At 42.7% G+C, this 576,716-nt stretch overlaps 2 protein-coding genes, 4 long non-coding RNA genes and 2 pseudogenes across 11 annotated transcripts; 2 read left to right on the plus strand and 6 right to left on the minus strand.

The window, feature by feature from the left end:
* Positions 1-2,729: 2,729 nt before the first annotated feature.
* On the minus strand, positions 2,730-5,496 carry LOC310692577 (putative ATP-dependent RNA helicase DDX10; annotated as a pseudogene). The gene is made up of 2 exons: positions 5,395-5,496; positions 2,730-4,542 (listed from the first exon to the last, which is right to left on the minus strand). The product of its transcript is annotated as a putative ATP-dependent RNA helicase DDX10 (transcript).
* A 12,269-nt stretch (positions 5,497-17,765) lies between these two features.
* On the plus strand, positions 17,766-478,235 carry LOC310691375 (vomeronasal type-2 receptor 26-like). Of its 3 annotated transcripts, XM_083471153.1 has the most exons (5): positions 17,766-18,028; positions 18,407-19,267; positions 19,758-19,985; positions 20,178-20,304; positions 20,609-22,534. In XM_083471153.1, exons 2-5 carry the CDS (start codon positions 18,410-18,412, stop codon positions 21,502-21,504), a joined length of 2,109 nt encoding a protein of 702 aa, XP_083327279.1. In that variant the 5' UTR covers positions 17,766-18,028; positions 18,407-18,409; the 3' UTR covers positions 21,505-22,534. The 3 variants fall into 3 exon arrangements, with proteins under 3 accessions (XP_083327279.1, XP_083327278.1, XP_083327280.1); XM_083471152.1 differs by lacking the exons at positions 17,766-18,028; positions 18,407-19,267; positions 19,758-19,985; positions 20,178-20,304; positions 20,609-22,534 and adding exons at positions 474,908-475,771; positions 476,137-476,358; positions 476,634-476,760; positions 477,074-478,235; XM_083471154.1 differs by lacking the exons at positions 17,766-18,028; positions 18,407-19,267; positions 19,758-19,985; positions 20,178-20,304; positions 20,609-22,534 and adding exons at positions 474,908-475,771; positions 476,137-476,727.
* LOC310691495 lies at positions 134,480-134,737 on the minus strand. Its single transcript, XR_014518524.1, has 2 exons — positions 134,647-134,737; positions 134,480-134,561 (listed from the first exon to the last, which is right to left on the minus strand). It is a non-coding gene; the product is annotated as an uncharacterized lncRNA (long non-coding RNA).
* LOC310692467 lies at positions 280,976-297,424 on the minus strand (annotated as a pseudogene). Its single transcript, XR_014530118.1, has 4 exons — positions 297,298-297,424; positions 296,738-297,108; positions 281,444-281,585; positions 280,976-281,357 (listed from the first exon to the last, which is right to left on the minus strand). The product of XR_014530118.1 is annotated as an uncharacterized misc_RNA (transcript).
* On the plus strand, positions 308,962-312,838 carry LOC310691350 (plasma membrane calcium-transporting ATPase 1-like). The gene has a single exon (XM_083471111.1). The coding sequence runs from the start codon at positions 309,480-309,482 to the stop codon at positions 312,807-312,809; it is 3,330 nt and encodes a 1,109-aa protein (XP_083327237.1). The 5' UTR covers positions 308,962-309,479; the 3' UTR covers positions 312,810-312,838.
* Positions 351,915-360,369, minus strand: LOC310691318. Its single transcript, XR_014518462.1, has 4 exons — positions 360,179-360,369; positions 359,773-360,074; positions 358,453-358,512; positions 351,915-352,450 (listed from the first exon to the last, which is right to left on the minus strand). It is a non-coding gene; the product is annotated as an uncharacterized lncRNA (long non-coding RNA).
* On the minus strand, positions 385,638-386,074 carry LOC310691476. The gene is made up of 2 exons (XR_014518501.1): positions 385,912-386,074; positions 385,638-385,801 (listed from the first exon to the last, which is right to left on the minus strand). It is a non-coding gene; the product is annotated as an uncharacterized lncRNA (long non-coding RNA).
* LOC310691489 lies at positions 458,977-462,661 on the minus strand. Of its 2 annotated transcripts, none has more exons than XR_014518518.1 (3): positions 462,567-462,661; positions 461,515-461,741; positions 458,977-459,276 (listed from the first exon to the last, which is right to left on the minus strand). It is a non-coding gene; the product is annotated as an uncharacterized lncRNA (long non-coding RNA). The 2 variants fall into 2 exon arrangements; XR_014518519.1 differs by lacking the exon at positions 458,977-459,276 and adding an exon at positions 460,943-461,285.
* Positions 478,236-576,716: the final 98,481 nt, after the last annotated feature.

Consider the following 576,716-nt stretch of genomic DNA (forward strand, 5'->3'; position numbering starts at 1 on the left):
GCTCACCATGTAAATGACAATGCCCATCAACTCATGGGGGGAGGGCTGGACACTTCAAATGTTTTTTTTTGGGGGGGGCTGAAGGGAACTTGGTCCCTAGGAGTTGGCACCTATGTGCTGTGTTTCTTCAAGCACAGTAGAAATCAGCAGAGTGCAAGTGTCAAGGAGAGGAACTGAAGGGAGAATTCACTCTTGGAGGGATATGAGAAACTGGTCAGATGATTCCAAAGGGAATTCATTTGTTCCAATCCTATGGGCTGGATCCCATTCTAGGATTTCTCCAGCTGGCTGTTGGATTCATTGCCAAGTAATTTTCTAAGTAGAGATGGAGTATCCTGACACTTTAGAGGCCAGGTGCAGATTATCTCCAGGTGTCTCCGGCTAACTGGCTTCCTCCTGGCCTCCTTCTTGCATCTGTCTGCCACCTGGAGAATATAATGTAATTATAGAATTGTAGAATTGGAAAGGACCACGAGGGTCATCTATTCCAACCCCCTGCAATTTTATTTTATTTTTTTCCTGCATAGCTGTCCCAAAATGTCAGCAAAAGACGTGTGTAAAAAGTTCAGAAGTTGAGGATTTATCCATGACATGATGCAGCAGGGTTCTCTCCTTGACCCAATAATAGCAATAGGTGGGAAGCTAACAGCCCATACAGTAGGTATCTGGCCAAAATGCAGAACATTTTAAATTGGTGCATACTTAAAAAGAGCAACTGGCAAGCATCAACATGGCTTAAGATTAATCAAGTATTGTAAAAGGTTGCAAAGGAGAAAGGAGTGGTATTGCCATCTTTTCTTTATGGTTCTATTCCTTTGAAGCAGTAATTGAGCATCAGAAAATAAGCCGTGATGTATTGGGGGAGGGGCAGAGTTAGGAGAACCTAGCAACAGTTTCAAGGACATATGTGCCCAGTGAGACTGGTGTCTTCATTTTAGGCCCCAACTTTCCTCTTGTGTACAGCTTGTGTAATATTCACCTGCTACTTCACATTCCATTACAGAGGAGAGACTATTGGTCAAATCTAGGAAGAAAATTATCAGCATGTTTCTTACAAAAAGTGCCACTTGGGGCCCAGGCTTTGAAGGAGTAATTTTCTCATTTTGTAATTATTCAAATCAGTTTAATTTGTCCAGCTGCCCAAAGCTCCAAAGGTTTTCCAGAAGGATGAAGAAGTCAAAAAGTATAACTAGCAGTAATCCCAGTAGTAGTAAAAGCTGGGAGTAGGGGCAAGAGGCAGGCTGGGCACTGTTAATTTCACCTCTGATAGTTTTCTCTTTATTCATCGTAGCCAGACTTGAAACAGTAACATTGCCAATCTCATCTATTGAAGGCATGGCTTTGTATCCCTGTAACATAACAGAAGGTTGAGGTGCTTTCCTGTGGAGTCCTTTAGCAGGGTTGCAAACCATCCCTTCCTACCTAAGTGATGAGGATGAGGAAATAATTGAGAGATGCATGTAAATGAAGAATTGGATGAATAATTGAGAGATGCATCTAGAATTAACCTTTGCTGTAAGGATGCTGGGGTTTGTAGTTATATATCTCTTGCCTTCAATGGCATCTGAAATAGATTCTAGCCTGTGCTGGATTACTGATTCCCTCCCTGTTCCCAATGAGTGGTACCAACAAGTTGATCTCTGCATTGGTGGGATGACATCTCAGATAGCTTATGTTTCTGGAGAAATTTACTTTGAGGAACACCCTTCTCAGAAGCTGTTTGAGGTCCCATGGTAAATATATCTCTTCTTTCCCCCATGCTTCATTGTTTGAGTGCATTTAAATGAATCATGGATTTATGAATCCATTAGAGCCACGAGGGAAGGAGTGCCGGGTGGGTTGGGGTGGAATAAGGTAAAGGAAAAGGAAACTTTGAAATGCAAAACTATCAGACTTTAAAACAGATAAAATATCAAACTACTATGCAGAGCACTAATATTAGAATTCAGATACAACTGCTGTTATTGCAACCTAAATGGTTTACCTACAGAACTATAATATTTTTCCAATTGTATGATTCGCTTTTGATACAGTAGAATATATTCTTTTGCAGTATTGTGACAAAATTCTACCAGCATGCTCTTGCCTTGGCATTTGCTATAAATGAAGTCAACCAAAATGCCATGATCTTGCCTAATGCTACACTTGGATTCCACATCTACGACAGCTACTATGATGCCATGATGACCTATCGAACCACTCTAGATCTGCTCTTCAAATCGCATAAATTTGTCCTCAACTACAGATGTGACAGTAAGAAAAAACTCATAGCTGTCATTGGGGGACTTGGCTCTGAGACCTCTTCCCTTATGGCAGACATCTTAGGTCTCTTCAAGACTCCACAGGTAAGATTTGTTAATAGGGTGCTGGGATTTTCAGAAACAACTCCCTTATCATTTTTCATTCTCATTGTGATTTTATGCTTCATTACATGACCAAGTAGAAAACTTTCCCCTAATTATTATTATGAGGTCTCAGGGCAGTTCACAGAATAAAATCAAAATATAAAACCACAAAATACATAATCAAAATAAAAACCACAACCCAATACCCCCCCCCAAATACACCACATTTTAAAAGGGCATAGAATCCTCACAACGTTTAAAGGAAGACAATTAAGAAACCTAGACAGAAACCACTGCAACAATATTTATTGGCAACGAAATTGGCTGCATGCCTTTCTGATACAAAGACAAAATAGCTTTGAAATAAGAGCAGGAGGGGGGAACTTAGCTTTGGTTGTTGAGCAGATGTAACATTAGTACGTCTTCTTCCACAAGGGAGAGGCCTGCATCTAATATTGCAAACAAGTGCTCTTTGCTAAGTTTCATCTTCTTTCTTATTGGCACTGTTTCTACCACTGATGCGCTTCCACTAAACATTGCTTGCCCAACCCAGAACCACCATGGTTTTCTGGATCAGCCTCAGAGCCTATATATCTGTCCAGGTCTGGAAGAATGCTTGGATCAAATTCATCATCACTTTCACTGTGATCTAGAAAGGAGACACATTCCCCTTCCCCTTTTCTTTCTGACTTCTTCTGCCTTTTCTTTCAGTTGTTTTTCTCTGTGTTTTTCTTTAATCTCCTTCAAATCTTCTTCTTTGTCAAATTTGTCCTCTTCCTGCAGCCTCTCTTTTGCTATGTTGAGACTGATTCCACCACTGTTGTCATCATCGTCTGCTTTGTCATGAACAGATTTTTGTGCGGGTGCCCACTGCTGAATTGTCTCCCTATCTTCAGTAAACACATTTTTTGTGTGTTTACTTTACATTTTCCCTTCAATACTTTTTTTACCTTTTTTATTTTAGTTATTCTCTTTTTCAGCTTTAAATTTGGTGTACTTGGTGCTACTTTGTCTCCTGTTTCTAAGCCAAATACATTCCACCATTTCACTGTCAGCACGTTAAGATCCTGAGTGTCGTCATCATAACTATCACCCTCTTCAAAGAACTGCAGGCATTCAGCTTCAGAACCCTTGACCGCTATGGGCTCCTCTTCAGTCTCAGTCTGAGCCTGTGATGCATCATCCTCAGTTTCACTGTCTGTGCTGGATAGTTCTATGTTCTCATCTCCCCGCAACACTGCTGTTTTGCTGAAGTGTGCTCTGCATTTCTCTGCACCATGGTTGCTTACAGGAAAAGGGGCATCTTTGGGCTCATCAGTTTGCTGCAATGGTCGTTCTTTTTCATGCTCATTCTCATGCGTTTTCTTCTGGAACTTCTGAAGAAATCATTCATGAGGGGCCACTGCAAGCCCAAGGGAGAGGGCAGATTCAGCAATAGGCAACTTGAATACATACATCAAACACTTCCTTGTTCTTCATTAGATAGACCGATCACAGATAGGAAACAAAACACCGTTGGACTCTCTCTTTCAACTCTTGATCTTGAGCCAAGAAAGACTGCATCTTTTTCTGGATGTCAACAAGTTTTTCATGATTGATTTTGATGTTGTTGGTGGGAAATTTCTTCTGTGACAGCTGCTGCATCATTCTCTTTTCCGCTGAAGAAAGCAGCACAAGAAGAGTTTCCCCACCTTCTTTGTACTTGGCTGTTCTGCCAACTCTGTGAATGTAAGTATTTGCGTCCCCTGGACAGTTAAGCTGATTGATCCAATTCACAGCAGAGAAATCAAGCCCCTGAGCCACAAGAAGCATATCATAGAGAACTGCTGATTTCTTGCGCACAAAATAAGGGTAGACTTCCATTCTCTTCATCCGCTGCTGCTTGCCATGAAGAGCCAGTACAGGGAACCTGGGTCAAAGATGGCAGAAGACTCTAAACATATACTGAACCTCTTTATAGCTTGCAAAAAATACAATACTTTTCTTATTCAGTTACTGGAATAGTGAACTTTGCCTTCTCGTGTACCCAGTTACATTCTGGATCTTTCAAGCTCAGCTGGGCCTTCACCGATTTGGTTTGCAAGGCTGAGAAAAGCAGAGTTTGGCTCATCCTTTCTATGATTGCATTCATCGTATCAACAAAACCCATGTCCACAATTCTGCCAGCTTCATTATAATACCAAACCCTGCTGAAAGTCTGTTGAAGGAATTGTGATAGATTAAGCCCTATCTGTGAATTATGGTGAGAGTCCTATGGACTGCAAGAAGATCAAACCTATCTTCTTAAGAAAATCAGCCCTGAGTGCTCACTGGAAGGACAGATCCTGAAGCTGAGGCTGCAGTACTTTAGCCACCTTATGAGAAGAGAAGACTCCCTGGAAAAGACCCTGATGTTGGGAAAGATGGAGGGCACAAGGAGAAGGGGAAGACAGAGGGCAAGTTGGTTGGACAGTGTTCTCGAAGCTACTAACATGAGTTTGACCAAGCTGCGGGAAGCAGTGGAAGACAGGAGTGCCTGGCGTGCTCTTGTCCAAGGAGTCACGAAGTATCAGATATGACTAAACGACTAAACAACAAAGCCTATCTGAGTAATCCTCTGTGTATACCTTTTCAATAGATGCACATTTATTTTTTTAAAACAAACTTATAGTTCATATTACACACAGGAATTATCAGGTTCCTTTCTATTTCCACATAGTGCATAATGAAGTCCATCAACTTCTAGGGATCATCACCTAGATGTTTTCCAAACATTTTACAACAATCTTTGTATCAGATAACTACATTGTTTCATAAGTTGTCTTTTGCCCAACCTCACCTCACCTCTTCTACTGCATTATATATTTTATCTATTACAAAAAGTTTCTCTATTACAATTATTTTATCATTTTTCTTCTGCTGCTTTTATCTGGAACCCTACCCATAATTTCATTAGACTGTGGTATTTTTTAAAAATAGTCCGTGAAGGGCCTCCATTCTTCTATCAAAAATCAGCATTTTGATCTCTTGATTTTGCTGACAGCTTTGCCATTTCTGCATAGTTCATTACTTTCAAAAGCCGCTCTTCTGTTGTTGGAACCTGCTCTCCTTTCCATTTCTGTGCATATAATATTCCAGCTGCTGCATTCACATGCATAAATAGTTTAGTCATCTTCATTGGGACCTCAGTCCCTATTAAGCCTATAAAGAAAACTTCTGGCCTTTGGGGAATGGCCGATTTAAACATTTTCTTCATTTCATTATATATCATTTCTCCAAAAGACTTTAGCTTTTTTACATGTCCACCACACATGGAAGAATGACCCATCTATCTGCTTACATTTCCAGCATTTACTTGACACATTTTTGTGCATCTTAGCCTGTTTGTTTAGTGTTAAATACCAAATAAAGTGTATAACAAGCAATGAATTCACATCATTTTTCCATAAGTTCTCCCAAGAAACAATATTAACATTATTAACTAAGTCTTTAGCCCATTGTATAATTGTTGACTTAACCCTTTCATCTTTAGTATCCCATTCTAGTAGCATTTTGTACATTTAAGAAATCAATTTTTCATTACTCTCAAGTATTCCCATTTCAAAGTAAGATCCTTATTCCATAAAACCATTTAACACATCCTTCTTAAATAACTCATTTACTCGATGATACTGAAACCAATATGATACAAGGTCTTGAATATCTTCTATTTTAAAAAAGAGTTTATACCTGCTTTCAGTGTAACTTAACATAGCTCTATAAATTGCCCAGTTCTCATTCATATTCATTTCTTTTGGAGCACAGGCCTTTATGGGAGTTAACCACAGTGGTGTTTTCCATTCAAGTAGATTTTTTATAACTTGTCCATACTCCAAATAAACTTCTTACAGCATGATTTAGAAAGTCTTTATGGAGCTTTGCTTTTTCACACCACAAATATGCATGCCACCCATATCTTCCACCACATCCCTCTAGATCCAGCAATTTAGTCATTTTAAAAATACCCTCCATTCCTTTATTCATGTCAAACATGCTGCATCATAATATAATATTAGATTTGGAAGTTACTTGGAAGTGAGATTTCACCTTCTTCTTTAGCATCTGTTATTAATTTAAGCCTTGGTTTCTTCCCTTCCCAAATGAATTCTGACAGCTCTTTTTGGCACCAAGTATTACATATTATCAGAACTGTTGGAAACAAAAATGATATCTTAGACAACACATTCATTTTCACAGCAGATTGTCTCAAATAATGATAGATTCATCCTCTCCCAACTCAATAAATCTTATTTCACATCATTTCACACTTTAACATAATTATTTTGGTACAACATTGCATTCTTACTTGGTACCCAGATACCCAAATATTTCACCTTTTCCAACTTTAATTCCAGTCTTCTTTTGTAAAGCCTCTTTTGCTTGCTGATCCATATTTTTACGGATATTTTAATCTTTGTTTTATTTATATAAAAACCTGCTAAAAACAAATTGCTTTATCTTTTCAAATACGTTTACCATATTTTAAAAGGGGTCTCCTACAAATAAATCCACAACATCTGCAAATGCTTTGTTGTCCCACTTTGATACTTTGTATCTCATCACTTTCTCTTATATCTCTACATAAGGCATCTAACACCAAAATAAACAATAATGGTGACAGTGGGAAACCTTGTTTTGTTTCTTTTGATACAAAGCATTTTTGTGACAAATTCCCATTTACTATAATATTAGCATATTGCTCTGTATATATTGCTCCCATCCGTCTTGTAAATATATTTGCAAATCCCATTGTATCCATAAGTTGCCCAATAAAACCACAATAAACATTATGTAGGGATCATGACCTAACTAAACTATTTTGGATGAATGTGGAGCAGGGTTGAGCCACACAGTGAAGAATGCTGCATACCACAGAGCTATTATTTTGCAGAAATAAATCTGTTCAGTATTTATACAAAGTGTTCCACAAGTAGTCCATATGGATAACTTGCATGAAATTATTGTTATAGTCACAAATATTTAGGTACAATCCACATATTTAGTCATTTATTTGCTCACTCACAAAAAACACAATGGTATAGCACATAATGAAATTAGTATCTTTGACAATAAATACATTTTCTTTTAGCTCACCTATGGCGCCTTTCCCCCAGAAAAGACTGACATAGATCAGGACCACATTTTATATCACATGGTACCAAATGAAGTCCATCTGTACAAGGGGATTATCAGCTTGCTTAATCACTTTGGATGGACATGGGTCGGGCTCTTTGTTGTGGATGACGGGAGTGGAGAAAATTTCTTGCAGACCATGGAGCCGTTGTTTTCCCAAAATGGAATTTGTTCAGCCTTCACACAAAGAATCCAACAATCACCCCGTTTTGATGACTTGGATAAACTCTTTGACATGGTATCAAGTAATTATTTAGATTTCACAGATAGCAAAGTCAATACGTTGATCATCTATGGAGAAACTGTAACTATTGTGTGGCTAAGATTTATTGCTGAAAGTAAGGGGAATGAATCATTTAGAAAGGTATGGATCATGACAACTCAGATTGATTTTGCATTATCTAGCATTCAAAGGAACTGGGGTCTTCAGATGCTCCAAGGTGCAATTGCCTTTACCATTCATTCACAAGATGTTCCGGAATTCAGGGAATTTCTTCAGAAAGTAAAACCTTACTGGACTGAAGGAGATGGATTTGTTAATGATTTCTGGGAGCAAGCATTTGATTGTTCATTTACAAATTTTGAAGAGCCAGAATATGTCTTTAAAATATGTACTGGGGAGGAGAAGTTGGAGAGTCTTCCTGGGCATCAGTTTGAGCTACTCATGACTGGTCACAGCTACAATATTTATAATGCAGTCTATGCCGTGGCTAATGCTTTGCATGCCATTTACTCAACTAGAAGCAAGCACAGAGCCATTCTGGGAAGGGAAAGATTTGAACTTCAAGATTTGCAGCCTTGGCAAGTAATGTCACTACAGCAAATAGTTTAATTTAAGCATCATATTAATTCGGGGGGAGCCTACATTCAACTTTTTCATTTCTGGAGTTGCACCCCGGGGATGGACTTGCACCCTAGCATTGTTCCTCTTAGGACTGGAGCATTAAAATACTGATCTACAATGCAGTATAAAATCCCCATTCTGCATACTTTACATGCCAATATTTTATCTTGGTGAAACTCTGTAAGCAGTATTAATAAGCATAACTGTTGGTAAAATTGTCATGAGATGATATTTCCCTCCTTTTCTTCTTTTTGTTTCATTATTTTTGTGAATAAATGTAAGAAAAAGTAATTATAAAGCAAAATTAAACAATATGCCCATCCTGTTCTTTCCCTCCCATTAATCTCCTTTTGTTTCTTTCTCTCTTTCCATTAGCTCCACTCATCTCTCCATGGCATTTCATTTAACAACTCAGTTGGAGAAATGTTCACTTTCAATGAAAAAATGGAAATAGGAGGTGGATTTGACATCACTAATATCATCACATTTCCAAACAATTCCTTCCAGAGAGTGAAAGTTGGAAGGGTGGGTCCTGGTGGTCTTGGAGGAAAAGAGTTCATCATTGATGATGACATGATTGTGTGGCATGGAGCTTTTAATCAGGTGTGACTTCTGGGTTAGCCTTAGATAGATCTTTTTGATGTCATGAAGTTTTATTTTCTTGCTGCTCAATGTGGTGTTTTCACAGACTGTAAAAGTATATTCCCCAACATGGTGGCCAAAAGATGTTATTGGACTTCAAATCCAATCATCCCTGATCCTTCAAAAGGCAGGTTTCTCTGAATTTTGTAAGGAAGTTATTCAGAAAAGTATTGTGTACTAAAATACATTTAGTAGTGGCAATTGCTTAGCAAAACCGTACATATCAACTGAGATGCATATTACAATAAATTTGCACTCAACTCCTGATCAATTTCTATTTCGAGGTTTTTTCCCCCTTGAAAAACTGATTGGAAATTTGGAGGTTGAAGTTAACCTAGAAAAATGGGGAAATGAGAGAAAGTGCCTTGACTAATTTCTCTGATTCTGGTATCTGTTTATGGATAGGTATTTCCCCTGTCTTTGTGTAATGAACCCTGCCAGCCTGGCAATCAAAAGAAAAGGAAGGAAGAGGAGAAATTTTGTTGCTATGATTGTGCTTCATGCTCAGAAGGGAAGTTTGCCAACCAGACAGGTAGGTAATGTGCTACTCTTTCATCAAAGAAGCTAAATAAAATTATTGGGTTAGCCGAGGAAATTTAAAAGTGACTGGTTTTCATTGTGAGTTTGTAAGCACTTGGCTAGTCATTGGTCTCTATCACACAGCCCTCCTTGATACAGTATGCAGACATTTCTCTGCTGCCTTCCAGGTTGTTCTCAGTCCTGCACGTGTTTACTCAGAAGTAAGTCATGCAGGGTTAGCCAAGCTTACATCCTAATCTCTGTGGATATAATGAATAAGAACACAAGAAGAACATTTGGCTAACACCAGAGCCGTTTCCAGTGCAGGATACTCTTCACAAGATCCCTACAGAAAGCTCAAAAGGCAAAAATGAGTGCAATGCATATTCCTTATTGTTGTTTTCTAGCAACTAGTATTCACAGGCATATTGCCTCTCATACTAGGAGTAATATAGCCATCATGATTAGGAGCCTCTGAGTATGCCTCTGACATGCTATTCATTATACTTTTATCCAGGAGTAAATTAAAATGTCAACTTTTTGAGAAAATATGATAAGGACAGCTGTATCAGAGTAAAATCAAAGAGCACTTCTATGATCATCTACTTGGTAATGAACTTCATTGAGCAAAATAAAAAAAAATTCCTTCCAGTAGCACCTTAAAGACCAACTAAGTTAGTTCTTGGTATGAGCTTCATTGAGCAAAAGAGATTTAGCTGCATAAATGCTTTATTCCAAAAAACAAGGCTTAAATTGGTTTAACCACACCTAATGTAAAAATAGAAGCAAATGGGCGATGCTCACCCCTCACACAGAAGGCAGTCATTTTGTGTTATGAAAGGGAGAACTGGGACCAGAAGGCAGAAGGTAGTGTTACAGGAAGAAAGCTGAAATTGAAGTCCACAATCTCATAAAGAAATCTGAAATCATACACAAATGTCTTTGTTGCATTTATTAAAGGATAAATAAGGGAAGGAACAGCACATCATATGCTTACATGGATTAAACATTTCCAATAGTGTGAAGCAACACTCCAGTCCTTTTCACCATTCCATGTCAAACATCACCTGAACATTCCTGGACCCCAGAGTCACACTATACTGTCCCTGTCACTCTTCTCTGATGTCTCTATGTGCCTAGAACCTCCTAGAACCTGATCAAAGTCTTCCCTCAACAGATTGAACTCAAAATCTAGCAACACTTTATTCTTTTTCACTATCCCATCAGTCATACTCTTTCCTCTTCCCATGGCCTAACTGTCCCAATTGCCACGTCCCATGTTTCCAATTCCCAGTTGTTAAGACTTCATCATTTTATTTACCTCTAGTTTTCCCAGCCAACTAGGCTTTTTGAAACATATAGAATCCAAATCAGGAACACAAAATAACCATCCCAACACAAATATAAATACGTCATTATAATATCTGCAACTGCCATATAGGAATTAGCATGAGGAATGCTTATACACCAAGGAGAACTGACACTGAAATCAAATTTAATTTTGTTTTCCAGATATGGTTGCTTGTTTCAAATGCCCAGAAGATCAGTATCCAAGAGAGGACAAAACTCAATGCATCCCCAAAGCAATAAGGTTCCTGGCTTACAAAGAAACATTAGGATTCAGTTTGACTTTAGTTGCTGTGTTTTTTTCCCTGATCACAGCTTTGGTGCTAGGAACTTTTATTAAGTACAGAGATACCCCCATTGTGAAGGCCAACAACCGTGACCTCACCTACGCTCTCCTCATCTCTCTTTTTCTCTGCTTCCTCTCATCTTTGCTGTTCTTGGGCAAACCTGAGAAAGTGACCTGTCTTCTTCGCCAACCATCCTTTGGGATTGTCTTCTCAGTGGCTGTTTCTTGTGTGCTGGCAAAGACCACCATTGTTTCTCTAGCATTCATGGCCACAAAACCTGGATCCAGAATGAAGAAATGGGTGGGAAAAAGCCTATCCAACTCTATTGTCCTTTCCTGTTCCCTTATTCAAGTCATTATTTGCACTACGTGGTTGGCAACTTCTCCGCCATATCCTGATTTAGACATGCACTCGGTAACAGAAGAAATCATTCTACAGTGTAATGAAGGGTCCACTGCCATGTTTTACTGTGTCCTTGTCTACATGGGACTCTTGGCAATCATCAGCTTCTTTGTTGCATTTCTTGCCCGGAAATTACCAGATAGTTTTAATGAAGCCAAGTTCATCACATTTAGCATGTTGCTCTTTTGCAGTGTGTGGGCCACCTTTGTGCCAACCTACCTGAGCACCAAAGGAAAAGACATGGTGACTGTGGAGATCTTTTCCATCCTGGCTTCCAGTGCTGGGTTATTGGGTTGCATCTTCACTCCTAAATGCTATATCATTGTTTTGAAGCCTGAGTTGAACAGCAGGGAGCAAATGTTAAGGAAAAATATTTAAATATTATTATTATTATTATTTACTACTACTACTACTACTACTACTACTACTACTAGAAGAAGAAGAAGAAGAGTTTGGATTTGATATCCCGCTTTATCACTACCCTAAGGAGTCTCAAAGCGGCTCACATTCTCCTTTCCCTTCCTCCCCCACAACAAACACTCTGTGAGGTGAGTGGGGCTGAGAGACTTCAGAGAAGTGTGACTAGCCCAAGGTCACCCAGCAGCTGCATGTGGAGGAGCGGAGACTCAAACCCGGTTCCCCAGATTGCAAGACTACCGCTCTTAACCACTACACCACACTGGCTCTGCTACTACTACTACTACTACTACTACTACTACTACTTACATTTAGAGATTTAAAAGTGACCTACTAAGGTCAGCAGAAAGGTTGGAAAACATCAGAAAGCCAGAAAACTGGATGCTAAGCAGAAATCTGTGCACAAAAAGAACAATCCCATTTGCTGATGCCTTTTTGCCAGCAGCCTCTTACTTTCTGGACTGTATGACTTGGTATTTGGAAATAAGAGGCATGGGCAGAAAGTCATTCCAACCCTGTGTACCTCTCTCAGTGCTTTCCAAGTTAGGCGGACTGTCTTTTCCCCAAATTAAATGTGTGTGGACCACTGGATAGCTCAGTTGGTTAGAGTGTGCTGCTGATAACACCAAGGTCATCAGAGTGGCCAAGGTTAGGCCCAGTGCTTTTTTTTTCTTTTTTAAAAAATAATGTTTAGGGGTACTCTCATTTTCCTACTCATATTGAAATACTGCCCCTAAATGAGGCCAAACTTAGATTCACAAAATGTTTAGGGGTGCGTATCTCTGTGTCCCCCCCAGAAAAAACAACAACACCAGTTATGCCCAGTGGAAATATGGGAAACCTGCAAGCAGAACCTGAGTACAACAGCACTCATAAGAAAGTAAGAAAAGCCTGCTGGATCTGCCATCCTCTTCACACAGTGACCAATCAATTGCCTGCAGGCAGTGGCAAAGCTGCATGCTCCAGCACCGGGGGCAGAGAGCAGCTGTTCATGGCACGTGTTGGGGGGCAGACACGATGGTACCCCCCTCCCCGATGGTGCTGGGGGCGGTGCGCTCCCCTGCTCCCTTTCCTCTGCCAGTGCCTGCAGGGAACTTTCAAGCAGGATTCGTGCACAAGATCACTCTTCCCACGAAAGCTCATACCAAGAACTAACTTAGTTGGTCTTTAAGGTGCTACTGGAAGGAATTTTTTTAATTTGACTATGGCAGACCAACACGGCTACCTATCTGTAACATGATCTATGAAGTGTAGGTAGCTGCTTCCCCCTGGTGTTGAGAATGAATAATGATTAGTATGTGTGTTCCTTAGTCTTTGGTAGGATAATCCAAGGGGTCTTTCTACCATGGGTTTCTCTTTTTTTTTTAGCATGGATTTGTTGAGTGTAAAGATATGGAGGCAGTTTGAAAACAGAATAACTGTGTTTGGTGTATATACAGGCATTCAAAATCAAGTGATGATGACTATGTGAGGATGGAGAGCAGGGCTCCTGCTCACTATAACTCTGCTGTTGCATTGGTTCTGAACACCAAAACAGGGCTTGTGGTTGTGCTTAACCCATCAAGCTTTGGAAGATAGCAAACAGTGTCCTCTCTGCTGCATATCACAGAGATGTCTTTGGCATTTCTGCCTAGGTGTAGTTCATGGCTAGAATGTAGCCTCCAACAGGAATGCAAAAATTCTATCCATTGCTCCATTCACTTTGCCCTCTGCTCCCCACCCACTAGTATATGGCCCTCAAAAGATTGCTAATGAATCAATGTGGCCCTGCATATTAACACCCACAAACAACCAGCTGCCGTGATATGAACAGAAATTTACCTTTGAAGACTATGGAAGAGAGAACCAGTTCAAGCAAAAGTACCATTTCCCCCAATTAAATAATGAGAGAGTTGAAAGAGAAAACTAGTCCCAAATCCATATGATGGAATAATTGAAGAAATGAGTATGTATCACTGATTTAAAGAGGAATCTCTCTCTGAAAATTTGCACAGTCAGCAGGATAAAAGCACCAGCGCAGACTTTTGGCAATCTGTGACAGGAGGCTAGAAGTATTATACTGCAATAATCCTATTAATATTGTCCAATCTGAGTTCTTACATGATGTGTTGCATCAGAGCATAGCCATCATGCCTAATGCCATCCATGTTCAAGTCTAATGAAAGTTTGTCTTCTGCACTGTGTGAAGACGCAAGGTGTGTTCCATTTTGTTGCTTCATATGTGTTGTGCTTTGTCTTGTAAATTTTAAGATTGCTTTATTGTATTGTTATGAGTTTGTCGGTGACAGACTCCTCTAAGTTCCTTGATATTGTAAGTGTTAGAATTTAATCAATGGTTGTGGTGTTAAACTGAATGCCAGGCCCATCACTCAGCAAGTCTTGAAATATAAGTTAGCATAGCTTTCTGTGTTCATGGAATCACCTGGGTGTTGGGCTATTAAGGGAGAGCAAAGGAAAGGTGATGAGCCATTGAGAAAGCAAAGGAAATGGGAATCTGTGCCAGACGTCAAATGGGTAGAGCCCCTCCTCTAGTTCTTAAATAGTCAGGACAATGCCAGAGTTGAGGGCAATATTGGCTGTGATGTGATCTAGAAGAAAAGCAGACTGGGAAGCCAGAGCAGCAGAGCACAATATTTGATTTCTGTGTGAATCTAAGGATTTGGCTATGAGATAAACAAGGGCCTCTTGTGAAACCATCCATTGTAGGCTCAGGTTGTGTATATGTGTAAATAAACCGTATATCATAAAGATACCAGAGTCTCCACTGTGCCTAATTTCCAAAAAGAAACACAGATCCAGGGTAAGTGCCAGGAACCCCTGGAATCTCAGACTGCTTAGAGATTAATGTGGTGTGGAACAGCATTTTTATAATTTTACATTTTTTAAAATTTCTCCAAGGTATTACATTATTCAAATGGGGGACATTGATTGGTTATCCACTGGACGTTATGGTCAGGGTAATGACAGATAGATGATAGATTAGATAGATGATAGATAGATAGATAGATAGATAGATAGATAGATAGATAGATAGATAGATAGATGAGAGAGAGAGAGAGAGAGATGATAGACAGACATGGTGATGATGACAATAACAAACTGCCTGGCAACCCTTAGCTCCTCAAGCTCATGAAAATCCCCCATTCCCTGCTCAAACTTTGTTTTGAGAATTTCGCTTTCATCCTGTCCTTAACATTTCAAGCTGAAAATTCTTGCCACTAAGCTCTAGTTGATTCTACACAGCAAATGCATTGCTGAAAAAAATGTTTATTCTAATGTCCTTGAGCAAGGTGGAGTTGGACAAGCCTTCAATGTACAATTTAGCTCTCTTTGTGTCCCTAATCAAGGTTGGGACTTAATTTCCCCCCTTTGGTGTTTGCTCATCGAAAAGCTTGAAACTGACTTCCCACTCCTCTTTGAGGTCAACATGGTGTGTATATTTGGGGGAACGGGACCTAAAAATGCTATTCAGGAAGAAACAATTATCTCCCCCTGCAATTATCTACTCCACCATGACTTGATCACCAGAGCGTCCATAGGAAACACTAAAAAACATGCAATGAGCAAGTCTGAAAGTACTGATGCACCAGCTACTGTGCCATTGAGAGATGGGAGTAGGAGCAAGATGCAGGCAGGACTCTGTCAATGCAATTTCTCCCTTTCCCCCTCTTCTTTCATGTTAGGTTTTGAATTTTAAGTCAGAGCGTTGGCAACCTCCATTTGTTTCCAAGGCATGTGTTTATAACCATGTTGATGGTGTCAGGCCTTTAACTCAAGAAGCTGCTTTTGATGAACATCTGATGGATTTTTAGGAAAACTTTGGCACCAGAATGCTTTGGCTTCTAGAAGTGATGCTTCTGCTGCCTAACATAATTTGCAATGTACTCTGCCCTGTCAGTGATCCCTTTCCTGTTGTAAATGAGTGGCATCAGCCAGGTGGGTTCATCGTTGGTGGGATTACTTCTCAGATTGTTAGTATGTTGAACGAAATTTCATTCAAGCACCCACCTTCTCAGGACCTGTTTGAAATACCAGCGTAAGAAATTATTATTTTTTTCTCTTTGTGTTGCCTGTCCCCAGTACAGTCACAAAGATTTGTTTATGCCTGTGAGAAGTTACTCAATTAAAGTGCATGTATGCTTAATTCAGTGCAAAAATATTCTTTCTTGATCTCTTGTCCTTTGTACCACACACACAGGGTTGGTTCTCCTGTAAAAAATGACCCTTTTAATTGTAGTGGTATGCAATTTCTCAGCAGTATGCTGTGCATGTCTAATGAGCCAAAAACCTCGTTGAGTCCAATGGAGCTTACTCCCACGTAAGTGTGTAGAGGATTTTAGGTTGCATCAGATTTGCATGAAACAGAATTCCTGACACAGATCTTGGCCCTGAATAATTTGGGGAACTAGCACAGTGTTTAATTAAGTTTTAAATGCCTCATTGGGGTGGGGGAGTAAGCACATGGACATCTTATCTAATTCAGCATTCCTACAATAGGAAACCAGATTCCTACAGAAAGCCCCAAACACTATATGAGCACAATAATTGTTCTCCCATATTGTTCTCGAACAAGTAGAATTCAGAACTATGTTGTCACTGAACCTGTAGATTCCATGTGGCCATCATGATTAGGAAAGATGAATAAACTTTATGGATTTCTGTAATCACTTCTCTCTTAAAAGCTTTATAAATAAATAAACAAACAAACAAACAAACAAACAAACAAATAAATAAATAAATGCTCTGTTATAACTGCATCTCTTTCTATACAATTCTGAAAGAAATTACTCTACCATAAGCTTTCTATTGCATCTCCCCATCTAAAGAACCTTCTCCTTGGGAGGACTGCTTGGCCCCTACTTTATCTTCATTTCTGCTTCGAGCAATGACATTTTCATTTCCCCAGACATTCTGGCAGCACTAATGATTGAATGCTTTTACTCTGACTATGTTTTTCACATGCTTATGTATTTTTATTACTGTATTTATTCTTCTTGTAAATCATTTCATGGCCTTCTAGAACACAAAGATAAATTAAGTAAACCTAATCTTGCCTAAACTGAAGAATAAAGTAAACTATCAGCTGCAAAACATATGTAACAACTCAAAGAATGTCCTTAAACTCAACATAAATTGGAGATTAAGTGAAAGATTAATTGAGCTCTATTTGCAGGGTTCTGCCAAAATTCTATCAGCATGCCCTGGCCTTGGCATTTGCTGTAAATGAGATCAATGAGGACCCCAAGATCTTGCCCAATGTCACTCTTGGGTTCCACATATATGACAACTACTTTGATGCAATGATGACCTACCGTACCACTCTGGATGTGTTCTGCAAACCACACAGCTTTTCCCCTAATTACAAATGTGATGCCCATAAAAACCCCATTGTTGCTATTGGGGGACTTGGCTCTGATACTACCTTCCGCATGGACAACATCTTAAGTCTCTACAAGATACCACAGGCAAGATATTTGAATGGGTCAGTAACTGATGTTCTGTGAGTGTTCTGGTGATCCTGAATGTCTGGTGAATGGTGGAGGGACTAAAATTAAGAGAAAATCCTTGTGGAAGAGTGTTTTACCCTTACCTTATTTAAGTACAGTATTTGTATGCCAATGTGATGTTAATAAGGTGTTGGAGGAAGCAGGGACGTGTGTGTTAAACATGTCCTCTTAGTCACACTTCTCGTTATGTGTTGCATAGCAACTGCCTGTTTCAGAGAGCCTACCATGTATTCTAGAACTGAGGAGACAATTCTTGCAAAATTGAGAAGGAATGCTCCCCATGTAGAGGTTGTTCCATGTGACACATGTTCTCCTTCCAAGTCATGGAGTAGGGAAGCAGACTAGATCACTATCTCCCCTGCTCTACATGGGCCCTGTTTGTCAGGTGACATCAGGTGGCTTTTTTGCCCTATGTATGCCTTGCAGAACACTTGGTGGAGGCCATTGTGAAAAGCAGGTCAGCTTGGCTTGGACAAAAGGGTCACATCGTCCAAATGTGGAGGTCCAGGAGTATAAGGTTTGCCACCTATCGTAGAGAATGACCAAGAGCACAATGCAAGTACTAATGTAAGTGCACTCCTTCCTTGATCAGATTTAATATTATTTAGTGGAGGATATGTCTGCTAACTCCCTGGAAAAGACCCTGATGTTGGGAAAGATTGAGGGCAGAAGGAGAAGGGGACAGCAGAGGGTGAGATGGTTGGACAGTGTTCTCGAAGCTACCAGCATGAGTTTGACCAAACTGTGGGAGGCAGTGGAAGATAGGAGTGCCTGGTGTGCTCTGGTCCATGGGGTCACGAAGAGTCGGACACGACTAAACGACTAAACAAAACAACAACATGTCTGCTAAGCCTGCAAATTCGTTCAACAATTATTTGTTCCATAAAAACTGCTAGCATTTAAATACTGGTCATAAACTCTCTCTGTTTGTAAATTCTCTTTCAGTTCATGTATGGCACATTTCACCCAGAAGAGAGTAATCCAGGTCAGGTCCCGTTCTTTTACCGCATGGTCCCCACTGAAGCCCCACAATATATGGGGATTGTCTGGCTACTTCAGCATTTTGGATGGACATGGGTTGGACTCTTTGTTGTAGATGGTGCCACTGGAGAAAATTTCCTGCAGACCCTGGAACACTACTTTTCCCTGCATAATGTATGTTCAGCTTTCACACAGAGACTCCCAGAACAAGCAAGTCTGAAGGACTTAGATGCTTTCCCTTTCATTATCTCAAATATATATGTACATTACATTAAAACTACAGTTAGTGTTTTCATTTTGTATGGAGAAAATTTAACATTTACATGGCTGATGACTGTTTTCTTTTTTTTGGGAGACCCTCACAAGGGAAAAACCACGTTGTTGGGAAAGGTGTGGATTATGACAACCCAGATTGATTTTATGTTATCAGGCCTTCAAAGAACCATGGATATACAGCTGTTCAGTGGTGCCATTTCTTTCACCATTCATTCAAAAGACCCCCCAGGCTTCAAAGAATTTCTCCATAACATTAAACCGTACAAGAACAAAGGAGATGGTTTTCTTAAAGATTTTTGGGAGCAAGCATTTGACTGTTCCCTTCCCAATCCTGGCATACCAACAGAAAAAAGTTGTACGGGAGAGGAAAGTCTTGAGAGTCTTCCTGATGCTCTCTTTGAAATGCACATGACGGGCCACAGCTACAGCATCTACAATGCTGTGTATAGTGTAGCACATGCACTGCATGTTATTGACACATCCAGAACCAATCACAAAGGAATATTGGCTAGCAAAAAATCTGAACTTCAGCATCTCAAGCCTTGGCAGGTAGTGTCTCAAAGTTCGTTTGTTTTCATTATTATCATTTCACTGAATGTACTCTTGCAAAATGTCAATACATATTAAATCAGGAACTTATTGCAAAGGCATACACAAACAACTTGAATGGGCAGAGGGTGTTCCTCAAGGACCTGGGTCCAAAGATCTTTATAGCTTTCCATCTTATTTATAAAAACTCAGGTTCAAGATGGAAACAAATTGGCAGCTTGTGCAGGTCTCTAAGAGTGAATGTATGAGGGTCCCATCCTACTTATAAAGGTGGAAATATCTTATCAGGATTCAGATTCCATTTGTTCACCCTTGTCAAGTAGATCGCAGAGGCCTGTTGCATGTTCCAAATTCTCCTGGTCTCAACTGAGAAATTGAGCTAGGTGTCATCTACAGCTCATGTGCAAAATACCTGGCATAAAATATTTGTTTGAAGTCTCCAAAATATTATTATCTCTTTGGAATTTATTGTTTTTCTTCTTTCTGTTAGCTCTACCCATTTCTTCAAGGCATTTCTTTTAACAACTCAGTTGGAGAAGCAATGTTCTTCAATGATGAAAGGGAAGTAGAAGGAGGATTTGACATTGTGAACATAGTCACATATAAAAACAGGTCATTCCAGAGAGTGAAAGCTGGAAGTGTGCATCCCAAAGACTTCGGAGGGAAAGAATTCATCATTAATGAAGATAAAATAATGTGGCACAGAACATTTAACCAGGTGGGAAGTTAGGGTACACTTTGAAGAAATAGACATAGTAGGGTTCAGTGGGATCCAGATGCAAATATTTTATGCCCCGCCAGTCACTTTTCTCAATTGGGAGACAACCTCAGACTACTTACGTTTTGATGTTTGTTTGTTTGTGTTTTTTTTAAAAGTTCAATTCTAAACACATTTCCTGTTTATGGATAGATGCTTCCTGTTTCTGTGTGTAATGACTACTGCCCCCCTGGTTATCAGAAGAAAAGGAAGGAAGGGGATAAATTTTGCTGCTATGACTGTGAGCAATGCCCTGATGGGAAGATTTCAAACCAGATTGGTAGGTGACTTTTTCCATTGAATAATTCAGAATAATTCTGGAACACTATTTTCAATAGTTAAATTATCTTTGTTACAATATAGTGCCCTGGCTAGCCAGTCAGTCCTGGAATCAGACTGGTTCCAGAAATCTTTCAGAAATTAAGAGTGCAAGAAGCATTCAAACCTAGGAAAAGTTTCTTGACACAAGGAAAACCCACTTAACTTAGTGGGATGTCTGAGTAAAGATACAATTTTGATTGCTGTGAATATCCATGACTTATTAATGAATTCGAATCAAAATAAGATCTGTTTCTATATTTCAGACATGAGCTACTGTTTGAACTGCCCAAAACATCAATATTCCAACATGAAGAGAGACGGATGCAACCCAAAAATAAAAAGCTTTCTGTCTTATGAAGAACCTTTAGGGATCAGTTTAGCCTCCGTTGCTATTTCTTTTCCCTTGATTACAGTGTGGGTGTTCGGAATCTTTATTAAGCACAGAGATACCCCCATTGTCAAAGCCAACAACAGGGACCTCACCTACACTCTCCTGGTCTCCCTTTTGCTCTGTTTCCTCTCATCTTTGATGTTCCTGGGCAAACCTGGGAAAGTGACCTGTCTTCTTCGTCAACCATCTTTTGGCATCGTCTTCTCAGTGGCTGTTTCTTGCTTGCTGGCAAAGACTACCGTTGTTTCTCTAGCATTCATGGCCACAAAACCTGGATCTAGAATGAAGAAATGGGTGGGGAGGAACCTGTCCAACTCTATTGTCCTTTCCTGCTCTCTTATGCAAGCCTGTATTTGTACTATGTGGTTAGCAACGTCTCCCCCTTTCCCTGATTTAGACATGCTCTCGGTAACAGAAGAAATCATTCTGCAATGCAATGAAGGGTCAGTCACCATGTTTTACTGTGTCCTCGGCTACATGGGCCTCCTAGCCATTGCTTGTTTCGTTGTGGCATTCCTAGCCCGCAAGTTACCTGATAGTTTTAATGAAGCCAAGTTCATTACCTTCAGCATGTTGGCATTTTGCAGTGTGTGGGTTTCATTCCTTCCAACTTACCTGAGTACCAGAGGGAAATACATGGTGGCTGTGGAGATTTTCTCCATTTTGGCCTCCAGTGCTGGTTTACTGGGTTGCATATTTTCGCCGAAATGCTACATAATTTTGTTCAGGCCAGAGCTTAACAGCAAGAAGCAACTAAGGAAAAGATAATAATATAGTTCTCTTTCCGCACCTGGATATTTATTGTAGGAGCAAATACATTACTTTTCCATTCAGGGCCTTCTTGGTGACTGCTCTCTGACTTCGGAAACTCCGGCATTGAGAAGTTAGATTGGTTCCCTTCTTGTTTTCCTTCTGCTAGGAGGGGATTGGTTGTTGCCTCCCTCATTGTTTTTGCTGTCTTTGCAGCACGAAAGTGACCTCTCTGGGGCAGAAGCCTGGGCAGTGTATATAGAACTTCTGGGCTACCCAGATGAGAAGACCCTCCTCTACAAGATCCTTACCTCTACACCATAGTTACTAACATCCCCCCCCCCAAATGCCTCTCTTCTTACTGCTGCATTTAATGGCTACTCAGTGCCCTTTTTTCTTTTCTTTTCTGGCATAGTCACAATAGCTTGTGCTGGTTTTTCTAATATTGCAATTTTCAGGAGTGGGGAAATATTTGCATTGCAAGGACCACATCCCCAAACATCTCATAGCCACTTGCATTAATTATTTCTGCTGAATTCCTTGATTTGGACCCTCTGCAGACTAGACATGAGTAGGCTCCACCACAAGGATGAGTTCAAATAAGTTTTACTGCAAAACTGTCTTAAATTAGAAATGCATTCCAGTTTTTGCAAAATGCTACAAACATTACATTTTATGCACATTAAACACATATTTTATTATTTTTGATATTTGTATAGCAGGCTATTTTCTACACACACTTTTAGGCTGCTGTCTATCCTCCATCCATATAAGCAAGAAGACTTATTAGACTTCGAGGGTAAAATGCAGAAAGGCAAAAGTGTTTGGGGTTCTGAGTTGGGTCAGTGAGGAGTGTGACTTAGGAACATAGAGAGGCCTGGAAAGCCTAATTCCATCCCAAACTCCTTCCTCTGCTGTGATGAGCTCTTTGTTTGTAACATTGTTTATGACTTATATGTTTGTGAGTGTTTTGTCTAAATTGTGAGAGGTATTATTTGAAAAAGCTATCTATATTTGTAATAAGTAAATAAAATATTGGAAGACATTTTCAAGTGCTTATGAATTATTATTGTTGTTGTTGTTGTTGTTGTTATTGTTATTATTAAAATTCCTAGCTTTTCCTTACTACGCTATTGATGTAGCAGGTCATGCACTTCCCTCTCTCTCTCATTCTAGGCTAAAGCCTTCAAAAGGGACGAATAACACCATCATGGCACTAAGCAAAGTCCGGCAATGTCAAGCAATGTCTGGCAGTCTTTCCCCCTCCCATGTGAATTAGCAGCAAGAGATAATGGTAAATAGGATTGATGATAAGCCGTCCAATACATCCTGGACAACACACCTCCAACACACACATGCAAGACAACACACCTCCAAAAATCATGTTATTATGGCACAAATTTCTATTTCTATTTTTTACTTTGGTCTGAAAATAGTAGGGTTGGCTTTCTCAGTGGGAAGTCACCAAGTTACACTACAAATCTCTTCCTCATTGGGACAGTAGCAGAACTCCTTCCATCCACAGAGGGAAATGCTCACTGGTGGGGCACATGCTTTACATACAAAAAATGGAGACATGTTCAATTCTTGGTGCCTCCAATTAGAGTTCATCAAAATAATTATCTATAGGGTGTTGTGTTTGCTTCATAGCTTCAAAAATGAAGACAGAGCATTCCTGAATGTTACTTTCTGGAGTGATCTTGAATGGGTCCACCTCATGTATCTGGTTTTATTCCACTTCCTTAGAAACCTCCCTTTATTTTGTCCTTTTGAAAAGTTCAGCCCATAAATTTGTCACCTTACTTAAAAAAACAAAAGGCTGAATAAGGAAGTCTCTTCAACCAGGACCATGAATCACAGCCAGAAATGTGTTCACGTGTGTGGGATATGATTTAGTTTGCATTTTAATGAGAAGTAATCTATTTTTTCACTTTCCAAACCAAAATATGAAGCAAAATATAATCCAGGAGAATTGCTGTTTGCTCCAGTTGAATGCTAAAGAGCAGCTTTTCCCTAGGGGAGAGCAGCGGGAGAAGACAAAGCATGGATGAACCCTCAGTTCTGACTAAAGAATCATCTCCCCTTTCAATTATCTAATCCGCTATACAGTGGTACCTTGGGCTAAGTATTAAATTCGTTCCAGAGGTCCATTCTTAACCTGAAACTGTTCTTAACCTGAAGCACCACTTTAGCTACTGGGGCCTCCTGCTGCTGGAGCATGATTTCTGTTCTCATTCTGAAGCAAAATTCTTAACCTGAAGCAGTATTTCTGGGTTAGCGGAGTCTGTAACCTGAAGCGGAGTCTGTAACCTGAAGCGTATGTAACCTGGAGCATATGTAACCCGAGGTATCTCTATAATTTCATAACCAGGCTACAGCCCCAGAGCCTTCACAGAAATGTATTTTAATATTTTGTTGGAAGCTGCCCAGCAGTAAAATGTTTTACTTCCTGATAGTCCAATTGCTCCATCAAACTCAGTGAGAATAGTAAATAGTCAGTCATGGATGATGAGATGTAGTCCAGCAACATTTGGAGGGTCACAGGTTAACCACCCCTGTATGAAGGCCTCCTTTTCCTGTTGATTTTTTCACAGCCTGGTAGCCACTCCTTGTCTCACTAAGGGACAGAGCAGGCTTGTGCTGCAATCAGCAGGTGGGGAGGATCCAGCATGTTTTCTGTTCAGAGTGCTACTCAGAGATTCAGTCCTGCAGGTATCATTATCACCCCCTGCAATTATCCATCTGGCCAAACCTCCAGGGCTTTCCAGAAAGCACAGAAATAAGCATTATTGGAAGCTGGGAGTAGGAACAAAAGGGTGACAGGGCTCTGCAATTTTCTTACTGGCAGTCCATGTGACTAGTTAAGGCTTCAAATCAGAGTGCTGGCCATCCCTGCATGCACCTGAAACTCTTTGGATGCTGAAAGTAAGACCGCAGAGTCTCCTTTTTGGAAGTAAATATGCAAAGTCTGTTTATCTTGTTCCAGCCAGGATGCTGCTTTAGATAAGACACAGGAGAGCCAGCAGTGAAAGAGGAGCTTTGCTGCCAGGATGCTGTGGTTCATTGTGTTCCTGCTTCTGTTGCCTAAAAGGGAATGCAAAACATGTCCTGCAAATGATCCTTTCCCTATTCCACATGAGTGGTATCAGCCAGGTGGCATCCTCATAGGTGGAATTGCTTCCCATATCATTTACATGTCCGAGGAACTTTTCTTCCAGGAGCACCCTTCTCAGAAGCTAATTGATGTTTCAGAGTATGAATTTTGTTCTTTTCGTTCCATGTCTGCTTGAAGAGATAACTAATATGTCATTCTCCCTGATGACTGGTGCTTCTAATTTAGAAGTTGGACTATTATTATTATTATTATTATTATTATTATTATTAGGAGGAGGAGGACGAGAGATTTAGGATGATATCCAGTGTTGGACATACTCTTAGAATATTCACTGAAAGAAATATATTTCAGTAAGTAAAGTCAATAAATTTCAATGGCTACAACTTTGGGATGTGTCAGAGTAGATTAATGAACCTACGTTAACCACCTCAATTAAAAATATAAGAAGAAACTGCTGGATCAGAAAAAGGACATCTTCTCACAGTGACCAACCCAATGTCTAAGGGAAGGCCATAAGTAAGAGCTCCCCACTCCTGTGGTTTCCAGCCACTGCTATTAAATAATAATAAAAATAATAATTAATAACTAATAATAATAATTAATAATTAATAATAATAATTAATAATAATAATAAATAATTAATAATAATAATTAATAATTAATAATAATTATTAGTGATAATAATGATAATAATAATAATAATAATAATAATAATAATAATAATAATAATAAGTTGCCCATCTGGCAGGGTTGCCCCAGCCACTCTGGAGAACTCACAACAAATTATTAAAAACACAATAGGACATGATGTAAAACATGGGTAGGCAAACTAAGGCTCAGGGGCCGGATCCAGCCCAATCACCTTCTAAATCCAGCCTGCGGACGTGTTTTCAGGAATCGCAGGAATCAGCGTGTTTTCACATGTCCTTTTATTTAAAATGCATCTCTGGGTAATTTGTGGGGCATAGGAATTTGTTCATTCCCCCTCCCAAAAGAAATAGTCCAGCCCCCCACAAGGTCTGAGGGACAGTGGACCAGCCCCCTGCTGAAAAGGTTTGCTGACCCCTGATGTAAAAATTGGGCTTTTGCTTTTGCTGCCCAACTCTCCATGGGACTGAGTCCCCTAAGTCCATGATCAGTCAGAGAAGAAAGGATGGAGGCTGGATCCAGTGGAAAGCAAGGCAGATATTTATTTTTTTCTGTTGCATTAGAGTTCCCTCCGCTCCTTCCAAGGAGGGAGAGATCCTTACATAGGCGCCGACTCCATGGGGCCTGAGGGGGCCCGAGCCCCCTCAAAAATTTGTTTGGGGGGACTCCGCCCCCCCAATAATTTAAGAAAATTATTAGGCACCTTGCCAAAAACCGCGCAGGGGACTCCGGCGTGCGCCTCCCAAAGTGACCGGGAGCTCCTGAGAAGGGGCGGGCAGGTCGGTCAGTCAGAGGAAGACCCCCAGCGGCGGGACTTTAGAAAGGAATGGAGCCGCGGGGCCGAGGAACGGCGTATTCGTCGCCAGCGAGGGACCGGGGTGAGGGGAGAATGGAGGGGACGGGAGTTCCCGCCGCCGGAGCGGGGCTTTTTTTCTGGGTTCGGCTAAGGTGACGTTGGTAGGAGGGGGTGGCCGCCTCCCGGCGCAAAGCCTGGGGAGGGCAGGCCGGTTCTTGCATGCAAAAGCACCACTGCCATCCTGGCGCCAGTATGGACCCCGGTATGGGCCCCCCCCAATATTTTTTATAAGTCGGCGCCCCTGGACCCTTAACAAAAGTGTGCAAGAACCTTTAAAAACTTTTGACATTGCCCAAGCCTCTTAGCCAAAAACCACCTCAAAAACATCATACATACATCATAGGAGGCGGTCTACAACGGAAATCCTGTCTGACAGGATATCTGATAATGGTCACTGAGTGCATTACCTGGCAGTCAGGCCATTTTTTGTGACGGTTAATACTTTAGCTCCTGAATCCAGGTCACAGACTCACCCTATTCATACACAAACATGACCTTAAAACAATATTTGAAGGATTTGTAAGTGAAAAAACAACAGGGAAGCTTTCCCCCTTTGCCTCCCTTACTGCAGAGGAATATTTGAGGTCATTGATGGAGTCAAACTGGCTTCAGGATTGCTCTCCTGTACTATTTCAGACACATATAAACCATATTTAGATATGTGAGCATTTGTGAATATTTATTCTATATTTGAACCTTAGAATTTTTTTACAAACATCAAACATTAAAAACTTCCCTATACAAAAGCAAATTCAAACACTATCGCTGAGAAAGCTTTCAGCTGAGGTGGGTCTAGGTTGTCTCACCACCACCACTGCCACCACCACCATAATTTTTTATTTGTATCCTGTCCATCTGACTGGGTTGCCCCAGCCACTCTGTCCTGCTTCCAACAAAATATAAAAACACAGTAAGACATACATTAAACATTAAAAATGTCTCTATGCCGGGCTGCCTTCAGATGTCCTCCCCAGAACAATACACTTTGTATCCTCTTTGCAGAAGAATTGTAGTTTGGCAAAGATGCTTCCTTCTTATACTGAAGAACTGTCCTCTGAAATAGTCTTTTAACTTTATTGGCAGCTTGGTGATCAAGTTTTACCAGCATATCCTGGCCTTGGCATACACCATCAATGAGATCAACAAGAAGACCAACATCTTGACCAATGTCACACTTGGATTCCACATCCTCGACAGCTACTCCAATCCAAGGATGACCTATCGTGCCACTCTGGACCTGCTCTTCAAATCGCACACATTTGTCGCCAACTACAAATGGGACACCCAGAAAAACCTCATAGCTGTCATCGGAGGATATGATGCAGAAACCTCTATTCTAATAGCAGAAATTCTAGGTCTCTATAAGATTCCACAGGTAGGATGTATAGATGACAGTGTGGAGACATTTCCAAGCTACATGTTCTCTTGAAATTCTGAGCGTAAACTGTTATTGCTCTTGTGTTGTGGTTTAGTTGTTTTATTTCTTTAATTTTGACATAAGTAATACAGGTAAAGGTAAAGGTACCCCTGCCCGTACGGGCCAGTCTTGCCAGACTCTAGGGTTGTGCGCTCATCTCACTCTATAGGCCGGGAGCCAGCGCTGTCCGCAGACACTTCCGGGTCACGTGTCCAGCGTGACAAGCTGCATCTGGCGAGCCAGCACAGCACACGGAATGCCGTTTACCTTCCCGCTGGTAAGCGGTCCCTATTTATCTACTTGCACCCGGGGGTTCTTTCGAACTGCTAGGTTCGAAAGTATTACACAGAAAAACAAAAACAAAATAAATAGTAGTAGAAAACAAAATAAATAGTAGTTGAGCCAACAATATTAATAGAAAATAAAACTTAATTACATCTGTCTGGAACTCCTGCAGATGCAGCTGACCTGCAAAAGCCTAGTTTCATCTATTACTTCTTGAGTAGGTTTAATTTCTGCATTTTGGGTTATGTCAAATACTGGCTTTCTCAATGTAGAGTCATGGAAACAAATGGTCATTATGACACGGATATGTCTGTTGATTTTAATGGCTCTATATTAAGTAAACTTATTTGAATGCAACCCTTCATTTTAATTATCATTCTGGAATATTGTTAAGTTTCTGAAGGGAATATGAGAAAGTAGCAAAATACTAAAGTTCCACCGCAGGTGAATAACTTTGGAAAAATTCATCCAAAAGAGTTGTTAACTTTAAATCATTCTAAAGTTATAAAGTCTTTTATCAGGTTTGATTTAATGGACTCTAATTTAATTTAATGGTGGTCTCTATACTTACCTCTATGAAATATGTGTATTACCTTGTAGCTCACTTACGGTTCATTTGCCCTAGAGGACAGACAGACGACACAGTTTCAATCATTTTACCACATGGTCCCAAATGAATCCCACCAGTACAATGGGATTGTCCACTTGCTTCGACATTTCGGATGGACATGGGTAGGCCTATTTGCTGCAGATGATGATAGTGGAGAACAATTCTTACAGACCCTGGAAGCATTGTTTTCCCAGCATGAAATCTGTTCAGCATTCACACTAAGACTCCCAGCACATAACAACTGGAATGACTTGGATGAAGTTGTTGCTATATTCTCAAGCATCCATGCATCTTTCTTAGATTATGGATCCAATACATGCATCATCAATGGACAGTATTTGACAATGGCATGGCTGAGAGCTTTTATTGCCGTTCAAGATACTGGAAATACAAAGATGTCAACATTTAGAAAAGTGTGGATAATGACGACCCAGACTGATTTCATAACAACGAGCTTTCAGCGAGCCTTGGGTTTTCAGCTCTTCCAAGGTGCCATTTCCTTCACCATTCACACAAAAGAGCTTCCAGAGTTTGGGGAATTTCTTCAGAACATAAAACCTGGCTGGAACAAAAGAGATGGTTTTCTCAATGACTTCTGGGAGCAAGCATTTGACTGTTCATTTCCAGATCTGAATGTGGCAGTGAAGGCTGATGGGGCATGTAGCAGTGAGGAAATGCTAAATAGTCTTCCTAGGCATCTGTTTGAAATGGAGATGATTGGCAACAGCTATAATATCTATAATGCTGTCTATGCTGTTGCTCATGCTTTGCATGCCATTTACTCAACAAGATCTGAGCACAGAGCAATGGTGGGTAGCAGAAGATCTGACCTTCAAGATATCCAGCCTTGGCAGGTAATATCCCCACTTCTAAACTTGTGTATAGGATTGCACAGATACAATGTTGTAAAAGTTGAGACTACAATCCTTTATGAATGGTGATGAAATTGTGGAATCTTATTTCATCCTGTATTTTTTTTTTGGGGGGGGGGGGAGAAATCATTCTTCTCTCACTGCATTGATTCTTCTTTTTATATGGTCACATAAACACCTTACATTTAACAAAATATGGCTTCTTTCGCAACACTCCCCCCTCCACAACATGCTAATGCCTATCAGTGGGAGGCAGGGCACTAGTGGGAGAGGATTTTTCAACTGCCTTCACTGACCCCACAAATGCAAAGTCTCTGAATGATTAATTACTCTAGAGCGAGAGGCATATGCGTATGAGGAAACAATTTTATTGAAAGCCAAAGTAATTATTCAGTGCACAAAATTATATGGCTTCCATTATGTACTTTTTGATGCTACTTTTGTTCATAGAAACATCCCTACCTACTCTACTCTTCTGAATATATCTAAACAAAAGCTTCCCTCAACATTTATCCTAAACCATTTACCATTAATAATGCTTCATGTCTCACTAACTCTGCCACAACCTTTCCAACACACTTCTACTCCAAATGCAACTTCACCAGCATTCAAAATCCCCATTTAAAATTCCAATCCAATCAGTAATCACTTCCAAAATTCAAAGCACACTCTCTATCCCTTATTTATTTATAAACTATGATTATATGACAATTTGATGGCCTGCAGAAATAAGTAACTTAGCTAAGTATATTATCCTCTCTAATGTTTGAAAGCTGAGTGTGTTGACCTGGAGGAAACTGAATTTCTAGATCCATTTCAATCAAGATTTGAATCCAATTTTGTCACACAAATTGCTCTGTTCACCCTGTATGATTCCCTCTTTCGGGAAAGAGGCAGGGGAAATGTGTGCCTGCTAATTATCCTTGATCTCTCAGTGGTTTGGTACCATTGACCATGGTATCCTGTGGTGGTTGTTTGAGTTAGGGGTGGGGGACACTGCTTTGGATTGCTTCTGGTCCTACCTGGATGGTTGCTTCCAGAGGGTGATACTTGGGGAGTTCTGTTTGGCCCCATGGAGCCTTCAATGTCGGGTTCTTCAGGGATCAGTTTTATCCACCATGCTGTTTAACTACTGGGTGGGAACATCCAGAGTTTTGGAGTACATTGTCAGCAATATGCTACTGACCCAAATCTCTACTCCTGTATTTTCCTCTTTCAATTAGCTCCATCTATTTCTTCAAAGTACATCATTCAACAATTCAGCTGGAGAAACTGTTTCCTTTAATGGGAACAAAGGAGTGAGAGGTGGATTTGACATAATGAATATGATCACATTCCCAAACACATCCTTCCAGAGAGTTAAAGTTGGAAGAGTGGAGGATTCCAATGCTCTTGGAGAAAATGGATTCTTTCTTAATGAAGATATAATTGTGTGGCACACAGGCTTTAACCAGGTGGGGGGTATGTGCATGTTCTTGGGAGCTGCTCTCTTATCTAGATCTTTGGACTTTTACTGGTGGGTCAGGTCCACCATTGAGTCACTGTTTATTCTAAAGTGGGTTACAACAGCAGCACTACCACCATACAAAAATTTGGTAAATATTAAGAATATTAAGAAATGGGTACCAAGATCCATAATTGGTTAAAGGTGCATCTCTGATCTGAAAAAAAAAAATTCTTATCTACATGGATCATTCAGGTGAATGCCTAATCTGAGGTTGTAGTGGCTTATCCAGATCTATAATATTAGTTCAAATGCTAAATATTTCCACTCCTACTTTGAAAGCAAAGTTTTTTGTACCCTTTTAAGAATACTTAAATATAGTAATGCTCAGGGAGAATCCATGTAAGATTTCCCCAAGGAACATATTTTGGTACTTTCTGCTTCTATAGAATATGGTAATTACTTGAGATATCAGTTTCTTGAGCCATGCGTTAGCAGCTGTACGGTTTCTGTAGGGATCTACATATTTATCTCTATCTATTACAGTGACTGACAGAAACATAGATGAATTTTTAAAAGCAAAAAAAAAAAAAAAATCGGAAAACATTTCAGCATCCATCTTTCTCAGCTACTCTGGTGTGAATCAAATGATAGATAAATGACACACTGAGTGAGAGCTTATACATATCTCTTCTGCCCCAAATTCCCTTCCTGTTTATGGATAGGTGCGGCCTGTTTCTTTGTGTAATGAGCACTGCCATCCCGGCCATCAGAGGAAAAGGAAGGAAGGTGGGAAATTTTGTTGCTATGAATGTGTTCCATGCCCCAAAGGGAAGATTTCGGAACAGAATGGTAGGTGATGTAGAAACCATTTCCCCAACCCACAACCTTAATGCTGATTTCATATCCAATGACCATTGGGACTCGGCCCAGTATACCTGAAGGAGCATCTCCACCCTATCACTTACAGCTTGGTAGTGGTGCCCTCCCTGTGGAACACTCTCCTTTCAGATGTCAAGGAGATAAAGAACTATACAACTTTTAGAAGACATCTAAAGGCTTAGTCATGCTGACCACATGACTCGGAAGCTCCCTCGGCCAGTAAAGCGAGATGAGTGCCACAACCCCAGAGTCATCCGCGACTGGACCTAACGGACAGGGGTTCCTTTACCTTATAGGCAACCCTGTATTAGGAAGTTTTATTATGTTTTAATATATGCTATAAGCCAACCAGAATGGCTGGGAAAACCCAGCCAGATGGGCAGGGTATAAATAAGATTATCCTTATCCTTATCCTTATTATAAGTGATAATTTGTCCCAGTGTACATGTAACCACTTGTCCAAACAATAATACTGTCATGAAATTGTACTCATGACAGGACACCCAACCTATAGAATACCATGGAGTGGTGACTGGAGAATGGGCATTTTCTGCCATTGCCCCAAAGCTGTGAAATGCCCTTTTCTCTCCTGCGTATGAAGCACCAGTTGCTTGAGACATCTTGTAAATCCATACCAACAGAATATATCATTACCTTCTCCTTTAATTCACCTTTAAATTTCTCCTCTTCTCATAGACTAAGCCTTCAGATGTTGTCATTAGGAAGTCATGAAAGGTTATTATAGTGCACAGTCTAATTTAAAAACAACAACAATCTACACAGAACCCAATGATTATGACAATAAGTTTGATTGAGAGACTATTGAAATTCATTTTCATATGAATAGTTGCAGAAACTTAAGTTTTCAAGAAAAGGTAACACTTTCCCTTAAATTACACATGAATTGAAACTGAAATTGAACCTTTTTCTAATTTTCAGATATGGATGACTGCTTCAAATGCCCAGAAGATCAGTATCCAAACAATTACAGAGATGGCTGTATCCTCAAATCTAGAAACTTCCTTTCTTATGAAGAACCCTTGGGGATCAGTTTTGTCTCAGTTGCCATAGCTTTTTCCCTAACCACCACTTGGGTGCTAGGAACTTTTATTAAGCACAAAGATACCCCCATAGTCAAAGCCAACAACCGAGACCTCACCTACACTCTCCTCATCTCCCTCCTGCTCTGCTTCCTCTCTTCTTTGCTGTTCCTTGGACAACCTGGGAAGGTAACCTGCCTTCTCCGTCAACCTACATTTGGCATTAATTTCTCCATGGCAATTTCTTGTGTTTTGGCCAAAACCATCACCGTAGTTCTTGCTTTTGTAGCCACAAAGCCTGGATCTAGATTGATGAAGTGCTTGGGCAAACCACTGGCCCAATGGGTTGTCCTTTCATGCTTGCTTATTCAAGCAAGTATTTGTCTTGCGTGGTTGGAAACCTCTCCCCCATTCCCTGATTTAGACATGCAGTCGGTACCTGGAGAAATCCTTGTGCAATGTAATGAAGGGTCAGTTGCCATGTTTTATTGTGTCCTGGGCTATATGGGCTTCTTGGCCATTGTCAGCTTCATTATGGCATTCACAGCCCGCAAGTTACCAGATAGTTTTAATGAAGCCAAATTCATCACCTTCAGCATGTTGGCATTTTGCAGTGTGTGGGTGTCCTTCATGCCAACCTACCTGAGCACAAAAGGAAAAAATATGGTTGCTGTGGAAATCTTCTCCATCTTGGCCTCCAGTGCTGGGTTACTTGGTTGCATCTTTTCTCCTAAATGCTACATCATTGTACTCAGGCCTGAACTGAACAACAGAGAACAACTAATACGGAGAAATAATTAAAGAATCCATTTGTTTTCAATTTATTTAATATATAGGTAAATCCTTTAGCAGCAAAGACAACCACAAAGTTTAGAGATATTTCAACCTGTCTCTCCTCAGGTTTCTTCTGTTGCTTTTCAATTCCCAGCAGCCCACATTACCAACAGGCATTCTTACCTAACTGGCAACATATAGGAGTCCTGTGATGTGCTATTTGAATTTAAATGATATGACTACTACTACTACTACTACTACTACTACTACTACTATCACTACTACTACTATTTATTTATGTGCCGCCCATCTGACTGTTTTGCCCCAGTCACTCTGAGCAGCTTCCAGCAAATTATAAAACCACACTAAAACATCAAACATTAAAATCCTTACTATAAAGGGCTGTCTTCAGATGTCTTCTAAAATTCAGCATGTGAGAGGAGAGCATTCCACAAGGTGGGTGCAACTACCAGGAAGGCCCTCTGCCTGATTCCCTGTAACCTTACAATGAGCGAATTGCCAGAAGGCCCTCAGAGCTGGATTTTAGTGTTAAGAAAGGTTACTAAGGGCACTGGATTTCCTAGACTTTTTGCTTCCTCCACCTTTTTCCCTGCTCCACTCTTCAATGAAAAGCAAGAAGCCCAACCTGAAACTGGGACTTCTGTATGCTGTTCTTACGAAGTGGAGTGGTTATTAATATTATTAGTGTTATGAGTTTCTAGGTGTTAGAATTTTCATTAAGACTTAGAGTGTTAAAACTGGAAATTGCCAGACACATGTGTATTAAGCCAGACCATGTGGCTTGACAGTGCTCAATCTCTAGAATCAGTAAGTGTCAAAAGTTAATTAAACTAGCCTAGTGATATCTAGATCCTGTATATTAGGCTGTATGCTAGACACTTCTAAATCCTCTGCAAACAAACCATTCTGCCCCTCCCTTTCAGGGGTGTAGGAAAGGGGGGGCGGTCTGCCATCATGGAGGGGGGTGACAAATTATCAATGAACAATTACTGCCCTACTAGGGTGGTTCATAAAAAACTTTTTTTTGAAAATGCCTGCTCCAAAGGTCTTATTTTACTACACTAGGGATTAAATAGCTGTATATGAAATTTCATGCATATCAGTTAATATCTTGAGCCTCCTCCACAAAAATAGCTGTTTGATTGGCCGTTTTCCTATGTCATGAAGGCTGAAATTTCAGTTCGGTGGAGCAGGCATTTTCAAAAAAAGGTTCACTTTGCAGGTTTTTTAAAATAAATTTTATTAAATAAATAAACAAAAAATATAAATGAAATAACACAAGCCAAAACACAGTCCATCCTGTAGATTTAAGTATCTGTCCACAGTTGCCTCCTTGCTATCAGAGGCCCAGAATCCACATTCCTTTGTAAGAAAATATGAAATAACATTTTTGCAGGGGGGAGGGAATCAATGGGGGGGGGGGTAAGAAGACATTTTCCACACCAGGTACCACCTGACCTTCCTACACCTCTGCTCCCTTTAAATCTGACTGCTATAGAAGGTTGCTGCTGGGTGATTCTCTTTGGGCAGCAGCCATAGCAGAACAGGGCCTATTTTCCCTTTGTCCCTCTCTTCCAGCTAGCAGTGGCAGCAACAAGGGGACAGTTCTCTGCCTCCCTAATCACCTGCCTGTCTGCCTTCACTTCTGGTTTGCTTTTTCTCACTTACCCAGCCCATGGCCAAAATGTGACCCAGGCAAATCACAGAAGAACGGGCAGGTCAGGTCACACAGCTCTCCAGTAATCATCCTGAATAACTGCAAGATGGCTGACTGCCACTTCTGGCCACATTCCTAATCACTGAGCTGCTTCTGCTGCGTCATAATTGGCAGCAGTAGGTCTCCAGGCCATCTGGTGAAGAGGAGATCTCTGTCAGAAAGGTGTTCCTCTCTGGCCTAGCCTGAGTCTCTGTTTCCACCATAAAGAGCCAACCACATCCCACCCTGCATGGACCTTATGGAGAAGGGCACGGGTGGGGAAGTTACAATGCTTCATCTCTCCTGCATGTTCCTGCAGGAACCATCACCACCACCACTACCACCCCTTGCTGATTAGTTTGCCACCATGAAAAGTTCTACTCTTCTGTTCTTCTCTGGGATCGTATTGTCACACAATCTGCTTGAGCAATTCACTATGCAGGCACTGTGGTGAGGAAAAATATGGCGTCACTTGCTAGCTTCACTTTCTTGACAAAATTAACACTCTTTTGCACAGCATATGAAGCTGATGGCTTCATCTTGTAACAGGTGAGATGAGCCTGCAGCCCTCTAAATGCCACCCATCAGCCTCAGCCAGCATGGCCAATGGTCAGTAAAGGATGATAGGCGTTGTAGTCTAGTGATACCTAGATGGCCTAAGGTTAGCCACCCTTCCCTTGGGGCTTCACTTTGTTGTTGATATGTGCTCAGCCTGAAAGCTTCTAATGAGAGGAACAGGCTTGTGATACAGTGTGGGTGGGAGCAACATATTATGGTGCAAAGAGTTATACAGAGAGCTTCAGTCCTACAGAGAATCATTATCACCCCCAGCAATTATCCCATTATCCATCTGGACAAACCTCCAGGGCTTTCTGGAAGGCACAGAAATGAGCAACAAGTTAAATAAAACTCTGCACCATTGGAAGCTGGGAGTAAGATCAAGAGGCTAGCAGGGCTCTGTCAGTTTCATCACTGACATTTCATCACTGACAAGGCATTAATTTGCAGCTTTCTGGATTCTGAAAGTAAGGCTGCAGAGTATCCTTTTAGGAGCTGAATATGCAGAGTCTGCTTAGCCTTTATACCTCAAGATTTTGCTTTTGAGAAGGCACAGCCTGCAGTTGAAGAGAAGCCTTGCTGCTAGGATGTTGTGGCTAATGGTGGTTCTCCTTTTTTTGCCAAGAAGGGCACAGAAAATAACAGCTCTGAAGTGCCCTGAAAACGATCCCTTCCCTATTCCACATGAGTGGTACCAGCCAGGTGGCCTTATCATCGGTGGAATGACTTCCCAGATCATTTACACTTCTGACGTACTATTATTCCGGGAACACCCATCTCAGAAGCTGTTTGATTTTTGGTGTGGATTTTCTTTGACCAGATATCTAATATCCATTTCCTCCATAATGACAGCTGCTTCTACTTTGCAAAGCTTGGATTGGGTTGGGGGGTTGGGGAGGGCAATAAGAGATTTAGGACAATGTCCAATGTTGGTCATACTAGGAATTGAAAGGAATTGACTAAAGTAAGTTAAATCAATTTATTTCAATGGGTAAAATAGTGGGTTATTAATGAACTTAAGGTATTCGGCCCCATTGAGAGCATAAGAGTCTACTTGATCAGGCCAATGGCCCATATTGTCCAGTGTTCAGTTCTCACAGTGACCAACCAAATGCCTATTGCAATCTTGCAAGCAGGACCTTAGTGCAGCATCATTCTCCCATCCTGCAGTTTCCAGGTATTCAAAAACAATACTAACAATGGAACTAGAACACGTCCATCGTGTCTAGAACCCACTGATATCCTTATCCTCTAGGAATTTGTCTAATCCTCATTTAAAGCAAACTGCATTGCTTGTGATCACCACTCTTTTGGGTATTGAATGCCATAGTGCTGTGTCCAGAAGTACTTTATTCCAAGATTTATGGATGCCCCTGAGCTTTAGTGTTTAGTGAGTTTTCTCTATCCACTTTCTGAGTACCATGAATAATTTTATGTACTTTTTACTCTCCTTTTCTGCAAATTAAAAACGTCAAATGGTGCAACCTTTCCTCATAGGGGAATTGCTTCATCCCCTTTGATCATTCTGGCTGCCTGATTCTGATTTTCTCACAACTCTAAAGTGTTCTTTTTTGGTGAGGTCACCAGAATTGCACACAGTGCTTTAATTATAGTGGCACTGTAAATTTGTATAATGGCATTGTGACAGCAGTAGCTGTATTTTCAATCCCTCAAGATCTCGTTCTTGCTCAGACACCATGAGTGTATATGTGACATTAAAATTCCACAATCCCTTTTTGTTTTAGCCACCCTGAGCAATCTTTTTTTTGGGGGGGGATAATTTTTATTTGATTTTACAAGTATAGAATTATAACAATACCAAATACATATCCATATATAGAGATTTCTCTGAATCTCCAGACATCCCCCCCCCCTCCATGGCTCCTTCTTTCAACCTTTTCAACTGCATACTATTCCATAATCCAAGTTTTATATCTCTCCATATTGTCCATGATAATTGCCACATTACAAGTGTTATTAAAATCCTGCTAATGTTTCCATCTGCTTACAGTGGTCTCTTAAATAAATTACATTCCCCCCCCCCCCATTCTTTATTGAAGCTTTTGTCTTCTTGGTTCCTGAGCTTTCCAGTCCGTTTTGCCGTTCCTGCATACTCCAACAGCTTGATTTGCCATTACTCTCTGGTAGGGACTTTATCTACTTTCCATCCACCCTGAGCAATCTAATACCCTTGGCAAACTTAACTGTTTCACTGCTCACCCCAAACTCCAGGTCATTTGTGAACTAGTTAGAAAGCACAGGTCCCAATACTGATCCTTAGAGGACTCCACTTTCTAAATCCTCCCCACACCCATCAGAATTGTTGGCTCAATCTTACACTCTGCTTCCTGTATCTTAATCAATTCCTGGTCCACAAAAGAACCTCTTTTGTTACCCCATGACTGCTAAGCTTTCTCAGGCATCTTTGGTATCGTTTCAATGGGTCTAGTCTGAGTAGGACAAACACTGGATAAATCACTCTGAGTACAACTTGGTTGGAACTCACCCTTTCATCATCATCATCATCATCATTTTTTAAAAGAATGGGGACGCGGGTGGCGCTGTGGGTAAAACCTCGGTGCCTAGGACTTGCCGATCGTATGGTCAGCGGTTCGAATCCCCGCGGCGGGGTGAGCTCCCGTCGTTCGGTCCCAGCTCCTGCCCATCTAGCAGTTCGAAAGCACCCTTAAGTGCAAGTAGATAAATAGGTACCACTCTGGCGGGAAGGTAAACGGCGTTTCCGTGTGCTGCGCTGGTGCAGGCTCGCCAGAGCAGCTTCGTCACGCTGGCCACGTGACCCGGAAGTGTCTTCGGACGGCGCCGGCTCACTGCCTCTAGAGCGAGATGAGCACGCAACCCCAGAGTCGGACATGACTGGCCCGTACGGGCAGGGGTACCTTTACCTTTACCTTTTAACCTATGTGTGATTTACGCAGTGCATTGATGCTGGTGCAGATGGTGGGCTGGATGTGTGTGCCACAATTCAAAATGGTCATAGGAAGCTGTGCGGCCATTGGACCATCTAACTAAATATTGTCTATACTGACTGGGCTTCAGGCAGGAGCTTTTGGAAGACCTACCTGAATAAAAAAGGGACTGATCTTGGGAGTTTCTGCATGCAAGGTAGATGCTGTGCCACATATCTGCAGTTTCCATCACAACCGTAGAATCACAAAACATGAAGAGATGAGAGGGGGTGGGTGAGAGGGGGTGGGGAACTTAAGAGTTACAATCTTATCACTGTAAACAGAAAAGAGTCTTTCAAGATTCATAAACATGCAGTTATTACGGTTGTTGTATTTTAAAAGGAAATCCTCCTTTAAAACCAGCAGTACTTTTTTGTACTGATAATTTAGAAACCTTTACCTTTTATAACTAAGCAATGTTTTTAACTGCTTCTGCTTCTTTTATGACTGCTGTAAAAAAATTGCATGAATCTGAACTTTGAAGAGTTTTGTAAGAAAAACCGTTTTATAACTGACCAAACAAGTGGTCTATCTCCACGCCCTTTAACTTGGAAAAGGTGTCTAAAAGGGGACCTTTCAGGAAGGGCACATTTTAAAGGTTTTGAAGCCCATATTCCAATGCTTTCTTTACTTTTCTTTTTCGCTGCATGTTTTGTGATCTAAAATATCTGCATGAGTTCTCTCACCAAAGAGTATTTGCTCCAAACTTCAGTCTTGGTTTCCAGGTTCCAATATTATTTGAGAGAGGAGAGCAAAGTCACTATTGGTGGTGGCTTGGACACATGGTTCATAGCTACCTGGAGCCCTGTTGTGGGCCCAATTCTGGGGAACCCCACCAGCTAATATTAGATTGGCAACTTCCCTTTTGAACTTCTAGTGTTCTTGTTCTTTCAACAACAGGTGTTTTGGGTTACTTTCTTTCCTTTTTTTTGTAGTGTTAACTGATTTGATCCCTTTCATATAACTTTTATAATTTCATTGTTCATGGCTTAGAAAATACACATTTATGTTGTATATAAACTGTTGAAATTAATCAATGAATAAGAAATCCACTGATTTATCTTTATTGGCAGTTTGTTGACCAAGTTCTACCAGCACATCCTAGCCTTGGCATACAGCGTCTATGAGATCAACAGGAATCCCAGCATCTTGACAAATGTCACTCTAGGATTCCACATCCATGACAGCTATTCCAATCGAAGGATGACCTACCGTACCACTCTGGACCTGCTCTTCAAATCACACAAATTTGTCCCCAACTATAAATGTGACACCCAGAAAAACCTCATAGCTGTCATTGGGGGATATGATTCGGATACCTCTTCTCTTATGACAGGAATTATAGGTCTCTACAAGATTCCTCAGGTAGGATAATCACATGAGGGTGTGATGACATTCACCAAATGCACCCTTCTCTTAGAAGAAGTGGTTATTGTTGTTTTTAATTTGTATGTTACTTTATGATATAAGTAATGCAAAGCAAAAGCAAAACAGAGCCTACAATATTCATAAATATTCATAGATTAGGCATTCATGAACTGCCTTAAATATATGCAAATAATTCATAATACCCCTAATAATATATACAAATGGGTATTTCTTGTACAAATTATTGCTATTATTATTATTACTATCACTATTATTTCAAGCTATCAGTCACTCAATGCATCTGGCATCTCAAAGTTTTCCAGCTGCCGAAAGAAGTGTAATGAAATTCTTTGGAGGATCTCATAAATGCAAAACAAATACAATCCGTTATTCAATAAATAAATAAATAAGTTATCTACCTTCCTTTATCCTTGCTGTGTTGTTCATTTTAACTGTATTCATTAGCTTCCAGACCCTAAAAACTAAATGTTGTAGTCTGCGAGTATTTCATTCTTCCGCCTTCCCAAATTATGTTATGCAAGCAGCATTTAATAAATAATCGGTTTATATCTTTCATTAAAATGAAGTGTTTTGCATAAAAGAATGTTATAATTTAGTCTAGTCAAAAGTCATAACTTACTATGATGTTAATTTAATCCATTGTTCCAGGAGTAGGTATAAGTTTCTAAATTTTGTGATGCTTCTAATAATAGTCCTACTCAGAGTAGACCCACTAAAGTTAATATTCATGACTGAATCAGTTCCATTAATTTTAATGGGTCTACTCTGAATAAACTTAGTTGTATACAACCCTTAACATTATTCATTATTCTGGGAGTAAGTTAAACGGGATATTACTGAAAAGGAAACAACCAAAAATTGCACTGCATGCCAGTGACTTGAGAAAACTCACCCCAAAGAGTTCTTGGCAAAGCTACAAAGTCTTTCATTTTATATTTGTTTCACCACACATGGGTGGCTCCTAGCTTTTATCTAAGAAATGTGTACATTTCCTTATAGATCACTTATGGCTCGTTAGCCCTAGAGGGCAGACAGATGACACAGTTGCAATCATTGTATCGCATGGTTCCAAATGAAGCTCACCAGTATATGGGAATTATCAACTTACTTAAGCATTTTGGATGGTCATGGGTTGGACTCTTTGCTGCAGATGATGACAGTGGAGAACATTTCTTGCAGACGTTAGAACTATTGTTTTCCCAGCATGGAATCTGTTCAGCCTTCACTCAAAGACTCCCAGCCCAAAACAAGTGGAATGAAGTGCATGAAATCGTTGATCTATACTCAAGTATGCGTGCATTTTTCACAGATGATGGAACCAATACATGCATCATCAATGGACAGTCTTTGACAATGATATGGCTTAGAGCTTTTATAGCACTACAGTACCCTGGAAATATAGAGAAGTCATCAGTTAGAAAGGTGTGGATTTTGACATCTCAGATTGATTTCATAACAACAACCTTTCAGCGACCCTTGGATTTTCAGCTGTTCCAAGGTGCCATTTCCTTCACCATTCACTCAAAAGAGCTTCCACAATTTGAGAAATTTATTCAGAACATAAAACCTGGCTGGAACAAAGGAGATGGTTTTTTCAAGGATTTCTGGGAGCAAGCATTTGACTGTTCATTTCCAAATCCGAAGGTGACAGTGCAGGCTGATGGGACATGTAGTGGAGATGAGAGGCTAGATAGTCTTCCTAGGCCTCTGTTTGAAATTGACATGACTGGCCACAGCTATAATATCTACAATGCTGTCTATGCCATTTCTCATGCTTTGCATGCCATTTACTCAAGTAGATCTAAGCACAGAGGAATGGTAGGTAGCAGAAAATTTGATCTTCAGGATCTTCATCCCTGGCAGGTAATGTCTCTACAAATTAACAGCTTATTTAGTGTTAAGATGGTGACGATGATATTAACAATAAAGGCAACAACAATAATACTGGATTACAACACAATTATTTGGATAAATCTTTGATGTTTTTGTTCTCTTTTGAAGACAATTCTGCAAGTACAGTGGTATCTCCGGTTACATACGCTTCAGGTTACATATGCTTCAGGTTACAGACTCTGTTAACCCAGAAATATTGCTTCAGGTTAAGAACTTTGCTTCAGGATGAGAACAGAAATCATGCTCTGGCGGCGCGGCAGCAGGGGGAGGCCCCATTAGCTAAAGTGGTGCTTCAGGTTAAGAACAGTTTCAGGTTAAGTACGGACCTCTGGAACGAATTAAGTACTTAACCCGAGGTACCACTGTAAATCTTTATAGGTCTGGACAATATTTCATTGCAAAAGGAGTCAGTTTTCATGCTTCCTATTGCTTCATACTGCACAATATTTATTACTGCAATATGACTACACTTCTAAGAGCCTTCCTTCTTTCCATTAGCTCCACCTGTTACTTCAGAGCACTTCATTCAACAACTCAGCTGGAGAAACTATTTCCTTTAATGGAAACAATGAAGTGAGAGGTGGGTTTGACATAATGAATATGATCACATTCCCAAACACATCTTTTCAGAGGGTCAAAGTTGGAAGAGTGGAGGATCTCAATGCTCTTGGAGAAAATGGATTCTTTCTTAACGAAGATATAATTGCGTGGCACAGAGGTTTTAACCAGGTGGGGATTTTGGTGTGTTCTTGGGCAGTGTTCTCTTATCTAGATCATTGGTTTTCTACCGATAGGTCAGTTCCACTATTGAGTCATTGTCTAATCTTATGTAGGTCACAATGGCAGCACTACTACCATACAAAAATTTGATGAATATTAGGAAATGAATCTTCAGGAGCATGTTTGGGTTAAAGGTGGGCATTGGATCTGAAAAAGTTGAAGACTACTCTAATTATTATTATTATTATTATTATTATTATTATTATTATTATTATTATTATTACCCCGCCCATCCGACTGAGTTTCCCCAGCCTCTCTGGGCGGCTCCCAATCAAGTGTTAAAAACAGTACAGTGTTAAATATTAAAAATTTCCCTGAAAACTTCTAAGGTGCTAATCTGTGGTTCTGAAGCCTGTCCAGGTGCTCTAAAAGTAGCTGCAAGTGCTGAATACTTTTCACCCCATTCTGAAAGCTATATATGCAAGTCTAAGCATGTCTTGCATAAGTACCATAGAAATCTGTTAGAAACTATGTACTATATTCTGAATGTGTACAAGTAGGCACCTTCTGTTTCTTTGGAATATGGTAATTATTGAGACACCATCTTCTTGATCTGCAGATCAAGTAGTTGCAGATCAGTAGTTGAAAAAGAAAAGTATATACCGTGCAGACGCAATTTGGCTTGGCGACGCGAGAGATCGTCAGTGTTTGTCCTTTGGGTTAGTGGTTTTTGTCATTTCCCCCTGAAAATAGCACAACAACTCTGGGCCATCTCTCCCCCCCCCATTTTCTTAAATTTTTGTCCCCTTCAAATAGGGGGCATTTTATACACGAGGGCATGTTATACATGGGAAAATATGGTACATGTATCTACATCTGTATATGTATATATTTATTACAGTGAATAACAATACAAATATTTTTCCTTAAATATTAAATGTTTCAGTTTCTGCCTTCCTCAGCTACTATGGTGTGAATCATAGCACAGATGGATAGATAAAGAGACAAAATGTGAAAGAACATTTCTATCACCGCAAATCTCCTTCCTGTCTGTCAATAGGTGCAGCCTCTTTCTTTGTGTAGTGAACATTGCCATCCTGGCCACCAGAAAAAAGAAAAGGAAGGGAATCTTTTTTGCTGTTATGACTGTGTTCCATGTCCCGAAGGGAGGATTTCGGAAGAGAATGGTAGGTGAAGTAGAAAACTCTCCCCACCCCAACCCCGCCAATCCCCCAAACCTAATTTGGATTTTGTGCCTTGTGTTAAATCATCATAATGTGCATGTAAACACTTGGTCAACAAGTCATGCTGACATGAAATTTTACTCATGCGGTCAACTGGGTCTAAAGAATATCACAGGGTGGTGCCTGGAAAATGGGTGTTTTCTGACATCAGCCCAGAACTGTGGAATGTAAAGATATGCTCCCTGAGATTAATCAGAGAGAGAATTCAAAAGTGATCATGACATTCACCTTTAAATATGAACTGAAATGAATTTTCCCCCCATCCCTATACTAAGCCTCCAAATTCTGCCAAATAAAGGGGAGGGTGGGTTATAATTTTTCCTGATTTTCACATGGAGGAAAATATAAAATTTTCATGGGAGTTATTTAAACACAACCAGAATATACACAGTAGCTAAATGATGATAGCCATAAGATTAAAAAAGAGGCTATTAAAACTCATTTTCATATGGCCACCCACTGAAACATATCTGTTCCAGGCAAAGGAATCCTTCTCCAAACTAAACATGGATTGACACTGAAATTGAACCTTTTTCTATTTTTTCAGATATGGTTGACTGCTTCAAATGCCCAGAAGACCAATATCCAAACAATTACAGAGATGGCTGTATCCCCAAATTTAGAAACTTCCTTTCTTATGAGGAACCTTTAGGGATCAGTTTAGCCTCAGTTTCCTTAGCCTTTTCCCTAATCACAGCTTTGGTACTAGGAACTTTTATTAAGCACAAAGATACTCCCATTGTCAAAGCCAACAACCAAGACCTCACCTACACTCTCCTCATCTCCCTCCTGCTCTGCTTCCTCTCTTCTTTGCTATTCCTTGGACAACCTGGAAAAGTCACCTGCCTTCTCCGTCAACCCACTTTTGGCATCATCTTCTCAGTGGCTGTTTCTTGTGTGTTGGCCAAAACCATCACCGTGGTTCTTGTTTTCTTAGCCACAAAGCCAGGCTCCAGGTTGATGAAGTGGGTGGGCAAAGGATTGGGTCAATCCATTGTCCTTTCATGCTCCCTTATTCAAGCAAGTATTTGTATTGGGTGGCTTGGAATGTCTCCGCCGTTCCCTGATTTAGACATGCACTCGGTAGCTGGAGAAATCATTGTACAATGTAATGAAGGGTCAGTTGCCATGTTTTATAGTGTCCTGAGCTATTTGGGGCTCTTGGCCATTGTCAGCTTCATTGTGGCATTTTTACTCCGGAAATTACCTGATAGTTTTAATGAGGCCAAATTCATTACCTTCAGCATGCTGGCATTTTGTTGCGTGTGGGTGTCCTTCGTTCCAACCTACCTAAGCACAAGAGGAAAATACATGATGGCTGTGGAGATCTTCTCCATCTTGGCCTCCAGTGCTGGGTTACTGGGTTGCATCTTTTCCCCTAAATGCTACATCATTCTGCTCAGGCCTGAGCTGAACAAGAGAGAGCAACTAATAAGGGCAAAGAATTAAATAATCTGTTTTTGTCAATTTATGTAGTATGTATAGGGTAGGAAGTTAAGTAATGATTATAGATATGTGTTTAAAATTATCTCCAGGCCTCCTCATCAAGGTTAATTTGCTGTTCCATTTCCCCATCAGTCCACATTACCAATTGCCATGTTTAGTCAACTTCCTGTGATGGAGCATTGTAATTTACATAAGCCAATCAGTGCAGTGCTTTGTGCTACAGAGCTGCATTATTTCTCCCTTTATTACTGTATAGTACAGTGTTTGTAAATTTTGGGCTATGTGTGTTATTGGAAACTGCATCTACTACCCCCCACACTTTTAAAGAACTGTTTGTGTGTTATGCATGCCTCAAAGGGCGAGGGGCTGTACACTTCCTGCTGATCTTTGCTCCTAGCTACATTATGGTTACCAGAAGTCCCCGTTTCCCAGAGACAGTACCCGGATTTACAAATCTGTCCCCGGACAAAATCTGTCCCTGGATTTCATTTAATGTCCCCATATTTATATTTTAAGTGTTGCAGATTTATTAGTAAGGAATGAATGTTGCGTGATTGGTTCTACGGCACAAGACACATCATATGGGGACTTCCGGTGAGGCAAAATGGCGGGCACCATGGCAGTGAGCAGTTCCTGAAGCCAGCCAAAGCCAACTGTGCTACCAGGCTAGCTCCAGGCTGCTGAGACTGCTGCTGCCACTGCCGAGGGAAAAAAGGGGATGTCCAGCGTGTCAACTGAGGGAACCACTGATCCCCTGCGTGACCCAAATTGAGCCAGGAGTGAGAGTGCCCGGCCACCTGGCCGACTGCCCCAGAGCCGACACAGGAAGAAGGAGGAGAAGAGGAGAAGGAAGAGAGAGAAAGAGGAAGGAGAAAAAAGAGGGGAGCCCCAACCTTGCCACACCACTGCTGCCACTGCCACTAAGGAGGAGAGGTAGGAGAGTGCTGGGAGGGCAAGGACACATGGCCGAGCCCAGGTTCGACCCAATGCTACTCCCCGGCAACTAGCACTCCAAGAGAGCAGGCTAGGGCCCAGAGGAAGGCTGTACGACAGAGGAGACCACAGAAGAGAAGATATTACTTCTTAATTATTATTTTAAATAACTTTTTCTTTAATAACATTTTTTCCCTCTTTTCAAAAAAAAAAAGTGTCCCTGGATTCTTTGGGGAAAATATCTGGTAATCTTAAACTACATGGACTTTGCTTCTGCTCACTTGATAGTGGGGAATAAAGGGTATACTTTACTACATTATGTGCCACCTGCTTGTGACAATAAGAACCCTGGGGGAGCTGAAAATCTAAGCTTGCCCATCTAGACCAGTTCTTTTCCTCCCTGGCCACCTCCCTGCCAGCTGTGGTTTCATTCTGCTCACGCAACCACCTCCTTGGCCAAACCATAGATCTTGCAAACTACAGAAGAATGGGCAGGATAAGTCAGGGCAGCTCTCTAGCAGTTGTCCTGTGGATCAGCAGGCTTGCTTAACACCACTTCTGGCCATCTTCTTCATCTCTGCACTGCTACTCCTGCATCCTCATTGGCTGCCTGGACAGTGGTGACTGCAGTGTGTCTCCAGGCTTGTTGGGGAAGAGGAGGGTGGCCAGTGGTGGCAGCAGCTGATCTCAGGATCTAGCCTCCCCACTCCAACCAGGTCTTCCCTTAAACCTGTGGCTCATTTTGGTTGACCATAATGACAGAGGCTCAGGGATGATAGCTCAGGATGCATCAGAGGAGATGTGCATTTGGGAGAGACTCAGTCCCACCTCTCACCCTATGAAGCCTCATGCATGCAGCAGTAGCATGCATCCTCCTCTTCCATGGGTCATCAAAGGAGCTGAAGGTAGATCTGCAAAGAGCTACTATGTCAAAGAGGAGCCACCTTTCTTTCTCTCAATATTTGGAGAAGGTGGCTCAGAAAGCAAAGGCAGCTCCTATCTGACACTACTTGACTCTTAGTTCCTATCATAAAGTGTTGAACCAATGAGGAAGTGCACATATCTACATATCTATAGATATGTAGATAATGAAAACAAGAGACCATTTGCTGTTTGTTTTGCCACCATGGAAAATATCTATTACTCTTCTCTGAGGTCCCGTTATCCAACAATTCATGTGTGGAAACAGGTATGCAGGTACTCTGTTTGGGGAAATTATGACTTCCATTGCTAGCTCAACGTTTATGTAGGCCTCACCTTCTTGTCAAAATTAACTCGTGTTTCCACAACAAGATCATGGCTTCTGCAGGGGTGGTGAACTTGCTAAAGTTATTGGACTCCCATCTCCCATCAGTCTTAGCCAACATAGCTAATGGTCAGTGAAGGATGATGGGAGTTGTAGTCCAGCAACAACTGGTGGGGAACAGGTCCCCACGCCGCATTTCAGACATCACTTTCCTTTGGATTCTTCTTAACCTGGAAACCAATCATTGACCCACTAAGAGACAGAGCAAGCATGTGAGGAAAGCAACATGCTTGTTGCAAAGAGTGCTACAGAGACCTTCAGTCTTGTAGACATTATTATCACACCCTGCAATTATCCAATTATTCATCTGGCCAAATCTCCAGGGCTTTCCAGAAGGCACGAAAATCAGCAACAAGTTGTTAATAAATAATTCCTTCCACTATTGGAAGCTGGGAGTAGGGAAAAGAGGTTGGCATTGTTGTGTCATTTTTAACAACGGCAGCCTGTGTCGTTAAGACTTCAGATCAGAGTGTTGGCCATCCCAGCTAGTATTCAAGGCATGTCTTTGTAACTCTCTGGATGTTGAAAGTAAGACTGCAGAGTTTCCTTTTAGGAAGTGAATATGCAGACTCTGAATACCTTGCTAAAAGCCAGGATGTTGCTTTAGACATGACACAGGAGAGCCTGCAGTTAAAGAGAAGCTTTGCTGCTAGGATGTTGTGGCTAATGGTGTTCCTGCTCCTATTACCCCAAAGCGCGTGCAAAACAGAAACAGTGAAGTGCCCTGCAATTGATCCCTTCCCTATTCCACATGAGTGGTACCAGCCAGGTGGCCTCCTCATCGGTGGAATGACTTCCCAGATCATTTACACTTCTGATCAACTATTATTCCAGGAACACCCATCTCAGAAGCTGTTTGAGATTTCAGAGTATGGATTTTGTTCCTTCTGCTTCATCTGAGCTTAGACGGATAACTAATATGGGGTTCAGGTGAAACTCCCCCCCCCCCTCACAATGAAATAATAAATCAGGGATTTTCTGGGGCTCCACATGTTAGCCCCCCCCCCCGCTATCATGACATAATTGAAATGCACAATGAAATATGTTGGAAGGTGGTGTACACACCTATTGATGCATCCTTTCAATATTTAGGGCTGGTCTTGTGAACCAATTAAGGGGTTTGAATGAGTGAGAAGACATAGTGTTGGTGCGCTTTCAATTGCTTTCTCAGTCTTGTGCATGTGACTAAGATTACAATCATTTCAGATTTTGTTCTTCCACAACAGTAACTGTTACCTCTTTGCATAGTTGTATTTCTTTTTAAATAGGAGGGATATGAGATTTGGGGTGACATTCAGTGTTGATTGTGCTTGGAGCTGACTCATTGACAGAAATGGGCTTAAGGGCATTTAATCAATTTACTTCAGTGGGTATAACATGGAGTTGGTCAGAGTACACCCACTGAGATTAATGAGTCTGAGTTAATTGTGTTCATTATGAATTTAAGAATAGGCCTGCTGGATCAGCTTCTTGTTCTCACCGTAGCCAACAAAATGCCTATGGGAAGCCTGGAAGCAGGACCTGAGCACAAAAACACTCTCCCCTCCTGTAGTTTCCAGCAGCTGGTATTCAGAAGCATATTGCCTCCAAGAGTGGCGGCAGAATTCAGCCATCATGTCTAGTATAGCTTTATGCTTCATGAGTTTTAACCCTTTTTAAAGCCATCTAAGATGGTAGCTACTGCTGCTTCTGGTGGGAGTTAATTCCATTGTTTAACTATGCACTATAGTATATAAAGAAGAACTTCCTTTTGTCTGTCCTGAATGTTCCAGTATTCAGCTTTGGTTCATTTCCATTCGCTTTAGTGTTATGAGAGATGGAGAAAAACTTTTTCTGTATCCATTTTCTCTGTGTTGTGCATTATGAATACAATTCTGTTATGCTCTGTTAACTCTCTGGATGGAATTTGTGATTGAAGAAAAAAAAGGAGAAAGTATGGAAAGGCTATTGTATCATGAATTTTCTTTTTCTAAACACATTTCTGAAAAAAATTGGGACCACTAGTGTCATGGGAACCCTTTCACCTGCCATTAGCTGCTATATATTCCTTTATCCTACTACCCTTTATGTATGGACTTCAAGCTATAAGCACAAGATGCTTTGTAGAACATTCTCCTTTAAAAGCAGCAGAAATGATTCTATATGTTGTGGCTAGATGCGCCAAGCTGTATATTGCTGTCTGTCTGTGGTGCAGCAGTACACACTGTGATTCAATGCCCAAAACTGATAATTTGGGAGAAATGGTTAAAAAACCAAAAAGCCAGAAAGTGCACTCCCCATGTTTCCTGTATCTGATGATTTCCCAACTAAGCAAAACTAATAAAGTGTACCATAAGCTTCCATGAACTTCCAAAGTGCACTTCTGTTTTCTGTAGTGGCTAAAAGATGCTGCAAAACCTCTGAAAAAAATATGTTTTAGTAGGTAGGTAGGTATTCAACAGAGGTATTTTAACATGACCCTTCAATCGTGTTCCCAGGGTGGCTTAGAAGAAGAAATAAAACAACTAATATGTAACTAAAAATAACAATAATAATAAGTAATAATAACAATAAACAGTAATAATAAAGTAAAAGACTATAAGATCACAAAAGAATTAAAAAATGAATAAATTCCCTCTAAAGGGCTTGGGTAAATAAAAAAAAGGACTTTGTCTTGCACTGAAAATATAGCACCATATGAATCTTTCTGAGGAGTACTGCATAATTGGATTGTTCCATATGAAGAGTGTTCCAAAACTGGAACACCGCCAGTGAGAAATCTCTTTAAGATGAGGCAGCTTTTGTCTGCTTTCCCCTCTCCTTTGCAAAGGTCTCATGGGACAGCTTTTTCCCATGAACCCATCGCACAGGCAAGATATTGGGCAAAACCTTGCCGAGTATTTTGCTGTAATCTATGGGCAACAGCGATGCCAGGCAAAGGCGTCCCGTGCTTACTGGGCACAGAACAAGGCTTTTACAGAGCTTAGAAACTATGGCAATAAATGTTGTATAAATTGTTGTGATAAACAAATGATAAGAAATTAATTCCTTTGAAGAGCTGTCCTCTGAAATATTCATTTCACTTGATTGGCAGTTGGGTGATCAAGTTCTACCAGCATGCCCTGGCCTTGGCATACACCATCAATGAGATCAACAAGAACCCCAACATCCTGACGAATGTCACACTTGGATTCCACATCCTTGACAGCTACTCCAATGCAAGGATGACCTATCGTGGCACTCTGGACCTGCTCTTCAAGTCACACAGATTTGTCGCCAACTACAAATGTGACACCCAGAAAAACCTCATGGCTGTCATTGGGGGACTTGGTTTCGATACCTCTTTTCTCATGACAGAAAGTCTAGGTCTCTACAAGATTCCTCAGGTAGGATATGCAGCTGAGAGTGTGGAAACATCCACCAGCTACACTATTCTCTTGTAATTATGAAAGTAAGTTGTTGCTCTTTAGTGTGTGTGCCTGTGTGTACGTAATTAGGAGGCATATGAAATTACCCATGTTTTAAATATCCAAACAGGAGAGCTACATCAATTGCACTGGGAAATTTCCAAATTTAGAGGGGGGGGGAATGTGTGGGTCAGCAGTAGTTGGAAGAAAATACTGCATGGGTGACAGGAAATTAAAGAAGGCACATAGAGTTCACAATCCACACTGAGGTGAGGCATGGACAAGCCCTAATACAGTCCCTAATAATGTGTAAAGCTGGGTCTTTATTGTGCATTAGTAATAGTCTCAGTAACATTTCAACTTTCTAGTTGCTTGCTAGATAAGGAATCTAACTTTACCTGGTGTTGAAATGAAGTTAGTAATGACTACACCAATTCATATAAAATTAATTCAAATTTTCAATAAATAAATTACTGGTTTTTAGTCTGTTGTTGCTTAGTTAAACTGTATTTGCCTAGAGACATTAATAATTCAGTCTTGTAGCGTGTGACTTTGTCACACTCTGCATTGTAGCATATAATTATGCAAACATTTGTTAACACATGGATTACCATTTTCAAATCTTTCATTAAAAGAATAGCATAAGCAAAGAGCGTAAACAATAAGTCTGTTCATAATTCATAACTTTTTGGCTGGAGGTATAATTAATAAAATTCTCCTTCTCCTTCTTCTTCTTCTTCCTCCTCCTCCTCCTCCTCCTCCTCCTCCTCCTCCTCCTCCTCCTCCTCCTCCTCTTCTTCTTCTTCTTCTTCTTCTTCTTCTTCTTCTTCTTCCTCCTCCTCCTCTGTTGTTTATTTTTCCAGGAATAGGTTTATCTTTCTAAATACTGTTTTGTAACAAATAACAGTCCTGCTCAGAGTAGAACCAATGAAATTAATGTTCATGGATGCTTTAGTTGAGATTCCTGCATTACAGGAGGTTGAACTAGACAATCCTTGGGGTACCTTCCAAATTTATATGATTCTATGAATAACCTTAGTTGAATGCAAAGTACCTGAAGGGATACGGCCAAGAAGGAAAATCCCTTCAAAATTGTACTGCATGCCAATAAATTGAGAAAAACCATCCAGAAGAGTTCTTGACTTTCAGCCTTTCCAAAGCTACAAAGTCTTTCATCATATATTTGTTTTATAGTCATGCACATGGATGGCACCTAAGTTTTCTCTATTAAATGTGGATATTACTTTATAGCTCACTTATGGCTCATTTGCTCTAGAGGAGAAAGAGATGGCACAGTTTCAATCATTTTACCGCATGGTCCCAAATGAAGCCCATCAGTACAGTGGGATTGTCCACTTGCTTCGACATTTCGGATGGACATGGGTAGGCCTATTTGCTGCAGATGATGATAGTGGAGAAAAATTCTTACAGACCCTGGAAGCACTGTTTTCCCAGCATGGAATCTGTTCAGCTTTCACACTAAGGCTTCCAGCACAAGCCCACTGGGATGACCTTGATGGAATTATGGATATATTCTCAATTATTCATATATTTTTCAAAGATTATGGAACCAATGTCTGCATCATCAATGGAGAATCCATGACATTAGCATGGCTGAGGGCATGTATAACTCTGCAAAACCCAGGAAATGTAGAGATGCCATCATTTGTAAAAGTTTGGATTATGACTACTCAGATTGATTTCTTAGCAACAGGAATTCAAAGAAACTGGGGGTTTCAGCTCTTCCAAGGCGCCATTTCCTTCACCATTCACACAAAAGAGCTTCCAGAATTTGAGAAATTTATTCAGAGCATAAAACCTGGCTGGAACAAAGGAGATGGTTTCCTCAAGGATTTCTGGGAGCAAGCTTTTGACTGTTCATTTCCAGATATAAACATGACGTTGCAGGTCAATGGGACATGTGGTGGAGATGAGAGGATAGATAGTCTTCCTAGGCAATTGTTTGAAATGGACATGACTGGCCACAGCTACAGTATCTATAATGCTGTCTATGCTGTTGCTCATGCTTTGCATGCCATTTACTCAACTAGATCCAAGCACAGAGCAATGGTGGGTAGCAGAAGATTAGACCTTGAAGATATCCAGCCTTGGCAGGTAATGGCTCTACAACTAAGCATGCTTATTACATAGCAAAAATGCTAAAAATGAATCAATAATGAATGACAGCAGTACCTCAAGGACTGCCTGTTCCTATATAAACTAACCTCAGAGTCCAAGTTGGTTTATATGGGAACAGGCAGTCCTTGAGGTACTGCTGTCATTGATCTTCTGAGGCCCTTCTTCATGTGCCTCCTCTATGTGAAGTTTGGAGGGTGGCAACACAAGAAGAGGACTTTTCTGCAGGCTCCGCATTTGTGGAATGCTCTCTCCAGGGAACTTCGTTTAGTACCTTTTTTATATATCATAAGGTGCTGGGTGAAAACATCCCACTTGTTGTTGTTATCGTTGTTGTAATATCCTACAGTAATATTATACTGTCTTCTAAATGTGCTATTGTGTTTGAGGGTACTGTTTCGTTATTTTTGTTTTAACTATTCATTTGCATTTTTATCTTGTATTTTTATCATGTGATCTGCCCTGAAATCTTTTGATGAAGGGTGGTATAAAAATCTAACAAACAACAACAATTTATTTATAATTGTTGGGATGAAATTGTGAGGTTATTCATTGTCAAAGTTTTATTTGTCTGATAATTAGATTCTATCAGTGCATATTCTGTGAACTGCCCTAAGACCCCCGGGTATAAGGCGGTATATAAATTCAAATTATTATTATTATTATTATTATTATTATTATTATTATTATTATTATTATTATTATTATTTTGGGGGCACACCCACACATTTAAGGAGTATTTAAAGAGCAGCTCCTTCACCTGAAGCAGAGATATCAGCCGGATAGGGGGCTCACCATAAATTTTGAAATCTTTCCTGTGTGCTCATAGCATTCAAGGCTGGCACTCAGATAGACAGTTAGGCTGGAATGGAATTTCTATAGACCACATTGATCTCTGTTCACTGAACTTTAATGAGGGCTGGTGTAGGAGAGATGAGCGCCTTCCACTCAGCTTTCTGTAACACAGGACAGTTGAACTTCTTCCGTCACAATGAAAGATAGCTGTCAACCTCCCCCCCCTTTTTAAGGGAAATTCCCTTGTTCCCAATAGGATTCCACGCAAGAAAAGGGAAAAGTTGACAGTTATGCAATGAAATCATTTTATTTGGACTGATTAAGTTGACCCAATCACAAATTGTGGGAAAGACAACCAGAAACTATATTCTTGAGGAGCAGATAAGAACAGAAAATGCATATAACTGCTCTTTGCCTGACTTGGCTTCTAAAATTTCCAGTGCCATATTTTCCACTACCCAAGAGCACACTTTTAAGTTCAGAACAATGTACAGTACCCTCCCCTTTCTCATTTGTTTCAAAACCCTTTGTTTCTTTTGCTCTTTCAATTAGCTCCATTTGATTCTTAAGAGCATTTCATTCAACAACTCGGCTGCAGAAACTATGTCCTTTAACGGGAAGAAGGAAATGGGTGGTGGATTTGAAATAATGAACATGATCATATTCCCAAACACATCCTTCCAGAGAGTGAAAGTTGGAAGAATGGAGGATCTCAATGCTCTTCAAGGAAATGGATTCACCCTTAATGAAGATATAATTGCGTGGCACAGAGGTTTCAAGCAGGTGGAGATTTTAGGGTATTATTGGGAGCTGCTCTGTGCTCTAGATCATTAGTCTGGATAAAATGCACGTAATCTTTCCTCAGTGAGCACAATTTGACATTATCTGTTTCTAGGCATATGGTAATTGCTTCAGCTTCTTGATCTGTAGATCCATAGTCGAACAATGTATGTCTATGTATTACTTAATAGGAAAACATAGCAGATGTGCTACGCTTCTGTGAATCAACGATGGATGTATGGATGGCTTTACAGACAGAGTGTGCACATATTTCTGATATCCAACCCCCTTTTCCTGGATAGGTGCGGCCTGTCTCTGTGTGTAATGAACATTGCCACCCTGGTCAACTGAAGAAAAAGAAGGAAGGGGGGAAATTTTGCTGTTATGATTGTGTTCCATGCCCAGAAGGGAAGATTTCAAAACAGAATGGTAGGTGATGTAGAAATCTATTTTCCCCATCCCCCAAGATTATTTCAGATTTTGTGTCCTATGGCCAGTGATAAATTGCTCACATCATGTATGTAACCACTTGGCCAAGCGGTCATACATGAAATGTAACTCACAACAGCACACCAAGCCTATAGAATATTACGTGGCTGGGACAGGAAAATGAGTATTTTCTATCATTGACCAAGCACTGTGGGATGCCCTTATGTCATATATATCCCTGCCCAAACCCACCACTTAGGAATAAGAGAGTACAGTGGTACCTCAGGTTACATATGCTTCAGGTTACATATGCTTCAGGTTACAGACTCCGCTAACCCAGAAATAGTCCTTCAGGTTAAGAACTTTGCTTCAGGATGAGAACAGAAATCATGCTCCGGCGGCGCAGTGGCAGCAGGAGGCCCCATTAGCTAAAGCGGTGCTTCAGGTTAAGAACAGTTTAAGGTTAAGAACAGACCTCCGGAACGAATTAAGTTCTTAACCCGAGGTACCACTGTACTTTATTTAAAATCTCTTTTGCTTGGTAAATGTTCTCTCTGTCTGCTTTGGTTCCCATTTGCCTTATAGGATTTCCCTGTCTGGGAAGCCAATGCCTCAGGCTTCTAACTTGTTATTTGCCTTTTCTGTTTGTTATTTCTTTTTGGATTTTTTTAAATTGATTTTGTAAAATAAATAAATAAATAAATAAATAAATAAATTTCACATTTACATTTTAACATCAAACCAGATTCTTCCAAGTCCCAGGATTTCCCTCCTCTGCTCTATGGGTCCTTTATATGTCTAAATCAACTGCATATGATAGTTCTTCCACATTATTGTTTTCCAATATATCCAAAGTATTTGTAACATTGTAAGAGTTGCTGAAAGCCTGACGAAGAATTCAGATGATGACAGTGTTCTTTTAAATACAACTATATTTGTCCCATTCCCTGTTGAAACTTTGATCCTCCTGATTTCTGATTTTCCAACTCTGGGCAAGCAGCAATCTTGCAGCTGTAGTTGCATACATGAAAAGTCTTCTCAAATCTTTCTGTATGTCTGCACCTATAATTCCTAGGAAAAAGGCTTCTGGTCTTTTAACAATGTTATTTTAAACATTTTTTTAAAGATCATTATGTATCATTTCCCAGAATTTCTTTATCTTTTACCATTCTACCACATATGATCAAAGGTGCCCTCTTTTTCCTTACATTTGAGTTAGTCCTATACATTTTTGCTTACTTGCTAGGTGTTAAGTAAGGGACACAGGTGGCACTGTGGGTTAAACCACAGAGCCTAGGGCTTGCCTATCAGAAGGTTGGCGGTTCGAATCCCTGCGACAGGGTGAGCTCCCATTGTTCGGTCCCAGCTCCTGCCAACCTAGCAGTTCGAAAGCACATCAAAGTGCAAGTAGATAAATAGATACTGCTCCAGCGGGAAGATAAATGGTGTTTCCGTGCACTGCTCTGGTTCGCCAGAAGCAGCTTAGGCATGCTGGCCACATGACCCGGTAGCGGTATGCTGGCTCCCTCGGCTAATAAAGCGAGATGAGCGCCGCAACCCCAGAGTCAGCCACGACTGGACCTAATGGTCAGGGGTCCCTTTACCTTTAGGTGTTAAGTACCAATGGCACATCATATTCAGGTAATTTTCTTTCAGCGTTTAACATGCTGTAAATTTTAAGTCATCTTTCCATAGTTTTTCCCATGCTGCCAACAAGACAAAATATTTCTAGCTGACTCTCTCATAGCCTGGATAGCTTGGCCAACTATGAGATGTGGTTTGATTAAACAAATATCTGTTAATAACTATATGTTTGAAATATTTCTTTCAGTAATTATGCTTGCAAATTTTACATGTCTTACCATGTGTTCATACCTTTGGTCCTATTCCTAATTGTATCCTGCCTAACAAATCCTCAGCTTTCACACAAGCTACGCTTTAACTCTCCCTTGAGAACTCATTTCTCTATAACTGTCACACACATCTGACACTCTTCACCCTCAGCTAATCAGTTGGATAAAGAGACTATTAAATTCATTTTTATATGACCACTTACAGAGACAAATGTGTTTCAAGCAACGTAATACTTCCCCAAATTAAACATGGATTGACACTGAAATAGAAGCTCTTTCTATTTTTCAGATATGGTTGACTGCTTCAAATGCCCAGAAGATCAATATCCAAACAATTACAGAGATGGCTGTATCCCCAAATCTAGAAACTTCCTTTCTTATGAGGAACCTTTAGGGATCAGTTTAGCCTCAGTTGCCCTAGCCTTTTCCCTAATCACAGCTTTGGTACTAGGAACTTTTATTAAGCACAAAGATACTCCCATTGTCAAAGCCAACAACCGAGGCCTCACCTACACTCTTCTCATCTCCCTTCTGCTCTGCTTCCTCTCTTCTTTGCTATTCCTTGGACAACCTGGGAAGGTGACCTGCCTTCTCCGTCAACCCACTTTTGGCATCATCTTCTCAGTGGCTGTTTCTTGTGTGTTGGCCAAAACCATCACCGTGGTTCTTGTTTTCTTAGCCACAAAGCCAGGCTCCAGGTTGATGAAGTGGGTAGGCAAAGGATTGGGTCAATCCATTGTCCTTTCATGTTCCCTTATTCAAGCAAGTATTTGTATTGGGTGGCTTGGAATGTCTCCCCCGTTCCCTGATTTAGACATGCACTCGGTAGCTGGAGAAATCATTGTACAATGTAATGAAGGGTCAGTTGCCATGTTTTATTGTGTCCTGGGCTATATGGGCTTCTTAGCCATCATCAGCTTCATTGTGGCCTTTCTAGCCCGCAAGCTACCAGATAGTTTTAATGAGGCCAAATTCATTACCTTCAGCATACTTGCATTTTGCAGTGTTTGGTTGTCCTTTGTTCCAACATACCTGAGCTCAAGAGGTAAACAGATGGTGGCTGTGGAGGTCTTCTCCATCTTGGCCTCCAGTGCTGGGTTACTAGGTTGCATATTTTCCCCTAAATACTACATCATTGTGTTCAGGCCAGAGTTGAACAGCAGAGACCAACTAATTAGGACAAAGAGTTAAATAATCTGTCTCCAATTAATTTAGCTAGTAGGTGTAAGGTTGTTATACATCAAAGCTAATTATAGATCATTGTTTATATACATGTCGCCCCATGAAGTTTCTTTTGCTGCTCCATTTACCTATCAACCCATATTACCTACTGCCATCTTTAGCTAATTGTTAACACAGCAGGGTCCTATGGCTGAAATTTAAATGTACAAATTAATGATGCACTGTATTGTTTTGTGTTACAGGAACCCTCTTTACAATATATTATATATTATAAGATGATTAATATAATATGCTATCAAACAGTGGCGTAGCGTGGGGGGTGCCAGGGGTGCCGGCCGCACCGGGCACAACATTTTTGGGGGCGCGTTTGGCCGGCCCCCCTCGAGGAAGTGGGAACCTCTCCAAGGCACGGCGTGCCGTCGGTAGAGGAAAAAAGCCGCGCAGCAGCAGCAGCAAAGTCGGGAGGAGGAGGAGGTGGAGCGAGCCTGCTAATTCCTTGCTGGGAATTAAGCGGCTCAAAGAGGCAAAGGAAAAGAGGTGGAGCCGCTGGCCCGGAGGGGAGGAAGCTGGAAAGAGCAGCGCGCCAAGCGCACGTGACGCCCAAGTGCAGGCTGAGCTCCCCGTGGCAGGGGCGGAGGGAGCCTCCCTTCCTTTTAATGGGCAAGCATTTTCACGCGGGGAATCGACAGCAAATCCTCGGGCAGCTCTCGGGGAAGGGGGCATTTGGGAGAAGTGTGGATACCTCGGTTGGTTGGAGCGCGGCGATGAGAACGCCAAGGTTGCATCTCTGATCCTCGTTTGGGACGGCTGCATATTTATCCCTGCATTGCAGGGGGGGTTGGACTCGATGACCCCCAGGGTCCCTTCTAATTCTATGATTGGCGGGGGGGGGACTGAGAGGCTGGCCTTAGGGACAGAGGCAGATCTAGCTGCTCCAGCGCCCGGAGCGGTGCACATGCCATGGGGTGAGTGTCCCAGGGGGAGAGATGCCCATGGGGGGGGGGTGGAGCGAGCTGTCCATGCTGGGCTGCTTCCTGGGGGGTGGGGAGCCATGCCGCTTTGCCAGCGCCCTTCTTCCTTTCCCTCTTCCTTTTAACAGCTATGGGGAGGCTCCCCCCCCCAAGCAGCCCGGAAGCGAGGGGCAATGGCGCAACGCCGGCCCACAACTCCAAAGCCTCCCCCAGCTGTCAAAACAAAGGGGGAAGGTGGGGAAGGCCGCTGGCAAGGCGGCGCATCTCCACCCCTTCCCCTGACGGCTCGGGGTAGGCCTGGGAGTCACGGTGCGCCGAATGTCATCCCCCTCAGTGATGACACCTGGTGTGGACCGCCCCCACCGCCCCCTTCCTCTGCCCCTGCTTAGGGACAGGCAGAGCCTGGGCTCCTCGGAGTTGACAAATGGAGGGGTGCACATGGAGGGACCAGCAGCTGGCCAAAGAGGGGAAATATTATTGACTTATTCGCAGAATCTATAGCCTTCTCTACAGCTGAATTCTCCCCACTCCCAAGAGTGGGGAGCAAAGTAATGAAAACAAATAATAATAATAATAATAATAATAATAATAATAATAATAATAATTTATTTAAGCCCTGCCTATCTGGCTGGGTTTACCCAGCCACTCTGGGTGGCTTCCAACAGAATGTTAAAGTACAATAACCTATTAAACATTAAAAGCTTCCCTAAACAGGGCTGCCTTCTGATGTCTTCTAAAAGTCTGGTAGTTGTTCTTCTCTTTGACATCTGGTGGGAGGGCGTTCCACAGGGCGGGCGCCACCACCAAGAAGGCCCTCTGCCTGGTTCCCTGCAACTTGGCTTCTCATGAGGGGACCGCCAGAAGGCCCTCGGCGCTGGACCTCAGTGTCCAGGCAGAACAATGGGGGTGGAGATGCTCCTTCAGGAAGAAGAACAATTTACAAAATCTTTTAAACAGGTCCATTGAAAAACTAATCAACGTCCTATTTGTCTGGGGGGAGGTGGGGGGCAGTGCCTGCCTGCCCCTTTCAAGCACGGCTGGGAAGAGGCCTCTGCAGGCTGAGCAGTGGCGTAGCGTGGGGGTGCAGGGGGGGCCGGCCACACCGGGCGCAACATCTGGGGGTTAGGGGGCGCAAATCCACGGGTTAGGGGGCGCAAATTACTTCCCTTGCCCCGGGTGCTGACAACCCACGCTACGCCACTGCTATCAAATCAAGGGGTGGGATGCTCTTTACGTGTGAAGGAGCATCTTTACCTCTGTCATATAGTGCTGACAGTGAGGTCCAGCTCTGAAAGCCTTTTGGCACTTCCTTCATTGCAAAAAGTGAAGTTACAGGAAATGAAGCAGAGCGCCTTTTGAGTAGTGGTGCACACCCTATGGAACACCCTCCCACCAGATCTCAAAGAGATAAGCAATTATGTGATTGGCTACAGACATCTGAAGGCAGCCCTGTATTGGGAAGCTTTTAATGTATGATGAATCATGTGGGGTTTTTTCTATATCCTGTTGGAAGCTGCCCAGAGTGGCTGGGGCAACCCAGTGAGATGGGTGGAGTACAAGTAATTAAATAATGATGATGATGATGATGATGATGGTGGTGGAATGGTGCTGTAGAGAATGGATGAATGATGGTAGGGAATGTCTGTGCAGCTGGGTCATGGAGACCAGGTCCTCTAAAATAATTTTGAAAGCAGCATTTCCTTCTAATGACTCACACAAGTGAGCAAAGCCAAACAGTAAAGGGGAACTTTATCCCCTGCTCTTTCTGTCCCATCCCCAAATATGGTAGTCATGACTCAACTGGGCACTGTGTTGATACGGAGCTGCCACACATTCTTATCCTCCTAATTTTTCTCAATAAATTCTGCTGGCATTATTTGCTTCAGTGAGTTCCTCCTCCACTTTACCGTTTGCCAGTGGTGGTCTACTGAGGACATTGTGACTGAACTCTGTCACATTATGCTTCCTCTATCACTAGCAAATACCAGAGAGATGTGGAGCACTATGACCACATCACATCAGTAAATTATTGGTTGGGCTCAGACCCAGAACACCCTTAAAGAAAGGATAAGAACATAAGAATAATTTTTTGGATCAGCCAGCAGCCATCTGTTCCATCATGCTTTTCTTATAGTGGCTAATTAGGTGCCTATGGGGCAGCTTGCAAACACCACTCCTGCCATTCCCAACAACTAGTACAGTCATACCTTGGATCTCAAATACTAATTTGAGATGGAACAACAAACTTCGTAAATTTCCCAGGGGCAGGATTTTTTTTTAAAGTCATCAGCAAGGATTTTTCAAATTTAATCATGTTACCCTCCCCAACAAAAAAAGACTACCACCCTTACTTCACCACCTGTGACCCTTGGGGTGTTGCACACTCATTTCCAACGTAGCCCAGCCAGCATAACCAATGGCCCATCAATGAGAATGGAATATATAGTTCAATAACACCTGAGAGTCCACCCCTGCCTCAGGCCCCCACTTTCCTGTTGGTATTTGCTCAGCTTAGAAGTCATTCCTTGACCCACCATGGAGTAGAACTGGTAGGACTGGGGGTTGGAGAAGAACCAACATGTTTGCTATTAAAAGCTCAGTGCTACAGATATAATTATCTTACCCTGCAATTATCCATTTATTCATCTGACGAAACCTCCAGGGTTTTCTTACAAGCATGAACATGCCGTCAATAAGCAAAAAGTTGTCATAAATAAATATTTGTGCCATTGGACACCTGAACCTGGCAGGGCTCTGTCAATTTCATTGCTGACTGTCTGTGTGATTAGTTAAGGCTTCAAAGCAGGGCGTTGGCCTTCTCTGTGAGTATTTGTAACTCTCTGGACGCTGAAACTGGACTCCCCCATAGGCCTGGGGAGTTTCCTTTCATGAAGCGAATATGCAGTTTGTTCAGCATCTTTAAGCCACAATGTTGTTGTAGACAAGGTATAGGAGAGTGTGAAATAAAAGCAAAACTTTGTTGCCATGATGTTGTGGCTAATGGTGCTCCTGTTTCTGTTGCCTGAAAACGCATGCAAAATAGATATTATGAAGTGCCCTGCAATTGATCCCTTCCCTATTCCACATGAGTGGTACCAGCCAGGTGGCCTCCTCATCGGTGGAATGACTTCCCAGATCATTTACACTTCTGATGAACTATTATTCCAGGAACACCCATCCCAGAAGCTCTTTGAGATTTCAGAGTATGCATTCTGTTCTTTCTGTTTCATCTGAGTTTGGTCAAACAACTAACAAGGGGTTTAGGTCCACAAGTTGAAAGAATGTATCAGAGGCTAGCTTTCTCCTCATCATAAATGTACCATTGTCATGCATAACGAAGCAAGTTGAAAGACGATGCACACATCTAAAGATACATCCTCTCAATGTTAGGGTTGGCATTCTGACCCACCCTCTGAATTGCGGGGTTCAAATGGTGCATTCGAAATCACTCTTCTATTTCAATTGCCTTTGCAAACACACACACACACACACACACACACAGTTCTCCCATGATCACAGTTATTTCTGCTTGGAAAGGTTGGAGGGTTTTTTGTTTTTTGTTTACTGAAGGAGCGTGTGTGGAATGAGCTATTTATGGTGATATGATTTGTTAGTCATACTCAGAATAGACCTGTTGAAATTGGCAGAGATGTTAAGTAAATTGATTTGAATGAGTCTAATTCTAAGTAAGACTTAGCTGGATATCACTTAGATTAATTTTGCATCCAATTTTCATGTAATTAAATATATATTTATGCAATGCAGCCATTGGTCTAATAATATTGAAGTGTTGCGGGTAGTGTCACAATTGAATTCAAAACTATGCAAATCCTCAATAGCTGAAAATGACCACAGTGCAAAAAATATATGTGAAGACTCTTGAGCTGGCTGTTAGGTTTTCAAAAATAGGACAACCATGAAAGCTTGCATTAGGGTTGAACAAGTGTGTTAAAAAAATGTAAACGTGTGAAAAAATGGGAAAAGTTTGTACTTGTACTTATACTTGTAATCCATTCCGGAGATCCATTTGTAAACCAAAACAGGTTGTAACCCAAGGCGCGCCTTTGCCAATGAGGCCTCCAATTTTTTTTTTTCATAATCCCCCCCAAAAGGGGGGGGGGGTTGTAATCCAAAAAAAGGTTGCAAACCAGGACACACACTTCCGGGTTTGATGTGTTTGTAATCCAAAATGTATGCAAACCAAGGTACCACTATACTGACGATGGTCTGGTTCATATATGTTGTGCTGAGGATTCATCATCACAACTTCAAATGATGGGAATAGTTTGAACTTTTAAAAGCATTGTGTTATTTTCTGGCAACTTCAGTCTTCCCAGCTAATGCATGTCGAAGAATTCATGTTGATGGATATCCTGATGTAACATCCTCCCACTGGCTCTTCAGAAAACGCTGCAGCAAGTTGAGATACTGTGTTATTCTTCACACTAGTGTGAGCAGCCTGATACCTGTCCCATTTTCTTGTTAAATTAAAATGGTAAAAGAAGAAAAACCCTCGGCTACCTCATAGTGGTATTATGTAAATTAAGTGCCAACCCATCAACCTCACTCCTGAAAATTATCCGAAATTATCCTCCACTGTCCCAGAATGGGCAAAATATGGGTACATATAATCATGGTGGGGGGAGGGTGAATAGACCCCCAAGCTTGTGGAACCATTTGGGGCACTCCTCTAATTATATGTGGCATACATTGGTGGGGGTTGGCAATATCGGACATAATCTTACTTTTCCGCACTCGGATCAAACATCCAGCATTGCACTTTCTATGCTTTTCCTATGAAACTTATGCCGAGCTTTCCCCAGCTTATTTCCATCTGTCTACATATACTACCAACGGCCCACCACTTCCTTTGAAACCCATATCCCACCCCTGCACCTGTTATTGACATTTGATTGTTTGTTTCCAATTTTAAACTCTAAGTGGGAATGGTGAATGAGAAAACAACAACTCACAGAAAATATAGCCACACTACAGCTGCTGCTGCTTCTTCCAATTCTTCTGAACACAATTCTGAAATAAATTCGGGACCACTAGTGTTGTGAATTGTTTTGCTAAAGGCAAAGTGGGAACTATTGTAAACCTACCCACAATATGGAATTTTTATTGTGTGTATGTGCATGTGTGTCTAATTTCAACTGATTTTATTCCTATCATGTCCCCTTTGTAACCATTTTGTACATAGCTTAGAAACTGTGGTGTTAATCAATATATGAATGGTTGAAATAAATAAAGGAAGAGGAAATTCATTCATTTGAAGAATTATCCTCTGAAATAGTCATTTATCTTTACTGGCAGTGTGGTGACCAAGTTCTACCAACATGCCCTGGCCTTGGCGTACACCATCAATGAGATCAACAAGAACCCCAATGTCTTGACCAATGTCACATTGGGATTCCACATCCATGACAGCTACTCCAATCCAAGAATGACCTATCGTGGCACTCTGGACGTGCTCTTCAAATCACATAAATTTGCTCCCAACTACAAGTGTGATACCCAGAAAAACCTCATAGCTGTCGTTGGTGGACTTGGCTTTGATACCTCTTCTCTTATGGCAGAAATTCTAGATCTCTACAAGATTCCACAGGTAAGATATGTTCATGAGGATGGGGAGAGATTCACAGGCTGCACTCTTCTTTTGTAATACTGAGAGTAGGTTTTCAGTTACTACTACGACTAACAAGTGAAATGTGTGCATTACTTTATAGCTCACTTATGGCTCATTTGCTGTAGAGGACAGGGGGAAAACACAATATCGATCGTTTTACCACATGGTTCCAAATTTAGCTCATCAGTACAATGGGATTGTTCACTTGCTTCTACATTTCAGATGGACATGGGTAGGGCTCATTGTTTTGGATGATGGCAGTGGAGAACATTTCTTGCAGACTCTGGAAGCATTGTTTCCCCAGTACGGAATCTGTTCCGCTTTCACACTAAGGCTTCCACCACAAGGCCACTGGGATGAACTTGATGAAATTTTTCATGTGTTCTCAAATATCAATGCATCTTTCACAGATGATGGAACCAATGTATATATAATCAATGGGCAGTCCATGGCAATAGCATGGCTGACAGCATGTATAACTCTACATTCAGGTACAACTCCTGGAAATGTAGAGATGTCTTCATTTACAAAAGTATGGATTATGACTACTCAGACTGATTTCTTAGCAACGGGCATGCAAAGAAACTGGGGGTTTCAGCTCTTCCAAGGTGCCATTTCCTTCACCATTCACAAAAAAGAGCTTCCAGAATTTGAGAGATTTATTCAGAAAATAAAACCTGGCTGGAACAAAGGAGATGGTTTCCTCAAGGATTTCTGGGAGCAAGCTTTTGACTGTTCATTTCCAGATATAAACATGACGTTGCAGGTCAATGGGACATGTGGTGGAGATGAGAGGCTGGATAGTCTTCCTAGTCAACTTTTTGAAATGGACATGACTGGCCACAGCTACAGTATCTATAATGCTGTCCATGCTGTTGCTCATTCTTTGCATGCAATTTACTCAGCTAAATCCAATCACAGAGCAATGGCGGGTAGCAGAAGATTTGACCTTCAAGATATCCAGCCTTGGCAGGTAATGGCTCTGCAATTAAGCATGCTTATTACATAGTACATGTTGCTGCAAGAAACCACAACCAATTTTGAGTAAGTACTTGGTTCTATAAAATGGGCATGGGGGATGTAGAAGTTAGGAAAAGGGATCTCAGCAACATGTAGCTGTGTTAGCTATTCTTAGCCCACTCTTGAAGGCAGAGCAATTCTCAGTATTGCCAAGTTCCCAACATTCTCCCTCTCACGTCTTCTGAAGACAACAAATGCTATGCAAAGGTGGAAAAGAGTTCTTAGCTCTGTCCTAGATCAAATTACACAATGAACATCAGGAAGGGAGAAACTTTACAATTCTTACTGCAAAACCCCCAAGGTCTAGTATCATCCATCCATCCATTTACTTACTTAGAGTATCACATGTATTCTCTTGTTTCAAAACTTACAGTATCACATATATTCTCTTGTTTCAAAACCCTTTCTTCTTTTCTTCTTTCTGTTAGCTCCATCTGTTTCTTCAAAACATTTCTTTCAACAACTCAGCTGGTGAAATGGTGTCCTTCAACGGTGACAGGGAAGTGGGAGGTGGATTTGACATAATGAACATAATCATATTCCCTAACAAGTCATTTCATAGAGTGAAAATTGGAAGAGTGGAGGATCTCAAAGCACTTGAAGGAAACAGACTCACCCTTAATGAAGACATAATTGTGTGGCAAAAAGGTTTTAACCAGGTGGGGAATTGCACATATTTTGGGGAGGTGAACTGTTCTTTGAATCATTGGTCTTTTGTTGTTGGTAGCCCAATTTCACCACTGAGTCACAGTCTAATTTATGGTGGGTCACAATACTACCATCTAAAAAATAATAATGTTAAAACTGTGCCGCTAGATGTGTGCTTCAGTTGAAAAAAGTGGATCCTGGGTCTGAGAAAGTTGTAGACTATTGCACTGGATGGATCATTCAGGTGCAAGGACTTCCTTTGTCTACCTAATCTGAGGATATGATGGGTGATCAGGTTCTATAAAAGGTGGAATACCTAGCATATTCAAAAAGTAGATATGAGTGCTGAAAGATTTCTTTTCCTGTTTTGAAAACGATGCTACATTTTTACCATGCCTAGCTTAAATATGGGTAGAGATCAGGAGTAAATCCATGTAAGATTCCTTGAAGGAACACTATTTCTATGGAATATGGTACGTGGTTGAAATATCAGCTTCTTGATCTCTAGATGGGCAGTAGGACATTTATGTAGCTATATCTGCATCTATTTGTTAGAATGAGTAACAAAATAGAAGTTAATTTTTAAAGCAAAATGTTTCAGGTGCCACCTTCCTCAGTCGCTCTGCTGTGGATTAAAGGCTGAGTGGATGGGCAAGTTTGTGTTTGTGTCCTTATGTATGCCATCCCAAACCCCCTTCTTGTCTATGAATAGGAGCACCCTATTTCAGTCTGCAATGAACACTGCCATCCTGGGTACCAGAAGAAAATGAAGGAAGGGGAAAAATTTTGCTGTTATGACTGTGTTCCATGCTCAGAAGGGAAGATTTCAGAACATGATGGTAGGTTAATTAATTAAGATTTTGTTTTTTGCCTAATGACCATTTTCAGGTAATAGGTTGCCCTAGTGTGCATGTAACCAGTCATAGTATCATGACATTTTACTTATGGCAGCACACCTCACATATATAACGTCACATGGGGGTGGTCAGAAAATGGACATTTTTTTGCTCTTTTCCCAGTGCTCTGCAATGCCCTTACCTTTGCCTTATGTTTGATTATTTGCTTCAAACATCTTCTTTAAACATACATCTTTGTCCCTTCTTCTCCCAACCTAACCCATATGATGAGACTCTGTTATTACAAATTTTCTGTTTTTATTTGTTTTATAATACTGCTTTACTGGCTTTTATATTTGTCCCTGTTACACCATCTTATTGCTTTTATTCTACTTTTAAAAACTGCTTAGAGATTTTTGAAATATTAAGCTGAATAGATATGCTTAAAAAAACCAAAGCAAAAATTAGTCCTTGAAGTGGTATGCAGAAACATAGATAGATGATAGACATATAGATAGATAGATAGATGATAGGTAGGTAGGTAGGTAGGTAGATGATAGATCTCCTGCGTTTTCCACATTTTCAGAAATAAGTGTATAAATAAGGCCACAAAATTATACATTTATATATCAGAGTCAGATCCAACAAAACCAGTTTTGCTTTTTTCTCTTCTTTTGCTTCTCAGTTGACATGTATAAGATTGTGGTACACATAAACTTTAACATATCTGAAAAATGTGTTGCTTGATCCCAGTTTGGAGGTATTCAGTAGGACTCTGCATTGTTTTCCCAGTCTATATTGGGGCTCAATCCAGCACTTAAGGGTTGGCCCAAATCCAGGCTTCAGATCAGTTTGTGGTGAGCCCTATTATTTAATTAGGTCTTTAAATCCCAGTTATGCATACATGCAGGAGGGACGGGCCAGGGGAAGAAAGAACAAAAGTTGCTGGTGGGGAAGTGTGATGCTGGTGGTAACCGGGAGAGGAAAGGTGGCCGTAGAGAGCTCCATGCTTTGCAAATATTTCATTAAAATGCCAATTATTGACCCCCTCAAGGAGAGAACAGGAATGTGGCAATGCTCAAATTTTCTACTCATTTACTGAAACTTTATATATCTTGCCTTTCAGGGTGTAATCTTCCCAAGGCAGCACACATGCAAAATAATAAAATATATTAAAAATAATTAAACATAAGTAAATCACAACTTTATGATCCTTCATATAGCACAATTGATGATAGAAGATGAGCACAAGTGTGATCAAAAGATTATTAAAAATAATTTTCATATAACCATGTGCAGAAATGTATGTGTTCCAGGTCAGGGAAATCTTCCCCAAAATTAAATAAGAATTGGCACTGAAACTGGACCTCTTTCGATTTTTAGATATGGATGACTGCTTCAAATGTCAAGAAAATCAATATCCAAACAATTACAGAGATGGCTGTATCCTCAAATCTAGAAACTTCCTTTCTTATGAGGAACCTTTAGGAATCATGCTATCTTCAGTTTCTATTTCTTTTTCCCTAATCACAGTTTTGGTGCTAGGAACTTTTATTAAGCACAAAGATACTCCCATTGTCAAAGCCAACAACCGAGACCTCACCTACACTCTCCTCGTCTCCCTCCTGCTCTGCTTCCTCTCTTCTTTGCTGTTCATCGGACAACCTGGAAAAGTGACCTGTCTTCTCCGTCAACCTACTTTTGGCATCATCTTCTCAGTAGTTGTTTCTTGCCTGTTGGCCAAAACCATCACCGTGGTTCTTGTTTTCTTAGCCACAAGGCCAGGATCCAGGCTGATGAAATGGGTGGGCAAAAGACTGGGTCAAGCCATTGTCCTTTCATGCTCCCTTATTCAAGCAAGTATCTGTATAGGGTGGCTGAGAACCTCTCCCCCATTCCCTGATTTAGACATGCACTCGGTAGCTGGAGAAATCATTGTGCAATGTAACGAAGGGTCAGTTGCCATGTTTTACTGTGTCCTGAGCTATTTGGGGCTCTTGGCCATTGTCAGTTTCATTGTGGCTTTTTTTGCACGGAAGTTACCAGATAGTTTTAATGAGGCCAAATTCATTACCTTCAGTATGTTGGTGTTTTGCAGTGTTTGGTTGTCCTTTGTTCTGGCCTACCTGAGCTCAACAGGAAAAGACATGGTGGTTGTGGAGGTCTTCTCCATTTTGGCCTCCAGTGCTGGGTTACTGGGTTGCATATTTTTCCCTAAATGCTACGTCATTATCCTGAAGCCCAAGCTGAATAACAGGGAGCAACTATTAAGGACAAAGAAAATAAAGAATCTGCTTGTCATCAGCTAAATTGGTATATAAGTAGTAGAGTAGATGTTTTAGCAGCAAAGACAACTTTAATTAGATATATCACATTTTTGTTGCTGCAGCAATTCAACACCATTCCACATTGCCAAATGCCATTTTTCTCTCGCTGGCAACAGGACTAGTCCTGTTGTTTGCTATTATAGTTTGAATGAGCTGATCTGGGAAGCTTTGCAGTGTTCTATACTACACTATACTATACTATACTATACTATACTATACTATACTATACTATACTATAAATATACTATAGGATAGAACGAGATGAGTCATAAAGAAATTAAATAAAATTATGTCAAGGAATGGGGATGAAACAGAGCTGAACAGAATGAAAAATTGTTTGGAGGAAAGCTCTATACAGTAAGATAATGGACTGCAGTTCTTTAGAAGAAATTCACGAACAGGAGTTGCTTCTGGTGGCTCATGCAATTGAGCCAAGCCACACAGTACAGTGGAGGTTTATCCTAGTCCCGCATGATGCCACCCCCAAATTTGGCAGAGAGAGAGAGAGAGATGGACAGAAGTCGGGTTGTGTTCTGACCTAGTGAGTTGGAACAGGATGATCCAGGAGCAACTCAAAAGAAGACTGGACCTGAACCAAAGAATAAAATGGTGTTCAGTATTATTAATAACTCTTGTATAATAACTTCCCTTGCAATTGTTTGCTTTGATGTGTAAGTGTCTAGTTTGTGGTTCTCTGCTGTCCCCTTAGGGAACTCTTCCCTAAACTGAATTCAGTGAAGGGTTTTTGTGTGAGGTCTAGAGGGATCTCTCTCACTGTGTCTCTTGCACAGTAATACACAGCTGTGTCGTCTCCTTTCAGACTATTCATTTGCAGGTCAAAATTGGAGCCACTCTTTGATGCTGTGAATCTCCCTTGAATTTCAGATGAGTAATAGTTGCTTCCAGAGCTATAGTACCAAACTAGCCATTCCAATCCTTTGCCAGGTTTCTGCCTGATCCAGCCCATCCAGTAGCTGTTAATATCAAATCCAGCAGTGGCACAGCTCAGTTTATGGGATTCTCCAGGTTTTTTCAAGACTGGATCCGATGACTGGGTCAGAACCACCTGTGAGAGCACACCTGGTCGTGGAAGAAGAAAATGATAACTCATAAGCCTGTGACTACCTTATGAAACTCAAATTCATTGTCATATAATATAATGTAAAACCCAACACACTTGAAGAAGAGGCAGCCAGTGCAAGCAACATCATCAATAAGGAAGGCATAGTGGTGAGGTGAGGTGAGATGGCTCTGAGAGGGACTCTGAGTGCCATTACAGGAAGGCTGAATTGAGGTGAGGGAGTTTGAGGGTTTAAGTAGGAAGTGAAAATGCCTCCTGGCTTTGCATAAATCTGCCAGGGTAAAATTGGAGGGTATTAATATGAGATATAAATCACTGAGACATATAGAATCCATAACAGCATTGCAGGAAAGGGGAGGAACTGCAAATTGCCTTTGAGGTGTGGCTTGAATCATGGCTTTGAGTCATCCGAGCACGTTTCTGAGCACAGTTCAAAGTGTTGGTGCTGACCTTCAAAGCCCTAAATGGCCTGGCCCAGTATACCTGAAGGAGCGTCTCCACCCTCATCGTTCTGCCTGGACACTGAGGTCCAGCACTGAGAGCCTTATGGCGGTTCTGTCGCTGCAAGAAGCCAATCTACAGGGAACCAGGCAGAGGGCCTTCTTGGTAGTGGCGCCCGCCCTGTGGAATGCCCTCCCATCAGATGTCAAGGAGATAAACAACTACCTGACATTTAGAAGACATCTGAAGGCAGCCCTGTTTGGGGAAGTTTTTAATGTGTGACATTTTAATGTATTTTTAATCTTTGTTGGAAGCCGCCCAGAGTGGCTGGGGAGACCCAGCCAGATGGGCGGGGTACAAATAAAGTATTATTATTATTATTATTATTATTATTATTATTATTATTATTAATTATCAAAGGCAATTTCTTCTATAGCCTATTTTCTTTGCCTGCTTGTGTGATTGGCAGGCAGGGAGGGAGGGAGGAGGTGGGTGGGTGGGTGGACCCCACTCCTTTAAGTTCATATGCCATAAAGTGAACTAACGGACCTTTTCACACATTGCAGAGTCAGCTTGGGCCAAGGATGTTGGCGCAGCTCCATGCAATCATTTAAGAAGGTGTTTCAATGAGCCATATCAATGTGACCACTTCTGCCTCTCCCATTTTCGCTGCCACAAGCGTCCAGTTTAATAAAATGTGCTCTTATAGGCAGGAAGGTAGAGAAATGGGAATGATGGCCCCTGGAGTAGAACATGGTGGACCAGCTTAATTCTGATAACTTTGGCCCTCCAACAGGCAAGCTTGGAGGTAGGCCCTCCCTGGGGGTGGGTCTGACAGAGCAGGTAGGCTTCCCTCAGGTACACTCCCAGGATATTTAAGGAGGCCTATCCTAGTCCTGGTTTCCTTCATGCCTACAATGCAAAAAAAAGAAGGAAAAAAAAGTATGTGAACTGGGCCATATAACATGATGGTCATTTTTGGTCCAGTCCTGATCACAGAAAGGCCAGTTATATAATCTAACACTCTGAGAAATTATCTGCCAGAAAAAAGAGGTGTTTGAGAGTAAACGTGCCTGTGAAGTGTTTCTTTCAATTCACATCATCTCACACTGTGCCCTGCATAGTAATTCAAAGCACTGTCCTCAGGTGTCAGACTGTTCACTTGCAAATGAATAAAGTATTTGAATTATCCCTGGAGATGGTGACGTGTCCCTTTATATGAGTACTAAATGAAAGATGAACTAATCTGTCATCTATCTATCTATCTATCTATCTATCTATCTATCCAGTGGTGTAGCGTGGGGGGTGCAGGGGGGGCGGCCGCACCGGGCGCAACATCTGGGGGTTAGGGTTAGGGAGTGCAAATCCATGGGTTAGGGGGCGCAAATCCACGGGTTAGGGGGCGCAAATTACTTGCCTTGCCCCGGGTGCTGACAACCCACGCTACGCCACTGTATCTATCTATCTATCTATCTATCTATCTATCTATCATCTATATCTATCTATCTATCTATATCTATCTATATCTATCTATCTATCATCTATCTATCTATCTATCTATCATCTATCTATCTATCTATCTATCTATCATCTATCTATCATCTATCATCTATCATCTATCATCTATCATCTATCATCTATCATCTATCATCTATCAATCTATATCTATCTATCTATCTATCTATCTATCTATCTATCTATCTATCATCTATCATCTATCATCTATCATCTATCTATCATCTATCTATCTATCTATCTATCTATCTATCTATCTATCTATCTATCATCTATCTATCTATCATCTATCATCTATCATCTATCATCTATCATCTATCTAGCTATCTAGCTATCTAGCTATCTATCATCTATCTATCTATCATCTATCTACACAAACACACACACACACACACACACACACACACACACACACACACACACTTCACCTGTTCTTTTTTATGGAGTGTATCTCACCCTTGAAGCTTATTTTGCACCTGAACTCAGTGTGTGTTACTTGTAATGTGAATGAAGAGTCTCTGCGTGCCTGAACGGGTGTCTCTCTCTTTGTCAGCAGAAGCCCTGGTAAAGGAGGGATTAGATTATTGTCTCACATATCTGTATACTTTTACTGTGCACTGTACAGTGAAATCAACCCAGAAAGCAGCTGTGAGCAACAGGAGGTTTTTGCCAGGCTTCAGATTCACTTCCTTTCACTGTGACTCTTGCACAGTAATACACAGCCGTGTCTTCAGCTTCCAGGTTTTTCATTTGCAGATAGAGGAGGCTGTTTGAATTGTCCCTGGAGATGGTGAAACGTCCATTCACTTTGCTCGAGTAGTTTATGGTAGATGAAGCTGCATTTATTTCTCCCAGCCATTCCAGGCCTTTCCCGGGAGCCTGTCTCACCCAGCTCATCCAGTAGCTGCTAAAGGTGAACCCGGAGGCTTGACAGGAGAGGCGAAGGGACTCTCCAGGCCTTTTGGCATCTCCTCCAGACTCCACCAGCTGGACCGCTGATTGGACACCTAGAAAAAGAGGCATTTTAAGAGACCTGTGGCATGTTATTAACACTCAGAATATACCAGCTGCCTTTAATTGAAAGGATGGATTTACCTCCCAAAACTGCTGAAAAGAAAAGAAATCGAAGCATTTCCCCGGTCTAATACTTTGAGAGGGATGAGCAAAAAGTGGTCCCAAGTACGCAGGGGACAGGAGGGTGTTTGACTGCTTTAAATAGGAAGTCCTCTCTGAAGATTTACATACCCATCTGGATAAAAAAACCAACTCTCTAACTAGAGGCAAGACTGGCGTTTGTAATATTTTGCTTCTTTGCTACGATATAAAATCAACACGTCTTAACAGGTGTGCAGTTTTATATGCCTCTCAGGATAAAAGAGCAACGCAGACCATTGCAATTTATCTCACTTATAGCATTCCCAGTACAGATGGTGTTGAATGTCATGAACCATTTCTTAACAGGGTTGTGGGGAGAAATTGGTACAGAGTCCACACAAAAGTATGAATTTCACATGAAAAGAAATATGTGTGCTCTCTCTCTCTCTCTTTCTCACCAAAATAAACATGGACTTTTCATGTATCTTCCCAGAGGCCTGTCCCAATGGGAGGGAACAGACCTATGACTGAGCCCTTTTGTTCACTCCTAGAAAGAAACAGGGACAAGTAATGTTGTATATAGCTTCTTCACACATCAACTTCTACATGAATGATAACAGAATCATAGAAATGCAGAGTCGGAATATGTAGGGATCGAATCTTGGCATTATCAGCACCACACTCTAATCAACTGAGCTATCCACTGCTAGATGTAAGAGAATGTCATCTGATCATACCCCTGGTCCAATTCCCATATTCCAGATTTATGCTGTTTTTAATTTCCATTTTCATTCTATAGTCCATATAGATTCTGACAGGAATCAACTCATTTTTGTACAGTTAATTGAGCTGTGGAAACAAAGAGAATTGTAATGAAATTCCTGCACATTAAACTCCCTCCACATTAAAACTCCCTCTTTTCGCTGCATGCATCGGATTGCCCCCCCCCCCCATATTTAGGGTTGTTCACGTTGACCTTGCTATGCCTGTCATGGGGTCGTCTGCTCTTGGGGCAGAGGCCCGGTAGGAATTTTGTCCATTTGGCTGATTGGCTGGTGCCATTTGGGTTTTGCCTACTGCGTAGCAAATCATCACAACTTGTAAGGTTGCGGTTAGGCATTGTTTTTTTTGGTTTGGTTGGTAGAGGGGAATGGATTGGCTGTGCCTGCCCCTCTAATGCTGCTGCTGCAAGGGTATTCTGTTAAAGGAATACAGGGGCTCATCATTTCTCTTGTCCGAACCGTGTCAAGGGGCTAGGGCCACGCAAGAGCCCCTGGTTGCATTTGGGGAGGGTTGAGGGCAGGTTCCCTGCTCCGTCACTATCCCCAAAATGTATTCCCCTTTTCTGACTTTCGCGGGTGTGTGAAATGTCAGTTTGCCCCCACAACCAATGTGGTCACAACCAATTCCTAAGCAACCACTCACATTCATGTATTTTAATAAAGTTGTGGCCAAAATTATGCCAAAAACCTTAAACAAAATTTCTGTGTGAAGTGTGTGTTATTTGGGGTGGCTTGGGGACCTCAACACGCAAGAACAAAATAAAGGGTCTGCCTATCTTCTTAGAGCTTCCAATATTCCTAGCAGAATTTGTTATGTGGAAGGTATCAATGGTAAGTCACAAAGATGTATTTTCAAATTAACAGAGCAGAAGACTGCCCATTTATGTTCACAATATCAGGGGAAAATTCAGAGGCAGAACCTTTTCTTCAGGGGAGGGCAATATAATAGTTCCATGCACTTTCCCTTGCTATATCAGGAGAGAGAGAGCGCATTAAGGGATGCTTAATAGGGTTAAGTCAGTGTAGACATTATTGAGCAAAGTGAACCCATATTTTAACTCCGTTTAAGGCAGCTTCCTTTTCATTCTTTAATCTGTTAGGTGCTTTCTTCGCATATCAATTTCACTGGAGGCGCATTGAGAGCTGCCAGGATAAAAAGATGCCCTTTCTCTTTAGATCCCCTTACTTTCAGCTTATGCCTTGCACAGTAATGCAGAGCAGCATTCTCCAGTTTCAGGCTGTTCACTTTCAAATACAGCAAGCTGACTCAATTATCCCCAGAGACAATGAAGCGTCTTTTCACTTTATCTGAGCAGTAAATGTAAGATGAGCTGTAAATATATCCTACTCATCCCAGGCCTTTTCCTGGAGCTTCTCTCACTCTGATAGCAGGTTTGTATCCAGCCTAGCTGTGGGTTCGTTTCTGCAGATTGCTGTCAACCATTCACAGTGGAATCAGGTGTTAAACAGGGTGAATGCTTTATTTAATGTCTTCATCGACATCCAGTGTGGTGCATAAATGCTTAGAATAGTAGCCTGTTGGTTTTTGGTGAGCTTTATTCAAAGGGTTGAAAGTCGCTCATTAATGCCAAATACAGTGGTACCTCGGGTTACATACGCTTCCGGTTAAATACGCTTCAGGTTACAGACTCCGCAAACCCAGAAATAGTACCTCGGGGTTAAGGACTTTGCTTCAGGGTGAGAACAGAAATCGTGCTCCGGCGGTGCGGCAGCAGCAGGAGGCTCCATTAGCTAAAGTGGTGCTTCAGGTTAAGAACAGTTTCAGGTTAAGAACGGACCTCCGGAATGAATTAAGTACTTAACCCGAGGTACCACTGTATTGTTTTTGATAGCAAAGCCATGTATTTGATGTTTTCGTTCGGGTAGATCTTTCTAGAAGAATGTGCAGGCTCCTTTTTCTTCCTTCAGTTGTCCCCCTCCTGCTCTTTGAATTTCTTGAGCTCTGCTCAGAGTTTATTGTTTGTGGTGCTTTGATGTCTCATCTTCAGACTTCACTAGAGGAATGCAATGAAGGGTTTTTGTCTAAGGTCTAATGGGAAGTCTCTCACTGTGTCTCTTGCACAGTAATACACGGCTGTGTCCTCAGGTTTAAGGTTGTTCATTTGCAAATACAGCTGGCTGTTTGAATCATCCCTGGAAATGGTGAATCTTCCTTTGATGGAATCCAAGTAGTAAATGGGAGATGAATATGTACCTATATAGGCCACCCATTCCAGGCCCTTTCCTGGAGCTTGTCTGACCCACGCCATGTAATAGCTGCTAAAGGTGAACCCGGAAGCTCGACAGGTAAGGCGGAGGGACTCTCCAGGCTTGTTTACATCCCTTCCAGACTCTACCAGCTGGACCTCCGATTGGATGCCTAGAAAGAAAGGGATATAAATGAGCTCTTCTGCATATTATTAGCAGTCAGGCTGCCCAATTCTCCCCCCCCCTTTTTTAAAAAAAGATAGACTTACCTCTAAAAACAGCTGAAAAGAAAACAAGATGAAGCAAAATGATCATTTTTGCTATCTAATGCTTGGAGAAGGTTGAGCAAATTGTGGCCTCACGTGTTCAGGGTTCTTTGGCTGAGGAAGGGAGGGTGTCTGATGGATTTAAAGAGGAAGCAATCTCTGATAATTTGCATACATAGTAAGGTAAAAGCAGCACTACAGCTGTTGGACAAACTATGGCTCTGAAGGGAAGCATAACGTATACAACGAGCCATTATTTTCCAATGTATAGTTTAGCAGTTGTTCCCAGAGTAGGTTTGTATATCCCTCTCAGGATCAAAGAGCAACATGGGCCTGGGCAAATTAGATAGCCATCTTCCTTTCTTTTTTCTGTCTTTCTAAAAGATGGGGGGATAAATTCGCCTGTAATGTGTGAAATGGCAAATATCAATGCCATTTTTACACAAACCAGGTTCTCTGTTAACTTATGTGTATGCAGAAGAACCCTATTCTTTGCAGAGATGCAGGAGAAATTTATTTTGTCCACTTTTTAGAATAATTCAACCAAGCAGAATCTCTGGGACTTGCTTCTGGATCAGAAGGCAACTCCCTATTGCTTGTCCACACTTCCATTTGTCCTGTGCCTTGAATTCATGGGTCAGAATGGCTTGCCTGGCTTTCTAGGCAGGAGTCTCAGCAGTTTTGCCATTGTCCCACTACTTTCCCATGGGAAACCTGCTCTTTAGCACTAAATTAGAACAAGCAGCAATCTGCTGGGGGGGGGGGGTGTCATTTTTTTCACTTCAGCACTAATCCATGGATTTTCCTGGGGGAAAACAATGGGGCAAATAGATGTTTGGATGAGCTCCCAGTCAGATAACAAACTTCTCCAGATCTTGTTCTGCAGTCTACCATTCAAATCAGTCTCAAAAATGCACTAAAAGAAATGCATATGAAACAGGTATGTTGTGAAGAAATCTATTGAAAAACATTGAAATGCACTGGAGAAGATGGTGATACGTTGAATGCAACATCCAAACAGTTTAAATGTGTACTTTTTGTTCATTTATTCACAAATTATGGATTAAAAAAGAGAGCACAACTGAGCAAAACAAAAACAGTAATAGGAAAGAATTAACCACTCTGTTCATCCCTGGGCAGAGATAACAACAAGAAATACTGTATGTGGCTTCTTCACACATGGAAGATAAATAAATAAATAAATAAATAATCATGTGCTCCAGATCCAATTTTTAAATCCTGAATTTATGCCATTTTTATTTATTGCCATCAAACTATTAGCCACATCAGGTTTGTACTAGTTACATTTCCCCCAGCAATGAATTGTGATTTTTGGGTTGAAGATATAAAGAGAACTGTGAGAAAGTGCCTTCGGGAGTCAAAGGGCTTTAAAGTTACATGTCTTCCTCCTCCTCCTCCTCCCCCTCCTCCTCCTCCTCCTCCTCCTCCTCCTCTTCTTCTCCTTCTTCTTTGTCCTGGCGTTTCTGCCCAAAGCACAATAAACAGCAGTTCAGACATGGACCTTTAAAGCACAGACCTGTGCCTGGAAAGTACAAAGAAAGCTTAAGTGTGGAGAAGTGCGAAGTCCCAAGGGGCCCATGTGATGATGGTCTGCAAGGAAACATCTGAGGAAATTATCAGTTTTACAGATGAAGCCACTAACGGTACTTGCAACACCATTTCAGACATGGGCTGATGACACTGGGTTTTTTTTACACCCCGCTTGCCCTCTTGTGGGAAACAGGAGGGAGAAGAAGAGAGTTCTGCAGCCTGGTTTTATGAGAATATGCTTATCACATGAAATCAAATTTAGTAGATGTTTATGAATTTCCCTTCCATTGAGTTTGGGGAGAGTGGGCAGCACCAGGCATGTAGCTATGCACCTGGAACAATTGTTGAGCACTAATCCTTGATTTGTTTATGATTTGATTCAACTTTGACTCTATTCCCTCTTTCAAATGCTTGTTGTCGAAGCACAGTGATATAGTTGAATGAAGCTGCTGACCTGTGGTGGAGAAGAGACAAGGTCTTTTCAGGACATTGCTTTGCTTGGGGGTAAGAACAAAAAACCAGGGGCCCTGCAGAAGTTGTTGGACCCCTGTCCAACCTGGGCCATGGTCTTGTTTTTACTGCTCTGAGAGTTTCTGGTTTGTGGTGTTTTAGTGCCCCCTCTGGAAACTCTACTAAAGGAATGCAATGAAGGGTTTTTGTCTAAGGTCTAATGGGAAGCCTCTCACTGTGTTTCTTGCACAGTAATACACAGCTGTATCCTCAGGTTTAAGGTTGTTCATTTGCAGATAGAAGTTTGATCCACTCTTCGATGCTGTAAATCGCCCTTGGATTGCAGAGGAATAATAACTGTTCCCACTATTGTAATAGTGAACAAGCCATTCCAGCCCTTTGCCAGGTTTCTGTCTGATCCATTCCATCCAGTAGCTGTTAATATCAAATCCAGCAGTGGCGCAGCTCAGTTTATGGGATTCCCCAGGTTTTTTCAAGACTGGATCTGATGTCTGGGTCAAAACCACCTGTGAGAGCACACCTGGTAGGGAAGGAAAGAAGGAGAAACTATCAGCCAAATATTATCTTAGAAATCCAAAATTAAGTGATGAACTACAATGCAAGACTTAACACACTTGAAGAGGAGGCAGCCAGTGCCAGGAGCATCATCAAGAAAGAAGGCATAGTGGTGGGATGGGTCTGAATGGAACTCTGAGTGCAGTGCCAGGAAGTCTGTGTGAGGTGAGAGACTTGCGGCTTTAAGTAGGAAGAGGAAACAAACTCGGCTTTGCATAAATATGCCAGTGTAAGAGGGGACAGTATTAATACGGAATGAAAAACCTTCAGACAAGTGGAATCTTGGGTAGAAGGTTGGTAGGAAAGGGAATGAACTGCCAATTGCTCACTGATCCAAGTTTTCTGGGCCAATTTCTTCTTTTTCTCTCAGGGAAAGTGAGAGATGTGGGTAACATGTCTCATTTCAATTTGTCTGTTATGAAGTGAACTAAAAGGACTTTTCTACACAATACAGTGTCAAAGTGTCCCAAGGGAGCTTAAACTGAGTTGCCCACTCCTGCATCACACTGTGCCAAGTCTGCGTTAGTCACTGAAACAGTTTTGGCATGTGAGGTTGTGTTATGACTTAGGCAGGGCTGCTGTTCATGGGGATAGAACAGCTGGGCAGCAGCAAGGGCATGAAAAGCCCTGGTTGCAAAGAGGCTTCTAGGCTGACCCACCCATGAGGCAAGGTGAAGAAACTGCCTCAGGTGGCAGGATCCACAGAGCCAGAATTGAGTGACATAGCCACAGGAGTGGTTGACTGTCATCTCCTGGGTGACACAGACACCGTTAGGTAATTAATGTATAAGTGCACTCCATTTCTCTCCCTCCCACCCACCCCTCCACGTAGCCCCTGGAGCATAGCTGTCAACATTTCCCTTTTTTTAAGGGAATGTCCCTTATTCCGAATAGGATTCCTTGCAAGAAAAGGAAAAAAATGACAGCTATGCCCTGGAGCTGGAAACCCATGCTACACCACTGATTTTTTGCAAACCATCCTTATCCTGCAGAATTTAAGCCAAGTGACAGAAGCTTCCAGTGCGTGTGTGAGCCCCATGCTTTACCCCTGCATTGTGAGGATTGTGAAGATTGCTAAACAGGTCTTGGTTGGTTATTGAGTAAAGCTTAGTTTAAAATCACCGCACGGGACTGCGTCATACTCAGAGTAGACCCATTGAAAGTGTATACTCCATTCTGACCAAACTCATCCCCCTATGTATATTTTTCTCTAGAAGGCTTAGTTTGGTCACTGTACACTTCCAGAGATAATGCTAAATATGTTATTTCTGGTAAATGAGCTACCATAGCCACTGCAGGGCCACAAAAATTTATGTCCCGAGCTTTTTAGACTTGTCTGCCCATGTACTATATGAAACCAAAGGGACACCTTGGTTTCCAGCTGTGAAATATATTGGCATTATTTTCAGCTCTCGTACCCCACCAGAATATAAACAGAAGAGAAAATGACACCCTACTCCTAGAGAATGCCTCATAACTTTTAAAGTATTTAATTGAATTGTCCTTTCTCTTTGTGTTTGTAAGCTTAGTGATTGATTTGTTGTAATTGAACGCAGCTAGATTTCTGCAGGGAGAATTGTTTCCCGCCCTTTTTTTAACAGCTTGTCTCATTGTGGTAGTCTCTGTGGTACAGAAATACTCAGAGGCATCTGCAGCTGTCAGGGAGTTCAGCTGGAGGGAGAACTCATTCCCAGAGGCATCTGAAGAAGTGGTTGCACATCTCTTGAAAGAAGATGCATACCAAGTCCCCCCGTTATAAGGGTGTATCTTTGCAACCCATTCCAGGCCTTTCTGAGGTACCAGGTGGATCCAGTGCCAGGCTTAAGTATTAGTATATATGGAGAAACCTGTCACTTTACAGAGCAGGCTGAGGTTCTCTCCTTGTTTTGCCATCTCTGGCCCAGATGATACAAGCTGAATGTCTGAGAAGACCCCTTGAAAACAGAGAAGATTTCAGTGAATGTTTGAAAATCATCAAATGACCACATGAAACAACTCATCACAAAATTTTACTTACATTTTGTAACGGCCACCAAAGAAAGAAAGAGCAGCAAGAATTTCATAATGTTAGTGAACAAATGTCCTAGACTCTAGAAAGATCGAGAAGAGGAGCCTTTCTAATAGGAAACATTTGAAATTTTTATATTGAGGAGTTTTCATTCCAAACCACCCACAGCCTCCTGAAGGTATTTGCATGAGACCCTCTCCAGTAATGTATAGCAGGTGAAGAGGCTGTTGCAAGAAGTTTTAGAGCTTAGGTTTGTTGCTGGCGCTGTCAGTCTCCAACCACCAACATCCTCAGTCACATAGAGAAAAGTTGTAATGGGTGGAATGTAACACTGACTCCAATTTGGCCATGTACTTCAGCCAGATTGGTACGCACCATCCATTCAAAGTGCATTGAAAGCAGATGGCATCCCTGATGGAATGCTGATAATTTTAAACTGCTAAAGATGCTGGGAACTGTAATACTATGAGGGGTACATCACTGATTGTGGATTCTTTGGAAAAAGCCATGTGCTTTAAATGGCAGCTCTGATGACCTTGGGCTAGTCCCTATCTCTCAGCTATCCTACATCGTAGGTTTGTGGTGAGGATGAGAGCATCCCACTTTCCTCCCAATCTGAACATTCTTCCAGTCCAGTAATGCTGCAAGATCATGTTGAAAAGAGCTGCTATTGAAGAACTTCTGCCTTCTTATAAACTCTGGAAAAAAGCAAAAGATATTGATGGAATCTTGACAGAAACATATATGAGCTCCAGGAATGGTCATATGTGCTGGGCCAAATAATTGCACATGTTATTAATATAATTATTTTTCTTGTTGTATATGCTTGACTCATTGGTGATTTTCTTCTGACCCCTTTGAGAATTCAAGCCCCACCCATTATCACCAGCTTTTATTGCAGGTGAGGCAGGCAGGGAGGCTGTTAATTTGGGTGCTGGGTGGTGAGGCATGTGCAGCGCCACACTTCAAAAGAAAGAACTTTGCACGTGGAAAGGATCTAGGATGGGAGGAGGTCTGCCGTTCTAATTTATGTGGGTCAAGCTGGAAGTAACAATGTAGCAGTAAATGGCATTGTGCTGTGATGGGGAAAGACTGTAAATTACTGTTGTTTTATTTATCTAGGCCAGAACATCAGTTTTTCTGAGTCTCAAGAAATGAGCATAGTATTTCCAGATTACTTTATTCTCAGTCCATGAAGACCACAACATGGTGGTGGCACAAACTGCTCCTGAATATCTTCCACTGTAATCAGAAATTTTGAAAGAACAGAAATCTTGAGGTAAGTTGCCTTATGTGAGAAAGAAAGGACTGGGCAGGATTAATTTGTTTTGAACGGGCCCACTGTGTTGGAACAAGATGATCATGGGACAACTCCCAATAGGTTAGAGATAGGACAAAGAAGAACTGATGTTCCCTATAATAACAGCTATTGTTGTTCCCTTGTTTTGTTTTGTTTTGTTTTGTTTTGTTTTGTCTTCTCTGCTCTGTGAGTTTCTGGTTTGTGGTGCTTTAGTGCCCCCTCTGGAAACATCACTAAAGGAATGCAGTGAAGGGTTTTTGTCTAAGGTCTAATGGGAAGTCTCTCATTGTGTCTCTTGCACAGTAATACAAAGCTGTGTCCTCAGGTTTAAGCATGTTCATTTGCAAATACAGCTGGCTGTTTGAATCATCCCTGGAAATGGTGAATCTTCCTTTGATGGAATCCAAGTAGTTAATGGGAGATGAAGCTGTACCTATTCTGGCAACCCATTCCAGGCCCTTTCCAGGAGCTTGTCTCACCCATGACATGTAATAGCTGCTGAAAGTGAACCCGGAGGCTCTGCAGGAGAGGCGGAGAGACTCTCCCGGCCTTTTAATGTCTCCTCCTGATTCTGTGAGCTGGATTTCTGACTGGACACCTGAAAAGATAGATTTATGATTAGACTTCAAGCTCATTTACAACTACAATGTAACAGAGGTCTTTATCTGAAAGAAGGATTACCTTCAAATATTACAAAAAGGAAAACACATTGAAGCAAAGCTGTCATTTCCCCTTATTTTTAATTGGAAAGTGAGTAAGTAAAAAATAGCAACCAAGCAGTGTCACACTGAGGTTGTGTACATGGGTTTGAGTCAGAGCAGGGATAATATATGGATGCTGTTTAAGTATTTGCATATCTGTGAGGATAAAATAGCAGTATGGCCCTTTGACTACCCAATCTCATTAGGCATACATGTGACTATGGACAGTCAACATTGGTGTAAGGGATGCGGGTGGCGCTGTGGGTTAAACCACAGAGCCTAGGACTTGCTGATCAGAAGGTTGGCGGTTTGAATCCTCGCAACGGGGTGAGCTCCCGTTGTTCGGTCCCAGCTCCTGCCAACCTAGCAGTTCGAAAGTACGTCAAAGTACAAGTAGATAAATAGGTACTGCTCCGGTGGGAAGGTAAACGGCATTTCCGTGTGCTGCTCTTGTTCGCCAGAAGCGGCTTAGTCATGCTGACCCGGAAGCTGTACGCTGGCTCCCTTGGCCAGTAAAGCAAGATAAGCGCCGCAACCCCAGAGTCAGCCACGACTGGACCTAATGGTCAGGGGTCCCTTTACCTTTTTTATGTTGAGGAACAGGCCAGTAGCCTCAAGATATTGAAGTTAAAACTGGACTGAAGCAAGCTAGGGATTAAATTGGTAGCAGAATATCCACTCATGGTGCTTTTAACCAAAGAATGGATGGAGATTGGATGCCTGTTATGGATAATTTAAATATCAGCCTTGGGTATAATGTTGCAAAATGTAGACCTAGATCAACATTCAACATTCATCAACCTTGTCCCCACTGGTCTTTGGGAACGATAATGCTCATCATCCCCAACCATCTCAGCTTCTGTTTCATCCTCCCTCAAAACTGAAGGAAGTTTGTCTCTTGTAAAATGTAAGTCAGCAAGTAGGAAAATCTTGTCTAGTTGAGCAATGGACATATCAATATGAAGAAGTCATTGGCTCTGGCCAGGCCAGTATAAATGACCCCCAAGCTAAGAAGTTCCTGTTTCCACATGGGTTTCTCTTTTCAAAACAAATAGACAACTTACATCCACAGACATTCCATTTAACTCCCTTTTGCAGAATTCTGGGCTTTCTCCATGTTCATTTCAATTTTTCAAGAGCTACAGCAACACCAAATGCTCCCAATTTATTACCTTCCACTGAAAGATGCACTGTGTTTTAGGTTGGTTGTGTTAGTTCCTTTCTATGACAAGCAATCCATAGATCAGAGAAAGAAAGAAAGAGAAATGAATTGAGGCAGCTCAATAAAATAAATCAAAGCACCTCTAACAATTTCCCACACTACATGTAATAAATGGAGAGAGAGAAAGAGAATTGGGGTAGGGGAGTCAAAAGCATCCTCAACTTTTAATAAAAAACTGTTGGAGTCTCCAGAGGAGTGAAATTCTCAAAAGACATGTTAGCTGTTCCAAATAGCTGTACCAAATTATTCCAACCATACTTAGCTGTCCATTTGTGTGCCCCCCCCCCCGCCCTTATACCTTTCAATGGTTCCAGCTTCTTGGAACCTGAAAGAGGAAAGTTTTATGAAGAGGCAAGTTGGTGGTAGCATTTTGAAGGTGTTGATGGTTCTTCACGTGTTGACTGGCCTTGCTATTCAAGCCCACAGTCTTCATCCCTAGGCCCCTGCCCTTGGGACTGTGCCTTTGTAGAAGCCCCACTCACTAAAACCAGCTTTTATTGCAGTTGAGACAGGCTGCTGATTTTGGTGCTCAGTTGTGTGGCACCACACTTGATAAGGAAGAACCTTGGCTGCATGGGGAAAGTAGCTGGAATGTGAGGAGGATTACCTGCCTAACCTATGTGGGTCAAGCTGGAAGGAACAATGTAGCAGTCCAGGGCATCGTGCTGTGATGGGGAAAGAATTGTAAATTACTTTTGTTTTGCTTATCTAGGTCAGAACATCAGTTTCTCTGAGTCTCAAGAAATGAGCATAGTATTTCCTGATTACGTTATTCCTGGTCCAGGAGGATCACAGCATGCTGGTGGCAGAAGTTGCTCCTGAATATCTTCCACTGTAATCAGAATTCGTGAAAAAAACAGAAATCTTGAGGGAATAATGAAGCCCTGTGAGAGAAAGAAAGGAATTTGCTTTGAATGGGGCTACTGAGTTGGAACAAGATGATCATGGGACAACTCCCAACAGGCTAGAGATGGGCCAAAGAAGAACAGGTGTTCCCTGTAGTAGCAGCTATTGTTGTTCCCTTGTTTTGTCTGCTCTGCTCTGCTCTGCTCTGCTCTGCTCTGCTCTGCTCTGAGAGTTTCTACTTTCTGGTGCTTTAGTGCCCCCTCTGGAAATGTCACAAAAGGAATGCAATGACTGGTTTTTGTTTAAGGTCTAATGGGAAGTCTCTCACTGTGTATCTTGCACAGTAATACAAAGCTGTGTCCTCAGGTTTAAGGCTGTTCATTTGCAGATAGAGCAGGCTGTTTGAATTGTCCCTGGAGATGGTGAATCTTCCTTTCACAGAATCCAAGTAGTAAATGTAATCTGAACCATCAGATATATGTGCCACCCATTCCAGGCCCTTTCCTGGGGCTTGTCTCACCCATGCCATGTAATAGCTGCTAAAGGTGAACCCGGAGGCTCGACAGGTAAGGCGGAGGGACTCTCCAGGCTTTTTTGTGTCCCCTCCAGACTCTACCAGCTGGACCTCTGATTGGATGACTAGAAAGAAAGAGATATTAATGAGCTCTTCTGCATATTATTAGCAGTCAGGCTGCCCAATTCTTATTTGTTTGAAAGGATGGATTTACCTCTAAAAACAGCTGAATAGAAAACAAGCTGAAGCAAAGCTATCATTTTTGCCATCTAATGCGTGGAGAGGGTTGAACAAATTGTGGTATTCAGGGTCCTGTGGCTGAGGAAGGGAGGGTGTCTGACGGATTTAAAGAGGAAGCAATCTCTAATAATTTGCATATGTAGTAAGGTAAAAGCACCACTACAGCTGTTGATGAACTATGGCTCTGAAGGCAAGCCTCATCTATACTACGAGCTATTATTTTCCAATGTACAGTTTAGTAGTTGTTACCACAGTATGTTTGTATATCGCTCTCAGGAAAAAAAGAGCAAAATGGGGCTTGGCAAAGTAGGTAGCCATCTTCCTTTCTTTTTTCTGTCTTTCTAAAAGATGGGAAGATAAATTTGACTATAATGTGTGAAATGGCAAATATCAATGCCATTTCTACACAAAACAGTCTCTCTGTTAACTTACGTGTATGCAGAAGAATCCTATTCTGTGTTGTCCACTTTTCAGAATAATTCAACAAACTTAGACATAGAATTTTAGAGTTGGAAGGGATTCCAATTGTCATCTCATCCAACCCCTTGCAAGTTTTACCTGCTTTGCAGTTGATCTGGCTTGTGCTCCTCTCCTGCTGGCTGTTTTGTAACTGTTCACTTTTACTGTATTATGTAAAAATGAAAACAGATGACTTCCCTCACATTATAAAAGGTTTTTGTTTAACATAAATCATTTATCACCTACTATACGAATGGTAGCCTGAGATAAGAAATTATGTTATTTGGATATTATGTTCATGTATTGCCTAAACAGCAACCTCTGGGTTAAGGTAGGATATTTCATGTATATGATGTTGCTATATCTTACATCCACAGAACAGAAAACAGAGATTCTGTTTCTGAAAGACTTTCCCCTTTTGTATATAGCCCCAAGATACCTTGTCTCACTTTGTGCTGATTTTCATTTCACATGGTTTTGACACACTTATTTATTGATCGTCATTTATTAGAACCACATTTCTGCATTCAAAATCAGTTTCCTCTTTTTGTACACAGCACCAATTGCTGTGCCTCACTGTGTATTGCCTGGCACAAAAATACACTGCAGAGTCGGCAGCTGCCAGAGTGTTCAGCTGGAGAGAAAACTCGTTCTTGGAAGAATCTGAAGAAATGGTTATTCGGCTCTTCAGAGAAGGGGCATACCACTTAGTCCCATCATAGGGGTGTACTGCTGTAATCCATTCTAGACCTTTTCCAGCAGCTTGACGGAACCAGTGCCAGACAGAAGACTGAGTGGAGATGGAGAAACCTGTGACTTTACAGAGCAGGTTGAGGTCCTCTCCTGGTCTCACCATTCCTGGCCCAGATGATACAAGTTGAACATCTGAGAAGACCCCTTGGAAACAGAGAAGATTTCAATGAGTGTTTGAACGTCACATAATCACCACTTGAAATACACTAATATTTTGAACTTCCCACAGAATTTGCACTTACCTTTTGTAATGGCCACCAAAGACAACAAGAACCACAAGAACTTCATTGTATTGAGAAAGTAATGTGCTAGAGAGGTAGGAAAGAGGAGGCTTTGGGTCAGGGAGAAAAGAAACAATTTATATTGAAGGAGATAACACCTGCCCCAAGAATCCCACAGTCTCCATGAGGAATTTGCATGAGCCCTTCCTTCAACAACGAGCCATATATAAAAGAGCTGGTAAAATCTGGGTTAGTGTCAGGGTAAGTTCCTGCCTGCCTTCCATTGGTATCATCTCCTAGTAGCCAAGCTCCCTTCAGGCCCCCATACAATATCTAAGGGGGCTGCCCCCCAAGTGGATGAATACCCTGCAAGTCAAGTGCCTCTCTGTCAAGTGCACTGCCTTGCTACCGGGATTGAGGGTGCCAGCATGTGAGATGTGTGCAAGTGATGCCAGCATGCTGCACAGTGTGCTGATGTCATGCACACACATTGTATGTCATGCCCATGCTGTGCTCAAACATGGTGCATCATTGTTACCTCAGTCGCACATGCTGAATGTTGTGCACCATGCCAATGTGTTGTGCGCACTCTGCATGGGCTAAAGGATTAAAGTGAGCATGTTGTACAGCATACATGCACGGCTTATGCATATTGGGGGGGGGACTGGTCCCCTTGAAAACTCGGGGGCCCTCAGCCCCTCGCTCTCCCCCTCATAGATGGCATGTATGCTTTCCATGCTCTCTGCTTGGAGCAGCCAAGAGTTTCCTGCTGTTTGGCTCCGAAAGGGTTAATAGCAGCAGCAGACTGGAAGGGGAGACAGAAGAGAGACGAACTTCTGTTTTCTCTGCTTCCTAGCTCTGCCTCTCTTGGTGGCAAACCTGTGCCACCCAAGAGCCACATTCCATTATTCTGCCACCTTCGGTGTGTCACATGCCCCTGGTATACTGAGAAACAGGCAGAAGTAGTAGAGCATCAAATGTAAAATTTCCCTTTATTTGGTAGACCAGTTTCTACCCACACCTCTCTCTCTCTCTGTGGTCTTTCCCCTATTGCATTTCACAATACAATTTTCATAATTTGGGTTATAGAAGGAACCACTCTGTTATGTTCATAGAATCCATATAAGGTGAAGGGCTGTGAGGGAAGGACAGTTTTTGCTTCACTTCCACTCACAGTATATCTTCTTGCACAGTAATACACAGCTGTGTCATCTGTTGTGAGGCTGTTCATTTGCAGATAGAGAATGCTGTTGGAATTGACCCTGGAGGTGGTGAAGCGCCCCTTCACTTTATCCAAGTAGTAAATGTAAACTGAATCAGCAGATATATGTGCCACCCTTTCCAAGCCTTTTCCTGGAGCTTGTCTCGCCCATACCATAGCATAGCTGATGAACCTGAACCCAGAGGCTCGACAGGAGAGGCGGAGGGACTCTCCTGGACTTTTTATGTCCCCTCCAGATTCTTCTAGTCGGACCTCTGATTGGACACCTAGAAAGGAAGAGATACTAATGAGACATTTTGCACACCATCAATTGCCAGAATATCTAATTCTTCTTCATTTGAAATAATGGATTTACCTCCAACAATTGCTGAAAAGAAAATAAGAAGAAGTAAAAGTCTCATTTTCCCTGTCTAGTGCTTGAAGAGGGTTGAGCAAAACCTGGCCCCAGCAATTCAGGGACTTGTAGTTGAGGAAAACCGGATGTTTGCCTGGTTTAAAGAGGAAATGGTCAGTGAAGATTTGCATACCTAAATATATATATAAGCATTACTAAAACCCTTTGGCTCTGAAGGTAAGCCTGGGATTTGAAATGAGCATGTTATTTCCTCATGTACAAGTTTAGCAGGTGGGAGCACAACAGATTTACATATCCTTCTCAGAATAAAAGAGCAAAAAGTATCTCTGGAGCATGAATGTGTTTGATCTACTACTCAGAGTCAACCATCCCAACAGCCCCACTTGGACTTGCTTGAATTGGAAAGGCAACTCCCAGTCAGATCGCACACTATTCCAGATTTTGCTCTACAAAATCTACAGGTCCTGGATGACTGGTAGCTCTATGAATGCTTCCACCTGCTTCTGGAGGCATCATGAGGCAAATGAAATGGACAGTAGTGGACCCAAATATACCATGAAATATATTATGAAATGAAAACATTTTCATGATACAATAAGATAAAAGGAACAAACGGGGAGAAAAAAATTACAAAGAAAGAAGGAGAAAGAATGTTCTTATTCAAACCTGCCAGTGCTGCTGCTGCCAAGTTCAGGGAGGACCATGAGCCAGTGCTTCTCTTGAGGGACGGCGGGTGTGGCTGTGGCAGCTGCGATGGAGCATCCTGTTGCCTTTCCATGGCATCTCCATGGCTGCCGCCTCTAGCCTCCTCTCTTGGGGATCTCATAGCAGTTGCTGGAGAGAAGGAGGAGATATAGTGGCCACTGAGGCTCAGCTCTATGTGACACTGTGACTCTGAGGGACAGGCAGAGAGCAGGGCTGCCCTGGAAAGGAAGAAAGAGGGAGCGTTGCGGAGCACAGAGTCTTTATTTTCTTTTAAAAAACATGCCTTTTGTTTTTGCCTCTAATCTTCACCCTTTCTTAAATTTATTTATTGGTATGTGCTTTTCTTTTTGTAAATCTACCAAGGAATTAAATCAGGATTAAGGGGGTTTCCCGGAGTGGTGGAGGGTGTGTGTGCTGTTTATTGTTGGGGTATAAAAAATGCTCGGGGTGAGTGGACGCAAAAAATGGAGAGTCAAGTTGACAGAGAGTGAGAAATGTCCCTATTTTCATTTGAGGAATGTTGGAGGGTATGGCTCTAGCAATCGGGTTGCTCCTTTGGGACGTGACATATTCCTGGGGATGCACTGATACAAGGTCCTTGTTGCTGGCCTCTCTTCCAGATCCACATGTGCAAGGAATTCAGCCCCACTCAAGCATTCAAAGCAATTGGGGGTGGGGGTTAAAGTATGTAGAGGGAGTACGGATGTCTGTGCAGCCCACCCCCACGCCTTTGGTCTCCACCACCCTCATGCTTCGGAAAGAGGAATTTAAGCAGGTTTGACTGAACATGTTTATAGCCCTTCCCGTGATCAGGAATGCCACAATATCAGCCAAATGCAGTTACACGCCTACTTCAGACCTTCCTACTCAATATGGAAAGATAGCAGAACAGGGGGAAGGGCTGGAGCATCTTCCATTCTCATTACTTGGCTGGTGTTTCAGAACACCTGAAGAGGGTCACTGTGTCTCTCACAACTGGTCCACGATACTGCAAGAGCACATTTCAAATCCAAAGATTAACAATGGGGCCAGTTTCCAATTAAGGTTTTTGCTTGAACTACCCACTTCATTCGCTGCAACCAGGAACATTTTTTATAATAAGTATGCAAAGGAAAGTTTTTGTCTGAGGTTAGATTTACTTCCTCTCATTGTGCGCCTTGCACAGTAATAAACAGCAGTGTCCTCTGGTTTCAAGTTGTTCATTTGCAAAGACAGCTGGCTGCTTGAATCATCCCGGGAAATGGTGAATCTTCCTTTGACAGAATCCGAGTAGTAAATGGGAGTTGAAGATGTACCTATATAGGCCACCCATTCCAGGCCCTTTCCAGGAGCTTGTCTCGCCCAGCTCATTGCATAGCCTCCGAAGTTGAACCCAGAGGCTTGGCAGGAGAGGCGGAGGGTGTCTCCAGGTCTTTTGACGCCCCCTCCTGATTCTTTGAGCTGGATTTGTGACTGGACACCTGAAAGAAAGACCTACAATTAAACTGTGAGTTCATTATCCACTATAATATAACATTTCTATATGAAAGAAGAACAAATACCTTTGAATATTACTAAAAGGAAAACACCTGGAAACCAAGGTATCATTTTTCCTTCTTTTACTAGGAGAGGTGTTAAGAAGAAAGTGGCAACCCAGGCAGGGACACACAGTGGTTGTTTTAGAGGGCATTACAGGGGCAGGGAATGTATATGGCAGGTTCAAACAGGAAGCTGCCTATGAATTTGCATACCTATCGGAATAAAAGAGCAGCACAGGCCTTCAGCAACCCAATCTCAATAGCCATATGTGTGACTCCAGGTTGCGTGCTGAGGTCCCCAAAACACCCTTAACCCCAATAACTCACACATCACACATGAATTTTTGTTTAAGGTTTTTGGCATAATTTTGGCCACAACTTTATTTGCATACAAATTGTGAGTGGTTGCTTAGGCATTGGTTACGACTATCTGTCCCTCCCGCCTTGGGGACAGCACTGGCTCCCGGATTCCAGCGGAAGCCAGTGTGGAGGAACAAGTTCAGGGATAGGCGGAGCTGCGACACAGACCCTCAGCTTCTCCCCGCATGCTCCTAGAGACTTACACGGCCCAAGCCCGATTCCAGGGGCATGGACGAATGGATGGTAAGTCCCTGAATTCCTTTAACGGAATTCCCATGCAGCAACCTCATTGGAGGGGCAGGCACAGCCAATCCATACCCCTCCACCAACCAATTTAGACCAATGCCTAACCGCCAACCTTACAAGTTGTGACGTATTGCTAAGCAGTAGGCAAAACCCAAGAGGCACACACTAATCAGCCAAATGGTAAATTCCTACTGGGCCCCCGCACCAATGCGAACGACCCCATGACAGGCAAAGCAAGGTCAAAGCGCAAGCCCAACAAGGGAGGGCGGGCGGGAGATCCGTTGTCCACAGCGAAAGAGAAAGTACCCTGCTGTGGACCCTCCTTAAATAACCTCTGACCCCTCCCCTAAATTTGCTACATCAAATTTACCCCAGCAACACCAACTCCAGCCAAAAGTAGGCCCCTTAAACCCTTCCACCTAATTACTACAGGGTGCTTTGACTGACCCATCCGCAACACGTGCTCTCCTTTAGTGAGAACACGCTTTGCGTGCTGAGGTCCCCAAAACACCCTTAACCCCAATAACTCACACATCACACATGAATTTTTGTTTAAGGTTTTTGGCATAATTTTGGCCACAACTTTATTTGCATACAAATTGTGAGTGGTTGCTTAGGCATTGGTTACGACTATCTGTCCCTCCCGCCTTGGGGACAGCACTGGCTCCCGGATTCCAGCGGAAGCCAGTGTGGAGGAACAAGTTCAGGGATAGGCGGAGCTGCGACACAGACCCTCAGCTTCTCCCCGCATGCTCCTAGAGACTTACACGGCCCAAGCCCGATTCCAGGGGCATGGACGAATGGATGGTAAGTCCCTGAATTCCTTTAACGGAATTCCCATGCAGCAACCTCATTGGAGGGGCAGGCACAGCCAATCCATACCCCTCCACCAACCAATTTAGACCAATGCCTAACCGCCACTCGAGCCCCTTACGCTCGCCGCCAACCACTCACAGCCTCAAACACACCCTCAACTTATCCACCACTGAACTCAACCACATATCATTCCCAACAGACGACAGGTGAACCCCATCCATCATAAACAATTCAGTGGCTTTAAACCTAATCAAGGGGTGTGGAACTACAAACCCGCCCAAATCAGCCACCAACTTGCTCACTGCAGCATTAATCCGTTTCCTGGACCTCTCGGTGGCTTCCACACAAGGGCTACCCCTCCACTTACGGCGTTGAAGTAATTTTGACCAAATTATTTTCGTTGGCGGCACCATGGCCGCCAAATCCCTTAAATCTTCCAATATCATAGCACGCAGAACAAAACAAGAATGTGATACCAAATCATTCTCCCCAAGCTGAATGACAATCGCCGTAGGAGGGCCCTCCAAAAGAACACGCCTCTGGATAAGCGGCAGCAGTTCCTTCCACAGCATTCCCCTTCTGGCGAACCAGGACACTTTCACATCCTGCGGAAAGCCTAGATCGTCACCCAAGCCAGACTGTCGAGCTCTGCGAGCTGCCCAGTGCACAATACTGTGCCCCACAATCCAGATACGTGTAGGGGCTTGACCTAGGGTAAAACAAATACGTAAGCACACGAAATTGCATCATTTACGCACATAACCCTTGAATGCGTCTGACCTCCAACGACCCAGGTCTTTTATCCTTCCTGCCGATAACCCCCAATGAGCGGCCGTTGTCGCGGCCCCAATCCTGAAGGAATGAGGTGCGAATTCAGCGGCCGCCTGGCCGCAGGCCGCAATGGCCTTGCGGAGCACTTTAGAGAACTGGTGACGAGCCAACGGGCGCCCATTCTTGTGAACCAATAAGGGGCCCTTGCCTGGTGGACGCAAGGTTAAATACCTCTGAAGGTCCTTGACCGGACAAGGGCCCTTCTCTCCCGTGGCGGGGAGCCGAATCACCGCTCCCCTACCCCGCTGGTCAGTTTTTGAGCTCCTGACGTTGACTTGCACCTCAGACGGAGACAGACTCACGTCCTCTAGTAATAGACCCCTGGAACCACCACCCCGGATAGGTTCAAGCACCACTTCACCCACTCTCAAGGCCCCGAAGAAGGCTAAAGAAAAGGCTGCAGAGAACAGCCGGGCCTCAAACTTGGACCAACAGATGCTCTTCAGTTTAACACGCATCCGAGACAATAGGTGAAATGTAATAGGCCGCCTGGGAATAGGCCTGGAGGGACGAAGCCGGCCCCAGCCCTCTAGTGCCTTTCTCACCACAAATTTTCCGCATGGGTCTTTATTAAAGAATGCCTTACTAAAAAAGGATATCGCTGCAGCATGCAGTCTGAGCGTCCTGTTTGCCCGATGCTTCTGAAACAGGTGCGCCAGATACTGGAGCACCTGAGAAGTAGAGTGGGGCTTACCCACACCTCCCAACTCCGGCTGCCCAATGAACTTTAAAAAATCACACCAAGCCTTCTCATAAGACCGCAAAGTGGAGGGGGCAACGGATGCAGCTACTCCCTGTAAAACTAAGTGCTGCCAAGGTTCCAGAGGTGATCCGGGAAAAATTCCGGACGTTCTCGAGCCTCTGGCGCCAGGGATCTGAACCGCTCCATCTGAAAACGGGACAGAGCATCGGCAATCACATTAGACACACCAGGCACAAAACGGGCAGAAAACACAATGTTAAAACGTAAACAATGCAAAACAAAAGCCCGCAACAGGGCTGATACCCTGGGAGAGCGTGAAGACTGCTTGGCTAGCACATTCACCACCGCCAGGTTATCGGTCCAAAAACAGACTCGGCGGTCCCTGAAATGCTCGACCCATAAGTAAACAGCCACTACAATAGGAAAGAATTCCAAAAACGTTAAGTCCCGAACTACCGCTTCCCCACGCCAAGCTGATGGCCAGGGCTCCGCGCACCACCTACCGTCCCAATACAGGCCAAACCCTAAAGACCCTGCCGCATCAGAATGCACCTGAAAATCTGTGCGAAGGTTTAGGGTGTCCTGCCACAAGGACACCCCATTGAATTCCTCCAGGAATTCCAACCAAATCTGCAGATCAGCTTTCACTTGGCGTGACAGACGCACCCTATGCCTCGGTGCTTTCAAGCCTGACATAAGTCTGGCCAAACGGGAACAAAAGGGTCGCCCCGGGGCGACCACCCTACAGGCAAAGTTCAGGTGGCCCAATAACGACTGAAGCTGACGTAAAGTCACCTTCTTGAGAGGCAACAGTTCCTTAATCACTGCCTTCAGCGCAACTATCTTGTCCGCCGGTAAACTAGACGTCTGGGTCACGGTGTTCAACAAAATACCTAAATAAATCAACTGTGTAGCAGGACCCTCCGTTTTTTCCGCAGCCAATGGCACGCCCAATTCTTGTGTCAGCTCATCAAAGGCCTGCAATAGTTTGACGCAGTGCCCCGTGTCACTGGCTGAGGCCAATAAAAAATCATCCAAATAATGAGTGACACCGCTTAAACCAGTCCTCTTGCGCAAAGCCCAATCCAAAAATGAGCTGAAACACTCGAAGGCCGCACAGGCTACGGAGCAGCCCATCGGCATGGCCTTATCAAAGTAAAATCCCCCTTCAAATTGGAAACCCAGTAACCAGAAGTCATCGGGGTGAATTGGAAGCAAACGGAATGCCGACTCAATGTCGCATTTCGCCAAGAGGGCACCTGGGCCAAACTTCCGAACCATCTTGATCGCTTGATCAAGGGAAGCGTACCTCACCGTGCAAAGCTCCGGGGGAATAACATCATTTACTGATGTGCCCTTGGGGTGCGAAAGATTGTGAATTAGGCGAAATTCCCCCGGGGTTTTCTTAGGGACAATGCCCAACGGAGAGATATGCAGCTTCGGAAGTGGGGGCTCCCTAAAAGGGCCTGCCATCCGATGCAAGGCCAGCTCTTTCCCAATTTTCCTTCGAGCCACCTCCGGCATATCCAAAACCGACTTCTGATTCACTGGGTTCCTTGCCATTGGGGAAGAAACCACTGGGATCCTGAAACCTAATGAAAAACCATTCTGCAAATAAGAGGCGGACTTCCTGTCTGGGTATGACTGTAATAACGCCAGGAGCGGCTGCAGCCGCACCGGGGTCTGGGCTAAGGAGGACAGGATGTTATTTGGCTGCTCCGCCTGCAGGAGCCGGGGAAACGGCTTTTGGGGGCTGCTGAGAGCCCCCACCTTTCCGAAAGGACCGGCGGCTTCCCGTGCAAGCTGATGCAGGGTGGTTGCCAGAGCACTTTTCACATGTGTGTGAGAACCTGCAATATTGTCGCAGGCAGGTTCCTTTGTTATAATCCCAGCAAAACAATTTGCGACCCACCCTGATGGGAATGGCCTTGGCTTTCACTGGGTCCGCAACCTTCCTATCAATGCGCGGCGCCACATAAGTGGTCCACACATCCAGATCCTTCCGGTCCCATCGGGCCGTGGGAATCTTGGCTGCCCTGCGCCTAAAATTCTCATCATAAGAAATCGCGGCCGATTCTCCCGCCATCGTAAATGCCGAGCGTACGATAGACAAATACACCCACAGGTGCAAAGATCTCCGAGGGTATGCTGCAGATACCACTCCAGCAAAAACCTGAAAACTGTCGAGCCACCGCTCGAATGTCCTGTCCGCCTTTGCCACCGCTGGCCGTTTTCTGGAGGCAACCGGTCCTTTTTCTTGAATATCTTGGCCCTCCAATGGGGGGGCGAGACTGAATATGTCTACGTAATGGCCATCCAAAATCCTAGAGCGGAGTTTGGTAGACAAGTGGGCACCGGGTATGAGGTCCCTAGCCGAATTGGTAGCCACTCTCACCTCAGGAACCAAAGCCCCATCACGGCACTCCAGTACTGCCCCATACTTAGCCCTGTGGGAGTTTGCCCTCCGCTCCCAGGCCCATTTTGGAAGTCCCGAAGACTCCCCAAAGCCCCAATAGAGCCTAAGAGAAGGTTCCTCATCGCTACTGGAGCTAGAGGACGAGGTACCTGAAAGGGAGGATGAAGTGTCCCTCCGACTCTTCTTGGCACGCTTCCTGGATTTCCTTCGGCGGCGGCGACCCCCAGAAGAAACTTTCGGGGGGGGGGGGGAAGCAGGCTGTCCTCCACCGAAGACTCAGAAGCGTCACCTTGCTGATCTATATTTAAGATAGGCTGAGAAGAAACAACCAGTGAGTGACCAGAAGCCGCCCTTGCAATCCGCGAGGGTGGCGCACCAGTGGCGCGGGCTGCCCTCCCCCTGGCAGACGCCCTCCTCCTGGCAGTAGCCCTAGTTCCTCTACGGCCCCTGGTCGTGGCGGCCGGAGGCTCAGGTGAACCCGGGGGTTGACCAGAGGCATCAGGCAGATAGCCTCCAGCTGCTATGAAATCACTCTCATCGTCACTAGATGAGGCAGCCAGCGATGGAGCGCCTCCAGGAAGTGCAGGCCTTGCAGAGGAAGTCGATGGAGTTGAGCATCGCTGCAGCATAACGCCCATTTCAGCTTCCACACGAGCCAAAGCAGCGGGGTCATTGGCCAAGCCCGTGACCATAGACTGTATGCGGTGCAGTGACTGATTCGGCTCGGGTGAGCGCAACGCTTGGGATGGGCCCTTTATAGGCCTCTTCGCCGAAGATGCCGTACTGGGCCTCTCAGACGCCTTCCGTTTTGAGGCCATATCTACTACTAATGGAAAAAGATAACAAATTACAAACGAGAATAAATGCAAACAGACAAATCCCACCTGACCAGGGGACCAACAATTGAACACTTTCAGTGGAGTGTAAACATACAAAGCACCACCAGGTGGCGCAGCCTGCAAGTAAACTCAATACAGGCTGCACTTCCACCAGCGGCCACTGGGGGCAACCAACTACAAAATTGGGTAGCAGTAAACAATGGCGCTCACGCCAAACTGCCCACCCGCGATCCCCCACCCAGCCCAGCACACAAGACCTGTAGGCCCTGGCCGCCAAAACCGGGCGAATTAGCCCTGAATAGGCGCAGGATGAGGCTCAGGCAGCCAGCGGCTCAGTCGCGGCGCCCCCGCCGCCCGATGCCGGCTAGGCCGCGGCGCGCGCGCCGAAGCGCCGCGCAGCAACCGTCGGCCGCGGCAAGGGGTCAGAGAAGCGGCGGCCGCCCCCTCCCCCGGCGCACGCCGCCCCGCCGCGGGACCGTCCACCACGGCCGATCCCGGCCACCAAGATCAGCAGGGGGGAAAAGGCCCCAGCAGCCCCGAGCCTCCGAAGGCTAGGGCCGGCAGCGCGCCGAACCGACGCCGGCTAGGCCGCGGCGCGCGCGCCAAAGCGCTGCGCAGCAACCGTCGGCCGCGGCAAGGGGGTCAGAGAAGCGGTGGCCGCCCTCTCCCCCGGCGCGCGCCGCCCCGCCGCGGGACCGTCCCCCACGGCCGATCCCGGCCACCAAGACCGGCAGGGGGAAAAGGCCCCAGCAGCCCCGAGCCTCCGAAGGCCATAACAAGGCCTCAAGTCGGGCCGGCAGCGCGCCGAACCGAGCGCGCCAGAGCGCGCTGCGCAGCGACGAGGGAGGTAGGAGCCGCGGTCTCCCTTTTAACAATTAAATTGAGAATCAATCAACGATAAATTAACGTTTTTGTTTTTGCCTAGCCGCCCGACCCAACAGGGGGGGGGTGCCAAGGGTAAGGCCGGGGACCAGTGCCTCAGTCGCGGACCAGGCCGCGAGCGATTAGGGTCGCCCCAACCCCCCCAGCCCCCAAAAGGCCCTGCTAAGGGGGGGAATGCAGCAGGCAAATGAAATTAGGAATAGTAAGGAAATGATTAATAAAGAAAATAAGTACCAAATTGAAAGGGGGGGGGTGAGAAGGAAAGGATAGGAAAAAGAGAAATGGTTATTTAATACAACCAGTCCTTCACTGTGTCCAGCTAGATCCGTTGTCCACAGCGAAAGAGAAAGTACCCTGCTGTGGACCCTCCTTAAATAACCTCTGACCCCTCCCCTAAATTTGCTACATCAAATTTACCCCAGCAACACCAACTCCAGCCAAAAGTAGGCCCCTTAAACCCTTCCACCTAATTACTACAGGGTGCTTTGACTGACCCATCCGCAACACGTGCTCTCCTTTAGTGAGAACACGCTTTATCAAAGAATTGCTGCTGATTTGCTTGGTGAGGAACAGAGTGGGGAAGTTGGCTCAAGGTATTTAAGTAAAACTGAATGGAATCTACGAATGAAATTGCTTGCAGAATCTCTACTCCTGGTGCTTTCATCCAGGACACTCAGTAAAGATAGTTTAATATCCAGCCTTGGGACATAATATTCCAAGAGACTAAGATCAACATCCGTCAACCTGGTCCCCACTGATCATTGTGGACTATAATTCCCATCAGCTCCAGCCAACTCATCCTCCTTCCCCACCCCCCTCAAAACAGAGAGAAGTTTGGCTCATGTTACATTGAATACGCTTCTGCTGGAGAACATCTGGGAGATGACAAGGAAGTGCCTTGGCTGAATTTTTATCTGTTGTTTTTCATCTGGGTGATTGAATTATCATTTCATTTTTTATATATAAAATATTTATTGAGATTTTACACAAAAGAAAAACAGTGTGATACAAAGTACAAAAAAACAGGTAGTTAGAAAAGGAAGGAAAAAAAGGGAAAAAATTATCTGTTGTTTTTCATTTGGGTGATTGATTTATCATTTCAAATTGTTTTTACAAACTTAGTCATTTATTGCCTTTAAAACCACGTTACATTAGAACTATTGTTCAGTATTGTCAGTGCTTTCCTTCTTCTAAAAAGAATGTTTAGAGGTACTCGCATTTTCCTACTGATATTGAAATACTGCCCCTCAGTGAGGCCAAACTTAGATTCACAAAATGTTTAGGGGTATGCGTCCCACCCAGAAAAAAGCACTGTGTATTGTTAATATAATAATAATAATTTTATTGTCAATGTACAACCCGGGTACAATGAAATTAACCAAGCCTAACTGAGCCTCCCTCTCCCCCACACCCAAACACTCAATCTTATTGCACTCTGTGTGCTTATCGCACAACACACCACCTCACAAGTCAGTTGTACTATATTATTTTCCGTTCAACAGCCTAACAGTCCACGGATAGAAGCTATTTTTTAACCTGTTGGTACAACTTGTTATACTTCTTTATCTCCTGCCCAAGGGTAGAAGATTAAAGAGGTGCTGGCCGGGGTGTGAGTCATCCCTGATTTTTATTTTTATTTTGTTCTCCTAAGGCAACAATCCCTTGCAATGTCATCTAGTGCAGTGTTCCCCAACCTTGGGCCTCCAGCTGTTTTTGGACTACAATTCCCATCATCCTTGACCACTGGTCTTGCTAGCGAGGGATGATGGGAGTTGTAGTCCAAAAATAGCTGGAGGCCCAAGGTTGGGGAACACTGATCTAGTGGACTCAAGGGACAGCCCATGATATCATGTGCTGTATTCACTACCCTCTGTAGAGACTTTATGTCCGTGCCTGTCAAGCCAGTATACCACACTGTGATACAATATGAAAGTTAATATAATAGTTATATAATAGTTATTGCATAATACCTTACTTGGTTATGTCTGCTTTGTGGCTTTCTGATTCATGGTTCTCTGCTGCCCCCTCTGGGATCTCTTTACTAAACTGAATGCAGGAAACAGGATTTTCCTTCCCTGAGGTCTGCTGGGATCTCTCATACTGTTGCCTCCTGCACACTTCCACTTGTTTCACCACTCCCCCCCAAGGAAAACCTGCTGTTTACTGTTGAATAGGAGCAAACGTCAATGGGGTTTTCTTCTGTAGAATGATATTTGTGGTAAAAAATGGACTTTCTTTGGGAAAGTGGTGCGGCAAACCAGAATTGTACCCCTTCGTTCTATGCCTAGAAAGCATGGGACATGCAGAAAACATCTTAGACCCAATCTTTCTAAGTGCTGGGCAAACAGAAGTGTGGATAAGCCCCATGTCTCTCACACAGTAGTACAAGGCCGTGTCTTCTGCTCTCAGGCTGTTCATCTGCAGATGGAAGTTGGAGTCACCTTTAGAGGCCCATAATTTGCCATTGCATTGCAGAAGAATAAAAATGTACCCAGGAGGTGGGATCATAATACCAAATGAGCCATTCCTTTGCCAGGTTATTGCCAGCATCTGCTCAGAAGGAGCTTCTGAGGTTTTTGTACAAGCAGGAAAGCAGAAGTTGTCACTGTGTCTCTTGCACAGTAATACAATGCAGAGTCTTCAGGCTTCAAGCTGTTCATTTGCAAATAGGCTGAAGTTTGAGAATTGTCTCTGGAGATGGTGAATCGTCCCTGAACCTTGGAATTATACCATTGGTTACTTCCTGAAGGTCGGCTAACTTGAGCCACCCACTCCAGTCCTTTCCCTGGAGACTGACGAATCCAGTGGATTGCATAATCAGTAAAGGTGAATCCTGAAGCCTTGCAGGAGAGGCGGAGGGAGCCTCCAGGAGCTACAACACCTCCTCCAGTCTCCACTAACTGAACCTCTGAGTGACAGCCTAAAAAATGGAAGAAAGAGAGTCAGGGGAAAAGTGTGTAGAAAAGTGTGCAAATCCCCAGGATTTCCAGTGAGAGAAATATTACCTGGGAGAACTGTCAAGAAGAGAAGGAGGTTTAACCAAAGAATCATATTAGTTTGGATCATCTTCTTGACTGGCTCAGTCTTAGCTGCCTGGAGGCTGCAGGACTGAATTGGAAAGGGCAGCTTTTAAGGCAGTGAAGTGGTTCAACTGATTTGCATGTGCTTCATATAATAACCTCCTTTCCTCTGAACTCTTAATTCATGATTCTTTCCCAGCTAAATGGCCACAGAGAAGAAGGGGAGCAATTTGCCTTTGTTGGCAATGAGTTTGGGGTGAGCCTGCCTCATTGGGCACATCTCACCTGGCAGCAGGTGGAGGTGTGTTGTTTTCTGTTGAGAAAGAGTAACCTTTCATCGATGTTCAATATGGACAGTTTGTTCCAGAGCAGCTCCCTCAGGATTGAGTCAAAGGATCCTTTTAGGTCCAGAAACGCTGTACAAAGTTTTTGATTAAGAACACTAGAGTATTTATTTCCTAGGTGGGAAAGTATGATACAATGACACAAGGTGGTTTTGCTCTGGCAAAAGCACACCTCCTTAGGGACTGGTAATGTAGATTGGGACATCCACTGGGTAAGCTTTCCCAGAAGTTGTTTAGCATATAGCTTCCCCAATATGGAGAGGCGGCTTATTGGTCTGTAGTTGGATGGTAATATGCATTCTCCCTTTTTGTATATTGGAACGACGATTGCACTTGTCCATGCCTCTGGCATTGTCCAGACATATCTACCTTTGTGAATAGGTTGGGCAGCAAGAGAGCCCAGCAATCAGGGTCTAATTTAACAACAGTGGAACTTGTGCCATCTGGGCCAGTGGCTTTCATTTACTTTAACTAGCCTATTAACATTTTTATTTCATCTCATGAAACTGGAGGCCACTCGGGGGCATCGATTTACATAGAATGATGACAAGCTGTCCCACTGGACAGATCTTCCTGCAAGGCACTTGAAAAGTAAAGGCACCAACCACTAGGTGAAACAGGTGGAGAGGAGAGGTCACTGGTGTTAAATGCTCCAGAAATTAAGGAACATAATTTTTTTCATTGAGGTTATGGAATAGTGGAGTTGTTCCCATTGTTTGTTGGTAGGTTCGGATCTCTCTCTTTTTTATAAGATGCTACAGCGGCTCCCTCGGCCAATAAAGTGAGATGAGTGCCGCAACCCCAGAGTCACCCACTACTGGACCTAATGGTCAGGGGTCCCTTTACTTTTACAGTAAGTTTTTAGTCCTGAAATATTCTAGGGGTAAGGTGGTAGCCTCTTCCTTACAGTGTTGTCAGGAGATATTCCGGATGTGTGCTTTGAGATCTCTGCATTCCTTATCAAACCAGCAACAAAGGGCTCCCTGAATTGTTTTCGCACTTTGAATTGTTATTTTGTAAAGTCATTCAGATATGTTATTAGGCTTTCAACTGATGCCGCAAAGCATCTGACACTTCTCTGCTCAATTTGCATGTTCAAAAGTGATTTCCAGAATTGTGGGGAAATCTCTTGAGGAGTCAAACTCTCAGGGGACCAGTACAAATGAAACAGAGGAGAAAACAATTGTCTTTGTGGAAGAAAACACAAACCAGCATACAGTTACACAGCACCCCAATCTCTGAGCGGTGCAAGATTCCGAGGGTTCCAGTCACTCACGAAGGGTCTGTATTTCTCTTTTGAAAATGAGGCACTATAGAGACTATGTTGTCTTTATGATATATGGTTTATTTAAACATATATACAACTTGAGCCTGTGATGGAGGGGCTCACAACATTGACACCTGAAGAGGATATTACTTCTCTCATAACTGTACAGAATCTAATCCATTATCCCAGTTGATATTTAGCTTCATACATGCATAGGGGAACATGAGAACCTTTCCCCAGGGAATGCTTTTGCTCAGTTTTTGCAGTACCTCTTTATTATTATTATTGAATTCTTAATTTCCATTGGGTTTGCAAACTTTTTTATTTATTGTGATTGAATAGAACCAACTATCTTTTCACAGAAATGATAGGTTCCAGAATACATTTTCATTTTCCCTTAACCATGATATTTGGCTGGAGGCACAGAAACATACAGCTGGAATAGACTGACACGGGAATCGAGTCCACCATCATGATTACCTGCCTACATACAGAAAAGAGCATGAGAACCTTTACCTAAAAAACGCCTCAGTACTTCTTTAATTTTCTACTTGAATTCTTTTCAATTGCATTTGCAAAGTAATTTATGCATTCCGATTGAATAGAACCAAATCAGTTTCTTCTTTTTGTTCAGAGTCCCAATTGCTGTGTGTCACTGTGCTATCTCGAGCACAAAAATACACGGCTGAGTCAGCAGCTGTCAGGGAGTTCAGCTGGAGAGAGAACTCATTCTTGGAGTTGTCTGAAGAAATTGTTACACGGCTCTGAAGAGAAGCAGCAAACCATTTTCTCCCATCATAGGGGTATATTCTTGCAACCCACTCTAGACCTTTGCCAGCAGGCTGACGGACCCAATTCCAACTAGAGCTTGAATCAGTGATGGAGACACCAGTAACTTTACAGAGCAGACTGAGGTTCTCTCCAGGTCTCACTGTTCTTGGCCCAGAAGATACAAGCTGAACATCGGAAAGGACCCCTTGAAAAGAGAGAACTCTAATGAATTGAATTGAGCATCATCTAATGAACATCTTCTAATCACTGCATGAAATAAACCTATATTTTTGATCTTCCCATAGAATACACTTACATTTTTGAAAGGCCACCAAAGAAAACAAGAACAGCAGGAACTTCATGGTTTTAACAAAGAAGTGTCCTAGTGAGGCGGGGAAAAGGAGGATTTGGACATGGGAGAAAGTCAGTAATTTATACTGAGGGGACCTCTTTTGCTGAGAGTTCCGCAAGACCACCTCCAGCCTTCTTAAGTGATTTGCATGTGTACTTCCTTAGCAAGATATGCAATATAAAGGGACTGTGAGAAACTGGGCTGAGGTCAGGGCTGGCCTGCTTTCCCCTCAGGTGTGTTTCCAATATGTTAACAAACATGTTTACTGTAAAATCAGTATTATAGATTTTGAAGTACATATTTTTCAAGAAATCATGCTTTGGATATCTGCCTTGCTTTTCTTAGCTACAGTTCTTTTAATGTCAACTGTCCAGCTAATTCAGTATCAAGGTTTAACCAAAGAAGGGGCGTTATGAGATCACTCAGAAGGATTTCAGTCAAAGGTCCACTCTGAATGAATTGAAGGATAAGGCTCTTCTATCCAGCCTGTGTTTCAGCTGGTAAAGTTGAACACACTCATAACTTTCACAGGAACATGAGATCCCTCTCAGACTGCCTGAACCCTTCTCTGTATAGGTTTTCTGGTCCACAGAGCCAGCCCACCAATGACTTGGGGTGAGTCATCTGCCTTATGTGGCCCCTAATGGAAGTGGTAGGAAAGCTGCCTCACTGCTGCTTAAACCCCAATGTCCTTCATGGCTGATTGGAACTCTGGTCTCCAGGACCCTAATCCATCATTCTAACCACTACACCACACATTCTCTGTAGTGTCATGTTCTCCCTGATCATTGGCCATTCAGAGAAAAGAAACCAATTATTCACCAGGAATTTAGGAGAGGGATGGGGACAAAAGGGCCTTCTTCTCCATCTCCTCTTGGAATCTGCATGCCGGCTTGGGGGTGGTGGTGAAGGCTTCATCGATTCTTGCATAGCTCAGCTCAGCCCTTCTTTCAATGCAAGACATGAAGTTGGAGCCACCCCAGGAAGTTCAGACAGGGATCTCAATCCTGTTGCTTGTGCTTGAGCCATAATGGTCTGATCTGTATGTATGACCTTCAAACGTCTCAGCAGGGCTTCTGCCCATATGCCAAGGGCAGAAGATTTATCAAGTTGGATTTATTCCCTGTCTACAAAGATGGTTTGAAGAGCATGTCAACCATGAGACATTGGCCATACGAACCTTTCTCACCATACATATTTTTCGTTGTTGTTCATTTCTCTACCATTATTATTATATACATAGCTGTCAACGTTTCCCTTTCCTTGCAAGGAATCCTATTCACAATAAGGGAATTTCCCTTTAAAAAGGGGGAAAGTGATGTTATTTAGTTCTGTGGAACAAATATCAAATGTTCAATATTTCACAAAATACATATTTGCGACCAAGCACACGGCTTTGCCCCCACAACTGAGAGGGTCGGGACCACCCAGTTTAAGCACAGTATGCACACATGCTCTGGGGCATGCTGCCATCACTCACTGACACAGGGGCAAAGTGGAGGGAAATAGGCAGCAGCTTCCCCACCGCTCTCCTTGCCTGTGCTGCAACATGAGAGGGAGCTGCCGAGCCAGTTTCCTCATGCCTGGCTTCAGCCTCCACTCCAGGATCAGTCCAGACCTGGGGGCAGAGACAAGGAGTGTCGGCTGCAGTGATAGGCAATTGTTTTCCCTTATATAAAGATGTAAGGATGCAATAAACATATGCCATTACATAAAATGTTAGAAAGTAAACCCACTGGATTGTGACAGACAGTGGTTCTCCTGAGTCTCAGCAGGAGCTTTCTTTACATCTCCTCTTTAACGAAACTTTCACTGGACATGGAGAATGAGGATGGAAAGCTCTGCTCGATCAGTTGTGAGGCATCACCTTGGTACCATATATCAAATCGAAACAAACATTAAAATGGGGGCATTCACTAGGTAAAGGGACAAGAAAATAAAACAAAAACAAACGGGGAACAAAATTTAATCAGGACAGTAGACTGTCAAGCATGTTTTTGGAAAAAAGCTGCAGTTACAGGAAAATTCTTCCCCCCTTTCATTGGAAATCCTGCAGAATGTTGAGGGTACATTCTGCAAGCAAAACATATGTTCTATGATTAATCCTCATCATCAACGTCATGAGCCCAAATGAATGTCCAAACACATATAATGGTTGAGAATTCCTGTGATATGTCTATCTTCATATGTATCACCCAGGTTGTCAATAACACTGTTTAATCAGGAGGTTAGACTGAATGGAACTCAATGTTCAAGAGATCAGCTTCCTCTCTTTGCAATATAACATCTTTATGTTTATGGAGTAGAATCATAAATGTGTGCTCAAAATCAGTTTCCTCTTTTTGTACACATCCCTCATTGCCCTTCTCTCACTGTGTGTTGATCGGGCACAGAAATACACAGCGGAATCACCAGCTGTCAGGGAGGTCAGCTGGAGAGAGAACTCGTTCTTGGAGGCATCTGAAGAAATGGTTGTTCGGCTTTGCAGAGAAGTGGCATAGAATTTGCCCCCTGAGTTGTGATTTATTGCTGCAATCCATTCTAGACCTTTCACACGAGGCTGACAGATCCAGTGCCAAGCGTAAGAAGAAGAAGTGGAAACAGAGAAACCTGTCACTTTCCAGACTAAACTCAGATTCTCTCCAGGTCTCACTGTTCCTGGTCCAGAAGGTGCAAGCTGAATGTCTGAGAAGGCCCCTTGGGAAAGAGGGAAGATTGCAATGAGCATCAGACACCATCTAATTCATACATTAAGTAAACAGAGCTGTCTTAATTTTCCCCAGAAGGCATGCTTACATCTTGGAACAGCCACAAAAGAAAACAAGAACAGAATGAACTTCATAATTTATATAGGTAGCCTATTGAGGAAAGATGATATTTGGAACGGGAGAAAAGGTCAGGGTCTTTAACGTGGTGAGTTTCCTTTTGAAGAGGAACTCTGCCCGCCCCCATATTTACATGAGCCCCTCCTCCAATGACAGGTGGAATATAAAGTGGCTCTTATAAGCAGAATGATGTAGGCTTTTCCAGGTCTTCCTTATTTGTCACTGAGAATACCTGGACAGAGAGATGATTCCCCCTCCCCAGCACTTGCTCTTTGGTACATCACTGCTCTGGGCATTTGTTCAGGCATGCCCAGAGCAGTGGGCAAAGGTTCTGTACTACAAACTTGATTCAGCAGAAATAGGGGTGGCTCCAAATCCTTCCTCTTTATCCTGCCTGTTGGGACTGCATAAATAGAGAGAGAGGGTGAAGCTCCTGAAAGCCCAGAGTATGTGATTGCATAACCTCCAAGATTACTCAGATGAAAATAAGGACATTCATCACTCCCCAACCCTACAATTGACCCTCCTTGATCCCCTTTTTATTCTCCCCTATGTAGTGCATTTCCTGACAGTAGAACAGCCAGGGCCACCACACAGAAGACCTACTGTCCACTGTCATGAGAATTGCCCTTAATGCCATTTTTATTTTATTCTTTGATAGACTTACAAAAAACGACAACACAGGCAATAAATAAATTTCTAAAAGTGGCAAGATTAGATGTGGACACACATTTTTTTTTAATTAAAAAAGATCAAGACTTTTTATGTTTTTTTATTTAAAAATTCAACTCTTCCCCTCCCCAGTGCAGTTCAAATTGAAAGCTAGGAAATGGTGTCAATTGACTATTCAGATTTTTGCTTGAACTATCCAGTTCATTCCCCACAAACAGGAAGAAATGCTAATGAAAGTTTTTTCTGAGCCTACATTCAATTCCTTTCTGAGCCTTACATTCAATGTCTCTCTTGCACAGTACAGTGGTACCTCTGGATGCAAACGGGATCTGTTCTGGTGCCCCGTTCACATCCAGAAGTGAATGCAACCTGAATCCATGCGTCTGCGCGTGTGCGGTTTGCGATTCGCTGCTTCTGCGCATGCGCGTGACATCATTTGGACCGTCTGCGCATGCACGAGCGGCGAAACCCAGAAGTAACACGCTCCATTACTTCCGGGTCGTCGCACCGCACAACCCAAAAATACTTATCCCAAAGCTACTTCAACCTAAAGTATAACTGTAATACACAACTGTGTCCTCAGGTTTAAGGCTGAGCATAGCATTTCCAGATTACTTTATTCCCAGTCCAGGAGGACCACAACATGCTGGTGGCAGAAGCTGCTCCTGAATATCTTCCACTGTAAATAGAATTTTTGAAAGAACAGAAATCTTGAAGGGAAGTATAAAGGCCTGGGAGAAAAAGAAAGGAATAGACAGGATGAATTTGCTTTGAATGGGTTTACTGGGTTGGAACAAGATGATCATGGGACAACTCCCAACAGGCTAGAGATGGGCCAAAGAAGAACAGATGTTTCCTGTAGTAACAGCTAATGTTGTTCCCTTGTTTTGTCTGCTCTGTCCTGATAGATTCTGGTTTGTGGTGCTTTGGTGCCCCCTCTGGAAACTTCACTAATGGAATGCAATGAAGAGTTTTTGTCTAAGGTCTAATGGGAAGTCTCTCACTGTGTCTCTTGCACAGTAATACACGCCTGTGTCCTCAGGTTTAAGGTTGTTCATTTGCAAATACAGCTGGCTGTTTGAATCATCTCTGGAAATGCTGACTCGTCCTTTGACGGAATCCAAGTAGTAAATGGGAATTGAAGCTGTACCTATTGTGGCCACCCATTCCAGTCCCTTTCCTGGAGATTGTCTCACACAGTTCATCCAATAGCTGCTGAAGGTGAACCCGGAGGCTCGACAGGTAAGGCGGAGGGACTCTCCAGGCTTTTTTGTATCCCCTCCAGACTCTACCAGATGGATCTCCGATTGGATGCCTAGAAAAAAAAGAGATATCAATTAGCTCTTCTGCATATTATTAGCAGTCTGGCTGTCCAACTCTTGTTTATTTGAAAGGATGGATTTACCTCTAAAAACTGCTGAACAGAAAAGAAGCTGAAGCAAAACTATCATTTTTGCCATCTAATGCCAAGAAAGGTTTGAGCAAATTCTGGCCCCACGTATTCAGGGTCCTGTGGCTGAGGAAGGGAGGGTGTCTGATGGATTTAAAGAGGAAGCAACCTCCAGTAATTTGCATATGTAGTAATGTAAAAGCACCACTACAGCTGTTGGGCAAACTATGGTTCTGAAGGCAAGCCTAGTCTATAAAACAAGCTATTATTTTCCAGTGTCCAGTTTAGCAGTTCTTACCACAGTAGGTTTGTATATTCCCCTCAGGATAAAAGAGCAAAATGAGGCTTGGGTAATTAGGTTGCCATCTTCCTTTTTTCTTTTCTTTTCATCTTACTTAAAGATGGGGAAATAATGTTATTGGCATCTGGAAATAATAGAATGAATAAAAACTGACACCACTTGAAATAACAATCATCTTGACCAAAAATATGGTTTCAAAGCTTCACTTACAGAACTTTCATAGAAATCATAGAATTGTAGCTTGTTCCAAAATAGACAGAAAACGATGTTACATTAAATAGTTGCTTAAAACCATGTGTTTGTCCAACCACAAGTTCAGCGTCTTAGTAAAGACTCTCCTCCCTGAAAGAGAGGGGAGGGGTTGTGGTCGGGAGCCCGAGCTCCGCCTAGCAGGGGGCGTAGCCCCCTGCCTTCAGCTCACCTGGCTGGCGCTCACGCCCCCTCGGTGGCCACCCAACCAGGTGCTGCTGAGGGGGCGTGTTCAGCAGCTTTTTGCTGCAGCGACAGCCTTTCCCCGGCCTCATTTCTTCATCGTCGCCTCTTCGGAAAGTCATCGTCCCTCAGAGAGTCATCAGCTAGGAGTCATCTCAGTTATCACAGGGAAGAGCCACGAGGTTTGGAGTCGGGGGAGGGGTCTGTGTGTGTGGAGGCTGCCTGGTTCCTGGCTTGCCTTTTAACTTTAAAAACCCAGGCAGCCAGGTTTGCCTTGCTGTGTCCTCTTTTCCGGGTAAAAATCCTACAATTAACCTTCTATTTCCCCCCCCCACTCCTGGTGCTTGATTTGTTTGTGCGGCCTGAGTGCGAATTAACCTTTCTTAAGCTGCAGCTTGTTCCCCTGCCCAGCACGTGCCCCCAGCGAGGTCTGAGTGTGAGTGTGGCTCTGTCTTTCTTTCTTCCTCGTATCCTCGCTTTCCTTACCCTGCCTCTGCCTTGGTGGCAGTGCGTTTTTATTTAATTTCTGGCCAGGGTGCTTGTACGTTTTCCCCTCTATTGCCCTTACCTGTCCAATTGCATGGCTGGTCTGGGTGACTGAGTGGGTTTGCCTTACATTTTAATTTGTTGGCCAGGGTGCTTGTGCGTTTCCCCCCTTCATTGTCCTTGAGAGCCTGGATAGCTCAGTTGGTTAGAGCATGGCACTGATAATGCCTAGGTTGCAAGTTCGATCCCTGTTTGGGACAGCTGAATATTTCTGCATTGCTTGGGTTGTACTAGATGATCCTCAGGGTTCCCTTTCCTGTTCCGCTCTAATTTTAGGTCGTGTGTGTGTGTGTGTGTGTGTGCTTGCAGCGTGTGTTTGTGACTGCTGTTTGTTGTGCCTGCTGTTTATTTATTTATTGCTCTTCTAGTGTGGGTTTAATTTGCCCTGCCATCCCTTTCATTGGTGGCAATTGAAGCGGGAGCCCCCTGTAAAATTTTAAAGGCTGCCGGGGCTGGGAATAGATTGTGTGCTTAGACCTCACCCCTCTTGGTTTCTCTGGGCCACCCCCACCCCATCGCTTGATGTTTAGGGGAAGAAATGAGGCAGGGCTTGGGGTGGACAACTCAGGGTTTCTGATCAGGGAACCATTCCTCAGCATTCCATGTCTATACGTTTAAAACCTTTGAGGGTGTGCCTTTGCCTGGTTCTTGTCGTTGGCTTCACTTGCCAGTACAGGCTCCCTAGAGAAAACCACTTTTGCACAACAACAACAAAGGTTTTCGGCTTGTGGTACCTTACTGAAGGGTCCAGGTTGACCCACGGTTTATGTTTCCATTTCTTTTTGGCTCACTGTAAGGGACAGCTATTTTCCTTTTCTTCGAAAACTTCCTTGCCCAGCATGTTCATTTTACTCCCCCCACCCCTCCTCCCTCCCAACTCCCCCCCACGCTTTCCTTCTCCTCCCCCCCACCCGTCCTCCCTCCCTCCCCCCACCCTTTCAGGAGATACATGGGGTCTTTGGAGTTCCCTTTGCTTCTTGCCGGAGTCATCACAGTTGCCGGACAGGTTTTTCAACTCTCTGCTCTTTCAGCAGCTCTAGTTGCATTGTCAGTTTAACTATCCAGCAGTTTGATCAATTGCAGTCTTTTGTCTGTTTAAGTACCCTTATTTCAGTCAACTGGTATTGAGCCGACCTTGTGGGCAAAGATTTAGTTTTCTTTGTTTGGCAAAGTTTCCTTTGTTTCAAAGAAGTTTCCCCAGCAGTGGGATATTAAGAGCAACCCCACCCCTCCTTTTCTGAGGGCCGCTGGTGTGGGCCTGGAATCTTATTGATTTCCTTTTCTCCTAATTTGGCTGCAGCTTCTGAGCATCTCCTTGTAAGCAGTTATTTTCAGTTCTGTTTGATTACTTGGCAATGCTTTGTGCCTAGATTTGCCTATCATTTAAAAGGGGCAACTCTTATTATAGGCAATTATCTTCTAATTCTGTCTGACTGCAGTGGGGGTTGCTCTGTGTATGGTATTGTTCCTTGGAGCCATGGTGCTAATATGTAGTTGAGCGCTGCTGCTTGAACTCTTGCTGGGTTGTGATTTAATAAATATAAATAAAAACAAGCAGTGCAGTTAAGTGACGTATAGCTTGTTCATTTTGTCAGCAATTACGCAGAGCAGATGATAATAGTAATTCCTACTCATAGCTATATATCCATTGGCTATTAATTGAGATACTATCGATTAATAATTAATCCCTCAACAGTGCTCCGAACTTTATTGATGCACAATAATTGTATACTAGCATTTAATTACAGTTAAGTTATTAATCGAGTGGTGATATTAATACTAATTAAAAAATAATAACAATAATAAAATAAAGTAATAAATAAAATAATTTTGAAATATAAATAAATAATAATAACAATAAATAAATAATTATAATTATAAATAATAAAAATAAAATAATAATAATTAATATTAAAAATATAAATAAATAAATAAAAATTAAATATAATAATAATAATAATAATAATAATAATAATAATAATAAGTGACGAAATAAATAGTAGGCGCATTTTTCTAGTGCACAGAGCAGGCACGGGTGCAGTACCAGCACACACTGCAGCTGTCAACCGTCATAATAATAAACCCAAACCCATTTCGCAGTTCCTTAATGCCTTCAGATCATTCATTGTTGACTATGAACAGCGCTTTCTCTTAGCTATTCTTTAGTTCAATTTGCCTTGCGTTCCTTATTTCCTTGTTTCGCAAACCAGTGGCCAGCCTTTAAACTACCCAGGTGCAGGCCCAAGCCCTCAGACAGGAATGGCGGCTGTGCAAACTAGGTCTCAGGCTTGCTCGCCGACTTTGAGAACTGCACCAGGGCGCCTGCATGGAGACTACCGGCCCGTATCAATAACCCGGTTGCTTCCAGTTCTTCTAGTTCTTTGCAGATTAAGCAGCCCAGGGTCCAGCTTCCAGAATCAGGCACCTCATCAGCCAGTGATGATGAGTCAGAATGGCTTACGCCCTTTCTGGGGAGGCCGCCGCTATTAGCATCTGGCAGTTAGCCCGTATGTCGAGAAGAAGCCATCAGAGGTGTATCGCACTGGAAAGCTGGGCCTTAGAAAGGATTTAAAACGTAAGGTAATTCAATAAAGGGCAATGCCAAAGGCAGTCTTGTAAGTACCCGCACGAGTGTGAGAGATGTGCGGGGGCTCACCCAGCCACAGCGTGTTACAAAGGGAAGCGGCCCTTTTGGGGAGGTCAGGGCTTCCACCACTCTAGTTCCAGACGAGCCCGCACAGCAGGGAACCATCGATAAAGTCCTTTTGGGTCTAGCATTTTCTCCAATTCAGCTTTCTCCTCTCCTCAACCTCTTGTCTATCCATCCGGACGGAAGTGCAGCATCCTATCTTTGGAAGGGTTTCTCAGAGGGTTGCAGATTCCCAGTAGTGGATCCTTAACCGCGAAGGACTCTCCTAATCAGAAGTCAGTAAGGGGAAGGACGCTCGCCTCACCCAACGGGTAGCTACAAAATGTATCATTCCATAACACCTCATACAGGATTTGGCGGCGAGCCGTTTGGCTCGGGTGGCGGTTAGGCATTGGAATAATGTGTTGTGGTGTGTCGAAGTGCTAGGTTTGGCCATCGCCTATGCCTTCAATGTTTTAGGGGTATTCCGTTAAAGGAATCTGGGGGTCGTGTATTCCGTCCGATGCCTGCTTGGCGGGAGGCCTTGGCACGACCCTCGGTGACAACAGGGGTGAGCTTAGAGTCGGATTAGCATCGACAGGCTCCACCTACTGGTGAATAACCCACTTGCTTCGATCCAATGCCTAAGCCAATACCTTTTCATTGCTGTAACCAATAAAGTTGTGGCCTTTTCTTGCCCATTAACCATATATCACGTGTCCTTGTGTCTTTATTTCACCACACGGGGGTCGGGTCCTCGAACCACAAAGACTCTCCTCCCTGAAAGAGAGGGGAGGGGTTGTGGTCGGGAGCCCGAGCTCCGCCTAGCAGGGGGCGTAGCCCCCTGCCTTCAGCTCACCTGGCTGGCGCTCACGCCCCCTCGGTGGCCACCCAACCAGGTGCTGCTGAGGGGGCGTGTTCAGCAGCTTTTTGCTGCAGCGACAGCCTTTCCCCGGCCTCATTTCTTCATCGTCGCCTCTTCGGAAAGTCACCCACCCTCCACTCCCCTTTTAGTTAGGGCTTAGGTTCTTGGCCTTGCTATGGACCTTAGGTTGGTCGCCCCGGTTGCCTGGGGGGCCTGGTAGGAGTTTTTCCCAATTGGCACTAGGCTATTTGGTTTTTTCGCCTACCTCGTAGCAATCGTCACAACTTTTGTGGTATTGGTGGGTAGGTTAGGCATTGGAATAATGTGTTGTGGTGTGTCGAAGTGCTAGGTTTGGCCATCGCCTATGCCTTCAATGTTTTAGGGGTATTCCGTTAAAGGAATCTGGGGGTCGTGTATTCCGTCCGATGCCTGCTTGGCGGGAGGCCTTGGCACGACCCTCGGTGACAACAGGGGTGAGCTTAGAGTCGGATTAGCATCGACAGGCTCCACCTACTGGTGAATAACCCACTTGCTTCGATCCAATGCCTAAGCCAATACCTTTTCATTGCTGTAACCAATAAAGTTGTGGCCTTTTCTTGCCCATTAACCATATATCACGTGTCCTTGTGTCTTTATTTCACCACACGGGGGTCGGGTCCTCGAACCACAATATAAAATCACTCCAAACAGAGCTGGGGGAAAAAGCTCTTTCCACACCCAGACTCCATTAGCCTGAATTCCAGCCTGAGACTTTTCTCTCCTGGAGATACATCATTAGGAAACCTTACTTCTATGGTTGCTTTAGCAAGGACAGAGGAAGGGTGGTGGGGTGGGGGCAGGCTGACCTGGGTGTCACCACTGAGGAGGGTGACAAAATGCTGGGCGGCACTCACCATGGGGCCCGCAGTGCACAAGCCACACATCTCTCCTGGGAGTGACGCGGTGGCTTGGGTGCCCGCAGGCCCTGTATTGCCACAAACGGTCCACCCGCTGCCTCCCCCTCAGCTGTAGGGCGGCTGAGTGGGAGGAGGCAGGCAGTGTCCTTGGAGGCCCCATGGAGTATCCTGCCCCGGCTCACTCCACCGCTGGGAACAGGACACGTGCGCCGCTGCAGGCGCCCAATGGGCTTGCTCTGCCGCTGAGCTTCAGAACAAAGGACAACTCCCTAAAAATGGAGGTTTGCAACTGAAATCAAGATACAGGACCGTATCCCATAAGAACAGTATTCCTGAATAGCACCTCAAATGCAGTGGTGGAGCTTCATGCTCCAGCACCAGGGGGCAGAGATCAGGCAGGGGCAGGGCTGCCGTGCCTCCAAAGGGCATGGCGTGCCACCCACAGGGGCGAGACGTGTGTCCTGGGGCCATGGTACATCGCCTGTGGGAACTGGCAGCCATGATGGCACCCCACCAGAATTGCACTGCCAGGGGTGGGGCATTCCCCCCGCACTCCTCTTCCTCCACCAGTGCTCAAATGTTGTCACATGATATGATTCCTGAAAACAGTGGCAAAATTACAGCAAGCACAAAAATCCGGGATGATGGAATTCCAAATGGATGTTTTTCTGGAATACATTATCATGGAAATGAGCGCTAAGGTTCCACATGATTACACTAGATTTACAGAAGTAGCTTTTGTGTCATGTGAAAGAGAGATCTCATCAGAGACAGAAACCAGGTGGTAAAGAAACATTGGGAGAGTGGAATGAAAGACTGTTTGAATGCAGCCTTGGAGTGGCACTGTGATGTATTGTGCACTTCACATGGGAGTTGCCCCACTGGTTCCCTGTATGCTTTCCTTCCCCCCTTGTTGACAATGCATCCTCCTCTAGCACCTGCATTCCAGCTGCAAAGGCTGTAAAGCAGGGCTTTTTGTACAAGCAGGAAGGCAGAAGTTGTCACTGTGTCTCTTGAACAGTAATACAAGGCAGAGTCTTCAGGCTTCAAGCTGCTCATTTGCAAATAGGCTGAGGCTTGAGAATTGTCTCTGGAGATGGTGAAGCGTCCCTGAACCTTGGAATTATACCATTGGCTACTTCCTGAAGGAGAACTTATTCTAGCCACCCACTCCAGTCCTTTCCCAGGAGCCTGACGAATCCAGCTGATTTCATAACTATTAAAGGTGAATCCTGAAGCCTTGCAGGAGAGGCGGAGGGAGCCTCCAGGAGCTACAGCACCTCCTCCAGTCTCCACCAACTGAACCTCTGAGTGACAGCCTAAAAAATAGAAGAAAGAGCATCAGGGGATACCTGTGTAGAAAGGTGTGCAAGTTACCAGAGTTTCCAGTAAGAGAAATATTACCTGGGAGAGCTGTCAAGAAGAGAAGGAGGCTTAACCAAAGAATCATGTCTCTTCTGTGTTGCAGATTGTTTGGATCACCTTCTTGACTGGCTCAGTCTTAGCTGGCTGGAGGTGGCAAGACTGAATTGGAAAGGGCAGCTTTTAAGGCAGTAATGTTGTTCAACTGATTTGCATGTGCTTCATATAATTACCTCCTTCCCTCTTAATTTACAATTCTTTCCCAGCTAAAGGGCCACAGAGAAGAAGAGGAGCAATTTGCATGTAGAGGTGCTGTGTCCCCATAGCCCTGCACGTCACGGCTGACCAAAAGACCACTCAAGACTACAGTGTATGGTTCAAATTAGGCGACAACTTTATTGAATGCAACTGTAAGGGGCCTGACTGCTGGTTGATCGGCACAGGGGTCAAACCAATGTTGAGGAGGCCATATTACATACATCAGGTGCCTCTTCACAAGAACCACCAACTCAAGAAGTGCTATGGTCCTACCCCCCCCCCCATATATCCAGAAATGCATTTATCTGGGGACAGCTTGCATCATTATGGTAAAAAAAGACATATAGAAACACATTATTTTAAGAGGGAACACTTTGTATATTGGTGAAATTGCATACATAAATGTATAGAGGGGAGAAAAATTACACCAAGATGCTGACAAGCTTTCATGAGGACAAATAAAATATTGCAAAACCAGTAGAGAAGCAGCACCAACATTGGTGACTCCTTCTGATGAGATCTCACGAGATCTCGCCGGAACTGGCCACTAAACATAGGTAAGGGTATCTTCGGCTGGGGGCAGGCGGAAGATGGCACAGCAGTAACCCTTCCCATTTCTCCAAAGGAGGTGAAATGGGGTTCACTGCCCCTGTTGCAGCTGACCTAGCTGTGTTTATTATAGCTTGGCAAGAGAGGTTCCTCATATGTATACCTGGATCTGCGGGTGATTTGCGCTCTTTCCCTCCTTCCTCTACCCCCTATTTATATGACTGCCCCACCTCCCAGCAGTTTAAATTGACTAACTGAGGCTGGCTGTGAACCTCCAAAGAATAACACTGAGAGGCAGGCCAGGCCACACAACCTGTAAGTTCCCTGGGGTCTGAAGTGCCGTGCGTGATCCCGCAAAGGGCACTCACCGTGTAAAGTGTGAGTGCTCATTAATAGTATTATTAATAGCTATTGTTAAACATCTTCCCTTCTGATGTCAGCCCTGTTCTGAAAATTTCTGTTTTGTGGTTCTGTGGTGCCCCCTCTGGGAACTCTTTACTAAAGTGAATGCAACAAACGGTTGTTGTCTGAGGTCTAGTGGGATTTGTGTGTCCTGCACAGCAATACAATGTCTTCTGCTTTCATGCTTCTCATGTGCAGATCGATGGAAAATGGAGCTACCATCCGAAACCAAGAATCACATTTGTATTGCAGAGGAATAACAATTGACCTCAGAGCTATTATACCAAAAGGGCCATTCCAATCCTTTGCCAAGTTTCTGCCTGATCCAGGAATTACAGTACCTGTTAATATGAAGCCCAACAGTGGCACAGATCAGCTCCTGGCTTTGCAGAAGTTTGACGACACAAGAGGGGACAATATTAATACAGGCTCATAATAGGGAGATACACTGGGCCACCAAAGTATGGCAAATAGTCTTGGATTTTATTGGTCCGACGTGATCCCCGCTAATTGATTTGCAATCCTCAATTAGCGATTTTATGGCCGCCCGGCACACTTCCGCTCCGCAGCTCTCAGTCACGCCTCAGCAGAGTTTCACACAGCGGTGTAAAACTGTCACGTAGCTTGACTTAGTTTCCAGACAAACACACAGAGTACAGGTTTGTCTATTTACAGTCGTTTATTCAAAACAAATCTCCGGAAAAACCAGGACTGCTTGCAGCCATTATAAGACTGCTCCTTTCCCCTCACAACACAGAGTGAGAATAGAGAACTCCTCCCAAACTCCTCCCAATCTCCTCCCAGCTTCGAAAACTGACGTCAGAATGCTGAGGCATCATGGGAACAACTTAACCTGTTAAGTTCCGATCCCAACAAATAGCACTTGTGGAAAATTAAATTTAAAAACCTGGCATGAAGACTGTTTTGTAACTGTTCACTTTCACTGTCTTATGTAAAAATGAAAACAGATGACTTCCCTCACATTATAAAAAGTTTTTGTTTAACATAAATCATTTATCACCTTCTATACGAATGGTAATCTGAGATAAGAAATTATGTTATTTGGATATTATGTTCATGTATTGCCTAAACAGCAGCCTCTGGGTTAGGGTAGGATATTTCAAGCATATGATGTTGCTATATCTTACATGCACAGAACAGAAAACAGAGATTCTGTTTCTGAAAGACTTTCCCCTTTTGTATATAGCCCCAAGATACTTTGTGCTGATTTTCATTTCACATTGTTTTGACATACTTATTTATTGATCGTCATTTATTAGAACCACATTTCTTCATTCAAAATCAGTTTCCTCTTTTTGTACACAGCACCAATTGCTGTGTCTCACTGTGTATTGCCTGGCACAAAAATACACCGCAGAGTCGGCAGCTGCCAGAGTGTTAAGCTGGAGAGAAAACTCGTTCTTGGAAGAATCTGAAGAAATGGATATTCGGCTCTTCAGAGAAGGGGCATACCACTTAGTCCCATCATAGGGGTGTATTGCTGTAATCCATTCTAGACCTTTTCCAGCAGCTTGACGGAACCAGTGCCAGACAGAAGACTGAGTGGAGATGGAGAAACCTGTGACTTTACAGAGCAGGCCGAGGTCCTCTCCTGGTCTCACCATTCCTGGCCCAGATGATACAAGTTGAACATCTGAGAAGACCCCTTGGAAACAGAGAAGATTTCAATGAGTGTTTGAACATCACATAATCACCACTTGAAATACACTAATATTTTGAACTTCCCACAGACTTTGCACTTACCTTTTGTAATGGCCACCAAAGACAACAAGAACCACAAGAACTTCATGGTATTAAGAAAGTAATGTGCTAGAGAGGTAGGAAAGAGGAGGCTTTGGGTCAGGGAGAAAAGGAACAATTTATATTGAAGGAGATAAAACCTGCTCCAAGAATCTCACAGTCTCCATGAGGAATTTGCATGAGCCCTTCCTCCAGCAATGTGCCATATATAAAAGAGCTGGTAAAATTTAGGTTGGTGTCAGGGTGAGCTCCTGCCTGCCTCCTATGGTATCATCTCCTAGGAGCCAAGCTCCTTTCAGGCCCCCCCAAATAATATTTGAAGGGGATGCCCCCCAAGTGGATGCATACCCTGCAAGTCAAGTGGCTCTCTCTCTCACCTTCCCACCAAGATTGAGGGTGCCAACAAGCAAGATGAGTGCAAGTGATGTCAGCATGCTGCACAATGTACTGATGTCATGCACACGCATTGTGCGCCATACACATGCTGTGCTCCCTCGTGGTGCACACGCTGCATGAGCTGCATGATTAAAGTGAGCATGTTGTACAGCATGCATGCATGGCTGATTCAGATTTGGGGGGGGGGGCTGGCCCCCTGCTTGAAAACTTGGGGGCCCTCAGCCCTTCACTCCCCCCCCATGGTATCTATGTTTTCAATGCTCTCTGCTTGGAGCAGCCAAGGGTTTCCTGCTGTTTGGCTCCACAAGGGGTAACAGCAGCAGCAGCGTGGAAGGGGAGACTAAAGAGAGAGGAAGTTCTCTTTTATCCACCTCCCAGCTCTGCTTCTATTCCTGGAAAACCTGTGCCACTCAAGAGCCACATGCCATTAATCTGCCACCTTTGGTGTTCCTCATGTCCCTGGTGTATTCAGGCACAGGCAGAAGTATTAGAGCATCAAATATAAAATTTCCCTTTATTTGGTAGACGAGTTTCTACCCACACCTTTCTCTCTGTGGTTCTTTCCCCAATTGTATTTCACAATACAATTTTCATAATTTGGGTTATAGAAGGAACCACTCTGTTATGCTCATAGAATCCATATAAGGTGAGGGGCTGTGAGGGAAGGACAATTTTTGCTTCACTTTCACTCACTGTGTATCTTCTTGCACAGTAATACACAGCTGTGTCATCTGTTGTCAGGCTGTTCATTTGCAGATAGAGAAGGCGGTTGGAATTGTCCCTGGAGGTGGTGAAGCGCCCCTTCACTTTATCCAAGTAGTAAATGTAAACTGAATCAGCAGATATATGTGCCACCCTTTCCAAGCCTTTTCCTGGAGCTTGTCTCACCCATACCATAGCATAGCTGATGAAGCTGAACCCAGAGGCTCGACAGGAGAGGCGGAGGGACTCTCCTTGCCTTTTTATGTCTCCTCCAGATTCTTCTAGTTGGACCTCTGATTGGACACCTAGAAAGGAAGAGATCCTAATGAGACATTTTGCACACCATCAATTGCCAGAATATCTAATCCTTCTTCATTTGAAATAATGGATTTACCTCCAAAAATTGCTGTAGAGAAAACAAGCGGAAGTAAAACTATCATTTTCCCTGTCTAGTGCTTGGAGAGGGTTGAGCAAAAAGTATCTCCAGGAACTCAGGGTCTTTTAGCTGAGGAAGATAGGATGGCTGACTGATTTAAAGAGGAAATGATCGCTTAAAATTTGCATCCCTATCAATATAAAAGCATCACTATAAGCTTTTTGCTCCGAAGGTAAGCCTGGGCTTTGAAATGAGCTCATTATATCCTAATGTACAAGTCCAGCAGTTGTTACCACAACAGATTTACATATCCTTCTCAGAAAAAAAGAGAAAAAATGGGCCTTTGCAATTTAAATATCCTGCCTTCTGACAGAATATTGGAGTAGGTTGGGATATCTGTTATTTGTTGCTGCCTTTCTCAAAAATTGGGAAAACTTGTCACCTGTAATATGTGGATTGGCAAATATCAATGCTATGTTTACATAATCCGAACACTTGATCAACATCACTTTATTCTGCACAAATTCCACTATCAGTATCTCTGGAGCATGAATTAGTTTAGTCTACTACTCAGAGTCATCCAACCCAACAGACCCGCTTGGACTTGCTTGCAGATGGAAAGGCAACTCCCAGTCAGATCACACACTATTCCAGATTTTTCTCTGCCATCTGCTAAACAAAGCAATCATTCATTTATTTGTGTGTGTGTGTGTATCTTACATGAAAAGAAATATATATAAAAGAAGTATCTTATGAGGAAAGATCTTGAAAACCATTGAAATGCAAAAAAAAAAAATTATGCTAGATCAAATACATTTGTATAATTTAAATGCATACTTTTGTGCATTCTTTCACAAATATGTATAAAAAATGAGAGGGAACAAACCTGTGATTGTGCTGAAGAAGAATGGAGATTGGAGAGAATTAGGCCACAGTCCATTTCTGGGCAGGAATGGGAGAAGCAATACTGTATGTATCCTATTGAAACACAACTTTCTCAGATGAAGGAACAAAAGGTCACATGCTCAAGCCTTTGGTCCAATTTCCATATCCTGGATTTTATGCTGTCTTTATTTATTGGCTGCATTTGGGTATCAGGACAAGGCCTGGGTCCAGCACAGATGCTGCACTATGTGTGCAAGAAATCTTCCAAAGCAGCTGAAAGTCAAAAAAGTGGTGGTGTTGTTTGCTGTTCCATGCAAAGGACTGCTACTTCTGCATGGTTAGGGTTGCCATATTCCCCAAAGGGAAAATCTGGACAAAGTTATTTGAGGGAACATCTCCCAAAGATAATGACATTTGGGGTCTTTTTCAGGATTTCTAAAGAATTTTTTTTTAAAGGTCCAACTTGCCATACGTCTGGGTTTTTCTGGACATTTTGCCGATTCAGCAAAAATCCACCTGGATGCCATTTTGCAGCCTGATTCCTGGATATGTCTGGGGAAACCTGGACGTATGGCAGCTCTGTGCATGGTGCCACCTGTTTCTGGAGGCATCATGAGAAAAATGAAGTGGAAAATAGTGGACCCAGATATACCATCTGCTGTCCGAACAGTTTTGCATGGTGAAGAACTTCCCATTTCTGAGCCTCTGAAATAGTTTTTCAGTGATTCAGATGACAAGAAGGGAGGCCAAACAACCTCGGGTTCTTTTCACTTTTCCTTGTAATGAAGATCCGTATGTCTGTCATGGTGAGTCCTAGGCACCACACCTTCTTACACAAGAAGATCTGAATGATCTGGTGAAAAACTTCATAATAGCTTTGGGCCACACTGAATCAGCTTACAAGTGCCTGGCTGACAAATTCCCTTGACTCAGCAAAGCAAAAATTACATTGGGAGATTTTGTGGGTCCTCATATCCCCAAGCTGTGTGCTTATTTTCACAAGCCAAGAGGGAACAGCTGTGAGCAAAGGAGGGTTTTTGTCTAGCTTGATAATCACTGTGTCGTTTGCACAGCAATACACAGCTATGTCCTCAGCTTTAAGATTATTCATTTGCAGAAAGAGGAGGCTGTTGGACTTATCTCTGGAGATGGTGAATCATGCCCTCACTTTATCTGAGTAGTGAATGTCAGTAGAACATCCATATGCCACCCATTCCATGTCTTTTCCTGGCACGTGTCTCATCCAGGTCATGCCATGGCTGCTGAAGGTGAACCTGGAGGCTCTACAGGAGAGTTGAAGGGAGTCTCCAGGCTTTTTGCTGTCTCCTCCAGTCTCTATCAGATGGATGTCTGAATGCACAACTAGCAAGAAAGAGATTTTAATGAGACCTGTTGTTGTTGTTGTTTAGTCATTTAGTCGTGTCCGCCTCTTCGTGACCCCATGGACCAAAGCACACCAGGCGCTTCTGTCTTCGACTGCCTCCCACAGTTTGGTCAAACTCATGCTGGTAGCTTCGAGAACATTATCCAACCATCTTGTCCTCTGTCATCCCCTTCTCCTTGTGCCCTCCATCTTTCCCAACATCAGGGTCTTTTCCAGGGAGTCTTCTCTTCTCATGAGGTGGCCAAAGTATTGGAGCCTCAGCTTCAGGATCTGTCCTTCCAGTGAGCACTCAGGGCTGATTTCCTTAAGAATGGAGAGGTTTGTTCTTCTTGCAGTCCATGGGACTCTCAAGAGTCTCCTCAAGCACCATAATTCAAAAGCATCAATTCTTCGGCAATCAGCCTTCTTTATGATCCAGCTCTCACTTCCATACATCACTACTGGGAAAACCATAGCTTTTACTACACGGACCTTTGTTGGCAAGGTGATGTCTCTACTTTTTAAGATGCTGTCTAGGTTTGTCATTGCAATGAGACCTGCTGTGTACCATTAACTGTCAGAGCATCACAGCCTTCTTTATTGGAAAGGATGGATTTACCTCTTAAAGAGCTGAAAAGAAAACAAGTTGAAGTAAAACAATAATTTTCCCCATCTAAAGTTTGGAAATGTTGAGCAAAATGTGGATTGCAAAATTCAGGGTGCTGTAGCTGAGGTAGTTAGAGCGTCTGAGTGATTAAAAGAGGAAATGAACTCTGAAAAATGGCATATTTATCAAGGTAAAACCACCACTACAGTTGCTGGGCAAACTATGATTCTAAAGGGAAGGAAGACTGGTCTATGTAATGAGCTCCTTATTTCCTTATTGCACTCTCTCTCATATTATTAAAACATTACTCATGATACAATAAGATAAAGGGATCTAATGTAAGAGAAAGAAAAAACTAAAGGAAGGAAAGAAAGAAAGAAAGAAAGAAAGAAAGAAAGAAAGAAAGAAAGAAAGAAAGAAGGAGAAAGAATGTTCCTATTTCAACCTGCCAGTGCTGCTGCTGCCAAGTTCAGGGAGGATGCTGAGCCAGTGCTCCTCTTCAGTGGCGGCAGCTGTGGCAGCTGCGATGGAGCATCCTGTTGCTTTTCCATGGCATCTCCATGGCTGCCGCCTCTAGCCTCCTCTCTCATAGCAGCTGCTGGAGAGGAGGAGGAGATATAGTGGCCACTGAGGCTCAGCTCTGTGTGATACAGTGACTCTGAGGGACAGGCAGAGAGCAGGGCTGCCCTGGAAAGGAAGAAAGAGGGAGCGAAGCGGAGCACAGAGTCTTATTTTCTTTTTAAAAACATGCCTTTTGTTTTTGCCTCTAATCTTGACCCTTTCTTAAATTTATTTATTGGCGTGAGCTTTTCTTTTTGTAAGTCTACCAAGGAATTAAATCAAGATTAAGGGGGTTTCCCGGAGTGGTGGAGGGTGTGTGTGCTGTTTATTGTTGGGGTACAAAAAATGCTCGGGGAGGGGGGACCCAAAAATGGAGAGTCAAGTTGACGGGGAATGAGAAATGTCCCTATTTTCATTTGAGGAATGTTGGAGGGTATGGCTCTAGCAATGGGGTTGCTCTTTTGGGACATGACATATTCCTGGGGATGCACTGATACAAGGCCCTTGTTGCTGGCCTCTCTTCCAGATCCACATGTGCAAGGAATTCAGCCCCACTCAAGCATTCAAAGCAATTGGGGGTGGGGGTTAAAGTATGTAGAGGGAGTACGGATGTCTGTGCAGCCCATGCCCATGCCCTTGGTCTCCACCACCCTCGTGCTTTGGAAACGGGAATTTAAGCAGGTTTGGCTGAACATGTTTATAGCCCTTCCCGTGATCAGGAATGCTACAATATCAGCCAAATAACATTACAAACCTACTTCAGACCTTCCTACTCAATATGGAAAGATAGCTGAACAGGGGGAAGGGATGGAGAATCTTCCATCCTCATTCCATGGATAGTGTTTCAGAACACCTGAAGAGGGTCACTGTGTCTCTCACAACTGGTCCACGATACTGCAAGAGCACAGTTCAAATCCAAAGATTAACAATGGGGCCAGTTTCCAATTAAGGTTTTTGCTTGAACTACCCACTTCATTCGCTGCAACCAGGAACATTTTTTATAATAAGTATGCAAAGGAAAGTTTTTGTCTGAGGTTAGATTTACTTCCTCTCATTGTGCGCCTTGCACAGTAATAAACAGCAGTGTCCTCTGGTTTCAAGTTGTTCATTTGCAAAGACAGCTGGCTGCTTGAATCATCCCGGGAAATGGTGAATCTTCCTTTGACAGAATCTGAGTAGTAAATGGGAGTTGAAGATGTACCTATATAGGCCACCCATTCCAGGCCCTTTCCAGGAGCTTGTCTCGCCCAGCTCATTGCATAGCCTCCGAAGTTGAACCCAGAGGCTTGGCAGGAGAGGTGGAGGGTGTCTCCAGGCCTTTTTACGCCCCCTCCTGATTCTTTGAGCTGGATTTGTGACTGGACACCTGAAAGAAAGACCTACAATTAAACTGTGAGTTCATTATCCACTATAATATAACATTTCTATATAAAAGAAGAACAAATACCTTTGAGTATTACTAAAAGGAAAACACCTGGAAGCCAAGGTGTCATTTTTCCTTCTTTTACTAGGAGAGGTGTTAAGAAGAAAGTGGCATCCCAGGCAGGGACACACAGTGGTTGTTTAAGAGGGCATTACAGGGGCAGGGAATGTATATGGCAGGTTCAAACAGGAAGCTGCCTATGAATTTGCATACCTGTTAGAATAAAAGAGCAGCACAGGCCTTCAGCAACCCAATCTCAATAGCCATATGTGTGACTCCAGGTTATCAAAGAATTGCTGCTGATTTGCTTGGTGAGGAACAGAGTGGGGAAGTTGGCTCAAGGTATTTAAGTAAAACTGAATGGAATCTACGAATGAAATTGCTTGCAGAATCTCTACTCCTGGTGCTTTCATCCAGGACACTCAGTAAAGATAGTTTAATATCCAGCCTTGGGACATAATATTCCAAGAGACTAAGATCAACATCTGCCAACCTGGTCCCCACTGATCATTGTGGACTATAATTCCCATCATCTCCAGCCAACTCATCCTCCTTCCCCAGCCCCCTCAAAACAGAGAGAAGTTTGGCTCATGTTACATTGAATACGCTTCTGCTGGAGAACGTCTGGGAGATGACAAGGAAGTGCCTTGGCTGAATTTTTATCTGTTGTTTTTCATTTTGGTGATTGAATTATCATTTCAAATTGTTTTTACAAACTTAGTCATTTATTGCCTTTAATACCACCTTACATTAGAACTATTGTTCAGTATTGTCAGTGCTTTTCTTCTTCTTCTAAAAAGAATGTTTAGAGGTACTCGCATTTTCCTACTGATATTGAAATACTGCCCCTCAATGAGGCCAAACTTAGATTCACAAAATGTTTAGGGGTATGCGTCCCACCCAGAAAAAGCACTGTGTATTGTTAATATAATAATAATAACTTTATAGTCAATGTACAACCCGGGTACAATGAAAATATATATTGTTCTCCTAAGGCAACAATCCCTTGCAATGTCATCTAGTGCAGTGTTCCCCAACCTTGGGCCTCCAGGTTTTTTTTGGGACTACAATTCCCATCATCCTTGACCACTGGTCTTGCTAGCGAAGGATGATGGGAGTTGTAGTCCAAAAATAGCTGGAGGCCCAAGGTTGGGGAACACTGATCTAGTGGACTCAAGGGACAGCCCATGATATCATGTGCTGTATTCACTACCCTCTGTAGAGACTTTATGTCCGTGCCTGTCAAGCCAGCATACCACACAAGCCAGCATACCACACATAACCAAATGAAAGTTAATATAATAGTTATATAATAGTTATTGCATAATACCTTACTTGGTTATGTCTGCTTTGTGGGTTTCTGATTCATGGTTCTCTGCTGCCCCTCTGGGATCTCTTTACTAAATTGAATGCAGGAAAAAGGATTTTCCCTCCCTGAGGTCTGCTGGGATCTCTCATACTGTTGCCTCTTCCACACTTCCCCGCAGGAAAACCTGCTGTTTACTGTTGAATAGGAGCAAACGTCAATGGGGTTTTCTTCTGTAGAATGATATTTGTGGTAAAAAATGGACTTTCTTTGGGAAAGTGGTGCGGCAAACCAGAATTGCACCCCTTCGTTCTATGCCTAGAAAGCATGGCACATGCAGAAAACATCATAGACCCATTCTTTCTAAGTGCTGGGCAAACAGAAGTGTGGATAAGCCCCATGTCTCTCACACAGTAGTACAAGGCCGTGCTGCTCTCAGGCTGTTCATCTGCAGATGGAAGTTGGAATCACCTTTAGAGGCCCATAACTGCCCTTGCATTGCAGAAGAATAAAAACTGTACCCAGGAGGTGGGATCATAATACCAAATGAGCCATTCCTTTGCCAGGTTATTGCCAGCATCTGCTCGGAAGCAGCTTCTGAGGTTTTTGTACAAGCAGGAAAGCAGAAGTTGTCACTGTGTTTCTTGCACAGTAATACAGGGCAGAGTCCTCAGGCTTCAAGCTGTTCATTTGCAAATAGGCTGAAGTTTGAGAATTGTCTCTGGAGATGGTGAATCGTCCTTGAACCTTGGAAGTATACCACTGGTTACTTCCAGAAGGTTTGCTAACTCCAGCCACCCACTCCAGTCCTTTCCCTGGAGACTGACGAATCCAGTTGATAGCATAATCAGTAAAGGTGAATCCTGAAGCCTTGCAGGAGAGGCAGAGGGAGCCTCCAGGAGCTACAGCACCTCCTCCAGTCTCCACTAACTGAACCTCTGAGTGACAGCCTAAAAAATGGAAGAAAGAGAGTCAGGGGAAAAGTGTGCGGAAAAGTGTGCAAATCCCCAGGATTTCCAGTGAGAGAAATATTACCTGGGAGAACTGTCAAGAAGAGAAGGAGGTTTAACCAAAGAATCATATTAGTTTGGATCACCTTCTTGACTGGCTCAGTCTTAGCTGGCTGGAGGCTGCAGGACTGAATTGGAAAGGGCAGCTTTTAAGGCAGTGAAGTGGTTCAACTGATTTGCATGTGCTTCATATAATAACCTCCTATCCTCTGAACTCTTAATTCATGATTCTTTCCCAGCTAAATGGCCACAGAGAAGAAGGGGAGCAATTTGCCTTTGTTGGCAATGATTTTGGGGTGAGCCTGCCTCATTGGGCACATCTCACCTGGCAGCAGGTGGAGGTGTGTTGTTTTCTGTTGAGAAAGAGTAACCTTTCATCGATGTTCAATATGGACAGTTTGTTCCAGAGCAGCTCCCTCAAGATTGAGTCAAAGGATCCTTTTAGGTCCAGAAACGCTGTACAAAGTTTTTGATTAAGAACACTAGAGTATTTATTTCCTAGGTGGGAAAGTATGATACAATGACACAAGGTGGTTTTGCTCTGGCAAAAGCACACCTCCTCAGGGACTGGTAATGTAGATTGGGACATCCACTGGCTAAGCTTTCCCAGAAGTTGTTTAGCATATAGCTTCCCCAATATGGAGAAGGGGCTTATTGGTCTGTAGTTGGATGGTAATGTGCACTCTCCCTTTTTGTATATTGGAATGGTGATTGCGCTTGTCCATGCCTCTGGCACTGTCCAGACATATCTACCTTTGTGAATAGGTTGGGCAGCAAGAGAGCCCAGCAATCAGGGTCTAGTTTAACAACAGTGAAAATTGTGCCATCTGGGCCAGTGGCTTTCACTTACTTTAACTGGCCTATTAACATTTTTATTTCATCTCATGAAACTGGAGGCTCGGGGGCATTGATTTACATAGAATGATGACAAGCTGTCCCACTGGACAGATCTTCCTGCAAGGCACTTGAAAAGTAAAGGCACCAACCACTAGGTGAAACAGGTGGAGAGGAGAGGTCATTGGTGTTAAATGCCCCAGAAATTAAGGAACATATTTTTTTTTCATTGAGGTTATGGAATAGTGGAGTTGTTCCCATTGTTTGTTGGTAGGTTCGGATCTCTCTCTTTTTTATAAGATGCTACAGCGGCTCCCTCGGCCAATAAAGTGAGATGAGTGCCGCAACCCCAGAATCACCCACTACTGGACCTAATGGTCAGGGGTCCCTTTACTTTTACAGTAAGTTCTTAGTCCTGAAATATTCTAGGGGTAAGGTGGTAGCCTCTTCCTTACAGTGTTGTCAGGAGATATTCCGGATGTGTGCTTTGAGATCTCTGCATTCCTTATCAAACCAGCAACAAAGGGCTCCCTGAATTGTTTTCGCACTTTGAATTGTTATTTTGTAAAGTCATTCAGAGATGTTATTAGGCTTTCAACTGATGCTGCAAAGCACCTGATACTTCTCTGCTCAATTTGCATGTTCAAAAGTGGTTTCCAGAATTGTGGGGAAATCTCTTGAGGAGTCAAACTCTCAGGGGACCAGTACAAATGAAGCAGAGGAGAAAACAATTGTCTTTGTGGAAGAAAACACAAACCAACATACTGTTACACAGCACCCCAATGTCTGAGCGGTGCAAGATTTTAAGGGTTCCAGGCACTCACGAAGGGTCTGTATTTCTTTTTTGAAAATGAGGCACTATAGAGACTATGTTGTCTTTATGATATATGGTGTATTTAAACATATATACAACTTGAGCCTGTGATGGAGGGGCCCACAACATTGACATCTGAAGACGATATTGCTTCTCTCATAACTGTACAGAATCTAATCCATTATCCCAGTTGACGTTTAGCTTCATACATGCATAGGGGAACATGAGAACCTTTCCCCAGGGAACGCTTTTGTTCAGTTTTTGCAGTAACCCCTTTATTATTCTCATTGAATTCTTAATTTCCATTGGGTTTGCAAACTTTTTTATTTATTGTGATTGAATAGAACCAACTATCTTTTCACAGAAATGATAGGTTCCAGAATACATTTTCATTTTCCCTTAACCATGATATTTGGCTGGAGGCACAGAAACATACAGCTGGAATAGACTGACACGGGAATCGAGTCCACCATCGTGATTACCTGCCTACATACAGAAAAGAACATGATAACCTTTACCTAAAAAATGCCTCAGTACTTCTTTAATTTTCTACTTGAATTCTTTTCAATTGTGTTTGCAAAGTAATTTATGCATTCCGATTGAATAGAACCAAATCAGTTTCTTCTTTTTGTTCAGAGTCCCAATTGCTGTGTGTCACTGTGCTATCTCGAGCACAGAAATACACGGCTGAGTCTACAGCTGTCAGGGAGTTCAGTTGGAGGGAGAACTCGTTCTTGGAGTTGTCTGAAGAAATTGTTACACGGCTCTGAAGAGAAGCAGCAAACCATTTTCTCCCATCATAGGGGTATATTCTTGCAACCCACTCTAGACCTTTGCCAGCTCCTCCAATGACAGATGGAATATAAAGTGGCTCTTACAAGCAGAATGATGTAGGCTTTTCCAGGTCTTCCTTATTTGTCACTGAGAATGCCTGGACAGAGAGATGATTTCCCCTCCCCAGCACTTGCTCTTTGGTACATCACTGCTCTGGGCATTTGTTCAGGCATGCCCAGAGCAGTGGGCAAAGGTTCTTTCCCACAAACTTGACTCAGCAGAAATAGGGGTGGCTCCAAATCCTTCCTCTTTATCCTCCCTGTTGGGACTGCATAAATAGAGAGAGAGGGTGAAGCTCCTGAAAGCCCAGAGTATGTGATTGCATAACCTCCAAGATTCCTCAGATGAAAATAAGGACATTCATCACTCCCCACCACCCACAACTGACCCTCCTTGACCCCCTTTTTATTCTCCCCTATGCAGTGCATTTCCTGACAGAAGAACAGCCAGGGCCACCACACAGAAGACCTACTGTCCACTGTCATGAGAATTCCCCTTAATGCCATTTTTATTTTATTCTTTGATAGACTTACAAAAAGAAAAACACAGGCAATAAATAATTTTTTAAAAGTGGCAAGATTAGATGTGGGCACACAATTTTTTTTAAATTAAAAAAGATCAAGACTTTTTATGTTTTTTTTTATTTAAAAAATTCAACTCTTCCCCTCCCCAGTGCAGTTCAAATTGAAAGCTAGGAAATGGTGTCAATTGACTATTCAGATTTATGCTTGAACTATCCAGTTCATTCCCCACAAACAGGAAGAAATGCTAATGAAAGTTTTTTCTGAGCCTACATTCAATTCCTTTCACTATGTCTCTCTTGCACAGTACAGTGGTACCTCTGGATGCAAACGGGATCTGTTCTGGTGCCCCGTTCGCATCCAGAAGTGAATGCAACCTGCGTCCATGCGTCTGCGTGTGTGCGGGTTGCGATTCGCTGCTTCTGCGCATGCGCGTGACATCATTTGGACCGTCTGCGCATGCACGAGCAGCGAAACCCGGAAGTAACACGCTCCATTACTTCCGGGTCGTCGCACCGCACAACCCAAAAATACTTATCCCAAATCTACTTCAACCTGAAGTATAACTGTAATACACAGCTGTGTCCTCAGGTTTAAGGCTGAACGTAGCATTTCCAGATTACTTTATTCCCAGTCCAGGAGGACCACAACATGCTGGTGGCAGAAGCTGCTCCTGAATATCTTCCACTGTAAATAGAATTTTTGAAAGAACAGAAATCTTGAAGGAAGTATGAAGCCCTGTGAGAAAAAGAAAGGAATAGACAGGATGAATTTGCTTTGAATGGGTTTACTGGGTTGGAACAAGATGATCATGGGACAACTCCCAACAGGCTAGAGATGGGCCAAAGAAGAACAGATGTTCCCTGTAGTAACAGCTAATGTTGTTCCCTTGTTTTGTCTGCTCTGTCCTGATAGATTCTGGTTTGTGGTGCTTTGGTGCCCTCTCTGGAAACTTCGCTAATGGAATGCAATGAAGAGTTTTTGTCTAAGGTCTAATGGGAAGTCTCTCACTGTGTCTCTTGCACAGTAATACACGCCTGTGTCCTCAGGTTTAAGGTTGTTCATTTGCAAATACAGCTGGCTGTTTGAATCATCTCTGGAAATGCTGAATCGTCCTTTGACGGAATCCAAGTAGTAAATGGGAATTGAAGCTGTACCTATTGTGGCCACCCATTCCAGTCCCTTTCCTGGAGATTGTCTCACCCAGTTCATCCAATAGCTGCTGAAGGTGAACCCGGAGGCTCGACAGGTAAGGCGGAGGGACTCTCCAGGCTTTTTTGTATCCCCTCCAGACTCTACCAGATGGATCTCCGATTGGATGCCTAGAAAAAAAAGAGATATCAATTAGCTCTTCTGCATATTATTAGCAGTCTGGCTGTCCAACTCTTGTTTATTTGAAAGGATGGATTTACCTCTAAAAACTGCTGAACAGAAAAGAAGCTGAAGCAAAACTATCATTTTTGCCATCTAATGCCAAGAAAGGTTTGAGCAAATTCTGGCCCCACGTATTCAGGGTCCTGTGGCTGAGGAAGGGAGGGTGTCTGATGGATTTAAAGAGGAAGCAACCTCCAGTAATTTGCATATGTAGTAATGTAAAAGCACCACTACAGCTGTTGGGCAAACTATGGTTCTGAAGGCAAGCCTAGTCTATAAAACAAGCTATTATTTTCCAGTGTCCAGTTTAGCAGTTCTTACCACAGTAGGTTTGTATATTCCCCTCAGGATAAAAGAGCAAAATGAGGCTTGGGTAATTAGGTTGCCATCTTCCTTTTTTCTTTTCTTTTCATCTTACTTAAAGATGGGGAAATAATGTTATTGGCATCTGGAAATAATAGAATGAATAAAAACTGACACCACTTGAAATAACAATCATCTTGACCAAAAATATGGTTTCAAAGCTTCACTTACAGAACTTTCATAGAAATCATAGAATTGTAGCTTGTTCCAAAATAGACAGAAAACAATGTTACATGAAATAGTTGCATAAAAACATGTGTTGTCCAACCACAAGTTCAGCGTCTTAGTAATATAAAATCACTCCAAACAGAGCTGGGGGAAAAAGCTCTTTCCACACCCAAACTCTATTAACCTAAATTCTAGCCTGAGGCTTTTCTCTCCTGGAGATACATCATTAGGAAACCTTACTTCTATGGTGGCTTGAGCAAGGGCAGAGGAAAGGCGGTGTGGGGGGGGCAGGTCGCCCCGGGTGTCAACACTGAGGGGGGTGACAAAATGCCGGTCGGCACTCACCGTGGGGCCTGCAATGCACAAGCCACATGTCTCTCCTGGGAGTGACGTGGTGGCTTGGGTGCCTGCAGGCTCCGTATTGCCACAAACGGTCCACCTGCTGCCTCCCCCTCAGCTGTAGGGCAGCTGAGTGGGAGGAGGCAGTCAGTGTCCTCAGAGGCCCATTGGAATATCCTGCCCCGGCTTGCACCACCACTGGGCACAGGACACACACACCGCTGCAGGCGCCCAATGCTCTTGCTCTGCCGCTGAGCTTCAGAACAAAGGACAACTCCCTAAAAATGGAGGTTTGCAACTGAAATCAAGATACAGGACCGTATCCCATAAGAACTGTATTCCTGAATAGCACCTCAAATGCAGTGGGGGAGTTTCATGCTCCAGCGCCGGGGGGCAGAGATCAGGCGGGGACAGGCCTGGCGCGCATACAAAGGGCATAGCGTGCCACCCGCAGGGGCGAGACAAGCGTCCTGGGGCCGTGGTATACCACCTGTGGGGACTTGGCAGCCGTGATGGCACCCCACCAGAATTGCGCTGCCAGGGGTGGTGCGTTCCCCCCGCACTCCTCTTCCTCCACCAGTGCTTAAATGTTGTCACATGGTGCGATTCCTGAAAGCAGTGGCAAAATTACAGCAAGCACAAAAATCCAGGATGATGGAATTCCAAATGGATGTTTTTCTGGAATACATTATCATGGAAATGAGCGCTAGGGTTCCACAAGATTACACTAGATTTACGGAAGTAGGTTTTGTGTCATGTGAAAGAGAGATCTCACCAGAGACAGAAACCATGTGGTAAGGAAACATTGGGAGAATGGAATGAAAGACTGTTTGAATGCAGCCTTGGAGTGGCACTGTGATGTATTGTGCACTTCACATGGGAGTTGCCCCACTGGATCCCTGTATGCTTTCCTTCCCCCCTTGTTGACAATGCATCCTCCTCTAGCACCTGCATTCCAGCTGCAAATGCCGCAAAGCAGGGCTTTTTGTACAACCAGGAAAGCAGAGGTTGTCACTGTGTCTCTTGAACAATAATACAAGGCAGAGTCCTCAGGCTTCAAGCTGGTCATTTGAAGATAGGCTGAAGTTTGAGGATTGTCTCTGGAGATGGTGAAGCGTCCCTGAACCTTGGAATTATACCATTGGCTACTTCCAGAAGGGCTGCTAACTCCAGCCACCCACTCCAGGCCTTTCCCAGGAGCCTGACGAATCCAGTGGATATCATAACTAGTAAAGGTGAATCCTGAAGCCTTGCAGGAGAGGCGGAGGGAGCCTCCAGGAGCTACAGCACCTCCTCCAGTCTCCACCAACTGAACCTCTGAGTGACAGCCTAAAAAATGGAAGAAAGAGAGTCAGGGGGAAAGTGTGTAGAAAAGTGTGCAAGTTCCCAGAGTTTCCAGTAAGAGAAATATTACCTGGGAGAGCTGTCAAGAAGAGAAGGAGGTTTAACCAAAGAATCATGTTTGTTTGGATCACCTTCTCAACTGGCTCAGTCTTATCTGGCTGGAGGTGGCAAGACTGAATTGGAAAGGGGGACTTCCGGGTTGGTGCGATCTGGAAATGGCGGATTCCCTCCGAGCTCCGGAGGGAATCGGCTCAGCGGTGGATGGGTCTTTGCCGTGCCGGCGACACGGGGACCCTTAAAAACCGCAGGCGCGGAAGCCTGCGGACTGAAGACTCGGCGGGTGCCTTAAGCGCCCCCCCCTGATTCGCAATGAGCCTTTTTAAAGGCTACGGAGGGGATACGGGGGACGGCGCGGCACTGAGAGTCGATCGCTACCGCCGCTGAGCGAAGCCGCGAGCCATAACCGGAGAGCGCTGACTTCCTTCCTTGAAATTTGGATTGAAAAAAGAACCCGTGAGTAATTTGGAACTGAACTTTAAAAACTTTTACCTTCTGAATTTGAGACGACCGGGGGGTGTGCCAAAAGGAAGTCCCCATCCCCCCCCTTGCAGACGATCCAGAGCAACGATATAAGAGCTAAGCTGGAGTGCCCACCCTGTAAAGGGTGAGTTTTAAAAAAAGACAGTAACTTCCAAGATTTGGAAAAGCAAATTTAAGCAGGAGAGTGGAGTGTTGGAAGAGTTTTTGTTTTGTGGTAAACAACCCTCCCTCCCGAGCCCGGGAGCGATCTGCTTTGGAGCCTGTATAGAGGAGCAGAATTTGACAGCTGTCAAAGCTGTCAAATGGACTGTTAATAGTGAAAAAATTGCTACTTAAGACCTCTCCGGATAAAAAGGAGCTACAATTGAACTAAAATTTTGGGAAACAAAGAAACAATAATAGGACAGAGGATTGTTGGAGAAAAGACCATCCAGTAACCAGATTCCCTCTAGGGGGAATTCTGTGGAATTACAATGGCTGTGGGTGGAAAGATACTGAGAGAAATCGAAAGGATGTTTTCACTGGTGGGAACCTTACAGGAGCAGACTACAGCTATGAGTAAACAATTGACGGCCTTGGATTTGGAAACAAGTAGCTCTGCTGAATGTAATGAGGACCTGAATGAGAAAGAACCCACAGCTGAATTTGAAATAACAAACAAAGAAGAGGAGAAGACAAAACAAGAAAGAGAACAAGTTATGTGGGAAAATACTAACCAGAAGCCGATATCTGGAGAACACAAGCAAGGAGACCATTGGATGGAATCTATTTTAAGCCTACGAAAGATACAGAAGACGAAAGTGGAGGCCCTGGGAGTTTATGGAATTCAGGAACTCGAAATAAAGAAATACAATTGGGGCCTCCACATAGACTTTGATCTTGACCATCACCAAGACTCAGGCCTTGTGGAAATTCTTCAGCAGTTGCTTCTAAATATGGGAAGAGACTATGGACTGATTGGATTGAATGTTAATGAAATCTTTCGAGACTCGATGACTGACAAAGAGGACTACCAACAAAACCGGCGGAGAGGGACTGAAATAGATTTGAGAGCCTCGGATGTGCGGAATCCAGGCTAAAAACTGCTACTTTGGACATGTCTTGGGAAAGGACGCAAAGCGGGGATGGGAGGGAGGGAAGTATAAATTTAAACAACACTCAAGACCAGGGGGTTTAGTAATAAGGAAACTACTTAAGAAAAAATGAGAAATCGAGGGAAGAGAATTGGGGTCCAACTTAGGGAAAAATTATTTTTTGTTTTTATAAAAGGACTGATATTAAGACGGAAGAAATGCTAACTTGCTGACATAAACCTGGGAACAGGGATGCAAGGGAGGGGGTGGGGGGAAGTCAAGGACTAGGGTTAGAAAATAAGATTTTCTGGAATTATTCATGTTTGTTGTTTTTTATGTTTGTTTTGGTGTTATGTGTTTTGTTTTTGTCTATATAAAATGTGAAAACCCAATAAAAATTATTAAAAAAAAAAAAAAGACTGAATTGGAAAGGGCAGCTTTTAAGGCAGTGAAGCCTTTCAGCTGATTTGCATGTGCTTCATATAATAACCTCCTTTCCTCTGAACTCTTAATTCATGATTCTTCCCCAGCTAAATGGCCATAGAGAAGAAGAGGTGCAATTTACCTTTGTTGGCAATGATTTTGGGGGTGAGCCTGCCTTATTGGGTGAATCTCACCTGGCAGCAAGTGGAGGTGTGTAGTTTTCAGATGAGAAATAGTAACCTTTCATCAATGCTCAGTATAGACAGTTTGTTCCAGAGCAGCTCCCTCAGGATTGAGTCAAAGGTTTCTTTTAGGTCCAGAAACGCTGTACAAAGTTTTTGCTTAAGAACACTAGAGTATTTATTCACTAGGTGGGAAAGTATGACACAATGATGCAAGGTGGTTTTGCCCTGGCAAAAGCCCACCTTCTCAGGGACTGGTAATGCAAATTGGGACATCCACTGGGTAAGCTTTCCCAGAGGTTGTTTTTGTTTAGCACATAGCTCCCCCACTATGGAGAGGAGGCTTATTGGTCTGTAGTTGGATGGTAATGTGCACTCTCCCTTTTTGTATATGGGAACGGTGATTGCGCTTGTCCATGCCTCTGGGATAAGTCCAGACATATCTACCTTTGTGAATAGATTGGCCAGCAGGAGAGCTCACCAATCAGGGTCTAGTTTAAGAACATTGGGACCTATGCCGTCTGGGCCAGCAGCTTTCACTTACTTTAACTGGCCTATTAATCTTTTTATTTCATCTGATAAAACTGGAGGCCACTCGGGGGCATTAATTTGCATACAGTGATGGCAAGCTGTCCCACTGGAGAGATCTTCCTGTAAGGCACTTGAAAAGCAAAGGCACCAACCACTAGGTGAAATAGGTGGAGAGGAGAGGTCATTGGTGTTACATGCCCCAGAAACTAAGGACCAGAATTCTTTTATTTGAGGTTATGGCATAGTGGAGTCGTTCCCATTGTTTGTTGGTAGGTTCGGATCTCTCTCTTTGTTATAAGACGCTGCATTAAGTTTTTAGACCTCTAATATTCTAGGGGTAGAGTGGTAGCCTCTTCCTTACAGTGTTGTCAGGAGATATTCCAGATGTGTGCTTTGAGATCTCTACATTCCTTATCAAACCAGCAGCAAAGGGCTCCCTGGATTGTTTTCACACTTTGAATTGTTGTTTTGTAAAGTCATTCAGAGATGACCAACATACTGTTACACAGCACCCCAATCTCTGAGTGGTGCAAGATTTCAAGGGTTCCAGGCACTCACGCAGGGTCCATATTTCCTTTGGGAATTGAGGCACTACAGAGGCTATGTTGTCTTTATGATATATAGTTTATTTAAACATATATACAACCTGAGCCTGTGATGGAGGGGCTCACAACATTGACACCTGAAGAGAATATTACTTCTCCCATAACTGTACGGAAACTAATCAATCATACCAGTTGATGTTTAGCTTCATACATGCATAGGGGAACACGAGAACCTTTCCCCAGTGAATGTTTTTGCTCATTTTTGGCATTGAATTCTTAATTTCCATTGGGCTTGCAAACTTATTTATTTATTGTGATGGAATAGAATAAACTATCTTTCACAGAAATGATAGGTTCCAGCATGGAAGATTCTCATACATTTTCATATTTGTTAAGGAAGCAAAACCAAGATATTTGGCTGGATGCACAGAAACATACAGCTGGAATAGACTGACACGGGAATGGAGTCCACCATCATGATTACCTGCCTACATACAGAAAAGAACATGAGAACCTTTACCTAAAAAATGCCTCAGTACTTCTTTAATTTTCTCATTGAATTCTTTTGCATTGCGTTTGCAAAGTAATTTATGCATTGTGATGGAATAGAACCAACTTTCTGCATTCAGAATCAGTTTCTTCTTTTTGTTCAGAGTCCCAATTGCCATTTGTCACTGTGCTATCTTGAGCACAAAAATACACGGCTGAGTCGGCAGCTGTCAGGGAGTTCAGTTGGAGGGAGAACTCGTTCCTGGAGTTGTCTGAAGAAATTGTTACACGGCTCTGAAGAGAAGCAGCAAACCATTTTGACCCATCAAATGGTAATATTCCTGCAACCCACTCTAGACCTTTGCCAGCAGGCTGACGGATCCAGTTCCAAGCATAATGTCTATCAGTGATGGAGACAGCAGTAACTTTACAGAGCAGACTGAGGTTCTCTCCAGGTCTCACTGTTCTTGGCCCAGAAGAAACAAGCTGAACATCGGAAAGGACCCCTTGAAAAGAGAGAACTATAATGAATTAAATTGAGCATCATCTAATGAACATCATCTAATCACTGCATGAAATCAACCTATATTTTTGAACTTCCCATAGAATATAGACTTACATTTTTGAAAGGCCACCAAAGAAAACAAGAACAGGAAGAACTTCATGGCATTAACAAACAAGTGTCCCAGTGAGGCAGGAAAAAGGAGGACTTGGACCTGGGACAAATTCAGGAGTTTATATTGAGGGGGCAGAATGTTCCTCAAGACCACCTCCAGCCTTCCTGAGTGATTTGCATAAGTCCTTCCAATGGTAACCTATGATATATAAAGAGACTGTGAGATCCCGTGAGAACATATTTTTCAAGAAATCATGCTTTGGATATCTGCATTGCTTTCTGAACCATTTTCTAAGCTATATATTTTCTAATGTTAACTGTGTCTTCACTTCAAAAGAGTGGTCCAGCCAATTCGATATCAAGGTTTCACCAAAAAGGGGGCTTTATGAGATCATTTAGAAGGATCTCAGTCCAAGGTCCACTCTGAATGAACTGAAAGATAAGGCTCTTCTATCCAGCCTGTGTTTCAGCTGGTAAAGTTGAACACAGTCATAACTTTCACAGGAACATGAGATCCCTCTCAGACAGTCTAATACCTCCTGTGCATAATTTCTGGTCTACAGAGCCAGCCAACCAATGACTTGGTGTGAGGCACCTGCCTCATGTGGCACCTAATGGAAGTGGCTACACTACACATTTTCTGCAGTGTCATGTCATCCCGGATCATTGGCCATGCAGAGAAAAGACACCAATTATTCACTGGGGAAAGGAGGAGAGGGATGGGGACCGAGGAGCCTTCTTTTCCATCTCCTCTTGGAATCTGCATGCCAGGGGGTGGGGGCTTCATCCATGCTTGCATAGCTCAGCTCAGCCCTTCCTTCAATGCAAGACATGAAGTTGGAGCCACCCCAGGAAGTTCAGACAGGGATCTCAATCCTGTTGCTTGTGCTTGAGCCATCACGGTCTGATCTGCATGTATGACCTTCAAACGTCTCAGCAGTGCTTCTGCCCATATGCCAAGGACAGTGGATTTATCAAGTTGGCTTTATTGCCTGTCTACAAAGATGGTTTGAAGAGCATGTCAACCATGAGGCATTGGCCATATGAACCTTTCTCACCATACATGTTTTTCGTTGTTGTTCATTTCTCTACCATTATTATTATATACATAGCTGTCAACTTTTCCCTTTCCTTGCAAGGAATCCTATTCGCAATAAGGGAATTTCCCTTTAAAAAGGGGGAAAGTTGACAGCTATGATTATATATGGAACATACTTAACATACATACATACATTGTTATGTATGGGAGCCTCACAGAATCAAGAAAAATGCTTCCCCGTCCCCTAAGTAATTTCTCTTAGGGATAAAGAGACCCCAAATGGAAAGGGAATTTCCCTGTGAGCTGCACAAGAAGGGAATGGTCAGTGATGAAGGCTTGTATTTAGTTCTGTGGAACAAATAACAAATATTCAAGATTGCACAAAATACATATTTGCGACCAAGCACACTGCTTTGCTCCCACGACTGAGAGAGCCGAGGCCACCCAGTTTAAGTACACCATGCACGCATGCTCTGCGGCATGCTGACATCACTCACTGACACAGGGGCAAAGTGGAGAAAAATAGACAGCAGCTTTGCAACACAGAGTCAGTGTGGTGTAGTGGTTAAGAGCGGTAGTCACGTAATCTGGGTAACCGGGTTCGCGTCTCCGCTCCTCCACATGCAGCTGCTGGGTGACCTTGGGCCAGTCACACTTCTTTGAAGTCTCTCAGCCCCACTCACCTCACAGAGTGTTTGTTGTGGGGGAGGAAGGGAAAGGAGATTGTTAGCCGCTTTGAGACTCCTGAAGGGGAGTGAAAGGCGGGATATCAAATCCAAACTCTTCTTCTTCTTCTTCTTCTTCTTCTCCTTGGCTGTGCTGCAACGCAAGAGGGAGCTGCCGAGGCAGTTTCCTCATGCCTGGCTGCAGCCTCCACTCCAGGATCAGTCCTCACCTGGGGGCAGAGACAAGGAGTGTCAGCTGCAGTGATAGGCAATTGTTTCCCCTTATATAAAGATGTAAGTATGCAATAGATTTATGGTCATTGTGTATGATGTTAGATATACTCAGAGTAGACCCACTGGATTGTGACACGCAATGGTTCTCCTGAGTCTCAGCTGGAGCTTTTTTACATCTCTTCTTAAATGAATCTTTCACTGGACATGGAGAATGAGGATGGAAAGCTCCGCTAGATCAGTAGTGAGGCATCACCTTGGTACCATATATCAAATTGAAACAAACATTAAAATGGGGCATTCACTAGATAGAGGGACAAACAAAAAGAAAATGGGGGTGTCAGGATAGTAGTCTGTCAAGCACGTTCATGGAAAGAAAGCTACAGTAACAGGATATTGGTTCCCCCTTTCATTGGAGATCCTGCAGAATGTGGAGGGTACATTCTGCATGCAAAACATGTGTTCTATGGTTAATCCTCATCATCAACGTCGTAAGACCAATAGAATGTCCAAACATATATAATGTTTGAGAATTCCTGTGATATGTCTATCTTCATATATATCACCCAGGTTGCCATGAAGGCTGATTAATCAGGAGGTTTGGCTGAATGTAACTCAACGTTCAAGAGATTAGCTTCCTCTCTTTGCAATATAACATCTTTATGTTTACGGAGTAGAGACAGAAACGTGTGTTCAAAATCAGTTTCCTCTTTTTGTACACATCCCCCATTGGCCTTGTCTCACTGTGTATCTCGGGCACAGGAATACACAGCGGAGTCGGCAGCTGTCAGGGAGTTCAGCTGGAGAGAGAACTCATTCTTGGAGGCATCTGAAGAAATGGTTGCTCGGCTTTGCAGAGAAGGGGCATACCATTTGCCCCCTGTGTTGTGGTTTATTGCTGCAATCCATTCTAGACCTTTCCCATGAGGCTGACGGATCCATTGCCAAGTGTAAGAAGAGGAAGTGGAAATAGAGAAACCTGTCACTTTACAGACTAAGCTCAGATTCTCTCCAGGTCTCACTGTTCCTGGTCCAGAAGGTGCAAGCTGAATGTCTGAAAAGGCCCCTTGGGAAAGAGGGAAGATTGCAATGAGCATCAGACACCATCTAATTCATACATTAAGTAAACAGAGCTGTCTTAATTTTCCCCAAATGGTATGCTTACATCTTGGAACAGCCACAAAAGAAAACAAGAACAGAATGAACTTCATAATTTGTATAGGTAGCCTATTGAGGAAAGATGATCTTTTGAAGGGGAGAAAAGGTCAGGGTCTTTAATGTGGTGAGTTGCCTTTTGAAGAGGAATTCTGCCTGCCCCCATATTTGCATGAGCCCCTCCTCCAATGACAGATGGAATATAAAGTGGCTCTTACAAGCAGAATGCCTGAACAGAGAGATGGTTTCCCCTCCCCAGCACTTGCTCTTTGGTACATCATTGCTTTGGGCATTTGTTGAGGCATGTCTGCAAAGGTTCTTTCCCACAAACTTGACTCAGCAGAAATAGGGGTGGCTCCAAATCCTTCCTCTTTATCCTCCCAGCTGGGATTGCATAAATAGAGAGAGAGGGTGAAGCTCCTGAAAGCCCAGAGTATGTGATTGCATAACCTCCAAGATTACTCAGATGAAAATAAGGACATTCATCACTCCCCACCCCCCACAACTGACCCTCCTTGACCGACTTTTTCTTCTCCCCTATGCAGTGCATTTCCTGACAGAAAAACAGCCAGGGCCACCACACAGAAGACCTACCCTCCACTGTCCTGAGAATGCCCCTTAATCATTTTTATTGATTTTATTGATATTTGTGCCACCCACTCCAAGCCTTTTCCTGGTGCTTGTCTCACCCAGTTCATGTAATAGCTGCTGAAGGTGAACCCAGAGGCTCTGCAGGAGAGGCGGAGAGACTCTCCAGGCCTTTTAATGTCTCCTCCTGATTCCGTGAGCTGGATTTCTGACTGGACACCTGAAAAGATAGACTTAGGGTTAGACTGCAGGCTAAATTACTATTACAATGTAACAGCCGCCTTTATCTGAAAGAAGGATTACCTTCAAATACCACTAAAAGTAAAACACAGTGAAGGCAAGATGTCATTTCCACTTATTTTTAATGGGACAGTGATCAAGTAAAAAATAGCAACCCAGGCAGGGACACACAAAGGTTGTGTACTTGGGTTTTTGTTTGCTCAGGAATAATATATGCCAGATTTTAACAGGAAGCTGTTTAAGTATTTGCATATCTGTGAGGATAACAGAGCAGCCTGACCACCCCATCTCATAGGCATACATGTGATTATGGACAGTCAAAACTTTCTGGCAACACCCATGGTGAGGAACAGGGCAGTTGTCTCAAGATACTGAAGTTAAAATTGAACTGAATCAAGCTCGGAAGGAAATTGGTAGCAGAAAATCCACTCTTGGTGCTTTGAACCAAAGAATGGATTGAAAGTCAATGCCCATGATTGATAATTAAAATACCAGCCTTGGGCATAATGTAGCAAAATGTAGACTTAGATCAACATCCATCAACCTGGTCCCCATTATCATTGGGAATGATAATGCCCATCAACCCCAGCCTTTCAATAGTGCCAGCTAAGAAGCAGAAAGAAGAAAGTTTTATGAAGAGACAAGTTGGTGCTAGCATTTTGGAGGTGTTGATGGTTCTTCACTTGTTGACTGGCTTTGCTAGTCAAGCCCACAGTCTTCATCCCTAGGCCCCTGCCCCTGGGACTCTGCCTTTGTAGAAGCTCCACTCACTAAAACCAGCTTTTATTGCAGGTGAGGCAGGCAGGGAGGCTGCTGATTTGGGTACTCAGTTGTGCGGCACCACACTTGAAAAGGAAGAACCTTAGCTGCACAGGGAATGTAGCTGGAATGTGAGGAGGTTTACCTGCCTAACCTAGTGGAACAAGCTGGAAGGAACAATGTAGCAGTCCTGGGCATTGTGTTGTGATTGGGAAAGAACTATAAATTGCTGTTGTTTTACTTATCTAGGCCAGAACATCAGTTTCACTGAGTTTCAATAAATGAACATAGTATTTACCTATTACTTTATTCCCAGTCCAGGAGGATCACAGCATGCTGGTGGCAGAAGCTGCTCCTGAATATCTTCCACTGTAATCAGAATTTGTGAAAGAACAGAAAACTTGAGGGAATAATGAAGCCCTGTGAGAGAAAGAAAGGAATGGGCAGGGTAAATTTGCTTTGAATGGGTTTAATGGGTTGGAACAAGATGATCATGGGACAACTCCCAACAGGCTAGAGGTGGGCCAAAGAAGAACAGATGTTCCCTGTAGTAGCAGCTATTGTTGTTCCCTTGTTTTTTCTGCTCTGCTCTGCTCTGAGAGTTTCTGGTTTGTGGTGCTTTGGTGCCCCCTCTGGAAACTTCACTAATGGAATGCAATGAAGAGTTTTTGTCTAAGGTCTAATGGGAAGCCTCTCACTGTGTCTCTTGCACAGTAATACATGCCTGTGTCCTCAGGTTTAAGGTTGTTCATTTGCAAATACAGCTGGCTGTTTGAATCATCTCTGGAAATGCTGAATCGTCCTTTGACGGAATTCAAGTAGTAAATGGGAGTTGAAGCTGTACCTATTGTGGCCACCCATTCCAGTCCCTTTCCTGGAGATTGTCTCACCCAGTTCATCCAATAGCTGCTGAAGGTGTACCCAGAGGCTCGACAGGTAAGGCGGAGGGACTCTCCAGGCTTTTTTGCATCCCCTCCAGACTCTACCAGATGGATCTCCGATTGAATGCCTAGAAAGAAAGAGATATCAATTAGCTCTTCTGCCTATTATTAGCAGTCTGGCTGTCCAACTCTTGTTTATTTGAAAGGATGGATTTACCTCTAAAAAATGCTGAAAAGAAAACAAGCTGAAGCAGAACTATCATTTTTGCCATCTAATGACTGGAGAGGGTTGAGCAAATTGTGGCCCCACGTATTCAGGGTCCTGTGGTTGAGGAAGGCAGGGTGTCTGGTGGATTTAAGGAGGAAGCACTCGCTAATAATTTGCATATGTAGTAAGGTAAAAGCACCACTACAGCTGTTGGGCAAACTATGGTTCTGAAGGCAAGCCTAGTCTATATAACAAGCTATTATTTTCCAGTGTCCAGTTTAGCAGTTCTTACCACAGTAGGTTTGTATATTCCCCTCAGGATAAAAGAGCAAAATGGGGCTTGGGTAATTAGGTTGCCATCTTCCTTTTTTTTTTTTTTCTTTTCTTTTCTTTTCATCTTACTTAAAGATGGGGAAATAATGTTATTGGCACCTGGAAATAATAGAATGAATAGAAACTGACACCACTTGAAATAAAAATCATCTTGACCAAAAATATGGTTTCAAAGCTTTACTTACAGAGCTTTCATAGAATCATAGAATTATAGCTTGTTCCAAAATAAAAAGAAAACAATTTTACATCAAATAGGTGCATAAAACCATGTGTTTGTCCAACCATAAGTTCAGCGTCTTAGTACTATAAAATCACTCCAAACAGACTCCATTAGCCTGAATTCCAGCCTGAGGCTTTTCTCTCCTGAAGATACATCATTAGGAAACCTTACTTCTATGGTTGCTTTAGCAAGGACATAGGAAGGGTGGTGTGGTGGGGGCAGGCTGCCCTGGGTGTCACCACTGAGGAGGGTGACAAAATGCTGGACGGCACTCACCATGGGGCCTGCAGTGCACAAGCCACATGTCTCTCCTGGGAGTGGCTTGGGTGCCCGCAGGCTCTGTATTGCCACAAACGGTCCACCCGCTGCCTCCCCCTCAGCTTTAGGGTGGCTGAGTGGGAGGAGACAGGCAGTGTCCTTGGAGGCCCCGTGGAGTATCCTGCCCCGGCTCACTCCACCGCTGGGCACAGGACACGTGCGCCGCTGCAGGTGCCCAATGGTCTTGCTCTGCCGCTGGGCTTCAGAACAAAGGACAACTCCCTAAAAATGGAGGTTTGCAACTGAAATCAAGATACAGGACCGTATCCCATAAGAACTATATGCCTGAATAGCACCTCAAATGCAGTGGCAAAGCTTCATGCTCCAGCACAGGGGGGCGGATATCAAGTGGGGGCAGGGCTGGCGCGCATACAAAGGGCATGGTGTGCCACCCGCAGTGGCGAGACATGCATCCTGGGGCCGTGGTACGCCGCCTGTGGGAACTTGGCAGCCCCACCAGAATTGCACTGCCAGGGGTGGTGCATTCCCCCCCGCATGCCTCTTCCTCCACCAGTGCTCAAATGTTGTCACATGGTGTGCTTCCTGAAAGCAGTGGCAAAATTACAGCAAGCCCAAAAATCCAGGATGATGGAATTCCAAATGGATGTTTTTCTGGAATACATTATCATGGAAATGAGCGCTAAGGGTCCACAGGATTACACTAGATTTACAGAAGTAGCTTTTGTGTCATGTGAAATCAGAGACAGAAACCATGTGGTAAGGAAACATTGGGAGAATGGAATGAAAGGCTGTTTGAATGCAGCCTTGGAGTGGCACTGTGATGTATTGTGCACTTCACATGGGAGTTGCCCCACTGGGTCCCTGTATGCTTTCCTTCCCCCCTTGTTGACAATGCATCCTCCTCTAGCACCTGCATTCCAGCTGCAAATGCCGCAAAGCAGGGCTTTTTGTACAAGCAGGAAAGCAGAGGTTGTCACTGTGTCTCTTGAACAATAATACAAGGCAGAGTCCTCAGGCTTCAAGCTGGTCATTTGAAGATAGGCTGAAGTTTGAGGATTGTCTCTGGAGATGGTGAAGCGTCCCTGAACCTTGGAATTATACCATTGGCTACTTCCAGAAGGGCTGCTAACTCCAGCCACCCACTCCAGTCCTTTCCCAGGAGCCTGACGAATCCAGTGGATATCATAACTAGTAAAGGTGAATCCTGAAGCCTTGCAGGAGAGGCAGAGGGAGCCTCCAGGAGCTACAGCACCTCCTCCAGTCTCCACCAACTGAACCTCTGAGTGACAGCCTAAAAAATGGAAGAAAGAGAGTCAGGGGGAAAGTGTGTAGAAAAGTGTGCAAATCTCCAGAGTTTCCAGTGAGAGAAATATTACCTGGGAGAGCTGTCAAGAAGAGAAGGAGGTTTAACAAAAGAATCATGTCCCTTCTGTGTTGCTGATTGTTTGGATCACCTTCTTGACTGGCTCAGTCTTGGCTGGCTGGAGGTGGCAAGACTGAATTGGAAAGGGCAGCTTTTAAGGCAGTGATGTGGTTCAACTGATTTGCATGTGCTTCATATAATAACCTCCTTTCCTCTGACCTCTTATTTCATAATTCTTTCCCAGCTAAAGGGCCACAGAGAAGAAGAAGAGCAATTTGCATGTAGAGGTGCTGTGTCCCCATAGCCCTGCAGGTCACGGCTGACCAAAAGACCACTCAAGACTACAGTGTATGGTTCAAACTAGGCGACAACCTTATTGAATGCAACTGTAAGAGGCCTGACTGCTAGTTGATCAACGCAGGGGTTGGTGGATCTTGAGTTGGTGGTTCTTCACAAGAACCACCAACTCAAGAAGTGCTATGGTCCTACCCCCCTGTGTCCTCAGGTGTGTCCTCAGGTTTCCAGTTGTTCATTTGTGAAGAGAGCTGTCTGTTTGAACCATCCCTGCAGATGGTGAATCTTCCTTTAATAGAATCCAAGTAGTAAACATGAGGTGAAACATTTGTGGCCCTGTCCAGGAGCCTTTCACACCCAGTCCAGTGGAGGGGAGACGCCATGGGGCTTTTAATGTCCCCTCCAGATTCCTTGTGCTGGATTTCTGAATTGGCAGCTGGGAGGGAACCTGGGTGGTGTCAGTAGGGGGCATCCTAGATGTGGGTTGGGAAATGTTGGATGGTATGGTATTGATGAAGGTGGGGTGAACTTTGCTGTGTTCTGGCTTAGTGGGTAGGAACAGGATGATCCAATGGCAACTCACAACAAGGCTGGATCTGGACCAAAGAATAGAAGTTTTTCAGTATTATTAATTGCTATTGTGAAACTATTAACAGTAATAATATTAATAGTATTAATAATATTGCATGACCAGGCGGCAACTTCCCCAGCCCCCAGGGAGCACCAAAAAGGAAGAATGACTTGTGGCAACGTGTTATGGAATTAAAATTTGGACAAAACTTTATTAAACTAGGCATTGGGCGTGTGCCCCTCCCAGCCCCCCAGCCGGGAGAACTGGGGCTCCTCAGGGTAACTGGGATATGGGGGTGCTCTGCAAGATGCACGTTTATGCAGGCAGCCCACCCCATATCCCTGCACGTAGGGTAGTTCACTGACAACCTTTCAGTGTATGGCCAGTGACACCCATATGACAACTCCTTTAAAAGGGGACCCTGGAATCGCCACTGTGGGGGAGGGTGAGTCACCACTCCCCCCCCCCAAGAAAAGACTAAAGGATTCCACCCAAGGCCTTAAACCGCCAAAGTTGTGACAAATTGCTATGGGGAAGACCAAACCTGCCAATGCAGGAAAATTTCTTCCCGGTTCTTCAACAGCAACCAGTCAAAAAACCGTAGCAGCGCCCACTAAACAGGAAGAAAAAGGCTAACCTGCAAACAAGAAACATTAAACAAAGGGAGGGTTGGGTGGGTGAAGCTCCTGAGTGGACTGCCTGGCCCTCCATCCCCTATTTATATGACTGGCCCCACCTCCCAGCAGTTTAAATTGACTGACTGAGGCTGGCTGTGAACCTCCAAAGAATAACACCGAGAGGCAGGCCAGCCCACACAACCTGTAAGTTCCCTGGGGTCTGAAGTGCCGCACGTGATCCCGCAAAGGGCACGCACCGTATAAAGTGTGAGTGCTCATGAATAGTATTATTAATAGCTATTGTTAAACATCTTCCCTTCTGATGTCAGCCCTGTTCTGTAAATTTCTGTTTTGTGGTTCTGTGGTGTCCCCTCTGGGAACGCTTTACTAAAGTGAATGCAACAAACGGTTGTTGTCTGAGGTCTAGTGGGATTTGTGTGTCTTGCACAGTAATACAATGTCTTCTGCATTCAGGCTTCTCATGTGCAGATCGATGGAAACTGGAGCTAGCTTCCGAAACCAAGAATCACATTTGTATTACAGAAGAATAACAATTGACCTCAGAGCTATTATACCAAAAGGGCCATTCCAATTCTTTGCCAACTTTCTGCCTGATCCAGGAATTACAGTACCTGTTAATATCAAGCCCAACAGTGGAACAGATCAGCTCATGGCTTTGCATAAGTTTGACAACACAAGAGGGGACAATATTAATACAGGCTCATAATAGGGAGATACATTGGGCCACCAAAGTATGGTAAATAGCACTTGTGGAAAATTAAATTTAAAAACCTGGCACGAAGACTGTTTTGTAACTGTTCACTTTCACTGTCTTATGTAAAAATGAAAACAGATTACTTCCCTCACATTATAAAAAGTTTTTGTTTAACATAAATCATTTATCACCTTCTATACGAATGGTAGTCTGAGATAAGAAATTATGTTATTTGGATATTATGTTCATGTATTGTCTAAACAGCAGCCTCTGGGTTAGGGTAGGATATTTCAAGTATATGATGTTGCTATATCTTACATGCACAGAACAGAAAACAGAGATTCTGTTTCTGAAAGACTTTCCCCTTTTGTATATAGCCCCAAGATACCTTGTCTCACTTTGTGCTGATTTTCATTTCACATGGTTTTGACACACTTATTTATTGATCATCATTTATTAGAACCACATTTCTGCATTCAAAATCAGTTTCCTCTTTTTGTACACAGCACCAACTGCTGTGTCTCACTGTGTATTGCCTGGCACAAAAATACACTGCAGAGTCGGCAGCTGCCAGAGTGTTAAGCTGGAGAGAAAACTCGTTCTTGGAAGAATCTGAAGAAATGGTTGTTCGGCTCTTCAGAGAAGGGGCATACCACTTAGTCCCATCATAGGGGTGTATTGCTGTAATCCATTCTAGACCTTTTCCAGCAGCTTGATGGAACCAGTGCCAGACAGAAGACTGAGTGGAGATGGAGAAACCTGTGGCTTTACAGAGCAGGCTGAGGTCCTCTCCTGGTCTCACCATTCCTGGCCCAGATGATACAAGTTGAACATCTGAGAAGACCCCTTGGAAACAGAGAAGATTTCAATGAGTGTTTGAATGTCAAATAATCACCACTTGAAATACACTAATATTTTGAACTTCCACAGAATTTGCACTTACCTTTTGTAATGGCAACTAAAGACAACAAGAACCAGAAGAACTTCACGGTATTAAGAAAATAATGTGCTAGAAAGGTAGGAAAGAGGCGGCTTTGGGTTGGGGAGAAAAGGAACAATTTATAATGAAGGAAATAACACCTGCCCCAAGAATCCCACAGTCTCCCTGAGGGATTTGCATGAGCCCTTCCTCCAACAACAAGCCATATATAAAAGAGCTGGTAAAATCCGGGTTAGTGTCAGGGTAAGTTCCTGCCTGCCTTCCATTGGTATCATCTCCTAGTAGCCAAGCTCCCTTCAGGCCCCCCATACAATATCTGAGGGGGCTGCCCCCCAAGTGGATGAATACCCTGCAAGTCAAGTGCCTCTCTGTCAAGTGCACTGCCTTGCTACCAGGATTAAGGGTGCCAGCATGCGAGATGTGTGCAAGTGATGTCAGCATGCTGCACACTGTGCTGATGTCATGCACACACATTGTATGCCATGCCCATGCTGTGCTCAAACATGGTGCATCATACTTACCTCAGTCGTGCATGCCAAATGCTGTGCACCATGCCGATATGTTGTGTGAACTCTGCATGGGCTACAGGATTAAAGTGAGCAAGCTGTACAGCATGCATGCATGGCTGATACATATTGGGGGGGGGGACTGGTCCCCTACTTGAAAACTTGGGGGCCCTCAGCCCCTCGCTCTCCCCCTCTTAGATGGCAAGTATGCTTTCCATGCTCTCTGCTTGGAGCAGCGAAGAGTTTCCTGCTGTTTGGCTCCAAAAGGGTTAATAGCAGCAGCAGACTGGAAGGGGAGACAGAAGAGAGACGAACTTCTGTTTTCTCTGCTTCCTAGCTCTGCCTCTCTTGCTGGCAAACCTGTGCCACCCAAGAGCCACATTCCATTATTCTGCCACCTTCGGTGTGTCACATGCCCCTGGTATACTGAGAAACAGGCAGAAGTAGTAGAGCATCAAATGTAAAATTTCCCTTTATTTGGTAGACCAGTTTCTACCCACACCTCTCTCTCTGTGGTCTTTCCCCAATTGCATTTCACAATACAATTTTCATAATTTGTGTTATAGAAGGAACCACTCTGTTATGTTCATAGAATCCATATAAGGTGAAGGGCTGTGAGGGAAGGACAGTTGTTGCTTCACTTCCACTCACAGTGTATCTTCTTGCACAGTAATAAACAGCTGTGTCATCTGTTGTCAGGCTATTCATTTGCAGATAGAGAAGGCTTTAAGCAGAGGCTTGACAACCATATGTCAGGAGTCCTCTGATGGTGTTTCCTGCTTGGCAGTGGGTTGGACTCGATGGCCCTTGTGGTCTCTTCCAACTCTATGATTCTATGATTCTATGAATCTATAAGGCTGTTGGAATTGTCCCTGGAGGTGGTGAAGTGCCCCTTCACTTTATCCAAGTAGTAAATGTAAACTGAATCAGCAGATATATGTGCCACCCTTTCCAAGCCTTTTCCTGGAGCTTGTCTCACCCATACCATAGCATAGCTGATGAAGCTGAACCCAGAGGCTCGACAGGAGAGGCCGAGGGACTCTCCTGGCCTTTTTATGTCCCCTCCAGATTCTTCTAGCTAGACCTCTGATTGGACACCTAGAAAGGAAGAGATACTAATGAGACATTTTGCACACCATCAATTGCCAGAATATCTAATCCTTCTTCATTTGAAATAATGGATTTACCTCCAACAATTGCTGAAAAGAAAACAAGAAGAAGTAAAAGTATCATTTTCCCTGTCTAGTGCTTGAAGAGGGTTGAGCAAAACCTGGCCCCAGCAATTCAGGGACTTGTAGTTGAGGAAAACCGGATGTCTGCCTGATTTAAAGAGGAAATGGTGAGTGAAGATTTGCATACCTAAATATATATATAAGCATTACTAAAACCCTTTGGCTCTGAAGGTAAGCCTGGGATTTGAAATGAGCATGTTATTTCCTAATGTACAAGTTTAGCAGGTGGGAGCAAAACAGATTTACATATCCTTCTCAGAATAAAAGAGCAAAAAGTATCTCTGGAGCATGAATTTGTTTGGTCTACTACTCAGAGTCAACCATCCCAACAGACCCGCTTGGACTTGCTTGCAGATGGAAAGGCAATTCCCAGTCATATCACACACTATTCCAGATTTTGCTCTACAGGTCCTGGATGACTGGCAGCTCTATGAATGCTTCCACCTGCTTCTGGAGGCATCATGAGGCAAATGAAATGGACAGTATTGGACCCAAATATACCATGAAATATATTATGAAATGAAAACATTTTCATGATACAATAAGATAAAAGGAACAAACGGGGAGAAAAAAATTACAAAGAAAGAAGGAGAAAGAATGTTCTTATTCAAACCTGCCAGTGCTGCTGCTGCCAAGTTCAGGGAGGACCATGAGCCAGTGCTTCTCTTGAGGGACGGCGGCTGTGGCTGTGGCAGCTGCGATGGAGCATCCTGTTGCCTTTCCATGGCATCTCCATGGCTGCCGCCTCTAGCCTCCTCTCTTGGGGATCTCATAGCAGCTGCTGGAGAGAAGGAGGAGATATAGTGGCCACTGAGGCTCAGCTCTGTGTGACACAGTGACTCTGAGGGACAGGCAGAGAGCAGGGCTGCCCTGGAAAGGAAGAAAGGGAGTGAAGTGGAGCACAGAGTCTTTATTTTCTTTTAAAAAACATGCCTTTTGTTTTTGCCTCTAATCTTCACCCTTTCTTAAATTTATTTATTGGCGTGTGCTTTTCTTTTTGTAAATCTACCAAGGAATTAAATCAAGATTAAGGGGGTTTCCCGGAGTGGTGGAGGGTGTGTGTGCTGTTTATTGTTGGGGTATAAAAAATGCTCAGGGAGGAGGGACCCAAAAATGGAGAGTCAAGTTGACGGGGAGTGAGAAATGTCCCTATTTTCATTTGAGGAATGTTGGAGGGTATGGCTCTAGCAATCGGGTTGTTCCTTTGGGACATGACATATTCCTGGGGATGCACTGATACAAGGTCCTTGTTGCTGGCCTCTCTTCCAGATCCACATGTGCAAGGAATTCAGCCCCACTCAAGCATACAAAGCAATTGGGGGTGGGGTTAAAGTATGTAGAGGGAGTACAGATGCCTGTGCAGCCCATGCCCTTGGTCTCCACCACACTCGTGCTTCGGAAACGGGAATTTAAGCAGGTTTGGCTGAACATGTTTATAGCCCTTCCCGTGATCAGGAATGCCACAATATCAACCAAATAGAGTTACACGCCTACTTCAGACCTTCCTACTCAATATGGAAAGATAGCAGAACAGGGGGAAGGGATGGAGCATCTTCCATCCTCATTCCATGGATAGTGTTTCAGAACACCTGAAGAGGGTCACTGTGTCTCTCACAACTGGTCCACGATACTCCAAGATCACAGTTCAAATCCAAAGATAAACAATGGGGCCAGTTTCCAATTAAGGTTTTTGCTTGAACTAACCACTTCATTCGCTGCAACCAGGAACATTTTTTCTAATAAGTTTGCAAAGGAAAGTTTTTGTCTGAGGTTAGATTTACTTCCTCTCATTGTGCGCCTTGCACAGTAATAAACAGCAGTGTCCTCTGGTTTCAAGTTGTTCATTTGCAAAGACAGCTGGCTGCTTGAATCATCCCGGGAAATGGTGAATCTTCCTTTGACAGAATCCGAGTAGTAAATGGGAGTTGAAGATGTACCTATAAGGGCCACCCATTCCAGGCCCTTTCCAGGAGCTTGTCTTGCCCAGCTCATTGCATAGCCTCTGAAGTTGAACCCAGAGGCTTGGCAGGAGAGGCGGAGGGTGTCTCCAGGCCTTTTGACACCCCCTCCTGATTCTTTGAGCTGGATTTGTGACTGGACACCTGAAAGAAAGACCTACAATTAAACTGTGAGTTCATTATCCACTATAATATAACATTTCTATATGAAAGAAGAACAAATACCTTTGAATATTACTAAAAGGAAAACACCTGGAAACCAAGGTGACATTTTTCCTTCTTTTACTAGGAGAGGTGTTAAGAAGAAAGTGGCAACCCAGGCAGGGACACACAGTGGTTGTTTTAGTGGGCATTACAGGGGCAGGGAATGTATATGGCAGATTCAAACAGGAAGCTGCCTATGAATTTGCATACCTATCGGAATAAAAGAGCAGCACAGGACTTCAGCAACCCAATCTCAATAGTCATATGTGTGACTCCGGGCTATCAAAGAATTGCTGCTGATTTGCTTGGTGAGGAACAGAGTGAGGATGTTGGCTCAAGGTATTTACCGTATTTTTCGCTCTATAACACGCACCCGACCATAACACGCACATAGTTTTTAGAGGAGGAAAATCCATAGGCATGCCACCTGTAGGCATTCCCTCCATAACACGCACAGACATTTCCCCTTACTTTTTAGGAGGAAAAAAGTGAGTGTTATGGTGCAAAAAATACGGTAAGTAAAACTGAATGGAATCTACGAATGAAATTGCTTGCAGAATCTCTACTCCTCGTGCTTTCAACCAGGACACTCAATAAAGATAGTTTAATATCCAGCCTTGGGACATAATATTCCAAGAGACTAAGATCAACATCCGTCAACCTGGTCCCCACTGATCATTGTGGACTATAATTCCCATCAGCTCTGGCCAACTCAACCTCCTTCCCCAGCCCCCTCAAAACAGAGAGAAGTTTGGCTCATGTTACATTGAATACGCTTCTGCTGGAGAACGTCTGGAAGATGACAAGGAAGTGCCTTGGCTGAATTTTTATCTGTTGTTTTTCATTTTGGTGATTGAATTATCATTTCAAATTGTTTTTACAAACTTAGTAATTTATTGCCTTTAAAACCACCTTAGATTAGAACTATTGTTCAGTATTGTGAGTGCTTTTCTTCTTCTTCTAAAAAGAATGTTTAGAGGTACTCGCATTTTCCTACTGATATTGAAATACTGCCCCTCAATGAGGCCAAACTTAGATTCACAAAAATGTTTAGGGGTATGCGTCCCACCCAGAAAAAGCACTGTGTATTGTTAATATAATAATAATAACTTTATAGTCAATGTACAACCCGGGTACAATGAAATTAACCAAGCCTAACTGAGCCTCCCTCTCCCCCCACCCAAACACTCAATCATATTGCACTCTGTGTGCTTATCGCACAACACACCACTTCACAAGTCAGTTGCACTATATTATTTTCCGTTCAACAGCCTAACAGTCCATGGATAGAAGCTATTTTTTAGCCTGTTAGTACAACTCGTTATACTTCTTTATCTCCTGCCCGAGGGTAGAAGATTAAAGAGGTGCTGGCCGGGGTGTGAGTCATTCCTGCTAATTTTTTAATTTTTTTGTTTTTTTGTTCTCCTAAGGCAACAATCCCTTGTAATGTCATCTAGTGCAGTGTTCCCCAACCTTGGGCCTCCAGCTGTTTTTGGACTACAATTCCCATCATCCTTGACCACTGGTCTTGCTAGCGAGGGATGATGGGAGTTGTAGTCCAAAAGCAGCTGGAGGCCCAAGGTTGGGGAACACTGATCTAGTGGACTCAAGGGACAGCCCATGATATCATGTGCTGTATTCACTACCCTCTGTAGAGACTTTATGTCCGTGCCTGTCAAGCCAGCATACCACACTGTTAAACCAAATGAAAGTTTATATAATAGTTATATAATAGGTATTGCATAATATCTTACTTGGTTATGTCTGCTTTGTGGATTTCTGATTCATGGTTCTCTGCTGCCCCCTCTGGGATCTCTTTACTAAATTGAATGCAGGAAACAGGATTTTCCCTCCCTGAGGTCTGCTGGGATCTCTCATGCTGTTGCCTCCTCCACACTTCCACTTGTTTCACCACTCCCCCCCAAGGAAAACCTGCTGTTTACTGTTGAATAGGAGCAAACGTCAATGGGGTTTTCTTCTGTAGAATGATATTTGTGGTAAAAAATGGACTTTCTTTGGGAAAGCGGTGTGGCAAACCAGAATTGCACCCCTTAGTCCTATGCCTAGAAAGCATGGGACATGCAGAAAACATCTTAGACCCATTCTTTCTAAGTGCTGGGCAAACAGAAGTGTGGATAAGCCCCATGTCTCTCACACAGTAGTACAAGGCCGTGCTGCTCTCAGGCTGTTCATCTGCAGATGGAAATTGGAGTCACCTTTAGAGGCCCATAATTGCCATTGCAGAAGAATAAAAACTGTACCCAGGAGGTGGGATCATAATACCAAATGAGCCATTCCTTTGCCAGGTTATTGCCAGCATCTGCTCGGAAGGAGCTTCTGAGGTTTTTGTACAAGCAGGAAAGCAGAAGTTGTCACTGTGTTTCTTGCACAATAATACAAGGCAGAGTCTTCAGGCTTCAAGCTGTTCATTTGCAAATAGGCTGAAGTTTGAGAATTGTCTCTGGAGATGGTGAATCGTCCCTGAACCTTGGAATTATACAATGGTTACTTCCTGAAGGTTGGCTAACTTGAGCCACCCACTCCAGTCCTTTCCCTGGAGACTGACGAATCCAGTGGATTGTATAATCAGTAAAGGTGAATCCTGAAGCCTTGCAGGAGAGGCGGAGGGAGCCTCCAGGAGCTACAACACCTCCTCCAGTCTCCACTAACTGAACCTCTGAGTGACAGCCTAAAAAATAGAAGAAAGAGAGTCAGGGGAAAAGTGTGTAGAAAAGTGTGCAAATCCCCAGGATTTCCAGTGAGAGAAATATTACCTGGGAGAACTGTCAAGAAGAGAAGGAGGTTTAACCAAAGAATCATATTAGTTTGGATCATCTTCTTGACTGGCTCAGTCTTAGCTGGCTGGAGGCTGCAGGACTGAATTGGAAAGGGCAGCTTTAAAGGCAGTGAAGTGGTTCAACTGATTTGCATGTGCTTCATATAATAACCTCCTTTCCTCTGAACTCTTAATTCATGATTCTTCCCCAGCTAAATGGCCACAGAGAAGAAGCCTAACAATTTGCCTTTGTTGGCAATGATTTTGGGGTGAGCCTGCCTCATTGGGCACATCTCACCTGGCAGCAGGTGGAGGTGTGTTGTTTTCTGTTGAGAAAGAGTAACCTTTCATCGATGTTCAATATGGACAGTTTGTTCCAGAGCAGCTCCCTCAGGATTGAGTCAAAGGCTCTTTTTAGGTCCAGAAACGCTGTACAAAGTTTTTGATTAAGAACACTAGAGTATTTATTCCCTAGGTGGGAAAGTATGATACAATGACACAAGGTAGTTTTGCTCTGGCAAAAGCACACCTCCTCAGGGACTGGTAATGTAGATTGGGACATCCACTGGGTAAGCTTTCCCAGAAATTGTTTAGCATATAGCTTCCCCAATATGGAGAGGGGGCTTATTGGTCTGTAGTTGGATGGTAATATGCACTCTCCCTTTTTGTATATTGGAACGACGATTGCGCTTGTCCATGCCTCTGGCAATGTCCAGACATATCTACCTTTGTGAATAGGTTGGGCAGCAAGAGAGCCCAGCAATCAGGGTCTAGTTTAAGAACATTGGGACTTGTGCCGTCTGGGCCAGTGGCTTTCACTTACTTTAACTGGCCTATTAACCTTTTTATTTCATCTCATGAAACTGGAGGCCACTTGGGGGCATCGATTTACATAGAATGATGACAAGCTGTCCCACTGGACAGATCTTCCTGCAAGGCACTTGAAAAGTAAAGGCACCAACCACTAGGTGAAACAGGTGGAGAGGAGAGGTCATTGGTGTTAAATGCCCCAGAAATTAAGGAACAGAATTTTTTTCATTGAGGTTATGGAATAGTGGAGTTGTTCCCATTGTTTGTTGGTAGGTTCGGATCTCTCTCTTTTTTATAAGATGCTACAGCGTCTCCCTCGGCCAATAAAGTCAGATGAGTGCCGCAACCCCAGAGTCACCCACTATTGGACCTAATGGTCAGGGGTCCCTTTACTTTTACAGTAAGTTTTTAGTCCTGAAATATTCTAGGGGTAGGGTGGTAGCCTCTTCCTTACAGTGTTGTCAGGAGATATTCCGGATGTGTGCTTTGAGATCTCTGCATTCCTTATCAAACCAGCAACAAAGGGCTCCCTGAATTGTTTTCGCACTTTGAATTGTTATTTTGCAAAGTCATTCAGAGATGTTATTAGGCTTTCAACTGATGCCGCAAAGCATCTGACACTTCTCTGCTCAATTTGCATGTTCAAAAGTGGTTTCCAGAATTGTGGGGAAATCTCTTGAGGAGTCAAACTCTCAGGGGACCAGTACAAATGAAGCAGAGGAGAAAACCATTGTCTTTGTGGAAGAAAACACAAACCAGCATACAGTTACACAGCACCCCAATCTCTGAGCGGTGCAAGATTCCGAGGGTTCCAGGCACTCATGAAGGGTCTGTATTTCTTTTTGAAAATGAGGCACTATAGAGACTATGTTGTCTTTATGATATATGGTTTATTTAAACATATATACAACTTGAGCCTGTCATGGAGGGGCTCACAACACTGACACCTGAAGAGGATATTACTTCTCTCATAACTGTACAGAATCTAATCCATCATCCCAGTTGATGTTTAGCTTCATACATGCATAGGGGAACATGAGAACCTTTCCCCAGGGAACACTTTTGCTCAGTTTTTGCAGTACCTCTTTATTATTCTCATTGAATTCTTAATTTCCATTGGGTTTGCAAGCTTTTTTATTTATTGTGATTGATTAGAACCAACTATCTTTTCACAGAAATGATAGGTTCCAGAATACATTTTCATTTTCCCTTAACCATGATATTTGGCTGGATGCACAGAAACATACAGCTGGAATAGACTGACACGGGAATCGAGTCCACCATCATGATTACCTGCCTACATACAGAAAAGAACATGATAATCTTTACCTAAAAAAACGCCTCAGTACTTCTTTAATTTTCTCATTGAATTCTTTTCAATTGCGTTTGCAAAGTAATTAATGCATTCCGATTGAAAAGAACCAAATCAGTTTCTTCTTTTTGTTCAGAGTCCCAATTGCTGTGTGTCACTGTGCTATCTCGAGCACAAAAATACACGGCTGAGTCTGCAGCTGTCAGGGAGTTCAGTTGGAGGGAGAACTCGTTCTTGGAGTTGTCTGAAGAAATTGTTACACGGCTCTGAAGAGAAGCAGCAAACCATTTTCTCCCATCATAGGGGTATATTCTTGCAACCCACTCTAAACCTTTGCCAGCAGGCTGACGGATCCAGTTCCAAACAGAACTTGAATCAGTGATAGAGACACCAGTAACTTTACAAAGCAGACGAAGGTTCTCTCCAGGTCTCACTGTGCTTGGCCCAGAAGAAACAAGCTGAACATCGGAAAGGACCCCTTGAAAAGAGAGAACAATAATGAATTGAATTGAGCATCATCTAATGAACATCTTCTAATCACTGCATGAAATAAACCTATATTTTTGATCTTCCCATAGAATATACACTTACATTTGTGAAAGGCCACCAAAGAAAACGAGAACAGCAGGAACTTCATGGTTTTAACAAAGAAGTGTCCTAGTGAGGCGGGGAAAAGGAGGATTTGGACATGGGAGAAAGTCAGTAATTTATACTGAGGGGACCTCTTTTGCTGAGAGTTCCGCAAGACCACCTCCAGCCTTCTTAAGTGATTTGCATGTGTACTTCCTTATATATGCTATATAAAGGGACTGTGAGAAACTGGGCTGAGGTCAGGGCTGGCCTGCTTTCCCCTCAGGTGTGTTTCCAATATGTTAACAAACATGTTTACTGTAAAATCAGTATTATAGATTTTGAAGTACATATTTTTCAAGAAATCATGCTTTGGATATCTGCCTTGCTTTTCTTAGCTACAGTTCTTTTAATGTCAACTGTCCAGCTAATTCAGTATCAAGGTTTGACCAAAGAAGGGGCGTTATGAGATCACTTAGAAGGATTTCAGTCAAAGGTCCACTCTGAATGAATTGAAGGATAAGGCTCTTCTATCCAGCCTGTGTTTCAGCTGGTAAAGTTGAACACACTCATAACTTTCACAGGAACATGAGATCCCTCTCAGACTGCCTAAACCCTTCTCTGCATAAGTTTTCTGGTCCACAGAGCCAGCCCACCAATGACTTGGGGTGAGTCATCTGCCTTATGTGGCACCTAATGGAAGTGGTAGGAAAGCTGCCTCACTGCTGCTTAAACCCCAATGTCCTTCATGGCTGATTGGAACTCTGGTCTCCAGGACCCTAATCCATCATTCTAACCACTACACCACACATTCTCTGTAGTGTCATGTTATCCCTGATCATTGGCCATTCAGAGAAAAGAAACCAATTATTCACCAGGAATTTAGGAGAGGGATGGGGACAAAAGAGCCTTCTTCTCCATCTCCTCTTGGAATCTGCATGCCGGCTTGGGGGTGGGGGTGGAGGCTTCATCGATTCTTGCATAGCTCAGCTCAGCCCTTCTTTCAATGCAAGACATGAAGTTGGAGCCACCCCAAGAAGTTCAGACAGGGATCTCAATCCTGTTGCTTGTGCTTGAGCCATCATGGTCTGATCTGTATGTATGACCTTCAAACGTCTCAGCAGGGCTTCTGCCCATATGCCAAGGGCAGTGGATTTATCAAGTTGGATTTATTCCCTGTCTACAAAGATGGTTTGAAGAGCATGTCAACCATGAGACATTGGCCATACGAACCTTTCTCACCATACATATTTTTCGTTGTTGTTCATTTCTCTACCATTATTATTATATACATAGCTGTCAACTTTTCCCTTTCCTTGCAAGGAATCCTATTCACAATAAGGGAATTTCCCTTTAAAAAGGGGGAAAGTGATGTTATTTAGTTCTGTGGAACAAATATCAAATGTTCAATATTTCACAAAATACATATTTGCGACCAAGCACACGGCTTTGCCCCCACAACTGAGAGGGTCGGGACCACCCAGTTTAAGCACAGTATGCACACATGCTCTGGGGCATGCTGCCATCACTCACTGACACAGGGGCAAAGTGGAGGGAAATAGGCAGCAGCTTCCCCACCGCTCTCCTTGCCTGTGCTGCAACACGAGAGGGAGCTGCCGAGCCAGTTTCCTCATGCCTGGCTGAAGCCTCCACTCCAGGATCAGTCCAGACCTGGGGGCAGAGACAAGGAGTGTCAGCTGCAGTGATAGGCAATTGTTTCCCCTTATATAAAGATGTAAGGATGCAATAAACATATGCCATTACATAAAATGTTAGAAAGTAAACCCACTGGATTGTGACAGACAATGGTTCTCCTGAGTCTCAGCAGGAGCTTCCTTTACATCTCCTCTTTAATGAAACTTTCACTGGACATGGAGAATGAGGATGAAAAGCTCTGCTGGATCAGTTGTGAGGCATCACCTTGGTACCATATATCAAATCGAAACAAACATTAAAATGGGGGCATTCACTAGGTAAAGGGACAAGCAAAAAAAAAACGGGGAACAAAATTTAATCAGGACAGTAGACTGTCAAGCATGTTTTTGGAAAAAAGCTGCAGTTACAGGAAAATTCTTCCCCCTTTCAATGGAGATCCTGCAGAATGTTGAGGGTACATTCTGCAAGCAAAACATATGTTCTATGATTAATCCTCATTGTAAAGGGAATTGGGGGTTGCTTGTGCGTAGAGGGTGCTGATGCTCTAGGCGACGTTCCCTGGCTATACCTTTCCCTGGCTGGACAGCCCTTTCTCCGTGGCTGTGTCAGTCGCTGGCAGAATCCGTCAGTGGGCGTTTCCTGAACTTCTTCCAACATAAAAACTCCTTGACACCAAGTCTCCGCCTAGACTCCCTGCGCGGAAGTCTTCTGCGCAGTGTGGGCGTGGCCAGCGGAAGTCCTGGACTCTCCCCGCTGGTCTTTGTGGAAGAGTCCCGTAGCCCTCTCTCCGAGGTCCTTCCCTGCTCCCCTTTCTCCCAGGTGTCACTCTGATCTCCTTCCCCAAAGGAAGTGTTCTCTCTCCCTCTGCTGGTTCCTTCTCCCACATTGTTGGGGAGCCTTACCTCCACTCTTGGCTCTGACGGCAGTTCCCTGACACTCATCATCAACATCATAAGTCCAAATGAATGTCCAAACATATATAATGGTTGAGAATTCCTGTGATATGTCTATCTTCATATGTATCACCCAGGTTGTCATTAACACTTATTAATCAGGAGGTTAGACTGAATGGAACTCAATGTTCAAGAGATCAGCTCCCTCCCTTTGCAATATAACATCTTTATGTTTATGGAGTAGAGACAGAAATGTGTGTTCAAAATCAGTTTCACTCCTTGTCTCTTGGAGGCATCTGAAGAAATGGTTGTTCGGCTTTGCAGAGAAGGGGCATAGAATTTGCCCCCTGAGTTGTGATTTATTGCTGCAATCCATTCTAGACCTTTCCCACGAGGCTGACGGATCCAGTGCCAAGCGTAAGAAGAAGAAGTGGAAATAGAGAAACCTGTCACTTTACAGACTAAACTCAGATTCTCTCCAGGTCTCACTGTTCCTGGTTCAGAAGGTGCAAGCTGAATGTCTGAGAAGGCCCCTTGGGAAAGAGAGAAGATTGCAATGAGCATCAGACACCATCTACTACATACATTAAGTAAATAGAGATATCTTAATCCTCCCCAGAAGGCATGCTTACATCTTGGAACAGCCACAAAAGAAGACAAGAACAGAATGAACTTCATAATTTATATAGGTAGCCTATTGAGGAAAGATGATATTTGGAATGGGAGAAAAGGTCAGGGTCTTTAACGTGGTGAGTTTCCTTTTGAAGAGGAACTCTGCCCGCCCCCATATTTACATGAGCCCCTCCTCCAATGACAGGTGGAATATAAAGTGGCTCTTACAAGCAGAATGATGTAGGCTTTTCCAGGTCTTCCTTATTTGTCACTGAGAATGCCTGGACAGAGAGATGATTTCCCCTCCCCAGCACTTGCTCTTTGGTACATCACTGCTCTGGGCATTTGTTCAGGCATGCCCAGAGCAGTGGGCAAAGGTTTTTCCCCACAAACTTGACTCAGCAGAAATAGGGGTGGCTCCAAATCCTTCCTCTTTATCCTGCCTGTTGGGACTGCATAAATAGAGAGAGAGGGTGAAGCTCCTGAACGCCCAAAGTATGTAATTGCATAACCTCCAAGATTACTCAGATGAAAATAAGGGCATTCATCACTCCCCAACCCTACAATTGACCCTCCTTGATCCCCTTTTTATTCTCCCCTATGTAGTGCATTTCCTGACAGAAGAACAGCCAGGGCCACCACACAGAAGACCTACTGTCCACTGTCATGAGAATTCCCCTTAATGCCATTTTTATTTTATTCTTTGATAGACTTACAAAAAGAAAAACACAGGCAATAAATAAATTTTTAAAAGGGGCAAGATTAGATGTGGGCACACAATCTTTTTTAATTAAAAAAGATCAAGACTTTTTATGTTTTTTTATTTAAAAAATTCAACTTTCCCCCTCCCCAGTGCAGTTCAAATTGAAAGCTAGGAAATGGTGTCAATTGACTATTCAGATTTTTGCTTGAACTATCCAGTTCATTCCCCACAAACAGGAAGAAATGCTAATGAAAGTTTTTTCTGAGCCTACATTCAATTCCTTTCACTATGTCTCTCTTGCACAGTACAGTGGTACCTCTGGATGCAAACGGGATCTGTTCTGGTGCCCCGTTCGCATCCAGAAGTGAATGCAACCTGAATCCATGCGTCTGCGCGTGTGCGGTTTGCGATTCGCTGCTTCTGCGCATGCGCGTGACATCATTTGGACCGTCTGCGCATGCACGAGCGGCGAAACCCAGAAGTAACACGCTCCATTACTTCCGGGTCGTCGCACCGCACAACCCAAAAATACTTATCCCAAAGCTACTTCAACCTAAAGTATAACTGTAATACACAACTGTGTCCTCAGGTTTAAGGCTGAGCATAGCATTTCCAGATTACTTTATTCCCAGTCCAGGAGGACCACAACATGCTGGTGGCAGAAGCTGCTCCTGAATATCTTCCACTGTAAATAGAATTTTTGAAAGAACAGAAATCTTGAAGGGAAGTATAAAGGCCTGGGAGAAAAAGAAAGGAATAGACAGGATGAATTTGCTTTGAATGGGTTTACTGGGTTGGAACAAGATGATCATGGGACAACTCCCAACAGGCTAGAGATGGGCCAAAGAAGAACAGATGTTCCCTGTAGTAACAGCTAATGTTGTTCCCTTGTTTTGTCTGCTCTGTCCTGATAGATTCTGGTTTGTGGTGCTTTGGTGCCCCCTCTGGAAACTTCACTAATGGAATGCAATGAAGAGTTTTTGTCTAAGGTCTAATGGGAAGTCTCTCACTGTGTCTCTTGCACAGTAATACACGCCTGTGTCCTCAGGTTTAAGGTTGTTCATTTGCAAATACAGCTGGCTGTTTGAATCATCTCTGGAAATGCTGACTCGTCCTTTGACGGAATCCAAGTAGTAAATGGGAATTGAAGCTGTACCTATTGTGGCCACCCATTCCAGTCCCTTTCCTGGAGATTGTCTCACCCAGTTCATCCAATAGCTGCTGAAGGTGAACCCGGAGGCTCGACAGGTAAGGCGGAGGGACTCTCCAGGCTTTTTTGTATCCCCTCCAGACTCTACCAGATGGATCTCCGATTGGATGCCTAGAAAAAAAAGAGATATCAATTAGCTCTTCTGCATATTATTAGCAGTCTGGCTGTCCAACTCTTGTTTATTTGAAAGGATGGATTTACCTCTAAAAACTGCTGAACAGAAAAGAAGCTGAAGCAAAACTATCATTTTTGCCATCTAATGCCAAGAAAGGTTTGAGCAAATTCTGGCCCCACGTATTCAGGGTCCTGTGGCTGAGGAAGGGAGGGTGTCTGATGGATTTAAAGAGGAAGCAACCTCCAGTAATTTGCATATGTAGTAATGTAAAAGCACCACTACAGCTGTTGGGCAAACTATGGTTCTGAAGGCAAGCCTAGTCTATAAAACAAGCTATTATTTTCCAGTGTCCAGTTTAGCAGTTCTTACCACAGTAGGTTTGTATATTCCCCTCAGGATAAAAGAGCAAAATGAGGCTTGGGTAATTAGGTTGCCATCTTCCTTTTTTCTTTTCTTTTCATCTTACTTAAAGATGGGGAAATAATGTTATTGGCATCTGGAAATAATAGAATGAATAAAAACTGACACCACTTGAAATAACAATCATCTTGACCAAAAATATGGTTTCAAAGCTTCACTTACAGAACTTTCATAGAAATCATAGAATTGTAGCTTGTTCCAAAATAGACAGAAAACGATGTTACATTAAATAGTTGCTTAAAACCATGTGTTTGTCCAACCACAAGTTCAGCGTCTTAGTAATATAAAATCACTCCAAACAGAGCTGGGGGAAAAAGCTCTTTCCACACCCAGACTCCATTAGCCTGAATTCCAGCCTGAGACTTTTCTCTCCTGGAGATACATCATTAGGAAACCTTACTTCTATGGTTGCTTTAGCAAGGACAGAGGAAGGGTGGTGGGGTGGGGGCAGGCTGACCTGGGTGTCACCACTGAGGAGGGTGACAAAATGCTGGGCGGCACTCACCATGGGGCCCGCAGTGCACAAGCCACACATCTCTCCTGGGAGTGACGCGGTGGCTTGGGTGCCCGCAGGCCCTGTATTGCCACAAACGGTCCACCCGCTGCCTCCCCCTCAGCTGTAGGGCGGCTGAGTGGGAGGAGGCAGGCAGTGTCCTTGGAGGCCCCATGGAGTATCCTGCCCCGGCTCACTCCACCGCTGGGAACAGGACACGTGCGCCGCTGCAGGCGCCCAATGGGCTTGCTCTGCCGCTGAGCTTCAGAACAAAGGACAACTCCCTAAAAATGGAGGTTTGCAACTGAAATCAAGATACAGGACCGTATCCCATAAGAACAGTATTCCTGAATAGCACCTCAAATGCAGTGGTGGAGCTTCATGCTCCAGCACCAGGGGGCAGAGATCAGGCAGGGGCAGGGCTGCCGTGCCTCCAAAGGGCATGGCGTGCCACCCACAGGGGCGAGACGTGTGTCCTGGGGCCATGGTACATCGCCTGTGGGAACTGGCAGCCATGATGGCACCCCACCAGAATTGCACTGCCAGAGGTGGGGCATTCCCCCCGCACTCCTCTTCCTCCACCAGTGCTCAAATGTTGTCACATGATATGATTCCTGAAAACAGTGGCAAAATTACAGCAAGCACAAAAATCCGGGATGATGGAATTCCAAATGGATGTTTTTCTGGAATACATTATCATGGAAATGAGCGCTAAGGTTCCACATGATTACACTAGATTTACAGAAGTAGCTTTTGTGTCATGTGAAAGAGAGATCTCATCAGAGACAGAAACCAGGTGGTAAAGAAACATTGGGAGAGTGGAATGAAAGACTGTTTGAATGCAGCCTTGGAGTGGCACTGTGATGTATTGTGCACTTCACATGGGAGTTGCCCCACTGGTTCCCTGTATGCTTTCCTTCCCCCCTTGTTGACAATGCATCCTCCTTTAGCACCTGCATTCCAGCTGCAAAGGCTGTAAAGCAGGGCTTTTTGTACAAGCAGGAAGGCAGAAGTTGTCACTGTGTCTCTTGAACAGTAATACAAGGCAGAGTCTTCAGGCTTCAAGCTGCTCATTTGCAAATAGGCTGAGGCTTGAGAATTGTCTCTGGAGATGGTGAAGCGTCCCTGAACCTTGGAATTATACCATTGGCTACTTCCTGAAGGAGAACTTATTCTAGCCACCCACTCCAGTCCTTTCCCAGGAGCCTGACGAATCCAGCTGATTTCATAACTATTAAAGGTGAATCCTGAAGCCTTGCAGGAGAGGCGGAGGGAGCCTCCAGGAGCTACAGCACCTCCTCCAGTCTCCACCAACTGAACCTCTGAGTGACAGCCTAAAAAATAGAAGAAAGAGCATCAGGGGATACCTGTGTAGAAAGGTGTGCAAGTTACCAGAGTTTCCAGTAAGAGAAATATTACCTGGGAGAGCTGTCAAGAAGAGAAGGAGGCTTAACCAAAGAATCATGTCTCTTCTGTGTTGCAGATTGTTTGGATCACCTTCTTGACTGGCTCAGTCTTAGCTGGCTGGAGGTGGCAAGACTGAATTGGAAAGGGCAGCTTTTAAGGCAGTAATGTTGTTCAACTGATTTGCATGTGCTTCATATAATTACCTCCTTCCCTCTTAATTTACAATTCTTTCCCAGCTAAAGGGCCACAGAGAAGAAGAGGAGCAATTTGCATGTAGAGGTGCTGTGTCCCCATAGCCCTGCACGTCACGGCTGACCAAAAGACCACTCAAGACTACAGTGTATGGTTCAAATTAGGCGACAACTTTATTGAATGCAACTGTAAGGGGCCTGACTGCTGGTTGATCGGCACAGGGGTCAAACCAATGTTGAGGAGGCCATATTACATACATCAGGTGCCTCTTCACAAGAACCACCAACTCAAGAAGTGCTATGGTCCTACCCCCCCCCCCATATATCCAGAAATGCATTTATCTGGGGACAGCTTGCATCATTATGGTAAAAAAAGACATATAGAAACACATTATTTTAAGAGGGAACACTTTGTATATTGGTGAAATTGCATACATAAATGTATAGAGGGGAGAAAAATTACACCAAGATGCTGACAAGCTTTCATGAGGACAAATAAAATATTGCAAAACCAGTAGAGAAGCAGCACCAACATTGGTGACTCCTTCTGATGAGATCTCACGAGATCTCGCCGGAACTGGCCACTAAACATAGGTAAGGGTATCTTCGGCTGGGGGCAGGCGGAAGATGGCACAGCAGTAACCCTTCCCATTTCTCCAAAGGAGGTGAAATGGGGTTCACTGCCCCTGTTGCAGCTGACCTAGCTGTGTTTATTATAGCTTGGCAAGAGAGGTTCCTCATATGTATACCTGGATCTGCGGGTGATTTGCGCTCTTTCCCTCCTTCCTCTACCCCCTATTTATATGACTGCCCCACCTCCCAGCAGTTTAAATTGACTAACTGAGGCTGGCTGTGAACCTCCAAAGAATAACACTGAGAGGCAGGCCAGGCCACACAACCTGTAAGTTCCCTGGGGTCTGAAGTGCCGTGCGTGATCCCGCAAAGGGCACTCACCGTGTAAAGTGTGAGTGCTCATTAATAGTATTATTAATAGCTATTGTTAAACATCTTCCCTTCTGATGTCAGCCCTGTTCTGAAAATTTCTGTTTTGTGGTTCTGTGGTGCCCCCTCTGGGAACTCTTTACTAAAGTGAATGCAACAAACGGTTGTTGTCTGAGGTCTAGTGGGATTTGTGTGTCCTGCACAGCAATACAATGTCTTCTGCTTTCATGCTTCTCATGTGCAGATCGATGGAAAATGGAGCTACCATCCGAAACCAAGAATCACATTTGTATTGCAGAGGAATAACAATTGACCTCAGAGCTATTATACCAAAAGGGCCATTCCAATCCTTTGCCAAGTTTCTGCCTGATCCAGGAATTACAGTACCTGTTAATATGAAGCCCAACAGTGGCACAGATCAGCTCCTGGCTTTGCAGAAGTTTGACGACACAAGAGGGGACAATATTAATACAGGCTCATAATAGGGAGATACACTGGGCCACCAAAGTATGGCAAATAGTCTTGGATTTTATTGGTCCGACGTGATCCCCGCTAATTGATTTGCGATCCTCAATTAGCGATTTTATGGCCGCCCGGCACACTTCCGCTCCGCGGCTCTCAGTCACGCCTCAGCAGAGTTTCACACAGCGGTGTAAAACTGTCACGTAGCTTGACTTAGTTTCCAGACAAACACACAGAGTACAGGTTTGTCTATTTACAGTCGTTTATTCAAAACAAATCTCCGGAAAAACCAGGACTGCTTGCAGCCATTATAAGACTGCTCCTTTCCCCTCACAACACAGAGTGAGAATAGAGAACTCCTCCCAAACTCCTCCCAATCTCCTCCCAGCTTCGAAAACTGACGTCAGAATGCTGAGGCATCATGGGAACAACTTAACCTGTTAAGTTCCGATCCCAACAAATAGCACTTGTGGAAAATTAAATTTAAAAACCTGGCATGAAGACTGTTTTGTAACTGTTCACTTTCACTGTCTTATGTAAAAATGAAAACAGATGACTTCCCTCACATTATAAAAAGTTTTTGTTTAACATAAATCATTTATCACCTTCTATACGAATGGTAATCTGAGATAAGAAATTATGTTATTTGGATATTATGTTCATGTATTGCCTAAACAGCAGCCTCTGGGTTAGGGTAGGATATTTCAAGCATATGATGTTGCTATATCTTACATGCACAGAACAGAAAACAGAGATTCTGTTTCTGAAAGACTTTCCCCTTTTGTATATAGCCCCAAGATACTTTGTGCTGATTTTCATTTCACATTGTTTTGACATACTTATTTATTGATCGTCATTTATTAGAACCACATTTCTTCATTCAAAATCAGTTTCCTCTTTTTGTACACAGCACCAATTGCTGTGTCTCACTGTGTATTGCCTGGCACAAAAATACACCGCAGAGTCGGCAGCTGCCAGAGTGTTAAGCTGGAGAGAAAACTCGTTCTTGGAAGAATCTGAAGAAATGGATATTCGGCTCTTCAGAGAAGGGGCATACCACTTAGTCCCATCATAGGGGTGTATTGCTGTAATCCATTCTAGACCTTTTCCAGCAGCTTGACGGAACCAGTGCCAGACAGAAGACTGAGTGGAGATGGAGAAACCTGTGACTTTACAGAGCAGGCTGAGGTCCTCTCCTGGTCTCACCATTCCTGGCCCAGATGATACAAGTTGAACATCTGAGAAGACCCCTTGGAAACAGAGAAGATTTCAATGAGTGTTTGAACGTCACATAATCACCACTTGAAATACACTAATATTTTGAACTTCCCACAGACTTTGCACTTACCTTTTGTAATGGCCACCAAAGACAACAAGAACCACAAGAACTTCATGGTATTAAGAAAGTAATGTGCTAGAGAGGTAGGAAAGAGGAGGCTTTGGGTCAGGGAGAAAAGGAACAATTTATATTGAAGGAGATAAAACCTGCCCCAAGAATCTCACAGTCTCCATGAGGAATTTGCATGAGCCCTTCCTCCAGCAATGTGCCATATATAAAAGAGCTGGTAAAATTTAGGTTGGTGTCAGGGTGAGCTCCTGCCTGCCTCCTATGGTATCATCTCCTAGGAGCCAAGCTCCTTTCAGGCCCCCCCAAATAATATTTGAAGGGGATGCCCCCCAAGTGGATGCATACCCTGCAAGTCAAGTGGCTCTCTCTCTCACCTTCCCACCAAGATTGAGGGTGCCAACAAGCAAGATGAGTGCAAGTGATGTCAGCATGCTGCACAATGTACTGATGTCATGCACACGCATTGTGCGCCATACACATGCTGTGCTCCCTCGTGGTGCACACGCTGCATGAGCTGCATGATTAAAGTGAGCATGTTGTACAGCATGCATGCATGGCTGATTCAGATTTGGGGGGGGGGCCCTGGCCCCCTGCTTGAAAACTTGGGGGCCCTCAGCCCTTCACTCCCCCCCCCCATGGTATCTATGTTTTCAATGCTCTCTGCTTGGAGCAGCCAAGGGTTTCCTGCTGTTTGGCTCCACAAGGGGTAACAGCAGCAGCAGCGTGGAAGGGGAGACTAAAGAGAGAGGAAGTTCTCTTTTATCCACCTCCCAGCTCTGCTTCTATTCCTGGAAAACCTGTGCCACTCAAGAGCCACATGCCATTAATCTGCCACCTTTGGTGTTCCTCATGTCCCTGGTGTATTCAGGCACAGGCAGAAGTATTAGAGCATCAAATATAAAATTTCCCTTTATTTGGTAGACGAGTTTCTACCCACACCTTTCTCTCTGTGGTTCTTTCCCCAATTGTATTTCACAATACAATTTTCATAATTTGGGTTATAGAAGGAACCACTCTGTTATGCTCATAGAATCCATATAAGGTGAGGGGCTGTGAGGGAAGGACAATTTTTGCTTCACTTTCACTCACTGTGTATCTTCTTGCACAGTAATACACAGCTGTGTCATCTGTTGTCAGGCTGTTCATTTGCAGATAGAGAAGGCGGTTGGAATTGTCCCTGGAGGTGGTGAAGCGCCCCTTCACTTTATCCAAGTAGTAAATGTAAACTGAATCAGCAGATATATGTGCCACCCTTTCCAAGCCTTTTCCTGGAGCTTGTCTCACCCATACCATAGCATAGCTGATGAAGCTGAACCCAGAGGCTCGACAGGAGAGGCGGAGGGACTCTCCTTGCCTTTTTATGTCTCCTCCAGATTCTTCTAGTTGGACCTCTGATTGGACACCTAGAAAGGAAGAGATCCTAATGAGACATTTTGCACACCATCAATTGCCAGAATATCTAATCCTTCTTCATTTGAAATAATGGATTTACCTCCAAAAATTGCTGTAGAGAAAACAAGCGGAAGTAAAACTATCATTTTCCCTGTCTAGTGCTTGGAGAGGGTTGAGCAAAAAGTATCTCCAGGAACTCAGGGTCTTTTAGCTGAGGAAGATAGGATGGCTGACTGATTTAAAGAGGAAATGATCGCTTAAAATTTGCATCCCTATCAATATAAAAGCATCACTATAAGCTTTTTGCTCCGAAGGTAAGCCTGGGCTTTGAAATGAGCTCATTATATCCTAATGTACAAGTCCAGCAGTTGTTACCACAACAGATTTACATATCCTTCTCAGAAAAAAAGAGAAAAAATGGGCCTTTGCAATTTAAATATCCTGCCTTCTGACAGAATATTGGAGTAGGTTGGGATATCTGTTATTTGTTGCTGCCTTTCTCAAAAATTGGGAAAACTTGTCACCTGTAATATGTGGATTGGCAAATATCAATGCTATGTTTACATAATCCGAACACTTGATCAACATCACTTTATTCTGCACAAATTCCACTATCAGTATCTCTGGAGCATGAATTAGTTTAGTCTACTACTCAGAGTCATCCAACCCAACAGACCCGCTTGGACTTGCTTGCAGATGGAAAGGCAACTCCCAGTCAGATCACACACTATTCCAGATTTTTCTCTGCCATCTGCTAAACAAAGCAATCATTCATTTATTTGTGTGTGTGTGTGTATCTTACATGAAAAGAAATATATATAAAAGAAGTATCTTATGAGGAAAGATCTTGAAAACCATTGAAATGCAAAAAAAAAAAAAAATTATGCTAGATCAAATACATTTGTATAATTTAAATGCATACTTTTGTGCATTCTTTCACAAATATGTATAAAAAATGAGAGGGAACAAACCTGTGATTGTGCTGAAGAAGAATGGAGATTGGAGAGAATTAGGCCACAGTCCATTTCTGGGCAGGAATGGGAGAAGCAATACTGTATGTATCCTATTGAAACACAACTTTCTCAGATGAAGGAACAAAAGGTCACATGCTCAAGCCTTTGGTCCAATTTCCATATCCTGGATTTTATGCTGTCTTTATTTATTGGCTGCATTTGGGTATCAGGACAAGGCCTGGGTCCAGCACAGATGCTGCACTATGTGTGCAAGAAATCTTCCAAAGCAGCTGAAAGTCAAAAAAGTGGTGGTGTTGTTTGCTGTTCCATGCAAAGGACTGCTACTTCTGCATGGTTAGGGTTGCCATATTCCCCAAAGGGAAAATCTGGACAAAGTTATTTGAGGGAACATCTCCCAAAGATAATGACATTTGGGGTCTTTTTCAGGATTTCTAAAGAATTTTTTTTTAAAGGTCCAACTTGCCATACGTCTGGGTTTTTCTGGACATTTTGCCGATTCAGCAAAAATCCACCTGGATGCCATTTTGCAGCCTGATTCCTGGATATGTCTGGGGAAACCTGGACGTATGGCAGCTCTGTGCATGGTGCCACCTGTTTCTGGAGGCATCATGAGAAAAATGAAGTGGAAAATAGTGGACCCAGATATACCATCTGCTGTCCGAACAGTTTTGCATGGTGAAGAACTTCCCATTTCTGAGCCTCTGAAATAGTTTTTCAGTGATTCAGATGACAAGAAGGGAGGCCAAACAACCTCGGGTTCTTTTCACTTTTCCTTGTAATGAAGATCCGTATGTCTGTCATGGTGAGTCCTAGGCACCACACCTTCTTACACAAGAAGATCTGAATGGTCTGGTGAAAAACTTCATAATAGCTTTGGGCCACACTGAATCAGCTTACAAGTGCCTGGCTGACAAATTCCCTTGACTCAGCAAAGCAAAAATTACATTGGGAGATTTTGTGGGTCCTCATATCCCCAAGCTGTGTGCTTATTTTCACAAGCCAAGAGGGAACAGCTGTGAGCAAAGGAGGGTTTTTGTCTAGCTTGATAATCACTGTGTCGTTTGCACAGCAATACACAGCTATGTCCTCAGCTTTAAGATTATTCATTTGCAGAAAGAGGAGGCTGTTGGACTTATCTCTGGAGATGGTGAATCATGCCCTCACTTTATCTGAGTAGTGAATGTCAGTAGAACATCCATATGCCACCCATTCCATGTCTTTTCCTGGCACGTGTCTCATCCAGGTCATGCCATGGCTGCTGAAGGTGAACCTGGAGGCTCTACAGGAGAGTTGAAGGGAGTCTCCAGGCTTTTTGCTGTCTCCTCCAGTCTCTATCAGATGGATGTCTGAATGCACAACTAGCAAGAAAGAGATTTTAATGAGACCTGTTGTTGTTGTTGTTTAGTCATTTAGTCATGTCCGACTTTGTGACCCCATGGACCAAAGCACACCAGGCGCTTCTGTCTTCGACTGCCTCCCACAGTTTGGTCAAACTCATGCTGGTAGCTTCGAGAACATTATCCAACCATCTTGTCCTCTGTCATCCCCTTCTCCTTGTGCCCTCCATCTTTCCCAACATCAGGGTCTTTTCCAGGGAGTCTTCTCTTCTCATGAGGTGGCCAAAGTATTGGAGCCTCAGCTTCAGGATCTGTCCTTCCAGTGAGCACTCAGGGCTGATTTCCTTAAGAATGGAGAGGTTTGTTCTTCTTGCAGTCCATGGGACTCTCAAGAGTCTCCTCAAGCACCATAATTCAAAAGCATCAATTCTTCGGCAATCAGCCTTCTTTATGATCCAGCTCTCACTTCCATACATCACTACTGGGAAAACCATAGCTTTTACTACACGGACCTTTGTTGGCAAGGTGATGTCTCTACTTTTTAAGATGCTGTCTAGGTTTGTCATTGCAATGAGACCTGCTGTGTACCATTAACTGTCAGAGCATCACAGCCTTCTTTATTGGAAAGGATGGATTTACCTCTTAAAGAGCTGAAAAGAAAACAAGTTGAAGTAAAACAATAATTTTCCCCATCTAAAGTTTGGAAAAGTTGAGCAAAATGTGGATTGCAAAATTCAGGGTGCTGTAGCTGAGGTAGTTAGAGCGTCTGAGTGATTAAAAGAGGAAATGAACTCTGAAAAATGGCATATTTATCAAGGTAAAACCACCACTACAGTTGCTGGGCAAACTATGATTCTAAAGGGAAGGAAGACTGGTCTATGTAATGAGCTCCTTATTTCCTTATTGCACTCTCTCTCATATTATTAAAACATTACTCATGATACAATAAGATAAAGGGATCTAATGTAAGAGAAAGAAAAAACTAAAGGAAGGAAAGAAAGAAAGAAAGAAAGAAAGAAAGAAAGAAAGAAAGAAAGAAAGAAGGAGAAAGAATGTTCCTATTTCAACCTGCCAGTGCTGCTGCTGCCAAGTTCAGGGAGGATGCTGAGCCAGTGCTCCTCTTCAGTGGCGGCAGCTGTGGCAGCTGCGATGGAGCATCCTGTTGCTTTTCCATGGCATCTCCATGGCTGCCGCCTCTAGCCTCCTCTCTCATAGCAGCTGCTGGAGAGGAGGAGGAGATATAGTGGCCACTGAGGCTCAGCTCTGTGTGATACAGTGACTCTGAGGGACAGGCAGAGAGCAGGGCTGCCCTGGAAAGGAAGAAAGAGGGAGCGAAGCGGAGCACAGAGTCTTATTTTCTTTTTAAAAACATGCCTTTTGTTTTTGCCTCTAATCTTGACCCTTTCTTAAATTTATTTATTGGCGTGAGCTTTTCTTTTTGTAAGTCTACCAAGGAATTAAATCAAGATTAAGGGGGTTTCCCGGAGTGGTGGAAGGTGTGTGTGCTGTTTATTGTTGGGGTACAAAAAATGCTCGGGGAGGGGGGACCCAAAAATGGAGAGTCAAGTTGACGGGGAATGAGAAATGTCCCTATTTTCATTTGAGGAATGTTGGAGGGTATGGCTCTAGCAATGGGGTTGCTCTTTTGGGACATGACATATTCCTGGGGATGCACTGATACAAGGCCCTTGTTGCTGGCCTCTCTTCCAGATCCACATGTGCAAGGAATTCAGCCCCACTCAAGCATTCAAAGCAATTGGGGGTGGGGGTTAAAGTATGTAGAGGGAGTACGGATGTCTGTGCAGCCCATGCCCATGCCCTTGGTCTCCACCACCCTCGTGCTTTGGAAACGGGAATTTAAGCAGGTTTGGCTGAACATGTTTATAGCCCTTCCCGTGATCAGGAATGCTACAATATCAGCCAAATAACATTACAAACCTACTTCAGACCTTCCTACTCAATATGGAAAGATAGCTGAACAGGGGGAAGGGATGGAGAATCTTCCATCCTCATTCCATGGATAGTGTTTCAGAACACCTGAAGAGGGTCACTGTGTCTCTCACAACTGGTCCACGATACTGCAAGAGCACAGTTCAAATCCAAAGATTAACAATGGGGCCAGTTTCCAATTAAGGTTTTTGCTTGAACTACCCACTTCATTCGCTGCAACCAGGAACATTTTTTATAATAAGTATGCAAAGGAAAGTTTTTGTCTGAGGTTAGATTTACTTCCTCTCATTGTGCGCCTTGCACAGTAATAAACAGCAGTGTCCTCTGGTTTCAAGTTGTTCATTTGCAAAGACAGCTGGCTGCTTGAATCATCCCGGGAAATGGTGAATCTTCCTTTGACAGAATCCGAGTAGTAAATGGGAGTTGAAGATGTACCTATAAGGGCCACCCATTCCAGGCGCTTTCCAGGAGTTTGTCTCGCCCAGCTCATTGCATAGCCTCCGAAGTTGAACCCAGAGGCTTGGCAGGAGAGGCGGAGGGAATCTCCAGGCCTTTTGACACCCCCTCCTGATTCTTTGAGCTGGATTTGTGACTGGACACCTGAAAGAAAGACCTACAATTAAACTGTGAGTTCATTATGCACTATAATATAACAGTTCTCCTATATGAAAGAAGAACAAATACCTTTGAATATTACTAAAAGGAAAACACCTGGAAACCAAGGTGTCATTTTTCCTTCTTTTACTAGGAGAGGTGTTAAGAAGAAAGTGGCAACCCAGGCAGGACACAGAATGGTTGTTTGAGTGGTTATCACAGGGGCAGGGAACGTATATGGCAGGTTCAAACAGGAAGCTGCCTATGAATTTGCATACCTGTTGGAATAAAAGAGCAGCACAGACCCAATTTCAATAATCATATGTGTGACTTTGGGCTATCAAAGAATTGCTGCTGATTTGCTTGGTGAGGAACAGAGTGGGGAAACCACCTTGCATTAGAACTATTGTTCAGTATTGTCAGTGCTTTTCTTCTTCTTCTAAAAATAATGTTTAGGGTACTCGCATTTTCCTACTGATATTGAAATACTGCCCCTCAATGAGGCCAAACTTAGATTCACAAAATGTTTAGGGCTATGCACCCACCCACCCCAGAAAAAATGCACTGTGTATTGTTAATATAATAATAATACCTTTACTGTCAATGTACAACCCGTGTACAAAGAAATTAACCAAGCCTAACCGAGCCTCCTTCCCCTCCACCCAAACACTCAATCTTATTGCACTCAGTGTGCTTATCGCACAACACACCACCTCGCAAGTCAGTTGCGCTATGTTATTTTCCCTTCAACACCATAACAGCCTACAGATATATTTTTTTTATAATAATTTTTTTTATTGCTTTTTTTCCAAGGTCAGAATACATCATCGATGACACAACAAAAGCGATTTTACAGAAAAGAAGAAAAGATTATAAAAGAAAATTCACTTTTTCAAATCTATTTTCATAATCAACTGGACTTCCCCACGTCTTCCATCCCCTGCTTTCTTTACAATAAAAATAAACAGCAAATTGATACCTTATTTTATGTGTTTTTGTGCTTTCATTAATTTGTATAATCTGTAATTTATACTTTTCAAAATCATAACTTAATTTCCATCATATTAACAATCTCAATACTGAAGCATGTTTTTCCCAAAAGCTTAGCAAATTCTCAACATTCATATAACTTATAGTATTTTTGTAAATAGTCCTTGAATTTTTTCCAGTCCTCTTCCACTGCCTCTTCTCCCAGATCTCGGATTCTGCCGGTCATTTCGGCTAATTCCATATAGTCCATCAGCTGCGAATGCCATTCTTCCAGCGTGGGTAACTCCTGTGCCTTCCAATATTTAGCTATAAGGATTCTTGCTGCTGTAGTTGCATATAAAAAGAAAGTTCTATCTTTTTTTAACACTCTCTGGCCCACAATGCCCAGGAGGAAGGCCTCTGGTTTCTTATGAAAGGTGTACTTAAACACCTTTTTCAATTCATTGTAAATCATTTCCCAAAAAGCCTTCACCCTCGGGCACGTCCACCAGAGGTGAAAAAATGTTCCTTCAGCCTCCTTACATTTCCAACATTTATTGTCAGACAAATGATATATCTTTGCGAGTTTGACTGGGGTCATGTACCACCTGTATACCATTTTCATAATGTTTTCTTTTAAGGCACTACATGCCGTAAATTTCATACCGGTGGTCCATAACCTTTCCCAGTCTTCAGACATAATGTTGTACCCAATGCCTTGTGCCCATTTTATCATAGCTGATTTGACTGTCTCATCTTGGGTATTCCATTTAAGCAGCAAGTTATACATTCTTGAAAGCACTTTTGTCTTAGGTTCAAGTAATTCTGTCTCTAATTTTAATTTTTCCACCTGGAAACCAATTTTTTTATCCTTTTTAAAGATCTCTAAAATTTGGGCATAATGAAACCAGTCTCGCACCTTTCCTTTCAATTTTTCAAAGCTCTGCAACCTCCAGGTATCACCATCTCTTTCTATTATCTCACAGTATTTTACCCAGCCACTCTCCATGTTACGTAGTTTTATGGCCTTAGCCTCCATCGGTGATAACCACCTCGGAGTCTTACTTTTGAGTAAGTCCTTATATTTAGTCCAGACTATGAATAGAGCTTTCCTGACAATATGGTTTTTAAACAATTTATGAAGCTTTATCTTGTCGTACCACAAGTATGCATGCCACCCAAAAGCATTGTTAAACCCTTCCAGATCTAGGACATCAGTGTTTTCTAACAAAAACCAATCTTTCAACCAGCAGAAGGATGCAGCTTCATAATACAATCTTAAGTCCGGCAGGGCAAACCCCCCTCTTTCCTTTGCATCTGTTAGTATCTTAAATTTTATTCGGGGCTTTTTGCCCTGCCAGACAAACTTCGTGATGTCCCTCTGCCACTTTCCAAAACATTCCACTCTGTCCACGATCTGAAGGCTTTGAAACAGAAACAACATTCTCATAACAGCCTACAGATAGAAGCCTGTTGTTACGACTGATTATACTTCTATATCTCCTGCTGGAGGGTAGAAGAGTAAAGAGATGCTGGCAGGGGTGTGAGTCATCCCTGAGAATTTTTTTGTTCTCCTAAGGCAAAGATCCCTTGCAATGTCATCTAGTGGACTCAAGGGACAGCCCTTGATATCATGAGCTGTATTCACCATATTCACCACCCTCTGTAGAGACTTTCTGTCCATGGCTGTCAAGCCAGTATACCACACTTTGATACAATATGAAAGTTAATATAATAGTTATATAATAGTTATTGCATAATGACTTCCTTGGTTATTTCTGCTTTGTGGGTTTCTGATTCATGGTTCTCTGCTGCCCCCTCTGATATCTCTTTGCTAACGTGAATGCAGGGAACAGGTTTTTCTCCCCTTAGGTCTGCTGGAATCTCTCATACTGTTGCCTCTTCCACACTTCCACTTGTTTCACCACTTTCCCTGCAGGAAAACCTGCTGTTTACTGTTGAATAGGAGCAAACGTCAATGGGGTTTTCTTCTGTAGAATGATATTTGTGGTAAAGAATGGACTTTCTTTGGGAAAGCGGTGTGGCAAACCAGAATTGCACCCCTTAGTCCTATGCCTAGAAAGCATGGGACATGCAGAAAACCTCTTAGACCCATCCTTTCTAAGTGCTGGACAAACAGAAGTGTGGACAAGCCCCATGCCTCTCACACAGTAGTACAAGGCCGTGTCTTCTGCTCTCAGACAGTTCATCTGCAGATGGAAGTTGGAGTCACCTTTAGAGGCCCATAATTGCCATTGCATTGCAGGAGAATAAAAACTGTACCCAGGAGGTGGGATCATAATACCAAATGAGCCATTCCAATCCTTTGCCAGGTTATTGCCAGCATCTGCTCGGAAGGAGCTTCTGAGGTTTTTGTACAAGCAGGAAAGCAGAAGTTGTCACTGTGTTTCTTGCACAGTAATACAAGGCAGAGTCCTCAGGCTTCAAGCTGTTCATTTGCAAATAGGCTGAGGTTTGAGAATTGTCTCTGGAGATGGTGAAGCGTCCCTGAACTTTGGAATTATACCATTGGCTACTTCCAGAAGGGTTGCTAACTCCAGCCACCCACTCCAGTCCTTTCCCGGGAGCCTGACAAATCCAGTGGATTTCATAACTAGCAAAGGTGAATCCTGAAGCCTTGCAGGAGAGGCGGAGGGAGCCTCTGGGAGCTACAGCACCTCCTCCAGTCTCCACCAAGTGAACCTCTGAGTGACAGCCTAAAAAATGGAAGAAAGAGAGTCAGGGGAAAGTGTGTAGAAAAGTGTGCAAATCCCCAGGATTTCCAGTGAGAGAAAGGTTACCTGGGAGAGCTGTCAAGAAGAGAAGGAGGTTTAACCAAATAATCATGTTTGCTTGGATCACCTTGTTGACTGGCTCAGTCTTAGCTGCCTGGAGGCTGCAGGACTGAATTGGAAAGGGCAGCTTTTAAGGCAGTGAAGTGGTTCAACTGATTTGCATGTGCTTCATATAATAACCTCCTTTCCTCTGAACTCTTAATTCATGATTCTTTCCCAGCTAAATGGCCACAGAGAAGAAGGGGAACAATTTGCCTTTGTTGGCAATGATTTTGGGGTGAGCCTGCCTCATTGGGCACATCTCACCTGGCAGCAGGTGGAGGTGTGTTGTTTTCTGTTGAGAAAGAGTAACCTTTCATTGATGTTCAATATGGACAGTTTGTTCCAGAGCAGCTCCCTCAGGATTGAGTCAAAGGTTTCTTTTAGGTCCAGAAACGCTGTACAAAGTTTTTGATTAAGAACACTAGAGTATTTATTCACTAGGTGGGAAAGTATGACACAATGATGTAAGGTGGTTTTGCCCTGGCAGAAGCACACCTCCTCAGGGCCTGGTAACGCAAATAGGGAACATCCACTGGGTAAGCTTTCCCAGAGGTTGTTTTTGTTTAGCATATAGCTCCCCCACTATGGAGAGGAGGCTTATTGGTCTGTAGTTGGATGGTAATGTGCACTCTCCCTTTTTGTATATGGGAACGGTGATTGCGCTTGTCCATGCCTCTGGGATAAGTCCAGACATATCTACCTTTGTGAATAGATTGGCCAGCAGAAGAGCTCACCAATCAGGGTCTAGTTTAAGAACATTGGGACCTATGCCGTCTGGGCCAGCAGCTTTCACTTACTTTAACTGGCCTATTAATCTTTTTATTTCATCTGATAAAACTGGAGGGCACTCGGGGGCATTAATTTGCATACAGTGATGGCAAGCTGTCCCACTGGAGAGATCTTCCTGTAAGGCACTTGAAAAGCAAAGGCACCAACCACTAGGTGAAATAGGTGGAGAGGAGAGGTCATTGGTGTTACATGCCCCAGAAACCAAGGACCAGAATCCTTTTCTTTGAGGTTATGGCATAGTGGAGTCGTTCCCATTGTTTGTTGGTAGGTTCGGATCTCTCTCATTGTTATAAGATGCTGCATTAAGTTTTTAGACTTCTAATATTCTAGGGGTAGAGCGGTAGCCTCTTCCTTACAGTGTTGTCAGGAGATATTCCAGATGTGTGCTTTGAGATCTCTGCATTCCTTATCAAACCAGCAGCAAAGGGCTCCCTGGATTGTTTTCACACTTTGAATTGTTGTTTTGTAAAGTCATTCAGAGATGACCAACATACTGTTACACAGCACCCCAATCTCTGAGTGGTGCAAGATTTCAAGGGTTCCAGGCACTCACGCAGGGTCCATATTTCCTTTGGGAATTGAGGCACTACAGAGGCTATGTTGTCTTTATGATATATAGTTTATTTAAACATATATACAACCTGAGCCTGTGATGGAGGGGCTCACAACATTGACACCTGAAGAGAATATTACTTCTCCCATAACTGTACGGAAACTAATCAATCATACCAGTTGATGTTTAGCTTCATACATGCATAGGGGAACACGAGAACCTTTCCCCAGTGAATGTTTTTGCTCATTTTTGGCATTGAATTCTTAATTTCCATTGGGCTTGCAAACTTATTTATTTATTGTGATGGAATAGAATAAACTATCTTTCACAGAAATGATAGGTTCCAGCATGGAAGATTCTCATACATTTTCATATTTGCTAAGGAAGCAAAACCAAGATATTTGGCTGGATGCACAGAAACATACAGCTGGAATAGACTGACACGGGAATGGAGTCCACCATCATGATTACCTGCCTACATACAGAAAAGAACATGAGAACCTTTACCTAAAAAATGCCTCAGTACTTCTTTAATTTTCTCATTGAATTCTTTTGCATTGCGTTTGCAAAGTAATTTATGCATTGTGATGGAATAGAACCAACTTTCTGCATTCAGAATCAGTTTCTTCTTTTTGTTCAGAGTCCCAATTGCCATTTGTCACTGTGCTATATTGAGCACAAAAATACACGGCTGAGTCGGCAGCTGTCAGGGAGTTCAGTTGGAGGGAGAACTCGTTCCTGGAGTCGTCTGAAGAAATTGTTACACGGCTCTGAAGAGAAGCAGCAAACCATTTTGACCCATCAAATGGTAATATTCCTGCAACCCACTCTAGACCTTTGCCAGCAGGCTGACGGATCCAGTTCCAAGCATAATGTCTATCAGTGATGGAGACAGCAGTAACTTTACAGAGCAGACTGAGGTTCTCTCCAGGTCTCACTGTTCTTGGCCCAGAAGAAACAAGCTGAACATCGGAAAGGACCCCTTGAAAAGAGAGAACTCTAATGAATTGAATTGAGCATCATCTAATGGACATCATCTAATCACTGCATGAAATAAAGCTATATTTTTGATCTTCCCATAGAATATACACTTACATTTTTGAAAGGCCACCAAAGAAAACAAGAACAGCAGGAACTTCATGGCATTATCAAACAAGTGTCCCAGTGAGGCAGGAAAAAGGAGGACTTGGACCTGGGACAAATTCAGGAGTTTATATTGAGGGGGCAGAAGGTTCCTCAAGACCACCTCCAGCCTTCCTGAGTGATTTGCATGTGTCCTTCAAATGGTAACCTATGATATATAAAGAGATTGTGAGATCCTGTGAGAACATATTTTTCAAGAAATCATGCTTTGGATATCTGCATTGCTTTCTGAACCATTTTCTAAGCTAGGTATATATTTTCTAATGATAACTGTGTCTTTACTTCAAAAGAGTGGTCCAGCCAATTCGATACCAAGGTTTCACCAAAAAAGGGGGCTTTATGAGATCATTTAGAAGGATCTCAGTCCAAGGTCCACTCTGAATGAACTGAAAGATAAGGCTCTTCTATCCAGCCTGTGTTTCAGCTGGTAAAGTTGAACACAGTCATAACTTTCACAGGAACATGAGATCCCTCTCAGACAGTCTAATCCCTCCTGTGCATAATTTCTGGTCTACAGAGCCAGCCAACCAATGACTTGGTGTGAGGTATCTGCCTCATGTGGCACCTAATGGAAGTGGCAGGAAAGCTGCCTCAGTGCTGCTTAAACCCCAATGACCTTCATGGCTGATTGGAACTCTGGTCTCCTAGACCCTAGTCCATCTACACTACACATTCTCTGCAGTGTCGTGTCATCCCTGATCATTGGCCATGCAGATAAAAGAAACCAATTATCCACCATGGGAAGCAGGAGGGGGATGGTGACAGAAGAATTTCTTCTCCATCTCCTCTTGGAATCTGCATGCCAGGGGGTGGGGGCTTCATCCATGCTTGCATAGCTCAGGTCAGCTCTTCCTTCAATGCAAGACATGAAGTTGGAGCCACCCCAGGAAGTTCAGACAGGGATCTCAATCCTGTTGCTTGTGCTTGAGCCACCATGGTCTGATCTGCATATATGACCTTCAAACCTCTCAGCAGTGCTTCTGCCAGTATGCCAAGGACAGTAGAATCATAGAATCATAGAGTTGGAAAAGACCACAAGGGCCATCGAGTCCAACTCCCTGCCAAGCAGGAAACACCATCAGAGCACTCCTGACATATGGTTGTCAAGCCTCTGCTTAAAGACCTCCAAAGTAGGAGACTCCACCACACTCCTTGGCAGCAAATTCCACTGTCAAACAGCTCTTACTGTCAGGAAGTTCTTCCTAATGTTTAGGTGGAATCTTCTTTCTTGTAGTTTGGATCCATTGCTCCGTGTCCGCTTCTCTGGAGCAGCAGAAAACAACCTTTCTCCCTCCTCTATGTGACATCCTTTTATATATTTGAACATGGCTATCATATCACCCCTTAACCTCCTCTTATCCAGGCTAAACATTTATCAAGAAGATTTGTTGCCTGTCTACAAAGATGGTTTGAAGAGCATGTCAAACATGGAAGCATTGATCGTATGAACCTTTCTAAAAAGTGCTTTTTGTTGTTGTTCATTTATTCACCATCATTGTTATGTATGGAAGCCTCACAGAGTGAATAAAAAATGCTTCTCCCTCCCCTAAGTAGTTTCTGTTAGGAATAAAGAGATTCCAAGTGGAAAGGGAATTTCCCTGTGAGCTGCTCAAGGAGGGAATGGTCAGTGATGAAGGCTTGTATTTAGTTCTGTGGAACAAATAACAAATATTCAATATTGCACAAAATATGTATTTGTGTCCAAGCACACTGCTTTGCCTCCACAATTGAGAGGGCCACCCAGTTTAAGCATGCTATGCACGCATGATGTGGGGCATGCAGACATCACTAACACACCTGGGGCAAAGAAGTGGAGGAAAATAGGCAGCAGCTTCCCCACCCCTCTCCTTGGCTGTGCTGCAACATGAGAGGGAGCTGCTGAGGCAGTTCCCTTGCGCCTGGCTGCAGCCTCCATTCCTAATCAGTCCTGGCCTGGGAGCAGAGGCAAGGAGTGTTGGCTGCAGTGATACATCATTGTTTCCCCTTATATAAAGATGTAAGTATGCAATAAACATGGCATTGCATATAATGTTAGAAATACTAAGAGTAGACCCACTGGATTGTGACAGACAATGGTTCTCCTGAGTCTCAGCTGGAGCTTTTTTACATCTCCTATTAAATGACTCTTTCACTGGACATGGAGAATTAGGACGGAAAGCTCTGCTTGATCAGTAGTGAGGCATCATCTTGGTACCATATATCAAATTGAAACAAACATTAAAATGGGAGCATTCACTAGATAGAGGGGCAAACAAATAGAAAACGGGGGGGGGGGGTCAGGACAGTAGACTGTCAAGCATGTTCATGGAAAGAAATCTACAGTAACAAGAAATTGCTTCCCCTTTAATTGGATATTCTGCAGAAAGAGGAGGGTACATTCTGCATGCAAAACATGTGTTCTATGGTTAATCCTCATCATCAACATCATAAGCCCAAATGAATGTCCAGACATATACAGTGGTACCTCAGGTTACATACATTTCAGGTTACATACACTTCAGGTTACAGACTCTGCTACCCCAGAAATAGTGCTTCAGGTTAAGAAATTTGCTTCAGGATGAGAACAGAAATCGTGCTCCGGTGGAATGGCGGCAGCAGGAGGCCCCATTAGCTAAAGTGGTGCTTCAGGTTAAGAACTGTTTCAGGTTAAGAACAGACCTCCGGAACGAATTAAGTACTTAACCTGAGGTACCACTGTATTTGCTTTGGGAAAGTCAGGTTTTACACACTTGCCCTCCACTCAACTGCATGTATATTATTTAAGACCACCAGTATAATATTTGAGAATTCCTGTGATATGTCTATCTTCATATATATCACCCAGGTTGCCATTAAGACTGATTAATCAGGAGGTTAGGCTGAATGGAACTCAATGTTCAAGAGATCAGCTTCCTCTCTTTGCAAATAACATCTTTATGTTTATGGAGTAGAATCAAAAATGTGTGCTCAAAATCAGTTTCCTCTTTTTGTACACATCCCTCATTGCCCTTCTCTCACTGTGTGTTGATCGGGCACAGAAATACACAGCGGAATCGCCAGCTGTCAGGGAGGTCAGCTGGAGAGAGAACTCGTTCTTGGAGGCATCTGAAGAAATGGTTGCTCGGCTTTGCAGTGAAGGGGCATACCATTTGCCCCCTGAGTTGTGATTTATTGCTGCAATCCATTCTAAAACTTTCCCAGGAGGCTGACGGATCCAGTCCCAAGCGTAACCAGAAATAGAAATAGAGAAACTTGTCACTTTACAGACTAAGCTCAGATTCTCTTCCGGTCTCACTGTTCCTGGTCCAGAAGGTGCAAGCTGAATGTCCGAAAAGGCCCCTTGGGAAAGAGAGAAGATTGCAATGAGCATCAGACACCATCTAATTCATACATTAAGTAAACATAGCTGTCTTAATTTTCCCCAGAAGGTATGCTTACATCCTGGAACAGCAGCAAAAGAAAACAAGAACAGAATGAACTTCATAATTTGTATAGGTAGCCTATTGAGGAAAGATGATCTTTTGAAGGGGAGAAAAGGTCAGGGTCTTTAATGTGGTGAGCTTCCTTTTGAAGAGGAATTCTGTCCGCCCCCCATATTTGCATGTGCCCCTCCTCCAATGACAGGTGGAATATAAAGTGGCTCTTACAAGCAGAATGGTGTATGCTTTTCCAGGTCTTCCTTATTTGTCATTGAGAATGACTGGACAGACAGATGGTTTCCCCTCCCCAGCACTTGCTCTTTGGTACATCACTGCTCTGGGCATTTGTTCAGGCATGTCTGCAAAGGTTCTGTACTACAAACTTGACTCAGCAGAAATAGGGGTGGCTCCAAATCCCTCCTCTTTATCCTGCCTGTTGTGACTGCATAAATAGAGAGAGAGGATGAAGCTCCTGAAAGCCCAGAGTATTTGATTGCATAACTTCCAAGATTCCTCAGATGAAAATAAGGACATTCATCACTCCCCACCCCCCACAACTGACCCTCCTTGACCCCCTTTTTATTCTCTCCTATGCCATGCATTTCCTATCAGAAGAACAGCCAGGGACACCACACAGAAGACCCTCCCTCTACTGTCATGAGAAGGCCCCTTAATCCCATTCTTATTTTATTCTTTGATAGATTTACAAAAACAAACAAACACATCCAATAAATAAATAAATTTTAGAAAGTGGCAAGATTAATGTTATCATTTTGTTCACCTTCCAGAAAAGAACATGAGAACCTTTACCTAAAAAATGACTCGGTATTTCATTTTTATCATTGAATTCTATCTATTACCAACATCCCTCTTAAACTGTTTTGCCCAGAACTGGTGGAGGAGATAAAGATCTGCACTGGGAACAAGTGAGGAATAAAGATCTGCATCAGGAATAAGTGGGGAGGGAGTCTAGTTAACCTTATCTTATGGTTGACAAATATATTGTGTTTGTGTGTGCTGAGTTTCTTCTTTTTGTTCACAGTCCCAATTGCTGTCTCTCACTGTGCTATCCCGAGCACAGAAATACACAGCACTGTCAGCAGCTTTCAGGGAGTTCAGCTGGAGGGAGAACTCATTCTTGGAGTTGGTTACACGGATCTGAAGAAATGGTTACACGGATCTGAAGAGAAGTAGCAAACCATTTTCTCCCATCATGGGGGTATATTCCTTGTCCAATTCTTAATTTCTGAGTACTTTCTGCTGACTTGCAGACTCTCTCAATGCACATTCCTTCCATTAGGGTAACTTGACCATATAGAATGACAAGACTTTTACTCGGGTTCCATGTGCAGATTCTGCTTGGATCCGACCAGGTTTTCTCCACTGAACACAGTCTGGCTGTGTAATTAATAAAGAAGCATGTACACCTAAGTCAAGGCAAGCTGAGCATTTTTTTTGTTCACTCCTTAGGCCGGAAAGTGAGTAGTCTGGCTGTGTCAGGTTTCAAGAATAAAGCATAGGGAAATCTCTTGGGGAGTCAAACTCCTGAGAGATTACACAACACTGGTTTGGGGGTAAACGGTTGTAGAATTAGTCAGCTTTACATTTGAAACCACAAACTAATACTTTCAGATGTCGGTTTCATTTCCCTCCTGGCTAATGGTCAAATGTATTCTCTTTATACTCTGCTGCCATCCTTTGAGGAGAAGCAGTAACAGCAGGAGTTTCTGAGGCCTGGCTTTACCAAGAGATGTTTCTGCGGTAACAAGGGATGAACTGAGTTCTGGAAAAGAGCGATGAGATTGATGTTACTTGGAATCCGTAGATCTTGCCAAGTGCTAAAGTCATCTACCCCTCTTCAAATCTAAGAAGAGGCATGGTATTGAGAATGGTAGTTTTCCCATCAGAACTCCTTGCACACTTAAGAAACTGCAGATACATCGACACAACCATCACAACTGAGAGGGGCTGGATATGTGTGTCCTGGTCCTTGCCTGGTCTGCAAGTGCCACTGTAAAGAATTTTCACAGAAAATATTGGTTCCAGTATGGAAGCATCTCATGCAGTTTCCTCTTTGCTGAGGAAGCAAAACCAAGATATTTGCTTTGTTTCACAAAAACATACAGCTGGATTAGACTGACATGGGAATCGGGTCTACCATCATGACTAGCTGCACACATACAGAAAAGAACATGAGAATCTTTACCTAAAAATGACTTAGTACTTCTTTATTTTTCTCATTGAATTCCTTTGCATTGTGTTTGCAAAGTAATTTATGCCTTGTGATTGAATAGAACCAACTTTCTGCATTCAGAGTCAGTTTCTTCTTTTTGTTCAGAGTCCCAATTGCCATGTGTCACTGTGCTATCTCGGGCACAGAAATACACGGCTGAGTCAGCAGCTGTCAGGGAGTTCAGCTGGAGAGAGAACTCATTCTTGGAGTTGTCTGAAGAAATGGTCACACGGCTCTGAAGAGAAGCAGCAAACCATTTTCTCCCATCATGGGGGTATATTCTTGCAACCCACTCTAGACCTTTGCCGGCAGGCTGACGGACCCAGTTCCAAACATAGCTTGAATCAGTGATGGAGACACCAGTAACTTTACAGAGCAGACTGAGGTTCTCTCCAGGTCTCACTGTTCTTGGCCCAGAAGATACAAGCTGAACATCAGAAAGGACCCCTTGAAAAAAGAGAAATATAATGAATTGAATTGAGCATCATCTAATGGACATAATCTAATCACTGCATGGAATCAACCTATATATTTGAACTTCCCACAGAATATACGCTTACATTTTTGAAAGCCCACCAAAGAAAACAAGAACAGCAGGAACTTCATGGTTTTAACAAAGAAGTGTCTTAGTGAGGCAGAAAAAAGGATGATTTGGATCTGGAAGAAAGTTAGGAATTTATATTGAGGGGGCAGAGGGTTCCTCAATACTACCTCCAACCTTCCTGAGTGATTTGCATGTGTCCTTGCAATGGTGAGCTATGATATATAAAGAGACTGTGGGAAACTGGGCTGAAGTCAGAGTTGACCTGCTTTGCCTTCAAAGTGTGTTTTCAATATATAAGCTAAGATGTTTACTGTTAAGTCAGTATTATAGATTATGGGAAGCATAACCAGTGATTTTTTCTTTAAAAAAAAGTTTAGGGTAACTCTCATTTTGACTCATGAAAATCACCATTTTATAGTTCAAATCTGGAAAAATAAATACAATAAATGGACAAAAGTATAAAGATTCAAAAAAATGTTTAGAGGTATGTGTCTTCCTGCACCCTTGCCCCCAGAAAAAAACCACTCAGCATAACTTTCAAGAAATCATGATTTGGATAGCTGCCTTACATTCTGAACCATTTTCTAAGCTACATTTTAATGTGAACTCTGTTTATTTCAAAAAGAAAAGTGCAACCAATTATGTTTCAGTGTTTCACATAAAACAGGCTTTATAATATCACTTTCCAGGATTTCAGTCAACTCTGAATGAATTGAAGGATAAGGCTCTTCTCTCCTGCCTGTGTTTCAGCCGGTACAGTTGAGCACAGCCAGAACTTTCACAGAAACATGAAATCCCTTCTGAAATTTCCTGATGCTTTTTTCAAATTCCATCACCTAAGCCTGCGACCATGTTCCTGGAATTCAGGATAGACAAATCACAATATTTCCAGTATGTCTCACTGTCAGTAGAACATTCAAGGCTCTTTCTAATGATAATAATAATAACCAACTGCACAAGATTTCACATTTGAACAATTGGCATTTCTATATTCATTTCCCCTAAAATGAGAATTCATAGTGATCAGAATGACCCTGGAGCCACACGTCATGTTGGAATGGGCCAAATAATAGCAACCGTTTTTAATAGCTCCCCTACAATATCCTTCCTTGTTATATCTGCTTGTCTCATTTGTGGTTATCTTCTGCCCCCTCTGGTAGGTCTTTGCTAAAGTTCATTTAGTGATGAGCTTTCCCCCGCTGAGGTCTAATCGGATCTTGCTCACTGTATCTCTTGCATAGTAATACATAGTTGTATTTCCTTCTTCCAGGTTGTTCATCTGCAGATAGAAGTTTGGGCTGTTTTTGAGGCCGTGAATCACCCTTAGACTGCAGAGGTGTCATATTTGCTTCCAACATTATTATGTCAAATAATGAATTCCAGACCTTCACCAGGTTTCTGTCTGACCGGCCACATAGTGTTGCTGTAAATATCAAATCCAGAGGTGCTACAGGTGCATTTATGGAATTCTCCATGTATTTTCAATTCTGGTTCCAAAGACTGGGTCAGAACTATCTGGGAAAGTGCATCTGGAACTGGAAGGAGGGGGGAGAAGAAATAATTTAAATAAAAACAGAAGCCCATGGTTATCATCTGGGATACAATGCTAGTGGTGCAATAGAATATAAATCCCAACATACCAGAGGAGGAAGCAGCCAGTGCAATGAATACTGGCATAGCTGGAAGGCTGTGTGAGATGAAGGTTTTGAGAGTTTTGAGAGTTGAGGTAGGAAAGGAAAAAAGTATTAGCTTTGGATAAATCTGCTGATGTAGAGGAGGACAGTATTAATATACCAAACTGATTGCAGCCAAGATAAGGTTTCATTCATTCATCCTGAATAGGCCTGAATGTTAAAGACATCTGCTTTCTCTCTTTGCAAGATGGGTATAAATTTCTCTGTGTTGGAGGTGGCACGGAGTAGAGACAGAAACTTGTGTTCAGACTGAATTTCCTCTTTTTTGTACAAATGCCCAATCGGCCTTGTCTCACTGTGTGGTTCTCGGGCACAGAAATACACAGCGGTGTCAGCAGCTGTCAGGGAGTTCAGCTGGAGGGAAAACTCATTCTTGGAGTTGTCTGAAGAAATGGTCACACGACTCTGAAGAGAAGCAGCAAACCATTTCCCCACATCATGGGAGTATATTCTTGCAATCCACTCCAGAACTTTGCCAGAAGGCTGACGGATCCAGTTCCAAACAGAATTTGAATCAGTGATGGAGACACCAGTAACTTTACAGAGCAGACGAAGGTTCTCTCCAGGCCTCACTGTTCCTAGACCAGAAGATACGAGCTGAACATCGGAAAGGACCCCTTGAAAGAGATAACTATAATGAATTGAGCATCATCTACTGAACATCATCTAATCACTGCATGAAATAAACCTATATTTTTGAACTTCCCATAGAATATACACTTACATTTTTGAAAGGCCACCAAAGAAAACAACAGCAGAAACCTCATGGTGTTAACAAAGAACTGTCCTAGTGAGGCAGGAAAAAGGAGGGTTTGGGCCTGGAAAAAAGGCAGGAGTTTATATTGAGGGGACAGAGGGTTCCTCAAGACCGCCTCCAGCCTTCCTGAGTGATTTGCATGTGTTCTTCCAATAGTAAGTTATGTTATATAAAGAGACTGTGGTAAACTGGGCACAGGTCAGGGTTGGCCTGTTTTACCTTCCAAGCGCGTTTTCAATATGTAAACACACATTTTTACTGTAAAGTCAGTATTATAGATTATGAAGAACATAACTTTCAAGACTGAAAAGAGAAGCTGCTGAATTGCAACTCATTACCAAACTTAAAACCATGGAGAGACCTGGTCTCAACAGAGACATTGGATTCTTATCTCATTATACATGACTAGCCATTTTTCACCTTCTCACCCCTTGCCTTTTCCTGTAAGACCTATTGCAGTCGTTAAGAGTCGTCAACAGGCACATCTCAGCTATCTGCCAATCACCCATTCCCACCACCCTTCTGAGTAATACCCCTCCCCACCTTCTCACTATATAGAAGGATCTGTCAACTTCTGTTTCAGTGTATCTGAAGAAGTGTGCATGCACACGAAAGCTCATACCAAGAACTAACTTAGTTGGTCTTTAAGGTGCTACTGGAAGGAATTTTTTTATTATAACTTTCAAGAAATCATGATCTGGATATCTGCCTTACATTCTGAACCATTTTCTAAGCTACATTTTAATGTGAACTCTGTTTTTACTTCAAAAAGAAAAGTCCATTCAATTACCTTTCAGGGTTTCACATAAAACAGGCTTTATAATATCACTTTCTAGGATTGCAGTTCAAGTTCTATTCTAGGCTAAGGCTCTTCTATCCAGCTTGTGTTTCAGCCAGTAAAGTTGAACACAGTCAGAACTTTCACAGGAACATGAAATCCCTTCTGAAATTTCCTGATACTTTCTTCAAATTCCATCACCTAAGTGCATCCGAGCTCCTGGAATTCAGGATAGACAAATCATAATATTTCCAGTATGTCTCACTGTCAAAAGAACATTCTATGCTCTTTCCAATGATGATAATAATAATAATCAACTGCACAAGATTTCACATTTGAACAATTGGCATTTTGTATTCATTTCCCCTAAAATGAGTTTGTCAGAGAATTCATAGTGATCAGAATGACCCTCGAGCTACACATCATGTTGGAATGGGCCAAAGAATAGCAGCTGTTTTTAATAGCTCTTCTATAATATCCTTCCTTGTTATATCTGCTTGTATCATTTGTGGTTCTCTTCTGCCCCCTCTGGTACACAGCTTGAGGATAGTTCTGGATCCTTTCCTGTTGCTTTAGTTCTAGGTGGCATGGAGTGCCTTCCATCATCAACTGGTGGCTGAGCTGTACCCATATCTGGACAGGGGTAGCCTAACCTGTTGTCTGTGCTCTGGTATCTACTAGGTTAGATTACTGCAAGATGTTTTATGTAGGGCTGCAACTGGTGCAGAATTTGGCTCAGGACTGCAATACTTCAAGGATCACCTCTCCACATACGAACCTTCCTGGACTTTGTATTCATCATCTGAGGCCCTTCTTCATATGCCTCCTCCACATGAGGACCAGAGAGTGGCAACACAAGAATGGCGTTTTTCTGCAGTGGCTCTTCATTTGCTGAATACTCTCCCCAGGAACATTTTGCTGGCACTTTCATTATGCACCTTACGTGCCGGGCACAAATGTTTCTCTTCAACTAGGCCTTTGGCTGATTAACATCCAATACACTTTTAATGTCTTTTAATGTGTTTTGGGGTGGGGGTGGGATGGTGGGTTATTGGTTTGTTATTGTTATATATTTTGTGTGTGTGTTTATTATCTTGCATTGTTATGTTGTGAATCACTCTGCGATCTATGGATGAAGGGCAGTATACAAATTTCACAAATAATTAAAAAAAATCAGGTAGTTTTATTTTATTTTATTGTACTTTATGCTTCATTTTAATTCTTCTTAGCCAGGCTGAGAGCTTCATAGGCACTGGAAGGATGTGATATAGATAAATATTTAAACTGTGAAACAGATACAATGCTGAAGATCTAATTAACAAGGGGGTACCAACTTGAATAAAATATTCGGGGAGAGATTAGCACCGTCCCACATAACTGATCACAAGAACTGACATGCACACAACATTAGAATGGCAATGCCCATTTCCTTTGGGGGGCCCTGCCCCCTCAAATATTTAATGGGGGTACTGAAGGGACCTCAGTCCCTAGGACTTGTCTCCTATGTAATTTATGTTGCAGTAGCCCATTTGCTGATAAAACCTTTTTACTACAGAGGCAGCAATGTATCAATAGAAAATCCAGACAGATTCTTCACATCTTTCTCCTTACTATTTGCTCCCTGTTGTTCAATTCAGGCTTCAGCACAATAATGTAACATTTAGGGGAGAAGATGCAACCCAATAACCCAGCGCTAGAGGCCAAGATAGAGAAGATCTCCACAGCCACCATGTTTTTTCCTTTTGTGCTCATATAAGTTGGAACAAAGGACACCCACACACTGCAGAAGGCCAACATGCTGAATGTAATGAACTTTGCTTCATTAAAACTATCTGGTAACTTGCGGGCTAGGAATGCCACAGTGAAGCTTGCAATGGCCAAGAGGCCCATGTAACCAAGGACACAGTAAAACATGGCAACTGACCCTTCATTACATTGCAGAATGATTTCTTCAGTTGCTGAGTGAAGGTCGAAATCAGGGAATGGGGGAGTGGTTGCTAACCACACAATACAAATACATGCTTGAATAAGAGCAAAACAAAGGACAATAGAATTAGATAGTCCTTTCCCCACCCATTTCCTCATGCTGGACCCAGGTTTGGTGGCCATGAAAGCTAGAACTACGGTGATGGTTTTTGCCAGCACACATGAAACAGCCACTGAGAAGATGGTGCCAAAAGTGGGTTGTCGGAGGAGGCAGGAGACCTTCCCTGGTTGTCCGAGGAACAGTAAAGAAGAGTGGAAGCAGAGCAGGAGGGAGACCAGGAGCGTGTAAGTGAGGTCCCTGTTATTGGCCTTGACAATGGGTGTGTCTTTGTGCCTAATAAAAATTCCTAGCACTGTGGCTGTGATCAGGCAAAAAAAGAGAGCAACTGAGGTCAAAGTGATCCCTAAGGGTTCATCAAAAGACAGAAAACTTATAACTTTAGTGATGCATTCAGTTCTGTCCTTGTTTGGAAATTCATCTTCTGGGCACTGGAAGCAGTCAGCCACATCTGAAGAATAGAAAGAAACCACCTTTTAGTGCCAAGTCACATGTTAAACTACACACTGTTCTCTTCTCCACCTCCCATATTGAGATTATATTGTTTCATTGGATCACAAAATTGTAGAGTTGGAAGGGACCCTGAGTGAAATCTTGCCCAACCCCCCTGCAATGCAGGAATAATGTAATATGCATATGTAATAGTTCCACTCTTCATTTCCCCAGTATGTTATAGAGGCTTGACTGGCCTCAACCAGATGTTGGGCATTCAGTGAGGTCCCATTAAGCAGGACAGGTTAGAATTCCCTTTATTCCAATGGGCCTATGCAGTTGTTTAGAATGTCCATGAATAGGCAATCACCTGCAAGTAGATAAATAGGTACCGCTCCGGCTGGAAGGTAAATGGCATTTTCGTGTGCTGCTGTGGTTCGCCAGAAGCGCCTTAGTCATGCTGGCCACATGACCTGGAAACTATCTGTGGATAAATGCTGGCCCTCCCACCTACAGAGAGAGATGAGCGTCGCAACCCCAGAGTCGTCCACGACTGGACCTAATGGTCAGGGTTACCTTTACCTTTAATAATTGTTTTGTATTGTTTTTAATGTTGCTGTACACCATGCTGTGGGAATGCAAGAGGGTGGTACATACATATTTTTGCAATTAATTATGAAATAATTGTTATTTCTTTAAAAAAAACCATTCAGTTAAGATTACTATCATCACGATCTATATTTTTATCACCTGTTTTAGTTCTGCTGTATTTTTTTCAGTAGATTTCACCTTCTCATGCTCTATAGTCATGAAGGAATATTTTTATGCCACTGCAAGCAGGGATGCAAGATAGCATGATTATGTATTAAATGATTTGCTTATAACATTCATGCTTTCACATGGAATATGCAGGTTATCTGTAACCATGAAGGGAATCGACCATCAGAAGTTTATCCCTCATATGGCTAACTTTCCCATTCATTTCAAATAGAGATCCAAATGCAAATATCCTGTTTTTAACTTTTGTCTTATTAAATTAGCTATTACAGTAACATTTGAAGTCTTCCTGCAATCCTGACACTGGGCATTAGACTAGACACATATTAGGCATATTGGATGTCTACTTTGGAGGCAATATTATAATGTGTGCTTCATATAAGTGTTTCTGTTACTTTAAGTGGGATAGCAAGGCAATGGTCTGCTGCATGTGTTTGCGTTTATTGGAAAGTAGAAATGACAAAGTGGATTTGTATACAATATTTGATATCCATTCACTCTCCTATTCATTGATTCTTATAGCAATGCATGAATGAGTCTCATTCATTCATTTTACCTATTGCCTCAAAAGTAATTATCCATGTCTACCCTTAATAACTTACTACCCAGATGATAATATTCAAATCAAAGGAATATATATTTGCACAGTTGGAAAAAGAGAGAAAGTGTATTACCCTTCTTGTTTGAAATCTTCCCTTCTGCACAAGGAATGCAATCGTAGCAGCAAAACTTTTCTGCTTCCTTCCTTTTCTTCTGACTGCCAGGCTGGCAGTGGTCATTGCACACGGAAAGGGGGAGAGTCTATCCATAGACATGAAAGGAATTACAATTGGAAAAGTACAGTAGATTGATGGATACATGGATAGATTCATTTCAGTTTTCTGTGGAAAGCGATATGGACTGCCAATGTTTTAAGACCTTTTGCACTGTCTCCTGGGTGGCACAAGGGCTAGAGAAATCTTAGCATCAGGGGCAACAATGGTGCAGAAGGGCACTAGCTACAATACCTAGAATACACGAAAATCCCTGCTAAACAAGGAATGTGGCAACCCTCACTTTAGAATGCTGCTGTGCCAATTGAGATAGTTTGTCCTTAATCTGGCCATAGCAGAATCCATACCTTGTTTAAATCTTCGTACCACACAATTATATATTCATTAATGATTAATTCTCTTCCTTCAGGTGCACTGGGATCCATCCTACCAACTTTCACTTTCTGGTAGGACTTATTTGGAAATGTTATAATATTCATGATGTCAAATCCACCCTCTGTTTCCCGCTTATCATTAAAGGACACAGTTTCTCCAGCTGAATTGTTAAAGGAATTGCCTTGAAGAAAAGGATGGAGCTAATTGAAATAGAGAAAAAAAATGAAGGCACTTGAAAGAAGGGAAACAAATGGGGAGGGTTTGAAACAAATGAGAGAATTCATTTTTTACTGACTATTATGGTTTAAGGCAGGCATAGCAAATTTGTTGTCCTCCAGATTGTTGCCTACCTTTGTCACCAGCCCCACTCTGAATGACCAAGAGTTAGGTAATAGGGGGATATATAATGCATTGTATTTTCAGGCTACAGTTATTGTGGGGAAATGTAAGCCAGTAAATCAGTTCCATGCATAATATATACAATCCCATCTCATCAATTTTTAATGGAGTAGAAATGGAGTGGATTTTTCTCAATTCATACTGATCTGCTCACTGATAAAAAAAAAAATCTAATGTGGAGACATTACCTGCCAAGGCTGCAGATCTTGAAGAACCAGTTGGTTAACCCTTGAAATGAACCCTCTTTGGCAGGATTGAGAAGAGACCATTGCATGCAATGCATGAGCCACAGCATAAACCCCATTGTAGATACTATAGCTTTGGCCAGTCATGGGCACTTCATAAGAAGGTGCAGGAAGATTCTCCATCTTTTCCTCCCCAGTACAGGCCCTATCAACCTTCATTGCCTCACTGGGATCTTGAAGTTCACAGTCAAACGCTTGCTCCCAAAAGTCATTGAGAAAAGCATCTTTCTGCATCCCATAGGGTCTTATGTGCTGAAGAAATTCTTGGAATCCCAAAAGCTCTTTTGAGTGAATTGCAAAGGAAATGGCACCATGAAACTGCTGGAGTCCCCACCCCCTTTGAAGGCCTGTTAATATGAAATCAATCTGGGTTGTCGTAATCCACACCTTGCTAAATGATGCATTTTCTGTTTTTCGAAAAACATAAAAAAGAATAATAGTTCTGAGCCATGAAATCGTTAATGATTCTCCATAAACAAGAAGTGCAGTCACGTTATTATCTGCGAAATGTAGATGAAGATTTGCGACTATATCAGTTAGTTTATCCAAGTTATCAAAATGAGAAATTTGTGGGATTCTTTGTGTGAAGGCTGAACAGATTTCGTGCTGGGAAAGCAAAGGCTCCAGGGTCTGTAAGAAAAGTTCCCCACTGTTGTTATCCACAGGAATAAGTCCTACCCATGTCCATCCAAAATACTGAAGTAACTGGACAATCCCCATATATTGAAGTCTTTCATTTGGAACCATGCAATAAAGGGAGGGAAACTGACTGATAAGCATATCCTTGTTGGGAAATGAGCCATACGTAAGCTAAAAGAAAATTATTATCAAATATCATCATCATCATCATCAATGACATTTTTTCATCAGTTTTTACAGTGAAGTGTTTCAAAGTGATTTACAGGCTAAAAAAGAGCAACAGCAGCAGCAAAAAAAAAAAGTTAAAACCAAATATAAAAGCAGCAAAAAAACTAGAACTAATTTACATGTGCACACCTGTAGTTGTTTCTGGAGAAAAGTTAGAAAGAATGAATGGTTTTTTGTACATTTTTTTGCTCATTCACCAAAGATTTATTGAAGCAATTTGTGGTTCTGCTGGAAGTTAAAGGGAACGGTGCTTCTGCTGGAATTTTTCTTTTCCTGGTTATCAGGATATGATCCAATTTCTGGGATTTCTTAATTGTCATTCCTATTATTCCCTCTTTCTGAACCATGCAATTTCTCACAGCATGACAAAATAATAATAATAATAATAATAATAATAATAATAATAATAATAATAATAATAATAATATTTTATTTATATCCCGCCCTCCCCAGCCGAAGCCGGGCTCAGAAGAGTGCAATTTACTACAGCTGTGTGTGTGTGTGTGTTCCAAAATCTCCTAATATCTGTAACTGTGCTTAAAACAAATAAATAAATAAATATTAACAATGTTTCTGAGTTTTCCGTTGCTCTCTCCATTTTGATCTGTTCCAAGCCACTGTGTTTGATGTGAAGGTCTGTGTTTGCCCTTCCACTATAATGTAGAATTGAAAAAAAGGTTATAATTCTCTCCCCCTATTTTTAGCCAAATGGCATGGAAATTCCATATACAGGAGACCCTGCACATTGGATTAGCATGCCACATTAAACAAAAATAGATCCAGGTGCTATTGGAAGAAATGAGATTCGCTTTATAAACTCTTATGGAACAGTGGAAGCAGGGTGCTGTCTCCTCCTTACCTTAAACAAGTTAAGAGGTAAGCTGGTTGATATGTTTTCTGGCTTGTATATTTTGTGACACTGGTTGGATATTTGTGGTCTAGCTTTTACAGGCCTACAGAGTTCTGAAGTGCTCTGGAAGTTTTTGTTGAAGCAGAGCAGATTTTTTAAAAAATACTGCATCTTGAACGGTTACAGATTATTTCCTTTAAGTGGTGGGCAACATATCATGGAAGCTTGGGGATGTTCAGAGTCAAAATTCAACTTTGTTTTAGAGAAGACGCCTCACGAGTCCTTTAGAAAGCCCAAGACACTTCTGATTACTTGCCTCAAATAGTATTACCAAATTTTTCGCTCTGTAAGACGCACCAGACCACAAGACACACCTAGTTTTTGGAGGAAGAAAACAAAACAAAAAAAATAATTCTAAATCTCAGAAGCCAGAACAGCAAGAGGGATCGCTGCACAGTGAAAGCAGCAATCCCTCTTGCTGTTCTGGCTTCTGGGATAGCTGTGCAGCCTGCATTCGCTCCATAAGATGCACACACATTTCCCCTTCCTTTTTAGGAGGGAAAAAGTGAGTCTTATAGAGCAAAAAAATACGGTATTTTGCTTTCAAGTCTAATTGCAACTTTGACATTCTCTACATTCCCTCTCTCTGTTCTTGAACTTGCGTCACTTATACTTCTCATATTTCTTCCATCCCACTTTAATGAGTGCATATCTGCTTCTGCTTCTTGTTTTTTCTTCTTGTTGTGTGTCCTCATCCTAAATGTGTTGCTCAGTATGCTGTAGAAACTCGCAACAAAAATATTACTGCTGCTGCTAGCACTGTTCACTTGGCAGCTAATTTACAGGAAAACATGGGGCCTATGTTTCCAGCTCTTTTTTTTTTTTTTTTTTTTTTTGCAACTTAAACAGGAAATCTCTGTTCTTGGCTATTTTTAGAGCTTAAATCTAGAGAAACCTAGAATTAAATAAGGAATATAGTGCAGAGATATAGAATATAGTGCAGAATGACAGCCCTGAAAAATCTTGGTTTGTTGTGCTTTGAGTAAAGGGGTGATGGCCCATAAATCACTTCAATTCATCTTGTTATACAGTCCCCAAACAGAGCTTTAGAACACACATGCATAGATACCCAGAGAGAGAGAATTCCTACCTGTGGAATCTTATAGAAACCTAAAATGTCTGCCATTAAGGAAGAAGTATCAGAGCCAAGACCACCAATGACAGCTATAACCTTTTTACGTGTGTCACATATGTAATTGGGAACAAATTTATGTGACTTGAAGAGGAGGTCTAAGGTGGTACGATAAGTTGCCATTGCATCATAGTAGCTGTCATAGATGTGGAAGCCAAGTGTAACATTGGGCAAGAGTGTGGGGTTCTTGTTGATCTCATCCACAGCAAATGCCAAGGAAAGGATGTGCTGGTAAAATTTCGTTATCATTCTGCAAAGAGAAGGCATTTATTACAATGCCTGAAGTTGTTATATCACCATACCAGAAATTTCTGTGTGTTTCTTACTTCAATTATAATAAGCATATCCTTTTATTTCTGCTCTGCAAAGAATCATAGAATCATAGAGTTGGAAGAGACCACAAGGGCCATCGAGTCCAACCCCCTGCCAAGCAGGAAACACCATCAGAGCACTCCTGACATATGGTTGTCAAGCCTCTGCTTAAAGACCTCCAAAGAAGGAGACTCCACCACACTCCTTGGCAGCTAATTCCACTGTCGAACAGCTCTTACTGTCAGGAAGTAAGGACTTTGTTCTGCCAACTGTCAGAATAAATAAAGAAAAACGTGGAAACCTAGATGTAGATTTGAGTTTCACAGGATTTACAATCTAATTGCCCGATTTCTTTTGGGAATTATAGGGTCAGAACTGCCTAAATTGTATAGAAAATTATTTATGTAAGCTACTGCAGCAGCAAGAATGTTACTTGCACAAAAGTGGAAAGAAGCAGGAAGAATGGATACAAAGACTTATGGAATATGCAGAAATGGCGAAACTTACCTGAAGAATAAGAAATCAAGATATCAATTTTTTAAAAAATAAGAGAATGGAAATGGTTTATTGAATATTTACAGATAAATTGTAAACAGATATAAACATTAGCAGGATTATTGTAATAACCTGCAGTTTTATAAGAGTATATATTTACAGTAGATAATTAAATGAGCAAGTTAAATGAACCTGGATATGCAAAAGATATTTAACAAATTAATTTAAGGAACCGCAGAAAGAGGGGGGGGGTGGAAGTCAAATCTTGAAATGTTAAATTGATTGTAAAACTAATGACATTGTATACAATTGAAAAGTAGAAAGAAAAAACGAAAGAAAAAATAATTTAAAAAAAGGAATTACAACCTAAATGAAGTGTCTTACGAGAAGAGGAATCACCTCCAGCCTCAAGAACATTGTGTGCTGATTGATAAAATGGGATTGGGCTTAATTTTCTTGCTATTATCAGGTATTTAAAATGAATTTGACATCCTCAAAATATACCTGACCACACTCATCACTGGTTTTTTTTTAAAAAATTATTTATAAAAAATAAGAAACAAACAAAAACAAAACTATTCAGAGATATATTTTTGTAGTTGCTTATGCAGATTCCTTCAAGTCTTCATTTAAATTATTTTGCTTTCCCCAAAAACTTATCAGCATGAGAAAATTTGTTGTAATTGTGTGTAGTGTGTGGGTGTGTCCTACTTAAACATTTCTTTGTGATCTTGCCAATGACAAAACGTGTAGAGGGGTGGGAGAAAATTGCAATTCCCTACTCTGGATCTTGAAACAGTTTCTGAGAAGGCGGTTCTTTGAAGTCAATTTCCAGAGAATGGTAAATGATCTGAGAAGCAATTCCACCAATGATGAGGCCTCCTGGCTGGTGCCACTCATGGGGAACAGGGACGGGTTCATTTGTGGGGCACCCCATGCTAGCCACTTTGTACATCGTGTGAGGCAGCAGAAACAGGAACATAAACAGAAGCATCCAGTCAGCAAAGCCTTGCCCTTTACACAGACTCCCCTCTGCTCATTTTCAGTAACTGCTTGACTTAAGCAAACCACATTGGTTGGTACCTCACTCAGCCTTCAGTATCCCTGGGAAACAAATGCTTTGAGCTATAGCAGACATTGTCAACATCATAATTTCAAGTTGAGGCAGACCCTATCTGCCTCTTGCCCTTTCTCCCAGTGGTCTATGGCACAGGGAGTTATTTATTACCACTTCTAAACTTGCTCGGTTAGAAATTTTTTATTGTCTTTTGGAAAAACTGTTCGAGCTTTGGGCAGATGAACAAATTATAGTGATTTCAATATTTCCCGAGAGATAATTATTCTTCATCACATGCCGTTGAAGTGACTCCCCACAATAGCAAATATTTGTTCTTTGCACACCTTATTTTTTATTATAATATTTTATTAACATTTTCCACAAGATAATGATATTTAAAAGTACAGTAAAATACACAGTAGGAAGTTTTCTCCTAAAGGCAATTATCAGCCCCCACATCCCACAGAAGGCAGCAGCCCCTCCCAGCTTTCACCTGGAATTCTGCCTTTCTCCTCCCAACCTCCCAACCTGGGAGACTGACATTTCCCTGTCTCCCACCCAGAGCGCTCCTTCAACCATCTACCACCCCCATGAGTACACAATCCCTGGACCTACCAATTCACTTCACTTGACTCTAACCATGTCTATTCAGAAGTAAATCCTCTTGTATTCCATGGGGAATACTCCCAGGTCAATTGTGATATAATTGCCCTCATAGGAACCACTTCTACACACAAGAAGCTGGCATAAAGCAAGCCAGTGTAAATTAAGGCAGCTTAAAGTTTCACAAAACCCAACGCTTGTTGATGCTCTGCATCGGCCTGGCAAAGGGGAAACAAGCCTTTGGAAAACTGGCTTAGGCTACAGTGAAGGTCTCCCCACCCTGGTCCTGCCCTTACCGTACCCCCAGAATTCCCCCTTTTGGAGAATTACACCAAACTACCTGTCATACTTTGGACGCGGGTAGTGCTGTGGTCTAAACCACAGAGCCTAGGACTTGCTGATCGGGAGGTTGGTGGTTCGAGTCCCTGCGACGGGGTGAGCTTCCGTTGCTCGGTCCCTGCTCCTGCCAACCTAGCAGTTTGAAAGCACATCAAAGTGCAAGTAGATAAATAGGTATCACTCTGGCGGGAAGGTGAACGGCATTTCCTTGCGCTGCTCTGGTTCACCAGAAGTGGCTTAGTCATGCTGGCCACATGACCCGGAAGCTGTACACCGGCTCCCTCGGCCAGTAAAGCGAGATGAGCACCGCAACCCCAGAGTCGTCCGCGACTGGACCTAATGGTCAGAGGTCCCTTTACCTTTTACCTGTCATACTGCTTAAAGAAAGATCAGACATACTTCATCTCAGCTTAGAATAACTTTATGCCACCTTCTTGTGCATAGGACTGCCCCCCCCCCTGTGTATTAACCTCACCTCACAAATACTAAGTGGAAGGGAGCAATTCTGTACACAAGAAACTGGCATAAATCAGACCAGTGCAAATTAAGATGGCATAAATTATACCAGATCCAATAATTAAAAACCTCCAAGGAAGCAGAGTCCACCACCTTCCAAGGCAGTCCATTCTACTTTTGAATAACTCCTACTGATGTTTAGCCAGTGTCTCATTTCTTCTAACTTGTATCTATTGGTTGACGTCTTAACCTCTGGAAAAGGAGAAAACAGGCTTGCTCCATCCATGTGTCACTGACAACCCTTTAGATATTTGAAGATAAAATCTGGATGCTGGAAGAGATCAGATGGGTGGGAAGCATTCTGGTGGAGGCTCCTTTGGAGAACTTGGGTGTTTATCACAACACGGACTTCTCACCCTCCCTCAAGTTCTTGAGCCCTCCCAGTGGCGATGGGCACTCCTCCATAACCTGCTGGTTTTCCCCAGGGTGAAGGTGACATGAAGGTTGCAAGGATTCCTCCACAGATGCTCAGGGTGATTCAACACTCCAGCCAGTTGTCTGGTCACATGGTCTTGAATTGACCAGCTCCCAGCTGGTCATGAGGTGCAGCAGTTTGCTCTGATGGGGCATCTTTCTGCTTCTGTGCAGTGACCCAATTTCAGCTTCCTGGCTCCCATCAAGGCTCCCATCAAGCCCAGCACCGCTAAAAAGCCACACACACAGAGCCATAAAACAGAGCAGGCTCTTCAGCCTAGGGTGGGGGAAAGGCTTCCTGTTGGTTGCCTTTCCATTTCCTGCTTCCCAGATAGTCTTTCCTGGGTCCTCTAACTGGAGTCTGAATATTCAATGCAGGGCGAATTCCCATAATCTCTATTAGCCATGTTGAATGCTTGGTAACTGTCATCCAACAACTGTGGAAATCACTACCAGACATAAATGGTAGTAAGGGTCATTATTGGAGAGTCTTCTCCCTGCACAGGGGCGTCTAACCCACATAGGCTAGTGGCACACGGTGCCAGGGCACCAAGTTCTGGAGGGCGACAGGGAAGAGGTAGAGGACTCTTTGCCGCCCTCACCCACTTCCACCATGCCGTGCCGAAGCAGTGCTGTGCCGGAGCCTTCACCTGCTGTGGCCACCATGGCACGAAGTGGTCAGCTGAGCTGGGAGCCGCTGTGGCCAGCCTCCGCCTCTTCCCCACCGGAGGAACTGCCCTCCAGCCGCTGCCCATCTCCTCCAGCCCCGCAAAGTGGCAGCACCATCGTCCCTAAAAAAGGTTGGCAACTCTGGGAAATGGGGGGGGGGAGGCACCAGAGGGATCTTTGCACCATGCTGCCGGATATGCTTAAGATGGCCCTGTCCCTACACACTAATTTCTGGATACATAACATTTTCTCAGTGGTAGAGAGAGATCTCTACATTCTTTTGGATAGGTGTGGGGGTTGAAAAAGTGGCCACAGGTCTCCAGGAAGGACTTGGGTAGAGAAAATGTCACAGCTCAAATGAGGATCCTGTTACTTCAAGCTTTCATCTGCAGCATTGCTTACAAAAAAAGAGAGTCCACATAATCACTTACAACTTTGAAGAGTCCATGATCTGTTACACGATGTTATAGCGTAACAGAATTGATGAACGTGAAAACCTCACCTGAATAATACCATTGGCCTTTGCTTCAGTAAATATTTAAAATTAACACATACCAAGTGGTACCTTGGTTGTCGAATGGCTTGGCTCCCGAACAAATCGGCTCCCGAAAGCTGCAAACCCAGAAGTGAGTGTTCCGGTTTGCAAACGTTTTGTGGAAGCCAAAAATCTGATGCAGCTTCCGCAGTTAGCAATGGAGTGCAGGAAGCTACTACAGCCAATGGAAAGCCACACCTTGGTTTTCGAGCGGTTCTGGGAATCGAACGGACTCCTGGAACGGATTAAGTTTGACAACCAAGGTACCACTGTATTCCAGATTAACATAATTGAAAAATATTTTTTCAAAATAGTACCACCACACTTGGAACCATCAAGCAAAAGTTATATCAGTAATATGAGCTAAAACTGATGTATGAGAGGTAGAGTGGAGAATAGTCCATGCGTAACAAATAATTACAGTGGTACCTCGGGTTACATACGCTTCAGATTACACACACTTCCGGTTACAGACTCCGCTAACCCAGCAATAGTACCTCGGGTTAAGAACTTTGCTTCAGGATGAGAACAGAAATTGTGCTCCGGCGGTGCAGCGGCAGCAGGAGGCCCCATTAGCTAAAGTGGTGCTTCAGGTTAAGAACAGTTTCAGGTTAAGAGCGGAACTCCAGAACGAATTAAGTACTTAACCCGAGGTACCACTGTAATACTGAATGATAAATTCAGATATGACTGAATGTTTCACATGCCCAGAAGAGCAAATTCCAAGTAAGGACAAAGATGAATGTGTGCCTAAAGTTATAACCTCTTCACTCCTAAATGCTACATCATTGTGTTCAAGCCCAAGATGAACAACAGAGAACAACTAATTAAGAGAAAGTTTTAAAGAATCTACCTTGCTGTTTTCTGCTACTCTATTACTGTGTTAGCAAGGTACAGAGATTCCTAAAGTATTGATTTTGTTTTGATGAGTAGACAAGGCCCCTGCCTCAAAAAAAGAAAGAAAAAAGAAAAAGAAAGAAAGAAAGAAAGAAAGAAAGAAAGAAAGAAAGAAAGAAAGAAAGATCCCAGAAAAGGTACATTATATATTGTCAGCAGCTGACTTTTGCACAATGAATGGTATCTTTGGATAATGGGTGGTACATGAATGGAATAACTAAAATAGTAGTAGTGGTAGTAGTAATTGCAGTTGCTTAACAATGTTAAAAATGTGACATATGAGTCTATGGGTGGATCTAAATACTAGGGGGGGGGGGCACTGTAAATAAGTAAGTCACAATTTAGATCATTATAACCAAAGAAAAAAATCTCTATGGAAAATAGTGTTTTATAATTACCTGCTCTCTGGTGCTATCTGGTGTTGCATGTTTATAGTGCATTCAAATTGCTGTTTCTTTACTAATGTAGCTGAGTCCTATGTATAACAGTTGCACTAAGTGTTTAGTAAAGATTGTGGAGGCTTTAAAGCTACTTGGATTTAAATAATAAAGTCAGCTATGAATCAATAAAAGTGTACAGATCGCTGTCTATTATTACAACATGCATTCTGGGAATAAGTGAGGATTCTTTTATATCTCTGAGAATCACAATAATAATCAATGTTGATTGTGTAGTCTTGCTCTGCTGTGAGATTACCTTGTGGGGATTTAGAATGAATTAAAATACAGTGGTACCTCAGATTAAGAACTTAATTCGTTCTGGAGGTCTGTAACCTGAAGTGTCTGTAACCCGAGGTACTACAAGTAGTGGCTCTCATTTGGTCTTCCTTTCTTTGCCAGGTGTCAAAGGGGAATAACATAGGGACTTGCTGAGCCCAATACACAGGCAGGCAGCAGGAGTCTGACACCATTACATCTCTAGGCATCTGATTTCAAGAGAAATGTCTGGGTTCCTGGTTAACAGGGGTTCTCTGAGAGACATAAAGTTTAGTTTCCTGTTCTCGGGAATTTGAATGGGCACATTTCCTGGAGACCAAACTTTCTTAGCAGCACAGCTCAAACTTTTTACAATCTGCTCCTGAAGGTTCTCTGGAGATGGTCTTCTCATGAGCCAGAGGCGTCACATGGGGAGAGGTGATGGAACTGTGATCTGGTGCATTGCAGCTGGGGGGATAAAGCCCTGTACATGATACCCCAAAACTGAAACACAAAATTGCACACACTGTCAGAGACAATTAGACAAAAATATAGAAGGGACCAGGGCTTTTTTTTCAGCTGGATTGTGCGGAGGGCAGCTGCACTTTTCAGGTGGACAGCACAGGAAGTCCCTGTGCTGAGCTTCCTGCCTCAACTGCTGTAGAGCAGAGAAGCACGGCAACAGAGAAAGGCTCTGCGCCCCATTCTGAGCAAGCATCGGGATGCGTAAGCATTTTAAAGGCTTTTATTCCTTTCTGCCTTAACTGTTGAGTATCTATGTGAAATATACTCAAGTCGCAAAGTGATTTCATGCTCTTTATTCAGCTCATAGTGGTGAGGAGGAATGAATGAAAGTCCCCTCACAGTATCTGCTTTATATACACTATTTACACAATGGGCTGCACATGATTGGCTAATTCCGGAATTCTACTGTTAGCCAATCAGGTTGTGGATTCACTTCTATCTGGAGCAGGATTGGGTGGTTCCTGCCAACCAATCATACTGCTGCATTGTTCTAGGACCAATCAGACTGCTGCATTCTGAATCCTATTGTTCTAGGACTAATCAGACTGCTGCAATTTGGATCCTATTGTTCTAGGACCAATCAGACTGCTTCAGTTTGGATCCTATTCAACTCAGTACATAACACTATGAGAGAGGCATAAGGAGCTTCCCAGAAGTATAGCTTCTCTGGGAGCCTAGCTCAGCACCAAAAAGGGCTTTCTCAGGCCTCGCTGGAGCCAGCTCCACAGTCCTACACTTGAAGAATAACAGCTTAAACATTTTTAAGTATCACTGTCGAACACTGTTCCTTCCTGGTGTTCAATTCCTATGGGGATATCCATGACACCTGCTGCTCTTTGTGCCACAAGGAACAGTGGACACTTATTAGCAGATCTGGAAAAAGAACTAACATATTGACTATGAGGTGGGCGGGGGGGGGGGGAGAAATGTCACTCAGGAGCCAAATGCCAAAGTACCAATTATGGACCACTGGGATCATGGAAACCCTTATTATTTGTTCACCTGCCCCAACTCCCAAAGGCTTTTGAAAATATCTACTAGTATTCAAGGCATGTATTTGTATCTCAAAGGCATGACCAATCTATTTCTCTTAAGAGAGGTATTGCGAGAATTAGCTACCAACCAATGTAGTCTGTTAAATCTGGCAGTGTCTGCTGATGAACAGAGCAGAGTCTCAATCTAGAGAGAAGCTTTGCTGACAGGATGCTTTGCATTCTGATGCTCCTACCTTTGCTGACTGCTATAGTGTCCAAAGTAGACACTCTGGGGTGTCCTGTATATGACCCCCACACTGTTCCACATGAGTGGTTGCAGCCAGGAGCTCCTTTCATTGGGGCAATTGTTTCTCAGATAGTTTACCATCCTCATGAATTTGTCTTCAACGACCATCCTTCTCAGAACCTGTTTGATGTTCCAGAGTAAGGAATTGCTTCTTTTGTTCTGCATGTTCTGAAGCTGGTCACACACATACAAATCTCTCTAAGTGACAGAATGCCCCCCCCCAAAAAAAGGGTAGGTGTTGCCAACCCCAATCACATCCAAATTCTTTTCCATTGTGTTATTCTTTTATTCTTTTTTTTGCAGTGATACCTCTTTCCATTGTGTAATGTGACATGAGGTTTGGGTTAAGAGATTGCATTTTTCTTTAATTTGACCAAATTTCCATGTAGGCAGATGCACACCTTGTCTGCAGGAAAAACAACTTACTCCTTAACTTAAAGTTGCACTTGTATTGCTGCATTCATAAGAGAGCTCCAATAGTGCGTTTAGTTTGCCTTACCTAAAAAATTCTCATTCATGGTCAGATCCTGCATTTTCCTCTATTTTATTGTAGTTCTTCCACTGCATCATTTTACAAGGAGAGGTATTTTAGATTACTTGATTTGTGCTATCTCATATGCATGATGTTCTTGTCATTTTTCAACTTTTCAGCACCTTGGCATTTTACTTGATTTTGTTCATGAAATTGTCAACTTCAGATCTTGCTCCTTCATAACTAACTCATAATGTATTCTGGATATTGAAATAGAGACCAAAAATAGTATCATTGTGGTGCATCATAAATCACCATAAATCACTTTCTTCTTCCTCTTCCTCCTCCTCCTCCTCCTCCTCCTCCTCTTCTTCTTCTTCTTCTTCATTGCATTGGTATATGTCACTTTATTTTATACAGGGCAACCCAACAAAATTTACAAGCACACAGACAGCCCCCACTCCCATATAGATGCATTGAAACCAACAGGAGAAAGATATACAGTACATTTAAAACCCCCAACCCATTTCTAAAAGTTTTTGCTTGGCACTGAAAGAAACCCAAGCTCATTCACATGAGCTGAATAATATTTTTATTACAATATAAGTTGCTCTAATACAAAATATAACCAAATGTATTTATTCAAAGAGAAAATTACTGAAAGTTGAACAATGGATTCCTCCCCCACCCCCCAGTTTTTGCAGCTGCCTTCCTGGTGGAACCAAAATGTTTTTGTTAGAATCCATGTCACTCTAACAAAAAATTCAGTATGACATGACAGCAGTAATCATCCTTAATATAGAAAGGGATGACTGAATTCTACCTCTATATGCAGAATGGTGACAAAATTCTACCAGCACATCCTTGCCTTGGCATTTGCTGTGAACGAAATCAACGAGAATCCTAAGATCCTACCTAATGTCACACTTGGATTCCATATCTATGACAGCTACTATGATGCAAGGATGACTTATCGTACCACTTTGGAGGTGCTCTTCAAATCACATAGATTTGTCCCCAACTACCAGTGTGACAGACAGAAAAACCTCATGGCTATCATTGGTGGACTTGGCTCTGATACCTCTAACCTCATGGCAGATATTATAAGTTCCTATAAGGTTCCACAGGTAGGAATTCTCTCTGTATATTTAAATTTGTGTGAGAGTGATTTAGGCTCTTCTTTCTTATCATAGAATCATAGAATCATAGAATCATAGAGTTGGAAGAGACCACAAGGGCCATCGAGTCCAACCCCCTGCCAAGCAGGAAACTTATGCTAAGCTTTATTTTCTAGTTCAAAAGGAGGGAGTTGACAAAAGCAGGGATTGACCAAAAGAAAAAGGAAAATCCTTCTAAATTTACCCATTGTATTGTATTTATTCTTCAATTGTTATTTAACATTTATTTATGCAAAGCCTTTGGCTCTTAATTATCTATGGCTTCCATTAGTGGGTGGGATGTTTTAATCCTGCTATCTTCTTTTTAAAACCCCACCACCAATGTTGCCTTTTATCCTTGTTTTTCTTTTATGGTGGTTTTAATGACCACCATAATGTTTGTTTATATAATGGAACACATTTTGAGTTACCTTCATAACAAAGCAACCAATAAATCAAATAATTAATTTATTATAATAACAATACATTCTATATCCTTGTGAAATTCAACTTCAAGTGTTATCTGTAACTCTAGGTTTCCAGACTGTTTCAAGATATATTAGTTGTATAATCAGAACATAGTCAATTCTAACTTTTCCTTGCAATATCTGTCCATTTTCTTTCAGCTCACATATGGCTCATTTGCCTCACAAGATAATCATATCACTCAAGGGCCATCCTTTTTTCGCCTCGTCCCAAATGAAACTCAGCAGTATATGGGTATAATCCGGTTACTCCAATATTTCAAATGGACATGGGTTGGGCTTCTTCCAGTTGATAATAGCAGTGGCGAACATTTCTTACAGACGCTGGAGCCATTATTTTCCCAGTATGCGATCTGTTCAGCATTCACAGAAAGAATACCACAAATAGCCCACTGGGATAGCTTGGAGGAACTTGGTAATGTAGCCACAAAGGTTTATGTATGATACACAAATAATAAAGTGACTACCTTTATTATATATGGAGAATCATTGACTATATCATGGCTGAGAACTATTATATTTATACGAGACACTGGAAACAAGGAGAACACATCACTCAGAAAGGTGTGGATTACGACAACCCAGATAGATTTCATATTGACTGGCATTCAAAAGGACTGGGGTCTTCAGATGTTCCAAGGTGCAATTTCCTTTACAATCCACTCCAAAGAGATTGCAGGGTTTGCAGAATTTATTCAGACCATAAAACCTTATGGGCCCCAGATAGATGGTTTTCTGAAGGACTTTTGGGAGCAAGCCTTTGACTGTGTGGCTCCTAACCCCAATGCCACAATGGATGTTGGTGAAATATGTTCTGGGGAGGAGAGGCTGGAGAGTCTTTCTGGGCCACACTTTGAACTGCTCATGACAGGACACAGCTATAGTATCTATAATGGTGTTTACGCTGTAGCATATGCTTTGTATGTTATGGGCTCTTCCCGATCCAAACAGAGAGCCAATGGGAAAGGTTTCAGTATTAAACTTGAAGATGTTCAGCCTTGGCAGGTAATGTCCTTACAAAGAAGTATTTTTATTTCAGTAGCCAAATAAGTACAATGTGCGGCTATATTTAGCTTTCTCCTGCATTAATCACTGAGGATATGGAGTTGGATATTGTATTGGCTGAATGTATTTTATAGGTGGTGGTAGTGGTTGTTTAAGTCACTGGAGTCTGAATATGCAATGCAGAATGAATTCCCATAATCCCAGACATTTAGTCAAGCTGAATGCTTCATGAGAATTGTAGTCCAACAACTTTTGAAGGCACTACCTGACATAAGATGAACTCTCCAATTTGTTTACATGCCACATTCTTTTTTGGATTCCTTCTATCTTAGCTCTATCACGTTCTTCACAAGATTTCATTTAACAACTCAGCTGGGGAAACCATTTCCTTTAATGACAAATGGGAAATGGGAGGCGGCTTTGACATCATAAATATGGTCATATTTCCAAACAACTCTTTCCAGAGAGTGAAAATTGGTTGGATTGACCCAGAGGCTCCTGAAGGGGAAGAACTCATCATTCATGAAGATCTAATTGTTTGGCACAGTGGTTTCAACCAGGTATGAATTGTGGTACGGATGAGCTGGAAGGTGCTGCATTCAATGTCCTTATAGCCTAGGATTGCCTTGCTGCTTTTCCAGGCAGTATTCTGGCCAATCATGTCATGAGAAAAATAAAGCAGATAGAACACTTTATATTTTTCAAAAAGATTGATGTGACAACTATGTCTGAAATTTTTGAAATAGCTCTGGTCACAGAGATAACTTTACACCAGCACAAACATTACTTGGAGAAGGGATTTCTTGGTTCATTTTCATTTTTTCTTTTTATATAAAGTGGTACCTCGGTTTAAGAACAGTCTGGTTTAAGAACAATTTGGTTTACAAACTCCGAAAAACTGGAAATAGTGTCTTGGTTTGAGAAATTTACCTTGGTCTAAGAATGGACGCCGAACGGTGGAAGGGCACCAGCAGCGGGAGGCCTCATTAGGGAAAGCACACCTTGGTTTAAGAACAGTTTTGGTTTAAGAACATACTTCTGGAATGGATTAAGTTCATAAACCAAGGTACCTCTCTCTCTCTCTCTCTCTCTGTGTGTGTGTGTGTGAGAGAGAGAGAACTAGATATATATGAATGACATACACACATATATAATAGTAAGGGTTTCATATTAGCTCATCGTCTTTGCCATCTCTTCTGTATGCACATGAGGAAATTGAAACAATAGTGACTAACTCACTATATTCAAATGCCTTTGTGGTTCATCTTTGTGAATTCTCTGCTGGTTCAACTATTGGTATTCCCAGAGATGTTTCCTTATCTGCCCAGTTAAGTACAGCTAGGTGCTTAAGAGATCTAAGGTATCAGCCAAGATAAACAACAGATGTATATCTCTGTCTATCTAACCGAATTTCCCTTTGTAACGCCTTTCATGGTTATGGATAGGTGATGCCCATTTCTTTGTGTAATGACTACTGCTATCCTGGTAACCAGAAGAAAAGGAAGGAAGGGGAGAAATTTTGCTGCTATGATTGTACTCCATGTCCAGAAGGGAAGATTTCCAATAAGATGGGTAGGTTATGGAGTACCCCAATGTTTCCCCCACACAAGGCAAATTGAAAAAGTTATATAAGATTTCTATTCACAAGTGGAAATTTATTATCAATCGATTAGCTAAATCAACATCAGTATATGCAGAAGGCAGAAGGGAATGTATCTCCCAATTTCTTCCATGGGCAACAAAACCTTGGTTCCATGTTGCATAATAGAACATGAATCCATCCATGTTCAACTTAAGAGGTTCCAGTTACAGATAGGTAGCCGTGTTGGTCTGCCATAGTCAAAATAAAAAAATTCCTTCCAGTAGCACCTTAAAGACCAACTAAGTTAGTTCTTGGTATGAGCTTTCGTGTGCATGCACACAAAAGCTCATACCAAGAACTAACTTAGTTGGTCTTTAAGGTGCTACTGGAAGGAATTTTTTTATTTCAACTTAAGAGGCTCATCCAGAGGTGTGCTTATTTGTTTACTGCACCCCTCCTCTGCTGTCCAGCTGTATTGTTGGATGACCCTAAAATGATAATATTGCTTGACTTCAACATCCATGTGGAGGCTGCTGTCAAGCCACCTTGAGACTTCATGACCTCTATGACAACCATGGGTCTATCAAAGATGGTCTATGGTCTAACAGACCAGGAGGGAAACACACAATGGCCAAACAGTGAAGTTATATTGGATGATCTAGAGGTTACTGACTTCCAGTAAATGGGAGGTACCTCTGGGGCATTTGAAGACCCATTGTGACCAACTAGCTATGCATTTTGAGGATAAAGTCACTTGACCTCAAAGTGATGTTGATTCTGCACTTGTTGCATCCCTGGTTGAGGTACCCAGTGACACTACTGGGGATGTTTTGTGGAACCAGTTCCATGTTATGCAATCAGCTGATGTGGACAAGGTGTTGGTGGCAATGCATCCATCTTTATGAGTCCTCTTGACCCAGGTCCCTCCTGCCTTATTAAATCAAACTGATGGGATGCATCCAGAGTGTGATTAATGCTTCACAGCATGAGGGGGTCTCCCTGCGGCATTCAAATCACTCCTAAAGAAGCCAGCTTTGGACATTTTGGATCAGAACAACTATTGACCATTTTCAAATACCCCCCTTTTAGGGAATGTAGTAGCTTATCTATAGACATTCTATTCTGGGTTCAGGCTTGGCAGTGGAACTGAGTCAGCCTTGTTTGCCCTGATGGATCACTTCTGCTGAGAGCAGGAAAGGGGAATGTGACCTTGTTCCTGTTTCTTTATCTTTCATCTGCATTTGATACCATTAAACTCCTGGATCAGCCCTCCAGGGAGTGGGAATCACAGCCACTTTATTACAGTTGTGCCATTTCTATCTTCAGGATTGAGTCCAGAGAGTAGCATTGGAATTATTATTATTATTATTATTATTATTATTATTATTATTATTATTATTATTTTGCTCCACATAGGTAATAGATACTGAAATCAGAAATTTTCAATTTTTAGATATGGCTGGAAACTTCAAACAGAAGTTATATGAGTTATAACTGATGTATGAGAGGTAGAGTGGAGAACAGTCCATATGTAACAGATAATTAATACTGAATGATAAATTTACTTTTTTTTTAGATATGACTGACTGTTTCACATGCCCAGAAGAGCAATTTCCAAGTAGGGACAAAGATGAATGTATGCCAAAAGTTTTAACCTTTCTTTCTTATGAAGAACCTTTAGGAATCACTTTAGCCTTCACTGCTGTTTTTCTTTCCATTATTGCAGTCTTGGTGCTAGCAATTTTCATTAAGCACAGGGATACCCCCATTGTCAAAGCCAACAACCGAGGCCTCACCTATACCCTCCTCATATCACTCCTGTTCTGCTTTGTCTCATCATTGTTTTTCCTCGGCAAACCTGGAAAAGTGACCTGCCTTTTCCGACAAACAGTGTTTGGCATCATCTTCTCAGTGGCTGTTTCTTGTGTATTGGCCAAAACCATCACTGTAGTGATAGCTTTCATGGCCACAAAGCCAGGATCCAGCATGAGGAAGTGGATGGGGAAAAAACAGGGACAGTCTGTTGTTCTTTCCTGTTCCCTCATTCAAGCAAGTATTTGCACCTTGTGGTTGGCAACCTCTCCTCCTTTCCCTGATTTAGACATGCACTCAGTAACTGGAGAAATCATTGTGCAATGTAATGAAGGGTCAGTCGCCATGTTTTACTGTGTCTTGGGTTTCATGGGCTTCTTGGCCATTTCCAGCTTCACTGTGGCATTCCTAGCCCGCAAGTTACCCGATAGTTTTAATGAAGCCAAGTACATTACCTTCAGCATGTTGGTCTTTTGCAGTGTATGGTTGTCTTTTGTTCCAACCTACCTGAGCACAAGAGGGAAATACATGGTGGCTGTGGAGATCTTCTCCATCTTGTCCTCCAGTGCTGGGTTACTCAGCTGCATCTTCACCCCTAAATGCTACATCATTGTGCTCAAGCCCCAGCTGAACAACAGAGAACAACTAATTCGGAGAAAGTTTTGAAGATTCTGCCTTGTTGTTTTCTTCTACTCTATGACTGTGTTGGTAAGGTACAAGGATTCCTAAAGTATTAATGTAGGTTTGCTGAGTAGGTGAGGGGCAGCCACCAGTTATACCTATGTCTCATCCAGAAGGTATAGCAAAATACATTTTGGCAAATATAAAAAATCCACCCCGAAAGAAATTCTACCTCAGAAAAAGAGGACCTGTTCTGGAAAAAGATTACAAATGTCAAGATGAGAAAATGGCTCCTTGCTTGTTGAACTCAGTGACAGATTTGAATATGAACTGAGCCAGCTACAGCTCAGGGGCAAATAATCTCGTGGATCTTCTTGTCAAAACAAAACAAAACACCCAGGCATCTGAAGGCAGCCTTGTTTAGGGAATTTTTAATATTTGATATTTTATTGCTTTTGTATTATTAATAATAATATTCCAGGTGGTCGGGGTATACATAAATGATTAATAATAATAATAATAATATACTATCTAAGTTAAGTTGCTTAATGATGTTAAAAATGTGACATATGAGTCTATGGGTGGATCTAAACACAAGCAAAGAAACACCATAAATAAATTGGATCATTAAACTAAAACTAAAGAAAAAAATCTCTATGGAAATTGCGTTTTAAAATTTCCTGCTCTCTGGCGTCATCTGGTATTGCATGTTTATAGTGCATTCAAATTGCTGTTTCTTCACTAATGTAGCTGAGTCCTATGATTGTAAAGCGGTTGTGCATGTGTCTACTTATTGTTTAGTAAAGGTCTTGGAGGCTATAAAGCTATGTGGATTCAAATAATAACGTCAGCTATGAATCAATAAAAGTGTACAGATCACTGTCTATTATTACAACATGCATTCTGGGAATAATTGATGATACTTTTATATTACTGAGAATCACAATAATAATCAATGTCGAGTGTGTAATGTTGCTCTGCTTCATTACCTTATGTGGTCACCTTATGTGGATTTAGAATGAATTAAAATAGAATTTAATTCATTCATTAGAATGAATTAAAATAGAAGGCTGATCGCCGAAGAATTGATGTTTTTGAATTATGGTGCTGGAGGAGACTCTTGTGAGTCCCATGGACTGCAAGAAGACTGCAAACCTATCCATTCTCAAGGAAATCAGCCCTGAGAACCTGAAGCTCACTGGAAGGACCGATCGTGAAGCTGAGGCTCCAATACTTTGGCCACTTCATGAGAAGAGAAGACTCCCTGGAAAAGACCCTGATGTTGGGAAAGATTGAGGGCACAAGAAGAAGGGGATGACAGAGGACGAGATGGTTGGGCAGCGTTGTCGATGCTACAAACATGAGTCTGACCAAACTGCGGGAGGCAGTGGAAGACAGGAGTGCCTGGCTTGCTCTGGTCCATGGGGTCATGAAGAGTCGGACACGACTAAATGACTAAACAACAACAACAACAAAATAGTGGCTCCCATTTGGTCTTCCTTTCTGTGCCAGGTGTCAAAGGGGAATAATATAGGGACTTGCTGAGCCCAATACACAAGCAGGCAGGCAGTAGGAGTCTGACACCATTACATTTTTAGGCATCTGATTTCTAGCGGCATAGCTCCAGCTTTTTACTATCTGCTACTGAAAGTTCTCCTAACTGATGGTCCTGCTGTTGGTCTGCTCTTCAGGGCTGTGCCTCACAGATTGGTAATATGCCATTCCAGGAATTGGAGAATGCAGGTCTGACTTGCCCTTAACATAAAGCCTCATGCTTCGGAGTTTTTGCCTGTGCTGGCCTCCATGGTTTGTTTGTCAGGCTGTTTTTGCATGTGTTAAGAACCTACTGGCAGATCATGGGCTAGACAATGATTCCTACATTACATTGGCAAAGGCTTTGGCCTTCACAGCTGATTCTGGGTTGGATTTCATACAATTCTCTTACAAAGAATGTAGAAACAGCACCAATGTCAAGCTTGTGTTCCAAGCAGAATCTCTCTGCTTTTCTGAGGAGGCCTTTTAGTGGTGGCTAAACTTGAGGTCATGCCATCCTCCCACTATCCTAGATCAGGGGACAGCTTAAACATTTTTGAGTATCACTGTCAAACACTGTTCCTTCCTGGTGTTCAATTCCTACAGGGAGCTTCATGCCACCTGCTGCTCTTTGTGCCAAAGTTTCCCACTTAAATTAGCACAGAAAGAGACCACACATTTGATAAGTTAAAAATGGCTTACTTACAAACTCTTCAAAGGTCAAGTTCATGTGCTTTTTCATACAGCAACAAGAAAAGAAAGGCAGCAAAACTTAGTTTAGTTCCAAAAGGCAAGTGTTACTAAATTATTTGTATAGAAACACAAAGAAGACTCTCTTAAGCCACACAGTCTGGGCTTGGAGCAACCAGCACAGACCTCCTTCCAGGTAGGATTCACATTGTGGCATGAGATTGCAGGTTCAATCCCCATATGGGACTGCTTCATATTCCTGTGTTGCAGGGGGTTGGACTAGATGCTCCTCGGGATCCTTTCTAGCTTTATGATTCTATGAAAGACAACAAAGAGTTTAGATACCCTTCCTTCCAAAATGACGGTGTGTGACCTAGCTAAGTCTGGCATGATAGCTCACCCTATAATCTTAACCCATCATGCATTAATTAGACTTAAGCATGTTGGTTGTATGTGACTAGATTTATCCCACCATCGTCAAGTATAGTTTTGATATCCAGACTCGGGGCATAATGTTACAATAGACCTCAATCACCCTTTATCAACTTGGTGCCCTTATTGTTGTTTGAACAGTAGCAGGTCCAGGATTAACAGCTATGTACTATTTTATGTGAGGGACGCGGGTGGCGCTGTGGGTTAAACCTCAGCGCCTAGGACTTGCCGATCGCATGGTCGGCGGTTTGAATCCCCGTGGCGGGGTGCGCTCCCGTTGCTCGGTCCCAGCGCCTGCCAACCTAGCAGTTCGAAAGCACCCCCGGGTGCAAGTAGATAAATAGGGACCGCTTACTAGCGGGAAGGTAAACGGCGTTTCCGTGTGCAGCTCTGACTCGCCAGAGTAGCTTCGTCACGCTGGCCACGTGACCCGGAAGTGTCTGCGGACAGCGCTGGCTCCCGGCCTCTAGAGTGAGATGAGCGCACAACCCTAGAGTCTGTCAAGACTGGCCCATATGGGCAGGGGTACCTTTACCTTACTATTTTATGTAGGGAAGAATATATCTTCCTCTGAGCCTCCTGGATTTTTTCAGGATAGATTATTTCCCATTCCAGCACCACAACATGACCAAGGCAGGAGCTATTCCTAAAGAACTTCTGCCTTTCTTGGAATCCTTGAAAGAACAGAAATATGGTGAATATATTGAGGGAATATGGGCAGTTATGCTAGAGAGATAGGAATGGAGAAAGGCGGTATCATGGCCTGGCCTCGTGTGTTTGAACAGGATGATCTTCAAGTAACTAACTGGGGTTGGGTCAACAAATATTAGATGGATTATTGCTAGCTTTGTGCAGACTGTCTGCCCTTGGTATCTAGTACCTCTGCTCCACTCAGTGAGTTTCTGGTTTGCGGTTCTCTTCTGCCCCCTCCAGGAAATCTGTGCTAAAGTTAATGCAGTGAAGGGTTTTTGTCTGAGGTCTACTGGGATGTCTCTCACTGTGTCTCTTGCACAGTAATAAATGGCTGTGTCTTCTGCTTTCAGGCTGTTCATTTGCAGATAGAAATTGGAGCCACCCTTAGAGGCTGTAAATCGCCCTTGGATTACAGGGGAATAAGCACTATACCCAGAACGACTATCATAATACCAAACAAGCCATTCCAATCCTTTGCCAGGTTTCTGTCTGATCCAGGCCATATAGTAGCTGTTAATATCAAAACCAGTGGTGGCACAGCTCAGCCTCTGGGATTCTCCAGGTTTTTTCAAAACAGGATCCAACAACTGGGTCAGAACCACCTGTGAGAGCACACCTGGTTGAGGGGAGAAAAAGCAGAAATTGGTAAGCCCAATTATCAAATTGAACATGAAACTAAACTTAGCAGGAATCAGTATATAAAACTCCACACACCTGGGGAGGAGAGAACCAACACTATGATCATTTGCCAGAAGGATGACATAGTGGCAATATGGGATGGATCTCTGAGGGACTTTTTGTGCCGTGCCAGGAAGTCTGTGTGAGGTGAAATGTTTTAAGAATATAAGTAGGAAGTGGGAGTGCTCAGGAATTTGCATGAATAAATCAGCTTATGAGGGGGAAGGTATTAATAACACATGGCAACTCTGAAAGGGTATGACATATGAGAGGATGCTTATACATCAAGTTATACCTCTCACTATTAACTGATTATTATCCCACACTTTTGAGTGCATTTCCTCAGCAACATCTGAACCACAAAAATGTGTTCAGAATCAGTTTCCTCTTTTTCTACAACACCCTGTTAGTTCTTGTCTCGTCTCACTATGATTGTCTGACAGGACAGCAGAACAGGATGGAGAGAGAGAATATATATCACTAAATATGCAGGCAACTACAATTCCATATAAGCTTGTCTCATATATACTGTAGGTATATAAGTGTTACTATTATCCAAATGCATATATGGTTATTTATAACCTACTATGTTTTTTAGAAACAGATTCCAAATATCATTGTTGTTGTTTAGTCATTTAGTTGTGTCTGACTCTTCTTGACCCCATGGACCAGAGAACGCCAGGCACTCCTGTCTTCCACTGTCTCCTGCAGCTTGGTCAAACTCAAGTTTGTAGCTTTGAGAACACTGTCCAACCATCTCATCCTCTGTTGTCCCCTTTTCCTTGTGCCCTCAATCTTTCCCAACATCAGGGTCTTTTCAAGGGAGTCTTCTCTTCTCACGAGGTGGCCAAAGTATTCATAGAATCATAGAATCATAGAGTATTGCAGCCTCAGCTTCAGGATCTGTCCTTCCAGTAAGCACATAGGGCTGATTTCCTTCAGAATGGATAGGTTTGATCTTCTCGCAGTCCATGGGACTCTCAAGAGTCTCCTCCGGCATTAAAACTCAAAAGCATCAATTACTAGGCGATCAGCCTTCTTTATGGTCCAGCTCTCACTTCCATACATCACTAATGGGAAAAATATCATTAAAATATCATTATTATTATCATTAGCTGTCCTGAATGGCCAGGGAAACCAAACCAGATGGGCAGGGTATAAATAAATCATCATCATCATCATCATACTTCTCCATAGTAAGCCTACATCTGTAAGCAATCCGTTCATAAATTGAAACTTTTCTCTTGTCTTCAATCCATTGACTAAAGGGTGTGTGTGTGACAGATTTATTTTTCCAGTGTATCAATATAAGTATTTTGGCCATAAGGGCACAAGGAATCCACTTATGCTGCCCAGTTATCCAATTTTAAATTGTAGGTACTTATTTTTTAAAAATAAAATAAATTTCCTCCTTTGACCGATTGTTCTAATATATTTTTATTTCAGAAGCTGTAAAAGCCGCTGGTCCTGTTTTTAGCAGGTGGAGAAAAGAGTACAGGAGCCTGCTTGAGCTCAACAAGGCAGGGAGTTCCTCATGTACTGCATAATCACTATCTATGACAGTTTTATTTTAATGACTCCACTCCACTATAGAACACCTAGATTAGGAGAGAAGTCAATTGTGTCATGGATTCCACCTCCATGAATTATTACTCTGTGCAAAGGTCAGAGGGGGCAGGGTTTCTGTTGAGGCAGGGGATTAGCTGTGGGAGGAGCTTATCAGACCTAGCAGGGCAGCAGTTGAAGAAGGAGCAAAAAGGGTTTTCTTGTGTGTTTCTTTGTGGCTGATTAGCTGTTTTCCCTGTGCAAAGGTCAGAGGGGGCAGGGTTTCTGTTGAGGCAGGGGATTAGCTGTGGGAGGAGCTTATCAGACCTAGCAGGGCAGCAGTTGAAGAAGGAGCAAAAAGGGTTTTCTTGTGTGTTTCTTTGTGGCTGATTAGCTGTTTTCCCTGTGCAAAGGTCAGAGGGGGCAGGGTTTCTGTTGAGGCAGGGGATTAGCTGTGGGAGGAGCTTATCAGACCTAGCAGGGAAGCGGCGCGCACAGTTTCATCCATCTTTTAGTTTTAGGGGAGCTAAAGTTCTCAAGATGGAGGGGGAGGGAACAGCTGCAGTCGCCTGCGGTTCCTGCGCAATGTTTGCCATCTTGCCAAAGGTTGCAGGCAGCTTTACCTGCAGCAATTGCATGTTGATTGCCCTCTTAAAAGACAAAGTCCAGCAACTGGAGGAACATGTAGCTACGCTCCAAAGAATTAGAGAGCTGGAGCTCTTCTTGGAAGCAACAGAGCACACCGTCTCCACCAAGGAGGAGACAGGGGACTCCCCTGAGAAGGAGGCTAGTTCACCAACACAGGAGCCAGATATATGGAGAAACGTGACTCAAAGAAGTAAGAGGCCCAGGGTTCGCTCTGATTGTTTAGAAATGCACAATCGCTTTGAGGTCCTCTCCCCTAACATGGAAGACGAAGAGCAGACTCCATTTGAGGATCTCTCCCTCATTACAGTCGATCAGGTATATGAAGACGAGCAGCAAAGTCAGTCTTCAGGGAATGTGCAGGCGATCTTGGAACGGACAGCTCACGGAAGAACCCCGACCAAACCTAAGAGGAGGCGTGTAGTGGTGATAGGGGATTCCCTACTGAGGGGAACAGAAGCAGTGATCTGTGGGCCTGACAAGATGTCTCGGGAAGTGTGCTGTCTCCCCGGGGCTAAGATCCAAGATGTAACTGAACGACTGCAAGGAATCATAAAACCCACTGACAAATACCCCTTCCTCTTGGTTCATGTGGGAACCAATGACACTGCAAGCAATAGCCTCCAGAAGATCAAAAGAGACTACGAGGCTCTCGGCAGGAAATTGAAGCAACTAAATGCACAAATTGTCATCTCATCTGTCCTCCCAGTTAAACGACGTGGCCCAGGGAGAGAGGGAAAAATAGTGGAAGTGAACAGCTGGCTTCGCAAATGGTGTAAACAGGAACGGTTTGGATTCTTAGATCACGGACTGCAGTTTCTTGAAGATGGACTTCTGGCAAGCAATGGGCTGCACCTCACAACGGTTGGGAGAAATGTTTTTGCAAAAAATCTCAGAAACCTCATCAGAAGGGCTTTAAACTGACTAATGTGGGGGAGGGAGACAGTGCTCCTGAAGGTAGGAGTCTATCAATTGATGAAGATGGTCATCCAAATGTCATAGACCAAATGGAGCAAGCAGCACGCAGACCTAGTGGTGGGAGGAAAAAATCCTTAAATAATAGACACGGGGGAATGATTAATGGACTTCAATGTCTGTACACTAATGCGCAAAGCATGGGAAATAAACAAGATGAGCTTGAGCTCTTGGTACAGCAAACTAAATATGACATAATAGGCATCACTGAAACCTGGTGGGATAAGTCCCATGATTGGAATGTAATAATGGGGGGATACAATCTATTTCAGAGAAACAGACCAGACAAGAAAGGAGGAGGAGTGGCGTTATATGTCAGGGATGTGTATACCTGTGAAGAAATCCAAGATTTAGAACCTCAAAGCCAAAGTGAGAGCATTTGGGTCAAAATTAAGGGAGAGAAGAATAACAGAGACCTCATTGTGGGAGTTTACTATAGATCCCCAAGCCAAACGGAGGACATAGATGATGCCTTCCTGGAACAGATGGCCAAGCATGCAAAAGGAAGGGAGATAGTAGTAATGGGGGACTTCAATTACCCGGATATTTGTTGGATGTCAAACTCAGCCAAGAGCATAAGGTCAAACAGATTCCTCACTGGCCTTGCAGACAACTTCATTGTCCAGAAAGTGAGAGAAGCAACAAGAGGAACAGCCATTTTAGATCTTGTCCTAACCAATGTTGATGACCTGGTTAGTGGGGTAGAAGTGGAAGGATCATTAGGCGCGAATGATCATGCTCTTCTGAAGTTTACTATACAGCGGAAAGGAGCAGCCAAGCATACTAGGACTCAATTTCTTGACTTTAAGAAAGCCGACTTCATAAAACTTAGGGAAGTGCTGGGTGAGATCCCATGGACAGTAATACTAAAAGGAAAGGGAGTTCATGATGGCTGGGAGTTTGTTAAGAGGGAGATAGTAAAAGCACAACGTCAGGCAATACCAATGAGACGGAAACATGGAAGGTGCTTAAAGAAGCCAGGGTGGCTATCTAAAGAACTTTTAACTGAGTTAAGATTAAAAAAGGATGTGTACAAAAAATGGAAAAGGGGGGAAACCACCAAAGAGGAATTCAAACAAATAGCCAGCACGTGTAGACACAAAGTCAGAAAAGCTAAAGCACAGAATGAACTCAGGCTTGCTAGAGAGGTTAAAAGCAACAAAAAAGGCTTTTATGGGTATGTTCGTAGCAAAAGGAAGAACAAAGAAACAGTGGGGTCACTCAGAGGAGAAGATGGTGAAATGCAAACAGGGGACACAGAAAGGGCTGAACTCCTCAATGCCTTCTTTGCCTCAGTCTTCTCCGATAAAGAAAACAATGCCCGACCTGAAGAATTTGGAGCAAATGATTCAGCAGAGGAAACACAGCCCAGAATAACTAAGGAGATAGTACAAGAATACTTGGCTAGTTTAGATGTATTCAAGTCTCCAGGGCCAGATGAACTGCATCCAAGAGTATTAAAAGAACTGGCAGATGTGATCTCAGAACCACTGGCAGTCATCTTTGAGAATTCCTGGAGAACAGGCGAAGTCCCGGCAGACTGGAGGAGGGCAAATGTTGTCCCTATTTTCAAAAAGGGGAAAAGAGAGGACCCAAATAATTACCGCCCAGTCAGTCTGACATCAGTACCAGGGAAGATTCTGGAGCAGATCATTAAGCAAACAGTCTGTGAGCACCTAGAAAGGAATGCTGTGATCACCAACAGTCAGCATGGATTTCTGAAAAATAAGTCATGTCAGACTAACCTGATCTCGTTTTTTGACAGAATTACAAGCCTGGTAGATGAAGGGAACGCAGTGGATGTAGCCTACCTTGATTTCAGCAAGGCATTTGACAAGGTGCCCCATGACATTCTTGTAAAGAAGCTGGTAAAATGCGGTCTTGACTATGCTACCACTCAGTGGATTTGTAACTGGCTGACTGACCGAACCCAAAGGGTGCTCATCAATGGTTCCTCTTCATCCTGGAGAAGAGTGACTAGTGGGGTGCCACAGGGTTCTGTCTTGGGCCCGGTCTTATTCAACATCTTTATCAACGACTTGGATGATGGACTCAAGGGCATCCTGATCAAATTTGTAGATGACACCAAACTGGGAGGGGTGGCTAACACCCCAGAGGACAGGATCACACTTCAAAACGACCTTGACAGATTAGAGAACTGGGCAAAAGCAAACAAGATGAATTTTAACAGGGAGAAATGTAAAGTATTGCACTTGGGCAAAAAAAATGAGAGGCACAAATACAAGATGGGTGACACCTGGCTTGAGAGCAGTACATGTGAAAAGGATCTAGGAGTCTTGGTTGACCACAAACTTGACATGAGCCAACAGTGTGACGCGGCAGCTAAAAAAGCCAATGCAATTCTGGGCTGCATCAATAGGAGTATAGCATCTAGATCAAGGGAAGTAATAGTGCCACTGTATTCTGCTCTGGTCAGACCTCACCTGGAGTACTGTGTCCAGTTCTGGGCACCACAATTCAAGAAGGACACTGACAAACTGGAACGTGTCCAGAGGAGGGCAACCAAAATGGTCAAAGGCCTGGAAACGATGCCTTATGAGGAACGGCTAAGGGAGCTGGGCATGTTTAGCCTGGAGAAGAGGAGGTTAAGGGGTGATATGATAGTCATGTTCAAATATATAAAAGGATGTCACATAGAGGAGGGAGAAAGGTTGTTTTCTGCTGCTCCAGAGAAGCGGACACGGAGCAATGGATCCAAACTACAAGAAAGAAGATTCCACCTAAACATTCGGAAGAACTTCCTGACAGTAAGAGCTGTTCGACAGTGGAATTTGCTGCCCAGGAGTGTGGTGGAGTCTCCTTCTTTGGAGGTCTTTAAGCAGAGGCTTGACAACCATATGTCAGGAGTGCTCTGATGGTGTTTCCTGCTTGGCAGGGGGTTGGACTCGATGGCCCTTGTGGTCTCTTCCAACTCTATGATTCTATGATTCTATACTCATGGGCTGAAGAACTAGAGAGATGTCTCTCAAGGCATCCAGGTCTCAAGGGGCTCATACAAAGTTGGTTCAGATGGAAATGTCTGAGGAAAATATGGGGAAATGATTACAGATGAAATCACCAATGGGACTTCAAGCACCATTTTATGTTAGTCATGGTTGATGGCATTTTCAGTTCTTTGCACCATGACTCTTCCTTTGTGTGTTCCTTGTGACGTGCACAGAAATGTATCAGTCTGAATTATCTGAATACTTTTATTCAAATTCTTGATTCTGAATCAATTCAGAGGCAGCTGCTGGCAAAGGAGGGTTTTTGCCTGGGTTCAGATTCACTTCCTCTCACTGTGTATCTCTGCTCCACAGTAATACACAGCCGTGTCCTCAGGTTTAAGGCTGCTCATTTGCAGATAGAGGAGGCTGTTGGAATTATCCCTGGAGATGGTGAATCATCCCTTTACTTTATCCAAGTAGCAAATGTCAGATGAACCTGCATTTATACTTGCAACCCATTCCAGGACCTTTCCCTGAGCCTGTCTTCCCCAGTGCATCCATTTGCTGCTGAAGGTGAACCCAGAGACTTGACAGGAGAGGCGGAGGGACTCCCCAGGCCTTTTCACATCGCCTCCAGACTCAACCAGCTGGACCTCTGACTGGACACCTAGAAAGAAAGGCATTTTAAAAGACCTGCTCTATGTTTTTAACACCCATGATGTACTAGCTGTCTTCAACAGAAAGGATGGATTTACCTCCAAAGGCTGCTGAAAAGAAAACAAGTTGAAGCAAAGCTATCATTTTCCCTGTGTGAAATGTTGTCCCTAGCATGCAGGCAAAGGGAGGGTGTCTGACTGCTATAAAGAGGAAGTTTCTGTGAAGATTTACATACCCATCAGGATAAAAGGACTAGCAGAAACATTTGGCAATGTAGAACTGGAGGCATGTCTGCTCTTTGCAAAAATATTCTTCTTTGCTACCATACAATGCACACAGCTCTTTACAGTGGTGGATTTATGTATCCATATCAGGTTAGAAAAGCAACACAGGCTTCTTTTTTTGAACATGTCCAGTGCCCTTATTAGGGATGGTGGTGAACGGCTCATTAACTTAAATGGAATGATATGATCAAATGAGGTTTCAGAAAGTTTAGATTGGGAATTAAATAAACATGTAGATAAGGGCACAGGAAAGAGGGAAAAATGTTTGTCAAATGTCATCTCTTAAAGGTTTTAAACAAAAAGGTAGAAGATACAGTTTATCCTGCCTTAAGACCAAATAATTCTGCACCAGGCAAGGCATGCTCACAGTTCCTTATTTTTACCTTTCTCAAAACAACAAAAGTCATTTATAATGTGCCCTTTGCAATGTGTGAATGAGGAAATATGAAAAATGTGTTTGCACCCTGGGTTGCTAACATGCTGCCCATGGGTGCCCATGCATCTGCAGAAAGCTTCCCTTGTTCTCTCTCCCCCCCCCCCCCGAGATTAGCCTTTAAATAAGCACAGTCTGTATAACAGGTTGTGGTGTGTGGTGGGGTGCTTGTGGTGTTTGTGCATAGTGCCCATAACAGATTTTTCTGATATCCATATGTGCCCATGGGTTGTTGGTGGCTCCTGGCCTACATGAACCAGACACTTGAGTCACAAAAAAATAAAAAATAAAAAAATAAATGAACAGGAGAATCTTTTACTGATCAAACAATCGCTATTGGTATCTCCAAAAGTAGAACTAGGAACAAATGTGTGTTGTTCTAAAGGTATGCCTATTTTAACCTGCTTACCTAATGAAGAGCTTATGCACCCAATGTTAATGAAAGAGTGGTTTTTGAGATAGATAGATGATAGATAGATGATGGATAGATGGATAGATAGATAGATAGATGATGATAGATAGATAGATGATAGATAGATAGATAGATAGATAGATAGATAGATAGATAGATAGATAGATAGATGATAGATATATGAACACTACATACTTATCATGCTATCTCAACACAGGCATATGTGCACATGTGGAAAGTAATCTCAACCCAATATGTTAAATTAAACATAAAAAGGCCTTAACTTCCATAGAAATGTACAGAGTGAGCATCACGTGTTACATTGCCCATGAAAAACAATGATAGAAACAAGAATATAACCATATATAGGAAGGTGTTGAAGACAGGATCAAGATTTCTATATTTTTAAGAGTTATGCTCTCCCCTCTCAAACACTGTCAAGCAATGGATATCTCCCCCTTTCCCTGGTCCAGTGTCTACCTGAGTGCTTCAAGGAAGAGCAATGTGAAGTATAGTGAAAATAGCTGGAGCCTCTGAGAGCTGCTTGAACCTGTGCAAAACCATAACCTGGAATGTGTTTTGGGGTCTCATTGTAAAATGGGATGGTGAATGTTGATGTGCAAAAGGGGACATGAAAATATTCCTTTAAACTATAAGTTGCAATGCTTGTTCCTCAAGATTGTAATTGAGAGCAGCCATGTGAAAAGGAGGGTTTTTGTCTGGCTTCAGATTCACTTCCTCTCACTGTGTCTCTTGCACAGTAATACACAGCCGTGTCTTCCGATTTAAGGCTGTTCATTTGCAGATAGAGGAGGCTGTTGGAATTGTCCCTGGAGATGGTGAATCGTCCCTTGACTTTATCCAAGTAGTAAATGTAATCAGATTGGGGATATATGTAGGCTACCCATTCCAGGCCCTTTCCAGGAGCCTGCCTCACCCACGCCATGTAGTAGCTGCTGAAGGTGAACCCAGAGGCCTGGCAGGAGAGGTGGAGGGACTCCCTAGGCCTTTTCACATCTCCCCCAGACTCAACCAGCTGGACCTCCGACTGGACACCTAGAAAGAAAGGCATATTGAGAGACCAGATCCATGTTATGAACACCTAGAATGTACCAGCTTTCTTTAACTGGAAGAATGAATTTACCTTCAAAAACTGCTGAAAAGAAAACCAGTTGAAGGAAAACTATCATTTTCCTGGTCTGATTCTTTGAGAGAGTTAAGCAAGAAGCGGTCCCACATGTGCATGGGAAGGGAGGTTCTCTGACTGCTTTAAAGAGGAAGCTCTCTCTGAAGATTTACATACCCATCGGTATAAAAGTACCAACAGAGACTCTGGGCAGTGAGGGACTGGAGTCATGTCTGCACATTGTCAGAAATCTCCTTCTTTGCTGCTGCACAGTTTATACAGGTCTTTACAGTGATGCTTTGATGTATAACTCTCAGGGGGGGAAAGCAACACAAGTGTTCAGAAATTCCATCACATTCAGCATGCCCAGTATATGTACCGTTGAAGGTGGGGACCAATTTCTTACCATAAATATGGAGAGGAATTGGGCTGGAAGGATATGGTCAAATGAAGTAGAAGAAAATGTAGATTAAATAACACTTTAAATCACAGCTCAGCAAAGAAATGAAATGTCTGTGGAATGCTCTCTCTTAAAGGCTTTAAATAAATATATATATGAGTAGCATATGTATAAGAATCCCGTCTTAATGTTGAATAGTAGAGCACATGACATAACATTCTCACAGCTCCTTGTTCTTGCTCTCCTCGAAGCACAGGGAATCCTGTATTTGTAATATATAAATGAGAAATATAAAAGCTGTGTTTACATGGGGGGGGTGTCACTAACATGGAGCTCACGAGCGCGTATATATGCAGGTTCAGTAACATTCACTATTTGTTTGTCAAGGCATCCTCCCTATTCTTTGGTCCTCCACAATACCAAGAATAAGATACACAACAACCAATACTTGGGTGAAATCAGGCCACAACTTTATTGACAACAAAAGTTTGGCATAGATATTGGGTATACCCCTTCCCTTTCTGGCAAAAGAACTTGTGTTTTGGGGATAACAAGAAATGAGGGAGTCAATAAAGGGGTATCTCCTCCACTGGATTGCACCTGGGGAGTGCTGTGGCTCCTCACCCCTGCCTGGGCATCCCAACTGATGTATCTCCCCACGATCCCTTTAACGGGATATTCCATTTCAAAGGCTCCCCTCAGAACACGACTTTGCCTATCCAATGCCAAAAACTGTCAAAGTTGTGACATTTGCAATGAGGTTGGCAAAAAGCAGAGGGCTGAGTGGGAAAATTTCAACCTGGTCCCCAATACGGTGATCGTCTATGCCATAGCAAGGTGGAGCAGAACAATATGAAATAGCAATATGTAAAGTGGGTGGGTGGGAATCCAACGAAAAGTGGTTGCAGAACAAGCCATGGGCCTGTATTACATACTGGAGGAACGAGCTTTAACTTGGTTGCCCATGTTTGCTCCCGATTCACTGATTAGGCAAGTGGACAAGGCAAATTACTGAAGCAACAAGTTTGGCCAAGAGCCTTCCTTTGATGCCTGGGAATCCCAAGTCAGATCCTGGCATGCAAGGGAATGCCAGCCAACAATGATGCCCACCCAAGAGGGGGAATTCATTTCTGATAGTATCCTCTCTTCCCAATGGAAATTTGGTTTCAAAGAATCTCTTTAGTGTAGCCAATACAACAAGTTGTGGCGTGTAGCTGGTTGTGGTGTTTGTGTGTGTAGTGCCCAGTATAGAATGTTTGATGGCCCTTGGAGTAAATGAAAAAGAGAACTGAATCACAATTTAAAAATAAATATTTGTAGATCTGATCTGGAACCTGAAATCATAATTTGAGGCCATTTTTTCATGTTCCTCCTCCACAAGAGGTCTGAAGGGTGGCAAAATGAGAAGGATCCATTTCTGAAATGTATTCCTGTTTGTGGAATGCTCTCCCCAGTGAGGATTGCCTGGAACCATCATTATAAATCTGTAGGCACCAGGCAAAACCTTTCCTCTATAACCAGGCCTTTGGCCTTTAACTATTTGTGGTCTCTTAAAAGTGGGTGAGTTGTTTTTAATGTATTCTTCTTTCCTTTTTGTTTTAACATATCTATAAAAGGTGTTTTGTTTCTTTGGTTGTAAGTCTCATTGGATTGCCCTGGGCGAGATTAAGGAACTGATAAATTCATAATAATAACACTAATAAATGATTATAGTTTGCCTGGGGAGAGCCGTAGGTATACAGCTGCATGGCTAGCTGGCTGTCTCCGTTTGAATGGGCAGACTATCAGTCTAAATTATTTTAACAGGTTTCTTTGGTCTCTGGCAGCTAATAGAATGTCCCTATCTTCATTTGGAATGTTGGAGGGAATGCAACTCCTCTGTTTGATTGAAGGAGGGTTATTGTCTGGCTTCAGATTCACTTCCTCTCACTGTGTCTCTTGCACAGTAATACACAGCCGTGTCTTCCGATTTAAGGCGGTTCATTTGCAGATAGAGGAGGCTGTTGGAATTGTCCCTGGAGATGGTGAATCTTCCCTTCACTTTATCCAAGTAGTGAATTGTACCCGAAGTGGAGCTTATGTAGGCCACCCATTCCAGGCCCTTCCCAGGAGCCTGTCTCACCCAGTGCATGCCATAGTCCCCAAAGTTGAATCCTGAGGCTTGACAGGAGAGGTGGAGGTATTCCCCAGGCCTTTTCACATCTCCTCCAGACTCCACCAGCTGGACCTCTGATTGAACACCTAGAAAGAAGGGCATTTTTAGAATTCTGCTGCATGTTATTAACTCCCAGAGTACCCCAACCATCTTTAACTGAAAGGATGTATTTACCTCCCAAAGCTACTGAAAGGAAAACTAGTTGAAGCAAAACTATCATTTTACTTGTCTAAACCTGTGAGAGTGTTGAGCAAAATTTGGTCCCAAATATGCAGAGGAAGGGAGGCTGTGTGACTGCTTTAAAGGAGAAGCTTTCGCTGAAAATTTGCATACCCATCAAGATAAAAGCACCAACAGAGACTTTGGGCAATGAGCGACTAGAGGCATATCTGGACTTTGCAAAAATCTGTCTCTTTGACACTTTTTGACATTTGCAGAGCTCTTTACATCTGTGGATATGTGTACCTCACAGGATGCACAAGCAACATGGAAACTCTGGGCTCATCAACACTTCCCTTTGTCCTGTGGGTCCAGGATGTTCTTTTGTTTAGTTGCTTTCCCCTGGTTCTACTGAACCATAACAAATGTCAATCCACAGAAAACCTGGTTGATTTTTGTTCCTATTCAGTGTTAAACCATGGCTTTTCCTGGAGAAAGTGATGGGAGAAAAGAAAACACAGGAATAAGAGTAGTGTGGGCAAGCCCACTTTCACTCAGAGCATGCCAAGCACTTTGTGGAAGATAGTGTGCAATTCCTGAACATGCTTGTGGGAAGAATCAAGCTGCAATAATGTGAAGAAATGAAGTTGGAGAGAGATGATGATGATGATTTTATTATACTTATATATAACTCTTCATCATTAAATCTCAGGAGGGTTCACAAGATTAAAATACAATGCAAAAGCACAAATAAATAGTTAAAACATTAAGTAAGTCAGCCGTCATGACTTGTCACAGCAGCTGTGGAGGAGACTTTGGCCTGACTGTGGTGGTAGCTGAGGAAGTGGGGCATTTAAACAGAAGCCAGGGCGGCTTCTGTAGATCTGGGATGTTCTGTTCAAAGTAGGACAGTTGGAAGGTCTGCTGTACAACAAATAGTTTGTTTACACATGCCCTCAATCTATAGGCTATCCATATTTGTAGAAAAGAAGATTGTGCCATGGATTCCTTCCCCACAAACTGTTGCCCATGAGCTGAGAGCACAGAGATAATTGCTTGAAAGTTTCTCAGGGACTCAAAGTCTCAGGGGGGTTATAGAAAGTTGGTTGACCAGGAAACATCTGAGAAAGTAATTGCTTCACAGATGAAATCACCAACCGTAATTCGAGCAGCATTTTATTTCAGTCCTGGCAGATGGGGCGTTTTCTCATGTTTGCACCATGACTGCCCCCTTGTGAGAAACAAGAGGGGGAAGAGGTCTGCTTTTGTGACTAGATGCTTAATGTGCCAAATGACATTTGGTAGAGATTAATGGGTTTTCCTTCCAGTGAAGCCAAATTCTCCTTTAGACCATTTGATCATCCTGGTTTTTTTATTTTCATTCATTCGCAATTGCCTTACAAAATTTTTTTGTTTATCAATACTCAAAGAGTTTTAAAAACAAATAAGCAATGATCATACCTTGGTCACAATAATGCAATGCCATTAAACCTTGTTTTACCAAACTTTGCACCAGTGATGGAGCTTCATGCTCTGGAACCAGGGGGTGGAGAGCAGGCGGGAGAGGGGCTGGGGGCATCCCAGGGGAAGAGCGCGCCGCTGACAGGGGCGTGGCACATGTCCTGGGGGTGGGGCGTGCCACCTGCCGGGGGTGCCAGCCGCAATGGTACCCCACCAGGATCGCACTGCCAGGGGTGGTGCGCTCCTCCCCACACCTCTTCCTCCTCCAGTGCTTCTCACTGTAACCTCTGTCTACTAAACATGTTCTATACCTTTCAGTCTCACCACATGCATTTCTTTTGATTGTATAAATCCACTTGCAGAAGGAGAGAGACTCTATCTATCTATCTATCTATTTATCTATCTATCATCTATCTATCTATCATCTATCTATCATCTATCTCTATCATCATCTATCTATATACCTATCTATCATCTATCTAATATATAGGGTTGGCGCCATCGCCGAATGGCGGACTCCCTCCGAGCTCCAGAGGGAGTCTGCTCGGCAGGGGTTGGGTCCCGTCGCGCCGGCGACGCGGGGACCCTCAAAAACCATGGGCGCGGATGCCCATGGACCTGGTGACTCGTCGGGCACCGTTAGCGACCCCCCGACCCGCGAAGGAGCCTTTTTAAAGGCTACGGAGCGGGGGGGGCGTGGTGCTGTGAGTCTTCTGCTTCCCCTGCCGAGTGAAGCCGCATGCCATTCGACGGAGAGCGCTGACTTCTTCTTTTGAAAATTTAGACTAAAAATAACAACCCGTGAGTAATTTGGAAATCGGACCTAAAAGGAAAAAAAAAATTGGATTCGGTACGAGTGGGGGTGGTGCAAAAAGGAAGTCCGTCTCCCCCCTATTGTAGACAATTTAAAGCAAGGATTTGACAACTAAGGTCAGAAGAGTCTTTTTTTTTATTGATAAAAGTTATTAATTTCACGATGGGAAATTACAAGTAACTGTGCTGGAGGAGAAGAGTGGATTGTGAGAGTTAAAGTGCAACCCCCCCCGGGAACCGGGAGTGATCCGTGAGAGAGCCTGTGAAGAGATATAGAGATTTTGACAGCTGTCAAAGTAGCTGTCAAAGTTGGAGAATAAAAAGAGAACTTTGCTATGAGGACTTTGCTGGTTAGATTTGTTACAATTTGGATATAAATTGTTGAAAACCAGGAATAACAAGTTAGCTTGACTTTTGGGTTTGATCTGGAAGGAAACTAAGTTACCATAATCCCCCTAGAGGGGTTTTGGGACATTACAAGAATGGCTGTAAGTGGAAAAATACTCATGGAATTGAACAGGACTTTTTATCTCCTGGGAAAGCTGCAAAAGCGAAACATTATTTTGTCTACAGAGGTTTCTACACTAAAGGAGACAATAGATATATCTACTGAAGAATGGAAGGGACTTGACGCAAGTTTTTGTTCCTGAACAAATAATAGCCTCTGTAGAGGAACCAGAAGTTTTTGAATTAGAATGTTTTTGCAGCGGAACAGGAAAAGAAACCTGAGAAAAGTGAGGAATGAGAACAAGGGATTTATGATGATTTGGAAGAGAATGAAGGAGGAGCCATATTATTGTAAAAGATCAAGGAAGGCCAAAGGGCTGTCAGGGAGGACACAAAGGAAAACAAGAATTGGACTAAGCTGGAAGTTAGAGCATTTGGGACATTCAGACTTAAAAGGATTAAGAAACAGAATTTGAGTTTTACTCTTAAATATAGAGGTCTGGATGGAAGAAAAATGGACTTTCTTGAGATGGAGCTTCTCTAAGATTGGGCGTTTGAAGCTAAAGATTACCAAGAAAACCGGCAAAGTGGAGCTGAGAGAGATTTGGACATGGACGTGAGGTCTCCAGGCTGATAGCAGATAGACTGATGGATATTGGGGATCGAAACCGGGAAAGGGGGGAGGGAGATTTGGAATCCAAAGGGTGTAAAATTATATTTTGAATCTTTTTTTTAATTTTTTTTATTTCGTTTTGCTGTGTGTATTAAAAAGGGGAATTCGTGGAAGGGAATTGGGGTTGACCTTGGGGGGGGGAATTATTGTTGAAAGAGGGTGGCACTTAAAGGGAAAAGTGGTTATATAAGATGAAATTAAATTGAATATTGGGTTAAATATAATAAGTTTTAAATTTGGGGTAAGAACTTGTGGAACTAATCTAATGGAAGTGGAATACAAGAGGGAGAGGGGTGAGGAAGTCCTGGAAAGATGTTGATGAAAGCAAGATTTAAAATGAAAGTGCTTTTTTCTTTTCTTTTCTTTTTTGTGTTTTGGATTTTTTGGAAATTTTAATAAATATGATTTAAAAAAATTACAATGTTTGTGTGTTTCGATAGGCAGCTCTCTGCATAAATAAAAGCCCTTGTTACACATGCATATCTGAATTGTTATATATGTTTGCTTTGCTGGAAGACCCTAAGGAGAAGCAGAGACTTGTGTGGAGAGATGGTGTCCCGACTCCATCCTTTCTCCCAATGAAGATATTTCCACACGCAGAGGCCATGTAAAATGCTTTACGGCAACTAAATAAAGTATATGCACTACATAAAGAAAACATCATATGGCCTCACCATAGGCAAGTGCACACACGTGAGCCTTAAAAAGACCCTAACTTCCAAAAATGCATGAACAGAGAGCATCATGTGTGTTATATAATTCATGTAAAAGAGGGATAGAAGCAGGAATTAAACCACAAGATGCTGCTTGAACCCATGTTAAATCCTGACCGTCTTTGGGTCACATAGACTTAAATAAGAAATATATTTAGGAGGGCTGACACACTAAAGGGGACAAACAAAAAATCTTTTGAACTACATGTTTCTTCAGTCTCTTGCAGCCGAACCATCTCAGAAAGCATCTGTGTGCAAAGGAGAGTTTTTGCTTGGCTTCAGATTTACTTCCTCTCACTGTGTCTCTTGCACAGTAATACACAGCTGTGTCCTCAGGTTTCAGATTGTTCATTTGCAGATAGAGGAGGCTGTTGGAATTGTCCCTGGAGGCAGTGAATCTTCCCTTTACTTTATCCGAGTAGTAAATGTAATTCGATTGAGGATATATGTAGGCCACCCATTCCAGGCCTTTTCCAGGAGCCTGTCTCACCCAGTGCATGTGAGCAACCCAAAAGTTGAACCCGGAGGCTTGGCAGGAGAGGCGGAGGGACTCCCCAGGCCATTTCACATCTCCCCCAGACTCAACCAGCTGGACCTCCGATTGGACACCTAGAAAGAAAGGCATATTGAGAGACCAGATCCATGTCATTAACACCCAGAATGTACCAGCTTTCTTCAACTGGAAGAATGAATTTACCTCCCCAACCTGCTGAAAAGAAAACAAGTTGAAGGAAAACTATCATTTTCCTGGTCTGATTCTTTGAGAGAGTTAAGCAAGAAGCGGTCCCACCTATGCATGGGAAGGGAGGTTCTCTGACTGCTTTAAAGTGGAAGCTCTGTCTGAAGATTTACATATCCATCAGTATAAAAGCACCAACAGAGACTCTGGGCAGTGAGGGACTAGAGTCATGTCTGCACTTCGTCAGAAATCTTTTGCTGGGTTTGATGGGGAAGAAGATTAAGAAATCGGACCAAAGACTATTCATGTACACCACAGCAGTGGCAAGGAATATGCTGGCCCAATATTGGCAATTACAAGAAATTCCTACCATTGCGGAGTGGCAGACGAAAATGATGAATTACGCCAAGTTAGCCAAGCTGACTGGCAGGATTCGGGATCGGGATGATCAGAGATTCCAGGATAGTTGGAGTAAAATTGTTGTGCACTTTAAGGATAACTGTAAAAATTTAAAGACACTGGCAGGACTGAAGGAACTCCTACAATGAATAAGATAGATATAAGGTCAAAAAACTATAATACGTGACTGGGGAGAACAAGGGATACCTGCTGAAGGTAAGGAGGGAAGTCGCAAGCTCGGCAGAGCTAAAAGTGTATATGTGGGCTAAAGAAATGTAAAATGAATTTGAAAAGAAAATAATAAAAAATTATTGATGAAGAAATGAAATGTCCATGGAATGCGCTCTATTAAAGGCTTTAAATAAAAATATACAGGAATAGCATATGTATAAGAATCCTGTCTTAATGTAGAATAGTAGAGCACATGACATAACATTCTCATAGCTCCTTGTTCTTGTTCTTCTCACAGCATGGGGAATCCTGTCTCTGTAAGATGTGAATGAGAAATACAAAAGCTTTGTTTACATTGGGCGGAGTGTTATATGGGTGCATATGCATATTCAGAAACATTCCCTGTTTGCATGTCAAGGCATCCTCCCTACACTTTGGTCCTCCCCTATACCAAAATTAAGATACACAACAACGAATACTTGGGTGAAATCAGGCCACAACTTTATTGACAACAAAAGTTTGGCATAGGTATTTTGTACACCCCACCCCTTCCTGCTAAAAGAACTTGTGTTTTGGGGACAACAAGAAATGAGGGAGTCCCAGACCTACACCAGGGGGTATCTCCCCCACTGGATTGCCCCTGGGGAGTGTTGTGGCCCCTCACCCCTGCCTGGACATCCGGACAGAAGCATCTCCCCATGATCCCTTTAACAGGATACTCCGCTTCGAAGGCAGGGGCTACAACTGCCCCTCAAAGCAAGACTATACCTATCCAATGCCCAAACTGTCAAAGTTGTGACAATTACAATCAGGAGGGCAAAAATCAGAGGGCTAAGTGAGAAAATTTCAACCTGGCCTCAAATTCGGTGGAGCAGAGCAACATGCAATAGGAATATGCAAAGTGGATGGGTGGAGATCTAATGAAAAGTGGCTGCAGAACAAGCCACAGGCCTGTATTATATACTGGAGGAACGAGCTTTAACTTGGTTGCCCATGTTTGCTCCCGATTCACTGATTAGGCAAGTGGACAGGGCAAATTACTCAAGCAACAAGTTTGGCCAGAGCCTTCCTCTACTGCCTGGGAATCCCAAGTCAGATCCTGGCAGACAGGGGAATGCCAGCCCACAATAGCGCCTACCCAAGAGGGCGAACACACTTCTGACGATATCCTCTCTCCCCAATGGAAATTTGGTTTCAAATAAGCTCTTTAGTGTAGCCAATAGAACAAGTTGTGGTGTGTAGCTGGTTGTGGTGTGTGTGTGTGTGTGTGTGTGTGTGTGTGTGTGTGTACTGCCCATTATAGAATGTTTGATGGCCCTTAGTGTAAATGAAAAAGAGAACTGGGTCACATTTTAAAAATAAATATTTGTAGATCTGATCCGGAACCTGAGATCATAATTTGAGGCTGGTTTTTTCATGTTCCTCCTCCTTCATGATGTCTGGAGGGTGGCAAAATGAGAAGGAGCCTTTTCTGAAATGGATCCCTGTTTGTGGAATGCTCTCCCGAGTGAGGATTGCCTGGAACCATCATTATACATCTGTAGGCACCAGGCAAAACCTTTCCTCTATAACCAGGCCTTTGGCCTTTAACTATCCGTGGTCTCTTAGAAATGGATGAGGTGTTTTTAATGTATTTCTCTTTACTCTTGGTTATATTGTATCTATGTGGGGTTTGTTGTCTCTTGGATTATAAGTCGCATTGGATTGCCATGGGTAAGAAAAAGCAACTGAGAAATTCATAATAGTAGCACTAATAAATCATTATAGTTTCCCTAGGAAAATTCCCAGGTGTACAGCTGCATGACTAGCTAGCTGTCTGTGTGTGAATGGGGACCTGGAAAAAGAAAGTGGCAGACTATGGGACAAAATTATCTTAACAGGTTTCTTTGATCACTGGCAGCTGATATAATATCCCTATTTTCATGTGGAATCTTGCAGAGAATGCAACTCCTCTGTTTTGATTAAAGGAGGGTTTTTGTCTGGCTTCATATTCACTTCCTCTCACTGTGTATCTTGCACAGTAATACACAGCAGTGTCCTCGGGTTTAAGGCTGTTCATTTGCAGATAGAGGAGGCCGTTGGAATTGTCCCTGGAGATGGTGAATCTTCCCTTCACTTTATCCAAGTAGTACATTGCACCTGAATTGTGGCTTATGTAGGCCACCCATTCCAGGCCCTTCCCTGGAACCTGCCTCACCCAGTTCATGCCATAGCCCCCAAAGTTAAACCCAGAGGCTCGACAGGAGAGGCGGAGGAACTCCCCGGGCCTTTTCACATCTCCTCCAGACTCCACCAGCTGGACCTCTGATTGGACACCTAGAAAGAAAGGCATTTTAAGAAGTCTGCTGCATGTTAACAACACCCAGAATGTACCAACCTTTGATAACTGGTATGAGAAATTTACCTCCTAAAGCTACTGAAAAGAAAACAAGCTGAAGCAAAGCTATCATTTTTGCCTGCCTGATGCTTTGAGAGATTTGACCAAAATGTGGCCCCTAGTATGCAGGGATAGGGAGAGTGTTTGACTGCTTTAAAGAGGAAGCTCTCTCTGAAATTTACATAACCAGGAGGATAAAAGTACCAACAAAGACATCTGACAATGTCTGACTGGAAGCAAATGGTGACCTGGCAAAAATATACTGCACAATTTGCATAGCTCTTAACCTTGATGGGCTTATGTATCCTCCTCATGCAGTGGCGTAGCGTGGGGGTTGCAGGGGGGGCCGGCCGCACCGGGCGCAACATCTGGGGGTTAGGGTTAGGGGGCGCAAATCCACGGGTTAGGGGGGTGCAAATCCATGGGCTAGGGGGCGCAACTCTGGTGAGACTTGGCAAATTAATATGAATATAAAGCCACTCCCGACATAAGGGGGGGGTGGCGGGCTCACGCCCACCATCATCTGGGGAATCCTCAGGCCGCGTCATCCCCTGGGCCAGCAAATCGGCAGGCTGCAGGGGTGGGGCTAGGGTCACTTAAGGACGGCGCGGCCCGAGATCGCCCCTTTTCCTTCCCTGTTCCAGCTGCGGTTTCCCACCCACCCACCCTCTAGGTCTTCCCTCGGACTTTGCTATGGAACTCGGTTGGTCGCCGCAAAGGGCCTGGTAGGAGTTTTTCCACTCGGCAAATTGGCATTGATTTAAAGCCATTTGGTTTTTTCGCCTACCGCGTAGCCAAACATCACAACACATTCAGTTTTGGCGGTTAGGCATTGGTAGGGGTATTATTATGCAGATGAGTAGGGGGGGAGGAGCGCCATCACCTTCTCCAAATATTGAAGGGTAGTCTGATAAAGGATTCCGGGGGGGCGTTGCCTCGTCTGAAACCTATGGAGGCTAGGGCCCAAAGCACGCTCCCGAGCGATGACCCCTCGGGGAGCGCCTAGGGATGTGCATCTCAGGGGCTCCCCCTGTTGGTGTTAACCCTTTCTGGTTCTATGCCGGATAGTCTGATAGGACCAACGCCTAAAGCCAATACTGCTCTTACCTGTAACCAATAAAGTTGTGGCCATTTTTCGCCCATTAACCTAAAATTCTACTGTCCTGTGTCTTTATTTACTCCAACTGGAGGGGGGGGGTTGTGTGACTTGGCAAATACAAATACCTACATGAATCAGGAAATTTACTTGCATCAGTCAAGCGTTATCAAGCGTTGGCAAGCAGTCCTTTTTTATTCTTGACAGAAACAAGCAAAACAGAGGCATCAGTAGAGGAGATCTGACTATTGTCTGACTGGACCGCACCTCCTTCCATTGGCATTTTCTGTTCTTGACAGCATCACTTCCCTCTTGTGGGGAACAGGAAGAGGTGGGATATAATTCCAGGAGTCTTGGTTTCTGACAAGATGCTTAATTTGCAAAATGACATTTGGCATAGATTTGTGGGTATACTGTCTAGTGACATGGGGAAGAGCAAAGCAGCACCGAACATGTAGTTGCACCTAATACAATTTCAAGTATTAGAGATTGATTTTTAAAATTATTATTCTTTCAGTTAATTCTTCTCTTAACATACCACAGAATACACCATTGCTGAACAGAACTGCCAAACCATAGGTTTTCCATATCTGATTATTTTCCTCACCACAATGGAGAGGTAGGTGTTGGGGAATAAGTGTTATGTATGCACATAAACACAATTCTCATGGAATTTATAATATTTATTTCCAGCATTTTATTCTAGCTTTTCCCTCGATTTCAAGGTGCTATACATTATATCGTCCTCCTCATATATTTCTCATTATACACCAGTAAGGTAGGTCAGACTGAGAGGCTGTGACTGACCCAAGGTCATCTAGTGAGCTTCATGCACAAGTAGGTATTTGAACCCGGGTTTCCCATGTCCTATGTGCTGCAGAGGTTTCAGCCCATGCCAAGAGGTGATGGGATGATGAAGAAATACACAATGGCCAATTCACAATATTGTAAAAAGTCTACATTTCTTCTTGAGGTCCATCGCAAGCAGCCTTAAGCATAACTCAGAGGTAAGAGCAGACAAAACACAAATAATCATCTATTTTTAAAACTGGATATTGAATTTAGGTGGTAGGAAAAAAAATGCTGCAGCAAAGTCATTTGGTACAGTGTTGTACGGATCCACATTGGTCTACTTCCATTGTGTGTCACTTTTGCAGGTTTCCATCAGTATAATCGTTTCTGCATTATATTACAGATTGAAGAGGCAGGCAGTTTGGATGTTGTTCCGCATCATCTGTGGAATGTAGAATTGCTCTGTCACAGTTTTCACAGTGTATTTTTTTTTATAGAAGCAGGACTTCTACTTTTTGAACAGGGCCCAATAGGCTTTGTCTCACTGTGTCTTTTCTGGCACAGAAATACACAGCGGAGTCTGCAGCTGTCAGGGAGTTCAGCTGGAGAGAGAATTCATTCTTTGAGGCATCTGAAGAAATGCTTGCTCGGCTCTTCAGAGAAGGGGCATGTGCTGTGTTTCCATTATAGGGGTATATCTCTGCAATCCATTCCAGACTTTTCCCAGGAGCTTGACGGATCCAATCCCATGCATAATACTGAGTAGAGATGGAGAAACCTGTGACTTTACAAAGCAGGTTGAGATTCTCTCCTGGTCTCGCTATTCCTGGCCCAGATGATACAAGCTGAATGTCTGAGGAGACCCCTTGGAAAGAGAAAAGAGGGTAATGATTGATTGGACATCATCCAATCACCACATAAATTAAATTAATATTGCAGAACTTCCCTTACCTTTAGAAAAAGCCAACAAAGAAAACAAGAGCAACAAGAGCTCCATAATGTTGATGAATGAATGTTCTAGAGATACAGGAAAGAGGGGACTGTGGGCTGGGAAGCAAGTGAAGATTTTATATTCAGGGCATTTCATTCGAAACTACTCCCAACTTCCTGGTGGCATTTACATGAGACCTCCCCAGTGAGGCACATGAGGCAGATAAAAGCAGTTTGGGGGATCAGGGTTTACTGCTGGTTCCTCTTTGTCCCCTGCACAAACACAAACACACAAAGACAAATGCACACAGAGTGGAATTCTAATGGAGAGGGGCATAGATGGAATGTAAAATTCAATCAAAGACATTCGTGTTGGAGCAAGGTTTGGAAGAGATAAATGCATTGGTGATGGATTCTTCCTTTATCCTTTAAAACTGCTGGTTGTGGTGCTAAGTTCAAGGGACGGTCATTTATTATTATGATTATCATCATCATCATAATTTCAGCCTCCCTTCACCATGCACCTATAGAGATGCTGTTAGTGTGATGCAATTATAATTTCAAATGTAGCTTGTAAAAAAAAATGGCTGGGAGGGGGTTCTGCTTTGGCAACGTGGAGAAGAGGAATTTTTAGGTAAATAAAAGAAAATGTAAGCTATAGCTACCATCTTTATAGTCAAACCCCAGTGCACCCTTCTTCCACCCCTCGAATGCCCACCACCCTCCCAAATGCAACACCATTATTTATTATCTCTGCTCCGGAAAAACATCAAGAGACTTTAAAAAAAAAAAGGCTTCCTCTGCAAGGAGGGAGATATTAAAAAGTTTCCTTTGCATAATATTTAGGAAAGTGCTCTAAATATTTGAAAGGAGGCCATTTGCTTTCATAGGCAAAGGAAAGAGATAAAGTTGAGCCAATTCCACCCACCCATCTCTCTTTTGCTTGGGGAGGGGTTTATTGACAAGACTGCTTAAGTACACAAGGGATGTGGCTAAGGATAGAGGGGAATCATGGAGGTTGTCTGGGTGAATTAAGAAAGAGTGCTCCTCACCAGCATCAAACTTTGGACAAGGGTGGGAAAGTCGCTTGTCATTCCATTCACTGCTGATGGCATTTTCTGTTCTTCACACCATGGCTGCCCCCTTGTGGGGAGAAGGAAGAGGTGGAATATTATTGCAGGAGTTTTGGTTTCTAACAGGATGCTTCATTTGCAAAATGACGTTTGACATAGATTTGTGGGCGTATCTTCTAGTGATATTGGGAAGAGCAAAGCAGCACTGAACATGTAATTGCACCCAAAACACATTTCAAGTATTAGATCTTGATATTTTACAGTTTTTATTCTTTCAGTTAATTCATGTGTTAAGATGCCACAGAACACACCATTGCTGAACAGATCTGCCAAACCATATGTTTTCCAAATTTAATTCTCCTCACCACAATGTGTAAGTGTGTGGACATTAGTAATCTGATCAGCTCCATCCACTTGGCTGTGGCAAGCAGGCATTAACATAAAGAACATTCCCATGGAATTTGTTCTATTTATTCATAGCATTTTATACCAGCTTTCCCCTCGAAGAATTCAAGGTGCTATACATTATATCCTCATCCTCATATCCTCACAACACTCTGATATCCCTCTCCTCACATATTCCCCTCAACACCCCAGTAGGGCAGGTCAGGCTGAGAGGCTGTGACTGACCCAAGATGATCCACTGAGCTTCATGGACAAGTAAGGATTTGAACCCAGGTTTCCCAGGTTCTTTGTGCTGCAGAGGAGGTTTCAAGCCATGCCAAGGGATGATGGGATGATGAAGAAAGACACAATGGCCAAATCAGAATATTGCAAAAATCCCACATTTCTACTTAATGTCTATCGCCACCAGCCTTAAGCATAACTCAGAGGTATGAGCAGACAAAACACAAATAATCATGCATTTGCAAAATTGGATGTTGAATTTAAGTGGTGGTGGTGGGGGGAGATGCTGCAGCAAAGTATTTTTGTACAGCGTTGTACTGATCCACATTGGTCAACCTCCTTTGTGGATCACTTCTGCAGATTTCCATCAGTATAATCATTTCTGGATTAAGTTGCAGATTGAAGAGGCAGGCAGTTTGGATGTTGTTCCGCATCATCTGTGGAATGTAGAATTGCTCTGTCACAGTTTTCACAGTGTATTTGTTTATAGAAGCAGGACTTCTTCTTTTTGAACAGGGCCCAACAGGCTTTGTCTCACTGTGTCATCTCGGGCACAGAAATACACAGCGGAGTCTACAGCTGTCAGGGAGTTCAGCTGGATGGAGAACTCGTTCTTTGAGGCATCTGAAGAAATGCTTGCTCGGCTCTCCAGGGAAGGGGCATATGCTGTGTCTCCATCATAGGGGTATATCTGTGCAATCCATTCCAGACTTTTCCCAGGTGATTGACGGATCCAATGCCACCAATAGTACTCAGTAGAGATGGAGAAACCTGTGACTTTACAAAGCAGGTTGAGATTCTCTCCTGGTCTCACTATTCCTGGCCCAGATGATACAAGCTGAATGTCTGAGGAGACCCCTTGGAAAGAGCAAAGAGAGCAATGAATGATTGGACGTCATCTAATTACTACATGAAGTAAATTAGCATTGCAGAACTTCCCTTACCTTTAGAAAACACCACCAAAGTAAACAAGAGCAACAAGAGCTCCATAATGTTGATGAATGAATGTGCTAGAGATATAGGAAAGAGGGGACTCTGGGCTGGGAAGCAAGTGAAGATTTTATATTCAGGGCTTTTCATCTGAAACCACTCCCAATTTGCTGGTGTCATTTACATGAGACCTCCCCAGTGAGGCACATGAGGCAGATAAAAGCAGTTTGGGGGGTCAGGGTTTGCTGCTGTCTTCCTCTTTGTCCCATGCACACACACACACAGACAAATGCACACAGAGTGGAGTTCTAATGCAGGGGGCATAAATGGAATGTAAAATTAAATCGAAGACATTTGTGTTGGAGGAAGGTTTGGAAGAACATAATATACTGGGGATGATTTTTTCTTTCTTTTATGCTTTAAAACTGTTGGTTGTGGTAGATCTGTCAATAGACTGGCTTATTGTTATTATTGTTGTTGTTATTATTATTATTATTATTATTATTATTATTATTATTACTATTACTATTTTCATCCTCCCTTCCTGATGCACTTATAGAGATGCTTCTGGTGTGACGCAACTATAATTTCAAATCCAGCTTGTGAAAAAGTTGGGCTGGGATGGAGCTCTGCTGTGGCAACCTGGAGAAGATATATTTTAAGTAAATAAAAGAAAATGTAATGGGTTCCATCTTTATATTCACACCCCAGGGCACCCTTCATTCATCCCTAGAATGCCCACCACCCTCCCAAATGCTACACCTTTATTATTATTCTTGCCTCATGAAATCACATCAAGAGTCTTTTTTAAAAATGCTTCGTCTGCAAGGAGGGAGATATTTGAAAGTTTTCTTTCCCTAAATATTTAGAAAAGTGCTCTACATTTGAAAGGAGGCCATTTGCCTTCCTAGGCAAAGGAAAGATACAAAGTTGAGCCAATTCCACTCAGCCCTGTCCCTTTTGCTTGGTGAGGGGTTGACTGACAAGAAGTCGTAAGCACACAAAGGTTGTGGCTCAGTATTTAGCAGGAGCATGGAGGTTGTCTGGGTGAATTAAGAATGAGTCCTCCTCACAAGCATTTGCCTTTGGACAGGGGTGGGGAAACTCATTGAAATGTTTTGGGACTCCAACGCCTTTCATCCTAGGGGTAGCTATTTTGAAGTTCGAGAGATGATGATGATGATGGTGATGATGATGACTTTATTATAGTTATATAGCACTTTTTATCATATAACCTCAGGATGCTTCACAAGATTAAAATACAGCTTAAAATAAAAAATAAATAGTTAAAATATTAAGTACGTCAGCGTTCTTGACTGGTCACAGTGGCTGTGGAGGAGACTTTTGCCTCACTGTGAAATGGTCAAATGAAGTGGAAGAAAATTTAGATTAAGTATGAAGAAACACTGTAGATCACAGCTCAGCAAAGAAATGAAATGTTTGTGGAATACCCTCTCTTAAAGGCTTTAAATAAATAAAAAACAACAACACAACAACACAAAAAGCACATGTACAAAAATCCCATCTTAATGTAGAGCACATGACACAACATTCTCATAGCTCCTTGTTCTTCCTCTTCTCAAAGCACGGGGAATCCTGTCTTTGTAATAGGCAAATGAGAAATATAAAAGCTGTGTTTACATGGGGGTGTCACTAAACATGCTGGTCATGACTGCATATATATGCATGTTCAGAAACATTTCCTATTTACGTGTAAAGGCATCCCCTTTGGTCTTATTTGAGCAGTAAAAGACACTAACTAACTAACAACAACAACAACAACAACAACAACAACATCAACATCAACATCAACATCAACAACATCAACAATATAATGAACAGTGATCACCCTGTGTGTTATATAATTCATGTAAAAGAGGGATAGAAGCTAGAATCAAACCACTAGGTGCTGCTTGAAGCCATGTAAAATCCTGACCTTAAATATGTCTTTGGCCTCAGAGACCAAATAACAAACAGGTGGGGGGAGTGCTGGCATGCTAACGGGGACAAATATCTCAGAGAGCGTCTGTGGACAATGGAGGGTTTTTGCTTGGCTGCAGAGTCACTTCCTCTCACTGTGTCTCTTGCACAGTAATACACAGCCGTGTCCTCTAGTTTCAGGTTGTTCATTTGCAGATAGTGGAGGCTGTTGGAATTGTCCCTGGAGATGGTGAACCGTCCCTTGACTTTATCCGAGTAGCGTTTGGCAGATGAATCTGTACTTATGTCTCCCACCCAATCCAGGCCCTTTCCAGGAGCCTGCCTCACCCACACCATCCAGTAGCTGCTGTAGGTGAAGCCAGAGGCTTGACAGGAGAGGTGGAGGGACTCCCCAGGTCTCTTGACATCCCCTCCAGACTCAACCAGCAGGACTCCAGATTGGGCACCTAAAAAGAAAGACATTTTAGCATAACTGCTGCATGTTATTACACTCAGAGTGTCCCATGCTTCTTGATTTGAGAACGGATGAATTTACCTCCAAGAGCTGCAGAAAATAAAACAAGTTGTAGCAAAAGTATCATCTTCCTTATCTAATGCTAGAGAGCTGAGTGAAAAGTGGCCTCAGGTATTCAGGGTCACTGGTGCTGGGAGGAGGTCTGACCATCCTAAATAGGTGTCTCTCTCTCTGAAAATTTGCATACCCAGCTGGAGAAAAGCAGCAACAGAGACTTCAGGCAGTCTCTGACTGTAGGCATATCTAGTCTTTGAAAAATTCTGCTTCCTCGTTAACGTACAACTTCCGTACTTCTTAACAAGGGTGGAAATATATATCTTTCTAAGGATAAAATGAATACACAAACATTTGAGGGGGAAAAGAATCCCCTTGAACATGCCATGTACTCCCGGTGAACAATTTCTTGACATTGTTGCAGGGAGGAATTGTGCCAGAATGGCAAGTTCAAGTGAAGCAGCAGAAGGGAAGAAGAAGAAGAAGAAGAAGAAGAAGAAGAAGAAGAAGAAGAAGAAGAAGAAGAAGAGGAGGAGTTTGGATTTGATATCCCGCTTTATCACTACCCGAAGGAGTCTCAAAGCGGCTAACATTCTCCTTTCCCTTCCTCCCCCACAACAAACACTGTGAGGTGAGTGGGGCTGAGAGACTTCAGAGAAGTGTGACTGGCCCAAGGTCACCCAGCAGCTGCATGCGGAGGAGTGGGGAATCGAACCCGGTTCACCAGACTACGAGACCACCGCTCTTAACCACTACACCACACTGGCTCTTAAGGGAAAGCTTAAGTTAAGCACCAATTTAATTCGGTCATGGCCGATGGCATTTTCTGTTCTTCGCACCATGACTGCCCCCTTGGGGAGACGAGGAGGAGGAGGTTGTGGTGGTAGGGAGTTCTGAGGTCTTGTATTTTGACAAGATGGTTAATATGTGATAGGATAAAGATTTATGAATTTTCCTTCAGTGATGACAGAAGATGTGTTCTAAGACTATAATAAGAAAGGGGATGGAAGCTAGAATTATACTTTAACTAGGAGGTTTCAGAAATCAGACTCTCCTTTGTTGGAGGTTTTTAAGCAGAGGTTGTCAGGGATTCTTGCATTTAGCAAAAGAAGTGTTAATTTACCAATCCCAAGTGTTATCTTACCAATCTTAAGCAATAGAGGGCATCTGTGTTTGTTTGGTGTCAAACTCATGCCTGACAATTCTGTTGCACACCATCCCAATCTCCGAGAAGCAAAAAATTCCAGGGGTCAGAGGTGCATTCAGGGGAACATGACAAGTATGGTTGCACTACACTTGGAGTCTTGGGGTGCCATAACTATGATTTAGTATGGAGCATGAGAGGTGGGGGTTTCAGTTTTTGGCATCGCACAGGGTGCTGCTGAAATTTGAGATCCCAAGGTTCAGCACTGCAGGGTTTCCAGCCCTTGGTGTAGATCAGGGGTCTGCAACCCGCGGCTCCAGAGCTGCATGTGGCTCTTTTACACCTTTGCCGCGGCTCCGGGGCGGATACTAGCAAGGGGAGGAGGCGCATTGTGCGCCCCGACACTCCCCACTGTGGCGGGCGCTGTACTGGCTGTTGTGACGTCACATGGGGGCGGTGTGTGCCTTAGCCACGCACTGTCACGACGTCACCTTCCCGCCCGCTGTCAGATCGGAGGGCAGTGGCGCACATGCTTTAAATGTCGCAATGGTTTTGCGGCTCCCAGTTTTTTCCCCTTCGGAAACGGGTCCAAGTGGCTCTTTTTGTCTTAAAGGTTGCAGACCCCTGGTGTAGATGAACCAGACAGTAGAGTCACACTTTAAAATATGAAGTATTTCTCTCCTCTCAAAAATCACTATATAGGTTGAACTAGGCACACATCATACTGCACATGTCCTGCTTCCACATTATGTATTGCATAATCACTATCTATGACAGTTTTATTTTAATGCGTCCAATCTATAGGACACCTAGATTAGGAGAGAAGTCAATTGTGTCATGGATTCCTCCTCCATGAATTTTTACTAATGGGCTGAAGAACTAGAGAGATGTCTCTCATGGCTTCAGGGTCTCAAGGGGCTCATACAAAGTTGGTTCACATGGAAATGTCTGAGGAAAATATGAGGAAATGATTACAGATGAAATCACCAGTGATACTTCAAGCACCATTTTATGTTAGTTGTGGTTGATGATATTGTTAGTTCTTTGCACCATGGCTCTCCCTTTGTGTGTTCCTTGTGACGCGCAGAGAAATGTATCAGTCTGAATTATCTAAATACTTTTATTCAATTTCTTGATTCTGAATCAATTCAGAGGGCAGCTGCAGGCAAAGGAAGGCTTTTGCCTGGGTTCAGATTCACTTCCTCTCACTGTGTATGTCTGCTACACAGTAATACACAGCCATGTCCTCAGGTTTAAGGCTGTTCATTTGAATCATAGAATCATAGAGTTGGAAGAGACCACAAGGGCCATCAAGTCCAACCCCCTGCCAAGCAGGAAACACCATCAGAGCACTCCTGACATATGGTTGTTAAGCCTCTGCTTAAAGACCTCCAAAGAAGGAGACTCCACCACACTCCTCGGCAGCAAATTCCAATGTCGAACAGCTCTTACTGTCAGGAAGTTCTTCCTAATGTTTAGGTGGAATCTTCTTTCTTGTAGTTTGGATCCATTGTTCCGTGTCCGCTTCTCTGGAGCAGCAGAAAACAACCTTTCTCCCTCCTCTATGTGACATCCTTTTATATATTTGAACATGGCTATCATATCACCCCTTAACCTCCTCTTCTCCAGGCTAAACATGCCCAGCTCCCTTAGCCGTTCCTCATAAGGCATCGTTTCCAGGCCTTTGACCATTTTGGTTGCCCTCCTCTGGACACGTTCCAGTTTGTCAGTGTCCTTCTTGAATTGTGGTGCCCAGAACTGGACACAGTACTCCAGGTGAGGTCTGACCAGAGCAGAATACAGTGACACTATTACTTCCCTTGATCTAGATGCTATACTCCTATTGATGAGGCCCAGAATTGCATTGGCTTTTTTAGCTGCCGCGTCACACTGGTGGCTCATGTCAAGTTTGTGGTCAACCAAGACTCCTAGATCCTTTTCACATATACTGCTCTCAAGCCAGGTGTCACCCATCTTGTATTTGTGCCTCTCATTTTTTTTGCCCAAGTGCAATACTTTACATTTCTCCCTGTTAACATTCATATTGTTTGTTTTTGCCCAGTTCTCTAATCTGTCAAGGTCGTTTTGAAGTGTGATCCTGTCCTCTGGGGTGCTAGCCACCTCTCCCAGTTTGCAGATAGAGGAGGCTGTTGGAATTATCCCTGGAGATGGTGAATCGTCCCTTCACTTTATCCAAGTAGCGAATGTCAGGTGAACCTGCATTTATATTCCAGGCCATTTCCCTGAGCCTGTCTTCCACAGTGCATCCATTTGCTGCTGAAGGTGAACCCAGAGGCTCGACAGGAGAGTCAGAGGGACTCCCCAGGCCTTTTCAAATCCCCTCCAGACTCCACCAGCTGGACCTCTGACTGGATAGCTAGAAAGAAAGGCATTTTAAGAGACCTGGTGTATGTCTTTAACACCCATAATGTACTAGCTTTCTTCAGCAGAAAGGATGGATTTACCTCCAAAGGCTGCTGAAAAGAAAACAAGCTGAAGCAAAGCTATCATTTTCCCTGTGTGAAATGTTGTCCCAGGCATGCAGGCAAAGGGAGGGTGTCTGACTGCCTTTGAGAGGAAGCTTCCTCTGAAGATTTACATACCCATTAGGATAAAAGGACTAGCAGAAACATTTGGCAATGTAGAACTGGAGGCGTGTCTGCTCTTTGCAAAAATATTCTTCTTTACTACAATACAATGCACACAGCTCTTTACAGTGGTGGATTTATGTATCCATATCAGGTTAGAAAAGCAACACAGGCTTCTTTTTTTGAACATGTCCAGTGCCCTTATTAGGGATGGTGGTGAACGGCTCATTAACTTAAATGGAATGATATGATCAAATGAGGTTTCAGAAAGTTTAGATTGGGAATTAAATAAACATGTAGACAAGGGCACAGGAAAGAGGGAATTTTTTTTGTCAAATGTCATCTCTTAAAGGTTTTAAACAAAAAGGTAGAAGATACAGTTTATCCTGCCTTAAGACCAAATAATTCTGCACCAGGCAAGGCATGCTCACAGTTCCTTATTTTTACCTTTCTCAAAACAACAAAAGTCATTTATAATGTGCCCTTTGCAATGTGTGAATGAGGAAATATGAAAAATGTGTTTGCATCCTGGGTTGCTAACATGCTGCCCATGGGTGCCCATGCATCTGCAGAAAGCTTCCCTGGTTCTCTCTCTCTCCCCCCCCCCCCCAGATTAGCCTTTAAATAAGCACAGTCTGTATAACAGGTTGTGGTGTGTGGTGGGTTGCTTGTGGTGTTTGTGCATAGTGCCCATAACAGATTTTTCTGATATCCATATGTGCCCATGGGTTGTTGGTGGCTCCTGGCCTACATGAACCAGACACTTGAGTCACAAAAAAATAAAATAAAAAAATAAAATAAAAAATGAACAGGGGAATCTTTTGCTGATCAAACAATCGCTATTGGTATCTCCAAAAGTAGAACTAGGAACAAATGTGTGTTGTTCTAAAGGTCTGCCTATTTCAACCTGCTTACCTAATGAAGAACTTATGCACCCAAAGTTAATGAAAGAGTGGTTTTTGAGATAGATAGATGATAGATAGATGATGGATAGATGGATAGATAGATAGATGATGATAGATAGATAGATAGATAGATAGATAGATAGATAGATAGATATATGAACACTACATACTTATCATGCGATCTCAACACAGGCATGTGTGCACATGTAGAAAGTGATCTCAACCCAATATGTTAAATTAAACATAAAAAGGCCTTAACTTCCAAAGAAATGTAGATAGTGAGCATCACGTGTTACATTGCCCATGAAAAACAATGATAGAAACAAGAATATAACCATATATAGGAAGGTGTTGAAGACAAGATTTCTATATTTTTAAGATTTCTATATTTTTAAGAGTTATGCTCTTCCCTCTCAAACACTGTCAAGCAATGGATATCTCACCCTTTCCCTGGTCCAGTGTCTACCTGAGCGCTGCAAGGAAGAACAATGTTAAGTATTGTGAAAATAGCTGGAGCCTGTGAGTGCTGCTTGAACCTCTGCAAAACCATAACCTGGAATGTGTTTTGAGGTCTCATTGTAAAATAGGATGGTGAATGTTGATGTGCAAAAGGGGACATGAAAATATTCCTTTAAACTATAAGTTGCAATGCTTGTTCCTCAAGATTGTAATTGAGAGCACCCATGTGAAAAGGAGGGTTTTTGTCTGGCTTCAGATTCACTTCCTCTCACTGTGTCTCTTGCACAGTAATACACAGCCGTGTCTTCCAATTTAAGGCTGTTCATTTGCAGATAGAGGAGGCTGTTGGAATTGTCCCTGGAGATGGTGAATCGTCCCTTGACTTTATCCAAGTAGTAAATGTAATCAGATTGGGGATATATGTAGGCTACCCATTCCAGGCCCTTTCCAGGAGCCTGCCTCACCCACGCCATGTAGTAGCTGCTGAAGGTGAACCCAGAGGCTTGGCAGGAGAGGTGGAGGGACTCCCTAGGCCTTTTCACATCTCCCCCAGACTCAACCAGCTGGACCTCCGACTGGACACCTAGAAAGAAAGGCATATTGAGAGACCAGATCCATGTTATGAACACCTAGAATGTACCAGCTTTCTTTAACTGGAAGAATGAATTTACCTTCAAAAACTGCTGAAAAGAAAACCAGTTGAAGGAAAACTATCATTTTCCTGGTCTGATTCTTTGAGAGAGTTAAGCAAGAAGCGGTCCCACATGTGCATGGGAAGGGAGGTTCTCTGACTGCTTTAAAGAGGAAGCTCTCTCTGAAGATTTACATACCCATCGGTATAAAAGTACCAACAGAGACTCTGGGCAGTGAGGGACTGGAGTCATGTCTGCACATTGTCAGAAATCTCCTTCTTTGCTGCTGCACAGTTTATACAGGTCTTTACAGTGATGCTTTGATGTATAACTCTCAGGGGGGGAAAGCAACACAAGTGTTCAGAAATTCCATCACTTTCAGCATGCCCAGTATATGTACCGTTGAAGGTGGGGACCAATTTCTTACCATAAATATGGAGCGGAATTGGGCTGGAAGGATATGGTCAAATGAAGTAGAAGAAAATTTAGATTAAATATGAAGTAACACTGTAAATCACAGCTCAGCAAAGAAATGAAATGTCTGTGGAATGCTCTCTCTTAAAGGCTTTAAATAAAAATATATATGAATAGCATATGTATAAGAATCCCGTCTTAATGTTGAATAGTAGAGCACATGACATAACATTCTCACAGCTCCTTGTTCTTGCTCTCCTCAAAGCACAGGGAATCCTGTATTTGTAATATATAAATGAGAAATATAAAAGCTGTGTTTACATGGGGGGGGGGTCACTAACATGGAACTCGTGAGCGCGTATATATGCAGGTTCAGTAACATTCACTATTTGTTTGTCAAGGCATCCTCCCTATTCTTTGGTCCTCCACAATACCAAGAATAAGATACACAACAACCAATACTTGGGTGAAATCAGGCCACAACTTTATTGACAACAAAAGTTTGGCATAGATATTGGGTATACCCCTTCCCTTTCTGGCAAAAGAACTTGTGTTTTGGGGATAACAAGAAATGAGGGAGTCAATAAAGGGGTATCTCCTCCACTGGATTGCACCTGGGGAGTGCTGTGGATCCTCACCCCTGCCTGGGCATCCCAACTGATGTATCTCCCCACGATCCCTTTAACGGGATATTCCATTTCAAAGGCAGAGGCTACAACCTCCCCTCAGAACACGACTTTGCCTATCCAATGCCTAAACTGTCAAAGTTGTGACATTTGCAATGAGGATGGCAAAAGGCAGAGGGCTGAGTTGGAAAATTTCACCTAAAACGGTGATCATCTATGCTATTGCAAGGTGGAGCAGAACAACATACAATAGCAATATGTAATGTGGGTGGGTGGGAATCCAATGAAAAGTGGCTGCAGAACAAGCCATGGGCCTGTGTTATATACTGGAGGAACGAGCTTTAACTTGGTTGCCCATGTTTGCTCCCGATTCACTGATTAGGCAAGTGGACAAGGCAAATTACTGAAGCAACAAGTTTGGCCAAGAGCCTTCCTTTGATGCCTGGGAATCCCAAGTCAGATCCTGGCATGCAAGGGAATGCCAGCCAACAATGATGCCCACCCAAGAGGGGGAATTCATTTCTGATAGTATCCTCTCTTCCCAATGGAAATTTGGTTTCAAAGAATCTCTTTAGTGTAGCCAATAGAACAAGTTGTGGTGTGTAGCTGGTTGTGGTGTTTGTGTGTGTAGTGCCCAGTATAGAATGTTTGATGGCCCTTGGAGTAAATGAAAAAGAGAACTGAATCACAATTTAAAAATAAATATTTGTAGATCTGATCTGGAACCTGAAATCATAATTTGAGGCCATTTTTTCATGTTCCTCCTCCACAAGAGGTCTGAAGGGTGGCAAAATGAGAAGGATCCATTTCTGAAATGTATTCCTGTTTGTGGAATGCTCTCCCCAGTGAGGATTGCCTGGAACCATCATTATAAATCTGTAGGCACCAGGCAAAACCTTTCCTCTATAACCAGGCCTTTGGCCTTTAACTATTTGTGGTCTCTTAAAAGTGGGTGAGTTGTTTTTAATGTATTCTTCTTTCCTTTTTGTTTTAACATATCTATAAAGGGTGTTTTGTTTCTTTGGTTGTAAGTCTCATTGGATTGCCCTGGGCGAGATTAAGGAACTGATAAATTCATAATAATAACACTAATAAATGATTATAGTTTGCCTGGGGAGAGCCGTAGGTATACAGCTGCATGGCTAGCTGGCTGTCTCCGTTTGAATGGGCAGACTATCGGTCTAAATTATTTTAACAGGTTTCTTTGGTCTCTGGCAGCTAATAGAATGTCCCTATCTTCATTTGGAATGTTGGAGGGAATGCAACTCCTCTGTTTGATTGAAGGAGGGTTATTGTCTGGCTTCAGATTCACTTCCTCTCACTGTGTCTCTTGCACAGTAATACACAGCCGTGTCTTCCGATTTAAGGCGGTTCATTTGCAGATAGAGGAGGCTGTTGGAATTGTCCCTGGAGATGGTGAATCTTCCCTTCACTTTATCCAAGTAGTGAATTGTACCCGAAGTGGAGCTTATGTAGGCCACCCATTCCAGGCCCTTCCCAGGAGCCTGTCTCACCCAGTGCATGCCATAGTCCCCAAAGTTGAATCCTGAGGCTTCACAGGAGAGGTGGAGGGATTCCCCAGGCCTTTTCACATCTCCTCCAGACTCCACCAGCTGGACCTCTGATTGAACACCTAGAAAGAAGGGCATTTTTAGAATTCTGCTGCATGTTATTAACTCCCAGAGTACCCCAACCATCTTTAACTGAAAGGATGTATTTACCTCCCAAAGCTACTGAAAGGAAAACTAGTTGAAGCAAAACTATCATTTTACTTGTCTAAACCTGTGAGAGTGTTGAGCAAAATTTGGTCCCAAATATGCAGAGGAAGGGAGGCTGTGTGACTGCTTTAAAGGAGAAGCTTTCGCTGAAAATTTGCATACCCATCAAGATAAAAGCACCAACAGAGACTTTGGGCAATGAACGACTAAAGGCATATCTGGACTTTGCAAAAATCTGTCTCTTCGACACTTTTTGACATTTGCAGAGCTCTTTACATCTGTGGATATGTGTACCTCACAGGATGCACAAGCAACATGGAAACTCTGGGCTCATCAACACTTCCCTTTGTCCTGTGGGTCCAGGATGTTCTTTTGTTTAGTTGCTTTCCCCTGGTTCTACTGAACCATAACAAATGTCAATCCACAGAAAACCTGGTTGATTTTTGTTCCTATTCAGTGTCAAACCACGGCTTTTCCTGGAGAAAGTGATGGGAGAAAAGAAAACACAGGAATAAGAGTAGTGTGGGCAAGCCCACTTTCACTCAGAGCATGCCAAGCACTTTATGGAAGACAGTGCATGATTCCTGAACATGCTTTAAGGAGAATCAGGCTGCAATAATGTGAAGAAATGAAGTTGGAGAGAGATGATGATCATGATGATGATGATTTTATTATACTTATATATCACTCTTCATCATTAAATCCCAGGATGGTTCACAAACTAAAATACAATGTAAAAGCATAAATAAATAGTTAAAACGTTAAGAACGTCAGCAGTCATGACTTGTCACAGCAGCTGTGAGGGAGTCTTTGGCCTGACTGTGGTGGTGGCTGAGGAAGTGGGACATTTAAACAGAAGCCAGGATGGCTTTTGTAGATCTGGGACGTTCTGCTCAAAGTAGGACAGTTGGAAGCTCTGCTGTACTACAAATATTTTGTTTACACATGCCCTCAATCTATAGGCCATTCATATTTGTAGAAAAGAAGATTGTGCCATGGATTCCTTCCCCAGAAACTGTTGCCTATGGGCTAAGGGCACAGAGATAATTGCTTGATAGTTTCTCAGGGACTCAAATTCTCAGGGGGCTCATAGAAGGTTGGTTGAGCAGGAAACATCTGAGAAAGTATTTGCTTCACAGATGAAATCACCAACCGTAATTCGAGCAGCATTTTATTTCAGTCCTGGCAGATGGGGCGTTTTCTCATCTTTGCACCATGACTGCCCCCTTGTGAGAAACAAGAGATGGAAGAGGTCTGCATTTGTGACTAGATGCTTAATGTGCCAAATGACATTTGGTAGAGGATTAATGGCTTTTCCTTCCAGTGAAGCCAAATTCTCCTTTAGACCATTTGATCATCCTGATTTTTTTATTTTCATTCATTCGCAATTGCCTTACAATTTTTTTTTTTTTTTGTTTATCAATACTCAAAGAGTTTTAAAAACAAATCAGCAATGATCATATCTTGGTCACAATAATGCAATGCCATTAAACCTTGTTTTACCAAACTTTGCACCAGTGATGGAGCTTCATGCTCTGGAACCAGGGGGTGGAGAGCAGGCGGGAGAGGGGCTGGGGGCATCCCAGGGGAAGAGTGGACAGGGGCGTGGCACATGTCCTGGGGTGGGGCGTGCCACCTGCCGGGGGTGCCAGCCGCAGTGGTACCCCACCAGGATTGCGCTGCCAGGGGTGGTGCGCTCCTCCCCACACCTCTTCCTCCTCCAGTGCTTCTCACTGTAACCTCTGTCTACTAAACATGCTCTATACCTTTCAGTCTCACCAGATGCATTTCTTTTGATTGTATAAATCCACTTGCAGAAGGAGAGAGACTCTATCTATATCTATCTATCATCTATCTATCTATCATCTATCTATCTATCTATCTATCTATCTATCTATCTATCTATCATCTATCATCTATCTCTATCATCATCTATCTATATACCTATCTATCATCTATCTAATATATAGGGTTGGCGCCATCGCCGAATGGCGGACTCCCTCCGAGCTCCAGAGGGAGTCTGCTCGGCAGGGGTTGGGTCCCATCGTGCCGGCGACGCGGGGACCCTCAAAAACCATGGGCGCGGATGCCCATGGACCTGGTGACTCGGCCCGCACCGTTAGCGCCCCCCCGACCTGCGAAGGAGCCTTTTTAAATTTGGGGTAAGAACTTGTGGAACTAATCTAATGGAAGTGGAATACAAGAGGGAGAGGGGTGAGGAAGTCCTGGAAAGATGTTGATGAAAGCAAGATTTAAAATGAAAATGCTTTTTTCTTTTCTTTTCTTTTTTGTGTTTTGGATTTTTTGGAAATTTTAATAAATATGATTAAAAAAAATACAATGTTTGTGTGTTTTGATAGGCAGCTCTCTGCATAAATAAAAGCCCTTGTTACACATGCATATCTGAATTGTTATATATGTTTGCTTTGCAGGAAGACCCTAAGGAGAAGCAGAGACTTGTGTGTGAAGGTGTCCCGACTCCATCCTTTCTCCCAATGAAGAAATTTCCACACCCAGAGGCCATGTAAAATGCTTTACGGCAACTAAATAAAGTATATGCACTACATAAAGAAAACATCATATGGCCTCACCATAGGCAAGTGCACACACGTGAGCCTTAAAAAGACCCTAACTTCCAAAAATGCATGAACAGAGAGCATCATGTGTGTTATATAATTCATGTAAAAGAGGGACAGAAGCAGGAATTAAACCACAAGATGCTGCTTGAACCCATGTTAAATCCTGACCGTCTTTGGGTCACATAGACTTAAATAAGAAATATATTTAGGAGGGCTGACACACTAAAGGGGACAAACAAAAAATCTTTTGAACTACATGTTTCTTCAGTCTTTTGCAGCTGAACCATCTCAGAAAGCATCTGTGGGCAAAGGGGGGTTTTGTTTGGCTTCAGATTCACTTCCTCTCTCTGTGTCGCTTCTTTCTCTTGCACAGTAATAAACAGCCGTGTCTTCAGGTTTCAGATTGTTCATTTGCAGATAGAGGAGGCTGTTAGAATTGTCCCTGGAAGCGGTGAATCTTCCCTTCACTTTATCCGAGTAGTAAATGTAATTAGATTGAGGATATATGTAGGCCACCCATTCCAGGCCTTTCCCAGGAGCCTGTCTCACCCAGTGCATGACATAGCCCCCAAAGTTGAATCCAGAGGCTCGGCAGGAGAGGCGGAGGGACTCCCCAGGCCTTTTTGCATCTCCCCCAGACTCAACCAGCTGGACCTCCGATTGGACACCTAGAAAGAAAGGCATGTTGAGAGACCAGATCCATGTTATTAACACCCAGTATGTACCAGCTTTCTTCAACTGGAAGAATGAATTTACCTTTCAAAGCTGCTGAAAAGAAAACAAGTTGAAGGAAAACTATCATTTTCCTTCTCTGATTCTTTGAGAGAGTTTAGCAAGAAGTGGTCCCACGTATGCATGGGAAGGGAGGTTCGCTGACTGCTTTAAAGTGGAAGCTCTGTCTGAAGATTTACATACCCATCAGTATAAAAGCACCAACAGAGACTCTGGGCAGTGAGGGACTAGAGTCATGTCTGCACTTCGTCAGAAATCTTTTGCTGGGTTTGATGGGGAAGGAGATTAAGAAATCAGACCAAAGACTATTCATGTACACCACAGCAGCGGCAAGGAATATGCTGGCCCAATATTGGAAATTACAAGAAATTCCTACCATTGCGGAGTGGCAGACGAAAATCATGAATTATGCCAAGTTAGCCAAGCTGAATGGCAGGATTCGGGATCAGGATGTTCAGAGATTCCAGGATAGTTGGAGTAAAATTGTTGTGCACTTAAAGGATAACTGTAAAAATTTAAAGACACTGGCAGGACTGAAGGAACTCCTACAATGTATTGAGGCATCTAATCATAGCCTGCATTTTTATCAAGGCTTATAGTTTGATTAGGGTCTGTATTTTAAAATGAGCTTAAAGATTTTCAAATGTTTTATGCCAGGCAGAAGACCAGCTGCCTAAGTACTTTGGCAAGATGTTTATCCTCCTGGACAAGGGGGCCCCCTGATTTATAGCAGAAAACAATTCTCAAAGTCGTAAAAAGGGAATTACAGGCTGAGACCAAGGTTACACTGACCCTACAGAATTAATAGTTGGTAAATAGTAAAATAAAACCATGTGCCTTAAACTTGAGCCATATCTTCCTAAGGTTAAAGGCCAAGAGTAAATGGAAAAGAAAGCAACTGGCTGAGAAGGGAAGTGTAAATAGAAGAAGAGGCTTTTATTTTGAGGCTGTAAACTGTTCCTTCCTTTCCTTTGAGAAGGTTTATTCTTCTAAAAAGCTATCTATGATAATGTATGAAATATACTGGCTTAAATGTAATTATGCAAAGGATCTAGAAAGAAATAAATGTTAAATTCTTATTTCATAGAGTCATATTGCTGTAGGAGACCAGAGGGGCAGATGAGCCCAGCCCCCTGCCAGACAGGAGACGCCATCAAGCACTCCTGATATATGGTTGTCAGGCCATTGTTTAAAGACCTCCAAAAAGGAGATCTTTCATTGATGATGCATGAGAATGTGAACCCAAGATCCCTGACATCTGTCTAAGATAAAAATTTAAAACTATTAACCATCTGTTTTGGAGGGCAATAGGGCAAGGAGGGCAAGAGGTGAGCTGGTAATTAAGGTTCCTTGTTGAGACAAATGTAAGATATATGACTACTTATTTGTCATTTATAGATAGAAGAATATATAGCCTTTTGTATCCCATAAAAGGCAATAGGAAATGGGTGTATCTTTTAGGATTGGTTATAGCAATCAGCCAATAGGAAATTCAACCAGGCTGATTGGACAGAGGCAGCCAAAGGAGGAGCAACGGGGCTGGACTGAGGGAATATAAGTGCTGGCCATAATGACAGGAGACCAGGCCAGAGCTTGGTAACCATATACCACTGTGCCTCTCATTTATTTGTCTGACAAATAAATTATTATTTTAATTTCTCTATTGCTGCGTTGAATATTTCATTCCAGCTAAGCGTTAACCACAAGCAGGGTGCTACAGTATAAGATAGATATAAGGTCAACAAACTATAATACGTGACTGGAGAGAACAAGGGATACCTGCTTGGCAAGCTTGGCAAAGCTAAAAATGTATATGTGGGCTAAAGAAATGTAAAATGAATTTGAAAAGAAAATAATAAAACATTATTGATGAAGAAATGAAATGTCCATGGAATGCGCTCTATTAAAGGCTTTAAATAAAAATATACAGGAATAGCATATGTATAAGAATCCTGTCTTAATGTAGAATAGTAGAGCTCATGACATAACATTCTCATAGCTCCTTGTTCTTGTTCTTCTCACAGCATGGGGAATCCTGTCTCTGTAAGATGTGAATGAGAAATACAAAAGCTTTGTTTACATTGGGCGGAGTGTTATATGGGTGCATATGCATATTCAGAAACATTCCCTGTTTGCATGTCAAGGCATCCTCCCTACACTTTGGTCCTCGCCTATACCAAAATTAAGATACACAACAACGAATACTTGGGTGAAATCAGGCGACAACTTTATTGACAACAAAAGTTTGGCATAGGTATTTTGTATACCACCCCTTCCTGCAAAAAGAACTTGTGTTTTGGGGAAAACAAGAAATGAGGGCGTCCCTGACCTACATCAAGGGGTATCTCCCCCACTGGATTGCACCTGGGGAATGTTGTGGCCCCTCACCCCTGCCTGGGCATCCGGACAGAAGCATCTCCCCATGATCCCTTTAACAGGATACTCCGTTTCGAAGGCAGGGGCCACAACTGCCCCTCAAAGCAAGACTATACCTATCCAATGCCCAAACTGTCAAAGTTGTGACAATTACAATGAGCAGGGCAAAAATCAGAGGGCTAAGTGAGAAAATTTCAACCTGGCCCCAAATTCGGTGGAGCAGAGCAACATGCAATAGTAATATGCAAAGTGGGTGGGTGGAGATCTAATGAAAAGTGGCTGCAGAACAAGCCACAGGTCTGTATTATATACTGGAGGAACGAGCTTTAACTTGGTTGCCCATGTTTGCTCCCGATTCACTGATTAGGCAAGTGGACAGGGCAAATTACTCAAGCAACAAGTTTGGCCAGAGCCTTCCTCTACTGCCTGGGAATCCCAAGTCAGATCCTGGCACACAGGGGAATGCCAGCCCACAATAGCGCCTACCCAAGAGGGCGAACACACTTCTGACGATATCCTCTCTCCCCAATGGAAATTTGGTTTCAAATAAGCTCTTTAGTGTAGCCAATAGAACAAGTTGTGGTGTGTAGCTGGTTGTGGTGTGTGTGTGTGTGTGTGTGTGTGTGTGTGTGTGTGTACGTACTGCCCATTATAGAATGTTTGGTGGCCCTTAGTGTAAATGAAAAAGAGAACTGAGTCACATTTTAAAAATAAATATTTGTAGATCTGATCCGGAACCTGAGATCATAATTTGAGGCCGTTTTTTTCATGTTCCTCCTTCATGATGTCTGGAGGGTGGCAAAATGAGAAGGAGCCATTTCTGAAATGGATCCCTGTTTGTGGAATGCTCTCCCCTGTGAGGCTCTCCTGGAACCATCATTACACATCTGTAGGCACCAGGCAAAACATTTCCTCTATAACCAGGCCTTTGGCCTTTAACTATTTTTGGTCTCTTAGAAATGGATGAGGTGTTTTTAATGGATTTCTCTTTACTCTTGGTTATATTGTATCTATGTGGGGTTTGTTGTCTCTTGGATTGTAAGTCTCATTGGATTGCCATGGGTAAGAAAAAGCAACTGAGAAATTCATAATAATAGCACTAATAAATCATTATAGTTTCCCTAGCAAAATTCCCAGGTATACAGCTGCATGACTAGCTAGCTGTCTGTGTGTGAATGGGGACCTGGAAAAAGAAGGTGGCAGACTATGGGACAAAATTATCTTAACAGGTTTCTTTGATCACTGGCAGCTGATATAATATCCCTATTTTCATGTGGAATCTTGCAGAGAATGCAACTCTGTTTTGATTAAAGGAGAGTTTTTGTCTGGCTTCAGATTCACTTCCTCTCACTGTGTATCTTGCACAGTAATACACAGCAGTGTCCTCGGGTTTAAGGCTGTTCATTTGCAGATAGAGGAGGCCGTTGGAATTGTCCCTGGAGAGGGTGAATCTTCCCTTCACTTTATCCATGTAGTACATTGCACCTGAATTGTGGCTTATGTAGGCCACCCATTCCAGGCCCTTCCCTGGAACCTGCCTCACCCAGTTCATGCCATAGCCCCCAAAGTTAAACCCAGAGGCTCGACAGGAGAGGCGGAGGAACTCCCCGGGCCTTTTCACATCTCCTCCAGACTCCACCAGCTGGACCTCTGATTGGACACCTAGAAAGAAAGGCATTTTAAGAAGTCTGCTGCATGTTAACAACACCCAGAATGTACCAACCTTTGATAACTGGTATGAGAAATTTACCTCCTAAAGCTACTGAAAAGAAAACAAGCTGAAGCAAAGCTATCATTTTTGCCTGCCTGATGCTTTGAGAGATTTGACCAAAATGTGGCCCCTAGTATGCAGGGATAGGGAGAGTGTTTGACTGCTTTAAAGAGGAAGCTCTCTCTGAAATTTACATAACCAGGAGGATAAAAGTACCAACAAAGACATCTGACAATGTCTGACTGGAAGCAAATGGTGACCTGGCAAAAATATACTGCACAATTTGCATAGCTCTTAACCTTGATGGGCTTATGTATCCCCCTCATGCAGTGGTGTAGCGTGGGGGGTGCAGGGGGGGCCGGCCGCACCGGACGCAACATCTGGGGGTTAGGGTTAGGGGGCGCAAATCCACGGGTTAGGGGGGCGCAAATCCATGGGCTAGGGGGCGCAACTCTGGTGAGACTTGGCAAATTAATATGAATATAAAGCCACTCCCGACATAAGGGGGGGGGTTGCGGGCTCACGCCCACCATCATCTGGGGAATCCTCAGGCCGCGTCATCCCCTGGGCCAGCAAATCGGCAGGCTGCAGGGGTGGGGCTAGGGTCACTTAAGGACGGCGCGGCCCGAGATCGCCCCTTTTCCTTCCCTGTTCCAGCTGCGGTTTCCCACCCACCCACCCTCTAGGTCTTCCCTCGGACTTTGCTATGGAACTCGGTTGGTCGCCGCAAAGGGCCTGGTAGGAGTTTTTCCACTCGGCAAATTGGCATTGATTTAAAGCCATTTGGTTTTTTCGCCTACCGCGTAGCAAAACATCACAACACATTCAGTTTTGGCGGTTAGGCATTGGTAGGGGTATTATTATGCAGATGAGTAGGGGGGGGAGGAGCGCCATCACCTTCTCCAAATATTCAAGGGTAGTCTGATAAAGGATTCTGGGGGGGCGTTGCCTCGTCTGAAACCTATGGAGGCTAGGGCCCAAAGCACGCTCCCGAGCGATGACCCCTCGGGGAGCGCCTAGGGATGTGCATCTCAGGGGCTCCCCCTGTTGGTGTTAACCCTTTCTGGTTCTATGCCGGATAGTCTGATAGGACCAACGCCTAAAGCCAATACCGCTCTTACCTGTAACCAATAAAGTTGTGGCCATTTTTCGCCCATTAACCTAAAATTCTACTGTCCTGTGTCTTTATTTACTCTAACTGGGGGGGGGGGGGATGTGTGACTTGGCAAATACAAATACCTACATGAATCAGGAAATTTACTTGCATCAGTCAAGCGTTATCAAGCGTTGGCAAGCAGTCCTTTTTTATTCTTGACAGAAACAAGCAAAACAGAGGCATCAGTAGAGGAGATCTGACTATTGTCTGACTGGACCGCACCTCCTTCCATTGGCATTTTCTGTTCTTGACAGCATCACTTCCCTCTTGTGGGGAACAGGAAGAGGTGGGATATAATTCCAGGAGTCTTGGTTTCTGACAAGATGCTTAATTTGCAAAATGGCATTTGACATAGATTTGCGGGTATACTGTCTAGTGACATGGGGAAGAGCAAAGCAGCACCAAACATGTAGTTGCACCAAATACACATTTCAAGTATTAGATCTTGATTTTTAAAATTATTATTCTTTCAGTTAATTCTTCTCTTAACATACCACAGAATACACCATTGCTGAACAGAACTGCCAAACCATAGGTTTTCCATATCTGATTATTTTCCTCACCACAATGGAGAGGTAGGTGTTGGGGAATAAGTGTTATATATGCACATAAACACAATTCCCATGGAATTTATAATATTTATTTCCAGCATTTTATTCTAGCTTTTCCCTCGAATTCAAGGTGCTATACATTATATCGCCCTCCTCATATATTTCCCATTATACCCCAGTAAGGTAGGTCAGACTGAGAGGCTGAGACTGACCCAAGGTCATCTAGTGAGCTTCATGCACAAGTAGGTATTTGAACCCGGGTTTCCCATGTCCTATGTGCTGCAGAGGTTTCAGCCCATGCCAAGAGGTGATGGGATGATGAAGAAATACACAATGGCCAATTCACAATATTGTAAAAAGTCTACATTTCTTCTTGAGGTCTATCGCAAGCAGCCTTAAGCATAACTCAGAGGTAAGAGCAGACAAAACACAAATAATCATCTATTTTCAAAACTGGATATTGAATTTAGGTGGTAGGAAAAAAATGCTGCAGCAAAGTCATTTGGTACAGTGTTGTACTGATCCACATTGGTCGACCTCCACTGTGTGTCACTTTTGCGTTTCTGCATTATATTACAGATTGAAGAGGCAGGCAGTTTGGATGTTGTTCCGCATCATCTGTGGAATGTAGAATTGCTCTGTCACAGTTTTCACAGTGTATTTTTTTTATAGAAGCAGGACTTCTACTTTTTGAACAGGGCCCAATAGGCTTTGTCTCACTGTGTCTCTTCGGGCACAGAAATACACAGCAGAGTCTGCAGCTGTCAGGGAGTACAGCTGGAGAGAGAATTCATTCTTTGAGGCATCTGAAGAAATGCTTGCTCGGCTCTTCAGAGAAGGGGCATATGCTGTGTTTCCATTATAGGGGTATATCTCTGCAATCCATTCCAGACCTTTCCCAGGAGCTTGACGGATCCAATCCCATACATAATACTGAGTAGAGATGGAGAAACCTGTGACTTTACAAAGTAGGTTGAGATTCTCTCCTGGTCTCGCTATTCCTGGTCCAGATGATACAAGCTGAATGTCTGAGGAGACCCCTTGGAAAGACAAAAGAGGGCAATGAATGATTGGACATCATCCAATCACCACATGAAGTAAATTAATACTGTAAAACTTCCCGTACCTTTAGAAAAAGCCACCAAAGAAAACAAGAGCAACAAGAACTCCATAATGTTGATGAATGAATGTGCTAGAGATACAGGAAAGAGGGGACTCTGGGCTGGGAAGCAAGTGAAGATTTTTTATTCAGGGCTTTTCATCCGAAACCACTCCCAACTTCCTGGTGGTATTTACATGAGACCTCCCCAGTGAGGCACATGAGGCAAATAAAAGCCATTTGGGAGATCAGGGTTTGCTGCTGCTTTCCTCTTTGTCCCATGCACACACACACACACAGACAAATGCACACAGAGTGGAGTTCTAATGCAGGGGGCATAAACGGAATGTAAAATTCAATCGAAGACATTTGTGTTGGAGGAAGGTTTCGAAGAAATAAATATACTGGGGATGATTTTTTCTTTCTTTTATGCTTTAAAACTGTTCGTTGTGGTGGATCAGTCAATAGACTGGCTTGATGATGATGATGATGATGATGATGATTTTCATCCTCCCTTCCACATGCACCTATAGAGATGCCTCTGGTGTGACACAACTATAATTTCAAATGCAGCTTGTGAAAAAGTTGGGCTGGGATGGAGCTCTGCTGTGGCAACCTGGAGAAGATGAATTTTAAGTAAATAAAAGAAAATGTAAGATATGTGTTCCATCTTTATATTCACACCCCAGGGCACCCTTCATAGACAATGGAAAGAGACAAAGTTGAGCCAATTCCTTCCACCCCTCTCCCTTTTGTTTGGTGAGGGGTTGACTGACAAGAAGTCGTAAGCACACAAAGGTTGTGGTTCAGGATATAGCAGGAGTGTGGAGGTTGTCTGGGTGAATTAAGAAGGAGTCGTCCTCACCAGCATTTGCCTTTGGGCAGGGGTGGGGAAACTCATCGAAATGTTTTGGTACTCCAACGCCTTTCATCCTAGGGGTAGCCATTTTGAAGTTCGAGAGATGGTAATGATTTTATTATAGTTATATATCACTTTTCATCATAAAACCTCAGGATGGTTCACAAGATTAAAATACAACTTAAAATGAAAAATGTTCTTCCTCTTCTCAAAGCACGGGGAATCCTGTCTTTGTAATAGGCAAATGAGAAATATAAAAGCTGTGTTTACATGGGGGTGTCACTAAACATGGTGCTCATGACTGCATATATATGCATGTTCAGAAACATTTCCTATTTACATGTCAAGGCATCCTCTTTGGTCCTCTTTGAGCAGTAAGAAGACCCTAACTTAAAATAATAATAATAATAATAATAATAATAATAATAATAATAATAATAATAATAATATAATGAACAGTGAGCATCCTGTGTGTTATATAATTCATGTAAAAGAGGGATAGAAGCAAGAATCAAACCACAAGATGCTGCTTGATGCCATGTAAAATCCTGACCTTAAATATGTCTTTGGTCTCAGAGACTTAAATAACAAACAGGTGAGAGATTGCTGGCATGCTAAAGGGCACAAATATCTCAGAGAGCGTCTGTGGGCAAAGGAGGGTTTTTGCTTGGCTGCAGATTCACTTCCTCTCACTGTGTCTCTTGCACAGTAATACACAGCCGTGTCCTCTGGTTTCAGGTTGTTCATTTGTAGATAGAGGAGGCTGTTGGAATTGTCCCTGGAGATAGTGAACCGTCCCTTGACTTTATCCGAGTAGCGTTTGGCAGATGAATCTGTATTTATATCTCCCACCCAATCCAGGCCCTTTCCAGGAGCCTGCCTCACCCACGCCATGTAGTAGCTGCTGAAGGTGAACCCAGAGGCTTGACAGGAGAGGTGGAGGGACTCCCCAGGTCTCTTGACATCCCCTCCAGACTCAACCAGCAGGACTGCAGATTGGGCACCTAGAAAGAAAGGCATTTTAGCATAACTGCTGCATCTTATTACACTCAGAGTGTCCCGTGCTTCTGGATTTGAGAACGGATGAATTTACCTCCAAGAGCTGCAGAAAATAAAACAAGTTGTAGCAAAAGTATCATCTTCCTTATCTAATGCTAGAGAGCTGAATGAAAAGTGGCCTCAGGTATTCAGGGTCACTGGTGCTGGGAGGAGGTCTGACCATCCTAAATAGGTGTCTCTCTCTCTGAAAATTTGCATACCCAGCTGGAGAAAAGCAGCAACAGAGACTTCAGGTAGTCTCTGACTGTAGGCATATCTAGTCTTTGTAAAAGTCTGCTTCCTCGTTAACGTAAAACTTCCGTACTTCTTAACAAGGGTGGAAATACATATCTTTCTAAGGATAAAATGAATACACAAACATTTGAGGGGGGAACGAGTTCCCTTGAACATGCCATGTACTCCCGGTGAACAATTTCTTGACATTGTTGCAGGGAGGAATTGTGCCGGAATGGCACGTTCAAGTGTAGCAGCAGAAGGAAAAGCTTAGATTAACCATTAAGCAAAAATATTCTTTGTAATTTTTTTTATAGGTATCCTGACTTGAAGTAAAGAATCAGAGCAAAAGACAAGGCCCTCTCATGGTCTCTTGTTTCTGGCCTGCCCATGGTTACCTGTTTACACACAGAGCCATTCCCTGTGAAGCACAGCTCGCAGCCCCACTTCAGCTGAAATTAGGCTTCAGTAAATAAACACTTTAGCCAACAGAATAGTTGGCTGTGGTGTATGCAGTTGGTGCTCTTTCAGCAATGGTTTTCACCATGGGGTCTATCGATATACAGCTTATATATGGGTACACTGTCTTATGGTAGAATATTGGAGAAAATGACAAGGCATTCTCATAGAATCTTGTTGCTGCCCTTCTCATGTTTGAAATAGGAAATAGGAAAGTTGTGTTTACATCAGAGGGTGGCAGTGTGGCAACCTTCCTTGCTTTCCATATATTCCACTTCCCCCGTTGAAATTAGGCGTGAAGGTAGCACTTGACAATCATATGTCAGGAGTGCTCTGATGGTGTTTCCTGCTTGGCAGGGGGTTGGACTCGATGGCCCTTGTGGTCTCTTCCAACTCTATGATTCTATGATTCTATGACTTGATTGTAGCCAAGATAATAGTTTGTGGTGTGTGGTTGACTATGGTGTTTCTGTGTGCTGCCCACGAGATATTTTTTTTCTGGGTGGCACATATGTCCATGGGTCCAGAATAGTTGATGACCCCTGGTCTACATGAACCGGATGCTTCATTCACATAAATAGCAAACAGAAGTATTTTCATCCCCAAAGGTAAAACTGGGGGCAAACTGTATGCTTTTCAATCAGAACAATCTCCATCGGTCACACAAGAAAATGTCATATGCCATGCCCATGGGTCAGTCACTATTTATGTTTCTTTTGACGTCTTCAGGCTATAGGGCACCCAGAATCAGACACTAGCTGATTAGGCCATGAATTCCCCCTTCATGAATTGCTACCCATGGGCTGGCGACATAAGAGAAGATTGTGAGAAAGTCTCTCAGGGAGTCAAATCTCAAGGGGCTCCTAAAATGTGGCTTCACAATAAATGTCTGAGGAAATGATTAGCCTCGCAGATGAAACCACCAACTGTACTTAAAGCACCAATTTAATTTGGTCATGGCCGATGGCATTTTCTGTTCTCGGCACCATGACTGCCCCCTTGGGGAGACGAGAAGGAGGAGGTTGTGGTGGTAGGGAATTCTGATGTCTTGTAGTGTGACAAGATGGTTAATATGTGATAGGATAGAGATTGATGAATTCTCCTTCAGTGATACCAGAAGATGTGTTCTAAGACTATAATAAGAGAGGGGACAGAAGCTAGAATTTTACTTTAACTAGGAGGTTTCAGAAATCAGACTCACCTTTGTTGGGGGTTTTAAAGCAGAAATTGTCAGGGATTCTTGCATTTAGCAAAATAAGTGTTAATTTACCAATCCCAAGTGTTATCTTACCAATCTTAAGCAATAGAGGGCATCTGTGTTTGTTTGGTGTCAAACTCATGCCTGACAATCCTGTTGCACACCATCCCAATCTCCGAGCAGCAAAATATTCAGGGGTCAGAGGTGGATTCAAGGGAACATGACAAGTTTGGTTGCACTAGACATGGAGTCTTGGGGTGCCATAACTATGATTTAGTATCAAGCATGAGAGGTGGGGGTTTCAGATTTTGGCATCGCACAGGGTGCTGCTGAAATTTGGGATCCCAAGGTTCAGCACTGCAGGGTATCCAGTCCTTGGTGTAGATGAACCAGACAGTGGAGTCACACTTTAAAATATGAAGTATTTTTCTCCGCTCAAATATTAGTATAGGCATATAATTTGAACTAGGCACTATAGGCATATAAAGGTTGAACTACTAATATTTATTTTTTTAATGTGACTCCGTTCTCTTCTTCATTTACACCAAGAGCCACCAAACATTCTGCAATACAACTCCTCTGTCTTGATTAAAGGAGAGTTTCTGTCTGGCTCCAGATTCACTTCCTCTCACTGTGCCTCTTGCACAGTAATACACAGCCGTGTCTTCGGGTTTAAGGCTGTTCATTTGCAGATAGAGGAGGCTGTTGGAATTGTCCCTGGAGACGGTGAATCTTCCCTTCACTTTATCCAAGTAGGAAATTGTACCCGAAGTGGAGCTTATGTAGGCCACCCATTCCAGGCCCTTCCCTGGAACCTGTCTCACCCAGTGCATGCCATAGCCCCCAAAGTTGAATCCAGAGGCTCGACAGGAGAGGCGGAGGTACTCCCCAGGCCTTTTCACTTCTCCTCCAGACTCCACCAGCTGAACCTCTGATTGGACACCTGGAAAGAAAGTCATTTTAAGAAGTCTGCTGCATGCTACCAACACCCAGAATGTAACAACCTTCGATAACTGGTATGAGAAATTTACCTCCTAAAGCTGCTGAAAAGAAAATAAGCTGAAGCAAAGCTATCATTTTTGCTTCCTGGTGCTTTGAGATATTTGACCAAAATGTGGTCCTTAGTATGCAGGGATAGGGAGAGTGGTTTGGCTGCTTTAAAGAGGAAGCTCTCTATGAAATTTACATTTACATTAAATTTACATTTAAATTTTCATTTTCATTTACATTTACATTTACTCTGGTGCCCACCAGAGTGGGCGAGAACACTTTTCACAGTATCTGCACTCCCCAGTGGAAATTTCAAAGGAGTTCTTTATTGTAGCCAAATAAGAAGCTGTGGTATGTGGCTTGTTGTGGTGTTTGTGTGTACTGCCCATTGCAGAATGTTTGATGGCCCTTGGTGTAAATGAAGAAGAGAACGGAGTCACATTTTTAAAATAAATATTAATAGATCTGATTCGGACTCTGAGATCATCAATGGAGGCCCCTTTTTCATGTTCCTCCTTTACATGATGTCTGGAGGTTGGCAAAAGGAAAAGGAGCCTTTTCTGCAATGGCTCTCTGTTAGCGGAATGCTCTCCCCAGTGAAGCTCACAGAGAACCATCATTCTACATCTGTAGGCATCAGGCAAAAACTTTCCTCTATAGCCAGGCTTTTGCACTTTATCTATCCATGGTCTCCTAGAAGGGGGTGAGGTGTTTTAAATGTATTTCTCTTTCCTCTTGGTTTTAACGTATCTGTCAGGGAACTGACATCGGAGCCAGAGGCGGAGGGAAGGCTCCCAAGTGATGCTGGAGAGGGACCCAGCAGGGAGAGAGGCAGCTCATCAGCTGGGGAAGGAAATCAGCGCAACACCAGGGATAAAGGGGGGCAGATGGGGGAATCAGCGAGAGGGCTCCAGGACTATTCACTGGACACCAGCGGGGAGAGCACGGGTCCTCTGCTACCCACGCCCTCCCTGCGCAGAAGACTTCCGCGCAGGGAGAGTAGGAGGAGACTTGGCGTCAAACAGCTTTTATGATGGAAAAGGTTTAAGAAACGCCCACTGACGGATTCTGCTAGCGACTGAGGCAGCCACGAAGTGAAGGGCTGTCCAGACAGGAAAGGTTTAACAAGCCAACTTAGCCAGGAGTGGCGGCAACTTGCGCACGAGCAACCCCTATATTCATCACAGCATCTATGAGGGGTATTTTGTCTCTTTGGTTGTAAGTCTCATTGGATTACTGTGGGTGAGATAAAGGAACTGGCAAATTCATAATAATAACACTAATAAATGATTATAGTTCGCCTAGGGAGAGCCCCAGGTATACAGCTGCATGACTAGTTGGCTGTCTCCGTGTGAATGGGGACCTGGGAATTGGAGGTGGCAGACTATTGGTCTAAATTGTCTTAAGAGGTTTCTTTGATCTCTGGCTAATACAATGTCCCAGATTTCATGTGGAATGTTGGAGGGAATGCAACTCTTCTGTTATGATCAAAGGAGGGCTTTTGTCTGGCTTCAGATTCACTTCCTATCACTGTGTCTCTTGCACAGTAATACACACCCGTGTCCTCGGGTTTAAGGCTGTTCATTTACGAATAGAGGAGGCTGTTGGAATTGTCCCTGGAGATGGTGATGGGCGAGATAAAGGAACTGACAAATTCATAATAATAACACTAAAAAATGATTATAGTTTGCCTAGGGAGAGCCCCAGGTGTACAGCTGCATAACTAGCTGGCTGTCTCCGTTTGAATGGGCAGACAGTGAAAATTATCTTAACAGGTTTCTTTGGTCTCTGACAGCTAATAGAATGTCCCTATTTTCATTTGAAATGATGGAGGGAATGCAAATCCTCTGTTTTGATTAAAGGAGGGTTTTTGTCTGGCTTCAGGTTCACTTCCTCTCCCTGTGCCTCTTGCACAGTAATACACAGCCGTGTCTTCGGGTTTAAGGCTGTTCATTTGCAGATAGAGGAGGCTGTTGGAATTGTCCCTGGAGGTGGTGAATCTTCCCTTCACTTTAACCAAGTAGTAAATTGTACCTGAACTGGAGCTTATGTTGCCCACCCATTCCAGGCCATTCCCTGGAACCTGTCTCACCCAGTGAAATGCTGTTAATAAATAGAATAAATTCCATTCCCTCCAACATTCCACATGAAAACAGGGAAATTATATCAGCTGCCAGAGACCACAGAAACCTGTTAAGATAATTTTCACCGATAGTCTGCCACCTCATTTCCCCTGGTCCCCATTCACACGGAGACAGCCAGCTAGTCATTCTGCTGTACACCTGGGGCTCTCGCTGGGCAAATTATAATAATTTATTAGTGTTATTATTATGAATTTGTCAGTTCCTTTATCTTGCCCAGGACAATCCAATGAGACTTACAACCAAAGGGACAAAATACCCCTTATAGATATGGTAAAACCAAGAGGAAAAAGAAAGACATTAAAAACACCTCACCCACTTCTAAGAGACCATGGATAGTTAAAGGGCAAAGACCTGGTTATAGAGGAAAGGTTTTGCGTGGTGCCTGTGGGTGTATAATGATGGTTCCAGGCGATTCTCACTGGGGAGAGCATTCCACAAACAGGGAGCCATTGCAGAAAAGGCTCCTTCTCATTTTCTCACCCTCCAGACATCATGTGGAGGAGAAACATGAAAAAAGGGCCTCAAATGATGATCTCATTGTCTGGATCAGTTCTATGAATTTTTAATTTATACCCAGGACCATCAAACATTCTGCAATGGGCACTACACACAAGCACCACAAACCACACACCACAGCTTGTTCTTTGCCTACACTAAACAGCTTGTTTGAAGTTTTCATTGGGGAGAGAGGATACTGCAAGAAGTGTTCTCGCCCCCTCTGGTCGGCACAATTGTGGTCTGGCATTCCCCTGCGTGCCACAATCTGACTTGGGATTCCCTGACAGCACATGAAGGCTCTCAGTCAAACTTGCTGCCTTGACTGTGGTATGAATGCATGCACATAAACACCATTCCCATGAAATTTAATTAATTTATTCATTCATAGCATTTTATTCCAGATTTTCCCTCGAAGAATTCAAAGTGCTATATATGACATCCCCCTCCTCATATATTCCTCACATCACTCCAGTAAAGTAGCTTAGGCTGAGAGGATGTGACTGGCCCAAGGTCATCTAGTGAGCTTCATGGACAAGTAGGGATTTGAACCCAGGTTTCCCATGTCCTATGTGCTGCAGAGGAGGTTTCACCATTTCTGAAAGTCCACATTCCTTCTTGAGGTGTATCCCCAGCAACCTTAAGCATAACTCAGAGGTGTGAACAGACAAAACACAAATGATCATGTATTTACAAAACTGCATGTTGATTTTAGGTGGTAGAAATAATGCTGCAGCAAAGTCTTTTTGTACAGTGCTGTACTGATCCACATTGGTCTACTTCCATTGTGTGTCACTTCTGTAGGTTTCCATCAGTATAATCATTTCTGGATTAAGTTACAGATTGAAGAGGAAGGCAGTTTGGATGTTGTTCCGCATCATCTGTGGAATGTAGAATTGCTCTGTCACAGTTTTCACAGTGTATTTGCTTATAGAAGCAGGACTTCTACTTTTTGAACAGGGCCCAATAGGCTTTGTCTCACTGTGTCTCTTCGGGCACAGAAATACACAGCGGAGTCTGCAGCTGTCAAGGAGTTCAGCTGGAGGGAGAACTCATTCTTTGAGGCATCTGAAGAAATGCTTGTTCTGCTCTTCAGGGAAGGGGCATATGCTTTTCCTCCACTATAGGGGTATATCGTTGCAATCCATTCCAGACCTTTCCCAGGAGCTTGACGGATCCAACTCCACTCATAGTACTGAGTAGAGATGGAGAAACCTGTGACTTTACAAAGCAGGTTGAGATTCTCTCCTGGTCTCGCTATTCCTGGTCCAGATGATACAAGCTGAATGTCTGAGGAGACCCCTTGGAACGAGAAAAGATGGCAATGAATGGTTGTTCATCATCTAATCGTCCCATGAACTAAATAAACATTGCAGAACTTCCCTTACCTTTAGAGAACACCACCAAAGAAAACAAGAGCAACAAGAGCTCCATAATATTGATGAATAAATGTGTGCTAGCGATACAGGAAAGAGGGGACTCTGGGCTGGGAAGCAAGTGAAGATTTTATATTAAGGGCATTCATCCAAAACCACTCCCAACTTGCTGGTGGTATTTACATGAGACCTCCCCAGTGAGCACATGAGGCAGATAAAAGCCATTTTGGCATCAGGGTTTGCTGCTGGCTTCCTCTTTGTCCCCTGCACACACACAAACACACACACACTGGCAAATGCACACAGAGTGGAGTTCTAATGGAGGGGGCATAGATGGAATGCAAAATTCAATCAAAGATGTTGGTGTTGGAGCAAGGTTTGGAAGAGATTAATGTACTGGGAATGGATTTTTCTTTTATACTTTAAAACTGCTTGTTGTGGTGGAAAATGCAAAGGACTGGCATTTATTTATTTATTATTATTATTATTATTATTATTATTATTATTATTATTATTATTATTATTATTTCTGCCTCCCTTCCCCATGCAACTTTAGAGATGATGCTGGTGTGATGCAACTATAATTTCAAATGTAGCTTGTGGAAATAATGTGCTGGGAGGGAGCTCTGCTATGGCAACCTGGAGAAGTGGAATTTTAAGTAAATAAAAGAAAATGTAAGATATAGGTTCCATCTTTATATTCACACTCCAGTGCACCCTTCATTCACCACTGGAATGCCCACCACACTCCCAAATGCAAAACCATTATTTATTATCTCCCCTCATGAAATTACATCAGGAGTCTTAAAAAATATTTTTTTAAATGCTTCCTCTGCAAGAAGGGAGATATTGGAAAGTTTCATTTGCATAAATATTTAGAATAGTACTATATACTTGAAAGGAGGCATTTTGCCTTCATAGGCAAAGGAAAGAGACAAAGTTGAGCCAATTCCAACCACCCCTCTCCCTTTTGTTTGGTGAGGGGTTGACTGACAAGAAGTCATAAGCACACAAGGGTTGTGGCTCAGGATATAGCAGGAGCATGGATGTTGTCTGGGTGAAGTAAGAAGAAGTCCTCCTCACCAGCATTTGCCTTTGGACAGGGGTGGGGAAACTCATCCAAATGGTTTGGGAGTCCAACGCCTTTCATCCTAGGGGTAGCCATTTTGAAGTTCGAGAGATGATGATGATGGTCATGATGGTGATGATTAATGGGTAGAGATAATGATGATGAAGGGCGGCTTCTGTAGATCTGGGACGTTCTGCTTAAAGTAGGACAGTTGGAAGGTCTGCTGTACTACAAATATTTTGTTTACACATGCCCTCAATTTACAGGGCATCCATATTTACAGGGCATCCATAGAAAAGAAGCTTGTGCCATGGATTCCTTCCTCACAAACTGTTACCCATGGGCTGAAGCACAGAGATAATTGCTTGAAAGTTTCTCAGGGACTCAAAGTCTCAGGGGGCACATAGAAAGTTGGTTGACCAGGAAACATCTGAGAAAGTAATTGCTTCACAGATGAAATCACCAACCGTACTTCGAGCAGAATTTTATTTCAGTCCTGGCAGATGGGGCGTGTTCTCATCTTTGCACCATGACTGCCCCCTTGTGAGAAACAAGAGACGGAAGAGTTCTGCTTTTGTTTGTTTTACCAAACTTCTCACCTGTGATGGAGCTTCATGCTCTGGAACCAGGGGGCGGAGAGCAGGCAGGAGAGGGCCTGGGTGCATCCCAGGGGAAAAGCGCGCTGCCTACAGGGGCATGGCACGTGTCCTGGGAGCGGGGTGTGCCACCTGCAGGGGCGTGGGGGGCAGCCATGATGGTACCCCACTGGTATCGCGCTGCCAGGGGCAGTGTGCTCCCCCCGCACACCTCTTCCTCCTCCAGTGCTTCTCACTGTAACCTCTGTCTACTAAACATCTCTATAACTTTCAATCTCACCAGATGCATTTCTTTTGATTGTATAAATCCACTTGCAGAACGAGAGAGAGACTCTATCATCTATTATCATCTATCATCTATCATCTATCATCTATCATCTATCAATCTATCTATCTATCATCTATCTATCTATCTATCATCTATCTATCTATCTATCTATCTATCTATCTATCTATCTATCTATCATCTATCTATCTATTATCTATCTATCTATCTATCTATCTATCTATCATCTATCTATCTATCTATCATCTATCTATTATCTATCTATTATCTATCTATCATCTATCTATCTATCTATCTATCTATCTATCTATCTATCTATCTATCATCTATCTATCAATCATCTAATCTATCTAATAGAGTGGTACCTTGGGTTAAAGACACTTCAGGTTACAGACGCTTCAGGTTACAGACTCTGCTAACCCAGAAATAGTACCTCGGGTTAAGAGATTTGCTTCAGGATGAGAATAGAAACTGTGCAGTGGCGGTGTGGCGGCAGTGGGAGGCCCCATTGGCTAAAGTGGTACCTCAGGTTAAGAACAGTTTCAGGTTAGGAATGGACCGCCAGATCGAATTAAGTTCTTAACCCGAGGTACCAATGTCTATTTAGAATGTTTGTGTATTTTGATAGGCGGCTCTCTGCATAAATAAAAGCCCTTGTTACACATGCATATCTGAATTGTCATATATGATTGCTTTGTAGGAAGACACTAAGATGTTTTAGGAGAAGCAGAGTCTTGTGTGGAGAGATGGTGTCACTACTCCAACATTTCTCCCAATGAATAAATATCCAAACCCAGAGGCCATGAAAAATGCTTTACGACAACTAAATAAAGTACCGTATTTTTCGCCCTATAGGACGCACTTTTTCCCCTCCAAAAATGAAGGGGAAAGGTGTGTGCGTCCTATGGGGCGAATGCAGGCTTTCGCTGAAGCCTGGAGAGCGGGAGGGGTCGGTGCGCACCGACCCCTCTCACTCTCCAGGCTTCAGGAGAGCCCCAGCGCCAGCCTCATAAGGTTGGGGGACAGAGGGAGACGGAACGCCGCCATCCCGCTGTCTCCCGAAGTGGTTTGGAGGCTGACGCGGGGAGACCCCGCCGCCAGCCCCGCAAGCTCCGGGGACAGTGGGGAGGCGCAGCGCTGTGGGGAGGCGCAGTCTCCCCTCTGTCCCCGGACCTGATTTGAAGGCGGGCGGCGGGGAGAAGAGTGCTTCTCCTCGCTGCCTGCCCCACAAGCTCCGGGGACAGCTGGGAAGTGCAGCGCGTCTTCCCGCTGTCCCCGGACCTGATCTCAAGGCGGGCGGTGGGGAGAAGAGCGCTTCTCCCCACTGCCGGCCCCACAAGCGCCTGGGGGGGGGGGAATAAACATTTTTTCCTTTATTTTCCCCCCAAAAAACTTGATGCGTCCTATGGGCCAGTGCGTCCTATGGGGCGAAAAATACGGTATATGCGCTACATAAAGAAAACATCATATGACCTCACCATAGGCAAATGCACACACGTGAGCCTTAAAAAGACCCTAACTTCCAAAAAGAAAAAAAAAATGAACATTGGGCATCATGTGTGTCATATGTAATTCATGTAAAAGAGGGAGAGAAGCAAGAATTGAACCATAGCTTGCTGCTTGAACCCATGTAAAATCCTGACCTAAAATATGTCTTGGGGCCACATTGACCTAAATAAGAAACAGTTGGGGAAGTGCTGACACACCAAAGAGGACAAAAAAGAATCATTTGAACTACATGTTTCTTCAGTCTCTTGCAGCTGAATCAATTCAAAGGGCAGCTGTGGGCAAAGGAGGGTTTTTGCTTGGCTCCAGATTCACTTCCTCTCACTGTGTCTCTTGCACAGTAATACACAGCCATGTCTTCCAGTTTAAGGCTGTTCATTTGCAGATAGAGGAGGCTATTAGAATTGTCCCTGGAGACGGTGAATCTCCCCTTCACTTTATCCAAGTAGGAAATGTAATTAGATTGGGGATATATGTAGGCCACCCATTCCAGGCCTTTCCCAGGAGCCTGTCTCACCCAGTTCATGTAAGCATTCCCAAAGTTGAACCCAGAGGCTTGGCAGGAGAGGCGGAGGGACTCCCCAGGCCTTTTCACATCTCCCCCAGACTCAACCAGCTGGACCTCCGATTGGACACCTAGAAAGAAAGGCATATTGAGAGACCAGATCCATGTTATAAACATCCAGACTGTATCAGCTTTCTTCAACTGGAAAAATGAATTTACCTCCCCAAGCTGCTGAAAAGAAAACAAGTTGAAGGAAAACTATCATTTTCCTGGTCTGAGAGAGATAAGCAAGAAGTGGTCACACATATGCAAGGGAAGGGAGGTTCTCTGACTGCTTTAAAGAGGAAGCTCTCTCTGAAGATTTACATACTCATTAGTATAAAAGCACCAACAGAGACTCTGGGCAGTGAGGGACTAGAGTCATATCTGCACTTTGTCAGAAATCTCCTTCTTTGCTGCTGCACAGTTTGTACAGGTCTTTACAGTGATGATTTTATGTAGAACTCTCAGGAAAAAAGAGCAACGCAGGTTTTCAGAAACTCCATCACTTTCAGCATGGCCAGTGCTTGTACCATCAAAGGTGGGGAACAATTTCTTAGCATAACTGTGGAGAGGAATTGGACTGCAATGATATGGTCAAATGAAGTGGAAGAAAAATCTAGATTAACACTGTAGATCACAGCTCAGCAAACAAATGAAATATCCGCGGAATGCTCTCTCTTAAAGGCCTTGAATAAAAAGATACATGAATAGCATAGGTATAAGAATCCTGTATTAATGTAGAATAGAAGAACACATGACATAGCTCCTTGTTCTTGCTCTTCTCAAAGCATGGGGAATCCTGTCTCTGTAAGATGTCAAAATAAAAAAATTCCTTCCAGTAGCACCTTAAAGACCAACTAAGTTAGTTCTTGGTATGAGCTTTCGTGTGCATGCACACTTCTTCAGATACACTGAACTGGCAACTTCTGTTTCAGTGTATCTGAAGAAGTGTGCATGCACACGAAAGCTCATACCAAGAACTAACTTAGTTGGTCTTTAAGGTGCTACTGGAAGGAATTTTTTAATTTTGACTATGGCAGACGGCTACCTATCTGTATCTGTAAGATGTGAATGAGAAATACAAAAGCTTTGTTTACATTGGGGGGGGTATATGGGTGCATATGCACGTTCAGAAACATTCCCTGTTTGCATGTCAAGGCATCCTCCCTTTGGTCCTCCCCAATACCAAGAATAACACAACAACCAATACTTGGGTGAAATCAGGCCACAACTTCATTGACAACAAAAGTTTGGCATAGGTATTTTGTATACCCCACCCCTTCCTGCAAAAAGAACTTGTATTTTGGGGACAAGAAGAAATGAGGGAGTCCCTGACCTGCATCAAGGGGTATCTCCCCCACTGGATTGCACCTGGGGAGTGTTGTGGCACCTCACCCCTGTCTGGGCATCCGGACAGAAGCATCTCCCCATGATCCCTTTAACAGGATACTCTGTTTCGAAGGCAGGGGCTACAACCGCCCCTCAGAACAAGACTATACCTACCCAATGCCTAAACTGTCAAAGTTGTGACAATTACAATGAGGATGGCAAAAAGCAGAGGGCTGAGTTGGAAAATTTCAACCTGGACCCCAACACGGTGATCGACTATGCTATAGCAAAGTGGAGCAGAACAACATGCAATAGCAATATGTAAAGTGGGTGGGTGGGGATCCAATGAAATGTGGCTGCAGAACAAGCCATGGGTCTGTATTATATACTGGAGGAACGTCCTTTAACTTGGTTGCCCATGCTTGCTCCCGATTCACTTGATAAGGCAAGTGGACAGGGCAAATTACCCATATATACTCGAGTATAAGCCGACCGAATATAAGCCGAGGAACCTAATTTTACCACAAAAAACCGGGAAAACTTATTGACTCGAGTATAAGCTGCTTCACCACACCACAAACCTTTCCCTCCCAGCCCCTCCCGTTCCCCTGCCTACCTAGGGTGCTGCCGAGAGGTCAGAGGCTGGTGGCGACAGCGGCAGAGGAAGAACAAACAGCTCGAAATGGCTGTTATCAGGGTGCTAGTTCCTCCTCCACCACTGATGACAGCTGCGGACAGGGACCCTCAATCGAGTATAAGCCGAGGGGGGTTTTTCAGCATAAAAAATATGCTGAAAAAGCCGACTTATACTCGAGTATATACGGTAGTCAAGCAACAAGTTTGGTAGAGCCTTCCTGTGAGGTCTGGGAATCCCAAGTCAGATCCTGGCACGCAGGGGAGTGCCTGCCCACAATGAGGTACACTGCAGAGGGCGAGCACACTTCTCACAGTATCCTCTCTCCCTAATAGAAATTTCAAAGAAGCTCTTTAGTGTAAGCAATAGAACAAGCTGTGGTGTGTGGCTGGTTGTGGTGCTTGTGTGTAGTGCCCATTGCAGAATGTTTGATGGTCCTTGGTGTAAATTAAAGATCCATAGAACTGATCCAGACACTGAAATCATCATTTGAGGCCCTTTTTTCATGTTCCTCCTCCACATGATGTCTGGAGGGTGAGAAAATTAGAAGGAGCCTTTTCTGCAATGGCTCCCTGTTTGTGGAATGCTCTCTCCAGTGAGAATCGCCTGGAACCATAACTCAGAGATGTGACCAGACGAAACACAGATAATCATGTATTTACAAAACTGGATATTGATTTTGCAGCAAAGTCATTTTGTAAAGTGTTGTACCGATCCACATTTTTCTATTTCTATTGTGTGTTACTTCTGTAGGTTTCCATCAGTATAATCATTTCTGGATTAAGTTGCAGATTGAAGAGGCAGGCCGTTTGGATGTTGTTCCGCATCATCTGTGGAATGTAGAATTGCTCTGTCAAAACTTCCACAGTCTATTTGTTTATAGAACCAGGACTTCTTCTTTTTGAACAGGGCTCAATAGGCTTTGTCTCACTGTGTCTTCTCGGGCACAGAAATACACAGCGGAGTCTGCAGCTGTCAGGGAGTTCAGCTGGAGGGAGAACTCATTCTTTGAGGCATCTGAAGAAATGCTTGCTCGGCTCTTCAGAGAAGGGGCATATCTTGTTTCTCCATTATAGGGGTATATCCATGCAATCCATTCCAGACCTTTCCCAGGAGCTTGACGGATCCAACTCCACCAATAGGACTGAGTAGAGATGGAGAAACCTGTGACTTTACAAAGCAGGTTGAGATTCTCTTCAGGTCTCACTATTCCTGGCCCAGATGATACAAGCTGAATGTCTGAGAAGACCCCTTGGGAAGAGAAAAGATGGCAATGAATGGTTGTTCGTCATCTAATGGCCCCATGAAGTAAATTAATATTGCAGAACTTCCCTTACCTTTAGAAAAAGCCACCAAGGGAAACAAGAGCAACAAGAGCTCCATATTGTTGATGAATGAATGTGCTGGAGATACAGGAAAGAGGGGACTCTGGGCTGGGAAGCAAGTGAAGATTTTATATTCTGGGCTTTTCATCCAAAACTACTCCCAATTTCCTGGTCACATTTACATGAGACCTCCCCATTGAGGCACATGAGGCAGATAAAAGCCGTTTGGGGAATCAGTGTTTGCTGCTGGCTTCCTCTTTGTCCCCTGCACACACACAAACAAACAGGGAAATGCACAAAGAATGGTGTTCTAATCGAGGGGGCATAGATGGAATGCAAAATTCAATCAAAGACGTTGGTGCTGGAGGAAGGTTTGGAAGAGATTAATGTACTGGGAATGGATTTTTATATATATACTTTAAAACTGCTGGTTGTGGTGGAAAGTTAACGGGGCTGGCATTTACTTACTTACTTACTTACTTACTTACTTAATTATTATTTCATAGTCAATGGAAAGAGACAAAGTTGTGCCAATTCCACCCACCCCTCTCCTTTTTGCTTGGTGCAGGGTTGACTGACAAGAAGTCATAAGCCCACAAGGGTTGTGGCTCAGGATGTAGCAGGAGTGTGGAGGTTGTCTGGGTGAATTAAGAAGGAGTCCTCCTCACCAGCATTTGCCTTTGGACAGGGGTGGGGAACCCAATGCCATTCCAGTTATTGCAGATGGAATTTTCTGTTCTTCACACCATGGCTGCCCCCTTGTGGGCAGCAGGAAGAGGTGGAATATGGATCTTGGTTTCTGACGGGAAGTTTAATTTGCTAAATGGCATTTGGCATAGATTTGTGGTTGTAGCTTTTAGTGACATTGGGAAGAGCAAAGCGGCACTGAACATGTAGTTGCATCAAAAACACATTTTAAGTATTAGATCTTGATTTTTAAGTTATTATTCTTTCAGTTAATTCACCTGTTAACATATCACAGAACACACCAGTGCCGAACATACCTGTCTAACCATGTTTTCCAAATGTGATTCTTCTCTTCCCCACAATGGAGAGGTAAGTGTGTGGACATGAGTAATCTGATCAGCTCCACCAACTTGACTGTGGTATGCATGCATGCATAAACACCATTCCCATGGAATTTATTCTATTTATTCATTGTATTTAATCCCAGATTTTCCTTCGAAGAATTCAAGGTGCTATACATTATATCCCTCTCCTCATATCCTCACAACACTCCGATATCCCCCTCCTCATATATTCTTCACAACACTCCAATAAGGTAGCTTAGGCTGAGAGGCCGTGACTGACCCATGGTCATCTAGTGAGCTTCATGGACAAGTAGGGATTTGAACCCGGGTTTCCCAGGTTGTATGTGCTGCAGAGGAGGTTTCATGCCATTCCAAGGGATGATGGGATGATGAAGAAAGGCAGAATGGCAAATTCACAATTTTGTTAAAAGTCCACATTTCTACTTGAGGTCTATCGCAAGCAGCCTTAAACATAACTCATAGGTATGAGCAGACAAAACACAAATAACAAAAAAGGATATTGATTTTAGGTGGTAGGAGAAAATGTTGCAGCAAAGTCATTTTGTACAGCATTGTACTGATCCACATAAGTCTACTTCCATCGTGTATTCCTTCTGTAGGTTTTTTCATCGGTATAATCATTTCTGGATTAAGTTACAGATTGAAAAGACAGGCAGTTTGGATGTTGTTCCGCATCATCTGTGGAAAGTAGAATTGCTCTGTCAAAACTTTCACAGTGTATTTGTTTATAGAAGCAGAACTTCTACTTTTTGAACAGGGCCCAATAGGCTTTGTCTCACTGTGCTATCTCGGACACAGAAATACAAAGCGGAGTCTGCAGCTGTCAAGGAGTTCAGCTGGAGAGAGAATTCGTTCTTTGAGGCATCTGAAGAAATGGTTGCTCGGCTACTTAGAGAAGGGGCATATGCCTTTCCTCCATCATAGGGGTATATCCGTGTAATCCATTCTAGACCTTTCCCAGGAGCTTGACGGATCCAACTCCACCAAGAGTACTGAGTAGAGATGGAGAAACCTGTGACTTTACAAAGCAGATTTAGATTCTCTCCTGGTCTCACTATTCCTGGCCCAGTTGATACAAGCTGAATGTCTGAGGAGAACCCTTGGAAAGAGAGAAAAGAGGGCAATGAATGATTGGACATCATCCAATCACCACATGAAGTAAATTAATACTGTAAAACTTCCCATACCTTTAGAAAAAGCCACCAAAGAAAACAAGAGCAACAAGAGCTCCATGTTGATGAATGGATGTCCTAGAGATATAGGAAAGAGGGGACTCTGGGCTGGGAAGCAAGTGAAGAGTTTATATTCAGGGCTTTTAATCCAAAACTATTCTCAACTTCCTGGTGGAATTTACATGAGACCTCCCCATTGAGGCAGATAAAAGCAGTTTGGGGGAATCAGGGTTTCAGCTGACTTCCTCTTTGTCCCCTGCACACACAACCACATAGAGACAAAAGCATACAGAGTGGAGTTTTAATGGAGGTGGCATAAACGGAATGCAAAATTCAATCAAAGGTGGTGTTGGAGGAAGGTTTGGAAGAGATTAATATACTGGGGATGGATTTTTCTCTCTTTTATACTTTAAAACTGATGATGATGATTTCAGCCTCTCTTCCCCATGCTCCTATAGAGATGCTGTTGGTGTGTTGCAATTATAATTTCAGATGCAGCTGGTGAAAAAATTAGGCTGGGAGGGAGCTCTGCTGTGGCAACAGAAGAGGAATTTTTATGTAAATAAAAGAAAATGTAAGATATAGGTACTGCCCTTATATTCACAGCCCAGTGCACCCTTCCCCCACCCCTGGAATGCCCACCACCCTCCCAAATGCAACACTGTTATTTATTATCATGAAATCCCATCAAGAGTCTTTTGGGGGGGGGAATGCTTGCACTGCAAGGAGGGAGATATTTCAATGTTTCCTTTGGATAAATATTTAGAATAATCCTCTGCATTTGAAAGGAGGGCGTTCGCCTTCATAGGCAAAGGAAAGAGACAAAGTTGAGCCAATTCCACCTCCCCCCCTTTTGCTTGGGGAAGGGTTGACTGACAACAAGTCATAAGCACACTAGGGTTGTGGCTAAGGATGTCGCAGGAGTGCAGAGGTTGTCTGGGTGAATTAAGATGGAGTCGTCCTCACCAGCATTTGCCTTTGTACAGGGGTGGGGAAACTCATCCAAAGTTTTGGGAGTCCAACGCCTTTCATCCTAGGGGTAGCCATTGTGATGCCATCCAGTAGTTATTGGTCTCCAAGTCACATCAGTCTTGCCATCAAAGCAAATTATCAGGGGCAGTGGGAGCAGGAGCCCAGGAACATTTGCAGGGCCACAAGTTCCACTCCCCTGCCATTGGATAAAAGAGAAAGACTGCCAATTTTTGACCATCTATGACTGGAGGCAGGAGTGGAAAAGGTCTGGAAGTAGTTTGAGGATAGGCTCACTGTGTATGCCAGGCACACTGCTCCTACTTTTCCTTCTTGGAAACAGATTTCTCAGGTTCTCCACAAATTTCCACCCCCTGCAGTCTAGGCTGAAGATAAAAAGACCCTAAGATCCCAAGAATCATGATGAGTGTATATAGATTATGAAAAAGAGGGTCCAAAGCAAGAATTATACTAGGCGATTCTGAGAGTCAGGGTCACACTCTGTCATATAATAGAGATGTCACCCTTCCCTTGATCTAATGTCTAGCTGAATGCTGCAACTGAGGGCTCATCCACACTAAGCTTTCCTTTGCATTTTCCAGGCACAGTCCGTGATTTAAAGCTCTGTGTCCAAACAGTTCTTTTCTGGCTCCAAATCTTTCCCCATGAAAACCTGCTCTTTGAAGCTGAATTGGAGCAAATGTCAATCCTTGGAAAACCTGAATCGACAATTGCTCCTATTCAACTTTAAAGAGCAGGTTTTTGCGGGGAAGTTTCCAGAGCAAAAAAAGAGTGCTCAGACAGAGAGGTTTAACTGCAAGTGTAGATAAGCCCCGAGAGTGACATGAAGTGTAGGGGAAATACATTTCCTCCAACATTTCTTTGATGGAAATAGGGACATCCTATTCCATAATAATAATGTTACTATTTATACTCCCCGCCCCCCAATCTTACTGGCTTGCTCCAGCCACTCTGGTCAGCTTCCAACATATATAAAAACATAGGTAAAGGTAAAGGGACCCCTGACCATTAGGTCCAGTCGTGGCCGACTCTGGGGTTGCGGCGCTCATCTCGCTTTATTGGCCAAGGGAACCGGCGTATAGCTTCCGGGTCATGTGGCCAGCATGACTAAGCCGCTTCTGGCAAACCAGAGCAGTGCACGGAAACGCGTTTACCTTTCCACTGGAGTGGTACCTATTTATCTACTTGCACTTGATGTGCTTTCGAACTGCAAGGTTGGCTGTAGCAGGGACTGAACAACGGGAGCTCACCCCGTTGCGGGGATTCAAACTGCCAACCTTCTGATTGGCAAGTCCTAGGCTCTGTGGTTTAACCCACAGCGCCACCCGCATCCCTTATAAAACAACAACAACATATAAAAACATAATAAAACCCTAAACAATAAAAACTTCCCCATACAGGGCTGCCTTCAGATGACTCGGGGTGGTCAGATAATTCCATACCTTCCAAGATTTCTCTGGGGAAAATAGTGACTTCCTATGGGAAAGGAGGACATTCTGGTATCAAATCACAACCCGGGATGGCTTCTGTAAAATCCAGGACTGTACCTGTAAAATAGGGACACTTGGAGGGTCTGTAAATAGGAGAAGCCTCAGGGTACTGCTGGAACCTGTGCAAAAACATGACCTTAAATGTGTTTGGGGGCCTCATAGACTTACATGTAAAATGTGATGGTGAATTCTGGGGTGCAAAAGGGGACATGAAAATATTTATCTTCATTGTAAGTTGCAATGTTTGCTCCTCAAGATTGTAATTGAGAGCAGCCATGAGAAAATGAGGGTTTTTGCTTGGCTACAGATTCACTTCCTCTCACTGTGCCTCTTGCACAGAAATAAACAGCCGTGTCTTCGGGTTTAAGGCTGTTCATTTGCAGATAGAGGAGACTGTTGGAATTGTCCTTGGAGATGGTGAATCTTCCTTTCACTTTATCCAGGTAGTACATTGCAACTGAATTGTAGTTTATGTAGGCCACCCATTCCAGGCCCTTCCCTGGAACCTGTCTCACCCAGTCCATGCTATAGTCCCCAAAGCTGAACCCAGAGGCTCGACAGGAGAGGCGGAGGGACTCTCCAGGCTTTTTCACATCTCCTCCAGACTCCACCAGCCGGACCTCCGATTGGACACCTAAAAAGAAAGGCATTTAAGAGACCTGCTGCATGTTATTAACACCCAGAATGTACTAGCTTTCTTCAATGGAAAGGATGATATTACCTCCCAAAACTGCTGCAAAGCAAACTAGCTGAAGCAAAGCTATCATTTTCTTCATTCTAATCCTTTGAAAGGTCGTGCGAAGTGTTGACCCAAGCATGCATGTCTGACTGCTTTAAAGAGGAAGCTCTCTCTGAATATTTACATAGCCACCAGGATAAATGCACCAACGGAAACATTTGGCAATACAGGACTGGAGGCGTGTCTGGATTTGCAAAAATCTCATACTCTGTGCTGTTTGCAAAGCTTCTTGGAGTGGTGCATGTGTGTATTCCTCTCGTGTGAAATGAGCAACACAGGCTTTTGTGCGTCACTTTGAACATACACAGAGCTTGCACTGTGGAAGATGGTGTGTGTGTGTGTGTGTGTGTGTGTGTGTGAGGTACTTTCCCTGGAAGGAATACCAATTTCCTCCTAGAGAGAGGGAAACAGACTCTCGAGACAAGGCTCACTCAACAGAATTTATTTAGCTAAAGAAAATCCAACCCTTGGCTTGCACCAGAAAGTAGGGTGGATTGCTGGCATTAGCAAAGCAAATCCCATGTACAATTCCAAATGCAACACCTGTAGCTACTTCCATGCACCCAAACCACAAAACTGATCTTAGCTGGATTTCTTCTGCAGGCTACTTGTTTTTTTTTTCCCCTTCCGATTAATTAAAAAACCAGGGGTCTACTGCCTATTATTCCTCAGCGGCCGAACATGCAGTTCATGAGATAACAAGGCCCTGAAAGACCTTGAGACTTTCAGGGAATTGTAGTATTGGGAGGCACCCCAAGGGTCAATCCAGCCCACCCCCTGCAGCGAAACGTGCTGCAGTTTTAATGGCAAACAATTCCTTGCCATAGTTGTAGGTAGGAATTGGGCTGCAGCGATGTGAACGCACGAAATGGCAGGTTTATTTTAAAAGCTGTAGCCTGGCAGAGAAAGTAAATGCTTGTGGAATGTCCTCCCTTAGAGGTTTCAAACAAAATGATAGCTGGAGAGTTTGTGCATAAGTTATACTTATAAGTATATAAGTATAACGCGTTTACCTTTCCACTGGAGTGGTACCTATTTATCTACTTGCACTTGATGTGCTTTCGAACTGCAAGGTTGGCTGTAGCAGGGACTGAACAACGGGAGCTCACCCCGTTGCGGGGATTCAAACTGCCAACCTTCTGATTGGCAAGTCCTAGGCTCTGTGGTTTAACCCACAGCGCCACCCGCATCCCTTATAAAACAACAACAACATATAAAAACATAATAAAACCCTAAACAATAAAAACTTCCCCATACAGGGCTGCCTTCAGATGACTCGGGGTGGTCAGATAATTCCATACCTTCCAAGATTTCTCTGGGGAAAATAGTGACTTCCTATGGGAAAGGAGGACATTCTGGTATCAAATCACAACCCGGGATGGCTTCTGTAAAATCCAGGACTGTACCTGTAAAATAGGGACACTTGGAGGGTCTGTAAATAGGAGAAGCCTCAGGGTACTGCTGGAACCTGTGCAAAAACATGACCTTAAATGTGTTTGGGGGCCTCATAGACTTACATGTAAAATGTGATGGTGAATTCTGGGGTGCAAAAGGGGACATGAAAATATTTATCTTCATTGTAAGTTGCAATGTTTGCTCCTCAAGATTGTAATTGAGAGCAGCCATGAGAAAATGAGGGTTTTTGCTTGGCTACAGATTCACTTCCTCTCACTGTGCCTCTTGCACAGAAATAAACAGCCGTGTCTTCGGGTTTAAGGCTGTTCATTTGCAGATAGAGGAGACTGTTGGAATTGTCCTTGGAGATGGTGAATCTTCCTTTCACTTTATCCAGGTAGTACATTGCAACTGAATTGTAGTTTATGTAGGCCACCCATTCCAGGCCCTTCCCTGGAACCTGTCTCACCCAGTCCATGCTATAGTCCCCAAAGCTGAACCCAGAGGCTCGACAGGAGAGGCGGAGGGACTCTCCAGGCTTTTTCACATCTCCTCCAGACTCCACCAGCCGGACCTCCGATTGGACACCTAAAAAGAAAGGCATTTAAGAGACCTGCTGCATGTTATTAACACCCAGAATGTACTAGCTTTCTTCAATGGAAAGGATGATATTACCTCCCAAAACTGCTGCAAAGCAAACTAGCTGAAGCAAAGCTATCATTTTCTTCATTCTAATCCTTTGAAAGGTCGTGCGAAGTGTTGACCCAAGCATGCATGTCTGACTGCTTTAAAGAGGAAGCTCTCTCTGAATATTTACATAGCCACCAGGATAAATGCACCAACGGAAACATTTGGCAATACAGGACTGGAGGCGTGTCTGGATTTGCAAAAATCTCATACTCTGTGCTGTTTGCAAAGCTTCTTGGAGTGGTGCATGTGTGTATTCCTCTCGTGTGAAATGAGCAACACAGGCTTTTGTGCGTCGCTTTGAACATACACAGAGCTTGCACTGTGGAAGATGGTGTGTGTGTGTGTGTGTGTGTGTGTGTGTGAGGTACTTTCCCTGGAAGGAATACCAATTTCCTCCTAGAGAGAGGGAAACAGACTCTCGAGACAAGGCTCACTCAACAGAATTTATTTAGCTAAAGAAAATCCAACCCTTGGCTTGCACCAGAAAGTAGGGTGGATTGCTGGCATTAGCAAAGCAAATCCCATGTACAATTCCAAATGCAACACCTGTAGCTACTTCCATGCACCCAAACCACAAAACTGATCTTAGCTGGATTTCTTCTGCAGGCTACTTGTTTTTTTTTTCCCCTTCCGATTAATTAAAAAACCAGGGGTCTACTGCCTATTATTCCTCAGCGGCCGAACATGCAGTTCATGAGATAACAAGGCCCTGAAAGACCTTGAGACTTTCAGGGAATTGTAGTATTGGGAGGCACCCCAAGGGTCAATCCAGCCCACCCCCTGCAGCGAAACGTGCTGCAGTTTTAATGGCAAACAATTCCTTGCCATAGTTGTAGGTAGGAATTGGGCTGCAGCGATGTGAACGCACGAAATGGCAGGTTTATTTTAAAAGCTGTAGCCTGGCAGAGAAAGTAAATGCTTGTGGAATGTCCTCCCTTAGAGGTTTCAAACAAAATGATAGCTGGAGAGTTTGTGCATAAGTATATTGTGTTAATGTAGGAATATTAGAGCATATGACAAGTCATTCTGATTATTCACTGTTCCTGTGCTTTTCAAAGTATGGGGAATCCTGTCTTATAAATGAATGAGCAAATATAAAAGCTGACTTTGCATCAAAGACTGCCACCTGGGTGCTTGTGGGCGCAATTACATCTAAGGGAACCGTCCCTGGTTTCCATATGGTCCCCTCCCCTTGACTAAAATTAGAATTTAAATAATCATTTTGTTGTATCTAATATATAGATTGTTGCATGTGTTTGGTTGCAGTGCTTGTGGGCGGTGCTGATGGCATTTTTTTTCTGATTTTCAGACATGCCCGGGTGTCTAGATTAACAGCCCCTGGTCTATATAGCATTGACACTTTGTCATCTAAAACATATTACTATAGGTATCTCTAAAGTAGAACTAGGCACAAATTGCATATATCTTGTTTACACATAATCTTCTCCATGGATGGATTACAAAACATCGCATGCTCATGCCCTTGGACGAATCACCGTGTTCTGGACTTCTCTTGCTTTTATTTTGATGCTCTCAATCCAGAAATCACCCAAATGACGCCACAAATCCCCCCTTAATGAGTTGTTACCACTGGACTGACAACATTGAGAGAATAGTGAGAAAGTTTCTCAGGGACACAAAGTCTCAAGGGACTTGTACAATGTTAGTTCTGAAGGAAATCTCTGTGGAAATAAGTAGCCTCACGCTTGAAACCACCAAAAGCACCACGAGCACCATCTTACTTCAGTCATGCTGCATGGTTTTTCTGTTCTTCAAGCCATGCCTGCCCCCTTGTGGGAAACAGGAGGGGAGAGTTCTGAGACTTGGTTTTATGACAAATTGCTTATTGTGTGAAATGTTATTTATTAGAGATTTTGAATTCTCCTTCCACCGAAGGGGAATGCTCTCTCAAGGGAGGCTTGTCTGGCACCTTCATTATACACCAGGGAAAAAGGGTTCCTCTTCAACCAGGCCTTTGGTGGACTAACATGCTATATCCTTTGTGGACGAGGGGGTTATTGTTTTGTTTTCGTTCTTGTTTTGTTCTTTATTTTGTGGGTTTCTTTTTGTTATGCATTTTGCGCATGGGTCCATAATGAAGTTCCTGCTGGAACAGGCAAATGTCCATGTAGTCCAGCATTGTGTTCTCAACTGTGGCCAAACAGATGCAGAACTTGAATGCAAGAGCCCTTTCCTCACTCGTGCTGCCCACTGGCTGCCCACATGCCGCCTCCTAACGTGGAGCGAGGACATAGACATTCTGATTCAGCAAGGGCCACAGTCACACGATACATTTAAAGGACTATGATAAAGAGTCTTGGGAGCTGTAGTTTGTTAAGGCTGTTGAGAGTGTTTAGGAAGACCCCTATTCCCCATCCAAAGCTACCATTTCCAGTGTTCTGCGGAAAGAGGGATTGATTGTTAAACCACTCTGAAATCATAGCTTTGTGGTGTTAATAGGGCTCCCTTCACAACTCTCAGCACCAATGAAAAATCATGTCCTCCAAATCATGGAGAGCAATGTGTTGCGGTGAGATCACCCAACTGCCTTCTTGTTGCTGGGGCAGGCCTGTTTGAATGACCACCTCACATCATTGGTTGCCCATTTGTTGCTGGGGAAATTTTTCTGTCGGTTGGGGTTTGATTGGCAACTAAGGGGCTATTTAAGGGGCTGAACGAGGCGAAGTACTTTCACTTTTGCATCATGCAGCGGATCTCCCTCCCTCCCTTTAATTTAAGTTTGTGTTTTTGTCCTTGCTATGCCTGTCTAGGGGTCAAATGTTTTTGGAGCAGGGGCCCAGTAGGAATTTTGCCACTTGGCTGATTGACTGGTGCCATTTGGTTTTTGCCTACCATGTAGCAAATCGTCACAACTTTGTAAGGCTGGCGGTTAGGCATTGGTGCATCCTTTGGTGGAGGGGATTATGGATTGGCTGTGCCTGCCCCTCATTTTTGTTACTGCTGCTAGGGAATTCTGTTAAAGGAATCCAGGGGCTCAATTTGCTCTGTCCAATCCCGTCTCAGGGGTAGGACCATTCCAGAGTTCCTGGGAGCATCTGGCATGAACTAAGAGGTGGAAATCCACCTCTGTGCTCCCCCAGCATGTTTTGCCTTACCGACCTATGGAGGTTCCAGTTGTCAGTCCTGTTCCTGCCGGTGCAGGTTCAAGTAGTCCGAACCAATGCCTAAGCAAACCACTCACATGCTGTAATCAATAAAGTTGTGGCCAAACTAATGCCAAAAAATCTTAAACAAATATTCTGTGTCCTGTGTGATTTATTTTGGAGGGGGGTTGCGGGTCTTCACACGCAAACTTCAGCTCCCATAATGCTTGGGATTATTATTATTTTTCAGCTAGACCTCACCAGAACTCAGTTCCGGCACCTCTCAGGTGGGCACCATTGCATTTATGGTGAACTCCAACACCTCATTTTCTAGAAAAATAGCACTGGTCACTCCACAATGGTGGCCACAGAGCTGTTGCTATACTAAAGTGAGATTTCCTCCAAGGTTAAATATCACAAAAGCCTAATTAGTCAGGTTTGTGCAGTTTCAAATATATGGCTAATTGTGTCTTCTTTCCTGGAAAACTGACATTGTAGTGAACTTCTGAGGTCTTGACTGAGGACCGTCCAATATTCATTATTAAAAGAAAACGACAGCTTAATTCTCATATATTTCCAAACACGTCTGCCTTCAGCTTAACAAAGAGATGGAGAGAGTGTCTGTGGAAAGCCAATGTGACACTTTTATCTGTATGTAAATGTAGGGTTAAAAGGTAAAGGGACCCCTGACCATTAGGTCCAGTCGTGGCCGACTCTGGGGTTGCAGCGCTCATCTTGCTTTATTGGCCAAGGGAGCCGGCGTAAGCGTAAGCCGCTTCTGGCGAACCAGAGCAGCGCACGGAAACGCCGTTTACCTTCCCGCTGGAGCAGTACCTATTTATCTACTTGCACTTTGATGTGCTTTCGAACTGCTAGGTGGGCAGGAGCTGGAACCCAGCAATGGGAGCTCACCCCGTCACGGGATTTGAACCGCCGACCTTCTGATCGGCAAGTCCTGGGCTCTGTGGTTTAACCCACAGCGCCACCCACGTCCCCCAAAAATGTAGGGTTAGCTTCCTGTTAAAACAGCCAGACACCCTCTCAGCCATAGCTACACCAAAAGGCAAAATCCTCTGTAGATACAGGATCACTTTCAGTGAACCCCTCTCAAATCCCAAGTGGGGAAAATGCTACATATATTTCCAATTGTTTTTATTTTAGTCATCTTGGGAGGTGATTTTTTCTCAGTTCCAGTGCAGATTATTGGTCTAAATTATCTGAATATTTTTTTTCAGTCTCTTACAGCTGGATCAACTCAGCGAGCAGCTGTGAGCAAAGGAAGGTTTTTCCAGGCTTCAGATTCACTTTCTCTCACTGTGCCTTTCTCTCTCTTACACAGTAATACACAGCCGTGTCCTCAGGTTTAAGGCTGTTCATTTGCAGATAGAGCAAGCTCCTGGAATTGTCCCTGGAGATGTTGAAGTGTCCCTTCACTTTATCCAAGTAGTAAATGTAATTTGAAGTGGGGTGTATGAAAGCCACCCATTCCAGGCCTTTCCTAGGAGCCTGTCTCACCCAGTGCATGTAAGTGTCCCCAAAGTTGAATCCAGAGGCTCGGCAGGAGAGGCGGAGGGACTCCCCAGGCCTTTTCACATCCCCTCCAGACTCAACCAGCTGGACCTCCGAATGGACACCTAGAAAGAAAGGCATATTGAGAGACCAGATCCATGTTATTAACACCCAGAGTGTACCAGCTTTCTTCAACTGGAAGGGTGAATTTACCTCTAAAAGCTGCTGAAAAGAAGACAAGTTGAAGGAAAACTATCATTTTCCTTGTCTGATTCTTTGAGAGAGTTGAGAGAAAAGCAGTCCCAAGTATGCAGTAGAAGAAAGGGTGTTTGCTTGCTTTAAAGAAGAAGATCTCTCTGAAGATTTGCATACCTATGAGTATAGAAGCACCAACGGAGAATTTTGGCAATGGAGGACTGGAAACACAGCCGGATGGACTTTGTAAAAATAATAATAATCATTCTTTGCTGCTGTACAGTTTGCACAGTGCTTTACAGTAGTGTGTTTATGTATCCCTTTCACTATAAAAGAGCAACACAGGGTTTTGGAAACTTTGTCACTTTATGCATGCCCTGTGCCTGTACTCTGGAGGTAAGGAGTAATTTCTTAGCGCACCTGGGCAGGAGGAATATGATGAAATCAAGTGGGCAAAAGTATAGATTAAAAATTAAGTAATAACATAGATCAGCAAAGAAAGAAAATTATTGTGGAATGGATAGTGTATGTATAAATATCTTGCTTTGAGCAAGAATATTAGAACACATGGCAAGGCATTTTGACAGTTCCTTGTTTCAGCCCACCTGAAAACAAGGAGAAACCTGTGTCCTAAAATCCTTCAACTGCCGAAACTTTGTTTCTATTAAGGGTTGCCCATATAGCTGCAGAAACCCATTCCCTGCAGGCTTGAAAAGAGCACTCTTTTGTAGGCAACAGAATACTGTATTTTTCGCCCTATAGGACGCACTTTTCCCCCTCCAAAAATGAAGGGGAAATGTGTGTGCGTCCTATGGGGTGAATGCAGGCTTTCGCTGAAGCTTGAAGAGCGAGAGGGGTCGGTGTGCACCGACCCCTCTCACTCTCCAGGCTTCAGGAACACATCCGCAGCTAAGACAGCCCTGCGGGAGTTCCCACAGGGCTGTCCAGGCTGCGGATAGCAGCCTGCTTCCCGGAGCGTCGGGTGCCCTGAAAGCAGAGCGCCTGGCGCTTCGGGAACACATCCGCAGCCTAGGCAGCCCTGCGGGAGGTCCCGCAGGATTGTCTAGGCTGCGGAGAGAAGCCTGCCGCCCGGCGTGAGAGGCGCCCTGAAGCAGAGCGCCCCGCCCGCCGGGCAGAGATCCGCAGCATGTTGGAGCCCTGCGGGAGTTCCCCGCAGGGCTCCCCACGCTGCGGACAGCAGCCTGCCGCCCAGTGCACCCCACATGCCAGACAGACATTGGCCAGCCCCACAAGCTCGGGGGACAGCAAGGAGGCGCAGCGCCGCCATCTCGCTGTTCCTCGACCTGGTTCGGTTTCCCCGACCTGGTTTTGGGGGGGAAATAAAGGGAATTTCCCCCCTTTATTTCCCCCCCAAAAAACTAGGTGCGTCCTATGGGATGGAGCGTCCTATGGGACGAAAAATATGGTAGGTCATGTAGCTGGCTGTTTTGCCAGCAATGGGTGAGGCAGGAAAAGTGCTATAATGGTTTCCAGCTGACGTCACAATTTATGGTGGTAGCTCTCCAAAGTGGGGAGGTTTTGGCAGGAGAAAGCCAGGATTTATGAGGTAAAATTCCTGGCAATGCTCCCCAGTGGGTTCTGGGGAGTTCACTGCATACAGCTGTGCCACTTAAGCCCATGTCTGCCAACTCAAATGGCAGAGCGTGTGTGACCTGGGAGAGATGAAGTGGCTACAGGAGGAAGTGATGGACATATGTTTGCAACAGGAGCGGGAAACCTGATATCTTTCCTAAGAAATTGTATTAAATGAAAGTAATTTGGTCCGATCTGTAATAATTTGGAAAACCAATAAAAAATAATATAAAAAAATAGAAGTGCTATAATGCTCCTTTCATAGATGAAGAGGAAATTTCACTGCCAGCTGGGAAATGAGAATGGATGTTTGAAGAACTTGCCTAGAGAGAGCTCTTGTGCGCAAATCAATATGCAGGAATGGCCACCCTTGTTTGAGGGGAGGTCTGGAAATGGAGGAATCAAACCCTTCCTCTCAGTTGTTATCAATAGTTTTATTCATTTCCTTGCAGTGAGCAAATGAAGCTTTTTGCCTGGCTTCAAATTCACTTCCACTCTCTGAAGAAGTGTGCATGCACACGAAAGCTCATACCAAGAACTAACTTAGTTGGTCTTTAAGGTGCTACTGGAAGGAATTTTTTTATTTTGACTATGGCAGACCAACACGGCTACCTATCTACTACTACTTCCACTCTCTGTATGTCTTACAAAGTAATACATGGATGTGTCCTCAGGTTCAAGGTTGTCCATCCGTAGATAGAGGTGGCTGTTTGAATTGTCTCTGGAGATGCTGCATCATACCTTCTCTTTATCCAAGTAGCTTGGTTTATGTGTCCCATGTATTCTGGTCCCCTCCCTGGACAATGTCACACCCAGACCATCCAGGGAACCAAGACATGTAGGGAGAGTAGACCTCAGATTGAACACCTATCTGGAAAGTGGTACATTATAAGGCCTTGCTCAGGAATTGAACAGCCCCCCGTGCTGAAAATGAGGAGGAGGGGAGGAAACTGCAAAGATGGCTGGGGGGGGGGGGATTGAGGGAAAGGTAGCATTTCCCCCACTTGTGCTTCTAGAGGCATTGACTGAACATTGTCCCAGGTCTACAGAGAGTTCTTCCTTTCATTGTAGCTGTGGCTGAGAGGGAGTCTGGCTGATTTAAACAGGAAGATGACCCTGTATTTACATACATCTCTAGAAAATAATAATAAAGAAAATCACAGGTCCAACTTTCACCACATACCATAATTGTATCAAAAGCAAAAATGTTGATGGCAATTATACACACACAACTATTTGGAGATACCTTCATTAGGCCAACCAAAATGCTGCAACCTAGCTTTCCCTTCCCCGGCATCAGTTGAGTTTAGGATTACTCTGTTAATTGTCTTTATGCAGTAGACTTTATTAGTCTCTGAACAGAAGCAGGGATTCTACATTCTGAAAGCTTCCTGTTTTTGCACACAACTCAATAGATCTTGATTCACTGTGGTATTCTCGGACACAGAAATACATGGCTGAGTCTGCAGCTGTCAGGGAGTTCAGCTGGAGAGAGAGCTCATTCTTGGACTTGTCTGAAGAAACAGCTGTACGGCTCTTCAGGGAAGGAGTATACCACTTTCTCCCATCATTGGGGTCTGCTCCTGCAATAAAATCAAGACCTTTCCCGGGTGCTTGACGGACCCAGTGCCACACATAATGCTGAGTGGAGATGGAGAAACCCGTGACTTTACAGAGCAGGCTGAGGTTCTCTCCCGGTCTCTTCATTCCTGGCCCAGACAATTCAAGCTGAATGTCTGATAAGACCCCTTGAAAACAGAGAATTTGTCAATTAATGTTTGAACAGCATTCAATCCACACATGAAATGAATCAATACTGTACTTGAAATAAATCAAACCCCTTGAAAACAGAGGTTTCAGTGAACACTTGAAAATCATCTAATCACCACATGAAATAGATGCATATTTCTGAACTTCCCACAGTTAAAAACACTTACATTTTTGAGAGGCCACCAAAGAAAACAAAAACAACAAGAACTTTATCATGTTAGCAAAGTAATGTCCTAACAAGAGAGGAAAGAAGGGATCTTGAAGTGGGAAGCAAGGGAAGATTTTATATTGAAGTGGATTCTTTTTTAAAACTCTTGGAGATATTTGCATGAGGCCTCCCCCCTGTGACTCCTAACATAAAAGGAGGTACTAGAAGCAATTCTGGTTATAGGGTTTGCTGCTGGCTTCCTCACGGACTCTCCTCCCTTCTCAAAGTTGTAATAGAGGGACTATTTGAAGAAAGCAAAACCCAATATTTACAATTGAAAATGGCTGGTTGAGGCAGGCTTTTTGCAGATGCTTTCAGCTCACTGTCCAAATTACCCTGAGGCCACATCCACACCATGCAGTTAAAAGCACTGTGGCACCACTTTAAACAGTTAAACCTTCTCACAAAGCATTATGGGAGCTGTACATTGTGAAGGGTGCTGAGAGCCTTTAAGAGATCCCAATTCTACTCCCAGAGCTACAATTCCCAGAATGGTTTAACAATTGGTCCCTCTTCCTAGGAAAGTCAGGGAATAATAGCTGGGGGAGGGAGTAGGGGTCTGTTAACAACTCAGGCACATTTAACAACCATGTACAGTGGTACCTCTCTTTATGAACTTAATGCATTCCGGAAGCCTGTTCTTATGCTGAAAACGTTCTTAAACCAAGGTGTGCTTTCCCCAATGAAGCTTCCCATCACCGGTGCCCTTCCATCGGTCGGCTTCCATTCATCTCTTGGACTTTCTTCGCCAACCAAGTTTGCGCAGCGACTGGGGATACAGAATAAAAATGTGCCCGCAATATCTTTGCTTGCTTTATTTTTAAATAATAATCAAACAGCTGCAACTCGCAACTCTACACCAGCCAGTACCATACAAAGCATTTGGTCAACTTAAATACAGTTTTCAAAATAATCAATTACCGTATCACATTGCAGCATTCGGTGCAGCAGGTAAACTCCCACTGCTAATTAGTTAAATTGTTAAAATACTACAGGTGTGTTGAATTGTTAAGAGCTCACAGATGTGCCACCATGCAGGTTATAATTACAAACACACACCTCTGAGTAGCATCATTGACCACATCAATATTAAGAAAACTCAACATCGTCTTCTGGGGCAAAGTTCGCTAGCCGGAACACCTACTCCTGGTTTTGCAGAGTGTGTTGCCCAAATCATTCATTAACAGGGCTGTTCTTAGACCAAGGTATCACTAAGCACAGGCTGAAGAAACAGAGACAAGTTTGAGAAAATCTCTCAGGGAGCCAACCTCTCCCGGGATTTGCACATAAATAGTTATCAAGGAAACGTCTAAAAAATAACTAGATTCACAGCTGAAAACAGCAACAGTACTTGGATTGTGGTTTTATTTCAGTTACAGCTGAAGGCATCTTGATTTCTCCACACCATGCCTGCCCCCTTTTGAGAAACAGGGAGAAGAAGCGAAGAGTTCTGAGGCCCAGTTTTGGGAGAAGATGCTTAATGTGTGAAATTATAGGTTAGTAGAGATGGATGAATTTTCTGTCTAGTGAAGTTGGGCAGGGTGGAGGAGCACCAAGCATACAGCTGTACTGAAAACAAATTTAGATAATTTAACTTTGAGCTGTTGATACTTTGAATGAGGGATTGGAGGGTGGGAAGAGAGGTCTAATGAAGTTCCTTTAATATAATAATAATAATAATAATAATAATAATAATTTTTTATTTATACCCCGCCCTCCCCAGCCAAGGCCGGGCTCAGAGCGGCTTACAAGCAATATTAAAAACAAGATGAATGATTACAACTTGAAAACAAAAATAAAATACAACATTAAAATAATGGAACATTAAAATATTAAAATGTAGCCTCATTGCAGGAGAAGGAAAAGAAAAAAGAAAAAGGGGGGGAGGGAATCAAATTGGCTCCAATCCAAAGGCCAGGCGGAACAACTCTGTCTTACAGGCCCTGCGGAAAGAAATCAGATCCTGCAGGGCCCTGGTCTCATGAGACAGAGCGTTCCACCAAGTTGGGGCCAGTGCTGAAAAGGCCCTGGCTCTGGTTGAAGCCAATCTAACTTCCTTAGGGCCTGGGACCACTAGGGTGTTGTTACTTATGGACCTTGAGGCTCTCCGTGGGGCATACCAGGCGAGGCGGTCCCGTAGGTACGAGGGTCCTAGGCCGTGAAGGGCTTTAAAGGTCAAAAGCAGCACCTTAAATCTGACCCTGTACTCCACCGGGAGCCAGTGCAGCTTGAAAAGCACTGGATGAATATGCTCCCATGGCAGAGACCCCGTGAGGAGCCTTGCTGCAGCATTCTGTACCCGCTGGAGTTTCTGGGACAGCTTCAAGAGCAGCCCCGCGTAGAGCGAATTACAGTAGTCAAGCCTGGAGATGACCGTCGCATGGATCACTGTGGCCATGACTTTGAATGTTTTCTGAACAGGGAATTCACTTGTAGTGTGGGGAACTGACAGGACTTTCATTATGCTCTTATGCTCATGTTAAATAGTCTTGCCTTTCCTTATTACAAAAACCTAGATATGTCAATTTTTGTTGCAGAATAAATCACCAGCTATCTGAGAACTACTTCCCCAAGATGGGAGCTATGGGCACACACATAGCGAATGTCATAGCTTAACAGACACTGTTGTTTTCCACCTTGGTTCTTATTCTTGAGTTGGGTGAAGTGGTGAGTGGGTGGGAAATGTCACACATGACTGTAGTACATAGACACATAGACACACTAACAACATCTGAATAGACCTGTGGAATCCCCCAACAGGTGTGTGTTAAGCTGCAACCCCAATTTACTCCAGAACAAGGGTCCACAGTTCACCAACCATAACACCCATCCTGAAAGACCTACATTGGCTCCCAGTATGTTTCCAAGCATAATTCAGAGTGTTGCTCCTGACCTTTAAAGCCTTAAACGGCCTTGGCCCAGTATACCTGAAGGAGCGTCTTAACCCCCATCATTCAGCCCATACACTGAGGTACAACACTTTCCCTGGGAGAAGTGAGGTTACAGAGAACCAGGCAAAGGGCCTTCTTGGTGGTGGCGCCCACCCTGTGGAACACCCTCCCATCAGATGTCAAGGAAATAAACAACTATCCAACTTTTAGAAGACTTCCGAAGGCAGCCCTGTTTATGGAGGTTTTTAATGTGTGATGCTTTACTATGCTTTTAATTTGTGGGAGCCGCCAAGAGTGGGTGGGGTATGTATTTATGTATGTATGTATGTATGTATGTATGTATGAAATAATTTTACCAGAGTTCAACCTCAGCTTTTGAAAGATGGTATCATTTGCATCTCCAGCTAGATATGGAGAACAGACATACTGGTTTCTTCCTCACCCATCATGCATAGCATAACCTTTTTAAAGTCCTGTCATTTGATGAAGGAGAAAGGCCAGGACCGCTTTTGGTTTTGTATATTTGGATTGAGAGATTGGGGAATGATGGGAGAAGTACCATAAGGTTTCTTTTATCGCTTTGTTTTCTGAAAAGCGTTGTGAGAGTCTTCTGCACCTTTGTGTTTGAGAAAAGCAGGTTGTGAAAAGAGAAACACAGAAAGAGGAGATGTGAGAATTGTCATTCTTGATGCCATTCAGATGCCCAGTCTGAAAGAAGAGCATCATCGTGATGGCAGGATTTGCCCCGACTAAGTATTTCCATTGTAACTTGACTAATGACAGTCCACACATTTACAGCTGTATCAGTGGGTGGATATCTCTTTTTGAATGGGAACCCAAGAAAAGACAAGATCAAACTTGTCTCAGTTATCTGAATACAGTTGTGCCTTGGATCCCGAACACCTTGTGAGTCGAAAGTTTTTGCTTCCGAACGCTGCAAACCCTGAAGTGAGTGTTCCAGTTTGTGAACGTTCTTTGGAAGCCAAACATCCAACGGGGCTTCCACGGCTTCCAATCGCCTGTGGGAGCTTTCTGCAGCCAGTTGGAAGCCGTGTGTTGGTTTCCAAACATTTTGAAAGTCGAGCAAACTTCTGGAACTAATTCCGTTCAACTTCCGAGGTACTACTGTTAGTTTTCTCCTGTCTCTTGCAGCTGAATGAACTTAGCTGCCATAAGCAGAGGGCGGTTTTTGTCTGCCTTCAGATTCACTTCCTCTCACTGTGCGTCTTGCACAGTAATACACAGCCGTGTCCTCAGGTTTCAAGTTGTACATTTGCATATACAACAAGCTGTTTGAATTGTCCCTGGAGATGGTGAATCGTCCTTTGAATTTATCCAAGTAGGTAATGCTAGCTGAATCTGGCTGTATTTCTCCCACCCATTCGACGCCCTTCCCAGGAGCCTTTTTCACCCAGCTCATCCAGTAGCTGCCAAAGGTGAACTCGAAGGCTCGACAGGAGAGGCGGGTAGACTCCCCAGGCCTTCTGACATCTCCTCCAGACTCCTCCAGCCGAACCTCTGATTGGGCACCTAGGGAGAAAAAGATATACTATTAAGACCCCCTTCATGTTAACCTCAAGATCTGAACACACCCCTAATAGGAAATGGAGAAAAATTACCCCCAAAGATGGAAAGGAAAACAATTGGAAATAAAAGCAGCATTTTCCCAACTTGAGCTTTGAGATACATTGACTGAAAGTGATCCTGTATCTACAGAGCGTTCTGCCTTTTAGTGTAGCTCTAGCTGGGAGGGAGTCTGGCTGATTTAAACAGGAAGCTGAACGTGCATTTACATATACCTCCAGATAAAAGAGTCAATCAGGCCTTCCACAAATGCTCTCTGTTTTTATACAGTACGTATAAAATGATTTCAAGTTTAAAATGAAGGCATGATTTCAGGAATGGCAAACAATTTCTCATGAAATCTACAGAGCAAAGCTGTCAACGCTTCCCTTTTTTTAAAGGGAAATTCTCCTATTCCGGATAGGGTTCCTCACAAGAAAAGGGAAAAGTTGACAGATATGCTACAGAGAGCTGTAGGGTCGGAGGTGTGAGTTCAATGCCCAAAATGGCACTTTTAGGTTCCCAATTCATTAAAAACTATGAGGAATAGTTCAGCAATGAAAGAGAAATATTATTGTGGAATTGTCTGCCAGTGGTTGTTAACAAAAGGAAAGATGGACATTCACCACAGATTCCTGACACTGATGCCAAAGATTTGGTTGTAAAATGCTGGAAATGTAAGAAGACTGCTATATGATGATGCAAGACAGCAACTGGAATAAAGCCTTACACCAGGGGTGCCCAAGCTTTTTTTCCAACAAGGGCCAGATTTGATAAAGTGAATGTGCATGAGGGCTGACCAAAGTTGTTGAGCTTCTTTCAGGATTTTACCCCAAAGTTCTTGAGCTTTTTTTAGGACTGTACTTGTTGAGCTTTTCTAAGGATTTGACCCCAATAAATAAACTGTCTAGGGGTCAGATAAAACCAGCCAGGGAGCCGGATTAGGGCCCCCAAATGGACTTTGGACATGCCTGCCTTTCACAGAACAAAGTTTGACTCCTGGGTGCTTCATGGGGTTTCCGTCGGTACAAATATTTCAGCAAATGTGTCAGTTGATAAATGGCTTGTAGGACAAGAACATTGTTGGAGCAACTTGCACAATAGCAAGCAGTCTTTAGTTCTTCTTCATCAGGCTGCATGAGAAGTGGAATACGGATGGAAACTTTTAAAAAACTGGTTGGTGTTAAAAGTGTCATGTTTCTATTGTTATTCATCTGGGAATCAAGTTTTGATTAGATTGCAATCTAATTGCTGCCGTCATTTTGGCCAATTCAAGGAATTCACAAAATTTAGTGGGCCATTCTGCCACTGACGGGACTTTAAACTTAAAGAAAGAATGGGAATGTGTTAGTTCCAAAAGAATGATATGTTTAGTCTGAAATCCTCAAAGTTATGATAAAAGTGGTACAATATGTTATGGTTAATATTTTAAATATATTGTTTAAACACAAATTAAAGGATACAGTAACAAACTTAATGATGCCAAACACAGGTGGAGGGAAGTCACAGGGATATAAAAGGGTGAAATTATTCAAGGATAATTGGGGGGGGGGGGGGAGAGAGAGAGAGAGAGAGAGAGAGAGAGAGAGAGAGAGAGAGAGAATGTAATGCAAAAAATGTTAAAAGATGGTTTTTTATTGTAACATTGTAGTAATGTAAGAATAAAATAAAATAAATGGAAAATACTCATCTGGGAATCAAGTGTATGGTGAGGAAGCTTGCTTACTTGATGGAGCTCTGCTAGCTCCTACAAATGCAGGTTTGAGGTTATGCCTAATAATGCTAAGGCAAAGAAACGCACAGTCCCAAACACAGGCAGAAGGAGTGGTGTCGGAGGATTGAGGGTGACCACTGTATGTGAAGTCTCTGAGAGCGGGGCTTGTGTGCATGTCCTTGCCACTTCTTTGCTAGGCTTTGGGTCCAACATTCACCACATCTCAAGATTTCATTGAAAGCAAAGATGTTGAGTCACATAGTAAATGCCCATACCATGCCTTCATTAGGCTAATAATCAAAATGCTGCACCATATTTGTTCCCTCCCCGGCATCACCAGAGCACAGGATTGCTTGGTTAAGTATCTTTACACAGTATATTTATTACTCAGCAATTACAAGTGGGGATTCCGCATTCGGAAGCAGTTCCTCCCTTTTTATACACAGCCCCAGTAGACCTTATCTCACTGTGGTATTCTCGGGCACAGAAATACATGGCCGAATCTGCAGCTGTGAGGGTGTTCAGCTGGAGGGAGACCTCGTTCCTGGAGTTGTCTGATGAAATGGTTGCACGATTCGTCAGAGAAGGGGCATACCACTTTCTTCCGTCATAGGGGTATGCGCTTCCCATCCATTCTAGCCCTTTCCCAGGTGCTTGGCGGACCCAGTGCCACACAGAATGCTGAGTGGAGATGGAGAAACCTGTGACCTTACAGAGCAGGTTGAGGTTCTCTCCTGGCCTCACCATTCCTGACCCAGACAACGTCTGAGAAGACCCCTAAAAGCAGAGAATATTTCAATTAATGTTTGAGTGCCATCCAGTCACCTCCAATACTTCTCAACTTTCCACCAAAAATACACTTACATTTTGGAAAGGCTGCCAAAGTAAACAAGAATAAGAAAAACCTCATAATGGTAATGAAGTAATGTCTTAGTGATTTGGGGAGTGGAAGCATGTGAAACTTTTATATTGAAGGAGATTCTTTTGAAACGACCTGGAGATATTTGCATGAGCCCCCCCCCCCGGCTCATGACACATAAAGTGTATCTGGAAACAGGTTTGGCATCAAGGTTTATTGATGGCTTTGCCACTGCTTCAATGCAAACACGTGCATAGAGATAATTTGTAATGGATGGTGTATGGGGGGAATGTAAAATCCAGCATTTTGGATGTGCAGGGTGCTTTGAAAGGTTTTTGGTACTAGTGACAGATTTTTATTTCATTTTTTTAATTTTATACCTCAGACCTGCTGATGGTGGCTGGCCTTGGTTTTCAGCCCATTGACCCATTCAATGAGGCCGCACGCACACCATGCAGTTAAAGCACTGTATCACCATTTTTAAAATGCATAGGTTCCCTCAAAGCATTATGGGAGCTGTGGTTTGTGAAGAGTGCTAGGAGTTGTTAGGATACCCCTGTTTGCCTCCCAGAGCTACAATTCCCAGAGTCAGTTCCTCTTCCCAGGGAGCTCTGGGAATTGTATCTCTGGGAGTGGGAATATTGTTCTCCTAACAACTCAGGTACATTTCCCCACCAGGAATCATTATCCAAGGACTGAAGAAACAGAGATGAGTGTGGGGAAGTCTCTCAGGGAGTCAATCTCTCCTGGGATTTGTACATAAACAGTTATCAAGGAAATGTCTAAAATATAATTAGACTCACAGCTGAAAAGAGCAACAGTACTTGGATTGTGGTTTTATTTCAGTTACAGCTGAAGGCATCCTGTATTCTCCACACCATGCCTGCCCCCTTGTGACAAGCAGTAGGAAAAATTGAAGAGTTCAGGGGTTCAGAACTATGAATTTTCCTTCTAGTGAAGTTGGGCATTGTAGAGGACCACCAAGCATACAGCTGTACTGAAAACAAATGTGGATATTTTAATTTTGAGTTGTTGTTATTTTGAATGAGGAATTGGAGTATGGGGAGAGAAGTACTATAAACTTCCTTTCATGGCTTTGAATGTTTCTGTTTTCTGAACAGGGGATTCAGTTGTAGTGTGGGGAACTGACAGCGTTAAAAATAGGGTGTGTGGGCATGTGTAAAACAAAGATTTGGTAGTTTGTGAGTAGAAAGATACTCAAAGGGGAGAATTTCCGTCTGGATCCCATTCAGATGACCACAATAAAGGAAGAACAGCAGCAGCATGATGGCAGGTTTTGCACCTGTCCTAGGTGCTCATTATATCATGGCTGGAGAGACTCGTGGCATGTACAGCTGAATGGAGGGGTAGCTGTCTTTCTTGAGTACTGAACTTTGAGTTGCTGATCATTTTTGTAAATTTCACATTCTTCCCCTTTAAAGTTCTATAAAGAACTCATTATTAATTTGCTGGTGCCTGGATGTTACTGCTTTCTCCTATTAGAGAAGAAATGAAGTTGTTTTGGGAGACTCCTTTGCTGAGGATAGATGTTGCTGGATCAGACCTCTCATCAGACCCAGGCAGCATGGCCAACTCTATTGGGGACCACATTCCCAATAGTCCAAGCCAGGATGGAGCCCTCATCTAAACACAGCAAATAGTATTCCTGAATAGTGTGCCCCTCAACTTGATTCTTATCCTTCATCTCAGTGGAGAGGTGAGTAGGTGTCACACATGCCTGTGGTACAGAGACACAGGTACACACAAACCATACCTGGGTGCACCTAGGGAAATGAGTTGTGTGCTAAGCCACCCACCTCAGCTTACTCCAGAAAAGGGGTCCACAAACCACTAAACACAACAGTTTAGCAGAGTTCCATTTCAGTTCCATTCTCATCTCCAGGCAGCTATGGAGGACAGATATTTTGATTTCTTTTTGGTTTATCAGCCACAACCTCTCCTTTTAATTCCTGTTGATACATGATGGTGACTGACCAGGTTCACTTTTCATTTTGTATATTTTGGACGAGGGGTTGGGGAATGAGGGGAGAAGTACTATAAAATGCCTTTCGTGTCTTTGAATCTTTTCTATTTTATTATTTTTTTAAAAAAAAGTTAAAAGATTTTCTTGGTTTACAAAAGCACGTGCCTTGTCTCTTTTTCAAGGTGTAAAGTCTTTTCAATTACATTTAATATGAGATTTTCTGAATGGGGAATAAACCTATCCTGCAGGGAACTAGCAATTACTCTCTCTGTGTGAAAAGCAAGTGTAGCTTGGTAGCTTGTGAATAGAGAGACAAAGAGAGAGAGAAGGTGAGAATCATTTTTCTGGATCGTGTTCATATCTGAAACAATCACAATCTGAATTAAGAGCAGCATTATAATGGCAGGCTTTGCCCCTGACCTAGCTACGTATGTATTATAATGTGTCTGGAGAGACCACACACATTTACCGCTGTAGAGATGGATTTCTGTCTATCTCTGAATGGCAACACAAGATCAACCTATTGTCCCAGCGACCAGAATCAATCTCTTTAGTCTCTTGCAGCTTAATAAATTTAGCAGCCATGAGCGAAAGAGAGTTTTTGCCAGGCTTCAGTATCACTTCCTCTCACTGTGTGCTCTTGTACAGTAATACACAGCCGTGTCCTCGGGCTTCAGGTTGTTCATTTGCAGATACAACAAACTGTTTGAATTGTCCCTGGAGATGGTGAATCGTCCCTTCACTTTATCCCCGTAGCGAAAGGTAGTGGACTCTGGATTTATTTCTGCCACATATTCCAGACCCTTCCCGGGAGCCTGTCTTACCCAGCTCATCCAGTGGTTGCTAAAGGTGTAGCCGGAGGCTTGACAGGAGAGACGGAGAGACTCACTAGGCCTTTTGGCATCTCCTCCAGACTCCTCCAGCCGAACCTCTGATTGGACACCTAGGAAGAAAGAGATATACTATTAAGACCCCCTTCATGTTTACCCTAGAACTGAACACCCCCCCCTATGATGAAATGGAGAAAAATTACCCCCAAAGATGGTTGAAAGGAAAACAATTGGAAATAAAAGTAGCATTTTCCCAACTTGAGCTTTGAGACACTTTCTGCCTTTTGCTGTAGATGTGGCTGGGAGGGAGTCTGGCTGATTTAAATAGGAAGATGACCCTACATTTACATACACCTCCAGATAAAAGAGTCACACGAGACTTCCACAAACTCTTCCTCTCTGTTCTTATACAGTAAGCAGGCATGATTTTGTGAATGGCAAAGTATTTCCCATCAATGGGGAATACAGTAGGGCAGCATACCATCCAACATTTCTCCAATGGAAAATAGGGACATCTATTATTATTATTATTATTATTATTATTATTATTATTATTATGCACCACCAATCTGACTGGGTTGCCCTAGCCACTCTCAGCGGCTTCCAACATATATAAAATCATTTGTTGTTGTTTCGTAATTTAGTCATGTCCGACTCTTTGTGACCCCATGGACCAGAGCACACCAGGCACTCCTGTCTTCCACTGCCTCCCGTATAAAATCATAATAAAACAATAAACATTAAACATTACACAATATCCCTATACTGGGCTCTCTTCAGATGTCTTCTAAAGGTTGTATAGATATTTCTCTCCCTGGCTAGAGGGGTTGCATAACTTCATACCCTCCAACTGGGGGTGTTCACCAGTACCCAGGGCAGGTCTGAGTGCATGCATACCAGGCGGGGGAAGAGTGTGCTTGCCCAGCCCTCGCCACCACCAGGCAAATTTCCTTGTATATCTGTCACTCCTAGATTCATTGCGCCTGCCAACCGCAGAGGCTGATGATAGTTCTCTTTTGTGGCTGAAGAGGAATGGGATGCCTGCATGCTTACTGTTCCTGGCCAGTCACTAGGCTGAAGCCATAACCTCAGTTCATGACAGCTCCAAATTGTTCTTGGCCACCCAACCTGGCCCATGGTGACCTGTAGCTGTCCAAATGTGACTCAGAGGAGGCTCAAATCCCTCTGGATATGTCCAATTTGACTTGGGATGCAGCTGTATCCAGTGCACAACATTATTGGTTATTCATAATCTTTTCCTTCCACAAATGTTCTGCTTTATTTTTCATCCCACTTATGGTGCAAGGGCGCCCCTACAGATGGTAATAATGCAGTAACACTGGGGGAGCATCTCAGTAGTACTAATAATGTAGAAGTGTCTTGTGAATGGATCCAGTATAAATCTACCACTATTACAGTAGATATACCCTTCCCCCCCCCTAAAAAAGTCCTGTCTGTTGGGGTCCACAGCTTCAGAATCCATCTTTCATAGTGAAGGTGAGCAGAGAACAGCATGGAAGAATTAACCCCCCCTCCCCTCCAAAAAAAAGTTTAGACTGGGTGTGTGGGGGGGGGGGGGAGAATAAGAATTCACCAAGCAAAGTTAAGGCCACCTGGAAACAGCCTCATAATTCACCAGGGAAAATTAAAGTGCTGACAAAACAGCAGCAGAATTCATCAACAAAGTGAAAGAGATAAGAAAACAGAATCAGAATTTAGAATTCTGAACTCTACTCACCACACCTATGAGTGACATGTACGCTCAGAGCTGAGGAAATGTGACACAAGCCATGATTCATTGGCTGCTGGCAGGATTCCGATTCCATTTCTCATCCTCCTGTAACTGCCACTTTGAGGAGACATAAACCAACATGGGGAAATGAAAGAGCCTGAAATACAGAGCTGTGTTTTACACCCTTTTCCTGAAACGTAGAGCTAGTGATCCCAGGCTGTCGGGACAGGGCTGAGCTGGGAACATGGAGCAAGAAAAGAACTGAAGCAAACACACAGAACATGTGTCTCTAGGTGTGGAAATTGAGAATAAATGAAGATCTGAGCCTATCGTTCTTGCCTGGTTTAAAAAAAAATACAGAAGGTAATCTAAAAGAACTTGTGTAGACACATAAATGATGATGAATCTCTGAATTTAAAAGGCCCTCTGCTATTGAGCTGACAGTACCCCCTGCTGTCCTCTGTACAGACCAAGTGGGGGTGGGGGTGGGGAAAAACCCCTTCCTTGATTGTGGATACAGAAAGCAGCCATCTTGATTCTCTCATTTCTTTCTGTGGAAGAAGACAGGATGATGGTCACTAGAGACACTGCTGATAAAAACTTTGGGGTCACTCTCTCAGAGCTGCGACACCTGATGGAATACCGCAAGTACGAGGCAGTGGAGAAAATAAAGGAACTTTATGGCGATATCTTTGAAATCTGCAAAAGACTGAAGACTTCACCCACACTTGGAATCGTTGGTACCCAATCAGAAGTAGAGCTACGGAAAGCTGTATTCGGAAGTAACTTTATACCACCTAAGAAGCCCCTAACTTTCCTAGAATTAATGTGGGAAGCACTCCAGGATATGACACTATGTATCTTAGAAGTTGCAGCCATCATCTCCCTGGGACTCTCCTTTTACAAGCCACCTGGAGGGAATCTTGCAGCATGCCATGCGGAAGGGCCTGGAGGGGAAGAGGAAGACGAGGAGGCTGACTGGATCGAAGGGTTTGCAATACTTTTATCTGTCATGTGTGTGGTGTTGGTAACTGCCTTCAATGACTGGAGTAAGGAAAAACAATTTAGGGGGTTGCAGAATCGCATTGAAAGTGAGCAGAAGTTTACTGTTATCAGGCACGGGGAGTGCAAGCAGGTGCTAATAGCCGAATTAGTGGTTGGGGACATTGCACAGATCAAATATGGTGACCTTTTGCCAGCTGATGGTTTGCTTATCCAGGGGCATGATCTGAAAGTTGACGAGAGCTCCCTCACAGGGGAATCAGATCACGTCAAGAAGTCATTGACAGAGGACCCAATGTTACTTTCAGGTACCCATGTGATGGAAGGCTCTGGGAGAATGGTTGTTACAGCTGTGGGGATAAACTCACAAACAGGGATCATCCTCACTTTACTCGGAGTCGGAGACGACCAGCCAGAGAAAAAGCAGAAAAATTCAGGAGACATGACTCCCGGACACAGCAAGGAATCTGCCCCAAAGCCCCGCAAAGTGTCTGGAAACCAGGTTGAGGACGAGGAAAGTGGCCAGAAGCATACATCACACCCAAAAGAAAAATCAGTTCTGCAAGCAAAACTCACACGGTTAGCCCTTCAGATTGGCAAAGCAGGCCTGGCAATGTCAGTGATCACAGTCCTCGTCCTTATTGTTTTTTTCCTTGTTCAAACCTTTGCAATTGAGAAGCGTACTTGGACTGTTGAATGCACACCAATTTATATACAGCACATGGTGAAGTTCTTTATTATTGGAGTGACCATTTTGGTTGTAGCTGTTCCAGAGGGTCTGCCACTGGCTGTCACCATCTCCCTTGCCTATTCTGTGAAGCAAATGATGAAGGATAATAACCTCGTGAGGCACCTGGATGCCTGTGAAACCATGGGAAATGCAACTGCAATCTGTTCTGATAAAACAGGGACTTTGACCATGAACAGAATGACAGTAGTTCAGATTTTTATTGGTAGCGCACATTATAAAGTTATCCCCTCCCCTGAAATGATTCGGCCCACCATACTGAGTTACTTGCTTGAAGGCATTGCTGTAAATTGTGCTTATACATCTACAATCCTACCTCCTGAAAAGGAAGGAGGACTCCCTCGCCAAATTGGCAATAAAACGGAATGCGCCTTACTTGGTTTGCTATTGGAACTGAACCAGAATTTCGAAGCTGTAAGGGCTAGGATAACGGAAGAGACGCTGCACAAAGTGTACACCTTCAACTCCGACCGGAAATCGATGAGCACAGTGGTGAAGAAACCCAATGGCAGCTTTCGGCTGTACAGCAAAGGAGCTTCTGAAATACTGCTTAAGAAATGCACCCGCATATTGGATGCCAGTGGGCATTCAGGCCCTTTTTCCAAAAAAGACAGAGAAAAGGTGATCAATAATGTGATTGAACCAATGGCCTCTGAGGGACTCCGCACCATAGGCCTGACATTCAAGGAATTCCCAGCTGCCTACTCAGAACCCAACTGGGACAACGAGGAAGAGATTTTCAAGGACTTGACCTGTATTGCAATTGTAGGCATCGAAGATCCGGTGAGACCTGAAGTTCCTGATGCAATAAGAAAATGCCAGAAAGCTGGCATTGTTGTACGTATGATTACTGGGGATAACATCAACACAGCTCGGGCAATTGCTACAAAATGTGGTATTCTGAAACAAGGGGAAGCCTCTGTGTGCATGGAGGGTCAAGATTTTAATCGGCTGATACGTGGCCCAGATGGAGAGATTAAACAAGAGCTAATGGACAGAGTTTGGCCTACTCTTTGTGTCCTTGCAAGGTCCTCACCTGCGGACAAGTACAACTTGGTCACAGGGATCATTAACAGCAACATCACCGAACAAAGGCAGGTGGTAGCAGTGACTGGAGATGGTACCAATGACGGGCCTGCATTGAAGAAAGCCGACGTTGGCTTTGCAATGGGCATCGCTGGAACTGATGTTGCCAAAGAAGCTTCTGATATCATTATCACCGACGACAACTTCTCAAGCATTGTCAAAGCTGTCATGTGGGGTCGGAATGTGTATGACAGCATCTCCAAATTCCTTCAGTTTCAGCTCACTGTTAACGTGGTAGCCGTTGTAGTCGCTTTTACTGGTGCGTGTGTCACCCAGAATTCCCCTCTGAAAGCTGTTCAGATGTTGTGGGTCAACCTCATAATGGATACCTTTGCTTCTCTTGCTTTAGCAACAGAAAAGCCAACTGAAGCTCTGCTGTTACGCAAGCCTTATGGGAGAAATAAGCCTCTTATCTCCCGCACAATGCTGAAAAACATTTTGTTCCACGCCATTTACCAGATGGCCGTTGTATTTTCCCTTGTTTTTGCAGGTGAAAAATTCTTCGATATAGAAAACGCGAGAAATGTGCCCATGAATTACCCTCCCACCGAGCATTACACCATTGTATTTAACACATTTGTAATGATGCAGATTTTTAACGAAGTCAACGCCCGGAAGATTCATGGGGAAAGGAATGTTTTCTCGGGGATATTCAGTAATACCATTTTTTGCTTTATCAGCGTGGGAACGTTGGTTGTACAGGTCATCATTGTTCAGCTTGGAGGGAAGCCCTTTAGCTGCACAAAGCTTTCACTGGAGCAGTGGTTGTGGTCCATCTTTTTTGGCCTAGGGACATTGATATGGGGACAAGTGATCGTATTTTTCCCAAATCGTTATCTGTGGTTCCTGCCAACGTTTGGTGACAGACCACCAAAAGAGGACATTATTCAAGAAGAAGAAATGTATGAAGAGATTGACTATGGTGAGCTGGAAATGCGTCGAATCAGCCAGGCTTCATGGTGTAGGGGTGTGAACAGAGTACAAACGCAGTACAAAGTAGTAAATACGTTCCGTACTCCCCCTTATGAGGTACACCGCTCAGCTAGTAATAAAACCATCTAACAGAACGCAAGTAGTGATTCTGAAACCTCCTTCACTCGTTGCTGCAGTTGATTTTTTTTAAAAGAGAGTTATGTGCACATTAGCTCTAGTAAGAAACAGATGGGAATTTCTCCAGCACGGTGAGCATAACACATTTTTTTTTTAAAAAGCTCTCTTACAAAATAGAAATGAATTTACTAGAAGATACTGGTGGTGTGGGTGGACGTAAGGAACCAAAATAGCAACTCAGCTCAACTTTACGTCCTAGATGGGTCCGAATATTATGTTAGCAGACCTTTGCTGGATCTTGAGACTTTAAATGTATTTTTTTGCACGGGGTGTCTTCAAAACAATACTGAAGTGCCTCTCTCTGTCCCCTCTCTCTGTATATATATAGATAGATAGATGAATATTGCATAACCTTTTAGTTTGGTGCCTGTTCATGCTTTCAACTAATAACAAATGGGCTGAGTTGCTCAAGGCCCTCAACTGCCTGCTGTTTCCCTCAGTATTTCAGACCATTATTTTATTTTATTTTTAGCTGCTGGGCTCCGATTCATATGAGAGTTGAGATGGGATAGATCTGTCTACAAGTAGGCTAAGTGTATTTGCTTGTTGTTCTTAATAGTTGCTTATGGGAGAAGATGATTAAATAATAAAGATTGCTAAAAAAAACTTTTTATAAGAAAAAGAATCCAGTCAAATATGTTATAAAGTCTTAGGATCATAGGATTGGGAAGCAACTCAGATGTCATCTAGTCTAACCCCTTGATATTGCAGGAATCCTGCTGCTGCAGCATCCCAGAGATATGGCCCTAAAGACTCTGCTTAAAAATGGTCCTCTGTACAGTAGTACCTCGGGTTAAGTACTTAATTCGTTCCAGAGGTCCGTTCTTAACCCGAAACTGTTCTTAACCTGAGGCACCACTTTAGCTAATGGGGCCTCCTGCTGCTGCCGCGCTGCCGGAGCACGATTTCTGTTCTCATCCTGAAGCAAAGTTCTTAACTTGAAGCACTATTTCTGGGTTAGCAGAGTCTGTAACCTGAAGCATATGTAACCTGAAGCGTATGTAACCTGAGGTACCACTGTAAATCCCCCAAGTGCACACCCAAGTGAAGCCTGCTGGCTCTGTTGGGCCTGTCCCCTGAAGAGTGCCCACATCCATGGCTGCCTGCAATTGGTCTAACTGAGCAGGTGCTGGGATTCAATTCTCCTGGCCAGTAAGGAGGCCTTTTCTGGCTCCCGTTGGCTAGGCAAAAACCTCCACACAGCCATCACCTGCTGAGACAGCATTCAGGGAAGGTGGCAGCTGACCTGGAATGCGGAACCTCCAAGTGTCCTGTTCCCCAGGGACATCCCTAATTTAGAGAAACCGTCCCAATTTCTGATTTCATCCTGGAATGTCCCACTTTTCCTTGGGATGTCCCTATTTTCATTGGAGAAATGTTGGACAGTATAGAGTTATCCAATCTCCAAGCGGTCTGAAGGCAATCCTGTATAGGGAATGGTTTGTTTTTTTTTAATAAAAAAAATGTTTATTGTTTTATTATGTTTTTATATATGTTGGAAGCTGCCCAGAGTGGCTGGGGCAACCCAGTAAGATGCGTTGAGTATAAATAGTAAAATTATCATTATGGAATGGGACGTCCCTGTGTTCATCGAAGAAATGTTGGAGGGTATGGGAATGCCATTTTGTTCAGTTCATAATGCAGGACATCAGAATTCAAAGAGCTGAGTCAAGTGACGCAGTGGAGGGGAGGGACATATAGCGTAGGCTACCAGCAGAACTCTCTCAACTCTCAACACATGAGAGAGCCTGCTGGACCAGGACAAAGGCCCATCTACACCAGCATCCTGTTTTTGCAGAGGCGAGATACCTATGTTGTTTATTAAATTTGTTTATCTCCCTATATCTGTAGATCTCATGGCGGTCACAACATAAAATTACAAACACAAAATACATCATAAAAATAAGAACAAAAGCAAGCCAATAATCTCCCCCTCCCATAACACATTTAAAAAGGCATCAGATGTACCCTGCCTATTTGTCTGTCTATATCCACCTGCCATTTAACTCATCCAGATATCTTATGAATGGCAGTGGTGTGCCCTCTAGAGTCCATGCATGTCTACTGCAGAATTTCATTTGCTCTTCTCCATCACCAGATCTTCTCATCCTACCCCAAACCCTCCTGCCTTCTCTTTCCATCAGTTCCTCTTCCTGTCGCCATACTCCACCACCCTCTGTTTTTATGTTCTCTGTGGCCGGTTCCAGAGATGGGGAGCCCCCTATTGCTGTTGGACTACAACTTCCACCATCCCCAACCATTGTTTGGGCTAGAGTAACTAGTGTTGTACTAGTGTACAACAAACCTAGGGAGATTTGGAAAGTCAGAGGTTGCCAAACCATTATCAGGGTCTGGAGAACCAATTTCACCCAAGAGTCACATACTCCTTTTGGCAAGCTCCTGAGAGCCACATGTCAAGGTCCAGAGACAAAAGTAGCTGTGATAGCAAATGTGATTACAGTGGTACCTCAGGTTACATACGCTTCAGGTTACAGACTCCGCTAACCCAGAAATAGTGCTTCAGGTTAAGAACTTTGCTTCAGGATGAGAACAGAAATCGTGCTTTGGTGATGCAATGGCAGCAGGAGGCCCCATTAGCTAAAGTGGTGCTTCAGGTTAAGAACAGTTTCAGGTTAAGAATGGACCTCCAGAACGAATTAAGTACTTAACCCGAGGTACCACTGTATTAGTTTGGTACAGTACGCTAGTGTCTGCCCGTCTTTGCATATCCCTTTCGGTCCTCCAGATAAGCAAGAGACTATACAATATTAGAATTCACAGGGACATTCTTCACAGGGAGAATCATATACTGTATTTTTTGCACCATAACACTCACCTTTTTCCTCCTAGAAAGTAAGGGGAAATGTCTGTGCGTGTTATGGAGGGATTGCCTACGGGTGGCGGGGGGGGGATCTACTGCAGTCGTGAGCAGAGGATCCATGGTTCCCCTACCTTCCCTCCTCCATGGCTCACTTTGAAACAGCAAAGCGGGAGAGGAGCCGCTGAGTGGGGAGGAGAGAAGGAAAGAGAGCCTGCTTCTTTAAAGGAGCAAAGCTCGCTACATAGCAGCGAAGTTTTTCAGCTCGCTAAGCCGGGGATGAGCGGGGAGGAGGAAGAAAAGCAGAGCCTACTTGCTTTAAAGGAGCAAAGTGGGAAAGGAGAGGAGCTTTCTCCCCTTATACCCCTCTTCTTCATTATTAGCAGCATCCTTCTCCACCCACCCCACGCGTGCTCCTTGTCCCTTGAGCACTTTTCCTTCCCTCCCCACTTAAAACGTGGTTACAAAGCACGGATCCACATGGATCCTCAGGATTTTTGCACTGGGTCACCCCAAATTCACCATCAGATCACATAGCATGCCCATGGCTACATCTTGCACCAAAAAAATCACGCACCCACTGTTGCCTGGGGCCACAGTGGTGCAAAAACGTGGTTACAAAGCACGGATCCACATGGATCCTCAGGATTTTTGCATTGGGCTACTCCAAACTCACTGTTAGATCACATGTCTGTGGCCACAGCATGAACCACAAAAATCATACATCCACTGTTTCGTTTAGAATATTTTTTTCTTGTTTTCCTCCTCTAAAAACTACGTGCGTGTCATGGTCGGGTGTGTGTTATAGAGCGAAAAATACGGGTAACTGTAGATTCCAATCCCCTGCAATACAAGAATCCTGATCACAGCCATCCCTGGGTGGGCTCAAATCACCAACCTTCTGGTTATCAGACAGACAGACACACTGACCCATCCTCCACAGGAAGGCAAATTTGTATGCAAAGCAGGATCAGTGTGGGATGTATCCTGCGATGAGTTCCAAGGACCAGATAAAAAGGCCTGGGAGCCTAAGATGCCCCACATCTGGGTTATACAGTAAAGAAAAAGAGCACCATGAAGAATCTCAGCTTCTACTGTGAGCAAGCAAGAAGATAGCAGCAGTGATGGGAAGATGGCTAGGCGATTGTCATCTGAGGCTGAGCAGGGATTAAATCCCTCTGCCTTCGTTGTATGTGCCTGTGCCCTGCCATAAACTGGGCAGAGAGTCAATTCAGGATTAAACCCTGTCTCCTCGTCCATCAGAGGACCTCAGCAGTGACATCAGCTGATGGTCAAGATACCACAGTATGGGGGAAATGGCCTCATGGGACACGTTGTAATACCTGGTGGACCAAAATTAGACTAGTGGTTTCCCAGCTCTGATATAAAACATAGGCAGCCCAGGTAATGCACTGCCACAAGATATGGTGATGGCCAACCAACCTATGCATTTTAAGACTAATTCACCACTGCCAGAAATAAGCAGCAGGGAATTGCTATTGTCCTATACAGTACATGGAATCCCTGTAGGTATCTGTGGTTGACCACTGTTGCAAACATGACGCTGGATTACATAGATATCCACCACAACAGGCCCCTTACTGTGTTGCTATCATGGGCAACAGGTTCCGGTTGTGTCATTGCCACATCTAGGCTGAATATTTCATCACTTTATCAGATGCAACCCAAGAGCCAAAACTTGAAGCTGGTGTTTGCTCACTTGATTCTGTTGACTCTTCCTCCCAGTTACTTTGCCATCAGAGAGCAGAGGAGGGTGGAATTTTTACAAGTGGTGTCCGCCAGAGGCCAATATTGAATCGAATGTAATTATCTCCACCGCAATTATCTCAATCACTGTATTTCATTGTCTTGGCCGACTGTTTCCAGTGTATGGTTGAAAAACACAGAACAAAAATGTATATGCAACTCTGATGTGGCTATAAATCCTTCCACATGTGTGGTCCAGGGCAGGGTTGGGGTGGGGGGCACAATTCAAGTTTCTGCTGCACAAGGCATTTACTTTCCAACTTTGTTGTTGAAGATAAGATTAGTGCAGTTCTGACTACTGCCGTTCATTATAATTGAAGCAGAAGCAGAAGAAGAAGAAGACTGATCCTAATCATTAGCGTGTAGATGAATGCAGAAGAACCTGCTCCAGGGAGAAGCTTTGGTAGTGTAATGCAAAGCTCCGTGTGTTCCAGTTTCTCCTACTGTTCATAAAGTGCACAAGAGAAATCATGCAATGTGCCGAAAACAATCCCTTCCATGGTCCGCAAAGCTGGTACCAATCAGGGGACCTCATCATTGGTGGAGTTGCCTCTCAGACCACATCTCCATTTCCCCAACTTACCTTTCAGATACACCCTTCTGAAGATCAGCCGTTTGATATTCCAATGTAAGTAACCCCCCCCTTTCCATGTCATGTGAGCTTGGAATCTTTAATACAGACACAGAAGATGTCAAATGCATCCAGAACATTGCTTTATATATCCCAGGGCCCCTGCAGAACATTTGTTCAGTGAGGTTTCACCCTGAAAAGCTTCACAAAACTTACACATAAGCTTTGCATGATATGTTATTTATTGAGCTTTCGTCCTCGTTAGTTTTCACGATGGTTTCGCACCTTTCCATCAATTGATCAGTATCACACATTTGTTCATGCATTTCCATATCTCTTCCCTTTACCAGGAAAAAAAAACTGCTTCAAAAAAATAAATAGAGAAAGAAGTAATTTCTCCCCCATAAATATTTTAATCATTTTTATTAATGCACAGAAAAAATTCAGGTATATGATTTAGAGACTGACTAGTGGTGACCATAGGCATGTAAACATGCACATGTTGTGCCCAGACTTTCCCATTGCATTGAAATGGGGGACTCAGTGTTGTCTCAAATCATTCTGATTTTACATATAGAGAAATGTATTTTTTCTGAGCAATACCAATTATTGAAAAAAAGTTGGGAAAGGACAAGTATCTGAAAATGACACTCAGGCTGGGGAATGGGGAATTGCAGTGAAGTGCAGGAGATTCCAGCATACACTGACATGGGGGGATTATGGCAAAATGCACCCACCTTGAAAATGAGCTTTTGGAGGAGTATCTGGTATGTAGGAGAAAAAACCAAGACTCCAGAAATTGATGGACAATGAAAGGAAGGAACGAAATAAGGGTTTCCCAGCCTTTTTTGACTGCTGAATTTTAGGAGACTTCCTGCCACAATGCACTTGTATAGTACCCCATCCCCTAAATTTTCCTATTATCCTGCAAAATGTATGGATTCTGAGCTAGGAAAATCCAACAAAGCACTTTGATTTCACTAAATATGACTCATTTCCAAACGGTACTTCTTTCCAGGTGGGTCTATACACATTAACAAATTCTCTTTTTTTAAATACATTATTCAGATTCTTTGTCTCTGGTTACAATTGCCATTTCTGACTATCGTTCACTTTCAAAACCATTGGAATTTTCTTTTTAAGACACGCAATGGAAATATATATATAGTAATAAGCACAATATGAGTTCAAAATTAAAATTGATTTGATGATGATAATAATATTAATAATAATCATAGAGTTGTAATAGAGCACAAGGGCCATCGAGTCCAACCCCCTGAATAATAATTTACTATTTACATCCCCACCCATCTGGCTGGGTTTAATGTAAGAGTGGCCCGGCATTCTAAAAAAATATTTACATGCACTGTAGTATTAATTTAAAAAGGATCTTTGGATCTATTCACAGTATGGTGACAAAATTCTACCAGCACATCCTGGCTTTAGCATTCGCCATAAATGTCATCAACGAGAATCCCAAGATCTTACCAAATGTGACACTCGGTTTCCACATCTGTGACAGCTACTATGATGCAAAACTGACCTATCACACCACTTTGGAGATAGTCTGCAAATTGCACAGATTTGTCCCCAACTATAAATGTGATACTCAGAAAAACCTAATAGCCATTATTGGGGCACTCGTCTTTGATGTCTCCTTCCACATGGCAGACATCCTACATCTCTACAAAATTCCACAGGTAAGATCTGTGCATTTTCTTCACCTGATGTCCAATTCCTGTCTCATTGTGGGGTTGATTTTGTGGTTCCAAAAAAGAGAAAACAATTATGGACTGAATTTTTTTTTTGTATATATGAATGACCAGGCAAAATCATGTTTCAAGACCTAGAGGAACAGAAAGAATGGCTTAGAAGCAGGTATGTATATAAGACTTATTCACTGTGGTTGCTGTCAGGGATCAACAGCAACAATATTTGTCAAGTTCTTGACTATAATGCTGTGAATGTTAACCAAAGCTAGAAAGGCATAAATGCTTGAAAATGGATTTACATGCATTCAGGTACACATCTCCTCTATCCCTAAAGCACATGTACATTTCCTTTCAGCTCACTTATGGATCTTTTGCCAAAGAACTGATAGATACAACACAAGTTCCTTTTGTTTATAACATGGTCCTCAGTGAAGCCCACCAGCAACTGGGCATTGTAAGGTTACTCCAGCATTTCAGGTGGACATGGGTTGGACTCTTTGCTGTGGACAGTGACAGTGGAGACCATTTCTTACATGCCATTGAGCTATTGTTTTCCAACAATGGAATTTGCTCAGCTTTCACACAAAGGATCACAAGTCAAGGCCATTTCTTTACTAATAAGGAGATTGGAAGATTTGAGCTACATAAATATGCCAACGATCCAAAAGCCAGAGCAGTTGTGCTCTACGGTGAAACGATGACATACCTGTTACTGAACACAATAATATCTTTGTCATTTCCTGATCTAAAGTTAGACCCATCTTTTACCAAGGTGTGGATTTTCACAGCCCAGATAGATGTTGCAGTAACACCTCTTTTAAGGAGATGGAATTTTGAACTTTTCCAAGGCACCATTTCCTTTGCAATTCACTCAAATGAACCTCGAGGGTTCCAAACCTTTCTTCAAAACAGAAATCCTTACTCGCCACAAGGAGATGGTTTTCTCAGAGATTTTTGGGAGCAGGTTTTTGAATGTTCACTTCCAAATTCTCTGGGATTAATGGAAGATAATGATGATGAACGCTGTTCTGGGGAAGAGAAGCTGGAAAGTGTTCCTAGCTCTGTTTTTGAAATGGCAATGAGTGGCCACAGCTACAGTATCTACACTGCAGTCCACGCCATAGCTCACGCATTGCATGCAATGTGTACATTCAGGACCAAGCACCAAGGAACACTGGGTATCACAGGACTTGAATTACAGAATCTTCAGCCATGGCAGGTAACATTTTGACAGGTAATCACTAATAGGAACATATGACTCTACTTTATTATAAAATGTATGAATTTACATTTTTCCTATAACTGAAATCTGAAAAAATAAAAAACTCTACATTTTGGTATTAGCTTTCTATAAATAAAAAAGAAGGAACATTCATGAATATATAATAGCAACAAAGGTGTTCATAAAGATTCAGAAGAAAAATTGCAGGAAGTTGTTCTTATTTTCTTTTTTCTCTCCCCACCAGCTGCACCTGTTTCTTCAAGGTCTTTTGTTTAACAACTCAGCAGGTGAAAAGGTGTCTTTTGATGATCATGGGGAATTTGTACCCAGCTTTGACATAATGAATTTGTACATATTCCCAAACAATTCCTTTCTAAAAACAGAAGTTGGAAGAGTGGTTCCACATGCTCTTGAAGGGGAACAATTCACCATTAATGAGGATCTCATAATGTGGCACAGAAAATTCAACGAGGTATGGATTCTTTGGTATTTTAGAAAGCTGCTCTGTTATCCAGATAGATGATTCAGGGTAGATAATGGTGTGAAGTTTCCTTCAGTCTGTAATGGATCTGGATCATAACTGGGCCTGTTTCTATAATAATCCCTTTGGTTATTTGTCAGGGAATAATATGCCACACCCCACTGCTAGGGGAAGCAATAGAAGAATTGAATCTTCTTGAATGAAGCTACTATACCACTTTAAAAAGGAAGTATTGTCTGCAACATGGCATCTTTGTATTTAAGCAAGCTCAGAAAGCAATGTGTGAGTAGACTGTCACCACTGGGGACCAAGCATTTTTTTTTAGTCTGAACCCCCCTTTTTCTCCTATTTTTCTTTGAGAAGGAGATAAGGCACCTTTTCCTAGTGAGCATTCACAAGTATTGTTTGAGTGACAGCAGCATAACCAACTCAGCTCCCTGTGCTGCTGAATCTGGTTTATGGGATGCTCTTGGACCTTGGAGGCTTTAGCCGGCTGAATGGTAAGCAGTAAGAGTGAGATGGAGGAATAAGGATATATGTTGCATTGGTCAAAACACTGAGGGCCTGGGCCATTAGCTAAGGTGGTGTAATCTTCCACATTCTGCATCACTTTATCAGAGGGACGTCTGTCTATTCCCTGAGACTCTCAAACAACCCTAATACGTTAGTGAGACAGGACTTGGTGTTACAAAAACCAAGGTGGTTCTAGTTCAGCAAAGTTTGTTCTTCTATATGCTGAGTTGTTTTATCTTTAAAAATAGTTTCCACCAGTTTTCCCATATTGAATAACTACATTTATTGTCAATGTGCCAAATTTACTGAGGTTTAACTGTTCACTTCCTTATCTGACTTTCAGATGATTAACATTTTCCTCAATCATATTCTCTCTCATCCTGAGCTCGCTCACCTTTTTTTTAATGGATAGGTGGTCCCCATTTCTGTATGTAGTGATTCCTGCCCCCCTGGTCAGCAGAAGAAAAAAGAGGAAGGGAAGAAATTTTGCTGCTTTAGTTGTGATCTGTGCCCAGAAGGGAAGTTTTCAAACCAAACAAGTATGTAATGGAGAGCATCAAATATTGATACATACAGGATTAACATGCATGAAATTTAGTAACAGTCAGGATACATGAACATGTGGCTGAGTGGCTCAAAAATAGTTGGGGTTTGTCAACATATGTTCAAGGGGTTTTATGGGTATTTGGAGACAATGCACACTTGGGTGGACAGCTGGGCCAAGTATGCATCTTAAGTTTACATACCCCAGGCTCACGTTGCTAGTTGGGAGAAATTTGTTCCCAATCCATGGCTAGGGAGTCACAGATTGCAGCACTTAACGTGCCCTGACAGACCAGTGGGTGCCATGCCTTCTACCTGCCAGTACTTTCTGAATTTGGCTAATCAGGTTGTAGATCTGCTAAGTGTTATGTGTAATATATACGATCCATCAACCACTCCATTGTTTCTCAAGTACAGTCATACATCGGGTTACAGTCGCTTCAGCTTGCGTTTTTTCAGGTTATGGATGCACCAAAACCCGGAAGTACTGGAATGGGTTACTTCCAGGTTTCGGCAGCCACACATGCGCAGAAGCACTAAATTGTGCTATGCGCATGTGCAGAAGCATCAAATAGCAACCCACGCATGCGCAGATGTGCCGCTGCGGGTTGCGAATGCACAGGTTTCGAACATGCATTCTGCACGGATCACGTTCACAACCCAAGCATTCACTGTATTCATTATTAGTGTGGAGGGAAGGAATGTAGTTAATACTAAAATGATTAACTCCATGTGTGGAAACTGGAAGTAGCAGGGACAATGGCCTTCAACATCCACACTGAACATTTCTGAGGCCTGGCTTTGTATGTAATTTGACGCTATGATGGCATTTTTTGCTTTTTCAGACCTGAAAGAATGCTTCAAATGCCCAGAAGATCAATATCCAAACAAGAACAGAGATAGATGCATCCCCAAAGTAGTAACCTATCTTTCTTATGAAGACTCTTTGGGAATCAGTTTGACTTCAGCTGCTCTTTCTTTTTCCCTCATCACGGCTTTGGTGCTCAAAACTTTTATAAGGCACAAAGATACCCCCATAGTCATAGCCAACAACAGAGACCTCACCTATGCTCTCCTCATTTCCCTCCTACTCTGCTTCCTCTGTTCCTTACTCTTTCTTGGGCAACCCAGGAAGTTGACCTGCCTTCTACGACAATCTGCTTTTGGCATCATCTTCTCTGTGGCTGTATCATGTGTGTTGGCCAAAACCATCACGGTGGTTGTTGCTTTCATGGCCACCAAACCAGGATCCAGCATGAGAAAGTGGGTGGGGAAAAGATTGGCCAACTCCATTGTGTTTTTCTGCTCAATGATTCAAGCAGGCATTTGTATGGTGTGGCTGGCAACCTCTCCCCCATTCCCAGATATGGACATACACTCACAGACTACAGAGATTGTCGTGGAATGCAAGGAAGGGTCTGTCCTCATGTTTTATCTTGTTTTGGGCTACTTGGGCCTTCTGGCTATCATCAGCTTCACTGTGGCTTTCTTGGCTAGGAAGTTGCCAGACACATTCAATGAAGCCAAGTTCATCACCTTCAGCATGTTGCTGTTTTGCAGCGTTTGGATATCATTTGTCCCAACCTACCTGAGCACCAAGGGGAAATATATGGTAGCTGTGGAGATTTTCTCCATCTTAGGCTCTAGTGCTGGTTTACTGTGTTGTATCTTTTTCCCCAAATGCTACATTATTATTATGCGGCCCGAACTGAACAGCAAGGAACAACTAATAAAAAGAAAGTTTTAGATCAGTGTATTTGCCTATTATATGTTTTTGTACTATTTAGTGGGTGCTTAGGGCTTATTCTAGAAGAAAGCATCAAGCAATGCATATGTTTCACATAGAAGCGGTTCACTGGATTGTCCTGAGTTATGTTAGATGGGTGGTTGCTTACTATGAGGGTCAGGAATGAGGTACTGGGGGGGGGCATGTTGTAGAAACACACCCCAAACTTACAAGTATGCACTACATGAGTGGAACCAATATATATTGGAAAACAATATCTTTGGATGATGAAATAAAAAAATTCCTTCCAGTAGCACCTTAAAGACCAACTAAGTTAGTTCTTGGTATGAGCTTTCGTGTGCATGCACACTTCTTCAGATACACTGAAACAGAAGTTGCCAGATCCTTCTATATAGTGAGAAGGTGGGGAGGGGTATTACTCAGAAGGGTGGTGGGAATGGGAGATTGGCAGATAGCTGAGATGAGCCTGTTGACGACTCTTAACGACTGCAATAGGTCTTACAGGAAAAGGCAAGGGGTGAGAAGGTGAAAAATGGCTTAGTCATGTATAATAGATAAGAATCCAATGTCTTTGTTCAGACCAGGTCTCTCCATGGTTTTAAGTTTGGTAATGAGTTGCAATTCAGCAGCTTCTCTTTCCAGTCTATTTCCAGTCTATTTGGATGATGACTGTTTATTGATTAGCAAATGTTTTGTTTGTTATGGTGACTGTAGAGATCTCCATATGCCAAATTATTGTGAAAAGAGGGAGCCGCTAGTAAGAAGAAAAGATTAGGTTACAATTCACTGTGTTATATGTTTGCCGCCCTATGGTGTCCAGACTGTGAGCTTAATCTAGCAATAAGCACCTGTTCCTATATATGGTAAAAGATTTTTTATTTTTTTTAATGTGCACTCCTGTCCTAAGCCGATGGAACATATATATCTTAAATTCACAAAATGTGGAAGTTTAGCATACAATTTGTATATATCATCCCTCTTGTGTCCATGTACTGGTCAGGGTGACTTGCAACCATTTTAATTATAACACAATAAAATTTATTAAAATACCTGCAAGAAATAAAATAAACGTTAAATCAATTTAGTAACGGCTGGTTGTTGTACAGTGATTTTTTCTCCTTTTAGTTTCACTCTTGAACATAATGTATAATTGTGAAAGCAATACCATCCATGTCTTCTTGAATGTCATCCTCATTCAGTTCAGTGCAGTTTTCTCCCGGGCAATTGGATACAGGTTTGCAGCCCTAGTCAGTGAAATATATGTTCTATTGGTCATACTCAGAGTAGGTTCAAAATCAAGGGGCGGGGGCTTATGACATTTAGATCTACAATTTCATACAAGCAAGATTATAAAACAGGATCGGCGTGGTCAGATAATTATGCATACTATGTTACCTGCAACACAAATGCTTCTTGCTGGCCACTGGAAGCAGCCAAAGTTTCTATCAACAGAGGAATAATCAGGAATTATCTCACAATGAGAGGAATTTTGAACCTGCCTTATACTAAGTCAGAGCATTAGTATATTCTACAATGACTAAGAGTAAATCTCCAGGAATTGAGACAGGAGAAATTCCCAGCCATGGAAGATTGAATCTTAAACAGTCTTGAACAAATGCTCTGCCATTGAACTATGGCCCTTTCTTATCATGATTTAGCATATCAGTGATGTTGTTTCCCACCCAAATGTGAATATTTGCACTTCACCTTTTCTTCCACCCACCTGTGGATATTTACATTTCATCTGTTTTTGTTTGCCAACTGTATGTGCTTCTACCACTGATCTATACAGTCTTTTCTTTTCAATGCTCTCCTATGATTCCTCAAGAAAGCGCGTGCCAGACATCATGGTGTCACTGTGTGCCCTCATGCAGAAGTGCCTAATAACACACACAAACTTAGCATGAAATGGCAGACCTGCCTGGAGAACAAGCAATAAACATAGCTCCAGGCTTCATCTCTAAAATGGAGGTATATTGATGAAACAGACCATTCAAATGTGTTGGGGACTTTTGCAAGGAGTGGACTGTGGCTGGAGTTAGTGCATCAAGAGCCACCACACACAGACAGATCCTGGAGATGGGATTCAAATGTCGTACTCCTCTTGTCAAGCCGCTCCTGAACAAGAAACAACGTCAAAAGTGTCTTACCTGGGCTAAAGAAAAAAAGAACTGGTCTGTTGCTCAGTGGTCCCAAGTACGCTTTCCTGATGAGAGCAACTTTTGCATCTCATTTGGAAACCAAGGACCCAAAGTCTGGAGGAAGAATGGGGAGGCACACAATGCCAGATGCTTGAAGTCCAGTGTGAAGTTTCCACAGTCTGTGTTGATTTGGGGAGCCATGTCATCAGCTGGTGTTGGTCCAGTATGCTTCATTAAGTCCAGGGTCAACACAGCCATAGAATCATAGAGTTGGAAGAGACCACAAGGGCCATCAAGTCCATCTACCATGAGATTTTGGTTGTTTTTTTAAAATCATATTTATTAAAGTTTCCAGAAATATAGAAATACAAAGAAAAAAGAAAAAGAAAAAAGATACTTAAAACCTTACTTTCATTGCCTACTTTCTGGGACTCCCCCCCTCCCCCTCCCAACAAGCTCTCACTCCCAATTTGAAACTTAATTTGTTTAACCCACTATCCAAATTGAATTGTACAAATCTTACCACCGTCCCACATCATTAACAAGAAAAGAAAAAAGATTTTCCCCAAGATCCATCCCAGTTCCTTCCACGAATTCCCTTTTTTAAACACGTCCAATCAAAATAAAATGACATACGTAAGTTATATAAAGAAATAGAAAATAAAAGATATAAAAAGATTCAAAAGATGGTTACACAGCCTTTGGATTCCAAATCTCCCCCCCCCCCCTTCCCCGGTTTGAATTCCCCATGTCCATCAGTCTATATGTTATCAGCCTGGAGGTCTCAAGTCATGGCCAAATTTCTCCCCAATTCCATCTTGCCGGTTTTCTTCTAATTTATTAATTTTAATAATATTTAACTTCAAACGTCCAATCTAACAGAGGCCTTTAATTTCCTTGATCTTTACCACTCCTCCCATTGTTCTTTCCGTGTCGTAGTCAGTCCTTTGTTCTTATTATTCCTCAGTTTCTCAGGTTTCTTGTCCTGTTCAGCTGGTAAAACGTTCTAATTCAGAAATCTGGTATCTCTACAGAGGTTTGTTATTCAGGAACAAAAACTTACGTCCAGTCCCTTCCTTTCTTCAATAGAAAATTCTATTGTCTCCTTTAATGTAAATACCTCTGTAGACAAAATACTATTTCAGTTTTGCAGCTTTCCCAGAAGATAACAAGTCCTGTGCGAATCCCGGAGTATTTTTCCACTTACGACCATTCTTGTAATGTCCCGAAACCCCTCTAGGGGGATTGTAATAACTTTGTATCCTCTAATCCAAAAGTCAAATTGTTGTTCCTTATTTTCCGACAGTTTATATCCATATTGTAGCAAATTGTAACAAAATTAACCAGCAAAGTCCTCATAACAAAGTCCTCTTTATATTCTCCAGCTTTGACAGCTACTTTGACAGCTGTCAAAGTCTCCGTCTCTCTTCACCAGGCTCTGCGAATCGCCCCGGTTCCCAGGGGGGGTTGCATTTTCCTTCTCACCCTCCACTCTTCTCCTCCAGCACAGTTCTTATAATTTCCCATCGTGAAATTAATGATTTTTATCAAAAGTATACTTCTCTTTCGACCTTGGTTACCCAGTCCTTGTTTTGGAATGTTTACAATAGGGGGGGGGATTGACTTCCTTTTTAGATCACCCCCGCTCGTGCCAAATCTGAAAAAATTCATTTTTTTCTCCTTTTGAACCCGGTTTCCCAATTACTCACGGGTTGTTGTTAATAGTCCAAATTTCCAATGGAAGAAGTCAGCGCTTTCCGTCGAATGGCATGCGGCTGCGCTCGGCACGGAAAGCAGAGGACTCAAAGCACCACGCCGCTCCCCGGCACCCGATCCGAAGCCTTTAAAAAGGCTCCTTCACGAGTCGGGAGGGTGCTAATGGTGCCAGCCGAGTCACCCATGTCCACGGGCTCTGTGCCTGTGGTTTTTAAGGGTCCCCGCGTCGCCGGCGCGGTAGGACCCAGCCCCTGCCGAGCAGACTCCCTCCGGAGCTCGGCGATGGCGCCAACCCGGAAGTCCATCTACCATGAGATTTTGGAGGACTTGACCTGGCATGTGTAACAGATGAAGCAGATGGTTGGATGAAGCAGATGGGCCTGTTATTGCCACTGCTTGTCCACCAGGTTTCTCTTATGCACAGCAACCCAGGCCTTGTGGGCGGGGAGGGGGGGGACTGCAGTGATTTTTAGGAAGTCATTAGTTTGCACCAGGCGTCCTACTGGGAAGACCCAGTTCTCTGAGTGCATGTTCTGGAAGTTGGGCAATAGGGGCAGTACAGGATTCCTTTTGGTGTACCGACTTCCCCACTGCACCCAGGATTCCCTGCCCGAGCTGCTTCAGGTGTGGAGGATGTTCTCCTGGAGACACCTAGTTTGGTTGTCCTAGGGGATTTTAACATCCATGCCGACACGACCTTACAAGGGGCCACTCGGGACTTCATGGAAAGCATGGCCTCCACGGGGCTGTCCCTGAATAAGTCTGGCCCAACTCATAGTCCCGGACATGCCTTGGACCTGGTGTTCACCTCTATGGATGTTGGTGATCTGACACTAAGTAAAAGCGAAACAAAAGAAGTGCCATGGTCAGATCACTTCCTGGTGCAACTGGACTTCTCCGCGACCCTTCCCCTCTGCAGGGAGGTGGGACTGATTTGGATAGTCCGCCCCCGCCACTTAATGGATCCAAATGGTTTCCAGAGAGTGGTAGGGGATGCTCTATCCCATGTTGATGGCCTTTCAGCTGATTCCCTGGTGGCCCACTGGAATGTGGAGTTAACCAGGGCTATTGACTGTTTGGCTCCGAAGTGCCCTCTCCGATTTCATGGAGCCCAGACAGCCCCGTGGTTTTCCATGGATCTAAGGACAATGAAACAATCGCTGAGACGGCCAGAGCGCCGGTGGCAGATAACTCATTCTGAAGTTGACCGGACACAGGTTAGAGCTCAATGTTGAGCCTACCAAGTGGTGGTAGCGACGGCGAATAAGACTTTCTTCATCGCCTCTATTGCATCTGCAGAAAACAGCAGCAGGAGACTCTTTCAGATGGTTCGCAATTTAGAACCACCTGCTACATTGGGGCCCAGTACGGGCCACATGATCTCTTGCAATGATTTTGAAAAGTTTTCTGCAGATAAAATTGCTCAGATTCGGGAAGAGGGAGCAGGGCGGGAGAGTACTAGAGTCCTGTCTAGTCAAGTTGTGTGGGATCAATTCCAATCTCTTACCTCCGAGGATGTGGACAGGCTGCTTGGACAAGTGAAAACAACCACCTGTCTCATTGATCCTTGCCCATCCTGGCTTATAAAAGCTAGCCGGGAAGGGCTGGACGATGGGCTCCGTGGGGTGGTGAATGCTTCTCTCTGTGTGGGAGCCTTCCCAGACCCACTAAAAGAGGAGGTTATTAAACTGCTTCTTAAAAAAAACATCTTTAGATGCTGCCAATATGGCCAACTCTCGCCCAGTCTCAAATCATCCATTCTTAGGCAAGGTGATAGAGCGAGTGGTTGCTGAACAACTCCAGACACGCCTGGAAGAAGTGGACCATTTGGATCATTTCCAGTCGGGGTTCAGGCCTCATCATGGGACTGAAACTGCCTTGGTCGCACTGGTTGATGATTTCCGGCGGGCTAGGGACAAAGGTGAGAGCTGTTTCCTAGTTCTGCTGGATCTCTCAGCGGCTTTTGACACCATCGACCATAACATCCTTCTGGACCGTCTCGAGGGGTTGGGAGTTGGGGGCACTGTTATACAGTGGTACTGCTCCTTCCTCCTGGGCCGTGTTCAGAAAGTGGTGGGGGGGATGAGTGTTCAGACTCCTGGGCTCACTTGTGGGGTGCCTCAGGGTTCTGTCCTCTCCCCCATGCTTTTCAACAGCTACATGCAGCCGCTGGGAGACATCATCAGGGGGTTTGGGTTGGGTGTTCATCAGTATGCGGATGATACCCAGCTCTACCTCTCTTTCAAATCAGAACCAGTGAAGGCGGTGAAGGTGCTGTGTGAGTGTCTGGAGGCGGTTGGAGGATGGATGGCAGCTAACAGATTGAGGTTGAATCCTGACAATACAGAAGCACTGTTTTGGGGGAACAGGAGGCAGGCGGGTGTGAATGGGGTAACTGTGCCCTGAAGGACCAGGTGCACAGCCTGGGAGTCATTTTGGACTCACAGCTGTCCATGGAGGCACAGGTCAATTCTGTGTCCAGGGCAGCTGTTTATCAGCTCCATCTGGTACACAGGCTGAGACCCTACCTGCCTGCAGAATGTCTCACCAGCATGGTGCTTGCTCTAGTTATCTCTCACTTGGACTACTGCAATGTGCTCTATGTGGGACTACCTTTGAAGGTGATACGGAAACTACAACTAATCCAGAATGCTGCAGCTAGACTGGTGACTGGGAGTGGCCGCTGAGACCATATAACACCGTTCTTGAAAGACCTACACTGGCTCCCAGTACATTTCCGAGCACAATTCAAAGTGTTGGTGCTGACCTTTATAGCCCTAAACTGCCTCAGTCCAGCATACCTGAAGGAGCGTCTCCACCCCCATCATTCTGCCCGGACACTGAGGTCCAGTGCTGAGGGCCTTCTGGCAGTTCCCTCGCAGCGAGAAGCCAAGTTGCAGGGAACCAGGCAGAGGGCCTTCTCGGTAGTGGCACCCGCCCTTTGGAATGCCCTCCCACCAGATATCAAAGAGACAAACAACTACCAGACTTTTAGAAGACATCTGAAGGCAGCCTTGTTTAATGTTTAATAGGTTATTGTATGTTAATATTTTGTTGGAAGCTGCCCAGAGTGGCGGGGAAAACCCAGCCAGATGGGCAGAGTATAAATAAATTATTATTATTATTATTATTATTATTATTATTATTATTATTATTACTATTATTACTTCATGCTTCCTTCCGCAGACAAGCTTTATGGGGATGCTGACTTCATTTTCCAGCAGGACTTGGCACCTGCCCACACTTCCAAAAGTACCAAAACCTGGTTCAGTGCCCATGGGATTACTGTGCTTGATTGGCCAGCAAACTCTCCTGACCTGAACCCCATAGAGGATCTATGGGGCATTGCCAAGAGAAAGATGAGAGACATGAGACTGAGCAATGCAGAAGAGCTGAAGGCTGCTATTGAAGCATCCTGGTCTTCCATAACACCAAAGCATTGCCACAGGCTGATAGCATCCATGTCATGCTGCATTGAGGCAGTAATTGATGCAAAAGGGGCCCAAACCAAGTACTGAGTACATGTGCATGCTTCTACTTCTCAGAGGTCCAATATTGCTCTATTTGCAATCCTTGTTTTGCTGGTTTGATTTAATATTCTAATTTTCTGAGCTTGTTAATTTGGGGTCTTCGTCAGCTTTACGCCATACTCATCACAATTATAACAAATAAAGGCTTGACATATCTTGCTTTGCAGGTCATGAGTCTATCTCATATATTAGTTTCACCTTTTAAGTTGAATAACTGAAATAAATGAACTTTTCCACAATACTCTAATTTTCCGAGTTTCACCTGTATACGGAATTGGGCTCGTATCCAAGAAGGGAAAAACATGTTGACTACCCAAAGTGACCCGCTGGCCCAAACTCTATACAAGTAATTATTCCCCCCCTGCGGTTATGTAGTTTACACTAATTGGCGCACCTGACTGAAGCTGTACCCAATGGCACTAAAAATGAAGGTATCTGAGAGGAGATGTATAAGGCAAATAAAATAGAGATGAATGGCAATAGGCACACAGGTAGCATTCTGTCAGTTAGATCTATGATACAAGATCTTTCCCATTTAATGGGGTAGGCTTCAGAGTCTGCTTGGGCAGTCTCTGCTGGCCTTCCAAAGGTCTTCCCTTGATGATGCTAAATATAAGGTGATGAGTTTCTCTTTATTGACAGGTCTCATCCTATGTAGCCTCTTCATGCCAGGCTGAATGCTATAGCAAGGCAATGTAGAGAGCAACTTTACTGCAATGTTGGTGAGTCTGGAGGTGTTGTTATTGCTGCTGCTTGTAGCATGCAAAGTATATACTAATCAGTGCTTGATGAAGGAACCTTGCCCTGTTCCACATGAGTGGTATCAGCCAGCTGACCTCCTCATTGGTGAGATGACTTCTCAGATCTCCTACAATTTCCGTGAACTATTCTTCAGGGAGCCTCCTTCTCGGGATATATTTGATGTACCAAAGTAAGGATTTGCTTCTTGTGAGCTTGGCCAGGGGTGCTAAAAGAATAGCTGGAATATAGGGGGGAACAAAATCGTAAATTGCTAGTGAAAAATAGAAAACTGCAGTTAAAAAGAGGAATATGAGAGGTAATTGGCCAACCTACAAAGAACTGATGGAAGAAAAAGATGACAGGCTAATTTTTTTAAAAAGGAATCTGAAATCACCTGACAGACTGGATGCAATATTTCCACTTGAATGAGACCTTCCAAAAAATATATAAATCAGTTTTTCCACAGAACCTTCGAGACTTGAAAAAAGATTTGATTTAAATTAAATATAAACCACTCTCTAAAATGTATAGGCTACTCCTTGACTGGGAGGTCAAGGAGGAAGAAGTCAAATCCGTAATGGTGCAGTGGGCCTGGGACTTTGGCTACAATATCCAAATGGAATCATGGGAGAGGTTTTGGAGGGAAGATATTAATTCATGGCATGCTATGATTTTAGAGAGAATTGCATATTAATGCTCTACAGGTGGCATTTAACACCTGTCAAGCTGTCCAAAATGTTCAGATCTAGGCCAAACACCTGTTGGAAATGCAGGGATAACCAAGAGGAGGCAAAGTTTAGTGTGCAGATAAAGAATGTAATCTGTTAAGTACAATGACCAGAGGTCATGTTGAATCCAGCTACAAATTGTTACATACAGCAAACACCAACTATGGAATGAATGTTTGTTTATTTTTGTTTTTTGTTTTTATTTTCTGTTGGTTACTTATGTTACATAGTTTTTAAAACCAATAAAGTGTGTGTGTGTGTGTGTGTGTGTGTGTGTGTGTGTGTGTAAAAATAATAATAGAAAACTGCATGCATATTGGAATAATATTTTTTTAAAAAAAACCTGAGAGAATATAAAGCAACAGATTCTACCAGCACTAGTTTTAAGACAGATAGATGGTATACAGAGATAGATAGATAGATAGATAGATAGATAGATAGATAGATAGATGATAGATAGATGATAGATAGATATCCTTCTGTATTGCAAGGTTTGGACTTCATGGTGCGTGCAGCTCTGGAATAGTGGAATGATACTTATCCTGCTATAAAACTAACACTAATACTAATGATAAATGGAAAAGAAAATATTGGTATCATAATTATTGTTAAATTTTAGGCAAAGGAAGCCAGGGTAGAGGATTATTGCTCTATATCTGCTCGTTGCACTGAGGAATTCCCTTCCAAAAGAGTACTTAACCTTCTTTACAGTGTTGTGACAAAGTACTACCAGCATATCTTGTCCTTGGTGTTTGCCATCAACGAGATCAATAAGAATCCAATGATCTTGCCCAATTTCACACTTGGGTTCCACATCTTTGACAGCTACTATGATGCAAGGCTAACGTATCATACCACTCTTGAGCTGCTCTTCAAATCACAGACGTTTGTCTCCAACTACAGATGTGACACCCGGAAAAAGATCATATCCATCATTGGCGGACTTGGCTCTGATGTCTCTTTCCGTATGGCAGACATATTGAGTCTATACAAAATTCCACAGGTAGGCTTTATACATGGATGGATGGGAGATATTCACAAATTATATTATTCTTTTGGAATGCTGAGAATGATTTTGAAAGATAGAAGAAGGAGAGGAATGGCAGAGAGAAGATTAGTCTTACCGGTTGTTGTTGTTATTTTAAAAAAGAACCAGAACCAGAATAGCATAAAGTAATGTAGCTGAAAGAGGAAGTACAGGATCATGCATTATGCTTTGATGAGGCATATGACAGTTCTCCTGAAATTGCATCATACTTTGTCAATTTTAGCAAACTGAGCCAGGAGGGCCCCTAAGTGTAATTCTTGAAAAATCTGTATGCTTGATCTGCAAATGTTCCTTGTTTTCCTAGGCATGTGCATTGAGATACACCAACTAAAATATGTGTACCTTCTCTTTTAGCTCACTTATGGCTCAGTTATCCCAGAGGAAAGAGAGAAAACGAGGATAGCTTCCTTTTACAGCATGGTCCCAAATGAAGCCCATCAGTACATGGGAATTATTAGCTTGCTTAAACATTTTGGATGGGCGTGGGTTGGGCTGTTTGCTGTGGATGATGATAATGGAGAACATTTTATGCAGGCCCTGGAATGGTTGCTTTCTCAGAATGGGATGTGCTCAGCCTTCACTCAAAAAATCCCCAACCAAAACAATATGAATACTATTAATGAGATCAATGATATAGTCTCAGATATTTATCTAGCTTTCACAGAGAGCAAAGCCAATACATTTGTTATTTATGGTGGATCCATGACTATTCTGTGGCTAAATACGTATGTATTCCTAGGATTTCCTGGATATAAGGAAGATAGATCGTTTGGAAAGGTGTGGATTGTGACCGCCCAGTTTGAATTTACATTGACAGGTTTTGAGAGAGGCACTGATTTCCAGTTATTTGAAGGTGCTCTTTCTTTCAAAATCCACTCCAATGAGATTCAAGGGTCCCAGCAATTCCTTCATACCATAAGACCAGGCTGGGCACAAGAAGATGGTTTTTTCAAAGTATTCTGGGAGCAAGCCTTTGACTGTTTATTTCCAGATCCTGAAGAACCACTGGAGACTGATGGAAAATGTACTGGGATGGAGAAGCTGGAGCGCCTTCCTAGGTTTGCTTTTGAAATGAGCATGAGTGGCCACAGCTACAGTATCTATAATGCTGTCTATGTCATAGCACATGCTCTGGAAGACATGTACTTATCTACATCCAAGGACATAGCAATGGCCAGAGGCAAGAGCCTTGAACATCAAGTTCTCCAGCCATGGAAGGTAATGAAATAATCTTATATATGTAAACAGATTTGTACTAGGCTAGAGTGGTTCCAATGTTACTCTGTATGGATAATTGATATGATGGTGTTGTACATCTTACTCATTGGGAGGGATCACGTGTCATAATATCATGGAGCTGAAAGAGACATTGGAGCTCATCTAATCCATCACTCAGTGATGAGTGTCAAACCAGACATGCAATATGGGAAGACCATAAGCAAGATGGTTATTAGTCTGACAAGGGAAGCTGCTCTGTGCCACACAGCAAATGGGTGCCACCCTCCCCTGGCAGATAGTGAGTAAGACAAAAGCCAGAGAAGTGTGTGACAAAGCAGGACTAGAAGCAGGCAGAAGCCAGTGAGTGAGAGCCATGTTTGATTTTTGCTAGAAGCCAAGGCTGTGACTATGGAAGTAGCAAGACCTTCTGGGGAGCTAATGATGTGAGCCCATCCATTTTAGGCTCAGATTGTCTGTTGTTGTTTAGTCGTTTAGTCGTGTCCGACTCTTCATGACCCCATGGACCAGAGCACGCCAGGCACTTCTGTCCTCCACTGCCTCCCGCAGTTTGGTCAGACTCATGTTCGTAGCCTCGAGAACACCGAGGCTTGTGCCCTCCATCTTTCCCAACATCAGGGTCTTTTCCAGGGAGTCTTCTCTTCTCGTGAGGTGGCCAAAGTATTGGAGCCTCAGCTTCACGATCTGTCCTTCCAGTGAGCACTCAGGGCTGATTTCCTTAAGAATGGATACGTTTGATCTTCTTGCAGTCCATGGGACTCTCAAGAGTCTCCTCCAGCACCACAATTCAAAAGCATCAATTCTTCGGCGATCAGCCTTCTTTATGGTCCAGGTCTCGCTTCCATACATCACTACTGGGAAAACCATGGCTTTTACAATACGGACCTTTGTTGGCAAGGTGATGTCTCTGCTTTTTAAGATGTTGTCTAGGTTTGCCATTGCCTTTCTCCCAAGGAGCAGGCATCTTTTAATTTCGTGACTACTGTCACCATCTGCAGTGATCATGGAGCCCAAGAAAGTAAAACCTCTCACTGCCTCCATTTCTTCCCCTTCTATTTGCCAGGAGGTGATGGGCCTAGTGGCCATGATCTTCGTTTTTTTGATGTTGAGCTTCAGATTGTCTATATGTGTGAATAAACGATACATCATAATAGTACCAGGGTGTCAAACGTGCCTCTATCCCACATGAATCCTCACACTGCTCAGAGATTGGTGTAGCATGAAGCAATACAACCATCTGTCTTGGGAGATAATGGAGGAGTGTGTCCTTGGGGGTGAAGTCAAACTGTTGGCAGTTTGCAGTGTCTGCTGTGGTTGTAGAGACTGATAAGGGAGAGACATGGTTTGTTGCAGCTGAGGCAAGTGAAGGTGTTGGGTTGTGCACATATATCAGCATGTTGACTCCAACTTAGCAAATATTTATCCTTGCTTTTAGCCAAAAGTCTGCAAAGTGTTTATTCTTTGTTTGTCTTTTCCCTCTTGTCCAACCAGCTCAACGCATTTTTGCAAGCTACTTCGTTCAACAACTCAGCTGGAGAAACATTGTCCTTCCGCAATAGCAGGGAAATGGAGGGTGGATTTGATATAATGAATGTGATCACATTTCCGAACAGGTCCTTCCAGAGAGTGAAAGTTGGAACTGTTCTTGAAGGGAAAGAATTACTCATTAACGAGGAGATAATAACATGGCCCAGGAGCTTCAATCAGGTCTGGATTCTAGGGTATTTTAATGGGTGGGTGTTCTCCATAAGGGCAGTGCAGGGTACCTGATATTCGACTTCAGGGATGGAGGCGAAGGATGGAGAACCTGAGACAGCCTCCCCACTACCAGACCAGTGTTGCTAGACTGCAGCTCCCCGGACCATTGGACTGTGGTACCTGGAGCTGAAGAGAGTTGGATCCCCCATGCCTGTTTTAGGTTTCAGCAGAGAAGATATTGATCATCAGGATATTCCTGTTGAAGGCTCTTCAGATTTTGAATTTGCCAGATTAACACCCTCCTACATTTTTTTTTATTTTTTGCTTTTGAAACATTCTAACACACACAAGACTAAGGAACAGCAGCCGTGCCGGATTTACATATAAGCTAAACAAACTATAGCTTAGGGCCCCACTCTCTTGGGAGCCCCCAAAAAATTAAAGGAAAGAAACCTGGATGTACATTTCTAAAATATAAGATAAAAAAACAAATAAAATAAAACCTACATACAGCAACAGTGTTTTGTGTTGTGTAGGCTCCTATGATGTAAGTCACGAGCCCCGCCTGCTCACCTGCTCCCTAAAATGTCACTGGTTTGCTCATTTCTATATATAGGGTGCCTACATTCTGCTATTTATAATTATTAGCAGCTTGCATCATATATTTACACCTATTATTATTTCAAGTCATAGCAATTTTCTAGAGACTAGATTATGAGTCTTTGTAAATTGTGTTTCTAAAGGAACTTTTGTTATTGCCAAAGGCCAATGTGTTTGCATTATTAGGTTTCTTATGAATAAAAATAATTTTAAGTTAGAGGTTAATAATTATTTCACTATTAATTTACTTCTTCTTAATTGTATTTCACTATTAATATGCTTCTTCTTAATTGTATTTCGGTTCAACAATTACTTTGATAAAATACGTATTTTATCTAATGCAAATGGCTTTAGATACCTATTAGGTCCATAAATTAACATATAGCATATATATGGTATATTACCATATACCATATAGCATATATACAACACAAAAAACAGCGATCATTTGTTGTTGACAAAGGACAGCTGGACATATAAAGGTCCCCATTACGTCCACTAGCTAAAGCCTCATCAAACCTAAATCCGGCACTGAACAGGAGTGAGGAACAGGAGTGAGGAACAGGAGTGAGAGAAGTCATTGGGTTGAGTGTTGCTCCAGTTTCTGCCTTCAACCAAACAGTAAACTGCAAAAAATAAGCTCTGATGTGCTGAGGATTTATTTATTTTTTGTAAATTGTGGCATTCGCATGTAACATGCACAACGTTCCAAATTCTTCCATGCCAGTTCATCATGCGTTTATTGTTAGGGTAAATGTGGCTATATATTTAAAGGCATCTCTTGTATCTAGTTTAGGAGGGAAGGTCAAGAAGGAGGCAGGGCTGGAGGCAGAAAGAGAAAGAAGCAAAAGGGGTGGGGGAGACCTGTTGTACATAGTCCTTTAATGAAACTGTTTCTTATTCAGCTCCTCTGAAAGCTCACCATTAGAGAAAATGACATTTACTGGGTAAATGAGCAGGTGGGCATCCTACTAAGCTGTTCTTCAATCTTCATCTTTATGGGCAGGTGAAGCCTGTTTCTGTGTGTAGCGATTCTTGTCATCCCGGTTATCAGAAAAAAAGGAAAGAAGGAGAGAAATTTTGCTGTCATGATTGTGCATCATGTCCAGAAGGGAAGATTTCAACACAGAGAGGTAACTAATGGGACCCTTCTGCCCCTCAAAGATTTCCAGTATTGTCAGTTCACAGCCAGTTGTTTCTGCTGCTGTAATTTTATTTATGGATTGCATCCCATATGTGATTTTATGTTTTAACCACCATGAGACCTACAAATATAGGGCAGTATACATATTAAATAAATAAATAAATAATCCTATAAAGCATATTGATATGATTTACAATATAATAAAACATACCTAAAACAGTTACATATAGAAAAACAGTAAAAAACAGCCAGATATATATATATAAGCATTTTTAAAAGAGAAGGTATATATACACATATGTACTTTGGCACTGAGATGGCAATTCTTCTCATTTTTCAGATATGGATGACTGTTTCAAATGCCCCCAAAAGGAATACCCAAGCAGAGACCAAGATAAATGTATTCGCAAAACTGTAACCTTTCTGTCTCTTGAAGAACCTTTGGGGATCAGTTTAGCCTCTATTGCTTTTGCTTTTTCCCTGATCACAGTTTCAGTGCTAGGGATTTTTATTAAGCTGCAAGATACTCCCATAGTCAAAGCCAACAACCGGGACCTCACCTACACTCTCCTGTTCTCTCTCTTGCTCTGCTTCCTCTGTTCTTTACTCTTTCTTGGAAGACCTAACCAAGTGACCTGCTTTCTCCGTCAGCCTGCTTTTGGCATCGTCTTCTCGGTGGCTGTTTCTTGTGTATTAGCCAAAACCATCACAGTGGTTGTTGCTTTTATGGCCACCAAACCAGGGTCTGGCATGAGGAAGTGGGTGGGGAAAAGACTGGCCAACTCCATTGTCCTTTCCTGCTCACTTTTTCAAGCAGGCATTTGTGTGGTGTGCTTAGCAATCTCTCCTCCATTCCCAGATCTGGATATGGAGTCCTTAACTAAACAGATCATAGTGGAATGCAATGAAGGTTCTGCCATCATGTTTTATCTCGTCCTGGGTTACCTGGGACTTCTAGCCATCATCAGCTTCACTGTGGCTTTCATTGCCAGGACCTTGCCGGATGCTTTCAATGAAGCCAAGTTCATCACCTTCAGCATGTTGATTTTTTGCAGTGTTTGGTTTTCCTTTGTTCCAACCTACCTGAGCACCAAGGGGAAATACATGGTAGCTGTAGAGATTTTCTCCATCATAGCTTCCAGTCTTGGGTTGCTGGTCTGTATCTTTTCTCCAAAATGCTACATTATTGTGTTGAGGCCTGATCTAAACACCAAGGAGCAGCTAACAAGGAGAAAGAATTAGTGAATTTGAAGTCATATACATCTTCAATTGAACATGCCTCTTGAAGGAGTGAGTTTGGACTACAATAGGTGCAGAGTGTAATGTTCTGTTGTGAATGCTGTGTAGGAAAGAGGAGAAACACACTGTGCTTAAAAAGGTAAAGGTAAAGGACCCCTGACAGTTAAGTCCAGTCACAAATAACTCTGGGGTTGCGGCGCTCATCTCGCTTTACAGGCCGAGGGAGCCGACGTTTGTCCACAGACAGTTTTTCCGGGCCATTTGGCCAGAATGACTGAGCTTCTGGCGAAACCAGAGCAGTGCACAGAAATGCCGTTTACCTTCCCGCCGAAGCGGTACCTAATTATCTAATTTCACTTTGACGTGCTTTCAAACTGCTAGGTTGGCAGGAGCTTGGACGGAGCAATGGGAGCTCACCCCATCATGGGGATTCGGACCGCCAACCTTCTGATTGGCAAGCCGTAGGCTCAGTGGTTTAGACCACAGAGTCAAATGACACTTTGATACACAGTACTTTCCAACTTTTCAATTGTTTTATTCTATCTTACATAGCTCTGATACCACTAGCATCAACTAGGGACATTAATTATATTTGTACTAGAAATCTAAACCAGCATTTTGAATTGGACCTGGAAACGCATTGGCAGCCAGTGCAGTCAGCTCAGGACTGGAGATTATTGAAAGAGGCCTGAAAGATTCACAGTCGAGATGTTCTCCAGAAAGTGCAAAGTTACTGGTCTCTGCAGCCACCACAGTTGCTGTGACTCTCCCGCGGTTTGACTTCACTCCTGGAGTTGCACCTCATTGTCTCTCAAGACAGTTGGATGCCAGCAACAACAATGGACTAGATGACCCTTCGGGTCCCTTCCAGCTCTACAATGTTATGATTATATTCATTGATTTCCAGCTTGGTTAGTGGATTAATAAGTGAATATCATCCATTTCTAATCCCATTTTCTTGTGCTGCAAATTCTCCATCAATCCTATGACCCAGTAGTGGGCCCTGACCCAGTACCTTACAAAATTGTGTTTCCATTTATCATCACTGAATTTCTGTCCTGGGACCATTTTGTGAAGGACAGATTAAAACTATGCTAATATGAGAAAATAAATAAATAAATAATAGTGTTGGTTTTGGTATTCTCAAAATGAGTTCTTTAGAAATAGCTTCTTCAGCAATTAAGAGACAAGCATAGGAAACTCTCTTGGGGAGTCCATGTCTCAAGGGAACCACACAGTGTTTGTGATCAAGGGTACATCTATTGTCTTACTGTTGATGCCACAAGCCAGCTTGCTCATCTGTCTCTTTTGTTTCTCTCATGGTAAATGGAGTTTTGCTCCCCCCCCCTTTTGATGGATGAGGAAAGTTTTAAGACCTGGTTTGGGGGAGATGTATTTCTGCTTTGGAAGATCGGGTGAAAGGATGCAGAGCTCAATGGCAGAGCAGAGTGCATGCTGTTCAGCAAAGGCTGCCAGGACCAATTGCTGGCATCACCAAGGAGAGTTTGGAAATGCTCCTGCCTGAACTCCTGGAGAGCCAATGCCTATCTGGATGGACAATGTTGAGCTAAATGGACAGATGGTCTGACTTGGTATGTGGCATCTTCCCAAGTAACCTAGGTCTTAAATGGGCACCGACTCCCAAAGTCATTTAGGGTTACAGGGCGTACTACTAGTCTATTATGATATTTCAGCTGACTCTTGTTAGGCAGAAATTATTAAATAAGTTTTAATTACCTGAAGCTGTGACTTGATTAGGAAGCAGCTAAAACTTCTATCAAGAGAGGAATAATCTGGAATTATCTCACAGTGAAAGGAACTTTGAACCTGGCTTATACCTTATGCACTGGTATATTCTACAATGACTAAGAGTAAATCTCCAGGAATTGAGACAGGAGAAAATCCCAGCCCTATCTGGAGCCATGGAAGATTGAATCTTGAACAGTCTTTTTGCCAAGCGATGTTCTGCCATTGAACTGTGGCCCTTTCTGATCCTGATTTAGCATATCAGTGATGCAGACAATAGAGAAATAGGAAACTGCATTATGCTGAATCAGACCAGTGTCAGTAACTCTCTAGGTTTTCAGGATGGAGTTCAGGGAATTAAGAACTATCCCTCTTTCGGTTGGAACACCTTTTTCAACACCCATTTCAACGTTGTAGGCAAGATCGGCAAATAGTAGACCACATTCACGCTATGTATATGAATCCAAGAGTGACTGTCACTATCCTCTAGCAAGAAACAAGAAAAACAGATTTCAGCAAATCGAAATTTGGAAGAGTGACTTTCATTGACGACATGTTCTGTGATAGGGTTTATTGCCACTAAACATTTAAAGCACTGCTATGCCACTTTAAACTTCCATGGTTTTCCCCCAAAGAATCTTGGGAACTGTAGTATTTAGGGAGTACTGAGAACTGTTAAGAGACCCCTATTTCCCACTCAGAACTACATTTCCTAGAGTCCCTGTGAAAGAGGGATTATAGCTTTGCGAAGGGAATAGGGGGTCTTGAAACAGCACCCTTCACAAACTGCAGTTACCAGGATTCTTTGGGGGGAATCCATGGCTGCATAAAGTGGTATATTACTGCTTGAAATGTATGGTGCAGATGGATTCTGAAAGTGGGAATGGGGGATAAGAAAGTTCAACTGTTCAAAGTTCAAAGACCCTTCTATCTGTACTCATCTCCAACTCAACTCCCACGTGGTCTCCAATTAGGGTGACAATAGACACACCAGATATCAACTGCCTTTCAGCACTAGAGCTCAGAGGAGGTAATTATATTTCTCTACAATTATCCACATCATCATAATTAGTTCAGTGCGACTTCGGTTTTCCAGAAGACACTAGAAACAACATCAATAAGTAATTCAGAAAGTGTCTATAAAACCTTCCTTTTGTGACATTTAGAGCTGGGATGAAGGCAAGAGCCCAGTAGGGCTCTGTCAGATTGAACTGAGACAGCTCCCCACACTCAGCACCTTTCATTATATGCTTCTGGCTTCAAATCCATGTGTGCTTCCTGTCATTCAAGCCTTGCTTTTCCATGTTTCTTTTTGCATTGTATATTGGAAGTGTGTGTTGGTATCAATTGTCAGCTTATTTTAAAACTGAGACTGGTGCCAGTGGTGATACCATAGGTGGACACAGGAGGATCGGCTCAAAAGAAATGTTTTTCTCAAAAATGGTCACACTTCTTCTTCTGGTGCTGCTGCTGCTGCCTCTGAAGGAGTGCAAAATAGATGCCATGAAGTGTCCTGGAATGGACTCCTTCCCTGTTCCCCATGAGTGGCATCATCTTGGAACCCTCCTCATTGGTGGGATTGCCTCTCAGATACTTTATATTTCTCCCAAAGTTTCCTTCCAGGTATATCCTTCTCAGGAGCTGGGCTTTGAGTTTCCGATGTAAGGACCCCCTCTTTACATCTCATATCATTTGAGCCGGGAAATGTAGGGTTTGTAAAATACAAGAAATAGCCTTAAACATCAACATCTACCTCAGCATATTTCTTTATTGCACAGTCATTAACACTTTCCATTTTTTACATTTGCAGTTTGTCTAGTTATTTATCTGCCTATCTACATATATGCTTAGAGTTCTTTGTCTAGTGTCTCTAGAGGGGAAAGAGGTTGTGCTGAACGATATTGAAAGGCATCAGGGAAAAAATGGGGAGGAATAATAATGAAGATGATGATGATGATGATGGCTTCCTGGAAACTATGAAGAGAAAGTCAGCACAGTGGATAAAACTGATTTATAACTGTTCCACATTGGGGTCTGGGAAAACTAAAAATAACCCATTCACCCAGTGGCAACTCCATATGATTTTCTTTTTAAGAAAAACACTCCCTCCCTGATGAAAAATGCTAAAATTGTTTTCCAAATTCAACCACATTTAAGAGGTCAGTTTTCAACCTGTCAGGGAAGAATTGGCCATTAATTCATCATAAAGCATTCACTTTACATCAATAAGTTCTTAGCTTCTGTTCCTGGAAACTGCTAGCATGGTTAACAGAAAAATGTTGGATAGCTACACAAATAGATCATATATTATGCCATCTATCTGTGGCTATACCTGCACTACATACTTAAAGTTTGTTCATACCGCTTTGAACAGTCTTAGCTTCTTCCAAACCATCCTGGGAACTGTAGCTGCTCACGTGAGGTTTAATAAACAATCCCTCTTTCCAGGGAACTGTGGGAATTGTATCTCTGTGACAGGATTAGGGTCTCCCAACAATTCTTAGCACCCTTAATAAATTCCAGTTCCCTTATGTCTCTCTGGGAAACCATTAGAGGTAAAATGTGGATGTAGTCTGTCTGTCTTATCTGTCTTTCATTACATGGCATATATATTTCCAGATGGTGCCTCTTTTCAGTTGCCATTCGCTTTTCCCCCACTGCCATCTCTCTTTGCTTTATCCTCCCTTCTGTTTCCAGTAACTTTTGAAGCTCCTGACTATAGTTCTTTTTGCAGCCATAATAATAGGTTTTGACAACAGCGGAGAAGCATTATTATACTATATTTACATAGGAGTATTTCAAAATGTTGGTTGTGTTGTGCAAACCAGCATGGTCCTTGAGCACTGACAAAACCATTGTGCACAGTGCAGAACTCCTTTTTGAAAGGACATATAACTCTATTTGCAGCATGGTGACCAAGTTCTACCAGCACATCCTGGCTTTGGCATTTGCCATCAATGAAATCAACGAGAACCCTAAGATTTTGCCCAATGTCACACTTGGGTTCCACATCTACGACAGCTACTATCAGGAGAAGATATTCCACCGCACTATTCTAGACTTGCTCTTCAAATCAGACCGGTTTGTCCCCAACTATGCATGTGGCACCCAGAAGAACTTAGTAGCCATTATTGGGGCACTTGGCTCTGATATCTCCTTCCACATGGCAGATATCTTAGTCCTCTACAAGATCCCACAGGTAATGAGGGGCTGGAGTTTGCACTAATATTATAATTGATGCATGTTTTCTAATACTGAGGGTGATTATGTGGTTATGAAAATGGGAGAGGAAAACAAACTAGAAAGCATTTTCTGTATAATATCTGAAGTTCCAAGTCAGAATGAGAATGACTTCTGAAAGTTTGGTGAACATTTCAAAGGGCAGAGTCAGGTGATTCTAGCAGATTCTTTTTAAACAAATCATGTCCATTGCTCAGACATTACATGGGGTGTTAGGGGAGGGGTAGTGCCTTTGATGAGGGACATGTCATGCTTCTTTTGGGGTAGTTTGTGTCCCCACCCTTTGGCCACAACCCTGCACTCAGCTCTCACCTGTGGCTCCTAGAAGGTGTCAGTATGCAACAGCGGCCACAACCAAGAATGTCTTCAACTGACTGGATAAGTCAAGTGAGGGTAGCTGATAGGTCTCAAACCACCAGTGACTGGAGGACTTCAACCTGCAAGGGAAGACAGGCTCTGGCAGATTGAGAGGACGAGAGCAATAATGGATCCAACAGCCAAGAAGGCAGTTTCTTCACATGCTGCAGGAGGAAGTGAGGAGCAGATGGGGCTTGTCAACCTGGGAAGGTAGCCCATCTAGGACAAGGAAAACTCTGGTCCTAAAACTCCACTGCCTTGTTTGATATCTTTCTGAGAAGAAAAGGCTACACAAATCAAGAGTGGAGTCGCTAAGACAGTTGGATGGTATTTTGCATGCCTTCTGCAGTCAAGCTGGTGCCAAACATATTGATCTGATTTCTTTTGGACCACATTGGTCTTGTCATCTGGGCAGCCCAGGACCCATGAACACACTGCCCAGGCTTGTGCCCCAGGAAGGTCATTTTGCTGCTGCTAATGCAGTGTTTCAACATCTCCCCAGGAGAAGAGGCACCAACTCCAGGGCCCCTGGGGGTCTCAGCACCCACAAAATGTTTTCTGTGGCTGTGCAGCCTCTGCCCCCCTTTGGGAGTCAGTACTCCCAAAGTGCTGACTCCCCCCTCCTGCTAGCTGTACCCACAGCCAAACAGAAGGAGGTTGCAGTCAGACAGAATTCTGAGGCACTAAATCACCATACTTTGGTCTGACTAAGCTTTCTGTCACAGAGTTGTTGAAGTAAACACTGCAAAAGTAGAAACTCTCTGTAAAAGCGAACTCAAACAAAAATGCACTCAGCTGTGATACTATAAGGGAATATGAAAAATGGATTATTAATAGGCAAAAATTTAACGTTACAATATTTTAAGATCAATGATTAGGATAAACAACGAGGGTAAGGATTTGCTGAACCAACAAACTGAACTGGAATACAAAAAAGGGAGGCGTGAGGAGGTCCGGGAAATAAGCTAATGAAAAATAGGTAATGGAAAGAATGAGTTGTTTTTAACCATTTTTATTTTTATTTTATTTTATTTTATTTTTTATTTTTTTACTTTGTAATACTTTGAAAATTTTAATAAATATCTTATTTAAAAAAATGCACTCAAGTATGCCTAGTAACAAAGCTCTAAAATATTTGCATTTTTTTAAAAAATTGTTTAGCTTACATACGGAGCATTTGCCCCAGAAGAGGGTCATACAAAACAGGTCCGTTCCTTTTACCACATGGCACCCAGTGAAAACCAGCAGTACACAGGAATTATTCTTCTGCTTCAGCATTTTGGGTGGACCTGGGTTGGGCTCTTTGCTGTGGATGATGACAGTGGAGACCATTTCTTGCAGATCATAGAGCCCCTGTTTTCTCAGAATAAAATTTGTTCAGCTTTCATTCAAAGAATCCCAAACCAGGGGGATTTCCTTTCCTTTGATGAATTTGTTGATATGGGATGGAGTATTAACGTGCCTTTCATGGAGAGCAAAGCCAAAGCATTTGTCACTTATGGTGAAACTATGACCTTCATGTGGTTGACCACCATTGTAGCTTTTTTAATCCCCGACTTGGGGAAAAACACATCTGCTGGAAGAGTGTGGATTATGACAGCTCAGATAGATTTTTCTGTAACATTCATTTTAAGGAGATGGAACTTTCAAATATTTGATGGCACAATATCATTTGCAATTCACTCGAATGAGCCTCGTGGGTTCCGCACATATATCCAGAACAAAAAAAATTATCCTCCCAAAGAAGATGGATTTTTCAAGGTTTTCTGGGAGCAGGCATTTGAATGTTCTTTTCCAAATCCCAGGTTGCCAGCAAAGTTGAGCATAACATGTACTGGAGAAGAGAGACTGGAGAGCCTTCCCAGGTCTGTGTTTGAAATGAGCATGACTGGCCACAGTTACAATGTCTATAATGCTGTCTATGCCATAGCTTATGCGCTGCATGCCATGGAATCGTCTTGGATCAAATACAGAGCAGTGATGGGGTTTGCAAGGCTTGACCTCCGCAGTGTTCAGCCTTGGCAGGTAATATTTCCTCAGTGAAATGGCTTCATTATAATGAAGTAATCAGCATGAAATGAAAGAGCATGTCTCACCAATGTAGTGATGCATTTCTTGTTGTCATTCTTATTGGCTTGTGCCCAAAGGACTTTATAACAATGTTCTTCACTCTTGGGTCCTGTGTGTGTGTGTGTGTGTGTGTGTGTACTCATGCACATATGAAAAATATATGAAAAATTTGAATAGCAAGGAACATATTCATAAAACTGCACCAAAAAAAGGAGACTCCACTATATTTCCGTTTTGTTCTCACCAGCTCCACCCATTTCTTCAAGGCATTTCATTTAACAACTCAGCTGGAGAAAATGTGTCTTTAAATGATTGTGGAGAATTAATAGCCAGCTTTGATATCATGAGCATGGACCTATTCCCAAACAATTCCTTCCTTAAAATGAAAGTTGGAATGGTGAATCTGAATGCTGGTGAAGGGAAACAGTTCATCATTAATGGCAAATTCATTGTGTGGCACAGGAGCTTTAATCAGGTGTGGATTCTTCGATACTCTGGGCAAGAACTCCAGTATCAGTGTAGACAATTCAGGATAGGTGATTGGGGTAGAGGTGGGGCTAAAAGTTTCCTTTACTAACTAACTTTACCATGTACTGATCCCATGATAGAGTTGCTGGCACCTATTGCATTCTAGAACTTATGTAGCAAATAAATGAAAGCAATTTGATATGCTCTGTACATGTAACAACATGCTAAATGGGAATATTTACCAGGCCCTTTTCAACTTGGGTAGGACTGAGCAGGAGAAAGATAAACCCTGAGTGAGGTGGTGGTTGGGCTTGGGGGGGGGGATTATTTTTATTGATGGCTTTTCACTTTCATTTTCAACCACCCTGAAGGCACTGTTGATTGGGTATGATATAAAGATCTCATTATAGTAACAGGAATAGAATGAGTCCTGAATCAAAAATAACATGTATCAAAAGCCCTGGAAAAAAGATGTTTCTTTAGCCTGCAACGAAACCTCTATAATGAATATTCCAGGGGAGGAATTTCCACAATTGAGTGGCTTCCACAGAGAATGCTGTTTCCCAAGCCAACATCTCCCCCACTTCTGAGTACAGTGACAATGCCAAAGAGGCCCCTTCTTCTGATCTTAATACCTGAGAGTTCTGTAAAGAAGCAGATAGTGTTGCCTATGTTGTTTGCAGCTTTTGACACACCTTAAATGCAGCCCAGAGATGAACTGGCAATCCATGCAGCTGTTTTAGAAATAGGGATTCTACGTGCTCTGAAGGAAACCCTAGCTAGCCAGTAACCTGGCTGTTACTTTTTGGATCAGGTGGCATATCATGTCAGGAGTTCAGCCTACACTCGAGTAGGACCCTGGCAGAGGCACATGCTCAACTGGCATGTTCCCTCTCTCCTGGTCAATCGTTCGGGAGCTTCATAAGCTTTCTTCAGCCTGAACATCACAGCGACGGATGCCAACCGACACTGGAACACTTAGGGATCCACAGAGTCTGCACAGTTGCTTAACAGACCTCAGCAACTCAGCATTTTGGCTAATCTACTTTATTTACATATAAACACACGCAGAAATCTTCAAGGGCAGCCCCATACAGATTGCATTGCAGCTATCCAATATGGAAGTACCATAGTCAATTAATTTCGCTGCAAAATGGGGCAGTAGTTGGCCAACCAGCCATAACTGAAAATAAGCACTCACTGCTAGTCTCCACAGCCACCTGGGCCTCAAATGACAAAGTTGGATCCAGGAGTACGCCCAAGTAAAGAACCTGCTCCTTCTAGGGGAGTGCAACTCCATTCACAACACGCCATCTTCCCTCCTCCATAACCAGAGAACTTGGAACACACAACACCTCCACCTCTCTCTCTCTCTCTCTCCCTCTCTCTCTGAATTCAGTTATATGAATGGCCAAAATCAATAAAAATGCCACATTATTTTTGTGGGAGGGAGAGATATGGCTGCAGCTGTGCTATTTTGTAGGAGAACACCTGAGGGGGGGGGAATCCTGTAGCACTGTGGAGCAAAATGGCTCTGGATCAGTAAATGAATATTCTAGCATCACTGCTCCTTCTTTCCTGAGATAGCAAAATCCAACATCCCAAAATATGAAGAACATTTAAGGCCTCACCCAATAAATCCCCTCTCTACCTTTGTAGCTTGATAGTGGATCTGTGAAGGTCACACCCTCCAAGGTCACATGCCCAGAAGGAAAACCAGGATGTGCATCTTTTGGGCCACGCTCCTTGGTGAGCCAGGTGAGATGTGCAAGAGCATGGTGCCCAAAAATGTATGTTTTTCAGGGCCATGGTCTTGTGGGAGCCAAAACAGGAAATCCCAGGAGCCAATCAGAAGCTGGGATAGCTTCTGTAATTTTCAAGATGTCCCGTTTTAAGTGGGATAGTTGAGTGGTATGTAAAGTGAGATTCCCAGCTTCCTTCTAGTATACTAGTCTACTATTTTCTTGTTTCTTTGCCTGCCAGTAAATGAAGATTCTCCCCTGCCCCTGGTGCCCTACACACAATTTTTCCAACTCCAGTCTCTCTTCATTGCCCCTAGTAGGTGGTGCCTATTTCTGTATGCAGTGATTCCTGCCCTCCTGGTTATCAGAAGAAAAAGAGAGAAGGGGAGAAGTTTTGCTGCTATGATTGTGCTCCCTGCCCAGAAGGGAAAATATCGGACCAAAAAGGTAGGTGATGCACTTCACCAATTATTCTAGCCAACAATTTGCCATTTTTGTGTGTGTTTTGAGCACTTTTGCAAATACTCAGGAAGAAAAGGTGACATAAAGATTGGCCACACTGGCCATTTTCCAAATTGCAGGATCTGATTCTGCCTATTCAAGCCAATGGAGGCTTTGTATTTTGGTTAGGCTGAGTTGGGACCTCCATCCCCCAAAATTACAGAAATTATTCTTCCACTGAAGTCTGTTGGGTTAAGAGCATGTTCAACAGTGGGTTCACTTTTGCCCTGTTCTTATCATTTTTTGGCAGTGTCAGGCAGAAATGTGAATAGGATGTTCTGGGTCCAGTGCACTGTGGCTGGATTGGTCTCTTGGCCAAGTAGGATACAAATATAATAATAAGATGTCAGAATGACCAACAAATCCCACATTGAACAGCGTTCTAAGAATGAGACTCAATTTACATAGAAATTGGCACAATGATGGATCCTTTCTTTTTTCCAGACATGGATGAATGCTTTAAATGCCCAGATGAGCAGTATCCAAGCCAGAGTAGAGACAGATGCATCTCCAAAGTTATGACATATCTATCTTATGAAGAATATTTGGGGATCAGTTTTAGTTTGGTTTCTGTTTCTCTTTCACTCATCACAGCTTTCGTGCTGCGAATTTTCATCAAGAACAGAGATACCCCCATAGTCAAAGCCAACAATCGGGACATCAGCTACATTCTCCTTGTCTCCCTCCTCCTCTGCTTCCTCTGTTCTTTGCTGTTTCTTGGAAGACCTACGAAGGTGACCTGCATTCTCCGTCAAGCTACTTTTGGCATTGTCTTCTCTGTAGCTGTTTCTTGTTTGCTGGCCAAAACCGTCACGGTAGTTGTCGCCTTCATGGCCACAAAGCCAGGGTCAAGCATGAGGAAATTAGTGGGCAAAAAACTGACCAACTCCATTGTCTTTTCCTGTTCTCTTATTCAAGTAGGAATCTGTGTAGTGTGGCTGGCAACCTCTCCTCCATTCCCAGATTTGGACCTGCAATCCCAGGCTACAGAGATCATAGTTGAATGCAATGAAGGTTCTGTCCTCATGTTTTATCTTGTCCTGGGCTACTTGGGCCTTCTGGCTATCATCAGCTTCAATGTGGCTTTCCTGGCCAGGAAGTTGCCGGACACTTTCAACGAGGCCAAATTTATCACCTTCAGCATGTTGCTGTTTTGCAGTGTTTGGTTGTCCTTTGTCCCTACCTACCTGAGCACCAAGGGGAAATATATGGTAGCAGTAGAGATCTTCTCTATCTTAGCCTCTAGTGCTGGGCTCTTGGGTTGTATCTTTGGACCTAAATGTTACATTATTCTGCTGAAGCCTAAGTTGAACACTAAGGAACAACAGATAAAGAAAAATTATTAAATTATGTCATAATATGATTTCATTATCATTATATTTTATTTTATTATATTATAATTACCATTACCATTACATTTCATTATATTATAATGCTAATCTGATATTACTTTTGCATTTCTTGTGAGGTGTTTGTGGCAATGGAAGCTGTGGACCTCCCATACCAGTTAGTTCAAGATATAATACCAGCTGATTCATTTCATTTTTGTCACATATCTTAACAGGTTCAAGAAATAAAAGTATTATTTAACAATGAAGGCTAAGACTGTTCATTTTTAACTTTTGCAACCAAACTGAAAAACAAAAGAAGCAGGGAGACAAATTTATCAGGTTACATTTTAAAATACAATAAGTGCAGTTTCAAAATTTACAATTAAAAAGTGCACATATTAGCCACATTGTTTTGGGTGGGATGCCTGAGAGAAAGGGACAAATGGGGGAGGTGGGGGAAAGACACTGTTTCTGAACAGATGTTTAACATTGGAACAGGAAGATATTGGAACAGTTCACTGCAGGCTGGAGCTTGGCCAAAGAATGACAGCTGTGGATCATTGATATTTCCCTCCCTTTATGCATCTGTTCTGTACCATGCCTTTCTGGTTTGTGGCTCTTTGATGCCATCTCTTGTGAGGATTTGCCACCAAATGGAAGGGTTTTTGTCTGAGGTCTACTGGGATCTCTCTCACTGTGAATCTTGCACCGTAATAGACAGCTGTGTCTTTTGATTTCAGGCGGTTCATTTGCAGATAGAAGGTGTAGGTGTCCTTAGAGGCTGTGAATCGCCCTCGGATTGTAGGGGAATAATAATCAGTGTAACCATAGCATACATAATGAACAAGCCATTCCAATCTTTCTCCGGGTTTTTGTCAGAACCAGCCCATCCAGTACTTGTCAGTATCAAATCCAGTGACTGCACAGGTCAACTTATGGGATTCTCCAGGTTTCTTCAATGCTGAAGATTCCTTTTTTTTTTTTATAAGATTTTTATTGGTTTTACAACATTTTTAAGAAAAACAAACAAACACTAAAAAAGACAAACATACACGTATAATTTCAAACATATTTTCATAAACCTCTTTTCTTGGACTTCCCCATACCCCCCCTCTCTGCATCCCAATGTCCATAATTCAACTAGCAACTCCCAATTGTTACTTTCCACTCTCTATCATCTTAGTCCTCTTTTATAGTCTAACCTTATATCCCTGTACCCTTTTGCTTCTGGAAACCACAACATTTTAGCATTCATTAAGTTTATAGTAGTCCTTAAGATAGCTTTTAAATTTTTTCCACTCCTCTTCCACCGTCTCTTTTCGTTGGTCACGGATTCTGCCTGTCATCTCGGCCAATGTCATATAGTCCATCACTTTCATCTGCCATTCTTCCACAGTGGGTAAATCTTGTGTCTTCCAATACTTTGCGATGAGTATTCTTGCTGCTGTTGTGGCATACATAAAAAAAGTTCTATCTTTCTTTGTCACCAATTGGCCGACAATGCCCAAGAGAAAGGCCTCTGGTTTTTTAGGAAAGGTACATTTAAGTACCTTTTTCATTTCATTGTAGATCATTTCCCAGAAGGCCTTAATCTTCGGGCATGTCCACCAAAGGTGATAAAAGGTACCTTCAGTCTCTTTACACTTCCAACATTTATTATCGGGCAAATGATAGATTTTTGCCAGCTTGACTGGGGTCATGTACCACCTGTATACCATTTTCATAATGTTTTCCTTTAAGGCATTACATGCCGTAAATTTAATACCGGTGTTCCATAACCATTCCCAGTCAGCTGACATAATGTTATGTCCGACATCCTGAGCCCACTTAATCATAGCCGATTTAACTGTTTCATCCTGTGTGTTCCATTTCAACAGCAAGTTGTACATTCTAGATAAATTCTTAGTATTGGGTTCTAACAGTTCGGTTTCTAATTTTGATTTTTCCACCTGGAAACCGATTTTCCTGTCCTGTTTAAAAAATTCCATTATTTGACGATATTGGAACCAATTTTCTACTTTATGCTTCAATTTCTCCTGACTTTGTAGTTTGAACTTATCTCCATCCTGTTCTAAAATTTCCCAATACTTCGGCCATCCGACCTCCATATTGAGTTTCTTCACTGCTTTAGCCTCCACTGGTGAGACCCATCTAGGGGTTTTGTTTTCCAATAGATCTTTATATCTTATCCAAACATTAAACAATGCTTTTCTAACAATGTGATTTTTAAAGGCACTGTTAACTTTATCATACCAAAGATATGCATGCCAACCAAAAGCATTATTAAAACCTTCCAGATCCAAGATGTCCGTGTTCTCGAGGAGCATCCATTCTTTCAGCCAGCAAAATGCTGCTGCCTCATAGTACAATTTTAGGTCCGGCAGGGCAAAACCCCCTCTTTCTTTAGCATCTGTCAATATCTTAAATTTAATTCGGGGCTTTTTGCCCTGCCAGACAAATTTCGAAATGTCTTTGTGCCACCTCTTAAAACATTCCATCTTGTCAAGAATCTGCAAGGTCTGAAACAAAAATAACATTCTAGGCAATACATTCATTTTGATTACTGCAATTCGGCCTAACATTGACAATTTCAAATTTGACCATATTTCTAGATCTTTTTTAATTTCTGACCAACATTTTTCATAGTTGTCCTTATACAAATTCACATTCTTAGATGTTAAATAAACCCCTAGATATTTCACCTTCTTTACCACAGTCAAACCTGTTTCCTCTTGAAATTTCTCCTTTTCCATATCTGTTAAGTTTTTCCCTAAAACTTTGGTTTTTTGCTTGTTCAACTTAAATCCAGCTACCTGGCCAAACTGTTGTATTATTTCTAAGACCTTTTTCGTACTAGTGTTTGGCTCTTGCAAAGTCAATACTAGGTCATCTGCAAACGCTCTTAACTTATAATGTTTAGCTCCGACCTGCACACCTTTGACCTGCTGGTCATTTCTTATCATGTTCAGCAACACCTCCAGAACTGAAATAAAAAGTAATGGGGAAATCGGGCACCCCTGTCGTGTTCCTTTTTCTATCTTAAGTTCCTCAGTCACAACATTGTTTACAATCAGTTTAGCTTTTTGTTCAGAATATATTGCAGCCATACCATTCTCAAAACCCTGGCCTACCCCCATCCCATGAAGATTCTTCCTCATAAAACTCCAAGAAATATTGTCAAAGGCTTTCTCCGCGTCCACAAAAATCAATACTGCTTTAGTGTTTATATTCCCCTCTAGCTTTTCCAGAATGTCTATTACATTCCTTACATTGTCTGCCAGGTGTCTTTTAGGGAGAAAACCTGCTTGGTCCTTATGAATCTTCTCCATCAAGACTCTTTTAAATCTTTTTGCCAAAATGTCTGCAAAAATTTTGTAATCCACATTAAGGAGTGATATTGGGCGGTAGTTCTTGAGTTGGGTCTTTTCAGTCTCTGACTTTGGTATGAGTGAAATATATGCCTCTTTCCACGATTCAGGTGCCCTTTTTCCTTCAAGGATCTCATTACAAACTTCTCTTAGTGGTTGAGTCAGCCATTCCTTCAGCGATTTGTAATATCTGGAAGTCAGTCCATCTGGTCCCGGAGATTTGCCCAGTTGCATATTCTGAATGGCAGCCTCTATCTCTTGTTCTGAGATTCTCTGGTTCAAGTCCATCTTACTTTGATGAGAGATGTTTTGTAATCCATATTTTCCAAGGAATTTGTCTATATCTTCTTCATTTTGCGGGCCTTGAGTGTAGAGTTTTTTTAAAATAACTTAAAAAGCAATTTCTAATTTCATTAGGTTTAGATATATTCTTTCCATCCACCTCTAGGCTTGTAACTGTATTTAGTTTCTGCCTTTTCTTCAGTTGCCATGCCAAAAGTTTGCCACATTTATTTGCTGATTCAAAAGTCTTTTGCTTCATTTGCTTTATCTTCCATTCAATCTCTTGGTTCATCAATTCCATATATTGTGTTTAATATAACTTGATCTCTCTTAAAATGTCCTGAGATTTTGGTTTTGTTCTTAATTTTCTCTCTCCTTCCTTTATCATTTCCAAAATCCTCTCTTTTTTCTCATTTTGTTTTTTCCTCTTTATTGAATTTTGTTGAATCAAGAATCCTCTCATAACCGCTTTACTTGCGTCCCAGATCACTCTTTTCTCCACGTCGGTCCTCAAATTTATTTCAAAATAGTCTTTTAGGGTCTTTTGGGCCTTCGTGAGAATCTCCTTATCTCGAAAGAGGGTGTCATTCATTTTCCATCTAAATTGACCAGTTATTGTGAGTTTCATCTCCATCTTCACGGCGTTATGGTCGGAGCAAGTTTTTGGGCAGATTTCCACTTTCTTGATCTTTGGAGCCATTCCACTAGTAACCCAGATTTGATCGATTCTGGTCCAGGTCATCATTGCTTGGGAGAAGAAAGTTCCCTCTCTCTCCAGAGGGTTCCTTGTTCTCCATATGTCTATCAAGTCCATATTTTCTGTCATTTCGAAAAAAGTCTTAGGGAGTCTCCCTTCCTTGCTAACTGTTAGTCTTTGTGCCTTGTCCATGTTAGTGGAGACCACGCCATTCATGTCTCCCATGATTATCATATTGTAGTCCAGATAGTCAGTGAGGGTTTCATGGAGTCTCTTAAAGAAGTCAGATTTGCCTTCATTTGGTGCATAAATTCCAACCACTAGAAGTTTTTCTCCTTGTATTTGTATCTCCACTGCCAGATATCTCCCTTGTTCGTCCTTGAATATCATTTTTGGAGCCCATTTCTCCTTCACATATATTACAACTCCTCTCTTTTTAACTTTGTCTGATGAAATAAATTCTTGTCCTAGCCTTTTATTTATAAGTAATCTCCTGTGGGCTCTGGTTATGTGAGTTTCTTGTAGGCATATCAAGTCCAGTTGTTCTCTATTCAATATATGAAATACTTGTCTTCTCTTCAAAGGCCCATTGAGCCCATTACAATTCCAACTAAGGAATTGCAGAGCCATCTTGCTATTTTTCTGAGGCTCCTCCAACAGCTCCCAATTGTTGCTCTTCTTCTGATGGTGGTGGTTTTTGTCCAATCGAGAGATTCAGGATATCCAGTGCTCTCCTCTGTTCTGCAAGTACGTCCACAGTCCCCTTCTGTAGGTCCTCCTGGTATCTTGCCAAAAATTTGTCTTTATCTTGAATTGTCTTTATTTTCACCTTGTTTGCCTTGTAGTCAAATGACAGTCCTTGTGGGAATTCCCACCTGAAGCGGATAGAATTTTTCTTTAGTAAAAGGGCTAAGTCCTTGTAGAAATTTCTTAAGTCCAGAATGTATTTTGGGATGTCTTTGAAGATCTGTACAGCTGAATTTCCGATTTGCAAGGCCTTTTCAAAGTGTAGTCCTAGTATTTTGTCTCTTTCCTCCTTGGATCTGAGTGTGATCAAACAGTCTCTCGGGGTCTTTCTGTGTTGCTTTTTACCCAATCTAAAGGCAGTCGTAATTTTGAATTCGTCTTCCTCAAGGTCCCAGCAATCCACAAACTCCCGTGTCAAATATTCCACAAGGTTGTCTCTTTCATTCTCCGGAATCAGTCTTATTTTTAAATTTCTCTCTTTCCTCTGTAACTCCCACAAGGCCAAGGTTGCATCATGCTCATAGACCTTCTTGGCAATCGGCTCTAATTTCTCCTGTGTCTCTCCCGCAGTGGCTTTGGCATCTTCCGCAATTTGGCGCGTAGTGGCGTTTTCCTCCACCAATTTATTTATAGATTCTGTGTTCTGGTTTAATCTTGCTGAAATTTCTGTTAATTTTAGTGTATTCTCTGAAGTCTGTTTTGTCAAAGACTCCAGAGTTTGGTTTATCTTGAGCAGGGCGTCTGTCACAGCTTCCATAGAAACGGCTGCTCCTTTGTCTTGTCCTGTTGTTCCTGCTGATCCGGCAGTTGCGCCTGAGATTGAGCCTCTTTTCTTTACCTGTTGCTGCTGCAGCTGTTGTTGTTGTTGCTTGGTCTTGGCTCTTGTAACTATCTCTTCTTGTGCGCCACTCATGTCAAGGTCAATTCCCACGGGATTTATTCTCCCTTGGAAAATTCCACTGTCTTAGGCCGTGCCGGACTTCACTTTGTCCTCTAGAGGGAGCAAATCAAAATGGCCATAGAGCAAAATTTCCAAGTACGAAAACAAAGGAGACTGTCCAAAATGTAAAAAAGGAGATTAACACAGTCAAAGTCAATGTTACTAAGAACTTGTAACTTCAAATTGCCACAGTTGCCCAATTTATGCTATTTCTTCTTGTATTATACAGTAGCCAGGCACTGTGGAAACTTTGTATCAAAGTATCACTTCACAGGGAAAAGTCAGTTCAGTGTGCTAAGAAGGCAGACCGTTTCATGCTTTCAGATGGGTGAGACAGCAGAGGTTTTTTACTTCCAATAGATCATGCAGTTATTGATCAAATTCACCTCCCCTCTGCCCTGCTAGCTAGAGGGGAGATCAAAGGTCTAAATGTCCGGTTTAGCTGATCAAAGAGCGGGTTTAAACGGATGCAGGTTTAGAGCTCCGTTGCTTTCGCTTTCATGCAGTCGGGGGGAGGCAGACTTCCTTTGTTTAAATCTCCCCCGTTTTTAGCCCAATTTTTAAAATTTAAAGGGTCCCGATTATTTTTCAGCTCTTACTCACGGGGATTCAGTCCAAATTTTCTTTTCAGGAAGGAATCGGCGCTCTCCGCTTATGGCGACGCGGCTTCACTTCGCAGGCTGGGTAGCGACTCTCAGCACCGCGCTCACTCCCGATGTCGATCCGTAGCCTTTAAAAAGGCTCTTTCACGGTACCGGGGGGCGCAAAGGTGCCCACCGAGTCTCCTTGTTCTCAGGCTTCAGCGCCTGGGATTTTAGGGGTCCCCCGCTTGCCGTAGCGGGTAAGACCCGAACTTGCGAAGCAGTCCTTCTCCGGAGCTCGGAGCTAGGACCGCCATTAAGCGCTGGCACCGACCGGAAGTCTCAATGCTGAAGATTCCGACTGGGTCAGAATTCTCTGTGTGAGGCCACCTGGAATGAAGGAAGAAGAAAGAATAGCTGTCATACAAAAGCCCATTATAAAACCCAGACTGAGTGAAGGAAGGAATAAAATGAAAGCCCAACACACATGAGGAAGAGGCAGTGAGTTCAATAAGCATGGAAAAGAAAAAACGCATACTGGAACGATGGACTGGATTTCAAAAGGACCCTGTGTGCCTTGCCAGGAAGTCTATGATAGGCTTTGAGGGCTTAAGTAGGAACTCATCATTCTCATGGATTTGCATAAATCAGTGAGCATTGGAAGAGGATGTATTCATAAGATCCAAATTTTCCACATACTTTTCTAATGCATGCCTAAAACAATTGTGACATAGATTTGATTACATGCACCTCAACAAATGTAAGAAACCAATATGATTCCTTGAATTAAATAGGTGTGTTTATATATAACCTATGGAAAGTACAGCAGAAGGTAGAGTTCTTTAAAAGAAAACAACACGGTCTTTTCCAGGGAGTCTTCTCTTCTCTAAGTACCAAGGGAAAATACATGGTAGCTGTGGAGATTTTCTCCATCTTGACCTCCAGTGCTGAGTTACTGGGTTGTATGTATCCCCCCCCCCAAAAAAAATGCTACATTATTGTGCTTGGGCCACATTTTGATCTCAAATAAGCAGCTACTTAGGAAAGGGAATATAGGAGCATTAGTGTATCCACCATGGTCAGCAAAGGGTGAAAGCAGGAGGAGGAAGGGACAAAAAGAAGTGGAGAGAGCAGGGAATAAAAGTGTGAGGGAGAGAGTAGAGGGGAGGGAACTGTGGAAAATGCAAGAAAGTTGAGGGAAGAGGAATTGCTTGGATGTGAGGGGGTGAGGAAGGGAAGACTGTAGAATAGAAGAATGCAAGAGAGAAGAGGAGAACTGTTCATTTATATGAGGGAGAGGTAAAGAAGAGGAAGAATTGGTGCCTTTATCAACTTCTGATTACTGCAGGTGGCAAGGAAGGATTTTATGTACAATTGGGAGTGTAGAAATGAGAGGACAGGGTACTAGTTGTGGAAATATGGTGGGCACAGAGGAATTGACTGCCTTGAATGTTTCAGAACTGCTGTTTTCAACTGAAACAGGAAAACTGGAGCAATTCACTTTAGGCAGAATATAGGCCAAAGAGTGAAGGCTGTGTTCTGTAACTTGCTTTTCTAGTTTCTGGCCTTTTGCTGCCCCCTCTGGCAATTTGTCACCAAATCAAAGGCAGTGAAGGGTTTTTGTCTGAGGTCTACTGCAATCTCACTCACTGTGCTTCTCGCACAGTAATAGACAGCCGTGTCTTCTGCTTTCAGGTTGTTCATTTGCAGATAGAGGTTGGAGCTGTCTGTTGAGGCTGTGAATCGCCCTTGGATTGTAGGGGAATAATAATTGGTCCCAGCCTTATAGTACTCAACAAGCCATTCCAATCCTTTTCCAGGTTTTTGCCGGACCCACTCCATAACATTACTATTAACTCCAGATCCAGTGACAGCACAGGTGAGTTTATGGGATTCTCCAGGTTTCTTCAATACTGGGTCCGACTGAGTCAGAACTATCTGTGTGAGGGCACCTGGAATTAGAAGTGGGAAATAGATGAGATAAAAAACAACAAACCCCATGAAACCCACATTAATTGAAGGAAGGAATAAGTTGTAGCTGTACAGTTCAACGCACATGAGGAAGAGGCAGCCAGTGCAATGAGCATTGGCAATAAAGACGGCATAGTGATGCAATGCTCTGGCACTGAAAGGGACTTAATGTGCTGTTCCAGGAAGTCTGTGTGAGAAGTGAGGCTTTGAAGGCTTAAGTAGGACGCCCAATATCTTGTAGCTTTGCATAAATCAGTGAGCATAAGAAGGGAGAGCATTAATATGGAATCCAAACTCTACACACCCTGCCTTCTCATCAAGTGTGCACTTAAAACATCTATGCCATAGATTCTATGAATGCACATTACCAAATTATCAAACCCAAATTGCTACCTATAATAGATAATCCATTAAATCTTTGTATATGTTTTTAATAATAAAATAGATTGGGATTTTAAAAGGAAAAAAGAAAACAATATATGTTTCAGACCAATCTGAATGGACTAAGGATTGATCCTGGCCCAACTGCACTGGCTGCCAATTAGTTTCTGGGCCCAATTCAAAGTGCTGATGCTGGTCTATAAAGCCTCATGGCTCATGACCTCAGTGAGTTACCGACCGTCTCTCCCATATGAACCGACCTTGTTCCTGTGCCTGTCACCCAAGGCCATTCTCTTTGTCTCCTCTCCCTGAGAGGTTTTGGAGGGTGACAACATGAAATGGGATTTTTTCTGTGGTGGCTCCCCATCTGTGGAATAGCTCCATCATTGCAGGTCTTTAGGTGACTGGTGAATGCATTCCTCTTTACCCAGATCTTCAGCTATTAAATAATCTATGGCGTGTTAAAAGTCTGTGTGGTGGAGACTGTTATTTTGATCATTTTCTTATTATGCTTTGTAATATTATGTACTGCATCATGTTTTTTTTTATTATGTATTGTAAATTATGTTCTTAATGTTGCATACAGGCCTCTGATTTTTGTATAAAACGCTGTATATAAATGGAAGAAATTATTATTATTCCTATTCCTATTCCTATTATTATTATTATCATTATCTGTAGGATTTATGTTAATGCAAAGCTCCCCACATTTAATCTACTTAGTATCCAATCTTACTGAACACAAATTTATAAGAAGGCCCCAAAAGAATGCACACAAAAATAAAGTCTGATGACAAAAACGCTTCACTGCCTTTGATTTGGCGACTAATTGCCAGATGGGGTACCAAAGATGCACAAACCAGTAAAACCTGTTGCAGAACGGATGTACAGTGGTACCTTGAGTTAAGTACTTAATTTGTTCTGGAGGTCCGTACTTAACCTGAAACTGTTCTTAACCTGAAGCACCACTTTAGCTAATGGGGCCGCCGTGCCGCCAGAGCACAATTTCTGTTCTCATCCTGAAGCAAAGCTCTTAACCAGAAGCACTATTTCTGGGTTAGTGGAGTCTGTAACCTGAAGCATATCTAACCTGAAGCGTATCTAACCTGAGGCACCACTATATAAAGCTGTGAAATTATAAATGTCCAACAGCTGCAATTCTTTAGCCTAGGTTCTGCCTGCAGGAAGTTGTTCCATAGCTTTCTTGTTCCAATACAAAGGGTAAGTTCTGAGACAATCCTCTCCCCCATCTCCCCCATCTTTGATTTTTTTTTTAAACTTCCTTCCAGAAAAGGCCCCTGTTCCTTTACGAATATTGAGGAAAGCAGAAGTTCCCCAGGTGCATCTTTTCATATGAAATTTTGTGTTGTTGGAGACTGAATGCTTTCATCAGACTGTCTAGTGGGATCTCACTCACTGTGACTCTAGCACGGTCATAGACAGCCGTGTCTTCTGGACTCTATTGTCTTTTCAGCAATTTAGCAATTGCTGAAAAGACAATAGAGAAGTTGCCTGTCTGATATTTAAAGGTGAGGAGTTGCAAATGTCAGGAGCCACCACACTAAAGAACCAATTTAACATTGTGTAGAATGGACATCTTCATTGGTTGGTATCTGCAGCTGTGAGTTACAGGTAGGTAGGTAGGTAGGTAGGTAGGTAGGTAGGTATCTGAAGAAGTGTGCATGCACATGAAAGCTCACACCAATAACTAACTTAGTTGGTGTCTAAGGTGCTACTGAAAGGATTTTTTAAAAAAAATCTATTTTGTTTTATTTTGTTTTGTTTTGATTGCAGGGGTTAGGTTATGTCCTGCCTCCCCTGAATCAATCAACATAGGCCTACAGATCTGCATAAGAGGGCCTTAACTAAACATCCACTATTGCAGCCTAATGTGTGCCTTCAGTCTACAACAGCACAAAATATCATGAGAAAAACTGCACTAGAAAAACTGTCTTCCTAAACATTGGTAAAGGAAAATATATTTTGTCTTGGAAGGAAGCTGACAAGCTCTCTCGGAGAAAGGCACAGGTGGGGGAAATGAGGGAAGGGACTGTCTCAGAGCTGTTCTTTTGCATCAGACAATAATAAAGCACCTCATTGCAGACTGGAGTGTGGCCAATAAATGAAATTGGTGGACCATTCATCATTTCTGGCTTGTTGCCCTTTGCTGCCCCCTCTGGTTATTTCTCACAAAATGAAATGCACTGAAGGGTTTTCGTCTGAGGTCTAGTGGGATCTCACTCACTGTGTCTCTCGCACAGTAATAGACAGCCGTGTCTTCTGCTTTCAGGTTGTTCATTTGCAGATAGAAGTTTGAGCTGTCTGTTGAGGCTGTGAATCGCCCTTGAATTGCAGGGGAATACTCTTGACTGCTCCAACCTCTATTGTAGCGAGCAAGCCATTCCAATCCTTTTCCAGGTTTTTGTCCGACCCAACCCATAGCGTAGCTGTTAACATTAAACCCAGTGACAGCACAGGTGAGTTTGTGAGATTCTCCAGGTTTCTTCAGTACTGGATCCGACTGAGTCAGAACAATTTGTGTGCGGGTGCCTGGAATAGGAAGGGAGGAAAAATAGCTGAAATAGGAAAAGCAGCAGCCCTCTGTTATCACATGAAACTCACAATGAATAAATTAGGGAAAGAAAAAGACCTCAACATACATGGGAAAAAAGCAGCCAATGCAGTGAGCACTGGCAGTAATGACCGCTCCCCGCTTAAAATGGGGGGCGCCCTTTGCGTGGACGCGTGCAGCCCCTAGACCTGGAGCGGCTCCAACAGCATAGGCTTGGCTTTGCCTTCCCTCAGGTGGGATACCTGGAGGTCTCCACCTACCTCAGTCAGTTGTCCAATACCACCTGGGGGAAGCGTTGCCAAGGAGACCAGGCCAGGTAGGGGAGGGATTACCTGCCCACACAATAGAGGGAGGATCTTACCTAGGAATCCACACTTGGCTCCAGAGCTTCTCCAGGAAGGACGTCCCTGGACTTCCTCGCTCCAAAGGTAAGCCTGGGGCCTTTGCCCCCCCCCCCACTAGAGGGATCCCAAGGGATAACGGGGGGTAATGGACTTCAGGATACCCCTTCAAAAGGGGATCCTTTTCCTTAGGTGGGCCCTGATGCCCCGGGGTGTTGGGTGGTGGCATGGGGGCCCCTCTAGCTGCCCCCCCCATGCCTGCGGGGGCGTGTGGGCCGCGGGGGGGAGGCAACGCCACGCGCGGCCCCTTCCCTTCCCCCGCCAGGCCTGGCGGCCCTGGGGTGCGGTGGGTGGTGGAGGGGGGGTCCCCGGTCACCTCCCAGGGCCTTGGTGGCCCCCAGACGGCCTCTTTTAGGCCGCAGGGAGGCCCGCGGCGTTTCGTGAGGCCTTAATAGGCCTCGGGGGGGCTCCTCCGTGTCCCCCAGCCCTGGAGCCTCCCCCGGGCGGCGGGGGCCTTCCCGCCGCCCCCGTGATCGCCGGGGGGGCCGCGGGCCCCGCCACGCGGCCTCTCCCGGCCCCGGAGGGCTGCCTGGGCCGCGGGGAGGCCTGGCTGGGCCTCGGCGAGGCCTTGCCGCATTTTGCGGCCTAACCGGGCCTCCGGCGGCCCTGGGGCCTTTCCTGGGCGGCGGGGGCCTTCCCGCCGCCCCCGCGCTCGCCGGGGGGCCCCCGGACCCCGCCACGCGGCCTCCCCAAGCTCCGGAGGGCTGCCTGGGCCGCAGGGAGGCCTGGCTGGGCCTCGGCGAGGCCTTGCCGCATTTTGCGGCCTAGCCGGGCCTCCGGCGGCCCTGGGGCCTTTCCTGGGCGGCGGGGGCCTTCCCGCCGCCCCCGCGATCGCCGGGGGGCCCCCGGGCCCCGCCACGCGGCCTCCCCCGGCTCCGGAGGGCTGCCTGGGCCGCAGGGAGGCCTGGCTGGGCCTCGGCGAGGCCTTGCCGCATTTTGCGGCCTAGCCGGGCCTCCGGTGGCCCTGGAGCTTCTCCTGGGCGGCGGGGGCCTTCCCGCCACACCCACAATCGCCGGGGTGGGGGCGCGGGCTGCGGCACGTGCCCTCCCCGGCTCCGGGAGGCCTAACCGGGCCTCGGAAAGGCTCTGCTGAATAGTGCGACCTAGCTGGGCCTACAGCGGCTTTGGAGCCTCCCCTGGGCGGCGGGGGCCTTCCTGCCACCCCCCCATTCCATGGGGGGGCCGCGGGCCACACCGCATGGCCTTCCCCCACCTTTGGTCAGCCTTTAAGGCCGCAGGGGGGCCCTGCCGCCTCGTATGGCCTACACCAGGCCTCTGGCGACCCTGGAACCTCCCCTGGGCGGCGGCGGGGGGGACCTCTGCAGCCGGTGGGCATACCCGCCTCCCCCCCCAGATGGCCCCGGGGGACAGTGTGTGCCTCTGCTTGCCCCCCCATAAACCATGGTGGGGCCTGCTTAGTGGTGGCCCCCAGTCTGCAGCCATTTCAATGGCGATCGCATGGCAGCAGCCATTGCGCCGGTGGCTACATGGCGGTGGCCATCCTGGATCTGGCTGCAGGGGCGGTCATGCTTCGGTGGTCCTTAGGCGCACCTATGGCCTCATCAGGTACGTATTGGTTTTGCATCTCACTATCATAGCTTGCCAGCAGGTGCAGTGGACAGCAGGCATCGCGCTCATTATCGACGAGGGGAGACTGCCCATGGACCTCAACTGAAATCTGTGCAGTGATTTTCTAAACTATTGCTTGTTTTATTTTGCAGCCTTTAGTAGCGATCCCTGCTGCGACTCAGTCCTTGCCTTATCTCCTCCCCTCCCATTATTTGAACCCTTCCTTTATCACTAGTGTGTGTTTGCAAATTGATAGCGGGCATTTTCTACCAATCATTGCCCCCCCTTGTTCTACGGATTCCCTAGCATACCCTACTCTATTAGCCCCACACCATGCCACCAAAGAGTCAGGCTGCTTCTCCGCCCCGCATCAGAAGGGGCACTGTAAGGGGCGCGTCCACCAAGCCTGCCCAGAGACAGGCCACTGGACAGCGTAAGGCGCGTGCGACCAGGGAGGAGCAGCCCAAGAAGACCGCGCCCAAGAGGGCAGCAGCACCTAGAGGGTCTTTTGGGTCCATGAGCCCACTAGCCATGGCGAGTCGCGCCGGCAAGGGCTCGGCTGCCAAGCCGAGATGTACAGAGAGCTCCTCCTCTACCCGCTCCTGCCTTAGTAGCAGTCCCTCGCACCCGGTGCGTGGAGACAGTAAGGATAGGACCATTGCCCGGCTGAGGCGTCGCCTGGAGCAGCGGGATTTGTGCACAGGGCGCTCTGGGTCACCTCACAGCTGCAGGCAAGGGTGCAGTAGCAGCTCTGCTGACCGCCGTGTCCAGGAAGGCGCATCACGCTCATCATCCCTAAGTCGCACAGATCGCGTCATCGTGGGAGGAAACACCGCAAATCCAGGAGGAGAGCCACAAGTCCAAGAGGGACTCTTCTGGGTCATCTAGTTCCTCGGTAGGTCCAGCTCCACTGATAGTACACGGGGGGGAGCATCAAAGGCTATTGGGTTACAGGCCCCCACGCCTCAGGGCTGCCGCACTGGGTCTGGCGGTGCCGCAACCGGAGGCACAGGCGTGAACATGGTGCTATTACGCTGTGTGGCGAGGAGGGCATTGACTCCAGAGGTAGCATTAGGAAATCCAACTTCAAAAGAACTGACCAGCCCCCAGGCCTTCGCCTGCGCGAGAAGTTGCGGGAACGCATCCTTAATGGGGAGTTTGTGGATTTGTTTGATCTGCTATCCCCTGCCTCTCCGACATGCCTAAAATCTAAATCCGCCAAGCAGAGAAAAAAAAAAAAAAAGATAAAAAAGTGAGTGTTGAGCGTACCTTTCGTAATTGGCTCACTGCATACACCACTTACATGGGTATTATAGTCGCTAGTTACCCTGACGGGTTGGCACCTGACCAACTACCTACTTATCATCCTAAAGGCTGAAGCCATGTATGGGGGGGGGAGGCGGCACTTGCCTATGACCAGGCATTCAGGGAGCGGGCGGCAGGGGACGACACAGCTAGATGGGATATCGAAGTTGATGACGTGTGGTCTGAGTTGGTTGCCCCATTCTTCAAGAAAGGGTCTGACAATGTGAAACAGTCCAAATACCAATCCAAGGCCCCCAAGAGATCTTGCTGGGAGTATAACAACGGTTCCTGCTTCAGAGAAAAATGCCGATTTGCTCATGAATGCGAGCGCTGTAGTGGATCTCACCCCACCACAAAATGTTTTTTGGGGTAGAAGTTTTTTCAAGGCTCCCGCGGATCAGGCGCAGGCACATCTCAAGACAAAAGAGAGGCCAGAGCCTCTACAGGCTCCTCTGGCACACAGCAAAGCAAAAACAATGCCCGCAAATAGTGTTCTCCTTTCCCTAGCCCCCTCACCCGTATCTATATCAGCAATGCTGCCTTTTTTACTCCAGTACCCCAATAAAGAGGCAGCAAAATACATTGAGGAGGGCTCTAGGGAAGGTTTCCACATCCCAGTGGTAGTCACCCCTTCATGCACCAATCCCCCCAACCAAAAGTCTGTCTGAGATATGCCACACATTGCTGAGAAGAAGATCACCAAAGAACGTTTGCTGGGGCGAGTGGCAGGTCCCTTCTCAGAACCTCCATTTCCCACCCTCATAGTGTCTCCACCAGGTATCGTGCCTAAGAAGGCCCCAGGCGAGTTTCGATTAATACACAACCTTTCTTACCCAAAGGGTGGGTCAGTAAATGATGCCAATCCTCAAGAACAATGCTTAGTCAAATATGCATCTCTTGATCAGGCAATCAGGCTGGTTAGGGAGTGCGGCTCGGGCGCGCTCATGGCAAAATGTGACATCGAATCGGCCTTCCGTTTGTTACCAGTCCACCCCAGGGACTTCTGGTTGCTAGGTTTCAAATCATATCGGGGTATTGAACTGGATTCTGTCAGCCAAACCTCTTGCCTGCCCCTGGCCGAACTCGCCACGTTGAGGGAATTGGTTACCACCACGATGGCCCAGAAAACGACTATGTTGCGTCAGGTCCAGACACTCTTAGGACACCTCTATTTTGAAGGCAGGGTTATCTCGCCCGGTCGCGCCTTTTGCGCACGCCTAGCCCGTCTCACGGCTGGTGGTGTTGCCCCCCACCACCACATCAGGGTCACTCATACCATAAGGGAGGACCTCAAAATGTGGCTGACCTTCCTGAAAGTTACAATGGGGTATCCTTTTGGCGAGATTGGCTGCTGCTTAAGGAGCAGCTACAGGTGCACTCTGACGCCTTTGGTCGCTCTGGCTTCGGTGTCTACCTCAGGGGTCACTGGCGTGCGCAGCCTTGGCCGACATCTTGGCACGCGGAGGGCATTACACGCGATTTGACTTTTCTTGAGTTCTTTCCAATCCTAGTAGCTCTCCGGGTTTGGGGGACCTTCTCAAGGACACCAAGGTGTGCTTCTGGTCAGACAACCAGGCGGTGGTAAGAATCATTGCGAAGCAATCTGCAAAATCCAACAGGGTAATTCGCGTGCTCCGTCTTTTCGTGCTGGAATGTCTGAAAGGTAACATCACCTTTTCCGTGCGGTTCATCCCGGGCCTCAATAATGACATTGCAGATGCCCTGTCTCGCTTTCAGATGGAGCGTTTTGGTGACCTAGCACCCGAGGCCGATCAACTCCCAGAAGCCTCTCCGGAGGACCTGGGGAACTCGGTCGAGAGAAGTGACAGCAGGGGTACTGAGCCCCCTTGCACCATCAACATTGCAATCCTACACCGGAGCATGGTCCCAATTCGAGGGGTTCAGAGATAAGTTTGGTTTACGACGCAGACGTGCAGCTAAGGAGTATGATGTTCTAATAGTTCACCTAAAGCGTAGAGGCATGCCCCCTTAAGACAATCAGCCTGCACAAGGCTGCTTTCTCATACTTCAGCAACTGTTTTTGGCTCCCAGACCCCTGTAACAATTTCCACGTAAGGAAGCTTTGCAGGGTGGCGTCACTCCCACCCGCCCATTCCAGATAAGAGGAGGACAGTAACCATTGAGATCCTCCAGCTGATATCGGATGTGCTCCCCAGTATCTGCTGGTCCAACTATGAGGTTAGGCTATTCAGGGCGGCCTTCCCCCTGGCCTTCCTTGGTGCGCTCCGTATCGGAGAGTGTGTTGGGGGCACATTGTCATCTCATCGCAGGGGCTTGTCTGTGGCTGATATCAACCCTGACAGGCGCATGCTACAAGTCAAAATCCGAGCCTCCAAAACCGATCAACTAGGTAGGGGTACCACGCTAAGTCTAGCCCCCTCCCCACACACTGGACCATGCCTGGTCGCGGACACACGCAAATTCTTGAAGGTACGTCCTCCAGAACCAGGCCCTCCCATTCATGCATCAGGCCGCCCCATGATCCGTTGCCAATTTGTTTCAATATTGCGTAAGGCCATCCATGCTTGTGTAGGCGACCTGGCACAATTTTCTGGGCATTCCTTTTGTATCGGTGCAGCAACCACGGCAGCTGCAAGCGGCCTCCCAGCAGAACACATAAAAGCAATGGGGCGGCGGCGTTCAGCTGCCTTCAAAGGCTACATTAGATACAACCAGCAGACACTGACAGATACCATATAATCCTTTCTTTCAGGCTCAACCCCCAAACTTCGGCCACAGCATAGTGCATTGGGCGGCCATCCATGCCACCACTGGTCCAGGCGGAGAACATCTGGGTCTGCAGCCAAAGATCTCCATTGCCTGGTTCGGACAACGGGGAAGGCGTTGGGATCCCCTGCTCCCTTGGTTGCGTCACGAACTTGCGTTCCACAGTGGGATGCCCTGCTCCCTCGGTTGCGTCATGAACTTGTGTTCCACGGTGGGATGCCCAGCTCCCTCGGTTGCGTCATGAACTTGCGTTCCACGGTGGGATGCCCTGCTCCCTCGGCTGCGTCACGAACTTGCGTTCCACGGTGGGATGCCCTGCTCCCTCGGTTGCGTCATGAACTTGCGTTCCACGGTGGGATGCCCTGCTCCCTCGGTTGCGTCACGAACTTGCGTTCCGCCACCCGCCAAGCGCGGTTGTGCTCCACCTCTGCGAAAATGACTTGGTCATGCGCAAAAGCATAATTTTGATCAAAACAGCGATCGCAGACCTGGAAAGCGTGCACGCCACTCACCCCAATATCACGATTTTCTGGTACGAACCTCTACCACGCTTGCATTGGCGTGGCAACATCAAACCCACTAGACTTAATTACACTGTGGAAAAAATCAATAGGGCAGTGCGCTCTGCAACCACTCGCATGGGAGGTCAGGTCATGAAACACCCCAACATTAAAGTTTACATGCAGGAGCTATTTCAGCCCGATGGCGTGCACCTATCGGACCTGGGTAACGAGCGTTGGCTGAGCGACATCAGGCAGGGCCTGATTGATTGGTGGAGGATGGCAAAGGCGTCTTTCAGATGTTGGTAGTCTTGGCGGCGAGACCGCAATTGCGGTCTCGGGTGGCGGTATCAGGCCTTGGGCGGAATCCTTTTGTCCATCTTCCTCTTGCGGCGGCGATACCAGGGTTCCCCGTTAAAGGGGTTTTCTGGAGGGAGGCTTTGGCCGTACACCAAAAGGTCGTCATTGCTCCCTCCTGCGGCGGCGGCGTTACGGGGGCGGCCATCTCTGCTTGAACATATGTTCTCCAGAGCCGGCCATCCCCCCCACACACACTGGATAACCCTGATGCTCCCTAGGTCCCCGGCTGGGGACCGGGGAGGGAGAACGCCCAATGCCTGAGCCAAGGTCTACCCACATTTGAAATTTAATAAAGTTGTGGCCAATTTAATCCCATAGCACGTTGTCTTGAGTCGTTATTCACATGACGGGGGGACCGTGCAGGATCTGGGGACTCCGCCTGTCCACGCAAAGACAGCATAGTGGTGGGATAGTCTGGATCAGAAAGAGGCGTAATGTGCTGTTGCAGGAAGTCTGGGTGGGGTGTGAGGCTTTGAAGGCTTGAGGGGGACACTCCTTTTTGCAGCTTTGCATAAATCAGTGATTATAAGAAGGGAGTATATTAATCTGGAACCATATCTCTTGCCTTTTCATCAAGTGTGTTTTTGAAACATCTATGCCAGGGATTATATAGAATGCTTATCAACAAAGGTATCAAACTCAATAGGTAACACAGAGAATCTACAAAATGATTTTTAAAAATTGAACAGTAGATATAGCAAAATAAATAAATACATATATGTATCAGTCTGGTTCAAATGGAATAAAAATTGAGACTAGGTCCCTCCTTCCAGTAATGTTCTGACCTTGCTGTTTTCCCAAGAACAGCCGTTTGGGGTTCCTGATGCCAGCCTTATATTCTCCAGGCTCTGTTCAGCCAGCTGGATTCCTGCTGCACCCGGGCAGCTTAGGTAGGATGACATTTCTCCAGCTGATTGGATTTGGGAGATGCACTCCATTGTGACCCCATTTATCCAAGTGTCCACTGCTCCAGGACAGCCAGCTAATAAAGCACTTATATACACCACCAATCAATTAATCTCTTATGTTCTTACCAGTTGGTATAAATGCCTCAATTTAGAATGTTTGATGAAGGAGGAATGTCTTTAGCAATTGATGAAAAGGCGATGGAGAATGTTTTTGTCTGACACACAATGGTGAGGAGTTGCAAAGGGCAGGAGCTGCCCCACTATGGGACCAATTTTGCATTGTGCAGAATGGACATCCCCATTGGTTGGTATCTGTAAGGTTAAGGTTATGTCCTACCTCCCCTCAGTCAATCTATCTAGGCCTACAAATCTTCATCAGAAGGCCTTCACAGAAAATCCACAACTGCTGCCTAAAGAGTGGGTTCAGTTTCCAACAGCAGAAAAGTTCATGAAAAAAACCGTAATAGAAAAATTGCCTTCCTAGACATTGTTAAAGGAAAATATCTTTTGTCTTGGAAAGAAGCTGACAAGCTGTATCAGAAAAAGGCACAGGTCGGGATCAGAAAGAGATGTAATGTGCTGTTGCAGGAAGTCTGGGTGGGGTGTGAGGCTTTGAAGGCTTAAGGGGGGCACTCCTTTTTGCAGCTTTGCATGAATCAGTGATTATAAGAAGGGAGTATATAAATATTGAATCATATCTTTGGCCTTTTCTTCAAGTGTGCACGTAAACCATCTATGCCACATTATGAAGGATGCATACTAAGAAACGTTTCAAACTAGAAGGTTAACATAGGTAAGCTACAAAACAATTTTTTTAAAAAAAATAGGACAGTAGATATGGTTAAGAAAAGAAGAATATATGTATCAGCTTGGTTCAAATGGAATAAAAATTGAGACTAGGTCCCTCCTTCCAGTAATGTCCTGAATTTGCCATTTTCCCTAGAACAGCCATTTGGGGATCCTTATGCCAGCCTTAGGTGCTCCAGGTTAGTTCAGCCAGCTGGATTCCTGCTGCAGCTGGGCAGCTCAGATAGGATGGCATGTCTCCAGCTGAATGGATTTGGGTGATGCACTCCATTGTGACCCCATTCATCCAAGTGACGTCTGCTCGAGGACAGCCAGCTAAAAAGCACTTGTTGGGATTCAAGCCTGCCTTCAGGAGAAACTGGCAACTCTCCAGGCACCCGGCTTGATTCTCCGGTTGACCTCCCTGTCTGCATTCCCTGGCAGGATACAGCTAGGTCGCGATCGGCGATCCTTCTCAGCGTGAGAAGAACACCCCCCCTCTTCCCCCCCCCCGGGCAGGGGAAAGAGATAGACAGAAACGTATCTACATGCCTTTATTTCTTTCTTTGCAGCGTTACAGAAAACACGTCTCCTCTCTTCAAACTCCAACAGCAGAGAGATAACAAACTCCTCCTGTACTTCCTGTACACCTCATATTACACTGTGAGCTAATTCCGGTGCTTCACACTGTGAAAAGACCATCCCTCTGTTTCCCACAGAACAGTCCCAACATTCCCATTATGTTTTGCTTCCAAGCTAGCAGCAGCTTGCGGTCGCATTGCTTGTATATCATAACATACTCCCCCATATGAATCAATGTGTGCTGCGAGCAAAGCGTGATCCAGAGGAGAAAACAAACAGTTGTTATACATATAACACTCCCCTGTTGTTTCAGTTCCACCCTTGGAACTACCCGCCACTGGTTTCCCCAGTGTACCTCTCTGGTTGTCTGTCTTCCAAGGAATGAGTGCATCTGCATTACCTTGGCTAGGGAATGTAGTGTTACACTTAGCAACTCCCTGTGGTGTCTTTGTCTCTGACTTAGACACAGCTTCAACCTGAGTTGTCAACAATAGTAACACATGCTACAGCTGAGTTAGCAAACTCTTTTGAATTCCTCTTGGGTGGTGCACCCTCTGTAACTCTCTCAGACCTACGTATGAGGTGCTGATCCTCTCTGCTCACTGGTTCAGTCTCAGGATTATTTGAAGAACCAGTTCCAATAGTAAACAGTGGTTCATCCTTTACCTGTGTAGGTCTATCCATTGTTTGAGATTTCCTCTCAATGACTGTGTCAACTGAGCTCTTTGATCTATCACTGTTACTCTCAGTACCACTGAAATCAGTAAAATCATCATCATTATCTGAATTGTCCTCAGTGGGAAATGTGTCTTCAATTACTCTCTCCTGTTCAGGAGCACTCTCTAGAAATTTCGTGAGAATCACCTGACCAGATTCAGACAAAATTACTCTGTAGAGACCCTTTTCATAACCCATAAAAATGCCTCTAGCATTCTTTACTCCACCTGGAGCATCAGATTCCACGAGAGACCCAAACACCTTAAAATGGGCAACAGAAGGTTTTCTATGGAACAGCTTCTCAAAAGGAGAACTTCCCAAATCTTTTGAAACCTTTCTCACCCAACTGTAACAAAAACACATTATCGACTCCGCCCAATACTCATGTGGCAAATGTGAACTCAGCAATTGCGCCTTCATGCCATTTTGCAATTCTTTGTTCACTTTCACACAGACACTTCTATTCCATGCTTCTGCAGAAACAGCAGTCTTGCGCCTTATCCCTTTCTTATCCAGGAAATCCTGAAAATCCTGTAAAAGAAAAACTAGCTTTTCATCTGTGAAAAGACAATCAATGTTAGCATCATGAACATTTTTAACTTTGTCACAAAACTCTTTAAACCTTTCTAAGGCTTCTTGTGGTTTCTCCAACACATATACCCAGACATAATGAGAGAAATAATCCACACACACAAGATAATATCTTGCATTGCCTCTAGATGGTGCTAGAGGACCAATCACATCAGCATACACCCGCTGAAATGTGCTGTCGACCCTGGTCGCCTTCTTGATGTCCTTCGTCACACCTGCGAGAGAAATCATGTTAGGATCAGATGCATTACAATACATGCAATCACTCTGATCAAAAGTCAACAAATACAGTCCATCTTTCTCTCTGGCAGAAAGATACAGCTCTCCATCTGTGAAGATTTTGCAGCTTTCTCTATCATAGGACAAAGTCAGTCCTTTCTTTGTGATCTGCGAAACACTCATCAGATTGAACTTTAAATCAGGAACCAAATACACATTGTTAATAGTCAAGTTCAGACTTTCAAGATACACAGTTCCAAACCCGGTCGCTTCCAGCTCCTGACCGTTGGCCTGTTTCACAGCGAAGCTTTGCTTTTTAAACATTGAAAACAGTTCTCTGTGCGACGTCATGTGCTGTGTCGCTCCAGTGTCCAAAATAAAAGCATTGTCCACTTCTGGTGTGGCTTTTAGTGACATCAAAGCCATAGCTGGTTCCTCCTGGGACTTGGTACGACTTTCGCCTGACGCCTCAGGCTTTGTAGAGCTTCCCTTAGCTCCTTTCTGCTGACGTGGCCTCTTACAGTTCCGCTGAAGATGCCCAGGTTGGCCACAATTGCGACAACAAAAAACGTTCAGAGTTTCAACTTGCTCTTTCCTTGCAATGGCAGTGGAGACGCTACAACTCCGAGCTTCTCTCCCCCTGTCAGCAACATCCATTGCAGCAAGTACAGGAACAGCAACAGTTCCTTCACTCCCCCTTTTGGGGTCAAAGCTCTCCTCAGCTTTCGATGAGCTTTTAGAAATTCGGCCAGCACCATCTTGGCTCCCCCCTTCTGGGGTAGTACACTTTCGGCTCTTGCTTCTTACTCCAGCTTCACAAGCTTTTCAGAGCTTCTGAGAGAACAAAGCCATCTCAATCTCAAGCCTCAGCTTTCAGCAGTGAGCTTGTAAATCCAAGACTCTATATGCTGTTTACTGCCTCACACCTGGCAGCTAAACACAGGCTGTTTGGAAAGTCCCTCCAAGAGCAGTGAGTTAGACAAAACAAACTCTCTTTCCCAGCCTCACACTGCGCCAGCCCCTCTTCCGTTGTTTGCCAGTAACTTTCCACTGTACTGATGTATTGTTGCTTGGCAACTAGACATTCTGGGCTTATCAAGGTATGCGAAGTATGTCGCTCTCTCACAGTGCTGGTTTTATCCAAACGCAGACACTCAGTGAACCGAAGAATACTTCAATTCACGTTCACTCTCACAGCCATAAAATCACCATACCTTAGGGGTTCCGTTGCTCAGCAAACACCCAGCCGTCTGTGTAGCTTCCAGCCGCACGTTACTGTATCTTCCTTCTTTTGGTGCAGAGGATGAAGTACGATCCATCAACCTCTTTTCAGCTTGCATGGATCAAAACCATCGGCTCGATGCTACCAGATGTTGGGATTCAAGCCTGCCTTCAGGAGAAACTGGCAACTCTCCAGGCACCCGGCTTGATTCTCCGGATGAACTCCCTGTCTGCATTCCCCGGCAGGATAAAGGCTAGGTCGCGATCGGCGATCCTTCTCAGCGTGAGAAGAACACCCCCCCCTCTTTCCTGCCCCCCAGGGAAGGGGAAAGAGATAGACAGAAACGTATTTACATGCCTTTATTTCTGTCTTTGCAGCGTTACAGAAAACACGTCTGCTCTCTTCAAACTCCAACAGCAGAGAGATAACAAACAGCTCCTGTACTTCCTGTACACCTCATATTACACTGTGAGCTAATTCCGGTGCTTCGCACTGTGAAAAGACCGTCCCTCTGTTTCCCACGGAACAGTCCCAACATTCCCATTATGTTTTGCTTCCAAGCTAGCAGCAGCTCGCGGCCGCATTGCTTCTATATCGTAACAATATACACCTCCAATCAATTCATGTCCAATGTTCTTACCAATTGGGATAAATGCCTCAATTTAGAATGTTTGATGAAGGAGGAATGTCTTTTGCAATTGCTGAAAAGACAATAAAGGTGTTTGTCTGACACACAATGGTGAGGAGTTGCAAAGGGCAGGAGCTGCCCCACCATAGGACCAATTTTGCATTGTGCAGAATGGACATCCTTATTGGTTGGTATCTGTAGGGTTAAGGTTATGTCCTACCTCCCTTCAATCAATCAATCTATCTAGGCCTACAAATCTGCATCAGAAGGGCTTCACAGAAAATCCATAACTGCAGCCTAAAGAGTGGGTTCAGTTTCCAACAGCGCAAAAGATCATGAGAAAAACTACACTAGAAAAACGGCCTTCCTGGACATTGTTAAAGGAAAATATCTTTTGTCTTGGAAAGAAGCTGACAAGCTGTATCAGAAAAAGGCACAGGTGGGGGAAATGAGGGGTGGGCACTGTCTCAGAGCTGTTCTTTTGCAGCAGACAAAATCAGAGCAACTCATTGCAGACTGGAGGCTGGTCAAAAAATGAAATCGGTGGACCATCAGTCATTTCTGGTTTGTGGCTTTCTGGTTTGTTGCCCTTTGCTGCCCCCTGTGCTTATTTCTCACAAAATGAAATGCAGTGAAGGGTTTTTGTCTGAGGTCTAGTGGGATCTCACTCACTGTGTCTCTCGCACAGTAATAGACAGCCATGTCTTCTGTTTTCAGGTTGTTCATTTGCAGATAGAAGTTGGAGCTGTCTTTAGTGGCTATGAATCGCCCTTGGATTGTAGGGGAATAATAATCAGTGCTCCCAGGTTTGTAGTAGTGAACAAGCCATTCCAATCCTTTTCCAGGTTTTTGTCGAACCCAGCCCATATAGTAGCTGTAAACATCAAACCCAGTGACAGCACAGGTGAGTTTATGGGATTCTCCAGGTTTCTTCAGTATTGGATCCGACTGGGTCAGAACAATTTGTGTCAGGGTGTCTGGAAAAGGAAGGCAGGGAAAAAAGCTGAAATAGGAAAAGCAACAGCCCGAAGTTATCACATGGAATTCACAATGAATTAAGGAAGGAAAAAGACCTCAACATACATGGGAAAGAGGCAGCCAAGGCAATGAGCACTGGCAGTAAAGACAGCATAATGGTGGGATAGTCTGGATCAGAAAGAGACTTAATGTGCCATTGCAGGAAGTCTGGGTGCGGTGTGAGACTTTTAAGCCTGAAGAGGGAGACTACTTTTTGCAGCTTTGCATAAATCAACGAATAGAAGAGGGGAGGAACCAATATAATATGCAACCATATCTCTTGTCTTTTCATCAAGTGTGCATTTAAAATATCTATGCCACAGATTACATAGACTGCTTGTAAACAAAGGTATAAAACTTGATGGGTAACATAGGTAATCTACAAAATGATTTTTTTTATATAAAAAAAAGAACAGTAGATTTTGTTAACTTATGAAAAAAGAATATAGTTATCAGTCTGGTACAAATGGAATAAGAATTTAGACTAGTTTTCCCCTTACTGCATTGTCCTGACCTTGCCATGTCCCCTATAACGAAATTTGGGGAGTCCTTATAGAAACTGTAGATCCCCCAGCCTCTGTTCAGCCACCTGGATTAATGTTGCATCCAGACAGCTCAGGTAGGATGACATTTCTCCAACTGAGTGGATTTGGGTGAGGCACTGCATTCTGATCCCATTCATCATAGTGTATTCTCCTCCAGGACTGCTAGCTGAGAAGTCACTTATATACACCTCCAATCAATTCGTGTCCTATAATGTTTCCAGTTGGGATAAATATCTCATTTTAGAATGTTTGATGAAGGAGGAATGTCTTTAGAAGTTGCTGCCAAGAGAACAGAGGAAGTTCCTGTCTGATATATAATGGAGAGGAGTAGCAAAGGGCAGGAGTTGCCTCACTATGGGACCAATTTTGCATTGTGCAGAATGGACATCTTCATTGGTTGGTATCTGTAGGGGTTAGGTTATGTCCTATACTCCCTCAATCAACCTACCTGGGCCTACAAATCTGCACGTGAAGGCCTTAATAGAATAATAATAATAATAATAATAATAATAATAATTAATAATAATAAATTTTATTTATATCCCGCCCTCCCCAGCCGAAGCTGGGCTCAGGGCGGCTAACAACAATCAAAATAATCATACATTCTCAAAACATTTATTTTAAAATTAATTAAAATCAAATTGATGGCAACCATTAAGCAAAATTCTGTGCCGATTGCCAGAGGAGAGGGTCAGGCTGCGCCCTGACCAAAGGCCTGGTGGAACAGCTCTGTCTTGCAGGCCATGCGGAAAGATGTCAGGTCCCGCAGGGCCCTAGTCTCTTGTGACAGAGCGTTCCACCAGATTGGAGCCGCGGCCGAGAAAGCCCTGGCTCTAGTTGAGGCCAGCCTAACCTCTCTGTGGCCTGGGACCTTCCAGATGTTTTTATTTGCAGACCGTAAATTTCTCTGTGGGACATACCAGGAGAGGCGGTCCCGTAGGTACGAGGGTCCTAGGCCGTATAGGGCTTTAAAGGTTAAAACCAGCACCTTAAACCTGATCCTGTACTCCACCGGGAGACAGTGCAGCTGGTATAGTACCGGATGAATATGATCTCGCAGCAAAGACCCCATAAGGAGTCTCGCCGCGGCATTCTGCACCCGCTGGAGTTTCTGGGTCAGTCTCAAGGGCAGCCCCATGTAGAGGGAGTTACAATAATCCAGTCTGGAGGTGACCTTCGCATGGATCACAGTGGCTAGGTCAGGGTGAGAGAGATAAGGAGCCAACTGCTTAGCTTGGCGGAGATGAAAAAATCCACAACTGCAGCCTAATGAGTGGATTCAGTTTCCAACAGCACAAAAGATCATGAAAAAAACTGTACTAGAAAAACTGCCTTCCTGGACATTGTTAAAGGAAAATAGCTTTTGTCTTGGTTGGAAGCTGACAAGGTCTCTCAGGGAAAGGCGCAGGTTGGGTAAATGTGGGGAGGGCACTGTCTCAGAGCATCTCTCTTGCATCCGACAATATTAATCCACGTCGCTGCAGACTGGAGTGTGGCCAATAAATTAAATTGGTGGACCTTTGATCATTTCTGGTTTGTGGCTTTCTGGTTTGTTGCCCTTTGCTGCCCCCTGTGGTTATTCCTCACAAAATGAGATGCAGTGAAGGGTTTTTATGTGAGGTCTGGTGGGATCTCACTCAGTGTGTCTCTCGGACAGTGATAGACTGCCGTGTCTTCTGCTTTCAGGTTGTTTACTTGCAGATAGAAGTTGGAGCTGTCTGTTGAGGCTGTGAATCGCCCTTGGATTGTAGGGGAATAATATTGACTGATTCATGGTTTATAGTAGCGAACAAGCCATTCCAATCCTTTTCCCAGGTTTTTGCCAGACCCACTCCATAACAATTCTATTAACATCAAATCCAGTAACAGCACAGGTGAGTTTATGGGGTTCTCCAGGTTTCTTCAATACTGGGTCCGACTGCGTCAGAACTATCTGTGTGAGGGCACCTAGAATTGGAAGCAGGAAATAGATGAGATAGAAAAAGCAACAGCCCCCATGAAACCCACAATAAATGAAGGAAGGAATAAGATGTAGATGTAAAGTTCAATGCACATGAGGAAGAGGCAGCCAGTGCAATGAGCATTGGCAATAAAGACGGAATAGTGATGCAATGTTCTGGCTCTGAAAGGGACTTAATGTGCTGTTCCAGGAAGTCTGTGTGAGAAGTGAGGCTTTAAAACTTAAGTAGGACGCCCAATGCCTTGTAGCTTTGCATAAATCAGTGAGCATAAGAAGGGAAACTATTAAAGGGCAAAGGGCAACAAACCAGAAAGCCAGGAACCAGAAATCATCAAAGGTCCACCAATTTAATTTATTGGCCACACTCCAGTCTGCAGCGAGGTGGATTAATATTGTCAGATGCAAAAGAGATGCTCTAAGACAGTGCCCTCCCCACATTTCCCCCACCTGCGCCTTTCCCTGAGAGACCTTGTCAGCTTCCTTCCAAGACAAAAGATATTTTCCTTTAACAATGTCTAGGAAGGCAGTTTTTCTAGTATGGTATTTTTCATGATCTTTTGTGCCGTTGGAAACTTAACCCAGTGGCGTAGCGTGGGGGGTGCCAGGGGTGCCGACCCCACCGGGCGCAACATTTTGGGGGGGGCGCGTTTGGCCGGCCCTCCTCGAGGAAGCAGGAACCCCACTGTCCTCGGACCTCCTCCGAAGGCTGGCGGTGGGGTGGAGAGACCTTCTCCCCGCGCCAGCCTTCGGATGGCTGTCCTGAAGACTTGTTGTGGGAGCAGTGGCGTAGCGTGGGGGGTGCAGGGGGGGCCTGCTGCACCTGGCGCAGCATCTGGGGGGGGGCGCAGAAGAGACTCGAGTGCTAAAATCCACGGGTTAGGGGGCGCAAATTACTTGCCTTGCCCCGGGTGCTGAGAACCCACGCTACGCCACTGACTGAACCCACTCATTAGGCTGCAGTTGTGGATGTTCTATTAAGGCCTTCACAAGCAGATTTGTTGGCCTAGGTAGGTTGATTGAGGGGGGGGGTAGGACATAACCTAACCCCTACAGATACCAAAGAATGAAGATGTCCATTCTACACTATCTTGAAATGTGGCGGCTCCTGCCCTTTGCAACTCCTCACCATTATAAGTCTGTGTGAGAAGTGAGGCTTTAAAAGCTTAAGTAGGACGCCCAATGCCTTGTAGCTTTGCATAAATCAGTGAGCATAAGAAGGGAAACTATTAATATGGAATCCAAACTCCACACAGCCTGCCTTCTCATCAAGTGTGCACTTAAAACATCTATGCCATAGATTCTATGCATGCACATTGACAAAATTATCAAACCCAAATTGCTACACATATTACATGATCCATGAAATCTTTGTATATGTTTTTAATGGTAAAACAGTAGGGAATTTTAAGAAGAAAAAAGAAAACAATATATGTTTCAGACTAATCTGAATAAACTAAGGATTTATCGTGGCCTAACTGCACTGGCTGCCAATTAGTTTCTGGGACCAATTCAAAGTGTTGGTGCTGATCTATAATGCCTCATGGCTGAGGACCTCAAGGCCTTAAGGACTACCTCTCCCATATGAACCAACTTAGTCCCTGTGCTAACAGAGCTGTCACAGAGCTGTTCTTGTTGCGTTTGCAAAGTAAAGGAAGGATTGGACCCTGATTAAAAATCAAGACACGAGGCTTTGACCAGCAAGGCTCTCGGAGAAAAGTGCGTAAACCACACCCCTCACCAGGCCATTTTATTAGCAAAAGAATCTTTTACACAGTGCTCGTAAGAACCAATCAGATTTCTTCTGAGCATTCAAACAAACCTCAAGTGGGGACAAAGTTAAACTATAAACACTAGTTATCCATGCATACTTTTGGGGTAAATGAATGAATACTACAAAGGAGCGAATACAGCAACCCCGGAGGTCATAAACAATCAGTACACATGATAATGAGGATGGCCAGGAGGACAGTGACCATTATCACCTTAATGTGAAACCTGTTTCCTGGCCCTAAGATTAACACCCTAAGATTATATTTAAGAAAACTACCGTACTTTTCGCACCATAACACTCAGTTTTCCCCCCCTAAAAGGTAAAGGGAAATGTGTCTGCGTGTTATGGAGCGAATGCAGGCAGGAGGAGCCACTCTTGCTGGCTGTTCGGCAGCCTCTCTTCCTCCGCTTGGCTTGCTGAGAAGCCGGCAACAGCTGAGCAACAGCTGAGTGTCGGGAGACAGCCTCTCTTCCTCCTGTCTGCCTGCTCTATGGCTTTCTGGCGAGGTGGGAGAAGGGAGGCAGCTCAGAAGCCGGCAGCGTGTAAAAGCCAAGGTGGGGAAAGGGAGACAGCCTCTCTTCCTCCTGTCTGCCTGCTCTATGGCTTTTTGGAGAGGTGGGCGCTCGGAAGCCGGCAAGAGCTGCACGTGTAAAAGCCAAGGTGGGGAAAGGGAGACAGCCTCTCTTTCTCAGTGTCTGCCTGCTCGATGGCTCTCCCTTACACAAATGTAAGCAGCTCTTACTCTGCTTTCTTTACAATGAGCTGGAAGGAGGGACAAAGAGGGCATTCCCCTTCCGTCCCTCCCCCAGCACCTCACAGGTAAATTCAAACAAAGCAGCTTACAAGGCTCATGTCCCTGAGTCTCCTCCTCCTCTTTTTGCTCCTCTTCGAGGCAAGGCAGCTGCACAAATGTGAGTTCCCCTCTCTCTTCCTTCCCTCCCTCCCTCCCTCTTCCAACTTCAAAAAATATTGGGGGGACAGCCAGGTAAGCCCCACTCACATACCACAATGGGGGGTGGGGGATGACTCCCTCAAATATTTAATGGGGGGGTGAAGGCACCTAGGCCTATAGGAATTGGCTGCTTTGCCTAGGACAAGTGTGAGCTCCCCCACTCCTCTTCCTTCATCACTGTATTGGAGATACCATACATTACTGACAGTTCCTTTATTCACGTGGTTACAGAGCATGGATCCACATGGATCCTCAGGATTTTTGCACTGGGTCACCCCAAATTCACCATCAGATCACATAGCATGTCCATGGCTACAGCTTGTACCAAATAAATCATGCACCCACTGTTGCCTGGGGCCGCAGTGGTGCAAAAACGTGGTTACAAAGCACGGATCCACATAGATCCTCAGGATTTTTGCATTGGGCTACCCCAAACTCACCGTCAGATCACATGTCTGTGGCCACAGCATGAACCACAAAAATCATACATCCACTGTTTCGTTTAGAATTTTTTTTTCTTGTTTTCCTCCTCTAAAAACTATGTGCGTGTTATGGTTGGGAGCGTGTTATAGAGCGAAAAATACGGTACATCAAAGTAACTTGCCTACTATCTTTATGGCCCAGGAAGCCTGCCTGGCGAAGCAACTGCTGTGTACGCTGTGTACGTGACGTGAGGAGAGAGAAAAGGGCCAGAGATGCAGAGGTGTAGATTGATCAAAAATCATATCAAAATAGTTTAAACCCAGTCAACGCAATGCTTTCATTGCTGACACAGATGGCTTACTCTATATCTGTTATAATTCCTCATAGCAATCCCACCTGATCACTACATCTCTGGATATTTGCACTCCTACAGTTCTTTTGCATCTGACAATTAGAGCAACTCACTGCAGGCCGGAGCATGGTCAAAAAATGAAATTGGTGGACCATCAGTCATTTCTGGTTTGTGACTTTCTGGTTTGTTGCTCTTTGCTGCCGCCTCTGGTTATTTTTCACAGGATGAAATGCAGCGAAGTGTTTTTGTCTGAGCTCTACTGGGATCTCACTCACTGTGTGTCTCGCACAGTAATAGACTGCCGTGTCTTCTGCTTTCAGGTTGTTCATTTGTAGATAAAAGTTTGAGCTGTCTGTTGAGGCTGTGAATCGCCCTTGGATTGAAGGGTAATATCTATAATCGTTCCCAGCTTTATAATAGAGAACAAGCCATTCCAGTCCTTTTCCAGGTTTTTGTCGGACCCAGGCCATATAGTAGCTGTTAACATTAAACCCAGTGACAGCACAGGTGAGTTTGTGAGATTCTCCAGGTTTCTTCAGTACTGGATCCGACTGGGTCAGAACAATTTGGGTGAGGGTGCCTGGAATAGGAAGGAAGGGAAAATAGCTGAAATAGGAGAAGCAACATCCCACAGTTATCACATGAAACTCACAATGAATTAAGGAAGGGAAAAGATCTCAGCATACATGGGAAAGCAGCAACCAGTACAATGAGCACTGGCAGTGAAGTCAGCATAATGGTGGGATAGTCTGGATCAGAAAGAGGCGTAATGTGCTGTTGCAGGAAGTCCGGGTGGGGTGTGAGGCTTTGAAGCCTTAAGCGGAACACTCCTTTTTGCAGCTTTGCATAAATCAGCGAATATAAGAAGGGAGTATATTACGATGGAATCATATCTCTGGCCTTTTCTTCAAGTGTGCACTTAAAACATCTACGCCACAGATTATAAAGAATGCATTCTAACAAACGTTTCAAACTAGAAGGGTAACACAGGTAATCTACAAAATGATTTTTAAAAATTGAACAGTAGATGTTGCAAAATAAATAAATATATATATGTATCAGACTGGTTCGAATGGAATAAAAATTGAAACTAGGTCCCTCCTTCCAGTAATGTCCTTATCTTGCAATTTTCCCTAGAACAGCCATTTGGGGATCCTGATGCCAGCCTTAGGTGCCCCAGACTCAGTTCAGCCACCTGGATTCCTGCTGCACCCGGGCAGCTCAGATAGGATGACATGTCTCCAGCTGAGTGGATTTGGGTAATGCTCTCCATTGTGACCCCATTCATCCAAGTGTCTTCTGCTCGAGGACAGCCAGCTAAAAAGCACTTCTATACACCTCCAATCAATTAATGTCCAATGTTCTCACCAACTGGGATAAATGCCTCAATTTAGAATGTTTGATGAAGGAGGAATGTCTTTTGCAATTGTTGAAAAGACAATAGAGGTGTTTGTCTGACATATAATTGTGAGGAGTTGCAAAGGGCAGGATCCGCCACACTAAAGGACCAATTTTGCATTGTGAGGATTGGACAACCTCATTGGTTGGTATCTGTAGGGTTAAGGTTATGCCCTACCTCCCTTCAATCAATCTGCCTAGGCCTAGAAATCTGCATCAGAAGGCCTTCACAGAAAATCCACAACTGCACCACAGGTATGAAGTTTACGGCATGTAATGCCTTAAGAGAGAATATTATGAAAATGGTATACAGGTGGTACATGACCCCATTCAAGCTTGCAAAAATCTATCATTTGCCCGATAATAAATGTTGGAAATGTAAAGAAACCGAAGGTACATTCTTTCACCTTTGGTGGACGTGCCCAAGGATTAAGGCTTTCTGGGAGATGATCTATAATGAACTGAAAAAAGTATTTAAATATACCTTCTTGAAGAAACCAGAGGCCTTTCTCCTGGGCATAGTTGGCTAATTGGTGCCAAAGAAGGATAGAACTTTTTTTATGTATGCCACAACAGCAGCAAGAATACTCATTGCAAAGTATTGGAAGACACAAGATCTACCCACTCTGGAAGAATGGCAGATGAAGGTGATTGACTATATGGAACTGGCGGAAATGACTGGCAGAATCTGGGACCAGGGAGAAGAGTCGGTGGAAGAAGATTGGAAGAAATTTAAAGACTATTTACAGAAATATTGTAAAATTAATTAATGTTAGAATGATGGTGGATAGAAATTAAGTGGTTTCTAGCTGCAATACTATAAGGGAATATGAAAAATGGATTACTAACAGGTAAAAATTTAATGTTACAATATTTTAAGATTAAAGATTAGGATAACAAAGAGGGGAAGGGTTTGCTGAACCAACAACCCGAACTGGAATACAAAAAAGGGAGGCGTGAGGAGGTCCGGGAAACAAGCTAATGAAAAATAAGTAATGGAAAGATTGAGTTGCTTTTAACTCTCTTTTTTTGTATTTTTCTTTTTTCTATTTTTATTTTGTAATATATTGAAAATCTTAATAAATATTTTATAATAAAAAAGAAAATCCACAACTGCAGCCTAATCAGTGGGTTCAGTTTCCAACAGCACAAAAGATCATGAGAAAAACTACACTAGAAAAACTGCCTTTCTGGACATTGTTAAAGGAAAATATATTTTGTCTTGGAAGGAAGCTGACACACTCTCTCAGAAAAAGGCACAGGTGGGGAAAATGAGGGGAGGGCACTGTCTCAGAGCTGTTCTTTTGTAGCAGACAAAATTACAGCAACTCATTACAGACTGGGGCATTGTCAAAAAATGAAATCGGTGGACCATCAGTCATTTCTGGTTTGTGGCTTTCTGGTTTGTTACCCTATGCTGCCCCCTCTGGTTGTTTGTCATAAAATGAAATGCAGTGAAGGGTTTTTTGTCTGAGGTCTAGTGGGATCTCACTCACTGTGTCTCTCGCACAGTAATAGACAGCCGTGTCTTCTGCTTTCAGGTTGTTCATTTGCAGATAGAAGTTGGAGCTGTCTGTTGAGGCTGTGAATCGCCCTTGAATTGTAGGGGAATAATATTGACTGCTCCAACCTCTATAGTAGCGAACAAGCCATTCCAATCCTTTTCCAGGTTTTTGTCGGACCCAGCCCATAGCGTAGCTGTTAACATCAAACCCAGTGACAGCACAGGTCAGTTTGTGAGATTCTCCAGGTTTCTTCAGTACTGGATCCGACTGGGTCAGAACAATTTGTGTACGGATGCCTGGAATAGGAACACAAGAAAAAGAGCTGAAATAGGAAAAGGAAAAGCCCACAGTTGTCACATGAAACTCTCAATGAATGAAATAAGGAAGGAAAAAGACATCAACATACATGGGAAAGAAGCAGCCAGGAAAATGAGCACTGGCAGTAAAGACAGCATAATGGTGGGATAGTCTGGATCAGAAAGAGACTTAATGTTCCGTTGCAGGAAGTCGGTGTGAGGCATGAGCCTTTGAAGGCCTAAGAAGGACACTCCTTTTTGCATCTTTGCATAAATCAGTGAATTTAAGAGGGGAGGAGCCAATATAATATGGAACCATATCGTCTTTTCATCAAGTGTGCATTTAAAACATCTCTGCCACAGATTACATAGACTGCTTGTAAACAAAGGTATAAAACTCAATGGGTAACATAGGTAATCTACAAAATGATTTTTTAAAAAAACACCAGTAGATTTTGTTAAATAATGAAAAAAAGAATATATGTATCAGACTGGTTCAAAAGGAATAAAGATTGAGACTAGTTCCCGCCTTCCCATCTTGTCCTGGTCTTGCCATGTCCCCTAGAACAGACATTTGGGGGGTCCTTATACCAGCTATCAATCCTCCAATCTCAGTTTAGCCCCTTGGATTGTAGAGTAGTAGTATTTGCTGCCAACACTATAGTAGTGAAGAGGCCATTCCAAGCTTTTTCCAGGTTTTTGCTGGACGCAGTCTATATAGTAGTGTTTAATATCAAATCCTGTGACAGCACAGGTCAGTTTATGGGATCCTTCATGTTTCTTCAATACTAGATCCGACTCTGTCAGTACAACCTGTGTGAGGGCACCTGGAATGGGAACAGGAAAGATGAGATAGAAAAGGCAAGAGCCCCTAATTATGACATGAAAAGCATATTGGGTGAGGGAAAGAATAAGATGTAAAGCCATACATACACGAGAATGAAGCCACTAGTGCAGTGAACATTGGCAATAAAGACCGCCTAGTGGTGTGATGGTCTGGCTCTGAAAGGGACTTAATGCGCTGTTCCAGGCATTATGTGTGAAGTGAGAGGTGTGATGCTAAGGGCTGAAGCAAGAAGTCCAAGTTCTTGTGACTTTGCATATATCAGTGAGAATAAGAAGGGAGGTTATTACTATTGGATCATTATCAACGATAAGTAATTTATAAAAAAAATATGGACAGTAGACAGTGGCTTTTAAAAGATAAAAAGAACAACAATATATGTATCTATCTATTCTAAGCTGCACTCATAAGACTGGGGTATGGAGAGTTCACCTGTCCCTTCAAAAGACCCGTATGCTGTTGGGGTTGAACTTTTTTAAACACACACACACACACACACACACACACACACACACACACACACACACCTGTCTTATGGAAACTACAGGACAGGAAATGACTTGAGCTTCACCAGTTCACAATCACTAGCTGTTGTTTGCAAGGTGTTAGGGGACTGGAAAGGTTTAGGATCCCTCATCTCCATACCCCACAATGGAGGAGAAGGGGACTCTGACTTGGCATCAGCTTCTCTGAGGATGGAGAATCAATTTTCCCTTGGAGAGGAAGGTCTGGTTATTCCTAGGGCCCTTGGGACGCCTTCTAAAGGACATTGCCTGAACACAAAAATACAAAGGGGAGGACCCACAACCTTGCAGAGAGTTATTATTGTGTTGAAGTGAGTACAAATTCTATTAATCTTTGTCTTCAGTTAAAATAGCTACTTAGGGGACAATCCTGTGACAAAGGCTACTAGGGTTAGCAAGGTAGGATGTGATGAATCTTCAGAGATGTTAATTCCTCAACTCCAGTTCAGCTGAAGCTATTCTGATTTAATTTGATCATCTCGTCTTAGAAGATGCTGGCTGAGCTGCGACCAGTGTAAGTCCCCCAAAAGTGTCATGGCATGGATGTGACTGGACACAGGGGACTTAAATAACTCTGCTCAGCCCAGTCACGTGAACTGGCAAAAGGGGTACAACTGTCTCCAAGTACCACAAATATTTCATGAGAGGAGCACTCCCACTGTGACATATCTGATAGTTCAGGCACAGGCAGGCTGCCATCCTGCCTGCCAGGTAAAAAACTGGGGCAAGCAAACAGGCACTGGTGAAGGAGCGTGGGGACAAGCCAGGATGGAGATGTTGAGTAAAACGAGAGTACTGTAATATAAAAAATGAATTTTCAGAACAAAAAGTGACAAATGAAGATGGTAGGCATAAGAAAAGTATAACACAATTATTTAACAAATGATAAACCACATGCCACCACTCAAAAAAAATAATTTGGGGGGGGGAGATTAAGAAAGGAACAAAGAATACCCCCACCCCCACACAAAGAGGACAAAAAAAATCTAATCTATCGAAAGACCACGAGGATGAGTGGTCCTTTCAAGGTGAGTGAGTCAATCATTCTTTCACGGAGGAGAAAAATGCAGGAAAGTGGGATTGTCTGGCACCCTGGGAAATTAAATTTCCCAAACAGAGTAGACAACTAGATGGAGCACTCAGTATAAGAACTAGATGGAACACTCAGAATAAGACAGCTTTCTATGTTCCCTCAATTCTGTCCTGTAGGAAAATCTCAGGGTCCATCTTCTGTTGTATATTTTGTGTGTCTGTGTAAAATGCAGTTCTGAAAATGCTTCACAGAGGTATATAATTGAAATATTTCTAAGTGGAAAGACCATGTCAGTATTGTAGGTAGCAGATATATGAAGAAAAAAAGAGTGACTCTCATATGTACAATATCCACAAGCAAATAACACCCAAATCAGTCAAGATATTGAGAGGAACCATGGGAAGAGACACTTGACATTTCCTGTCATAGAAAGGAGTTCAAAACTGTATCAGTTCTAGGCCAAATATTCCATCCTTCTTTCTGTCTTCTCCTTTGTGTTGGGCTTAGCTGTCCTACTGGTGTTTTTTTGGGTTGTTGTTTTTTTTGCTGTGGTCACCTGAACCTCCATCCCAGTTACTGTTGCACTAAAAAAACAAGTTGCGTGGTGGGGGGGGGGGAGAGAGCAAAACACATGCCATCCCTTAGAAACCAAACTCCTCGCCAGGGGTAGTTACCTCCTCTGTAATTATCTGGCTCACTGCCATTCATTTTCCTTGGCAAATCTCCACGAACTTTCTGGAAGGGAGTAGGAAAAACAACCTAGAAGTAGCTCAATAAATCCCACCAGTTTTGTCATTGAGAGGTAGGATTGAGGGCAAGAGGAAACCAGGATCCCATCAGTTTCATTCCACAGCCCTGTTATCACATGTACCATCTGATTTGTTTTGTTTTGCAAGCGTATAGATATTAAGTTTAAAGGTGATATTCTTCTCTTCACCAGGCATATTGGCAGAGTCAGCTATATCCTGATGTACATTGTTTGATTAGGGTAGTGTCAGGAATAAGGCTGCAGATAGACACAGCAGCATCTTCATCTAGAGAAAATTGCTGTCAGATGGTGGTATTAGTCGTGTTTCTGCTTCTGCTGCCCCACATGGTGTGCAAAGTAGATACCCTGAAATGTCCAACAAATGACCCCCTTCCTGTTCCCCATGAATGGTATGAGCCTGGGGACCTCCTCATTGGCGCCATCTCTTCTCAGATCATCTTCTTTTTCCCTGAAGTGTCCTTCGAACAACATCCTTCTAATGATTTGGGCTTCGATCTTCCAAGGTAAGATACCTTCCATCCCATATCAGGTAAGACAGCTTAGAAATGGTAAGAAATAGAATCCGCAGAAGACGCCTATAAGCAATATGTCAACATCAGACATCTCTATTCAGTTATTTACATTTCTTAAATTTCGTCCTTCAGTCCCAAATGGGGCATTGTGGTGTTGGAGGACAAATTGTCATTCATTATCCATGTCAATGTGATCCATCATTTTAATTTATTTTATCCCCTCTCCCCCACCAACATTTCTTCCATCTTCCCCATAACCAACCCTCTTTTTCTATAGTTCTCAAGCATTGTTGAGTTTGTTCTGCAAATCCCCCCCCCCCATGGTGGCAGGAACTTGATGGTCTTGCATGGCTGAATTAGATTGCTTTACAGAAAGCCTGAACAGAAATGTATTGTGACAAAACAATTTCTTTTGCTTTAGAATTCTCCACTGAAAGAAAATGTAACTCTCATTGCAGTGTAGTGACAAAGTCTTACCAGCATGCCTTGGCCTTGGCATTTGCTGTAAACGAGGTCAACAAGAACCCAAAAATCTTGCCCAATGTCACACTTGGGTTCCACATCTGTGACAGCTACTATGATGCAAGGATGACATCTCTTCAATCCACATAGATTTATCCCCAACTACAAATGTGGCACTCAGAAAAAACTCATAGCTGTCATTGGGGGAATGAGCTCTGATATTTCTTTCCACATGGCAGACATCTTAACTCTCTACAAGATTCCACAGGTAACATCTGTTCATGGAGAAGATATGCTCTCCTCTTGTCATCCTGTTACTGCCTTTGTGGTTCAGGAAGAGGCTGAAAATGACTTGCAGAAAAACAAAGCCTTATTGGATATTGAAAAAGCAAGACCCAACTTTTCCAAGAGTAGGACCCCTTCTTTTGCATGTAATTAAATCCCTGAGTTATAAAAGCTTCTATAAAGCACCCAGGACAGCTCTGGCACCACTTTCATTTCTATGCAAAGATTCTGGAAAGGTAAGTGAGGGGTTTGTGCCCACCACAAATTGCAACCCATCTCTGTGCATTTTCTTTCAGCTCACATTCGGCTCATTTGCCCCAGAGGAAAGTAGCACAAAGAATTTCCCTTCCTTTTACCGCATGGTCCCAAGCGAAACCCATCAGTACAGTGGGATTATCCAGTTGCTTCAACATTTTGGATGGACCTGGGTTGGGCTCCTAGCTGCTGCTGATGACAGTGGAGACCATTTCTTGCAGAACCTGGAGCCACTGCTTTCTCAGCACGGGATATGTTCAGCTTTCACAGAAAGGCTCCAGAAACAAGGACGATTCATTTCCCTTGATATTCTGAGCGATATGGCATCAAACATTTATCATTCTTTCATGGATAGAAAAGCTAGAGCAATTATTATCTATGGTGAAAGCATGACCCTTCTGTGGCTGAGCACTTTAGTGCCAATTGCAGATCTGGAATACAGAGGAAATATATCTGTTGGGAAGGTCTGGATTACAACAGCCCAGATTGATTTTTCAGTAACAGGCTTTATAACACGTCGTAATTTTCAAATATTCCAGGGGGCTATTTCTTTTGCTATACATGCAAGTGGACATCTAGGATTTCAGGCTTATCTCCACAACATAAAACCTTATTGGAGACGAGGAGATGGTTTTCTCCAAGGATTTTGGGAACAAGCATTCGGATGTACATTTTCCAACCCCAGCCTAACACTGGAGGTAGATAGACCATGTATTGGACAGGAGAGGCTGGAGAGTCTTCCTGGACCTGTTTTTGAAATGGACATGACAGGTCATAGTTACAGTGTCTACAATGCTGTCTATGCTGTGGCACATGCTTTGCATTCCATGAACTCATCTACATTGAAAGATAGAGTGATGGTGGGGAGGAAAAGGTCTGAATTTCAAGATCTCCAGCCCTGGCAGGTAATGTTGCCACCACAGAATGGCTTCATTGCCAGGAATGCATTCATACATAGAGAAAAGGCATCAAAATGTGTTCTCCTTGAATACCTGTAGAAATTATGCACATATTAATGATTGAGAAAGTCACGGGAGGGTTCACATTTCTACCTATACGTGGAGCATGGGAAAAGTGAGCTGCAAATTTCTAGTCTTTCACCACTGAAATAGTGTTAATTGCCTCACCCGCTCTGTCAGTGAGTAATTTGGGGGCTGCTTTGCACATCTCCCCAACCATCTAGCCACCCAATAGTGTGGGAAGACCTAATCACCTGTTATGTCAGCCATCTGGGAATGCTTTGCTTCATTGGGTGTGAATGGATATATAGCCGTTTTTCACCTATGATGTACTAACTTGGAGAAAACTCTTATTTGAAGACCATAATCTGTATGTAGCTTCATGCCATGCAGATAGAATGTGAGTAGAGGGGGAAGAAAAATGAAAACAACTTTTGGTGAACCTGCTAAGGCATCTTGGACATCAGGGGATGGCTTCATCAAAGCTTCTCCTGAAAGGACAGGAGACTAGAAGAGATGGGGACAAGATCTATGCAGGGTCTTGGTGGTGCACCCATACTAAGCTTCAAGGTCTCGTTATTTATTTGATGTGGGCAGACCTTTCTCAGCACATCAGTTATATAAAACTAATGTCTTCTTTCCCCCTGTCAATTAGCTCCACCAATTTCTTCAAGGCACTTCATTTAACAACGCTGCTGGGGAAACAGTGGCTTTTAATAATAAAGGGGAATTGCTTGCAGGATTTGATTTAACCAATATGGTCATATTTCCAAACACCTCCTTTCTTCGAGTAAAGGTGGGACACGTGAATCCCAGTGCCTTTGAGGGGAAAGATTTCACCATCAATGAATCATCAATTGTGTGGAGCAGAAATTTTAACCAGGTTGTGTATTCTTGGGCATATTGGTGTGTGTTTGTGTGTGTTCCATGCAGCAGAATGGATGATATTGGGGCTGTATGCTTCCTTTGGTGAAGCCTACAACGACTCTTACATTCCCATTATCACCTATCCCAATATCACATTTGTATACTAAACAGCTCCAGTGCTGGTTCACAAAAATTGTTAACATACAGAATGCAAGCGATAATTCCACACATTAAATCACAACAGCAAAACTCCATCTAAAATCTGTATGAACACATGAACAATTTAAGGACAACATGAAACTGTCCAAAGGAAACTTGGTGGGAAATGCTGAAGCACCAGAAGGAAGAGAACAATAAGGTATTCAAGAAGATGCTTACCTGTTAATATTGTTTGGGCAAAGCAAAACTCTTTGGAGAGGAGAATCAAGAAGTGGGGTGCCACCACCAAGTAGGCCCTCTCCTCTGCTTCATTTCATTAGCTGGGACAGGGTCATGGGAAAGGGCCTACAAAGAAAGCAACTGGGGGGGGGAGTAATTTAGGGCTTTAACAGTTAAACACTGAAAATGGATTGTGAACAGCTCTACCAAGATCAGTCTGTACAGTGGTACCTCGGGTTAAGTACTTAATTCATTCCGTAAGTCCGTTCTTAACCTGAAACTGTTCTTAACCTGAAGCACCACTTTAGCTAATGGGGCCTCCTGCTGCCACCGTGCCACCAAAGCCCAATTTCTGTACTTATGCTGAAGCAAAGTTCTTAACCTGAAGCACTATTTCTGGGTTAGTGGAGTGTGTAACCTGAAGCGTATGTAACCTGAAGCGTATGTAAGTGTACGCATATGTGTTGTGTGCATTTATAATGGAGAATGTAACTTGAAAGCTGCTAAACACGTTGGCTATGTTCTACTAACAGTGTTAGAAGCAGTGTGTCTCTGGATCTATGCTGCTGTTAATCATAAGTGAGAAGAGTGCTGCTGCACTCTTCTCACTTATGATTATGGGCATCCAGGTGGCTACCATGCAAAGATGATGCTGGTCTAGATGGGACTTTGATCTGACATTGAAGGACTCTTATTAAGTGAAAAATGTATCTGTTGCTCACAACTATTTTGTACAGAAGTGAAGCACTTATGAATAATGAAATTTTGTTGGACTGTGGGAGAGTATGAAGAAAGTTGTTTATGGTCACCACCAAGCTGGTCAAAAACAGTTCCTATTGGATTAAGTACCTGTGGAGAAGTTAATGTCATTTCATTAATTGTTAGGTTGCCTTCAACCAATACAATTCTGCAAAAATGGCATTTGCCATGATTTGGAAAGAACTAGCTAACTCATGCCATCTGCCATGTTTTGCATTCTTCTATGCTGACTGATCAGTTGTTTCTTTGTATAGCAGTTATTGATCAAAAGCGTTCTGAATTTATCTGATTGTCTTGTTTATTGATAGGTACCGCCCCTTTCTGTATGCAGTGACTCCTGCCCCCCTGGCTATCAGAAGAAAAAGAATGAGGGAGAGAAATTTTGTTGCTATGACTGTGCCCAGTGTGCAGAAGGGAAGATTTCACACCAAAAGGGTGGGTGATTTATTGCTGCAAATATGACCAGTGTAAACGGAGATTAAATTTCTTGCAATATATCTTACAGATAAAAGATTAATGGAATGTGAATACATATGCATCTTGGGATTTTCATAGGTCAAGGTTAGTTTACACAGTCCAAAGTCATCACATGATGGAAAAAAATACAAAAACTATGGTAAATGCATGTGCTGAAGAACTGGGAACTTGGCTGCACCAAGGATAATAAATGACTCAAAATTGTATTTTCCTGTGTGTGTGTTTAGTCGTTTAGTCGTGTCCGACTCTTTGTGACCCCATGGACCAGAGCATGCCAGGCACTTCTGTCCTCCACTGCCTCCTGCAGGTTGATCAAACTCATGCTGGTAGCTTCAAGAACACCATCCAACCATCTCATCCTCTGTCGTCCCCTTCTCCTTGTGCCCTCCATCTTTCCCAGCATTAGGGTCTTTTCCAGGGAGTCTTCTCTTCTCATGAGGTGGCCAAAGTATTGGAGCCTCAGCTTCATGATCTGTCCTTCCAGTGAGCACTCAGGGCTGATTTCCTTAAGAATGGATACGTTTGATCTTCTTGCAGTCCATGGGACTCTCAAGAGTCTCCTCCAGCACCATAATTCAAAAGCATCAATTCTTCGGCGATCAGCCTTCTTTATGGTCCAGCTCTCACTTCCATACATCACTACTGGGAAAACCATAGCTTTTACTGTACGGACCTTTGTTGGCAAGGTGATGTCTCTACTTTTTAACATGCTGTCTAGGTTTGTCATTGCTTTTCTCCCAAGAAGCAGGCATCTTTTAATTTCGTGACAGCTGTCACCATCTGCAGTGATCATGGAGCCCAAGAAAGTAAAATCTCTTACTGCCTCCATTTCTTCCCCTTCTATTTGCCAGGAGATGATGGGACCAGTGGCCATGATCTTCGTTTTTTTGCTGTTGAGCTTCAGACCATATTTTGCGCTCTCCTCTTTCACCCTCAATAAAAGGTTCTTTAATTCCTCCTCACTTTCTGCCATCAAAGTTGTGTTATCTGCATATCTGAGGTTGTTGATATTTCTTCCGGCAATCTTAATTCCGGCTTCGGATTCATCCAGCCCAGCCTTTCGCATGATGAATTCTGCATATAAGTTAAATAAGCAGGGAGACAATATACAGCCTTGTTGTACTCCTTTCCCAATTTTGAACCAATCAGTTGTTCCATATCCAGTTCTAACTGTAGCTTCTTGTCCCACATAGACATTTCTAAGGAGACAGATGAGGTGATCAGGCACTCCCATTTCTTTAAGAACTTGCCATAGTTTGCTGTGGTTGACACAGTCAAAGGCTTTTGCATAGTCAATGAAGCAGAAGTAGATGTCTTTCTGGAACTCTCTAGCTTTCTCCATAATCCAGCGCATGTTTGCAATTTGGTCTCTGGTTCCTCTGCCTCTTCTAAATCCAGCTTGCACTTCTGGGAGTTCTCGGTCCACATACTGCTTGAGCCTTCCTTGTAGAATTTTAAGCATAACCTTGCTAGCGTGTGAAATGAGTGCAATTGTGCGGTAGTTGGAGCATTCTTTGGCACTGCCCTTCTTTGGGATTGGGATGTAGACTGATCTCCAATCCTCTGGCCACTGCTGAGTTTTCCAAACTTGCTGGCATATTGAGTGTAGCACCTTAACAGCATCATCTTTTAAAATTTTAAATAGTTCAGCTGGAATACCATCACTTCCACTGGCCTTGTTATTTGCAGTGCTTTCTAAGGCCCATTTGATTTCACTCTCCAGGATGTCTGGCTCAAGGTCAGCAACCACACTACCTGGGGTATACGAGACATCCATATCTTTCTGGTATAATTCCTCTGTGTATTATTGCCACCTCTTCTTGATTTCTTCTGCTAGGTCCTTACCACTTTTGTCCTTTATTATGGTAATCTTTGTACGAAATGTTCCTTTCATATTTCCGATTTTCTTGAACAGATCTCTGGTTCTTCCCATTCTGTTGTTTTTCTCTATTTCTTTGCATTGCTTGTTTAAGAAGGCCTTCTTGTCTCTCCTTGCTATTCTTTGGAAATCTGCATTCAATTTCCTGTATCTTTCACTATCTCCCTCGCATTTTGCTTGCCTTCTCTCTCCCGCTATTTGTAAGTCCTCGTTGGACAGCCACTTTGCTTTCTTGCATTTCTTTTTCATTGGGATGGTTTTAGTTGCTGCCTCCTGTATAATGTTGCGAGCCTCCACCCATAGTTCTTCAGGCACTCTGCCCATCAAATCTAAATCCTTAAACCTGTTCCTCACTTCCACTGTGTATTCATAAGGGATTTGATTTAGATAGTATCTTACTGGCCCTGTGGTTTTTCCTACTTTCTTCAGTTTAAGCTTGAATTTTGGTATAAGAAGCTGATGATCTGAGCCACAGTCAGCTCCAGGTCTTGTTTTTGCTGACTGTATAGAGCTTCTCCATCTTTGGCTGCAGAGAATATAATCAATCTGATTTCGCTGTTGCCCATCTGGTGATGTCCATGTGTAGAGTCGTCTCTTGTGTCGTTGGAGAAGCGTGTTTGTGATGACCAGCTTGTTCTCTTGACAGAACTCTACTAGCCTTTGCCCTGCCTTGTTTTGATCTCCAAGGCCACACTTGCCAGTTGTTCCTTTTATCTCTTGATTCCCTACTTTAGCATTCCAATCCCCTATAATAAGAAGAACATCCTTCTTTGGTGTCACTTCTATAAGGTCTTGTAAGTCTTCATAGAATTGGTCAATTTCAGTTTCTTCAGCACCAGTAGTTGGTGCATATACTTGGATTACTGTGATGTTAAAAGGTCTGCCTTGGATTTGTATCGAGATCATTCTATCATTTTTGAGATTGCATCCCAGTACAGCTTTCGCCACTCTTTTGTTGACTATGAGGGCCACTCCATTTCTTTTACGGGTTTCTTGCCCACAGTAGTAGATATGATAGTCATCCGAACTGAATTCGCCCATTCCCTTCCATTTTAGTTCACTGATTCCCAGGATGTCAATATTTATTCTTGCCATCTCATTTTTGACCACATCCAGCTTACCAAGGTTCATGGGTCTTACATTCCAGGTTCCTATGCAATATTTTTCTTTACAGCATTGGACTTTCCTTTCGCTTCCATGCATATCCGCAACTGAGCATCCTTTCGGCTTTGGCCCAGACGCTTCATCAGCTCTGGATCTACTTGTACTTGTCCTCCGCTCTTTCCCAGTAGCATGTTGGACACCTTCCGATCTGAGGGGCTCATCTTCCAGCGTCATAACTTTTATATGCCTGTTGTCTTTGTCCATGGAGTTTTCTTGGCAGGGATACTGGAGTGGCTTGCCGGTTCCTCCTCCAGGTGGATCAAGTTTGGTCAAAACTCTCCACTATGACCTGTTCATCTTGGGTGCCCTGCTCGGCATAGTTCATAGCTTCTCTGAGTTATTCAAGCCCCTTCGCCACGGCAAGGCAGTGATCCATGAAGGGGGTATTTTCCTTTAAACAGTACGAAGATGTGTTGTCTAAAAAAAAGAAAAGCTCTCCAATCCCTTTAAAAGAGATGGATGAATCTTAAATTCAGTTTGCCACATCACATCAGTCTCAAATTACTATTTTTTCCTAACATTTGATAAGAAAAAATCGTGTGTGTGTGTGCGTAATATTTATGTTTGATATTTTAGTGGTATTTTCCTCTGTTACTTGGAAATGTTAATTAACATAGATGCAGATGGTGAACAAGGATAAGAAGAAGAATAGTTAGATAATACTAAAATGCCTTTCTTCAAGACCAGCTCTCACACTGGGAACTAATGGTCAGAGACTGGCAGGTCAAAGATCCCTGGGACAAAAGAAAAACCTCAGTCAACAATAGAATAAGCAAAGTTATGTGAGCAACATTTTTTTCTCCCATCAGACATGGATGACTGTTTCAGATGCCCAGAAAACGAGTATCCAAACAAAGATCAAGAAAGATGCCTTCCCAAGATTATAAATTTTCTCTCTTTTGAAGAACCTTTGGGGATCAGCTTTGCTATGCTTGCTGCTTTTTTAGCAGTGATCACAGCTTTAGTGCTTGTGATTTTTATTAGACACAAAGATACTCCCATAGTCAAAGCCAACAACCGGGATGTCACCTATACCCTGCTCATCTCTCTGTTGCTCTGCTTCCTCTGCTCGTTATTGTTTCTCGGACAACCAAGTAAGGTGACCTGCTTTCTCCGTCAATGTGTTTTTGGCACCATCTTCTCAGTTGCTGTTTCCTGTGTGTTGGCCAAAACTGTCACTGTGATTCTCGCTTTCATGGCTACAAAACCAGGTTCCAACATGAGGAAGTGGGTGGGTAGAAGACTGACCAACTCCATTGTCTTCTCCTGCTCTCTTATTCAAGCAGGTATCTGTGTAGTATGGCTCGCTATCTCTCCCCCATTCCCAGACTTTGACAAGGTATCATTAACCAAAATCATAGTAGCCAAATGCAATGAAGGTTCTGTCACCATGTTTTATCTTGTCCTGGGCTACATGGGACTGTTGTCTATCATTAGTTTCACGGTGGCTTTTCTAGTAAGGAAACTGCCAGACACTTTCAATGAAGCTAAGTTCATCACCTTCAGCATGTTGATGTTTTGCAGTGTTTGGTTGTCATTTGTCCCAACCTACCTGAGCACCAAGGGGAAATACATGGTGGCTGTGGAGATCTTCTCTATATTGGCCTCCAGTGCTGGGCTACTGGGCTGTATATTTTCCCCAAAATGCTACATTATTCTGCTGAGGCCTGACATGAACAGCAGGGAGCAGCTAATAAAGAGGAAAATATAGAGCATCACTTCCTTTTTATATATATTCCCAATGTGGTATTAATGGAAATTGATACCATGGGCTTATTCAAGACTTCCGCTTGGGTTGTTACTATATATGCTAATAGATTTTGTTTTGTTCATACATCCTAAGCAACCTAAACCAATATGTGAAAAGTTTATATAACTGAGAAGTGAAGAATAAAACCTCTGGTTTATTCTTGTTCAGAAACCCATTTATTTTATTTTTGTTCTGATGTTCTACTACAGTTCAAATTGGATAGCTGGTGCTTTTTTCCTGATTTCTAATATTCCTTTTGCACCTGTTGCATTATGGAACTGCAGCTTTTTTATAAATAAACAACCATGCCATGCTAAATTTCATTCATGCCAGTGTGACACAACATCCGATAACACTGGGTACCACCATTTAAGTGCATGCGAGGTTCTGATGCTTCTTTATTCAATCAAGAACAAAAAGTGGTTTTTCAGAATTCTTCCCCAAATTTCATCACATTATGTAATCCATTAATACAGTGGGGAAATTATAGCTCAAATCTGCCACAATCTTCTGAGCTAACAGAGTTGCAAACATGCAAATAGACATTTCATGGAAGCAATCAATATGGGAATGAGTACTAAACAACAACAAGATTCTCCTTGATTACCAGAATTGAATTTTGCACTGTATAAAAGATCACATAAGAAGTGTAACTTAGCAGGAAATGAATTGCTGGAGAAATAGAATACAGTGGTGCCTCGCAAGACGAAATTAATTCGTTCCGCAATTCTCTTCGTCTTGCGGTTTTTTCGTCTTGCGATGCACGGTTTCCCATAGGAATGCATTGAAAATCAATTAATGCGTTCCTAGGGAAACCACCTTCAGACCAGGTCCGGGGACAGTCTGTCCCCGGACCTCTTCTGAAGGCTGGGGGGGGGACAAGGGCTTTTCTTCCCACCCCCAGCATTTTAAAAAACCCTGGGACAGCGGAGGACTTCTCCGCTGTGCGGGGCTATCTTAAAATGCTGGCGAGCGGCATTTTAAAATCGCTCCGGACAGCGGAGGACTTCTCCGCTGTCCGGGGCGATTTAAAAGCCCCTGGGAAGGCAGGCAGGGGGGACAAAGACTTTCGCCCCCTGCCCGCCTTCAGAAGGTGTTCCCGCCCCCCGCCCCACTTCGGAACAGCTTTCCGAAGTGGGGCGGCGGGGGCGGGTGTCCCCGCCTGCCCGCCCCACTTCGGAACAGCTTTCCGAAGTGGGGCGGCGGGGCCAGGTGTCCCCGCCCCCCCCGCCCCACTTCGGAACAGCTTTCCGAAGTGGGGCGGCGGGGCCAGGTGTCCCCGCCCCACTTCGGAACAGCTTTCCGAAGTGGGGCGGCGGGGGCGGGTGTCCCCGCCTGCCCGCCCCACTTCGGAACAGCTTTCCGAAGTGGGGCGGCGGGGCCAGGTGTCCCCGCCCCCCCGCCCCACTTCGGAACAGCTTTCCGAAGTGGGGCGGCGGGGCCAGGTGTCCCCGCCCCCCCCGCCCCACTTCGGAACAGCTTTCCGAAGTGGGGCGGCGGGGCCAGGTGTCCCCGCCCCCCGCCCCACTTCGGAACAGCTTTCCGAAGTGGGGCGGCGGGGCCAGGTGTCCCCGCCCCCCCCCGCCCCACTTCGGAACAGCTTTCCGAAGTGGGGCGGCGGGGGCAGGTGTTCCCCCGAGCGCTTCTAAAGGCGGGCGGCTGGGAGGGAATCCCTTGGCCCCCCGCTGGACTTCCCGAAGCTCTTTTGAAGTCCCGCGGGGGTCCAAGGGATTCCTTCCCAGCCGCCCACGTTTAAAAGCACTCCGGGGAAAGCAGCGCACTTCGCTGCTTTGCCCGGAATGCTTTTAAATGCGGGCGGCTGGGAGGGAATCCCTTGGCCCCCCGCTGGACTTCCCGAAGCTCTTTTGAAGTCCGGCGGTGGTCCAAGGGATTCCTTCCCAGCGGATCTCTCTGCCAGCAGCGGCAGCTCTGCCGCTGCTGGCGGAGACTTGCCGGCATCCCGAAGCCTGCGCGCAGCGCGCCCAGGCTTCGCGGATCTCTCTGCCAGCAGCGGCAGCTCTGCCGCTGCTGGCGGAGACTTGCCGGCATCCCGAAGCCTGCGCGCAGCGCGCCCAGGCTTCGCGGATCTCTCTGCCAGCAGCGGCAGCTCTGCCGCTGCTGGCGGAGACTTGCCGGCATCCCGAAGCCTGCGCGCAGCGCGCCCAGGCTTCGCGGATCTCTCTGCCAGCAGCGGCAGCTCTGCCGCTGCTGGCGGAGACTTGCCGGCATCCCGAAGCCTGCGCGCAGCGCGCCCAGGCTTCGCGGATCTCTCTGCCAGCAGCGGCAGCTCTGCCGCTGCTGGCGGAGACTTGCCGGCATCCCGAAGCCTGCGCGCAGCGCGCCCAGGCTTCGCGGATCTCTCCTGCCTTCAAAAGCCGTCCGGGATAGCAGGAAGCGCTTCCCTGCTATCCCGGACTGCTTTTAAAATGCTGGCCCTGGGGAGCAAAGCCTTTTGGCCCCCGCCAGCCTTCCTGGACCTCTTCTGAAGGCCGGAGGGGGGGAAAAGGCTTTGCTCCCCACCGCTAGCATTTAAAAGAGGTCCCCGGAGATTTCCCTATGGGCTTTCGTCTTGCGAAGCAAGCCCATAGGGGAATTCGTCTTGCGAGGCAAATCGCGGACGAAAAAACCTTTCGTCTAGCGAGTTTTTTGTCTTGCGAGGCATTCGTCTTGCGGGGCACTACTGTAAAGTGGTGTCTGAATGTAGCCTAGGCTTACTCTGAGCATTCCATTTTGAACAATAGACATGTCTCATTTGTGCCAACAAAATCAATACAATTTATCTTCCATCTCCACACTTCTTCATTTAGTTTTTTGTGGTTGCAGCTGAACCAGTCCAGACAACTGGCAAAGGAAGGTTTTTGTCTGGCTTCAGATTCACATCCTTTCACTGTGTCTCTTGCACAGTAATAAACAGCAGTGTCCTCTGATTTCAAGCTATTCATTTGCAGATACAGCATGTTTGAAGGGTTGTCTCTGGAGATGGTGAAACGCCCTTTCACTGAGTCTGCATAATATTGTTGGTTACCACCAGGCCATATTATTGCAACCCATTCCAGTCCCTTTCCAGGAGCCTGCCGCACCCAGTTCATTTCATAGCTGCTGAAGGTGAATCCAGATGCTCGACAGGAGAGGCGGAGGGACTCTCCAGGTCTTTTGACATCTCCTCCAGACTCTACCAGATGGACTGCTGATTGGACACCTAGAAAGGGGGGAAAGCCATATTTGAAAGATCTGCTACATATGAATCCCTACATTATACTAGTCATCTTTGTTCAAAGCAGGAATAAAATTACCTCCCCAAACTGCTGAAACAAAAAGAAACTGAAGCCAAAGTGTCATGTTTGTTTCCCTCTTTTGCTCTGAGAGGAACTGACTGGAAAGTGGTTCAGCAGTTCTACCTCTGGCTGTGGGCTGGGCAGAGAGTGTGCTGCTGCTTTAAACAGGAAGCTGCCTCTGCATTTACATGCAGGTCAGGATAAAAGAGCAACATGAGTCTTTGACGGAGCAGATCTGTTTAGGCTTGTATACCAAACACATGACTTGCAGACCCTACTTTCCAGGGACCGTCCCAGTTTTACAAAATCCATCCCAGTTCCTGATTTGATCCCAGAATATCCCACTTTTCCTTTGGATATCCCTATTTTCTTCAGAGAAATGTTAGAAAGTATGGACTTGGGACCAGGTCCATGCAGAGATTATCTGAGGCCCGGGATGGAAGTCTTGTTATAATAAAATTATCAGCTCAAACAAAAAAGGAATTGGTTGCTGGCACCTGCCATACCTGTTGTTTTTAAGGGAATCCCGATGCAGCATCTCAACATCCCCCATCAGATCAACATTTATTTATTTATTTATTTATTTATTTATAAAATTTATATACTGCCCTTCATCAAAATACCTCAGGATGGTTCACACGATAGAGGCACAAATAAATAGTCAAAACAGAAGCAAAAAAAAAAAAAAGTAACCACCCCTCTCACAAAAACAGCTAGAATATCCATTAGTCAAGGACCTGGTGGAAGCCAATAATAATAATAATAATAATAATAATAATAATAATAATAATAATAATAATAACAACTTTATTGTCATTGCCCCCTCTCGGGGACAACGAAATTACAATGTGAGCCATCCTGTGATTTTCAGATGAGGGGCAGTGTAGAAATTTGATATCACAATTTTTTAAAAAATAAAAATGAGATTGATCTTGATTTATCCCAGCTATGCTCAATTCTGAGTGTTCAGGCATCATGTCAGAAAATGGTCTGTTTTATTTCCAACCAAATTAACATGGCTATCCCCTTCTGTCCATTATACTGATGGTCTGCCAGAAACAATAAGTCCAACATTGCTTCACAAAGCAGGAAAGTGGGACTGCAAATCTGGAGACAGGGACACTTTGGAGCAAAGTGGATTGAAACAGTCCACCTCTCTCTCCCTGAAACTGGCTAACATGCTGCTGCAACATTTGTCTCCCTACCATGGCAAATGGCCTCACCTCACCTCACCTAGGAACAGATGCACCCTGTATGCCCACCTGCACTTTCCCCTTCATGCTCAAGAGGAATAGAGGTGACATTGCCTGCATCTCCTGCTCTGCTTTCCGGAAGATTCTGACTAATCAATGCGGGGGAAAGAAGCCTCAATTAGGTGGAGTTTTGGTTTCAAAAGTCTGAATATCTACTAATGTCCTGACTCATGTCCCTGCTACTTGTTTCCACCATCAGTTGTGTCCAAAGGAACAAATTGGAGCACTGCCATGAGCAAGAAGAGGATGTTTTTGCCAGACTTCCTCTCACTGTGTAATCTTGCACAGTAATACATAGCCGTGTCCTCTGGTTTCAGATTGTTCATTTGCAGATACAGCATGGCTGATGGGTTGTCCCTGGAGATGGTGAAGCGTCCTGTCACAGAGCTGTCATAGTATATTTCTCCACTATCATGGCGCATCCATGCCACCCATTCCAGTCCCTTCCCAGCAGCCTGTCGCACCCAGCTCATCCAGTAGCTGCTGAAGTCGAAGCCAGAAGCTCGACAAGAGAGGCGGAGAGACTCTCCAGGTCTTTTGGTGTCGCCTCCTGACACCTCCAGTTGGTACTGTGATTGAATACCTGTAAAGCAAGAGATATTATAAAGCTCTAATCTTATGGATTCATGTCTAATCAATAAACTGCAAGTGTGTCCTTGCATGCCGGAGGATAATTAAATAGTAATATTAACCTCTGAAGACTGCCAGGAAACAAACTAATTGAAGTAAAGGAATCATTCCTTTTGCTTGCTTTGGGAAAAGTGGCTTGGAATGGGATGTCAATCACACAGTGCTTGTGGTTCTGGATGGAGATGGGGCTCAAAGAGTGTTATGACCCAGTGGAACAGGAAGCTGTCCATGCATTTACATAAAGCTCAGGATAAAAAGAGAAACACGTTAGCAACGTTTGTTCTTTGCACATACACAGTAGACACAGCTTGAGAGATAGTGGACCTGTATTAATGGGGAGCAATGTGGTGGGAAAATGCATTCAAAGTAAGAGGCAGGAAGGCAGATTCAGCTTAAAAGTTCAGTGTTAAATATATATACAGACACAATGGTAAGATGCACTATAGTGCTATTAATTCTATTTCTATGATATCTGAATGTGCATCTATAGATATGAATTAGCATAGTTTTAACACAAATTTTTACACAGATTTGTATGCCCCTTTCTGTGTGTCGCAGAGCTGGAATGTATGGAATAGAATAGCAATTCTGTCTAGTCACCTTCAGGCTTGATTACTGTAATTCGCTCTATGCGGGGCTGCCCTTGAAACTTTCCTACAAACCCCAGTGGGTGCAGAATGCTGCAGCAAGGCTCCTCACGGGGTCCCAGTGCTTTACCAGTTACACAGGCTCCCAGTGGAGTATAGGGTCAGGTTCAAGGTGCTGGTTTTGACCTTTAAAGCCCTTTGTGGCTTAGGGCTCTCGTATTTACGGGACCGCCTCTCCTGGTATGCCCTGCAGAATATCCATAGTTTGGACGTCCCAGGCCCTAAGGAAGTCAGACTATTCTCCACCAGGGCCAGGGCCTTTTCAGTGATGGCTTCGAACTGGTGGAATGTTCTGTCCCATGAGACTAGAGCCCTTCAGGATTTAACCTCCTTCCGTCAGGCTGTAAGACAGAGCTATTCCACCTGGCCTTTAATTTGAATTCAGCCTGATCTTCCTCCCCCCTCCGCTTTTATGAAGTTTACTCACTCTGAGACCCCGCAGCTAGTTCTCCCCTGGCCTCCTCGCTGGCCCAAGTAGGACTAATTCAGCCAGCTAGCCCTGAAGGCTATCTAATGCTTATTAGATGTATTTTCCCCAAATTGATTTTTGAATTTTATTCTTATTCATGTTTTATACTGTATTTTATGCTGTTTTTACAATTAAGTGTTTTAAATTTGTTGTTAGATGCCCTGAGCCCAGTTTTCTGAACCGGGAAGGGTGGGGTATAAATAAAAAATATTTGTTATTATTATTTATTTATTATTATAGTCTATAGATTGGGAAATGATGGTGAGCTGGGGTTTTTTGGTTCTGGATAGAAAGTTATGAAAATGTCTCTTGGGGAATCAAACTCGAATGCTGCCAGTGAAGTTGAGGCAGCTGAGGGGAAAAAATACTCAGCTTCACAGCTGTAACCACAAAACACCACACAAGGCTTTATTTCAGACTTTATTTCAGTTGTGGTCAATGGCTTCTTAGTCTTTAAATCACTGCTGCCCCCTTGTGAGAAATGGAAAGAATTTTAGGAGCTGCTCCTACACTTCACCACTTCACCCAGTAAAAGTTGCCTCTACCATTTTGTACAGTTTCTTCTTTGGTTTATCTCACTGTGTGTCCTGCGGGCACAATAATATATAGCCGTGTCTGCAGCTGTCACAGATCTCAGCTCCAGGTCATATTTATTTCTGGAGGCATCAGCAGTCAGGGTGATTCGGCCTTCAGAAAATGGGCTGTAGTATAATTTCCATTTGCCGCCACTCCAGTTTATCTGGCCCATCCATTCCAGCCCTTTTCCGGGAGCCTGTCGGACCCATTCCCAGAAATTATTTTTGACAGAATCCCCAGAAATGACCCATTCCCAGAAATTATTTTTGAGAGTGCAGGTTAGTCTCAGGGACCCTCCAGGATTCACAATATTTGGTCCAGATTCCACAAGTTGGACACTGCAGCGGACATCTAAGGACAACAACAAGATTTTGGTTAACATGCAATTTGTCCATCTGTAATATTTGATTTTTTAAAATGTTTTTCTGGAAGATACTCACACAGTGGCACTGCTAACAAAGACAGGAAAAACAGGGGGCCTTCATTGCTTGCAGAGAGAAACTCCTCCCTCTGGAGTGACTAGTTGTCAGTCTAGGTCCAGGTGGGCATCTGAAGACTTGGTGTAGGTGGAGCTATTTAAATAGAAAGCTTTTTAGAAAGGAATTTGAATCAACTTTGCATCCAGTGGTGGGAATCCGATAAAGAGAGGTGATCTAAACTGAGAATATGCTCAGAGCACTGCCTCCACCAGCGGGAAGTGGGTCCATCATTTAAAGAAGTCCTCTGGGCCACACACACTTTTATAGGTCCCTTGTTTCCCACTTCCAGAAAGCAGCAGGAAGAGAATTTTTTACAAGTTCTCATCTTGGCTGGGGCCACACTCTGCCAATGTGAACCATCCTGTGTTTTCCGGATGAGCAGTGGTGTAGAAATTTGATAATATTAGTTATCTAGGAGAGCTCTGGAAACAGATGGAAAGATTAGCAGGATTTTAATCCCGCTTGTAATTTAACAAATACCATGAATAATTTGAATCGAATTAAAACATAGCGTATGGAATAATATGAGTATTTAAATGTAGAAATAGGACCCATCGAGAGTGTGGGGGGAAGTTGTGAGATTCAGAGTAATCTCTACGTATGGATACGTATTTGGATTGTTCTAATTTTATATGGGTAAAATCATATAAAAATGAGTTTAAAAAAGAAAAGAAAAAAGAGATTATCTAAACTGAGAATATGCTCAAAGCACTGCCTGAGCCTGTTGCTTCATTTAAAGAAGCACTCCCAGCAACACACACCCTTTTATGGGTTCCTTGCTTTCTCACCACCAGAAAGAAGCAGGAAGAGGAATTTTTACAAGCCCTTATCTTGGCTGGGGCCATCCTCTGCCATTGTGAGCCATCTTGTGATTTTTGGATGAGAGGCAGTGTAGAAATTTGATATTATTATTAAAAATAAATAAATGAAAGTAAGAGGCGTAGGAAGGTCAGGTGGTACCCGGTGGGGAAAATTTCTTGTCACCCCCCCACATTGATCTCCCCTCCCTGCAAAAATGGTTTTATGTTATTTCATTTTTTCTTACAAAGGAATAATAAGAAGTAATAATAATGATAAACTTTTATTTATATCCCGCCCTCCACGGCTGAAGTCGGGCTCAGGGCGGCTAACATAAGTTACAGAACATTGGTATAAAATCAAACAATAATTAAATTACCTCCTGAAAACATGTCAAAATTAAATTAAAGTCTACTTTCCTGGCTTTCCAAAGGGTTAGGGTTGGGAACAGTAAGTGCTCCACTGAATTGAAATTTCAGCCTTCACGACATAGGAAAATGGCCAGGTAAACAGCTATTTTCATGGAGGAGAGTCAAGATATTAACTTGACCCTCATTTATAGCTATACAATCCCTAGTGTAGTAAGATAAGACCTTTGGAGCAGGCATTTAAAAAAAAAAAGTTTTTTTATGAACCGCCCTAGCAGGGCAGTAATTGTTCCTTGATCATTGGTCACCCCCCTCCATGATGCAACCTGGGGCGCCCCCCCCCTTCCTACGCCCCTGGTGAAAGTGACCCTGAGCATTCCATTTTGAACAGTAAGCATGATGCGTCATTTGTGTCAACAAAATCAGTACAATTTATCTTGAATTTATCTTCCTTCTCCAAACTTCTTCATTTAGTTATTTGTGGCTGCAGCTGAACCAGTCCAGACAGCTGGCAAAGGAAGGTTTTTGTCTGGCTTCAGATTCCCTTCCTTTCACTGTGTCTCTCTTGCACAGTAATATAGAGCCGTGTCCACGGGTTTCAGGTTGTTCATTTGCAGATACAACATGTTTGAAGGGTTGTTTCTGGAGATGGTGAAGCGCCCTTTCACTGAGTCTACATAATGTTGTTGACTACCATCAGACCAGATTCTTGCAACCCATTCCAGTCCCGTCCCAGGAGCCTGTCGCACCCAGTTCATGGGATCGCTGCTGAAGGTGAATCCAGAAGCTCGACAGGAGAGGCGGAGGGACTCTCCAGGCCTTTTGACATCCCCTCCAGACTCTACCAGCTGGACTGCTGATTGGACACCTAGAAAGGGGCGAAAGCCATATTTGAAAGATCTGCTAAATATGAAGCCCTGGATTATACTAGTCATCTTTGTTTAAAGCGGGAATAAAATTACCTCCCAAAATTGCTGAAACAAAAGCAAACTGAAGCCAAAGTGTCATGTTTGTCTCCTGATTTTGCTCTGAGAGGAACTGACTGGACAGTGGTTCAGCAGTTCTACCTCTGGCTGTAGGCTGGGCAGAGAGTGTGCTGCTGCTTTAAAGAGGAAGCTGCTGCTGCATTTACATGCAGCTCAGGATAAAAGAGTAACACAGGGCTTTGACTGAGCAGATCTGTTTAGCCTTATACAAAACATATGACTTGCTGATCCTTCAATTGTTTTGTTTTCCAGTCAAGAATTTACAAAAGCCCTCCTGTTTCCTGATCCCAGAATGTCCCGCTTTTCCTTAGGATTCAAACAAAAAAGGAATTGGTCCCTGGCACCCGCCACACCTGCTGTCTTTAAGGGAATCCTGATACAGCTTCTCAACGTCCCCCATCAGATCAACATTTATTTATTTAACCTGTATTTATTTTTAACTTTGTTTTAAAAATAAATGCTGTAAGTAAAGCTTTTGGACCACATTTTTGTTTTGGGGTTTTTGTTTTTATTTCAATACAAAAGTGAGCTTTTATTCATCCAAAGGCTTCCATGTGCTCAGTCTTAATAATAATCTCAAAAAGACACAAATGATGAATGAAGGAAAGAGCAAAACTTAACACACCAGAAATTAGCAGTGTGGGCTTTACTATGTTTGTGGGAACAGACTTAGGCCGAGACAGCTTGGTACCACCTCTCGCTGTGTGCTACAGACAAGACTAGCCTTGCTGTGTGATCACAGCGTGTGGCTGTCAGATTAGTCAGTAAATGGGAGGGTTTGTATAACCCCATTGATTAAACTCACCTGCCTGTGCATTGTGCCTTGGTTAATTGGTTCAGGTTCTTTGAATTGCAGATACTATTCTTTGATATATTTTAATGAATGTCATCCGTTTAATCTTAAAACAGTTTGACCCAAGACTTCTTTCCAGCCTTCTGATTCACTTCCTCTGACTGTGTCTTTTGCACAGTAATAAAGAGCCGTGTCCTTGGGTTTCAGGTTGTTCATTTGCAGATACAACATGTTTGTTGGGTTGTTCCTGGAGATGGCGAAGCGCCCTTTCATAGAGCTGGCATAGTATACTTCTCCACTATGTTGCTGTATCCATGCAACCCATTCCAGTCCCTTCCCAGGAGCCTGTCTCACCCAGTGCATGAAGTAGTTGCTGAAGGTAAAGCCAGAGCCTTGGCATGAAAGACAGAGGGACTCCCCAGGCCTTTTGATGTCCCCTCCAGATTCCTGCAGTCGAACTGCTGATTGAAAGCCTGTAAAGAAAGCAATATTATAAAGCTTCCTGAACATCAATCAGCAAACTGTACATATCTCCTTACATGCCAAAGAAATAACAACACAACAATAACCTCTGAATATTGCCAAAAAGCAAACTAATTGAAGAAAACACATCATTCCCCAAGTTGTTTGGGGAAATGTGGCCTTGAAAGTGATCCCAGTCACACAGGGGTTGCATGTGTGGATGGAGCTGGGGCAAAAGAGGGCTTGACTCCTTTAAACAGGTAGCTGTCCCTCCATTTACATACAGCTCAGGATAAAAAGAGCAACATGTTGACAACTTTGGTTCTGGTTTGGGTAATAGTGATTTTTGCAGAGGTGAATTCAGGCAACTGGGTTTGCTGCACTGGGTGCCGACCCTAGGGGGCGCCGCAGGATGTGACACATGTTATAGTGAATTGAGCAGAATGGAAGGTGAGAGGTGAGGGCTGCCAAATTTTGGGCTTACCCAGGGCACCACTGAAATTTGAAAGACAACAGTCTGCCCCTGATTTTTGCACTTATTTTATCATCTGGGTATGGTGATTTCATCAATTGTGCATGTGCTCTTTATCCATATTCTGAAATAAATTTCATTGTACCTGGGTCAGTCTGCTATAAAGTATTGCTTAACTTAGAAGAAGATCTATGGCGTGACTCTTTATACGTAACTTCTTTGCATGTGATTCATAAAAAAGATGTGTGTGTATGTGCTTGGATCAATCTCTGTCTTATGAACTCTCAATGCCTTCATGCCCTGTTTCACAATTAGGGGTCTGGGGACCCCTGGGGGTCCATGGAATGCACCTAGAACAGTGATGGCCAAACTTGGCCCTCCAGCTGTTTTGGGACTACATCTCCCATCATCCCTAGCTAACAGGACTAGTGGTCAGAGATGATGGGAATTGTAGTCCCAAAACAGCTGGAGGACCACGTTTGGCCAACACTGACTTAGAAGGTCTGCAACCCTATCCCTTGCCTCTCCCCAACTCTTTTGTTTTTTTTTTCAAAAAAAAATGTTTAGGGGTACTCTCCTTTTCCTACTCATATTGAAATACTGCCCCTCAATGAGGCCAAACTGAGATTCACAAAATGTTTAGGGCTATGCGTATCCCTGCATCCCCCCTGAAAAAAAAGCACTGCATGGTAATATTACAATTTTTATAGTCTGTTTTAGCACTGTACAATTTTTCAATATATCGGCCAAAATCGGTTTTGAAATCACACTGTGATGATGATATTGACCCAGCAATACGCAGCAACATATCAATGGCAGCAAAGTTGCTGCCCCTCTTCTACAGTGGGTTGTGCGAGAGAGAGGGAGCAGCCTGCTCCCTCACACCCAGCTGCTGCTGTGGCTGAGAGTGGCGGTGGCAGCGTTGCTGTGGTGGTGCTCCTCTCCTGAACTGGCAGAGGGGTCTGAACCAGGAGGAGGAGAGAAGGAGCAGGCAGTGTTGCTGCCCTTTCTGCGGCTGGGCAGCGCAACCCAAGGATGTTGCCCAGGCAGCGTTCTCACGCTGGGCTGCATCCAGTGGGCTCCTTCTGCGCCTCATCCCCCTTGGGGTGTGGAGCCCTGGTGCAAAAATTGTGGGTGCCCAACCACTTCATGGGGAATATGGTGGGGGCTGCAGCACCCAGCACCCCCTCCCCATGGTGCCTACGTCTCACACTGAAGGAAAACAGGACAGCTGGTTATGGGGTGTTGCCTTTCCCTCACTCTGATAGAGAACAGGGCAGCTGATCGCTCTCACTTCAAGGCACCCTGGCACTACCTTCTCCTGGCACTGAGGCAGAGCTGCTTTTCTCAGTCAGCAGCAGTCACAGTGGGCATGCATCTTCACTGGCTGCCAAGGCTGTATGCCCAGCTGATGGTGGCTTGATGCATCCCCAATCCCCTTCCACTCGAACGTGCCATGAGTTGCCACTCAGATGTATCAGGCCTATCCATTCCTGTTCATTTCCAGGAACCTGTCAGATCCATTATGAGAAAACATTATTGACAAGTGATAGTGCAGATTAGTCTCAGAGACTCCCCAGTATTCACAGTCTCTGGTCCAGATTCCACAATCTGCATATTGCAGTGGATATCTAAGGCCAACAGCAAGACATTTATTACAGTATAATGTTTACAGAGATTTGTGTCCCCCTTTCTGCTCCTTTTGGAGTATGTGCCACAGAGCTGGAAAATATGTAATAAAATAGAAATTCTGCCTGGTGTATACTTTGGGAAATGATGGTTGGGGTGGTAATGGCAATGTTTTCTTGGTTCTAAATAGAAAGTTGTGAGAATGTCTCTCGGGGAATCAAACTCTTATGCAGTTGAGGCAGCTGAGGAAACAATAGCCTCATAGCTGTAACCACAAAACATCACACTAGGTTTTATTTTAGACTTTCTTTCAGTTTTGGTTGATGGTTTCTTAGTCTTTAAATCACTGCTGCCCCCTTGTGAGAAACAGAAAGAAGTCTAGGAGATGCTCCTACACTTCACCCCAGTAACAGATGCCTCCACCTTTTTGTACGGTTTCTCCTTTGGTTTTTCTCACTGTGGTGCACGGGCACAGTAATACATAGCCGTGTCTGCAGCTGTCACAGATCTCAGCTCTAGATCGTATGTATTTCTGGAGGCATCAGCAGTCAGGGTGATTCGACCTTGGAGAGATGGGCTGTAGTATAATCTCCAGTTGCTGTTAGCCCAGTCTATCTGGCCCATCCATTCCAGTCCTTTTCCGGAAGCCTGTCGGACCCATTCCCAGTAACTATTCTCGACAGAATCCCCAGTGACAGTGCAGGTTAGTCTCAGGGACCCTCCAGGATTCACAGTTCTTGGTCCAGATTCCACAAGCTGGACACTGCAGTGGACATCTAAAGAAAACAACAAGATCTTTGGTTACCATGCAGTTTGTCCATCTGTAACATTTGATTTTTTAAATGTTTATCTGGAAGATACTCACACAGTGGCACTCCTAACAAAGAAAGGAAAAGAAAGGGGGCCTTCATTGTTTGCAGAGAGAAACTCCTCCCTCTGGATTGACAACTAATTTGGTCCAGCTGGGCATCTGAAGACTTGGTGTGGGTGGAGCTATTTTAATAGAAAGCTTTTTGGACAGGAATTTGCATCAACTTTGCATCTAGTGGTGGGAATCAGATAAAGAGAGGTGATCTAAACTGTGAATATGCTCAGAGCACTGCTTCCACCAGCGGGAAGTGGGTCCATCATTTAAAGAAGCCCTCTGGGCCACACACACACTTTCATTGGTCTGTGTTTCGCCACCAACAGAAAGCAGCAGAAAGAGGAATTTTTACAAGCCCTCATCTTGGCTGGGGCCACACTCTGCCAATGTGAACCATCCTGTGCTTTCCGGATGAGCAGTGGTGTAGAAATTTGATAATATTAGTTATCTAGGAGAGCTCTGCAAACAGATGGAAACATTAGCAGGATATTAATCCAGCTTGTAATGTAACAAATACCATGAATAATTTGGATTGAATTAAAATATAGTGTATGGAATAATATGAATATTTAAATGTAGAAATAGGACCCATTGAGAGTGTGGGGGCAAGGTGCGAGATTCAGAGTAATCTATGTATGGATTCGTATTTGGATTGTTCTAATTTTATATTGGTAAAATCATATAAAAATGATATTATTTTAAAAAAAAAAAACATTTGAAAGTGACCCTGATTAATTCCAGCTATGTTCAGGTCTGTGTGTTCAGGCATCTGCTTTAATTTCCAACCAAGTTAACATGGCTCTCCCTTTGTGTCCATTACACTGATTGTCTGCCATGAATAGTAAGTCCTACACTGTTTCATATACACACAGAGCAGAATGGTGGGATTACAAAGTTGGAGACAGGGAAACTGTGGGGCCAAGTGGACTTAAACAGTCCATCTCTATCTCCATCAAAACTGGATTGCATGGTATTTCAAATTTCTTCCCCAAATTTCATCACATTATGTAAGCCATTCAAACAGTAGAGAAATTATAACTCAAATCTAACAAAATCTTCTGAGATAACAAAGTTGCAAACATGCAAACACACATTTCATGGAAGCCATTCACATAGGAATGAGTACTAAACTTCAACAAAATTCTGCTAGATTACCAGAAATGAATTTTACATTGTATAAAAGACCACATAAGAAATGGAACTAAATTGGAAATTACTTGCTGGGGAAATAGAATAAAGTGGTGTCTGAACACTACGCATGATGATGATGATGATGATGATGATAATAATAATAATAATAATAATAATAATAATAATAATAATAATAATAATTTTATTTATACCCCACCATCCCCAGCCAAGGCCGGGCTCAGAGCAGCCTACAAGCAATAATAAAAACAAGTTGAATGATTACAACTTAAAAACAAAATTAAAATACAACATTAAAATATTAAAATGTAGCCTCATCGCAGGAGGAGAGGGAAAGGAAAAAAGAAAGAGAGGGAGGAAATCAAATTGGCTCCAAGTCAAAGGCCAGACGGAACAACTCCTGTCTTACAGGCCCTGTGTAAAGGAATCAGATCCTGCAGGGCCCTGGCTCATGAGGCAGAGCGTTCCACCAGGCCGGAGCCAGAGTTGAAAAGGCCCTGGCTTTGGTTGAAGCCAATCTAACTTCCTTAGGGCCTGGGACCACTAGGGTGTTGCTATTTATGGACCTTGAAGCTCTCCGTGGGGCATACCGGGAGAGGCGGTCCCGTAGGTATGAGGGTCCTAGGCCGTGAAGGACTTTAAAGGTCAAAAGCAGCACCTTAAATCTGACCCTGTACTCCACCGGGAGCCAGTGCAGCTTGAAAAGCACTGGGTGAATATGGTCCCATGGCAGAGACCCCGTAAGGAGCCTCGCTGCAGCATTCTGCACCCGCTGGAGTTTCTGGGACAGCTTCAAGGGCAGCCCAGCGTAGAGCGAATTACAGTGGTCAAGCCTGGAGGTGACCGTCATATGGATCACTGTGGCCAGGTTGGGGTGGGAAAGGTAAGGGACCAACTGCTTGATGCGGTGAAGGTGGAAAAATGTCACCTTGGCTGTTGCTGTAACCCGCACCTCCATGGAAAGGGAGGTGTCAAGGATTACACCCAAACTCTTAACGGAAGGCAATGGCACTAATTGGCCCCCCGCAAGAGAAGGGAGTTGGTCCCTCATCCCCATGCCATCCCGACCCAGCCATAGGATCTCTGTCTTCGAAGTATTTAGTTTCAATCGGCTCCCACGAAACCATCCAGCCACTGCTTGCAAGCATCTGGTCAGTGTGATCGGGGCTGAGTCAGTGTGGCCATCCATCAGCAGATAGAGCTGAGTGTCATCAGCATATTGGTGACAGCCCAGCCCAAAGCTCCGGATAATCTGGGCAAGGGGGCGCATAAAGATGTTAAAAAGCATCGGGGAGAGAATTGCACCCTGCGGCACTCCACACACCAAGGAATGGCGTGATGACATTTCCCTCCCTAGTGCCACCCTCTGTCCCCGACCAGAGATAAAAGAGCACAGCCAGTTACGGGCTATGCCCTGTATCCCCACGTCTGTGAGGCGGTGGTCTAGAAGATCATGATCGACCATGTCAAAGGCTGCTGACAAATCTAAAAGGATCAGTAGTCCTGACCCGCCTCGATCCAGTTGTCTACACAGATCATCTGTTAGGGAAACCAGAGCCATCTCAGTCCCAAAACCAGGACGGAAACCGGACTGAAATGGATCTAAAGCCGATGTTTCCTCCAGAAACCTACCAAGCTGTTCAGCAACCGCTCTCTCAATTACCTTACCCAGATATGGAATATTTGAAACTGGTCGGTAATTGGATAGGTCTAAGGGATCTAAAGAAGTTTTCTTTAAGAGTGGACACACTACTGCTTCCGTCAGTTCCCCTGGGAATGTCCCCGTGTCAAGGGACAAATTGATAATTTCAACCAGGCACGGATCAAGGAGGCAGGTGGTGGGCCTACCAACTTGGAGGAATCTATCCACATCAGCAGGGAGTATCTGATTGAAATGGTCCAACACTGGACCTGAAGTCAGTTGAGGGGCCTCCAGTTCAGTTCAAATGAGATGCCTCATTTGTGTCAACAAAATCAAGACAATTTATCTTGAATTTATCTTCCTTCTCCAAACTTCTTCATTTAGTTTTTTGTTTTGTTTTGTTTTTTGGTGGTTGCAGATGAACCAGTCCAGACAGCTGGCAAAGGAAGGTTTTTGGCTGAGTTCAGATTCACTTCCTTTCACTGTGTCTCTTGCACAGTAGTAAACAGCAGTGTCCTCTGATTTCAAGCTGTTCATTTGTAGATACAGCATGTTTGAAGGGTTGTTTCTGGAGACGGTGAAGCGCCCTTTCACTGAATCTGCATAATATTGTTGGCTACCATCATACCAGATTATTGCAATCCATTCCAGTCCCTTCCCAGGAGCCTGTCGCACCCAGTTCATGTGATAGTTGCTGATGGTGAATCCAGAAGTTCGACAGGAGATGCGGAGGGACTCTCCAGGTCTTTTGACATCTCCTCCAGACTCTACCAGATGGACTGCTGATTGGACACCTAGAAAGGGGGGAAAGCCATATTTGAAAGATCTGCTACATATGAATCCCTACATTATACTAGTCATCTTTGTTCAAAGCAGGAATAAAATTACCTCCCCAAACTGCTGAAACAAAAAGAAACTGAAGCCAAAGTGTCATGTTTGTTTCCCTCTTTTGCTCTGAGAGGAACTGACTGGAAAGTGGTTTGGCAGTTCTACCTCTGGCTGTGGGCTGGGCAGAGAGTGTGCTGCTGCTTTAAACAGGAAGCTGCCTCTGCATTTACATGCCGCTCAGGATAAAAGAGCAACATGAGTCTTTGACGGAGCAGATCTGTTTAGGCTTGTATACGAAACACATGACTTGCAGACCCTATTTTCCAGGGACAGTCCCAGTTTTACAAAAGCCATCCCAATTCCTTATTTGATCGCAGAATGTCCCACTTTTCCTTAGGACATCCCTATTTTCAGCAGAGAAATGTTGGAAGGTATGGTAGGGATGTCCCTATTTTTATTGAAGAAATGTTGGAAGCAGGCATGGGCAGAGATTATCTGAGGCCCAGGGTGGGAGTCTTGTTACAATAGTAGTAATAATAATAATAATAATAATAATAATAATAATAATAATAGACATTTATTATTTCTCTCCCACCCATCTGGCTCGGTTTGGGTGGCTTTCAACAGAACATTAAAAACAGAATAAAAGTTTAAACATTAAAAACTTCCCTAAACAGGGCTGCCTTCAGATGTCTTCTAAAATACAGATAGTTGTTTATTTCCTTGACATCTGATGCGAAAGCATTCCAGAGGGCAGGCGCCACTACAAGAAGGCCCTCAACTCAAACAAAAAAGGAGTTGGTCCCTGGAACCCACCACACCTGCTGTATTCAAGGGAATCCTGAAACAGCTTCTCAATGTCCCCCATCAGATCAACACCTATCATCTATTTGTCTGTCTATAAAATTTATATACTGCCCTTCATCAAAAGATCTCAAGGTTGTTCAGAAGATAAAAACACAAGATAATAGCACAAACAAATACTCAAAACAGAAGCAACAAAATAGTAAACACATTTAAAAGGCTGTAGAATATTAATGAGTCAAGGACCTGGTTAAAGGGGAACATTTTCACCTGGTGCCTTAAATATATATACTGTAATGGAGTGCTGGGGGGGCCCACCTTGTGTGCCACCTTGTGTCCCAAATGCAGCATTACGACTAGAGGCAAGTCTTCCCTCTGTAGAAGCTTGGTCCTGGCAAAGAACTCTTAATTATTGGCTCTGTCTAAGTCTAAATCCACCCGGTCTACTGCCCTTAGTGACACAAGACCCCCATAAAAGTGTGTGGTCTAAAATTGTGCACCAAAAATTCCTCTCCTGCGGACTCCACCCACATCAGCTTCTCACTATGGGCTTTATTAAAGCAAAATGGCTAATTGGACAGTGTCTGAAGGACTTAGAGCAACAGAACAATCTTGCCATTATAAAGAAACTCTGTCCTTGGTATGCCTTTTTCCCCTCTTCTCAGTTTGAGTCCATGGAACCATATTTGTATAAATTAACCATCCCAAAATACAGACGTGCCTTCACACTGGCCAGATAGGATGTGATGCCCTCTGCCGTACTTGAGGGCAGATACCAAAAGATTCCACCTGAGAAACAACTCTGCACCTGTGGAGATGGCAATCTGGAAACAGTGGCTCATGTTCTCCTGTCCTGTCCCCTTTATAAAGATCTAAGGAATGAGATCAGCACTCCACTCTTACTTACCATCCCAGGCCGCCCATCTGCAGCCACATTGTTCCTTCTTTTATCAGATCAAAATGATCAGACAACAGCAAAGGTTGCTAGGTTTATCAAGGGTGCAATGATATTAAGGGCCACTATCTGAACGATAGGGACACAGGTGGCGCTGTAGGTTAAACCACAGAGCCTAGGACTTGCCGATCAGAAGGTTGGCGGTTCGAATCCCTGCGATGGGGTGAGCTCCTGATGCTCGGTCCCAGCTCCTGCCAACCTAGCAGTTCGAAAGCACATCAAAGTACAAGTAGATAAATAGGGACCGCTCCGGCGGGAAGGTAAACGACATTTCCGTGCGCTGCTCTGGTTCGCCAGAAGTGGCTTAGTTATGCTGGCCACATGACCCGGAAGCTGTCTGCGGACAAACGCTGGCTCCCTCGGCCAATAAAGGGAGATGAGCGCCGAAACCCCAGAGTCGGTCACGACTGGACCTAATGGTCAGGGGTCCCTTTACCTTTTATCTGAACGATAATCTTGGTCATTTGATTGTCCTTTTTACCCATTGTTGTCTTTTTTAATTGTATATATTGCTTGTTTTATGTTGCTATGGCCGTTGGCTAATGCAAATAAAGTTTATCTGTCTATCTATCTATCATCTACCTATCTATAGTGAATTGAGAAGAAGGGAAGGTAAGAGATTGAGGCCACCAAATTTTCGCCTTACCCAGGGCACCACTGAAATTTGAAAGAACACAGTCTGCCTCTGATTTTTGCACTTATTTTATCATCTGGGTATGGCAATTTCATAAATTGTGCATGCATTCTTTATCCATATTCTGAAATAGGTTTCAGTGTACTTGGGTCAGTCTGCTATAAAGTAATGTTTAAATTGGAAGAGAAGCTGTGGTGTGACTCTTTATACATAACTTCTATGCAGATGACTACTAAAAAAAAATGTTTGTGTATATGTGCTTGGACCAATTTCTGTCATATGAACTCTCTATGGCTTGATGCAGTGGTTCACAATTAGAGTTCTGCGGACACCTGTGGGTCCTCAGAATATACCTAGAAGGTCTGCAGGCCCATCCCTTGCCTACCCCTCAACTTTTTTTGGGGGGGGGGATTTTTGTATGGTAATATCACAAGTTTTATGGTCTGTTTTAGCACTATGCAATTCGGTTTTGGAATCAAACTCTCATGCAGCCAGTGAAGTTGAGGCAGCTGAGAAAACAGTAGTCAGTCATGCAGCTGTAACCACAAAACATCTCACAAGGCTTTATTTCAGTTGTGTTCAATAGCTTCTTAGTCCTTAAATCACTGCTGCCCCCTTGTGAGAAACAGAAAGAATCTTAGGAGATGCTCCTACACTTCACCCCAGTAACAGATGCTTCTGCCCTTTTATACAGTTTCTCCTTTGGTTTATGTCATTGTGTGTCTTGTGGGCACAGTAATATATAGCCGTGTCTGCAGCTGTCACAGATCTCAGCTCCAGGTCATATGTATTTCTGGAGGAATCGGCACTCAGGGTGATTCGGTCTTGGAGTGGTGGGTTGTAGTATAAGCTCCATTTGAGGATAGCCCAGTATATCTGGCCCATCCATTCCAGTCCTCTTCCAGGAGCCTGTCGGACCCAGTCCCAGTTATAGTTCTTGACAGAATCCCCAGTGACAGTGCAGGTTAGTCTCAGGGACCCTCCAGGATTCACAATCCTTGGTCCAGATTCCACAAGCTGGACACTGCAGTGGACATCTAAAGCCAACAACAAGACTTTGGTTACCATGCAATTTGTCCATCTGTAACATTTGATTTTTTAAATGTTTATCTGGAAGATACTCACACAGTGGCACTGCTAACAAAGAAAGGAAAAGAAAGGGGGCCTTCATTGTTTGCAGAGAGACACTCCTCCCTCTGGATTGACAACTAATTTGGTCCAGCTGGGCATCTGAAGACTTGGTGTGGGTGGAGCTATTTTAATAGAAAGCTTTTTGGACAGGAATTTGCATCAACTTTGCATCTAGTGGTGGGAATCAGATAAACAGAGGTGATCTAAACCGAGAATATGCTCAAAGCACTACCTTCACCAGCGGGCAGTGGCGAAGCGTGGGGGGTGCCAGGGGTGCCGGCCGCACCGGGCGCAACATTTGGGGGGGCCGTTTGGCCAGCCCTCCTCGAGGAAGCAGGAACCCCACTGTCCTCGGACCTCCTCCGAAGCCTGGCGGTGGGGCGGAGAGACCTTCTCCTCGCGCCAGCCTTCGGATGGCTGTCCTGAAGACTTGTGGTGGGAGCAGTGGCGTAGTGTGGGGGGTGGAGGGGGGACCTGCCGCACCTGGCGCAACATGGGGGTGTGTGGAAGAGACTCGAGTGCTAAAATCCACGGGTTAGGGGGCGCAAATTACTTGCCTTGCCCCGGGGGCTGAGAACCCACGCTACGCCACTGCCAGCGGGAAGTGGGTCTGTCATTTAAAGAAGCCCTCTTGGCCACACACACACTTTTATGGGTCCCTTGCTTTCCCACAACCAGAAAGCAGCAGGAAAAGGAATTTCTACAAGCCTTCATTTTGGCTGGGGCCACACTCTGCCAATGTGAGCCATCCTGTGATTTTCAGATAACGGGTGGTACAGAAATTTGATATTACTATAAAAGGAATAATGAAAGTGGACCTGATATATTCCAGCTATGCTCAAGTCTGTGTGCTCAGTCATCATGTCATAAAACCACTTGCTTTTAATTCCAACCAAATTAACTTGGCTCTCCCTTGGTGTCCATTACACCGATGGTCTGCCAGGAACATTAAGTCCTACACTGATTCATATACACACATAGCAGGAAGGCCGGAGTGCAGAGTCGGAAACAGAGACACTCTGGGGCAAATTGAATTTAAACAGTCCATCTCTATCCCCACCAAAACTGGCTAACATGGTATTTCAAAATTCTTCCCCAAATTTCATCACATTACGTAAGCCATTAAAGCAATGGGGAAATTATAGTTTAAATCTGCCACAATATTTTGAACTAACAGAGTTGCAATCATGCAAACGGACATTTCATGGAGGCAATTAAAATAGGAATGAGTACTAAACATCAACAAAATTCTTCTAGATTACCAGAATTGAATTTTGCACTGCATACATGATCACATAAGAAGTGGAATTTAGTAGGAAATGAACTGCTGGGGAAATAGAATAACATGGTGTCTGAATGCAGTCTAGGCTTTCTCTGAACATTCCATTTTGAATAGGCATGGTGCCTCATTTGTGTCAACAAAATCAAGATAATTTAACTTCAGTTTATCTTCTTTCTTCAGATTTCTTCATTTAGTTTTTTGTAGTTGCAGCTGAACCAGTCCAGACAGCTGGCAAAGGAAGGTTTTTGGCTGGCTTCAGATTCACTTCCTTTCACTGTGTCTCTTGCACAGTAATAAACAGCAGTGTCCTCTGATTTCAAGCTGTTCATTTGTAGATACAGCATGTTTGAAGGGCTGTCTCTGGAGATGGTGAAGCGGCCTTTCACTGAATCTGCATAATATTGTTGGCTACCATCATACCAGATTATTGCAATCCATTCCAGTCCCTTTCCAGGAGCCTGCCGCACCCAGTTCATGTGACTGCTGCTGAAGGTGAATCCAGAAGCTTGACAGGAGAGGCGCAGGGACTCTCCAGGTCTTTTGACATCCCCTCCAGATTCTACCAGCTGGATTGCTGATTGGACACCTAGAAAGGGGGAAAGCCATATTTAAATGATCTGCTACATATGAAGCCCTGGATTATAATAGTCATCTTTGTTCAAAGAAGGAATAAAATTACCTCCCAAAACTGCTGAAGCAAAAACAAACTGAAGCCAAAGTGTCATGTTTGTTTCACTCTTTTGCTCTGAGAGGAACTGACTGGAAAGTGGTTCAGCAGTTCTACCTCTGGGTATACGCAGGGCAGAGAGTGTGCTGCTGCTTTAAACAGGAAGCTGCCTCTATATTTACATGCCCCTCAGAATAAAAGAGCAACACAGGTCTTTGACAGAGCAGATCTGTTTAGCCTTATACTAAACACATGACTTGCTGACCCTTCAAGTGTTCTGTTTTACAGTCAAGAATTCACAAAAGCCCTCCTGGTTCCTGATTTGATCCCAGAATGTCACACTTTTCCTTAGGACTCAAAAAGGAGTTGGTCCCTGCCACCGGCCACACCTGCTGTCTTTAAGGGAATCCTGATACGTCCCCTATCAGATCAACCTTTATTTATTTTTAAATTTGTTTTAAAGTTAACTGCTGTAAGTAAAGCTTATGAACCACATCCCCCCCCCCCCGGTGATTGTTATTTGAATAAAAGAGTGAGCTTTCATTCATCCTAAGGGTTCCATGTGCCCAATAATAATAATACTCTCAATACAACACAAATGATGAATGAAGGAAGGGGCACAGCTTAATCCCCCAGAAATTAGCAGTTTGAACAGCATTAGGCAGAGACAGTTGGCTCCACATCTCGCTGTGTGCTAGCCTTCCTATATGATCACAGTATGTGGCTGTAAAATTGGTCAGGAAAGGGGGGGGGGCTTGTATAACCCCATTGATTAAAGCTCACCTGCATGTGAATTGTGACTTGGTTAATTGGTTCAGGTTGGTTGAATTACAGATCCTAGTCTTTTATATATATTTGAATGAATCTCCCCTGTTTGCTCTTAACATAGTTTGTCTCAAGACTTATTTCTGGTGAGAAGGCAAACAGGCTTTGTTTTCCAGCCTTCAGATTCACATCCTCTCACTGTGCCTTTTGGCAATTGTTCCTTGTACATACAGAATAGACACAACTTGAGAGATGGTTACCCAGATTTATAGGCTGGAATGGGCCTGTAAGTATGAGTTTAAAGCAGGAGGAAGGAAGGCATTATAACCTTATATCTTAAAGGTTCAATAAGATATTGATCAGAAGTCACAGATCCTGTTTGTTGACTCTCTTCCAGATGGGCAAGCATCAAGAATAGTGCAAAGAAGGATAGTTCAGTGCCCCACTCTCCAAACTTTTCCAAAAGCTTTCAGTGCTGATATGCTGCCAGAAAGAAAAGACCAGGGGTGTCCCCCCCTTCTTAGTATAGATACATTTGTATTTTATTGACTTGCATAGCAATAAACTATTATTAAGTTAAGCAATATAAAACGTTACTACTTGGCATGCTTTTCCTAACCCTAGAAAAAACAAAGTGTCATTTTTCAATTTCTCTCCGTAACTGAACCCTCAAAACATTTTGCACATACCCTCTAGGAGTTGAGTTGCTGAGGGCAGAACTTCCTTGTTCTTGTGTGGCCTCGTTTCCTGGACTGGACCCTCCTGCCTTAATCACTTGCTCTGCTTGGGAGCCAGGCTTTCAATGTGGAACTGAGTGCAGTCAAGGCTTCTTTTTCTTTGATCTGAGGTGGAGATAGATGCATGCTCTTTCTCCTCTCCATGCCCATTTTGTCCTATTATTTTCACATACCTATACAGGAAGGATCAGTATTCAGCCAGAAGCACCACATTTCTCTTTTAATTACATTTAACGTTCCAGTGATTTTAGCTTTTAAACAAAGGTTGACATGTGTACCATGACCATAGAATAATGTTGCTTTGATGTAATAAATGTAATAATACTTTGCCTGGTTGAAAAAATAAGGGAGCAGGCAGTGTTGCTGCCCCTTTCTGCGGCTGGGCAGTGCCACCCAAGGATGTTGCCCAGGCAGCGTCCAGTGGGCTCCCTCTGCGCCCCACCCCCCTTGTGTCTGCAGCCCTGGTGCAAAAAATGCGGGTGCCCAGCCACTTCACGGGGAATATTGTGGGGGCTGCAGCACCCAGTGCCCCCCACAATGGCAGCTATGCCTCACACTGAAGGAAAACAGGACAGCTGATTCTGAGGTGTTGCTTTCCCCTCACGCTGATAGAGAACAGGGAAGCTGATCGCTTTCACTTCAAGGCACCGTGGCACTACTCTCTCCTGGCACTGAGGCAGAGCTGCTTTTCTCAGTCAGCAGGAAAGCAGCAGCCGCCTCAGTGGGCATGTATCTTCACTGGCTGCCAGGGCTGTATGCCCATCTGATGGTGGCTTGATGCATCCCCCATCCCCATCCCCTTCTACTTGAACATGCCATGAGTTGCCACTCCGATGTATATCAAGCCTATCCATTTCTGTCCTTTTCTAGGAGCCTGTTAGATCCATTCTGAGAAAACATTAATCTCAATTTTTTTTTCAAATTCAAAATCCTTTATTAGGCATAGCACACCACACATTAACAAACAAACATCATATACAGACTGTATAAAATACGGGCTCAGCGAACGCAATTTATCCCAGACCTATTCTTAACTCCAGGAAATAAATCGATGTACATAGATAATATAATACAACACAGCAACATCACCTACCATTAAAAACCACTAAGTCTCTTTATCATGGCCCATTCTCTCTTCATGGACAGCATTTAAAAATTCAGCCGCTATTAAAGTAATTTGGTCATCGCTGTCCGCCAGCAGGTCCTGAACAGTTGGTTGTGTAAAAATGTGTTTATTCAATTTTAGGGCCTCAAATAATTGTTTTCTGGCATGACTGCCAAAATCACAGGAAAAGAATATATGCTCTAGAGTATCGGGTTCCTGTTTTCTGCATTTGCAGAGACGCTCTGATTCTGGGATAGCTAAGTATCTTCCTCTCACTACCACCGAGGGAAACATGTTAAATCTGGCCAACATAAACAGCCTATGCGATTCATGTTTCTTCAGATTTGTCATGTATCCCTTTTGGAAATCTCTACACAAAGGGAGATTTAAGTGGATAGGAGAGCAGGTGCTGTGCTTTGCAACCTCAAGCATGGTGAGAACACTTTTTTCTGTGAGAGTCTTCCTGATAATTTCCCATGTTTCTTTGGGGTCAGAGATTTCAAAGTCATTTAGAATGAGCCCTATTGAATCCAGTTTTCTCCTACAGATCAATGATAGATTGTAGATTACACTATCACTTAAAAGATCATAAAGTAGAGAATTAGGGGATAGGGCTCTATAATGGAGGAAGATCCAATATTTCAAGGTCCTCAGCCATGCTCTAACTGATAAAGGCAATAAAACATTAATCTCAAGTGATAGTACAGATCAGTCTCAGAGACTCGCCAGCATTCACAGTCTCTGTTCCAGATTCCGCAATCTGGATATTGCAGTGGATATCTAAGGCCAACAGCAAGACATTTATTACAGTATAATGTTTACAGAGATTTGTGTCCCCGTTTCTGCTCCTTTTGGAGTATGTGCCACAGAGCTGGGAAGTATGCAATAAAATAGAAATTCTGCCTAGTGTATACATTGGGAAAAGATGGTTGGGGTGGTAATGGCAATGTTTTCTTGGTTCTAATGAGAAAGTTGTGAGAATGTCTCTCGGGAAATCAAACTTCCATGCAGCCAGTGAAGTTGAGGCAGCTGAGGAAACAATAGTCAGCCTCACAGCTGTAACCACAAAACATCACACTAGGATTTATTTTAGACTTTGTTTCAGTTGGGGTCAATGGTTAATTAGTCTTTAAATCACTGCTGCCCCCTTGTGAGAAACAGAAAGAATTCTAGGAGATGCTCCTACACTTCACCCAGTAAGAAATGCCTCTACCCTTTTATACACTTTCTCCTTTGGATTTTCTCACTGTGTCTTCTGCGGGCACAATAATATATAGCCGTGTCTGCAGCTGTCACAGATCTCAGCTCCAGGTTGTATGTATTTCTGGAGGCATCAGCAGTCAGGGTGATTCGGCCTTGGAGAGATGGGCTGTAGTATAATCTCCATTTGCCGCCACTCCAGTCTATCTGGCCCATCCATTCCAGTCCTTTTCCAGGAGCCTGTCGGACCTATTCCCAGAAATTACTCTTGACAGAATCCCCAGTGACAGTGCAGGTTAGTCTCAGGGACCCTCCAGGATTCACAGTTCTTGGTCCATATTCCACAAGCTGGACACTGCAGTGGACATCTAAAGAAAACAACAAGACTTTGGTTACCATGCATTTTGTCCATCTATAACATTTGATTTTTTTAATGTTTATCTGGAAGATACTCACACAGCGGCACTGTTAATACCGAAAGGAAAAGAAAGGGGGCCATCATTGTTTGCAGAGAGAAACTCCTCCCTCTGGACTGACAACTAATTTGGTCCAGCTGGGCATCTGAAGACTTGGTGTGGGTGGAGCTATTTAAATAGAAAGCTTTTTGGACGGGGAATTTGAATCAACTTTGCATCTAGTGGTGGGAATCAGATAAAGAGAGGTGATCTAAACTGAGAATATGCTCAGAGCAATGCTACCACCAGTGGGATATGGGTCTGTCATTTAAAGAAGCCCTCCGGGCCACCCCCCCTTTCTTTGGTCCTTGCTTTCCCAGCACCAGAAAGCAGCAGAAAGATTTTTTTTTTTACAAGTCCTCAGCTTGGCTGGGGCTATATCTCCAGCCAAGTTGAGGGCTTAAAAATAAAATAAAAGAAAGTGACCCTGATTAATTCCAGCTATGCTCAAGTCTGTGTGTTCAGGCATCATATCAGGAATTGGTCTGCTTTAATTTCCAACCAAATTAACATGGCTCTCCCTTTGTGTCCATTACACTGATTGTCTGCCAGGAACAGTAAGTTCTACACTGTTTCATATACAGACAGAACAGAATGGTGGGATTACAAAGTTGGAGACAGGGAAACTCTGGGGTCAAGTAGACTTAAACAGACCATCTCTATCCCCACCAAAACTGAATAACATGATACTTCAGAATTCTTCCACAAATTACATCACATTATGTAAGCCATTCAAACAGCAGAGAAATTATAACTCAAATCTAACAAAATCTTCTGAGATAACAAAGTTTCAAACATGCAAACACAGATTTCATAGAAGCAATTCATATAGCAATGAGTACTAAACTTGAACAAAATTCTGCTAGATAACCAGAAATGAATTTTACATTGTATAAAAGACCACATAAGAAATGGAACTAAGTTGGAAATGAATTGCTGGGGAAATAGAATAAAGTGGTGTGTGAACACTACGCATGATGCCTCATTTGTGTCAGCAAAATCAAGACAATTTATCTTGAATTTATCTTCCTTCTCCAAACTTCTTCATTTAGTTCTTTGTGGTTGCAGCTGAACAAGTCCAGACGGCTGGCGTAGGAAGGTTTTTGTCTGGCTTCAGATTCACTTCCTTTCACTGTGTCTCTTGCACAGTAATAAACAGCAGTGTCCTCTGATTTCAAGCTGTTCATTTGTAGATACAGCATGTTTGAAGGGTTGTCTCTGGAGATGGTGAAGCGCCCTTTCACAGAGTTGTCATAGTATATTTCTACACTATCATGGCGTATCCATGCCACCCATTCCAGTCCCTTTCCAGGAGCCTGTCGCACCCAGGCCATCCAGTAGTCGCTGAAGGTGAATCCAGAAGCTTGACAGGAGAGGCGGAGGGACTCTCCAGGCCTTTTGACATCCCCTCCAGACTCTACCAGCTGGACTGCTGATTGGACACCTAGAAAAGGAGGAAAGCCATATTTAAAGGATCTGCTAAATATGAAGTCCTGGATTATACTAGTCATCTCTTTTTAAAGCGGGAATAAAATTACCTCCCAAAACTGCTGAAACACAAACAAACTGAAGCCAAAGAATCATTTTTGTCTCCCTCTTTTGCTCCAAGAGGAACTGACTGGAAAGTGGTTCAGCAGTTCTACCTCTGGCTGTGGGCTGGGCAGAGAGTGTGCTGCTGCTTTAAAGAGGAAGCTGCCTCTGCATTTACATGCAGCTCAGGATAAAAGAGCAACACTGGTCTTTGAGTGAACAGATCTTGTACAGCCTTATAGCAAACACATGAATTGCAGACCCTATTTTCCAGGGACAGTCCCAGATTTAAAAAAGCCATCCCAATTCCTTATTTGATCGTAGAATGTCCCACTTTACCTTAGAACATCCCTATTTTCATCAGAGAAATGTTGGAAAGTGTGGTAGGGATGTCCCTATTTTTATTGGAGAAATGTTGGAAGATATGGACTTGGAAGCAGGCCGTGGAAGATCTTACCTTAGGGCCAGGGTGGGAGTCTTGTTACAATAGTAATAAATAATAATAATAATAATAATAATAATAATAATAATAATAATAATAATAATTTTATTATTTCTACCCTGCCCATCTGGCTGGGTTTCCGCAGCCACTCTGGGTGGCTTTCAACAGAACATTAAAAACAGAATAAAACTTCAAACATTAAAAACTTCTCTAGTTGTTTATTTCCTTGACATCTGATTCGAAAGCATTCCACAGGGCAGGCACCACTACCAAGAAGGCCGTCAACTCAAACAAAAAAGGAGTTGGTTCCTGGAACCTGCCACACCTGCTGTTTTCAAGGGAATCCTGATATAGCTTCTCAGTGTCCCCCATCAGATCAACACCTATCATCTATCTATCTATCTATCTATCATCTATCTATAAAATTTATTTATATACTGCCCTTCATCAAAATATCTCAGAGTTGTTCAGAAGATAAAAACACAAGATAAAAGCACAAAAAAATACTCAAAACAGAAGCAACAAAACAGTAAACACATTTAAAAGGCTGTAGAATATTAATGATTCAAGGACCTGGAATCAGATAATGAGAGGTGATCTAAATTGAGAATATGAGAAGTGGGTCTGTCAATTAAAGAAGCCCTCTGGTCCACACACACACTTTCATTGGTCCTTGTTTTCCCAGCACCAGAAAGCAGCAGGAAGAGGGATTTTTACAAGCCCTCATCTTGGCTGGGGCCACACTCTGCTTCTAACTCATTAATATTGTCCATGTGAGCCATCCTGTTATTTTCAGTTGAGGAGCAGTGTAGAAATTTGATATCAGTATTAAAAATAAATAAATGAGAGTGACACTGATTATCCCAGCTATGCTCAAATCTGAGTGCTCAGGCATCATGTCAGAAAGTGGTCTGCTTTTATTTCCAACCAATATAACTCAACTCTCCCACTGTGTCAATTGCACTGATTGTCTGCCAGGAACAGTTAGGCCTACACTGCTTCACATACACACAAAGCAGGAAGATGGGACTTCAAAGTTGGAAAGCGGGACACTCTGGGGCAAACTGGACTTAAAGAGTCAATCTCTCGTTCGCCAAAACTGGCTTACATGCTGCTGCCATATGGCTTTAACTTCCATGGCAACTTGCCTCACTTCACCCAGGAGCAGATCTACTTTTTACCCACATTTCCCTTGCTGAAGACAAATAGAGGTGACATTGCTTACATCTCCTGGCTTTCTGGAAGATTCTGACTAATCAATGTCAGGAAAAGAAGCTTAGATTATATGGACTTTTGGTAGGAAAGTATGGAATAGAATAGAAATCAGCTCTAGTATTGACACCTCACCGGACAGGCTCAAGCCCCCAGGACAGTCACCAGTCTTTGGTGTCTTTGGCTTGGCTGGCCAGCAGCTGAAGTAGAAATGCCCCTTTGGCCCCTATGGTTAGCCTGCTAATGCCCAGAGAAGCTAGCAGCTCTTGGATCACGGATAAGGAAACAACAGCTCCCTTCCCTGTAAACTCTGTGTGGCTAAGAATCCCCTTTCTCAGAGTGAAACACCCTAGGTTGAGGCAGCAAGGAACAGGAGCATCCCTAGAGCTGCCTGACTGGCCACAGGCTGGAAGGGGAAAGCCTCAAAGAAGCCCTTGTTTAAACATCCTAGTTCAGAAGCATGAAGAGCTGCTGTTAGTCAGTGTGGATATCAGCAAGTTGGATGAGACCAGTGATCTGACTCTGTGTAGTAGCCTAACTTCCTGTGTTCTCAGTTTGCAGCCCAGACACCACCAGTGCAGCTATCAGCAAGTTTAAAAGTTCATGTTAAAAGCAACTGCTGCAAGAAGAGAACAACCACCAAGTCAGATAAAGCTTCTAGCAAGCATTTTAGCTTATTAGCAATGGCGGTTTTCTTGGCTTTGAATAGAAAGTTGTGAGAATGTCTCTCGGGGAATCAAACTCTCATGCAGTCAGTGAAATGAAGCAGCTGGGGAAACAATATTTAGCTTCACAGCTGTAACCGCAAAACATGACACAAGGCTTTATTTCAGTTGTGGTCGATGGCTTCTTAGGCTTTAAATCACTGCTGCCCCCTTGTGAGAAACAGAAATATTTTTAGGAGATGCTCCAACACTTCATCCAGATGCCTCCACCTTTTTGTACAGTTTCTCCTTTGGTTTATCTCACTGTGTGTCCTGCGGGCACAGTAATATATAGCCGTGTCTGCAGCTGTCACAGATCTCAGTTCCAGGTCGTATTTATTTCTGGAGGCATCAGCAGTCAGGGTGATTCGGCCTTGGAGAGATGGGCTGTAGTATAATCTCCAGTTGCTGCGATACCAGTCTATCTGGCCCATCCATTCCAGTCCTTTTCCAGGAGCCTGTCGGACCCATTCCCAGTACTTATTCTTGACAGAATCCCCAGTGACAGTGCAGGTTAGTCTCAGGGACCCTCCAGGATTCACAATTCTTGGTCCAGATTCCACAAGCTGGACACTGCAGTGGACATCTAAAGAAAACAACAAGACTTTGGTTACCATGCAATTTGTCCATCTGTAACATTTGGTTTTTAAAATGCTTATCTGGAAGATACTCACACAGTGGCACTGCTAACAAAGACAGGAAAAGAAAGGGGGCCTTCATTGTTTGCAGAGAGAAACTCCTCCCTCTGGATTGACAACTAATTTGGTCCAGCTGGGCATCTGAAGACTTGGTGTGGGTGGAGCTATTTAAATAGAAAGCTTTTTGGACAGGAATTTGCATCAACTTTGCATCTAGTGGTGGGAATCAGATAAAGAGAGGTGATCCAAACTGAGGATATGCTCAAAGCTCTGCGTCCACCAGTGGGAAGTGGGTCCATCATTTAAAGAAGTCCTTTTGGTCATACACACCCTTTTATGGGTCCCTTGCTTTCCCACCACCAGAAAGCCAGAGGAAGATGAATTTTTGCAAGTCCTCATTTTGGCTGGATATTGCCGTTTTGAGAAGTTTTTTTCACTGAGACACCCCTCACAAGTCTTAGATTGCCTTTGCCTTGGGCACTATTTCTGTTTTTCAAAATTGGAAAGTGACATAAGCATAAAAACACACCTCATTTAAAAATCAAATAAGCAAATAAGTACCAGGCAATAAGTACCTTCTTTTCCCAATGCTTTGGTTGATTAAACAATCTATGGCCTTTTAAAATGTGGACAGAATTGTTTTTGTTTGTTATTATGCTATATATTTTTGGTTTTGTGTTGCGAGCTGCAAGCTGTGCTCTGAGCTTTGAATTAGTGGTGGTGTAGAAATTTAATATTGTCTTTATTATTTAGAAAATGAGAGCGACCCTGATTTGTTCTAACTATGCTCAGTCAGAGCGCTCAGGCCTTATGTCAAAAAATGGAAATGTAACACTATGGGGTGAATTGAGAGGTGGGAATTACTGTGTTAGTTTCCTTGGCTATAAGGCTATAGTGCCAGTTTTCTGTGTTTTGTTTAGACTGAATTAACTGTGATTTTATTTTTAATCAATATACCACCATGTCATGCTAAATTTCATTCATACCAATGATACTATAATGGATAACATTGAACATGGCACCATGCTTTATGCTCGTATGTGCTTCTATTCTCTCTTCATTCATCTGTGAAAATGCTCTGTTCCAGATTGGTGGTAGTGGGGGATTACAGAGCAAACCTCCCACAACTTTCTCTGTTCACATATTGTAGATTTTTAGAATTCTCAGGGTCAACAGGGTTGCAAGTGGGTTTTCTTCTGGAAACAATTAATATGCAAATGAGCACAAATGATTCTACAGTGGTACCTTAGTTCATTCTGGAGGTCTGTTCTTAAACTGAAACTGTTCTTAACTTGAAGCACCACTTTAGCTAATGGGGCCTCCCACTGGCACCGCGCCGCCAGAGCACAATTTCTGTTCTCATCCTGAAGCAAAGTTCTTAACCCGAGGTACCATTTCTGGGTAGCAGGGTCTGTAACCTGAAGCTTCTGTAACCTGAAGAAGAAGAAGAAGAGTTTGGATTTGATATCCCGCCTTTCACTCCCCTTCAGGAGTCTCAAAGCGGCTAACATTCTCCTTTCCCTTCCTCCCCCACAACAAACACTCTGTGAGGTGAGTGGGGCTGAGAGACTTCACAGAAGTGTGACTGGCCCAAGGTCACCCAGCAGCTGCATGTGGAGGAGCGGAGACGCGAACCCGGTTTCCCAGATTACGTGACTACCGCTCTTAACCACTACACCACACTGGCTCTGAAGCATCTGTAACCCAAGGTACCACTGTACTAGATTTCTAGAAGTGGATTTTGCATTCTGTGTAAGGTTACTGAAGCCCAAAAATTATCAGGAAAGGAAATGTTGGGGGAAAGGAATAATTTGATGTCTGAATGTAGCCTAGGCTTCTTCTGAGCACTCTATTATAAAACCCAAGAATAATTCTCTGATTTAAGGCCATACACTCCCATTGGAGCCAACGCAATAAAATCAACCTAACTGAAACTTTAACTCTGCAAATCAATTTATCTCCTTTCTCCTAAATTCTTCATTTTATGTCTCTTGTGGTCACAGCTGAATCAGTCCAGACAGCTGCAAAAGAGGTCTTTGCCTGCTTTCAGCATCGCTTCCTGTCACTGTGCCTCTTGGACAGTAAGACACAGCTGTGTCCTCAGGTTTCAGATTGTTTATTTGCAAATAAACTGTAGCTGAAGGGTTGTTTTTGGAGATGACGAAGCGGCCTTTCACTGACTAAGCATAGTATTGTTTGCTACCACCACACCACATTATTGCAATCCATTCCAGTCCCTTCCCAGGAGCCTGTTGCAACCAATGGAAGTAATGGATGCCAAAGGTGAACCCAGAGGTTCGACAGGAGAGGTGGAGGGGGTCTCCAGGCTTTTTTACACCCCATCTAGACTCTACCAGCTGGACTTCTGGTTGGACACCTGGAAGGAAATACATATAATTTATTTTATTTCTTATTACTTAATTTATTGCATTTATGTCCCACTTTTTTCTTCAAGGAGCTCAAGATGGCCTATGTAGTACAGCCCCTCATAATTTAATCCTCATATTAACCCTGTAAGAAAGGTTAGGATGAAAGGCAAGGACTGGCCCAAATCGCCCTGTGCCAATTTGAACTCTGGTGTCCAACCCTCTAACCCAGGCATCCCCAAACTCGGCCCTCCAGATGTTTTGAGACTACACCTCCCTGACCACTGGTCCTGTTAGCTAGGGATGGTGGGAGTTGTAGTCCCAAAACATCTGGAGGGCTGAGTTTGGGGGTGCCTGCTCTAACCGCTATGCCACGCTACTAAACAAACTGCTTCAAATTAATGATGGAATGTACTAGTCCTCTTTATCTGAACCTCCCAAAACTGCTGAAAGCAAAACAAATTGAAGGCACTGTGTCATTTTCCGCCCTTCTCCCCTGTGCTCTGAACTAACTGGAAAGTTGTCCAGCTGTTCTATCTCTGGATGTATCCAGGACAGCGATAGTGTCTGGCTAATTTAAACAGCAAGAGAAACATAGGCCTTTAGTTAACAATCTTTGTGCTTATACAGTACTAATGACTTATGAGTAGGGATAGAGGGGGCATTATATTGAGTTTGACCTTAAAGAAGAAGCAAACTAATTTGCACTTTCTGAAACAGTAAGAACTTAAGAAGAGATGGTTGGTTCAGGCCAATGACCCATGTAGACCTGCATCCTGTTCTCTCAGTGACCAACCAGAAACCAGATGCCTGAGGAAAAGCTGCAAGCTGGACTTGAGCACCAAAGCACTCTCTCTCCAGCTGTTTCCAGCATGAACAGCCATCCTCCAAAGGCATACGGCGAGTGAAAGTAACAGTAGGGTTGCCATACATCTGGATTTCCCCCAGACATAGCTGGAATACTGCAGCAGGAAGCAGTGACAAGGCAGAAATCACAAAAAAATGTGTTAAATTTCATTCACAACAGTGTGACACAACACGTTTTGCAGATTCTCTTCCTTCCACCCTCCATGACAGCTGCAGAGAGGATCAGAAAATTCACCAGGAAGGATTAATGATAATTTCAATGCCTTGTAAGCAATTCCATCAGTTTTAAGCAGTTTCTTGGGGTGGGGGAAGAAGGATCCTTTGACTTTTAATAGAGAACTGCAAGAAACATTCATGGAGAATCAGCCATCCAATGCAACCAGTACATTAGTTTCGAAGCAAACAGGAAATAATCATTCCTGCAGCTGAAACCACAGAACATCATCCTGTGTTAACTCTGCCGCCCCCATGGCAAAATGGTGCTTTGTAATCTTCAAAGCTCAGCTGCCCCCTTGTGAGAAAAATATGGTGAGCTGTCATAGTTGGTTTTAGAGTGTTTCTATGTTATATATACCACAGTTTCCCATTGCTTTTTTGTATTTGTATATTCCCCACCTGCACTGATGACCAGCATGTGCCTATATATAAATCACTGTCTGCCTCGCCTCCAAAATCTTGGTATGGACATATCTATAGGAACAGAAGCAGCTGCCATAATATGGTATGGTAGCCATAGATTTTACTGACTTTTGGGATCCCATACAGTCATACCTTGTGCGTTTTTGGGTTGCACATTGCGCCGAACCCAGAAGTATCAGAACTGGTTACTTCTGAGTTTCGGCACTCGCGCATGTGCAGAAGCGCCAAATTGTGACCCGCGCATGCACAGACGCAGCACTGTGGGTTGCGAATGTGCCTCCCACATGGATCACGTTCACAACCCAAGCGTCCACTATACTTTGTTCAGAGGAGGGTTACCTGAAGGGTCTGACTGGCCATTGTGGGGAAAATAAGCCTCATTTAGATGGAATTTTAGGTCTGAGAAGACAGTAACTCTTCTGATGTCCTCAACAGTCTCCTTTCTACTAGCTGCCGTGTCCTATTACATAATCAAATTGGAGAGCTGGCATGACCAAGGAGGGTTTTTGCCAGCCTTCAGATTCACTTCCTCTCACTGTGCCTTCTCTCAAACAGTAATACATAGCTGTGTCTTCTGGTTTCAGATTGCTCATTTGCAGAAACAGCTTGTTGGAAGGGTTATCCCTGGAGATGGTGAAGCGCCCTTTCACTGAGTCAGGGTAATATTGTGAGCTTCCTGCACCACTGGTTATCCTTGCAACCCATTCCAGTCCCCTCCCAGGAGCCTGCCGCACCCAGTTCATCCAGTAGCTGCTGAAGGTAAAACCAGAGGCTTGACAGGAGAGGCGGAGGGACTCTCCGGGTCTTTTTATGTCCCCTCCAGATTCCTCTAGTCGAACCTCTGATTGGATACCTGTAAAGAAAGAGATATCATAAAGCTCTCTAGACATTAATGAGTAGACTTCAAATGTTTTCTTGCATGGGGAAGGGGGTGGGGAATAACAATGACCTCTGAAAACTGCCAAAACACAAACTAATTGAAGTAAAAGGATCATTCTTTTAAAGAAAAGAAAAGGTTGTCTGGAAAGTGATCCCAATCACACAGGGGTTGCAACTGTGGATAGAGTTGGGGCTGGAGAGTATTTTGACTGCTTTAAACAGGAAGCTGTCCCTGTATTTGCATATCGCTCAGGGTAAAAAGAGTAACCCAGTCCTTTGGCAACTGTTATGCTTTGTGCATACATAGGAGACACGGCTTAAGAAATAGTGACCCATATTTATGGGGGGGGGGTGGCTGAAAGAATAGTGTCATAGTATGAGGCAGGAAGGCAGATTCAGATAGAAAGTTCAGTAAAATATAGATGCTCAGCAAGGGAAAGGACTTCTCGTAGAATCTCTTGTCTTTGAAATTTTTAATAAAGGGGTAGACGGATAAGCATTAAGTATAGTTAAAGTTTAAAAGTCCCACTTTAGGACATAAAATTGGAACAGGGTTGGATGGGATAGCTCAGTCAGTAGAGCATGGGACTCTTAATCTCAGGGTCCTAGGTTGAAGCCCCAAGTTGGTTGAAATATTTCTGCATTGCAGGTTGGTTGGACTATAGATATTGTAATCCTCACGGTCCCTTCCAAGGCTATAATTCTATGATTCTATGACATTAGGCTCCCGCTCCCCCAATCCTTATTTCCTTCTTGTCAAAGCAAGAGGAAGATTCTTTCTGTAATATGTGAAACATCAAGTATGAAATATATGTCCAAGAAGAAGATCTAATAAATACAAATTGATATACAGAAATTCAAAAGTTTAATTTAGAAGGTCTCCAGCAATGGAACTTATAAGAGGTTGGGAGGTGCCTATTCACACATTATTTTCACTGTTTTATATTAGTAACAAAAGCATGTCTGTGCCCTTTGTAGAATGATCAGGTGTCTTGCTTTATAGTTCTTTATGCCAGCTCAAAGATAAGAATTGCAAGGAAGCCAAGCAGAAAGGACCTTGAGGATTTCTATAAAGTGTTGACTGGACAGCATAGCTGAGTTGGCACACAGGCCACATGGTCACCGCCTTCCTCACTATTGTGAGAGGTATTGCAGTTCTATTAAACCTATAGAAATGCTTTCATATTGAGCATTTAAACACACAGCATAGGCAATTTTTATGAAAAAATGTTGTTTTCTTTCTTTGGGTAAAGTGCTTCCTCTATAAAATACGAAATTTTGTTGGAAATAGGGAAATGAAAGTGATGGGTGTCTCTTCAAATTATGTAAGTGATACATAAACAAGTCATGGGTACATGTGCTTGGTTCAGTTACCATTTCCTAAATGCATATAACTTTCACATTAGTCCCTGTCCATGATAGTAGCATTGGGTATGTTGAGTTGTAGCAAGGTGGGTGATGTGTTGATTATGCACTTGATGAATCCAATCCACTGTTCTCATGGAAATGTTAATAGAGAATCAGTCCCCATTACAATTGAAAACATTAGTTTTCAAGCAAACTGGAAATGATGATTCCCACAGTTAAAATGACAAAACATTGTTACACACTACCCCAATCTGTTCCAAGTCGTAGAAAGATTTCAGAGGTTCCAGGTGCTTACCAAAGGTTCTGTTTCCACTGTGAATTCCACTGTGAAATCAGGATACAGAGCATTTTAAGCACAGAACAATGCACACAGCTTCTTTTCAAAAGAGACTTTTTCTGAGATAGCTAAAGGAGCCATCTGATGGGGGTGGCGAAGGAAAAATCATATCAATGCTTTCTAGAGAGCTTTAAAGATATTGAGAGGTGAAAATCAAAGTTGGCTTTTGTGGGTGGGAGAGATGTGAGCCTAGTAGGATTGAAGTCCCTTGCAGCAGTTGATGTCTGAGGAGTTCAGTCCTGCTATCTGCTAGGTTTTTAAATAAAAGCCAGCAACTCACAGAATTTGGCTGCTGCATCCAAAGAAAGAAGGACTGAACACCTTATACAGCAGCTGATAACTGGGGGTTCAATTCTGCTTCTCCCTGGTGGAGATTTCTAGCATAGTTGAGGTAAGTAGGACTGAGCTTCCCACGCATCAGCTGCTGTGCAAGGAGTTCAATCCTGCTTTTGGTAGGCATGTCTCAACCTGCTCCTACCTTGACTTCATATACATATGAAGTCAGGTGAACATCTGGTGAGAGTAGTTTTGGGGAAGTGGCCTCACAAGTCACACAGGGAGACTGAAGGTTTCTGATTTGTATCTGAAAAACATGCTCATCAAGCAAAGCAGTATAATTGGAGAACAGAGGAAAAATTCCTCAATGTTGTCTCCTCATTATCTGCTCCCTGCTGTTCAGTTCAGGCCTCAGCACAATGATATAGCACTTAGGGAAAAAGATGCATCCCAGAAGCACAGCACTGGAGGCCAAGATGGAGAAGATCTCCACAGCCACCATGCCTTTCCCTCTGGTGCTCAGGTAAGTTGGAACAAAGGACAGCCAAACACTGCAAAATGCCAACATGCTGAATGTAATGAATTTTGCTTCATTAAAACTGTCAGGTAACTTGCGAGCAAGGAATGCCACAATGAAGCTGCTGATGGCCAGGAGACCCATGTAGCCCAGGACACAATAGAACATGGTGACAGACCCTTCATTACACAGAATAATGATTTCTTCATTCACTGAATGCATGTCTAAATCAGGGAATGGGGGAAATGTTGAGAGCCACACCGTGCAAAGGAACGATTGAACAAATGAACAGCAAACAGCAATTGAATATGACACTTTTCCCTCCACCCATTTCTTCATTCCTGATCCTGGTTTTGTGGCCATGAATGCTAGAGAAACAATGATGGTTTTGGCTAACACACAAGAAACAGCAACTGAGAAGATGATGCTGAACGCTGGTTGTCGAAGAAGGCAGGTCACTTTCCCAGGTTTGCCAAGGAAAAGCAAAGAGGAAAGGAAGCAGAGGAGGAGGGAGACCAGGAGGATGTAGGTGAGGTCCCGGTTGTTGGCTTTTACTATGGGGGTATCTTTATGTTTAAGGAATGTGGCAAACACCAAGGTTGTGATAACAGAAAAGGAGGCAGCAGCTGAAGCTAAGCCTTTGCCTAAAGGTTCTTCATAAGACAGAAAATGTATAATTTTGGGAATGCACTGATTTCTATTCTTGCTTGGATACTGGTCTTCTGGGCATTGGAAACAGTCTTCCATATCTGAAAAATGTGTTGGGGTGGGGGAGTTCCATCTTAGTGACAGTTCATTGAATACAGCAAATTATTTTTACCCTTTTATATGGCAAGATGACATGACCTACCAGTTTGGTTTGAAATCTTCCCCTCCGGACATGGAGCACAATCATAGCAGCAAAACTTCTCACCCTCCTTCCTTTTCTTCTGATGACCAGGATGGCAGTATGCATTACACAAAGAAATGGGAACCACCTATCCATATACATATTTGGTTGTTTTTAGAATTAGGCATATGGGTGTGGGGGGAATCTTTCTTGCTTGCTGATGTAACCCACCCCCAAACCATATATTATAGCATGGAGGACAGCCTTGCAGCATGTTTAGACCATAAAGGTCACCTAGTCCAACCCCCTGCAATCTGAACTAAAGAATCCATGACAAATGGCCATCCAATTTCTGCTGAAATAATATGATCGTGTAAATTTCATTGTTGAAATACTGCACTGCAAGATGAACGAAATAGGACAAAGGAGACAGACAGGCAAGACAGCTCACTAAGGTTATGTTGTCAGGTAGACACAATCATTGTGTAACGGTGTGAGCCAATCCAAACATTTGGTATGATTTACAGTGGTACCTCAGGTTAAGTACTTAATTCGTTCTGGAGGTCCGTTCTTAACCTGAAACTGTTCTTAACCTGAAGCACCACTTTAGCTAATGGGGCCTCCTGCTGCCGCCGCACTGTCGGAACACGATTTCTGTTCTCATCCTGAAGCAAAGTTCTTAACCTAAAGCACTATTTCTGGGTTAGCAGAGTCTGTAACCTGAAGCGTATGTAACCTGAAGCGTATGTAACCCGAGGTTCCACTGTACTTTGGTAGATCATAACATCAACAAAGTTGGCATAATGTTTTGAAAAGTATTGATACTGGCATTAGTCTTAATGTGAAATGGAGCCCAGATGTCATGACAGCATAAAACCCACCCACCACCCGCCACTAGCTCTTTCACCATGCTGGTCTTTGAGAAGAAGGTGAAAGAGCACCTGCAGGGTGCCTAGAGCCTTTCCACCTCCTTTCCAAACTGGGCATGTTCTTAATGGGAGGCACCATTTGCACTACTCTGAAGAGACCTGTGGTTTCTGAATGTGAAAGGAATCAATGAATTCATTGTAAGGTTTCAGGTGCTATTGCAAGACAGCTTTATGGAGAAATAAATTACTCATTCCTTCATAGTTCAACACAATTGGTTTTCTAAGATAGACCCAGAATAAATACCTCATTAAAATATCTGTGCCAGACAGGTGAAGGATGTGAAAGAGCATCAGCATTGACCTAGAGCCCTCCCAGCTCCTTCCCATAGCGTGGCAAGTGGGAGCCGTCTCTGCTTTTTGCCCAGTGACTGAGTAACCATTTGTGCTGTCCTAAAACCACCTCTGGTTTCTGAATGTGAAAGGAATCAATGAATTCATTCTAGAATTTGAGGTGCTTTGCAAAACAAGTTTATGGAGAGAAAAATACACATTCCTTCATAGTTCAACACAATGGGTTCTCCAAGATAGACCCAGAATAAATACCTCATTAAAATATTTGTGCCAGGCAATTTTGTCCTCTATAATGGTGAATGCTTTCCCTTCCGGAGCATATGGAGCAACACTTCCAACTTTTACTCTCTGAAAGGAATTGTTGGGGAAGGTGATCAAGTTCATGATGTCAAATCCACCACTTATTTCCAATTGATCATTAAAGGACATGATTTCTCCAGCTGAATTGTTAAATGAGATGCCTTGAAGAAACTGGTGGAGCTATTTCAGCAATAAAAGGGGGGGGATCAAAATAGAATAACAACAAGCTAAAGTTTACAGAATGACAATCCTTTAAAGTTTCAGTCTTAGGAAGGAAATGGAAGCTCAATTTTTGAAATGAGAAAGATGTTAAATATCTTTATTATTTATCGAAGCAGAACAAAAATTAATGTATTCTCAACCTGTACCAAACTGTTCACTGAACTATAAAGCATTTGTTGGGGAAACATTACCTGCCAAGGCTGCAGAGACTGAAGTTCGACACTGTTACCAACTACTTTTGGTTTATATTTGGATCTAGCCAAGACCATAGCATGCAAAGCATGGGCCAAAGCATAAACAGCATTATAGATACTGTAGCTATGTCCAGTCATGTGCATTTCAAAGAGACCTGCCGGGAGACTCTCCATCCTCTCCTCTCCAGTACAAGTGTCATCGTCCATCACAAGCATACCTGGATCTGAAAATATACAATCGAATGCTTGCTCCCAGAAATTTTTGAGGAAACCATCTCTTTCCGTCCTGTAAGGTTTTATATTTTGAAGAAATTCCCTGAAACCTGGAACCTCTTTTGTGTGAATAGCAAATAAAATGGCACCCTGGAATATCTCAAAATCCCATCCTCTTGAGGCACCATTTAATATAAAATCTGTCTGGGTTGTCACAATCCACACCTTTCCAAATAATGTGTTTTCCGTATTTCCTGAATCTTGTAAATGCATAAAAGTTCTCAGTCGTAAAATTGTGAAAGATTCTCCATACATGATTATTGTACCAGCGTTATGATCTTGGAAGGATAAATTAATCGTACTTTTTTGAAAAAATTGATTTATGAAATCCTCCATGTGAGCTTCTTTTGGGATTCTTTTGGTGAAGGCTGAACAGATTCCATTTCTGGAAAACAATGACTCCAGTATTCTGAGGAATTGCTCTCCACTGTTTCCATCTGAAACAAAGAGCCCAACCCAGGTCCAACTAAAATGCTGAAGTAACCATATAATCCCGATATACTGAAGGTTTTCGTTTGGGACCATTTGGTAAAAGGGAGGAACTTCCATTATTTTGGACTCATCTGTGGTAAATGAGCCATATGTAAGCTGTAAGGAAACACAGATACTGCAGAGATAAGATAGGAGACTCCTACATTTTTCAGGAAGCTCTTATTAGGAACTCCTACATGACAAAATATATTTTTCATAAGAATTTTTGAAGTTGCTGAGATATACTTAGAAACTCTTTCTGGTCAAACTTTCTCAAGTTATGGAAATTTCTATTACATCTGCAAGTACAAATAAAATCTATATCACTAATTCTTTCTTCAGAACCATAACATTATTCCAAAAAATATATTCAGAAAATTATCATATTACAACCAACACTCATGCATATATCCTACCTGTGGTATCTTATATAGACCTAAGATGTCCATCAAATGAAACGAAGTGTCAGAGCCAAGTCCTCCAATGATGGCTAGTAGGTGTTTTTCTGTGGAACATTTGTAGTTGGGCAGAAACCTATGTGACTTGAAGATCTGATCCAGTGTGGTGCGAAAGGTCATCTTTGCATCATAATAGGTGTCAGAGATGTGGAAACCAAGTGTCACATTAGGTAGTATTTTGGGATTCTTGTTGATTTCATTTATAGCAAACACCAAGGCAAGAACATGCTGGTAGAACTTCGTAACAACACTGTCAGTAGTATTACTCTCATTAATTCAGAAGAAAAGTCTGAAATGCGTGAATTCTTTATGCTACAAACCTAGTCATACCACTGCGTAACTGAGTTGAGTTTATTTACAGCAAAACCAAGGGATATACATATTGCCAATACTTGGTCACGATCCTGACAATAGACATTTTTTTCTAATTCCAATGACGTATCTACAATTCATGAAACTGTTATGCTTTAATCCCACTAATCTACATGAGCACTTGAATTTCACAGGACTGGGAATATATTTTACATTTGCTCCTGATTCCCCACAGCCAACTATCACCCTTCTTGCCAGCCAAACCTTTATCTATTCCTTGTTATATATAACAGATGGGTTTTTTAAAAAAAATCTGTACTACATAGTGGCTTGTACAGTGGTACCTCGCAAGACGAATGCCTCGCAAGATGGAAAACTCGCAAAACGAAAGGGTTTTTTGTTTTTTGAGCTGCTTCGCAAGACGATTTTCCCTATGGGCTTGCTTCGCAAGAATGAAACGTCTTGCAAGTTTGTTTCCTTTTTCTTAACACCATTAATGCAGTTGCGACTTGACTTCGAGGAGCAACTCATAGCACGTGGTGTGGTAGCCTTTTTTGAGGTTTTTGAAGACTTTGGTGATTTTTGAAGCTTTTCCAAAACTTTTCCGACACCGTGCTTCGCAAGACGAAAAAAATCGCAAGACGACAAAACTCGCAGAACGAATTAATTTCATATTGCGAGGCACCACTGTAATCTCCTGAGAAAAATATATCAATATATTTAATCTCTCTTTTTCCAGCACACAAGGAATACACATAGAGGTTACTTCTTTGAATGTTATATAACTTGTCATACATTATCATACGTGTGTTGGAAAACCTTAAACAAGTTGCAGAGTTCAGGAGAGTTCCCAAAAATAGACCAGAAGCAATAGTACTTCATTCAGCAGAGCTTTATTTGTGCTGAAGGCAAATGTAGCAGAATAGTTATCAAATCCAATACAATCAGGATTGGTTCAATCCATACAAAAATTCAGTTGTGGCACTTATAAACTTAACTCATCATAAGTCTAAACCTTAGCACTAAGCATCCCATGTACAGAAACACCACACCAGAAGAAAGAGAGAGAGAAGAAAGGGGAAGTGTAAGACTCAGGATCCTTCTGGCCTATATGTATAGTCAGCATGACTCTGCAGAATAGAGATAAGAGAACTAGCTCAAAGCAGCTTGCCAGAAGATATAACCCAATCAATGAACCCTTCTGCCTCTGCTTCTCTCACACAGAGAAGCTTCTAGTAGCTTCCATAATTAATCAGAATAGAAAAGAATAGGAAAGATATTTACACGAGATCAATACTTTCTGCACCAAGAAATGCGGACTGACATAACTCCCAATAAACAAATATTTACAGCCCTCATATTTACTCTAAATTTACAATATTCATGCAATTTAAACGATTCAGATAAGAGGATCCTTACTGTGGGATTTCAAAGAGGTTCTGAGTAGGATGTTCCTTGAACAAAACTTCATGGAAAAAGTAAATGATCTGAGAAGTAATCTGACCAATGAGGAGACCACCTGGCTGGCACCATTCATGTGGTATAGGTAGGGGATCACCTGTGAGACATTTCATGGGACCTGCTTTGGACACAATGGAAGGCAAAAGAAGCAGCAGCAATGTTTTCCCTAACATGTTTCCCTCAAAGCATCTTTCTACATATAAACTGCCCTGCACCTATTTCCTTACATCGAGTTTATAAAAGGCGATTGGAAAAAGGGTCGGAGACCGCCCCACCTGCTTCTTGCATTTAATCCCAACTTTCCATGGCACAGGTGTTATTTTATAATCACTTTCAGACTTGATTACTGACAGTTTTCTCCTACCCTTTAGAAAGTCTCTGGAGCGTTGACCAAATGAGCAAATGATAGTGTTGTGGATAATTGCATGTATATGAAGGGAAATTAACATTTTATATCCCCTTTTTTGCATCAGGCAGAACTAAGAAATCAAAGAATGTAGAGAAAGGCACAGGAAAAGTGTCTACTGAGAATGTCTCTAGTGTTTGAAGCAAAACACCATAACCTCTTATGCATCTTTTTGTCTTGGGTGTGTTGACAATGTATATTGATTCTAAATTAGACCATGTCCTTTCACCCTTTCCAGTGTGGTGTAACTTAAATGGGTTCAGCGATGCCTTGGGAGGCCTGGGCTCTGGCCCCTGCTTAGCCATGGACCCTGTCAGTGACCTTGATCCAGTCATCATCATCATCATCATTTTATTTGTATGCCACCTTTCCACAGTTAAAACAATGCTCAAGGTGACTTACAATATGAAAAGATTTACATAACTACAAACATAGCAAAGTAGTAATAAAAACAAAAAAACCACATTAAAAGCTACATAACCAAACTGTACAATTTCCACATAAGAATAAAGATACAAAAATTTGTATCAATAACAGCAAAAACTACCGATAAGTTTCCCTAAACCACCCCAGTCCTTGTTGGGCAGCTTTAGCAGCAGCTGTTCTTAGGAAGCCTGTCAGATCCTGCCCCAGGCCAGGTGGAGAGAGGCAGGAACAGGGCTCACATCCACGTCTATCCTTAATTTCATGCTTCATTAAAATGTTAGTCATTATATTTCATGTGAAAACAGAAATGCAAGTATCACCTATTTCTAGAGAATATTGCCTTTACTGTTCTACAGCCTAAATCATCTAAATTCACCATGATTTTTGCATGGATTTCAGCTAAGAAGCTCATATTGTATACAATATCAACTATTGTTCACAATTTTGCAAGACATTTTTCCTTTCTTAATGTAAAAGGATTCTGTTTGTAGAATGGCAACATTGAAAATTTCTGATAATGGCTATATTTTATTTCTCGGTGTTTAATAAAGTTTGAATTAGATGGGCTCACCTAAATGCAACAACAAAAACCATTTTTCTCCATCCCTCGCTCCTATAGACGATTTGAGATAATTTCAGCCATTTCTTTTACATCTTGACCTATTTCTCTTACTATTGTCTGGTTGTTACTCTAGTTCTTTTTTATTAATCTCATTTTATCCCCTGCTCACATTGGTTTATTTACAAATAATCATTTTCTGAGATAGGTGAAGGAACAATTAAATTATGGGGAAATCATAGGTTTGGTTTTTTCCCCCTTTACCTATTTTTTAAAAACATTCTTGATAGACTTAAAGATAATCAGAAGTGAAAACCAACATTGGTGTTTGTGGGTGGGAGAGATATGGTCCAGCAGGATTGAAGTCTCATGCAGCAGGTGATGTGTGGGGAATTCAATCCTGCTATCTGGAGAGCAGTTTCTAGCAGAATTGGCTACTGCAATCAAATAAAGCAGGATTGGACAGTCAGTGTAGCAGCTGATATCTAGGGATTCAATTATGATTCTTGCATGGTTTTGGCCCTACTGGAGATCCATAGCATAGTTGAGGTAAGTAGGAGTGAACTCCCCACAAATCAGCTGCTGTGCAAGGACTTCAATCCTGCTGTCTGCAGCCATTGTCTCAACCTGCTCCTACATTGACTTCATATATAAAGTCAGGTGAACAGCTGGCGAGAGTGGTTCCAGGGGAAAGTCCTCACAAGTCACATGGGGAGACCGAGGTTTCTGGCCCCCATTGTTCTAACTGATTTGTACTTGAAATACATGTTCATCAAGCAAAGCAGTATAATTGGAGAACAGAGGACAGTTTTCTTAATTCTTTCTCCTCATAATCAGCTCCTTGCTGTTCAGTTCAGGCCTCAGCACAATGATGTAGCACTTAGGGAAAAAGATGCATCCCAGTAGCACAGCACTGGACGTCAAGATGGAGAAGATCTCCACAGCCACCATGCCTTTCCCTTTGGCGCTCAGGTAAGTTGGGACAAAGGACAGCCAAACACTGCAAAATGCCAACATACTGAAGGTGATGAATTTTGCTTCATTAAAACTATCTGGTAGCTTGCGAGCAAGGAATGCCACAATAAAGCTGCTTATGGCCAGGAGACCCATGTAGCCCAGGACACAATAAAACATGGTGACGGACCCTTCATTACACAAAACAATGATTTCTTCATTTGCTGAATGCATGTCTAAATCAGGGAATGGGGGAAAGGTTGAGAGCCACACCGTGCAAAAGCACAATTGAACCAGTGAACAACAAACAGCAGTTGAATAAGATACTTTCTTCCCCATCCATTTCTTCACTCTTGATCCTGGTTTTGTAGCCATGAATGCTAGAGAAACAATGGTGGTCTTGGCCAACATGCAAGAAACAGCCACTGAGAAAATGATTCCAAATGTTGGTTGTCGGAGAAGGCAGGTCACTTTCCCAGGTTGGCCGATGAATAACAAAGAGGAAAGAAAGCAGAGCAGGAGGGAAACCAGGAGGATGTAGGTGAGGTCCCGGTTGTTGGCTTTGACAATGGGGGTATCTTTATGCTTAATGAAGGTAGCAAACACTAAGGTTGTGATGAAAGAAAAAGAAGCCGTAGCTGAGGCTAAGCCTTTGCTTAAAGGGTCTTCATAAGACAGAAAATGCATGATTTTGGGGTTGCATTGACTTCTGTTCTTGCTTGGATACTGATCTTCTGGGCATTTGAAACAGTCTTCCATATCTGAAGAATGGGGTAGTGTGGGGGAGTTAAAACTTAGCGGCAGTTCATTGATTACAGCAATTTATTTTTACTCCTTGCTATGTCAAGGGACGCGGGTGGCGCTGTGGGTAAAACCTCAGTGCCTAGGACTTGCCGATCGTATGATCGGCGGCTCGAATCCCCACGGCGGGGTGAGCTCCCATCGTTCGGTCCCAGCTCCTGCCCACCTAGCAGTTTGAAAGCACTCTTAAGTGCAAGTAGATAAATAGGTACCGCTTTATAGTGGGAAGGTAAATGGCGTTTCTGTGTGTTTTGCTGCTGCAGGCTCGCCAGAGCAGCTTCATCACGCTTGCCACGTGACCCGGAAGTGTCTCCGGACAGCGCTGGCCCCCGGCCTCTTAAGCGAGATGGGTGCGCAACCCCAGAGTCGGACACAACTGGCCCGTATGGGCAGGTGTACCTTTACCTTTACCTTTATGTCAAGGTGACATGACCTACCAGTTTGGTTTGAAATTTTCCCATCTGGACATGGAACACAATCATAGCAGCAAAACTTTTCACCCTCCTTCCTTTCCTTTTGATTTCCAGGGTGGCAACATTCATTACAGACAGAAAGGGGAACCACCTGTCCACATACATGTTTTTTGTTAAAGAGTTAGTTATATTGAAAAAATATATTTCTCATTTACTGATAAAGTATCCTAACAATGGAGACTGCCTTGCAGCACGTTCAAATGAAACAAAATTATCAATAATGTATAGATGCAGGATGTTTGTTCCAGTGTAACTTGTTTGAATTTTAGTAATAAGTATCTTTTCCCCTCTCCCATTGGTTTATGTGAAATTGTAATTATCGTGGCAGATCTCATAGACGTGCCTGTAGGCAAGTTGCCTGAAAATGTTCAGAAATAGACTTGCAGGAATGAGAAAATCATGATGGTCATAATAAATATTGAAGCTTTTGTTCTTATCGTGATTGTAATCAAGGTGACCTTAAATGTCAGAGGATGTTACTATAATCTGAAAGGACTTGAATAGCCAATATTTTCTAGAAATACCCCTGGCATGACTGAGTGTATATTACCAGTGGTAGAATTGCCATCATGTCCCTAATGAACTTCCAGAACATAGAGTTATTATTGTTTGATTCCATTGGGCTTGTTAATGCGGTTTGATTTCAAAGTATAAACTTATTATTTTTGTATGATATCTTTGTAAACCACTTAGCAGCTCTCTGGAATTTCAGGCATGGTTTCCCCCCAGTCATTCCTGGAGATGCTGAAGACTGAAAACTGGACCCTTTTCAAGGAAAACATATGCTCTACAATTGAGCTCCAGCTCTTTCACATGTAGCATGCAAAGACACTAATATGAGTCATATAGAACTGTTGAATTGTAAGGGAACTTAAGAGACCCTAAGGGTCATCTACTCCAACCCCCTGCAATCAAAACTAAAGCATACATGACATATGGCCATCCAATTTCTGCTGAAGTGAAATGATGGTGTAAATTTCATTGTTGAGATACTGCACTGCAAGAGGAATGAAATAGGACAAAGGAGGCAGACAGGCCAGACAGCTCACTAAGATAATGTTGGCAGGAATATACAATTTTTGTGTAATGGTTTGTGCCAACCCAAACATTTTCTATGGTTTATTCTAGTAGATCATGACATCGAAATAAAGATAATGCTAATGATAATGATGATGATGATGATGATGATGATGATAATAATTTATAATTTATACTTCATACTTCATCCATCTGGCTGGGTTTCCCCAGCCACTCTGGGCGGCTTCCAACAAAGATTAAAAATACATTAAAATGTCACACATTAAAAACTTAACTGAACAATGCTGCCTTCAGATGTTTTCTAAATGTCAGGTAGTTGTTTAGCTCTTTGACATCTGAAGAGATGCCTGGTTCCCTGTAGCTTTGCTTCTTGTAGTGAGGGAAGTCCCTCGGCAGTGCAGCAATCAAATGTATTGATACTGGCATTATCTTAATGTTAAATGGAGCTCAGAAGTCATGACAACATGAACCAGGCAAAGGGCCTTCTTGGTAGTGGTTGCCGCCCTGTGGAACACCCTCCCACCAAATGTCAAAGGGGAAAAAACAAATACCAAACTTTTAGGAGATATCTGAAGGCAGCCCTGTTTAGGAAGCTTTTAATATCTGAAGGACTATTGCATTTTAATATTTTGTTGGAAGCCGCCCAGAGTGACTGGGGAAACCCAGCTGGATGGTTGGGGTATAAGTAATAAATTATTATTATAAATTATTATTACCCACCCATCCAGGAGTGAAGGATGTGAAAGAGCATCAGCATTGACCTAGAGCCCTCCCAGCTCCTTCCCATAGCTTGGCAAGTGGGAGCCGTCTCTGCTTTTTGCCCAGTGAGTGAGTAACCATTTGTGCTGTCCTAAAACCACCTCTGGTTTCTGAATGTGAAAGGAATCAATGAATTCATTCTAGAATTATGGGTGCTTTGCAAGACAAGAGAAAAATAGGCATTCCTTCATAGTTCAACACAATGGGTTCTGCAAGAAAGACCCAGAATAAATACCTCATTAAAATATCTGTGCCAGACAATTTTGTCCTCTCTAATGGTGAATGCTTTCCCTTCCGGAGCATATGGAGCAACACTTCCAACTTTAATTCTCTGAAAGGAATCGTTGGGGAAGGTGATCAAGTTCATGATGTCAAATCCACCACTTATTTCCCATTGATCATTAAAGGACATGGTTTCTCCAGCTGAATTGTTAAATGAGATGCCTTGAAGAAATTGGTGGAGCTATTTCAGCAATAAAGGGAGAGGGATAAAAATAGAATAACAACAAGCTAAAGATTACAGAATGACAATCCTTTAAAGTTTCAGTCTTAGAAAGGAAATGGAAGCCGAATTTTTGAAATGAGAAAGATGTTAATTATCTTTATTATTTATCCAAGCAAACAAAAATTAATGTATTCTCAACCTGTACCAAACTGTTCACTGAACTACAAAGCATTTGTTGGGGAAACATTACCTGCCAAGGCTGCAGAGACTGAAGTTTGACACTGTTACCAACTACCTTTGGCTTATATTTGGATCTAGCCAAGTCCATGGCATGCAAAGCATGAGCCAAAGCATAAGCAGCATTATAGATACTGTAGCTGTGTCCAGTCATGTGCATTTCAAAAAGACCTGCAGGGAGACTCTCCAGCTTCTCCACTCCAATACAAGTGTCATCATCCATCACAGGCATACCTGGATCTGGAAATAAACAATCATATGCTTGCTCCCAGAAATTTTTGAGAAAACCATCTCTTTCAGTCCTGGTAGGGTTTATATTCTGAAGAAATTCCCTGAAACCTGGAACCTCTTTTGTGTGAATAGCAAATAAAATGGCACCCTGGAACATCTGGAAATCCCATCCTCTTGCAGCACCTGTTAATATAAAATCTGTCTGGGTTGTCACAATCCACACCTTTCCAAATAATGTGTTTTCTGTATTTCCTGAATCTTCTGAACATATAAAAATTCTAAGCCGCAAAATTATTGAAGATTCTCCGTACAAGATGATTGTACCAGCTTTACGATCTTGGAAAGAAATATCAATTGCACTGGAATGGTAAAACTGATTTATGAATTCCTCCATATGAGCTCCTTTTGAGATTCTTTTGATGAAGGCTGAACAGATTCCATGTCTCGAAAACAATGACTCCAGTATTTTTAGGAATTGTTCTCCACTGTTATCATCCACAACAAAGAGCCCAACCCAGCTCCACATAAAATGCTGAAGTAACGATATAATCCCCATATACTGAAGGTCTTCGTTTGGGACCATTTGGTAAAAAGGGGGAACTTCCGTTATTTTGGTCTCATCTATGGTAAATGAGCCATATGAAAGCTGTAAGAAAACATACAGATACTGCAAAAATAAGTTAGTAGTATAATGTTTTCATTAGGGTCTTTTCTGGTGTTTTATTATATTTGAAATACAAGCGTCACTAGTTCTTTCTTCTGAACCATACACATTATTCCAAGTTGTAAATACAGAATAATATGATATTACCACCAGCACCCATGTACATATCCTACCTGTGGTATCTTATACAGAGCTAAGACATCCATCAGATGGAAAGAAGAGTCAGAGCCCAGTCCTCCAATGACAGCTAGGAGGTTTTTCTCTGTGGCACATTTGTAGTTTGGGAGAAACCTATGCGACTTGAAGATCAGATCCAGTGTGGAGCGATAGGTCATCCTTGCATCATAATAGGTGTCACAGATGTGGAAACCAAGCGTCACGTTAGGTAGTATTTTGGGATTCTTATTGAGCTCATTTATGGCAAACACCAGGGCCAGAACATGCTGGTAAAACTTGGTGATGACTCTGCCAGTAATATTACTTTCATTAATTCAGAAGATGAGTCTACAATGCAGGAATAGTTTATGCTACAAACCTCGTAGTTCCTGTATCTAACTGAATTGAGTTGATTTACAGTTAAGGGATATCTATCCTGCTAGAACTTCTCACCACAATGAGAATAGAATTATTTTTCTAATTCAGAAGTTGTTCCTACAATGTATGAAACTGTTACTCTATAATCGCTTTAATCTACATGAGCAACTGAATCTTACAGGAATGGGATATCGTTTCCAGTTGCTCTTAATTCCCTACAGCCAACTGTTATGATTATCACCTACCAGCCTTTTTTAATATTTTGTTACATATAACATGTGAATTTGTCATCTATAATGCCTAGTGCATTAAGAAACCTTGTGATCTCTCATATTATTATATAAGAAAATACTTCACCTCTATCTCAGTGCACAAGGAATATACATAAAGATGATTTCTTTGACTGTTTTTATATTTCCCCATTCACAAATCTTTATAGCTTTGGATACTGCCACATATTTATTCCACATTTACAAAATGCATGCAATTTAACAGTTTTGACTAAGACGATCCTTACTGTGGAATATCAAAGAGATTCTGGGAAGGATGTTCCTTGAACAGAATTTCATGGAAGAAGTAAATGATCTGAGAAGTAATCTCACCAATGATGAGACCCCCTGGCTGGTACCATTCATGTGGTATAGGCAGGGGATCACCTGTGTGACATTTCATGGAACCTACTTTGGACACAGTAGAAGGCAGAAGAAGAAGAAGCAATGTTTTTCCTAACATGCTTTCCTCAAAGCTTCTTTCTAAATATAAACTGCCCTGCACCTATTTTCTTACATCAAGCTTATAAAAGGCAATGGGAGGAAAGTGTCAGAGATGTCCTTGCTTGCCTCTTGCATTTAATCCCAACTTCCCATGGCACAGGTGTTCATTTATCATCACTTTCAGACTTGCTTACTGACTGTTTTCTCCTACCCTTTTGAAAGTCTCTGGAGCTTTGACTACCTGAGGAAATTATGGTGCTGTGGATAACTTTGTGTGTGAGGGGGGGGGATTACTTCTCTGTGTTTTGATACTATTTGACCCTTCTGGTAGGCAACATGTTGGTTCTTGTCTTCCATTTGTGAGCACAAGTCCTCTCGGGTCTCCAAACAGATGTGATATGGGACCTTGACTCCAGATTCGCATGATCAAAAATATCATGCCTGACTGAACAAGTAGTTTTACATATTAATTCAAAAGTGTAATTTATACCTCATCTATGGCTAATTATTGCATTTAAAACTTTCTGTATGTATACTTTTTCTTGATACTGTACTGAAAACAGCATATTTTTGTGTTTTAACTGTAAGTAGATTGATGTTCTTTAGTCAATATACAATAAAGTAGTATTTTTTTAAAATAAAAAAAATGTTATGGGATGCCACATGATTCATTTATCTCTGCAGCACTGATGGAGGGGAAATGGAGTTTTTCTATATATGCATTCCCACCTCTGCCCCAACTGAGGTAGATATGTAGCTACGTGAATGCACTCCAATCTTAAGTTTTAATGTTGTAAATTTCTTTTTATGTTGTGATCCGATCCCCACTTGGGGAATAAAGACACGTGGACACAGTATGTAAGGTTAATGGGTAAGGAAAAGGCCACAACTTTATTGATTACAGCATGTGAGAAGGTATTGGCTTAGGCATTGGACCACGGAACATTAGACTCCACCCACTTGGAGAGGGGTGAACCCAAAGGGGGTTTATTCACCAGAAGGTGGAGCCTGTTGATGCTAATACAACTATAGGCTCTCTCCTGATGTCTCCGAGGGTCATGCCATGGCCCCCCACCACACGGGCATCGGACAGGATCCACGACCGCCGGATTCCTTTAGCGGAATACCCAAAATTGTCAGGGAAGGCGATGGCCACACCTTGCCCCCCGACACACCAACAACACATTCCAATGCCTAACCGCCAAATATCACGAAAGTTGTGACGGTTGCTATGAGGTAGGCGGAAAAAACCAAGAGGCTGGGCCAATTTAGGCAATTGGAAAAAACTCCTACCAGGCCCCCTGGTTAAACAGGGCGACCAACCAGAGGTCCATAGCAAAGTCTCAGGAAAAGCTAATCTAAAGGGAGTGGAGGGTGGGTGACTTGAAGAAAATGTGTGTGCAATGGCGGGGATGGCTGGTGCAGCCGCATTTGAATGGCAAGCCACGCCCCCGCCAAGCTTCCCTATTGGGTGCCCAACCAGGGAGGGGCGTGGTGCGCCAGCCCTGGAGTTGAAGCAGGGGGTGGAGCGCCCCCTGCATGACGTGGGAATCGTCTCCCACTCACAACCCCTCCCCTGCGGAAGGAGGAGAGGCTTTGTAAACTGCTACAGGTTACATTGTATGGTTTTAGATGAACGTTTCCTTTTATGCTCTGTTGTCTGTTGCAAAGGCCTTTGGTCTATAAACAATAAAATTGATTGATTAATTAAAATGATGAATGCTGGGGTGGGAGTTAATATCCAAAGGAATAAAACTTTGGTTGTAGACATATATGCACCAAATGAAGAGAAATCTATATTTTATGAAGGACTTATGGATGGGTTGCTGGACTTTTCATATGAAAATTGCTGCCTTATGGGAGACTGGAATGGAGTGGTTTCTCCAATACAGAACAGAGCTTTAGGGTAAAATATTAAAGTTTCTCCGGGTAAACTATCTAAGATTTTCTTTGAAATGATGGATAATATGGACATTGTTGACATACAGAGATATAAAAATGGAGATGCAAAGCAATTTACATATCTCTGTTGAATGGTTTCTTTAAATGTAAAGGTTCATCATTGTTCCACTCGATGTGTGTGTCTTTAAGGGGCCGGAGCAAGGGCCAGAGCAAACTAACGAGACCCAGCTTTACAGCTGTGAAACATAGCAGGTGCTGCTGAGTTGTATTTGATTAAGGTGTGTCAGCATTTGGGTAGAGTATATAAGGAGCAGCATCTAGCTCTCCCATTACCCTGGGGGATGGGTTGGTGGTTGGGTCATGTTGGTTTGTTGATGTATTTAGTGTAAATGGAGTTTTTGTTTTTCTTATTAAAACCTTTAAGTACTTTTTGAGTCCTTTCTTTTTAATGCATGATCTCCCCAGCAAGCTCTCTGCAGCGTTACTATACTGCAAAAAGCCAACATCTTTGGTTATGGGCCCAGCTGCTGAGTGGATGACTGCATATTTTTGGACTCTGAGAAAGGTTTGAAAACTCCTTCTCCTGTTAGCGTAGTTTTTGTGGGTCTGGAAGATATCCAGAATGGTTGACCGGGTTCCTGAAGCTGAGAAGGCTCTGGTCTTCCCACAGCTGACAGATGAGAACTATAGTTTATGGTCTTTTCGGGTGGAGGCGCTTTTGACCTCTAGAGAAGTATGGACCTATGTAACTGATGACCCTCCTGACCCTGTAACTAATGCTTGGTCGAAAGGAGATGCAAAAGCCAGGGCGATAATTAATTTGGCAGTCAGCGACCAGCAAGTAGTCTATATAAGAAATAAGAAAACTGCCAAAGAAATGTGGGACAGTCTTGCAGCAGTGCATGTTAGAAAGGAGTCAGCGTCTGCATTGACGTTTTTCAAGCAGTTGTACCAGACGAAGTTGCAGCCTGGTGGTGATTTGGCAGCACACTTGAGACGTCTGGAGGCAATACGCGGCGAGTTAATTCGAAGGGACATGGAGATACCTGATATTCAGTATGTTTTTATCATTCTATGTTCCCTTAATGAGGACTTTGATGGTATAGCTAGCCAGATATCTGCCGTTCCACCAGCACAATTAACTGTGGAAGGGGTAACGGCAAGATTAATGGGCGAGTTGGATAGAAGGGAGGCTTGTGCCATAAGCACTACTGTTTCCAGAAAGAATGAGGAACGCCATATGCAAACCTGTGGTGATACAACTGCATTTAAAGCTGCAAAGCGTTGTTGGTTCTGCAATAAGCAAGGACATTTTGCAAGGGACTGCAGATCCAAAAGAAAGCAAAGTACTCCCACGCCTGTTTCTGTTCGTCAATCACTGTCGTCAGCCCAGCAGCCGGCATCGTATAGTAGAGACAGAAATGAGCCGCGAGCTTTTCACGCTCGGACTACAGATCGTAAAAGAATTAAAGGTGCCAAGTGGAATTCTTTTATTGTTGACTCAGGTGCATCCCAGCACGTCTGCAACAATCGAAGCTTGTTTATTTCTTTCGAAGAGGAAATTGGTAATGTACATTTAGCCAATTCACAAGTCCTGCAGTCGCTTGGCAGGGGTACTGTTAAACTTGACTCTTTAAACATTACAATAGCGAACTGCATTTACTGCCCGTCAGTGGACAATTTATTGTCAGTAAGGTGCTTTGCCCGTCAAGGCATAACTGTGCGTTTCTTAAAGTCTATGTGTGAGTTTTTCGAGGGGAACAAACGTCTATTGTATGCCCGGGACTCTGATGGTTTATATAGACTGTATTTTCGCACCTACTCCCAATCGCCTATAAATTGCAGAGCAGCACAGTCAAGCCAGGGGTTGAGGAATGTAAGACCACATTCTGGGTGTATCCACGTGGCGCACAGAATTCTGGGACACCTGAATTTTGCTGATGTAATTAAGACAAAGAATATTGTTGATGGCCTCAACTTAAAACCATGTAAATTCTTCATGCAATGTCTATCCTGTTGCAAGAATAAGATTAAGGTTGCACGCAAGGGTAGGTGCTCAGATAGGAAAGTAACTGAGCCATTTGAGCGTGTACATTGTGATTTAGTTGGGCCACTCCCACCATCGTTAGGAGGTTCTAAGTACTGGCTTACCCTCATAGACCAGTATAGTAGATACTGTTGGACTTATGCAATAGCTGAGAAGTCCCAAGCATTTGAGAAGTACAAAGTTTTTTGCAACTGGGTAAAAACGCACTTTAACAAACCTATTAAGAATCTGTTTTCTGATCGGGGCGGGGAATTTGTTTCTGAGGATTTTGAGAAATTCCTGGAAGTGCAGGGGACTACTCATGAGTTATCTTGCCCCCGAAGTCCCTGGCAAAATGGGCTTGTTGAAGTTGTGCAGCGTGACCTGCAGGCAGGGGTTAAAACTTATCTGCACGATGCTAATCTGCCCAAAGACTTTTGGGCTGAAGCGCTTCATGCTTTTTGTTATGTTAGAAATCGCAGTTATCATTCTGGTTTAGATGTCACCCCCTATGAGAAGCTGTTTAAAAAACGCCCTAATCTGAAATACCTACGCATTTGGGGTTCAGATGTAATTATGCATTATCCCGCTAAGCAGAAATTGGGTGAACGTAGTGTTCAGGGAAAATTAATGGGCTACCAGCAGGGGGCGTACAGAATTTACATACCAGCAACTGGCAAATTTCATATTACCAGAAGCATGATACAAACTGTAAATTGGAATGGGGTTGCTGTTTTCCAAGATACTGATGGTATAAATGATACTGAGGAAGAAGAGGAAGCAGCAGCAGCAGGAGGAGAAAATGGTGATTCTGAATTAATAGAAAAAGACAAAAAGCCTGTTGAATCTAATAATTTGTTTGAGGATTTAAAGTCACAGGCACCTGAGGGGAGGTTAGATTCTCTTGAGTTTTCTGACCGTGAGCTTAGCCTACAGGCACCTCTTCCAACTGACAATGATAATTTACAACCTGAAACTAGTGGTTCACTTAGTCCCATTAAGTCTGAGGAGTCTGACTCTCCTTCCGGACTGAGAAGTTCAGATAGAAAGAGGCAGAAACCACAACGATTTGCAGATGAACATTTTAATACTGTGTATGCCAATAAGGTGGTTTTTGAGCCAAAAAGCTACAATGATGTTCAGAATTTACCTAAGCACCAAGCTGTAAATTGGTATAAAGCTATGAACTCTGAGATAGCTTCTTTAAAAGAGCATAACACTTGGTCTCTTGTACCACAAACCCCAGATATGTGACTTATTGATTCAAAATGGGTTTATAGAGTTAAAATGAATGACAAAAATGAAGTTGTAAGGTACAAGGCAAGACTAGTTGCTAAGGGTTTTCAACAAATTCCAGGCGAAGATTATGATTTGTGCTATTCACTAAGTGTAAAATATGAAACAGTTAAGCTTTTGTTGAAAGATGTTTCACAGTGTGGAAAAGCCCACTATGCAATGTTTCTCTGCTCTTAAGAGAGTGGTAATGTACCTTAAACATACCAAACATTATAGGTTGCAGTTTACATTACACATGAAAAACATGTACAAAGTATGCTTTATGTTTTTGTTCCACAATGATGAACCGCAGGGGAAATGTTGAATGGTTTCTTTAAATGTAAAGGTTCATCATTGTTCCACTCGATGTGTGTGTCTTTAAGGGGCCGGAGCAAGGGCCAGAGCAAACTAACGAGACCCAGCTTTACAGCTGTGAAACATAGCAGGTGCTGCTGAGTTGTATTTGATTAAGGTGTGTCAGCATTTGGGTAGAGTATATAAGGAGCAGCATCTAGCTCTCCCATTACCCTGGGGGATGGGTTGGTGGTTGGGTCATGTTGGTTTGTTGATGTATTTAGTGTAAATGGAGTTTTTGTTTTTCTTATTAAAACCTTTAAGTACTTTTTGAGTCCTTTCTTTTTAATGCATGATCTCCCCAGCAAGCTCTCTGCAGCGTTACTATACTGCAAAAAGCCAACAATCTCATTGAGAACCCAGCTCTTTTTCTCTCTCTCTCCCTTTTTCTGTGAAATCATTTTTATTTGGTTTTACAAATACAGTTATAAAAATCCAAATATATATCCATATACAAAGATTGCTCTGAATCTCGTGACTTCCCCCCACCTCCTCCATGGGGCCCCATTTTCAACATTTACAACTGCATATTCTTTCATACTCTAACTTTTATATCAATCCATATTGTCCATGGTATTTGTTACACTACAAGTGAAATCGAAATCCTGCCATTCTTTCCATCTGATTACAATGGTGTCCTAAATAAATTATAAATTTTTCCCATTCTTTAATACAGTTTTTGTTCTCTTGGTTTTTGAGTTTTCCAGTCAGTTTTGCCATTTTAGCATAGTCCATCAGCTTGGTTTGCCATTCCTCTCTGGTAGGGAACTTCTCTTCTATCCATCCCAGGGCTAGTTACATACTGAGATGCATAAAGTAGACATCTTACCAAAGCTTTTATCAGATCACAGTTCAGTCATTATGACACTCATAAGTTTTATTAGATGGAGGTTTAATGAATTGTTACAACAAGAGAAGGTTGAACAAGATTGCAAACAAAGGTTAAAATAATTCTTTGAGAATAAGTTTAATAAAGACATAGGGATACAGACAGTTTAGGATGTGAGTCAAGCTTACATAAGTTATTCCATAAAAAGAAAGGAAAGAGACCAGAGAAACTACAAAAAGTTTCTGTGCGGTTAGATGAAAAGAAAAAGAACGGGAACAATTTCCAATTAAAAAAAAATATAACTTAGCAAATTAAAATGTTGCAGAGACAGTTATCTATGCTAACAATGCAGGAGAGAGAAATAAAACTGAATATGCCCCTGTTCTTCTAACTGATATGTACGTGAAATAGTTGTCCATCATGCAAATTAGCATGACTGTGGAGATGAAGACAAATTCCTCAATGCTGTCTCTTCATTATCTGCTCCCTGCTGTTCAGTTCAGGCCTCAGCACAATGATGTAGCACTTAGGGAAAAAGATGCATCCCAGTAACACAGCACTGGACGTCAGGATGGAGAAGATCTCCACAGCCACCATGCCTTTCCCTCTGGTGCTCAGGTAAGTTGGAACAAAGGACAACCAAACACTGCAAAATGCTAACATGCTGAATGTAATGAACTTTGCTTCATTAAAACTGTCAGGTAACTTGCGGGCCAGGAAGGCCACAATGAAGCTGCTGATGGCAAGGAGACCCATGTAGCCCAGGACACAATAGAACATGGTGACAGACCCTTCATTACACTGTACAACGATTTCTTCATTCACTGAATGCATGTCTAAATCAGGGAATGGGGGAAAGGTTGAGAGCCACACCGTGCAAAAGCCCAATTGAACCAGTGAACAACAAACAGCAATTGAATAAGATACTTTCTTCCCCATCCATTTCTTCACTCTTGATCCTGGTTTTGTGGCCATGAATGCTAGAGAAACAATGCTGGTCTTGGCCAACATGCAAGAAACAGCTACTGAGAAAATGATTCCAAATGTTGGTTGTCGGAGAAGGCAGGTCACATTCCCAGGTTGGCCAATGAATAGCAAAGAGGAGAGGAAGCAGAGCAGGAGGGAGACCAGGAGAATGTAGGTGAGGTCCCGGTTGTTGGCTTTGACAATGGGGGTATCTTTATGCTTAATGAAGGTAGCAAATACTAAGGTTGTGATGAAAGAAAAAGAAGCCGTAACTGAAGCTAAGCCTTTTCCTACAGGTTCTTCATAAGACAAAAAATTTATGATTTTGGGGTTGCACTGACTTCTGTTCTTGCTTGGATACTGATCTTCTGGGCATTTGAAACAGTCTTCCATATCTGTAAAAGGGGTTGAGGTGGAGGAATTCCAAATTAGTGGCAATTCACTGGATATAGCAAAATATTTTCACCCTTTGTTATGGCAAGATGACATGACCTACCAGTTTGGTTTGAAATTTTCCCATCTGGACATGGAGCACAATCATAGCAGCAAAATTTTTCACCCTCCTTCCGTTTCTTCTCATGACCAGGGTGGCAATATTCATTGCAGACAGAAAGAGGAACCACCTGTCCATATACATTTTTAGGTTTTTTTTTAAAAAAATACTTAGTTATATTGAAAAGATATATTTCTCAGTTACTGATGAAGTATCATAACAATAGAGACAGCCGTCAGCACATTCAAATGAAACGAAATAATCTATAATATATAGATGCAGGATGTTTGTGCCAGTGTAACTTGTTTTATTTACAGTAAGAAATATTCTATTTCCCCTCTGCCATTGGTTTATGGGAAATTTTAATTATCATGGCAGATCTCATAGATGTGCCTCTAAGTAAGTTGCCTGAAAATGTTCAGAAGAATACATGCAGGAATGACAAAATCATGATGAATGTAATACAGTTTGAAGCTTTTGTTCTTATCGTGATTGTTATCAAGGTGACCTTACATGTCAGAGGATGTTACTATGATCTGGCAGAACTTGAATAGCCAATATTTTCATAAACATCACCCCCACATTCATTCCCGATTCTGCTTTATTCCATCTTGGCATGACTGAGTGCGTCTTTACTACTTGTAGAATTTTTATGATGCCCCTATTGAACTTCCAGTATTGTTCTTGTTTGATTCCAGTGGTCTTGCTAATGTGGTTTGATTTTATAGCACGCACTGATGATTTTTGTATGATATCTTTATAAATCACTTTGAGACTATTGTAATTAAGTGTAATATGAATTGTTTTTTAAAGAGCAGAAACACAGAAGACCTCACACTAGTGTCAAATAGTAACTCAGACCATTGAGACAGTGATGTTGAAATGTAGCACCAGCAATTCCCTAGAATTTAAGGCAGTCATTCCTGTAGATCCTAAAGACTGAACATGGGACCCTTTGCATGGAATACATATGTTCTACAATTGAGCTCCAACTCTTTCACATGTAACATGCAAATACACTATAATGAGTTGTTGAATTGAAATGGACCTTAAGAGCCCACATGGTTCATCTAGTACAATCCAATTTCTGCTGAAGTGATATGGTGGTGTACATTTCATTGTTGAGATACTGCACTACAAGAGCAAAGAAATGGGTCAAAAGAGGCAAACAGGCAAGACAGCTCACTAAGATAATGTTGTCAGGAAGACACAATCTTTGTGTAGTGGTGTGTGCCAATCCAAACATTTTCCATGGTTTATTTTGGTAGATCATGACATCCATGTAGCTGGCATAATGTGATGTACAGAAAGACACCCTTTGTGAAATGTATTGATAATGCCATTAGTCTTAATGTCAAATGGAGCCCAGAAGACATGGCAGCATAATACCCACCCACCCAAGAGTGAAGGAGGGGAAAGAATATCAACAGGGTCATAGGTCCCTCCCAGCTCCTTCCCAAGCTGGGCAAGTGCTAACTGGGAGCCTCCTCTGCTTTGTGCCCAGTGTGGGAGGAACTGTTTGTGCTGCCCTGAAACCACCTCTGGTTTCTGAATGTGAAAGGAAAAAATGAATTCACGCTAGAGTTTCAAGTGTCATTGCCATGTCGGGTTATGGAGAAAAGATTACTCCTGACTTCATAGTTCAACACAATGCGTTCTCCAGTATAGACGTAGAATCAATACCTCATTAAAATATCCATGCCACAGAATTTTATGCTCACTAATGGTAATTTCTTTCCTATCAGCAACATGTGGAGCAACACTTCCAACTTTTACTCTCTGAAAGGAATTGTTGGGAAAGGTGACCAGGTTCATGATGTCAAATCCACCACGCATTTCCCATTGATCATTAAAGGACATGGTTTCTCCAGCTGAATTGTTAAATGAGATGCCTTGAAGAAAATGGTGGAGCTATTTGCAAAAAGAGAAGGAAATCAAAAAAGAAAAACAGCATGCTTAAGATTTCACAATGGCCTTCGTTTCAAATTTCATTCATAGAAAGGAACTGTAAACCCTGTTTTCAAAACAAGAATATGTGTACCATTTTCATTATTTATCCAAGCAGGACAAAAACTAATCTATTATCACCCTGTATGAGTATGTACATTGAAATATGAAGCATTTGTTGAGAAGAAATTACCTGCCAAGGCTGCAGAGACTGAAGTTTGACACTATTACCAACTGCCTTTAATTTAGGTTTGGATCCAGCCAAGACCATGGCATGCAAAGCATGGGCCAAAGCATAAACAGCATTATAGATACTGTAGCTGTGTCCAGTCATGTGAATTTCAAAAAGACCTGCAGGGAGATTCTCCAGCCTCTCCTCTCCAGTACAAGTGTCATCATCCATCACAGGCATACCTGGATCTGGAAAGGAACAATCAAATGCTTGCTCCCAGAAATTTTGGAGGAAGCCATCTCTTTCCGTCCTAGTCGGGATTATATTCTGAAGAAATTCCCTGAAACCTGGAACATCGTTTGTGTGAATGGCAAATAAAATGGCACCCTGGAACATCTGAAAATCCCATCCTCTTGCTGCACCTGTTAATATAAAATCTGTTTGGGTTGTCACAATCCACACCTTTCCAAATAATGGGTTTTTTGTATTTCCTGAATCTTGTGAATATATAAAAACTCTCAGATGCAAAATTATTAAAGATTCTCCATACATGATAATTGTACGAGCTTTACAATCTTGGGAAGACAAATGAATTGAACTAGAATCAAAAAACTGATTTATGAAATCCTCCATGTGAGCTTCTTGTGGGATTCTTTTGGTGAAGGCTGAACAGATTCCATTTCCGGAAAACAATGACTCCAGTATTTTTAGGAATTGCTCTCCACTGTTATCATCCACAACAAACAGCCCAACCCAGGTCCACCTAAAATGCTGAAGTAACAATATAATTCCCACATACTCAATGTTTTCGTTTGGGATCATGCGGTAAAAGGGAAGAACTTCCATTATTTTGGTCTCTTCTATGGTAAATGAGCCATATGTAAGCTGTAAGAAAATTTATAGATACTGTGTAGATAAGTTAGGAGTGGGGTCTTTTTCTTTAGGGTCTTTTTCTGGTCTTTGAAATTCAAGCAAATTCAATATCACTAGTTATTTCTTCTGAACCATCACATTATTCCAAGTTGTAAATACAGAAATATATATTCCCACCAGCCCCCATGCACATATCGTACCTGTGGTATCTTATATAGAGCTAAGACATCCATCAAATGGAAAGAAGTGTCAGAGCCCAGTCCTCCAATGACGGCTAGGAGGTTTTTCTCTGTGGTACATTTGTAGTTTGGAAAAAACCTATGGGACTTGAAGATCAGATCCAGTGTGGTGCGATAGGTCATCCTTGCATCATAATAGGTGTCACATATGTGGAAACCAAGTGTCACATTAGGCAGTATTTTGGGATTCTTGTTGATGTCATTTATGGCAAACACCAGAGCCAGAACATGCTGGTAAAACTTGGTAATGATTCTGCCAATAACATGACTTTCATTAATTCACAAAATGAATCTACAATGCAGGAATAAATACTGCTATAAACCTTGTAGTTTCTGTGTCAACAGAATTAAGTTTATTTACAGCAAAAGCCAAGAGAAATCCATCTTGCTAGAACTTGTTCACCACACTGAGAATAGAATCATTTTTCTAATTCAGAAGATATACCTATTACTCTATAATACCATTACATGAGCAATTGAATCTTACAGGAGTGGGAATATCTTTTCCAATTTCTCCTGATTCCCTACAGACATCTGTTACGATTCTCACCAAACTTTATTTATATTTTGTTACATATAACATATGTGTTTTTCATCTATAATGCCTAGTGTCTTTAGCAACACTGTGATATCTTTAAAATAATATAACAATATGCTCCACCTCTATCCCAGTGCACAAGGTATATACATTATGATGATTTCTTTTACTGTTTTTATATTTCCCCATTCACAAATCTTTACAGCATTGGATACTACCCCATACATCCTATACATTTATAAAATATATACAATTTAACAGATTTGGCTAAGACAATCCTTACTGTGGAATGTCAAAGTGATTCTGGGAAGGGTGTTCTTTGAACAGAATTTCATGGAAGAAGTAGATTATCTGAGAAGTAATCCCACCAATGAGGAAACCACCTGGCTGGTACCATTCATGTGGTATAGGTAGAGGATCACCTGTGTGACATTTCATGAGACCTACTTTGGACACAGTAGAAGGCAGAAGAAGAAGAAGAAACATTGTTTTTCCTAACATGCTTTCCTCAAAGTTTCTCTCTAAATATAACGTAATCTATCCTGCACCTATTTCCTCTAACTAGCTTTGACAAGACAATGGGAGAAAATTGTCGGAGATGTCCTTGCTTGCCTCTTGCGTTTAATCCCAACTTCCCATGGCACAGGCGTTCATTTATCATCACTTTCAGACTTGCTTACTGTTTTTTACTAACCTTTTGAAAGTCTCTGGAGCTTTGACCACATGAGCAAATGATAGTGCTGTGGATAACTGTGTGTGAGAGAGAGAAAAGGGGGAAATTACTCTCTCAGTGTTTTGATACTAATTGACCCTTCTGGTAGGCAACATGTTGGATCGTGTCTTCCATTTGTGAGCAGAAGTCTTCTCTGGTCCCTAAGAAAATAAGATAGGGGAACTTGACTCCAGATTTGCATGATCAGAAATATCATGCCTGACTGAACAATTAGCTTTTCCTATAAATCAAAAAGTCTTATTTATACCTCATCTATGGCTAATTATTACATTTAATAATTTCTGTATGTATCCTATTTCTGGATACTGTACTGAAATAAGCATATATTTGTGCTTTAACTGTAAGTGGATTGATGTTCTTTAGTCAATATACAACAACAGAGTATTTTTTAAGATTAGAATTTTTATGGGATGCCACGTGAGGAATTTATCTCTGCAGGACTGATGGGGTGTGTGTGGAGTTTTTCTATATATGCATTCCAACTTTTGCTCCAAACTGAGGTAGATATGCAGCTACGTGAATGCACTCCAATCTTAAGTTTTAATGTTGTAAATTTCTTTTTATGTTGTAAACTGCTACAGATTACATTGTATGGTTTTAGATGAAAGTTTCCTTTTATTCTCTGTTGTCTGCTGTAAAGGTCTTTTGCCTATATACAATAAAATGGATTGATTGATTAAAATGGTAGATGTTGGGGTGGGAGTTAATATCCAAGGTGATAAAACTCTGGCTGTAGACATATCTGCACCAAATGAAGAGAAATCTATATTTTATGAAGGACTTATGGATAGGTTGATGGACTTTTCATATGAAAATTGATGCCTTATGGAAAACTGGACTAGAGACAGACCTTCAGAGAAAAATATTAAAAATTTCCAGGGTAAACCACCTACATTTTTCTTTGAAATGATGGATAATATGAAAATTGCTGACATCCAGAGATATAAAAATGGAAATGCAAAGCAATTTATATATTTCAGTGAGAGACCCAGCTCTTTATCAATACATTGGTACCTCTGGTTATGAACTTAATTTGTTCTGGAGGTCCGTTCTTAACCTGAAACTGTTCTTAACCTGAGGTACTACTTTAGCTAATGGGACCTCCCACTGCTGCTGGGCTGCCGGGCCACAATTTCTGTTCTTATCCTCAGGCAAAGTTCTTAACCCGAGGTACTGTGTCTGGGTTAGTGGAGTCTGTAACCTGAAGTGTTTGTAACCCAAGGTACCATTGTAAGAGATATGATATGGTTGACTAAGACGCTAGCAATTTAAGTGAATAAAGTAGACATATTACCAAAGCTTTTCTCAGATTGCAATCCAATCATTATGACTCTCAAAAGTTTTATTAGATGGAGGTTTAATGCATTGTTGTTAAAACAAGAGAAGGTTGTACAAGATTGCAAACACAGTTTAAAAGGGTTATTTGAGAATAATTTTGATAAAGACGTAGGAGAAGGAGAAGAAGAGGAGGAGGAGGAGGCGGCGGCGTTTGGATTTGACATCCCACTTTATCACTACCCTAAGGAGTCTCAAAGCGGCTAACAGTCTCCTTTCCCTTCCTCCCCCACAACAAACACTCTGTGAGGTGAGTGAGCCTGAGAGACTTCAAAGAAGTGTGACTAGCCCAAGGTCACCCAGCAGCTGCATGTGGAGGAGCAGGGAATCGAACCCGGTTCACCAGATTACGAGTCCACTGCTCTTGAGCACTACACCACACTTGCTCTCGAAGCGATACAGATGGTTTGGGATGCAAGCAAAGCTTACATAAAAGGTTTGGGCCTTAGTGGCAAATTTGGTTGGAAGCAGAATGATCCTTTTTTTTTTTTTATAGATGTGATCACAGATGGTCTTTGTTCTCTAAAAGAGAATCAGGACCCAAGGCATAGGAGCAAACTCCTAGAGGCCAAAGGGTTTTCGACCCACCTGATAAAATATTTGAGGTTGATGGGGGAACCATTTGCCATTCAAAGTTGATGGGGGAACAATTTGCCATTCAAATGCTGCCCGTGCACCATGTCATGTGACTTATTCTGCAGGGCAGGGTTTACGTGCCCTCCCCCAATATTTTATTCAAGTTCGTACCTCTGCCCCAAGGTGAAGCCATCGTCTTGACTGGGGACACAATGAAGTGCTAAATCTGCTGGAGCCTGTTGTTGGCTCTGACCTTACTTATTGTTGGCCTCCGTACTTTCTTTCCTACCAGTCCCAATGAGAAACACATATCAATGGCAAAATACTCTGCCTGAACTAAACTCTATCTCAGTTGTCTTGAAGCTAGGCCAAGGCTTTACAGAGAGATGTTAGCAGCACAGGCATGGGTTTAAATTACCAAATTCACCTCCAAATTCCAATTTGGAATTAATTGGAATTAATTTGGAATTAATTGGCATTTGTATAAATTGTATAATTGGAGTAATATTGGGTTAATATAGGAAAACTTATTTGGCATAACTTACTGAATTCATCTAACCAGAACTACAGACTAGGAAAGAGGCATGGCTCGGTGGTGGAACACATACTTTCTAAGCAAAAAGTCTCAGGTTCATTCCTAACCATCTTCAGGTAAGGCTGGGGAAGTCTCCGTCTGGTGCAAATGACATATGTTTGATCAGCTCCTGCTGCGAACTCTAGGACTTGTAGTAAATTCCCAAGTCACCAAGGGGAGTGCCCTGTTCTGCCTCATTCACCCAGACTCACATATTTGGATCAGTTTTGAGAGCTACCATCTGCTAAGGAGGGTTTTTGACTAGCTTCAGACTCACTTCCTCTCAATATGTCTCTTCTCACACAGTAATATAGAGCAGTGTCTTCAGGTTTCAGATTGTTCATCTGCAGGTACACCATACTTGATGGATTGTCTCTAGAGATGGTGAAGCGCCCTTTTACTGAATCAGCATAAAACTGTGTGCTCCCACTCTCGTATATCCTTGCAATCCATTCCAGTCCCTTTCCAGGAACCTGTCACACCAAATGCATCTCATAGTTACTGGACGTGAATCCTGAACCTTTACAGAAGAGGCGGAGGGACTCTCCGGGCCTTCTAATGCCCCCTTCAGATGGCTCAAGCTGAATCGCTGAGTGGACATCTGTAAAGAAATATATATTATAAAACAAACCACTGCATACTTCAGCATCTTCTTGCCAAGGGAATCTGAAAGGGCAGGGAAATACCTCTGAGCACTGCTGCAAAGAAGACAAATTGGAGCCAAAAGAACATTTTTCCTACTGCCATTTGGAGAGATATGAATTTGGAAGTGATCACAGAGACATGGGATTGTGGTCCTGGGTAGGGAGACAATGTTGACTGATTTAAAGAGGAAGCAATCTCTTTATTTGCATACCACAGTGAGGATAAGAGAGAAATGCAGCCAGTTTGCAACCTCTGTCTTTCTGCAAACATGACTTAGGGACTTGGTAGGGATGAGTAAATATACTGAATTCAGTGCCTCCCAGTTCCTCTCAGTTTGCCCCCGTTTCCCAAACTTAATTTCAGTTATACATATTTCTCACCTCATATATATTTCCACAAAGTTTCATCAGAAGATTTCTCCTAATATGCACATTATTATATGCAATTTTGCTTCAGGGTATTTTCACAAATATATGCATATATCTGCATAGTTTACAGCACTATATGATTTGGTTGTTGCTGTTGTTTTGTACACATTGCCTGGCTGTAGAACTGCATTGCAAAATGCAGAAAGTATGAATTTTGAAAGATGGTTACCTTGGTTCATGTATTGTTTCAGAAAGTTTGAATTAGGTGTGTTCTTTAAATCCCAATGAAATTTAATTTCAGCCCCATCCCTAGGAGTAGGTGGTGGTGGTTGTTGTTGTTATTATTATTATTATTATTATTATTATTATTATTATTATTATTATTTCATTTACGTCTTCTTCCATGGCCTCAAGGTGACATATATGGTTCTCATCCTCCCCATTTTATCCTCACAGCAATTTTATGAGGTAAGTTATGCTGGGTGACAATGACTGGCAGAAGGTCACCAGGTCCTAGTAGGATGTGCTAACCACTAGAACATACACACATGCACAGTAATAGGGCAAAAATCATGTTTCAAATTATAAGTCAAGGAGACTGATTTAAAATCAAGTAAAAATAAAATACAGCAGTTCAGCTGTGTAAAAAAGCTGCTTGTAAAATCAAAACTCTTGAAGGATTTCAAAGATGAATGCAGAGCAGCTGGCTTCTATATGCTGGGTGTGGGAGCGCCATTCTGCTCTTTGCCTGATATGTTGGGAAAGCCCAGCTCACAGAGGAGGCTGGCAAATTAGGACTCTCCCATCAGCCTCAGTCTGCCCTCAGCTAGCCTCCACCTGCCTGCCTTCTTGCTTACAACTTGCTTCCTGCCTGTCAGCTTCCTCCTCCTTAGTCTCAGTGTTGCCCAGCAGGGAGGAGGATGGGGACAAAACGAGCAGTTGGGCCTTTCTTGTCACTGGCTCTGCTCCATCTGCTGTTGTAGATTGAAAAAGAAACTTTAAACATTCACACAGAGCAGCTCAGCAATGAAAGAAACTGTTCACTCGTTGGTGGTTTTTTTGTTTCTTAAAGGTTATGTGATTACCCACTTTGACTGTCTGTTGTATGGTTGACTCATTTCTCCCTGCTCACAGAAGAGAGAAGCCTTTCTCTTGCAAAGTGGGTAGGGAGCAATATAAGCCCTACTGAGCAACAGGTTTCAGGTGGCAGAGAAGAACGCAGGAAGAGCCTGGTGGAGGCCAGTGGCCCATCTATTTGAGTGCAGTGGCCACTCAGATGTCTGCAAGAAATGTACAAGGAAGACCCAAGTACAAGAGCACTTTTCTCTCCTCTAGCTTCCAGCAACTGGTATTCAGAAGCATACTGACTCCAACCCTGGAGAGATTGGGTTAGAGAACGGAATGAGTGCCTACAGCAAAGAGCCATGGTTTCAGGTAGGGGGTCTCTTCCAGCCCTACTTGGAGATGCTGGAAATTGAACTTTGTACTGTCTACATGCAAAGCAGATGATCCATCATGTGGCTATGTCCCTGTCCTGGTTCTGTTTTCCCCACCCACCATAAACTATCAATGAGACCTAAAAAGCATGTGTAATGGTTCAAGAAAGCTGACCTAAAGAAGCGTATGCATCTAAAGCCATTCTATTAATTGAGCATGGGATCAGACTGCCTTGGCTTTTGGTTAAGAATTGTAGGGAAGTTCCTTGGGGAATCAGACTCTCGAGGGACCTACATACTGTTAGTTTTCAGACAGTTGTAGAGGGGACACTGCTTTATGGTTGAAACAGCAACCCTTCATGCTCATCTGCCAGTGGTGTTTGTATTCTGTATATGCCAATGCTGCCACCTTGTGTGAAGTAGGTGGAGGACAATTGCCAGCTCTGTGCTTTAAAAAATGGGTGCTTCTGCTACAATGTGAAACTTTCACAGTTGTGGACTTGGGTACTATGGCACCCTGTGCAAGGCCAACATTTGGCACGCCCTCCCCCCACCTTCATGCTGCCTTCCCAAAGGTGGGTAAGGAGATACCCAGCTTTGGGAAGAAGGAGCATGGGCTCTGGCAGGGTACTAGAGCCCTCCCACTTCCTTCTTAGAACCAAGAAAGCAATAAAACCCTTTCTCCCAATCCATTTTCCTTTTGTACTATGGCATTTTAGATTGTAAACCAGAAGGTGGGTACATTTTGTTTGTTTATGAAGTAAAAGACTTCTTCACACAGCGCAAAGTTGAATTATGGAATTTGTTCCTGTTAGAGACACTGATGCTCAGCAACTTGAATGCCCTTAAAAGGTGATTAGGAAAATGCATAGGGGTTAAGGTGGAGAACAGTTGGCTACTGTGGGGGAGGATATGGTTGATCATTGTGAGTTCTGAGTTCTGGGGTACATAAGCCTGGTGTTCTGGTGCTCTTGACCTGGCTCAACAAAACAGCTCACACCAGACTACAGGAACAATTTTAGATTAAATGAAGTGTCACTGCTCCTCTTGTTGATCCCATGTTAATACATTCAAGGTTACAATTTTATTGCAAAATTGGAGTTGGACAGTGGATTTCGTTTTAGGATTTAGCACTTATAGGTTTCCGTAGGTAAGATTATGGCTTTGTGACAGGTCCTGATTTTCTTGCAGGGCTTTGATCTTCTTTTTTAAAAAATAAAAATAAAAATTATTAACTGACCAATCAAATCAAATCAAGTCAAATCACATCACATAAATTCCGAATTACAAAGCCAAATTTTAAATATTTGTTGAGGGGACCCATATTTCAAGTTCCGAAGGGGGATTCCGATCATCTTCTTGCTACTGCGTTAATATCCAAATCAGTCCAAATAAAGTTCATAATTCTATCCAGTCTTATCTTGCTTTTTCCACATCTCATCTTGTTCATATATTTTTAATTTTTTTATTTATGATCTCTTCTGATAATCTCCTTCAGCAGATAAACACCAATTATAATCCTGTGTGAATTTTTCCGTTCGTCCAATCCTCATATTGAGATGGTTTCCATATATCATCGATTTATAAATAACATCGCTCTTTCCATCATTTATCTCGCAATCTGCCGTTCTTAAGTCCCTCTGAGGAGTCTCACACACACTATAAAAGCAGCTCTATTCCTCCTCCCAGACTCAAGTCCTCCGACAGAGCTTGCCAACATGGCGACGGTATTTTTAACTGCGTCATTCCAAAGCTCTTATACTTTTCACGATCTTCTTAAAACATGCTTTGGTTAGAAAATTTATCTCCACACAGTCATAAATCCACAGCTTAAGTCATTAAAACGACATTTCTGACTTGTGAGGGGGGAGGATTTTTGTTTAATCACATAGAGGAAAGAAAGGAAAGTTTTTTCCCCTCCCCCATCCAGTCCCTTTGCCATACCGAGTCTTGGCATATCTTCTCATGATTTATTCTTGTTCCTCCGACTCGTCTTGTTTATCAGAGATCTCTTCAGTTAGCAATCTTTACTCCCCCTCCTTCCTTGAAATATGTGCATTTGCTTCCTCTTAATTGTTTCTTTTGAAGTTCTTGCAACTAGAGGCACGGATCAGAGACAGCGTCCAGGAGCGCCGAGATCCACAGGAGGGCATTCTGCCTAGTGCCCCCATTCCCACAAATTCGGGGGTGGTATAGGACACAGCAGGCAAGGGCAGCCCCCCCAACCTTGGGGGGGGTAGGGAGGCTATTTACTCCCATCACAGCCTCCTAATTACCTCGTGTGGGTCGGAGAGATGTTATTGTCTTTTTTTAAAAAAATAAAATATTAAGATTTAAAAGATTACAAAAAGAAAAAAATAGAAAACAGCATATTAAGCAGAAAAACAGAACATCACATCACAATAAAGAAAAGAAGAAAAAAGGGAAAAAAGAAAAATATACAATGAATCTTCCCATAACTTATCTTTCATTTACTTGTTTCCTTGACCTTCTCACACCTCCCTTTTTTCTATTCTAGTTCAGTTAGCTATTTCAGCAAGTCCTTTCCATCTTTTCCAGTTTTTGTCCTCTATTTTATCTTAATATATTGTAACTTTACTTTCCCTCCTTTCACTATTTAACAATCTGTTTTTTCTTAATCCTTTATAGCATTTCTGCTAAAACCACATTACTTCATTCCAACATCCTTCTAACATTCCTTAATTTTACAATGTTTCTGTAAATAAACTTTAAATTTCTTCCAATCTTCTTCCACCGACTCTTCTCCCTGGTCTCGGATTCTGCCAGTCATTTCCGCCAGTTCCATGTAGTCCATCACCTTCATCTGCCATTCTTCCTGGGTGGGTAGATCTTGTGTCTTCCAATACTTCACGATAAGTATTCTTGCTGCTGTTGTAGCATACATAAAGAAAGTTCTGTCCTTTTTTTGCACCAATTGGCCGACCATGCCCAGGAGAAAGGCCTCTGGTTTCTTCAGGAAGGTATATTTAAATACCTTTTTCATTTCATTATAAATCATCTCCCAGAATGTCTTAATCCTTGGGCACGTCCACCAAAGGTGAAAAAATATACCTTCAGTCTCTTTACATTTCCAATATTTATTATCGGGCAAGTGATAGATTTTTGCAAGCTTGACTGATGTCATGTACCACCTGTAGATCATTTTCATTATATTCTCTCTTAAGGCATTACATGCCGTAAACTTCATACCTGTGGTCCATAACTGTTCCCAGTCAGCCATCATAATATTATGTCCTACATCTTGTGCCCATTTAATCATAGTTGATTTCTCCATTTCATCCTAGTATTCCATTTCAACAGCCGAGATCCACAGGAGGGCATTATGCCTAGTGCCCCCATCCCCACAAATTCGGGGGTGGTATAGGGCACAGCAGGCAAGGGCAGCTCCCTCACAACCTTGGGGGGGGGGTAGGGAGGCTATTTACTCCCATCACAGCCTCCTAATTACCTCGTGTGGGTCAGAGAGATGTTATTGTCAGCCATCTTCCGATGCGCCCCTAGTGCCCCCTCCTGCAGGGCTTTGATCTTTTTTTATATAAAATTTTTTATTGATTTTACAACATTTTTATAAACAATACAAACAAATAAAAAGACAAAACAAACATGTATAGTTTCATCTCCTTTTTTCATAAACCTCACTTCTCTGACTCCCCCAAACCTCCCCTTTCTACATCCCAATTTCCAAAATTATTCCAGCAAATCCTAAACTTAATTTTATCAAATTTGTTCCTTATTTGTTCTTTTCTTTTACTTAATCTTTGGTCGCTGTAATCTCCTTTTCTTACTAAAAACCTCAACATTTTAGCATTCATTAATTTTATAATATTTCCTAAGATACGTTTTAAATTTCTTCCAATCTTCATCCGCCGTCTCTTTCCCCTGTTCACGGATTCTGTCGGTCATTTCAGCCAATGTCATATAGTCCATCACCTTCATCTGCCATTCTTCCAGAGTGGGTAGATCTTGAGTCTTCCAATGCTTTGCGATAAGTATTCTTGCTGCTGTAGTGGCGTACATAAAAAAAGTTCTATCTTTCTTTGGCACCATTTGGTTAGCAATGCCCAAGAGGAAGGCCTGCAGGGCTTTGATCTTCAGGGAAATCTGAAGTTTTCTCATCGACGAAAACAAGGCAACTCATTTACAGTTACTTCAGAATCTAAAGTCTGAAGGAGTAATTATCTCCCTCTGCAATTAGCCAATTCAAAATAATTGGTTCAGTCATCCAAATATTGAAAGGCTTTCACAAAGACACTAGAAAACAGTCAAAAAACAGCTTGGAAAAAGTATTAAGGAAACAAGGTTGGGAGTGAGGATGAGGAGGGGGGGGGGTGAGAAGGCAGTCTGCGATAATGATTACACACAACTCCACTTTTTCACATTGATAACCAGCATTAAGCAAACAAAAAAAGGAGGATTACCAGTAGCTATTTAAATTAGTATTCAAACTATTCTTATGCTAAAAGCAAGGGTGATAGGTTTCAGCTTGTGAAGTGAATTGTGAGAGTGAGGCAACATTTAACGTAGTCAAAGTCAGGCAGTTGGTGTATATGAACACCAAGGAATCTGCCCCCAAGAGGAGATTTAGTGCAACTATGCAGAGGCTTTTGCTACTGCTTCTGCTACCCATTGTGTGCAAAGTCAATACAATGCAGTGCCCTGCAGGTGATCCAATCCCAGTTCCACATGAATGGTACCAGCCAGGTGACCTCCTGATTGGTGGGGTTGTTTCTCAGATCTTTTACCATTCCTCAGAAATTAAATTTAAGGAAGATCCTTCTCAGGAGCTACTTGAGGTTCTACAGTAAGTACTTATATTCCCCCTTTTTTCCTGAAAGATCAATTGTCTTTTACAAGGCTGCATGTTTGTGTGAAGCAGGAGTGGCTAGCAATACCCATCCAGCAGTAACATCACTGCCAGATACCTGTTGCTGTTGTTGTTAATTAAATCTGTATACTACCCTTCATTCAAAGATTACAGGGGAGTTCACAACATAAAAAAATAAATGAGAAGACAAAATATATTGATGATAGAATTGTATTAGAGGAAATTGCTTGCAAAAAAATTATAAAATATGATGCTGGATTTCAAAAATGAAAACCAATGAAAACATCAGGAAATAAAAGGCTACTCTAACAAAAATGAATGGGATTGCAGAAAAATGGCATCAAATACTTAAGTGTGAATATGCTTAAGTGTGAAGTATTACTGTGTCTACTCCTTTGGCAGTATAGTGACAAAGTTCTATCAGCACATCCTGGCCTTGGTGTTTGCCATAAAGGAGATCAATGATGATCAAAAGATCTTGCCAAATGCTACACTTGAGTTCCACATCCATGACAGCTACTATGATGCAAGGATGACCTATCGTACCACTTTGGACCTGCTCTTCAAATCACACAGATTTGTCCCCAACTACTTATGTGATATCCAGAAAAACCTCATAGCCGTCATTGGGGGACTCACATCTGGCATCTCTATCAATATGGCAGACATCTTAACCCTCTACAAGGTTCCACAGGTAGGGTCTGTGTTTTGGAAAATGCGGGAGAATGCAAATTAAAAGAATTTTTTTAAGGCAGAGTTGGCTGAATCCTGTGGCAAGATGTTCTAGGATGAGCGATTTATGATGCAGAGGAACTCCAGGCTCAGACAGGTTCAGAGAGTGTTAAGTCCCCAATCCTGGATCAGCTGAAGATATGCTACTATAATTTGCTCATCTCATCTCAGCTACAGTTTAGCCACTACTGGTGTAAGTCCTGCACTCAAAAGGCCTTCCAGGGGCAGGATGAGACTGGGCAGGAGCTTAGGCTGGATCCTAAACCTGTTCAGTTTGCTCACATGAACTGACAGCTCAACATGGAACAGCTTTACTACTGCTGCCAGGCTTAGGCAAAGCAGAAAAAAAATTACTGGAAAATGCTTATTTGCCTCAGAAAATTGATTTATTGTCATTCTTTTGAAACCCACAGAGTTTGTAAATAAATATTTTGTTATGAAGTCACATACACCAAACAAAATGGGCACAGAGATAATCATCTTAATTTATTGCTGCAATAAAGCTGTTTTTTTTTTTAGCTTACCTATGGTTCATTTGCCACAGAAGAGATTCAAGCATTGCAGAGCTTTTCCTTTTACTCCATGGTCCCAAATGAAAGCCATCAATATATTGGCATTATCCGTTTACTTCAGTATTTCGGATGGACATGGGTTGGGCTGTTTGTTGTGGATGATAACACGGGAGAACATTTCTTGAAGACCCTCGAGCCACTGTTTTCCAAGCATGGAATCTGTTCAGCCTTCACAAAAAGAATCCCAGAGCAGGTTTCCATGGAAAATGTAGATGAAATACTGCATAAAATTGAAAGAATTTATGTATCTCTCACAGATAACAAGGCCAGAACACTTATCTGCTATGGAGAATCTTTGACAATTGCCTGGCTGAGAATTGTTAATCTTTTTCATGATCATGGACATAAGGAAAATGCTCCATTTGGAAAGGTATGGGTTATGACATCCCAGATAGATTTCACATCTTCTGGTCTTCAGAGAAACTGGGATTTTCAGCTTTTCCAAGGTGCACTTTCCTTTACAATTCAGTCAAGAGAGCTTCTGGATTTTTCAGAATTTCTCCAGAGATTCAAGCCTTCCAGGACCCAAGCAGATGGTTTTCTCAAGGGCTTCTGGGAGCAAGCATTTGACTGTTTATTTCCAGATCCAGAGATGCCTATGATGGATGATGACACATGTACTGGAGAGGAGAGGCTAGAAAGTCTCCCTGCGGGTATTTTTGAAATGCACATGACAGGCCACAGCTACAGTGTCTATAATGCTGTCTATGCTTTGGCTCATGCTCTTCATACCTTCTACTCATCCCAATCCAAGCACAGACCAAGGGTGGATGGTAGCAGTATTGAACTTCAGTCTCTGCAGCCTTGGCAGGTAATGTCTTCACAACAAAATAATCTCATTGCAATAGATAGTGACCTTACGCATACAAAGTACAGCAATGCTGTTTATCCTTCAGCTTATGCTTTGCACGCCATTTATACATTTAGAGCCATACGAAGAACAATATTGTTGAGTAATGTTGATGACCTTCAGTCACTGCATCCATGGAAGTTAATGTCTTTACATAATCATTTCAATTCACAATTAAAATTATCATATGTGAGAAACAGCTGAAACAGGTGACAATTGCAATGAATCTTATACATTGAAACAGCTTCATTGGGCTTACATCTCATTCTGTCATTGGACCATATATTTAAGTTCAGTCTGAAAACTTTTTTCTCTCTCAAAACTAGATTGACATATTTCTGCAAAATGTTGCATTTAACAACTCTGCTGGAGTGATGGTGTCCTTTAATGATAAAAGGGAATTGAGTGGTGGATATGACATTATGAACCTGGTCACATTCCACAACAACTCTTTCCAGAGAGTGAAAGTTGGGAGACTGGACCCCAGTGAAGAAGAAGACTTCACCATTAATGAAGAGCTAATTGTCTGGCATAAAACATTTAATCAGGTAGAGATGATAGGGATTTCTTAGCAGACTTTCTGTTGGGCAAACAGGCACTGAGGATGTCCGAAATTACTATACCTACCTAATGTAGCCTTGCAAATAACCCCACATACGTAGGGTTTGTAGGCTGCAAAACAGAGGAATAAATAGCTATATTTGTGAATGTCTAATACTTGTGGAACCTTGCTAAAATATCCTGTAGCTCTGGAGATGACATGCATAAATTTCTCCACCGATCTCTCACCCCAAATCTCAAACCCTCCCATGTTTGTGCATAGGTGCTTCCACTTTCTGTGTGTAATGAACACTGCCACACTGGTCATCATAAGAAGAAGAAGGAAGAGAAAAAGTTCTGCTGCTATGATTGTGCTCCATGTCCAGAAGGGAAGATTTCAGACCAGAAAGGTAGGTTCCAGTGTGGTGTAGTGGTTAAGAGCGGTAGTCTCATAATCTGGGGAACCGGGTTCGCGTCTCCGCTCCTCCACATTCAGCTGCTGGGTGACCTTGGGCCAGTCACACTTCTCTGAAGTCTCTCAGCCCCACTCACCTCACAGAGTGTTTGTTGTGGAGGAGGAAGGGAAAGGAGAATGTTAGCCGCTTTGAGACTCCTGAAGGGGAGTGAAAGGCGGGATATCAAATCCAAACTCTTCTTCTTCTTAACTCAATATGATGTGGTGAATGAATTGCCCCTAAAATGTCTCTTCTATTTGTATTTCAGATACAGAAGACTGTTTCCAGTGCTCAGCAGACCAATATTCAAACAGAAACAGAGATGCTTGCATCCCCAAAATTAGAAACTTTCTCTCTTATAAAGAACCTCTGGGAATCAGTTTAGCTTCAGTTGCTGGTTTTTTGTCCTTCATCACAGCTATGGTGCTAGGGATTTTTATTAAGCACAAAGACACGCCCATAGTCAAAGCAAACAATTGGGACCTCACCTACACTCTCCTCCTCTGCCTCTTGTTCTGCTTCCTCTCTTCTTTGTTATTCCTTGGCCAACCTTGTATAGTGACCTGCTTTCTCCGACAACCAATGTTTGTCATAATTTTCTCATTGGCTGTTTCTTGCATCCTGGCCAAAACCATCACTGTGGTTACAGCTTTCATGGCCACCAGACCAGGGTCCAGCGTGAGGAAGTGGGTGGGGAAAAGACTAGCCATCTTCATTGTTTTAACTTGCTCCCTTGTTCAAGCAAGCATTTGTACTATGTGGCTGGCAACCTCAGCTCCCTTCCCCGATTTGGACTTTCATTCAGTAAGTGGAGAAGTTATTGTGCAATGTAATGAAGGGTCAGTCACCATGTTCTACTGTGTCTTGGGCTACATGGGCCTCTTGGCCATCACCAGCTTTATTGTAGCATTCTTAGCCCGCAAGTTACCGGACAGCTTCAATGAAGCCAAGTTCATTACATTCAGCATGTTAGCATTTTGTAGTGTTTGGGCCTCTTTTGTTCCTACTTACTTGAGCACAAGAGGAAAGGACATGGTGGCCGTGGAAGTCTTCTCTATCTTGGCCTCCAGTGCTGGGCTACTGGGCTGCATTTTTTGCCCCAAATGCTACATCATTGTGTTGAGACCTGAGCTGAATAGCAGGGGGCAGCTAATAAAAAGAAAACATTAAAGGATTTGTCCCTTCGGTTACACTGACACATGTGTTAGGCAAGCATTTTAGGTACAGATCAGTCCAGCCCCCCCCCCCATTATTTCATTAATTTATTTCATAAAAATGTAAGAAATCTCAAACTGGTCTACACAATGTTGGATAAATAAACCTCTTATTACCAACATTCTAGTCATCATCCTACTCACAAAGTGGCCAACCAGATGTCTATGGGAAGTCCAGATATTTGGGGGAGAGATACATTCATATAACATTAGTTATAGATATTTACTTATATATGCCTTCTATAGGAAGGACAGTAAAGGATGCCACTCTGTATGTCAAAGTGAACATTGAGTCCAGCAAGCTAGAAATCCAAAAAGGGGAAACATTATGTGTGGTGATTCAGGACCCCAGATGTAATTTAGTTTTGGGGATGTGCTATTGTGCACCTTATAACAATGCTCAGGAAAATCTTGAGATGTAGAAATCAAAGGAGCATTCAAAAGTGAAAATCTTGTTGTTATACTGACATGTGAGTTAGGCAAGCATTTTAGGTGCAGGTCAATTTGGTTTTCATTATTTTAGTAATTTATTTCATAAAATATATACAACACTAGATTGCGGAAAGTTTCAAAGTGCTATACACAATGTGGGACAAATCAGCCTCTGTGACAAACAGCATAGCCAGATCAGAGTCTGGTGATGCGGTTCCTCAGAATCCCACCAGAGTTCTGGAGCCTCTCTCTGAGAGGATATTGAGCTGCACTTTGAGAGGGAGAGTTTTGGAGGTGAGAGGTTAGATAGAGATAGTGTTTGGAGAGGCTTCGTTTCAGATGGGAGATGGGGATTAGAATAGAATTTACCTAATGGAAAATTGATTCTGATTTGAGCTGAGTAGTTCCTCTGAAGTGACTATCTATAGCAACAGGAGGCTTGCAGCTTGACTTGAGCGAGCAAGCAATATTTGTGTTTCTGTACAAATAACTTAATAAACATTTTTGTGATTATAGACCACTCTACCTCCTTTCTTTTAGCTAATGTTTTGTGCCACTGGGGAAGTGGTAATTCAGTATTGATTTGTTTTGGATGTTTGGATGTTTGAATGTGATGCCATTAAAAGGTTTGATGATGATGATGAATAAACATTTTGGAACCTAAATAACACAGCTTATTTTATAACATATGCATCCAATCTTTGAAGAATTTCTAAGTAAAACATTTTTAACTTACCCAATGTGTGGTCTTTTTCTATGCTTAGGCTCGTGGGGATCTTTGAAAGCAACTTAGAATGGGGTATTTTAACAGACTACATTTCCACACTTCACTTTGCTGCATTTTAAAAAAATCTCTGCTGGGGCTCTCTCATCAAAGATTGCTTACACTAAACCTGGATCTAGGCATCAAATACAAATTTTTAACCAAATACAAATAAAACCCTTCAGAAAGCATAGCTGAGCACAGGAGAACAGCTAGGCCAAGGTTTGACATAGCAGGTGTGTGAATCCAATTTGTCAGTGACCCCCATTGACACTTGCTATATATACATTGTAAGAGTTGTCTAAATAAGGATCTGTACACAATGGCAATAGTGTTACCTGGCACAGGAGTTAGTAATCAAATGGGAAACTATGATAATCCACACTGGTTTTCCCCAGGCTCTGAATTTTAAGAAAGAAAGAAAGAAAGAAAGAAAGAAAGAAAGAAAGAAAGAATATTATTAAGGAAACTATGCAGGTAATATTCTAAGTAATTTCTGTGAAATGTGAAATGAGTCAGCTTGGTTTTTCCTTCCTGCCTATATTCTTAGGTAATGAGTGAAGTTACAGCGACATGGCTTTTAGTTGAGGCTGAGAGATGGGAAATTATTTCACATATAGCACACAAGTTGCACTGGTTGCCGGTTCATGTTGTGCTGCAGCTGTGATTTTAAATATTGTTGCACAGTGCAGAGATGGTCTCTCGGAAAATGGGATATAACTTTATTAAATAAAGTTAATAAAATGAAATAAAAAATACAAATAAATAAACAAACAATAAAGCGATCATTTTGCTTTCAGATTTTCTTAATGTTACACACCATTTCAGAATTTACCACTTATGTCCCTAGGCAATAAGTTCCAATTTCGATGCATTTTCCAGATGGGATCTGCTCACTATGGAAACAGAGAAGATGTGAGGTTAAATCTCAAAAGAAGGGTCTTCATTTTTCCTAGCTGAAGTGTCTCAGAAAGTATGAAGAAGTAATTATCTCCCCCTGCAATTATCTTAATCACACTAATTTGCTCACTTGACCAGATTTCTAAAGGCTTTCCAAAAGGCACTGGAAAACAATAAGGAAGCTTGGAAGTGGTTATAAATAACCTCCCGTGCCAGTGAGAGTTGGCAGTGGGGGGCGCAGAGAGGCTGGCAGGGCTTTGTTAATATTACTTATCACAACTCTCTCTTTTCCTTGTATTAGCCAGGGTGATGCTTTTCAATGTAAGAGGGCATTGTTAGATTCAGGCAGCATTCAGTGCAGCCAAAGTCATGCAGTTGGTGAATCTGCGCTTTAAGAGAGGCTTTGCTTCCAGGCTCCTAACACTGTTTCGGCTTCTTGCCATTGCGTGCAAAGCCTATAGTGTGAAGTGTCCTGCAGGTCACCCCATCCCTGTTCCTCATGAATGGTACCAGCCTGGTGACCTCCTCATTGGTGAGATTGCTTCTCAGATTATTTACTTTTCCCCTGAAGTTGATTTCAAGCAGCATAATTCTCAGGAGCTGTTTGCGATTCCACAGTAAGTTATTATAGATATGTATATGTTTGTCTGTGTGTCGTGTGTGAGTGTGAGTGAGCTGATATATATAAATTATTATACTTTCCCTCTTCACTTAATGTGGCAATAAAGACACTTTTTTAAGTTCCACAACTATGCATTGAAAATACAAATAATGCCATTCATTCAAACAATTCCAATGCAGATGAAATAAAAAGCCCTGCTTTAATGGCTTGTCTAACATTTAAGGGGAAGGCATTTTAAAGTGTAGTTGTCACCACACACTAAAGGATGAAGTCCCATATTGTATGTACAGATGAGCCTCTGGATGAGGTGATATCTGCACGAGTAACATTAAATGATTTTAAAGCCTGCTGCAAAACAGTATCCCACCATATAATGTTAGCAGATTGTTTTCCCTCTGCAAGGCTTATGCAGAACAGCAGCAGCAATCTCGCTGTTGAACTAGGCTTGGATCAGATTAAGATTTTCCCTGGCTTAGTTTACACCAGCTTGCTTTACACCAGTTTCTTGTGCTTGGGATTGCTCCCTCACACAATGATGCCCTATAGGGAGGGATATTCAGTTTCCCCAACCATCCGGCCCTGCTCCTGTTATTTATTAGACCTTGTGATAGACATATAGATGGTGAAGCTTAGCCCACCTATTACATCCATGCCAGAAAAAGCTCCCCTGGTATGTTATTGTTGCAGGCAGTTGTTAAAAGAGAAGTGCAATTTTTTAAAAATGCAAGTTCTCCAACAGCTCCTATAAGCAATCAGTTTCATGGAACAGGATGGTTGAGGTTAATTCAGGAAACTGATGTTGCTTTCTAGTATAGCACCTGCAGGAAACTTGGCTCGCTATATTGATGAAGATGTGTGTGACTTTAAAATGTGGAGCCAGAATTCTGATATATCAGAAATGATGATTAAAATGAAAGTGGTTATTACTTATGAACATCAGGAATAAATATAAGGATACCCATACAGAAATGAATGTGGATAACATAATAATGTGTTTAGGCATCAACTTTCCTAAAATAATATGTCAACTCCATTGGTAGTGTAGTGACAAAGTTCCATCAGCATGTCCTGGCCTTGGTGTTTGCCATTGAAGAGATCAACAAGAACCTGAAGATCTTGCCAAATATCACCCTTGGTTTCCACATCTATGACAGTTACTATTCAGCGATGATGACCTATCGGACCACTCTGGACCTGCTCTTCAAATCTCATAGATTTGTCCCCAACTACAAATGTGGCAACCAGAAGAACCTCATAGCTGCTATTGGAGGACTGACCTCTGACATCTCTTTTCACATAGCAGACATCTTGAATCTTTACAAGATACCACAGGTAGGATCTATGAACTGGGGAATGAAGGGGAATTGAAATTACACTTTTCTCTTTTCATTATCAGAGTAAATGCCTGGGTAGTAAGTAAAAGAATTGTTTGTAGAAAGACAAAATCCTGTTAATTCTTGAATCCAGTTCTTGAAAACAAACAGATTGCAAAAAATCTCTCAAGAAAATAAGATAATGTTGAACCATAAAATTACGGAACAGGACGTAGAAGTTGCCATTCAGAATATGCAGTTGGGAAAATCTCCAGGGCCGGATGGCTTAACCTCAAAATACTATAGAACTTTGAAGGACTGGATAATTCAACCACTAAAGGAGGTTTGCAATGAAATTTTGGAGGGGGGAAAAGCACCATAGTCGTGGAAAGAAGCATATTTACACTTATACCGAAAATTGAGTCTGAAAAGACACAACTTAAGAACTACCGACCCATATCCCTGCTGAATGTGGATTACAAAATATTTGCTGACATTTTGGCTAAAAGCTTAAAAAAAGTACTAGGGGAAGAGATACACAAGGACCAAGCTGGCTTTCTCCCAGGCAGACACTTGTCTGACAACACGAGGAATATAATTAACATTTTGGAGAAGTTGCAAGAGGACATTAACACTAAAGCAGTTTTAATTTTTGTGGATGCTGAGAAAGCCTTTGATAATATTTCTTGGAGCTTTATGAAGAAAAATCTTCAGGGGATGGGGGTCAGTCAAGAGTTTGAAAATGGTATAAGTGCAATTTATTCAAAACAAAGGCTAAACTAATAGTTAACAATGTGGTGACAGAGGAATTTAAGATAGAGAAAGGGACACGACAAGGCTGCCCAATTTCCCCATTACTTTTTATTTTGGTCCTGGAGGTTCTGCTAAATATGATTAGAAGGGACCATTTGATTAAAGGTATAATGGTCAGAGCTAAACAATACAAACTGAAAGCCTTTGCAGATGACTTAGTATTGACATTACAGGAGCCAGAATCTAGTACTAAAAGAGTATTAGAACTGATTCAAGAGCTTGGTCATGTGGCAGGATTTAAGTTGAATAAGTTAAAAACTAAAGTCCTTGAGAAAAATTTAACAACCACTGAGAAAGAGAGATTTCAGAATGAGACAGGTTTAACAGTGGTTAAGAAGGTGAAATACTTGGGGATTAATATGACAGCTAAAAATGGGAACTTATTTAAAGACAATTATGAAAAATGTTGATCGGAGGTTAAAAAGGATCTAGAAATATGGTCAAATCTGATGCTTTCCTTGTTGGGTCGAATTGCTGTTATAAAGATGAATGTATTGCCAAGAATGTTGTTTTTGTTCCAATCATTACAAATTTTAGACAAGATGGACTGTTTCAAGAAGTGGCAGAGAGACATTTCTAGATTCGTCTGGCAGGGCAAGAAGCCCAGAATAAAATTTAAAATACTAACTGATGCAAAAGAAAGAGGGGGATTTGCCCTACCAGGCCTTAAACTCTATTATGAATCAGCAGCTTTCTGCTGGTTGAAAGACTGGCTGCTTCTTGAGAACACAGATATTTTGGACTTAGAAGGTTTTAACAATGTTTTTGGGTGGCATGCATACTTGTGGTACGACAAGGTTAAAGCTCATAAAGCATTTAAAAACCATATTGTCAGGAAAGCATTGTTTAATGTCTGGACAAGATATAAAGACTTACTTGAAAACAAAACCCCAAGGTGGTTGTAACCGATGGAGGCGAAGGCTCAGAAAAAGCTCAATATGGAGGCCAAGTGGCCGAAATATTGGGAAATTTTGGAGCAGGAAGGAGATAATCTGAAATTGCAGAGTTTTGAGACACTAAAAGATAAAGTGCGAGACTGGCTTCACTATTACCAAATAAGAGAGACCTTTAATCTAGATAAAAAAATTGGCTTCCAGGTGGAAAAATCAAAGTTGGAAACAGAACTGTTAGATTCTAAAACAAAGATACTTTCAAGAATGTATAACTTGCTGTTAAAATGGAACACTCAGGACGAGATGGTTAAATCTGCTATGATTAAATGGGCACAGGACATTGGACATAACATCATGTTTGCTGACTGTGAACAGTTGTGGACCACAGGTATAAAATTTACAGCATGTAATGCCCTAAGAGAGAATATTATGAAAATGATTTATAGGTGGTACATGACCCCAGTCAAGCTTGCAAAAATCTATCATCTGCCCGAAAATAAATGTTGGAAATGTAAAGAGACTGAAGGTACATTCTTTCACCTTTGGTGGACGTGCCCAAAGATTAAGGCTTTCTGGGAGATGATCTATAATGAAATGAAAAAGGTATTTAAATATACCTTCCTGAAGAAACCAGCGGCCTTCATCTTGGGCATAGTCGGCCAATTGGTGCCAAAGAAGGACAGAACTTTTTTTATGTATGCAACAACAGCAGCAAGAATATTGATTGCAAAGTATTGGAAGACATAAGATTTACCCACACTGGAAGAATGGCAGATGAAGGTGATGGACTACATGGAACTGGCAGAAATGACTGGCAGAATCCGAGATCAGGGAGAAGAGGTGTTGGAAGAAGACTGGAAGAAATTTAAAGACTACTTGCAGAAATACTGTAAAATTAATGAATGTTGAAGGGATGTTGGATTGAAAACAAGTGGTATTGGTACAAAGATTAATAAGAATATGTAAATATGGATTGACAACGGCTGGAAATATATAGTTATAATAGGTTAAGATAATAAGTAAAGATAAATGATAGAGGGTAAGGATTTGCTGAACTAACTATGTGAACTGGAATACAAAAAAGGGGTGTGTGAGGTCAGGAAATAAGTAAATGAAATATAAGACATGAAAATATTGATTTCTTGTTAATTTTGTTTTCTTTTTTACTCTTTATGTATTTTGTTTTTGTATTTTTGTATTTCTTTGTTTTTTATTATTGTTACGCTTTTTTATTTCCTATTTTTAATTGTGTAACTTTTTATTGTCTGAAAATTTTCAATAAATATCATTTTTTAAAAAAAACAAAATCCTGTTAATTGTGTGATCTTATTTATTGGTGTGTGTGTTTTTCTTTTTGTAACTCTTCTCATCAGGGGTGTAGGAAGGGGTGCAGTGGGGCCATCAGCCCCAGGTGTCATCCCATGGAGGGGGTGACAAAATCCCCCCCCCCGGTGGATCACTCCACCACACCGCGATTGGACCCCCACCAGGAGAATCGCCCCGCCCCCTGGGTGCACATTATGTGCGCCACTCCGGGTACCCGAGCGGCTATCTCTGCCACTGCTTCTTGTAATAACAACATCTATTCTAACGCCCTACCATGCAGGAATCTTTTGCCCAATGTGCCCAATGCTTTTTATAACAACAAATCTATTTCAATCCCCTAATTCACAATTTTTCATTTTATATACTGCATCACCAGCCTCCAACTATCTAAGATTCCTGATAATTTCACTGCTGCTTTTAACATAAGCATCAGCTTAGCAGCTACTGTTCGATACCATAAATACATTTTTCTCTTCACCCCCATCCTTCTATTAATCTTCCATCTATTTCATTGATAGAACTCCATCCCAAATACTTTAAACCTGCCAGCACTTTCACCAAGGTGGTATAGAATCTATCTTCTTACCTCCAAAAAATTTTTTAAAAAATCTCTTGTAATAACCATTTAATAGATATCTCCTTGATCCATTTTTCAAACTTTCTACTCTCAAATCATGTTTCCATTTCAACTTACACAGGAAATTTCTTATTTTTATGCACCAATAAAGGAGTGAATTTGTTCACATTTTTTTTGGTTTTATTTGTTCACATTTACTTATACCCTTCAAGTCCTAACAATTTCCCATCCCATAAATCTTACAGATTCTAATATCCCCTAAATATGTATCAAAATTAAATCATTCATCTCCCAGTAAGGGTGCTATACATGATGTACCATGCTAATAATTCATGCTAAGAATCTCCTGTGTTTATCCCATACCATAACCTTATGTTAATTATGTTACCTCTCCATTACAATTTTACCGTAACATGGTTAGCAATATATGTTTGCACTCCATTGGTCTAACATACTGGTTTTCTGCAATAACTTTATATTTTCCATTAGCTCACATATAGTTCATTTTCCTCAGAAGAAAACCAAGTAATGCAAGGCTTCTCGTTCTATCGCATGGTCCCAAATGAAGCTCATCAATATTTAGGGATTATCCGGCTACTTAAGTATTTCAGATGGATATGGGTTGGACTCTTTGTTGCCAATAATAAAACTGGAGAACATTTCTTGAAGATCCTGGAGCCATTGTTTTCAAAAAATGGAATCTGTTCATCCATCACTAAAAGAATCCCACGAAAAATTGGTATAGATAATCTAGTAGAAAGCCTCTATGACATCGTAGAAATTTATGTAACTCTCAGGGACAGCAAGGCCAATACATTTATCTGCTATGGGGAATCAGTGATGATTTCCTGGCTAAGAAATGTAAATTTGATGCAACACGGTGAATATAAAGAAGATATATTTATTGGAAAGGTGTGGATTGTGACCACCCAGATAGATTTCACATCAACTGGCCTGCAGAAAAACTGGGATTTCCAGCTGTTTGAAGGTGCAATTTCATTCACAATTCATTCAGAAGAGCTTCTTGCCTTCGAAGAGTTTCTGAAGAACATAAAACCCCAGAGGAATGAAGCAGATGGTTTCCTCAAAGTTGTCTGGGAGCAAGCATTTGACTGCTTTTCTCCAGATTCAGAGTTCCCTGTGAATGTCAATGAAGCATGTTCTGGAGACGAAAAGTTGGAGAGTCTTACCTCAGGTCTTTTTGAAATGCGCATGACTGGTCAGAGCTACATTATCTACAATGCTGTTTATGCTTTGGCTTATGCATTACATGCCATGTACTCATCGAGAGCCAAAGAAAGAGCAAGTGTGAGGCGGTGGGGAGTTGATGAACTTCAGTCATTATACCCTTGGCAGGTAATGTCTCCCCATCAAAGTCTTCTTTTCATGTACAAATTAGTACAAGACAAGATCACACCCAGCTTTTTTGTGCATCAAAACCTGTTATTTAACCTAATACTACTACAGTTTTTTTAGGTTTGCATTTCATCCTGTAATTTCAGCATAAAAACTTGAAGTATTTTAGCCCTCTGTTTCTCTTTAAACTAGATTGACAAATTCCTCCAAGCTGTTTCATTTAACAACTCAGCTGGAGAAATGATTTCCTTTAATGATGAAGGAGAATTCAGAGGTGGATTTGATATCATGAACCTGGTCACCTTCCCCAATAACTCTTTCCAGAGAGTAAAAGTTGGAAGAGTAGATGCCAATGAAGAAAAAGAATTCATCATCAATGAAGATATAATTGTGTGGCATAAAAGGTTTAATCAGGTAGGGAAAGTGAGGTCTCCTGATGGACTCTCTCTTCCTGCTGTGGGTAATCTGGGTGCCAGGAAAAAAATCCTATTTTGTCAAATGCAGCCCTGAAAGCCATCAAATAAATCCTGCTAATCTGAATAATATTTACTAGCCTTCTTGGTGCTGGAAGGAAGCCTGAGGAACTAAGACTGATGTTGGCGATAGAATGCCATGTTCTAGGCCTTACTGGATAAATCAGAAAGTTAGAAATCATCCGGTAGAGCTAGAATCCACTCGACAACTCTCAAAGGATTCAAATATGAATTATCTTCTAACAAAAAAATGTAATCATCCCTAAGGATTGAGAAAGGGCCAATGTAACACCAATTTTTTAAAGGGAAGGCTGATCCTGGAAATTACAGGTCAGTTAACTCAATGTTCAATGTAAAACTAGTAGAAAGTATTGTTAAAGATAAGCAACCAAGCAGATAGAAAAACAAGACTTCCTGAAGCAAAACCAGCACGACTTTTGCAAGGGCAGCTCCCATATCACTAAATTATTAGATATCTCTTATTGAGTAAACAAGCATATTGACAATGTAATGCACCCAAGACTCCGGAGTAAGCTTAGCAATCATGGTTCTTTTTCTCTGAATACTTTGCTTCAATATGGTATGTTTCTGGAGGTAAGCAACTTAAAAATCATTTCAAAATCTCACACCTAAAACTCTTATCATATTTGTGGCTAGGTGCTTCCACTTTCTGTGTGTAATGAATACTGCCACCCCGGTCATCAGAAAAAAAGGAAGGAAGGGGAAAAGTTTTGCTGCTATAATTGTGCCCCATGCCCAGAAGGGAAGATTTCAAACCAGACTGGTAGGTATTGTCCTCATTATAAAATGTTGGCATCATACATGCTTAATTCAATGTGGTTTTAAAGATGAATTGGGACTGAACTGCTGCTTCTTTATATTTTTCAGACATGGATGACTGCTTCAAATGCCCAGAAAATCAATATCCAAGCATAAACAGAGATGATTGTATCCCAAAACATATGAACTTTCTGTCATATGAAGAACCTTTGGGGATCACTTTAGCATCAGTTGCTGGGGGGTTTTCCCTCATCACAGTCTGGGTGTTAGGGATTTTTATTAAATACAAAGACACCCCCATTGTGAAGGCCAACAACCGAGCTCTCACCTACACTCTCCTAATCTCCCTCCTTCTCTGCTTCCTCTCTTCTTTCTTATTCCTTGGTAAACCTTGTGTAGTGACCTGCCTTCTCCAACAACCCACTTTTGGCATCATTTTCTCAGTGGCTGTTTCTTGTGTCTTAGCCAAAACCATCACTGTAGTTGTAGCTTTCATAGCCACCAAGCCAGGCTCCAGCATGAGGAAGTGGGTGGGCAGAAGACTGGCTACCTCCATTGTCCTTTCGTGCTCCCTCATTCAAGTAACCACCTGTGCTTTTTGGATAGCAATGTTTCCACCCTTCCCTGATTTAGATATGCACTCAGGAATGGGTGAAATTATTGTGCAATGTAATGAAGGTTCTGTTGCCATCTTTTACTCTGTTCTGGGCTACATTGGTCTTTTGGGCATCACCTGCTTCATTGTGGCCTTCCTAGCCCGCAAGTTACCCGACAGCTTTAATGAAGCAAAGTTCATTACCTTTAGCATGTTGGCATTTTCTAGTGTTTGGGTCTCTTTTGTTCCAACCTACCTGAGCACACGTGGCAAACACATGGTGGCTGTGGAGATCTTCTCCATGCTGTCCTCTAGTATTGGGTTGTTGGTTTGCATCTTTCCCCCTAAATGCTACATCATTCTTTTGAAACCTGAACTAAACAGCAGGGAGCATCTAATTAGGAGAAAGCATTAAGCATTCTATCTTTCAGCCACTACATCACAACATCTAGTCATAGTCCTTCTCACACAGTGGCCAAACAGAAGACTATCAGAAGTCCAAGTATTTGTGGGGAGATACCTTCGCATAACATTAGGTATGATTAATTATACAGTGGTACCTTGGGTTAAGAACTTAATTCGTTCTGGAGATCCTTTCTTAACCTGAAACTGTTCTTAACCTGAGGTACCACTTTAGCTAATGGGGCCTCCCACTGCCGCCACACAATTTCTGTTCTTATCCTGAAGCAAAGTTCTTAACCCGAGGTTCTATTTCTGGGTTAGCAGAGTATGTAACCTGAAGCGTCTGTAACCCGAGGTACCACTGTATAGAAATTATTTAGGAAGGGCAGGTAAGAATGTACTGAAGGAGAATGTCACTTTGTATGTCAAAATAGTCATTGAGTCCAGCAAGCTAGAAATCCAAAAGGGGGCAGACTCCTACCCAGAAGTCCATTCTGAGTGGTGATACAAAACCCCAAGAGTAATTTAGTACTTGGGGTGTACTCTTTCCCCCTAAAAACAATGCTTAGCAAGAACTTGAGATGCAGAAATAATAATAATAAATCATTCCAAACAGGAACTGTTGTAGTAATGGGTAACTTCAACCATCCTTACAGAGACTATACCCTAGAACAGTGGTCACAGAGCGGATTAGACAGAAAATGACCTTGGACTTTATCTTAAGTGGCAATCAGAACTTGTTGAAAGATGTCATGTTGTTTAACCAGTTGGAAGCAGTGACCATAGTGCTAATGAAATAAATATACATGGCCAGTGGCCAAGAAAAGCCATTACCGTCAAATTCTACTTCCAAAATGAACCTTCCCTCCAAAAGAGGGGATTGGTTAAAAAAATAATAATAATTTGGGAAGCAATGTCAATGAAATTACTCCAAATGCTTGGGAGTTGTCAAAAAAACAGCATTGGAGAATCAGCTGGTTTATACAGTATACTGCCGATCTGTGGAGGTGTTATCAGGACCAAGGGGGTGCTGATGTGGTTACCAAGTATAGTTGGAAGATGTTAGAGACAATAAAGCTTTCTTCATAAATCCATTTGTCTTCACAGAGGAAGATATTGGGCAGATGTCTGCACTTGAACTAAGAAACAAACAACAAATAAACCCACTAAGATACCAAATAAAATCTGATGGCCATGGGCTTTGTACCTGAGGCTTGAGGGACCACTAATAGTGACTCCCTCAAAGACCTCAGAGGCATAAGAGAAGAGGCTTAAAGGTATGGGATATCCTATTCATCATTGTGCTAAGTCCCAAACTGAATAGCAGGGAACAACTAATAAGGAGAACACATTAAGCATTCTATCTTTCAGCCACCATTGGCAAGGGGTATCCTGCATCCAAATTGTAAATTAATGAAAGAATCTTGAACCTAGCCTAATAAAACATTAACAGCTAATGCTGTTAGTCCAGTATACCTGAAGGAGCGTCTCCACCTCCATCGTTCTACCCGGACACTGAGGTCCAGCACAGAGGGCATTCTGGCGGTTCCCTCACTGCGAGAAGCCAAGTTACAGGGAACCAGGCAGAGGGCCTTCTTGGTAGTGGTGCCCTCCCTGTGGAACGCCCTCCCACCAGATATCAAAGAGAACAACAACTACCAGACTTTTAGAAGACACCTGAAGGCAGCCCTGTTTAGGGAAGCTTTTAATGTTTGATGTATCACAGTATTTTAATATTCTTTTGGAAGCCGCCCAGAGTGGCTGGGGAAACCCAGCCAGATGGGCGGGGTGTAAATAATAAATTATTATTATTATTATTAGTGCAAACTTTTTAGCATTGAACATATGTGTTGGTGATAGTCTTTCCCTCATCAACAGTCTAACCGCAGCTTTTGGCATATGTTGAAGCCTCCAGACAGGGTCCAAAGGTAGCCTCACATAGAGTGCATTGTGATAATTGAATCTTGGTATTACTCATGCATGGGTCACTGTGGCCAGACTATCACTGTAAAAGAACAGCTCTCATTGGTGTTCCAGCCATAGCTAGCAAAATGCATGTTGAGTTTATAGAAGAAAAATCCCTGCTTAAGCAGAGTCAGTGTTGATTGCAGTGCTTTTTTCCTTAAAAAAAAAAGCACTCTCATTTTGACTTAAGAAAATCACCATTTTATAGTTCAAATCGGGGGAAAAAATACAAATACAATGAAATTGACCAATCAGTTGCTAGATTCCAACTCCTACTTCACACATTAAATGCATTAAACGCTCACTTCTGTCTGAGATTCAGGAAACGCCACGATGGGAAATGAAGCCACCATCGGGGGTAGAAATGGAACTGATGATTCACTGTCCTAGAGAAGAAACTAAATTTTTAAACAAATTTAGTTTCTTCTCCCATTAGATACACTAAATGTTTAGGGGTATGCGTGCCCCTGCATCCCCCCAGAAAAAAGCATTGATTGATTGATTGATGGATTGCATTTAACCCCACCTTTTCTCCAAGGAATTCAAGGTAGCTTACGTATTCTCCTCTTCATTTTATCCTCCCAAACATCCATGGTTAGGCTAAAAGAGAATGACTGGCTCAAGGTCACCCAGTGAACTTCATGGATGAGTTTGGATTTGAACCCTTGAGCAAACAATCACTTTTAAGATAAGATGATGTGAGATAAACAGAAACAGGCTAGCAGGGAAAATAAGAATTAGAAACTGGGGGGGGGGGGATAGGAAATCATGTGATAAGCAGCAACGGGGGGGGGGGGAAGAGAATGGTGTATTCAATTGTCCTTTCTACTTGCCTACAGAGAAGAACAAGGGAATTTCCCAACATAATCCTTGTTTCATTTCCCAGTTTCTTTCCCATTTGTTGTGCTTCTATCTTGCAACTGTATGTTGGGGCATCTCCAGCATTCACCAGAAGCTGTTCGGTGAAGATGCCAGGCATACTAGAGTGCAGAGGGAATGCCATAGTTCAAAATGCCACAGAGAATGCTCGTATGGCCTCACTGTCCTGTTGGAGACTGCTCCTCATGGAAACCTAGAGCTAAGGTCCCATTTCCCATCTGTTCAGCAAGCAGAGAAGACTTCTGGTCACAAATGGAAGACAAGAAACAACATCATTTCCTACCAATAGGCTCACTCAGTATCAAAACACTGAAAAAGCAATTACTGTCCCCCTGCAATTATCCAAAGCATAATCATTTGCTCATGCAGTCAAAGCTTCAGAGACTTTCAGAAAGGCATGAGGAAACAATTTGTAAGCAAGCCTCAAAGTGGTTATAAACGAACACCTGTGCCATGGGAAGCTGGGATTAAGTGCAAGAGGCAGGCAGGGCCATCTCTGACACTTTTCTCCCTTTGCCTTTTATAAACTCGATATAAGGAAATAGGTGCACTGCAGCTCATATTTAGAAATAAGATTTGAGGGAAGCATGTTAGGAAAAACATTGCTACTGCTTCTTCTGCCTTCCATTGCGTCCAAAGTAGGTCCTATGAAATGTCTCACAGGTGATCCCCTGCCTATACCACATGAATGGTACCAGCCAGGTAGTTTCGTCATCGGTGAGATTACTTCTCAGATCATTTACTTTTTCCATGAAGTTTTGTTCAAGGAAAATCCTACTCAGAACCTCTTTGACATTCCACAGTAAGGATCCTTTCCCCCCTGATTCTCTAATACTGTAGGAATTTTGTAAATATAAAATAAATATGGGGTAGTATCCAATGCACTAAGGATTTGTGCATGGGCAGTTATAAAACATTCATAGAAGTAATCTCTATGAGTATTTCTTGTGCATTGTAAAGAGAGATTAAATATACTGATATATTTTTATCAAGAGATCACAAAGTGGACTATGCATTACAGATGACAAATCAAATTGTTTTCTGTAACAAAGTATAAATAGAGGTTTGGCTGGTAAGAATGGTGATACTAAGCTGTAGGGAATCATAAACAAATGGGAAAGATATTAAATTGAAAAGAGTTTCAATTGCTCATATAGATTAGTGGGATTATAGAGTAACAGCTTCATGCATTGTAAATACATAATCAGAATTGGGGGGGGGGTGTCTATTGTCAGGGCGGTGACCATGTTTTGGCAACATGTATTTATTTTGGCTTTTGCTGTAAGTGAACTCAGCTCAGTTACAAACAGGAACTACAAGGGTTGTAGCATAAAGGATTCATGCATGATAGTCTCATCTTCTGAATTAATGAAAGAAACACTATTGGCAGTGTCATTATCAAGTTTTACCAGCATGTTCTGGCCCTGGTGTTTGCCATAAATGACATCAACAAGAATCTTGAGATGTTACCTAATATCACACTTGGTTTCCACATCTCTGACACCTATTACGATGCAAAGATGACCTATCGCACCACCCTGGATCTGATTTTCAAATCACATACATTTCTCCCCAACTACAAGTGTGGAACACAGAAAAACCTCCTAGCTGTCATTGGAGGACTGGGCTCGGACACTTCTTTCCATGTGATGAACATCTTAGGTCTGCACAAGATACCACAGGTAGGATATGTGCATGGGTGCTGATGGTAATATTATATTTTTCTGTTATCTTTCAGAAGAACAAAATAGTATCTTAGAATTTGGCTTTATTTGCAAATAAGATAAGATCTCAATAACTTAAGAAAATTCAGTCAGAAAAAGACCCTATCTCTGGCCGACTTCAAAAATTCTTTTGGAGAATATATTTTGTCATGCCGAAGTTCCTAATAACAGCCGCCTGAAAAGTAAACTACTCCTAACCTATCTCTGCAGTATCTGTATGTTTTCTTACAGCTTACATATGGCTCATTTGCCATAGATGAGACCAAAACAATGGAAGTTCCTCCCTTTTACCGCATGGTCCCAAACGAAAACCTTCAATATATGGGGATTATATGGTTACTTCAGCATTTTAGGTGGACATGGGTGGGGCTTGTTGTTGTGGATGATAACAGTGGAGAGCAATTCCTAAGAATACTGGAGCCATTGTTTTCTAAACATGGAATATGTTCAGCATTCACAAAAAGAATCCCACAAGAAGTTCGTATGGAGGAATTCATAAATCATTTTTCTAGGTCAAGTCCAATTGATTTATCTCGGGAAGATTATAGAGCCAGTACAATGATCCTGTATGGAGAATCTTTAACAATCTTGCGGCTGAAAACTTTTATTCATTCACCAGAATCAGAAAATACAGAAAACCCATTATTTGGAAAGGTGTGGATTGTGACAACCCAGACAGATTTTATATTAACAGGTGCTGCAAGAGGATGGGATTTCCAGATGTTCCAGGGTGCCATTTTATTTGCTATTCACACAAAAGAGGTTCCAGGTTTCAGGGAATTCCTTCAGAATATAAACCCTACCAGGACTGAAAGAGATGGTTTTCTCAAAAATTTCTGGGAGCAAGCATTTGATTGTTTATTTCCAGATCCAGGTATGCCTGTGATGGATGACGACACTTGTACTGGAGAAGAGAGGCAAGAAAGTCTCATTGCAGGTCTTTTTGAAATGCACATGACTGGACACAGCTACAGTATCTATAATGCAGTTTATGCTTTGGCTCATGCTTTGCATGCAATTGACTTCTCTAAATCCAAACGCAGATCAAAGATAGTTGGTAGCAATATCCAACTTCAATCTTTGCAGCCTTGGCAGGTAATTTCTTCTCAACAAACTCTGCTGATTTCAATCCCCCAGATTGCTACAGGGTGAGAATACATTACTTTTTGTTCACCTTGAATAAATAATAAAAACATTCTACACCGTTTTTCTTTTAAAACATGGGTTTACATTTCCTTTCTATTTTTGAAACTTGCAATGAATGGCATTCTGAAATCTTCAGCATGCTGTTATTTTTTGTTGATTTCTTTCCTTTTATATTTCAAATAGCTCCATCAGTTTCTTCAAGGCATCTCCTTTAACAACTCAGCTGGAGAAACTATGTCCTTTAATGATCAGTGGGAAATGAGTGGTGGATTTGACATCATGAACCTGGTCACCTTCCCCAACAATTCCTTTCAGAGAATAAAAATTGGAAGTGTTGATCACTATGCTGCTGATAGGAAAATATTCACCATTAGTGAGGATAACATTGTGTGGCACAGATATTTTAATGAGGTATTGATTCTAGTTCTATCTTGGTAAAGCCATTGTGTTAAACGATGAACTAAGATTGTTTTTTCCCCCAATATATTCTGATCTTGCAATGGCACATAAAGCTGTTGAATGATTTCAATTATTCCTTTCACATTCAGAAACAAGTACATGCATCCATATAATATTATTCCTGTTTTGAATATTATTTTACCTTTTCCATACATATTTAATGAACATTGAAATTTAATTAACTTTTTGCTCTAGGCAAAATAAGGTAAAGGATCCCTGGACAGTTAAGTCCAGTCAAAGAAACTATGGAATGCAGTGCTCTATTGATTCAGAACAGGTCCTCTGCAGAACTGTCCCCAAATTCATACCTTGTACCCACATGTGTTCTATGTAGATGCCCTAAGTGCCATGCCAGGATGGAATAACATAGAATCAGAAATGATTGTGAGAGTGGTTTTTTGTGTGTGAAATAATTGCCTACTTTGTATGCTCTGCAATATCCTTATTAAATAAATAAAAAACTGCAATGACAAAAACATCATGCACCTATGTTTATTAAATATGATAGATATCATTTGGTCTGAACATGCTGCAGGGCTGTCTCCATCGTTGTGATATGGGGTTTGGGGCTACATCAACAAGTAAGAAGTGTATTTTTAAAAATATCACTAATTGTAAAAACAATCAATATGTATATGGACAGGTGGTTCCGCTTTCTGTGTGCAATGAATATTGCCACCCGGGTCATCAGAAGAAAAGGAAGGAGGGTGAACAATTTTGCTGCTATGATTGTGCTCCGTGTCCAGAGGGGAAGATTTCAAACCAAACGGGTAGGTCATGTCATTTTGCTGTAATACAGGCTGAAAAGAATTTGCTGTATTCAATGAATTGTCACTGAGTTCAAATTCCCCCAACCTAAATTTCAGATATGGAAGACTGTTTCAAATGCCCAGAAGATCAGTATCCAAGCAACAATAAAAACCAATGCAACCCCAAAGTTATACATTTTCTGTCTTATGAAGAACCTTTAGGCAAAGGCTTAGCTTCAACTGCTGCTTCCTTTTCTTTCATCACAACCTTGGTGTTTGCTTCTTTTGTTAAGCATAAAGATACCCCCATAGTCAAAGCCAACAACCGGGACCTCACCTACATTCTCCTAGTCTCCCTCCTGCTCTGCTTTCTCACCTCTTTGCTATTCCTTGGCCAACCTGGGAAAGTGACCTGTCTTCTCCGACAACCAGCTTTCAGCATCATCTTCTCAGTGGCTGTTTCTTGTGTGTTGGCCAAAACCATCATTGTTTCTCTAGCATTCATGGCCACAAAACCAGGATCAAGTGTGAAGAAATGGATGGGGAAAAAAGTGTCCTATTCAATTGCTGTTTCTGGTTCACTCCTTCAAATGTGTTTTTGCACGGTTTGGCTCTCAACCTTCCCCCCGTTCCCTGATTTAGACATGCATTCAGTGAATGAAGAAATCATTGTTCAGTGTAATGAAGGGTCTGTCACCATGTTCTATTGTGTCCTGGGCTACATGGGTCTCCTGGCCATCAGCAGCTTCATTGTGGCCTTCCTGGCCCGCAAGCTACCTGACAGTTTTAATGAAGCAAAATTCATTACATTCAGCATGTTGGCATTTTGCAGTGTTTGGCTGTCCTTTGTTCCAACTTACCTGAGCACCAGAGGGAAAGGCATGGTGGCTGTGGAGATCTTCTCCATCTTGGCCTCCAGTGCTGTGTTACTGGGATGCATCTTTTTCCCTAAGTGCTACATCATTGTGCTGAGGCCTGAACTGAACAGCAGGGAGCAGATAATGAGGAGAAAGAATTAAGAAAATTGTCCTCTTTTCTCCAATATACTGCTTTGGATGATGGGCAAGTATTTCGGGTACAGATCAGCTACAAGGACAGTGGTGTAAAATAATACATAAACTGTGAGCAGACTAACTGCGGGCAGACATATGAAGCTACGTATGTATAAATTGTCAGCAACTAAGAGTTTAAGAACCGCAAAGCTTTTCAAAATGCCAAGAAGGGTTCCTACTGCATTAGAGGAAGAATTTTGTGTAATACTAATGCTCTATTTATTCTTAATTTTAAGAACAGTTCCTTAAGGGAGCCAGAGCGGCCAAAAGGCAATCAGTTATGATGGGGGCTAGAGCTTAGCCAACTGATCAGAGGACAAAACTTCAACTGAACTCTTCCAGAATGGAAGTGTGATCTTGAAAAAAGTCACTGCATTTTGTTAAGAGATTCAACGGTTTCTGAAGGTACATTGGACCTCCTTTTCACCCTTCTCTCCCTCTCTCTCTCTTTAGATATTGTTCCCTTTGATCTTAAATATGATGTGATCACGTAATTTGAATGGAAAATTATACTCTTTTATATGCTGAATTGGATAAGTGTATTTTATACAAGTGGTTCCACAGCACAAGTGTGTCTATCTGTCTGTTGATTGATAATTTGATATGGACATGATCTTGATATTTTAATTACATCAATGTCAGAGAAAAGGCTTCACAGAAAGACGATGGGGATAGTGAAGGGGACAGAGAGCCAGAGAATGTCAGAGCCAGGGCTCCCCAGAGAGAGAGAGAGTTAGAAGAGGAGGAAGGAGCAGTTCTCCTTCCTTCCCAGCTGTTTGAAGACAGCTCCCCACACCCCCCTTCTCATCTGCTGGAGAAGAGGAGATAAATTCTCAGGGAAGCGAGAGAGGTCTGGAGAGCCTCCAAGACACTGACAAGTAGTCTCTAGCAACAACAGAAGGGGGGTTGTAAGAGGAAGGGGTAGGACGCCAACCAGAATCCCCCCGTGCTCGTAGGTTAACAAGGGGAGTTCCTCGAGGGTATCCTGTTGGGAGCCAAATCGGAGCCGAGATATGTCAATGTCTTGAAAGGAGCCGGTAGCTGTGTGAATGGCTCTGAGTGTAATTACTGTATATAATAAAACTGCTTGAAAGTTGATGGAGTCTGCCTGCTGCCTAATTAAGCTGAGGAGCCAACTAAATGGTGACAACCAGCTGGCAATTAGAGTGGAAAGTGATGCAATAACTGCACAAATCTAAACTTATCAGTACTATCCAAAGTGTCTATAACCCACCCAAACTCTGCGTTAATCTGCATTCCTTACTCACACAAGCAAAGAAAGAAAGAAAGGATGGTAGGAACCCCCCAGCAGCCAATCATTGGCCTTTCCAAATCCCTATTCCTTTACCCCTATGGTTTGCTCGTAACTCATGCTAGCAAAATAGCCTGATGGCAAGTGATTGGCAGGTCGGTAAGATGAAACACTAATTCTAAGACACAGCCACCTTCATTCCAGGACTATCACTGCTTGGGTTATTCAGTCTAGTTAATGGCTTTACCAGAGAGTGTCATTCTCTTGATTTAATTTGTTTTTCAGAGAGATCAGGAACCAAACTTTTCTTTCTCATTGCTTCATCGCAGAGAAGGGATATTTGTGGACATTTACATGTCATTGAATCTTTGATCTTGCAGGCAGGAATTGATGTTTTCTCCAACAACAAAGCACCAAATTATTAATGCACCTGCTTTAGGGAATAGAGAAGACTTGTGGACTGTTCAATAAAGATGAACCAATTTTTTTCCTACCCAAATTGTCACTCAGTATCAAAGCTTTGAAGAGGCAATTATTTCCCTCTGCAATTATCCAAATAACTATAATTTGCTCACCATTCTGAAGCTTCTGGTGCTTTCTAGAGGGCAGGAGAAAACAGTCAGTAAAGGAGGCTGAAAGTAGTTATAAAATAACCCCCTTATGCCATTAGGCGATAATTAAGCGCAAGAGGCAGACAGGTCCATCTATGACATGCTCTCCTTTTTGAATCTTGGACTTCTAGTATTGGCAATCTCACATAGGATGCAAGTTACGAATTAGGGAACTTATAGAGTCAGAAACACTTTTCTGCCAACATGTTAGAAATAGGAGTGCTGATGCTCCTGTTGACTCCCCTTGTGTCTCAAGAAGAAACTATGAAATGTCACACTGGTGATCCCCTCCCTGTTCCACATGAATGGTACCAGCTAGGTTGCCTCCTCATTGGTGGAATGGCTTCTCATATCTCTTATATAGTCAACAAGGTTACTTTTGTGGAACACCCTTCTCAGAACCTGTTTGACTTTCCAGAGTAAGGATCCCTCACTCCATTTGCATTTTCTAAGCTTCATACCTTATAATTACCAAGAGTATATGTGGATATTCTCCTTCCAAAAATGAAAGCTGTTTTAGACAGCAGAGTGTTGGTACAGGAAAGCCATCAGGCAGGACAAGCAGTGAGTATTGAAAAATTAAGGAAAAGTCTGGATCATGAATACTGCAAGGTTTCATAATACACATGGAAAATCTACACATGAAAACCAGCACGACCTTTTGTGTGCACTCATACAATGAGCATACACAAAAAATAAAATCTCAAAAAGGGTAGATATAAAAGCCCTGACTAATGTAACTTGGGATGGGATATTGGTCAGCTAAAGGGAAATATAGTCTTTTCCAGCTCCAGTACAATTGCCTCTTTGGGTAAACAAAAATTATATTTCTTCTTCTTGGTGAACTTTTCAGTACCCCAGATCAAACTCTTTCTAAAGCCACCACATACATTTTATTAAAGGATATTTAAACTGGAGGTCATGGATGAGGGTATTTGACAGTGCATTTGACAGAAAGAATAAAAATGCATTGCTTTGTTCTGCTGATGAGCTCTCAAAACATGTCACAACATGCCCATTACATATGACAGATATGCTCTGATGCAGCATAGATTGCAAAGATTATTTTAACTGAAGAAGATTTGTTGCTGTGGGAATATAAGAAACGAACAGGAAGAATGTAAAAAAATAATTATCTGATTTTAGAGGTGAAAAGCAGCACTATTTTGCATGTGTCCATGCACACACACGGACACATGATCACCTAATGAGAAAGTGATGCAAATGTTTGATTCAACAGGTGTTTAGATGGTATAATGGACAATAAATGGACAATCTAAGCACAATCTATGATGCAACAGAATACTAAACTTTGCACTCCTCATGGCTTGGTATGCTTAAAATTTGTTGAAGAAGATGCTATTCATAAATTGTGGCACATCAGAAACAAATAAAAAAGATATTGCAAATTCTGACTCAGTTGCACTTAGAAATTTCTGGGTTTGTACCGTAACGAATTTGTGCGTTATGGATGCATCTTCTGAGATATTAAAATAAACTCTCTTGGCAGTGTCATAACCAAGTTCTACCAGCACAACCTGGCTTTGGCATTTGCGGTAAACGAGATCAACAAGAATGCCAATATCCTGCCCAATGTCACCCTCGGTTTCCACATCTCCGACAGCTATGACAGTGCAAGGATGACCTATCGGACAACACTGGACCTGATTTTCAAGTCACATACATTTCTCCCCAACTACAAATGTAGCAAACAGAAACCCCTTCTTGCCATTATTGGAGGACTTGGCTCTGACACCTCTTTCCTTATGATGGACATCATTGGCCTCTACAAAATTCCACAGGTAATATCTATGCATGTGGATGTTGAAAAATTATTTATTACTCAGCTTTGAAGTTTCAAATAAAAGAGTAATATTGATGACAAGTAGTAAAATCTTGGAAATATTATAATATTCCTATAACTCAATAGATCTGTGTATGTGGATAAGCTGAACTCCTCAAGTATAGACAAAAGATTACTGTACTTGATTAAATGCTTATATAAAGATACAATGTTGAAAGTGTGTTGCTCCACAAATGGACAACTTACAGGATCTGTACCAGCCACAAAGGGAGTCAAGGAAGGGTGTATTCTAACCCTGACACTATTCAACTTATATATAAATGATATTGTCCAGTGTCTAACATTTCCAGAGTATCATGCCCCTAAACTGGCCACAACCCATTTCAATGCTATTGTGCAGATGTTATGATTCTTCTATCCCAAACAAAAGTAGCCCTAAAAAGACTGATGAGGGTATTTTCAGGATATTGCCTGAGAGAACAGCTGGTGATGAATTATAAGAAAACAAAAGCCATGGTTTTCTCAAGAAACTGTAGGGCCCATAGATGGCACAACCAGCTAATTTAAGAGGATAAAGTCTTCAAATAGATTGGCTTTATTTTTCAGTCTACATGGTCATGGGGAGCACATGAGACATGTGCAAAAGAAAAAGTGTCCCAAAACACCAAAATCCTGGCAAGCATTTTCTACACAAAAGGTGGTAAACATATAACATCAGTCCTGTAAATGTTCCAAGCTAAACCCCAACACAGTTATTGTATGGGGCTCAGATTTGGGCAGCCATTCACCTTGGATCTATGGAAGTTGTCCAATCAAAGTTCTTAAGGCAAATTGTCTCTGTACCAGCCTGTGTCCTAAAAGTATCATTGAGCCTAGAGGCTAAACAGTAGAATTATGTATTTGGCATAGGACACTTAACTCTGGGCTTCGCCTAAACTTAAAAACTCCCCTGTCTAATATCCTTAGTGCTCCAAGATTGTCACCAGAGCGCCTTGAATAAAAGTGTCTATCAGAAGCTTCACTCTTGTGGTTTATCACTACAACAGCTACTTGCTTTGGGTTTTAGTAAAGCAAACAGTCTAATTTCTCAGTGCCTAAATAATATCGAGCATCAGAACAACTTGGCCACAATCAGGAAATTTTGCCCATGGTATGACTATTTTCTACCCACCCATTTTGACTCTCTTGCACCCTATAAGTCTAACCTAGCAATTCTAAAATAAAGATGTGCTTTTACTGTCGCAAGATTAAATGTATTGCCCTTGGCTGTACTTGAGGAACGATTCCAAGAGATTCAACATGAAAAATGCTTATGTCCCTGTGGAAATCGCAGTATCGAATCTGTGGTGTATGTCCTTCTGGCCTGCACTCTTTATAAAGACTTGAGGAATGAGGTTGTCACCCCTCTTTTATTTTCCATTCTGGGTCTCCCAGCCACTTTGACAGTGTCCTTTCTCTTGGCAGATCAAAATGAGCAGGTGATAGCAAAGATTGCAAGGTTTTTAGCTGATGCAGTTAGAATAAGATCCATTATTTGACTATTGATTAAAAACCCTAATATGTTTTTTGTATAAATGACTTTTTATTTTTATTCTTTGTGTATAGTATTGTTGTTTTATTGCTGTGGCCAATGGCTGATGCAAATAAAGATTCATTCATTCATTCTGTGGATGTGGATGTTGGAAAATTATTTATTACTCAGCTTTGAAGTTCCAAAGAAAAGAGTAACATTGATGACAAGAAGAAAAATATGGGGAACATTATAATACTCCTTAAACAGATAGATTTAGAAATACATCAAAAATATTCATTGCACAAACCCACTCCCAGCCACAGACTTCTGGATTAAATAGATGGGTATTAATGAATCTCTCTGGTCTCTGTACATTTTCTTACAGCTTATATATGGCTCATTTGCAGCAGATGAGGTCCAAACAATGGGTGCTCCTCCCTTTTACCGCATGGTTCCAAATGAAAACCTTCAGTATATGGGGATTATATGGCTACTTCAGCATTTTAGGTGGACCTGGGTTGGGCTCTTTGTTATAGATGATAACAGTGGAGAGCAATTCCTCAGAATACTGGAGCCATTGTTTTCCAGGCATGGAATCTGTTCAGCCTTCATAAGGAGAATCCCAAAAGATGCTCGTATGGAGGAATTCATCAATAATTTTAATGATGCAAGTCCAATTGATGTATCTTTCCAAGAACATAAAGTTGGAACAATGATAACATACGGAGAATCTTTAACACTTTTTTGGCTGAGAACATATATATTTTCACAAGATTCAGGAAATAAGGAGAACCCATTATTTCGAAAGGTGTGGATTATGACAATGCAGATGGATTTTATATTAACGGGTGCTGCAAGAGGATGGGGTTTTCAGATGTTCCAGGGTGCCATTTCCTTCACAATTCACACACAAGAAGTACCAGGTTTCAGAGAATTTCTTCAAATCATTAAGCCAAATTGGACTCAAGGAGATGGGTTTCTCAAAGATTTCTGGGAGCAAGCCTTTGACTGTTTCTTTCCAGATCCAGGGCTGCCTATAATGGATGGTGACAGCTGTACTGGAGAGGAGAGTCTGGAAAGTCTCCCTGCTGGACTTTTTGAAATGCACATGAGTGGCCACAGCTACAGCATTTATATTGCTGTCTATGCTTTGGCTCATGCTTTGCATGCCATGTACTCCTCTAGATCCAAGCACAGGCCGATGTTGGTTGGTGACAATGTTGAACTTCAGAACCTTCAGCCTTGGCAGGTAATTTCTTACCAGAAAGTATTAGAATATACAGTGGAGTACAATGTGAAGCTACATTCAGGTTACTCCTTAAGTCATTAATGCAAATATTGGGTTCATATTTCTTTCTAAAACTGAAGTGTGTGATTTGCAAAGTGTTGTTATCTATGAATCCCCCCCCATCTTTTTTAATTAGCTCCACTTATTTCTTCGAGACATTTCATTTAACAACTCAGCTGGAGAAACTGTGTCCTTTAATGATAAACGGGAAATGAGAGGTGGATTTGATATCATGAACCTGGTCATTTTGCCAAATAACTCATTCCAGAAAGTGAAAGTTGGGAGGATTGATCCCAGTGACCATGAAGGAAAACGATTCACCGTCGATGAGGATAGAATTGTGTGGCCTAGAGGATTTAGTGAGGCATGAATTCTGTTTATTCTTAACTTGAAAACTGTGTCAAATTTTCTATGCATATTTTATTAACTCTAAGCGTATGTAACCTGAAGCATATGCAACCCGAGGTACCACTGTAATAGGTTAACTGCCACTCTGATGGCAAAGAGTCTGTTGTTGGTAGTGGTTCAAAGGACCTTTTAGTAGTAACTCCCTGGAGATAAATAAGGTGGTGACTTGTGGGAAACTGCTGGTTGCAGAATTCTTTGCTTCTCTGACATATCCAGCAATACCCACTTTTTGAGAGCTTGACATTGGATGCTTAGCAGAATGAAAGCTTCAAGTTTTATCTCATTTATTCTGATTTACTTACTCTTGCCTCCATTTTTGGAATATCTTACAATCAACACCCTTTAAGCATGACATAGGAGATTTTATTTAACTGAGATATTATAACCAGTACTTTTTTTCCTGGGGGAAATAGGGGTATGCATACCCCTAAACATTTTGTGAATTTACGTTTGGCCTCATTGAGGGGCAGTATTTCAATGTGAGTAGGGAAATGAGAATACCCCTAAACATTTTTAAAAGAAAAAAACCCACAGATTATAGTCATTTGATGATTTCCTATGAAATATAATGTGGAGAAGCTATATTCTACTTCAAGACACAAGAGGAAGCATATTTAATCCTTATCCGTCTGAGATGAACATGTCCACTGTTATGATTTTTCGAGAAGGTTTCACATCAAATCATTTATTCTGCAAACACAAAAAGTTATCTATTGTAACTTTTTATATTAGGCTATATCAGCAATTGAAGAATAATGTTCTTTGAATATTCCTTATTTATTTATTTTAACAGTTATTTGCCACATAAATAAATGAGATCAGTTAAAGTTAACCAAAAGTATATTCATACTAATTTCCCCCTGTTTATGGATAGGTGCTTCCTCTTTCGATGTGTAATGAACAATGCCATCCTGGTCAACAGAAGAAAATGAAGGAAGGGGAAAAGTTTTGTTGCTATGATTGTGTCCAATGCTTAGATGGGAAGATATCAAACCAGACTGGTCAGTGATGTTTCTGCCATCACAGAGGTTTTTGGGCTTTTTTGCTGTGTCACACTAATTGACTCTGAATTTAGACCTTTTTTCTGTTTTTCAGATATGGATGACTGTTTCAAATGCCCAGAAGACCAGTATGCAAACAAAAATAAAAATGGTTGCATCCCTAAAGTAAAGACATTTTTATCATATGAAGAACCTCTAGGGCTCACTTTGGCCTCAGCTGCAGTTTCCTTTTCACTGACCACAGCCCTGGTGCTAGGAATGTTTATTAAGAACAGAGATACCCCAATAGTCAAAGCCAACAACAGGGACCTCTCCTACACTCTCCTCGTCTCCCTCCTACTCTGTTTTCTCTCTTCTTTGTTATTCCTTGGCCATCCTGGGAAAATGATCTGCCTCCTTCAACAAGCAGCTTTTGGCATCATCTTCTCAGTGGCTGTTTCTTGTGTGCTGGCCAAAACCACCATAGTTTCTCTTGCATTCATGGCCACAAAACCAGGATCAAGAATGAAGAAATGGGTGGGGAGGAAAGTGTCCTATTCAATTGTAATTGGCTGTTCACTTGTTCAAATAGCTATTTGTACTGTGTGGCTGGCAACCTTTCCCCCATTTCCTGACTTAGACATGCATTCGGTAAATGAAGAAATCATTGTACAGTGTAACGAAGGGTCAGTCGTCATGTTCTACTGTGTCTTGGGCTACATGGGTATTCTGGCCATCAGCAGCTTCATTGTGGCATTCCTTGCCCGCAAGTTACCCGACAGTTTTAATGAAGCCAAATTCATCACTTTCAGCATGCTGGCATTTTGCAGTGTTTGGCTGTCCTTTATTCCGACTTACCTGAGCACAAGAGGGAAAGACATGGTGGCTGTGGAGATCTTCTCCATCTTGGCCTCTACTGCTGGTTTACAGGGTTGTATCTTTTGCCCGAAATGCTACATCATTGTGTTGCGACCAGAACTGAATAGCAGGGAGAAACTAATAAGGAGAAAGTATTAAGGAATCTTATATTTTCATTCTCTCATACAGTAATACATGTTGGAAAAGAGCCTTAGGAGCAGGTCATAATATTAGTATGTATTCACTTCCAATTATATCAATGTCTCTTTGCAAAGTTACTGTTCATGCTCAGATTTTGCCTAAGTTCATCTCGCAAAATGTCTTTTTTCAACTGTCTCATTCAAGGAACATTTTCCTAGGGGGTAGTTTGAGCAAAGATCTGGTACTCATTGCCATGACCATCAGGTTCACTAAAATGGAAAACAGTTGAGAATGGGACAGAACAATGAAGTAAGGAAGCAAAACAAAACAAGCTTAAAAGAAATGGGTCAATATCAAATATCAACAATTGGAAGAGCTGGATATGCTTAGCATGGAAATTAATGGGAGGCATGATATCTGCCATTATTATTATTAGAGGGGGCAAGTGGGGGGGGGGGTCACAACAACAGCACAATATGTTTTTCAACTCCAGCTCCCCTTACCTTAAGTCAAGGACGAGGGATGTTGGGAGTTGTCATCCAGCAGTTTCTCTAGGAAACCACATTGCTGTTTAGCTCTATACATATTGGCTTTTTTTTAAAAAAAAAAAAATTCTCATATTGCCTCCACCCATGATGTAAGTGCACCATGCCTTCCGGATGCTGCAATAAACACTTGGTAGGACTGGACGACAAGTTGCTTTGCATGCAATTGACTTCTCTAAATACAAAGGCAGATCAAAGATAGTTGGTAGCAATATCCAACTTCAATTTCTGCAGCCTTGGGAGGTAATTTCTTCTCAACAAACTCTGCTTATTTCAATCACCCAGCAGCTTAGTCATGCTGGCCAAATGACCTGGAAGCTGTACGCCAGCTCCCTTGGCCAATAAAGTGAGATGAGTGCTGCAACCCCAGAGTCGTCCACAACTGGACCTAATGGTCAGGGGTCCCTTTACCTTTTTTATATGCTGAACTGGATAAGTGCACAACTATTTTATACAAGTAGTTCCACAGAACCATTGCTTTTATATTTAGGGGGGAAAGGTGCCGGTAATCTCTATGAAGTTGTTACTGTAAATGCCACACTTTTAACGTTTCGGGAGAAAAGAAGCTGGTACTGAGTACCCTTGAGTACCCACAGGGGAAAAGCACTGCACGGCACTCAGAACTCATACACACTATTCATTATTAGTTCAAGCACTACCCCATCTCTTCTCACTTCCAAGTGTTGTGCTGTTAATGCTGGCAGTGTCCTCACCCCATTTATGACACATCTGGCAGGGGATTTCAGAGCTTATGGGGAAGCGGTGAATAGATATTGAGCCATGGCAATGGCTATTATTGATTTCTTTTATCTTCTTAATGGTGCTCTGCATTAACACAATAAATGCCTTTCTGTCTATCTTTCTGTTGATTGATCATTTGATATGATCATAATATTTACATTTTTATTGCCCCAATGTCAGAGAAAGGGCTCCCCATAGTGACAATGGGGATGATGAAGGGGACAGAGCCTCAGAGAATGCCAGAGACAGGGCTCCCCAGAGAGAGAGAGTTAGAAGAGGAGGAAGGAGTAGTTATCCTTCCTTCCCAAAGGTTTGAAGACAGCTCATCACAACCCCACTTCTCATTGGCTGGAGAAGAGGAGATAAATTTTCATGGAAGTGAGAGAGGTCTGGAGAGCCTCCAAGACACTGATAAGCGGTCTCTAGCAACAACAGAAGGGGGGGGGGTATTCATCAGAGGAAGGGCTACGATGCCATCCAGAATCCCTCCACTCTCATATTTTAACAAGGGTCAAGGAAAGATGTCAATTAAGATTCTAAAAGGCAATTCCTGGAGGGTATCCTGTTGGCTACAAAATCGGACCCCAGATGTGTCAATGTCTTGAAAGGAGCCGGTAGCTGTGTGAATGGCTCTGAGTGTAATTACTGCATATAATAAAATCCCTTGAAAGTTGACGGATTCTGCTTGCTGCCTAATTAAGCTGAGGAGCCAACTAGAATAGATCATGAGAAGCAAGTAGCTATTAGTGTGGAAAGTGAAGCAATAACTGCAGAAATCTAAACATATCAGTACTATCCAAAGTGTCTACAAGCGAAGTCATTGCTCACACAAGCAAGGAAAGCAGGGATGGCAGGCACCACCCAACAGCCAATCATTGGCCTTTAAAAAGCCCTATTCCTTTACCCCTATGGTTTGCTAGTAAGACATGCTAGCAAAATAGCCTGGTGGCAAGTGATTGGCAGGTGTGTAAGATGAAACTCTAATTCTAAGACACAGCCACCTTCTTTCCAGGACTATCACTGCTTGGGTTATTCAGTCAAGTTAGTAGCTTTACCAGAGACTGTCGCTCTCCTGATTTAATTATTTTTCAGAGAGATCAGGAACCAAACTTTTCTTTCTCATTGCTTCATGGCAGAGAAGGGATATTTGTGGACATTTACATGTCATTGAAGTTTTGGTTATGCTGGGAGCGTTTGACGGAAGTTGTTGTCCAACAAAAAAGCACCAAATTATTAATGCACCTGCTTTAGGGAATGGTTAAAACTTGTGGACTGTTTCATAAAGATGAACCAATTTTTTCCTACCCAAAGTGTCACTCAGTATCAAAGCTTTGAAGAGGCAATTATTTCCCTCTGCAATTATTCTAATAATTATAATTTGCTCACCATTCTGAAGCTTCTGGTGCTTTCTAGAGGGCAGGCAAAAACAGTCGGTAAGCGAGCCTGAAAGTAGTTATAAATTAACTCCTTATGCCATTAGGCGATAATTAAGTGCAAGAGGTAGGCAGGTCCATCTATGACATGTTCTCCTTTTTGAATCTTATAAGCCACACTAGGACTTCTAGGATTGGCAATCTCACAAAGGATGCAAGTTACAAATTAGGGAATTTACAGAGTCAAATTACTGTTCTGCCAGCATGTAAGAAATAGCACTGTTGATGCTCCTGCTGACTCCCCTTGTGTCCCAAGAAGAAACTATGAAACGTCACACTGGTGATCCCCTCCCTGTTCCACATGAATGGTACCAACTAGGTTGCCTCCTCATTGGTGGGATTGCTTCTCATATCTCTTATATAGACAACCAAGTTACTTTTGAGGAACACCCTTCTCAGAACCTGTTTGACTTTCCACAGTAAGGATCCCCCACTCCATCTGCATTTTCTAAGTTGTATACCTTATAATTATTAAAAGTATATGTGCATACTCTCCTAAATATGAGAGCTTTTTCTGTTTGGGAATGCAGGGTGTTGGATCATGAATACTGCAAGCCTTCTGAATAAACATGGAACTTCTGCATATGAAAAGCAGCAAAACCTTTTGTGTGCACTCTATGGGTGCACACAAAAATAAAATCTCAAAAAGGGGGGATATAAAAGCACAGACTTATGTCGCTTGGGATGTGATGGTGGTCAGCTAATGGAAACTATAGTCTTTTTCAGCTCTAGTATAATTGCCTTTTTGGGAAAACAAATTATATTTATTCTTCTTGGTGAACTCTTAAGTACCTCAGATCATACTCTTTCTCAAGCCACCACATATCTTAATAAGTAATGTTTAAACTAGAGGTCATTGATGTGGGTATTCGACAATGCATTTGACAGAGAAAATAAAAATGTATTGCTTTGTCCTGCTGATGAGCTCTCAAAGTATGTCACAACATGTGCATTGCATATGTCAAATATGATCTGATGCAGCATAGATTGTTTATATTTTTTCAACTGAAAAAGATTTTACTAGCTGTGGGGATCTCAGAAACAAATAGGAAGAATGTAAAAAGTAACAATCTGATTTTAGAGGTGAAATGCAGCACTATTTTGCATGTGTCCATGCACACACATGGACACACAATCACTTAATGATAAAGGGCTGCAAATAATTGAATCAACATATGCTTAGATAGTATAATGAACAATCAATTGACAATCTAGATGCAATCTATGATGCAATAGAATACTACACTTTTCACTCTTCATAGATTGGTATGCTTAAAATTTGTTGAAGAAGATGCTATGCATAAATTGTGGCACATGGGAAACAAATAGAAGGCTATTGCAAAATTGTAACTCAGTTACACGTATAAATTTCTGGGTTTGTAGAATAATGAGTTTGTGTATTATGGACGCATCTTCTGAGATATTAAAATAAACTCTCTTGGCAGTGTCATAACCAAGTACTACCAGCACAGCCTGGCTTTGGCATTTGCTGTAAATGAGATCAACAAGAATGCCAATATCCTGCCCAATGTCACCCTCGGTTTCCACATCTCTGACAGCTATGACAGTGCAAGGATGACCTATCGGACGACACTGGACCTGATTTTCAAGTCACATACATTTTTCCCCAACTACAAATGTGGCAAACAGAAACCCCTTCTTGCCATTATTGGAGGACTTGGCTCTGACACCTCTGTCCTTATGATGGACATAATTGGCCTCTACAAAATTCCACAGGTAATATCTGTGCATGTGGATGTTGAAAAATTATTTATTACTCAGCTTTGAAGTCCCAAAGAAAGGAGTAATATTGATGACAAGAAGAAAAATATTGAGAACCTTATAATATCCCTATAACTCAACATAACTTCTTAAGTATGGAAAAAAGAGTACCGTACTTGATTAAATGCTTATATAAAGATACTGTGTTGAAAGTGCGCTGCTCCACAAATGGACAGCTTACAGGATCTGTACCACCCACAAAGGGAGTCAAGCAGGGTGTATTATAGCCCCAGCACTATTCAACTTAAATATAAATGATATTGTCCAGTGTCTAACATCTCCAGAGTATCATGCCCCCAAATTGACCATAAAACCTATATCAATGCTATTATATGCCCCTATCCCAAACAAAAGTAGCGTTAAAAAGACTGATGAGGGTATTTTCAGGATATTGCCAGAGAGAACAGCTGGCCATGAATTACAAGAAAGTCCATGGTTTTTTCAAGACGCTATAGGGCCCATAGATGGCTTATGGACAACCAGCCAATTGAACAGGTCAAAGTTTTCAAATATCTTGGCCTTATTTTCCAGTCTGCAGGGTCATGGGGAGCACACCAAAAATGCGCAAAAGAAAAAGTGTCCCAAAGAGCCAAAATATTGCCATGCCTTTTCTACACAAAAGGTTGAAAACATAGACGATCAATCATGGAAGTGTTCCATGCTAAACCCCTAGCACAGTTATTATATGGGGCTCAGATTTGGACAGCCATTCAACTTGGATCTATGGAAGCTGTCCAATCAAAGTTCTTAAGGTACATTTTCTCTATACCACCCTCTGTCCCAAACACATCATTGTGTCTAGAGGCTAATCTTCTGTCCATAGAATTATGGATTTGGCATAGGACATTTAACTATGGGCTTCTCCTAAATTTAAATTCCCCAAGTCTAATATCCCTAGTGCTGCAAGATCGTCACAAGAGCGCCTGGACTAAAATTGTCTATCAGAAGCTTCACTCTTGTGGTTTATCATCACAACAGCCACTTGCTTTGGGTTTTAGTAAAGCAAACAGTCTAATTTGTCAGTGCCTAAATGATATCAAGCATCAGAACAACTTGGCCACAATAAGGAAATTTTCCCATAGTATGACTATTTCCCACCTACCCATTTTGACTCTCCTGCACCCTATATGCATAACCTAGCAATTCTAAAATATAGGTGTACTGTTACTCTTGCAAGATCGAATGTATTGCCCTCGGCTGTACTTGAGGAATGATTCCAACAGATTCAACATGAAAAATGCTTATGTCCCTGTGGAGATCACAGTACCGAATCTGTGGCGTATATCCTTCTGGCCTGCACTCTTTATAAAGACTTGAGGAATGAGGTTATCACCCCTCTTTTATTTTCCATTCTGGGTCTCCCAGCCACTGTGACAGTGTCCTTTCCCTTGGCAGATCAAAATGAGCAGGTGACAGCAAAGATTGCAAGGTTTTTAGCTGCTGCAATTAGAATAAGATCCATTATTTGACTATTGATTAAAAACCCTAATATGTATTTTGTATAACTGACTTTTTATTTTTATTCCTTGTGTATAGTATTGTTGTTTTATTGCTGTGGCCAATGGCTGACACACATATTCATTCATTCATTCTGTGGATGTGGATGTTGGAAACTTATTTATTACTCAGTTTTGAAGTTCCAAAGAAAAGAGTAACATTGATGACAATAAGGAAAATATTGGGAACATTATAATAGCCTTTTAACTCAAGATAGATTTAAAAATACTGCAAAAATACTAGTTCCCCAATCCACTCCCAGGCACGAACTTTTGAAATACATAGATGGGCATTAACGAATCTCTATGGTCACTGTACATTTTTTTACAGCTGATATATGGCTCATTTGCACCAGATGAGATCCAAACAATGGGTGCTCCTCCCTTTTACCGCATGGTTCCAAATGAAAACCTTCAGTATATGGGGATTATATGGTTACTTCAGCATTTTAGCTGGACCTGGGTTGGGCTCTTTGTTGTGGATGATAACAGTGGAGAACAATTCCTCAGAATATTGGAGCCAATGTTTTCCAGGCATGGAATCTGTTCAGCCTTCACCAAAAGAATCCCACAAGAAGTTCGTATGGAGGAATTTGTAAATCAGTTTAATGATGCAAGTCCTGTTGATACATCTTTCCAAGATAATAAAGCTGGTACAATGATCATGTATGGAGAGTCTTTTACAATTTTGTGGCTGAGAACTTTTATATATTCACAGGATTCAGGAAATAAGGAAAACCCATTATTTGGAAAGGTGTGGATTATGACAATGCAGATGGATTTTATATTAACGGGTGCTGCAAGAGGATGGGGTTTTCAGATGTTCCAGGGTGCCATTTCCTTCACAATTCACACACAAGAAGTACCAGGTTTCAGAGAATTTCTTCAAATCATTAAGCCAAATTGGACTCAAGGAGATGGGTTTCTCAAAGATTTCTGGGAGCAAGCCTTTGACTGTTTCTTTCCAGATCCAGGAGTGCCTATAATGGATGATGACAGCTGTACGGGAGAGGAGAGTCTGGAAAGTCTCCCTGCTGGACTTTTTGAAATGCACATGAGTGGCCACAGCTACAGCATTTATATTGCTGTCTATGCTTTGGCTCATGCTTTGCATGCCATGTACTCCTCTAGATCCAAGCACAGGCCAATGCTGATTGGTAACAATATTGAACTTCAAAACCTAAAACCTTGGCAGGTAATGCCTTGCTAGAAAGTATTCCAATATACAGTGTAGTACAATGTGAAGCTACATTCAGGTTATTCCTTAAGTCATTAATGCAAATATTGTGTTCATATTTCTTTCTATAACTGAAGCTTGCGATTTGCAGAGCGTTGCTATACATTAATCCCCCCATCTTTTTCAATTAGCTCCACCTATTTCTTCAAGACATTTCATTTAACAACTCAGCTGGAGAAACTGTGTCCTTTAACGATAAACGGGAAATGAGAGGTGGATTTGACATCATGAACCTGGTAATCTTGCCAAATAACTCATTCCAGAAAGTGAAAGTTGGGAGGGTTGATCCCAGTTCCCATGAAGGAAAACGATTCACCATCAATGAGGATAGAATTGAATGGCCCAGAGGTTTCAATAAGGTGTGTATTCTGTTTATCTTTAATTGGAAAACTGTGACAAATTTTCTATGCATAGTTTATTACCTCTGAGGTTTACATCACTTTCGTTCTTCATGTCTGTGATCCTGAAGTAACAGGTTAACTCTGCCACTTTGGTGGCAAAGAGTCTGTTGTTGGTAGTGGTTCAAAGAACCTTTTAGAAGTAACTGCGCTGGCGATAAATAAGGTGGTGACTTCTGGGAAACTACTGGTTGCAGAATTCCTTGTTTCTCTGACATATCCAGCAATACCCTCTTTTTGAGAGCTTGACATTGGATGCTTAGCAGAATGAAAGCTTCAAGTTTTATCTCATTGATTCTGATTTACTTACTCTTGCCTCCATTTTTAGAATTTTCATGGTGTCAAATCCACCACTCATCTTACAATCAACACCCTTTAAGCATAACATAGGAGATTTTATTTAACTCAGATATTATAACCAGTACATCTTTTACTGGGGGAAATAGGGGTATGCATACCCCTAAACATATTGTGAATCTAAGTTTGGCATCATTGAGGGGCGGTATTTCAATGTGAGTAGCGAAATGAGAATACCGCTAAGCATTTTTTAAGGAAAAAACACACAGATTATAGCCATTTGATGATTTCCTATGAAATATAATGTGCAGAAGCTATATTCTGCTTTAAGACACAAGAGGAAGCAAATTTAATCCTTATCAGTCTGAGATGAACATGTCCACTGTTATGATTTTTCGAGAAGGTTTCACATCAAATCATTTATTCTGCAAACACATAAACTTATCTATTGTAACTTTTTATATTAGGCCGTATCAGCAATTGAAGAATAACATTCTTTGAATATTCCTTAATTATTTATTTCAACAGTTTATTTACTGCTTAAGTAAATATGATCAGTTAAAGTTAACCAAAAGTATATTCATACTAATTTCTCCCTGTTTATGGATAGGTGCTTCCTCTTTCGATGTGTAATGAACAATGCCATCCTGGTCATCAGAAGAAAATGAAGGAAGGGGAAAAGTTTTGTTGCTATGATTGTGTACCATGCTTAGATGGGAAGATATCAAACCAGATTGGTGTGTGGTGTAATTTTGCCATCACATAGGTGTTTTTTACTTTGTTGTGTCACACTAATTGACACTGAATTCAGAACTTTTTTTTCTATTTTTCAGATATGGATGACTGTTTCAAATGCTCAGAAGACCATTATGCAAACAAAGATAAAAATGGTTGCATCCCTAAAGTTATAACCTTTTTATCATATGAAGAACCTCTAGGGCTGACTTTGGCCTCAACTGCAATTTCTTTTTCACTGACCACAGCCCTGGTGCTAGGAATGTTTATTAAGAACAGAGATACCCCAATAGTCAAAGCCAACAACAGGGACCTCTCCTACACTCTCCTCGTCTCCCTCCTGCTCTGTTTTCTCTCCTCTTTGCTATTCCTTGGCCGACCTGGGAAAGTGACCTGCCTTCTCCGACAAGCAGCTTTTGGCATCATCTTCTCAGTGGCTGTTTCTTCTGTGCTGGCCAAAACCACCATAGTTTCTCTCGCATTCATGGCTACAAAACCAGGATCAAGAATGAAGAAATGGGTGGGGAGGAAAGTGTCCTGTTCAATTGTAATTTGCTGTTCACTTGTTCAAATAGGTATTTGTACTGTGTGGCTGGCAAATGCTCCCCCATTCCCTGATTTAGACATGCATTCGGTAAATGAAGAAATCATTGTACAGTGTAATGAAGGGTCAGTCGTCATGTTCTACTGTGTCTTGGGCTACATGGGTCTTCTGGCCATCACCAGCTTCATTGTAGCATTCCTTGCCCGCAAGTTACCCGACAGTTTTAATGAAGCCAAATTCATCACTTTCAGCATGCTGGCATTTTGCAGTGTTTGGCTGTCCTTTATTCCGACTTACCTGAGTACAAGGGGGAAAGGCATGGTGGCTGTGGAGATCTTCTCCATCTTGGCCTCTACTGCTGGTTTACAGGGTTGTATCTTTTGCCCGAAATGCTACATCATTGTGTTGCAACCAGAACTGAATAGCAGGGAAAAACTAATAAGGAGAAAGTATTAAGGAATCTTATATTTTCATTCTCTCATACAGTAATACATGTTGGAAAAGAGCCTTAGGAGCAGGTCAGAATATTAGTAGATAGTCACTTCCAATTATATCGATGTCTCTTTGCAAAGTTTCTGTTCATGCTCAGATTTTGCCTTAATTCATCTCGCAAAATGTCTTTTTTTCAACTATCTCATTCAAGAAACATTTTCCTAGGTAATAGTCTGGGCAGAGTTCTGGTGCTCATTGCCATGTGCATCAGGTTCACTAAAATGGAAAATAGTGGAGAATGGGGCAGTATTATAAAGTAAGGAAGCAAAAGAAAACAAGCTTAAAGGAAATGGGTTAATATCAAATATCAACAGTTGGAAGAGCTGGATATGCTTAGAATGGAGATTAAGGGGAGACATGATATCTGCCATTATTATTATTACAGGGGGCAAAGTGGCAGGAATCACAACAACAGCACAATATGTTTTTCAACTCCAGCTTCCATTACCTCCAGTCAAGGATGTGGGATAATGGGAGTTGTAGTCCAGCAGCATCTCTAGGAAACCACAAGGCTGTTTAGTTCTATACATATCTTGGCTTTTTTAAAAAATGTATTCTCATATTGCCCCCATCCATGATGTAAGTGCACTATGCCTTCAAGATGCTGCAATAAACACTTGGTGCGACTAGATGACAAGTTGCTTTGCATGCGACTGACTTCTCTAAATACAAAGGCAGATCAAAGATAGTTGGTAGGAATATCAAACTTCAATCTCTGCGGCCCCGGCACGTAATTTCTTCTCAACAAACTCTGCTTTTATATATGTGTATGTGTATATAATTTTATTAGGAATTTTTAAACATACCATTTCCAACAGAAATTAAACATATTTTTTCATCTTATTCATTTTTTTTGACTTCCATCAGTCCTGTCTGAAAATTTTCCAATCTAATCTCTTAGTATACATTTCTTATTTTCCCTGTTACTTTTAAAACTCATAACCAATATCTCTAATATTTATCTACTTTGTAGCACTTCATATATTCCTCCTTACAAAACTTCTTGTAGTCCTACTAGCGTAATTTGTTGGTTACAATTGCTTTTCAAATAGTTCATATACTTCTTCCAATCTTCTGTAAATCTCTGGTCCTGCAGGTTTTGAATCCTTCCTATCATTTTGTCCAATTCTGCATAATCCATTATTTTCGCCTGCCACTCTTCTTTCGTCGGAATTTCTTCTTGTTTCCATTTCTGGGCTAACAATATTCTTGCCGCAGTTGTTGCATATAAAAACAATTTAACATCTTGCCTATTAATGTCCTGACGTATAATACCAAGTAAAAATGCTTCTGGTTTTTTTTAAAAAATGTATATTTCAACATCTTTTTCATCTCATTATACATAATTTCCCAGAAGTTCTTTACTTTTTTACATTTCCACCACATGTGATAAAATGTTCCTTCTTTTTCTTTACATTTCCAACATTTATTATTTGTCTTATACATTTATTATTTGTATAAGACAAACTCTGCTTATTTTAATCACTCAGATTGCTAAAGGGTGATAATACTTTACTTTTTGTTTTCCTTGAATGAAGAATGGAAATATTCTACATCTTTTTTATTTTAAAATGTGGGTTTACATTTCCTTTCTATTTCTGATGCTTACAGTGAATGGCATTCTGAAATCTGCAGCATTCAGTTATTCTGTTTTGATTTCTTTCCATTTATGCTGGAAATAGCTCCACCAACGTCTTCAAGGCATCTCCTTTAATGACTCAGCTGCAGAAACTATGTCCTTTAATGATCAATGTGAAATGAGTGGTGGATTTGACACCATGAACCTGATCAGCTTCCCCAACAATTCCTTTCAAAGAATAAATGTTTTGAATTTTATTGTTCTTTTTCCATAGATTTTCAATAAACCTTGAAATTTAATCAACTTTTTCTCTAGGTAAAGGACCCCTGGAGAGTTCAGTCCAGTGAAAGGCAACTATGGGGTGGGGGGCTCATCTCGTTTCAGAGCAAGCCCTCTGCAGAACTGCCCCAAATGCATATCTTGTACTCACAGGTGTTCTATGTACATGCCCTGTGTGTCATGCCAGGATGGAATAAATTAGTATCAGAAACGATTGTGGGGGTGATTTTTTGTGAAGTAATTGCCTACTCAAGTCCTTTATATTCTCTGCAATGATAGTTTGAATATGACACAAAACAATGGGAAAGAGGAAACAGAATATAGTGGTTCCTTGGGTTACAGACTCTTCAGGTTACAGACTCCGCTAACCCAGAAATAGTACCTCGGGTTAAGAACTTTGCTTCAGGATGAGAACAGAAATAGTGCAACAGTGGCACGGCGGCAGCGGGAGGCCCCATTAGTTAAAGTGGTGATTCAGGTTAAGAACCGTTTCAGGTTAAGAACGGACCTCCAGAATGAATTAAGTACTTAACCCAAAGTACTACTGTACTTACTAAATCAAAACAAGATGAAAAATTCGCTAGACGAAAAAACTCGCAGAACGAATTAATTTCGTCTAGCGAGGCACCACTGTAATTTTATTGCCCCGATGTCAGAGAAAGGGCTCCCCATAGTGGCAATGGGGATGATGAAGGGGACAGAGCCTCAGAGAATGCCAGAGTCAGGGCTCCTCAGAGAGAGAGAGAGAGAGAGAGAGAGAGAGAGAGAGAGAGAGAGAGTTAGAAGAGGAGGAAGGAGTAGTTGTCCTTCCTTCTGAACCGTTTGAAGACAGCTCCTCACAACCCTGCTTCTCATTTGCTGGAGAAGAGGAGATAAATTTTCTAGAAAGAAAGAGCCTCCAAGACACTGATAAGCGGTCTCTAGCAACAAAAGAAGAGGGTGATTCATCAGAGGATGGGGTAGGAAGACAACCAGGATCCCTCTGCTCTCATATTTTAACAAGGGTCAAAGAAATATGTCAATCAAAGAATCGAAAGGGGAGTTCCTGGAAGGTATCCTGTTGGCTGCAAAATCAGAGCACAGAAGTGTCAATGTCTTGAAAGGAGCCGACAGCTGTGTGAATGGCTCTGAGTGTAATTACTGTATATAATAAAATTCCTTGAAAGTTGACGGATTCCATTTGCTGCCTAATTAAGCTGAGGAGCCAACTAGATCCTGACAATCAACTATCTATTAGTGTGGAAAGTGAAGCAATAACTGCAGAAATCTTAACAGAATCACGTGCAGTCTACATTAATCTGCAGTCCTTACTCACACAAGCAAAGAAAGCAGGGGTGGCAGGCACCACCCAACAGCCAATCACTGGCCTTTCCAGAGCCCTATTCCTTTAACCCTATGGTTTGCTAGTAAGACATGTAAGCAAAATAGCCTGTTGGCAAGTGATTGGCAGATGGGTAAGATGAAACTCTTATTCTAAGACAGAGCCGCCTTCATTGCAGGACTATCACTGCTTGGGTTATTCAGTCTAGTTAATGGCTTTACCAGAGAGTGTCATTCTCTTGATTTAATTTGTTTTTCAGAGAGATCAGGAACCAAACTTTTCTTTCTCATTGCTTCATGGCAGAGAAGGGATATTTGTGGACATTTACATGTCATTGAATCTTTGTTCTTGCAGGCAGGAATTGACAGAAGTTGTACAACAAAGCACCAAATTATTAATGCACCTGCTTTAGGGACTAGAGAAGACTTGTGAACTGTTCCATAAAGATGAACCAACTTTTTCACTACCCAAAGTGTGACTAATTATCAAAGCTTTGAAGAGGCATTTATTTCCCTCTGCAATTATCCAAATAATTATAATTTCCTCACCCTTCTGAAGCTTCTGGTGCTTTCTAGAAGGCAGGCGACAACAGTCAGTAATTGAGCCTGAAAGTAATTATAAATTAACTCCTGTGTTATTGGGCTATAATTAAGTGCAAGAGGCAGACAAGTCTGCCTATGACATATTCTCCTTTCTGAATCTTGGACTTCTAGTATTGGCAATCTCACAAAGGATGCAAGTTACAAATTAGGGAATTTGTAGAGTCAGAAACTCTTTTCTGCCAACATGTTAGAAATAGCAGTGCTGATGCTCCTGCTGACTCCTGTCGTGTCTCAGGAAGAAACTATGAAATGTCACACTGGTGATCCCATCCCTGTTCCACGTGAATGGTACCAGCTAGGTTGCCTTCTCGTTGGTGGAATGGCTTCTCATATCTCCTATATAGTCAACCAGGTTACTTTTGAGGAACACCCTTCTCAGAACCTGTTTGATTTTCCACAGTAAGGATCCCCCACTCCATCTCTATTTTCTAATCTGTATATCTTATAATTATCAAGAGTATATGTGGATATGCTTCTTCCAAAATGAAAGCCTTTTCTGTTTCGGAAAGCACAGTGTTGGTACAGGAAAGTCATCAGGAAGGACAAGTAGGGAGCATTAAATAAAATAAGGAAAAGGTGTGATCTTGATCTTGAATACTGCAAGGCTTCAAAATACACATGGGAAATCTACATATCAAAACCAGCACAACCTTTTGTGTGCACTCACACAATGAGCACACACACAAAATAAAATCTCATAAAGGGGAGATATAAAAGCTCTGACTAATGTAACTTGGGATTGGATGGTGGTCAGCTAATGGAAACTATAGTCTCTTTCAATCAAGTACTATTACTTCTTTGCGAAAACAAATGTAATTGCCACGACATATACTTTAATAAAGTTTATTTAAATTAGAGGTCATTGATGTGGGTATACACAGTGGATTTGACAGAGAAAAGGGAAATGTATTGCTTTGCTTTGCTGATGAGCTTTCAAAGAGTAAATTGTGACATTTCGGAAACAAGTAGTAAGGGTATTGCAAAATTCTGACTCAGTTGCACTTAGAAATTTTTGGGTTTGTAGCATAATGAATTTGTGCATTATGGATGCGTCTTCTGAGATATTAAAATAAACTCTCTTGGCAGGGTCATAACCAAGTTCTACCAACACAGCCTGGCTTTGGCATTTGCGGTAAACGAGATCAACAAGAATGCCAATATCCTGCCCAATGTCACCCTCGGGTTCCACATCTCCGACAGCTATGACAGTGCAAAGATGACATATCGGACGACACTGGACCTGATTTTCAAGTCACATACATTTCTCCCCAACTACAAATGTGGCAAACAGAAAACCCTTCTTGCCATTATTGGAGGACTTGGCTCTGACACCTCTTTCCTTATGATGGACATAATTGGCCTCTTCAAAATTCCGCAGGTAATATCTGTGGATGTTGGAAAATTATTTATTACCCCACTATGGAGTTCTGAAGAAGGCAGTAATATTGATGACAAGTAGTAACATCTTGGGAACATTATAATATACCTTTAATTCAGGATAGAATTAGAAATAATGTTGCACAAATCCACTCCCAGCCACAGACTTCTGGAATAAATAGATGGGTATTAACAAATCTTTATGGTCACTGTACATTTTTTTACAGCTGATATATGGTTCATTTGCACCAGATGAGATCCAAACAATGGGTGTTCCTCCCTTTTACCGCATGGTTCCTAATGAAAACCTTCAGTATATGGGTATTATATGGTTACTTCAGCATTTTAGATGGACCTGGGTTGGGCTCTTTGTTGTGGATGATAACAGTGGAGAGCAATTCCTAAGAATATTGGAGCCAATGTTTTCCAGGCATGGAATCTGTTCAGCCTTCACAAAAAGAATCCCACAAGATATCCGTATGGAAGAATTCATCAATCATATTAATTATGCTAGTCCAACTGATGTACCTTTCCTAGATCCTAAAACTGTTACAATGATCACGTATGGAGAATCTTTAACAATTTTGTGGCTGAGAACTTTTATATGTTCACAGGATCCAGGAAATATGCAAAACACATTCTTTGGAAAAGTGTGGATCATGACAATACAGATGGATTTTATATTAACGGGTGCTGGAAGAGGATGGGGTTTTCAGATGTTCCCGGGTGCCATTTCCTTCACAATTCACACAAAAGAAGTACCAAGTTTCAGAGAATTTCTTCAGATCATTAAGCCATATGGGACTCAAGGAGATGGGTTTCTCAAAGATTTCTGGGAGCAAGCCTTTGACTGTTTCTTTCCAGATCCAGGAGTGCCTATAATGGATGATGACAGCTGTACGGGAGAGGAGAGTCTGGAAAGTCTCCCTGCTGGACTTTTTGAAATGCACATGAGTGGCCACAGCTACAGCATTTATATTGCTGTCTATGCTTTGGCTCATGCTTTGCATGCCATGTACTCATCTAGGTCCAAGCACAGACCAATGCTGGTTGGTGACAATGTTGAATTTCAGAACCTTCAGCCTTGGCAGGTAATGTCTTACCAGAAAGTATTTCAATATACAGTGTAGTATAATATGAAGCTACATTCAGGTTTCTACTTAAATCTTTAATGGAAATATCCATGAATCCCCCCCCATCTTTTTCAATTAGCTCCACCCCTTTCTTCGAGGCATTTCATTTAACAACTCAGCTGGAGAAACTGTGTCCTTTAATAATAAACGGGAAATGAGAGGTGGATTTGACATCATGAATCTTGTCATCTTGCCAAATAACTCATTCCAGAAAGTGAAAGTTGGGAGGGTTGATCCCAGTGCCCAGGAAGGAAAACCATTCACCATTGATGAAGATACAATTGTATGGCCTAGAGCATTTAATGAGGCATGGATTCTGTTCATTCTTAATTTGAAAACTGTGTCAAATTTTCTATGCACTGTTTATTAGCTCTGAGGTTTACATCACTTTGCTTCTTCACGTTTGCTTCCCTGAAGTAATAGGTTAACACTGCCACTCTGCTTTCTGCTGTTGGCACTGGTTCACAGAACCTTTTACAATTATCAGTGCAGGAGATATTTAGGAAACTGCTGGTTGCTGAATTCCTTTTGCCTCTGACATATCCCTTCAGCAATACCCACTTTCTGAGAGGTTGACATGGCTACTGAGCAGAATGAAAGCTTCAAATTTTATTTCAATTATTCTGATTTACTTACTCTCTCCTCCATTTTTGGAATATCCTACAACCAGCACGCTGTAAACACATCAAAGGAAATTTTATCTAATTCAGATATTATAGCCAGTGCTATTTTCCTGGGGATGTGGGGGTATGCATGCCACTGAATATATTTTGAATCTGAAGGGGCCATATTTCAATATGAGCAGTTAAATGAGAGCACCCTTAAAAAAAATTAAAAGGAAAAAAAAGCACTGATTATAGCCATTTGAAGATTTCCTATGAAATATAATGTGGAGAAGCTATGTTCTGATTTAAGACAAAAGGGGAAGCAAATTTCATCCCTATCAGTCTGTGACAGACACATCCACTGTTATAATTGTCCAAGTAGGTTTCACATCAAATCATTTATTCTGCAAACACAAAAACTTATCTATTGTAATTTTTATATTAGGCCATATCAGCAATTGAAGAATAACGTTCTTTGAATATTCCTTAATTATTTATTTCAACAGTTATTTCAACAGTTTATTTATTGCTTAAGTAAATAAGATCAGTTAAAGTTAACCAAAAGTATATTCATACTAATTTCCCCCTGTTTATGGATAGGTGCTTCCTCTTTCGATGTGTAATGAACAATGCCATCCTGGTGAACAGAAGAAAATGAAGGAAGGGGAAAAGTTTTGTTGCTATGATTGTGTCCCATGCTTAGATGGGAAGATATCAAACCAGATTGGTGCGTGGTGTAATTTTGCCATCACATAGGGTTTTTTTACTTTGTTGTGTCACACTAATTGACACTGAATTCAGAACTTTTTTTTTCTATTTTTCAGATATGGATGACTGTTTCAAATGCTCAGAAGACCATTATGCAAACAAAGATAAAAATGGTTGCATTCCTAAAGTTATAACCTTTTTATCATATGAAGAACCTCTAGGGCTGACTTTGGCCTCAACTGCAATTTCTTTTTCACTGACCACAGCCCTGGTGCTAGGAATGTTTATTAAGCACAGAGATACCCCAATAGTCAAAGCCAACAACAGGGACCTCTCCTACACTCTCCTTGTCTCCCTCCTGCTCTGTTTTCTCTCCTCTTTGCTATTCCTTGGCCAACCTGGGAAAGTGACCTGCCTTCTCCGACAAGCAACTTTTGGCATCATCTTCTCAGTGGCTGTTTCTTGTGTGCTGGCCAAAACCACCATAGTTTCTCTCGCATTCATGGCTACAAAACCAGGATCAAGAATGAAGAAATGGGTGGGGAGGAAAGTGTCCTGTTCAATTGTAATTTGCTGTTCACTTGTTCAAATAGGTATTTGTACTGTGTGGCTGGCAACCTTTCCCCCATTCCCTGATTTAGACATGCATTTGGTAAATGAAGAAATCATTGTGCAGTGTAATGAAGGGTCAGTCGTCATGTTCTACTGTGTCTTGGGCTACATGGGTCTTCTGGCCATAATCAGCTTTGTTGTAGCATTCTTAGCCCGCAAGTTACCCAACAGTTTTAATGAAGCAAAATTCATCACTTTCAGCATGCTGGCATTTTGCAGTGTTTGGCTGTCCTTTATTCCGACTTACTTGAGTACAAGGGGGAAAGGCATGGTGTCTGTGGAGATCTTCTCCATCTTGGCCTCTACTGCTGGGTTACTGGGTTGTATCTTTTGCCCGAAATGTTATATCATTGTGTTGCGACCAGAACTGAATAGCCGGGAGAAACTAATAAGAAGACAGTATTAAGGAATCTTATATTTTCATTCTATCATAGTTATACATGCCTTAGGAGCGGGCAGAATATTGGTAGATATTCATTTCTAATTATATCGATGTCTCTTGGCAAAGTTTCTGCTGATGCTCAGATTTTGCCTTAGTTGAAAAAAGACATTTTGCGAGATGAACTATCTCTTTAAAGAAACATTTTCCTAGGGAATAGTTTGGGCAGAGTTCTGGTGCTCATTGCCATGTGCATCAGGTTCACTAAAATGGAAAATAGTGGAGAATGGGGCAGAATTATAAAGTAAGGAAGCAAAACAAAACAAGCTTAAAGGAAATGGGTCAATATCAAATATTAACAGGTGGAAGAGCTAGATGTGCTTAGCATGGAGCTTAAGGGGAGACATTATATCTGCCATTAATATTATTACAGGCTGCGGGGGTGGGGAAACACAGCAACAGCACAATATGTTTTTCAACTTCAGCTCCCATTACCTCAAGTCAAAGACTACGGATAATGGGAGTTGTAGTCCAGCAGCATCTCTAGATAACCGCATGGCTGCTTTTTTCTTGCCAGAGGTATGCTATTTGCACAAAGACTGTCATCCTCATCATGTCTACTCAGGTCCTTGAATTCATTAAGGCGTATAACCAGCTAAATGGAGTTAGTATTCCATCTGCTTCCTAATGTGATTCAACAAACACACAACCAAACAATGGAATGCATCACTCAATAGTTCTCGTTTCACATGGAAAGAGGTTATCTCTTTGGTACCTGTGGCTTTTGTGAGGACACACGCTGAACCCTGTCTGTGGAGCCTACTCCCTCCCCTCCAAATGAGACAAGAGACCAAAGTATGGGTTCAAATTGGCCACAACTTTATTGAACTTCGGAATGTGGGAAACTTGGCATAGGCCTTGGCATTTAACCCTCTCAGCCTGCCTGGGACTGAGGATGTGCAGGGCAATGTGGTGCAGTGGGAAGGGACTGTAAAGCACAAACTTACACAGCATGCCCTCCCACCTTACCTTGGCTGCGAGTTTGACCTACATGCCACCGCTCTAGGGCCAGGAACTCCCACAATCAACCCTTTAACAGGCCCTGCAAACACCTCCACATGGGGGTGCATGAAATGCTCCCCCAACTCGAAGATAGACTAAAGGATACCTTGTCAGGGCCTAAAAAACACCACCCAAGGCCCTAAAGGGTCTCGCTGCCAAGAAACCCATAGCTGAAGAACAAACACCTGTCCGCCCAATATTTGAGGCCTTGGAGCAAGTCATGCAGCCAAAGCTCATTTCCCAGGGGGGTCAAATGTACGCCATCAGCCCTGAATAGCCCACTCTTATTCCCTCTGATGGTGGGATGTTGAATAGAGAGTCTGCCAAGTTGCCACATGGTATTGTGCATGGCCCTGTTGATTTCCTGCACTGCATAATTGATGTGAGAGTGCCTGTTAACCCCTCTCCAGCACAGGCGGGGGAGGAGATTGGACCAGCAGATGGTCATTGTTGGGTACATGGCCTGCAAGCTTTTGACGTCTGCCCTTGCAGCCAGGGTCAGGGCAATGCCTTTTCCCACCACTAAGTCATTCTCTCCCAGGTGCAGAACCAATACCTTCGGTGGGCCATGCACAGATGCTGCCCTCAGCAGCATGGGCATCAAGGTGGGCCAACACATGCCCCACTGGTCCACTTAGTACGTGGGTGTGAACCATCACAGCGCTCACAAATGTGATCGAAATGGCACCTATCCTGGCTGCACTACCAGTTGTTAAACTCCCAGCAGGCTGAGGAAACCAACCACGGCACCTTTGCCGCTGGCTTGGCTGACTTTCCCCCCAGTGCCCTTTTTGGGAAGTGAGGGGCCACCACCTCACCTCAAACCAAATCTTTTATGTCCCAGCATGCTTTGGGATCTTCAGCAGCCCTTTCACGAAATTCTTCATCATAAGCTAATGCCGCCGCATCTCCCGCCATTTGTCTAGCTTTCAAAATATTGGCTTGGTAAGCAGCGGCCACCAACCCCATATAAGACATGTACATAGTTAACCAGTTATCAAATGTACACTCTATGTCTACTCCCTTATCTTTCTTACGACGCGGTACTGGCTTAAACTTGGAACTGCCGCAAACCCTGCCCACCTGTTGGGAAGGGAGGGCGGAAATTATCTGTGCTCCTCTGTTAAAGTTGGAGCCTCTTGGCCGAAGTGGGCAGAACCATCTGGATTTGAGATTTTGTTACTGACCACTCATCCATTCCCTCAAATCTTTGTTAGAGAAGTAAAATTAAATTTAAAAATTCTTTTCTCTATCTGATGTCTGAGTGAGGGACATGATATAAGATGGCAAGAAATCAATGCTGTGGTATAGGTTGCAATTCCAATCACACTTATGTGGTAATGAGCCCCAATGAATTCATGAGTTTTATATCTGAGTAGATATGCATATGTTTGTAGTCCTAGATGCCTTTGTAACGCACCCAGCGAACTTCATGGATGAGTTCGGATTTGAAACCATGAGCACAGTTACAAGTCAAAAATAAACAATGGCTTTTAGGATAAGATAATGTGAGATAAAGAGAAAGAAGCTAGCAGGAAAAATAAGAGTTAGAAACTGTGGGGGGGGGAATCATGTCATATGCAGCAACAGAAAGAAATGGTGTGTTGAGTTGTGCCTCCTAGTTGCCTACAGAGGAGAACAAGGGACCTTTCCCAATATAACCCTTGTTTGTTTCCCAGTTTATTTCCCATTTGCTTTCCTTCTATCTTGCAACAGTATTTTGGAGCATCTCCAGCATTCACCAGAAACTGTTTAGTGAAGATGCCAGGCATACTACTGTGGAGTGGGATGCCACAGTTTATGTGCCACAGAGAATGCTCATAAGGCCTCACAGTCCTGTTGGAGACTGCTTCTCATGGAAATCTGGAACCAAGGTCCCATTTCTTATCTGTTCAGGGAGCAGAGAAGACTTCTGGTCACAAATGGAAGACAAGAAACAATGTGTTTTCTACAAAATGTGTCACTCAGTATCAAAGAACCAAGAAAGCAATTTACCCTCACATACACACACAATTTTCCATAACACTATCATTTGCTCATACGGTCAAATCTCCAGAGACTTTGAAATGGGCAGGAGGAAACAGTCAGTAAACAAGTCTGAAAGTGGTTATGAATGAATACCTGTGCCATTGGAAGCTTGGATTAAGTGCAAGAGGGTGATATCAGACACACTTCTTATTTTACCTGTTATAAGCTCGATGTAAGGAAATAGGTGCAAGGCAGCTCATATTTAGAAATAAGATTTGAGGGAAGCATGTTAGGAAAAGCATGGCTACTGCTTCTTCTGCCTTCCATTGTGTCCAAAGTAGGTCCCATGAAATGTCTCACAGGTGATCCCCTGCCTATACCACATGAATGGTACCAGCCAGGTGGTCTCCTCATTGGTGAGATTACTTCTCAGATCATTTACTTTTTCCATGAAGTTTCGTTCAAGGAACATCCTACTCACAACCTCTTTGATATTCCACAGTAAGGATCTTCCTTTCTTGATCTTTTAAATTGCATGAATTGTGTGAGTTTAGAGAAAATAAGGGGTAGTATCCAATGTTGTAATGCTTTGTGTGTGTGAGAATCCACAGAAGTCAAAGTAAGTCATATAGCATTCATGGAAGTCAACTCTTCGTGTATATTATGCACTGGAAAGAGAGAGTAAATATATTGATATATTTTTCTCAAGAGATCACAAAGAGACTATGCATTACAGATGACAAATCAAATTGTTTTCTGTAAGAAAGTATTACTAAAGGTTTGGCTGGCGAGAATGGTGATGCTTGACTGTAGGAATCAGAAACAAATGGAAAAGAAATTCTTAATCCTGTGAAATTCAATTTCTCATATAGATTAATGGGGTTACACCATAACATTCTCTAGAGGAATACAGGACACAGAGAATAACAACCAAAATAGAAATACAATGAGCCTGGCCCATGAAATAGTCTTGGCTGAGATATTATCTTCAGAGTTACAGGAAGAAACCCGAAACTCCCAGAAACCCCAGACTTCATCTATGGGCTCCCAGACGGAAAACAATGACTGTTATCCTCAGGACTGGCTGCTCTCTATAAATCTGGATCTGGCAGCTATGAAAAAATACTTAACAATAACAAATGGGCTGCTCCTGACATTAGTGGAAAATTATCCCCTCCAAGCTAAAGGCTCAGAACCTCATGGTGTTGATCCACAAACCACCCCTCAAGAGCCAGAATATACAAAGCAACCAGCAACCAGCAAGTGCACACAAGGATCAGCAGCGGAAAATCATTTACACCAAGGAAAGGACATAGGGCTGTATGTATCTGTCCCTAAAACTGAACTTCCTATCGAAGTAAATCAAAAGAAGCGAGGCATTAGTAAGAGATCCCATAAGAAGAAAGCTGAAACTAAAAAGAAAAGTAAGAACATAAAAACTGCAAGGAAATCTGTTACAAACCGACGTGCATGCAAAGTATGCTGGAAAAGACTATATAAGCTGATTCCAACAAAATCAAAAACAAACTCTAACAAACCTGCTATACATGGCAGCAGAGAGAACAACAGTGTGGATCCAGGAAAAAAGATCCAGCTGAAGTCTTTGAAAGAAACATCATTGCTGCCTAACAAAACAAGTGAGGAAACGGAATCACTACCCGGGTGCTCTATGCTGAAACCCCAAGGATCCATAAATATTAAAGAAGACTCACCCCATACTATTGATTATGGCAGATTTCAAGATGAGCCAGTAGCAGGGCAAGACTTGCCCCAGGATAAAGGATGGAAACTGATGTTGGCAGATAGGAAGTTAGCTTTTCTTAACTACCCGAAGCCAAAGGGCTTCCTTACACAGGAAGAACGCTCGGTGCATTTTGTGAATATTTTAGATGATATGCTGCCAGGGAAAATAAAATTAAATGACATTACCTCAGTAGATTTCATATTCTACAATGGATATTCTCTGCGAGTGATTGCCTCCTTCAAAGATCAAAACTTGGCTAAATATATATATAGATCAAGACATCTGCTGTCAAAGAAAAGGATAACGGTAACAAGATTTTTCGAAAACAGCACATGTTTGAAATTGTTCTCTGATGAGTTTACGACAGCTGAGATAAGATTTACTTGTAAACCAAAGGAGGAGAGAGGACACTCAAAAGACAAACTGGAACATACTGAGCAAGGGCCCTTGAAACTAAGACAGGAGATGAGATTGCCTAATGAGGGGATGGATAACTTCTATCCAGAAGAAAAGGCATTAATAAACCAGTTTGGATTGTTGCCTTTTTTTGCCCAATCTGAGATCTTGAGAAGATTGGAGACCCTTAGAAATAAGTTAACAGAGATGAATGCTCAGGAAAAAGTAAGAGAGAAAGAACCGGCAACGGACCAATTGAAGAAAGAGAACCTCTCTGAAAAAGCCAAGACAGACCTCATGAAAGATTACTCTTATAATACCTCTACAATTGCGGAGATAAACCTGTTAACAACAGATCTAACACAGTGCGTAAGGGACAGCAACAATCTACCATCTAAGAAGGAAACCATCCCTATGGCAACCACGAAAGACTACCCTTATAATACCTCTGCAGCTGCAGAGATAAACCTGACAGCAACAGATCTAACACAGTGCGTAAGGGACAGCAACAATCTACCATCTAAGAAGGAAACCATCCCTATGACAACCACAACGCGCTCTTGGACCAGCATGAGATACCTGGATGAGGATGAACTTGGTATCAGTCAAATAGAACACCTCAAGGTAGATTCGCCAAAAAAAGGAGTACTGATCACTAATGTTAGCACGCTGCACCCTTCAACTGATTCCATTGAGTACCTGGGCGATAATACATCTATGGACATTGCCAAAATGAATGAAATCCAACCAACAGATAAAAAGATAGGCCCAAAAAATCTTTCAAAGGCAAATTGACTAAGATCAATTTTTGGCAAGACAACGTGCAACCTTGCCTTGCTAACTTGGAATATTGCAGGTTGGCAAAAGAGGGTTTCTGACCAATCCTTTGTTAAATATATCCAGAGACATGACATTGCGTTTCTCCAGGAGACCTGGAGCACAAGTGAAGTGGAGTTAAATGGTTTTTCTGCGTTCTCCCTCCCAGGTCTTTTAAGTACTAGAGGGGGGCGAGTTAAAGGTGGGTTAGTTACTTTAATCTCAACAAGGCTAAGGGCCACATTTAAAAAACTAGACCCACTAGACCATCTGGCCACAGCTGTGCAAGTACAGTGGAGAACCCACAGCTGGCTGCTGATTAATGTATACCTACCCCCACAAAGAGAGAAAAGATCGATAAGAAATACTTGGGCTCAGTTAGAACAGTATCTTGACAAACTACTAAATCAATTTCCTGATGCCTCTGTAGTGGTGGCAGGCGACCTAAATGCCAGAACTGGACAATTTGATGAGGCTTTGTGTGCCCATTTCCAGGAAACAGTCCCCATTATAGAGGAAACCCACCCAATACCAGCTAGAATCTCAAAGGATAAAGGCTGCAATTATGCCGGCTTATGCCTACTACACTTGGTCAATAAGTTGGACCTGGTTATATTAAATGGCCGTACAGAAGGGGAGAAGGTCGGAGAATTCACATTTATATCTAACAATGGCGCCTCCACAATTGATTATATAATCGTGTCGTATGATCTTCAAAACAAAGTTCTGGAATGCAAAGTGGAGGAGCGCTTAGACAGTGATCATCTGCCATTAAGTGCACTCGTAGCTGCGGGAAAGGATTTATCCTGCGCTGAAAAAACCGAGCATTCGAGCCCTACAGCTTTGGAGCTCAGATATTCGCGCATTAGATGGACAGATGAACTGCATAAGGAAATTTCAAGTAGGCTATGCTCAAAGGAATTCCTCACTAAGAGAGAAAACCTTATAACTTCCTCAAGCCATGAATTAAAGATAAACTTATTTCAGGAGTTAATTTTACTCCTTCAAGATTCCCTGAAGGAAAAAAGGAACAGGCCAAGTAGGCAATCCTCAGTATATAAAAACTCCAAACCCTGGTTTGATCAAGAATGTCAGGATATGAAGCTAAATTTACTGAAAAAATACAAGAATTATAGATCTGCCAATTTACCCCAACTCCCCACGGGCTGGTTTGAAGATAAACGGAATTATAAAATTTTGATCAAAAACAAAAAACTCCTGGCACAGAAAAGAGAATGGAAATGCCTAATAGATGCATCCAGAGAGAGAGATTCGGCCACCTTCTGGAGACTGGTAGCAAATGGAGTGCGACCTACTTCCTCAGAAGTGGAGTATACTATACCTGCAGGGACTTGGGAGGCATTTTTCCAATCTTCATATTCAGCTCTGCCTTTGACACAGCCACTAATACAGTGTGCGGCAGGTGATGAGTGGCCTCCGGTGTCGGTCGCGGAGATTAGGAGGCTTATTCAGGCACTCAAACACAGAAAAGCCCCGGGAGCAGATAACATCCCTCCTGAACTTCTCAAAGCCAATATTGACTGGTGGGCCCCAGTCCTTGCCACCCTTTTCACCAGCATAGATCAAACAGCAATAATACCAGAGGACTGGGGATTGGCAATCATCGTTCCCATATTCAAGAAAGGCTGTAAACTTGATCCAGCCAATTACAGACCAATCAGTCTCTTAAGCATCATCAGCAAACTTTATGCAACTCACTTACGTGAAAAGTTTGCGGACTGGCTGGAACAGGAGCACATCCTAAAGGAAGCCCAGGCTGGTTTCAGGGCACATAGATCAACTCTAGACCAAGGATTGGTATTGCAACATCTAGTGGAGAAATACACCTCAAAGAAAGGAGGCTCTCTCTATGTAGCCTTTATAGATTTCAAATCAGCCTTCGACTCGATACCCCGGCACAGACTTTGGGAAAAACTAAATGTCACAAACATCGATAGACGTCTTTTGCTTCTTATCCATAGACTACATGAAAATACTCGGATCCGTGTTAGATGCGACCGTTATGGGAACCTATCAAAGGAAATCCAAAGTTCCCATGGTGTCAAGCAAGGCTGTGTTCTTGCCCCTATTCTTTTTAACTTCTATATAAACTCCTTAGTCGGAAAGATGGAGGAAGCAAGTACTCATTCCCCAAATCTAAATAATACACCAATCCCGGTCCTTTTGTACGCGGATGATGCGGCACTTATTTCCTTCTCTTGTGTGGGTCTAAGAAAACTTTTACGAGCTCTTACAGAGTATTGCGAAGCTGAACACCTAATAATAAATTACACTAAATCAAAAATTATGGTGTTCTCCAAGAGAAAACTCCGACATAAATGGAAAATTAATAACCAACCTATTGAGCAAGTAACATCTTTTAGATATCTTGGAATAATTTTTGATGAGAAGGGATCTTGGTGCCATCAGATTAAGAATTCCATTGTAAATGCGCAAAGATCTTCCAGAGCTATCATAAGATTCTTTTACAGAAAAGGAGGTCAATATGTTCCTGCTGCCTCCCAGGTCTTTGTTGCAAAAATACTTCCACAATTGACGTATGGCACCCAGATATTTAATTGTCAAAAACTCAAATCCCTGGAATCTGTACAAACTAAATTTTATCGTTCCCTACTAGGGTTACCTACCTGTGTCTCTAACACTGCCATTAGGCTGGAGGTAGGCCAACTCCCTATTAATGCCAGGATATGGATCCTGAAGATTCACTTCTGGCTAAAACTCATATTTTTCCCAGTGGGAGTGGCTCCATTGACTCTACTAGACCCGTTCCAGTCTAAATGGAGATTGTTGCTTTATGAAAAATTGAGGGGCCTGGGGCTTTCCTCACAAGAACTCATAGCCTCAGGCTTTGAAAAGGCTAAAATGATGGTGAGCCAGCGAATAGGAGATGTAGAGCTTCAGGACCATATGAGCAAGATAGATAAATATCCAGCTATCCAAGATTATGGAAAAGGGTTTAATCTAACCCCATATTTGCTGGACCTACAAATCGCAAAATATAGGCGGGCGTTTACCCTTACCAGATTTGATGTATTGCCATCTGCCTTACTAAAGGGCAGATACGAGGGCACACCCTATGCTGAACGAGTTTGCCCATGTGGTCTGAAGGAGGTGGAAACGGCTTCACATGTGCTGTTACACTGCGACCTTTACGGGGATATCAGGTTACTGTTTATCTCCCCTATCGTTCAGAAATTTCCAGGTCGATCTGAATCTCAGCGGCTGAAAATCCTACTAGGAGATAAAAACCCAGAAGTAACACTGAAAGTGGCCAAGTTTTCTGCGGCCGCGATCAAGCGGAGGGCATTAGCTGTAAAAAAGTAAAAGATCTGACCCCTGGATAAGCCCCCCCCCTTTTTTAAGCCCATACATATACTGTAGTGCATATATGAGTATGTATATGTGTGTGGGTGTGGGTGTGGGTGTATATGTGTATTGTTTTTATGTATAATTTTACAACTTTTAATTGACACCATCATTCCCTTGTAAATTATTGCTGCCTTTTATGTTTTTTTTTTGTTTTTTTTTTCTTTTCTCCTGGTCTATGACCGTAATAAATTTATTCATTCATTCAATTTCTCATATAGATTAATGGGGTTACACCATAACAGCTTCATGCATTGGAGATACATCTTTTGAATTAGGAAAAAAAGTCTATTGTCATGGTGGTGACCAAGTCCTAGTAGAATGAATTTCCCTTGGCTTTTGCTGCAAATGAATTCAACTCAGTAACACACAGGAATTACTAGGTTTATAGAATAAGGAATTTGTGTATTTTATATTCACCTTCTGAATTAATTAGAGTAACATCATTGACAGTGTCGTTACCAAGTTCTACCAGCATATTCTGGCCTTGGTGTTTGCCATAAATGACATCAACAAGAATCCCAAGATGCTACCTAACGTCACACTTGGTTTCCACATCTCTGACAGTTTTTATGATGCAAAGATGACCTATCGCACCACACTGGATCTGATCTTCAAGTCAGATAGTTTTCTTCCCAACTTCGAATGTGGGGCACAAAAAAACCTCCTAGCAATTATTGGAGGACTTGGCTCTGACACCTCTTTCCGTAAGAGGGACATCACTGGTCTCTACAAGATCCCCCAGGTATTATGTACTCAGGGGTATGTGGGGATAGCAATACTCAATTTGGAAGTTTACAAGAAAGAAGCAATATTATTAAAATCATTTTCATTGAACTATTTTAATGGATAACAAAGATGCATATAACATTTTTTTTCCATTTCATAGAGTCCTATTTACAGGTCAGTTACATTTTGTATGATTCATTGCTATCATAGCCATTGTGATGTGTGGAGGGGAGAAAATGTAGGGAAGGAGGGGTGGGAGAAAGAGGGGGTGATGATTTTTCCTTCTTTTGCATGGTGCTTGTGGTGTTTTTTTGTTTCATCACATGTGGCTAGGTTCTTCATCTATTTGTTTATCAGTTTTCATCAGTGGTAAGAGAGATTGAGGAGCCAGAAAGAAGCAATATTAATGACAAAAATTAAAATTTTGGGAGTAGTATTAGCTTTCGATAATTTGATAAAATTAGCATAGAAGTGTCCTTTACTAGTTCTCAGCAATTGCATACAACTTCAAAAGTGGATATTGCATCAACCCAATCCTAAACACAGCCTCTTGAAACAGACTAAACCAACTAGCCATTATTGGAGAACCGGGCTCTGACATTTCTTTCAATTTGATGAACATTTTAGGTCTATACAAGATAACACAAGTAGGATATATGCATGGGTGCTGATGGTGATAGTATATTTTTTTCTATATTTACTACTTGCATGATGTGCAGAAGAAAGAATTAGTGACTTAGAATTTGGCTGTATCTGCAAATAAAATGACATTTCAATTTCAATTCAGCCAGAAAAAGACCCTACTCTCACCAGCTTCAAAAATTCTTTTGGGAAATATATTTTGCGTGCTGAGGTCCCCCAAACCATCCCTACCCCAATAACTCACACATCACACATAATTTTTGTTTAAGGTTTTTGGCATAATTTTGGCCACAACTTTTATTATCATACAAAATTGTGAGTGGTTGCGTAGGCATTGGTTATGACTAGCTATCCCCCCCCCCCGCCTTGGGGGATAGCACTGACTCCCGGATTCCAGCGTAAGTCAGTGTGGAGGAACAAGCAGGGCAACTGGGGCTGCGTTACAGACCCTTCAGTTCCTCCCTGCCTGCGCCTTGGGGTCTTACGCGGCCCGCACCCGATTCCAGGGGTTTGGACAAGGGGATGGTAAGCCCCAGAATTCCTTTAACGGAATTCCCATTCCGCAGCAGCATTGGAGGGGTAGGCACAGCCAATCCATACCCCTCCACCAACCAATTTAACCAATGCCTAACCGCCACCCGAGCCCTTATGCTCGCCGCCAACCACTCACAAAGCAAACCACACCCTCAACTTGGACACCACTGCATCCAACCAAACATCATTCCCAAACGTGGAAAGATGAACCCCATCAGCCCTGTATAAGACCTCCTCCTTAAAGGAAATACGAGGGTGAGGAATCACCAATCCGCCCAAGCCCACCACCAACTTGCCCACCGCGGAATTAATCCGCTTCCTAACTTTTTCAGTGGACGCTGGGCAAGGACTGCCCCGCCAAATGCGGCGCTGAAGCAACTGTGACCAAATCAATTTTGTATTAGGCACCATGGCCGCCAGCTCCCTTAGGTCCTGTAAAATAACAGTACGCAGCGTATAGCAAGGAAAAGAAACCATATCATTTTCCCCGAGCTGCACCACAATCGCCGAAGGTGGGCCAATCAGGAGGACACGCCTTTTCATGAGTGGCAAGAATTCCCTCCAACGCATCCCCCTTCTGGAGATCCAGGACACCTGCACGTGCTGTGGAAGGCCCAGGCCATCTCCTAATCCAGACTGACGAGCTCTGTCAGCGGCCCAATGCACAATACTGTGGCCCACTATCCAGATACGGATAGTGCCCGGACCTAGGATTAAAACAGAAATGTAAGTACACAACCACATTACTTCCTCACATACGTTTTGAAAGCATCCGATCTCCACCGACCCAAGTCCTTTATCCTCTCCACGGATAGACCCCAATGGGCAGCTGTCGTTGCAGCACCTATCCGGAAGGAGTGAGGAGCAAACTCCGAAGCCTCAAGCCCACACGCTGCAATGGCTTTACGCATCACCTTAGTGAATTGATGCCGTACTAATGGGCGCCCATCTTCATGAATAAACAGGGGCCCTTCACCCACAGGTCGCAAGGCCAGGTACCGCTTAAGGTCCCTTACCGGACAAGGGCCACCTTCCCCCGATGCCAGGAGCCTGATAACTGCTCCCCTACCCAACTGATCCGTCTTTGAGTTTCTGATATTAATTTGCAAGTCAGACGGAGACATACTCACGTCCTGCGACAACAAGCCCCTGGAACCTCCATCCCGCTTAGGCTCAAGGACCACCTCTCCTACTCTCAGGGCCCCAAAGAAAGCCAATGAGAAAGCTGCAGAAAACAAACGAGCCTCGAATTTAGACCAACAGATGCTACGCAGCTTAGTATGCATCTGTGCCAGCAACTCCAATGTGATAGGCCGTCTGGGGATAGGCTTAGAGGGAGTGAGACGCCCCCAACCTTCCAAAGCTCTGCGCACCACAAACTTCCCACACGGATCCTTGTTAAAAAATGCCCTGCTAAAAAAGGAAATCGCTGCCGAATGAAGTCGCAGCGTCCTGGCCGCCCGGCGCATCTGGAAGAGATGTGCCAAATACTTGAGCACCTGAGAGGAAGAATGGGGGGCAATGACCTCACCAACCGTCTGTCCATTAAATAATAAAAAATCTGCCCAGGCCTTTTTATAAGACCTCAAAGTAGAGGGGGCAACAGATGCAGCTACTCCCTGTAAAACTAAGTGCTGCCAAGGTTCCAGAGATGATCCGGGAAAATTTCCGGACGGTCTCGAGCCACTGGCGCCAGGGATCTGAATCGCTCCATCTGAAAACGGGACAGAGCATCGGCAATCTCGTTAGATAAGCCCGGAACAAAACGGGCAGAAAATACAATATTAAAACGCAAACAATGTAAAACAAAAACCCGTAGCAGGGCCGATACCCTAGGAGAGCGTGAAGACTGCTTGGCTAGTATCTTCACCACCGCTTGGTTATCAGACCAAAAACAAACTCGATGGTCCTTGAATTGTTCAACCCACAAGTGCACGGCCACTACAATGGGAAAAAACTCAAGAAAAGTTAAATCCCGGATTATAGCTTCCCCACGCCAAGTGGGAGGCCACCGCTCTGCACACCATCTGCCATCCCAGAACAGCCCAAAACCAAGGGACCCCGCTGCATCCGAGTGCACCTGGAAGTCATTGTGGAGGTTCAGAACGTCCTGCCACAAAGACACACCATTGAATTCCTGCAGGAATTCCAACCAAATACTGAGGTCAGCACGCACCTGGCCAGACAGGCGCACCCTATGCTGCGGGGCCTGCAAACCTGATGTGAGTCTAGCCAAGCGGGAGCAGAATGGTCGCCCAGGGGCGACAACCCTGCACGCGAAATTCAAATGACCTAACAACGACTGCAACTGACGGAGGGTGACCTTCTTCAAGGGAATCAACTCCTCAATGACCTGTCTCAAGGCAATTATCTTATCCACCGGCAAACTGGAGGTCTGGGCCACGGTATCCAACAAGATACCCAAGTAAGTAAGCTGCGTGGAGGGACCCTCGGTCTACCCTGCTGGCAACGGGACCCCCAACTCTTCCGTTAAGGAAGCAAATGCCTGCAACAAAACAACGCAGTCCCCTGTATCACTCGCAGAGGCCACCAAAAAATCATCAAGATAATGAGTGACCCCCTCCAGGCCAGTTTTATTACGCAAGGCCCATTCGAGAAAGGAACTGAAACACTCAAAAGCTGCACAGGCCACAGAGCAGCCCATAGGCATGGCCTTATCAAAATAAAATTCTCCCTCAAACTGAAAACCTAGCAACCAGAAATCATCCGGATGGATCGGAAGTAGCCGAAATGCCGATTCAATATCGCATTTTGCTAGTAGGGCACCAGGCCCAAACTTCCGTATCACCTTGATCGCATGATCAAGAGAAGCATAACGAACTGAACAAAGCTCCGGGGGAATCACGTCATTTACTGACGTGCCTCTAGGGTGAGAAAGATTATGAATGAGGCGAAATTCCCCCGGGGCTTTCTTGGGAACTATACCCAAGGGTGACACATGTAAATTGGGAAAAGGGGGGGCCAAAAAAGGACCGGCCATACGATGCAAAGCCAGTTCTTTTTTGATCTTCTTCCGCGCCACCTCTGGCATGTCTTTAACAGATTTCTGGTTAACCAATTTCCCAGCTACCGGGGTCGATGCCACCGGAATCCTGAACCCTAAAGAGAAACCCTCACGCAAATAGGACGCCGCTACCTTATCAGGATATGATTCCAACAAGGACAACAACGGCTGCAGCCTCACCGGGGTGTAGGCTAAGGAGGACAGGGTGCTATTTTCTGGCTCCAGTGACCGGCGCTTGGGGGGCGGCTTTTGGGGGCTGCTGAGAGCCCCTACCCTTGCGAAAGGGTCGCCGTGCCCCTGTACACACAGACGCTGAGTGGCTCCCAGAGCACTTCTCACAAAGGTGTGAGTACCTGCAGGGTTGCCGCTGGCAGACACCCTTGTTGAAATCCCAACAATATAAACGGCGACCCGCCCTTTGAGGGAGGGCCTTAAACCTCTGCTGATCAGGGGCCTTCTTATCGATGCGAGGAGCAACGTAAGTGGTCCAGACATCTAAGTCTTTTCGATCCCAGCGGGCCGTGGGGATCTTGGCTGCTCGACGCCTGAAATTCTGATCATAAGCCAATGCAGCGGTCTCTCTGGCCATCGTGAAGGCCGAGCGAACTATGGACAGGTAAACCCATAAGTGCAAAGACCTCCTAGGATAGGCAGCGGAGACTACACCAGCAAAAACCTGAAAACTGTCTAACCAACGTTCAAAAGTCCTGTCCGCTTTGGCTACAGTCACCCGTTTTCTTGAGGCAGCATAACCCTTCTCCAAAGGCTCCTGGCCATCAAGCGGAGGGGCTAGGCTAAAAATATCCACATAACGACCGTTCAGAATCCTGGACCACAATTTGGTAGGCAAATGGGCACCAGGAATAAGGTCCCTAGCTGAATTGGTGGAGACTTTAACGTCAGGCACCAAGACCCCATCCTGACAGTCTTGTACCGCCCCATACTTAGCGCGATGTGAATTCGCCCTCCGCTCCCAAACCCACTTAGGGAGCCCTGAGGTCTCACCAAAGCCCCAGTAAAGCTTCAGGGAAGCTTCCTCGTCACTGCTAGAGCTCTGGGAAGAAGTACCTGTAGAAGATGACGAAGTGTCCCTCCGCCTCCTCTTGGCGCGCCTCCTGGAGCTCCGTTTGTGACGGCGGTGCCCACCAGACGAAGCCTTTGGCGGTGGAGGAAGGCTGTCCTCAACCGAAGACTCCGAAATATCGCCCTGCTGGACAGTTCCTGGAACAGACTGAAAGGAGACAACCTGTGAATGACCCGGAGTTGAACAGCCAGCTCCCAACGACTGCGCAGGAGGCACCCGCATAGCTCGATCCCGAGCTGATGCCCTCCTCCTGGCCCCACCCCTGGCCTGACTCCGACCCCTAGGCGCAGCAACCTGCGACACAGGTGAGGTTGGGGACTGGGCCAGCCGCATGTCAGGTAAGTGAAACCCGGCTGATAATGGTTCTCTCTCTTCTTCACTAGATGATGACACCGACGAGGGAGCAGCCACCAAAGAGGCTGGACGCGCAGCGGAAGTCGATGGCGTTGAGCACCGTTGCATCACGCCTTCCATCTCAGCTGTAACCCGTGCCAGTGCCACTGGGTCACCCTCCAAACCTGAAACCATGGATTGGAGGCGTTGCAACGACTGGGAGGGCTCAGGTGAACGTAAGGCCTGGGATGGGCCTTTAATACGACGCTTTGTGGAAGAGGCAGGTCCAGGCCTCTTAGCCGCCTTCTTTGGAGCCATCCCTACTATAGCAAGAAAACAGAAAAAATTATTTAAAAACAATAAATAAAATTATATAATTAAAATTAACAAAACAAAACAAACAAAAGAGAAAATTAATTAGAAATTAAAATACGAATAAGTAAAATTGAACAATTAAGAACAACCGTAAACTCACCCCTGGGTTACAATGACCTGTCAATTATACAGGTGGCTAAATAATCACCAAAGATAAAACAGGCAGCTAACTAACCTGCAATTGTCCCAACAGCCACTAGAGGCCACCACTTCAACCTTTCGATGTGTGCCTGCACTTACCCAGCACAGCCACTAGGGGCTCTCACTTGCAGCAGGCAACCCCGCAGTTACGCGGCCTGGCCACTAGAGGCCGCCACGCAAGAAGACCGGCAAGATGGCGCTCCCGCCAAAACGCCGCGCGATGGCAGCGCCTCCAGCCACCCTCCCCCCAAAGCCAAGGCCCAGAGTTGGCAGGGGGCTAAAAACTAGAGCCGGGAGCGCTAAAGCGCAAACCGGCTCAACAGTGGGCCTGCGCGCTGCGCCTCCTGCCCGCCGACGATCGCAGCAGCGGCGGCAGCCCCGCGGGCCCGCAAGCGCCAGGCAGAGTGCCGGAACAACGACCCAGCATGCCGCGGAGCCAGGTAGGCCCCACCGTCACCCCCCCCCCGGCCACCCTCCCGCTCGCGGGGAAGAGGTCTCGGCAGGCCGCGCCGCCGCCGCGCCGCCGCCGCACCGCGTCCCGAGACCGCCCTTCAGCCGGGACCGCTGGAGGCGGGCAAGCGGACCCGCCGAGGCCAAGCGCCTCGGCTCCTCGGACGGGGAGCGACCCAGGAGAGCCCCACGACCCCAACTGGCCTCACACAGACCTGGAAGAGCGGGGGGAGGGGGAAACGGCCAGCTAGGCCAGACAAGGCCCACCCCGAGGGCAGGGAGGAGGGCAATACCCTGGCCCAAACTATAAGCTCGGCCGAGGATCGAGCCGTAAGCTACCCGGGACCCAGGGCACCCCCCCCCGGGCTGCCTACAGCACTAACAAATCAAGAATTATGGAGTTGGAAGGGATCTAATATTCAGAAAGGAAAAACAAAAGACAACTAAAAGGGAACAACTGATATAAATAATGAGGAGAAGGAAGAACAATAAGCAGGAAGAGAAGGATAAGAGTAAAATTAAGAACAAGGGAAATGTTATAAAAACCAATCTCTCGCTGAATTCGCTCCGGTATTGATCCGGTGTCCACAGCGAAAGAGAAAGGAACAAGCTGTGGACCCAGTATAAATAACCTCTGACTCCACCCCTTAATTGGCAACATCAAATTTACCCCAGTAACAACAGTCACCAATCAATTCAAATCCCTTGCAACAGCCTGGCTAGCAACTGAGGATGTTTTGTCTGGCCCCATCCGCAACACGTGCTCTCTCTTTAATGAGAACACGCTTTCTCATGCAGAAGTTCTTAACAACAGCCTCCTGAAAAAGTAAACTACTCCTGACTTATCTCTGCAGTATCTGTATGTTTTCTTGCAGCTTACATACGGCTCATTTGCCATAGATGAGACCAAAATAATGGAAGTTCCTCCCTTTTACCGCATGGTCCCAAATGAAAACCTTCAGTATATGGGGATTATATGGTTACTTCAGCATTTTAGGTGGACATGGGTGGGGCTTGTTGTTGTGGATGATAACAGTGGAGAGCAATTCCTAAAAATACTGGAGCCATTGTTTTCTAAACATGGAATATGTTCAGCCTTCACCAAAAGAATCCCACAAGAAGCTCGTATGGAGGAGTTCATAAATCAATTTAATGATGCAAGTCCAATTGATGTATCTTTCCAAGATCATAAAGCTGGTACAATTAACATGTATGGAGAATCTTTGACAATTTTACGGCTCAGAACTTTTATGCATTCACAAGATTCAGGAAATACAAAAAACCCATTATTTGGAAAGGTGTGGATTGTGACAACCCAAACAGATTTTATATTAACCGGTTCTATAAGAGGATGGGATTTCCAGGTGTTCCAGGGTGCCATTTTATTTGCTATTCACACAAAAGAGATTCCAGGTTTCAGGAAATTTCTTCAGAATATAAAACCTTACAGGACTGAAAGAGATGGTTTCCTCCAGAATTTTATGGGAGCAAGCATCTGATTGTTTATTTTCTGATCCAGGTATGCCTGTGATGGACGAAGACACATGTACTGGGGAGGAGAGGCCAGAAAGTCTCCTTTCGGGGCTTTTTGAAATGCACATGACTGGACACAGCTACAGTATCTATAATGCTGTTTATGCTTTGGCTCATGCTTTGAATGCCATGGACTTTGCTAGATCCAAACATAAATCAAAGATAGTTGGCAGCAATGTCAAACTTCAGTCTCTGCAGCCTTGGCAGGTAATGTCTCTTCAGCAAATGCTTCATAGTTCAGTGAACAGTTTGGTACAGATTGAGAGTGCATTGCTTTTTCTCCTTCTTGGATTAATGATGACAATATTCCACATCTTTCTCATTTTAAAAAGTGGGTTTACATTTCATTTCTATGAATGAAACTGGAAAGGAAACCCATTCTGAAATCTTCAGCATTCTTTTATTCTGTCTATATTTCTTTCCTTTTTTTCAAACAGCTCCACCAGTTTGTTCAAGGCATCTCATTTAATAACTCAGCTGGAGAAACTGTGTCCTATAATGATAAATGGGAAATGAGTGGTGGATTTGACATCATGAACCTGGTCACCTTCCCCAACAATTCCTTTCAGAGAATAAAAGTTGGAAGTGTTGTTCCTTTTGCTCCTGAAGGGAAAGTATTCACCATTAGTGAGGACAGAATTATCTGGCACAGATATTTTAATGAGGTATTGTTTCTGGGGCTATCTTGGTGAACCCATTGCACTGAAGTATGAAGGAATGAGTACTTCCCTCTCCCCCAGCCCCCATGATCTGATCTTGCAATGGTACATAAACTCTAAAATGAATTCAACGATTCCTTTCACATTCAGAAACTAGTAGCTACATTTAAATTCCAAATAATGCTGCTCCTATTTGGAATATCATTTTACCTTTTCCATACATAGCTAATGAACTCTGAACTTTAATTCACTTTGTAGAAACCTAAAGCAGGATTGTGTCTTCCTGAAATCATTGTCTTGTCCTTGCTTGTCCACTTCCTTTGCTCCATTACTTTGCTCTTGCAGTGCAATAATAATAATAATAATAATAATAATAATAATAATAATAATAATAATAATAATAATAATAATTTATTTCTACCCTGCCCTTTTGGCTGGGTTTCCCCAGCCACTCTGGGTGGCTTCCAACAGAAGGTTAAACTACATTAAAAAAATCAATCATTAAAAACTTCCCTAAACAGGGCTGCCTTCAGATGTCTTCTAAATGTCATATAGTTGTTTTTCTTTGACATCTGATGGGAGGGCGTTCCACAGGGAAGGCACCACTACTGAGAAGGCCCTCTGCCTGGTTCCCTGTAACTTCGCTTCTCTCAGTGAGGGAACCACCAGAAGGCCCTTGGCGCTGGGCCTCAGTGTCTGGGCAGAACGATGGGGGTGGAGAGGCTCCTTCAGGTGTACTGGGCTGAGGCCATTTAGTGCTTTAAAAGTCAGCAACCAACACTTTGAATTGAGCTCAGAAGCATACAGTACATCAGCCCTGAAATTTTTACAACCATATTACTTCAGCAGAGATTTTATTGTCATCTGTCATGGATGCTTTATTTGAGATTCTTGCATTGCAGGGAGTTGGACTAGATGGTCCTCATATTCACCTCCAACTCAACAGTTCTATGAGCCTATCATTCATAATGGTGTCCTTGCATGTTACATTTGAAAGTGTTGGAGCTCAATGGTAGAGCATATGTTTTCCATGCAAAAGACCCTATGTTCAGCCTTTAGCATTGCCAGGTTTAGACATTACTGAGTGTGATGTGTCAAAGATCTGAGTTACTACATGATAGCACTGTAAGGTCTTCTGCGTATCTCCTTTACATGGTACCTTGGCTTACAGATGCTTCAGGTTACAGAATCTGCTAACCCAGAAATAGTACCTCGGGTTAAGAACTTTGCTTCAGGATGAGAACAGAAATCGCACAGCAGCGGCACGGTGGCAGTGGGAGGCCCCATTAGCGAAAGTGATACCTCAGGTTAAGAACAGTTTCAGGTTAAGAACGGACCTCCAGAACGAATTAAGTTCTTAACCCAAGGTACCACTGTATTTTTAAAAAACCCAACCCGATTTATATTCCACTTAAATACAATAATCTCTAAGTTGTTTACAAAGATATCAAACAAAGATTATCAGTTAGTACTATAAAATCAAATGACAATTAATAAACCCACTGGAATAAAACCAGAACAACTCTATGTTCTAGAAGTTCATTAGGGGCATCTTGAAAATTCTACTGCTGGTAAAAAAACTCAGCCATGCCAGTATGGAATAAAGTAGAATAAGCAATGAATGTGGGTGTAATTATTAGGGAAATATGACTATTCAAGTCCCTCCTATTCTGGCACGTCACAGTAACACCTCCTGACACTTTTGTTCACATTGATGACCATCTTGATAAAAACAAAAGCTTCAAGTTTCATTTAGTTCATCATAATGTTGACATCCCTGTACGTATTCTTCTGAACATTTTCAGGCAACTTACGTACAGGCCATAGCTGTCAGCTTTTCCCTTTTCTTGCGAGGAATCCTATTCAGACTAAGGGGATTTTCCTTTTAAAAAGGGAAAAGTTGACAGCTATGGTACAGGCAGCTCTATGAGCTCTACCATGATAGTTTGAATTTTACAAAAAGTAATGGAAGAGGAGGAACAGAATGCTAATTAAATCAAAAAATCTACACATGCACAGGCATCCTGAATCTATATATCATAGATAATTTCATTTGGTTTAAAAATGTGGCAGGGTTGTTTCCTAATTGCTATGATATGTCATCAGTAAGTAAGAACTATATTTCTTCAATATCACTTATCACAGGTGGTTCCTCTTTCTGTGTGTAATGAATATTGCCACCCTGGTCATCATAAGAAAAGGAAGGAGGGTGAACAATTTTGCTGCTATGATTGTGCTCCATGTCCAGAGGGGAAGATTTCAAACCAAACTGGTAGGTCATGTCACATTGCCATAACAAAGGGTAAAAATAATTTGCCGTATTCAATGAATTGACACTCAGTTGGAACTCCCCTACCCTATGCTTTCAGATATGGAAGACTGTTTCAAATGCCCAGAAGATCAATATCCAAGCAAGAATAGAAATCAATGCAACCCCAAAGTTATACACTTTCTGTCTTATGAAGAACCTTTAGGGAAAGGCTTAGCTTCAGCTACGGCTTCTTTTTCTTTCATAACAACCTTGGTGTTTGCTACCTTCATTAAACATAAAGAGACCCCCATAGTCAAAGCCAACAACCGGAACCTCACCTACATTCTCCTAGTCTCCCTCCTGCTCTGCTTTCTCACCTCTTTGCTATTCCTTGGCCAACCTGGGAAAGTGACCTGTCTTCTCCGACAACCAGCTTTCAGCATCATCTTCTCAGTGGCTGTTTCTTGTGTGTTGGCCAAAACCATCATTGTTTCTCTAGCATTCATGGCCACAAAACCCGGATCCTCAGTGAAGAAATGGGTGGGGGGGAAAGTGCCATATTCATTTGCTGTTTCTGGTTCACTTCCTCAATTGTGTTTTTGCACAGTGTGGCTCTCAACCTTTCCCCCATTCCCTGAATTAGACATTCATTCAGTAAATGAAGAAATCATTGTTCAGTGTAATGAAGGGTCCATCACCATGTTCTATTGTGTCCTGGGCTACATGGGTCTCCTTGCCATCAGCAGCTTCATTGTGGCCTTCCTGGCCCGCAAGCTACCTGACAGTTTTAATGAAGCAAAATTCATTACATTCAGCATGTTGGCATTTTGCAGTGTTTGGTTGTCCTTTGTTCCAACTTACCTGAGCACCAGAGGAAAAGGCATGGTGGCTGTGGAGATCTTCTCCATCTTGGCCTCCAGTGCTGTGCTTCTGGGATGCATCTTTTTCCCTAAGTGCTACATCATTGTGCTGAGGCCTGACCTGAACAGCAGGGAGCAGATAATGAGGAGAAAGAATTAAGAAAATCATCCTCTTTTCTCCAATCATATTGCTTTTCATGATGGGCAAGTATTTTACATACAGATCAGCTGCAAGGACTGTGGTGTAAAATAATACATAAACTGTGGGCAGACAAACCACAGGCAGACAAATTGTAGAATACCAACCCGCTATTTATTCTATTTACTTAAATTTAAGAACAGTTCCTTAAGAATGTCAGAATGCAATCAGTTACAATGGGGGCTAGAGCTTAGCCAAGTGATCAGAGGACATAGCTTCAATTGAACTCTTCCAGTATGGAAGTATGATCTCAAAAAAGGCACTGTGTTTTGTTAAGCAGAAATTCAACAGTTGCTGAAGGTGCATTGGACCTCATTTTCACCCTCCATTCCCTTAACCCCTTCTCTCTCTCTCTCTCTCTCTCTCTCTCTCTCTCTTGAAATTCTTCCCTTTGATCTTAAATATGATATGACCACATCTTTTGATGGAAAATTATACTCTTTTACATACTGAACTGGATAAGTGTACAACTATTTCATACAAGTAGTTCCACAAAATCTGTGTTTTTGTTTTTAAGATAGAGAAATGTTCCGGTAATCTCTATGATGTTGTTACTGCAAATGCCACACTTTTAACATTTGGTGAGAAAAAAGAAGCTGGCACTGAGTATCCTTGATTATCCCCAGAGAAAAAGCACCGCACAGCTGTCATAACTCTTAAACAAAATTGAAGATTAAATAAAGCACTACCCGCCCTCTTCTTAATTCCAAGTGTTGCACTGTTGAGATTGGCAGTGTCCTCACCCCATTTATGACACATCTGGCGGGGGATTTCAGAGTTTTAAGGAAGGGGCAAAAAGATATTGTGCCATGGCAATGGCTATTATTGACTTCTCTTTTTTCCTAATGGTGATCTGCATTAACACAATAAATGTATTTCTTTCTGTTTGTCTGTTGATTGACCATTTGATATAGACATGATCTTTATATTTTTATTGCATCAACTAGCTATTGGAGCAAAAAGCAAAGCAATAACTGTCATTACTATCCAAAGTGTATATAACCCACCCACGGTCTGTGTGAATCTGCAGTCTCCGTTAATCTGTAGTCCTTACTCACACAAGCAAAGAAAGCAGGGATGGCAGGCACCATCCAACAGCTAATTATTGGCATTTCCAAAGCCCTATTCCTTTACTCCTATAGTTTGTTAGTAATACATGGTAGCAAAATCACATGACGCCAAGTGATTGGCAGGTGGGTAAGATGAAACTCTAATTCTAAGATAGAAACGCCTTCATTGCAGGACTATCATGGCTTGGGTTATTTAGTCAAGTTAATGGCTTTACCAAAGTGTGTCACTCTCCTGATTTAATTGGTTTTTCAGAGACACAGTGGAATCTTGGGTTATGGACGCAATTCGTGACGGAGGCACGTCCACAGCCCGCAGCATTCACATCCTAAACCGTTGCATCTGCTCAGGGGCTGGCACAACCATTTCCCATGGTCCGCAACCCAAAAACACATAACCTGAAGCGTCCGTAACATGAGGTATGACTGTATCAGAAACAAATTTTTTTTCTCATTGCTTCATGGCATAGAAGGGATATTTGTGGACATTTAGATGTCATTGAATCTTTGATCTTGCAGGCAGGAATCCACAGAAGTTGTTGTCCATCAACAAAGTACCAAATTAATAATGCACCTGCTTTAGGGAACAGAGAAGAGTTGTGGACTGTTCCATAAAGATGAAAAAACTTTTTCCCTACCCAAAGTATCACTCAGTATCAAATCTCTGAAGAAGCAATTATTTCCCTCTGCAATTATCCAAAATATTATAATTTGCTCACCTTTCTGAAGTTTCTGGTGCTTTCTAGAAGGCAAGAGAAAACAGTCAGTAAGCAAGCCTGAAAGTACCATAGTTATAAAATAACCCCCTTATGCCATTAGGCGATAATTAAGCGCAAGAGGCAGGCAGGTCCATCTATGACATGCTCTCCTTTTTGAATCTTGGACTTCTAGTATTGGCAATCTCACATGGGATGCAAGTTACAAATTAGGGAACTTATAGAGTCAGAAACACTTTTCTGCCAACATGTTAGAAATAGGAGTGCTGATGCTCCTGCTGACTCCCCTTGTGTCTCAAGAAGAAACTATGAAATGTCACACTGGTCATGCGCTCCCTGTTCCACATGAATGGTACCATCTAGGTTGCCTCCTCATTGGTGGAATGGCTTCTCATATCTCTTATATAGTCAACCAGGTTACTTTTGAGGAACACCCTTCTCAGAACCTGTTTGACTTTCCACGGTAAGGATTCCTCACTCCATCTGTATTTTCTAAACAGTATACCTTATAATTATTAAGAGATATGTGAATACTCTCCTTCCAGATATGAAAGTCTTTTCTGTTTGAAAATGAGCGTACACACAAAAAATAAAATCTCAAAAAGGGAAGATATAAAAACACTGACTAATGTCACTGGGGATGGGATGGTGCTAATGGAAACTATAGTCTTTTTCAGTTCCATTACAATTGCCTTTTTGGGGAACCAAAAGTTATATTTTTTTCTTCTTGGTGAACTCTTAAGTACCTATCTTGTACATCTCCATGCACACACAGGGACACACATTCACTTAGTGATAAAGGAATGCAAATATTTGATTTAGCATGGGCTTAGATGGTATAATGGACAATATATGGACAATCTAAAATGCAACAGAATAGTAAACTTTGCACTGTTCATAGCTTGGTATGCTTAAAACTTTGTTTAAGAAGATACTATGCATAAATTGTGGTGCATCAGAAAAAAAAGAAACGGTATTGCAAAATTCTGACTCAGTTGCATTTAGAAATTTCTGGGTTTGTAGCATAATTAATTTGTGCATTATGGACACATCTTCTGAGATATTAAAATAAGCTCTTTTTGCAGTGTCATAACCAAGTTCTACCAGCACAGCCTGGCTTTGGCATTTGCGGTAAACGAGATCAACAAGAATGCCAATATCCTGCCCAATGTCACCCTCGGTTTCCACATCTCCGACAGCTATGACAGTGCAAGGATGACCTATCGGACGACACTGGACCTGATTTTCAAGTCACATACATTTCTTCCCAACTACAAATGTGGCAAACAGAAAACCCTTCTTGCCATTATTGGAGGACTTGGCTCTGACACCTCTTTCCTTATGATGGACATCATTGGCCTCTACAAAATTCCACAGGTAATATCTGTGCATGTGGATGTTAGAAAATTATTTATTACTCAGCTTTGAAGTTCCAAAGAAGGGAGTAATATTGATGACAAGTAGTAAAATCTTAGGAAGATTATAATGTCCCTATCACTCAGGAAATACTTCAGAAATATTTGTTGCATGAATCCACTCCCAGCCACAGACTTCTGGAATAAATAGATGGGTATTAATGAATCTCACTGGTCTCGGCACATTTTCTTACAGCTTATATATGGCTCCTTTGCACCAGATGAGATCCAAACAATGGGTGCTCCTCCCTTTTACCGCATGGTTCCAAACGAAAGCCTTCAGTATATGGGGATTATATGGTTACTTCAGCATTTTAGATGGACCTGGGTTGGGCTCTTTGTTGTGGATGATAACAGTGGAGAGCAATTCCTCAGAATACTGGAGCCATTGTTTTCCAGGCATGGAATCTGTTCGGCCTTCATAAAAAGAATCCCACAAGATGCTCGTATGGAGGAATTCATCAATAATTTTAATGATGCGAGTCCAATTGATGTATCTTTCCAAGAACGTAAAGCTGGTACAATTATCACGTATGGAGAATCTTTAACAATTTTGTGGCTGAGAACTTTTATATGTTCACAGGATTCAGTAAATATGCAAAACACATTGTTTGGAAAAGTGTGGATTATGACAATGCAGATGGATTTTATATTAACGGGTGCTGCAAGAGGATGGGGTTTTCAGATGTTCCAGGGTGCCATTTCCTTCACAATTCACACAAAAGAAGTACCAGGTTTCAGAGAATTTCTTCAAATCATTAAGCCAAATTGGACTCAAGGAGATGGGTTTCTCAAAGATTTCTGGGAGCAAGCCTTTGACTGTTTCTTTCCAGATCCAGGCATGCCTATAATGGATGATGACAGCTGTACTGGAGAGGAGAGGCTGGAAAGTCTCCCTGCTGGACTTTTTGAAATGCACATGAGTGGCCACAGCTACAGCATTTATATTGCTGTCTATGCTTTGGCTCATGCTTTGCATGCCATGTACTCATTTAGGTCCAAGCACAGACCAATGCTGGTTGGTGACAATGTTGAATTTCAGAACCTTCAGCCTTGGCAGGTAATGTCTTACCAGAAATTATTTCAATATACAGTGTAGTATAATATGAATCTACATTCAGGTTTCTACTTAAATCTTTAATGGAAATATCCATGAATTCCCCCCCCCATCTTTTTCAATTAGCTCCACCCCTTTCTTCGAGGCATTTCATTTAACAACTCAGCTGGAGAAACTGTGTCCTTTAATAATAAACGGGAAATGAGAGGTGGATTTGACATCATGAATCTTGTCATCTTGCCAAATAACTCATTCCAGAAAGTGAAAGTTGGGAGGGTTGATCCCAGTGCCCAGGAAGGAAAACCATTCACCGTTGATGAAGATACAATTGTATGGCCTGGAGCATTTAATGAGGCACGGATTCTGTTCATTCTTAATTTGAATGAATTTGAATTTTTTACGCATTTTATAATTTGAAATTTTCTATGCATTGTTTATCAAGTCTGAGGTTTACATCGCTTTGCTTCTTCATGTCTGTGATCCTGAAGTTAACTCTGCCACTCTGATGGCAAAGAGTCTGCTGCTAGGAGTGGTTCACAGAACCTTTTACAATTAACTGTGTTGGAGATAGATAAGGTGGTGATTAAGCTGGTTGCTGAATTCCTTGTGCCTCTGATATATCCTTCCAGCAATACAGTGGTACCTCTGGTTAAGTACTTAATTCGTTCTGGAGGTCCGTTCTTAACATAAAACTGTTCTTAACCTGAAGCACCACTTTAGCTAATGCAAAGTTCTTAACCAGAGGTACTATTCCTGGGTTAGCGGAGTCTGTAACCTGAAGGGTACGTAACCTGAAGTGTATATAACCCGAGGTGCCACTGTACCCACTTTCTCAGATTTTGACATGGATGCTGGAAAGAATGAAAGCTTCAAACTTTATTTCATTCATTCTGATTTACTTACTCTCCCATCCATCTTTGGAATATCTTACAACCAACACCCTTTAAGCACAACATAGGAGATTTTATCTAATTCAGATATTATAGCCAGTGCTTTTTTTCTGGGGGGGACACAGGGGTATGGCTACCCCTAAACATTTTGTGAATCTAAGTTTGGCCTCATTGAGGGACAGTATTTCAAAATGAGTAGGAAAATGAGAGTACCCCTAAACATTTTTTAAAAAAGAAAAAGGCACTGATGATAGACATTTGATGATTTCCTACAAAATGTAATTTGGAGAAGCTATAGTCTGCTTTAAGACAAAAGGGGAAGCAAATTTCATTGCTATCAGTCTGAGATGAGCACATACACTGTTATAATTGTCTAAGAAGGTTTAAAATCAAATAATTTATTCTGCAAATACATAAACTTACCTATTATAACTTTTGATATTAGGCTATATCAGCAATTAAAGAATAACTTGTTTTGAATATTATTTATTTATTTATATCAACAGTTTATATACCACTTAAATAAACAAGGTCCGTTAAAGTTAACCAAAAGCTTTTTCATACGGATTTCCCTCCCTGTTTATGGATAGGTGCTTCCTCTTTCGGTGTGTAATGAACAATGCCATCCTGGTCATCAGAAGAAAATGAAGGAAGGGGAAAAATTTTGTTGCTATGATTGTGTCCCATGCTTAGATGGGAAGATATCAAACCAGATTGGTGCGTGCTGTAATTTTGCCATCACATAGAGGTTTTTTTTGTGTCACATTAATTCACACCGAGTTTAGAGCTTTTTCTATTTTTCAGATATGGACGACTGTTTCAAATGCCCAGAAGACCAGTATGCAAACAAAAATAAAAATGGTTGCATCCCTAAAGTTATAACCTTTTTATCATATGAAGAACCTCTAGGGCTCACTTTGGCCTCAACTGCAGTTTCTTTTTCACTGACCACAGCCCTGGTGCTAGGAATGTTTATTAAGCACAGAGATACCCCAATAGTCAAAGCCAACAACAGGGACCTCTCCTACACTCTCCTCGTCTCCCTTCTACTCTGTTTTCTCTCTTCTTTGTTATTTCTTGGCCATCCTGGAAAAGTGATCTGCCTCCTTCAACAAGCAGCTTTTGGCATCATCTTCTCAGTGGCTGTTTCTTGTGTGCTGGCCAAAACCACCATAGTTTCTCTTGCATTCATGGCTACAAAACCAGGATCTAGAATGAAGAATTGGGTGGGGAGGAAAGTGTCCTGTTCAATTGTAATTTGTTGCTCACTTGTTCAAATAGGTATTTGTACTGTGTGGCTGGCAACCTTTCCCCCATTCCCCAATTTAGACATGCATTTGGTAAATGAAGAAATCATTGTACAGTGTAATGAAGGGTCAGCCTTCATGTTCTACTGTGTCCTGGGCTACATGGGTCTTCTTGCCATCATCAGCTTCATTGTGGCATTCCTTGCCCGCAAGTTACCTGACACTTTTAATGAAGCCAAATTCATCACTTTCAGCATGCTGGCATTTTGCAGTGTTTGGTTGTCTTTTATTCCGACTTACCTGAGCACCAGAGGGAAAGGCATGGTGGCTGTGGAGATCTTCTCCATCTTGGCTTCCACTGCTGGGTTACTGGGCTGTATCTTTTACCCGAAATGCTACATCATTGTGTTGCGACCAGAACTGAATAGCAGGGAAAAACTAATAAGGAGAAAGTATTAAGGAATCTTATATTTTCATTCTATCCTATAGTTATGCATATTGGAAAAGAGCCTTAGGAGCAGTTCAGAATATTAGTAGATATTCAATTATATTGATGTATCTTGGAAAAGTTTCTGTTCATGGTCAGATTTTGCCTTAGTGTATTTTGCAAAATGCTTCATTCAAGGAACATTTTAATAAGGAGTAGTTTAGGCAGAGTTCTTGTGCTTTTTGTGATTCTGTCAATTTTCAACAATATTGCTTGTCAGTCGTGATGAAGTTGAGTACTCCAAATGTTATTCAACTCCAGCCCCATTACCTCTAGTCAAGGATGGGAGTTGCATTCAATTAGCATTTCTAGGAAACCACATGGCTAAAGCTTGTTTAGCTCTATACATAGCTTGGCTTTGAGGAGGGGAGTATCCTCATATTGCCCCCACCCATTTTGTAATAAACACTTGGTAGGACTAGATGACATCCTACATATTTTCCAAATGTATAGGGAAAGGGGGAAAGTGATGTTTCGTTCAGGTCCTGTGCGTGGATTTCACACGTGGATCTGGTAGGCTAATGTGGGAAATGGACTCTGAACAAGATGAGCCACTGGTCTGATTCAGTGAGGCTCTTCTCATGTTCACATGACATGCTTCTAATAAATGAAATTGAATGGAATTTAGCATATGACTACTACAGGAATGAGGAGACAGCTACACAGTAGGGTTCTGCAAGAATCCCCAAGTCAGATTTGTGGGTCTGATTTGTAGATCCACATTGGAAGAGTGATGCAAGGACTCGTGCTGTGAATGCTTTTTGCCTTCGTTGTCAAAATGACTTTTGTTTGGTTGTTTAACATTTACACATTTATTGAAATTAGATACATGAATTGCTTTGCAATATGCATCATTTACATATTCATTTATGTATAATTCCCACTGAGAACAAACAAACATTGGAATGCATCACTCACTATTGTTCTTTTCACATTAAAAGAGGTTATCTCTTTTGCTACCTATGGCCTTTATCTGTGTCCTCTGTTAAAGTTGGAGCCTCTTGGCCAAAGTAGGCAGAACCATCTGGATTTGAGTGCTCATTATTGACCAGTCATCCATTCCCTCAAATCTTTGTTTGAAAAGTAAAATTAAATTTAAAATTTCTTTTCTCCACCCTGATCAACTTTCTCTCTCTGATGTCTGAGTGAGGGAAATGATATAAGATGACAAGAAATCAATACTGTGATATAGGTTGTAATTCCAATCTCACTTATGTGGTAATGAGCCCCAATGAATTGATGAGATTTATATCTGAGTAGATATGCTTATGTTTGTAGTCCTAGATGCCTTGTTGTTTAACCTTAAATACAAGGTGCCTCAATATACTCTGCTGTTTTTGCTGCTGAAGCGTAACAGAGCTACCCCCTTGGAAATTCAATAATTTTGAAAAAGGGAAATACGAAGGAGGTAACTGATTTGTAAATAAGGCATATATTGAGGGATAAGATTTGTGTGTCTCTTGTGATATACATCAGTAGAATATAAAATACGCCAACTGTGTAGAAACACAAAATAACAAATACAAGTGTGAATGAATGTCAGAGCCGATTGACATGCATCCCATAGGTTTAGGATATGTGAGTGTAATTTGACCATTGCTGGGAGCAATGCCATTGCAATACATAATCCTGGTTTTCTTTCGTTTTTTATGGTGCTTGTCATTACTGTAAGAAATGGTTATAATATAGCTCGCAGTAGTCACAGTGGCAGCCAATATTCCCAGGCTCCTTTTGGAGTTTGAAATTTTGAACTAAGGTCCCAAGTCCCATCTCTTTAGGAAGAAGAGAAGACTTCTGGCCAACTGTGGAAAAGAGCCAACATGTTTCCTATCAAAATTGCCATTCAGCATCCGCACTCTGAAGAAGTAATTATCTCTTCCTACAATTAACCAAAGCACTATAATGTGTTCACCTGTCTAAAGCTATCAAGGCTCTGCAGAATGCAGAAGAAAACAGTCACTATGGGGGCCTGAAAGTGATTACACAGAACTGCCTGTAGCATGGGCGGCTGGGAATAAGTACATGAGGTAAACATCTCTGACACTTCCCCCTTTTCTTTTTATAAGCCACATTGAAACTGGAAAATTGCTGATATACGATAGTATTTAAGTCATTTGTCACACTCTTAATGAAAATTCTAGGGCTAATTTGGCAGAATGAGGGACCATTCAATCTAACCTGCTCAAACAAGGTGATGGATGCAAGAGAATTTGTGTTTACAAAGACGTTTTGCTGCCAACATGTTGAGAATGACAATGCTGCTACTTCTTCTGCCTCCCATTGTCTGCCAAGTAGATATTATGGGATGTCTCGGAGATGATCCCCTCCCTGTTCCACATGATTTGTACCAGTCGGGTGATCTCCTCATTGGTGGGATTGCTTCTCAGATCTCTTACTTTTTTAACAAAGTCTCTTTCAAGGAACATCCTTCTCAGAAAATGTTTGACGTTCCAAGGTAAGAATCCCCATATTCAATTCCTGAATGCATTATATTTTAGTTGTTAAAAGTAAATACTGTTTCTACCATTCCAAGAACAAGAACTTACTTTTATAATGGAAACCAGGAATGGGGGGCAACTTCAATGGTTGCATTTAATATGCTAATATGGCATGGACATAGGTTTGTTAAGATATCCAACAGTACCAGCTGTTGCAGTACTTTCCCTGAATTTTGCCTTATCCAACTCATCCTGTAGTCAATCACAAGAAATCCATTCATAGAACATTGCCTTTGAACATATTTTTCCAGGTTTTTTCAATTCTGAATCCACTTGAGTCAGAACAATCTGGGAGGGTCTTTCTAGTTTAAAAAAGGCAAGTACCAGGAGACATGATACGCACGCATGTTATGGAGAATGTACTGTACATAGATAAAAGCTTTTCTCCCTGTTTCATAACAATAGAAGTTGGGGGTATCAAGTGAGAGTGATTATTGAAAGGTTTAGGAGACACAGAAGAAACTACTCCTGTAGACAACACATAATTAAACTATGGATTTCACTCCTACTAGAAGTAGTGAATTTGACAACCACCTTATGTGGCAAACAATGTTAATCTACTGAGGTATTCCAACCTGTGGCTGATGGAAAGTGCTAGAGGGCTATTGATTTAGAAACTCAATACAGTCATTGAGATCTGATGTTATATTGGCCAAAAGACTGTACATTGTGATTGGGGCTAGAACTAAACCAATAACACAGGTTACACTACTTCTCAATATATCATAGAATCATAGAATTGTAGAGTTGGAAAGGAAGCTAAGATTCATCTAGTCATCCTGCCTGCTATGCAGGAATCTCAGCTAAAGCATCCATGGCATATGTTCACATTCCAAGGGCTGAATAGTCGGGAAGATATTCCTGATGTTTGGTCAAAATCTCCTTTTATTGTAACTTGAAGCTATTGGACTGGGTCCTAGCAGTCCTGTTGAGAGAGGGGGCAGCTGGGTACCTCTGCATTTCACTGTTGACCCATGCTAAGGTTGTGGTCAACTAAGACCCCTAGAACCTTTCCACATGTACTACTGGCAATGCAGGTGTCCCTCATCTCATGTTTGTGCAGCTGGTTCTTCCTGCTTAAGTGCAGGACCTTCCATATGCCCATATTTCAACTGAACTCCTTTGTTCAGTGCTTGTTGTTGTCCTTGCTGCTGCTGCAGCAAATAAATTTGCTTATTCTGGGAAGTGCATTCATTCTCTCATTCCTCTTTTGAAACCATGCCATTCTTTCTGGGAGATTTCACACTCATATAAGTTGAACTGGATAAGTGAATTGCTATTGATATTCACACTCATATATGTTGACCTGGATAAGTGAATTGCTATTGTTTACAAGTTGTTCCACAACAGATCCTGGCCCTCTTCTTGCTACTTCTAATTATTCAAGAGTAGAGTCCTGCCATTTTCTTGTTTTGTACATAGCAGTTACAGAGCAGCATTTCTGGGTCAGGGACCTCTAGACAGTGATCTATTCCTGTGCCTAATACTGATATTGTTTACTTTCTAATAGTGTTTGTAATTACTGTAAGAAATGGTTATAGCATTGTTCGAAGTGGTCCTTTTGGAGTTTGAAATTTGGAACTCAGGTCCCAAGTCCCATCTCTTTAGGAAGAGAAGACTTCTGGCCAACTGTGGAAAAGAGCCAACATGTTTCCTATCAAAATTGCCATTCAGCATCCACATTCTGAAGAAGTAATTATTTTTCCCTACAATTAACCAAAACAGTATAATGTGTTCATCTGTTTGAAGCTCCCATGGCTCTGCAGAATGCAGAAGAAAACATGCAGGCCTGAAAGTGATTATACAGAACTGCCTGTAGCCTGGGCCACTGGGGTTAAGTACATGAAGTAAACATGGCCATCTCTGACACTTCCTCCTTTTCTTTTTATAAGCCACATTGAAACTGGAAAGCTGGTGATATCAAATCATTTGTAACACTCTTAATGAAAATTCTAGGGCTAATTTGGCAGGGTCAGGGACCATTCCATCTAAACCACTGAAACAAGGTGATGGATGCAAGAGAATTTGTATTTACAAAGAAATTTTGCTGCCATTGTGTTAAGAATGACAATGCTGCTGCTACTTCTACCTCCCATTGTCTGCCTAGTAGATATTATGGGATGTCTTGGAGATGATCCCCTCCCTGTTCCACATGATTTCTACCAGGCAGGTGGTCTCCTCATTGGTGGGATTGTTTCTCAGATCTCTTACTTTTTCAACAAAGTCTCTTTCAAGGAACATCCTTCTCAGAATATGTTTGATATTCCACAGTAAGGATCTTCCCTTATTGATCTTTTAAATTGCATGAATTGTGTCAATTTAGAATAAATAAGTAATTCAAATGGTTAAAAACTTACAATGGACATGCAGTACATTGATATACAATGGAACCAAGGAAGAGAATGCTAGGAAAAGAGATGCTGTTGACAATACTAGTTTTCAAAACATGTATAAGAAATCTAAATGTGAAAACCTGCACAAAAAGATGGACAGACAAGCAGAGAAGAGGGTTCATAAATGGGGAGGTAGAGAGACATGGGAAAGTATGTTATGGAAATATAATTGTTGATGCATCAGAGCATTTGCCTTTCTCCTCTGACTCCTCTGACACACTTGTTTATCTCTGTGGGGAAAAAGAAAATGTTTATTTCTTCTCTCTGCCTTCTTGGTACCAAATGAATGCTCTTATAATGTCTTGAATCAAGTTTGCTTAAGTGACCATGTTCTTTAAAAAATAAACAGAAAGTGATTGTTGTCGGTAAACCCAGTGGAATGGGCTAAGAGAGAGATCACAAAACGTGTCAAGGCCCTAAAAATGACATGCGGCAAATATGTTCCTATGCATCATATATCAGAAACATTATTTAGCTGAAAGGGATTTATTAGCTGTGGGATATTGGAAACATATAGGAAAGATGTATCAAAATTCTAGTACTACATACGACAACCACTACAATAGTACATACATGCATATACACACATGGTATCAGAATACTGACTTTTCCACTCTATGTCATTTTGCACAATCAACTTTTCTTCTGAAGAGGATGGTGTGGCACTGAGGGGAGGGAATCACAAATATAAAATATAGTCCAATTTTCTGATTCAGTTACACATAGGAATATCTAGTATTATAGCATCATGAATTTGTTCATTATAGACTCATCTTTTAAATTAATGAAATCAACTCTCTTGGCAGTGTGGTGACCAAGTTCTACTCACACATCTTGGCCTTGGTGTTTGCCATAAATGACATCAACAAGAATCCCAAGATGCTACCTAATGTCACACTTGGTTTCCACATCTCTGATAGCTATCATGATGCAAGGATGACCTATCGCACTATACTGGATCTGATCTTCAAGTCAGAGAGTTTTCTTCCCAACTACAAATGTGGGCCACAAAAAAACCTCTTGGCAATTATTGGAGGACTTGGCTCTGACACCTCTTGTCTTATGAGGGACATCACTGGTCTCTACAAGATCCCACAGGTAATATTGGGTGTGGGGATTATTATTACCCAACTTGGATGTTTACAAGAAAGAACCAATATTATTAAAATCAATTTCATTGAACGATTTTCATGGATAACTAAGGTGCATATAATGTTTCTGTTTTCAGTTCATAGAGTCCTATCTACAGGTCAGTTATATTTGGCGTGATACATTGCTATCATAAGCATTGCGATGTGTGGAGGGGAGAAAATGTGGGGAAGGAGAGGTGGGAGAAAGGGGTGGTGATGATTTTTCCTTCTTTTGCATAGCGTATGTGTGGGGGTTTTGTTTCAGCGTCATGCGTCTAGGTTCTTCATCTATTTGTTTATCTGTTTTCATTGACAGTAAGAGAAATTGGGGAGCCAGAAAGGAGCAATATTAATGACAAAAGTTAAAATTTTGGGAATAGCATTAGCTTTCGATAATTTGATAAAATTCACATAGAAGGGTTCTTTACTAGTTTTCACCAGATTCATCCAACTTCAAAAGTGTATATTGCATCAACCCAATTCTAAATACTACCTCTCTTTTTTTAGTTTTTTATTTATGCTTTAAAAAATCATACATTACATTAATTTCACAATCCATTTAACATTTCAAAATTTGACTTCCTTCCACCTCTTTCTGGGGTTCCTTCATTTTTTTTCATACCTTCTGCAGATCCAAATTCATTTAATTTACTCATTTATTTGTCTACTGTAAATATATACTCTTATAAAACAGTATCTGATGTATCTGTTTACAATTTTACAAACCATTCCACCTTTCCTGGGACCAGGGATAGGATAGGATAGGGATATTTATAACTCATCTTGATTGTATATGTTCATTTTCTTACAGCTGACATATGGCTCCTTTGCACCAGATGAGATCCAAAGTATGGAAGTCCCTCCTTTTTATCGCATGGTTCCGAATGAAAACCTTCAGTATATGGGCATTATCTGGTTACTTCAGCACTTTAGGTGGACCTGGGTTGGGCTCTTTGTTGTGGATGATAACAGTGGAGAACAATTCCTTAAAATACTGGAGACATTGTTTTCCAGGCATGGAATCTGTTCAGCCTTCACAAAAAGAATGTCGCAAGTAGCACATATGGAGGAATTCATAGATCAATTTTATGATGAAAATTTAATTAGTGTATCTTTTGCAGATTATAAAGCCAATGCAAATATTGTATATGGGGATCCTGTAACAGTTCTATGGCTGAGAACTTTTATAGGTTCACAAGATTCTGGAAATAAGGAAAGCATATTATCTGGAAAGGTGTGGATTATGACAACCCAGATAGAATTTGTATTATCTGGAGTTTCAAGAGGATGGGATTTCCAGATGTTCCAGGGTGCCATTTCCTTCGCAATTCATACAAAAGAGGTACCAGGGTTCAGGGGATTTCTTCAGAATATAAAACCAAAGAGGATTCAAAGAGATGGTTTTCTCAAAGATTTCTGGGAGCAAGCCTTTGACTGTTTACTTCCAGATCCAGGGATGCCTGCAATGAATGATGACACCTGTACTGGAGAGGAGAGTGTGGAAAGTCTCCCTGTGGGTCTTTTTGAAATGCACATGAGTGGCCAGGGCTACAGCATCTACAATGCTGCATATGTTATTGCTCATGCTTTGCATGCCATGTACTCATCTAGAGCCAAGCACGGATCAACAGTGGTTAGTTACGGTGTTAAACATCAGCCACTGCAGGCATGGCAGGTAATAGTTTCACAACAAAATCTTATTTGTTCAGTGAACAAATTGAACACACAAGGTGTGGCTACCTCCAACTGTCTCCTCCTTGAATAACTGATAATATTTGGGTGGGCAGTGGGTTTACCTTTCTCCACAACAAAACCTTCTTAATACAACCAACAGATTAATTAATATGAGTTGGGTCTACATCCAGCTTTCTCCACCTTGTACAGTGGTACCTTGGTTCTCAAACTTAATCTGTTCAGGCAGTCCAGTTGACTCCCAAAACCATTTTAAAACCAAGGCACAGATTCCAATTGACTGCAGGAGCATCCTGCAGTCAAGTGGAAGCTGTGTCAGATGTTCGGCTTCCAAAAAAATGTTACTTCCAGGTTTGCAGCATTCGGGAGCCAATTAGTTTTGGAGACAATCCATTCATCAATCAAAGTACCACTGTGTAACTAATTAAAATGTTTTCTACAGCATTGGGGGTGTATGTATGGAGCAGTGGGATTACATTTCCTCATATAACTAAAGCTTGCACCTTTTTTTAGGTTGTGGTTATCCAGTTGTGATTTTTATTTTCCTTCTCTCAATCAGCTCCACCTGTTTCTTCAAGGCATTTCATTCAACAACTCAGTTGGAGAAACTATGGCCTTTGATGATAAATGGGAAATGCGTTGTGGATTTGACATAACAAACATGATTACATTCCCAAACAAGTCATTCCAGAGAGTGAAAGTTGGAAGGGTTGATACCAATGCCCTTGATGGAAAAGTATTCATGATCAACGATGATATAATTGTGTGGCCAAGACATTTTAATGAGGTATGGATGCTGTAGTTTCCTCAAATGAACCCTTTGTTATTAATGATGATGTAAGGTCTTCTCTTTTCTCCATAACCTGAGATTGCAATGGGTCACCAAGCTTCAGAATTAACTGAGTGATAACTTTGATTTTCAAAAGTAGGATAAAACATTGAAATTCCATATATTGCTATTCTTATTTTGAAAAGCATGCTGGATTTTCTGTAAATATTTCATGAGTTGTGAGCCTTACAGCACTTAGCTACTTCAGGTCACTGTTTCTGCATCAGTATGTTGACTCCACCTCTCAGATCATCTATAGTCTGCTGTTTGTAAGGTTCATGAAAACTTTTGGGGGTAATGGCATGAGATGGTGCTTTTGAGGATAATGTTAGAAGCAGAATTCCTTCTACCTCTTACGCATCCCTCCAGCAGTACCTTTCTGTGATTTTCACATCAAGCAGAACAACATCTTCAAACTGTATTTTTTCATCATCACATATTTAATACCCAGGAGAACATAAGAATACCCTACTGCATTACATCAGTTGAAAGGTTCATCTAATTGAATTAGATGTTCTAACTGGGGCCAACCATACCTCTATGGGAGGAAAATAAGCCAGAATTGTGCACAACAGCACTCTGCCCACTTGTGGTTACCAGCATATACATATTTCTTCTGACAGTTGAACTGGAATATACCCATTGTGGCTAGTAATGACTGATAATGCTTTCCACCAAGATTTTGTGTAATCCTCTCTTAAAGCTACCCAAGTTGACAAGCATCACTACTCCATAGCTTCTTGGAAAATTTGAAAACCAACCCCTTTCAATCCTTACCACCTGAATTTGCATAAAAATCTCATAGTTAGATATATAAAATGTGGCAGATAGCATGTGTTCAAGACATGCTGAATGGGTTGTAAATTTCATTTATTCTGAAAGCATGCCTTGTAAACAAATCTCAAAAAAATTAAGTGCTCCTTACACTAAAAACCTTGTCGCCGTCTTGGGGGCGTGAAATCTGGAAGATCTTCATTTACAGAAATGTAGCTCTTATGTCTCCAAACTTATCTAATTCAGATACTGTAGAATTTTTTTTTTTTATTTCCCATCCTATGAGAAGATATAAAGCATTTTATATTCTGAAACTAGATTCTGCTTCAGGGAGAAGAAAGTTTTCTTTCATAGCTGTCAAAGATAAACTAGTCTACTTTATTCAATTTCAGTTCAAGTCACTTGCAAACACTATTTTGGTAGTATCTGTTGTTGCTGTTGTTGTTGTTGCTGCTGCTGCTGTTGTTGTTAATTGAATTAATATAGTGCCCTCTACCTGCAAGTTTCAAGCCAGTTCAGAAGATAAAATGGTTTGTTGTTATGGTCTAAGGTATTAGGCTACATCAGCAATTGGAGGTTGACTCATTTTTCATATTTAATTAGCTTTTTCAACAATTTTCTAACACTTAACTTCACCGTTATTAATCAGTGCACAGGAGAATTGAAAACAGAAAGCAAAGGAAGGAAATCAACTAAAATTACCCCCCCCACACACACACACTAATCTCCTTTTTCCTTTTTATGGATAGGTGCTTCCCCTTTCTTCATGTAACGAACACTGCCAGCCTGGTCATCAGAAGAAAAGGAAGGAAGGGGAGAAATCTTGTTGCTATGATTGTGCTCTATGCCCAGAAGGGAAGATTTCTAACCAAACCGGTAGTTGATGAAATTCTAACACTAGAAGCGCTAATTTACTTTCTTGCGTCTGATAAATTGACACTCAAATTGGACCTTTTTCTATTTTTGCAGATATGGACGACTGTTTCAAATGCCCAGGAACCCAGTATCCAAGCAAGAATAAAAATGATTGCACCCCCAAAGTGAAAACGTTTCTATCATACGAAGAACCTTTAGGAATCACTTTATCCTCAGCTGTGGTTTCTTTTTCTCTGATCACAGTCCTCGTAATAGGAATATTTATTAAGCACAAAGATACACCAATGGTGAAAGCCAACAACCGGGACCTTTCATATACTCTCCTCGTCTCTCTCCTGTTTTGTTTCCTATCTTCTTTGTTATTCCTTGGCCAACCTGGGAAAGTGACCTGCCTTCTCCGACAACCAACTTTTGGCATCGTCTTCTCAGTGGCTGTTTCTTGTGTGTTGGCAAAGACCACCATAGTTTCTCTAGCATTCATGGCTACAAAACCAGGATCTAGAATGAAGAAATGGGTGGGGAGGAAAGTGTCCTATTCAATTGTAATTTGCTGTTCACTTGTTCAAATATGGCTTTGTACTGTGTGGATGGCAACCTCTCCTCCATTTCCAGATTTAGACATGTACTCAGCAAAAAAAGAAATCATTCTGCAATGTAATGAAGGGTCAGTCGTCATGTTCTACTGTGTCTTGGGCTACATGGGTCTTCTGGCCATCACCAGCTTCATTGTGGCATTCCTAGCCCGCAAGTTGCCTGATAGTTTTAATGAAGCCAAATTCATTACATTCAGCATGTTGGCCTTTTGCAGTGTATGGTTGTCCTTTATTCCCACTTACCTGAGCACCAGAGGGAAAGGCATGGTGGCTGTGGAGATCTTCTCCATCTTGGCCTCCACTGCTGGGTTACTGGGTTGCATCTTTTGCCCGAAATGCTACATCATTGTGCTGAGGCCAGAGCTGAATAGCAGGGAGCAACTGATAAGGAGAAAGCATTGAGGAAACTTATTCAAATTCAAAATGAGACAGAAAGAAAAAAGATGCAAAACCAAAAGGAAAAGGAAAAGGAAAAGGAAGGCTTAAATTCTTCAGAAGATCTGAATATGCATAGCATGAATATGGGAAGATTAAGGGAAGCCTTAATTTCTGCCACTACATAACTGAAAGGTCATCACCCCACCCCTTATTCCTTGTCGCTCCAGTGAGCAAGACTACAAACAGTGGATGCAAACACTTGGGGGTATAGACAGTGACTGAATATTAGGATAGGCTTCCCAATTGTGACTGCTTAATGCACACTGCCTTTGTAATGGTTTTATGAGAGCCTACTCTGTCATATCTTAACAATGGTGTCAGTGGTGATGAATTTGTTGCATTCTAGATGTTTTTGGACTCCAGATCCCATTATCCCCAGTCAAGCATGAGGGATGGAAAAATAAACATTATATAAAATTGGATGTACAGTCGTACCTTGGAAGTCAAACAGAATCCATTTCAAAAGTCCGTTCGACTTCCAAAAATGTTTAAAAACCAAATCATGGCTCTTGATTGGCAGCAGGAACTTCCTGCACTCAATTGGAAACCGCAGAAGCACTGTCGGACATTTGGCTTCCAAAAATAGTTTGCAAATCAGAGTAGTCACTTTTGGGTTTGCGATGTTTGAGAGCCAAAACATTCCAGAACTAAGCTGTTAGACCACCAAGGTACCACTGTACCTATTAATTGTTTTGTAGTATACACTGTATGAATATTTATGCATAATTGTCACTGTTCCAACAGGCACTTTTTTGCCTGGCATTGTAGGGGCGGATATTAATAGATAGGATAATAAACTGTTTTTATATGCAAGAGTACTATTGGCACAGAAATGGAAACAAGAAGAATTACAAGAATAATGGTATTTTTTTATTGCCAGTTAAAAGTATATTACGTCCACAAAATCCCTGACAAGCCCTTTTTGGGGGGCCTACATCACCATGGGGGGGTTCCATTTTACAGGAAAGATCTAGGATTTTAGGGGGGAGGGTATTTTTTATTTTATTTTTAACTGTGCCCCAGAATGTAATCTTAAACATGTCTACTCAAAACTAAATCCCATTGAAATCAGTGAGGTTTAGGAGAAGGAAGTAGCGTGAGAATTTCATCTGCTTCCTACCTTGATTTTTTTTTTTTTAACATAATGGAAAATATCACTCATTATTGTTCATTTCACTTGAAAGCAGGTTTTTTTTTATATACTTGTGGATTTTATCTGTACCCCTCAGTTAAACTCTCAGCCTCTTTGTCAATGTGGGGACAACCATCTGGTAGTTTCTGACTACCCATGCATTCTCCCAAATCTTTGTTTTCAAAGTTAAATTACATTTGAAATTTCTTTCCTCCCCCCACCTTTCCCCCACCTTTTTTTCTGTTTTAGCTAAACTCTCCTTCCCTGATGCCTGGGAAATGAGATTTTACACACACACTGAATTGAGAAAACACGGTTGTGTGATAGGCTGCAATAAACCTCAATGAATTCATGAGATTTACTTCAGATAAAATAGGAATAGGTTTGTACCATGGATGCCTTTGCCACGGGCTATTAGCCACTTTGCATTTTAGGTGCCATAAGATACTTTGTTGCTTTTTCTGCAAAAGAGTTGCAGGGCTTTCCCCTTTCAAAGTCACTGTATTTTGAAAGGGAAATACAAGAAAGGTGATTGATTTGTAAATGAGGCAGATGTTGATAGATGAGATATGTGTGTGCATTGTTTACTACATGGCTTGAAATACACCAATCACAGAGGAATAGTAAATACCAAATAAATAGGTGTATGATTGTCAGAACAGATTGAGTTTAGTTCCAATGTTTTCCACTGTTCTTTCTTCACTATAATAAATCTGCCTTCTAAAAAGCATTCTTATCTTGTTCTATTTTCTTAATTTGGAAACATGCTTATTACTTAATCGCTTTTAAATAGTTTAAAGTTATAATGTTTTAAGGGGGGAGGGAAGGAATTAGAACAAGGATATTAGCTCCTCCTCCAGGAACATTAGTCATTGCATTCCACCTAATGACAGCCTAATGACTTCGGTTTCTCCTGTGGAGGCTCCTCATGAATGGGTATGTGTATCTTTATGTGTGTGTACAGTGGTACCTCGGTTTTCAAACAGCTTTTGTTCTCAAACTACTTGGAACCCAAACACTTCAAACCCGGAAATGAGCGTTCCGGTTTTCAAACTTTTTTCAGAAGCAGAATGTGCTCCAATTTGAGTGCTCACTTCCATTTTGAGCGAGCCGCTTGGCCCCCAGCAGTGACTGCTGCTGCTTCCTTCCCTTCCCTTCCCTCTGCTGGGAAGTGCGGGGTTTGTCGGCTCCTTGGAATGTAAATATGGAGACTTGGAAGTTGGCAACTCTCCACCAGCGCACAGAGAGGTGGTGTTGGGGGGGGGGATGTGTGGTGGGGGAACTATGCTGGGCAGGTTGACCTTCTCGCCCCCTCTCCTTCCCTCCCTCCCTTGTCCCAAGCGAGGTCCAGGTGAGGCAGCGCAGGCTCTGCATTCCTGAGCAAGGGATGGGGTGAATCATAGAATCATAGAATGATAGAGTTGGAAGAGACCACAAGGGCCATCAAGTCCAACCCCCTGCCAAGCAGGAAACACCATCAGAGCACTCCTGATATATGGTTGTCAAGCCTCTGCTTAAAGACCTCCAAAGAAGGAGACTCCACCACACTCCTTGGCAGCAAATTCCACTGTCGAACAGCTCTTACTGTCAGGAAGTTCTTCCTAATGTTTAGGTAGAATCTTCTTTCTTGTAGTTTGGATCCATTGCTCCGTGTCCGCTTCTCTGGAGCAGCAGAAAACAACCTTTCTCCCTCCTCTATGTGACATCCTTTTGGTTGCCCTCCTCTGGACACGTTCCAGTTTGTCAGTGTCCTTCTTGAACTGTGGTGCCCAGAACTGGACACAGTTCTGGGCACCACTGGGTGGTCGCACTGCACACAGGCAGTGGAGACAGAAGCCCTGGGACTCGCCTGGGTGAATGGGAGCATGGACAGGGAGCTTGGGCAGATGCCGGAAAACATGCAGGAGGGAGGGAGGGAGGGAGGGAGGGAGGGAGGGAGGGAGGGAGCAGGCTTGGGTGGGGAAAGAGAACTTTTGCCTCCCTTTCCTCCCCCCGAACTTAAACTCCCCTCTCCGACATCCAGTTAGCCACCTTCCTCCCCACACGCACCCCATGCACTCTTTTCGTCCCTGCAGTTTGTGTGTTTCCACACTCCCCACTTAAACTCTCCCCTCCTGTCTCGTCCCTCCAATGGCAATTGGTAGATCACTGCCAGTTTTTGATACTGGGTAGTAGATTGCAGCCTGGTTTATTGATTTCATTTTATGGATCAATGGTCTCATTAGATACTAAATTTCATGTTAAACTGCTGTTTTAGGGGTTGTTTTTAATTGCCTGGAGCAGATTAATCCATATTGTATTACTTTCTATGGGAAAGCACACCTTGGTTTTGGAACACTTTGGTTTTGGAACAGACTTCAAGAAGAGATTAAGTTTGAGAACCAAGGTACCACTGTAATAGCAATTCTGTAGTTACTGGAAGGGGTAGGTAATAAGAGCGTTATGGTGTCAGCAAAGCCATTTCCTTAAAGTACAGTTTTCCTAAATGCTATCGCATAAACTTGCCCAAAGATACCTAAGAATCATTTCAGAGATTTGCAGAGAAATGCCAGCTCTCCTTTTGAACTCTACCCTCTAACACTTCTGATCTAAAAACATAAGACTCAGCTCAACTTTTAAGGAAATGTTGTCTGCATTTCTTGATTACTACAGCTTTGGTTTCCCCAGTCATGGAAATGACTTCACCATTGGACACATGTGGCCAGTGGACCAGTTCATTATATCACCAACCCCTCACAGGCCAAGTTTGGCAGGTGTGGGTGGCTGTACATGTTTCATTCATTTGCAGGTCTGGGCATCATGCTCCCCAGCCTCCAACCAAAATAAACAAAAGACCAATAAGACTGGTTTGGATCAAAACAGACCACAACTTTATTGAATACAAATGAAAGAGATTTGGCTTGGGCATGGCAGCAATCGAAATACTTCCAGCCCGCCAGGCAGAAGTGACATGTAGGTCAACCCAGGTGGGGATTCCTAAGACTTACATCAAATAGGCTGACCCCCACAGGGACTGCCGTCTGGTGGAGTGCCTTTGGCCCTGCGCCTGAGCACGCAGACATCACCACTCCTCCCAGATCCTTTTAATGGGATACCCCAGTGTTTGAAGGGGCAAGCAAAGACTGCAACCTCCCCTTCATCCAAAACAAAGGATTGTCCCAACGCCCAACCCAGTTGTGACGATTGCTATGAGGTAGGAAAAAACCACCAGGTAAGAGCCAATTGGTCCGGTGGACAAATTCCTACCCAGCCCCATAAAACGGCAACCACCACAGCCACAGCAAGGTCCTTAACTATCAGCTAAAACCGAGGATGGGTGGGCAGGGAAACCGGACGAAGGAACAAACAGGTAGTGCCCCAGGCTCGGGATGCTTAAATGGCTATGGGGTGGACCCAACGGAAGGATTTCCACTCCATCGGCCCTACCTCCTGGCACAGCCCAAGTCCCAGCCTCCATTCCCATTTGCCAAAGTGGGATGCAGGCCAAGATCTGGCTACTGATGCCCCCGCTGCCTATCAGGAAGAGCCCCGAAGCCATGGTTCCCTTGTCGAAGCCCCATTGGAGCCTCGCCATCCTGCAATGTTGCTGCACCAAAAGGGGAGAGCAGGCTTATCATCATAATGACACAGTTTGACCTTACAATGGACTTCACAAAACCAGATAATTGTCTGAGTGCAAATCGTTTTACAAAATGCCATCTTCTGGAGCATTTTGCACAGGGTTGGGAAAGAGCTTTCTAGGGCCATCTTGTGGAGCTCCTTGTAAATAGTTATAATGTTCTGTGTTTTTCAAGAGACCCAACAATCTTGCCTCACATCTCACATACTATATGATGTCAGGTGTAGGGCACATTGGATTCTGGTCTGCTACCATGACCTCATGGATGAAATGAGGAGATCAGTTTCTTGTTGGTGTTTGCTCACCCTCAAAATATGGAACCTGTACTTCTCATCTTGTTATGAAGCAAAAAAGACTTGTTTCCACACCTTCCAGGTCTACCAGTATATTGTGTTCTCTACTCAAACCAATGACTTCACCATAAAGCCCCATTTCCCTTTAGAGAGCAGAGAAGACTTGTGGTCTGACTTCAAAAAAACATGCCTCTTACAAAAAGTTTCACTAAATATCCTCTCCACAAAGAGAAAATTGCACCCCCACCCCCAAATTATCTCAAGCACTATAATTTGTTCACATGTCTGAAGTTCCAGAGGCTTTACCGAAGACATGAGAAAACAAAGGATATGCAAGCCTGAAAGTGGTTATAAATAAACCCCTGTACCATGGAGAGTTGGAAGGAAGGGCAAAGAGGGAGGCATGGCTCTGCAAGTTTGTTTTATGCTATTTCTGCCTTGTGTTTGTGTGTCTTACAACCCAGACTTCAAATTGGATAATTTGTGATGTCTGCTTTTATTCAAGGCTTGCGGTTATATCTCTGCTGATTCTAAGAGGTGCATTGACACCATGCAGCTGCTACAGGGGGACATGGTAGAATCAGGGCTGGGTGCTGGGATGTTGTGGCGTCTAATGTTCCTGCTTCTATTGTCTCCCATTGTGTGCAAAGAAGAGACTATGAAATGCCCCACATCTGACCCTGTCCCTGTTCCACATGAATGGTACCAGCCAGGTGGCATCCTCATTGGTGGTCTTGGATCTCAAATCATGTATGTTTTCCATGGAATTTCATTCAATGAGCATCCTTCTCAGAAATTGTTTGATGTTACCCAGTAAGTCACCCATCTTACAAGTTTTTCCAGATCTCAAAGATGGTGTATATGAGTGGCAGGATGTTCAACCAATACACATGTAGGAAGGGCCATAGACCATCCATAGAGGATATGTATGCAGAAAGTTCAAGGTTCAATGCTTGGCATCTCCAGATAGGAATGGGACTCCATTTCTGAAACCCTGGAAGGCTGTTGTCAGAGTTGATGACACATGCTTAGGTATGATTGGTCCAAACTAGGGCTCCTCCTCCATCTCAGTTCATTTATTTCATTTGCACTTTACTAATGTATTTTCCTTATGTATGTATTACAGATATCACCCCCCCCCGCTTCAACACACACAGACATCTACCAATGAATCCATTTCCCAAAGGAATTTGGGGTGATTAGTCTTGTGAAATAATCTGCGAAATGAATAAATAAATATGAAAAATATGCTGCCAGTCATTTGCACATTTTTATTAATTGATTTACACCAATGTGCCATACACTCAACACTATATACACACAATAAAGACAGGAGAAGAAGTCACAGCCACAGCCACACAACATAACACACAGTTCTCTTTTATGGCATTGTGCTCTGGTAAAGCATGGGTTCCTATGCACCTCACACTACTACAATGGTTTGCGCCATGATTTGTGGTATTAGACCTGAATGAGTGCTAGAATTGTCTTCTGAAATTGTTGCTTAACTCTATTGCCAGCACGGTGACCAAGTTCTACCAGCACTCTCTGGCCTTGGCATTTGCCATAAAGGAGATCAACGAGAACCCCAAGCTCTTGCCCAATGTCACACTTGGTTTCCACATCTATGACAGCTACCATGATGTGAGGATGACCTATCAAAACACTCTAGCCCTGCTCTTCAAATTGCATAGATTTGTCCCCAACTTTGAATGTGGTCGTCAGAAAAACATCAAAGCCATCATTGGTGGACTGGGCTTTTCTACCTCCTTCCATGTGGCAGAAATCTTGGGACTCTACAAGATTCCACAGGTAAGCATTGGGAGAGTGACATAGTGAGTAGGTAAGAGGAAGGTGGCTTTGATATGATGTTGCAGACTCTCCTGATTATTCTAAGCATCCACACAGAAGCCACTGAGTATGAATGGTCCAGGATTTCATGGCTGCCATGACACCAATGTGCCTGTCCTAACATACATGCCATCCCAGCAGAACAAGAACTGGGAAGCAATAGTCACTCCACTGGCTCTACTGTGACCAGCTAGGTCTGTCAGTCCTCCTGTCCCTTAACTCTCACTGGCATCCAGCCCTTCCATCAGTGGGAGAGTCATTCCATCTGCTTTTCTGGAGGCCCAGCACCCCGAACTGTGCCATTTGGTCATTATAGGAACAGCTGTTTAGAAACTGGTGTCTGAATTTTGATTTTCCTTTTCCTTCCCTGTCCTTCTTCCAGTGTCTATTTGGGGGTGTGTGCTGGGAGTAGGGTTAAGATTGTAAGCCTACAGGTCTGGATGTTCTTGTTATGGTTGACATTTGGATCCCTTCCACCTCATCAAGTCTACAATTCCAATATTAAGCTTAATTGCATGTCCATGAGAGCTCAAGTAAAACTTTTATGTATTCACCTAGTTCTCATTTGTGTATCAGCTGCTACAATGCAAAGATGACCATCTCACCAATATGGACCTCCTCTCCAGTTGTCCCTATTAGTTCATATGACATCCACAAAAACCTGTTTCTTGATACCTCTGCCTTTATGGGAAACATCTTAAATCTTATCAAGATAAACATAGTGGGTGCTGTGAAAGAGAGGTAGTAAATTAAACTTTTGGCAGGCACAGATTAGGAAGCAAATAATTGTATTACTGAAAAATCCTGCAACTGATATTTGTGGTATAATCATTCATTTGCACACTGAGACTATTTCTTACTTGTCTCTACAAGGACTGTGCATTTTGTTTTAGCTTGCATATGGTTCCTTTGCCTCAGAGGAGATTAGAAAAATGCACATATCTTCCTTTTATGGTTTGGTCCCAAATGAAGCCCATCAGTATATGGGGATTATCAGGTTATTTCGATATTTTAGATGGACATGGGTCGGACTCTTTGTTGTGGATGATAACATTGGAGAATTTTTCTTGAAGACCCTAGAGCCATTGTTTTCCCAGAATGGAATCTGTTCAGCCTTCACAGAAAGACTCCCACAACAAACCCAGCTTCCTTCTCTGAATGATCCTGTGGTCAAAGCTTCAAATGTGTTTGAACTTTTAAGAAAAATAGATGTCAATGTAATTATCATTTACGGAGAAACCTTGACCTTTCTATTGCTGAGAGCATATATAATTATGTTAGATCCCTTCAGAAAAGAAAGCACATCATTTGGAAAGGTGTGGATCTTGACAACACAGATAGATTTCATAATGACAGGCATGGAAAGATCCTGGGATTTTCAGATCTTTGAAGGTGCCATTTCCTTCACGACTCACTCAAAAGATATTCTAGGTTTCAAGGAATTTCTTCAGACTGTGAAACCAAATTGGACACAAAGAGATGGTTTTCTCCAAAATTTCTGGGAGCAAGCGTTTGATTGCTTATTTCCAGATCTAGAGATGCCTCTGATGGATGATGACACATGTACTGGAGAAGAGAAGCTGGACAGCCTCCCTGCAGGTGTTTTTGAAATGCACATGACTGGACACAGCTATAGTATCTATAATGCTGTCTATGCTATTGCTCATGCTCTGAACACCATGGACCTCTTCAGATCCAAGCACAGATCAATGGTAATTGATAAGAGTGCTGGACCTAGCCGTCTGCAGCCTTGGCAGGTAATGATTTCACAACACACTCTTCTGATTTCAATGGGCAGTTCAGTACGAAGTGACAACAACTCTGACAACATGTTCTTAGTATACATGTATTTCCTTCTACGGTTGTGCCTGTCAATCATTTCAATCTGAATTCATATTGGACCACATTTCTAATTTTCTTTATTTTTCAACTAGCTCCATCCATTTCTTCAAGGCGTTTCATTTAACAACCCAGCAAACGAAGTTGTGTCCTTTAATGCAGAAAGGGAGATGGAAGGTGGGTTTGACATTCTAAATATGGTCACATTCCCAAACAAGTCATTCCTTAAAGTAAAAATTGGAAGGGTGGATCTCAATGCTCCTGAAGGACAACCATTCATCATTAATGAGGATGGAATTGTGTGGCACAGATTGTTTAACCAGGTATGAGTTCTCTGGACAAATCCTGTGCTTTCAAATAAGGCAGCAATTGAACTACAAACTACCTTTTCTGGCTAACCCAACCATTGTGAATGATCAAAAGAGTCAGGGAAATCACTTTCTAAATACAGAAATGTCAATCTTCTGCTCTAAATTGAGGCATTAATTTCCTATTCTGCCTAAACTGATGGGCCATCAAACTCCATTAAAAAGTATTGATGTGACTTTGCCACCAACATGCCAGAAATCTCTGTTCCTATTGTGGGGAAAAATGTTGCCTTTTTACACATAATTAAGGACACCATGCACAGAAACACATCTAATGTTTGCTGGACATTGCTTAAAAATGGTAGGTAATTAAGGTGTAAATTTCTAGGGGATGTGGGAGTGTAGAGGTGAGGAACCCCAAGCCCTGCGAGTATGTCTGTAGTTGTATGATGGGACTGTGCCCAGGCAACACTAGCCTTCCTTGAATCATTCAGTCTGGATGGTATATGTATGTGTCCTACTGTACAAAGGTAAGAAATGAGCATTTTACTTCACCCACTTTGGTCTTTATCACCACCCAGCACAAGAAATGGTCCCTCGAAGGTTATCATGAGGCAATATGGCCCTCAGATACCAGCCTCGTGTACTGAAGTAGATCTGCATATCTATATGTACAGCTCTCCTAACGTAAACAACTTCATGTATTTCTCATTCTAATCTTTCTTATGGGTAGGTGCGTCCCCTTGGTATGTGCAATGTGCATTGCCACCCTGGGTGTCAAAAGAAAATGAAGGAAGGGGAGAAGTTTTGCTGCTATGACTGTGCTCCATGCCCAGAGGGGAAGATTTCAAACCAGACTGGTATATCTTGTCATTTTGCCATCATTAATTGACTGTAGTCAATGAATATATGCTGAATTTACATCGCTCTCTCCCACACCCCTTGTTCTATTTTTCAGATATGGATGACTGCTTCAAATGCCCAGAAGATCAGTATCCAAACAAGAATAAAAATGAGTGCATCCACAAAACTATTCATTTTCTATTTTATAAAGAAAATTTAGGGGTTACATTAGCCGCTGTTGCTATTTCATTTTCCCTCATTACAGCCTTGATGCTAGGAATATTTATTAAGCACAGAGACACCCCCATAGTGAAAGCCAACAACCGGGGACTCACCTACACTCTCCTCATCTCCCTCCTGCTCTGCTTCCTCTCATCTTTGCTTTTCCTTGGCCAACCTGGGAAAGTGACCTGCCTTCTCCGACAATCTGCTTTTGGCATCATCTTCTCCATGGCAGTTTCTTGCGTGTTGGCCAAAACCACCATAGTTTCTCTGGCATTTATGGCCACAAAGCCTAGATCAAGGATGCAGAAATGGGTGGGGAAAAGACTAGTCTATTCCATTCTCCTTTCCTGCACTTCCATTCAAGTGAGCATTTGCACCTTCTGGTTGGCAACCTCTCCCCCATTCCCTGATTTAGACATGCAGTCAGTAATGGAAGAAATCATTGTGCAATGTAATGAAGGGTCTGTTGCCATGTTTTATTGTGTCCTCAGTTACTTAGGCCTTTTGGCCATTGCCAGTTTCATTGTGGCATTCCTTGCCCGCAACTTACCGGACAGTTTTAATGAAGCCAAGTTCATCACCTTCAGCATGCTAGCATTTTGCAGCATATGGCTCTCCTTTGTTCCAACCTACCTGAGCACCCGAGGAAAATACATGGTGGCTGTAGAGATCTTCTCAATATTGGCTTCCTGTTGTGGGTTGCTGGGTTGCATCTTTTCCCCTAAATGCTACATCATTGTGATGAGGCCTGAACTAAACAGCAAGGAACAACTAATAAGAAAAAAGTGTTAAATTATCAACATGTTTTGTATCTATCATATTAGTAGGTGGGTTGGATATAGGTTTGAGGAGCATATGGCTTACTAGAACATTACTAAAGCTTCTTTGAATTCACAATGTATTCGGATAAGAAAGACAGCATGACAGGCAAATTGATGATATAATACTTTTCTCCCAGACATTGTATATTTGTGAAATGTTTATGCAGCAGAGGAAATGTGCCTTTCCATTTGTCTCCCACTCAACCTCTCTTTCTCTGTATCAGGCATGACAAACCTGTGGCCCTCAAGATGACTTTGTTTAATCATTTGTTCAGATTTACATGCTGCTTAATCACCCATATACAGTGGTGCCTCGCAAGATGAAATTAATCCGTTCCGCGAGTCTCTACGTCTTGCGGTTTTTTCGTCTTGCGAAGCACGGCTATTAGCGGCTTAGCGGCTATTAACAGCTTAGCAGCTTAGCGGCTATTAACGGCTTAGCGGCTTAGCGGCTTTAAGAAAAAGGAAACAAACTCGCAAGAACTCGCAAGACGTTTCGTCTTGCGAAGCAAGCCCATAGGGAAATTTGTCTTGCGGAACGACTCAAAAAACGGAAAACTCTTTCATCTTGCACATTTTTCGTCTTGCGAGGCATTCATCTTGCGAGGTACCACTGTAATCTAAGCAGTTTACATAAAATAGATAATGTCTTTTAAAATAATAATAAAGTGTAACGTTAAAATTCACAAATGAAAAATGATCAGAACAGAAGTGAAATCACCATTTGCTAAAAGTGAACATACTAATACAAAATTGTATTGTTATATAGTGCAGTTGTACCTTGGTTTTCGAACATTTTGGCTCCCTAATGCCACAAACAATTGCGAACTATTTTTGGAAGCCGAATGTCTGACGCGGCTTCCATTTGAGTGCAGGCAGTTCCTGCAGTCAATCAGAAGCCGTGCCTTGGCTTTCAAACATTTTTGGAAGTAGAACGGACTTCCAGAGCAGATTCCGTTTGAGAACGAAGGTACAATTGAGGAAAGTGAGGAGGAATTAAAGAACCTTTTAATGAGGGTGAAAGAGGAGAGCGCAAAATATGGTCTGAAGCTCAACATCAAAAAAACGAAGATCATGGCCACTGGGTCCATCACCTCCTGGCAAATA

Source organism: Podarcis liolepis (assembly GCF_965112155.1).
Source record: "Podarcis liolepis genome assembly, chromosome: 13".
Taxonomy (NCBI): Eukaryota; Metazoa; Chordata; class Lepidosauria; order Squamata; family Lacertidae; genus Podarcis; species Podarcis liolepis.

Coding starts and splice junctions, on each gene's coding strand:
- LOC310691375 (XM_083471153.1), top strand. CDS start 18,410: ATGTATGGCACATTTCACCCAGAAGAGAGTAATCCAGGTCAGGTCCCG. Junction 19,268..19,757: donor AGCATCTCAAGCCTTGGCAG/GTAGTGTCTCAA, acceptor TCTTTCTGTTAG/CTCTACCCATTTCTTCAAGG. Junction 19,986..20,177: donor GGCACAGAACATTTAACCAG/GTGGGAAGTTAG, acceptor GTTTATGGATAG/ATGCTTCCTGTTTCTGTGTG.
- LOC310691350 (XM_083471111.1), top strand. CDS start 309,480: ATGATGGTCACTAGAGACACTGCTGATAAAAACTTTGGGGTCACTCTC.